Source organism: Sturnira hondurensis, unplaced genomic scaffold (assembly GCF_014824575.4).
Source record: "Sturnira hondurensis isolate 20B ecotype Veracruz unplaced genomic scaffold, ASM1482457v3 Scaffold0000648, whole genome shotgun sequence".
NCBI classification, from domain to species: domain Eukaryota; kingdom Metazoa; phylum Chordata; class Mammalia; order Chiroptera; family Phyllostomidae; genus Sturnira; species Sturnira hondurensis.
Genome location: NW_028073279.1, coordinates 7788522 through 8299692, shown reverse-complemented (window position 1 = coordinate 8299692; position 511171 = coordinate 7788522). Strand labels below are relative to the sequence as shown.

The 511171-nt window shown below is 38.8% G+C and overlaps 1 protein-coding gene and 2 pseudogenes across 3 annotated transcripts; all 3 read left to right on the top strand.

Annotated features, from left to right (window-relative positions):
• The first annotated feature begins 51599 nt into the window (after positions 1-51599).
• Positions 51600-407876, top strand: PDE4B (phosphodiesterase 4B). 3 transcript variants are annotated; one of them, XM_037043124.1, is made up of 15 exons: positions 51600-52152; positions 284776-284970; positions 293973-294009; positions 294131-294201; positions 303358-303407; positions 367726-367838; positions 389798-389891; positions 395182-395360; positions 396513-396611; positions 396756-396920; positions 398983-399082; positions 401064-401218; positions 401319-401441; positions 402154-402336; positions 405596-407876. In XM_037043124.1, the coding sequence occupies exons 1-15, from the start codon at positions 51917-51919 to the stop codon at positions 405959-405961; spliced, it is 2166 nt and encodes a 721-aa protein (XP_036899019.1). In that variant the 5' UTR covers positions 51600-51916; the 3' UTR covers positions 405962-407876. The 3 variants fall into 3 exon arrangements, with proteins under 3 accessions (XP_036899019.1, XP_036899035.1, XP_036899025.1); XM_037043140.1 differs by lacking the exons at positions 51600-52152; positions 284776-284970; positions 293973-294009; positions 294131-294201; positions 303358-303407 and adding an exon at positions 367212-367229; XM_037043130.1 differs by lacking the exons at positions 51600-52152; positions 284776-284970; positions 293973-294009; ... (1 more) ...; positions 303358-303407; positions 367726-367838 and adding an exon at positions 388700-389175.
• LOC118984938 (nucleosome assembly protein 1-like 1) lies at positions 61994-63274 on the top strand (annotated as a pseudogene).
• Positions 236640-236764, top strand: LOC118985785 (uncharacterized; annotated as a pseudogene).
• Positions 407877-511171: the final 103295 nt, after the last annotated feature.

Sequence of the window (511171 nt, the reverse complement as noted above, 5' to 3'; positions counted from 1 at the left end):
TTCATTCCTGCTTCTTACCTTTACTTTTGCTCTGTCATAGCTGGAGTGAGAGATTATAAGAACAAGTCCTTTCAGGTACTTTGTCCCATTCAGAATGGGTGACACAATGCGAAAACACTGTACCTTTTTGCTTTCTATATACAAACGGAAATGTCCCTGTACTAATGTATGCTGTTCCTGAGAAAGGAACAGAAAGTAAAAAACAAAAGATGGAATGGAGGACCCAAGAGTAATGTACAAATGGTTAAGAGTGAGACTTATTTTTTCAGTTGAATTTGGGAATCTGAGTTTGGGAATTTGCCAGCAAAAAAATGTGTAACCTCAGCTCAGTGCTTCAGTGCTGTTGAAGGGTCTGGAAATAAGTCATTGTCTCCTGAGTTGATGAAAAGCAATTTACAGTGAGAACTGTCATGTTCTTTACTCCACAAAGCTCCAAGCATACAGCAGAATGAGCCGTCTGTGCCACATAAACCCTGAAAAAACGGCGAGGCTTGCTCAGGTGCTTTGAAAGCTGTGAAAGCCACATAAAAATAAGACATTATGGCTGCTTTTAATGGATCTCTCCAAAGTCTACACTAAGTCTTTTACCTTACATTCTGCTTCCCCTATACATGCACACATCCCTTATCCTCACCTGAGTTTCTTCCTTCCTTTCACTTGCTGCAGAATCCCTTCTGCATTTTCACCTTCTCAGGTATTAAAATTCCAGCTGTAATTTTGAGCTTGGTTTGACTCTTCACTGTGAGAAAGCAAATCCTGATACTCTAAGATTTGGCCACCAAAGGTGAATCTCTCTGTGGGGAAAGCCTGGCAGAAACCTGTGGCTTCACTCTGGTCCACTGAGGTTCTCCTTTCTCAGGGGAACTCCTTTCTTTAGGATGGAGTTCCCAAAGTGTGGTCTCTAAGGCAGCATATTAGCATCATTAGAAAACTTGTTAAAAGAAAAAGTACTGATGCTACCCCAGACCTGTCACAGGTAGGCACAGGTAACCAAGTTCTTGGTGATCGGGACAAAGAACTGAACCGAACACCCAGAGTTTATAGCAGAGAACATGGGAGCAGGCCAACTCCAAGCAGAGATTGACCTCATGGGCTGGAGGGACTCTATTCTTATAGGGCGGATCCTTCCTGGCTAGTTTTGGCAGGCTTTTACAAGGAGTTGTAAAGCTACTGCACATGTAGTCTCCCATGGTTTTCCCAGATTGGCCATCAGGGAAGGGGGTCCCACAATGTTACCTAGTTGACCCCCCTTCTCCTGGGGTCCCCCTGTACTAGGTTTGCCTTTCCCTTCACCAGAGAAGGGAATTCACCAGAGAACAATTCACCAGAAAATTATAGCTCTCCATGTTAGAGATTGGTGAAAAGGAAAGGAATTATTTATTCAAGTTATACAAACTTAAGAGTAATGACTTAATGTCTTCATCAAAATCCCAAAGTCCCTTAAAACACCCACAAACACACACAGTCCTTCTTTCCCCCTTTGCCCAGTCCAAGGTACTGTATCTCAGGAAAAGGAATAGAAAGCCGCTTGGTGGTTCTTTGCTAAAGCCGCGTGGTGGTTCTTTGCTAAAGCTGCATAATGATTCTTCTCATGGCTGCGGGGTGGGGGGTAGTACCCCCACTCAGGCCAAAGCCATGTGGTTCTCTCTTCTAAAGCTCCATGGTGATTCTCTCTCACATGGCCGCAGGAGTCGCCATTTTGGCCAAAAGCGCATGGTTCTCCCTCTTCAATGGCTACCTAGTCTGCGTTTAAATCTCCGCGCCAATCTTCCTCTGCTGTTCCATTTCTGACTCCTCCCACAATCGGCTACACTCTCCAGGCCTCCCATATCCTCCCAGCTTTACTGGGCTGCCATCGTGAGTCTGGGCAGGTATGGCCCCATGGTGTGGAGTCAATCACCTCCAAGCTCTCACACAGGTGCTGTAACAGGGGCTGGGAGTTGCCTCCCAGTTACATCTTGGTTGGAAGTCACCCCCTTCTCCCTGGTTCAAAGTATGGCCACAACCATTTAACATATCGATGAAACCAGTTAAAGGTTATAGATATGTTAAATGACCATTCTAGTTGCTATGTATACAAAACAACTCAATGGCCCTGCTCCATGTGTCCCATCCCCCCAGCTCAGACTTGTGGGGGTGAGGACACCCCATATTTTTAATATTTCCTGGGCACCCTGAGTTCCGGACCCATTTCAAATTCTTCTTTGGGGGCCCCCCTGGCTGTACCCTCTTACAGACCTATTAAGTTAGAAATGCTGGAGGGGTGGGGAGGGGGCTGCAATCTGTGTTTTAGTAAACCTTCCTGGGGATTCTGAAGTTTAAGAATCATTTTTCTAGGTCTGCTCAAGTTTGAGACCCACTGTCGGAGGGCATTTCTTACTGATCACCTTGGTACCATCCTGCCAGCCTCAAGGGGAGCTCCCCCACTCACCGCTCAAGCCAAATAAACTCCTAATTGCCATGGCACAGGTAGAACATTAAGTTTCCTAATGGCTTGTCCATGATAATAAGAAAATAATTTTTTTAGACTAATGTGTAACTAGATACAATGATTCAGAAAACATGGAAATATACTGCAGTGTAATAATATATTAAAAGCACCAGTTTTACAGTCAGACAAACTAGATTTTGACTCTAGCTTGTCATTTAATCATGTGGATATTAAGGCTCTGCATCTGTTAAACGTTGATAATAATAATACCTACCTTTTAAAACTATTGGGAAAATTAAGCGAGATGGTGAGCATCAAGCAATTAGCAAAGTGCTGGACTCATAGAAGGTATTCAGTAAGTAATGTTAAATTGGAGCTTGGTCAAGTAATGTTAAATTGGGGGCCCAAGAGCCTCAGGGCTGGCTCTCGGGCCCCCTCCACAGGGCATGGGACATTCTCAGCCTTGGAATTTAGAAGCACCCCTAAGCACATCTCAGTCCTTGGAGACTAAGCCAAGGGAGATGCAGGAATTCTCTCTTCCACGTCTGACACCCACAGCTCAAATTCAAGTTTACTGTCTGTAGACCCTCCAGTGATCCAGGTTAGTGTTCTTTGAAGAACACCAGGCCCACTCCCAATAATCACAGGTGTGGAGCCAGAGTACAAATTGGAGGCCCACACAACATATATTTACATTTATAACTTATAGAACAAGGTAAAAAATGTCTTATTTTCTATGTAGGCAGAATAAGTTAGCCCCCACAATTTGGGGGACCTGTGGATATGTTACCTTACGTGCTAAAGGGACTTTGCTAATGGGATTAAAATAAAGACTTTGAGGTGGGGAGGTTATCCTGGATAATCCAACCAAATGGAATCACAAGAATGCTTGTAAGAGGGAGGCAGGAAGGTCAGAGAAGGGGATGTGGCGACAGGCCAAAGCTGGAGTGGTTTGGTGCCGTGAGTGAGGAACTCTGCGAGAAGATGGGAAAAGCACGGAGATAGGCTCTCCCCTAGAACCTGTAGAGACGATGCAGCCTGTTGACCGACCATCAGGGACTTCAGAGTGTCAGAACTGTCTGATGATACGTTTGTGTTGTTTTACACCACTGAGTTTGTGGTAATTTTTTTGCAGTAGCACTAAGAGACTAATAATGCCTACCTTCATAATAATAAAAAATTATTAAAATGTGTACATATGCTTTTATAAGACTGCAAGTTGACAAAGTATCAGTGATGTTAAATTGAATGATTATTTTGCATGGGGAATGATCTGTGAATGATCCAGTGAAGTTTTTAAATGAGTGATATAATGAAGGTCTAATTTTTTCATTATTTTTCCTATTTCACTTATTTTTCTTGCCTTCATTTCAGCATAATTATGAGTTATATTGTCAGATAACTAGTTTTGATAAACAGTATTGCCAAATTAGACCATCTGTCTTGAGTTATTATAGTTTCTAGACAATATATTTTATTAAGTATAATTGGAGAATTTTGGCACCTCTGAGGCAGTGACAACTGAATTATTAACACTCTTAAAGAATACTTATATTTAGAAATAAATTATTAACTTATATATATAACTTATATAAAGTTATATAAGTTATATATATATGTTAATGTAATTAACTTATATTGACACATTTTAAGGGGATCCCATGTAACAAATTTTCATGATCTCAGAAGAAAACCCAATATTTATTTTAAATAAATACATTACCATCACATAGAGATTTACAGGTGATTTTCCACACATGTAAAGCAATAGCTAGATGCATGGAGTTTTACTTATTTTTTAAAATGTATTTAATGCTCAAATATTTTAAAAGATTTTATTTATTTATTTTTAGAGAAAGGGAGGGAAAAAGAGAGGGAGAGAAACATCAGTGTGTGGTGGCCTCTCATGTCCCCCCAACTGGGGACCTGGCTCACAGCCCAGGCATGTGCCCTGACTGGGAATTGAACCATCAATCCTTTGGTTCACAGGCTGGCACTCAATCCACTGAGCCACACCAGCCAGAGCTCAATGCTCAAATATTAGAAGAAAAGTAGAAATAGAAGTTTGATGCTTAGTTTGTTCAAACATCTTATTAGTTGAGACTATATGAAGACCTCGAATGGCCAGAATATAATCTCAATTTTGTTTGTACAGAAATTTACTCCTTCATGATCATTTATTTCCTCTTTCTAATTTCTTTATATTTTATTGGAGGTCATTTTGTTGCATATTTCACATGCCATTTATTTAATTACAATTTTTTTGCCAAAAATTAAAAAATGCTTTTTATTCTTTAGAAAATGAAGTAGCCAAACCCATATCTGTTTGTGTTTTGTATGTTTTTGCTAAATTAATATTATAATTTTGCTATATTATTATAGCAAGCAACAGTTCATACCAAAATATTATAGGTTATTTTAAATTCAAGATTAATTACATTTATAGCAAACACCATGATTTGTTTACAGAAACATGATTTGTTTCTACTTGAGGATATTCTGTTGTTTTGCTTATTTCTTCTTATGTATCTCATCATGCCTAAATAAAATGTTAAGGCTTTGACAGCATTTAGTTGGCATTCCCGTTGTGTGATGTTTTAAGGGCAAACTTGGTAATTAATGATATTTTATTAAGTTGTTCCATTTGGAAAGGCCTATAAAATAGTTCATGTAATATTTAAATCATTTCATATAATAGCATAATTAATAGCCCAGCTGTGACTATCTCTTCCAGTAACAAATTCAGACCATGAGCTGTACATGCCACAAAGAATTAAATTTTGGCACAATCCTGTCCTGGGAATCTTTCTCTCATCAACTATGTAGCACTAGTATTTTAGACATGTCCTCAATAATAGTTTAAATTATTTAATAAAGTAGAAACTATTTAATATTTTTGAAAATTTAATTCTCATTCGATATTTTAGAAAAATAAAATTATTCAAGTTCTAGTGTCCAATGTGTATCTAGTCACCAATGTAAAGGTATCACACTTCAGGCATTTTACACTTAGATTTACATAGACGCAAACTTATTGGTAATACAGATTGTGTATTATTACAAAGTATTCCAGTGTTTCCATGTGCAGCTGTTGAAAATACTGCACGGTTTTGTGAATTCCTTTAGAACCATGAGCAAGAACATAGAGAGATGTAAAAAAGTGGAAACTTGGCACTGCTAGTGAAATATTATTACAAGGACATCTGCTGCATTCATTCAATAGGAGAGGATATAGTTAAGTAATTTGTGTTTTCTCTTACCATGTAGAAGCCTCGTCAGTCTCCATCAGCTGTAGCACAGCCCAGAAGCCTTTGGGTATTAGAACACAATGACCTTTTATTTTGAGGATTGGAATGAGAAACGCAGAGAGGCACTTCCCTGGAGTGTGGAGAATTGATAAAACACTCTCTGAAGTCCAGCATGGTACTGGGGGAACATCCACAATTTCAGGGGACATTTCATTCTCTACTCACAGACACATGTCTTCTTCCCAGTGCTTGGGAAAAAGTGACAACTAAAAGGCATAATCTATTACTATAACATAATGAACCAAGGGGCACGTGTGTGCACATTAACACACACACATACACACAAGTGGAGAATTTAAATTGCTCGACCTTGTATTCATAGCAGTGAGACTTGGGGTTCAAGACCAGGTTTGCAACCCTGGCTGGTGTAGCTCAGTGGATTGAGCACGGGCCTGCGAACCACACGATCATGGTTCGATTCCCAGCCAGGGCACATGCCTGGGTTGCAGGCCAGTTCCCAGTAGGGAATGCACAAGAGGGAACCATACATTGATATTTCTCTCTGTCTCTCCTTCCCTTCCCCTCTAAAGATAAATAAATAAAATCTTAAAAAAAAAAAGACCAGGTCTGCACACACAAAAGTCATTCTAGTACTCTAGCCTGTTTCCTTAAAAGTAGGGTTTTATACTTCCTTCTTCTGTGTCATTTTCTAACATCTTAATCGTACTCTTCATCACTCAAAACCAGCTCATATTTTGCTTCTTTGGGGAAGGCCTGCTGATTCCCTTTTGAACTTTGTAAACATAATTCTCTTACAAGGAATACATCTATTGGTCATCCACTGGATTAGAAGCTAAGTTTCCTACTGATCTCTGAGTTAGTCCCTTGAGGACAGAGACTGTGTCTGACTCATTGCTGTATGTCTGAGACCTAACAGAGTGCCAGAAATATATTAGGAGCTGAAGAAATAGTTTTTAACTGAATTAAATGGAATAATAAAATGTTATTGATTTTTAAAAGGAAACCCACCTGTCAGCAAATACCATTAGTATGAGTGTGGCAAGCAGAAATCACTCACGTGTCTTTAGGTTCCAGACTGATCACTATGTTTTAAGAGCAATTCTGAGAAGATTCCACAACATCTTTTCCCAGTACTTTGTTTAAATATGGGCTGTTTTATACTGTCAGCAATTTCTTCCTGATATTTAAGCTGAAGCAGTACCTTCTAAACCATAGGCGGCAGTTCTGAGAGAGCTGCTGGAATTGCCACAGTTTTATTCTTTTGACTGGGATAGATTTAAGGTTTGAGAGCACCTTAACTCAGCACATTTTAAAGAGCAGTATTTTTAGTGTCCTGTGCGAATAGCCCTGATTTAATCCAGGAAACAAAAGGCATTGGGTTAACCAACAGTGATAGCGCCTCGCTGCTTTCTCTCTGAAGCTTTTCTTCCAACCATTATCCTCTTCAAGCAAAATAGGTTCCTCCTTCCTCCACGTTCTCCGAGCTTCTTTATTGAAAACACACACACATTCAGGCCTGCAGGCACACGCACTGAAAGCATTAAATCACGTGCAAACTCTATTTTAGATGGAGATGTAGAAAGAGATAGGGCGATTGCAATTCCTTGAGTTTCTGAGCATCCCCGCCTTGTGGTTTTCTCCGGTGACCTTCTGATGACATAGAGACTCTCCAGCAACGTTGGTGCGGGGCCTGAATACAAAGGAGCTAAAACGAGGTGGAGCTCCCTTTCTTCCCATGATTGTGAATGTCATTTTTACATGTTTGCTGGTACATGTGTGCAAGATTTTCTCTAAGAACCGCACGCTGGTGACATTGCTGACTTAGAGGGTGTGCACACTTCGACCTTTACTGGGAAACACCACATTATTTTTCAAAGCGGTGGAAAACATACACTCCTAACAGCATTGTTTGGAAGTCTCTATTTGTTTATTCACTCTCCTATTCTTCATATCATCAGACTTCTTAATTTTTGCCAATCTGGTTGGTATCTCATTGAGGTTTTAATTTGTGTTAATGAAGTTGAGCAATTTCTCAAATATTTATTTGTCATTTTTTTACAAATTCATTTTTTCTTGCTTGACCTATAAGTAGTAGAGAGAGGTATGATGATATCATTCATTCTGGTGGTAATAGTATTTTTTGTAGTTCTATCAATTTTTGATTAAGAATTAGGAAGTTATTTTATTACCACAGTATAATTTTAGAACTTTTATATATATAACTGAACTTTCTACCACTATATTATGACTCACTTTAATGCTAATAATGCTATTGTCTTTAACACTATTTTGTCTGTATATATATATATATATATATATATATATATATATATATATATACAGACATATGTGTGTGTACACACATATACATATACACTTTTTTTTGTCTAGCATGTATTGTCTAGGAGACCTTTTTACATGTATTTACTTTCAAAATTTACATGTCCTTATGTTCCAGGAGTGTCTCTTTTAAAGTATGTATATTTGTGCCTTCTGTCTGCTGGTTTTCACATTGTTCAGAAGATTGCTATCTAGTGTGACCGCCTACCCTTCGAAGGTGAACTTTTGGTTCTCGCTGCTCTTATTTTTAATTCGGCTTTTTACTCTGAGGTAACTATAGAGTCATACGTAGTGAAGTGCCCATCCTTTACCTAGTGTCCTCCACCTAGCTCCCCCTAACGTCTTGGGAAATTATTGCACACTATCACTCTCCCTTGTAATTTTGTTCTTCACTTCTTCAACCATTTCAAACCTAGGTATTCTGTACTCTGTACTGGGCAATCCCAGCCTCTGTAGCTCTTGGAGTTCTCTGACTTTCACACACTACAGCTTCCCTTGATGTGTTTTGTGACATTTTGTGTGCTTATTACTTGATCATATTTATGTGGGAACCCTCCCAGCTTAAACTGGTGTGGCTTTTCTCCAGAGAGGATTTGTTTTTCTGGGAGCTGGGTGTGTATTTGATGCAGGACCATTTTAAGACCATAAAGGCTTGATTTAATTCAGGAGTCACAGGCTCAATTCCTCCCCCTCCGCCTCCTTTGATAGTGCTGTTATGGTTGTTGGCTTCCTGAGCAACTCTGCCTTTCCTCTACTCACTGCTTAGTTCAGTGGCTGCCTCCTCCCAAAGTTGGTGGGTTGGTTCATTTTTGGAGGACAGGCTGGGGTATATAAGCATAGCAATCCATCTCAAATTGGGTTCTATCAGCAATCTAGCTGCTTTGTAGCGTCTGTAAAGCCCTTAGTTTATTGTATTGCCAGAAGCAGAAGTTTGGAGAGAAGGTGACAGTGGTTATTAATCTTGGGGACTAATAGCGAATTAAATTGTATTGTCTCTGTAGTGTTATGTCTTAGGGTATTGCCAGTATCCCCTCTCAACCCCTTTCCAGGGGTGAAGCACTCATTCTCCCAGTTCCTGTGACTGTAGGTGCCACACTGCTATCTTCTCTGACTTGCCCTTGTCTGCAGGGGACAGCCATGGTCAAGGGTCATCATGCATTCATCCAATGACTATGGCATCTGCCCATTTGTACCCAACTCAGGACAGTACAGCAGGGCTACCCTAGCTCAGAGCTCTCTGTGTAGTTGGTTGTGACCTTGATTTTGATCACACAACAGTTCGGTTGTTCTGAGAATCCTGCTTCCAACACTTCCTCACCGGTACTGATGGTCTTACAGGTACCCCTAATAAACTTTCTCACGCAAATCTGTCTCAGGCTCTGTTTTCCTGGAGTAACTTGAGAAAACACTCTCATTTTCAAAAATATTTAAAACCAACATGACCCCATAGAGTACATACTTTAGTCCAGGAGTCATTTAGAAATAATCTGGTTTTACAACATTCCAAAATGAAAAATGGAGACGCATGAGTTGAAATCATTCACCAAGTGTCACTAAAGGAAGGGGACTGACCCCTGTGACCTTTATACTGTAAGCTCTATTATTTAAATAATCTATGGTCCTGTGCCTTTGAAATTAAGATGCTCAACCAGGCTTTAATGCTTTCTCCCCTCTTTACTTCTATTCTATGTCTTTTTATTCTTTTCTTGGATACTCCTGGCAAGTTTCTTCAGGTAGTTTTGAGCTGGGGCTATAAAACAGAGTATGGAAAAGATAGCCCAAAGTGCTAAAATTAAAAAAAGGGAACATTTTGCCTGTTTGTTTTTTCAACTATTGAACGTGGAGGTAGATGCAGGGCCAGCTTGATGGACATGTGCTTGGGACCTAAGATCCCACATTCAGAAAGGCACAGCTCTTGATTTAATGCTTGGCTGCTGCCTGGAAATTCATAATCATTTTTTAACTTGGTTCCACATTTTTCACTTTCCAATGGATCTCACAAATAATGCAGCTTGTCCTGCATAGGCAGTTTTGCATAGAAAGAGAAACATGGCCTTTGGAAATCGGAAAAATGTGGGATTGAAGCACGCCTCTGCTCTGAGTTTTATGGCCTCAGGCAAGATTCTTAAACCCTTTGGACCTTTTTTGTCATTAAGGAAATATTGAAAAAAAGAAGAAAATACAGATGACAGGGCCTATAAATATTTGAAATTGGCTAGATAAAAAAGCCATTAAGAAATACTACTGCAGCCCTGGCTGGTGTGGCTCAGTGGATTGAATGCTGGCCTGTGAACCAAAGGGTTGCCGGTTTGATTCCCAGGGAGGGCACATGCCTGGGTTGTGGGCTAGGTCACCAGTGGGCGGGCATACTAGACACAACCACACATTGATGTTTCTCTCCCTATATTTCTCCCTCTCTTCCCCGTGTCTAAAAATAAATAAATAATCTTTTTAAAAAAGAAAGAAATGCCACCATAGTAGTTACCATATGAAAAAAAAAATCCAAATTAGTAAGGTTAAGCCAATGGATTCTGGAATCACATTACCTGGGTTTAAATCTGAGCTTTGTAATCTCCCGATGGTGATACCTTAGATAAGTTTCCTAAGCACACCTTTTGTGCTATCTGAAAATCATAGGATCGGTGTGACTGTCAAATGAATTCATTGTAATTTCTCAGCGTAGTACCCAGTTTTTAGTATTCATTTAAACGTTCACTGTAATTGGTTTTAGGAAATATACCCAAACCTAAAACATCTAAAACAGGCAGGCTGTGGAAGAAAATAATGAAGAAGATCCTTTCTGGAGAAATGTTAGGAATCTGTGAACAGCATTGATACTCTCGGCACCTAGCTTGAGTGTGAAGATTCCTTCAGTGAAAACTTACTTTGTTAGTCATCCCAAAGTGATTAAGCTTTTTAGGATAAGTTCTATAAGGGGAGTTCAAATTCTCGCCTAGTTTCCCAGATGGTCCCAAGGTATAGTGCAGTGAACAATCAAATGAGAGCAAAACAAAACCCATTTTATAAAAAGGCAAGTGAGTAAGATACACAGGTGTGAGGAGCTGTGAAATGAATCATTCAGTTTTGTGGGGAAAAAAGATGATAGGAGAGAATTGTTGCAGTGGGTATGGAGTCCAGGCCACAATGCCACCAAATGCCCCAGGCCCGACACACTCTTTCCCATGTAAACAAACCCAGTCAACCACTAAGTACCCAAGAATATGGGTGTGTTTGATGGTGTATAGCCCTTGCAAAGTCGGTGATTTGTAAAAGGCCACAGTGCGTTCTTCTCAGATGTAAATAGAGCTGTATAAACTAGAAAGGACAGTATGCCAAAGAGGTAATTTGTATTACAGATGCCTTTTACTTATGGACTTGTACTTAATTAAAAATGAACAGGCTCTTTTAAATTTTTTTTGAAATATTAAAATTTGTACCCATGTATCATAAAATATTATGAGATATACTTAAATAATTTAAAATGTGAGTTCATTTTATCCCTCCTAGTTAACCAGAAAGAAGATATTTTTGTTTTATTTTCCAACACAAGGGGGCAACATTGTCACACTGTTCATTTCCTGTAGTACAAACACCACTGAACTTTGTGCGGGTTTAAATACATAGAGCTAATCATTTGAGAATTGCATAAGGGTAGAGCCAGGCTGTTTATCACCCATATGACATTCGTTTTAATGCTAGTTTTGAAAACAGTACTCTCTGATGAGCATTCATACAAATTTTATACATTTTTTTATTTGCCGCATTGTTGCTGATTCTGTAACAATCACCCAAATCTGGGGGAAAGGCTGGTTATTATCGCGTTTTGTAGTATTTACATATGGTAATTTTCTAGAAATCTGAATTTATTTCAGTGGAATTTCCAGTCGTATTGCTGGAAAGTAGATATTGTGCCCTGCGATAGGCCTGTTGGCCATGAAGCGTGAGTTCCTCCCTGAGCAGGGCCGCTTCCTGTCGGATGTGCCAGAGGGAGACACAAAGCGGAGCCGGTGTTCCAGCAGGTCCCTGCGCATGTGCGGACATGGAGATGGGTGTGGCAGCGCAATAGAAATAGTAGCAATAATAATAATAAGAACAACCACCATGTTTTGATTGCTCACTATATCATAGATCCTTTATTTGCTTAACTACATTGTTCTCCACATAATATTCTTGTAAAGTAGATATTAGTGCTCTCATTTGCATAGGGGAAGATGCAGAAGCTCGGTATGAGTTAGTGATTCACCCTCAGTTCCTGAAACTCGTCAGTGTTTCAGGGCAGCACTCACTGCTGAATCCAGCTTTTCCCCACAACCTCACACTGTCTCTCATCCCCGGGGAAAGGGTCTGAATTCAGTGACTCAACAGAAAAAGGTAATTTGACTTGATACTTAAACTTTTTCATTCTTACTGCACCCAGTTCATCTGACTTAATCGGGGATTATCGTGATGGTTCATTTTACTGGTCAGACTAACTGGGCTAAGGGATGCCCTGGAAGCTGCTAAAACGTTATTCTGGGGGTGTCTGTGAGAGTGTTTCTGGAGTAAATCAACATTTGAATTAGTAGACTGAGTAAAGAAGATCATCCTCACTGATGTAGGTGGGCATCATTTAATCCTTCTGAGGCCCGTCTAGGCCAACAAGGTTAATGAAGCGCAGATTTGCAGTCTGTTGAAGATGGGACATTTCTTCCTGTCCTTGGACATTGGCACTTTTGGTTCTCAGGCCTTTGAGCTCATACTGAATTATGCCATGAGCTTTCCCGGTTCTTCAGCTTGTATTCAGCAAGCGTGGGATTCTTTGGCCTCCATAATGAAGCAAATCAATACGTGTAATGGATCATCTGTGTGTGTGTGTGTGTCTGTGTGTGTTTTCTATTTCTTCAGAAAAAAATCCTTATACAGTTACCTTAAGGACAATACAAAATGCTATATAAAGTCCAAATTCTGTTATTGCTTGTATTCACTTTAGCTCTTTACATCTGAGTAATCATACAATGTCTCTGACTCAGAGTCTGGATCTCAACAGGAGAACTGCGGGGAGATGCCAGAGGCCTTCAGTCCCTTTGAAAGTTGTGTCGCGTCGCACCACACCAGTGAATCAGTGACTGAGAAGGGAGGGTGTGCTTTTGTGTGGCAGCGCAGTGGATTCACACAATACATCTTTCTCTGAGGGGCCCCCGGCACAAAAAAAGATGGTGGGTAGGCCAGCTTCTTCAGTATCTGCCCCTGGTGGATATGGAAGCCTGTATTTGTCTTAATCTTTGAGAAACAGAAGCTGAGGCAAGAGCCAGTTGCCAAAGTACATTTTTCCTGATTGCTAATGGTTGAAATCCTTGAACTGGCACTCTTTATTCCTGGCCCATGACTGTATCTTTTGAGTTTAATTCACTTTAGGAATCAGAAAGGCCTGAGTTTTAGTACCATCTTTGCCATTTTCTGGCACTTGGCTTTGGGCAAATTCTCCAAGTCTCATACTTCTCATCTATAAAAGAAATATAACAATACTGATTTCTCAGAACTGTGGTATATATAATCATTATGCATCCATTACATAAATAATGGCCATTAAAAAAAATCTACCCAGCTTTGTGACAAGGCCACCAATCTCATTTACTGGAGCCATCTGCAGTTCTCAGCAGTACTTGCTGAGGCCACTGGGTGTCTCCAGAGAGCTTGTAGTGTGAGGGTAAAGAAATAGGATGCTCGTGAACACACTTTACAAACTGTCCAGCCTTGTCGAAACACAAGAGCATAATGACTCCCTTCTCTGAAATTAACTTTTACTTGATAGATGCTTATCTAGAATACCAGATAAGCATAACTTTTGCACTTATCTAGTTAATTAAAACTGATAAACAATTATGGAGCATCTAATATATACAAGGGAAACATATAATTTTACACTGAGCACTGTTCTAGGCACTGGATATTTAGCAGTGAGCAAAATGGATGAATCCTTTTCTCTTGCAGCTTGTGTGTTTGTAAAGGTGACAGTAAACACCACATGCACACATGTAGAATGTTTGGCAATAACATGGAGAAAAATAAAACTTGGTAAAGGACTGGAGAACACTGGTGCCTGCTATTTTAGATAGTGTTTCACGCTCTTCTTTGAGAGGAGGAAAACAGAGCAAAGCCTTGTATTAAATAAAGGAATGAGCCACTCATTCCTGTAAGAAAAGTGAGCTTAGGCAGAGAGAACAGAAAGTGGGAGACCTCAGAAGGGGAGAGTATGCTTGTTGTATTTGAGAAACAGCAGGGAGACCAGGGTGAACCATGCAAATTGATGAGTTTCCTATTTAATTCATTGTCTTTTGGGGAGACAATATACAGGGTCCAGCACAAATCATGCCCCCTTTTATTACATAAAATTCTTTTATTACAAAATCATAAGCATGCAATCCCATAACATAACAACATCACACTGAAGCACACCATGTGACATTTTAGGTGAAATGTTCCAACTGCTGTCCATCTCGTGCAGGAGATTCATGTCCCCGACCAACCACATCCAAGCAGGAGTTACTTCTGCCAGGTGCTCTATATTATAATTTTATAGCTCCTCTATTATGGAAGTATTCACCTGTAATAAGAATAATGATAATGATTAATACTCATTGAGTACTTGCTATTTGCTGGGTTGGTTGGTCCTTCAAAGCCTATCAAATAAGTATACTATAATTACCCCCTATTATTCACAAACGCTAAATAGCCTTCCTACTTATCTGGTAAGTTGGTGAGGCAACAGCTCATTTTGTTTGAAACTGCAAACTGCAGAGTAACTCAATGAGAAGACAGATGAATGAAACTAGACAAGGATGTGAGAGGGGTTATGGAAACCTACCCAGAGGAGATGACATGTGACTTGTTCTATGAAGGATGAGGTCCTGAGTGGAGAAGATGAGGGTGTGAATGGAGTGAGAATATCTCTGTAGAAGCAAAAGCATTGGAGGTTTGGCAGAGCATAGTTAATGCAGGAAATCACAAAGGGTTAAGTGTGACCGAAGAATTGGCAACACTAAGTGTAATGGATATGTTTTTGCGCCTGTAAGTCAGTCCCAGGGAGGGTCTGCTACTGTGATATAAGACACCCTCCAGCCATGGCTGGTTGGGCAGAGCTGGAGCCCTGGCCCACATGCAGCAGGATCTATTGTCTTCCTCAGAGCATATGAGTTGTGTGGCCTGACTTAAATAGATGAGTTGGCAAATCAGATTTTTTCTTTCCACATTTGGAAGCAAGCATACCCAGACTCTTGCTCATCTACGGAGGGTACTGGAATAGGGAGGTTAACCAAAGTTGACCTCAGGACATTATTTGACGACATGTGCAAACTGACTTAGAAGCTACAGAAAAAGAAAAATGGGACAAGTGCAAAGATGAGCAAAGATGGAAAATCATGAGCTCCCTGAGAAAAAGAAATAGAAATAACAGTCCTTCAGTTTCTACCATATTTACATTTCCTAATTCTTTAGGCTTCATGGTCTAAAGAATTAGGTCTATTTTTTTTTATCATGGATACCAGACATCTCTGATCATAAACTTAGGGGGACCATATAATTTGTTTTCCAAACTGAACAACTTTTGAAAGTAAAAGTGGGTCCTGTTAATAATTACCAGCATAAGCTGGAAGAATAATGGGAAAAGAGGTGCCTGCAATGGCAAACCGGGCATTGTTTAACACCTGACTGTCGAGAGAGCAACGACAACAGTGATAGACCACAGTTTGATTTGTAGTGTTGGCTGATTTTCAATGTGTAAATACTCCCAACATGGCTGATTGCAGGCTCCCGATACAATATCAACTGGGTTAAAAAATTCCTGGAACTCGAACAAGTCAGTTTTCTCAAGCTGTGACAAGTCAGCTCTAGCATACCACTGGGTATATATTGCCCTACCCAGAATAGTCTCTTCCCCAGGTTCCCTCATCTTTATTTTTACATAGGTTTTTTTTAGTATGGTTGAACCCTGAAACCCCAAAAGGACTGGTTAGAACAGTAGTGCATGTGGACCTGCAACTGTAGACAGTGGGATGTCTGCTTCCCAGTCTCCCAACCAGCTCCTTGAAGGGAGACACGGTCTGTAAGTTCCTTTTCCTCCCCATCTTGCCCAGCACAGTGAGAAGTACGCAGGAGCTCTCAGGAAGTGCCCGCTGCATTAGTGCTTCTGGTGTCACTCTTCGGCTCCCTTACGGAAAGTTTACTCAGCTGTGAATTACAACTTGCCTGGCAGCCTTGGGAAAGCACCTTTGTGAGCGAGCAGCAAACAAAGCTCCTCAGGATTTCTGAGACCAGGGCGCTGGTGTTCTCACCCAGATCTGATGGCTGTCAGCTCACCATCCCCTGTCAAATGCCAGCCTTTCCTAAGCAGAAAACGAAGTTTATTAATTCAGCGGGGTAGTCTTCCCAGTAGCCGTGTGGGTTTTCATTGCCTGAGTGCCTGTCCTTCTCATGGTCCCACTGGCCTCAGGCAACTGTTGCCACCTTTACTCTCATGGTTCATTCTTCAAATAACACAGTATCTGCCTCCCCAAAAGTAGACTCTTTCATCCTGATTTAGAAATAACCAGTTACCCAAGCTTATTAGTTGAGCCTGGCTTGTGCAAATGCATTCTTATCTGGAATCCAGATTTTCTTTTCTTTTCCCAATTTTTATTCCTATTTCTGCCTTTACACATTTTCGGAGATTGGTGAAATAGCTGAGTTCAATTTCTAACAGATTTTCTAAAGCAATTGTCCTTGTTTCTGAGCAGTGATAAGACCAGAAGACATTTCCTTCAAACATCCTAAATGTGTTATTGTTAAATGATTGGTATTGCATGTTTGCTGAGAGAAAATTTATGTCAGACAGATGTGTGCACACACTCCTGTGTGTGATGCACAAGCACACACATGTTCTTTTTAGCAGTTTTCTTTTTTTAAAGGTTTTATTTATTTATTCCTCTTTAGAGAGGAAGGGAAGGAGAGAAGGAGAGAAATATCAATGTATGGTTGCCTCTTGTGCGTCCCCTGCTGGGAACTGGCCTGCAACTCAGGCATGTGCCCTGACTGGGAATCGAACCGTGATCATGTGGTTCTCAATCCACTGAGCTACACCAGCCAGGGCTTTTTAGCAGTTTTCAGCTGAAACAACGTTGTGTGAAATTGTTCTGTACTTTTACTACAATGGTTCTTTATAAGAGAATTGTTTAAATCATTGTTTATTACAAAAGTCTTCCCAGGTTGTGTGACAACCCATAAAATAATTAAATCATTAAAAGTTTTCCAAGCAAATTGTTTCAAAGTGCTGTAAAAATTAAGGCAGAAAGCCACACCTGTAACTAAAGCCTCTAAGTCTCAGCTTTCGGTAGATAGCATTTGAGTCAAAAAGGTCGAGAGTTGCTGTTTTTGGTACTTGGAGTTGTTGCAAGAGTAATTAACTTTCACAAACCACAGTGTGACAATTAATTCACCCAAAACTTGGATGTGCTTACAATGTGTTCATTAATGTCATTGGTGAGGTAAAATAATGATGACATGATTCCAAATAATAGATGGTTCATAAAAGAGAATATATCGAGCTGTTTGCCAAAGCATTGTTTAAAATTCTGAAGAAGAGTAAAAATTCTGCATATCTAATAAATGAGCATAATTCAATCTGCAGCCAGATAATAGATTGTTATTAACCCATTTAAAACCACATTGTGGAAGAACAGTTGCTGCTATGGAAAGATACTCAGAATCCAAAAGCCGAGCGTTGAAAATATACCGTAATATGATGCAAAGGGGGTCAGATATTTGGTGTTGGAGGAACATCTGACTGGGTGGTGGGCACACATGCAGTATACAGATGATGTAGCATAGAAATGCACACTTGGAACCGACACAATTTAATTAACCAATGTCACCCTAATACATTTCATTAAAAACACTTTATGTTAACATTTTTACCTGTGAGTATGTGTGTATGTTAGATATAAGACCAGAAAAATATATACCAACATGGTCTTAACAGTTGATTACATTTGGGTAGAGTCATTATAGTCACATTGCTTCGTTCTGTGTTCACTTTGGTGTCCTCCATGTTACTGCCTTGAACATGCTTGACTATTTTCATCGAAGGGAAAGTTATTCTCAAAAAGCTTGCTGAATTTTGAAGGGGAGAGAGTCATATACGATTAATTATAAAGTAAGGCATCTGTATATGCTACATTGATGGAGCAGGTCTGTGAGTAATTCATCAAATCCCTGCCCTTTTATCCAGGGATAGGTTTTAGCCAGGTGAGCAGGGCTAACCTAGAGGAACAAGAACACCTTGAGTAACATGAATTGATGCCTTCTTAAAGAGTTGAGACATCGCATCCCCCAATGGAGCAAGGAGAACAAAGCTTTTACTGTACTATTAATTAGCATTCAGCTTTGTATAGTCTGTGGTTACACACTTCGGTGAAATTGGTGCAGGATCCTATTCTCAAAGGGGTACAAAGCACATATTGTTTTCAAATTCAATCCAGTACAGAAAGATGGCATCTCTGGAATAATAACTGATACATTTTATATGGAGCAAACCACTCCAGGCACTACCATAGGTCTAAATAAATGTTAAACGATCTTGAACATTCCCAGGAATCTTGTCAGCTTTTTCACTCAAAAATGAAAATCTTTATTTCTCATAAATTTAAAGCTTATCTGACAGAAAAATTAACTGGAATATAAACATTATTATATGAACATTATATATAAATATAAGCCATATAAACTATTATGGTTCCAAATTAATGCATCAAGGTAATCATGACTTTATTTCTAGAAAGCAAATATCATATCTTATTCACCTTTTCTCTAAATGCTTGGCACAGTGCCTGACACATAACATACTCTCACCAAAGGTATGCATACTTAGTAGAACTGGGGAATGTGCTTGCCTGGACACCTCCAATCTGTGTTTGCTATTGAATAGAAGGTAGTGATGGAAAGAATAACAGACAGAGAGACCAGTGACTTGTGTTTTAATCCTAGCTCTTCTGTTAACTCAATGTAGGAATTCTCTTTGTGGCTCTGTTTATCCATTTGTTAAGAAGAGGGTTAGGTTATATTAACTTCAGGAGAAGTTTCTTTCACATTAAAGTACCTAAGATTCTAATGGCTCACTTAGCTTTTTTTTCTTTTCCTCCCTATTGCTGAAGCTCATGTATTCGTGAATGTTTTCCACGGAGAATCACTGAATGTCTTCTCTGGACATGAGGTACTGTGTCCATCACACAGAATAGGTCTGCAAACACGGCCCACACAGTCCCTGGCCTCGGGGTCCTTTCCTCCAGTGAGAGCTGTATGCCCTCCTGCCTGGCTGATTACACGTTTAGAAGTTTACTTATTACTTAAGATACAATTTTATACTAATGGGGAATTTTTTCTTATTGTGGGGAATTGTTTGCTACCATAGATTTCTTTTTGATGAGATAAATGAATTCAGAAAGCTAAAACTAAAGAATTTTATCTTTTTGTTGTTTGAATGGTCTAGGTGATGACACATTTAGTGTTTTCTAGTTGTTTAGTAACAGAATTGGTAGATTTCACATTACAGTAGAGATTTGTGTTTAAAATATAGTTTATAAATTATATTTGATAAACTTTCGTACTTATAGTGTACTAGAGTAAGCTGAAGTTTAGAAGGAACATTTCAGTGACATATAGGGAAGGTTTATTGTCATGTAATTATGACCCAACCTATATTTTTCTTTTACTGTAAGATTATTCTTTTTTGTAAGATTATTCTTAATGCAAAGCCCCTCTATACTTTAATAAAATGGGAATAACTATACTAAAATAACCATAGCCACATTTGGGTATAGCATAGATATTTTTTACTACTTTGATCTAATAGTGTATGTACTAAAACATTCTATTTAATTTTACCTGAGAAACATCCTACATTTTCAGGGTAAGTCAGCATAGGCTGGTTATGCTGCTATAACAAAGAAATCCAAACTCTCGGAGGCTTAAAACACTAGAGATTTTCTTCTTCCTCACGTTGCACATTCATCTGGGATAGGCATGAGCTCGATTTACTATCATCCTCTGAACCAGGGCCAATAGCAGCCACTATCTAAAACATTTTTGTTAGAAGTGCACGAGGACAAAAAGAGCTCTGGCAATGAATTGTTTGGTTACATCCAGTTATACATTATTGGTCAGAATGAGTCATGTGTTCCGCATTCTCACAAGGGGGCCAGGAAGTGCTGTCCCTCCATCTGCCTAGGAAGAAGGCAGCTGGGACACTTGAGTAACACTAATTACTACCATACGCAGCACGATAGGCTTGTTTCCAAGCATTAGCCGTCTTCATTGCTAGGGAATCAGTTAACTGTTGCCTATCCTAATCATTTGTTTAGCTGAGGAATCTTTCTCTTTTTTTGTATCAAAATATTATCTTCCTTGAAAAGATGTCCTGCATTGTGTCATATATTGATAAAATGTTATCAAAAATCTTCAAATTTTAGATTTATTACATTGGCAATGATGTATATTTCTACACTCTTGCCCATGGACATTAATCACTTTATCACTGTGATTGTCAAAAGCATTATAGAAGAAGTAAGTTTGGGTTATAGTAGAGACTTAATGTCTTGAATTGTTTTCCCTTTCTGTTTTCATTAGACCCTCCCAGAGTTTTGCTTTGAATTGCTGTTTTAGTAATATTTTTTATGGTACCCTAAGAGTGCTTACTCATTCCCCCTTCTATGTAGTTCTGAGCCAGAGGAGACAGGAATTAAAGAGAGAACCATTTTAGACTCAGAACAGTTCTAAATGTCCATCTCAAAGGTTCATTTTATTTTTCAACATTTTTACTCATTCCCCCTTCTATGTAGTTCTGAGCCAGAGGAGACAGGAATTAAAGAGAGAACCATTTTAGACTCAGAACAGTTCTAAATGTCCATCTCAAAGGTTCATTTTATTTTTCAACATTCTTGGGTAAAAGAGTAAACAATATATGAACGTTTTTTATTTTTTACCTTATATCTTCCATCAAAAGCATCATCTATATACAAACGATTTTATTTGTTTACTTATTCAACAAATCTTTATTATACTCCTACTGTAGTGGCATTGAAACTGATTTAATTATATAAATATTACTCAAAATGTATTAATAGTTACAGGTAGTTTTTAAAAGTAAGTTATGCTTTCACGTTCATAAAAATTCTGTTCTTTTCTATGAAGCTGGCAATACGAGCCTAACAAAGGAACATGCACTTTGAAATGCATACCTAGTGGCAGAAACTAGACTATAGTCTTCCCTGTGGGGCTTTGCAGAAGAGTGATGTGTGTGTTGCAAGATTAGTACCTGAAGGTGCTGGTATATGTTGTTTTAAATGTTCTGGCATCTATATCTGATTCACTTAATCAGCCAAAGTGACCCTGTGTTTTACACTTTGGCAGAAACTTAAAACATAAAACATCATTGAAACATGAGCATATTCTCATGGAGTGTATGGGCAGCTGGGGAAGATAGATATGTTAATGTGTAATTAACAAGTATATAATGTAATAAGTTTTATCATAAAGGTACCTATAGAGTACAATGGAAATGCAAAAGGTTGTGGAAAACTAATCTGGAGGTGTCAGTGAGGTCTTCCAAGATGGGGGATCAAGTGACTTATACTGGGGTCTTAAGTGGAACTCACTGGGGTCAGAGGAAGGAGGAGAACGTTGCAAGCATAAGAAGCAGCACAGGTGCTTAGATGCGTGGAAGTGTGAAAGCTTGCATCTAGAGGACTGTGTACATGGGTACAGCGGGTGCTTGGACAGTGTTGGCAGGAGATGAGCCTGAAAGGGAGCCGTGGGCCAGGCTGAACAGGGACTTGGCTGGGATTTGCCTCAGAAGAATGTATTCCATCCTTAGGATTAAAAAAGGAGCAGCATTAACTAAAATGATTGGAATTTATCTTGTATGTTCTTCGGATTGTTGAAAATTACACAGCAAGAGAGTGACATAGTCAGGTGGGTATATTCAGAAATGTAAGAAATCATTGTGAGAGATAGAGATGGAGAAACTAGAAATAGACCTGGAGATCCCAGAACTTAAATCTTGGCTTCGTCTGCTTAATTCTCCAATGACTAGACTCTAGGCAATTGAGATAGGTGACTAATTCTTGTGCTGTAATTTGTAATATTATGACCGTGTGCTTAGGAAATGGCAGCTGGTCCTTCAATAACTTGATTGCCTTTTCTACAGAAAACATTCCATTAAATTTTCTTTCAAGTATCTATGCATTTGCTAGAAAGCAGCAGACATGCTAATGGCAGTCATTGCTTTCTTGGGTTTGAAAATCTATGTGGTGCTAAGTGCTTATTCAGACATTCTATTAGGCATAGTGGGGAGGATTGGAAGGAAGCGTTTCGTGAAGAGCCTATGTGACTGACATGCGGAACTCTTCTGTGGGGAAAGGGAAGTGGTGGTGGAGCACACAGCCGTCAGCCGAGCTGGAACAGTGGTACGGATCTGAAGTGAAATGAAGTGCGGGAAATATCTATTGTAACTGTTTCAAAAGTAGAATATTATAGTCACTGCCACTGTTCAGGGAGAATGCCGCTATCCGCAGTTTCAGCTGTTTTTGAAAAATCCAGAATAAAAACGAGGGAGAATGATTAGTGCCAAACTTGGCTAATTTGAAATAACAGTCTCAAAAATACTTCAGCATGTGTTTTGCTATATTCCTTAGCTATAACCATGTATTATAATTTTAGAAATGTTTGAAATGAGCATCATTGTCTATGATAAAACAAAGTAGGTCATAATCTTTTGTTCTTTGGGACTTATAAATGTCATATCACGTATCTTTTGAATATAAAAGCCATTGTCTTTGTTACCAAAAAATATCCCCCATTGTTGCTTCTCTCTGTCATGAAGTCACACTATTCTTTCCATCCAGACTGGGTAGAGACTCTGGTATAGAAACCTTTGTTCATTGTTATTACTGTGCATTTGTTGGACTTTCTGTATTTTTTTTAAACTGATAAATTTGATCTTGAAGTTTCTAAGCATTTAGGATCCTTGCTTTTTCACATACAGGTGTGTTTAGATGCATATACTTTGTGGTCAGATTGCCAATTGCTTTACAAATCAGTTTGGCATTTACAGATGGTCATTCTCCCAAGAGGCTAGGGGATTATTTCTTCAAATGGCTTGCTGGGTGTGTATGTATGTGCACAGTCTCTATAATACATTTCTTGCTATGTTACATGGAGACTTTTTCTGTCATCTGGATTGTGCATTAATCAGAGGTCTTGAGTTCTGAAGATGGCCATGTTTTGAGTCTTAGGGTATTTTTCTCTATGATGTTTTGTAGGTCCAAATTATTTGAGAAGAGGTGTGGTAAAGCTGAATATTTCCTTGAAGAAAGAACAATTTGTAAACTTCTAGATCAGTCTTTCTGGGATAAAAGTAGCTTCGGCCAAACAATGATGTTCTTTAATTGATGCATGTTGAGTTGGATGAGACAAAACACATAAAAGTCTGTGCTACTTACCAAAAAGTAGTGGAAGTGGAGGAAAAGGTGTAAGGAATTACATCCTATCTGATTTGATCTGATTTACTTTTTTTGCATGGCTATTTGTGGACAGTCTTTTTAATTTTTTCCTCTATGTAGATGCAATTAAACTATAACTAGTCTTCTTACCTTTTTTAGTAAAAAGAGGAAAAAACTCATCTATTGTCTTTTTGAGAGGATTAGGTTCTTTCTTTCTTTATTATTTTTATTGTCATTCAATTACAGTTTTCCTTATTTTTCACAGTTAATTGTGTTTAACTCCACTAGGCTTTTGTTTTGGGGAGTTTTTATTTTAGGAGTTTATTGAATGCCTACTTTTCCTTATGCTTAGAGTTGAATATGACAAATGGTTGCCTTAGAGAATTTTCAGTCCAGTGAATATTTTGTCTCATACATCATTTTGACTGCATTTAGGTAAAGTTCTAGGAGCAAAGCGTTCCCTTGGCTGAAAATGTATGCCTTCTGTTGTTATCAGGAAAACCCAGGGCCATCCAGCTTTGAGCATTAGCTAACTGACAACATATGGAGAAAATATCAGCTCCAGAACCAAGCCTCCTTTTTCATTAATTGCAAAGCCACATAGAATTATTCCAGAATATAGTGCCACTTTCATAGAACTAAACTGAAAGTGATGGGTGACAGAGAAATGCTTCAATTAATAGATAATAATGAATGAATGCAGGTTTAGTAATGTAGGCATTCAAACTCAATGACTATATTTATATTTATATACATACATATTTATATATAAGATAATACATATATACTTTAATTCACAGAGTAATTGATTTTTAGACAAGTTGTTGCAGTTGTAGAAAGAATTTTTGAGTGAGGCAAAGCTGAGTTTGAACAAAGCCTTCAGAAATTACTTGTATTCAGCTTTGAAAGTTGCCTTTGAGAACATGAGTTTAAGTGGTCAATGGAAAGTAAAATCTGCAGTTATTGAAATATTTGCAAAGCTACTAGAACCCAGTAGATGTTTAGGAATTGTTAGCTGCTTTCTTTTTGTTGTTAACTTAAACTTAATCTGTTAATGAATGTTGAAGTGCTATTGTGAACAAAGAGAAACGGAAGTAGATCTGTGTCTTTGAAGGAGCTTGTCACTGTTTAGATGGGTAGATAGACACATTCATACATTAGACAAATCTGAAACAACCCTGATATAAAACATGCAAGATCTTTGTAGCACAGAAAAGTAGTGCTGGAATAATCTTTACATCACAAAGATGGAAATTCCAGATCACTATTGCCCTTATCCCTAATCTTTTTAGTGATCTCCTCCCTAGATGTATGGCTGTATTAGAATACTTTTTTTTTTAAATAAAAGACTTTATTTTTTGAAGTAATTTTAGGTTTACAACAAAATTAAGTGCAAGGTACAAAGATTTCCCCTATGCCCTCTGCCCCTACACATATATAACCTCCCCCATCACCAACATCATTCACCAAAGTACTACTTCTTTTTTTTTTTGCTGAGGATGACTCTATATTGACACATCACAATCATCGCCTTAAAGTCCACACTTACCTTGTGTTTCATTGTTGGTGTTGTATGTTTTATGGGTTGGGGCAAATGAAAATGACATAAATTCATTATTATAATACCATGCAGAGTATTTTTACTGCCCTAATAATCTTCTGTACTCTGCCTATTCATCTCTCCCCCTCATCCTACTGTGGCAACTACTGAGCTTTTTGTTATTTTCATCACTTTGCCTTTTTCAGAGTGTTATATAGTTGGAATCATTAGAGTATGTAGCCCTTTCAGGTTGACTTCTTTCATTTAGTAATATGCATTTAAGGTTCCAATAGAATACTTTTAATAAACTCAGAGATGCTCTTAAGAGACATTGTCACCCTGACTGGTGTGGCTCAGTGGGTTGAGTGTTGGCCTGCGAATCAAAAGGTCCCCAGTTCAAATTCCAGTCAGGGCACATGCCTGGGTTGCTGACCAGGTCCCCAGTAGGGGGCGCGTGAGATGCAACCACACATTAATGTTTCTCCCTTTCTTTCTCCATCCCTTTTCCTTTCTCAAAATAAATAAATAAATAAGAGAGATGTTGTCAATAACTGGGGTGTTCAATTACAAAAATTGAATTGTGCCTATAATTATCATAAATTGCTTCTACACAATTCTATATTAAGTTCTCACTGTTATTTCCAATATGTCCCAAATCCCTAAAGCTATATCTTTCAGTTGGCTCTTTGTTTTTACTTTTTAAAAGTGTATTTTATTGATTATACTGTTACAGTTGTCCCATTTCCCCCCCTTTATTACCCTCTGCCATGCACAACCCTCCCACCTGCATTCCCCCTCTTTAGTTCATGTCCCTGGGTCGTACATATAAGTTCTTTGGCTTTTACATTTCCTACACTATTTTTAACCACCCCCCTATCTAGTTTCTACCTACCATTTCTGCTACTTGTTCCCTGTACCATTTTCCCCTTTCACCCCTCCCACTCCCCCACTGATAACCCTCCATGTGATCTCCATTTCTGTTCCTGTTCTAATTGTTTACCTAGTTTGTTTTGGGGTTTTGTTTGTTTGTTTGTTTTTTAGGTTCAGTTGTTAGTAGCTGTGAGTTTGTTGTCATTTTACTGTTCATATGTTTTATCTTCTTTTTCTTAGATAAGTCTCTTTAATATTTCCTATGATAAGGGCTGGGTGATGATGAACTCCTTTAACTTGACCTTATCTGGGAAGCACTTCATCTACCCTTCCATTCTAAATGAAAGCTTTGCTGTATAAAGTAATCTTGGATGTAGATCCTTGCCTTTCATGACTTAGAATACTTCTCTCCAGCCCCTTCTTGCCTGCAAAGTTTGTTTGTTTGTTTGGGTTTTTTTTTTTTTTTGAGAAATCAGTTGATAGTCAAATGGGAACTGCTTTCTAGGCAACTCTCTCCTTTTCTCTTGCTGCTTTTAAGATTCTCTCCTTACCTTTAATCTTGATCTTGAGTAATGTAATTATGATGTGTCTTGGTGCGTTCCTCCTTGGGTCCAACTTCTTTGGGACTCTCTGAGCTTCCTGGACTTCCTGGAAGTCTATTTCCTTTGCCAGATTGGGGAAGTTCTCCTTCATTATTTGTTCAAATAAGTTTCCACTTCCTTGTTCGTCCTCTTCTCTTTCTGCCGCCCCTATGTATGATTTGTTGGAATGGTTGAAGTTGTCCTGGGGATTCCTGAATCTCATTTTTTTGAATTCTTGTTTCTTCATTCTGTTCTGGTTGAATGTTTCTTTTTTTCTTCTGCTCCACACCGTGGACTTGAGTGCTGGTTTCCTTCCCATCACTATTGGTTCCCTGTAGATTTTTTTCTTCATTTCACATAATGCAACCTTCATTGCTGCCTGGGTCTTTTTCATGATGTTGAAGTACCCAGTCAGTTCCTTGAGCATCCTGATAACCAGTGTTTTGAACTGTGCATCTGATAGTTTGCCTATTTCTTCGTTGCTTAGTTGAATTTTTCCTGGAGCTTTGATCTGTTCTTTCATTTGGGCCATTTTTTTCATCTCAGTGCAGCTGTTACTTACTAAGGGGTGGAGCCTTAGGTGTTCACCAGGACAGGGCAACCCACATCGCTTTGTTGTGATGCTGTATATGGGGGAGGAGTCCAATAGGGAACAATGCTGTCTGCTCCACCCTCTGCTGGTTTTCAGTCACTTTCCCCACTACCCACAACCAAATTGTGCCCGCCCTTCTGGTGCTGATTCCTGGATGAGTGGGTTTGTGTATATTCTGGGACTTTGTGGGTCTCTCCAACGAACTCTCCTATGAGGCTCAGAGTTTCTCCTGCTGCTGCCTCAACCACCAGAGGTGTTTTCAGTCAGGTTTGGGGCTTTATTTCCCTGTGCTGGAGCCCTGGGTTGCGTGGTCTGTCTAACTTCCTAGTTGTTCCTCCCAGCTTATCTGCGTTTGAATGTGGAACCGCCTAGTCTGCAAGCCACCGCCTGCTTCTTGGTCCTCCAGCAGCTGCCTTGCCTCAAGTCCTCTCTACCTGGCTGCCCATCCTACCAGTCTGGATGAATGTTTCTTCTTCAACTCCCAGTGGTCGGGCTTCCATACAGTTTGATTTTCTGTTTAGTTCTGGCTGTTTTTTGGTTTTCAATTTGTTGTTGTCCTTCTGGTTGTGTGAGGAGGCACAATGTGTCTACCTATGCCTCTATCTGGCCAGAAGTCCTAAGTTGGCTCCTTATATAGGAAGCATTCCAATGTTAGCATAATTAGAGATATTCACAGGTGATCACTCTACACCCCTGGGGTGCTGCCATTTCTTTATCTTTGACCCATGACACATGTTACTAATTGATCATAGCTTTCTTTCCCACTGAATGCAGTTTCAAAACCTCTTCCTCTCAGTGTTTCAGGCAGTCACAACCAATTGATTTGACTTGACATCTGGGATAACAACTATTTATCATATTGCCCTAAAGCATGTCTGAGTTTGACATTGTCCATGCTTCCTGTCTTAACTGAAGGCTAATTCCTATAGCCCAGTAAATCTGTATTTAGGAAATTTGACTTGCTAACTGAATAATTCTGCCTCTCTCTCTCTCTTTTTTGGTTTCATTATATGCTAGAATTCCATGAGATCAACTCTGAAAACATGGTGGAATGCAACAGTTCACACCATTGGTGTGAATCATAATCACCTGAAGCCTGGAGCATATTGCTGGGCCCCACCCTCAGGGTTCTGATCCAGTAGGTAACAATCTTTAAAAACAGGTCCAGGATATGCTTTAGGAAGTATAGGCACAAGCAATACTGGTGGTGCCAGTTATGGAACCACAGTTGGAGAAGCACCGACATAATGGAAAGAACACAAAATTATAGACAGAAAAATCCAGGGGCATCATTACTGTGACATAAGGAAGTTTCTTAAGGTATCTGGGCTTCAAGTTTTTCTTGATGAATTTTTTTAATAGTAAAATATTTTAGTTATTATAGATGATATTTTAAGCATTTAATAAAAATAATTCCTCCACAAATGTTTCTCCCTTTTGTATATTTTTTTAATTTTGTAATTGAAAAAAAATCTTTAAAAAATCTAGCATAACGCTGGATACTACAGGGAAATACAGACAGCAATATGTTGTTCTTGTTTTTCTTCCAATAAATGTCACATATATCTTCAGAGACTCACTCTTTGTTATTCTAAAAATATTTTCTCTTTGCTTTGAAAACCTTGCCTCAGGCCCTGAGGAGAAAGTTTTACTTTAAGTTTGGGAAATATGGACAATTGATAAATTAGCAAGGGGCTGCATATAAAAGCTGAGGAGCCACACCGAGGCTGGGATTTCCCCCTTTACAGGGACTAATTTAAAATGAATGTAATAATGTCTACAGTGCTTTTTAGATACTGCAAGGGAGTATGCCATCCAGATATATGTAGCAGATTGCATTGCAAATGCAGTGCCATTCACATTTTAAATTGTAATTTGTCAATTTACATATATTTGCTATGCACATTTATATCTTATATGCCAGGGACTGAGAAACAAAGCTTGAAGGAATCACCCCATGATAATGGAGAAGCTGGCTATACACATATAAACTTATCGATGTCAAAGTAGTTCTTAATTATAATGCCGTGTTAATGGACAATATAAATGATAGCTTAGAATTGAAAGGAGAATCACTAGGCTTACCATAAATCTCCTCAACAAGAAGCTCACTGTTTTGAATACTGAATTATTTAGAAGTTTATACAGATTTAAGGGTCTCTCACCTGGGCATTTTATTAGTTTATATACATATGAGGTTTTAATACATATTGTGTAAAATCCCATTAAACTTTCTTCCTTTAATAAATATTTTTGGCTATATAACTTGGTTGTGCTTGAATTGTTTCTCTAATTCTTACCATCATCATCACCTTTATTTAGTATTTACTGAGCTGTGAAAAACTGGAAATCAAGTTCAAAGAACCCTTTAAAGAATGTTTATATTGGATTTTTTCCATTACCATTTATTCCCCTTTTACCCCCTCCCCACCTTTACCCCCACCAGTAATCACCACACTGTTGTCCAGGTCCATGAGTCCTTTTTCCTTTTTGCTCGATCCCGCCACTCCCTAACCACGACCCCCACAGAGCTGTCATCCTGTTTTTGATCTATGAGTCTGTCTCTATTGTGCCTGTTAGTTCAGTTTGTTTGTTAGTTTCCACATAGGAGTGTGAGCATATGGTATTTGTCTTTCTCTGACTGGCTTATTTCACTTAGGCTAATGTTCTCCAGGTCCATCCTCACTGTCATAAAGGATAAAATTTTCTTTTTATGGCCAAGTAGTATTCCACTGTGTAAATGTCCCATAGTGGTTTTATCCACTCATCTACTGATGGATACTTGAGCTACTTCCATATCTTGGCAATTTTAAATAATGCTGCAGTGAAGGGTTGCTTATGTTCTTTCAAATTAGTGTTTAGGCTTCTTTGGATATATGCCCAGAAGTGGGATCACTGGGACAAAAAGCAGATCCATTTTTAATTTTCTGAGGTATCTCCATATTGCTTTCCACAGTGGCTACACCAGTCTGCATTCCCACCTACAGTGCCAAAGGGTTCCTTCCCCTTTCTCCACATCCTGTCCAGTACTTGTTGTTTGTTGATTTATTGATGATAACTTATTCTGATCAGTGTGAGGCGATATCTCATTGTGGTTTTAATTTACATTTCTCTGGTGAATAATGACATTGAGCATCTTTTCATATGTCTGTTGGCTGATACCTCTGATAAGGGGTTAATAACCAACATTTATAAAGAATTTATGAAACTCAACACCAAACCAAACCAAACCAACCAACAATCCAATGAAAAAATAGGCAAAGAACCTGAATACACAGTTCTCTAAAGAGGTCAAAGAACATTTTGATTACTTCATACCCAAATGAAGCTCCTTTTTGGAACTCCAGTCTAGGAAAAAAAGAGAAGAAACAATTCACACATCCTGGGTCTTCCCACCTAAGGGACATGTACTGGCACTTGGGCCAGTTACCATCCCCCAAATTGTTCGCTTCTCACTTTGAAATGAAAAGAAAGCCTTCTCAGCATATAGTATTCTGTAGAGTTTGCCTTCCTGCCCTTGGTGGAGCTCCTGTTTCTCCTGTGAATCATGCCCTGTGCACAGTGTTACCATTGTGCTATCTGAAGGAGCAAACCCTGCTGGGTGGTGGAGCAGCTACTTCTTGGGAAGGTCACAGGTTCATGTCTGCTTTACCTTCTGTCTAGCAAGAAGTACTCAAGCTAAGCAATAGAAAATTGCAATATTCCTCTGTATATTGAAGGCTAAACTTTCAGAGGTACCCCAGCAGTGCTGGCTAAAAGGCCATTAGTAACGGTGAATTCAAGACAAATCTTTGCCTCTGGTCTGTCTTTCTGCGTGTGTCTTTTAGCATCTCTTCTTAGTGGCTTTAAAAATGAATTTGCTGGCTCTGGCTGGGTAGCCCAGTTAGGTAAAGCATCAGTGGCAGAGGCCAAGGTTGTAGGTTCAATCTCTGGTTAGGACACATACAAGAAGCAACCAATGAATGCATAAATAAGTGGAACGACAAAATTTGATGTTTCTCTCTAAAAATCTCAATGGAAATGAATTTGCTTAAGGACTTAGTTGTGGCAACTGAGATGGACATCGTGTATCATGGGAACAAGGATGAATGCTCCCGCAGTTTGACTTAGTAACCTTTACTTAAGTTGACACTTATTAAACACCTACGGTATACAGGCACTGTCTGAAGTGCTGGAATCAGTGTGGTAAACTAAAGGTCTTGTCCTCATGGAGCTGCTATTCCGGTGGGCATGACAGAGAAGAGCAATGTCAGAGAGTGCCAGATGCTCTTAGGAAAATAAAGAGGGAGGATGGTGCTACTTTGCATGGGAGTGACGATGGGGAAAGTGTCTCTGAAGAGAGGTACGGAGAGACGTCTGCAGAGGATGGGACAAAGGCCGAGAGAGCAGGCTTTCCAGGCAGAAGTAAGAGAAACAGCCGTGGGACAGGCCACCTGGAACTTGAGCATGCACTTGAAATAGGAATGTTTTGTTGGCACAATTATACGCATCGGTATAAAGTGCGTTTGGAGATACTACATTAGGAGAAAGGGCCATGGCCACTGTAAAGACGTGTGTGTAATGAAGGCAAAAATAGTACTTTCTGTCATCAGTCTTTTCTCCGGTAGAGCCATCACAGGGTTAAAGCAGTATACTTCGTACATAACGTACTGTAACTGCTTTTTTAACAACTGAAAATGTACAGAAAATGCTGTTTTGACTGTCTATCTTTAGTCTTCAGCTGTTGCCATCACGATTCAGAAATTTGGATCTCTGCCTTAAGAGGCACATTTTTCTCTCTCTGTAAAAAATAATCTGATGGAATCTAAGGCCGTCATCATGGGCTGTGATGTTAGAATATAAAGTACCCGCTACAAAGGGGGAAGGGCTCCCCTTTCCTTTTTATTCGCGTCTCATTCGTGTTCTTCGCATGCTTTATTGTGGGTTTGTTTGTATTTCCATAAAGATAACATTTTCTTTGGCGTCTATGTGTGGCAAGTGGTGCTCGTTAATTTTATTGGATTCTGTACCAATTAAAATCACAAAATGTGCCTGGAAATCCAGAAAACTGAACCACGATCTGGTACCAGCACAAACTGGAAGGAGGAATTAAAGAACCCCTAATTTTACTCTGGGGGTTGGTGCGAGGTGTCACCTTAGAGTGCTTGCTAAAAGTGGACCTGCTATTCAAAAAAGGAGAAAAATTTAAAGAGAATGAATAAACACAGTGTCATTAAGGATTTGTTCTCTCACTCCTAAAGTTTCTAAGTTACCAAAAATAAAATGAAAATCCTGGTTATAGCTAATGTAGCATAAATGAAATGGTTTAAAATCTGGGCCTAGAACTTGCAAAATCAATACAGATTTTATAGCAAAACACTGTTCATGGTAATGATAGCCAAGAGAATTAATTTTCTAAATTAGGAGTCCCGAAAAAGAAGTCTCAGGACTATTTGAAGCTAACATGGGCTAGAAACAGACTCATAGAAGGATATTTTTACCTTTAATATTTAAGATCAGAATGAGAGGGAAATATATGAGGAAAATCTAATTTTTAACATGTGAAGGTCAAATAAATTCTAATTTTTTAAAAAGATTTTATTTATTTTTAGAGTGAGGGAAAGAGAGGGAGAAAGAGAGGAAGAGAAACATCAATGTGTGGTAGTCTCTCATGTGGCCCCCACTGGGGACCTGGCCCGCAACCCAGGCATGTGCCCTGACTGGGAATCGAATTGGCAACCCTAAATAAATTCTAATTTTGAGTTGCAAATGAATAAATATACAAAGGCACATTAAGCCAATATCTTTGACTCCAAATTTCACTTAAAATTGATAAGTGTGCATTAAGATAAATTTATTTTTAAAAATAATGCATTAGTGAAATAAATTCCTTGCTATCTAGGTGAAACTAACCATTTTTGCTACATGTTCAAATTATTTTTTATTGTCCTAAAATAAGGCATTTATAGAGAAGCAATTCCAGTTTCAGGATATAATGGGAGTTAATATGTTGTTTGTATAGAGTGGACTTTATGTTTAAGACATATCCATATGGTTTCTTTTAATTTTTCCTTTGCAATGCATTTAGTGGAATATAGAGGATTAAAGCATGAGTTTTGAGGTTTAATGGCTTTGGGTTTGAATCCTTACTAACTGGCTGATCTTGGGCAATTCAGCCTACCTTTCTGTCATTCAGTTTGTTCATCTTTCAGGGGTAGATTATATTCTTCGATAAGATATGATGAAGAATATGTTTAAATGTGATAATGACATATGCAAAAGTGCCTAGTATATCGTAAGCTCTAAAAAAATACTACTTATTTCACCTTTTCCCCCAATTTTTCTTTTTCTCTTTTTGTCTCCCACCACCTTGAGAGAGGTCAGGAAAAACCCCTTCCCTCACAACCCTTAGAATAAATCAACCCTGCTAGTCAGTACCTCGATTTTGGACTTCCAGCCTCCAAAACTGTAAAAGGATAAGTTTCTGCTGTTCAACCACACAACCTGTGATACTTCCTTTTGGTAGCTGTAGCAAAATTGTGCACGTTTTGGAACCAAGAAGTAGGGTGCTGCTGTAACAAACAGTTAAAACTACGAAGGTGGCTTTGGAACTAAGTTGTGGGTAGGTAGTAGAAGAGTTTTGAAACACTTGATAGAAAAAGCCTAGATCACCTTAAGGAGACTTGGTAGAAATATGAATGTGAAAAGAATTTCTGTTGAGACCCAAGAAATGACAAACTGTAGGAAAGGCAATTCTCGTGGCAAAGAACTTGACTGAATTGTGTTCTAGCATTTTTTTTGTGTGAATAGAAAGTAGAAATTGTAAATGACAAACTTGGATTTTTAACTGAGGCGATTTCTAAGCACAGTGTTGAAGGCATGACTTGGTTTCTTTGTGTGTATAACAAATGCAAGCAGAGGGAGATGCACTGAAGAAAGGATTGTTAAGTAAAGAGCAATCTGGACTTGAAGACTTGGAAAACTCTCAGGCTATTCCTATTAGAGAGAGGGGCGGGGAAAATAAATATGTTCTGGAGAGAACATCAAGGATGTGGCTGGACAAATGTTTGCTTAGGCACAGAACTATGGACTCAGTAAACCATTTCGGTGAACATGAGGAAGGGAGATGCAGTCATCAGGAAAGATCTGTGGGAAACTTTATCTGATGGCTTGGTCACTTGTAATTAATTGCACAGGGGGCCAACAAGGTTTCTAAAAGATTCATATCAACAGAAACACCATCATCTTGAACTGAAGGGAGAAAGAGACAGGGTGAAATGAAGAAGGGCGATTAGACTTCTGAAATTCCACAGGCAGGAAACCAGCAAATAGATCTATTCAGCTGCAAACGTGTTACAAGTCAAGAAAAGTGAAGAACAACCTTGAAGGCAATTCAGAGGCCAGCTGACTACTGACACCACATGCCCAGGGGGTACAAGTGGGGGTGGAAGAGCCATCTCCTCCTTGGTTCCAGAAGGGTGGAGGAACCTCATTCTCATTTTCAGAGGATGGGGCCATCTCCTGAGTTACAGAAGGCAGAAACCCCACTCCTCAGGGCTGAGAAAGTGGGGCCTTGATCCCCAGTGAGCCCAGAGGACCAAGAGCTGAGTCAAAGAGTATTTAAGCTGTTGTACATTTACAGAATTCAATACTATTCGGCCACAATAAAGAAGAAAATCTTACCCTTTTTGGCAGCAGGGATGGACCTGGAGAACATTATGCTGAGGGAAATAAGCCAGTCAGAGAAAGACAAGTACCATAGGATTTTACTTGTATGTGGAATCTAATGAACAAAGAAACTAACAAATTAGAAACAGGCTCATAGAAAACAGACCAGCAGCTGTTAGAGGGGATGGAGGTTGTAGGGATGGGTGAAAAGGTGAAGGGATTAGGAAAAAATCTTATAGACACAGACAACAGTGTGCTGATTACTAGAGGAAAAAGGGGATGGGGGAGGTAGCAGAGGGTATAGGGGGACAAATGATGATGGAAGGATATTTGTCTTTGGGTGGTGAACACATAGTACAATAGACAGATGATATATCATAGACTTGTACACCTAAGCCTATATAATTTTATTAACCAGTCACCCCAATAAATTCAATAAAAATAAATTAAAAAACAAAATAAATAATATATATTTGTAACTATATATAAATATAAAAACAATTTATAATTGTTTTATGAACCTAGTAGGAGTTTGTCCTACTAGGTTTCTGAATTGCTTCAGACCCATTATCTCTTTCTTTGTTCCATTTTATTTGTTTGGAATAGGAACGTCTGTCCTGTGCCTGTCCCTCCACTGTCACTGTCTGGTTTTACAGGTTCACAGATGGAGAGGAACTTTGCCTGGGATGAATCTTCCCTCTAATTTTGCCTGTAACTGATTTGGGTGATTTAAATGGGCTGATGCTATTCAGATGGTGATGATGTTTAGAGTTGATGCTGGCATGAGTGAGAGATTTGGAAGCACTAAGATTGGCTGAATGTGTTTTGCATGTGAGAAGGACACAGATTTGAAAAGTCAGAGGGTGGGATGTTATGGATTGAACTGTGTTCCTCCAAATTTACATGTTGAAGTTCTAACTGCAGGTACCTCAGGATGTGACCTTACTTGGAGATAGGATCTTAACAGAAAACATCAATTTAAAATGAGGTACTTAAGGTGGACCTTAATCCAACAGGACTGGTGTTCTTATAAAACGGGAAGTATGGACACAGAGACAGACCCAGAGGGAATATGATGTAAAGATATGTAGGGAGAAGAAAGCCATCTAAAACACAAGAGCGTGGCCTAGAACCGAGTTTTCCTTCACAGCCCTCAAAAGGAATCAACAGTGCTGACACATGCCTTGATTTTGGACTTCTGGCCTCCAGAACAGTGAGACAATACATTTCTGTTGCTTGATTCACCGAGCCTGTGGTATTTGTTATGGTGGCCCTAGCCAACTTGTATGTCCCCTTCCATTACTCTTGTGTAGGTCAGAGGTTCAGTCCAAGGGTTATAAAAACTAATCTGTTTTTGATAAGGAATAGCTGAAAGAGCTGTAGTTATGTAGGATGGAAAATAAAACTATTACAGGATAGATCTTTGAAGGGCTATCATCTGACTTATTCATTGTAATTCTAGGACACAGAAGTAGGACAAATAGAAGAACATTATGGGGAGTCATACTTTGGTTCAATATAAGGAAAAACTACTTGCCATTTACTATTAAAACTGAACAGAAATTGCCTGTGTCCTGGTTATAATTCAAGAGGAGGTAAAATGAGAGGTTTTGTTTGTTTGCATTTGTTGGTGTGTCACTGGAGAGCATCTACATTCCTTCAATATTAAAAAAAATATAGGTGAGCTATGAGCAGAGAATAGGGACTGATGAGCTCTACTGAGAAAAAAACATATGCAGAAACTCGGGATGAAGAATGCGTCTATATTTTATCTTATAGGACAGTTAGAATGAGGATAATCCACTGTGAAAAGGAGGTGTCCAAGTCGCTGAGAGAAAAAGAAGAGAGCCTGGTTTTGACTTCTCTTAAAAGGAGAGCAGGGGAATAAGGAGGCAAACAAGTTTAAAATTATTAAAACTAAGCTGTCATATTTGGGGCTTCAGGGCAAACATAGGTCCAGTTTATTCGTTGTAATTTTCCTCAGACTAGCATAGTGCCTGACTCACAGTTAACTTCTAACTAATTCCAGTGCATAAATAGATACTGTTGATTCATATTCCTGGGTTTTTGAACATTTCTTTAGCATGCACAAAGCATTTTTATATGTGTGTAAAAGTTTTAGATAAAGAGACTAACACATAAGAATAAATTATGGTCTTTCTAAGAGCAAAGCATTTTTTATGTGTGTGAAGTACATACATTCAAGAAAGCAATTTTCAGACTGATGGGTGAAATTTTCTGAGGCACTATACTCACATGCCAGTGAAGACTTATTATGTATATATAGAGTAAATATTTGCCAAATGCAAAATAAACAAAGCAAGTTAATTGAAGATAACAGAAAAGATGAATCACATCACCAATAAAGTGAAAATCACATAAAGCTTTTAAAATTATGATTTTATGTTTGGTAATATGAAAACTTCAAGCAATAATCTAGGCTTCCTAAAGAAAGTATGAAATCATATTCTTGGCACATAATATCTACTGAGTAAGCATATCTCTGAGGAATGTTTGAATTAAGGGAAATAAAGAAGTAAGGAAAAGTACAAAGATCAGGTTTCTTTACAAGTAGTTATGGTGCCACAGTTGGCAGTGGGGAAAAAGGAAAAACTGTTGCCCAGGAAAGTGGTCAAGGTAGGAGATACTCAGGGCCCCAGAGAAGTAATGCCTGCCTGAGTGTGGTTGGTAGGGCACCTGAATGCCTCACACGAGATGGACAGCAATTCGAACATTTCACTTAAAATGTCCTATGCAGTGCTTGAATATGATACTGTTATTTTAGAGTTACATGCTTATGATTTTGTAATAAAAAGGGGGCACTAATTGTGCCGGATCACCTAGAATTCTTCCTAAATAGGTGGAATCGTCTCCAAAGCTCCTCCTGTTTCTCAGTGATAGTGTCACCCATTGACAACCCTGAGGACCAATTACAGTGATAGTGAGCTTTAGGAAATCACTCTGGATGGTCCAAGAGGCAAGGCCCATTTTCTTTTTGCAGTTGATCTCTAATTTCAAAGCATTGTAGTCAGAAAATATGCTTGATATGATCTCAATCTTCTTAAATTTGTTGAGGCTGCTTTTGTGTTTAAACATATGGTCTATCCGTGAGAATATTCCATGTGCACTGGAGAAGAATCTATGTTCTAATATTCTGGGGTGAAAAACTCTATAAATGTCAATTGTGTCCATTTGGTCTAATGTGTCGTTTAAGGCAGATATTTCTTTATTGATTTTCTGCTTCGATGATCTCTCTAGACTGGTCATTGGGGTATTTAGACCCTACTATGACTATGGTTTTTTTTCAATTTCTCCCTTTAGTTCTGTTAGTAGTTGTATTACATATTTCGGCGCTCCCTGATTGGGTGCATATATATTGAGAAGTGTTATGTCTTCTTGACCTGGTGACCCTTTTATCATCATAAAATGTCCATTTTGTCTCTTGATACCTTTGTTATCTTGAAATCCATTTTGTCAGATGGCTTCGCTAGTGAATTATACCAAACATTCAAAGAAGATTTGATGCCTATTCTTCTAAAACTCTTCCAAAAAACAAAGAAGAGGCAATACTTCCTAATGCATTTTATGAGGCCAACATGACCCTGATAGCAAAACCTGGGGAGGATAACACACACACACACACACACACACACACACACACACCACAGACCAGTATCTCTGATGAATACAGGTGCAAGTATCATAAATAAAGTATGAGAAAATAGAATACAACAATACATTAAATATTCAATGTAATATATCATGATCAAGTGAGGTTCATTCCAGGGGCACAAGGATGGTTCAATGCATGCAAATTATCAATGTAATACACCACACTAACAAACTAAGGAAAAAATTATAAATTATATAATCTTATGACTAGATACAGAAAAAACATTTGATAAGATACAACATCCATTTATGATTAAAACACTCAATAAAATGGGTATAAAAAGGAAAGTAGCTCAACATAATAAAGGCCATATATAAAAGACCCTCAGCTAATATCATACTCAATGGTGAAAAACTGAAGACTCATCTAAGATTAGGAACAAGACAAAGATGGCCACTTTCACCACTTTTTAAAAAAGATTTTATTTATTTATCTTTAGAGGGGAAGGGAAGGAGAGAGGGAGAGAAACATCAATGTATGGTTGCCCATACATTGGGACTCTGGTGTGTCCCCTGCTGGGAACTGGCCTGCAACCCAGGCATGTGCCCTGACTGGGAATCGAACCATGATCGTGTGGTTCACAGGCCCATGCTCAATCCACTGAGCTATACCAGCCAGGGCCACTCTCACCACTCTTAAATAGCTTGGTTCTGGAAGTCCTAGCCAGAGCTATCAGTCAAGATAAACAAATAAAATTGAGAAGGAAGAAGTAGAAGTGTTGCTTTTTGCAGATAACATGATTCTTTATACATAAAACCCTAAAGATTTCACCAACAAGCTATTAGAAGCAATAAATAAATACAGTAAAGTTGTAGGATACAAAATCAATGCACAAAAATTTAATGCATTCCATTATGCTAACAATGAAATTTCAGCAAAAGAAACAAAAAAAATCCCTTTTTAACTGCAACAAAAATAATAAAACACCTAGGAACAAACTTAACAAAGGTTGTGGAAGACCTATATAATGAAAAGTACAAAGTATTATTGAAAATATTGAAAAAGACAAAATAAATGTGAAGATATTCTGTGTGCATGGACTGGAAGTATCAACATAGTTAAAATGTCCATATTACCCAAAGCAATATACAGATTTAATGAAATCCCTATCAAAATCCCAATGAACTTTTTAAATAAATGAAGCAAAAACTCATTGGATTTATATAGAACTACAAAATACTTTGAATAACCCAAAAATATGGAGAAAAAATAACAAAGCCAGAGGTATCACACTTTCTGACTTCAAATTATACTACAAAATGACAATACTCAAAAGAGCATCGGTAGAAAAACACACACAGACCAAGGGAACAGAATTGAGAGCCTAGAAATAACCCCACATGTATATGGGCAAATAATCTCTGACAAAAGTGCTAAAAACATACAGTGGAGAAAAAAAGCCTCTTCAATAAATGGTGCTGGGAAAATTGGAAAGTCACAAACAAAAGAATGAAACTAGACTATAGCTTGTTCCCATATACAAAAATTAACTCCAATGGATGAAAGACATAAATATAAAATCTTACAAAATAAATTACATAGAAAAAAACATAGGCACTAAATTTATTGACCTTGGTGTTACAGAAGATTTTATGAATTTGACCCCAAAGGCAAGGGGAGTAAAGGCAAAAATACCTGAATGAGACTATATCAAACTAAAAAACTTCTGCACAGCAAAAGAAACCTCCAACAAAACAAAAAGATAACCCACTGAGTGAGGGAAGATATTTGCAAACTATAGCTCTGCCTAGGGGTTAGAATCCAAAATATATAAAGAACTCACACAACTCAACACCAAACATACCAACAGTTCAATTTAAAAATGAGTAGAGGAGTTGAGCAGACACTTCTCCCGAGAAGACATACACATGGGCAGCAGATATTTGAAAAGATGCTCAACTTCAACAGCTATTAGGAAATTTCTAATTAAAACTGCAACGAGATACCACTTCACACTTGTTAAAATGACCATTATCAACAAGTCAAGTAATAAGTGTTGAAGAGGGTTGTGGAGAAAAATAAATGTTAATTCACTGCTGGTGGAAATATAGACTGGTGTAGCCACTCTGAAGAACAGTACTGAAGTTCTTAAAAAAAATAAAGAATAGAGAATAAAGAAGTGCTAGTTAAAATGGTAAACATAGCAACCTGCTATAATTTAGAAAGCTCATTTAGGAACCTTTTATAGGTTTGAGGATAAGAAATTAGGATATTGACTAGACTAGCTTTCAAGACACTAAGAAAAATCCAGGGTTAACTGGAGGACGTGATTTGGAGCACTACATTAATTTTTTATTCATCTTTCCATCAGTAAAAATCATTAGGATGCAATGTTAGGCTCTGGAGATATAAAGATGAATAAAATAGTTTATTCCTTGGAGAGCTTATAGGTTAGTTCAGGACACACACAAAAATATGTGCTATGATATATGATGAAGTATTCTGAGAAATGAATTCAGCGATGGTGGAGTACAGATGGCATCAAACAGCTGACTCTGCCTATGGAAGTCGGGAAAGATTTCACTGAAGAGTTTTGTTCGAATTTAGCCTTAATGGATGAGACTTAGTATTCTTGGCAAAGGAAATGGAGATGTAACACCTCAAGCAGTGAAAACCACATAAAATAATAGATAAAATTATAAAAGGGTGACTGTTTAATGCTGCTACAGCTCTTGCTCTCATTTGAGGTAGTTTATCCCATTTTAGTCTGATGTCCTGCTTCTTCATCTTATTCTGCACTTAGAAGATAATTCACTTATTCATTCAATGAACATTTATTTAAATACCTATTGTACTAATCCTTCTCAAACTCTTCCAAAAAACAGAAGAGTAGGGAACGCCTCCAAACCCATTTTATGAGGTCAGCATTAACGTGATACGAAAACCAGATGAGGGTGNGCGATGGTGGAGTACAGATGGCATCAAACAGCTGACTCTGCCTATGGAAGTCGGGAAAGATTTCACTGAAGAGTTTTGTTCGAATTTAGCCTTAATGGATGAGACTTAGTATTCTTGGCAAAGGAAATGGAGATGTAACACCTCAAGCAGTGAAAACCACATAAAATAATAGATAAAATTATAAAAGGGTGACTGTTTAATGCTGCTACAGCTCTTGCTCTCATTTGAGGTAGTTTATCCCATTTTAGTCTGATGTCCTGCTTCTTCATCTTATTCTGCACTTAGAAGATCATTCACTTATTCATTCAATGAACACTTATTTAAATACCTATTGTACTAATCCTTCTCAAACTCTTCCAAAAAACAGAAGAGTAGGGAACGCCTCCAAACCCATTTTATGAGGTCAGCATTAACATGATACAAAAACCAGATGAGGGTGCCTCAAGAAAAAAAATTATAGGCCAATAATCCCAGATGCAAAAATCCTCAACAAAATATTAGCAAACCAAATTCAATAATACAAAAAAAGCATAAAGTGGGATTTATTACAGGGAGGCAAAGATGATTTCAACATACACCAATTGGCATGATTTACCACATTAACAAAATGAAAGAAAATTTATATGATCGTCTCAATGCAGAAAAAGTGTTACTATTTGCAGATGATGTGATATTATATACAGGAAACCCTAAAGACTTCATAAAAATTTGTTAGAACTAATGAATTCAGTGAAGTTGAGGAATACAAAATAAAAGCACAAAATTCTGTTATAATTCTATACACTAAAAACAAATTATCAGAAAGAAAAATAAAATAATCCCATTTACCTTTACATAAAAAATATCCGTAAATTTTTTCTACATTTCTGTAAAATTTTGCATCTCTCTAAAATTTTTCTTTTACAGAGAAAAATACCTAGGAATAAATTTAACAAAGCAGCTGAAATATGCATATATTGAAAACCAGAAGACATTAATGAAAGCCATTGAACAAGACACAAATAAATGGAAAGATATTTTGTGCTCATGGATTGGAAGAATATTGTTAAAATGTTCATACTACTAAAGGAATCTACAGACTCAATGCAATCCCTGTCAAAATTTCAATTGCTTTTCAAAAATAGAGCAAATAATTCTCAAATTTTTATGGAACCATAAAAACTCTGAAGAGCCAAAGCAATCTTGAGAAAGAGGAACAAAGCTGGAGGCATCATACTCCTTGATTTCAAACTATATTACTAAGCCATAGTAATTGAAACAGTATGTTATTGTCATAAAGGCAGTCACATAGATGAATATTGTGCAGTAACATCTGCATAATGGAATGCAAATGAATAGAATAGAATAGCGAGCCCCAAAATAAAACCACACATATGGTCAATTAATTTACAGCAAATGAACCAAGAATATACAATGGAGAAGGGATAGTCTCTTCAGTAAATGGTGTTGGAAAAACTGAACAGCACACATGGAGAAATGAAACTGGACTACTTCCTTATACCATACTTGAAAATTAACTAACAATGGATTTAAAGACTTGAATATAAGACCCCAAACCATAAAACTTCTACAAGAAAATATGGGTGGTAATCTCTTTGATGTAGGTCTTGGTAATGATTTTTAAAATCTGACTCTAAAAGTGAAAGCAATAAAAGCAAAAGTAAACAAGTGTAATCACATAAAACTAAAAGACTTCTGCACTGCAAAGGAAATCATCAACAAAATAAAAAGGCAACTTACTGGATAAGAAAAAAATATTTTAAACTCATATCCAGTAAGCGCTTCATACATAAAATAGATAAAGAACTCTTACAGTTCATTAAAAAATTAAAAATGGGCAGAAAATCTGAATAGACTTTTTTTCCAAAGAAGTCACACAGATGGATGACAAGTAAATGAAAAGATGCTCAGCCTGACTAATCATCAGAAAAATGCAAATTAAAAGCCCAGTGAAATATCATTTTACACCTGTGAGAATGGCTATGATCAAAAGACAAGAAATGACAAGTGTTGGCAAGGATGTGAAGAAAAATGAACTTGTGTGCACTGCTGGTGGGAATATCAATTGGTTCAGCCGCTATGGGAAATATTATGGTGGTTCCTCAAAAATATTAAAAATAGAACTATCATTTAATCCAGGGTAATTAAAAAATTATATGCATCTCCATGTTTGTTGCAGCATTATTTATAATAGTCAAGACATGAAAACAGCTTATGTGGGGATATCATCGATGGATTGGTGGATAAAGAAATTGTGGTGTGCATGTACACAATCAAATATTATTCGGCCATAAAAATGAATGAAATCTTGCCATTTGTGACCATATGGATAGATCTTGAGGACATTGTGCTAAGTGAAATAAGTGAGACAAAAATAAATATCGCATGATCAGATCTCTTTTATATGTAGAATCTGAAAAGAAAACAAACTCATAGTTACAAAAGAACAGATTGATGGTTGCCAGAGATGGGAGGTGGGCTGTGGAAGAAATTCATTTTTAAACCATGGGTTGGGGACTATACAATTCTTGATGGTACTTACCCCACAAAAAACCACTCTACTATATGACAAGTACCATTCTTGGATTAAGATTATAAGATTGAATAAAATAAAGTCCTTGTCCTCATTAAACTTAAATTCTTGGTGTAATGCAAAGAATTGCATTGGTGCAAATGATACTAAACCAGTCAATAATAATGTATATGTATGTTTGCAAGTACTATGAAGAAAAATAATGCAAAATGAGGAAGGTTGTAGTGTTAAACAGGGTGATTAGGGAAGACTTCATCAAGCCTGTGTGTTTGGGCAAGCCCTGGAAAGAGATAGGGGGACAAACCATGCATACATATATCTTGGGAACCATATGTTCATTGAACACTATGAGGCCAGTGGGGCCGGAGCAGAAAGAGCTGTTAGGAGCGTAGAAAGCAGTGAAGTCAGAGAGGTGCTGACGTGAGGATGGAGAAAAGTTAGATTGAGCCTTCTAGGCCGTGATGTGGGGTTTTGTGGTGTGGGTTTTTGCTTTTACTTTGAGTCTAATGAGGAGTCACTGGAAAGCTTTCTGTCCTTGAACAGGACTTTCCTAAGAACCATATGATACCACGCTTACCTGTCTAGAGTATAAGCTTCCCACCTTCCCCTTGGGATCAGGTGGCATTGCTGGGTGGCACAGGTTAGAACTGATCTTTCTGGAATACCATTTTACAAATGATGAATAATGTAATTGTATGTGGATAAAAGTGAAGCATTCATAGAAATAAGTGTAATTGAACAAAAATGATTTTTTAAAGGTGAAGTATTCACATCATCTTATAAAATAACATGCTAGGTAATTTCAGCACATTTAGGACTTATGAAGATGTACTCTGAGTGATATGACCTGATTACTCTGAGGGCATACATTCCCTCTTCTGTCTCATTAAGCATCTTCTGTTATAAAAAGCTTGGTATAGGATCAACTCCTTGAAAGCTGTACAGTTCTGTGTCTTTAAGTTCTTATCTGAAAATGAACAAAATAGTGTGAATTCAGTCTACAAATATTTGTTGAGCATCTTCTCTGTGCCAGACACTGTTCCATATCTTGGAAATGAACAAGACTCCAGCCAGACCTAACAGACACAGTAGTTTAGTACCAGGAGGAAATCCAACAAGGACTTCAATAGCACTTGTCTGATATGTTTACAATGAGGATCACATGAAATAATTTATATTAAAATGCTTACAACAATATGTGGCACAAGTGGGTGTGCAATAAATGCAAATTATTTTTCTGTAAATTCTTAATTCTTAAGAGTTGTCAGTTAATTGTTCTTTCCCAGAATGGCTAGACAACTATTTCCATTCAGTTGAGTGTTATATTTCTTTCTCTTATTTTCCTTCTTTTTTATTTTTTAAAATAACTTTAAAGATATATTTTATTGATTATACCATTACAATAGTCCTATTCCCCCCCCCATTCCCCTCCCCTCTACACACCCTTCCCCCACCATTCCTCCCTTTTTAGTTAGTGTCCATGTGTTAGAAGTCCTTTAGATTCTGTGTTTCCCATACTATTCTTGCCCTCCCCACTGTCTATTTTCTACCTACCATCTATGCTACTTATTCTCTGTACCTTCTGCCCCCTTCTCCTCTTCCCACTCTCCTGTTGCTAGCCCTCCATGTGATCTCCATTTCTATGGTTTTGTTCCTGATCTAGCTGTCCTCTTAGATTGCTTTTGTTTTAGGTGTGGTTGTTAATAACTGAGTTTGCTGTCCTTTTACTGTTCATGTTTTTTACATCATATTAGAATAGAACTCTAGTTCCATTTCTTCAAACTGAAATCAAGAAATAGGGAGAAGTTACTCTCCCTAGTGAGTGGGCATTCTGTTCAAAGAGGCTGTCATTTTTGATGATATGTATTCACATATTATCTTGTCTGATAAAAGAAGAGCTTATGTATCTTTAATTGCATAGTCTAATGGCTATGCTCAGATGGTGTGTTTCAGAAAAAAATGAACCGGATGTTGATATAAATATATAATCAACAATAATTTGTTGATTATATATTTACCGATAGTATTAAATCTATTCCTCTTTAAAAAAGAAACTTCTGAATAAACTCTGACTTTTCAAATGTTGAGATTTCTATTTACAGAATCTGCAGTTTTGAGCCTTTAAAATACTAAGCTTTATAATAATAGTTCAATATTGGTCACTCAGTTCTGAGAAAATTTATTCCGGGTTAACTTTTAAAGTCTGAAAGGTATTGAATGAAAAAGAATGTAACTTAAAAAAAAAGATTTTATGTATTTATTTTTAGAGGGAGGGGAAAGGGAGAGAGGGAGAGGGAGAGAAACATTGATGTATGAGAGAACCATTGATTGGTTGCCTCTTGCATGCCCCCACTTGGGGACCTGGCTTGCAACCCAGGCATGTGCCAGGACTGGGAACTGAACTGGCAACCTTTTAGTTTGTGGGATGACTCCCAATTCTCTGAGCTACACAGTTAGAATGACTGTAACTATTTTTATTTAAAAGAATTTTTTAAAAATATTTTTTTACTTAATTATTTTTCAAGTACAGATTTCTGTCTATTACTCCCATCCCATCCCATCCCCTAGGCTCCCCCCTCCCTCCCATTTCCACCCTCCTCAGTTGTTGTCCATGTATCCTTTATATATGTTCCTCTAAATCCCTCCCCTATTTCCCCTGAAATTCCCTCCCTTCTCCCCTCTGGTCACTGTCAGCCTGTTCTCTATTTCAGTGTCTTTGGTTATATTTTGCTTGCTTGTTTGTTTTGTTGTTTAGCTTCCTGTTAAAGGTGAGATCATTTGGTATTTGTCCTTCAACACCTGGCTTATTTCACTCAGCATAATGCTTTCCAGTTCCATCCATGATATTACAAAAGGTAGGAGCTCCTTCTTTCTTTCTGCAGCATAAAATTCCATTGTGTATATGTACCATAGTTTTTTGATCCATTCATTTACTGACGAGCACCTAGGTTGCTTCCAACTCTTGGCTATTGTAAATTGTGCTGCTATGAACATTTGATTATACAACAAAAACTTTTTAAAAAAATTAACAATGTTATACTTGCAGTTTACCATTTTGCTAGGTTGTACTTAATTTACTTTCCATTTCAATTTAATGAAAAATAAAAAAATTATCGATTTGTCCATGGTACTATTAAATAAAACCTTAATGATTGTTATTTATCATATAACTCTACTCAGATCCTTTAATGATATTTTATTATGATAAATTCTTATTATTCTTGCTTAGATGGATGTGGATACCAGAAATTTTGTTATTAAAAGTGCAGACACAGCAATAATTAAAATTCTTGAATAATTCACGTAAACTACTATCTGTACACTATTAAATTGACTCAGAATTACTCACTTATCCCTCTGAAGTGTCAGGACATAAGCACTACATGTAGATCAGAAGGTTTTCACTTTGGTTCGTTAGCTCTTTCCTAGGCACTCAGAAGGGCACATAAACTGTTTACTTTCTTCCTGGCTTTTTCTCCTGTTCTCCTGGATATCTTTCTCAAATAGTATATTCTTGGCTAAAATAATGTAGAAATTTATTGTATTTGACTGTGATTTTGTATACTTTTTCTTAGACACCATCTCATATTTTCTACTGTCCAGACTCATCTTTGATTTCAATATTTAACACAGTATCTGGTTTTTATTTGGCATTTTGATTCTAGAAACAAATTTTCTTGCATTTACCTGTAAACATGAAATTCCTCCTCTCAGATGTAACCAATTCAGACTTTAAAGTAGTGTAATGATCACTTTTTAAAAATTTTTATTTAATATTTTTTCATTACCATTTAGTGCCCTTATACCTCCCTCTACTCTGTAATCACCATAGTGTTGTCATTGTCCATGTTCATGAGTCCTATTTCCTCAACCCTTCCACCCTCTAACCTCCTCCCCTGCTTAGCTGTCATCTGGCTCTCTAACAGTCTGTCTCTATTTTGCTTGTTAGTTCAGTTTGTTCATTAGATTTCACATATGAGTGAAATCATATGGTATTTGTCTTTCTCTGAGTCAAGTAATATGGTATTAATATGGAAATAATATGGTATTAATGAGGAAATAATATGGTATTTGTCTTTCTCACTTAGTGTAATATTCTCCAGGTCCATCCATGCTGTTGCAAAGGGTAAAATTTTCTTTTTTATACCTGAATAGTATTCCACCGTGTAAATGTTCCATAATTGTTTTATCCTCATCTATTGAAGGACACTTGGACCACTTCCATATCTTGGTGATTTTAAATAATGCTACAATGAACATTAGGGGTGCTTATGTTCTTTCAAATTAATATTTTGGGTTTTTTAAGATATATTCCCAGAAGTGAGATTGTTGGGTCAAAAGGCACATCCATTCTTACTTTTTATAGGTATCTCCATTCAGCTTTCCACAATAGCTGCACCAATCTGCATTCCCACCAACAGTGCAGATGGGTTCTCCTTTCTCCACATCCTCCTCAGCACTTGTTGTTTATTGATTTATTGGTGATAGCCACTCTGAAAGATATGAGATAATATCTTATTGTGGTTTTAATTTGCATTTCTCTGATGATTAGTGATGTTCAGCATCTTTTCATATGTCTATTGGCCATCTAGATGTGCTCTTTGGAGAAGTGTCTAGTCAGGTCCTTTGCCCATTTTTAATTTGGTTGCTTGTTTTTGGTGTTGAGTTTTATAAGTTCTTTATAAACTTTGGATATTAACCCCTTAGCATATATATCAGGAAATATGTTCTCCAATTCTGTGAATTGTCTTTTTATTTTGTTGATGTTTTTTAAAAAATTATTTATTTATCTTTAGAGGGGAAGGGAAGGAGAGAGGGAGAGAGAAATATCAATGTATGGTTGCTTCTCGTGGGTCCCTGCTGGGAACTGACCTGCAACCCAGGCATGTGTCCTGACTGGGAATCAAACCACGGTTATTTGGTCCGCAGGCCCATGCTCAATCCACTGAGCTAAACCAGCCAAGGCTTTTGTTGATGTTTTTAAGTGTTGCATTTCAATTGTTTTTGGTATTTCTAAATGTTGTCTACAGTAGGAAGAGTTAACAGAATTAACACATTTTTGACAATTTTATTTCTTGCGATTATTCTCAAAATTTCTTTAACTGGGGCATTGGCTGTCCTAATGGAGAAAGTGAAAAGAGTAATGTTAGCCCTGGCTGGTGTAGCTCAGTGGATTGAGCATGGGCCTGTGAACCACACGATCGTGGTTCGATTCCCAGTCAGGGCACATGCCTGGGTTGCAGGCCAGTTCCCAGCAGGGGCACACCAGAGTCCCAATGTATGGGCAACCATACGTTGATGTTTCTCTCCCTCTCTCCTTCCCTTCCCCTCTAAAGATAAATAAATAAAATCTTAAAAAAAAAGAAAAGAATAATGTGAAATGTCACATAAACTGACAATAAGAATCAGAATGTAATTATAATTGCACCATTATGCTGCTATTTGAGGTAAGTTTATGTCAACATTTCTTATTTGAACTCCAGTTTAGATACAGCTAAATAGCTGTATCTAAATATCTGTACCTGTTTTCCAAGGTTGTGAAATTTGCCATAATTTAGGGAGAAAAAAATTCCTAAATGGTTACTGTATTTTGGCAGCCTTAAAGAGTGAATGTGAAAAAGTCCTTAGTGACTTCCATTGCTTATTTTTTTCAAGTAAGTCACTCTGAATATCAGCAGGCTATCACATATTCTTGTGTCTCAGGTTTAAATCACATTATTGTTGGAGGAAAGTCCCAACTTTGTTTTCAAAATGCAGTAAATAATAGATAGCATTAACCATATTTCAGGCATGATATTATTGACAATCCATTCTCAAACAGGGCAGTTAAAATATCTGCAGTTAAAAGCACTTTGGCACATTTTCAGAGGCAAAGCCAGGCTGATAAAGCTCCTTGTGACAGCCTGACTTGCCATTCTTCAAGTATGCTTCTCTTGCTCTAAGCAGCTCATACACTGGAGCCTCAGCTTCCTAAATTAAACTGGAAATAGTTTGCAGACTTACCAGCCTTCTGACCTGCAGCTGTATCTCTGGTATGTTTGAGGTTTTTTGTTTTGGATGGTGAAAGCTATATAATCTCTTAACTATATAAAGAACATGTGGTGGGGCCTAGCTTTCCAAAATGACTATTTGACCTCTTTGTATCACATAATGAAAGAGAATTGATTAGGTGACAGAAAGCCTGAGTTCTTGCTTTAGCTCTAATGTCAACTACAAATATAACTTTGGACAAGTCCCTGAAGTTCTCTAGGTTGTTTTTCCATCTTTGAAATGAGCTGAACAAGGTGATTCGCTTCAACTGTCAAATTCTATGAGTTTGCATTTGTTCACAATGCATTTTAATGCATTATTGAAATATCGATGTCTTTCCAAGGTAGGAACCGCAAACTAAGAGTTTGTATCCTTCCTATTATGTTGGAACCAGTTTCCCCAAGGGCTCGTGTGGGGTTTATACTTTCCTATCGGTCACAGTCTGCTCTTATTCAGCCCCTTAGCTACTCAGCTACAGAATATGACATAGATGAATGACTTTATGAAGGCAGAAGTCCTCACACCTGAGAGGAAAAAACAAATGCCTCCCCTTTTCACTGAAGTCTCGCTGTGAATCATTCCCTGACTGTCTCTCCTGCTGACCAGCCCTAGTTCTGCTTCCTCAAGTTTGTGTGTGGTCCGGCTGGCCCTGGGGGCAGCCGTTGCCAGCACAGACTTTTCACCACAGCTGTGCACTTCAAGCACCACAGGATTCTTTTTACTTCCTCGTGCCTTTTCAAGTATAGAAGATGCATTCCAGCATATTTCAAAAAGAAATTTTAGGTTACAATGACCTGCTTTGGAACTTGAGCCATTTTTCAGACTCTTCTGCCCATTTGTCTCATTTGCATGCCTTTGTGAACAAAATACACACACACATACACACTTGCAGGTAAATATACCTACACACAAGCAAACACTGTTTGTACATCTACTTTTACACACACAAACACATGCATAATCCTTGACCTTGAATTCTGTGCTTGAACTGAGAGTTATTACCTCCATTTCCATTCTGGGAAGCCTTGGCTTTCAGAAGTCACTTTGTAGCTAACAGAGAGGCTGCTGTGGGCAACCCATGAACAATGAGCTTAAAGAGAAGAATGAAGGTAATGTTTATTGGAATAAAGATTAGCTTTAAATTTCTCAGGGGAATGAACCAAATCCAATGTTTTTCTGTTAGCTGACACTTTTTATATTGATGCTGTCTTGGATCTTCTGGAGAAGGGAGAAAAAAAAAACTTCAGCAAATCAGTTCTTTCATTCAGCAGTGGAATCTGTTTGGGGGGGGGCTATTTTAACTAGGGTTTTTGACAATCCCTGATTTAATGTTTTTGCTGTGACGAGGACAGTAGCTTCACAAATTTTGTGAAAATCTGAGCAATGGAGGGTGTTGTTCAGGGGGAAACAGAGTGCGGTTGTTTAAATAATCCTTGGCCAATAAGCATTTGGTAGGTGGAGTTACTGTTGTGTGCATTTACAGAGCAAGATAATTCTGAATGAAGACTTTAAACACCACACGTGCAGACAGGCTCTGGTTCTGCTCTTTGTGAGAACAAAACAAGTGACTAGGTGACTAGGTTTTGCTTACTGTCCACTGGTGACTGCAGCTTGCTTGATAAGATTGTTAAAAATGTACATGTAAAGGATTTATCAGAAGCCTTATGAATATTTCATGAGTTGATATATTCAACTGAATGAATTCAGTGAATGTCAGTGTGTAGCTTGCAGACAAACCTCATCCACAAGGAGGCTACTGACATAGGAAGCACTTTGGCGCATTTTCAGAGGCAAAGCCAGGCTGATAAAGCTCCTTGTGACAGCCTGACTTGCCATTCTTCGAGTATGCTGCTCTTGCTCTAAGCAGCTCATACGTTGGAGCCTCAGCTTCCTAAATTAAACTGGAAATAGTTTGCAGACTTACCAGCCTTCTAACCTGCAGCTGTATCTCTGGTATGTTTGAGGTTTTTGTTTTGGGTGGTGAAAGCTAACCCTCCACATAAGACATGACAGCAAAAGATTCTTCCAAGGAACTTACTGCTTCTGAATCTGAGGTTTGCATAAAGACTTTCAAGGAGCAAATGCACTTGGAACTTGAGCTTCCGAGGCTATCGGGAAACAGACCTACATCTCCTAAAATTTCTCCACGCAGTTCGCCAAGGAACTCACCATGCTTTTTCAGAAAGTTGCTGGTGAATAAAAGCATTCGGCAGCGTCGTCGCTTCACTGTGGCTCATACATGGTAAGACACGACTTGGCACTGTGTACAGTGCTTTTCATTAGTAAGCAGTGATTTAGAAATGTCGAAAATAGAACATTTGAGTTGTGTTTACAATACAGACCACAAGTGTGAGATGAATGGAGAGTGGGTCAGCTCAGGAATACCTCGTGCACTGTGTTAAACTGTCATTGTGCTAACTGGCTGTTTCCAGATAAAACAAGCCTCCAGCTGGAGAGAGTCTTTGAAATTCCTGCTTATAAAAATGCCTAGCTAGTACTAGGTACATTGAGAATTGGAGCAGTGAAACAGAAATATTCAGTTTTTAAATTAATTTCTGTTGAGATGATGGACGAGTTTTCGTGTGTTTTCTGGTTGTGGATGATAACTTGAGTAGTATATTTTTGGTACAAAATACGTGTTTTAATCTTAGTTCCAGTTTATTTCTGAAGACAAGATCTAAAATCAAACTTAACTGATTGTATTGCCCTATCTATAGTGTGTAAGCTAGTGGGTTTTTGCTTTATTGACTTTGTCTTTATACTACCCAAGAAAAGGGAAAACTAAGTTCCCATTTCTGAAATTGCATAGTTAATTAATTTTATTTGTGATTAAATTGCTGCTATCTTTCAGGTACTCTCGTAAAGAAAAGTGACTTAAATATACAGATGATAATAATAAATAAATTTTCAATTTACTTGGGAATGCCAAGTAAATAAATTCAAGAACACCTCTGTAAAACTTGCACTGAAACTGCCACCTTTGATATATGTTTTATATTCCATAGGTTAGCTTCCTTAAACTTGTAAAATGTTAAAATGTAAGAAAATGCACAATAGGAATTAAACTATAATTATAGAAGCTATGCCATTTCAGATTTCTTTGAAGAATATATTTTCTTTCAGTTTAAGATACCCTACAAAATTGGTTATCTGTACCCCTCTAGTTTTTATTTATTAAGGACCATAGCAATGAAGGAAGTTAGTTATCTCTTAAAGGTAATTCTAACACACCAATTTTGTAATTGTGTGCTAGCTAGATGGCGAGCCAACATTACCAACCGAGAATATCTAGTTTTTGAAAATTAATATTTACTTGAATTCTGTTTTCTAGTTCTCTGAAATGTTTGTTTGCCTAATCTATAGTGCATGGTGCACTGACAAATTCAAGTTACCCCTAGAAATATATAGTTTGCCTTTGATGGACAACACATACTTTACCTAGCTGAAATGATATGGTTATTTTTGTTTTCTGACTGTTGTTCATGTAATTGCTTCATTGGAGAGGATTTTTTAGTCATCTTTTTGATGAATTAAATCTTATTATTTAATTATAGTCTCAGACTTGTAAAATATACACAATGAGGTTTTTCAAAATTTACTAATGGTAGTATTTGTATGAAGAGAAGATTTATATATAAGTATGTACTGATCTGAAGAAGTCCTCTCTCTAATGGTTTATCCCACCTCTAATATATGTGTATTTTTATATAATTTGCTGAGTAGTATAACTGAACAGGAGAAACAATATAAGTGCATTGTTAATTATTTATCCTAAAAGAAACAAGGATAGAATACATACAATTAATTAATAAACTCATATTTTTTACTATTTGGGTTAACGTCAAGCCATTATTTGATCAGAAAGACATTTAATTTTAGTAAGCTAATTTTCAGGTAATAGTAAACCTCTTCATAAAATCTTGGTAATGTTTTCTTTACTGTAGAGTTCTTGAATATAGTAATTTGACCTTTTTTTTTTTACTTTGAATAAATTTTTGAAGTGCTAGGAACATAGAACTGCAAATACTGTAGTTTTTTCTTTCCAAAAAAATCTAAATTTTAAAATGGTTAAAGAGTTAGTTTTACTCATGCATTATACAAATTTTCTTGCAGCAAGTTACAAAAAGAACAATTAAATGATATCTGAGGTAACTTATGCTATTGAAGTGATCTTCTTCTAAGTTAAAACAAAATTTTTCACAAATGACCAAAAAATAAAACACACGACTTTGGTAAAATGTAACGTAATATAGGTTAAAGAGTACATTAACCACAATACACACTGTATAACTTTAGTATGACCATTACTCATTTTCACCCTCCCTCCGACTCAGATACTCCCTTTCATATGTTTTTTAGTAAAGGTACCTCACAGCTTGTCTTCAGCTCCTGATTATATCTATATGTGATTGTGTTTATTTCTATTATTTTATGTGAGAGTATGTTTTTCAAATTCATTTTCATGAAACATTCCATGAAAATTTCTTTTTTGAAAATATGCACATATCATATATTTCAATGACTCTCTCTCTAATCTTAAAAATAATGAATTTTTCTAGCATCATATACAGTAGTTACATGAGGAAATAAGAGCATAAGTACTTTATTTTTGTCTTCTCATCGTGGTGAAATGAGACCATCCTTTCACAATCAACAATTGGTATTTTCCAAACCATGCGTTTAAGTTAGAAATTCCAAGAGATGCACTTAGAAGTCTCTAAAAACATGTTATTACTTTACAGTAGACAGTAGGCTTCTTTGAAGATGATTGGATTGTTTTGATTCCAGCATTGAAATTAAAGTAATTTTCAAGATGAAGCTAAACAATTCCAAGGATACAGTTTATATCTAAACCTTCTGAACAATTTTTTATCTTTAATTATTTATAGATTTTATAGCTTGGTCAGTTGAACATGTAGTTCTGGTTTTGAGAACCTAGGCTGTGAGGTGTGGGCTAATGGCAAAAGATTTAAGAAATACTTGTGCATTACTGACTCCAGGATTATTTAGAAACTCTCTGAAAAAGTACATATCTAATGTGCTTTCACTAATCAGAATACTTACTTAATCCTGAATCTAGAAGAAATTGGGGTGATTATCTCATTGCAGGACTCTTAGGCAGGACCACGATTACTCCATCTTTGACATATGGAAATCTGCCCTATTTTTAAGACTTTAGAGAAAATAGTTCTATAATCTCACTTAATACACATTTTCACTATTTCATAGTCTAGGTAACAGAAAATTCTTCCCCATGGTCAACCTGTAATATATAATATTTATAATCTGTATTTTACTCTTCATGGATATTAATAATTAGAACCTGCATGAATCGGAAGATCATTATTAACTGATCCTAGAGTTTTGTTTTTTTTATTCATTCAACTTTTAGAATTGAGCACTGATTTGAGCAAGAAAACAAAAATTCTCATTTAACTCACACAGATCCCAACACTTACTCTATTTTAAGTTATTTACTAGAATATTCACACATGTTATTTCATTAAAATTTGACTGTAAGAATATGCTGAATTTATATTCTTTTCAACATTACATGTTGCAGATATTTAAAATGTACTTTGCTGCTTTAGTTTCTTCTGGATATTTCTTTTTTATTAATCATTGTTTTGACCTTGAACCATCATCCCAAATTTCCAAATTCTTCTTTGAATTCTTAAACCCATAAGTGGACATTGCACTCATTATTAGATAGTATGAGAAAATATAGATTTAAAAATGTCATACTTCTGCAAAGTGTCAATGGAATGTTCAGCATTATTAAATGGAAAGTAGGGAAATTAATGCCAGAGCTCTTAGGTCAGCCTGTTATTCATCCCCAGCCCCAAACCAGGGATGAAACCTTCTGAAGCATAAAATAATTCTACCTGGATTATGTGTCTTGTTTTTTCTTGACTGAGACTTGCCACACTGTGTCCAGCTTCTTCAGCCTTTTTTGCTTTGCCAATGTTTCAATCTCCCTCATCAGTTCTCCTCCATCATTAGTAGCATGATGCCCTCTGAGGAAAGCCACTGGCAATGGTCTTGAATATATACTGGGCCCATCACACCCGTCTTCCCATGCTCTCCTCTTCAAGAGTAAGTGTACAGGTGGGTGAGCCCCACCCGCTGTCTGTCTGTCCATGCTTTCACATGGGAATATGCTTGCACAGGAAACAACATTTGTTCAATTAGAGTTAGTATTTAAAAAAAACTTGTGTTTTTCTTTCTTTTCCCCTTACAGTTATACCTATGTCTTTGAAATCTTTCTTCATCTTAAACAAAGCCTGAAAAAATGTGAACTTTTGTGCCTAATATATGAATGTGAGAGTATTAAAAACATAGTTTATACTCTGAAGGAACTTAAACATGTTCAGACAAAGCTGGTTACTTGGAGAAGAATAAAAATAAAACAATGAATTTAGTAAGTGCTTGGCCTTTCTCTGAACTTGAGGCACATTTTTGTCTTATGCAATTTAGTCCTGGTCTGTTAGCTAAATCTACCTAATCTGCGCTTTGTGTTCTTCAATTTCCTTGAAGTATTTCCTAGTGATATTGGAAATTTTTGAGAAATATTTCTATCTTTACATTCTTACTGATTAAATATTTACTTGAACAAAACATTTATTGAGAGCCTGCTGTGCTCTAGACCCTACTCTGGATTTAGGAGATACAAAAGGAGAGTCCTTGTCTTCAGTTGGCCATGTAATACTTGGAAAACAAAGTTATGCATTTGTAGTTAACCAATTGTGTGAAAATAATGTGATAGAGTAATGGTGATCAGTGTGTCACTGGAGCACACAAAAAATAAATGCTGTTAGAAAGTAAGTCAGTGTGTTAGGGAAGGTTCAGGAAAGAGATGTCATTTGTGTGGGATCTTGAAGAATAAACAGCAGTTTTCCAGGAAAAGAAAGGGTGGGAAGGTTTTTGCATTTTTTCCCCCAAGAAAACAATAATAAGAAAATTCCACTAGCAAATAACAGTAATAATAATTCACATTTATTCAGCATTTGCAATGTGTCTGATATTGCTTTCAATATATTTTTGTTCAGTATCATAAAAAGCCCATAAACTATATATTATTATTATATTATTTCCATTTTATAGAGAAAAGAATGAAGCACCAAAAGCATGAGTAATTTGCCAAGGTTACACAGCAATTAAGGGGCTGTGTTGGGATTTGACTCAGAGCGTGGGGAAAGTGAACAAAGTTCACTGGAGTTTCATCCTAAAATGCAAGGTGGCAAAGGTGGGAAGTAGGACTGGAGCCAGAGTCTGTGTATTTCAATAGCATGAACGAGACCAGGGCTTTATTTTGTTACCAGGAGGGAGCCACTGCCAGGTTGTGAGAAAGAAATTGCCATAAATAGCTTTTACCTTGGAAAGATACCTTGCAGGCATTGTAGAGAGTGGACTGGTGGACTAAGAGATTAGAAGCAAAGAAAGGGAAAAAGGAGAATGTGTATTTGAGAGATAATGACTTCTAATTATTGTCTAAATCCCATAACATCAAAAACTCCGATTATGCCATTGTTTATGACTTAACAAATTATTGTTTGTGGAAACTGGGAGGCAAGTATGCAAATTTGGTATCCCTTGCATTTATCACCTACACTGTGATGTCATGGATGGTGCTGGCTGATGCAGTATTCCCAAATGCATTGAACAATCAGAGCAAAGGTGTGTGGGAGGGTGAACACATCTGGGGAAAACCCTAACGTTCTGTCCTAATTTGTTAGAGGTGCTTTGTTTTTTTTTAATGTATAATCCTTGTGGGGTATTTTTACAGAAATGATTTTAGTCCATAGTCTGAACTGAATGCTAGTGGAAGAGTATACCTCATAGCCTGAGTCTGTTGCTGTGATCAGAGCAAGCATTTTCTCAGTAATGCAAGGCTATAAATGGTGTTTTCCTGGCCTTTTACTGTCTGTAGATCATCAATATATTGGATTTTTAAAATGTTTACTGTAAAAAGGGCTGTGCAAAGTAACAATGACAACCCCCAGGACACATGCTGGAGGGTGGCCCAGTGACCATGCCTACCATCTAACTGCTAACCTCCAAGCCCCTTCTGTGAAATCCCATTTACTTTCTTTTCCCATTTTTTCCCTTTTTTTGTCTCCCAGTTTTTCTACTTAGGTGTTTGCAGTGCTTCCTTCTCTAACACCACTGTCAAGATACTAGCAACATTATGCTTGGGGCATTTAAATGATCTCAGAAAAGAATCTAAAATGCTTACCATGGTTTACAGGGCCCTACATTATCTGGCCTCAGGCTCCCGGGGACCTCACCTCCTCTTCTCCAGCCACGATAGCCTCCTTTCTGTTCTTCAACAAACCGTGCAAGCCTCCACTTGTGCACCTTCACGCTTGGTGGACATGGCTCACTCTCTTACTTCTGTTCAGGCTTCCACTCAAATACATGTGCTAAGAGGGGCCTTCTCTGACTCCTCCGTCTAAAAAAGTGCCCTTTACTTGCTAGTCTCTCACTGTGCTTTATATTTCTTCTTCAATATACATCCCCTGAAAAGACATATTTATGTTATACTGTTTTTACCTTCTATTGTCTACCAACCCCACTAAATTTCTTGAGGGCAGGGATTTTGTCTTGTTTACTAAATACCAGGCACCTACAGGGAAGGCTAGCGCCTAATAAATATGTGTTGAAAAAAAAAAGAAAACCTGAATATGGTTCCTGTTTCCTGTGCCTGATTCTTAGAGCATTTTCCCTTCAGCCTGAATTGAAGGAGGAGAAAAGGAAGCTTAGGTGGTGCTTATTCTACAAGCATTCTTACTTTATTCATCTCACCATCGTCGCGTTCCCTTCTGCCTGTAGGGCTCCTCTAACTTGTTTCCTACTTTGTGTTCTAGGCTATTGCAGATACAGGTTTAGTTATAATGTCTCACTAGAGGCTAAGTGTTTTACCTGGTAGTCTATTTAATTAATCCACTGTGTACAAATCATACTACCTGGCCTGTAGTGGTAGTAATAAAACTTGTCTGTGGCATGGCACAATCATTTATTTTAGTTATTCCTCATGCATCAAATGGCTGAGAAAAGTTCTACATATTTCTTAATAACCCCGTGAATGAAGTGTTTGTTATTTGGCCTTTAGAATGTTTGCATATTATACATTACATTTGTATATATTGTCTATATGTTTTCATGGATGCAACATTATAATATTAACATTAATAAGTATAGAAATTTGAGCTTTTTATAGAATTTCCCAGATAACTTGGAAGTAAGAGTTTGTGACCTGCAGATTGAGGAAACTGTGAGTTAACAACCCTTACACACCAGAAAAGACATCACCAGGAGTGAAAATTTCCCCTTGATTCTGTCACATTTTTTTCTGAGCGTCTGTCACTCCTAGTAATTGTTTGACAGACATACATTTGAACCCTACTGTGTACTTTAGGTTGAAAGAAAAATTTGTTGACCTTCTCAGATTGCTTCTTGCTGGAATGTGGGCATTTTCTCTCTGAGGGAGCATGGGAGTGGCTGCTTCTCCAGCCCTTTCGTGGGAGAGAATGCCTGTCCACGGTGTTCTCCCTGGCCTGCTTGGCTTCTCTTCTGGCCCACACCCCTCATGACTCAGGCTTACTGCAATGGACACAGACTGGAAATAAAGGGCTCGTGGTAGTGTGGCCTCAAGGAAAATCGCTTTTCAATGGTATTTTCTGGAAATCAGTGTTCTAGGAATCGTTTGGAGTTTCCTTGAGAAATAGGGCAGTGACACTCATTTTCCTGGTACCTGTTCAAACAAAGCCACATGGGAGACTGCAGGACTGGAAGAATTGGAGCTGTTCCAGACAGAGTCCCTGATCTCCACATACTTAACAAAGTTTCAGGGATAAATGACTGGAGAGAGAGAAAAAATTCTGTGTAGCTGTACTTGATAAAGTCATAGAAATTCCAGACAATTTATAAGATTAAAATCACATGCATCTAAGATGCCCAAGAGGGTGGAAGTATTTGTGGGTGAAGGAGCAATCACTGGTAGTGAAGATTTAAAATTTCAAAAAGTTGAAAAGATAGTACAACAAATGCTCCCATCTAGATTTACTAATTATCAATGTTTTTCCACATTTACTCTAGATCTGTATCTCTCCCCAAATATAGTCATATATATGTTTTCTTTAGTTTGAAAAGAGCACATTTTGATGGAGAGCAGTGGTTTTGGGATCAAAGGAAATTAATATATTTTTAAAATATGGAATTATTTACCTTCCATCAACATACTCTTATATCATAATTTCAGAGTTTAATTCTTCATAGTGTACTAACATACAAATAAATTATGTGTAAGTTTATAGCCCCACTTTTAAAAGTAAGCTATTGAAATATAGTGGAGGGCTAGAGATATTTATAATAGTTTATGACTTTTCCTGGTGATAAATTGTTGGTTCGAGGTTCTCAAAAGTTTCTAAGAAGGTGGTTGTCTGTAGCATGCAAATGTTTCTACCCCAAGAAGGGAAGTTATTTTTTTTCTAATCTTACAAAACTTGTGTCATTAGTATGGAATATTATATAATCTCTTAACATACTACACATGGGGTTCTGTGTTATTTTGAAGTTATCTTGAATTTTATTTTTCAGTGTTAATCTCCATTTTGTGTTACATTATCTGGAGTCAAGAAAGCTAGATTGGGTTTCAGTGTTTTTTGATTTGCTATTGAAATTTTAGATTAGTCAGTTAACTGTCTTGGACCTTAATTCTTTCATTTGCAAAATGGAGAAAATAGCCTCATGTTTAAATATTCTCAAATGTTAATTTAAATGTAAAAACATATCTGTCTATCTAGTCTACTATCTCCTAAGATAATGTATTAGAGTATTTAGCATAATTCTTCTACTTATGCATTATAGGTAACATAATAGATGCTACTGTTTAATTATATTACTAAGTCTCTAAACATACACAAACATTCACATTATTGACAGTCTTGGATGGCAAAGCAGAAATTATGCTTTATTATTTGAAAAGTATCACCAGGTATGGAATGTGCCAATGTGAAAGAATCAAAGTACACAAGTTTGTAAAGAAATATTTTATAATATCCACTGTGTGATCATTTTGTATGCTAAAGAAACAAAATATCATTCGCTTATTATCATGAGATAATCACATTTTAATGAACCAAGCTAATTTATATTGAAACACATATCAGAAGATCCAGGGTAAATAGATCGCATTCTCTAATAAGAAACTTTAGAGCCTTGTTGGGCTCTAAATCACCAATATATTTTAAAAAGCCATGTGTTACCATCTACTGTGTGAAAGAGATAAGAAGACAAGCACTCTGAAGTAATTCCATCCACTTGCACCAATAAGCTTGAAAGCAAAAAGAAAAAAAAAACATAGGAAGATGCCTTGTCTATTTTAGGAGCCAACATATAAAAACCCAGTATAAGATTCAGTGAACAAATGCCTTGGAAAAAATCCAGTGTCATCAAAAACTCATTTATCTCAAAATATCTCCTTGCTATCCTTTCAATTCCTCCACAAATTAATATGCTTAGAGAATTTGTTACAGCATAGAGTTTCTGAGACTGCTTCTGTGGCTTAATTGGGCCACAGTTACCTCAGCAGTTATTCAGGAAATCTCTCCCACCATTAGAACTATTTAGGCCTCCTGAAGGGAGATCCAGGCAAACAGGACAAAGAAACTAAGGGATCCAAGTCTCTCTTGCTGGTGCCTGAACTGCCCAAGAGGTCCTCTTGAGATTTTACCATTAAAATCCATATGCAAATTTTACCTTCCTGGGGATAACTATGGCTTCAGTCCTCGCCTACCAGACTACTCAGCCAGATGTGAGCTTACCCAGAAAACAGTTGTGTCTCCAACATGCTTTCGTTTACCAAAACAGCACAGGTGTTAGTGGCAAAATGGCAACAGAATGTTCCCAGCAATTGGACCTTGGTTCAACAACCTCAGTATTTCAGTTCTGGCTGAGAAAGAATTCAGACCTTTTTTTAGTGCCATCTGTTTGTAGCGCCACCCCCTGCTCCTGCTGCCACCCTGAGTCACTGACTGCACAGCTCCGGCACCTGGCTCCCCATGTTAGCCATTAGTATTTGGAGTTCTCGCAACATGGCAGACACTGACAACAAAGAGCCGTCTGAACTTGATCAAGGTTTGGATGAGGAAGGAGAAGTAGAAGAAGAAGAAACTGGTGAAGAAACAAAGATCAAAGTGCATCAGCTGACTGTTCAGATGATGCAAAACCCTCAGACCCTTGCTTCCTTCCGAGAAAGCCTTGATGGTCTGGTAGAAACACCAACAGGATACGTTGAAAGCTTGCCTAACGTGGTTTTAGAGATGAGTGAATGCTCTCAAAAGCCTTCAAGTTAAATGTGCACAGATGGAAGTCAAGTTCTATGAGGAAGTTCATGCTCTTAAAAGGAAGTATGCTAGTCTCTATCAGCCTTTATTTAATAAGTGATTTGAGATCATTAATGCAATTTATGAACCTATGGAAGAAGAATGTGAATAGAAGCCAGATGAGGAAGATGAGATTTTGGAGGCGGTGAAAGGAAAGGCCAAGATTAAGATGGAAAAAAAAATGAAGACAAGACCCCAGTGGAATCTCTCAGTTTTGGCTGACTATTTTTAAGAATGTTGACTTGCTCAGTGATACAGTTCAGGAACATGATGAGCCTATTCTGAAGCACTTAAAAGATATTAAAGTGAAGTTCTCAGATGCTGGCCAGCCTATGAGCTTTGTTTTAGAATTTCACTTTGAACCCAATGAGTATTCCACAAATGAAGTGTTGACAAAGACATATAGGATGAGGTCAGAACCAGATGATTCTGATCCCTTTTCTTTTGATGGACCAGAAATTATGGGTTGTAGTGGGTGCCAGATAGACTGGCAACAAGGGAAGAATGTCGCTTTGAAAACCATTAAAAAGAAGCAGAAACACAAGGGACATGGGACAGTTTGTACTGTGAGAAAACAATTTCCAATGATTCTTTAATTTTTTTGCCCTCCTGACGTTCCTGAGAGTGGCATCCTAGATGCTGCTGCTGAAGCTATCCTTGCTGCAGACTTTGAAACTGGTCACTTTTTACATGAGAAAGTAATCCCCAAATCAGTGTTGTACTTTACTGGAGAAGCTATTGAAGAAGATGGTGGTGATTATGATTAAGAAGGTAAAGAACCAAATGAGGAAGGGGAAGAAGAAGAAGAAGAGAAAAATGATCCAGACTATGACTCAAAGAAGGAGCAAAACCCAGCAGAGTGCAAGCAGCAGTGAAGCAGGACGTACGTGGCCTTGAGGATAACCTGCACTGGTCTACCTTCTGCTTCCCTGGAAAGGATGAGTTTTCATCATTTGACATGTTCATTTCATGTTTTGTTTTTTGTTGCTTGCTTGTTTTTGTTTTTGCGGCCTAAAATAAAAGTGTGAAATATATCACTTTAATTCTCAAAAAAAAAAAAGAAAAAAGAAAGAATTCAGAGCCAAGACTCACATACTAACAAAGTTTATTTAGAAAGTCACAGAGCTAGAAGTTAGCCATGGAGTAAAGTGAGCCTGCTGGGTTGCATGAGCTGAGAAAACGAGCACAAATACAGAGGCAAAAGAAGGGCCCCTGGANATGTTCATTTCATGTTTTGTTTTTTGTTGCTTGCTTGTTTTTGTTTTTGCGGCCTAAAATAAAAGTGTGAAATATATCACTTTAATTCTCAAAAAAAAAAAAGAAAAAAGAAAGAATTCAGAGCCAAGACTCACATACTAACAAAGTTTATTTAGAAAGTCACAGAGCTAGAAGTGAGCCATGGAGTAAAGTGAGCCTGCTGGGTTGCATGGGCTGAGAAAACGAGCACAAATACAGAGGCAAAAGAAGGGCCCCTGGAGTTTAGGATAAAAAAAAGCAAAAACACACCTAAAGGAAGAAGGGGTGTGGGGCAGGGAAAGAGAAAGAGAGGTTTGGTTCTTCCATACTGAGGGTTTGAATCCTCTCTGTAAAGGTGGGGAATCCTAGGGAAGATCCTGGGGGAGGATCTCAATAGAATATTCATCAGCTTTCCAGATGTGTCCTTTCAAGGTCATGGCTTCCACCAATTGGTTGGTGCCAGAGCAAGGGGTTATTAGTCATCACCGCTGGTCCTGATGTTAGCCATGGTGACAGCCTGTCTGTCCTTCCTGTTTTTCTGGGCCTGGAGCTGAAACACAACTGAGGCCCAATATCATCTGTAGTTTGACCAAAACTCTGTCTCTGTTGTTAGCAGACCTGAGTCTCTGCTCCCAAGATCATTTGATGCAGGTCAGAATCTTATTGTCCGCAGGGCTTAATGCTTGAAGTAGTGGTTGTGCAAGGGCTTGTATGGGAGTCCTATGGGGCTATTTTCCAGCCTAGAGACATGACAGGGAGGAAAGGTCACCCTGAGGGTGAGGTCCTTGTTTTCCCAGTTTTACCCAGTGCTAGGTACCCGGGGCTCTCTGCCCTGGTGGCACTCGATATCTGGCCTGTCATTCCGACTCTGCTCATGCCTGTCTCACTGCCCCCTACACAGAGACTTTAGGAGGCTGGGTGGTCTGGTGCAAAGGGCCAGCATTTGAATTTCAACTCCATCTTTACTGTACTCTACATTATGGTAAAACCATTTAACTATCTTAGTTTCTTTTTCTATCTCTGCAAAATTAGTAAACTACTACTTGTATCTTATTAGTCCATTATGAAGATTAAACAGAGTAATATGTGTGCAATGCTTAGCCCAACCCCTGGACGATGGCAGGTAAGCAGCAGACACCAGTTTGCTAATATATCCAGAGGCGATGCTTTGACATAAAAATTTGTAACGTAGATCATAACAGATTACTTAAATGTTTTACATGACATGGTTTCATTCAATAAGTTTCTATTAATAAAATATTAGACATATTAAATTTATTTTTTCAGACCATTTACATATTACTTAGTTTCATAGGATAGTACTTTTATCTTAAAACCCATATTAAGTGTTTTTACCACAGTAAATGGAAATTTTTTAAAAAAGGAAATCACTATTTGTTATGGGATTGAATCACTCTCCTTTTTCACAGAGAAAACTACAAGTTACTTTGGCTGTAAAATGATCTATATTCTTTAAAAATCCGGTTGCTTTCTTGATTTTGATACTTGTCTCCATTAGTGAAAGTAGATGCCAATGAAACACTACTGCCTTAAGTTAATTTAAATAAATTTCTAATAAATTTTAAAAAATGATGTTCTTTTTAAAGTACCAGAAAGTCACTGAGGTTGTTTTCTCTAGTCATTAGAATCTAACCTCCTAGAGATTTGTTTATATAACAAAGTTTATTCATGAGAGGCAATGGGAAAGCAGCTCTGGATCTGGAGTCAGAGAGTCTAGACAGGCATTCTGGTGTCACCACTTACAAACTGTTTTTTTCTTTTCTTTTTTTCTTAGTGGAGCAGGAGGGGGCAGAGGTAGTCACTTAACCTTTTGGGAACCGAGACACCCTCATCAGTACAGTAGAGATAAAATGATTATTTCCCTATTCATATGTAATACTTACAAAATTAATTAAAATTGTTTAAAAGACACAAAGGATTGGAACCTCTTTGTTGGAAGAAGAAAGAGAAATTTATAGGACAAAAGTAATGATAAACTAATACCAATGAATACAAAGCAAAGCGATTGATTTAAATTGTGCAGGTTTATTTGGGTTGTATGATACAGAACATCCTGCTAATAAACATTAAATACCACAAACACTTAATTTTGTTTCATAAAAGGTGGGGGAGGCGTTTCTGCTGTATAGCACCACACAAATGAGGAACTGGGTGGAGACAGGGGCCAGGCCAAATGGTACGTTCAACTCTTATCTACCCTCTTGGGCCTTTACATCACTTTCGTGCTTCTTGCAGAAGGGTGAGGGGGAGCTCACGTAACTATTACTCAGTGCAGTGAAAGTTGTATTTAACCTTTATTCAGATAACTTCACTGCATCTAAATCAAAATGCTCTTTATTTCTTAGTTGTTTCCAAGAATATTTAGGATGGAAACAGAAGAGTTATTGCTTGTCTTTTGACAGACTTTCTTCTCAAGTTATCATTGATCAGGTCGGGTCTGTCTCCTAGCAGTGGAAAGGCATAAAAAGTTATGACTTTAAGACAAGGATTTCTATTCAAACGAATTAGTACAATACTTCATTGAAAATGGCTATCCACATACACTCAGAGCAACAGTGCAAACTGAGGTAAAACACTTTGGAGTTCATAAAAATAATGCCAATTTAATGGTTCTGTCTAAATTAATAAAAATAAGATTATTTAGGAAACTACCTGGCAATTAGAGAATAAATTAATTAAGCAACTGCTTCCTCCGAATAAAGGTTTGTAGACACATATTCTGATACAGCTATCTCTATAAACACAGTACTTATTTGGGATTCGGGGATTTCAGTTTTAATCCCCGCTGAATACCAAATGCCTAGTGAGCACATTTGCTGCTGGTAGCTTTTTTTTGTCAAATAGATGAATAATTACCTGCTCTACCATCCTTATCTTATACATTGTGGTATGAATATTGAATACCAGTGGTTATAAAGTGCTTTGGTTTTCTGTAAAGTAACTTGGTAGAGACATTGAGAAGGAAAAAAAGTCTTCTAGGAAGTTTTAAACACATGAGATTTTGGGAAACGTGACTCAGCTTTAAAATGCATTAATGAATTTTATATTTTATGTGAGCCCTAACAAGGCTTTGCCAAGTACTTAGAAGAAAGATGAGAAATTTGTGTTTAGAGTTTCTTAAAGCATTGCTATGTGTATGTTAGTCTTTTTTCAATGGAGATGAACCTGATAGATATTGCTTGTTAATGATGAATTAATTAAGATATTGCTTATGAATTAATTCTGATATGTGGCTTACATTTTCATTTTATGCTGATTCCCATCAACAAATATTAATTGTTAAATGATGCAAACACGATAAACTTTGCCATCAAGGAGCTTTGTTCTAGCCAAGGAGAGGATATCTTTTGGCATGTAAAATAATTTTATTTGATAGATAAAAATGTTACAAGTGTACAAGAATAAAACATAATGTCTCTTTCACTACTACCAAGTGGTGCCAGTCTGATTATGAAATTCAAGCTCCCCTTTCCAAATGTCTGTGAGCATTGAATTTGCCCCTGTTATGTGACTTATTCTCTTCAGCAATTCATCACTAGGGAGCTATGCTTAGGAATCTGATATAGAGCAAGAAGCCAGGTATAAATAGTCTGTTGTGTGAGGAAGAAGGAAATATGCTCTGAAAAAGAGGGAAAATATAGCAGTATTTAAAAATTTTTATACTAGGACAATAATAGAAAAATTATACTGCCCACATTTTATTTATTTAACTCTTTCCTCCATTTACAGATTAGGAAACTGAGACTCAGAGAGGTCAACTGACTGATGCTAGATAACCAAGCTACAAAATGGCAAACCAAGGATTAGCCCATGTGCCCTTAGAGTTATGCATTGTACATATTGGCAAGTTTCGTAGATTCAGTGGTATTCCTCACGCAGTCCTTTCCACCCTTCTCAGCCTCCAACTCCAAGCCCCAAAGGGAAAACATTCAGGGTTATCATACTCTCATGACTCTTTAAAAAGCCTTCTCACAGTGGGGACCCAACAAATTAATTCTCTCTTAGGCATAATTCATTCATGGGGCTTATTGTGTTACTCCATTTTAGGGTAATGAACATTCAGCTAGAAGAATTAATCTCTACTTGTAGAATTTGAGTCAGTAGAGAGCAGAGGCAAAGAGAAGTATTTCAGAGGATGAACTAGTGTTTTCCAACCCCCACACAGCATGGGACACAGCTGATAGGCAGAATGTCCCAGGCATGTGGTTCTAGTTGCAAACCCTTTACTCCCATGTGCACCACCTACCTGTGGTGTGTAGCCATGTTTCTTGCCTCCCTTCCTGTTTCTATGGATCAACTTTGTACCTGGTTAAGGCCAACCCCTCCGCTGTACAGTACATTTGATTCCCTCTCATTCTCTAGGGCTCTGCTCTTTTACTGATCCCTGCTCTTCTCTGCATCATCAGTTTTGTGTCCAATTGGATTCTGTGCCAGTCTACAGATGTGCTATAGCTCTATTCTTTCGAAGGCCCTCTTTGACCTCATGTACCCATCTATATATTACCATATTTCTGTTCCCCTTTATGGCAAAACTCTCCCAAATAATTGCTTATACTTCTCTTCACATTTTCCCCCTTCAGTTCTCATTTGAAAACTAATCAAGTTTCCCCCTCAAAACTCCACTAGAACATCCATGTGCCACATTTGATCGATTCTCAGTCCTTGTCTTCCTCAGCTCATCAGCAGCATTTCCTACCATCGATTACTCTCTCTTGAAACACTGCCTTCACTGGGCTTCCTGGACACGTTAGTCTCTTTTCTTCCTCAGAGGCTGTTCTTCTTCAATCTCCTCAGCTGGTCATTTTCATGTCCCCAAAGTAATCATTGGGATGCCTAGGCCAATGATCTCACTTAGACCCATGACATGAAATAATACCTCTACACTGATGATTCCCAAATCTTATACTTAGCCAGTCTTCTCTGAACTCCAGACCTATTATTTATCCAAGCAGCCTTCTTTTTAAAAAATAAAGCAGACATTTATTTTTTAATCATGTGAATAAAATCTAGAGTCAGCTGTTCAGAGCTAGTATGGTAACTCCATCAACCTTAGCACATGGTTTTCATCCTCAAGGTCGCAAGGTGTCTGCTAGAGCTCCAGTTGACACATCTGTATTACAAACATTGGGAAAGGCAGAATGGCACCTGCTACCTGACTGCTCCTATTTTAAGGGGCTTTCCTGGAAGCTCGACCTACATGCTTTCACTGACTTCTTATTTGCCATTTTATTAGCAAAGGAGGTAAAGGCATATTAATACTGAAGAAGAAGGAAAAATGAGTTTTTGGTAGGTAGTCTCTCTATCATTGCTGTTAAGGGTAAGAAACAGCGCTGAATGGTGTAGTTCAGTTGGGTGTGGTCCCACAAAGTAAAAGGTGGCCAGTTTGGTTCCCAGTCTGGGCACTGGGTTGCAGATTCAATCCCTGGGCAGAGTGTGTACAAGAGGCAGCTGATCAGTGTTTCTCTCCTTCTCTTTCTCCCTCCCACCAAATATGTAAATAAAATCTCCTTTTTAATAAAAAAGTGAGAAACAAACCTCTAAACATAGTCCATGGCTTGTTCCTCAGTCCATATTCTTCCTGGGAACCCTGAGAAGGGAGGCTTTATCCCCTTTTGTGAATGAATGAATGAATGAATGAATGAACAAATGAATTGAGAAGACTATTTGGATACCTTCCAATTTTAAATGCCGAGCCTCTGCGTTAAATGGGAGAAATAGGAACAGGCAATTTAAAATACAATGTGATGAATAAAACAGTAAAAGTAACCCCCCAAAGAAGCAATTTTATCTGCAAATGTAAATTTTAAAAATTAAGGAAAATATTGTTCAAATTTAACAATAAAGAGGGAAAAAGTTGCAGAGTGTGCAAAGTATAATGAAATTATAATGAGAAAGCTTTAATTCTTATTCTGATTACATTGCTTACTCCTTGTGTAATCTTTGGCAAATAACTTAATCCAGTTGGTTCTTCTCATTACACTCACTGTCCCATCAAATTTATTTATTTTTTGTGGAGGTGAAGTCAGCTAATATGATACATAACAGGCATTAAGTGATATTATTTTTCTTCCTTCCCTTATTCAATACTTCACTTTACAGGTTAACCCTCTGTAATGTGTCTTACTCCTCCATCATTGGCTTCCTTTCATTTTCTTCCTACAAAGCCTTTCGGCATCTTGCAATGCTATAATCAGCCTCACCACTCTGTCAAAGATTAATAGATCTTCTCTTCTTGTTTCAACTATGTAAATGTAACACTAGTGAGTCCTTTGGCTCTATTTCTAAGGGTGGAGGGCTGGATTAATCTTCAGCATTATTAGAGAGTAATATGTGAATATTTATTCTTTAATTGTGGTATGTTTTTTTTTTTTAAAGATTTTATTTATTTATCTTTAGAGGGGAAGGGAAGGAGAGAGGGAGAGAAACATCAATGTATGGTTGCCTTTCACACGTCCCCTGCTGGGAGTTGGCCTGCAGGGAACTGGCCTGCAACCCAGGCATGTGCCCTGACTGAGAATTGAACCGCGATCGTCTGAGTCGCAGGCCCGCGCTCAATCCACTGAGCTACACCAGCCAGAGCTTAATTGTGGTATGTTTTTTTGACTGCCACTTGAACCATAGTTCTTATCATGTCACTAATATGTCATGAGTCAATGCAATTGAAAGGATATTCATAGAGGAAGTACTCGGAATTGAACATAAGTCTAAACCATGACTATTTTTTCCTGTACTATGACCAGGCTATTAAATCAACAGCAGCAAAATGAGTACTTTCAGGACAGAGTATTACAATCGTAAATGATATTTTTAGGGCATTATGTGGGAGAAAAAATATCAGGAGTCATTGTATTAGACAACTCTTTTTGAGGCCAGGTGTTTCTTTTTTTAACTGACAAAGAATTTCATTGTATTTTATTTCCAGTTTTATTGACATATAATTGACATAAAACATTGTGTAAGTTTAAGGTGTATAACTTAATGATTTGATATATGTATTTACTGTGAAATGATTACTACCATAGGTTTAGTTTTATCACAGTGTGTGGTAATAGGCAAGTAAATGTTAAACTGAATTTCTTATTTTTTTCTTTAATATGTCTGTATTTTTCTTGCCCACAAGAAAGTCTTATTTTGGTGCCTATTTTGTCACTGGGATATTGGCAAGGCAGAAGGTGCTATAATAATGTAACATCTGAAATTACAGGGCCTGAGAAAACCCACATACATACTACTATTTATCAAACAATTAGGATATTTTAAAAATGTGAGCAGATGTACAATAGAAATTAGCAACATGAAAGACAACCCAATTTTTTAATATAAACACAGAATATATATGCGGTTTTCTAGGTTATAAAATTTAAAGCCTCTTTCTTCTAAAGACTCAGTTAAGAATGTGGTTGTTAATGGAGTCCTAGGTTTCATAATTTTTTTTTGTATTGTGATTTTGACAAATATCAAGAGTTATATCTTATCACTTTTTTGTCCAGGGCCAAATGGTGTTTTTTGAACTACCATGAAGTATTTTTATGCAAATGTTCACCCATTGAGAATTCTTAAGGGTTGTTTAGTTTTCAGTGAAAGACAGTCTCTTAAGAAGTTTATGTCCTAAATATTTTCTTGTTTTGCAGTAGCAAACATCAGACATACCTTTTGTATTTGGATTTTCATTTTTAGCATGTTCTCAAATCTCTAGGCATTTCATGTTTCTATCCAGTCCTCATAAAAGATTTCACATTTTTAATGCAGCTCAGGCTTCTGCTCAGAGAGTATCATTATAATTCCGTCCATGACTCTAGTTTGATAAAGCAGATACTTTGTTAACTTTAGATTTGTTTTTGCCTTTGCTGGTTTTGTTTTTTCTGTTTGTAACCCAGGAATTACACTTCATTTTAATGGCACATTTCGGTCTGAAAACAATGGTAGTGTGCACTCCAGGCTCACTCCCTACTTCCTTCTGTGCATTTTTAAGCTGCGAGGGCAGCAGAGGTATTCACATTGTGAGTCTAGTACAAGACAACTTAGCAGTCGTCATACTTCCTTTCCATTAAATGGTTAGTTCTCAGTCATCACAGACAGAGGAGATATTTTCAAGGACTTGCACATTTTCTTAAAATAGCCAAACAGCCAGGAATCCCCTTTCACCGTGTTAAATACTAGGTTCTAGGGCCAATGTTCACAGCTATTAATAGGATGTTTTCTGTTTAGTTAGGTGCTCAGTACATGTTTGTAAATTTCTTTAATGAATACTTATGCAGCCCTTTTTATGCCAGCTTCATAGATATCAAATAGTTTGATCTGCATAGCAACTTTATGAGTAAAGTACTACTCATACCTCCATTTTAAGGATGAGGAAATAGAGGCCAAAAGGCCAAGAGACCACAGCTAACATGTGGCCCGGCCAGAATTCAGACGTAGGTGGTCAGGCCGAGTCTACGTTCTCAAAAACACTTGCTATGATTGACTGCATGCAAATTTGCAAAAATCTACTATTGTTTTCCCAGAATTGAATTGTACACTCTGTGTAACACCCCCACCCCGTACCATGCTTGTTTACTTAAGTGTTCGATAAAGAATGAGAGAATGATGATTAAGTTTGCCATGCCTTGCAAGAGGCAGAATCAAAGACAGTGGCAGCCAATGAGAGGCTGCTCTTCATTCAGAAATGCCAGTGGATCCTAGTATCTAAGGATAAACCATAGGTAAGGCCCTGATAGTCTTAAGATAATGCTTTGGATATTGAATTTTCGAATCGGAGAGAATTGTCTTCACTTCCCTCATTGGTGTTTACTGATAGTTTTTGAAATTTTAATTGTTATAGAATACACATAACATAAAATTTACTTTCTTAAGCGTGCCTAAATATAGAGTTCAGTGGTGTTAAATACATTGTTGTGCAACCAATTTCTAGACCTTTTTTGTCTTGCAGAACTGAAACTTTCTACCCATTAAAAAAATCCCCCATTTTCCTTCCTTCCAGCCCCTGGAAACCACCATATTTTTTATCCATTCAGGTACCTATGGACCTTTTGGTCTCATGCCTTTACCTTTTGGCTATTGTGGATAATGCTGCTATAAACATGGTTATACACATATCTCTCTGAGACCTTGATTACAATTCCTTGGGGTATATACCCAGAAATAAAACTGCTGGATCACATGATAATTTAAGTTTCAATTGTTTGAGGAACTGTCATGCTGGTTTTTCTAATGGCTACACCATTCTACATTCTCACCAACAATGCACACATGTTGTGGTTTCTCCACATCCTCACCAGCACTTTGTATTTTCTTCCTTTTTTTTTTGTTTTTTTACAGTAGTCATTTTACTGGGTGTAAAGTTAATCTCATTGTGGTTTTGATTTGCATTGACCTAATTAATAGTGGTGGTGAGCATCTTTTTATGTACTTTTTTGCCATTTGTATATATTCTATGGAGAAATGTCTATTCAAGTCTTTTATGCATTTTTAAATCAAATTGTTTGTTTTTATCATTGAGCTGTTTTTATTCTGGATATTAAATATTTATCCTATAGAGAATTTGTGATTTTTTCACCTGTTCCATGGGTTTTCTTTTTACCCTGTTGGTTGTATCCTTTAATGTACAAAAGTCTTAAGGTTTATTTTTTAAAGATTTTATTTATTTATCTTTAGAGAGGAAGGGAAGGAGAGAGGGAGAGAAATACCAGTGTATGGTTGCCTCTCATGTGTCCCCTGCTGGGAACTGGCCTACAACCCAGGCATGTGCCCTGACTGGGAATCGAACCATGATCCTTTGCTTCACAGGCCCGCACTCAATCCACTGAGCTACACCAGCCAGGGCTTAAGTTTTGATATAGCCTCATTTGTGTGCTTTTACTGTTGTTGCCTGTGTTTTTGCTGCCGTATTTAAGAAATTAATGCCAAATTTAATGTCATGAAGCTTTCTACCTATGTTTCCTCTAGGAATTTTATAGTCTTAGCTTTATGTTTATGTCTCTGATTCATTTGAAGGTGATTTTTGGATATGGTGTAAAGTCCAATTTCATTCTCTTACAAGTGGAATTCAAATTTCCCCAGCAACGTTTATTGAAAAGATGAATACAGATTTAAGTTAAACTCAAACCCCATAGTTATAAACCTGTACTTTTTTCATAATTTGTCCCAAACCACAATGGATTTAGAAGAAATTACTTCTAGAGTTATCAACTGAAGGTAATTTTGTTACCCTGAGGACATTTGATAATTTCTGGAGATTTTTTGGTCGTCACATCATGGTGTAGAGTGGGGGTGATTACTATTCGTATCCAGGGGAGAGTAGTGAAGACTCTGCTAAATACCTTAAAATACATGTAGCAGACCCCAATAATAAAGAATTATTGGGCCTCAAATGTCTGTAGTGCTGAGGTTGAGAAACTCTGGCCTAGAGTGTAGAATACAGAGCATACCTTAGGAAAAGGACAAAACTGTGTATCCAGGAACAATGGTGATTGTATAGGTGACTGCCTTGGGGCCCAGTTATATGGCTAGGTGGTTGTTAAAGAGATCTGAATTTCAAATATATTCAGTTAGATTTTAACAGTGGAATGCTATTTTGCACTTTATTTTTCCTTTCAAGAATGTTCTTTGTTACCTTCTCTCACCATGACTTTGCTCATTCATATATTTTCCATCAGGCAGCCAATGAATAAGTGTAAAGCTGGTCATGGAATTTGAGGTACTATTAGGTTGTATAATGGCCAAGGATTACAGGAACGTCTATAGACTGTTTCGGTCCAGCTTAGTTCAGCAGAGAGGCAACGTTTAGAATTTCAGATGCAAGTCCATGTTATTATAAAGTAAACTATTGCCTGATTGTATTGCCATTTGGGCATTCTTCTCCTCTGATATGAAGGGTAATCCAGTCAGTGAGAGGAAAATGCAAAGAACATCAAAAAAAAAAAAGGGAGAAAAGAAAGATGATGAAATGTCTTAGCTGAGAGATGCAATAAGAAACAGAATATCATTTAAAAAATGGAATCACCAATAACTTTGTGAATTCCCTAAGCTCTTCTTATTCCTTTCATATTTTTATCTTTTTCCAATATTCTAGTGATAAAATACTTAGTATTAAAAGAACCACAGTCATTGCTTTTGGACCATTAATACATGGATAAAGAGCACAACAATGTGTCTTGCTTTCAAACCTAAGTTGTACTTGAGTAGAAAAAGATGGGAGGATATACCCAGGGACAGAATATATAGGACAGCTATTGAAGGACAAAAAAAGACAAATCTTACAGAGAAAAAAGGCGAATGGGGTGGAGTGGGGTGGGGAGCAGAATTGGTTAGAGTTGGGAGCATTGGCTTTAAGCCAGAAGACTGGAGGGTGATTTTCTGCAACTTCGAATGTGCCCATAGAGCTTCTCTGCCATTTCTGGGTTTCCATACTGGACATCGTCTAGCAGACTGTTGAATATAAGAGCTAAGACTTGGGAGTGGTAAATGTATTGTCTTTGAATAACCAGCATTTCTCATTGTGCCTGGCATGTAAAAGGCTTTTAGCCAATACATAATGAATTGACATAGCAATTTATTTTTTAGTTTTTTAAAATTTATTTTAACATATTTATTTTTTAGTCAGTCTTCATTGTATTTTTTTCATTACCACTTATTCCCCTTTTAGCCTCCTCCCCACAGCAATCACCACACTGTCATCCATGTCCATGAGTCCTTTTTCTTTTTTCCTGAATCTCTCCACCCCTTAATCTCCCCCAATCTCTCACTAGCTGTCATCCTGCTCTCCATCTATGAGTCTATCCCTATTTCCCTCGTTAGTTCAGTTTGTTCATTAGATTCCATAGATTCCACATGAGTGAAATCATATGGCATTTGTCTTTCTTAGAGAAATTGGTGCTCCCTTTACTCCCTGCAAAGTAAATTTTGTGTGTTGGCCTTTTAGGAGTCTCTCTGTGTCTCCAGGCATGTCTTCCTGACAGGCAGAAATTCTACTACTTTTCAAAGTTGGATGTTATCTGGGTTACTTTTCAGCTCTGGTGCTGTAGGTCAGGGAACCCAGCTTGAGGTTTAGACCCCATACTTCTCAGGGGGAACTCCCTAACCACTCAAATATGCCTCTGGAACTTTAATTGCACACTTATGGTGGCCTAGCCAACCCCCCTGCACCTCCTCCACACTCCCTACCAGTCTTAAACTGTGGTGAAGTGCTTTTTCTGTCTGCCCTTGTTTATAAGGCTTCTGTCCAGCTAGTGTTCAGTAGGTTGTTCAGGATGATTTTTCTACAATTTAGTTGTAATTCCAGATTGGTACTGGGAGGAAGTTAATAAAGCTTCCACCACTTATTCCTCTGTCATCTTGGATCCAACATATCAAGTATCAATTAATGAAGTATTAACATAAGTCTGGAAGAAGATGCTCATATCCACTAGACTTAGCCTACAACTTGATGTATTTAGAAATAAAAGCTACCTAAAAAAAGTCCACATATAATATGTAGCTACCCTCGATAGTCAGGATAATAATTTATCATGTCTGTAAAGTAATAGTTTTTAATTTATTCTACGTATATTCAGTAGTAATGGTAGACAACTGATTTTCTGTGGTCAAAAGTGCATATAGAATCATATTGCTTTGTGAATTCAGCTTACTCTGTTTAAGCATAGTCAGTATTGTGGAAATAGCAAAATGTTTCCATACTTCTATAGATATTCTTGTTTTTAAAACATCATTTGTGCCTTTGACGACCAGAAAAGTCTTTAGTAAATTATAAAAACAAAATGAACTAAGTCATTCCTTTCTGGTAAAAATCTCTACATCATTTATTTCTTGGGTTCAAAAGCTCAGGTGAGGGCAACTACTATCTTCCCCTGATTAGAACTACCTGTGAAGTACAGCAATAACTTAATGCAGTTAACCCACTATTGGTGAGATTTAAGAAAATTTCTATTCAAGAGTGCTTTCTATGAACCGTTTACAGTTCACCAATCATATATAGTTGCATGTGGTAATTGGAGTCAAGTGGCACCATTTATTCCAGCTGTATTTTCAAACCATTAATAATTGGCACCTGAATAGGTCTGCATAGATAATAGAATCTTTCAGATGGGAATTGCTTCTTTAACTGTTGTGTGTTTGTAGGTAGGCAGTTTGATATAAATCTTCCAATTATTGACTATGCGACCTGAGGTAGATTATTTAATCTCTCTGTGTCTGAGTATCTTCATCTATAAAATAAGGTATTTATTGTAGCTAGCAATTTTAGCACAAAGACAAAACTTCTATCTAAAGAGTATGTCATTATGACTTTGAAAATTCAGTAGATAGGATGAATAGGCTTTAAGATTCAGTATTTTTTAAAGTTCATTTTGGAGTTATAATTCACATACAATATTATATTAGCCTCGGGTGTACAACATATTGACTAGACATTTATATACCTTATGAAGTAATTGATGATTTCAATTTTACCTTATTTTGCTTGTGTAGACACTAGTGGAAATCTCAAAAAATTTTCAATATGAGAATAATATTCTCAATTCCCTTATCAAACTTAGAAACTATTTTGCAGGAACAGTATCTTAGGTGGTCTTCCAAATAGTTCAATTTAAGATTAGGATTTGGAAATAAGTAGCATTATCAGACTTGAAATGATTCTGTTTTATAAAAGTCTATGGAACATAATTTGAAATTAGTAGAATCTGCTTATGTTATATGCTTATCCAAGCAATATTAATTGAGTGCTCACTGTATTCTAAGGCAAAATATAACTGTATATAAAATAATTGTAAAATTTTTTGATGCAGACTGTGATCTAAGAATAAAATAGTATAGGATGTAACAAATACATAATTTTGTAACTTATAGTGATGAAACTACCTATAAAATTGCAAATAGCATTTCTTATTTTCTTGCTACTTTTGGAAGTAATTATGCTCTTAAATTAATGGTAGTAGGTCTTACTATTTCCACATTTAAATGCATCATACTATGATGATATATAGTTATGATAAGCTAGTTAACAGTTTAGATGACCTGGTTAATACCTTCAATGTCATTGTCTGGGGCTAGTTGTCTGCTGCATGTTTTTGTCTTGATATTGCAATAACAACTAAGTTTATGAGTACTTTTCCTAGCCTAGAAATCATTAAGAAACTGAAGCCTAATTTATTTAAAGATCATTTTTTTGGAATAAGCTTACATTTCACAAAGAGTTATTTAAATTTTCTGTGCAAACTTATATGATGCTCTAGTAAATATTTTTCCATTTATTTATTTGATCTTTTATTGAATTTACTGGGGTGACTTTTTGCGCATGGCTCAATGAGGCATTATCTGCATACTGTGTGTGCTTACCCCTCCAAATCAAGTCTCTTTCTGTCCTCCTTTAACCTCCTTTCGCTCACTTCCACCTCTCCCACCACCCCCTTTTCCTCTGGCTCTCACCACATTATTGTTGTGCCTATGTATCATACGTATATATTTTTTCTTTCTTTTGTATTGTCTTTTGTTGGTCTTATTGCCTGCATATTTCATTTCATAACATGAAATTATTGTCAAAACTAATGTCATGAATACCCCTGACCATGTTTCTTCTAGGAGTTTTATATGTTCAGGCCTTACCTTTAAGACTTCAGTCCATTTGAAGTTAATCCATTTGCAGTTAATTTTAACATATGGTGTAAAATGAGGGTCGAGTTTCACTGTTTTGCATGTGGATACCCAGTTTTCCCAGCACCGTTTTTGTTTGTTTGTTTTTGTTGTTCAAGTACAGTCATCTTCATTTTCCTCCCACCCCAGCCATCCCCACCTCCTTAATTCCTTTAAGGAATTAATTCCTTGATTCCTTCACCTTTTTTCACCCAGCCCAACCCACTTCCCTTTGACAGCTATCAGTCTGTTCTATGTATCTATGCTTCTGTTTCTATTTTGTTTGTTAAATTATTTTGTTGATTAGATTCTGTATATAAGTGAGATCACATTGTGTTTGTCTTTTTCTGACTGGCTTGCTTCACTTAGCATAATAATTGTAGGTCCATCCAGGCTGTTGCAAAAGGTAAGATTTTGTTCTTTTTATGGCTGAGCAGTAAATATATTTCTGAAAATTATTTATACTGTATCGCATCCCTTGCAAATCAGTATTTTATGGGAGTTCCTTTGCATCCAGAAACATGCCATTAGTTATTATACATATAACCATACTCTTTTTTAATTTTTTCTACTATATAGCACTAACCTAAATCTAAGCTGGAAGTCTGTCCAGATATGGTTTGGAAAACTAGTTAAATATACAGTACACTCAGAGAGATATAGGAGCTAAGTATACTTCTCTGGTTCATTTGTAGGTACCATTCAAGCTTCAGGTTTGAATTCTTCAGTTTAAATCAACTAGCCAACAAGTTTCACGGAGTGGTCACTTGTGACTGAGACCTGTACTAAACTGTGTATATAGAAGTCAAAGAAAAATACATTCACCATTATTATCAATACACAGAGGCATAATTTCCCTGTCAAGAATTTTCATATTGGGAAGACTAGACATGTATATTTTAAAAATAAAACTTGGCCAGGAAATTTTCTTGCTGGTCAGCAGTGCAGCTAGCTAGGCCAGTTGCCAGAACATGTCAGGTCATAGTTAGGTCAAAATAATAGATGTGCTACAGCATTTTGCTAGGTTCAGTAAGATTCAAATTAAGGCAAATGTCTGATATCATAATAGTGGAAGTCACATAAATAAATGGTGTCATTTACAGAATACCAAGAAACAGGACACTTACCATTGGGGGAGTAGAGTAAATGGCTATATTGCTTTGGTACCTTGGAGAGCTCTCAATAACCACAGATTCTGTGTAAGGTTCTACGGAGGCTTTTTGTCCTCCTAGCCTTAGGCATTCTTGAATTAGTTGTAGCATTATTGTAGAACTAAAGATAGTGAAAGCAGCTGTACTTCAATTTGTTGTGAGTAGACTGCATGGTGCTAGGATATCAACTTCATCCTATTAAAATCTTTTGGCCCTCATGCTAGATCTTGGACAATATTTTGGGGTTACTCTAAGGTTACTACGTTCCAAGAAGACACGTAAGCTTATCAGGGGTTCACAAGGTTGGCACACTTTCTCTCCTGGAAAGAATCATGTTTTTGGCTCAGATAGGAGAAATGTTGCCAAGGACATGGTAGCATAAGCTCAGTTCTAATTAGTGGTACATTGTAAAGATTCAGAGAAGGAAGTTGTTACCAAGGGCTAGAGAACCTATAAAAGACTCCACGCAATAGCTGGCCCTGCAGTATGAACAGTTCAGACAATTTGGGGCAAGAGAGAAGGAATTCCAAGTGAAGAAAATGATTAACATCAACATTCCATTGTCTGGAGAATTGCAAGACAATGTCTTTTTTAATTTTTGTGTAATAAGCATTTGTGTGTATATTTTATTGAATTTATTGGTGTGACATTAGTTCACAAAACCATACAAGTGTGCAACTCAATGAACCATCATCTGCACATTGCATAATGTGCCCATCGCCCCAAGCAAAGTAATATTAAAATATATAGTATGTATAATAATACATATAAATATATACACATCTTGCCTAATTCCTTCACCTAGCCTATAATCCACCTGAGGGAGAAAACAAACATGCATTCATGGGCCAGCATTAAATAATTGTCAGTCACATAGTAAAAGAATAAAGAGGCAGAGTATAAACTTGACAGTGATGCTTTAGGATAAAGTCTTATGAAGGAAAGATCAGTGTTGGATAGAGCTGATTAGGGTAGTGTTGTAGAGATTTTTCTCCTCCTCTACATCACTATTTTCTGTTTCTTATTGTATATAAGTACTTTATAAGTGTATGTTGTGCCTGTTAACTGAAGGATTGGAAGGAAGAAATGCTTTTAAAATAAAGGAGAATACTTGTATGCAGGAAGATGTGAATGATACATATTTTGATAATCACTTCTGGGGGTTATTTCTTAGCTCTTGTGCTGCCTACTGACTACTGTTCATGCTTCGTCCCGCCTCTTTAGGATTCTCCACTCTGAGAGGCTCTCTGCACAAGTGTTCTGTATTAATGTGGAGTGGAGTTGCTTGTACTTGCAAAGAGTCCTAGAGGATAAAAATACAATCGATCATGGGTACAAATAATATATAAACACTATTTCAATAACATTTAATTAGGTCTTTCACCAAAGCATTTTCAAAATGTTTTTAAAAACATAAATCTACCTTCTCAATATCTTGGAATACTTTGGAGGTTGCCTTATTTACTCCTTACCCAATCAGGTAGCCATGCAACCTGTATTACATCTCTGATGACTGGTCACCAGACTCTGTGTAAATAATTTTTATGGGAAACTCTATTCCTAAGGTAGCCATGTCCCTGTTGACTGACTAACATTGGGGAAAGTTTTCCATTGAGCTAGTATCTATTTCCATAACTTTAAGTCTATTGTTCTGATTTATTTCTAGGGAGCTACACTAACTAGGCCAATTCACATATTTATTAAAAATATGTTGGCCACATAATATGTCTAAAGAATTTTACAGACCTGCAAATGATAAAGTTATTAATAAGGATATGTTTTTCCACAGCAAGAAGATAGACATATTTCATCTACTGACATAAGATGAATAGACATGAATAAATTATAACTTTTTTTACTATTAAATAATGAATAAACTCTTGATATGTAAGTAAATTTGGCATATTCCTTGATAAGAGAAGAATATGAGATGGAGCATATTAATATTAATATCCTTTAGTGTGCTGATATAATTTTTATTGCATTTCATATTAGTATAAAACTCAGGTATATGCAATATAGATGTATTTATTTTAAATATACATGAAAATTATAAGTATGAATGCTGAATCAAAATATTATGTATGCATATAAATGAGCATATTTAAAAATACGCCTATATATAGTTTACCCTCAATAAAGTGCTTTCCACACCAACTTTGAAGACTATGTGATAGAAGGCAAAGACTTAGAGATTTCTTAGCTGTTCAGATGTATAGCCTCCCTAGGAAACCAGCATTTTAGTTGATCATTATATCCTTGTTCTTTCTAATTGAACCAAGTGATTGTAATATGACAGTGTTTAGGGTTTGGCTCAAGCATATGTTAGAACATATTAAGCTTAAAAATAAGCCTATTTTAAACTTAATAATATTGAGACAATATTAAGAGAGAGTAACTTAAGGAAAGATATGATAGGAATAATGTCTGAAAAACAAATTATAAGAAAGCTGCATGCTTTTTGTATAAAACCACAGAAAAATCCCACTGTAGCATAAAAAGTAGTAAATGTTTGAAACAATGCCAAATAAGCTAAAATCTTCATCCTTTTAGAGGCCTAATCGCCCATTTGGAATACCACATATAATAGAAATCAGGGATTTTGTTAAAGGTAGGTGTTTTCAAAGAATACAATTCTACAGAAACAAAATTTAAGAAGTAGAATGAAAGAAAACAATAACTTTCCACCCTTCTTTATTATCCGCTATAAATTAGACAGGCTTGAAACCATACTGATTTTTCCCAGACTGACATTTCCATGAGTTTCCTAATTCTGTTGATTATATGTTAATGCTCTAAGCCTCCTAGACTGCAAACTTTAAACGTGAACCTCTCTACTTCATTCCACAACTAACTGGCCACCAAATTCACTTGATCACAGGTTTGTAGCATCCATCACAAAAATTATCTTATTGACTTCGGTACAGTAAACACTTAGATCTTCTACTAATCATAGAGGTTATGGTCATTTAGTTTCATTGTGAGTTCTGGAAAATTTTAGAGTATTAAGTGTCAAGCTTAGGATAGTAAGTGCATCTTAGTAATTTTATTTTTACTTTCAATTTTCAAGAATCTTGTCGAATATGTATGTTTCAGAATGTAATCATTTAATAATACACATTTTTTCCTGATCCATGAAACGTTATCTCTTCACTGCCTTGCTTAGTCAGGTGTACAACTCTGAAAAAGAATTTGAAATATCAGTAGCATTTGGCCAATATTGCTTAATAGAAAAAGTGTAAATACAAGTTTCGGGTTTTTTTCCCTAAGAAGCCTAGGAAATGTCCTTAGAAGTATCGATGACATTTCTTTTTCAATGCTTTAACATAAACAGTAGAAGGGACAGTGAATGTGATCAGAACTCATCACTATGATTTCTGCCTTGATCCAGTCTGGTTTTGGACCTTGGGTAAATTATCAGTCTCAGAAGAGAGCTTGGATTTGATAATATCAATGGTTTCTTTCTAGATTTAGTAATACTATCTCATATCTTCTGTTATCCCCATGTGGTCCTAATTAGGAGAGCTCCTTAGGATGACAGCACAGCTTTGAGGCTAAGCTCTCAGGTTTCAGAGTCCGGCAATTTCATAGTTCTGCTAGTTATCATACCAGGGGAAAAGGTACTTCTTGATGTCTTTGTTTTCTAATCTGTAAAATGGCGTTAATAGCATTTAATTTATAAGGCAGTTGTGGTAAGTTTACGAGTTAATATATAAAAAGTGCTTAGGACCCTGACTAGCACATAATAACTAGTATTTGTTTGCTATTATTGATATTCACATGAAGCACTCAGATAGTGCCTGGCATATAGTATATACTCAATAAAGTATTAACTGTTATTCTTATTGTCAGAAACTCCATTCCAATTTCTGTAAGCAGTATTTCAGGCTTTGGTCAAACAAATGAACAAACAAAAAACAGGTGAATGATACATCCTCTAAAGACAGATGTATGTTCTTCACTTCAACAAAGAAACCAACACAGCTGCTTGGGCAGATTGCCTCCTGAAGAAGGGCACACACTTTGCTTTATAATGTCATGACTTGTGCCCATAAAGGGTGATTGTAGAATACATGGCTGAATAAACTTGATTTTTCCTTTTGTTCAGCTGCAAACCAAGGCTTACTTTGTGCCTCAGTGTTACTGTGAAAACGCATATGCAAATTCTTGGCCTTTATTTTACTTGTTACCTTTATGTACTTTTCTTTTTAGTATAATAACCCAATAAACTTTGAAAATATGTGATTAACTAGGAAGATTGCTCTAAGTTGGCAGAATATAATCTCAAACTCAAGGGAGTTTGAGTAGAAATGTTTAAATCAATGCGATTTCTATTAAAAATGTTTTAGACCCAACAATTTTTTCAACTTTTAATTGTTCAAATGTTTTAAATTAAAAGATGAGAGATGAGTTTATTAACTCTTCTCTCCTAAAGTAAAACAACCCCAATATTGATTCTTATGAGTATTTACAAATGATACTTTTACTTTCTATGTTAATTCCAATACATGTTACTATAATAATTATAGACAAAATATATTTTAATTGTAGTCACCATAACACATATACACATAGAATCATGAAATATTTTAAATATTAAATTTAGGATATTTTGATTTTATGATCTTAACCTTGAAATGGCTAGTTTCTAATTTCTCCTTCAGTGATCATAAGGATAAATCATATTTACTTGATACACTAAAGTGCTGGCAACCTGCATTCATTTTGTTGCTCCCTGGAAGTTATTAACCTTAGTTCCAGAAGACTCTAAGATAGTAAATGTCCCATTCAAGTGTAGTGATGAAATTGGTATTTAAATCTGGAATTCTATTGCCAAATTCTGCATTTATAGGTATTAAAAATAAATAGACTAGTACAGTTGATTAGGTAATAGTAGATAGGGCATAACACTCTTTCTCCATGGATTAATGACATAGGAATTAATATCCCTTCTTTACTTTTACTTGGCATTCCTTCACAGAGAAGGGTAGTGGATAGAGCAAGAGGGCAAGGAGGTATTGTCCAGGAGGGAAATTGACTCACGGTAAACATGGTGTAGCCAGAAGGAAAGCAATCTCCCATTGGTGCAACTTTGGTGCAGTACACCCTAAATATAAGCTCAAATTCATATTTTTAAATTGAACAATTTTTGAAATCAATAATGTAGAAGAAAAAAGATATATGTCAGTGAGCCATGTATATCTGTGCATGTGTCTGTTTGTCTGTTATGCCAGAATTGGGCTGCAGCCCTCAAGTAAATTAGCACTTGTTGTTGTTTTTTAAATTATTGATCAGCTGCCTGTAAGATTCATTTTCTATTAATGTGGAGCTGGAATTGTTTTTTTTTCTCTTTAGTTCTTGATGAACCCCATATGGTTCGGTGCTCACAGCTTTTCAATAATTCAAGCTTATCATGGAAAAAAAACAAGTTTTAAAAATATAGATAAGTGGTTTTCAATTTTTTCTTATTAGTAGTAGAAATATTTCTTCAAGTTAAAGTAAATAATTATAATCAGGACCCAAACTTTTAAAATATATTCAAACAGCACTGCTTGGTTTGCACATGAAAAGGACTATCACTCCATGCCCTCTCCTCCAACTTTTACGCCCTCTGTGGTGGCCCCAGGGGAGGCTCCTTAAAATCCTGGAGGTTCTATTGTACCGAATTTGAAATACACTGGAGTAGGTGGTACAATGATCAGTTCAATAGAATGTAGTTCTGGCTCAGGGCCTCATGACCAACTAGCCTCGTTAGCATGAGCAAGTTGTACAGTTTCTCTAAATGTTGTTTCCTCCTCAGTAAAAAAGGGGATAGAATGGTGTCCACTTCATAAAATTATCCTGAGAATTAAAGTAATGCATGTAAAGTGCTTAGAACATATTATTACTGATGTCAATATTTAATAATCTCTTTTAAGACATCCTCTACAACGATACAGTGTTGGCAGTATAATGAAGTGGTAGAGATACTGCTACTCACAGTAATTATGGCCTTCCTTATGGGAGACTTGAATGTTTCAAATTGTAATCCTGAGATGATATAGTTTTTGTATTTTTTAACTCTAATATATGTGTAAAGACATATATTAAATGCACCCACTTTCACTAATAAATTACAAAGTATCATTTATGATGCTGAACTGCTGAAAATCCTTAGGATGCTGTCTGTTTTCTTTGAAGGTACGTACAATCATTTAGAATAATGTCACAAGGACAAGATTTCCATGTGCAAATAGACTCTCTATTCCATTTAGGGTACAGTCTCCAAAGTAGAGGTTTAGGTGCCATGGTATCATTTATTTAATCCTTATTAAATAGTGTATTTTGCTTCTGTCTTTTTCCTCTCCCATTTTTCACCTCTTCCTTTGCTTCTACTCTGTGTCAAACACTGTTTTAATTATGAAGGGAAAAATAAAATAGGTGTCACAGCCTAAGAGATCACTTTAAGCTCAACACTGCAATAAACTTTTCAGCGAAAACATCATTGAGAACTCTCTAGAAGAATGCATCCTACAGCACAACATGGACAGAGTGGAGCAGTGAATACTTTACTCCCACTCTCTCTGCATCCACCACACCATCTTATCTTTCACGGTCTCTATCACCTGGTACCTGGCTCAGGCTCTCTTTGCTCATCCTTCCATGCTGCCCACTGGCTTCTTTGAGAGCTGCACGGAACTCCAAGAGGGTGGTGCCTATTGACCACTAACTTCCAGGCCTACTGCATACTGTTCCTCAGTTATTAAATTCATTAAGAGGTCCCTTTTTCAAAATATGCATGCCTCCAGGAAGTAGTATGCTTGAGAGTATTCTTGGATTTTCAGCTAGAACCTTAGCTGGGATATGTTAGCTGCCAGCTGAAAGCAAGACTGACTCAGGAAGGATGCCCGAGAGCAGGTAGATGTGCCAGGTGAGAACAAAAGCTCCAAACCTAAAAACATGAGAGGAGCAGGAGAAGAGGCTGAAAGTAATTTTTTTTTTGGTAATTTTGTCTTAAACCTTCCATTCAAATCATCTTGTGCTATTAATATTAAATGTTTGGTTAATTAGCATTTTAAAAAGATAGAGACAATGGGTGATGCTTCTGTGAATCACCCACTCCAGTGAATGACAGATTGACGAACCCAGTAACACAGGTCCCAGCCCCACCCCTGCACTCAGTTTATCAGAATTCTCTCCCCTAATCTCCACCTTTCTGGGCTTCACTGTTAATCTGTGTTATGAGTTTCTTTTATTTCTTTTACTGAATCCTCTGTTTTCTTAATTTTTTATATCTTTCTGGGTTTTATATTTCTTTCTCCCCCTTTGTGAATTAACTTCTTTCTTCTTTTTCTCTACATTTTGCATACACTTTACTGTTATCTGTATGTACTATTGATGTTGAGTTGTGTGTTTCAAATATTAACAATGGTATGTCATCAAGATTTATAACTCCTAGATTTTCCTTAAATAATGTGTGTTGAAAGTTTTAAATTTCATGTTTCAAAGGAGAGAATAAGGTATTTTGTTTGTTTGTATTCTATTCCCTTTGGACTCTAGTTCAGAATATTTCAGTAGAAAGAGAATCAGCAGCCCTAATTTAAGTTGCTATTTTAATGTAATTAGACAATACACTTAATTTATACGTGGTATTATAGACTATTTCTAGGTTGCCTAGTTCACTAGTTTTATGCCACAAAGTGTTATGAATTTGCTTAACTACAGAAACTATTCTCTGAAACGTATACCAAACATTAAAAGGTTAGAAAATAGGAAAAAGTATCCAGATATTGAACAATTTTGTATATACCTCAGCCTGTAAATCCATTGAACTCACCATCTTTGTTCTTTTTCCCTTCCGTGCTTTGGAAGACCCAGAGCGTTGTAGCAGCTCATGCTGTGTTGTGCTGAATCTTGAAAGTAATCATATTTCTGTTTTATTTCTACCTCTGTTCAGTTCTATCTACTCTAGCTTTTCCTCTGGTCCTGACGATTTTATTTTACCGTCCATTTTCTCCCAGGTTACCCCTCAACTGGTCCAACACTGTTATTTATGTTTGCCAAAGCACCCACTCCCCCTCCCGTTGATAGAATTGGGGAAGATGACCTTCGCTCATTTGCGTCACCCTTCTATTTCCTCTTTTCTGGTATCTCTCTGTGAGACAGGAGCTCCTCAATCTATCTGAGTCCCTTGACCCTCTTTGCATCTTAGTCTTCTGATGCTTCCTTGTATTATACTCTTATTATATCTAGTTTGAATCACTTCCTGGCATCCGTGGCAAAGATGGGCTACACTAGCATGGAAATTTTAGTTTAATTAAAGATTGGCATTATTTTCAATAATAAAAATACTTTTAAATTTTGGACTGTAGTGCAAATTATTTATGTAGAAGATTTTTATCACTGGGTAAAAATTATGAATCAGAAAAATGTTACTAAAAAGAAAATAACATGTATTAAGGCTCCTCTTTTATCTTTATTCAACTTAATTCTAAATTGTATGGTAAATCAGAAACAGAATTAAAAATCTTCTGCACAGCTAAAGAAACTATCATCAGAATGAAAAGGGAACCAAGTGTATGGAAGAACGTATATGCCAACAATACACTAGATGAGGGTTTGTTCACCAAAATATATAAAGAACTCATATGAATCAACACCAGAAAGATAAACAATGCTATTAAAAATGAGCAAAGGACCTGAATAGATACTCCCAGGGAGGACATGCAGATGGCCCATGGGCATATCAAACAATGGCCAACATCACCAGATATCAGAGAGATGTGAATTAAAACCACAATGAGATAGCACCTCACTCCTACCAAAATGGCTATCATTAATAATTCAACAAACAACAAGTGCTGCTGAGGATGTGGAAAAAAGGGAACCCAAGTGCACTGCTGGTGGGAATGCAGCCTGGTGCAGACATTGTGGAAAACAGTATGGAAATTCCTCAGAAAATTAGAAATGAAACTGCCCTTGGACCCAATGATTCCACTGTTGGGACCATATCTTCAGGATCCCCAAAAAGCAATTCGAAAGAATTTCTGCACCCCTATGTTCAATAGCAGCTCTGTTTATAACAGCCAAGATTTGGAAACAACCTAAGTGCCCATCAGTAGATGAATGGGTAGAAAGAACTGTGATACCTATACAGAATAGAAAACTACACAACAAAAGAAGAGGGAATTTAAACCTTTTGCAACAGCGTGGATGGAACTGGAGACTATTATACTAAGTGAAATAAGCCAGTTAGTTGGGGAAAGACAAATACCATATGATCTCACTCGTAAGTGGAATCTAATGAACAAAATAGAACCAGAGGCATAGAACCATGGAATAGACTGACAGCTATAAGAGGGGATGGGGAGGTAGGGACTGACTAAAAGGAGGTGAAGGGATTAGTCAAAGAATATATAAGAAGGACCCCTGCACATGGGCAACCATGTGGGGATTAACTATGTATATAGGGGGTGGGCTAGGTGGAAGGGGTGAAAGGGAAAAATTGGGACAGTTGTAATAGTATAAACAATAAAACATCAAAAATTATTCTAAAAGCCCAGAAGAGATTAATTAAATAAAATGCTTTAAAGAGCTTTTCTAGGAATTTGAAGGCTTCATGTAATTCGGTAGAGAAAAAGAGGGGAGGATTTCCAGAAGCTCAGAACTGAAAGAATAAGGAGGCGTAGGGTGGTGGGATAAAAACGGTCTGTGTTGGTTTAGCACAGGGCTAGAGCAAGATGTGCACAGCAAGTGGGATTCATTTATTTAGTTGTATATTTAAAAAGTATCTCGCTGCTTTTACCTTGTGCCAGCCATTGTAGTAGGTTTGGGTATTCCAATGGTAAATAAAAATATACAACATAAAGTATATTCCTACATAGGCATAAATTGGATTATTATACAAACATTAATGATAAACCATTTAATATATGTTTTGCAGGGAAAGAACCTAGAGTCATAAGAGTATGTAGATGAGGGTCTTGATATCTCAGAGAAGAGTTCCATGATGAAATGACATTGACCTAAAATATAAAGTAGGGATAAAGAGAAAATTCTTTTTTTTTTTTTTGCCAAAAAAGAAGATCGACAACCCAGTACAAAGGGAGTACTTGAAAATATGGAAGAAAAAAAGATGCCTGAAAGATATTTGAGATGGTAAAATAGGAAAGAAAGTTGTAGGATTTTAGGTGGGATTTTATATTTTGGGTGATGTTTTTAAGACATAAAAAATATTGAGATGATTTAGCAAATAAACTCTTAAAAAGGGATTCAACTGGTATAGGCATTGCTTTAAGAGTAGGAACAAGCTAAATAGGCCAGATGGAAAATCACTACATGTTAGCAGACATAGAGTAATAAGGTCATGAATCAAAACCTTATTATTTTTTAATTTATTTATTTTAATTGTTCAAGTATAGTTTTCTGTCTTTCACTCCCATCCCAGTGCCCCCCACAATGCTCCCCACCTTTCTCCCATTTCCACCCCCCTTAGTTTTTGTCCACGTGTCCTTTATACTTGTCTATTATTTATTTTTCCACTTGAAAATTATCCTGTATGTGTTTTCAGTTCTTGTGATATCTTTTTACTCCTTTTTGAAAAAGTGGAGTTGAGTGTGTGTATCTCAGAAGTCATATGTTCAGTGAAATCTCCCCTATTTTCTTGGGAAGAGTTATAGCCTACTCCCCCGGAATCCCACAGAATTCTGTTTGTACCTCTGTTAGCTCACACTCTATGAAATAATTATTTATATTCTTGTTTCCTGAACAAAAGTGCTAACTTCCTATGAGCTGCAAGAATTGTTATTTATTTTACATAGGGTATACAACAAAGAGTTTGAAAGTTAGTGGACAGACAGTAGATATTGTTATTGATTGATTGCTGAAATGAATAGAGTCAGTGTTTGCATTTTTTATATTTTTTCATATGTAGCCTGTCCTGTTTCCTAAATTCTTAATGTAGCTTCACATAAAAGACTTTATAATTTGGAAGGAGCCAGTACTTTTTCTTGTGAAAATCAATTGCATGCCTAAAGCAGAAAGATTGATTACTTTTCAAGACAAAAGGTAAGTGGTAAATGATTTATCAAACACTGTATTTGTTTAGTTTATACTATAGTACATATCAAAATCATTTCCTGTTTTTCCATTTTTAGTGGCTGGCCTCAGAGGTCTCCAATGACAGTGCTCACTCTTTCTCTATCTATCTACCTACCTACCTACCTACATATTTACCTGTCTATCATGACACGCATGTATGCACTCGAGCTAAATAAACAGGTTTGAATCTTGTTTGCTTCAATTAGCTATGACTCAAAAGAGCCATATGGTCACTGAGCCTTACGTTAAAAAATGGTAAATATTTTCTCCTGCCTTGTGGAGTTATGGCAAGATTAGAAATAATATCTATAAAGTATTTCATATTTGATGTACAATATATAGTGGCTACTATTTTGATATATTTTTATGTTACCGTACTTCTATAGTTACAAGTAGACATAAATGGTGATTGCTTTCCATAACTAACTTAATTAATTAATCATTTCTAATCAATTTTGGTGGACATTTAGGAGGGAAGTCTAATTTCAGATGCTGCCTCTTTAAGAATGGAATTTGGGATGATGAAGTTGAGATTCTGCATTTCCCTACTTTCATCCCCTATCCACACTGCAACCTTTAGGAAGGAGGGTGGGATGGATCTTCCTTTTAGGGAAGATATTTGCACCATCTGAACACTGGCTGTTCCTAGGACCCTATGTCCATCTTGAAGTATTTTCAACTAGGATGGCTTTTATATTGGGAGGATGAGTGCTTTCAGGTATTGGTTTGTGTCTACACCTGACTCCTAACACATAAAACTTTTAACAGAGGGCTTTAAGGACTCTCAGGCCCTCACTATCACACAGTGGAGAAACAAGCATCCAGTTGTCTTAGAGGAACTTCAGAATGCCTTGTAGTTATACTTAATTCTGTCTACTTTCTTAGCCAGTAGTGAGAAGAGGTCAGGGGGACAAAAATGCATCTTTTTCCCCCCACTCCTACAGAGAAAGGCAATGTAGAAGAAGTAGGCTGAATGTTACAATTCTTTGCTGCATTAGCAGGTTAAAATGACAGGTGACTTCTTCTCTTTGATAAGCTAGGTACTTAGGAGGGAACATTGTGTGTTTTGGGTTGTCTTTTTACTAAGAAGACTATGCTTGGCACGTGTGTTGGAAAATGAAGGGGTAGAGGGAATAATGAAATGAATGGGAATAAAATCTGGTGCATTTCTAATAGAGCAAAAAATGTAATCTGTAGTGTCTGATGTTTTTTGAATGTGGTTTTAAAGATGTAACTTTACTCAGGAAATAAAATTTTTGATCAGAGAGAGCAAAGACATACAAGAGATTTTTCAGTTGGGTCCTATGTTTAGGGAGGACCTTAGGTATTATCATTGTAGGAGCCATTTGGGTATTGAGCTTAGAGTATTGAGGAAGGGAGGAAGAGGAAGGGAAACTTATGAAAAAAATGGGGAAAAACATGTTCACTTGATAATTCTACTTACATTTTTATGTGTCTGATCTTCTTGGTTTAACGGCTCCATTCCTTTAAAACCTTTCAGCCCTGCCCACCCTTTTTTTTTTTTCTGGAATTGGTTAGACTGGAAGTGGGTAAAATCTGGGAGCATCCACAAAATGATTTGTGGAATGGGATAATTCCTTCTTTAAAACTGCCCCACATTAACATTGTGTTGTACATGAAAAGATTGGGGTGGTTGTAGCTACTTATTTCTTGGGCAAACATGTTAAGCAAGAGTTTAGAGAGCATGATGGCCCAAAGATAAACTGTTGGCCTACATCCTAGTTAGTGAAAATTTGTTTAAAATGACTGAATTTTAGCAGTTGGATTCTAAGTTTTTTTACCCAATACTCACAGATGTGAAAAAATATTCTAGCATTTTCCTAGCAGACAAATTGGTACTATGTTTGTACGGACAGTATCTCTTGATCCTGGTTTGTTCCACGTCATTGTCCAACAGTCATTAGTGTAGCCTCTGAAGCTTTTTGTCATTAAACCTTACCAACCTCTCTCTATTTCCTTTCTTCTTTTTCTCCAAACCTAAGACCCACCTATATACCACTTTTTGGAGCTTCTACAATATAACATGCTGTTTTTGCCTATGCTGTACTCAGCGTTTGGAATATTCACTTCTCCCCTTGCCTCACTGTACTGAATTCTCAAGAGAGGACTCAATATCCTATAGGAATCATGGTCAGTTGCAGGATGAAGTCAGAATTAGCTGTCTGTCTTATGGCTCCAGTTAGATCTCTGTGCTTTATAATAACACTTATCATAACATTCATACTGCTCCCCTCTTCTTCGGTCACAAGTAACTTGAAGAGGCAGATCATGTTTTATTTTTGCATAAATCTGTTTGTCTCTCTAGTCAAATCTAACTTATGATTTGACATTGTGTCTGACTCAGTACATAATCAGTAGGTTGAAAGAACAAATGAATATGTGAATGTCAAGTGCTTTACATAATGGATATATGATATGTAAATGCTAAATAAATATTTTAAAGAAGGCAACTTTTTGAAGAAAAACAAACCCCTCAATTTCATTTTTAACACAAAAGTTTAAAAGGAGTACATGGTTTGATTAGCCATTTTCAAAGGCATTGTCATACATGGAGGTCACTAACCAAGCAGGAGGTCCTTTTCAGCGACCTTCTGATGATTCCACCCCCGCAATACCTTCAGCTTAAATAAATACTGAGAGCCTTTGTATAGCTAGTAGAATGATTCCTACAATATTTACATTGAAATAACTAAAAACAAAGATGTTTTAATATTAATATTTGATGACCAAAGATAGCATAGGTAATTTTCCTTCATATGTTTTTCAAAGAAAGAAAATAAAACTATTGCTATTTAATTTATGATATGTTTTAACATTGATAGATGACAAAATAATGCTGTATTTGCATATCTGAAGAAACTATGTTGAGGCCCTATATACCTTAATTCACTGGTTCATTACCACATACATAATGGCAGTAATTCTTCTCATGTGTCTGAAATACATTTTTGAATGAGAGATTTACTTACCCAATTTGAGGGAAATAATAGTAAGTTAGGACAAAGTAGAAGGCACGGTCAGAGCTGGGAAAACCAAATTGTAGCGTACAACAAAGTTGAGTTTAGATCCTGAGCCCTTCACTTTAAAAGCCCTGAGAACGCAACAAGTTACTTAACCTTCCTGATCAGCCCCCTTCCTCATCTGAAACAGGTTCATAATGCGACCTAGTTCAAGTTGTCAGGCGGTGTGAAAAAGATTACGTAGGGAAAGCAGTCAGCTAGTTTCCAGCACACAGCAAGTGCTCAATAAAGCATTGTTTTTCGTGCATTCATTTCCTCTCTGTTCTTGAGGCAGTGGCTTTTGAGTCAGGTGACCCATATTTAATAAGACACTTCACTGGCATTGAAGAGATTTTGATCTATTAGAGGAAGAAAATTTTATGGAAAAGACTAATTATTTTGTAGTATCAAAAATAGACACAATTGTTCATATAAAAATAGATGGAGTGGTGATTACAGTTAATAATACTGTGTTAATACTTCAAAGTTGCTAAAAGAGTAGATCTTAAATGTTCTCACAAAAACAATTTAATTATGTGACATGCTGGCAGTGTTAGCTCACACTGCAGGGATAATCATTTTGTAGTATTTTATAGGCATATTAAACCAACACGTTGTATACATTTAACTTACAGAATACTATTCTCGATTATAACAATAAAACTAGAAAACTTGACTATCCAATGCCTATGAAGTTTTCAAACAGAATCAGCACGAACCCATCAAATCAAATTGGAGCTGTACTCTAGCAATGTATAGATCTCCACAGTGTAGTCTACATGTTACTCTATTTTTACTGTGTGAAAAACATGTTCTTTTCATGAATGTGGGATTATAAATATTCTCATGTAATTCTGAGTTGAGGACTGTGCATTGAGCTTTAAGAGGCCTCATAAAGGAAAAGGGGCCAGATGGATCAGTGGGCCTACTGTATATTTTAGTACCTACTGAGTATCTGTGTGTTCGTGCTTTTTGAATAAAAGTAAGTGTAAGTCCCTGCCTTTCAACAATCGCTCTTTAGAACCTTTAAAAGAAGGAAAGGAAATTAAAGAAGATTCCTTTGAATTTTTTGACCATAAAATGCAGTTATAGAATAAGATAAAATAAAGTGAAATGGAGACATCGACTAACTGGATTTGTTTCCCTATTTCAGTCAATCTGTGTTGAATCTTTGAGCAAAACTGGTTGAGTGGCTTACATGACAAACCTCCAAGTCAATGGAAAATTTCCTAAGTTCGTGCTGGTTAGGAAACAGAAGGCCTCTTTTAAAGGAGTGCAAAACTCAGCAGTTTGGGTTTCATTGAACTGGTTTAGTGGTTTCCACTTATATAACTTCCATATGGAAACTTAAGGGGGACGTGGAAACTAAGGCATCTTATTGTGCTACCTGAGAGCAGCTGCTGTTTCAGGGATATCTGTTCAAGTGGCCCAGGACCCCAGACATTGTTCTCTTTTTTCCCCGAAAAGCTGGATTTCTTTCCCAAAGACCAAAAGAACTAATCAAACTTATGAAAACTCATTTCTAAGGGCAGTAAAAGGAGGAAATCCAGTGTAACCTCATTTTCACATTTCAGGAGCTCTTGGAACTGGTTATTTCATCTAAAAATCAGCAAAGGGTGCAAACAGAATAAAAACCAAATAGGCAAAAAAAGAAATGGGTGCTGTGCTGAAACATAGGTAGTTTGGTAATTTGCTTTTCTTTTGTCTAGAGGCAAGTGAGGAAATTGGGTTGAGCACTGTAAATTATACACAGCTAGGGATGATAATTAGCAAGAACTAAGGATGTAGTCTTAAAAAAAACAACAACTGTCATTTGGTTATGGGAGGGCACTGAGAATCATTGAAGGTTGGTCATAAATTATGCTAAGCTTTTTACATGAATTTTCTTATCTAATTTTCTCACCAATTCTATGGAGTAGTGAATTAGAAAAACTCAGTTTTCTACTCTCCAGTGTAGGGAAAAACCTAGTTCTTTCCTACTGTGAGTTTCTTCTCTGTAAGTATCCTTTGGTACTCATACAAAACACTTCAGTTTTGATCACCAAATGTGTAGAGGTTCTTCTCCACACCAAGCAATTTTCTGTGACACTATCTGGGTGTTCCTCAATTTAAGTCAATTCTGGCACTATTTAGCTTGAATAACACCAAATTTCATAGGCTAAGGTGTCAGGACCACAAAATGCACCCTCCCCCCATCAGGCCCTAAGAAGCACACTTCAGGCACCAGTTCCAAGCCCAGGTTGTCACTGTGTTTTGGACCAACTGGCTACAGACTGGAGGTTTGAGACCCCTTCCTTGGGTTTGATAATTTGCTAGAGCAGTTCATAGAACTCAGGGAAAACAGTGATGCTTGTCAGTTTATTACAAAGGGATATGGTAAAAAATTCAGATGAACATCCAGATAGAAGAGATGCATAGGACAAGGTATATGGGAAAGTGGGGGAGAGCCTCCATGCGCTGTCCGGGTGCACCACTCTCCCAGCACCTTCATGTGTTCACCAGCCTGGAAACTCTCTGAACCCTGTACTTTGGGATTCTATGGAGCTGTCATCAGGTAGCCAGGATGGATTTTTAACTGCGTTTCAGCCCTTCTTTCCTCTCTGGGCAATGCAGTAAGGCAGAGCTAAACATTCTAAGCTTCTAATGATGGCTTCTTCTTTCCAGTGACCAGCCCGTATGCAGGAATGGTCCAGGAGCTCACCCCCAAGTCACCTTATTAGAACAATGGACACTCCTATCACTTAGGAAACTACGAGGGTTTTAAGAGCTCTGTGTCAGGAACTAGGGGCAGAGAGCCAATGTAGATTTTCCATTATTTCACTGGTAGGAATTATTTTAACCTTATTTTAGCTTCTGAAGAAACCAACAGAGATATGTAATGTCTTCTGAAGGTCACACAGCTGAGGAGTAGATTCAGGATGGAACACTAGGGGTATCTCAACCTCTTTCCAATGCACCACACCATATTTCACGGAGTCCATTCTTTATCTCTTATTTGTGTGTATTTACAGATGGTAAGAGTAGGTTGATCTAGTCTCTAATGATTGACAGCAGATTTAAAAAAAATTTAAAGACTTTCATGACAAAAAATTTTGATTATGCCTTTGAATAACTTCCTACACTGGTGGTTATCTATTGTGATTTTTTTTTTAAAAATTACACTTTAAAAGAAAAAATCTAATGAGCTGTTTGATAACTGAGCAGTATTTAAATATGCTGCCTTAGGAATCCTGCCACTGTTTGGGATTGCCTTAGTACAGAGATAAGCTTAACATTTCTAAAGTAAATGTTTGAATGATTAGTTATGTATTTAATTAGATTAAACTTTCTGGACTTACAGTGAGCAAATGAATTTGATAAAATTATTATATTAAGCTGATTATATTTAACTGTTATAGTTTATAGTATTATATTCAAATCAAAACTCACATGATCAGCAAAGTTGCATTATATTTTTTATGCATTGTGAGATGTAAATGAGATATTTCCATAACTAAAACTTAATTTTAACCTAGTAAGGGAAATATAAAATTTTTAGAATTTTGCATAAAAAATTTATTAAAAATTCCACATTACCTTGCCTTATGGTATTATGTTCTGAATAAAATTTTGTCTTTTCTTGAATTTTGATATTATATATACCGACTATTGAATTATTCTGTTAACTGCCTGTTCTGTTAATTATTCTGTTATTCTGATGCAACTTTTATGAATCACAAACTTTAATAACTACTGGTTCTAACTCCAAAAATCAAAAACCTAAGTTACTCATTTCCTGTATAATGATAGATTTTTAAGTCCCTTGCTACTGGAATAACTAACTAATATTCAGGGTCTGACACAACTAATGCCCTTTTTTGTTACAAAATCTTTTATTACAAAATCATCAGCATGTACTTCTGTAACATGACAATATCACACTCACGCACGCCATATGACATTTTGGGTGAAATGTTCAAGTTAAAACTATAAATTATCACACCCATATTATTACCCTACCAACCCCACTCAAGCGGGTGTTACTCCTGCCAGACCCTCTCTGTCTTGGACCGACTTGCATTCTAATAATTCCAACTGCAAAGTATAGGTGAATCTCTTGCTAAGAGTATGTCTGTCTCAAGATAGAGCTTTAACTCAGCACTTACGACTTGTTTTGGAGTGGTTTATCTTTAACTCCTTTCAATTTAAAATTTCAAAATAGTACTTGGTTCTCCAATTTTTGTTTCTTCTGTTTGAAGCCTAATCCCATTGCGCTAGCTTTCCAGAGACAAAGCTGATTGCCTAAGAGAAGTTGTCCTTAATTCAAAGTTAGATGTATGACCTAAGATCCTTCACATACCTCCGCCTAGCATGCTTTATTGAAATGATTGATGTAGAGAGTTCTCCTACCAAAATATTTTCCTGACAACTGATTCCAAATTGTATTCGAGTATGTAGCTGGAAGTTCATTAAGCATTGATCAAATGCTCACGATATGAGAGATACTCTCTTAGGGGCGGAGTATCTCTTAGAGATACTCTCTTAGGCACATACCTAAGAGCTGAGACATACGCTCAATGGCCAAGATGCTCATGTTATGGTAGGGGGCAGAGGCCTAAAGATGTAATGCTTGTAGACCGTTGTAAAGAGATAAAAGTTCAGTCAAAGAAGAGATGTTCTTGCAAACTGAGTCTTGAAGAGTGAAGGAGGTTCTGACTAAGGAAATGGGAATGAGCGTGACAGGCAATGGGGCAACAGACATGGGCACAGATGCTGTGCTCAAGTTGCTATGAGCGATTAAATAATGCTGAGTGTGGACATGAGGGAGGTGGCAAGTGGAAGGAGAGCAGGAGCAGGAAGGGGACCACAACTGGGGCTAGAAGCCACGTTGGGGACCCAGACTTGATTTTGTACATGATGGTACACTTAGTTTCCACGTCCAAATGCTTCTGGAGCATTTTTATTTTTAGCTAAATTATTCTCTAACAGTGGTGCCAAGAGACACTTGAAATGGGCAAACTGGGAGGTAGAGAAACCAGTTAGCAAGTGCCTGCAAATGATCTAAGCTGGATATGATGAGGACTAGGACAAAGTCTGTGGTGATAAAAGGGGTGAGGAGAAAATTTAGGGAATTATTTAATGAAATTATATGACATGGAGAATTCTAAGTGCTTGCATGAAGGAGCAAAACAAATCCAGGTTTTGTGGGGACTGAACCCTAGAGTGCAAAATTATGAATTAAAATGAGGTACAAAAATGTTTACTTAAAGTTAGAAAAGAAACCACGAAGTCACACATTTGAAACAAGTGATAAAACCCACAAAAGTGATGAAACTAGGATTCAGGAAGAGAAATATATCTCATTAAGCACAAACTAAATGTATGGCACCTCAGTGTCCCTTTAGCCTTATCACAAAACAGTTCCCATTTTTGATATCTCCCGACCCAAAGAAATATGACACAGATGAAACCAGAGTAGAAAGGCATGTAGGAGAGAGTAGGGTATATCCCAGGACCTTTGTTTCTGGTAGTAAATTGAGCAATAGTGTTGAGTGAACAGTCAACATAGATTTAAAGTATTATTTTTTCTTTTCTGCACAGAGTATTTTAAATTTTTTATCAAGAAGATTATGAATGATCAGGAATTATATGTTTTTGACCTGATGGATAGAATAATGATTAAAATTGTTCATAGTGAGGAGTGGGGAAGGCTGTCTAATAAGGAAAACATTTTGTAACATTGCTTCACAAAGAATACTATCTTCCCCAGTATTTATTCTTTTTGATACAGTGTTTAATAAAGTGCCCATAATATTCACATACAGTAGGTTCAGGTATGGTCTTCAAGAACCAAAAGGTTTGGAACTTATGAATTATTACAGATAAACCTCTGTGGACTTTAATTAGATTTTAAAAAAATCTAGTTGAGAACTATAAGCAGAATCAAGAGAGCAAAACGAAGAATTAAGAGGATTTTGTGAATTGCTTTAGTTCGAGAGTAACACATTTTAGCTTTACAACATTAGTTTTGTGATTGTGTTTATACACAACCAGTTGTGAGACAACTGGTCATTAGAGTGTGAAATGTGGCAAAATTTGATGAAGTATGAAATTTGTGAAGCCTCCTATCTCTCCTTTCAGACATAGTACAACTCTGGGAGTGAGTGGAAGGACCTGGAGCCTGAATGACTGGGTTAGACTCACAGGCTTCACTGCTTCCTGGTTGTATTTAACCTTTTTGTGCCTCGGTTTTAGGATCTGCTAAATGGGAGTAATAACATCTACCTAACTGGCTTGTTGAGTGGATTTTAGTTGTCAAGAGATACAAAGATCTTAGAAGCAATGCTTGGCATAAAACACAAAAGCATTCTATAGGCATTTGTTATTTTTGTTTTCCAAAGAGAAGGAGCTGTAGTTTTCCTTAGGATGGACTAGAAGTACCTGGACAACTGAGTAGCCAGAACTCCAACCTTTATTGCTAGTCACTGTGTCATTGTGCTGAGCTCCAGATCAGAGTTTTCCAAACTGTGTTCCATGAGGGTGTTCTGAGATATAAATGATCTTAGAACAAAAAAAATTTTTGAACAGAGATTTCCAAGTAGTTTTCTACATGCCCTAGACCCATAACTCCAAGTGGTTCAGGGATAAGCCCTAGAAATGATTGAGCAACAACCTTTCTCTCTGAGAAGGTCATAGAAAACTGCTGTTGCCATGGCCTTTCACTGAACTGACTAGAATTTACCGTGCTGACTTTGGCCTCACCTGCTTTGGGTAGTGCGAGTTTGGGCCCGTGGAAGAGGCAGATTATAAATGCCAATAAAATAAATTTCTAAAACCAGCTGTCCTGCCCTGCTAGGAGAAGTATTCCTTGTTTGTTTAGTGCATGTGATCTTGTTAATACTAGTGGTGGTCACCTGTAGGTGTGAGCAGGACCAACAAGCTAAGTGACAGATATGTCATTTCCACAAGATGTGCACATCAATTTCATTCTTTGGGTTGTGACTAGAGTTGTCCTTGGCAGATCATTGTCATTTTCAGACTTGCTTCTAGTATCATCTTTTATTCACTGCATCCCAGCAATTTGTCCCCTAACTCAGACAGAAAGCCCACAGCTCCCTCATTACCATTCATTCCTCTTGCACAATTCTCTGAACACAAGGTTTATGTGACTGCCATCATTGCTTCCCTTGGCTTTTGATCACTTGAATTCTATCATGCAGGCATCACTTGTATTTGTGAGTAAACTTTTCCTTTGGAGCCACCCCCACACTCCAAGGTTTCTAGATGAGCTGTTTCCTGACAGCGAAGGAGCAATCAGCTCCACCATCCTCCTACATAACACTGAATAATTTTTTCTGTAGTCACTAATACAGGCTCCCATGAGTGTACCCTCATATGACTTTAGGCAGGGGGTTGGTAAGGATTCTTGACCCAGTATTACCAATTTGGGATAATAAAACAGTAGAACATGATATTCAATGTGCTTTTAAATAATTATCTGGAAGGTGAAACTATCATGTTCAATATTACTTGTGTAGCAAAGAAAATAGTCACAGAGAAATAAACCATGGAATTCAATGATAAAAGGACCACTATGATTGTCTAGTCTGGCTCCTTTATTCTGTAGTTGTGGAAGGGAGACCAGGTAAAGTTGACTTGCTCAAGGGCCCATGATTAGTCAAAAAAAAAAAAACTGCAGTGACACTGAATAACCTTCTGATTTATAGCCCAGTGTTCTTCATTCTCAAACATACATTCCTGAAAATGTGTTTGAGAATGTCTGACCATTTTTGACTGTGGGGCTGCTTTCCTTTCACTTGATATATGTCAGAGGACAAACAAGAAGTCTACTCTTAACATACCAGGAAGTTAGTGGTGGAATCAGTGAGGGAGTTAATATAGACTCTTTCATTTTAAAGTCTCAGTGTTGGCCCTGGCTGGTGTAGCTCAGTGTATTGAGCACGGGCCTGCAAACCAGAGTATCACAGTTTGATTCCCAGTCAGGGCACATGCCTGGGTTGCAGGCCAGTTCCCAGCAGGGGACACACGAGAGGCAACCATGCATTGATATTTCTCTCCCTCTCTCCTTCCCTTCCCCTCTAAAGATAAATACATAAAATCTTTAAAAAAATAAAAACTAAAATCTCAGTGTTGGAGGGAGGGCCAAAAATTCCCCAAATAATTACCTCTAGGTCTTTCTTAAATCTCTTCACTACTATTCCTATTGTCATTGATTGGCCTGAGGGACTGTGGAGCTTTTCCTAGAGTCTCCTTCTCTTACGCTTAAATTAGTCAAAAATCAGTTATTTCTTATTTTAAGAGAGGAGAGACCATAAACCTAGGATTAGGACAATAGACTCTACTCCAAGTTCTACTGTGAGCCTGAAGCCTGATCTAGGGCAAGTCACTTTCCTACTCTTTGCCTCAGTTTCTTCACATATAAAATCAGGGTGTTGCTCTAAAGGGCATGTGAAATTCAGTTATTAAGAATGGGAAAAGCTTTAAGTGCCTGAAGCTTACAGCTGTCATGTCAGTTAACCTCATGGTTGGAAGGACAGGGGTGGGAGTTTGGCATCTGTGTTTATATTTTCAGTTGACAGGCTTTAAAATCAGTTAGTAGCAAAAAGACGATTTCAGGGTTTCACTAGATAATGAGAAGATGCTGAAGGAAATTTCTGAGTAGAGCACTGAGATATTTTTGGAGGTTTTTCAACCAGGCCTCCATTTTATATTAAAAAATAAAAACACAATTAAAATGTAACTGATTTTGCATTAAATTAATATGTTGGCATATATTTAAAACTGGATCACACAAGCATAGATTTTCTAAATAATCCCTCAAGGATTATTAGAAAATAATTATTAGAAATAATTATTAATAATAATAATAATTATTAATTATTAAAACAATAATTTCTAAATAATTATTAGAAAACAATCCTTGAAGGATTATTTAGAAATTAGAGGTATAGGGATCTAAGTAGAGCAGGAAATTAGAGGTATAGGACCTGACTCATCCTTACTTGCGATGTGGTCTTTCTGCAAGCATAAGCGTGGAAGGCACTGGAGTGGGTGTGGATACCAGTGAGGCCAAATCTAGATCTTAGCGTTTCTTGGCCCTAAGTTTCCCACCATTGTGTACCACCTGAAAGTGCTTTATCCTTTTCTTCTGTAGAAATACAAATTGAACCCTGAGTTACTTTCTGCTGTAGGGAAAATTGAACCCCGAGAGAGAGAAAAACATATTTCAGGTCCCCATAGTGATGCTGAGAATTAAGGAAAAGCACTGTGAAAAACCCACAAAAATAAAAATATTTTTAAATACTCTTGATATGTATCTTGAAAAGGAGGTTGTTTTGAGGATTACACAACAAAAACACCCTTTACCTAGGTTTTTTTTTTTCCATTCAGTGCTTTGTCACCCACTCTGATGGAGATAGATGTGTCCTCAAGAAAGGAGGTTCATGGTCGCTTAATAAAACACTGAACAACTTTAAATTTTGTTTCCTTTAATCATCTGCTCAATTGGAAATATAAATTTATGTCAATATCAGTAGAAAATCTATTGATTTTTTACTAATGACTCAGCTGCTCAAATGCTCTTGCATTAGTGGTCAGTGGCAGGAACAAGGCTCTCTGCAGTATTGTAACCATAACATTCATTAGTGACGTCATTTAGTGTAAATAAGATTTGGAACATTTGGGAAACAAAGCAGTAACTTCTTTTCCCTTGATTCTGTGAAGATAAGAGAGTGTAGTGAACGGTATGGATTTCTCTACATACATTTAGCAATTTTATATATGTGCACACACATATATACATAAAATGTTTTATATAAATATTCCTAATAATACATAAGATTCACAGTGCTCTGTAGACTCTGAGATAATGTTGTTCTCGGATTGCAAAGCCATGCTTTCTTGTAAAAGCCATACTTTTAGATTGTATAGCATATGGACCCAACAGGGCCAAGAAAACACACATTGGTTCTAGTCTGAGTGACACCTGTGTTAAAAAAGATCCCTTTAATTTTTTTTTCTTTCTAGAGCACCCATACTAAAAATAATGAAAGTGTGGGTATCCTGCAAGGGTGTTTTAGTCTGTGGTGTTGGGAGATCTGTGAGGGGAGTGTTATTGTTACTATAGAAACGAATACTACCCCCGCTATGGGCACACAGAAGACAGACTGAACATTAAGGAGTGGAAAAGCAATGGAAAAAAGGAGTGTCATTCAGGGAGAATAGGAGAAACTACACATGAGATACTATATTGAGAAAAGAACAGCATGAAGTATTGTGGGGGACCTAAATACTGAAAATTTCTGAAGGAAATGTGAAAGTTATCACAACCTGGGTGGAGACTGCAAAGAAATAATGACTTTCTATTTTTGAAATATTAAATTTTCTTCTAAAATAGACACATCCTGCTTTTTTGCCTTTATAGCTGCTTTTGAATCCTGATATCTTTCTTAAGAATTATATTTGAAAGAAAACAAAATAAGGGAAATATTGAAGTTAGTTCCAGACTTTGTATTTGAAGGCTCAGTTATTTTTTACCAGTCTTGGAATTTGGGACAAGTCACTTGACCTTAAAATAATACCGACCTCAAAATTATTGGGTTAGTGTATGAAAGGACCAAATTCAAACCCCAGTCCATGGAGTGAACGTTTCTAATTGAGGGAAAAGATTAAGAAATGACATCTGGGATATAAATCACTCATTTGAGCATTTGAGAACAAAGGAAAAAAAATGTTCCCCCTGCTCATATTTCTCTTTAAAAAAGAGAATAAATGGTTCATGGTTCATGTTTGAAGACTGTAGATAGAGGTAGAAAACATTTATTATACACATATAAATATAAAACTAGATGATAATTTGCAATAGAAATGAATAAAATACTAGTAAGATGTTATTTTTGGCTTTAAAAAAGACCCTAATGAATTTAATATTTGTATTCATTTGCTAATTTGGATAGATTATCATAGCAAAACTTTATTTTAACCATCCCTTCATGCCATGAATAAAATATAAAGGTGAAATTTTTATAAAACTTGATATGTTGTCTAGAAATGTTCATCTATAGAATAAAATTATCATGTACTGTGGTGGACATGGTGATAAGCCATCCAGATACCCCTCCAAAGGAAGACTTGTCTCAGCTCCTGCTGCCCATCCAAGATCATGCTGCTTCCAAAATAGTCCAGTTTCAAGGCTGATGGAGGTTGGGGATACCAGGGTCCAGCCATTTTAGTCCAATGTGGAGCGCCTCTGATGCCTGTGGGATGGTCCAGGCTGTGGGAAGGCCTGTGCTCAAATTCTTCTGCCAATTCTCCCTCCTTCCCCTCCCTGTCACAGGCGTTGAGCTCCAAAGCACTCCTTAGTAAGCATGCTGCATGCTCAACTCCACCTCACAGCGTGATTTCTGGAGAACTCAGTCTGCATCATGAACTTCTACCTATTAAACACAAATTCTCACATGAATGAATTTGTATACGTAAATTAAAAGTCAGTTATCAAATGTATGCATGTCATCAAATTATCTACTCTGTATTCTTTTTTTTTTATCATTGTTCAAGTACCATTGTCTCCATTTTCCTGCCACCACTTTCCCCTGCCCAACCCAACGCCACCTCCTACCCTTGATCCTTCCCTCCTTTGGCTTTGACCATGGATCCTTTATACATGTTCCTTGATGACCCTCCCGTTTCTTTTCCCTGTTATCCCCTTAATATGGTTTGAAAATTCACAATGAAAATAAATGCCTGCAAAAATTCATTTTTCACATTTTATATGCACACTCTTAGCTTCTGAAGAGTATTGGAAAAAATGCCAAATTACATTTGTAGGGTTTAAGGAAACCCTATGGCTTCCATCAAACCTGCTCATACAGATGAGAAAGCTGGATATCTGAAGCATAAGAGGTTGTGCTATCACAGTGGAGGTTAGAACACAAGGCAGGTTTACTAGTCCTTCCTTGGCTTCCTGTGTTCAAAAACAAATTTTTCTTCTCTCCTCTCTCCTCCTCTTATTTTCTGTACCTTCAACTCAGTTTTCCTCCCTGATATTCCTGAGCCACAGCTGTTTCCCAGAACTGTGAAATCCTTTTGAAGAAATGAGTAGGAGTGTGGTGTGTGGAGGGACTTGTACAAGGGGCACGTGTAGCTCTTGTAATTCTGTCAACTTGCAACTGTGCTTAAAATCGACCAAACTGGAGGGTGTTTTCTGGACTCCATGACATTAAGCAGTTCTCTAAGATGGAATGAATATTACATCTCCTAGCCCTTCTCCTCTGAGGATGCAGGAGGAAGCTGAGGGGCAGCTTCTTCATTTCATGTTGTACTACACATTTGTACCTTGCTCCCATGAGCAAAAGAATTATATTCAGTGTTTCTTAGCAATTGCATTCAGCAAGTGCCATTAATGGTATTCAAGTTCCTAGAATATGTCTTGCTCTTATTTGTTTAAACAGGATTTAATTCAAGGTATTAGAAAAATTAATCACTGGTGACATGCTATATACAACTCCTATGCTAGGAACTTGTGTTCTACGGTGAACAAAATAGGTGTATCCCCCTTCTTGGAGTGAATTTTCTGTCAGGAAGACACACCTCACAAATACAGTGAGAACTCATTAAGAAGAATTTGAATCTTTAAAACAATATTTAATGTGACAACCAAAAGATTTGGTTCTATTTGTATCATTTTCCACTTATATCCTGGGGAAATATGGCTTTATGCATGTGGTGTTTGGAGACAGCTTTCCGGAGACAGTTAATAGAATATGTGAACATTCGGAACAGACAGAATCTTCTACTTGGAATTGAAAAAATTTAAACCCAAGAGAGAGTTTGAGAAATGAGCCTAGAGAAATAGTCAGAAACCAGGTCAACAAAATAGGCACGGATTATTTAGTATGATTAGTCAACTTTTATTTATGCTCAATGCTTTATGCATTTTAAGTATATACACATTTACTTGCTGTTATATGACTCAGACTCCTTTTCATCATGCATTCTAAACATGTCTTTATTTTTTAATTAGAATTCTGCTGAAATCAATGGCTTTTTTAAATGTATGCGATTTTTAAAACACTTATTAGTCCTTTCTATTACCTTTGAAATCTGCAGTAAGTTCTTTCTGTACTTGATACAGTGAAGTGTAAATTTGGGAAACTAATACTCATTTATTCATATGGGCACAAATCTTATGGTAAGATTGATAAATTCTTACTTTTTTCTGAAGAAAAATAATATTCTTTACAATTCTTAATCCATTTTGAGGATGAGACAAATCAAGACATTATTCAGTCTAATAAAACTAGTAAAACAAAACAGATCATCTGACCCAAACTTCTTGTTTCTTAATTTTCAGGGATTTATTTGGTGGGCTTTTTTTCTTAATAAAATTAATACTACTGATTTTTTTTAAAAAAGCCTGAACAAATAAGCAGACATTTAATTGCAATTGGGAATAAATTGATTAAGAAGTATAAAAAATTATAAATATTTTAGTTTAAGGAGATGTATAGACTGATTAGACCAAATGCATTTTTGAAATTGCTTAAGCTAGAGAAAAATCAAGAGAACACTTCTATAATAGTTTTTAATAGCATAAACTGTTATAGAAGTAAGCGGTACCACTGGCTTACAATTTCTACTGAGAAAAAAAGTTAGATCAGACTGGATGGTAAGGATTGTAGATCATATGCCAGGCAGAAATTTTTCATCATGGGAAGTATAGGCCACTGAATGTCTTCTTTCAATTGTAATTGTGTCAGTAAGACTACTTCATTGTTCATTCATCACATCTGCTTTAAAAGTGTTTTATATTTTGTTATATGTTTGGTAGTCAAAAATTTCAAATAAAAGTAATATATTTAATAAAATTATACATTTAAAACAAAAAATAAGTAAAGGTTTTCCATTTTCTTGGGTAGGTATCCAGAAGAGGGGTTGCTGGGTCATATGGGAACTCAATTCTTAATTTGGGGGGGAATTGCCATAGTATTTTCCACAGTGGCTGTACCAGTTTACATTCCCACCAGCAGTGAATACGGAGAACAACTCCATTTAAATATTCCCCATTATTATCACGGGCATTTTGTAGATGAGAAAACTGAGACACAGAGAGATGAGGTAACCTGGCCAAAGTCCCATTGTGGGTAAATAGTGGGAGTGGGGTTCGGCCTAGGTAGGGTGACCAACCATCCTGATTTGCTCAAGACTGAGGGGTTTCTTGGACAGAGGACTATTCAGTGCTAAACTGCAATAGTCCTAGAACTGAAACAATTGCCCACACTTTTAAGTACTTAGTTCTTCTGTTTCTCAGGTCCTGGGTTTGAACCCTCCAGCATGACTCTCAAGCCTGCCTCTGATATTTCACTTTATGGACATGATTTGCGTTTTGGTACAAAGATATCACAAAAGTGATCATGATTTGCTAACTTGCAATGTGTCTGGATAGGTCATGATATGTCAAGTCCTCATATTTGTCATTATTCTTTTATTTTCAACAGGTTTATGGTGGTATTGTTGCTATATAAGACAAAACATATATTTAATGTGTGCATTTTGATGACTTTGACATATTCATACACCTGTAAAACCATCACTACAATTAATTTCATAAATATATCCACTGCCTCCAAAAGTTACCTTGTGTGTGGCCACCTTTAAAAACGTGTTCTAGGAGTCTGCTGCACAACTTGGTATCTAGTTAAAACTGGGTTGTGCAATAAAAGGAGAGTTGTTAAAAGGGTACATCTCATATTATCATTCTTTAATTAGCTTTATCTCACTTGACAGCAGGACATTTATGTTTCTTATACTTTTTTTTAAGATTTTATTTATTTATCTTCAGAGAAGAAGGAGAGAGGGAGAGAAATATCAATGTATGGTTGCCTTTCATGTGTCCCCTGCTGGGAGTTGGCCTGCAGGGAACCAGCCTGCAACCCAGGCATGTGCCTTGGCTGGGAATCGAACCGCGATCCTCTGGTTCGCAAGCCTGCGCTCAATCTACTGAGCTACACCAGCCAGGGCTGTTTCTTATACTTTTGTTTCTCTGAAGTCTATTCTCTGTTTCCCATAAGTCACTATATACTTGCAGTGTATATATAGACTGAAGCCTTATTTTCCCCTCTCCTATGAGACACCCCTGAATGACATCTTTCTCATATGTACCTCACTTGAACTTTACTCCCCGACATAGCTCTGGAATATATGATGTATACATTTAGTGTTTACAGGTACCTCTTCGCTTCCTTTCCATCATGCTTCTCCCGTAAGCCCACCTTCCATAAGTGTTGTTGTTTCCCCTATCCTGCCCACCTCACTACCTCCTGAGTGAATTTCAGGGCATCTCCTATAATGTAGTATCAAACAAACTGCCCTACAGTTTGAGAGAACGGAGAAATTGATCTGGACTAATGTTGTCATGGACACCTTTGTACAGAAGATACTAATCCAACCAAGTTTTGAGGAGTGCAAACAGGGTAGATGAGCATCAGTAAAACGATTTTGATTTTGAAGGGACTTTACAGTCCAGAAACTTGGGGATATGTTAAATTCTTTCTTTAACTCCATGACCTTAACCATAGGTAGCTTAATTACTGTCTGCCTTAACGAACCAGTTTTTAGAGACTGTGTTTGCGGGTAGTGGTCTGGAAGTGCCTGGCTCACAGTGCTTTGTTTTCTCGGAAGCTGGCAGAGAGCTGTAAAGAACTTGGACCAGGCAAGTCACTTTTGGCCTGCACTTGTCTTCTGTGAGCCTCAGCTATCTTTTTGGCTACCCATATCTGTCAAAGAGTTGTTGTGGGTGTAAAAATATAGATAAAGAATTTATTAATAAAATAGCTAGTTTGGTGCCTGGCACATAATAGCTGTTATTAGTCTTAACCAAAGTATTGTTATTCTGTTCATGGATAAAAGCACATTAAAAACAGCCACTTTTAGGCTTTCAAAGCTCTGATGGAATAACAAGTAGAAGGGAATGGATAGCTATCAGAACTCTAGGTCAGTAATAAGAAACTATTTTAAAACACATCCCACTCTTTCCCTTTATAGCAATGTCTTTTTGTCTGGGTCGGGACCGATGTAGGTGCTCTTCCCCCACGCCACAGCACTAAATGTTTCAGAACACCAGATAGTTTTAATTTTTAAAGCATACTTTTTCACATAAAATATTTGTTAGAAGGCTGAATTTGAACAATAGATGAAATTTTGAGATATCAAATAGTTAAAGCCTGAAAAAATTTTGCATTTAAATATGTAGATAGTTGACAGTGAGGTTTACAGGGACTTTGCAGTTGAATATTTTTTCCACAAATAGGTATCAGAAATGTTTTATTGCTCAACATAGTTTACATTCATATTTCAATAGAGCTATTGCTTTCTGTCAATACAAATATGTGTTGCTTATTCTGGTTATACTTCCCCTAAGATAAAATAAGGACAAAACTAGTTTTGAATACATTTTCCCAGTATAAATGCAACTCTATATTTGGTTATATTTTATAATCAGGTATACAGGTAATGCTTACTTTGTATCTGCTACTGAGTGTTTTTTCTATATAATTAGTTTCAGGCTTATGGAAGGCAGTAAGAAAAAGACACCTAGGGGGAATTAAGTAGAATTCTAAATTTTAATTTAAATTCATATTCACATGCAATGTTTTTCAGACCCTTGGCCTATTACAGAGAGAGGAAGGGAGAGACAGAGGAAAAGAGTGACAGAAAGAAAGAATAAGAGATTAAGAGAAAGAAAGCAAGAGAGAAAGAGAGAGAGCTGTAAATATAGCCTTTCCCAGCCATGGTTAGAGAGGCATGTGAGTACTGGAGAATGGTCAGAGAGACGTAATGTCAATGACTTAGAAGATGGAGGAAGTGGCCATGAGTCAAGGAATGAAGGCAGCATCTAAAAGCTGAAAAGATGAGAAAATAGATTCCCCCTATAGCCTCCAGAAAAGAACATGGCTTTGTCAGCTACTTGGTGCAACAGTAAAGTCTAATACAGTCATGTACACATTTCATATTACAAAAAGGGGCGTAAATTTATTTTTATTGTAAAATTTATGTATATTCTCCTCAACCATGATTTATTAGTAGAAATTTAAATTACCATCCCCTACCCAAGGAAAATTGGTTTATGGAAGCTCTCAGTTTGCTGTACCATGAACATACGTAGAGGAAACTATGTCCTTCATTCGAAGACAGTTTACAGAGCGCTTTGTATATGCCAGGAATTTTGCTCAGTGTTGGAGGTGTGTAAAGAATAATAACTATGTTCCCTTACCACGTAATCACATTAGTTATGCCCAGTTCTGCCAATCTTTTCCCCCTTTAGGATCGCACATTTCTGGAGGATAAGGACTCTTCTTTGTTTTTGTTCAGCATTGTTCCAGGATAGTGGTGAATAAACCATTTTTAAATGACAGAAGACTCTTTGGAAGCTGGTACATTTATACTTGTGTGTTTTAGGATTTGCCATGTAACATGAAATCCGGAAGAGAACTCATTTTCTTTGGCTTTCTTACATTGTTTTTAAGCTACCTCTTACAATGGAACCTCTAAGAACTTAAAACCACTTTGAGCCCATACAACAGTGAGCAAGGAAAAAGCCCAAAGAAAATTTCAAGTTGACACACACATTTGGAATCCAATCCTGACTTCAGAAACAGTTTTTGAGTAAGTTGTTCTGTGAAAACTAAATCATAAATGACAGTTATGCCAAGATTAATTCTTTAACTTCTGTAGCACAACATTCCATATGAATGCCAAAGACACTTTCATTCAGAAGGGGCCATAGCCAATAGATTTTATCTTGTTCTCAATCTGGCTTTATTTATCACTGTGTTCTGAAGCTTTGGGACGAAGTCTTGTCAGACTAATAGACATGAGACTTTCTCTACTGTTCTTGACTACTACTTCTGACTCCTTAGGTATCATGCAAAAAAGTAGGAAAAACATAAAACCTGAAATTCTAAGAGTTTTCATGTTACAAAAATTCTTGTATTTGAAAAATATAATTAAAAATTGTATTTGAAATATATAATTCAATAATTATATTTTTTCTCAAAAGAGAATTTAAAAATGATAAGCTTAAATAAAAAGCACTCTTTTTGTGCTTTCCAATATTGTGGCCACTAGCCATATGTGTAACTTTTGAGCACTGGGAATATGGTTAGTCCAAATAGAGATGTGATATAAGTATAAAATACACACTGGATTTTGAAGACTTAGTACAAAAGAAAAAAAGAATAAATATCTGAATGAATTTTGTATTGAGTCTATATTGAAATGATAATATTTTAGATATATTTAGCTAAGTAAAATATATTATCGAGATTAATTTTACCTATATCTTAAGAACTTGTTTTAATGTGGCTACTAGAAAATTTATGATTATGTATGTCCTTTGCTTTTGTGGTTTTATATGCTATTGGACAATTCTGATTTAGATTGTCCAATAGCATATAACTAGATCTAACATTTCAATTCTAAGAAATATAGGAAACCATGTGTGGATTCTTAAATACTAAGTGTGAGGTCATTACTTCTTGGTCCTTCTGCTATTTCTGAGACTGGAAGAGGTGGATTCTTTTTGTTAAGACAGAGGTGAATAGGTATAATAGACGTAAGAGAAAATTTAGAGCAATACTGACATGCCATCAAAAGAAATTATCAAAATTGAGAGAAAGAGAGAGAAATGGGCAGCATAGCCTATCAGCTATGCTAGCTAGATTCTTTGTCCTTTTTAAGGAAAGCTCTAGAACCCATCCCTTGAAATGAGCAAGAGCCTGTTCATTCACCAGATAAAGATTAGATGAGGTCTATAGCCAGAAATGTGAACCCAGGGGAATGTGAAAATGACATTTTTCCTTGGCTGGTGTAGCTCAGTGGATTGAGCATGGGCCTGCGAACCAAAGGATTGTGGTTTGATTCCCAGTCAGGGCACATGCCTGGGTTGCAGGCCAGTTCCTAGCAGGAGACCCACAAGAGGCAACCATACATTGATGTTTCTCTCCCTCTCTCCTTCCCTTCTCCTCTAAAGATAAATAAATAAAATCTTTTTAAAAATGACATTTTTTACCCTTATTTGAATGAAGAAGAAATAACTGGGTGAAATGGGTTAAATATTGTGATTTCACGCTGTCTTCAGACTTGGTAGTGAATGTATTGGTTGGCAATGTAGCATTTATCATTTTATTGCAATATTGTTATTACAGCATGGGGAAGTGGTTATCAAAGTACCCATGCTTTCTATTAAAGAAACTAAATACCCGATGTCTCCTGAACATGTGTTCAGACTGTCATTCCATTAAAAGTAAAGATGACCTAGTTTCATGAGAAAAAGGATGGAGACAGAAAAATCACCTATAAAATGGGTGCAATGAGAGGAGTTTGAATAAAAAATCCTCTAACCCTTGTTCAATGCTAAGATTATTTTCTTCTTTTATTGTTGTTCAGTTACAGTCGTCTCCATTACCCCCATTTTACTCTCCTCTGCCCTACTCACCCCTACCTCCCACATTCAATCCTACCCCTACCCTGTTGTCTTTTCGAATGAATCCTTTATACATGTTCCTTGATGACCCTTCCCCTTCTTTTCCCTCTTATCCCCGTACCCTCTGACCACTGTCAGTTTGTGTTTTATTTCCACATCTCTGGTTCTATTTTGCTCATTTGTTTGTTTTGTTGATTAGTTTCCACTCATAGGTAGAGTCACGTGGTATTTGATTTTCACCACCTGGCTTACTTCACTGTTAGCATAATGCTCTCCAGTTCTATCCATGCTGTTGAGAAGGATAGGAGTTTTTTCTTTCTGCTATGAAGTATTCCACTATGTAAATGTACCACAGTTTTTTAATCCACTCACTGATGGGCATTTAGGCTGTTTCCAGCTCTTGGCTCTTGTATATCACTCTGCCATGAACATTGGCATGCATAGGATCTTTTAAGGCTTTGTTGCAGTGCCATGACCTGCATGCATGTGGAACTTATAAACAATAATGTTATTATCACATGATCTGCTGAATTTTATTATTTTATGTAAGCTAATATACCTGAGAAAACTAGGAGTTCTGTGTTAGCAAAAAGGAAGACATTTTCAATATCTTCTTATTGCTTAATGAACATCTGTTTTAGAAATTCTTAATTATCTCCAGGGAGAGAAGGACATAATAATGACATTCAGAAGCAATTTAACTCTAACTGACAGAGTTAAATGATCACATTTGGTTCCCCAAAGGGGTCTTTGCTGGTTTAGGAGCAGAGGTAGGGGTTGCCTATTAATTTATTAAAATTGCTAATATTTCATTTTTGAGCCATGAAAAGGAACCCCAATAGTTTTGCATTAGCAAGCAAACCCACACACTGTAACATCTTAGTTATAGTAAAGAGCAGGCGTTACTTCGCATTTCTTTACAAAACACAATTGTCTACTTTACAAATAAGCTGTTGGGTGCTAATCATGGGGACCATGGTGGCTATAGCACCTAAATAAAATGGCATTCCATCCATTAGTGTCAGGGATAGCATACAGAAGATGGCTGTGACAGATACATTGGGGGAGACAACTTAAAGGTCTCCATAGCTCTCTTCCAAGAATTTAAAATGCTTGCAGACTGTATAAGAGATCAGACTTGTTCCACATGACTTCAGGTGGATTGGGAAAAAGAGATGATATTGAAAATGAGGAATATTTCTTTTAAGTTCACCAAAAAACTTCCTAACAAATAGTAGTAACAGTGAAATTGGTAGCACTTGGAGGTCAGGTTCATCTGAGAGGATATGCTTAAACAGAGAATAGACAATAGTCTGCAAGTTATAGTAGAATGGGATTCCTTCCTTACTAGAAATTAGGTAGAATATTAGACACATTAACCTTCAAAGACCCTTTCATGTTAACATGTCTGTGAAAAACAGTGATTTACTTGTGTTAATGGCTTTCTAAAAACAAAACTTTCAGAGTCTGGATTGCATTATCCAGTGCCAATTTCAGTGAAATGCACTTAATGCGTTTAAAGCTGCTGGTCAGTTGTATTACAATTCATATCCCCACTTCAAGACAATGAAGAACATGTTAGTGAGCATCTTCATATTCTAGAGAAGAGTCCTTTTGATGAGAGGTGACTAAAGAGTGTAGCTGTTTTAGCCTGGTACTGGCATAAAAACAGGCACATAGACCAATGGAATAGAACAGAGAGCCCAGAAATAAACCGAACTCTCTACAGTCAATTAATATTCGACAAAGGGGGCAATAACATAAAATGGAGTAAAGATAGCCTCTTCAACAAATGGTGTTGGGAGAACTGGACAGCTACATGCAAAAAAATGAAACTCCAGCACCAACTTACACCATACACCAAAATTAATTCAAGGTGGTTAAAGGACTTAAATATAAGCCGTGAAACCATTAAAGCCCTAGAGGAGAACATTGGCAGGAAAATCTCAGATATTCCACGCAGCAAGATTTTTACTGATACGTCCCCTAGAGCAAGGGACATAAAGGAAAGAATAAACAAATGGGATCCCATCAAAATTAAAAGCTTCTGCATGGCTAAGGAAAACAGTATCAAGATAAAAAGAGAAGCAACAGCTTGGGAAAACATATTTGCCAATGATACTTCAGACAAAGGTTTAATCTCCAAAATATACAAAGAACTCACTCGACTCAACTCAAGAAGATGAGCAACCCAATTAAAAAATGGACAAAGGACTTGAACAGACATACAGGAGGACATACAGAGTATCCAGAGACACAAGAAAAGATGCTCGATATAGCTAGCTATCAGAGAGATGCAAATTAAAACCACAATGAGATACCACTTTACACCAGTCAGATTGGCTATCATAAACAAAGCAACAACAACAAGTGCTGGAGAGGTTGTGGGGAAAAGGGGACCCTAGTTCACTGTTGGTGGGATTGCAGACTGGTACAACCACTATGGAAAACAGTATGGAATTTTCTACGAAAACTAAAAATGAACGTGCCTTTTGACCCAGCAATTCCACTATTAGGAGTATATCCTAAGAACCCTGAAACACCAATCCAAAAGAACCTATGCACCCCAATGTTCATAGCAGCATAATTCACGATAGCCAAGAGTTGGAGGCAACCTAGATGCCCATCGGTAAATGACTGGATCAAAAAGCTATGGTACATTTACACAATGGAATTCTATGCTGCAGAAAGGAAGAAGGAGCTCCTACCTTTTGCAACATCATGGATGGAACTGGAGAACATTATGTTGAGCGAAATAAGCCAGGTGGTGAAAGACAAATACCATAGGATCTCACCTTTAACAGGAAGCTAAACAACAAAACAAACAAGCAAGCAAAATATGACCAATGACGCTCAAATATGGAGCAGGCTGACAGGGTCCAGAGGGGAGAGGGGAGAGAATCATAGGGGAAAAGGTGAGGGACTCACATGAACAAGTATAAAGAACACATGGACAATAACTAAGGGTGGGGGGCAGAAATGGGAGGGAGGTAGGGAGCACTGGGTTGGGAGTGGGCAGGGCTGGGAATATAAGACAGAAGACTGTACTTGAACAAGAATTAAATTTAAAAAAAGAAAAAAGAGTGTAGGTGTTTTGATAGCCTTCCCATGTACAGCAGGCCTGGTAGTTAATAGTTGTATGAGCATAGTTAGTCTTTATTCTGACCTTATTAAAATATTAGTTAGCTAAGAGTTCATGTAACTTATTAGCACACAGTTTGTCATAGTAGATATCATTCATTCTTTGCCCTAGTGGTTTTTGCACACTGCAGATTTGGAAGACACCAGACTTAAAACCCCCACAAAACTGTGAAGATGGCAATATCTTTTTTCTAATTTCTTATCAAGTTGGAATGACAAAAAGAGCAAGAGGAGAAGGTGAAAAATATTTATTTCAGTGGTTCCCTGTCTCCCTTTGGAATTTCTGGATATCAAAAAAATCATGGCATGGATCTCATAGTGAGAGATTTTTTAATAACTGGGCTAAAAAGTGGCTTCTGGGCTCTATTTTTCTTTTCTCTTCTTTTTTTTTTTAAATTTCAGTAGCTCCCACCAGGTTATTCTAATGTGTAGCCAAGATAAGGAAGCACTACTCTTTTCTGTTTTGTTAGTGAAGATATTATGACTCAGAGAGTAGTTTTCAAAAAAATTTTGGTTTGCAGCATATTCTTGAAAGCTCTAAGTTTGGGCAACACACCTGAGGAAACCAGAAGTCTGAAAACCACTGTAAACCAATTATTGTTGCAGTATTATGATGACTCACAGTGTCCAAAAAAGCATGCCTACTTACTTTACAGATGATCCAGTCAACCTTGTAAACCACTGTATACCATCCTGACTGTCCTCTCTTATACACTCACAGTCAAAATTCTGGCAGGTTTTCTGACCTTGTGATCATGTTGCCAGCTCCTTATTGATTCTTAACTCGTCAAGCTGTATCCCCCTTAGAACTCAATTTCATGACCCGCCTTGTTCAAAATTTTATCTGACAGAGATTTCATTCATTAATTCATCACTGGAGATAATGATGGCAAGAAAAAATAAATACAGCCCTTGGCTTCCTGGAGCTTATAGACAGTAATCAAATAATTATTTAAACTAATGTAAAATTGTGTCTATGACAAGTCTAAAGAAGAGGTATAGTTCTAGAAGACAGTGTACAATAAGAATTTGACCAAATTAGAAAAGTCTAGGCAAAGCTTCTCTTACAAAGAGAAGGATGAGCAGGAACTAACTAAGCAAAAAATAAAAATGAAGGTTGTTCGCAAATGGTGATATTAAATGTTTTTGAATAACAACCTGCTGTCCAGTAATAACAAAAAATTTTTGTATAGTGATCAAAATTTAGTTGAATACCTAAATGAGTGGTTATGGATGAAAGGATTTTAATTTCAGATTTAATAAATATGGTGAGGTCAGTGAAGATTTAGTTATTGATATTTTATACTCTTGAAGCTGTAAAGCTGGTAAGGGTGATGTTTTTATAAATGGTCTCAGAACTGAGGATGCTATAAAATTTTGATGAATAACTGAAGTTATATAAGTGGCTTTAAGAATTTTTGATAGGAACAGTTTTCAAAAAATAGTAAGCCTGCACTGATATTGAGTTATAAAACATGTTTAAGATTATTTTTTTAAATATTGTATAATTTAACCCAGATCAAGTCCCCTTTGTGTTTTTTCATTCTCTTCTATTTCTCAAACAAAAGAAATCAGTGTCTCTCAATGTATTTAAGAATTATTTATTGGACCATATGATGAAGTCCTCTGTTACTTTAAGGAAGAGCAAAGAATAAAAATTGTATCAGCAGTTCTCAGACTTTTCTATTGAGACCATATGATGGATGATGTAGTTCCATAGGCACATGTTTGTGATATAGTAGTTGTAGGTCCACACCTGTTTTTTCCAGTCATGAAAGAATATAAGAATGCAAATAAGTGAGAAGAGTACTATAGAGGAACCCTTGAGGCTTGAATTTAACATAAATACTTATGGCTCTGGCCAGGTGGCTATGCTGGTGTTGTTCCACACACCAAAATAGTGTGGGTTTGATTTCTGGTCAGGGCACATGCCAAGGTTGCAGGTAAGATCCCCAGTCAGGGCATGTAAAGGAGGCAACTGATTGATGTTTCTCTCTCTCATTAGTATTTCTCTCTCTTTCCTCTTCCTCTATCTCTAAAATCAATAATAATATCTTCAGGTTAGGATAAAATATGTATAATACAAACTTTTATACCTTATTATATTTGATCCATCCCATAGCTAATCATAGCTAACCCTGTATCCATTTCATCCCTTTGCTTTAAAAGTTAAGGAACTGTTTTATATTATTTTTTCAATTAAATCCAAATATCTTATAAGTAATAGGGAGAGATTCTTTATGCTAACAATTTAGACATTCAGCTGGCATCCATTTTTAATAAGAAATATCCACTTGGGTCTTTTGGTAAAGACAATGAGATAGTCTTTTCCAGAAGGTTCTGCCATTCCTATCTCTAAACTAACGTGACAATCTCAGAGGTGATGGGTGTGGCCTTAAAGTAATAGAGAATGAAGATACATATCTTAAAGGCTTTACACTGTTGTGCCAACAGGCTGAAAAGCTCTTCTGCCATTTTACATCAGAGAATGCCTATTCATTCTTTAAACCCACCTCCTGTATCATTCTCCCTGGAGTGTTCCCTAACTTCTTCCAGGAAGCATTAGCTACTCCCATGTGTAGTAAGTTCATATCTCTCCTGTATGACATATTCTCAGTAATACAATTTAAAACCTGAAACTTTTTAAAATTAAGCACCCACTTAGGCCTAATGTGTTGATGTACCTTCTAGTATAGATTTTAGCATGTATTAAGGAATGACTTTTAAAATAAACAGTTGGGTAGGTGCATGAGTGATTGAATGTGAATTGAGATGAAAAGACTCTTGTTCTCACAGGGAAGTTGCAACAGATTAAACAAGTGTTAAAACTGAAGGTTTCCACCTTGAACTATGCAAATGCTAAGTATGCAAAGACTGTCACAGAATCTTGTTTTGAAGTTTCTGCCAAGATGGAGGTGTACATAGAAACACTTTGCTTCCTAACACAATAAAAAGAAGGATAACAGCCAATTTAAAAACAATAAACAACCAGAAGTGCCAGAAAATAAAATTGCATGGAACCCCTATGACAAAGCAGTTAAATAAACATTTAACCAGACCAGTGGGAGGGGCAGAGACCGGAGAGGGCAGCCAAGCAGAGAGGCCATACAGCAAGGTGATCAACATGGGCAAGGTAGGGCTGGCTGAACAAGAAACTAAACACTCAAAACCTGTTGCTATTAAATACTGTGGGGGTTGCAACAGTGGGAGAAACTACCAGTCTCATGGGAGTGTTCTGCTGGCTAGAGCAGAGCCAGCAAGTGGCATTGTTTGCTCTCTAAGTCCTCCCTCATAGGTAGAGACACAACCCAGCAAAGAGATTGCCCTTCCCTGGTGATTACATAAGGCTCCACCCCCTTATAACATAACAGGTGAGCTGAGACAAAGAAATATGGCACAAATGGAAGAACAGATAAAAATCCAGAAAAAAGCTAAACAATGAGGAAATAAGTAACCTATCTGATGTGAAACAAGCCAGGTGGTGAAAGACAAATACCATATGATATCACCATTAACAGGAATCTAAACAACAAAACAAACAAGCAAGCAAAATATGACCAATGACACTCAAATAAGGAACAGACTGACGGGGTCCAGAGGGGAGAAGGGAGAGAATCATAGGGGAAAAGGGGATGGACTCACATGAACAAGTATAAAGGACACATGGACAATAACTAAGGGGGGGGGCGGAAATGGGAGGGAAGTGGGGAGCACTGGGGGGGCAGGCCTGGGAATATAAGACAGAAAACTGTACTTGAACAAGAATTAAATAAAAATTAAAATTAAAAAAAAAAAGCACTGGTAATCAGGATGCTCACAGAACTGATTGAGCTCAGCCTCAAAATAAAGGAACAAATAAAGGGTACCCAAAGTGAAATTAAGCAAAATATATAGGGAACCAACAGTGAAGGGAAGGAAACTGGGACTCAAATCAACAATTTGGAAGAAAAGGGAGAAATAAACACCCAATCAGAACAATGAAGAAACCAGAATAATAATTTTAAAAAAAGAAGTGGCTTAGGAACCTATGGGACAACTTTAAGCACTCCAACATCTCAATCATAGGGGTGCCAGAAGGAAAAGAACAAGAGCAAGAAATTGAAAACTAATTTGAACACATAATGAAGGAAAACCTCTCCACTCTTGGGGAGAAAATAGACTTCTGGGAAATCCAGGAATCCCAGAGAGTCCCAAAGGAGTGCCACTTGCTGGACAAGAAGTCCTGCCACCTAGGACTCCTTGGGTCCTGTTTTCTAACAATTTTGTGGGGAATGGCATTTTGAGACTTTGTTCTTCAAAATGTCTCAGTGATGTTAATTGAGATACAAAAATCTGGAAGGCAGCAGCATCCAACTATCTGACTTACAACCTTCTGGTTGGATTCCTAGGTGTGTGAGCCTAGCAATATCTGGAGCCTGTTACATATACAATGGCTATTACCTTGCATTTCCTGAGGAGCAAAGCTGTCTTCATGCTACTTATTATTCTGGTTACTTTCCCAACTCTGAAAACCTTGAGTTCTGAGAAAAGTTCACTCTGTCGAGTCATTCAGCTGCTAAGCTGAGAACATAAACTGACAACACATCCTCCATAAGGAGGAGAAGGGCTCGCTCTCCAGGTGTTCGTTAACCTGCCTGGTCCCTTCTCAGCTAGTTCTCAAGTAATGTCATTTCTTTGCTTTCCCACTTCAGCCTCCTTTTCCCTAAGTGCCACCAATCTACTAGGTATGTTGCCTCTGAAGTCTCAGAACTCGCCTGGTATAGTTGCACCTATCTACAGTTGCACTATTCTGGATAAATGGCTTAATTAGTATCCTTTCAAGTCTTATAAATGCTTAGCTTATACCCAAAATAGAGCAATTGCTAAAACAAACAAACAAACAACAACATTGGGTGAAAAAGTGGTTTTTTTTTTATTTTGATTGCTCTTGAATTTGAAGTAGAAAATTTCTAAATAGTTTAAAGTAAATGAAACATCAAAGCCAAATCAGAAGTGCAGTTTTATAGGCAGTGCTCTTGCAGAGAGTAATTCATAAAGAACATTCAATATGCTTATTACTCTGAGTCCTCTGAAATGAGCAGGTTTTGTCCTATTTAGTTAGAACTTTCAACACCGAATATTATAATGAGTTTTCAGAAAGGTCAGAATTAACAATATTTACCCATGGTTGAGTCAGAGCTTTTTTCTTGAGAGCAATGATGTAACTTGTTAAAAAAAAAGCTGAGGTATAATGAAATAGAATTAGATTTTCATACTCCTCAAAATTATTCATATTTAAGGTCTCACTGAGGTTTCTTCTCGCCTTTGTCAGAGTCCCAGCAAAACTTGAATTTGTCCTAGATGGTAGCAATATGATGTCAGCAAAGAAACAACTTGCAGAGGTATGGTCAAGATGAGGTACAAAACAAAGCATGATGAGACACGGAGCCACTAACAGCAGTGGGAAGTGGAGGTCTGAAGGGGCAAGAAGTAAAGGAGTTCAGGACAAGGTCATGTACTGAATCTGAAGGGAAGGGCCAACCTATAGTGCTGTGGAAATGGAAGGTCATGACTATTGAAAAAAATAAAATAGAGTTAGAGGGGTGTCCAGAAGAAATGTCTTTGGTTATCCAAGAAGAAATATTCTTGTTTCTCCCTTATGCTCTCCAATTTCTCTCTTTTAAAAAAGATTCTATTTATTTACTTCTACAGAGACGGGAAGTGAAAGAGAAAGAGAGGGAGAGAAACATCAATGTGTGATTGCCTTTTGCATGCCCCATGCTGGGGTCATGGCCACAACACAGGCATCTGACTTGGAATCTAACCCATGATCCTTTGTTTCACAGTCTGGTGCTCAATCTATTGAGTTACACCACCCAATTTCTTGATAGTGTTTACCATTGATCATGTCCAAATGGAAGTCAAGTAGAGCTTCCTGCTCAGACCATTTATCAGTTGTGGTTTCATAAATTCTTGTTCTTGCAGTCTATTTTTTTCCTTGACTTTGAAGTCTATTTTTCCTTGCTACCTGTGTGGAACTCAGTAGTTGCAGTATGTCTTACTCATTTCTTGGACTCTGTGCTCTGCTCGCTCATTTTTATTAGAATGTTACACCATATGTTTCAGCTCAAGTGCCAATGCCTAAATATTAATAGATTTGTTAAAAACATATTCGAATGAGCTTTTTGCCTTTCTTATTTCTTGCAGAACCAGAAGTTTTAGTTTTTCTCCAAAATAATTCTGCTTTTCCTATTTTATAACTCTCTAACATGAGTTTAGAAACTAGATAAAAATTTTTGTTGCTTTTAAATAAAAATAAATATAAAATTTGATGTTTTCATTATTAATATTTAAAATATTTTATGTACATATTTTATGTACATTTCAGATTTCTCTATATAACATTTTATTTTAATAAAAACATTACATACAGAATAAACATAATGGAAATAAAATTGAAGACTAAAATCAACTTGTTTTTTGTTCACATTAGTCTTTTATTACTTCATGCATTTTTTATTCATAGAGCAAAATATGTATTGAGTGACTGTTACCATATGTCATTTAATATAAGTTGTTATCAATTTTTAGCAAAATTCTGATTTCAGAAATACCAAAATGTGGGGAAAAATTGTATTTTAGAATTCATGAAATAATCTGCATTTCAAATATATTTCATTTGAGAGTGGGTTTTGGAAAGGGTTATAATCTAGAATTTATAACCAAAGAAAAGCAAAACAAAACAAAAGAAAAACTATCTGGGACATGAATGTAAATTTTTATGTTTTTTTCAATAAGTCTATTTTGTGCTTTGACTATAGGAGCTACATTATACTTCTTTAACATTCCCTGTAATTCGATTACACAGTGTAATCATAGAAAATTAGTGATGAAAGAGGTTAGACATGAAGTAAGATAGTCCAACCTTCTCATATACAGAAGAGAGAATTAGAGAAGTGCTAACTTTCCCTGGTCACTCAGCTAGTCAGTAGCAGAGTAGAAATTAAAATCCAATTATTAAATTCATTGTCCAGTGTCTTATCCATTATCCAGTATAGTTTTTAAGGGATACATACTCAGTGAATAATAACACATGTGTTACTATGGACTTACTAGATTCATAATTAAGTAATTAATTAGGTCATTGAGTACTGATACTACACTTAGGTATTACAGTTTACTGTCATTTAACTTTAATATCAAAAGGGTTAGTGCTGGCTTTGTGTCAGTTGTGTATGTACGTTAATAATAGCTTTTGTCTTAGGAAAACTTCATCTGGTTCTTGTAATGCTAAATGGCTGATCCAATCTTCTTTTGGATGTCCTTATTCTTCCAGCAACAAAAACTAGAATAAAAGAAATAAACATGTGAAAATAACTTGTATGTATAAAAAGAGAGTATGCATATGTAATTTGATCATTTATTTAATCATTCATTTCTTATCATGCACTTAATTTTAAATTTTTGTGAAGAATATTCTCATATCCTTAATTAATTGTGCAGTACTTAGTAATTAGATTACATCTCTCTCATTTCCTAATAACTATATATATTTGGAGCCATGTAGATATGGTAGAAATTAGAAAGAGACATATATTGAACATATTAAATTAACTTTTATTTTGTCAAAAGAACTGTACAGCTGTAATTTACTTTTAACCTACTGTCTTTACATACACAAGCATCTGCATTTATTTCTGTATCATTGATTATATATGAAAATAAAAAGCTTGCCCTGAAGCCTTGCAGATTGGTGAGTAGTATTTTTTATACAAATTTCCTAAGTGTTTAAAGATGTTATTTCCAACTTAAGTAGGACATGATTGGTAGTTCTGTGTTGAATAAACACATGTGATTTTGCCTTTGAATTTAACTACCACATGCTGGTACTAGCTTTGTTGAAACTTTAATGTAGATGTGATGTCAACATTGAGAAAAATGTAAATAAAATTGGAACATTCCAGGTGGATACATATATTCCTAAAAAGCTGCAGAATATAATTAGGCATGTAAACACCATTTGGATTTCTTTATTCTGGTTACAAAGTTGTAGTCGTATGTCCATTTCTGCTTTCCAGTGTCTTACATTTCATTCACCTGCCCCCGCTAATCTTCTGAAGGCTTAGCACATGAAACCCAGTAATTAGAAGGCTGGTTTTAGAATTCCAAAGGCTTAACTATGAATTTTGGCTCAGACTCCTGACTAGCTGTATAATTTTAAGTATGCTACTTGATCTTAGACTCAGTTCTCTTCTAGGTAAAAATATAGAATATAATAGACATTTTACAAGATTACTGTGAACTTTCAGCAGGAAAGTTAATGTAATTTTGTTGGTTCAGTGCATAGTGTTTGATAGTGATTTACAGCTGCTATTTTTATTTTGTGATATTTACACATTAAAAATCTTAAACTGCTAAAGCTAGAGAACATATAGGATATAACAACCAAAAGTCAGTGCCTTGAGGGGGCTATATCTATAATTGTTCTTGTTTCACTAAAAAGCCAGAAGTACAACACAGCTTAGAGACTCTTGCTGAAAGAAGAGCAGAACAACTTACTTGAAGGTATTCCTGGGGAAACAAGGTAGGAGTCAGCAAGCATTTAGCACAGCAAGCATTTAAGGAGACAAAACCTCCGCAGAGATCTGTGTGGCAGCTATTAAAACTAACCAACAGCTAAAACTATGGAAGCAGAATTGGTGAAGAACTGATAGGATTTTGAAAATAATGGCACCATATTTTTCAAATCCCAAGCACATTCACCTGTGTGCATTCATCTTTCAAAATACGTATTTTAACATTTCTAACTTTCTAATTGAACTTATAATTGAGGTTAATGTTCTAGTTCCCACTTGGTAGGGAGAGGCCATTAAATTAATTCTGTATCTTAAAATAACACATCTGTGATGAAATAATATATGATTTGCTGTATTAATCAATAAACTTTGAATAATTGCAAATGAAAATATGGAATAAATTATTCTTTTTAAAACATAATCCCTAATACAAACCATGATTTTATATAAAATCATAATATAGACTGAAAAAGGATGTAGAGATATAATGGGACATTTAACAAGACCATTCCAGGATTTCAGAAAAAGAAAATCCAAAATGGGATTGGGACTCAGATATGTTCCATTGTTTGACCGATTCCTTAATATCAGAACCACAAGTGTTTATGGTTTGTAGTAGGTAGGTATACGTTCAGTTTACTGTTTGGTAACTATAGATAGATTTTTATCTTACAGTGTGGCTAACTTACTTTGAATTAACTTTATATTGTCTCTATAAGGTCTTGAATTAGAAGAATTTCAGTCTTTCATAAGATGTTGATGGCAAATAAAACTTAGAACTGTATAGATGGGTGCCAGAACAAGACAGACACCTAACTGGCAAAGACAGTGAGAATTGTCAACAGGAGGGAGTGAGACATATATGAATTCTTCTAAGAATGGTTTTCAGATGAGGTCTGTTTTCGTTTGGTGACTGCTACCTCCCTGATCTGTCCTTACATGGTTACCTACTGTCTCTTTCAACTTGAGTGTTGCTATTTATCAGCAGTCAAGCTCAGACCCATAGTTCCAATCAACTTTTCTCACTTGGTTCCCATTATTGTCTTTGGCATCCCATCGATGCATGCATGTCTTTCTCTGGGCGTGCTCTAACTCTTTCCTGCTTCCATGCTGCCACTTATTATGTCCTCTTCATCCTGAAATACCCACTCTGCTTAATCTCTGTGTGATGATTAAATCCTAACCAAATTTTAGAGGGCAACTCACATTATCAGCCCCACTAAGACCATTTTCTTGATTGTCATGGGATGCATTCCTCCTCTCAGTTCTCCCTTAGCAGATTTTTGCATTATAGCATTTGCTACAATTAGCTTATTATACTAGTTCCTAGACATCATGTGTCTAATTATTTATTCTTCTGCTTCACAGCAGAGACCACGTATTTATGGAACATATACTATGCTTACACACTAGTAATATGAAGATAAAATGGTATACTCTTCCAGATCATAAATCTAGTAAGGACACCAAAAACTAAAATCCCTAAAAGTGAGTGTGATAGATACCATCATAGATATAGAGCAGTGTATCATGGGGTATGAAAGAGTGTTGCCTAAGTTAATCTTCCTCTTAGGGAACAGTGACTTCGTCTTGGTAAGAAATAACTTTCAGAAGGAAGCTAAATTGAGTGGGACTCTCTTCTATATTTACGATTATAATAATAAAATCAGATTTACTCTCTTTTTGTGCAAACCTCTGTTATCATATTGATTCCATATTTCTTTACTCTTGTATTTACATGTGTGTGTCTCTGAATGTGTATGTATTCAGCAAGACTATAAAATCTTGATAATGGTAAACACAGTTTCTGTACATTTGCTACCCTGAAAATACCTGCTTCATGTCTATACTCCTTTAAAAAATGTGAACTCTTTTAGGGCAAGGGCTCCCTTCTGCTCCACAGGCGATTAGTTCAATGCCTGTAACATTCAGGGCAAGCACTAAATATGTGTTAAGCTGGAGTGATTAAGGTGTCTATACACACTTTTTTCCCCAGGAAGAGGTCTGCTGCAATTTTTAGTTAGAATATATGAGTGTTCTTGTTACTATATATAGACCATAACTTCATGGAGGAAAGGCTTTGAGGGTGGAAGAGAGATCTGCTAGCTGGAGAAAAAAGAATGTGTCATTGTAGGGGTGGCAGAGAGAAAAGTAGATGGAGTGGGAAGTGGGGGGTGGTGAAAGGTTGTAGAGTGAAACACAAAATGACAATAAACCAGTTAAAATCATTTGTCCCAAAGTGCTGGCTGCCCTAAATTCATCTTGGCTGAAAAATTATATATTTTTGGTTCACCTTTTGGTAAAGTGGTGATTTAGGCTAGGGAAAGAGTAGGTAAGTTCAGATTTCCATGGAAACAATTACCATAAATTATTGATTGATGATGATATTAGGAAGTAGGAGATAGTTGCCATGGAAACATGGACATTCAGAGAATGCACTTGAGGCTCCTTATTTCTTTTAGCTAACTGATTAATCTAAAATGGCAGATTTTGTAATTTACAATTATCTTTGTAATTTACTTTTAATATCCCTTAAGATTTGTTTTAAAATATTTTTCAATTTAGTTATATCCATGAGAATTTAAGGAATATTCTTTGATTTCAAAGAATATATTCTTTGATTCATCATTTTTATGATTATACTATTCTTCCTAAAAAATGACACATTTCCTATATAAGCTCTAGAAGCATTATTTTATAAACATGAGTTATTTTAAGGTATTCTTTTTTTAGAGTATAAAGTGATTTTAATAATGACAGTTCTCTTAATGAAATTCAAATTACTGCTTTTAATTTGCATTGAATGGCAGTATGAAATACTCTATAAATATTAAGTGAAGATCATTTCAATAATTATAATACAATAAAAAGAAGTTTGCTTTTTCTCTTAAGTTTTTGCAACTTGAATTTTGAGACCATTTTTATGTTTAGATTTCTATTTTGGTTATTTTAGCTCTCAATTTACTATAGAAACATGAAGCAGTTTCTATTACAGATAATATACTTACAGTTGAGGAATATATAGAAATTAGCTTATTAAAAACATCCATGTTTATAGAATGAAACATGTAGAAATTTGAATTGACAGAGGAAGATATCAAGCTTTAGTGTTACCTATACATTTATAGTTTATCTAAAGTGCTCAGCAAAGAATTTCTTCTAAGTTAATGTATTCTAAAATGGTTCCTTACTTGTTCAGTCCTGCAAAACTGAAATGTAAAGAGCTTACATCAAATACATGATTTCTTACCAGATACTAATATACCAGTGGTGCCACACTTAGACTGAATCATCTTTTTGAGAATTGCTTGCTCCTCCTGGAGTGCGCAGAGTTGGCATTGAGAGTTCAGTATTGCAAAAAGAAAGCATGTAGACCATTCATGGTGGCTTTCTTATAATTATGATCTTTTGTATCTCAAAATAACCTAGTATAAGAAAAGCCTGTTTAAATGCTGTAAGACTATGTGAGATCCATACATTAGGAAAATATAGCATATTGATTTTTCAGACAGTGTGGGCAAATAAAAAGACCTCGCACTTTCAAAATATCATACAACTTTATACATAGGAGGTGAACTTGTCTGACTCATTTAAAAGGGGAAAACAATTAGGTACAAAGAGGTTAGTTGACATATTAAGGGCCATGTCTCCTGTTTGTCAGATTAGTGTTGTCTTCATAGCAGCAGTATATCTCCAAAGCATGGCTTGGGTATATTTTAGTCTACACCCTCAGCTTTATTTGCCTACCCCTAAGCCACCACAATTAAACATATACAAGTAGACTATTTTAATCTTGGCTAATGTAATTATGATGTGCCTTGGTGTGTTCCTTCTTGGGTCCAACTTCTTTGGGACTCTCTGAGCTTCCTGAATTTCCTGGAAGTTTATTTCCTTTGTTGGATTGGGGAAGTTCTCCTTTATTATTTGTTCAAATAAGTTTTTCACTCATTGCTCTTCCTCTTCCCCTTCTGGTACCCCTATAATTTATATGTTGGAACATTTAAAGATGTCCTGGAGGTTCCTAAGCCTCTCCTCATTTTTTTTTTTTTGAATTCTTCTTTCTTCATTCTGTTCTGTTTGGTAATTTTTTAATTCCTTCTGGTCCACTCCCTTGATTTGCATCCCAGTTTCCTTTCCATCACTATTTATTTCCTGTGCATTTCCCTTCATTTCAATTAGTTTAGCCTTCATTTGTTCCTCTAATTTGTGACTAAAATCAACCAGTTCTGTGAGCATCCTGATCATCAGTGTTTTGAACTGTGCATCTGAAAGGTTGGCTATCTCTTGGTCACTTAGAATTATAGGCTCTGGGGCTTTGAGCTGTTCTTCTTGAGCCATGTTTTGGTCTGTTTGCGCCTGTTACGTGTGAGGGGCGGAACCTTAGGTGTTCACTAGGGCGGAGCGACCCAGTCTCTGGATTGTGATGCTGTATGTGGGGGCGAGGTCAGAGAGGGAGAAATGGCATTTGCTCTGCTCTCTCTCAGATTTTGTTCACCTCTGCTGCTTCCTGCAATCAAACCAGGTCCCCCTGGTGCTGGCTCCTGGGTGTGTGGGCCTGTGCACCCTCCAGGACCCTGTGGGTCTCTCCAACAAACTCTGTGAGCCTGGGAGCTTCTTCCGGCACCTCAACCCTAAAAGTTTTTCCGGTTGGTGCTTTTAGGCTTTAATTCCTGTTGCTGGGGCACTAGCCTTCGTGGTTTGTCTCACTGCTTGCTCCTTTGCCTGGTTTATCTGATTGTGAATGTGTGACTGTGGTCAGCCAGCCACCTTCCATCCCCTACTGGATTCGCCCATTGCCACCCCACACCTGGGATCTGCCAACCACCGCCTGCGTGCCTGGGTAAGTCTGGCCACATTTTCCTGTGCAACCCGCTCTGCCAGCTGCTGACCTCGCCCCTCTTACCTGTCTGGCTGAATGGTTTGTTGTTATTGGACTTCTGTACAGTTCAATTTTCTGTGTTTTGGTTACTAAAACTTTGTTGTCTTTAAACTTGGTTGTGTGAGGAGGCACAGTGTTTCTCCCTATGCCTCCATGTTGGCCGGAAGCAGCAAGAGATAAAAGGACAGTCACCTACAAAGGACTTCCCACCAGACTGTTATCTGATTTCTCAAGACACCTTACAGGCAAGAAGGGGCTGGAAAGAAGTATTCCAATTCATGAAATCCAAAGACCTACATCTAAGATTGCTCTATCCAGCAAAGCTTTCATTTAGAATGGAAGGGCAGATAAAGTGCTTCTCAGATAAGGTCAAGTTCAAGGAGTTCATCATCACTGAGCTCTTATTAATATGAAATGTTAAAGGGACTTATCTAAGAAAAAGAAGATAAAAATATGAACAGTGAAAGGATGGCAAACTCACAGTTAACAACCACACCTAAAACAAAAGCAAACTAAGAGAACAGCTAGATCAGGAGTAGAACCATAGAAATGAAGATCACATGGAGGGTTAGCAACAGGGGAGTGGGAGAAGGAGAAGGGGGGAAAAGGTACAGAGAATAAGTAGCATAGATGGTAGGTAGAAAATAGACAGGGGGAGGGCAAGAATAGTATGGGGAATGTAGAATCTAAAGAACTTGTGACACATGGACATAAACTAAAGGGGGGAATGGTGAGGGAGGGGGTGTGCAGGGTGAAGGGAAATGAAGGGGGGGGAATGGGACAACTGTAATGACATAATCAATGAAATATATTAAAAAGAAAAAAAAGAGGAAAAAAACCAAGTAGACTATTTACTATGTAAGTGAAGCCTTAAGGCAGATCCTTTACTAGGTACTTCTTATATGACAAAAATTCTGGAGGCTGATGACTACTGGGAAGACTGCATAGGAAATGAGAAAGCAGTGAAGTATGATAGTGGTCTGTGTATGTCTAGATAGTACTAATCCCCCCTAAATATATATATATATCTCACCACCAAGTGAAAGAGACGCAACTGACTTCTGTAATTGGGCTAATACTTTTCTTATCTCTTCTCATGCTAACATTTTTTACCTCAGTGTGTGGGCATTTTTCTGTGATTTCTGTAAAGTAATTTTGCTACTAAATGGTTTTACCAATCTTAGTTTATAGATTTAATGTGTCTTTGGAGGGGGCAATCAGGGAGCTCTCTGGTTTAGTAAATGACTAGGTGGTAAGGACTTTCTTTTTATACATTGAGTGAATACAATGTTTTTGAGGATGTCAATGTCGTAATGTATCCTTTCAAAGTAGCCCCCAAATGGCCAACTCACTAGACTGTTTTTATCCTTTTGCCTACTCCAAAAGGAAAACGGGCTATGGTTCAATTACTGAATTTCAAAGAATATACATCTCCTGGATACCTGTTCTATTCTAGGTACCCTGATAGGTTCTAAGGACACAAAGTCAAATCATGTATGGTCCCTGCCCTTGAAGTTTTGCTAATTAGTGGAGGTGAGAGACAAACATGAAATACAATATAATGAGTCAATATGATGGGAATGGGGGCACAAAGCAAAGACATCTAATGTAATTTGTGGAATCAGAATAGGATTGATGAAAATAAGGTGAAACAAATTGTTAAGCAACCAAAAATATCCTATTTCTCTGACATGCATTGTTCCTGATTTTCAGCCTGGATCAGATGACTTAGCCATTTCCTTATAAGAAACTATTTGCTACTGTACAGGGACTTGATGATAGCCCTGCTATGGTTTGGAAAGCAGGTCCTCTGGATCTTCTGAGTCTTTTCGACAGAGAATGTACACTGCTATGTCAGATATGGCAGGGCCGACTCTGGCAGGAAGCGTCTGTGTACCCAACACAGGATGCACACGGATCCATGGACCCATAAATGGAAAACCCAGTGGCATGCATCTCAGGAGCCCAAATCCATAAACCAGCTTGTATCACCCTCCTCCTTCTGCCTCTGTAGACCTACTCTCCCTCCTCCTTCCTCTTAACCCTACTTTGGGATATAATGATGTGAACTATGTGTCTTCCTTTTGCCTTTTGAAAAAAAAATCATCTCCGAGTTTTATCTGGGAACAAACCCAATAGAAGTCCAGATAATATGGTTAGACCCTGAAGTAAATAGAAATTTCAACTGCAGTAGCAGAAGTATAGTTTCCAGAACTCTGGAAATCCTTCTCTGGTACCCTTATGAACTTCATGTGAAACAGTGAGCCTAGTTTTTTGATACTGTCCTTAAGGACATTAACAGACTAGAGAGCATCTCAGGAAGGGTGTGCAGGTTGCTTCATGGAACGGGAGCCATAGCATAGAAGGAAAAAGTTGAACGACAGAGATATTTAATATGAAAAAAAGAAACAGCATAGAAAAGCTATCTTTAAACATAGACTTTAACATGGAGTGAAGTGGTCCTTTGGACAGTCAAGGCTGGGGGCTTCTCAGACATCACTTTTTTTGGTGGGTGCTATAATTAGAGCATATTTGTCAAACACCTGGTTTTTAAACAGGCCTTTCTACCCATTTCAGACTCACTTTTTGGTTCACAAAAGGTTCTGGATATATGATTGCTCATCATTATGTCCCAGAAGAGGGGTTAGTAAACCTCTGGTTTAATGAATTCATGTATAATGGCAAACATAACCAAATGTTTTCTTGGTCAGAAAATATTTTTACTGTGACACCTGCCTTTGGTGAGGAGTAATCAGGTCATGCTTTATTTCGCTTAGAAATTATTTGATACTCATTCACATAGTGATGACTGAGCCATCTGTTTATTCAAGAGAAACTTACTTAACAAAGGCTTTGACAAGAGAGAAAAAAAATCCCCTCCTCTTTGAAAACCTAAGTCCTGTGAGCAATTTTATTGTGGCAAAATACACACACTAGTCACCATTTTAACCTCTTTGAAGTGTATGCGGTGGAATTTGGTACAGTCACAGTGCTGTGCAAACACCAGCACTATCTAGTGTTGGCAGAACATTTTCATCACCCAAAAGGAAACCACGTTGTTCGTTACAGCAGACACTCCTCATTTCCTTCTCTCCCAGGCCCTGGCTACCACTAATCTGCTTCCCATTGCTGTCTCTATTATCTTGCCTGTTCTGGGTATTTCTTATCAATGGAATCACACAATCTGTGGCCTTTTATGTCTGGGTTCTTTCATTCAGCATAATGTTGTCAAGGTTCATCCATGTTCTAGCATGTATCAATTCTTCTGAAAAATATTCCATCGTATGGATATGCCACATTTTGTCTATCCATTGATGGATATTTGGGTTGTGTTTGCCTTCTGGTCATTGTGAATAGTTATGCTATGAATATTTTTGTACAGGTTTTTTTTCTTTTTTTATTTTTGTTGAAGTACACTTGTCTTTAATTTCCCCCTCCCACTTTCCCCTGCCCCACCCACACCTCACTCCTAACCTCTGTCTTACCTACCTTTGGCTTTGTCCATGGGTCCTTTGTACATGTTCCTTGATGACCCTTCAAATATTTTCTTAAACAGCTGTTTTCAATTTTCATGTATACACACACACACACACACACAAACACATATCTAGGAGTGGAGTTGCTGGTTCATATAATATTTCTTTGTTTAACTTATTTAGGAACTCTTTTACCTATTCTGTTGTTTACCATGTGCACTGCACCGCTTTAAGCAATTTATAGGAATTACCTCTCACCATAATATCAGGCTCCTGAATTTTGTGAGGATTAAATGTGTTAATTCATGGAAAACATTCATATTTTGCTTTGCACACATGAGCATTCAGCACAGTTGATTATTATTTTCATGCTCATTTTACCGAAGAGGACACTGAGTGGTAGAGAGATTACTAAAGTTACGTGGCTAGCAAGCTGCAGAATTGGGATTCAGATTATTGGCTACCCAGCTAAAAGCTCCTTTCTGTGACCTCCGTGCTGTACTGATCATCGACCTGAATATTGCTTCTGTTTCTCCTGCTCTTCACCTACGCAGCCTCTACTTAGTCCTGAGTATCCAGTCAAAATCAATGATCTCTGCCTCCTCTGGCCTTCTTTATTGTAACTGGGGAATTTCATTTTGTACAAAATTGTGACTTTTCCCCTTATCAGTGCATTAAACTGTGCTTTAAACCCTGCATATATTTTAGTTTTGTCTTATCTTTCTTTTTTGCAACACAGACTAGTGCTAGATCTCCTATGAAAATCACATAATACACAAGGGATTCTATCAGGTGGGTGACATCACTTTATAACTTTGAACAAAGAGCTCTCCTGTCCTTTTGAAGTATGGGTCGCTGACAGTTTTGGGGAGGGAAGTGGGCAGTTAGGGAAAGAGACTCACTCTAACCACCCACCCATTAATTCACTTATTCATTCAAGGAATGTTGTTGGTCTTGGAGTCTTTACTTGTGATAGACTCATTCCTCTGTCTCTTAGGAGACTGACGCAGATACGTTCAGGTCAGAGGGATCTGGTGATCAAAAGGGTGATGAGTTTTGCAACCAGATGGTTAGCCTATACATCTTTCTCATATAGTGTATGTTGATTCACTTTATATATTTATTATTATTTTTATAATTGGTCCTGGTATTTATTTTTTCATCATTTCTCTCCCTGTACTGTCTTCCACCTATACCTACTCCCCTCTCCCCACCCCACAATCACCACATTGTTGCCTATATTCATGAGTTTTTGTCTTTTTTATTTTTTTTGCTCAATCCCTTCATCTCCCTCCCAGCCTAAACAAAAATAAAAATTGAAGTATGTACTTTGAGAATTCTCTCTCATTGTCTCTGACTTGTCTATGTCTCTATACCTTTATCTCCTTCCTTATCCCTTGGTCTCAATCCCATTCAAAGTTTTCTTAGTGAACTCTTGGGCATAGACCACTATTTCTGGCTAAAATAGAACTTTTTTTGGCTAAAAACTTGCTAATTGAGTGATAGTTGCATAGGTGCCCTTTTGATGACTTGAAGGAGCTTGAGGATTCTGACCTTTTATCTCTGTTGTTTTGTATTCCTGGTAGTCTGTGAGTTACCTGTGAAATATATCACGTAAACATTCTGGTGCTCTAAATTCTCCATGAGCATCCTGTAGGGTGGTTAATCAGTGCACTGTAAATATTTTTTGAAATATACTTGTAAAGCCACATGCAATGCAGCTCAAAAAATGCCAGTACATTAAAGAAAATTTAGAGAATGTACCACAGACTAAATGAATGGAGAGAGTTATTTAAAGAAAAGATTTAAGGAGCTAATTACACACAGCTTGACTGAACAGAAACCAAAAGGAGACTAAATAGCTCTCTGATATTATCTGAAGAGGCTAAATGCTGAGGAGGAAAACATATTTTGTATAAAACAATGAAGTGCTATTAAGAACAATGAGGCAGAATTGAAAATGAAAATATTTAAATAAAGTATGTGTGAACTCTATTGAAAATAAAATATATTGAATTATGGAGTAATCTTTCTGATCATAAGATAGAGAAACCTTTCCTTGAAGAAATAAAGAGAAGCATAAAAATAGACTTGTAAGTTCTAAAAGAAAATAGTTTGATGACTTGTTGGACAGTTGAAGTGAACCACTTTTTATATGCTTATTAGTTTCCAATTGGAGCAATTATTTTGTTCCACCAAGAGCCCGTTCTGTTCCCTGATTTCTCTACACTGTGTGGTATATAAAATTTCATAAATAACTGTTTATATAAAGTATATATAAATAACTGTAAGAGAGGCCCAGGGTGGCAATAAGAAAAGAATTGCTCTTTAGGATTTTGTTACATTGGCATATTTTTGAGAGTGATGGGAATTACTGAGCAGGCTATGATGTTTCCATCTTCTTCCCACATTGTGTTTTCCTCTTCTGAGGGAGAAAGTTATTCCAGGTCACACAGGCAAACTGGGTCAAAAGTGTTACCTGCCAAGCTCCCCCAACCCATCATGAAACTACTGACAGAATGTGTGTGTAATGTAAGTTGTTGAAAACTGAATAAATAAAGTGAACTTAAATAATTGCTTTGACAAAACCAACCAGTGAAAGAATATAGTTATGTTTTTAACTAGTAAGAAGATACTGATTTGTAACGAGGATTATTTGATGGCATGCATAAATTTCAAAATACAATAATTGAAAATGTCAGGAAAGGTTTTTATGTTTGGATGTTATTTCTGAGATAGCCTAAACTTAAAGCAAAAAATGACACGAAGTCCAATCTGTGATGGGAAATACGGAAAACAAAGTTGGGAGGCTGAGCCTGTCTTGACCAAAGTGCCCCTTGTAGTCACAGAGAGGCTCGTCTTAGAGATAATATCAGGATGGTCACCGTGTATGTTACGGGCACATTCCCTTTGGCTTTCTTATTTCTTATCAGAATGTTATAGGTGTTTCATGAGAATGAGATCTGCCATATTACATTTGGTCTTGGTGCAGATCTGAAACTTCCTCTCCTTCTTCATCATGGCCTTCCTGACTCTTTGCTGCACAGTATATAGAGCTTTCTCCACGGTCCTTTCCCCATGTGAGAAAATTCAATTTTAATCTGTTATTTCTTGTTTTCCTTCATAAACACTGTTTAGTTTTCAAGAGGTAAAGCTTCAAATACTGGCATAGATTGAGATTTGTTTGTATTCAGGATATGTCTTTTTTATTATCGACCCTCTCGATCTCGTTTAAAAAACTTCAGTACTTAATCTCCTTGTTTTTATTTTCTTCTTTAAAAATTTAATCTTTATTGTATTTTTTTCATTACCATTTAGTTATCTAATACCTCCCTTACCCCAGCACTCAAAACATTGTTGTCCATGTCCATGGGTCCCTTACCTTTTTGCCCAATCCCTTCCCCCCCTAAACTCCCTCCACTTTAGCTGTCAGCTGCTCTCTATCTATGAGTCTGTCCCTATTTTCCCTGTTAGTTCAGTTTGTTCATTAGATTCCACATATGAGTGAAATCATATGGTATTTGTTTTTCTCCAGCTGGCTTATTTCACTTACCATATGTTTTCTAGGTCCAACCATACTGTTGCAAAGGGTAAAATTTTCTTTTTCATGGCTGAGTAGTATTCCATTGTATACATGTCCCAGAGTTGTTTTATCCACTCATCTACTGATAGACACTTCAGCTGTTTCCATATCTTAGGTATTATAAATAATGCTGTAATGAACATAGGGGTGCTTATGTTCTTTCAAATTAGTATTTTGGGTTCCTTTGAATATATTTCCAGAAGTGAGAGAGTTGGGTCAAAAGACACCCATTTTTAATTTTTTGAGGTATCTTCATGCTGCTTTTCACAATGGCTGTACCAGTCCTAATTTTCACTGGTAGTGCCAAAGAGTTCCCCTTTCTCCACATCCTCGGAAGCCCTTGTGGGTTTGTTGATTTATTGACGATAACCATTGTGACGAGTGTGAAATGCTATCTCATTGTGTGTGGTTTTAATTTGCATTTCTCTGACAGTTATGTTTGGCATCTTTTCATATGCCTATTGGTGTGTCCTCTTTGAAGAAATGTCTGTTCAGGCCCTTTGCCATTTTTTAATTGTTTTTTTTTTATGTTGAATTTTATAAGTTCTTTGTAAATTTTGGATATTGACACCTTACCAGATGTATTGGTGAATATGTTCTACCATTCTGTAGGTTGTCTTTTTATTGTGTTTATGATTTCCTTTCCTGTGCAAAAACTTTTTAGTTTGTTGTAGTCTCATTTGATTATTTTTTTCTTTTGTTTCCCTTGCTTATGGAGATATGTCCACTTAAAAATTGCTCTGAGCAATGTTCACGATTTTGCTGCCTATGTTTTCTTCTGAGGTTTTAATGGGTATGGTTCTAATATTTAAGTCTTTGATCCATTTTGAATTTATTCTTGTGTGTGGAATAAAAAGCTGATCTAGTGTCATTTTTTTGGAAGTATCTGTCCAATCTTCCCAACACCACTTATTGGAAAACTATCTTTAGCCATGATATGTGCTTGCTTAGTCTCCTTGTCTTAGATGTTAATCACCAGCCTTCATCTGAGAGTTTTACAAAGCTGATATTCTCTATATCAACTATTCTGTGTGATATACTTTCCACATTAAATTTCAACAAAACTCAGTTTAGGAAACATTAAACTAAATCTCTTTAAAATAACATTTTTAAATTATTGAAATATGTATTCTAATCATCTATATGTGTAAATTTCTGAAGTAGAATAAAGGTTATAAAGTAGATAATTTAGTAATAAAAATTCTGTTTATGGATTTAGTAAATCTCTATTATTGATGACTCTAAAGGAAATTTTATTATTAATATTATTTTGTCAGAGAACTCACTAGCAATGTGGACTAGTAAAAAGTGTCCAGGCTACGGTGGTAGCATTGGAAAGAATCATTACATTTCTACTCACTTGTTGCTTGACTTGGAATTAGTCACTTCTCTGAGCATCAGTTTTTCATTGATTAAAGAGGATTAATGAAACTTATCTTCCCTAGAGTATCAGTTAAGAAGCTTTCTGCTACTATCTATGTATCCTCCAGTAAATTACTTAGCATCCCAATGCCTTACTCTCCTAATGTGTCAATTGATAATAATATAATAAATATTCTTTCTTCATGGAATTGTGAATACTGAATTAAGTTAAATAAAATATGTAAAGTATGTAGACATTATTTATTTATAATATTTAGCACAAGCCATATTTTTTGTTATAATTATCACAATATTACATAAGGATTAGAAATTATTTTTATTAAATTTACAAAATAGTTTATACTATAGTGATTAAGGAATTGGAGCCTGGAGTCCAAATACTGTGGCTGTTTCACATAAATTTATTACATCACCTTAAAGCTCTGCCTTGAAAGAGTTATTTAACCACCTAAAGCCCAACTTCCATCACCTTCAAAGTGGGGATCACAGTTGTAGCTGGTGCTTACCAAATACTTACCCAGTATTCCAGGAAATTAAATTCAGATATAACTATCTGTTTTTGATAAATGAGATATAATTATCTCATTTAATTATTCCTACAACTGAGTTTGAGCTAAGCATTATTAATAAATCCATTTTATATATGATGGCCTGAAGCATAAAACATTAAATAACTAGTAGATGAGGGTTGGATTGGAATCCAGGTACTTGAAAGTCCAGAGTCAGGATGCACAATGTTGATCACCACGTTATCCTGCCACCAGAGAGGGTGATGAATGGAGTACCCACCTCACAGTATTATTACCTCACAGTATTGTGAGAGTTAAAAAAAACAAATTTATATAAAGAGTGTAGTTCAAAGCCTGACATGTGGAGAATGCTCAATAAATGTTAACTCATGAAGGAATATGCTTATTTTAACATAGGTTAGAAATGTTAAGGCTATATCACACAGAGGGCAGTGTTGCACACTAGTTGGAATTGCAGATGTGTTAACAGAATTCAGTCTGAATCTCATCTCTTCTACTTGCTAACTGTGTGACCTCAGGAAAGTTACTTATTTTTTTCACTCTCCCTCTATAAAATAGGGAAATCATAGTATCTACCAGTGCCTATTGTCTTTCACCTTCAATTCCCTTTTTACACTGTTCTGCAAGGCTGTGGATGGAACTCTGGACCATGTTTCTCCGATTCATTTAACAGCTGACCTCTAGTCAGGTTCTGCCAATGGGAGACACTATGGGAGACTGAAAGATGGGAGATGGGAAGAAAGGACCACCTTCCTGTTTTCTGATTCTATCATCATTTCTCCAACAGCATGGGGCAGGAAGGCTCCAGACTTTAGTCTTTATTAGTAACTCTAGTACCGGTCATGCCCCTTCAGCCTTCTGAACACCAGCTTTGTGAAGTCCCCTTCTCTGAATTTATAAGTTCTATTACCCCACATCTTCCCTTTCCTTCCAGCCCAAGGACTATTAGCTACTGCTTACTAACACCCCCGCTACCTCAGCATTTTCATTTCTCTTGCAGTCTTCTAATACCCATGTAACAAACTCCCCATAAGTAAATCCCTTTGGTTTGACATATCATAGTTTCAGTTTTAAAGGTAAGAGGACCCTGAACAAAACACTCACTCCAGCAGTTCCTATTTGCTTCCGTTAAGATAATGGTGTGAAAATCACTTTTCCCAGTGCCTGGCCCAAAGCAGACACCAGAAAATTAGAATCTCTGGCACTATCTGGAGATCTACTTCTGGAACTCTCTGAGCCCTAGATTGGTTCAGGCCCCATAAACATTGTGAGCCATAAACTGCTATTCTGTAAGACAAGGAACTGGTACCTGAGTAGCCAGAATGAGCACAGATAAGGCGAGTGGAAGACGTGAGAATTGGATACACTTCCATTAGTCAGTTGGTGTTGTAAAATTGCTCTAGGTGACTGGTCCTGTTTAGCAGAAACCAAGTAGTGTGTCTGAAGAAGTCTATCCCTGATAGGCAGAAGTCTGTCCACACTTGGGCAAAGGCCTATTCACTGTTAGAGAACAAGAGTTTGGGCAAGTCCCATCAAATTTTCTTTATCAGTTTCTCTAGTTATGAGAAGTAAATGCAGAAATATCTGATATTTGTGAATGTATCTCTGAATCATAGCCTAAAGTAATGATTCTCTATCCTGGTTTCATGCCATAATCACCTGAGGTATTAAAAAAAAAAGTCTGAGCTCCTAGCCTAACCTTTAAAGATTCTTATTTAATTCACGTAGGGTAAGGCCCAGGGAACTGGTATCTTTGAAAAGTCTCCAGTTGATTCTAAGCTGCAACCAAATCTGTGATCTAAAGATAAATCCCACAATTACTGTACTCTCATTAAGATGGTAGAAAACCATATAATATATGCTTTTAAATATTCTCATTGTGAAATATCTGCGATGTCTCTTTTAATAGTGCAGTGATATCTAAGATACTTTATAACACTAGTTCTAATGTAATAAGAGATTAACTGTAGTAACTGAGCAATTCTTACTTCAGCTGAAATTCTTTACCACAGAAACATCCCACATGGGAGTGAAATTGGAAGTTTGTGTGTATGTGTGTGTGTTTGTGTCTGCAATTACTCTGGACTTGCACAAACACCATTTTGCCTGTTGCAGTGGCAGGTACTCATTTCATAAGTCATCTATTTCAAAGGATCCTCGGATGCCTGGAAAAAGGAGCTTTTTGTAAAATACTCTTGAAATGGACTGTTGTATGCTACTCATCCGCATACCACAGAAGCAGAATTGGAAGGGTCTATACAGAAAGGAGTGGGGAAATAAAACCAGAAGAGCACTGGAATAAAGGCACATGAGAGCATCCACTCCCACCTCCAATCCTAACATTTATTAAACCGCATCTTCCTTGCACACTTAATCAAATGTGGTTTTGCAGTCTGTCTTGCACTGTCGTCTTTTGGCTTATTTTACTTGTCACATCTACTCTCCTCTACTCAGTTTTCTTTAAAAAGCTTTATTTCTTTCTAGGAACCTTGCTTATCCATACTAAGGGATCAGTTTAAACCTAAGTGTATATCTGCCTGATGAACTGATATGAAGAATAAATGTTTTTGGCAGATGAGATGTGTAAAAGTTAGTTGGCCTCCATTACTTCTGTCTTTCTTTGGCTGGACTTGCTCTTTTCCTGAGGCCCATTTCCACTTTCCCAAGGAAATGAAGGGGCTTTGGCATCACAAGGCATAGGTTTGAATCCTGGCTCTGTCATTTTTCTAGTTAAGTAACTGTGGGTAAATTGCCTAAACTTGCTGTGCTTCATTTTAAATGAGGTAACTAGGGTATCTACTATATAGAAATTTTGTTAGGATTAAAGTGAGACAATTCATGTAAAGTTGTACAATATGCCCAATACAAAGCGCTCAATGAATGTTCACTATTACTAATTGTAAGAGTTATTATTTATTTATGCATTCAACTTACTTCCCTGAATAAAATGCATTTAATTCATTATTCATTAGTGAAATACATTTTAAAATGTTATGAGTATCTTTCATGCTTGGAAAATTATGCTTAGGCATTGGTGAACAGGATAGAAATGTTATTTTCTCTTTTGGAGTTCAGATTCTAAAGGGAGATAAAGACAAAAAACAGATGATCGTTAATTACTATGATTAGACTTGACCTTTGACTTATTTAGCTCCCCTGTGCAGTCAATCACAAATCCTCTCCAAAGAAAGTAAGGAAACATTTCTGTGAAATGTTTCCAAGCCTCCCCTTTGCAGTCATCTGCCACTTCCCTCATCCTGTACTTTGTCACTTTGTGCCTATCAGCTCAACAGCCTTCTAGCTAATGTCGATGTCTATACTATTTTCTCCTTCATTCTCTTCCTCCATGACCACATTAATCCTCTTTAAACACTGCTTTCATCATGTCACTGCCCTGTTCAGTAACTTTAAATAGCTCATTTGTTTCTCCTCTGTCAAGTCCAAAGTTGTCTGCTAACTTACAGGAGCACCCACCATCTATTTCCAACTCTGTGTAATCATGTTTTCCACTTCTCAGGGCGCAGCAGCTGCTGGAGGAGACACTGAACTCCACCTCCACACTTACCACCATTGTCCTAGAAATGGCTAACTTTTCAGTGTTTAAGGTGTGTGCTAGGTGTTGCAGAGCCGTTTTGCAAGTACCTCTAGTTTTTATAAAAGTGAGACTCTTCATCGGCATCATTACCCTGATTTACAAAATGGGGAGAAAGATTCTGAGAGGTTAAGGAATCAGGTCAAGAAATCTGCCTATGTTAAACCAGGATTCAAACTTGTATTTCACTTCCACTATCTTTTGTTCTCACTGTACCTCTCCAGGCTATACTCTGTTCGATGCTATAGATGCTCTACCATACTTCATTTGGTCCAGAATGGCTTTCTTCTCATTCTAACCATCAGAAACCTTAAGTTCTCTTCATGATCTAAGTGCTAGTTCCAGTCCTGTCTCTTGGAACACACCTAATTCTTCCTGCCTTCACTGATCTTCCTCATCTTTGAACTCCTGCAGCATGAACCATCCGTGCCCCTGTTTCTAACCTTTACCCTTGAATTGCATTCTGCTTTCTCCATGTGCCAGTCTTTTCACAGCTACATTCTAGGTACCTAAAACTCGAGCACCACTACTTCATCATCCTCAAAATGAGCTGCACTTTCTCTGAGCACGAGGTGGGTGTAAAATACATGCTTGTTCACAGGTTCGTTTTTCTTCCTTAGCCTTTTGAGTCATCTTGTTATCTTAGGTCCAGGTGGGCAGGACGAAAAAGAGTCAAGAGTAAGCCCTAATTCAGTGTTTTAAGAAATTAAGACAGCTTACAAGTGATATGAGAAGTATAACAAGAGAGTACTTGCTGAAGGAAAACAGAAAAGTAAAAGTGGGGGCAATGTTGCTGGGAATGTGACTTAAAACATATCGGTACAGCATGACACTGGTGGTAGGCTCTGCTTCTTAGCAGTGAAAGGCAAGCCCAACAGCCTTCTCATAAAATTCAACGTCCATGAGATAAGAAAGAACAAATCAATTGCTCGTGAACATTAAGTCTATTTTGGGTACAAAGACAAGACGAATTTCTCCCCAAGGATTCCTATTAAGAGGAAATTGAGTAAATTAGTGAACAACATCCTTACAAACCTCACTGCAGTAGTTACAATAAAGAGTTTCATAGGAATTTTTCTTATAATGGTCCTGAGCCTAGCCCTGACATCATAGCAACAAAATGAAATACAAGAAGAAATATTCATCAGGAGGGGAGCAGGGCAAATGTTGCGGTTTCAATGTCAACAAACTCATTCAGTAGAGGGACTGAGGGCCTCACCCTCAGAGAATGCTCTGCTAGAGGTGAGCACCCTAAACACCTGGAGGCTCAGATGGGGAAGTTGAGGGATAGCATGCATCCAGGGGCGGCAAATATGATGGATCTTGTCTGTTTTACTGGTCTTTTTTCAAGCATGGAGTGATCTCTTTATTCTCTGGGGGACTCTACCTGGGTTTTGGTAGAAACTCAGGTTGTTGTAATGGGGGCTTGAAGAGATTCTCACGGTGGGAGTTAGTCAGGGTGTCAGTGCCCCAGCAAATTGAGCTGAGATTCTAGGCACAGTTTCTGTTTTGACTGGAAGTAGACATATTCATCAAGAAACCAAGGCTAACAATGCCATGCACAGGGAGTTAGGGCAGGAATGGTGAAGGGCATGGGATTGACTTGATGGATTTATAGGTGTGCCAATTCACTCAGTTGGGGCACACCAAATGTTGGGCTTAGTGAGGCTGGGGCTAAACATCCACCTACGCCAGGACTTCCTTCTCATTGGCTCATCAGCAGTTCTCAGTGTATAAAACAGAATCCCCTGGTGGTGCTTGTTGGGGTGCACACTCCTGTGCCACAGTGGTTCATCCAGGATGTACTGGGCCAGTATCTTTGGCACAGGTCTCAGGCAGCTGCGTGTTTTACAAATTCCCCAATGATTATCATGCTGACTAAAATTTGAGAACCCCTGAATTCGGGACCAAATAGAGCAGAACCTGTAGGTTTCAAGTGTTAAGTATCTGCTCTCAGGCTGGCTTGAAGCTGGTATCAGACACTGAGCAATTTTAGTGAGACTTAGAGGATTAGCTACTGTTCAATATTTTATGACACATAGAGTGATGAAGTGGTTTGGAACAAGTCACTGAATTAAAAAAGAGCTTTTTACAAGAGAAGTACAGACAGGGAAATTTTGAAGTCCTCTTAATAATGGGAAAAGGTACAAATTTAATGAATGGGAAAGTTTTAATAGGAGCTAGCAGCACACCCTGCCATTTACTTCCATGTGAAGCAGCTTTGAGAGCACCCGAGAAGTTTTCTTTTGGGAGAAGAGGAGTCCAGCATGGCTCTGAGTGCAGCCAGGGCAATAATAACTCGACAACACATGAAAACAGGTCCATGGATTGGCATAATCCAAATGGCTGGACACCCTGATTCCAGAAACTTCTCCTAGATTCTGGATGCATTTTACCAGCATGAGCACACAGCTCCAGAGCCTGCGGTGCACATTATCTTCTATCCTGACAGGTTGTGGGGAATTAGGACAGAGTTTGTTTATGTTCTTCTCCAAAATAGGTGTTTTGACTGAAAGTTTGTGTGGCTGTCATTGGTAACAAGGAACTCAGCCCACGCTGCTGCTTGTTGTGTTATTGTTTCATTTGTTTGTTGTACTGATTTTAAATAGAGAAAGGAAGGAATTGGGGAAAACGGTTTGAGCCAAAGCAATCAGGCAACTTCAATAATGAAATGCCATCCAGGCTTTGTGATAGGAAATCTATGCAATCCCACTGTTAATGCTCCTCTCACTATAGGGATTCTTCAAGCCTATTTTATCAGCTCAGTGGGGTTCAATGCCTCCCTTCTCTGGAGGGAAAAAGCAGAATTATCACCAGGGTAATGAAACATACCCCTCACACATTTATGGAGTGTTTTATTAAAAGCATGTCGCTTTGATCTCATATACCAGTTGCAATATGTGGGTATAAAAAATGCCAGAATAGCTCTCAAGGGAAACACTTTCCTTTGTGCTAATTTAAAATTCCTCAAAGAGGATGCAATCTGCTGTGATGTTAATCCTTTTTCTCTTTGCTACCTGAGGCTTCATAAAGGAGCTGGTTGGTGCAGTGTAATAAAGGATCAGTTGAGATTTAGAGTCACCTGACCAGGACCAGTGGTTCTCCATGATCTGCTTTCAGAACTGTTCTTGTCTTTCCTGAAATCCTATACTCTCAAGTTTGTTTTCTAACCTCGTCAATCATTGGGGAATTTTAATTAGAGATCAAATCTTTGGGTTATCTTTTTACGTCTTAATAGTTAATTTTGCCAGAGAAATGTTCACAATTAGCTTAGGTCTGAAAAGTTTAATCCAATGGTGCATTTTGCAAATCTTGCCATTTGTTCCATCCAATTAAAATTTCATTCTCCAGCTCATTTCATCCTGATTCTTGCAGAACTTTGGGGCCTATGTTAAGTTCTAGGACAATTAATTCCTACCGCAGCATGTAGTCTAACAGAGGAGACAGACTTGCAAAGAAGTAATTCTAATACAATGTGATAGGATAATACTAGAGGTGTTTGAAAAGAGAAATGTGAGTGAGAAATGTGATATTTGCATTGGATCTTAAAATATTGACTGGAAATCAATTCACCAATACGTGAAGGGAAGCAGGTCTATGCCAGGGAGAGAGGCCTGCATGCACAAAGACACAGAGTCATGGGAGAACATAGTGTTTGGTACATTTTTAGAACAGTTGGTAGCTTCATGCTTGTGAAGAAGAGGTTGAAAAGCAAAAGATGAGGCCAGAAATATAGGATCCATACTGTATAGGAGCAAAGGCCTTTTGTTCCACAAAGTTGGGCTTGAACTTTATCCTATGGGTATTGGAAGGCCAGTCAATGGCTTTTAAGTAGGGAGACTGTTTTATAAGAAGCATGTTAGAAAAATTACTCTGGCAAAAGTATACAAAAAGGATTTGGAGTGGGCCAGACTGGAGGCAGGGAGATGAGTTAGGAGGCTATGACTATAGTTCTGAAAATAGCTGAGTGGATCTACAGTTTCCCAGACCCTTGGGATAGAAGAGACATTGCTGAGTAAAGGTCAGATGAACTTTGGTGATCAGCTGTTTAAAGCAGAGAAGAGAAGAGGGAGCCTGAGATTTCTCACTTGGGGCATTGGCTGGTGCTGTGCCATAAGACATATGTGAGGAAGTTCCTTAAGTATATTTTAAGGGTAAGAAGTTTGTAAATGTAGTTGTTGGAATGATGAGTTCTGAGTACCTCTGGTTATCTAAGTGCAGATGTGTAGTATTTAGGTAGATGAGGAGGCCTCTGGCTCAGGAAGAAGGTTGTGAGAGGAGATATGGATTTGAAGTAGAAGGACTTATTATTAGCCTGTCTGAATCATGACTTTATGATGCTATTAATAAACCTACTCATGCAGCTACATCAACTAGGTGGCTCCTTTAGAGATTCTACTCTAATAAGTTTTAAGTTATTTTTACACCCACTGCTGCTGCCTCAGATCTACTCTATGCTCTACTTGTGTGTGTGTGTGTGTGTGTGTGTGCACACACACACACACACACACACACAATCTTATAGTGTCATCTTATTGAGTATTCAACAAGGTGAAATGGAGAGAACTTGAACTTAAGAGCCTGGTAATCACTGGGGCTTTTCACAAATGTTCTGGTTCTCCTCTTCCTCCTGGAGCAGTAGGATTGCTTCCCTCAATCCCTTGTAAGTTAGGTTTAGCTACACGACTAGCTTTTAGCTCTTGAACTGTGGATAGTAGAAATGACCAAGTCATTTCTAGCCCAACAGACACTTTAAGAGTTTATTTGCAAATCATCTGTCCCCCTCTGTCTGCCTCTGTAGCCTTGGAGGTAGGAGCCTTCATCAGCTATGGTTCTTGAGTGACTATAATGAGCAGAGTTCTTATATGGCCCACTTAGACAGGTGGTGTGAACAGGTAATAACATTTCCTACATTAAGCCACTGAACTTTTTATTCTCAAAACACACATGAGCCAGTCTGCCTGGAAAAAGAGCTAACTAGACATGGACCCCAGTCCTGGTTCTGTCACTAATTAACTAGCTCTCGGAAAGGTCCAGAATTTCTTTGAGAGCCAATTTCTTAATTTGGGGGCTGAAAATAATGATATAGAGTTTTCCAGAGGTCTGTGAGAATTAGAGACAATGTATATACAAAGTACCTTATAAATATTAGCCATTCATTTCACTACAACTATGATTATACTTATAGACAGTTATTCCCTTTTAGTATATTGACTTTGTAATACCTATGGTTGTTACCTATTTCAGATTTGTGTTGTACTCAGGTTTATTGAACATGTTACCTATGTGTTTCTCTGAGTACTTGCTACAAAAGGAACAAGGCCAAGGATAGGGCCATGTAGTCATGCCAACATAGATATTCTCATATATATGTCATTTATCAATGGACTATCTTAGATAGTATTGCACAAATAGTTCACCTTGCAGTAATCCCCAATTTTTTACATTGTCCATGAAGATGTGGAGGGTTTTTTTTTTTAGTTATTATGTGCAAGGGGTTGCACTAAGCCAGTCACCTTGCTAAGACTGTGTGTGAGATAATCACATACACTTCTTGAATATTTGTAAACTGTTTTCTTAGTGATATTTTGGCTTTTTCCCCCCTCAGAGAAGCTTATTGTTGCATGTTGTCTGAAACATACAAACAGTTAAACTCTTCTGTTTACTTCCAGTGTAATTCTAGATGAAAAAGTTCATCACTGTATATGATTTGAGTTATCAATCATGAAGTTATTATCAGGTTTATATCATCCCCTTTAATTAAAATTTTCTATTGGTCCCACAGCACCACTGCCCACAGAACAAAGTTTTAGGTAGTTTTTTTTAAAACCCAGTATATTTACTGATTTTAGAGAGAGGAAGGGAAAGAAAGAAACATTGATGTGAGAAACATCGACCAGTTGCCTCCCACATGCACCTTGACCAGGTATCGAACCTGCACCCTTTTCATGTACAAGGTGATGCTCTAACCAACTGAACCACCGAGACAGGGATTATGGAAGATTTTGATCCATTTGAATATCAACTGGAAATCTAAATCTATGTTGGAGAAGCATACAACACACCCTTATTTATGCGACTGACGAATTTAACTCTTAGGAAAGAGAAAAAGGAATGATAAGAATTATGTCTGATTACTTCCGTTTGAAAAACAAAAATTGGCATTGTGGAAGAGATGGCATCTCTGGGACAAAGTGACCCTGGCAAAAATAGAGGTAGCAAAACTGAAAGACAAGAGTATGAATATGCCAAATGTAGAATAGTGGAAATAAGGATTGTCTTGAGAGTTAGGTTTGAAAATATATATCTGAAAGTACCACTTCCTGTGCTGGTCTGATCAGGCCATAAAGCTTATTTCTTCCAGGGGTGGTACAGGCTGGAAATATATTTAGAGTCCAAACAGGTTTAGATAGATTTAGAAATTCATCAGTAATATACCATAGATACATATTGTCTTGTCTAAGATGGGACAGATCCTAGGAAAGTATGGTTTTTCAGGGGAACTTTGGATTATTCTAAGAACTAAGAGGGAACTTAAACTATTCAGAAGCTTTACCAAGTCAAGCCATTTCTTTGCTCTTATATCGCCTTCACAATTTAATCAGGCAGAGGAAGAAATTGCCATAAATTTGCTAAAGCATTAGTTGACAAAACCATTTTCATATTTGTTTATATATATGTATACTGACACTTGAAACCAATACTTTTTTTAAATGTAAAAATTTTAGGAAGGAGGCAGACTTCTGTTACTCTGCATAAAGTGTACTAGAGAGTGTTGAAAGTCATAGGCCTGAAAATTTCAATTACAGGTATGTTTTCTTTAAAATCTCTCTCTCAGTTGAGAAGACAGTGGCTCTCTCTGTACCCTTTTCTCAGGCAGCCAAATTAATTGTGGGAAGGATGTGTGCAGTGGACCCACGCTACGCAGTGCCTCCTGCCTGTGGCTCCTGGAAACGCCCAGTCATGGCCCTGCTCTACCTATGCGATGGTCTTTCTGAAACAACAAACAGTTTCTCTTAGGTAAAAAAGATCTCACTGGTAATTAAAGTGGCATCCTAGGTTTTTTAAAAAATAGTAACTGCAACTTCATAATTTTATTTTCCTAGCATCTGTTCTATTCAAGCCAAGCTTACTGTGGTGATCTTCATGAAGACAATTCAGTGGTTTCCTAGCAACCAAGTTTCCTGTGGTTTCCTTGGTTATAAGCAATGATATAACTCTTGTAGGCAACTTCAAAAGCACAAGAGAAACCCCTCTTAGAGAATGAAGTTTCAAAAAATTCAGGTTACTGCTTGCTGAGTGTCGCTGTTCATAATGAGAACTCTTTCCTCAGGGGCATTAATCACTCTAATACATGATTACATGGAGATTGCAAAGTAAAAATCACATTAGATTATATGTTCCTTTTCATCATATTTGTCTTATGCCTGATCCAATTCTTTTTCTGAAATTGGGACTCTTTTTACATCTCTTCTCATTGACTGCTGCTACCCTTAGACGAATCCAGCAGATGAAAATTAGACACTTTTAAATAATTATCTGAAGGGTCTCTAATGAAGGGAGAAGAGTTGTATTTGCTTAAGTGTAGGACCCAATAACACTGCCTTGTTTTTACTAATTCAATATGTGTTAGAGAATTAGATAAATAAATTGCAATGTCAAGGACTGCTGGTAGGGTCTATTAAAGAACTGTTAATTTATACTGGTCAGTACATTTCTAAGGCCAGCAAGATCAGCATTAACTGCTTTTATGTATTTAACTGATTTTTTCCTTCTATATTTATTTGTTAAGAACTATATTGGGTATGTATATATATAATCATATATATATGTATGTATATATATATATGTAAGATCAACAGAAGAAAGAAATAGATGCTTATACAGTTAGAAATAGAATTTGTGCTGTATAGACTGTTCAACATGTATTCAAGAATATTAACATGATGCCCTGGCTGGTGAGGCTCAGTGGATTGAATATGCTGGTCTGTGGACCAAAGCATTGCCGGTTCGATTCTCAGTCAGGGCATTTGCCTAGGTTGCTGACCAGGTCCCCAGTAGAGGGTATGTGAGAGTCAAACACATTGATATTTCTCTCCCTCTCTTTCTTCCTCTCTTCCCCTCTCTGTAAAAATAAATACATAAAATCTTTTATAAAAATAAAAAGAAGAATATTAACACATTAACTTTAAGAAAAATAGTCTATGGATTATAATGAACATGTTATTTTTAAATTTTGAGCTCCATTTCTATATAAAATTAAAGCATTTTAACTGGAATGATTTCTTTTACATTTGCCTTAAATGGCTGCGCTCAGCTATATTTCAATGTATGCTTATGGCTTTCAGGAAGGCCATATAAAAACATATTGTACCTTCTGTTGAAACACAAGACATGCAGATGCACATACAAATATAGATAGAGTGAAACATGAGTTACCATAATATACCACCCATCACTTTTTTTACCTCCTTGGTTGCCAAGAAGCTCTAAACTGAATCTAATTCTCAATTTTTTTGTTTCTGGGTTGGTGAAGATCTTGAACAATTTGAAAGAATAAATTAATAAATGCCATTTAATGTATTTTACAACTTTGACTCTTATTTCAACTTTGTTGTTCCTAATTCTTTTTTCTTTATGTTTTTATAATTGTAACAGCACAGTATACATTTTCAACAATAAAAGTATAAAGGAAAGTAACTCAGCTTTTTCCTTTCTTAAGTAGAAAAAACACCTTTTCTTCTCTCCTGTGTTTTTCTCCCCTGTGAGTCTCCTTCACTACTCACACAGAACTTCTGACACTTCTAGTTACCAAATGTGTGGAGTTGTTTCCCCACAACAAGTAATTCTCTGTGACAACAGCTAGGTGTTCTGCAGTTCGGCTCAATCCCGGCACTGTCTACCCTAAGGTAGTGTCAGGTTCCAGTGCAGTAGGTTCCAGAGCAGTAGAGTTCAGTCCTTCAAGACTGCCCCACCCCCACCCCCACCACTTTAGACACAGGTTGCAAGCCCTGTGCTTTTGACCAACCACCTCTGGACTAAAGCTCCAACAAACCTTTCCTTAGTTTCAATTAATTTGCTACAGAAGCTCACAGAACTCAGGAAACCACCTTTATTAATTTACTAAAAAGATATGATAATGGATACAGATGAACATCTAGATAGAAGAAATGCATAGGGCAAAGTATGAGAGAAAAGGCACAGAGCTCGCGTGCCCTGCCCAGGCACACCACTCTCCCAGCATCTCCAAGTGCTCACAAGCCTGGATGCTTCCTGACCCCTGTAGTCTGGGGATTTTATGGAGCTTCATTAGATAGGCATAATTAATCATCAACTCCACTTTCAGCCTTTCCCCTCCTTTTCTCCTTCTCCAGAGAATGGAGGGGGATGCTGAAAATTCCAAGCTTCAAATCGTGGCTTGGTCTCCTGGCCAGTCCTCACCCACGAGTCATCCAGGGGTTCACTCCAAGTCTCCTTGCTACAGCAAAGGACACCCCTATCACCCAGGAAATCGCAAGGGTTTCAGGAGCCCTGTGTCGGGAACCAGAGTCAAAGACCTATATTAGAACAAGAGACATTCCTGGTACTCTTATCTCTTAGAAAATTACAAGAGTTTTAAGAGCTCCGTTCCAGGAACTGGGGGAAGAGACCAATATATATTTTCTAGTAATTCACAGAAAGAGTAAATTTGTGTTTCTTTTTTACAATGCTGGATCCATATTTGATATTCAGTAAACCTTGATAAAATGAAGTTCTTCGAAGATAGGCTGAAGTTAGTGAACATATTCTTTCCTTCCTTCTTGAATACTTGAAGCAGGCTGGCAGTGTGTTTATTAGCGTCAATTTATCTCAGTGCCAAGCACATCTTGGCACTTACCGTGTGCAAAGTGTTTTGGTGGGTGCTGGGAAATGCACTGAGAGATGTGGCCTCTGTCCCCACAGAACAGCTACTCCAGAACCCTGCTCTTTCTTGAAGCCGAGAACAGAGCGCTCCTCTGCTTGGACTACCCCCTCTCCTCCAGCACCCCTCAACCCAGACAGTCCCGTCTTGCTCCTCGCTTCCTTTAAGCCCTTCCTTAAATGTCACTTGAACAAAGAGGTCTTTGCTGGTCATTTTTTCTAAAACAAAACTACCTATTTCCTCTTTATTCTCTTACTCTGCTTTATGAATCTTCAGAGCTTTTGTCTGAAAGCTCTGAGAACTCTGAAGCACAGAGAATTATGTATACATAATATATACATACAATATATTATGTACGTATATGTTCATTTCTCTCTCCCCCTCACTTCAAAATAATCTCTGTGAGAGGGGGGACTTTGGCTGCTGTGTTATCTCAGTTTCTATAGATTCTGAAACAGTGCCTAGTACAAGTAAATGCTTCATCAATAATTGGTTAATCAACCAATGAATGAATAAAAAATGAATTCTCTATTGTAGATATTTTAAATTTAGCTTGAACTGTTTGTAGCTTTCTAGATTTTCCACCAACAGCTGGCCAACCATGTTAAAATTCATCAAGACCACAGTTTCCAAACTCAGTCTCATTTGTTTGGAGGGTATTCTAGGTGTAGAGTTTAACTGCACGTCTCAAAAAAAGCATTATTGCTAAATCCAGATGCCTAAAACTTCTGCTCTTACCTATCTGTGGCTAATCTGTAAGCTTTTGAGTTTTTACCCACTGATAGCTAATTCTAATAGTTAATTCAAATTCAAATAGAATGCAGTCGTTTTACATCCTAAGATCTTTTAAGGATCTTGTTTGTTTTTAATAAAAAGTTTTCTACATTGTACTGTTACTGTGCTTTGAATAAGAAATTAGATCATACTTTCGAGGAGAATAGATATGTCTTCCTAAGTGATCTTGATTTTGAATGTTTTAAAATGTAACTAGTCACAGACAAAATTCTATAAGTCAGAAATGACCAATCTAGCAGTGTACTTGGAATAATGGGATTAATTTTACTTTGAATATAGCAGTATTGTTATACTTAAGAGTCTTTGATGTTTTAGAATGAACCATTAGAGCCTTTTAATCATATGTTTTTTAACTTATGAGAAAATGTCTGAGGTTATTCTAACATCCCTATAGAAGGCTTCTGCTAAAACTTCTGCAAAATAGCTCTTTTCCATATTTTGATCTGTCTTATGTATTTAATAAAGCAAACAAATATTTTTTTTATTTTTAGAAACAATAACACAATTTGAAGGAATGTGCAAGATCATTTAGATCCACTGCTTCAATTTACACGTGAAAAAAATCTGAGCCCCGCTTTGCTGAGTCAGAACACGACTTTCTACAAGACAGAAAGTTAATGGCAGCCAATGCTACAAATCAGAAACCTCGTGTCTAATTTGCTAACATGCCAACCTTTAGCTCCAAAGTTTTAATATATCATGCTTTAAAGATTTTTTCAATAGTAAAATTTTCTTGTTAGAGGTAAATATGCCAGAGAATAAACTACAGTCTACTTTTAGGAAGTTAATCATATAAAAGGAGGGATCCTTATAAAACTGATTAATGAAGGTTTGTTATTAGCAATACAGTAAAATCATTTTGCCTCCCTTAGCTTATTTAGTTTAGTCATAGGAGGGTATTATAAATATATTGATAAACTGTTGATTTTGTTAAAAAGTATTATCTACTGCTAAAGAATCATCTTGACTCCTCACAGAGAGGTTAAAATGCGTTGGTTTTGTGCAGCACCAAGGAGTAAGAGAAATCCTGCCACATATATGCTTTTTCATGTCGTTTCATCCTTCTTTCTACCTTTAGGAAGTTCCAGGACCAGAGACAAGGGCGATGCTGAATGTATTTTTCCAAAAGACTGGAACTTTAAAAGATTTAGTCTTTTTTCTTTCATCAGGTTTTCTGGTTTTGCCCTGCTTTATATTTTATGTCTCAAATTTCTGAAATGAAGCCAGCATTCCTGTCATTGAAAAAGAACCTGAGAGTTCCTCTTTCTGTGAAGTTGAATATTTCCCCATACAGTATAGGTACTGATTTAGCATGGGAAATCTTTAAAAGGAGCCCTGACTTTGCTAGCAAGATCAGAGCAACCTGTTTACTCTGTACATTAGTTTTCAGTATGGTATTAAAACCACAAGGGGAAAAGCCAATAAATATATATAAATAAATAATATACTATAATTTCATCACATTGAGTTGATATGATAGCCATTAAAAACACAATGAATTGGCTATATAGATATTTTCCCCCTGTACAATCTGTCAGAACATTTTAGGCTTCCATGTGGTTTCTGAGAGAAATTCTTTTCATTACAAAATCTGTTTATACTAAAGCATATGTTCCATTACTTTCTAGGAAATGGGAAGTCATAGCCCACTGTGAATGCATAAAAACATTCCAGTACACTACATGCAAATTAAATGCAGACTGATAGCCTTCATTCATTATTTTCTATGTGCACCTGAAATAAAAAAAAAAAAGCACAGCAATGAACTTGGGTTGTGCCAACCAATTTTCTCCTATTTATCCAAGATCATGGTGTACACTGAATGTAAAATTTTTTTTTCACTTAAAAAGTTTACAACTGTTTGAAACATTTAGAAAATATTTAGCAAATAATACCTGCCTTTCCATGACCCTTTTCTTTTTTTTTCTTTTCATTGACTTTCTTGGGGAGACACTGGTTAACAAAATTATATAGACTTCAGGTGCGCAACTCCGCAGCACATCATCTGTGAACTGGGTTGTGAGCTCACCACCGCTGTGAAGTCTGCATCCATCACCAGTTATTGCCTCCATACTCCACTCCACCTCTGCCCCCTCCCTGCCCTGACAATCACCGCACTGTGGTCCGTGTCCGTGACCCTTTTCATGGTGAGTCCCCTCTGACAACAAAAAGACTTTTTATTTGTTAGAGTCCTTGCCTCAGAACATGGTGTACTGTCATACAGATGTCTGCATCGCCACGGCAAAACACCAAGTTATTTGCCAGTGCCTTTCCCTTTAGGAGCTTTCATGATTCCAAACTTTTTATGAGATAAAAGCAAATCTTTCTGAAGGCAAATTGCATACTGTAGCATACAAAATTGTTCTAAGCTGCCAGGTGAATATGATCAGGCTCAGTTGTAGAAGCATCAACCCAAGACAATAAAAGCTGTTTGGCACCTTTTATTGCTATGAAATAAATAACATGAAACAACAACAGCAATAATGTATTTTGACACTTATTACGGTAAAGCTAGAGTTTAGACATTTTGCTTGGATTTTTTAAAAAGATACACATTCATTTTAATTTCTTTTATTAATGATATTGTGGTGTTTATATATATATATTTGTAGGTACTTAATTGAGCAAGATATCTAAAATATTCAATTCTACTTACAGAGATGTTTTAAATTATTTTGATTCAACTGACAAAGTCAAACATGATTTAGTATGATTTGCTAAGGAAATTAGTTTAACTAATTTCTAGTTTTTGACAAATTTAAGTCAAACTGTTGGTCAAACATTGTTCTCACAGCATTGCCTTCATCCTGTTATTGTTCTCCTCAACCATTTTCCACCCCGTGTCTTGACCACAGTGCTGATGGTGGATGAACAAGTGAAATCTGTATTGATTGAAGTAACCAAGTTATTTTACTATTCCTTGCTAATCATTGTACCTAATTATTAGGGGCTAGGTAAGGTAATTAGTGCATAGTAATTAAGATATAGTCTCAGTAAAACTCTGTTTTAGGTAATCCTGGCAGGGACTTATCTAAAATAGTCCAACAGAGATTTTGTGAAACTTCTTAAAATTCTTTATGCTTTTTAGAGTTTCTTCACCAAATTATATGTGAAAATGCACTTGTAGTTGGTGATGATGGGATAATTCTTTGAGTATGGCAGTAGTTTTGTAGGTGAAGTTGGAAGGCCATATTAATATTGCTAGGAATTTTTCAGTAGGTATTTTTGTTAGGATATCAGAGGTCAAATCTGTGGCACTTTTCCTCAACTGATATACAGGTGACTCAGTTAATTTCTGTGGAGTACTCTAGATAAAACATTTTTTAATTTATCTGATTGCAGAAAGATCAACCGCTGTCAACACTTTCCAATTGAAAAGTTTGCCTTATACATTGTCAGCACTACTGCTGGGTGTAGGTACCACATGAACCTCATTGTTCTAGCAAAAAGTTTGAACGTGTTTATATGTGCAGGTCAATGCTGGTAAAGAAGGTCCAGATATTTAAATCATTCTTTAAACTAAATTTTCAGTGGAGAGCAGAAATTGATGACAGTTTGAGAAAATAGTAACCAATAGACAGTCAAATTAATAACCTCGACCACACTTTTTAAAGGCAGTAACTTTCTCACTGCCTCTAACTTAAGCAGCTCTAACTAAAAAGGGAGAGCTCTAATGTGTGTACCTGGCTGCAGGCACCCACCTTTATAATAGAAAGAGGAAGAGGTCAACGTATGAATGGACTCCATGAAGTGTGGCTCCTTTTAAACCAACTCTTCAGTATGATTTTCTGAGATCATGTATGAAGAAGTATATAACACACTTCCTGGCACCTTGTAAATGCCAAATACATGGTAGATATGACCAAGGAAGGCAGTCACGCTTAATGGCTGAAAGCATAGGCTCTGACGTCAAGCCATCCGTGTTTTCATCCTATTTCCAGAATAACCAGCTGGATAAACTTGGGAACACGATCTAATCTCACCAAGACTTACAAAATAATAGTATTTGCCTCATACAGATGTCAGGAAAATAAATGAGTAAATACACACAAAGCAATTAAAACAATGTATAGTATATAGTAAGCACTCGATTTAAATATCAGCTATTTCTACAACTATAATGATAACAATTACTTCTACTACCATCACTAATATTGGGCTAATACTGTTATCCAGCCTATCTTGTTAGGAATTGGCTGAGAATGTTAGAGACTTTGGATAAGCAGGGTTAGGTCCCAGGCTGACTGATAGAACCAATTTAGACAAGGCTGGATCTTCTTTTATAACACCCAGGAAGCAAGTGTAAAAAAGGCTATTATGAGCATTACCTATCTGATAAAACAAAAACACTGTTATCAAATTTAGTAAATTATTTTTAAGTAAATAATGAAATGATGCTCTTTTGATTGAAGATTTAAGGAGAGCTAAATTTTTACCAACATGAAAAGACCTGAGCCCCAAGGTTCACTAAGAAAAGCATTATCTTATATAAACTTTAAAATAATCTTCAACAATGTTTTTGTGGTGTAAAGACTTGACATCTGTTTCTTTCTTATTGTGATAAAATATGCATAACAGGGGAATGACCATTTTAACCATCTTTAAGCGTACAGTTTTGGAGCAAGCATTGAGTACATAGTTGTGCAACAATGGCCACCACCCACTCGAGAACATTTTCATCTTGCCAGACTGAAACTCCGTACCCACTACAGCTCTCCACCACACCACACCCCCCACTCCACAACTGCTATTTTACTGTCTCTATGAATTTGTCTACTCTAGGTACCTCATATAAATGAAATCTTACAATGTTTGTCCTTTCGTGTTTGGTTAATCTCACTTAGTCTCATGTCTTCAAGATTCATCCACCTTGTATATTGTCAGAATTCCATTATTTTTTAAGGCTTAATAATATTCCATTGTATGTACATACCATATTTTTTATGTCTTTCTCTTGATGGACACTTGTGTTGTTTCTACCTTTTGTCTATTGTAAATAATGCTGCTATGGACACCGGTGGACCAGTTTCTTTTTAAAGCTATTTTTTTTTACTTAGAATTTCCACTAAAATGAACTTTCTCCCATCATAGTACAAATCAGTGAGCTTTCCCTTATCTCATATATTTGATATTAGACTGGTACCTTAAAACAGTGGCTATCAAAATTTTATGTGCATTACATGGAACATCAGATGAGTATTATGCTGAGTGAAATAAGCCAGGCAGTGAAAATAAAGACCATATGATCTCACCCATAAGGGGAACCTAATGAATAAAACAAATAAGCAAAATAAAACCAGAGACACGGAAGTAAGGAAAAAAAAACTGACAGTGACCAGAGGAGGGGAGGGACATAACTTTGCCCCTTTCTCAGTGGCAAAGAAGGGGAAGGATATAGTCAAGGAATCATGTATGAAGGATCCATGGACATGAACAACAGGATGGGGATTGACTGTGGGATTGGGGGTTTTGGAGCAGGTGGGGGAGAGCAAGGGGGGGAAATGAGTACAGGTGTAATAAAACAACAATAAAACAAAAAGAATTACCTACCTAGAGGCTTGGTAAATACAGATTGCTGAGCCTACCAGAGAATTTCTGATCCTGTGGTCTAGAGTAGGGCCTGAGAATTTGCCTTTATAATGCATTGCCCGGTCATGATGTATCTGCGGGTCTGGAAACCACTCTTGAGGACCACGGCCTTACAGCATTGTCTTAGCTGATAGAACACCCTCTGGTACTGGTTTTGCTAATAACTTTGTCATTCTGGGCAACTTTCTCATTTCCTAAAAATTGAAAGGGTAGACTAGCATGTGTGAGATTTTCTCTATTTGAAGTTCTATGAATGTATATATGTGAAGATCCTACTGGGAAACCAATAACACTCCAAAACTAGGATAATTTGAAGAGATATGTAAAAAATTATTTTTAAAATTATCAAACAGGGATGTCTCACACGCTGCCTGTGAGCTGCCTGAAGCCCAGGATGGCTATAAGTGTGGCCCAAAGCACAAATGTAAATTTACTTAAAACATTTTAAGATCTTTTGTGATTACTCATCACAATGTATTTAATGTGTGGCTCAAGATAATTCTTCTTCCAGTGTGGCCCAGAGACACCAAAAGGTTGGATACCCCGGATCTAAAGGAAGCCACCAAGAATAGTTTAGTTGTCCGGGTTAAAAACAGCCATGTCTCACTCTTCCTAATCCTCAAGAAGGAGAGGGAGAGAGCAGTTATATACAAGGCTAAGGGGAGATAGCCATCTATGGAGGTAACTTTTTTCATGGTGCCTGTTGACCCTTTGGGATGAAAGCCTGGAGAATAAATGCCTTTCCCATCCTGCCTCCACTCCCCATCGACTGAACACGAAGAGAAATTAGGGCAATGGAACCAAGTGATATGAGGCACGGCGGACAGCCTTTTGTAGCACAAAGCAGAGTGGGGAAGGGCAGAGAGTGCGTGCGGAGGGAGCAGAGGATACCCAGCCCCATGGAATGAGTAAATATGAGAAGCAGCTGCTGGAAACTCGAGCGTAGTGAGTTGCCACGAAGGTGTCTCAAAACATAATCTTAAATCATGTTCCTTTGCCTTTTCAGCCCCAAATGAGCATAATTGTCGTTGTCTGCCAGGTGTTGATTAGTCACACTCACTATAGTCTGGGGCCTTGTTTATGTCACAAAAACATTTGCAGGTGTGATTACATGTACAATGAGGCTTGGAGAAAAAGCACTGTTTCCTGCTTCATTTCAGCTTTCTCACCGGCAGTGCCTCTACAGGTGGTATGTTCATTAAGATCCATATAATTTGGCCTGCTTTGTAGTTGATTAGAAAGGCGCATCCTTTCTTTGATCTGAGATTTTTGTGTTTTCTGGTTAGGTTCCCTCCCAGAACAATTCAGAATTCATAGCAATCACCCTTTCCTAGATAATGAAGCCACTGTATGGTCCCAGTATCCCTGACAGGGCTAAATCCTTTACATTGGAAACACAATTTATGGGTCCAAATGAATCTAGAGTTCTGCCATTTTAGGACCTTTATGTTTTGACTAAGGATGAACCAACTACAAGTAAGATGACAAGGAAGAATGTATGAAACAAGTTGACCACTTTAAATATACTGAGCACTTATTATAGGCAAAGAATTGAATGAGATGTTGGGGAGACTTGCAAAAGTATAGAAGTACTGTGTCATAATTAGGAGCTTAAGTTTATTTGAGAAAATGGAGACATGCTTAAAAAAATCAAAGTAGTAATGAAAGCATAGAAATCATCTCTAACTTTCAAGTTGGATGTTTTCATGTTGTTTCCTTTTAGTGTGTTTTATTTAGAACCTTTATTAAAACACTTAAGCATATATATAGAGAGAAATTATTTTATTCATTATCTGTCTTATTTCAAATCTTAATGAGGGAAGAATTATTTTTTTCACCAATGGAGCATTAGTAAATATCTGTTGATATAATGAAATAAAGACATAAGCACAGACAATGAAAAAAGAGTTGTAGGTTCGTCTTCAAAAGTAGATAAACGAAGGCTTACTGGCTGTCTCCCATGAGCCAGATGGTGCACCTAGGTTCTTATGTTCTCATGCAATTTATGTGGATAAGATGACAATCGTAAACAAGGATGCGAGGCTATACCTCAGTTTAAGATGCTTCCACCTCTCCAGTGCCCTGATTATTACAGACTTCATCCCCCTTTGTCTCCACTGTCAGGTGTGTTTTCCTCCCCTGTCTCTAGCACCCATGCATCCACATGTTATCACACTTCATCATATGGAAGTGTTTTCAGTTCACCAAGGTCTTTGTGTCCATGAATTAACACATCCCCATCGCACTTCCATGGAGGATGTGATGTTCCCTACCCTCATCACAGAGGAGGAAACAGAAATGTGGTGACTTCCTTGAGATAACAGAGCAGGTAAATAATAACACGGAACTTAAACAGGGTCTTCCACTTCCAAACCTTGTGCTGTCCCAAGCACTAAGAGTGTGCTGCTGTTTGTCTCTAGTGATTATGACAGCATCCGAAGTGCCCAAGTTTCCTTTTTGTTCTCTTCTCCCTTGATGTCAAGTTTTTGAGACAAAACTGGGATTTGTATTTTAAATTCTCTAGCACCAAAAGGTGCTTTCCCCTTTGGATTTGAATCAAATGTGAGAATAGCATGCAGAAAGGTTAATGTGTTTACCAAACTAGAACATTTTGCACTACAGGAGAATACTTAGAGCTGCATTGCTGGGATGCTCCAGATGTCCTCTTCTTTGAGCTGCTCTATTTGCATTTGGTATTTCAAAGCTTGTGATCAATTTGCAATTATAATTGTCTTCAAAATTTTACTTTAACTGGCACTTTGTGAGGGAAAACATCAATTTACATTATTTCGCGGAGTTGGAAAATATCTAATGATTTGGAAAACAAAAATGGGTTTTATCAAGACAAGTGCACACAAAATTGCTGTTGCTGTTCTGTGTTGTAATCATTTCTTAATACAAGATCCTGTTATTTTCATACATATGTTTTATATTCACTGGGCTAGTACTTAATAAGATGATTCCAATCACTGAATTACACAGCTGCTCTATGAGAATGAAGAGCCCAAACATGAAGACGAAAATGAAACCACTGATTATAAGATGTGCACTGAATGTACTTCTGAGCAGCCCTTGTAACTAGATTAACAGCAAGCCTAATTTCTTTTGTTAGGTAATTCTCACTCATCATATGTCATTTTAAAAATATAAAGATGTATTCCCTGCATACACTATTGATAAGGTTTGTGTCAGTGAATTAAAGAAGTTCTTGTAAGATTAAAAGTCAAGAGATGATCATCAACATTTATCAAGCACCTTGTGTTAGGCACTGCACTAAGGCATTCTGGTAAGGACAAACTTAATGCTTGCAAGAATCTTTTGAGGGTAAGCATTTCCACTCTTATGAACCCTTTCTCAAAGATGTGTAGAGGGGTAAGTTGCCAGAATTTTTATAGCTGGTGAGAGGTAAATGTAATATCAAACAATAAAGTAGATTTTAAAATAAAAGTGAGAGCCAGAGAAAGGCAGAAAGTACTAATACCTCATTCTAAATTTTACTATTAGTCTAATAAAAATAAAATAATTCATGTGAAAATTTTACAAGCTTAAAATGAGAAGAAGGCTTAGATTGAAAATTCCCTGAAATCAGGTTAGGCCTAACTCAGGTTTTAACTTCCTGCATACAATAAATAGCCCACAGAAAACATTGAATTTTGTCTAAACTCAAAGCCTTCCAAGGTTAGAGAGTTTGCAATGCAACCTATTCTTGAGAAGTTCCAGGCATCAAAAAATTATTTTATCTGTTAAGCAACAGTCTTTTTCACCCAAATTTTCCCTTGTTGAAATGGTTTGATCATGGAGCAAAAATGAGTGTAATAAACATCCCTAAGACAATAGTGATGTTCAAAATGGATGATGTGATTCATCTGGAGAGAGTACTGCTTTAAACTCTTAACCTAGACCGATTTACCTACGTGCAATGCTTCTCTTCTCTTGCTCTTTTGGATCATCTGGGAAATGCTTAAAACTTACCAAAGTCTAGGTCCCACCACAGATCAAATGGATGTAAATATCTACAGTTGGTCCAGACACCAGAACATCTTAATAATTCCCCATATAATCCTAATGTGCAGTCAACATTGAGAAACACTCTTTCAGAGAAATGTACACTAAGTACAGATGATTATGGCCAGACAAGAGCAACTTAGCTATGTAGCCAAACAATCCAGAATGACATTTTAAATTAATTTATTTATTACTTATTATAATTTATTGATTATGTTATTACAGTTGTCCCAATTTTCCTTCTCTTCCCCCTTCCTCCAAGCACCCCCCACTTCCCCAGAAGGATCTCAGAGGGAGTAAGCCCGAATAAGTCCATGTGTGGGTTCTTTAAGGAGTACTACTTGGGGGTCCAGAAGTTTCTTCTTCTCACTCAGCTCCTGCAGGTTTGCAGCCAGAAGTTATGGGGACACATCTTCCTGACACTGGAACTCTGGACTGGGAGGCCTGGTGTTGTGCTGGCACTCATCAGTCCCTAGATATCCCTTCTGAATGTTTATCCACCACATGTGGATGTGGAACCAGAAGTCCTGCATCTCCACCACTCCTACCAGTCTGGGGGGATGTGGTTTCTTTAAATACGTTGTTGTCAGATTTCCATTCAACTTGATTGCTGATGGTTCTGAGTGATGGTTGAGCTATATTTTAGCTATAATTTTGATGTAGTTGTGGTAGGAGGCAAGCTGTGTTTACTTACGCTGCCAGTGGAACCAGAAGTCCTCCAGAATGACATTTTTTTTAAATTTATTATTTGAGGTTCAAAATTTTATTCTAACTTTGCCTAGGAGTTAATCACACTCAGCACATCAGTAACACATGACTCAAACATCAAACTGTCTGAAAGAATATCAAATGCTGGAACTATGGGGACTTTCCACTGGGCACACCCACTCTTTGAAAACCCCTTCCTCCTTTTTATTGGCTAGGTTGATGTATTTATCAAATCATTGCTCTGCAAGGCTGGTATTTGAGCAGAAAGAGTTGAGTGTTGGCATATTTTGCTTAAGGTGTAGGGAATCCTGATAAAATGCCCCTGCCTTAAGAACTAATGACCACACTCTTTTGTCCAAATTCTGGTGTCCTACAGATTTATGATTATGTATTTATCACTTTTTGAAAATGTCCCCTGGATATTCTAAATTAACATTGTCAAATCTATTTCTTTGAGTCCTGTTTCTTTATGGTTTTATGCTCAACGCTCCTTTCTATATACAATACTATATCTTACAGTTTTTAGCATTGGCAGTATTTTATTTCCATTTCCTTGATTACATTAGTCAAGAGTTCTAGGGCTATGATAGCCCACAGAATGCTCATGAATGTGCAGAAAAGAGGAAGTTTAGAGGGTTAGACAGACATTACCAGAGGAGTTACTTTTTAACCTACTTGTCTGCTGAGACAGTCAGGAGAATTGATATTCACTTGCATGGGATACTCAGAATTTGGAAAGTTCTCATATTATCTCCATTTCTTGTTTTGTACTCTTTCCTCAAATGTCTGATGATTCTTGCTTGTTCATATTTATGATGAGTCATTTAAAAAAAGCAGGTCTGGTGCTGGATGTACAAGCATAGGTCTAGTGTGGGGTTATCAGGCAGGGTCAGTGGACAGGGCATGGAAATGCACACTCTGTGCTGGGCGTCTCCATAGCTCCTACTGCCACATGCACGTGCCGGGAAGCTTAGTCACATTCTTTAGAGGAACCCTTCTCATTTTTCGCCTGAGAAGGAGGGTGGGGTCATAAATATCTAGGAATCTATATAAAAACTTCTAAATTTTTTTTGAATTTTCCAGCTAAGGGCTCGTTCTGCCTTCCTTTTCAACTGAAGGCCCGAGGATGTCGTTAGCCTGAGTCTGTGTCTATCCCACCTCATCACTTACTGCTCCTCCATCCAGCTCTGGTCTTCCAAAGTGCTGCTTATAAACTCCTGCCCTCTTGGCTTCGTCACTGTGTGTATATCGTATATTAAAGATTCCACTTTTACTTTTGAAATATCTAAGGAGGATAGGAAAGCAAGTTCCTGTGAGTAAAACAGAACAGACATTCAGAAAAACTGTGGAGTGTGGGCTGCAGGATGGATAGGTAGATGGAGATTAAACACAGCTCCAGCCGCTCCAGCCGCATTCCATCCTTTGTCTGCTCAGGTAGTTTTGAGTGTTAATGAGAAATTCTGTCTGATTCTCTTCACAATTATTCATGAATAGCCACTCTGTTGCTAACACTGATTTAAACAGTCTCATTAGAAAACTCAGGGCCTAGAAGATCTTCACAAACTATAATTATGGAAATTACTTGGCAAGGTAACATTTAATATTGGTAGATATAAGATTGTATTTGAGAGCAGAAAAATCAGCACATGAAGAGTACATGCTGGAAGAGATGTGATAGTAACACATGCAGAATTCACCTAAACATTTTTAAGGCTATAACTATCTCCAAATTATTTCTGTATCCTGCCCCCTGACCCTGCAACATAACACTCTGCATAAAGCTCTATCCATTGTGAGTACTCAGTTTTTCATTGATAAGCTGAGTTAGCTTCTGAGACCCTGGCAACTAACCAACTTATAAAATGTATATGGGTAGGAATTTATCAGATCGTTGAGTCGTTCCTTGATTCCAGGACATTTCCCTTTTTCATATATCATCATTACTTAAAAAGAGGTTGTGTATGAAAATTTATACATATGGGTAAAATATTGGTGCTTCTCTTTCTAAAAAAATCCAATGGAACTTTGATCACATTGATTATGTAGTTCAACTGTCTTAGAGTTGTTGGCATTTAAGAATTGAGTGGCTAGCCCTGGCTGGTGTAGCTCAGTGGATTGAGCACGAGCCTGTGAAGCAAAAGGTCACCGGTTCAATTCCCAGTCAGGGCACATGCCTGGGTTGCGGGCCAGGTCTCCAGTGGGGGACACATGAGAGGCAACCACACATTGATGCTTCTCTCCCACTCTTTCTCCTTCCCTTCCCCTCCCTCTAAAAATAAATAAACAAAATATTTTTAAAAAGAATTGAGTGGCTACATTCCTCACTTGTTCAATGTACCATATTTTTCTTTTCTCTTTACTTTTGCACTTGCTTTTTCCTTTGCCTGGAATACACATTTCTTCTTTCTTGGTTCTTTCATCATTCCTCACCAACTTTTCCAGAACCAATTCAAATATTACTGTATTTTTAGGAGTATAAGACACACTGGACCATAAGATGCACCTAGGTTTTAGAGAAAAATAGGAAAAAATATTTTGAAGCAAAAAATGTGGTAAAATATTTGATAACCTATGACCCTGCTTCACTGCTGCCTCCCCACCCAACAGCGAGCCAGGTAAGCTACATTCAGACTCTAAGACATACCCCCACTTTCCTTCCAAATTTGGGGTGGAAAGTGTGTCTTACAGTCTGAAAAATAAGGCACCTCTTTGGTCAAGCCTTCCCAGAGTGCCGCAGGGACTGCAGATGCTATCCCCTTTACACGTATCACCTTCTTCATCTTTATACATAACTGTCTACAACATTTTCATTTACAACATGCAAAATTTGTCTAGAAAATGAATTGGTGTTTTCAAGGTTGCACATGAGAAGGGCCTCAGAGAGAGAGATGAGTCTCATTTAAGATCCATGTTAGCTCCAAGCATCCGGCTGGGTCACCCAAATGAGTTCTAGATAATTTCTATTTTGGTTGCATTCCAAAAGTGTTTGAGAAGGAAATCGGGGAAGAAAAGGGGTCAGGAGTTCACTGTGGGGGTCTACTTACAGAAGACCTCTTACCATGTGGTTTGTCTATTCACAGAAGCTATGGAGTAGGTTTTCCACTGTGCTTTCAGCTGGGGTGCCACTCTGTGCAAAGCAAGTTGTACATCAGTCTTGTAGAATAAGGTAGTAGCTGTCCCTTTAAGATCTTAAGTCTGGAATAGGACACACAGAGCAGCTGCTGTGTACCTGGCAACATGTACAGGTAACTGAGTATATCCTTGGATTATAGGGAAGACAGAAATATAATTATTTCTCAAAAGAAATAATATTGTCTTTAGTATTTTCCATAAACTAGGCAGAAAAGCAGTTCTCTGTTTTAGGGCCCTGCTTTTTAACTGATCTTACTGCTACTTCTCAACTCTTCCTGGTGTCAGACGTAGGCACAAGTAACTAGGTTCTTAGTGATCGCAAACAATGACTTGAACTGAGCACACAGAGTTTTATAGCAGCGGGGGAGAGAGCAGATTTACTAAGCAATAGTATATTCCACAGAACAGCGGAGTGGGGCAACTCTGAGTAGAGATTGACCTTCTGTGGCCACAGAGATTCTGTTCTTACAGGACTAGTTTTGACAGGCTTTCACTGTGCATGTACAAGTAGTTCTATTACTTTCAAGCTACTGCACAGGCAGTCTCCCATGATTTTCCTTGATTGGCCACCAATTTATTAAAAGGCTATTAAAATGAAGCATGGACCATGTAGCATCTTCTGCATGGGTGCAGTCATGATTCAGAGCTTTTCCAGAAAGCAGGGACAACTAGTCTTAGAACAGGGGTTTTGTCCTGTATCAATGCCCTTTAGCTTAGCCCTGGAGTCTCTCCATAGTGTTCTCATTCCTGAGGAACTGGTCTTAGAACAGGGTCTCTGTTCTGTGTAGATGTCCTTTGTCTCAGTCTCTGGGTGCCTCTGGAGTTCCCTCCCTCCTATCTCCTGCCTCTCTGGCACACACTTGCCACTGGGATTTCCAAGGAGCAGAGGGAGTGATGTAAGAAGTGCTGGATTATAAACAATGTCACTGTGATGAGCCAGGTTCTGTTCCCCCGCAAATGTTGAAGTCCCAATCCCCAGTACCTGTGACTGCGCCTTGTTTGCAACTGTGGTCTGTGCAGATGATTAAACTAAAATGAGGACATTAGAATCCTAAGTCCAATATAACTGTGACCTTATAAAATGGGGAAATCTGGACACAGGGGTAAATGAACAGAGGAAAGACAACGTGAAAACACAGTGAGGACACCATCTACAAGCCAATGAACAGCTGAAGCTGCCAAAAGCTAGGAAAGAGGCAGCAGATTCTTCTGCACAGCCTTCAGACACCTTTTGGGACTTTTAGCCTCATGAACTGTGAGACAATAAATTTCTGTGTTTAAGCCCTGCCCCTGAGCCACAGCTGGAGGCATCTCACTTTTCTCCATTTTCCTGGGGAAATTTTTTTACTATTACAGCTGACATAAAATAGTATATTAGTTTCAGGTGTTCAACATGATTAGACATTTAAATAACTTACTACGTGATCATCCTAATAAAGTCTAGAATGCACTTGACCATACACAGTTATTGCAATATTATTAATATTCCCTGTGCTGCACTTTACCTGGAGAAATTTACTTTAAGTACTGCCTCTTCCTGCCCCCAAATTGATGTCAAGAATGAGAGAGAAGACTCACTGTATCTCATAAAAGCGCCATTGGTCTCTGACCCCCTATCTTTCTATCACACCAGCCTGGAAATTTGAAGTCTGCTATCCCAAGCCAGTGATCACATCCTGGATTCAGGACACAAATGGGTTTTTATTTGCCTACACAGTGTTATATTAAAATAAAACACAAAATAATAATAGAGATATAAAAACTACAATATTTGGCATCAAAATTTGAATTTCTGGCACAGTGGGCCAACTTTCTCCCACGCAGTAACACTGAGTTATTTGCAGGTCACTTCCCAGAGCTGATCACTTTTGATGGGGTAGGTATTGTACTTTCTATTGTTTACCACTGTCTCCATCCCCCCTGTTCTACCAGCACCAGGCCCAGCTCTGGCTTCTCTTATGAATGCTACTTCCACAATTTCAACAGGCATTTAGGTTTGGGGTCTCTGTAGACATTATTATGAAAACTATTTATTTTCTTACTATTTTCTCAGGGAATATTGAATTTAGTTTGTCTTTTTATATGTCCCATATGTTTTGTAAGTGATATAGCTACTATGTGTATGTGCTGTAATGATTAGGTATATGTGCCAATGGTGCTCTGTATATTGTGGAAATTAAACAAACAGTACTCATTTAAAATCTTTAAGTCCACTACCTAAAAAAAATCAATCTTTTCATCCAGTGAGGTGTATATGAAGATAGACTAGGTAGTGGTGCTGCTTCAAGGGTTACATTTTACCCTGAGGAAGTAAGATAGTGAGTCATGCATGTAAGAGAGTCAAGAAGAAAATGAGAAGTGTGAAGGCAAATGCAGACAAAGTTAGACAAGAATTCAGAGGAAGGAAGGAATATTTCTGGCTGGGACTATCATGGGGCTATCAGGGAAATTTTGTAGTGGAGGGGGTGTGTTTTAGCCAGGACTTCAAAAAATGTAGGATGTGGTCACACATGAAGAAACTTGAGCATTCGGATGGGCAAGCATGGGGAAATTTTGAGAAATGAGAGTTTAGTTTGAGCTGAAGGAAGTTATGGGGAATAAGCTAGAGAGGAATGTCAGACCTAAGAAGGTTAGACAGAGGTGAGTTATGAGTGTCTTAAAGGAACAATATTTACTTTTGGCCGTGACTAAGAATTCAACAAGAAGGCTGTGCCCTTAACTTCTGTTGCTCAAAAAGGAAAATGATCCCTTATGTTTGCATCTAGTCAAGTTTCATGGTGGACAATTTCTTCGTTTCTTCATCCCCTTATTAGTAGCACTTTTCAGGAAAAGTGGCCTCACACAGTTCTCGGTGAGCATTCTAAAGAAGCAATACAACATCGTATTTCTGCAACAACTCTCCATCCCCCGGCTTTCTCACAAGAACATGTTCTTTCTAGCAAGAACATTCTTCACTTTCAGAAAAGTATTCTCACTGGCTTATTAGCTGTTTCACAACTGTTCATTGCCAAGGTAAATTTGTCATTTTGAAATTTGAGTTAAATAAATTATTTTCTTTCACATTAGTTTTTTTATCTTTCTTTCACCCATGTAACTATCTCTACTTCTCTCTCCCTTGCAGGTTTCTCTGTTTCCCCTCCTTTCCAGCCTTTTGTCTTTCCCCCTTTTTCCTTCTGTCCTCCCGTCCTCCAATCCCCCCCCCCCCCCTCCCTGCTTCTCTCCTACATTTGTAAGATAATGTAGAGGTTAAGAGCAATGACTTTGGAGTTCTGTTAGCCTGGGTTATAATCCTAGTGCTGACTGGGTGTGGGACCCTGAGATAGCTATTTAGTTTCTTTGAGCCTCAGTTTTCTCATCTGCAAAATGGGACAATAATAACAATGATGATGATGATACTTACCTCATAGGGTTCTTGAGAATGTTCACACATCAATATACATGAAGACACTAAGAACACTGCCTGGCATCCGTAAAGTACTCAGTGTTAGCTATAGTTGCTACTATTGTTATTCTCATTAAAAACGGGCTTGTTTCAAAATGTGGAGAGAAGTACATTATACTGTCTCTTGTTTAATTTTATGTCTAAGAGATTTATTTTGATATTGAAAAACTTGTCATTATGACATACATGTAGAATCCACAACCCTGATTTATCTAATAAAGACAATGAATTATTGACAACTGACTGATAAGTGGGTCAATTTTACAGATATAACCCCTACAACACCTTTGGGAGAATGTAGTCGTGTTATAGATGCCCTGTTCTGTATTACCTTGTTGAGACAGAGCACTTGTCTGTGATATATGACATGTTTTGTATGTAAAGGCTGCAGGGTTTATTTAGAATATTTCAAGAGCTCTATGTTTTGACCATTTATCTATTTCTCTTCTTTTTCTTTACTGGGAACATCCAGCCTGTCATACTTTGTCATCTGAAAAGGTCAGAATTTTTCCACACACTAGCAAGCATATTCTACTTGAATGGATGGAACAATGAATTTCTGATTTCTTTTGTTATGAAAGTGATTTTAACAAGAGAAAATAGCATGAGCTAAGCCTGTTCTGGTGACCATGAGTTCAACAAGTGTGGTAACTGAGATCCTGATAGGCATGACCAAAAAAAAGCATACAAATGTCACATTTTTTACACCATTTGAAGGGTATTTCTTAAAGTACCTTTGTATATTTGTGCACCTCACTTCCAAAAATATTTATGTTCATTAGGGTTTTCAGATCATTGAATTACAGTTTCTCAACTTGATTTTTCAAATGCAGTGAGGGATAAGATTGAGAATGGAATCTCCCTTCCTTCCTTCCTTCTTCCTTCTTTCCCTCCCAGCACTTCCCTTCCTCCCTATAATTATACTTTGTTTTTCTTGTTGCCAAAGGCTTTATATTGTTCTGATTCTTTTAAACTGGTAAATGCTGCCATTAAATAATCACCACAAATGCGTTTGCCCTCCTGTCACCACCAATTGATTAGATAAAAACAACTTAATGATGTTTATATATTATCATTAAATTGTGAGTGCCTTTAGGCTAAGAATAAAATACTGTTCAAAATACCCAGAAGTCACAGTATATGCGATTGTGAGAAATTCCTTAGCCTGTCTGGCTTTATTACTTGACTTATATATACAGCTAGGTGTTGTTTCTTACCCTCTTTGTTTACCCCACCCCCAGATTGTGATATCACAATAATGATAATAACAATACATAACTTCCGTCAGCTCGTAAAAATATTTTAAATGTTCCCTTATACAAGGTGATAAATGTGAAAAGTCTTTGGAAGCTTAAAACGCAAAGCAAACACAAGACACTATTTTTAGTAGCAAGTTTAAAGAAAATTGTCCTACAGAAAGAAGTCTGTGTGATGCCATTAAGCATTTAATTTTATTTGTCAAATTGTGCATCCGTCCCTGGAAGGTGATGTGCTTAACGACATCAGCAGGTGTGAAGCAGGACCAGCACAACACATCCGTGTATTTCTGGGGGAGCTGGGAAGACACCAGAAATGTACTTCCCTGTGCCATAGCTTGAAATGGAAAAGGGTCATTCCCTTTGGATGCTTTGGAAGAATTAGCAGATTGGCTGCGATATGACAATCTCATTTTACATTGATGCAAGATGGAGAAAATATAATATTTCTGATGTTAGAGTACAAGTATTGCTTATAAACTTTATTCTATTGGACACTTGGGAAAGAGTACATAATGCTCATATTTTTGCAATGTTCAAGTAGATGTAAAAATGATGCAAAGTATTATTGTGGTCAGTGACTTGAGAAATGATCTCATCAGTTAATTTGATGGGGAAACTGAAACCAGAAACACAAAATGATTTCGCTATGACTACATAACTTTTTAATGGCCGAGCCAGACTTTTGCTATATATTGTTCTCCATATTTTAGCTATAATAATTGAAATTCTCACTATATTGGATTTTTTGAGAGCAGGTACTCTGGCTTATCCATTTATCCATGTACGTATTCATGCATGCATCCATCCATCCATCTGTCAAGAATTTATTAAATATTATTTAAAACCTCATACTTTTCAACACTATGTTGTTAAGTAATGAAGTTACAGGGGTAAATTGATGGGGTGGCTGATCCCAAGGAGCTTCTAAGAGAGGGATGTTTAAAAATTGTGTGTGTGAGAGAGAGAAAGACAGTATTTTATTCTTTCAAAGAGAGAAAGAGAGAATGAATGAGTGAGTGAATGAATTAATATGTCCACAAATGAAATACAATACAAAAGCATAGCAAATATCAGAGGCACACAAAACAGACATTAAAAACGAGTGAATAATTACCAAGTCAGAAAACTATTTTGAGAACAGATATTTGAGTTGGGCCATGAAAAAAGATCAGTTCCTCACCTAGCAACGTGGTGATTCATCAAATATGCAATCAAATAGTCAAGCTTTAGTAACTTTCTAATATGTCTCTATTGTTACTAATATCAAATACAAATAAAAATTTTTAAGCGGTAAAAGCTTTCCCTACAGAATTTGCCTTATGGATCCTCTTTTTTTTAACTTTCATGGACCAATGTGACCTTCCTTCATTTCAACCCTGTCTTATTAACAACTTTAATTTTCTAAAACTTATAAATGTTTCAGAAGACCTAGGGCAATGCAGTAAAGTGATCATTTCTTTTCTTTTTAAAAAATACATTTTATTGATTATGCTATTACAGTTGTGCCATTTCCCCCCTTCACTCCCCTCCACCCTGCACACCCCCTCCCACCCACATTCCCCCCCTTTAGTTTATGTCCATGGGTCATACATATAAGTTCTTTGGCTTCTGTATTTCCTATACTATTCTTAACCTCCCCCTGTCTATTTTCTACCTACCAGCTATGCTACTTATTCTCTATACCTTTTCCCCTTCTCTCCTCCTCCCACTCCCCTGTTGCTAACCCTCCATGTGATCTCCATTTCTGTGGTTCTGTTCCTGTTCCAGTTGTTTGCTTAGTTGGTTTCTGTTTTTATTTTAGATGTGGTTATTAATAATTGTGAGTTTGCCATCATTTTACTGTTCATATTTTTTATCTTAGATAAGTTTCTTTAACATTTCATATAATAAGGGCTTGGTGATGATGAACTCCTTTAACTTGACCTTATCTGAGAAGCAGTTTATCTGCCCTTCCATTCTAAAATAGACTTCCAGGAAGTCCAGGAAGCTCAGGGAGTCCCAAAGAAGTTGGACCCAAGGAGGAACACACCAAGGCACATCATAATAGCATTACCCAAAATTAAAATTAAGCAGAGAATCCTAGAAGCAGCAAGAAAAAGGAGATAGTTACTAAAGGAGTTCCCATAAGACTGCCAGATAATTTCTTAAAAGAAACCTTATGGGCAAGAAGGGGCTGGAAAGAAGTATTCCAAGCCATAAAATCCAAAGACCTACATCCAAGATTACTGATAATTTATTTTCAAACCAGAACAACAAAAACAAAAAAACTACTGTTCCAGCTCCTCTGTATAGAAGAGTTCCAATTAATAAATATAGAGAGATTAGACAAACAAAAACTGGCTATTAGAATATCGCAGTAATAGTTGTAGGCAAACCTACCAATGGATGCTAAAACTATTGAGTTTGAGAAAGAACAGGTATTTCCATTTCAAAGTAGCAACCTCAAATTACTTACTAATTAGAAAAGCAAAAATAGTAATTTCATAGTGGAGAAACCCAGCAGATTCAACCTTAACCAATGTTCAAGTTTAATATCAATGGTAATAGTATCAAAATCATGTGCCCCCCTCAAAGGATACAATTAAAGAATGCATCACTCCTGAAAAATGTTCTACAAAGTAACTGAGCTGTATTCTTCAAGAGTATCAAGATCATGAAAGACAAAGAGAGAGTGAGTATTACAGGTTGGAGATGAATAAGGAAATTTTAAAAGTAAATATAATGTTCCTGGCCAATGTGGCTCAGTTGTTTGGGCACTGGCCAGCACACCAAAAGGTCACCAGTTTGATTCCTGGTCTGGGCATGTGCCTGGGTTGTGGGTTCAGTCCCCAGTTGCAGCTTGTCCAGAAGGCAGCCAGTCGATATTTCTCTTTTACATCGATGTTTCTCTACCTTTCTTTCTCCCTCCTTCCTGCCCCCCTCTCTTTCTCTCTCTCAAAAAGAAGTAAGTGTGAAGTGACATACTGGATTCAATTATGGAACAGAAACAGGACACTAGTAGAAAAACTGTTAAAATTGAAATAAAGACTACAGTTGGGTTAGTAGCACTGTATCATGTTAATTTCTTAGTTTTGATCATTATACTATTACTATGAATGTTTTTTTAAGATTTATTTTTATTTTTATTTTTATTTAGAGAAAGAGGAAGGGAAGGAGAGAAACATCAATGTGTGGTTGCCTCTTGTGTGCCCCGAAGTAGGGACTTGGCCTGCAACCCAGACATGTGCCCTGACTAGGAATCAAACCAGCGACACTTTGGTTCGGAGCCCATGCTCAATCCACTGAGCTAGGACAGCCAGGGCTACTATGCATAATATTAACTTCAGGGAAACTGGGAAAAGAATAAAGGGTACACAGCAACTCTACTTTTATTGCAACTTTATAAGAAAGTTAAAAATTATTTCAAAATAAAAAATTTTAAAGATAATTCTTTTTACCCATTAGGAACACTCATAAGTGATTTGAACTTTGAAAACAAGGTATGTTTAAAGCTTATCTAAATCATATCATTAAAGATGTGTGCCAGGCGGTGAAAGACAAATACCATATGATATCACCATTAACAGGGATCTAAACAAAACAAACAAGCAAACAAAATATGACCAATGACACTCAAATACGGAACAGGCTGACAGGGTCCAGAGGGGAGAGGGGAGAGAATCATAGGGGAAAACGGGATGGACTCACATGAACAAGTATAAAGGACACATGGACAATAACTAAGGGTGGGGGGCGGAAATGGGAGGGAGGCGGGGAGCACTGGGGGGTGGCAGGGCTGGGAATATAAGACAGAAAGCTGTACTTGAACAAGAATTAAATAAAAAATTATTTAAAAAAATAAAAAATAAAAAAAAATCATATCATTAAAGACACAAGAGGAAAATGGACGCATTTCTGTAACAACTTTATTCTGGGGCTTAAAGTATAGAATTTAATTAAAGATAGGATGACTCTTACTGAAGTAATGATATTGAGCCTCAGAAATGTCAGAATTAGTATTAACTTGTCCAGGGCCCCACCTGTTTTTGATCTTTACACTACAAACAGTGTATGGTACAAAAGAAGAAAGCATGCGACTTCCCAGGCAGATCCAGGAGGCCGATTCTGGAATGTAAAAATGTATACAACTGCAAGGCCCTCCTTTAGCAAAGGAAACAGAATGTGTTTCCCTAAAGAGAACATTGTCTGACCCAGATGTTACTGGCTTGCGACTGGCCAATAGTATGAACTTTCTCACTACAAAACTTTTTAATAACTAATATTTTTATTACTCAGTTTACACCTACTTTAGCTTTTCCCTTATGACTGAGATTATTTTAGTCAGCTGGTGATTTTAACTGAGGGATTTTCTAAGCTATTTGAGTAGAAGGGTTCTTATGCAACTCTTTTTCCGCATTTAGATTGTCAGATATCTATACTTATAAGTCATGTAAAGATTTATTCGTTTGACCTCAGCCTAGCAAAGTGGTTCTTATTGCACATTATTTCTAATAATATCATGTGTTTGAAAATCCCATTAGGTAGAGTCTAGGCCTAATTTCTAAATTTTCTTTGCTTAAAATTCTGTGCAATGAAGGTGAAAGGGTTTGTTTCCAAGGAAACAAATGCACTCCATTTTCGTCTCATAAAATGTTTTCTGCACGAAAATTCCATAGCCATTCTCCAGGGAGATACTGTGTCATAAGAGAGCTCTCTTTGGAGATTTTTCTAAAGGAACGCTTTATTTTATTTTTGTTCCCTTGAAAATTATCCCCAATATTAGTGCAATCGTGATTGTACTGGGTTTCAAAAAATATTAACAGACCCATTATCATCACCTTATTAGAGCCATAAAATGCATAATTCTGGGGGATCATGATTCTGTTTTGACCATAGGTTACATTACACTGGAGTCTAAATAGCAGGTGTTCAGGATGTTCACTTGAGAAGAAATAGCCTGTTCTAAGGACGGTATTTGTCACCCTGGTTGCACTTTATCAAAATTTATTTGAAGTTGGAAGTGACTGCTTTATCTCAAGACATTTGAGAACCATATAAATAGCCTAGTTTTACATACCGTAGTGACTGACTACCAGTTAGGAAGCCCAAAGAAGTGGATTCAACTCCCAAAGTCCTGAGGCTTTGTTCTGTAGTAGGCGGTCTTATCCATGTGGGTACTTGCTTTTAAGGACACTGTGTTATTTACCTTGTGGACCTGATAGAGAATGAAATAAAGAACAAACTGACAGTAACCAGAGAGGAGGGGGGAGTGAGATAATGGGGGATAATAGGGGAATGGCCATTAAGGAACATGTATAAAGGACACATGGACAAAGCCAAAGAGGGTAGGTTCAACGGTGGGAGAGGGATGGGTGGGGGGGGGTGTGAAAATGGAGACAACTATACTTGAACAACAATTTAAAAAAAGAAATTATTAACTAAATGAACAGTAAAAAGACAAATTTATTTTGTTTATTTTTAAAATTTATTTTCAATTACAGTTTGTATTCAATGTTAGTTTCAGATGTACAGAAAAGTTGTCAGAAAACCCTGTACTTTGGAGAGTGGTCCCCCTGCTGCTTCCAACTCCCACCCGGCCCCACATGAACTCATCCTGGTGCTATTGACTACATTCCCTGTGTTATGAAGACAAATTCTTAAAACTGCGAACAACATTACTGTGGTATTAGGTGGGGGATGGAAATGGCATAGTAGTCAAAATTAGAAGCCACAACTTTGTCTTTTACAAATTCTGCAACTAAGCAAATCACTCAAACCTCTCCATAAATGAAGAAATATCAATCTCATAAGTTTGATACATGTTAATTAACATATATAGAAACTGTATTTATTGGAAGAATATCTTTAAAATGTTGGGACTATTCCCTAAAGAGGAATGTGAAATCTTACTTTGTAAAAGCAATAACCACATGACTTTCTCTTGATTCAGGAGCTGTATTACATTTGCCTGTTTTTTTTTTAAGGTTTTATTTATTTTTAGACAGAGGTGAAGGGAATGAGAAAGAGAGAGTGTGACATCAATGTGTGGTTGTTTCTCGTATGCCCCCTACTGGGGACCTGGTCCACAACCCTGACTGGGAATCGAGCTGGTGACCCTTTGGTTCACAAGCCAGCATTCAATCCACTGAGCCACACCAGCTAGGGCTGACATTTGTCTTGTTTCTACTGGAAATCTCATGTATGGACCAACTAATATGAAATAATTAGAAGATATCACCTTGCTAGGCTAGCCTTAGAGCCAAAAATAGAAGTTATTTTTTTTAATTCTGTGAAATATTAGAGTCCAGTCAGCCTGGACTATTACAAATCCCCAAATTCTGTCTTCAGAGGTCCAACTAACACAACCCACTTAGTCTGATCCTTTACATGACTTTGAAGTGTAGCTGGTTCACCAAAGCTGATAGGAAAATGAATCCATTTGTGAAACGGGCAGGCCCCTTATAACCCCATAGAGCTTCTCTGAAAAGTTTAGTCTATAGCGTCACTTTGTGCGAGAGAGACACTCACATAACAGACAGGAAATATCAAATACAGCAAGTTGTGGTGTCAGTAAACTTTTGTTTGTTTATTCTCATTCATTCATGTGGCAAATTCTGGCATCCTGAGTGCCAGAGACAAGGCTAGATAATACATATAATCTCATTTGATATCCCAAGAAAGTTGGGAAAGAAATATGATTAAGCCCGTGTAGCAGATAGGGAAGGGAACCACCCAGGTGCTCTTTAAGGACAAAATCCCTCACTCCCACACATGTCCCCAGGTATTGGCTATTGAAGGCTCTTGCCTGATCTCAATCTGGAATTGCTTCCATCCAATGACAGCCACCTTGCTCAGGGTCACAGTCCCTTCTAGGGGTAGCCTGCTTCCAGTGACAGATTTGTGGATTGTGAAGGCTCCACGCCTTGTCTCAATCAGGAACACCAGGGATGGGCCTTGCCAGCTCCAGAGCATGGGTAGATTCAGCTGAGGCCTCTGTTGCAGCAGCAGCATCACAGTTCATCTCCTCTGGCCAATCCTGTGTCCTCCATCCCTCATAGGTATGACGTTCCCAAAAGCACTGACCAACAAGCCTCCCATGCGCAAATCTTAAAGACTTGGGGTCTGCTTCCTGGTGATCCCCTTACAAACAAGGAACCCATGGTTAGGAGAATTTTTCTGATTATTATTTCACCCAAGCCTACACAGTCAATATGTGGTGGAGTCAGGATGCCCTCTCCAAATGTTGTGATGTTGTAAATAAAAGCCCAGCTATTAGAAATGGGGTTCCAGATTGGAACTAAGTCCCTGCCGGGTCAGTTTAATTTCTCAGATCCAGACTGGCAGTCTGACACTCTCAGAATTGGTCAAAGGTTTGTGCAGAGCTAATTCTAAAGGCAAGATGGATATGTCTAAATGTCACCATTAGTAGGAAAGGGCAAGAGCTAATGGACAGACGAAATAGCATTAAGTGTTGCCAACTGAAAGCAGGCATTTACACCATTTATTTTTCCGGGACCTTGTGAATAAGTCAATTCTACTCAGCAGACACTTATTTAACCTTATCATTTTCAATACATAACAAAAAATTAAACTATCAAAATAAGGCACTGTAAACAATATTAAATATTTATGGGAAATTATGCTTCAAAAAAAGAAAATAGAAAATAGAAAACAAATTTTGAATCTAGAATAGCTGTGAATATGAAAGCAAATTAATGTTTATATTAAAAATATATGTTGCCTGTGAAAATGGCAACATTAGACTTCATGCCAACATTAACCTTCAGTATTTTGTGAATACAGGATAATAACCAGTGCAAAGATAATGATTTAATATTCTGAATTTTTTAGCAATAGCAAATTGGTTCAGTCAATAAATACTTATTGAGCCACTGCCATGTACCAGACACAGTGCTAAGCAATGGGAATGGAACAGTGAAGGCGAGGTGTGGTCCCTCTCACATTACGTTACCTCATACCAGAGGTATACTGCACGGTCAAGCAGTTGTTGAACAAGCACATAAACAATGCCACTCTGTGAGCTGACCTCTGAACGGGATGACATCGACCACTTCAGGATTTGTGAAAAGAACCTTCGAACAAAAGGCCAATGCAGAACCCTACCAGGGAATGAAGAGAACTTTGAAAAACAGAAAGAAAGGCGGGATGGGTAGAGGAGAGCATGTGATGGGAGAGTGTATACGAGGCTCCAGATTTAGGCAAGGCTCAGGTTATCTGTGGGCCATGAAAGAGAACTTGGATTTTATTCTAAGTGTAATGAGACTGCATTAGGGTCTGAAGCAGTGGAGTGACATGATCTTCTTTGTATTTTTATAAGATCATTCTAACTTGGAGTGACCCTGAGAGATGTAGGTATAGTCAATAGTCACTCAAGCATTAGTTAGTGACTATGCTAAAGGAGAGATAGTGAGGGAGCAGTACAGTAGGATGGAGAGATTAGAAACATCTGGGTTCAAATCCCAGCTCTGGTCTTTCTAACTGGAAGTTATCCTGAGTCCCATTTGTGAAAGGGAGTAATAAGGCTCAGTTTACTGGGCTGTTTTTAGGACTAGAGGACTCACATGCACTGCCCGATGCAGGGGAAATGCTGTGTATTTTGTGACAGAGACAAATGTGGAGTATAGGACTGAATGAATAGTGATGTAAATATACTGGGTTTTCTCTGATCTTACTTGGTGCTAGAAAGGTCTAGAAATGAACTCTGACTTTTTTTAAAGAGAAATATCATTGTGGGTTTTTTGTTGTTGTTGTTGTTGTTTGCCTTCTGGCTTCAAAGGGAGTTAGAAGTGAAGAGCTACTGAGGCTATGAGATTGGAATGTTTCTTTCTTATCTCTCCCTCTCTTTTTTTTTTTTTTTACATTGCCTTGAAATCCTTACCTCAGGCAGACTGTTTTTGTTGTCTCCAGTTCTCAGAGGGCAACCTTAGAGAGCAGCCAGGGCTGATGGACATTTATGCAATGTCTTCATTTATACATTTAAATCTATGCTTTTGCGATGATTCAAGAAAAAGAAAGGCACTGGAGAAGACCATGGGCCTTGTTTAACAGGCTTTTTTAGGGCTGAAAAGACTCCGAAGCAGCAGTGGCGTATCATGGAAAACATTATGTTTGGAAAATCGATTTTTCTGAGGTGGCAGCTGGATGCAAGAACGGATACAACCAGAGCTACTTGCTTGGAGAGCATGCCTCAAGGGCAAGGAGTCCCAGCGATCTCTTTCGACAATGCAGTTCTGTGATTTTTGTTTCAAGTGAATAGGAAGGACATGGGAGGGACAGGAGGAGACCTGACGATAAGGACTCAGATACAGAAGTGCAGAGGTTACCTCTAGCTTCCTGCCTTGCTATTCACGTTTACCCCATCATGTAATCACCCGCAAAATTGTAAGGCCCAGGTGATCCTGTGGACCTGCTATACTGTAGAGGCAGCCTTGACTATCACTGTCAGTCAGGTATTGGAAGAAATCCTTCCGTTTATCATTATCATTATTATTTTTAATTACTTGTTCATGAAACTCAATTTGAAAACTTGGAAATGCAATAAATATTACTGACTTTAGGTTTGCTAACAATCTTGATTTCTGTTCCTGAGTTTTGTTCTACTTAATAGGACAGAAAATTTAAACTCAGGTCTTCCTGGGGTTCTCACTCTGAAGGGTGAGTTACCAATTCTTGGGTCTTACTGCCAGGTATGACCATAGGACAACCTTGTCTTTGACCATGGGGCCTGCAGGCTGGCTTGACCATGAAAAGAAGTTTGTTGGCCTTTAACCTCATAGCTTGGTTAGGTCTGGCAGCCTGCTATTGCTTCCTTCCCATGCATGAGGCCCAGGAATCTGAAGCAGGGCTTTGTTTGACATTATCTGCCTAGAAGACCCACCAGCCATCTCTTTCCCAAGGCCTTGCATCTTCCAGATGATACCACTGGATGATGCGGACCCCAGGCCACAGGGTCTGTGTGTTGTGGTCGTGACAAACAAATTCACACGGACTACAGGAGTCCTGTGGAGAAAAAGGGACGGCATGGCTGCTCTCCAAGAAAGAGAGTGAGAGAGAGAGTCCCAACCCCTGCCTGGACAGGCTTTTATTGCTTCTCTGGGTACATTACAGGAGGATGGTCCTCATATACTATGCTCAGGTTCGTTGTAGGTGATTACCTTTAACAGATAACAAAGGAAAGAATGTTGTTAATCACTTCAAAGAAAAAGAGGTTGCAGATCAAGGGGAAACATGGTTGAACTGGTTACACTCCATGCTTGGGAGATTTAGCACAGATTTTAGGAAGTTAAAGATATGCAGTAAACATTTTCTGCCTCAATCCAGGGTGAGGGAGTTTTAGCAAAAGCAAGCCTCATAGCAGGCTACACACAATGCAGGCCTGATTCCTCAAGGGAAAACCTATCAGTGGGCATGGGTCCTGTGTGCCGACTTTGCTCCTCACTAGCCTTTTCAAGTAGGGGCTGGGCTATATTCCCCCTACTATGTGGAATGTAGCTCCCCTATACCACTGGGGAGCAGAGCCCAGGGCCTCCCTACTCTCAGGGACCTAGCCTCCAGGAGGGGCAATAAGGAGAGTTGGTAGCTGAGGTTCAACCCTCTCTCTCCGTTCCCATTATCTAATGTCTTGAAATCTTTCTGCCTTCCTCATGCCTCCCTTGAGGCACTGAGCTCAGAATCTACATCTTATTCCAATGGGAGATAAGCTAACAGGGAAAAGGCAGGGAGAAAGAAGCGTAGGTTGCTATCATAAAGTAGACAAAAACTGGACAAAAAGACTTGTGAGGCTGCCATTAAAGAGTGGAAATTTTGTCTAAGATGAGATCCAGATCCAGATGAATATGTTGAAACCAAAAGAACAATTTTTATTGTTGTGTGAGAACCATGCTATATTCCTAAGGAAAACATACTCTGATTCATCCTGAGAAACAATTGTGTCTTATGCAGATTTACAGAGTTGGCACTGTGGAGTTGCTTTGAATAAGCCAATGCAATTATGTGGTAGTTTAAAAACTTCTTCATTTAATAGTATGCATTAAGATAGAAGTTGCACATAAAACCCACAGTTCTTAAAGGTGTCAATAGCCCCTTTACCTGTTCTCTCTACACTCAAACCTCTCTGGCCGTTTCTTTTAATTTCACTGTAGTTTGGTTTTCTTTTGTGTGTTTCAGGGCTAGGTACACTCCTGTTAACCTTATCATACACCTCCTATCTTATTTCACATACACATGTAGGGTCAGCACTCAGAGAGTACCAGTGTGGTTTAGTAAGCTAAGCATGGACCTTGGACCTAGGAGCCAGAGATTCATATCCCTTGCTACACTTAATTCACTTGGTGATTGTTACTTATGCCATCTGAGGCTCAGTTTCCCTATTAGTAAAATAGAAATAAAACTATCTACTTCATAATTTCAGTCTGAGTGTCCAATGCTATAATGTGATGAAAGGACGTTTGTAAAATACTTTTATACAAATCCTTTCTTTTTTCCAGAAAGGTTTGTATGTGTATCCCATGCACCAAATACTTTGCTTTGGAGCTATGCAGGGAAATAATCGAGTGAGGGAGATAGATAAGTAAACAGAAAAGCACTGTGTGGACCAGTATCTGCAGAGGTAGAACTGTTCCACATCATGCAAAAGAGAGGCAACTGTATGGTCTGCATATAGGAAGGTAGTGCTAGAATTGGCTGGGTGAAGAAGTGGACATCTGATTTGAGTCTAGTTTGGTGGTATGAGAAACACGAGTGAGAAAGACGTTCCCAGGTATTAGTAACAGAATGATCAAAGACAGCGAAGCAGCATTTTGGTGGACTCAAAAGACCTAGACATGCCAATATTGCTAGACCATATAATGTGAAGCCACCTGTAGCTACAGATAGAAGGCCAATTGCTCGATTAAAGGGTTTAGACTTAATTTTTTGAATGATGAGAAATCATTGAAGGGTTTTCTGCTGTCAGATTTTTATTTTAAAAGGTAGCCCCAGTGAAGGATTTCCCTGTGTCTGTGGTAAATTTGAGATATCAGAACCACTGTCAGTCACACAAGTTAGTAGAGTAGTAGAGGAAGCAATGATGATGGAGAGCTAAATTCGCACAATGGGATTAAGAATACAGTGTAAAGAACAGAACTATGCTTAGTAGTACATTCGGCTGTTTGGGATATTAACATGCATGTGGGATTCAAAGATGGTGGATGCCAATGATTGAGAAAAAAGATATACATAGGAACATGCTTAGGTGAGGCTGAGTTTAGCTTGAAGTACATACAACCGTGCTTCTAGATAAAGATGCATGGTTGCATGTTAGGAGAATGATGAATTTGAAGCTCAGAGAAGAATTTGGGCCAGTAGCGTAATTATTATTATGCTTAATAAATGCAACTTGAAAGACTGCAATCATAGAGATTTTTTATCATTTTCCTTCCAAATAGTCTCAGTGTAGTAATTAAAACATGTGGTCTCATGTAGTAGTTGAAATTTCAAATTGGCATTTTAAGTTAAAGCCCCTTCACACTTTGGGGATAGCAGAGGAAAGTAAGGGTCAGGAAAGGTCTGTCTTTTCTGGTACCAGTGTAATCTGCTGTTGGCCTGCTCTGGGTATTACAGATATTTCAAGGTGGTGCTTTCTCCTGTGGGCACTTTCATGAGCTCATCGAATAATTACATACCAAGCTATGCTTACTATAGCTCCCTTCATGACAACAGAGTGTGTCCTTTGGTTGGTTACTTATGACCCCTCCTCACCCTCACTTCCACTTTGTAAACATTTGTACAGTTCTTGTCTGAGATATATTTTCCACTTTATGTTCTGCTCAGGTGCTAGAGCACTTTATTCTGAGGATTAGATGACCTCTGCAGTCTCAGGCCTCAACCAAAACCAAAGTAGAATGAACCCCATTTGGGTCCCGTTTCAGAGATGTGTGAATCCTTTGATTAGAAGTTGCAACTGAAATGATGAACCCCACCCCACCTCCACTACTTTTAGCAGCAGGCATGATCACAAGCGAAGATAAGTGGAAAAGGGACAGATTGCTGGGAAGACCATCATTCAGAAGGTGAGCAAAGGCAGAGAAGGAGAGAGGCAGAAGCAGTGGTCACCGAGAGGGAAGGAGAACCAAGAGGTTAAGGAGTCACAGAAATTGGAGAGTAGGAAGTTACAAGAAGGAGGGTATAATCAATGTAGTAGATGCTGTGAAAGATATGAGAACTAGCAAAACAAAATGCTAGATTTAACAATTCTGAGATGAATAGTTACCTCAGCAAGCAAATCCAGTTAAAGATGGGAAAATGATGAACGCTTTTAAGAAGTCTGAATGAAAGAAGAGATACATGTTAGGTAGAAGCAAGACAGGGTCAAGGTAGAGATTTTAGAATAGGAGAAACTTAAGCATGTCATAGGCTGGTGGAAAGCAGGCAAGAGTGTGGGATGACTGGAAGATACAGGACAGAAAGAGAATGGCAAATGGTTAAAGTTGATTATGTCTCTTGTGGGCATTTTCATGACCTCATGGGATATAGGAAAAAAGGGAGATCAGAGCATATTTAAAAGGTTAGAGCTGATTAGGGGGAGGGGTACCTCATTTTCTGAAAAGAGGGGAGTTACATAAACATGTAATTGGATGTGTTTGTTCCTGGTGCCAGAAAGTGGAAGATCCCATCTGATGGGTTTAGTTTTGGTTTTCTGAAGTAGGGGGTAAGGCTCTTCTGCTGAATGTGATGAATCAGGATCTGAGTCACTTATTCTAATCTACTCACTTAGAAGTTAGAAAGACTGAGTCGAGTAGAGTGGTATTATTATACTTAACAGAGATGTGGAAAGAGTGATTCAGAACGGTTCAGTGACTTGTCTGAGGACACCCAGGTGGCTAATGTCAAAGTTGGGACTGCATCAGGAGTCTCCAGATTGTTAGGTTATTGGCCTTTAAGAATCTTGAGTGATGTTCAGGTTTCATTTTTACTATTCAATCCGAGAACATGGGTAAAAATTTTTAAAAACCCTTTAAAAATAGTTCTAAATCTATCTACCTCTTATCACCTTTCTTTTTTCTTTTTACAGCTGAATTTTAACCATTATTTATGGAGTATCTCATATCTTCTAGTGCTATGTTGAGAAATCACATATGTAGATAATATTTAGTGAGTCCTTACTATGTGCCAGGAACTATTGTCAGTACCTTATACACATATATTAATATAACCCTGACAACAACTGTTACTAAGGCAACCAAACCCCAGTGGGGTTAAATAACTGACACAGGGTCACACAGATAATAAGTGACAAAGCCAGGCTTTCCTAGATCCAGCACCCACTGTTTTGTGTTTTACAATGTATGCAGCCCCTGCTCTTCAGGAGTTTGTATTCTTTGGGGAAAGCAAAAGGAAAGTGGGATTGGCTTTAACAGGCAAGGCAGTCAGTAGCAGGATGATGCGACAATACAAGAGAAGTATTGACAGGGCACAATGAATTGCAAAATGATGAGTCTGGGACAACTAGAGATCTGAGAAAGGAGAGCTCCGCGTGGACTCCATTGTTTGACAGGCGGGATTGGAATGGTTTGACTCACACATCTGAGAGGTCAGAATAGACAGAGCTTGAGAATAGGCAGCAACTGTTTGACAGTCCGTCAAAATTAGAGCCACACTACATTTTCATAAAAATATGAACAAAACAAGAACCGTGTTTTAGACAGTGCAGAGGACACACATCCATTCATGCATGCATCCATTCAATAACAAATATTTATTGAGCCTTTGCTCAATGGTATGTTCCATGCTGGAGCTGTCAGGGTTCTTGAGTCAGAGATCACACCTTACTTACCTTTTTACCACCAACAGCATTGCCACACATCTTACTAATACTCAGGGCAAGTGGCTGTTGAACTTTATCCATCAATGAGAAAGAGTTAGTTCAAGTAGCCTTGTCATTTATGTGTGTGTAAATAAACACTTAAGCTCCAATATTAAATCCAGATCACCAGGCCAGACTCTCTTCTCTCTTGTGAATTCTACCTTGGGAACTTTACTGCCAACAAAACCAAGTTAGAATCTTCCTGGCCCATTGTAACAGGTGATAATAACATGGATGCAAATGAGTAAGTGATGAGGACCTTGGTCCTTTTTTCTTCTAAGGAAGCTCTTTGACCCCCATCAAAAATGTTCTGGCTTTCTTTTTTTTTAACAACTGGTTTGTATCTAATAATGACAACCTCTCTTGTTTCTTTTTTTAAAGATTTTATTTATTTATCTTTAGAGGGGAAGGGAAGGAGAGAAGGAGAAAAGTATCAATGTATAGTTGCCTCTTGAGACTCCCCTGCTGGGAACTGGCCTGCAACCCAGGCATGTGCCCTGACTGGAAATCGAACCAGGATCATGTGGTTCGAAGGCCCTCGCTCAATCCACTGAACTACACCAGCCAGGGCTGGCTTTCTGCCTACTATATCTGCATATCAAAGGTTTACTGGGATGGGCAACTTGTATTGCTACCCAAGAGGTCTGGGTACAACCTCTCTATTAGCTTTCTATTGCTGATATAAAAATTACCACACGTTAAGTGGCTTATAACAACATCTGTGTATTATCTCTCTGTTCTGTAAATCAGAAGTTTGAGTCCAGTATGGCTCAGTTGGGGGACTGGTGCCTAGAGTTTGACAAGCTCAACTCAATGCGCCAACATGGCTGCCTTCCTGTCTGGAGAGTGTGGGAACAGAACTGCTTACAACTTCAGGCAGATTCTAGGCAAATTCATTTCCTAGTGGCTGTCAGACTGTGGTCCTTATTTTTTGTTGTTGTAATTTATTTGTTTCTTAAAGCCAGCTAGGAGCCTCTTCTCAACACCTTAAGGCTGCCCAAATTCCTTATCATACTGTCCTCTCCATCCTCAAACCAACAAAAACTCATTCATCCTTTTCACACTCATATTTCTTCCCCAGCCCTCTTCTGCCTCCAATAGAACATTTTCTTCTGTTAAGGCCCCGTGTGATTAGATTGGGCCCACCAGGATAATCCAAGATCATCTTCCTATTTTAAGGTCTCTAACCTCATATTTACAGAGTCCCTTTGTCAGTTAGTGTAACATATTCACACATTCTGGGGGAGGATTAGATGTTGACATCTTTGGAGGTACTTCTGCCTACTCTACCCTCCCTCCTGGGACAATGGGGCATTCCTCAGAAAAGTCACTGAAATGATTCTTTCTATAAGAAAACACATCTGCTCCAGCACCAGATTCCTGCTGTCCCTCCAACTGTAGTTACAGGTAGACACAACTTGGTGGAAAAAAATTCTCATCAGGCATCTATCTCATTGTATGTACCGGGCAAATGACCATTCTCAGCCCATATTAGGTGCTCAGTAAATGGCAGCTACTGTGATAGTAATGACCCCACTACATCCAACATAAGACACTGTTCTAGTGGCTGAGGCAGATTCAAAGCAAATACAACATAGCTTCTGCCTAGAAAAATGGCTGGTATACAGAAACATGTATGGAACAGATGGAGCAGTAAATATCTTGATCCTTTTAGGTACTCCTTTTGGTTTGTGAAGGCTTTCTGGGTGCTCATTTGAAACTGTCCTCACTTGGATAAAAATTTGCCATGTGTGGAGAGCAGTTTGTTGACATGCGACTTGCCCCAACTGGCATTCACCCCCTCTCTATGCAATACTAATCGTGCAAGCCCAGAAAGACCAGCCACTTGAGAGGGCCAGTTGCTGAAAGAAGGTCAGCAAAGCCTCTCAGATTTAAAAATAGAGAACCAGGAAACAAAGAACTCACTGCAAGATTTACAACCACAAATTAAATGCAAAGAATGACACATCATTACATAAGCAGTGGCAAAATATAATTTAAATGTCAAAAGAGCTGAAGATTCTTTTGTCATGTAACAAAAAATGCAAAATACACGGTGTTAACCGTCTTGTTTTGTACTACACAAAAAAGTAAAAAGTAAAAATGGCCTTAGTTTATATTGCAGAAATACAGAAATCAGTCATATTTTTGTACTGTTTATAGGAATCCTTATGTTTACTTTGCTCAGCTTTAAAAATATCTATCTTTTAAAAGTTCTCATGACTTCCGGGGACTATGGATATATTTAAGTACAAGAGGGTATTATTTAACTCATGACAGTGCTTAAATGTGGTATGTGTGCCTATTAAAGTTGCAGTTAAGTCTTCTATGTGAAGGACATGTTTGCACTGGAAGGGGCAGGCTGATTGTGGACTGATCTTGCTATACTACTTGAAATACAAGTCCACACACATTTCACACTCTCAAAAATTAGCTTTGTGGCAGTTGGTTTCCCTACTTCTGCCACCCACTTACACTTTAGATCTCTGTTTTGAAGCTTGTGAGATATATTTAGAAACACTGTATTAACATTCTAGTTCTCTGTCTGAATACAGTGGTTTCACATATGCTGTTCTTTAGCAGGTGCAGAATTTCACTAGTTTTTGATTGTCAAAACTATTAACCTAATCAAAGCTTAATATATACATGCATATAAACAAGGGGGGCAAAAATATGGAATTATCTTCTGGAGGGTGTTCCCCTTGTAGTACAGGCTCCCCCTGCAAGGTGAGTGTTCTAGGAATCCAACTGTATTAGTGTACCAGCTGGTGTTATTGTGAGAGGCTGCATTCAGCTTCAATTAATTTTTTTGAAGACTCTTTTAACACGTTTGCCCGTTTCATGATGGGTGGTTTGTGAGCACACTTGCCCACACCTCACTGAATGTTCAGCAGTTTTTGACCAAAAACATCATGACCCTTATGTGCTACCCTCCCTATTCACCCGGTCTTACCCCGAGCAACTTTTTTTTTTTTTGTTTCCCTGATGAAGAAAGTCCTTAAAGGGAAACGTTTTGCTGATGTGGAAGAGGTGAAACAAAAAATGACAGATGCACTAAAAGGCATGAAAAACCAGGAATTCAGCCCTGGCTGGTATGGCTCAGTGGACTGAGTGCCAGCCTGTAAACCAAAGGGTCACAATTCCCAATCTAGAGCACATGCCTGGGTTGTGGGCCAGCTCCCCAGTAGGGGGTGTGCAAGAGGCAATCACGCATTGATAGTTTTCTCCCTCTCTTTCTCCCTTCCCTTCTCCAAAAATAAATAAATAAATCCTTAAAAACATTGATGAGTTCAAAATTGTTTTAAGTGGTGGAAAAAAATCTTGATAGGTGTATTGCATCAAATAGAGAGTACTTTGAAGATGACTGAAGTTCAAACATGTAAGAATAAATACACAATTTTTAATAAATAAATTCCATTTGGGGGGGTTCTCTCTCATATGTTTGTATTAGATAAATATACACTTATACGTCTCTCTATATATGGTACATATTAGATAAATATGCACTTACATGTGTGTGTGTGTATATATCTGTGTGTGTATGTGTGTGTATATGGTACAGGTTAGAAATTTTACTTTTCATTTATTTTTTAAACATTTATTCAGCTATGCCCTGGCTGGTGTGGCTCAGTGGATTGAGTGCCAGCCTGTGAACCACAGGCTTGTTGGGACAATTTTCAGTCAGGGTATATCACTGAGTTGTAGACCAAGTCCTCAGTTCCCAGCCGTGCAAGAGGCAACCACACATTGATGTTTCTCTCCTTCTCTTTCTCCCTCCCTTCCCCTCTCTCTAAAAAATAAATATTTAAAAAAAACACACATTTATTCAGCTCCTTCTGAGCCCCCTGTAGTGACCTGAACACTGAGAATGCTGGGGTTATTAGAATACAGGCCCCAGTCCCCAGAGCTCTCTCAACTCTGGCCGAGAGACATGTGGGACAAGTATGTTGTAGTAATTGCTGTTCTCGCAGCCAGCAGTGCTGTAGAGAGCTTTGTAAATACCTAGGAGAGAAACCTACTCTGAACTGGAGCAGAAGGAATTAAGCAAGGATTCCTGGAGATGACTTTATTTTACTGAACAAGTCTTTAGAAGTAATTTGTTCATTCATGTTTCTGGTATTCTTGGTATATTTTCAGATTGATTGAATTCCCAACTTGAGTGGAGGATGGGATGTAAGGGGAAGGAAACTGAGTTAGAAAAACTAAGGACAGTCAGGAGCCATTTCATAATGCGTCTATGATTTGCCCATGAAAATAGCTTCTATTCCAGGAGTTGTTTTCCTGCTCTGGATCCGAGGAGCAGGGAGTGGGGATCATCTCCCTGCCTGTGGGAGAAATCACAGCAGAGAGCAGGGCTGGAAGGACATCTTAGAACAATAGTCTTTCAGGCAACATTTCCCCGGCCAATCTGAAGAGGTGGTTGTGGACTTTTCTTCCAGGTCAGTTGTTCAAACTAGGAAAGAAACATAGTGTGTTATGCACCTGAGGTATCATGAAAACTTAACAAGCTAGCAGAACAGTCTATGTTTCCTCTGTAAAAGTCAGTATATGTAGTGCTAAAAGATTGAAGTCACTTCTGCCAGTTTATGTGTTGCTTCACTTGGCTCTCTCTTTAATTTGAAAAGCTACAATACGTGGCCAAGACTTCAGTAGGCAAATAGTTTTAACAAAGAAAACCACAGGAGGAACTCAAACTTGGTTGCAATATGCCAACACACTGACAGTGTTGTGTGTGTGCGTGTGTGTGTTTAAACAGGAAACAACATTAGAAAGCAAGCATAATAGAGTTCATTTACAAGAATACCTGCCTTAAAAATTACCCCACTGTTAGAAGGAAACAATTTCTGGACTAAATTTTATGTATGTTTGGAAAAATCTACCAATGAATAAAAATATAGCCAGGTTGCTGTTAGTTATACACATAGCATTTGCACTGGGGGCCAAGCTTTATATTCTGTTTGAAGTGCTAGGATCATATTCTGATCTAATGATATTATGATGTCTCTGTTTCACTCTTGTTGACATCTGTTCCCACCTGGTAACTTTTTTGTATATACATTCTTCACTTCAGAAAAGGGCTAGAGAGAAAGAGTATTTGGGGTTGCCTTCAACACTGACATCAGCCACCAGGAAAGATCTCTAGTGAAAACTATCCTCCCAGCATCAGGGAATTGGTGGGTAAGACAGAGAATAAGCTTAGGCAGAGGAAACAGTTCATATCACATCTATACTTTGCATCCACGTCTTAACAGGCCTTTATGTAAGGCTTTAGGTGCAGTGTGAGAGCCTCAACACAGGAGCCAGGCAGTGGATTAGAGTAAGAAGCACAGAAAATGCTTTTTTTTTTTTTGGAGCTTAGGAGAATTACAATCTTTATTTTTTTAATTTTTTAAATTTAATTCTTGTTCAAAATGCTTGAATAATCAAGAATAGCATCACATTAGTACAAAAAGTACTAATTGAAGACCTACCTTTTTGTCAGACACTGAGCTGCAATAAAAAATAAGCTACACTTTTATATTCAAGAGTTTGCCTCCTAATGAAAAAAATAGGTCCACCCACAACTAACTATATATCCTAAGAGATCCTAAGCCATTTCTACAGCAAAATGCTGTTTAATTCTTATCAGAAGTAGGGAAAATTCACTGAATAGTAGATAATGGTTGTGTGGAGCCTTGACAAAGAGGGAGGGTATTAATGGGCAAAAGGGGGGAAAGTGGGTCAAGATCAGACTTTAGATCTGGAATCCAGGGCAACAACCTGAGCATAATCTAAGCATCGGTGAGTGAGGTCGGAAGATGAGGCTGGCAGGATTGGAAAACTGGAGAAGGGAAATTCAGTCAGAAGACCCTCGATACTGTGCTTCTACGATGAGTGGTGGTGTCCAACCTGTATCCATCTTCCCCTATCTTTTTATGAATTGGACTCTAATTCTGATTTGAGAGGCAAAATGTTTCTTACAGCCAAGGATCACTATGTGATTCATTTTGGACCATTGGGATATAAGCAGAAGTTGTTCAGAGAGAACTCTGGAAGGCTCTTTAAAAGGGCACAGACACAGCTGACATCTGTCTTTGCCATATTTCCCTGTGCCCTACCTTCTACTCTGCTCACAGAGGTGGGCAGCTGTCTTGTAACCAATATGGCCAAAATCTTGCACTGAGGTTTCTACAACAGGAAGAAGCCTTGTTTACAAACAATAGCTTCAGGCTGCCTACCCCAGATTCTTTTTTATGGAAGAAAAATAAACTTATTTGTTTAAACCAGTATGACCAGGCTTCCATTAATGCGGCCCAATTCAATCCTAATTGATATGTGTGACTTGTAGAAAAAAGAAAAAATAATTGACAAAAAAAGTAAGCGTGATTCTGACTGCAGGTTACAAGTCATAAGAATTGTGAGGATAGAGAAAAAGGAAATTCTCAATGATCCTAATTCAGAACTTGGAAAAGGGTTCAAGTCCTTTCCTTCTTTTTTTTTTCCATTTTTTTCCCGATTGAACCATTGTGCATTTTAGAACACCTATTCATCAGTCATAAATATCTATCATGCACCTGCTATGTATCAGGCATTGGGCTGGGCTCCAGGGATATACAAAAGCACATGTGGCCCCTCGGCAACTGCATGATCTAATGAAAATAGGGAAGTCAAAGTTAATCATAAATTGCTAGTTTGAAAAACGTGATTTTAAAAACTATCTGAAACTCCAACAGAGAATTGATTATTCTCTTTTGAGTTGCACCAACAATTTAGAGGTAAATTGGCTACTGGTAACATAAATATGTGTGCCCCAGAAGAAAGGGGCCGTGGCACTTGAACCTCAAGGCCAGGGACCTTGAGTTGATGGAACACAAAATTAGTGTCTTTCTAAAAGAAAATGAATGAAATAGCTGAAGACAGAACACGTTGAGAGACATGTAAATGCCACCAGTGGACAGTTAGGGATGGGCACTGCACTTTAAAAGACACACAGAAGCTCCCATCTCCACTTCTCAGAAATGCTGTACTCTGACAAACATCTAACTTCTTAGGCAGTAGAAGGAACTGGTGTGTGAGATAGAGCCTTTTTTATGTCTTCATAATGCTCTGCAGGCTATGAGAAGCAATCCACACACTTAACTGCTAGCTCCTAAAATAACACTTAATTTGAGCATTAGCGCATTGCCTTCCAGACATTCAGCAAATATTATTGCTCACCTGCTATGTACCAGACACTGTGCCAGGTGACGAACAGCATGTTGCTTGCCCTCAAACTCCTGCGAGCTTATGCGTGCAAAAGGAAATAGTCGGGGCGCAGTCTCCAAGGCAGGCATCTAAAAGAACTGCAGAAGGTATGTGGGAGGTTAATTAGCAGGAAGCCGAGTTGCCTTGATGGTGTTAGAGTCCAAGAGAATCTTGTAGATAGTATAACTTAAGCAGTGCTAGTGAGCATGTTGCAGAAATGGGCCAGACCCTATTATTCTGCTCTGATATTTGGACCTTGCCACAAATGGGTGAGTAAAATCACTCAGGTGTATAACCAGGCCCTGAGGTGGTGTTAGTTCGGCCTTCCCTGGGAAGGGCATCTCATCATTCATCTATATGTGATGCATGCAGTGTGTTTTGAGGCCTTGAGTCTCAGGGACGTTTGTAAGTCATTTCTAAGCCTTTGATTTAAGTAACATTCTGTGGTCTTTGGATGATGGTAAGTAATTTCACGGAAGCTTTTATGCCCTATTATTGCTTGCCCTTTAAGAAATGTGGGAAGAGATAAAATGAAGACAGGGCCTTTCTGGCAGTTTCATTGCTGTTCTGCTTCCCATTGTGGATTGTTGTACTTTTCGGGACAGATGCTAAATATTGTTTTTCTCCTAGTTACTTTCACAAAGTGATAGTATCATGTCTCTGACATTGAGTAATGATCCCTGCTGTTATTTAGATGTGTGTATGTGCGTGTGTTTGTGCTGAAAATTGTGTGACTGCTACATGACTGCACTATTTTTTTTGTTTCTCAAAAGTCAGCAAAGGTAGAGTAAGTTTTGGGAGGTCAACCAGTTCACCCCCTATTTCTGTAAGTAACTTCTAACATCTGCTGTTAGCTATTCTTATCTTTATTTTTTTACTCACAACATAACAACAGGAATATATTAAAACCACTCATCAGGAACAAGACTTAGGAGAAGACCATAACCTAGGCAGCATAGTTTGTATAGACTTCATTTTCTCTTTTCCTAGATGGGCAACTGAACAGAGTTACCACTGTGCACCACTCCCAGAGGCAGTGTTCAAATAAGAGTCTATGTGAGTGGTGGCCTTCAAACTGTGCAATAAGCAAAGCACAGCCAAATTACAGCTCTGAGCTAAGATGCTTGGAATATGCCCGCATTAGCATTGTACACATTGGGAATCTGCTTGCGCTCCCTAAAGACTCAAGCTATATATTAAAATTTCATGTAAATTTTACTTCTATTCTAACATATTTCTATGCTAGAAGTCATGTTTTAAAATTACTTACAATGGAGGAAAATTAATGCTCCAGAAAAATTCACCATGTTTAAAATCCTCTACTTTCTTGTACCCATTAACACTGAAAATGATGGGTTAACACGAAGGAAAACCTCTGGTGAGTTGCTATATGTAATTCTAGGGTCTGAAAATTCGATTTGTTTTGATTTGTGAGCCCATGCTCTCCAGGGCCTGTGTATGGCTCCGGTAATGAACCTGCCAGCAACCTTGAAGTAGGTGGACAGTGTGTGAAGCCCAAGTGAGCCAATTTGTGTGGGAAAAACAATTCATGTGGAAGGAAAACAGAAATAACATTTATATTCGATCAGTGTGTTAGACTTCAAAAAGTGCTGTCACCGTAGACTGTGAGATTCTTCAAGTCAAAGAAATCATTTTAAATTATTTATGTTCCCATTGTCATAGTTCAAAGTAGACCCTCACTAAATACTTGTTAAGTTAATGATGATCATATTTGGCACCCTGACAGCACTTCAGTTGGGAAATGCTACCATTTTGCAAAGGATGGAACTAGGCTGAGTGTTGACTTTAACAAGAAAACGTCGTTAGTTTGTGGAAGAGCTGAGAGAGGGGACTTGAACCCCCTGGCACATCAACAGTGCGCCGTCCATGACATGCGCCGTCCATGACACCAGGTATCTTCCACATACCCACACTCACACTTTCCCACACAATTTCAAAGGCGAGGAAAAACAGTTCACACATTGCATTGTCTTTTCTGGTTCAAATGCCTGGTTCAGAGTAAAAGCTATTATCAAAAACCAGTAAATCTTCTTGTCAGCTTGGATTTAGTCAGACTTAAGATGGAATGAGCAAATTATAGAGGGCAGTAATTGAGTGCTTCTGACGGGGCATTTCTTGACTATTTTATTCTGCTTCTGGGCATTCCGCGTGGGAATGTTTTAAATCATTCAGGAAGAGAAACTAGGCTGAGAAAGCCTGACTTGTCCTGGCAGGTGTCTAATGATTTGCTATCACTCTACCATTTCAGACTATTGTTATCTGCATCGCACCAGTGTAACCTTACCAAGTCTTGCAGAAAAACAATAGAAAATAGAATAAACATGTTTTTTCTCTTCTCTCTGGGATGGCATTCTTATTTATATCATTAAAAGAATATATTCACACACATGTAACAATGTGTGCCAGCTTCCCCATGGAATTTTCTGTGATCTGCTTCCTTGTGTCCATATTCCACATGTTCTTCAGAGATACTGAAATTCCCTCCTTCCCCGAAGCCTTCTATGGCGGTAGAGTTATGTTGGACTTGATTTTCTATATTTGACTTTCTATAGCTCAGCATATATTCGTTCTCTGTTTTTAACATCTTTATCAATATACAATTCACAAACCGTAAGTGTATTCTTATAAAGTATACACTGCAATCATCGCAGAATTATGTGATTATCAACAAAATCTAAGTTTAAAATATTTCTATTGCCCTAAAAAAAAGCCTTGTGTGAGCACTTGCTCTCCATTAGCATTTACTAGCCAAGCTCAACTCCCTCGTCCCTAGGCGACCACGAATTTATTCTCTGCCTCTGTGGGTCTGTCTATTCTGGACATTGCGTAAATTATACAATATGTGGTCATTTGTGACTGGCATCAGTTACTTAGCATAATATTTTCAGAATCGTTCATGTTTGGGATTTATCTGTGCTTTGCCTCTACTTATTAATGAATAACATTTCATTACACAGATATACCATATATTGTTTATCCATTCATTAGTTGATGGGCACTTGGGTTATTTATACTTTTTGACCATCGTGAATAATGCTGTTATGAACATTCATATATATGTTTCTGTGTATAACAGTAGAATTTCTAGATCACGTGATAACTCTATGTTTAACCTTTTGAGGAATTGCTAAACCTTTCCAAAGGAGCTGCACAACTCTACAATCCCACCAAAAGTGAAGGAGGGTTCCAATGTTTCTACATTTTCACTAATATTTATAATTGTCTCTCTTTATTGTTTTAGCTATCCTAGAGGGTATAAGTAGTATCCCATTGTAGTTTGATTTGCATCTCTTCTTATTGATAACTGCAAGTATCTCTTTGTGTGCATATACATATATATATATATATGTGGCAAAACATCTCTTTAAGTTAATTGTTCTTTAATAGAGTCCCTCATCTGTTCTGGACACAGGTATGTCCAGTTATCAGTTATACGATTTTAAAATATTTTCTTCCATTCTGTGAATTGTCTTTTCACTTTCTTGATAGTATCATTTGTAGCACATTAATTTTGATGTATTCAGATTTCTATTTTTTTTCTTTTATCACTTGTGCTTTTGGTGTCTAAGAAACTATCACCTCATCTAAGGTCATGAAGATTTGTTCCTGTGTTTCCTTCTAAACATGTAAAGTTTTGGCTTTTGTAATTAGGTCTGTTATGCATTTTAAACAGATTTTTGAATACAGTGTGAGGCAGGAGTTCAACTTTTTTTTTTTTTTTTTTTGCATGTGGATATCCAGTTTTCTCTGCACTATTCATTGAAAAGACCATTCTTTTCCCCACTGATTGTCTTGGTATCCTTGCAGAAAATAAGTTGAATGAGTTTGTTTCTAGATTCTCAATTCTGTTTCATTGATCCATATGTCTACCCTTATACTAGTAAGGGTAGACACACTGTTTTGATTATAAGTTAGGTTCTAAAATCAGGAAGTGTGAAACCTCCAAATTTGTTTTTCTTTTTCAAGACTTTTTGGCTGTTCTGAAGCTCTCGTAATGCTACATAAAATTTAAAACAGCTTTTCTATTTTTGTAAAAAAAAATTAGGATTTTAATAGAGATTGCACTGAATCTGTATATCACTTTAGGGAGTACTGTCATTTTGATAGTATTAAGTAAGTCTTTCAATCAATAAACATGAGTTGTCTCTTCATTGGTTTAATTTCTTAATTTTTCAACAATGTTTTATAGTTTTCCGTGTACAAGTATTATGCTTCTTTGATGTCTTAGTCTGTTCAGGCTGCTATAACAAAATACCACCAACTGGGTAGCTTATAAACAACAGATGTTTATTGCTCATTGTTCTGGAGTCTGGGAAGTCCAAGATCAAGGTAACTGCATAGTTGCCTTCTAGTGAAGGTATACTTTGTGATTCCTAGCACAGACCTCACTGTGTCCTTATGTAGTGGAAGAGGCTAAGTCTCTCCAGATTCTCTTTTATAAGGCATTAATTCCATTCATGATGACTCCATCCTTATGACCTAAGCACCTCCAAAGTGGTCCACCTGCTAATACTTATGGAGATTAGGATTTTAAAATATAAATTTGGGGAGGATACAAACAGACCACAACACTTAGTTAAATTTATTCCTAAAGAATTTGTTTTTTGATGCTATTGTGAATAAAATTATTTTCTTAATTTCATGCTCAGATTGCTCATTACTAGTGTATAGAAATACAGTTAATTTTTGCATACTTATCTTGTATCTTGGAAACTTGCAGAACTTATTTATTAGCTTTAATAGTTTTCTGGTGGATTCCAGAAATAGAAATAGTTGTACTTCTTTCTTTCCAGTCTTGGTGCCTTTTACCTGTTTCCGTTGCACATTTACACTGCCTAGAACCTCCAGTGCAATGTTGAACAGAACTGCGAAGGGCAGACACCCCTATCTTGTTCCTCATGATGGAGGAAAGCATTTAGTTTTTCATTGTTAGATATGATGGTAGCTGTAGGTTTCTTTGCATTTCAGTAAGTTTCTATTTATTCCTGGTTTTCTGAGTGTTTGAATCATGAAAAGGTGTTGAAATTCATCATATTCTTTTATTGTTTCTATTGATGTGATTGCATAGGTTTTAGCTTTTTAATATAATTTATGCCAATTAGATTTTCTGTATTAAACTAACCTTGTATCCCTGATTGAAATTTCACTTGGCTATGATGTTTAATGCTTTTTATACGTTGCTGAATTCAGTTTTTTAGTATTTGGGGAAGGATTTTTGTACCTACATTCATAAGGGATATTGGTCTATATTTTTATTTTCTGGTGATGCCTTTGGTTTTGAAATCAGGGTAATCCTGCTTTGTAGAATGAATTGAAAAATATTTCCTTTTCTTTTGTTTTTTTGGAAGGCTTTAGTAAATATTTGTATCATCATATTTTGTCATGTATAATGTGTACCCATATTTTTGTGAGCATTATATACTGATTATTATACCCATGGTATGTATTCATTATACCCATATATAATGCACATTCTTATTTTTCCCTCAAAAATTTGGGCAAGAAAGTGTACATTATACAGGAAAATACAGTAATTCATTAAATGTTTGATAGAATTTATCAGTGAAGCTATCTTGTCCTAGACTTTTCTTTGTTAGGTGTTTTGTGGGTCAAGGAATTTATAGGCAGAGAGAACAATAAGATGTAATGGAATTTGGTATTCAAACCAGAAAGCCAAGCTAACTGGAGCTGAAATGATTCCCAATTGCCTACATGTTAAAATGTAATTTGCTTAGCTTCATTCATGATTCTTCCTAATTTGGAATTTGTTTAACCTCTCCAGGTTCATTCATCTATTGTCATTACTTCTGTAAGCATCACATATGCTGAACTAATAATAGTTATTATTTTCCAGACACTATGTTAAATCTATTATACCACCTCAATTAACCATTATATTCAGCTTCTCAGAAAGAAAGCCCTTCTCATTTCATGACTTTTTATGAGGCTCATCCACCCCAGAATGAACTATGCCTTTATGTATCTTGACTCCCTCTCTGCCTCAGTCTTGTGCAGTTGAGAAACCTACTCATGGTTTCACTCTCCTGGTGTCACCTTGACACTAAAGATTTTTTATTTTTCCAAATAAAATATTAGTGAAGAACATCTAACAAATCTGTGTACTTGTGTTAATCTGTTTCTCCCATATACTGTAAATCCTTTGATGGCAGGTACCCTGTTGGATTCATCTCTTTATCACAAATCTAGCAAACTACCTGACACTTTGTAGACTCTAAATAAATATTTGTTGAATTAATAGGTGACCCCAGCTAATGAGAATAAGTTTTCTGGCAGCATTTTGGATAGCTAAGATGTTACTATACTTTTCTGTGCTTTTCACAGCCCCTGATGCAACATTGATAGGTGCTCGTTAAAATTATCTCAGCTGAATGACAAATTAATATAATATGTCAGTAACACATTTTGAACCTTTCAATAAAAAGGCACCATACAAGCCTCAAAACAACTATAAAAAATAGAAATGACAGAAACTATTTGGATGCCATCTCTTTTTGAAAATATGAAAACAATTTTGTGTTTTGAAACATAATTACACTTGAAGATTTTTGGTGTAAGAGAGCTATGTTTGGGGATTCTGGTGATTATAATAACAAGACTGCTTGATACTAGGGTAAAGGAAATCCATTTCAGAAGCTTTTCAATGACAAGTTTTCTGTATCTGGAAGCAAGTCTCACTGCTATTTACTTAAACGCCTTGGAATATAGAAAACTCAGTAGCACTGTGGGGTCCCTAAAAGAGGAAACATTTAGTGTTTCTTGTGTTCTTCCTCTGTCTCAGGTAGAGTGAGCAGGTGGAGTGGCAGCATTGACTGTAGCAGCAATACATCACCACCTCCCAAGCAAGGTCTGCTTTTTGACATTGACATTCAACACCTGTATCAGTAAGGATTCTCTAAAGAAACAAAGCCAATAGGAGAAAGGCACTATATTTTTGTTTACTGACATATCAATATGTGTCCATATATCTCTATATCTCTGTTTAACAATTGATCAATTGATCACTAGATAGATGATAGGTAGGTAGATAGATAGATATCACATGACTATGGGGTTAGCAAGTCTGAAATTCGTAGGGCAGGCTGGCAGGCTGGAAACTCAGACTAGACTTGAATCATAGTCTTGATTCTAAAATAGCAGGCTGGAAACTCAGACAAGTGTTAATGCTGACAGTCTTGAAGAAGAAGTTTATCTTCTCTGGGAAAACTATTTTTGCTCTTAAGGCAAATGATTAGAGAAGGACCGTCTACACTATTGAGTGTAATCTTCCTTACCTAAAATCAACTGGGGATCTTTTTAAATGTTTTATTGATTATGCTATTACAGTTATCCCAATTTTCCCTTTTGTCCCTGCCCTGACCTGTTACCCCCAATCCCTCCAGCAACAGCCCCCTTAGTTCATGTCCCTGGGTCATGCATATAAGTTCTTTGACTCCTCCATTTCTTATACTCTTCTTAACATCCCCTTGTCTATTTTTTACATACAAATTATGCTTCTTAATCCCTGCACCTTTTCCCCCATTCTCCCCCTACCTCCTCCCACCTGATAACCCTACGGAGATCATTTGATCTCCATATGTATGATTTCGTTCCTGTTGTGGTTGTTTGCTTAGTTGTTTTTTGTTTTTTTTTTTAGATTCAGTTGTTGATAGCTGTGAATTTGCTCCCATTTAAATGTTCATAGTTTTAGGCCTCTGGTTCTCATTACTTGAAATATTTAATCTCCAAAATATACAAAGAACTCACATGACTTCACTCTAAGAAGACAACTAACCCAATTAAAAAATGGGGAAAGGACTTGAACAGACACTTTTCCAAGGAGGACATACAGAGGATCCAGAGACACTTGAAAAAATGCTCAATATTGCTTGCTATCAGAGAGATGCATATTAAAACNATAAACAACAAATGTTGGAGAGGGTGTGGGAAAGGGGACTCTGGTCCACTGTTGGTGGGATTGCAGACTGGTACAACCACTGTGGAAAACAGTATGCAATTTTCTCAGAAAACTAAAATTGGACCTGCCATTTGACCCAGCAATTCCACTGCTAGGATTGCATCCTAAGAACCCTAAAACACCAATCCCAAAGAACCTATGCACCCCAATGTTCATAGCAGCACAATTTACAATAGCCAAGAGTTGGAAGCAACCTAGGTGCCAATCAGTAAATGAATGGATCAAAAAACTATGGTACATATACACAATGGAATTCTATGTCACAGAAAGAAAGAAGGAGCTCCTACCTTTTGCAACAACATGGATGGAACTGGAAAGCATTATGCTGAGTGAAATAAGCCAGGTGTTGAAGGACAAATACTATATGATCTCACCTTTAACAGGAAGCTAAACAACAAAACAAACAAGCAAGCAAAGTATAACCAAAGGCACTGAAATAGAGAACAGGCTGACAGTGACCAGAGGGAAGAGGGGAGGGAATTTCAGGGGAAATAGGGGAGGGATTTAAAGGAACCTATATAAAGGATACATGGACAACAACTGAGAAGGGTGGAAATGGGAGGGAAATGGGGCACGGGGGATGGCAGTAATAGACAGAAAACTGTACTTGAAAAATAATTAAATAAAATTTTTAAAAATATGCAAAAATTGTTCATAGTTTTGATCTTTTTTCTTTTTTTTAATAAGTCCCTTTAACATTTCATGTAATAATGGCTTGGTGATAATGACCTTTAGCTTTACCTAGTCTGGGAAGCATTTTATCTGCTCTTCCATTCTAAATGATAGCTTTTCTGGATTAGAGTAATTTTGGATGTACGTCCTTGCTTTTCATCACTTTGAATACTTCTTGCCTGAAAAGTTTCTTATTAGAAATCAGCTGATAATCTTATGGGGACTTCTTTGTAGGTAACTCCCTGCTTTTCTTTTGCTGCTTTTAAGATTCTCTCTTGCCCTTTAGAAACTTTAGCATTTTAATTATGATGTTTCTTGGTGTGGTCCTCTTTTGTCCAATTTGTTTGGGATTCTCACTTCTGCCTGGACTTATATGTCTATCTCCTTCACCAAATTAAGGAAGTTTTTAAATTATTTTTTCAAATAAGTTTTCAATTCCTTGCTCTTCTTTTTGTTCTTCTTCTGGCATCCCTATGATTCAGATGTTGGTACACTTGGAGATTTCCATGAGGCTTCTTACACTACCCCCATTTTCTTTTGAATTCTTGTTTTCTTGCTGTTCTGGTTGAATGCTTATCTCTTCCTAATGTTCCAAATTCTTGATTTGAATCCCAACTTCCTCACCTTCACTGTTGGTTCCCTATAGAGTTTCTTTTATTTCACTTAGTGTGACTTCCATTTCTTCCTCTATGATGTTGCCATACTCAATGAGTTCTTTGAGGATCCTGATCACCAACCAGTGTTTTGAACTTTGTATCTGATAGGTTATCTCCATTTTTTTTAGTTCTTTTTGTGGGCTTTTACTCTGTTCTCTCATTTGGGCCATATTTTTTTTCTCCTAAATTTGGCAGCCTCCCTGTGCTTGTTTCTGTGTATTTGGTAGAGCTGATTTGACTTCCTATCTCAGTAGCATGGCCTGTTGTAGAAAGGGCACCAGTAAATCACCTTAGGTCACAGGTGGCAAACACAAGGCCTGCAGGCCAAATCCAGCCCTCCACCTTGTTTTATCCAGCCTGGCACCTTGTTTCTACCCAGCAGCAGTGCCCAGCTCTCACTTAACTGTTAAGGAGTAGTTATATTTATACTGTCCTAAAATTACATTCAGCCCTTTAAAGGCAACTCTGAGGCTGTTGTGGCCCCCAGTGAAAATAAGTTTGACACCCCTGCCTTAGGTAATTGCGAGGGCAGGGCAACCTGCTTCACTGCTTTGTGACTCTGTATGGGAGGAGGGCTCAGAGAGGGGACAGTACTACTGTCTGGCTTCTGGAGGTTTGCCCAGAACTTGTCCCATTTCCAGTCACTTCATCTACTGTCCATATGTTAGTTGTGCCCTTCCACTGGTTGTCCTTGTGGTGAATCCCAGAGTGGATGGGTTTGTTTCTGTTCTAAGACTGTGTGAATCCTTGAAGTGGAGTCTATTGAAAATCTAGAAGTTTTTTCCACAGCCCCAACCTCCACTGGTTTTTACAGCCAGAAATTATGGGGATTTATCCTCCTGAGCTGGAACCCTGGGCTGTGTGGTCTGGCCTGAAGCTTGAATCACTCACTTCCAAGGTATTTCCCCCAATTTTTATCTACCATGTGTGAAAGTGAGACTGCCCCTTCCACCACCACCAGTGCCTCTCTGTGCCACACCATATCCCCATACCTCTGTACCCTTCTCTGCATCTCCACCCCTGCTACCCATGTGGATAAATGTGGCTTCTTGAAATCCTTGGTTGTTGAATTTCTGTATAGCTTGACTTTGTGACAGTTCTGAGTGTTATTTGTTTTGAAGTCTAGTTGTAATACTTTCTGTGGTTGCACAAGGAGGCAAAGCATGTTTACCTACACCTCCATCTTAACCAGAAGCCTCAACTGGAGACTTTAACCAGATCTACCTAACATCTTCCCAGGGGCATATAGATTAGTATTTAATTAAATAATTAAATAGTATACCTACCCAAGTTGGTACATAAAACTAATTATCACAATTGTCACATATCACCTGCCTCTCTCTCCTGCTTTGTATCTTTCCATGTCTGCCTGTGCCCTATACCAGACTGCCATTCCTGCTCTGAAGAAGCCTCGCACTTTGCCACCTATTGGTGTTCTTGCTGGTTCTTCCATTCCTGCCCTCGAGTCTCTATCTCAGCTGTGAAATTTCTCCTCTTCTTTAAACCCTGCGCAATTGCCATTTGCCTTCCCAAATCTTGGCTGCTTTCCTGTTCAGATATCATCTGTCCCTCTTTGGAACCCCCAACAGATTTCTTGGCAGTACAGTCACCTTGCTCTGTGTTGCATTATTCTGAAATGTATTCATGGCAACCTTCCCTGTGGCCTGAGGGAGTCAAGAACGTATGCTTTTTTGTTTTGTTTTGAATTTCTTTCTTCCTGAGAGGGTATAGAGTTTTCCATTCATGCATCAATCTTTATACTTCCTCTGTGCCAGTCCCTGTGCTCACTGACGAGGAATACAAAGATCGATTAGACACATCTTTGGCACTCCAAGAGCCACGGTCTAATGGGAAGCAGGATTAGTAAACTGGAGGTGTCCATAAGTATTTTTTGAACTGAATTCATTTCTGCCATAGAAATATAGGCACTTCCCCCTCAGCATCCCCTCACCTTAATGCTTTTACATGTGGACATTAGCCAGAGCAAACACCTGGCTTGTAGTGGGCTGAAAACCTCTGTCCTCATAAAACCTGTCAAGGAGCAATGAGTGTGGTATGACTGAGGAACAGTCAACTGATCTAAAAATAACTCTGTTGCTAAGATGCAGTAATGCCCGATATGCCACCATTGGGAATCCATTCCTTTGGGTTCAAAGTTACCCTGTTTCTAAATGTTCCTGGGAGGCATTACCGTATGCACATGCAGAGATCTCTTTCAAATGTCTTTCCTTTCCTTCTTTCCCCCACATATTGTCTCCTCCTCCTTTTAAGATCTACCTAAATTGCCCTCCTTGAAAACTTCCTACTACTCAGAAGAGTTACAGAATTTTCCTCTGAGTCCTTATAGCACCCTGTGCCTGTTAGAACATAAATTTTTCATCCTTTAATGTTTACCTATCATTTGCCTGAGTTCTCCACAAGACTGAACTCCTAAGGGAAAATGCTTTTCATCTCTGTGACCCCAGCATCAGGCATAGTACCAAAGACATGGAAGGATACTGCGTAAGTGTTCCTGGACTTACTAGGTGGTTGTTTGATAGAATGAGTCCTGAGCACATTTGGGGACAAGCTTGATGAAAGGGAATTGAAGGATAGGGGGAGGGTGTCCGAAAATAAAAAATGGCCTTAGGGAAACGACTTTTGTGCTTGGGGCCATCCTTGATCCTGCCATTTGCTATTGCCCACTTTTTAAAAATTTCATTCATGGATGAAGTACTTTGTGAATGAAACCTTCTTCTTTTCTTTCGTTCTAAAATACACAATTTGAAGCACTGTCAGCTTGCATGGATTCTTCTGGAAGCATTTGTTGAGTGTAAAGGTGGCTATGCATGCTTTATCTACAAAAGAAAAATGCTTTCAAAATTCCTTTTATTTCTGCTTGATCTGAGAACACAGACCTCTTCTTATGTCACTGGCATTCATGGAATAGATTATATGGTTCCATGTCCTTTCCTTTGCTCATGGTACAACAACAGAAAATTCAAAGTATGAGACAGAGTATGAGACAGAGTGAAGATGAAGTTAAGAGACAGGCTGATAAGATTTAATGTCCACATAATATTATTGTAACTAATGTGCGAATCTTACAAAACCTACTGTTGCCCCCTGCAGCAGAAACACTTGCTGTGTTCTTGTTAAAGTGGATTAAAAAGTAGCATTTGTGTTTTTATCTGGCTTCAGATCTAATAGGACTGAGTGAAAGGGTGAGTTCATTGGTAGATGGACAATTTCATCCTTTTTCAAGCTCAATAGCTATTCTTGTGACTAACAAAGTGACTCTTATAAATTGAACACAAACAAGAAGCAGTCAGCAGAGTGTTCATGATGTCATCATAAATATTTGTAGTAAGGGCATGATGTAATGTTTTATGAGATATGGGTAACACAAAGATAGATGGTCAATGTTTATTCAGATCAAAGTATGAAATTTCTGAAACTTGTGTAGTGTTTTCTGATTTACAAAGCATACTCACATTTATTATCCTATTCAACTTCAATTTATTACTCAATCTCCATTGGACCATCACTTTCAGTGTGCAAGGATTCTATAATATCTCCATCCTTAGGATTCCGTCTCTAGATGTCATGCTTTCCACCAGAAACAGCCCCAATGTGTTTTCTTTATTATAGCAAAGCCCACGAGCTGTCTATGTTCAGTCTCTACTTTCTCACCTGACATTCTTTCCTCAGTCAACTCAGACCTGGTTTTTGTCCCCACAACTCCACTGATATTGCTTTTATCAAGGGAATTAAAAGTCTTCATCTGGTCTATTCACTCCATTCTCCTTGAAACAATCTTTCTACTTTGCATCAGACAGGATATTCACCTGGTTTCACAACCACCTCACTGTCTCTTTCTGCCACAGACTTTGAGGGGTCCCACGGCTCAGTTCTTGTCTCTCATCTTATCTTTGTCTGCATTCACTACCTAGGTAACCTCGACCAGATCCCACTTTTCAATATTATCTGCAAGCTGCAGGTACCCACATATATATCTTCAACTCAGTTCTCTCCCTAAGTTTCAAACTTGTATATCCAAGAGTCTTCCTAACTCTCTCTACATAAGCAATCTCAGGCTTAAATTCCTAAAGCAAAACTCTGAAAAACCTTGACATGTTGCCAGTATTCCTCTTCTCAGGAAGTGGTGCTAAATTCATTTGGGTACCCTGGACAAAAGCCTAGATGCCATCCTTGATTCCTCCCTTTCTTCAGGCCCAGCTTGTCATCGCGAATCAAAGTCCTATTGAATCTACCTCCCCAATGTACTGGAACTATTTAGTACCACCTCTACCTCTGCCCTCCCAGATAAAGCCACCATTAGCACCAGCCTGGATTTCTGAAACATCTTCCTCACTAGGTTCTCTACTTCCCTTCCTTCTCTTTTTGTAGTCAGTTCTCTACCAAACTGCCAAAGTAGTCCTTTTAAATGTAAAACCATCCAGAGGCATTCCTTTCTCATTCCAGTTACAGCTCAGTCTCTTCCAGCACCTGTGAGATCAACATGAGCTTGCTCCTGCCTTTCTGTCCAAGTTCATGTCTACTTTAGGGTACTTATACATACTGGCCCTATCTGGAATATTTTTCTACCACATTTTTCCATGATTTACTCCCTCAATTCTTTCTGATTCTGCTCAAAGATCCTTCCCACACCTTCCTATGCCTTCTTGTCCCTTAACTCACTTTATTTTTCCTTAGTCACTTACTGTCAGTATATTATATATTTGCTTAATTCTTTATGGTTTCTATTTTATTTTTTTAATTTTAAAGATTTTATTTATTTATCTTTAGAAGGGAAGGGAAGGAGAAAGGGAGAGAAATACCAATGTATGGTTGCTTCTCACACGTCCCCTGCTGGGAACTGGCCCCTGCTGGGAACTGGCCTGCAACCCAGGCATGTGCCCTGACTGAGAATCGAACCACGATCCTCTGTTTCGCAGGCCCGCGCTCAATCCACTGAGCTACACCAGCCAGGAATGGTTTCTATTTTATGACTAGAACATAAATCTAAGAGTGTATTTAAGTGGGCATGCCCCGTCTCGAGGTTGTTGAGAAAAGGAGACTTGAATGTAAATTTTTTGACTGGAGGTTGAATACTCTTTCCATGACTCAAAGACCATGTAAAAAGTAATCATATTTCATCAATATATCCTGTTTATATCCTCAAAATATTCTGAGGAAATACTTTGAGAGCCTTGATTCCAGATTCTTCTAGATAAAATGTGTTATATGAAAACAATTATGTAATAGCAGTTTGGGTTGGTAGGGTACGGGCTTATGTTAGGAGCATGAGCAACATTCCATTGGCTCACAGTCATCTCACACTAATGCTTCACCATGCAGACTGAGGCCCAGGGCCAAGAGTGGCAGGGAGAAACACCCCAAAAAATAGGAATTCATACATCTTTAAATTTTGACACAGTGAAACTAAAAGAGCAAAAGAGGAAATGCAAGTTTATTAATGCCACTAAAGATAATCTCCATGTAAAGTATCATAGATAATGGAATTTTGAACACTGTCTAAAGTAATCTTGAGGACCCCCAGCCCTAGCATTTTGGGGTAGTGTCCTCTGTTTTGCCTATAGAGATTACTTTAAAAATTGTCATATTTCTTGTTTCTATTGTTCATGAATTCAGTGCTCCCCACACTCTCCTGGAAGACACAAAATTACTTCAAAAAGGTTTAAAGGTAGGATAGGACAGCTACCATTTTTGTGCACCTACTATGTGCCTAGCATTTTATATTTTTTCTGTGGTCTTTACATTCCTGTAGTGGGCATTTTATAGTGGACATTTATAGTTTTCTCTGCCCAAATAGCTTCCCTTTTCTTCTAGGAAATGCTTTTTCTTTAGCCAAACACTGGATGTTTTAATAGAAACTTTGCATATAGCTCTTAACTTGCTGGTCAGAGGTATTGTCATGTAACCAAAGATAAACCAATTAGAGCCCTCACACAGGATTTTTTACAGTGCATGCTAAAGAGGAAAAAATGTTCCCCCCTCTAGTCACAAAGCTATAAATCATGGTCCATGCCCACATCCCATTAATACCCCACTAGGAGGGGCCTGACTGAGAGAATTTACCTGACAGAGAAGAAGAGAGGCACACCAGAGTCAAAGAGACCCAAAGTGTTTAAATCCTATTCAGTCTTTCTTGAAGTTGGCACTATCTCTATTCTTTCCATTTTTTCAGTGGTTTCATTATATGAACCAAAGGCTGCCTTCTTTAAAAACCTATGTCAATTTTAGTTGTATATTTGGAAATTATAATTGCAGGAACCCCAAATAGTACTGTGTATTACCTCTATTTTATAGGTGTGAATATCAAGATAAAGAAATTTAACTACTTGTCACTTGTTAAGCAGCTACATGAGATTTGAATTCAGGTCTGTGGGCTTCTAACCACTACTCCCTATTCTTTTCACCACAACATATTGCAATTCTTTTTACATCTCTGAAGGAGTTAGAACTCAGTAATTTACCACATGACACAGTGTACTTAGGTTTTTGTTGTACTTCTTATTGTTTGTTTTTCAATGGGCACAAGTATATAATGTAGTGTTATAGAAACAATTCTAGCTATTCAGTCATTCTCCTACAAGTCTCTGCTTAAGTTTCTTTATTTGTAAGATGACCCAGTTGGCCTCTATGACCTTTGAGATCTTTTTCTTTTCATGGAAAATTTTCTAAAGTCACATAGATTCTTAGTACCTCTGAAGACCTAATTATTCTGACTGCGCCTCTAAGAGTCATTTAAATATGAAAACAAAGAGCCATCAAGCTGAGGGAGTTCAGCCCTCCAGCAATAACTCCAGAGCGGTGTTGTCAGAACATCAGCCCGCTATTATTTCCAGGTCAGAGTCCTATTCTACAGGACATGTGTGCATTTTCAGGAAGGAAGGAAAAAATAGACAGAAACAGCCAATCTTCTGGAAGATGCAAAGCAAGTTCTTATTTTTCTTTCTTGAAAATTATGGTATACACTCCCAAATCTTGGAAACACATTATGTTAGCATAGTTACTATAGGCACCTTTTTTTTTGGCATTCAAACTGGGCCTCAACAACTTTTACAGAACATCTGGAGCTCTATAGATGACCACATTCAGAGCTAAAATCAGAACAGTGAAGCTTTTTTCAGCACCAGCATGGGCAAATAAGCACAGGAATGGAAACCTGAACAGAGACATACACGTAAACACAGTGGCCTTTGTTTTCCTTGAAATGTATTCTCTGACTGGGTGCTGGGAAGCTGTCCTCTGTGGAAGCCTTTTGATAATCTCCCAAGTCTAAGGTATCAAGATAATCTTCCTCTGAATGCATGTCTTAGTTTAACACACTTCTTTGAATAAGAGAATCAACTATCGCTTTAGAATCTCTTCCACAGGAGCTGTAATTATTTTTAAATTCACATTTATATGATTTTGTATGGCTTACCAGGTGTTTTCATGCAAATTAACTGTCTGCAAAACCTATGAGATTGGTAATAGTATTATTTATATTTTACCTATTTGTCTTTCATCATCACAGCTGCTCTATAACTTGCTTTTAAAGATGAGGATACTGAGGCTCAGTGGTATAAATGAATTTATCCTAAGACACACAGCTAATAGGTGGTAGGACTGACATTCCACTCAGGCTTTGCCTAGTGCAAGGAGCACAGATTTGAGAGCCAAACATATCTGGGCTGGAATCCCAAAGTCACCCACTAGATTTGTGATCTCAGTCAGGTGACTTAATATATTGGGTCTATTATTTTTAAAATTAAGTTAATGACAACAAAATTATAACTTCTTTGTAGTACTAAATGAGAAACCACATAAAGCCCTTGACACTCATCCTTGCCAATATGAGTACTTATTAATGCCAAGTAGGTATTTATCAAATGGCTATAGTTTCAAGCCAAGAACTTCTGACTGCTGTAGAAACCAAAGTACTGTATTTGGTGTTGATATGTGAGGGTCTCTGGAAACTCCAGACTTGTATAGTACAAAGTGGTCAGAGCCGAAGTACCTTGAGGCTCCAGGGATTTTCTGCCTCCTCACTTTATCACTATTTGAAAACCAACGCACAGAAGAAGCTGTGCCTTCCCAGGGCTCTTTGGAGGTAAGGTTTCCGGATTTGCCTACTTTGCTTTCTGCCATTCTGGTGAGTCTCTAGTATACCCCATATGAACAATTTAGAAGTCTGTGGCCTCCAGGCAAGAGGAGGAGGCTGTTCTCTACTTCAGTGACACTGCCATCTGGTATTAGAGCTAATAAACCCTGTTACAGCGTACTCCGATCTTGGGTAAAACTAGTTTCTCTTTGTTCCATGACTACAGATCTCAGTTTGCTCACCAGTCTGTACTGGCTTCTAGTCACAATGTGTGGATGAGTTGGTTCTGGGTCTTAGATAAACTAAGGAATGACTTAAGGATTATTAGTCATATGGTAATATATGGATCAATTATCTGTTGTGATTTTGTCTATAAGAAACAGTACATCCAGTTCACTGTGACTTAAAGTGGTCATGAAGAGGTTACTGGGTAGGTTCAGCTTTCAATATTTTAAATTGATATAATAACATAGGGTTGTCATAAGAATTAAAAGACAGTAAGTTCCAAATACTTAACCTGATGTTTGATATATAGTAAAGATTCAATGAATATGAACTATTTTTGTTGTCATTGTTTCTTTTACTGAGATTCAGAACCAAAATACGACTTCCCATCCATGTAACCACCACAAAAATTTTTTGTCCAGTCCAGTTGTGTTTATAAACATCTCAAAAACTATGGTTTTTAATAGGGGAGTACTCCCTGGACACCAGAGAAATGTGCTCAATTTTTTTTGAGAGTATTGATATTTATTCAGGTAGTTTTATCTAATATTATAAAACTCAAGAAATGAAACAGTACAACTTTTTGAAATAAAAACAATAGTTTTCTTTCTTTTTTGTGTGTTTATTTTTTTTTAATTTTTCCCCAATTTTTTTATTTAATTATTTTTCAAGTACAGTTTTCTGTCTATTACTCCCCTCCTATCCCACCCCCCATGTTCCCCCCTCCCTCCCATTTCTACCCTTCTCAGTTGTTGTCCATGTATCCTTTATATAGGTTCCTTTAAATCCCTCCCTTATTTCCCCTGAAATTCCCTCCCCTCTCCCCTCTGGTCACTGTCAGCCTGTTCTCTATTTCAGTGTCTTTGGTTATATTTTGCTTGCTTGTTTGTTTTGTTGTTTAGCTTCCTGTTAGAGGTGAGATCATATGGTATTTGTCCTTCAACACCTGGCTTATTTCACTCAGCATAATGCTTTCCAGTTCCATCCATGTTGTTGCAAAAGGTAGGAGCTCCTTCTTTCTTTCTGCAGCATAAAATTCCATTGTGTATATGTACCATAGTTTTTTGATCCATTCATTTACTGACGGGCACCTAGGTTGCTTCCAACTCTTGGCTATTGTAAATTGTGCTGCTATGAACATTGGGGTGCATAGGTTCTTTGGGATTGGTGTTTTAGGGTTCTTAGGATACAATCCCAGCAGTGGAATTGCTGGGTCAAAAGGCAAGTCCAATTTTAGTTTTCTGAGAAAATTCCATACTGTTTTCCATAATGGTTGTACCAGTCTGCAATCCCACCAACAGTGGACCAGAGTCCCCTTTTCCCCACACCCTCTCCAACATTTGTTGTTTATTGCTTTGTTTATGATAGCCATTCTCACCGGTGTAAAGTGGTATCTCATTGTAGTTTTAATTTGCATCTCTCTGATAGCTAGTGATATTGAGCATCTCTTCATGTGTCTCTGGATCCTCTGTATTCAAATTTTTTCACTTCTTCTTACTAGCTATATGGTTGGGTAGATTTTAATTCTCTCTGAGACTCATCTGCAGAATGGAATTAAAAATGCCCCCCTCAGATGTTGTTGTGATTGGTAGGTGAGATTGCGTGGGTGACAATACCTGGCATAGTACCTGATACACTGATAAGGTGTATCAGGTGTATTTCTATTAAGACAAAATCTGGACCTCAGTTTTCCTATCTATAAAATGGGGATAAAGATATTTTCCCTAGAAGATTGTGATGAGGATTAAATACAATCATGAATGTGACAGCACTCTGAAAACACTGAAGTACTATGTACATGTAATTATTAATAATATTATTAATATCTGAAAACTATTATTTTAATATAATAACTATAGCTTAATACTATTATACTACTCTTATTATTTCTAAGTCAAATAGTATAGATTCTGATTTTCATATCAAAGAAATATTGATATAAAGAGATGGTTTAGAAATAACTTTTGAAAATCTTCAGCCCATAAGATTTTGTGGAGAGACATATATATATATTTAAAGGTTTTATTTACTTATCTTTAGAGGGGAAGGGAAGGAGAGAGGGAGAGAAATATCAATGTATGTTGCCTCTTGTGCATTCCCTGCTGGGAACTGGCCTGCAACCTAGACATGTGCCCTGACTGGGAATTGAACCACAATCATGTGGTTCACAGGCCCACGCTCAATCCAATGAGCTACAGCAGCCAGGTGAGAGACATATTTATTACAAGATACTTTAACCAATTATATCACATTTCAGCATGTAAAATTCTTCCTGAACCAAATACTTTTTAAACTGTCATTTAAAACTAGTGAGGTTAAAAATGAATGACATACAATGTGTTTCACTGTTTAAGTACTTACAGGCTATCTAGCTGCCAATCACACTTCAGGTTTTTAGAGCCAGCCTATAAAAGATCTCCACCCGGCATGGGTACCTGACTTGTTACTACAGTAAATGAAACAGGCTGCTCAGGTGAAGCTGTTTCAGTGTTTTTCATGCCGTTAGTTGTTAATAAATGGCCTGTGTGTCGTTGTGCTCTCAGACAACATTTATTCCTTGTTGCTCTCCTCTCTTATGAGCTTTAAGCACCAATCTTAAGATGTTCTGGTCTGTAAGTATGCCGGTCTCTGCCATAATATTTCTCCCAATTATTTCCTGATGTTGCTCAGCTCTCTCAGCTGGAAGCCAGCATTCACTCCATCAATAAGACATACTTTAGCAGAAAACCAAAAGAGAGCTATTTCAAAGCCATAAACCTATAGTAACATATATCACTTTTAGGGCCATTTTTCCCATACTGAAAAATTTCTCCTACCAGTAGTTCAGTTCTCATCAAAAGACCAAGAATCTCCGTTATAGGCAGTAGAATGGTAGAGCATGCTGCACGTGAGATATGTTAAGATGACTTAGGTTTGGGTGCTGATTCTGAGGTCTTCTACATGAGAGGCCACCTCGAGCAAGCTGTGTTTCTCAGACTTACTTTCTTTAACTTACATTTGAATCCTCTACTGCCACTCTTTCTTATTAACTTTGTCCTTGAGCTTCATCATAATAAAAAATTCTTGTGCTTCTGTATGGAAGACAGTATGGAATTTTCTCAAAAACCTAAAAATGAAACTGCCTTGGACCCAGCAACTTCACTGCTGGGAATATACCCAAAGAATCCCAAAGCACTAGTTCAAAAGAATTTAAACACCCCTTTGTTCATAGCAGCACTATTTATAATAGTCAAGATTTGGAAACAGCTTAAGTGCCCACCAGTAGATGAGTGAATTAAAAAACTGTAGTGCATCTACATAATGGAATACTATGCAGTGAATAGAAAGAAGGAATTCCTACCTTTTGTGGCAGCATGGGTGGAACTGGAGACTATTATGCTAAGTGAAATAAGCCAGTTGAAGACAGCCATTAGAATGGGAGAAAATATTTGTAAATCATATATCTGATATTGGAGTTAGTTCTAAATTATATAAAGAACTCTTACAATTTGACTATAAAAAGCCAAATAACCTAATTGAAAATAGTCAAATTATTTGAATAGACATTTCTCCAAAGAAAATATACCAATGGCCAATAACCACATGGAAATATGCTCAAAATCATTAGTCATTAAGGAAATACAAATCAAAAGCACAATAAGATACTACTTCACACTCACTTAAATGGCTAAAATGTAAAAGATAGACAACAAAAAATCTTGAAGAGAATATAGGAATCAGAACCCTCATATACTGTTGATGACATATATGGTAACTTTGGGAAGAGTTTGGCTTTTCCTCAAAACATAAACTACAGAGTTATGATATGACCCAGAAATTTTATTCCTGGGAAAAATAAGATTTTACTCCAAGAAAAATGATAACCTACATCCACACAGAAACTTGCATATGAGTGCCCATTGAAGCATTATTCATATAAAATAGCCCCAAAATGGAAATAACTCATGATAACATAATCAAGTATGATATATCTATAACATGGTATATTTTTCAGCCATAATAAATAATGAAATACTGGTACATGCTATAAAATAGATGAACCTCGAAAACTTTATGTTAAGTGAAAGGAGCTACATGTTATATGATTCCATTTACACAAAATGCTCAGAATAAGTAAATTAAAAGAAACAGAAAGTAGGTTAGGGGTTCCCAGGAGCTAAGAAAAGGGTGAATGGCAATTTTTTTATGCATGATGAAAATGTGCTAAAATTGGATGATGGTGATGGTTGTACAACTGTGAATATACTAATAAGTAGTGAATTGGACATGTTATAAAGTTGAAATTTATGGCATGCAAAATATATTTCAATGAAATGTTTTTAAAAGGAAACTTAAGCTTTTTGATAATCATATGAAATTGAAAAAGAATATAAGGTGCCTTTTTTTTCATTTCCAAGAGTAAAAGTGTAGTCTCTTGCTGTGGTTCTGGTGGTGAATTAGCTCATGTCATCTTTAAAATTTCCCTTATCAAATTTTCCCAGAGAGCCTTTGCTAATTTTATATTTCCTTAATAATCTAAAAACAACCCTTTCTTAGCATTCTCCAAAGTCATCGTGGTGCCTGATTGGGTTATGTAAACCACATTCACCCCAAACTCTCTTCTCTGTTTAGTCCTTTTCAACAACTATATTGCTTCCTAAACCACCAGAGAAAATAAAGCCTTTTCCTATAGGACAGTCACCTTGACATTCACTCTGACCCAAAATATTGCTTTGATAAAAAACAACTTTTATTTAATTATAAATTAGACCAACTATCTTCTTTCTTGTTAGGTCTAAGCTGGCAGACTGACACTTATTTTATTAATTCATTAATTAATTTTCCAGTAAATATTCATTGGACACCTACTTTGTGCTAGGTTCTAAAGTAGGCACTGACAATAAAGGACTGGAAAAAAATGCAGGAATCTTGTTTTTTTTAGGAGTCTGCAGATGATACACACAGTAAACAAATTTTACATGTTGAAGATGATAATTGCTATGCACAAAAATGATAAAGGTAAAGAGGGTGTGGGGATGGGACAGTCACAGCAGGACTCAATAACCAGACACCATTTGAGCAATGAATTAAGAAAGTGTGGGAGTGAGCCATGGAGGGAACTGGGGAAGACTATTCTAAGCCCAGAAAATACCCATTGAAAAACTCCTGAGGTAGAAGCTTGCCTGGCATGTTCTAGAAACAGCAAGGGGCCAGTGTGGCTCAAACAGAGTGAAGAGTGGGGCGTAGTGAGCAGGGGATTAGGGAGATCATGGGGATTCCAGTTAGGACCTCACAGACCATCGTAAGCACTTGGCTCTCACTTTGAATGAAACTGGGACCAAGTGGAAGGTGTTCAGCAGGTGAATTATGTGACCTGAGTTAGGTTTTTAGAGAATTATTCTGGCCGCTATTTTGAAAATAGACTGTAGGGTAGGGCTGTCAAACTTATTGTCACCGGGGGGCCACATCAGTCTCGAGGTTGCCTTCAAAGGGCCGAATGTAATTTCAACTCCTTAACAGTTAAGGAGTACTTACACTTCTACAGTACTAAAATTATTTTGGCCCTTTGAAGACAACTTCAAGGCTGATGTGGCCCCTTGTGAACATGAGTTTGACAGCTCTGCTCTACTGTAGGGGGACAAGGACACAAGGGGAATACCAGTTAGAAAATTGGTTTTCATGTCTAAATTTGGATCATCTGTGAACCTGTATATACATATACACACATATATATATATATGTTTTATATATGTATATACATATATGTATATATACACACGCACATATATATATGTTTTATACCTGTTACTGCCATTGCATAAAATAAGTCCTCTCCTAAGGTCACCTTCTCTGAGACATCGTGAGATTTAGGAAGTAGAAATGTGGAGGCAAATTTGAAATAAAGAACCACATGTCCCTTCTAGGACCACAGATTCAATTCATATGCTGGACTATCAGGATCTAGAAGGACAATAAATTAGACTAAACCCCACAAGAGACAAAGGGGAAGCCTTTCAGACGTGTCTTCTCATTTGACTGCGAACCAGCGTTTGTCAGTGGGAGCCATCTCATCGGTCCTGTTCTGCGGGCCGATCCAGAATGCTTAGGTCCTTCCCCTCTTTATCAAATGTCTTTGGGGTAAAGTTTGTCATTTGGGACTTGCCTCTAGTTCTTCAAAAATCTGAGGATCTTTGAACTTGTGACTGCTGTGCTGTTAATGATGACCCCAGTGACCTTCAGTGACTATTGTTTGTTGCTTAAAGGCCAGTCTTCCCGGGTGAAAGGTAAAATTTAAATACACACCAGCATGTGTAGAGCAGTCAGAGCTTTGGTTCCAAACTTGTACAAAGCTGGATTTGTTATTCCAGTCACACTGTTATTTCTTTGTGTAACATAGACATTTTCTTTGCTCTGTAATCTCCTGCAACGGAAAGCTCTTAAAACCCCTCCAGGTTTTCTCCTTTGTTGTGGTCTAACAAATGTAATTCAGGAAATCTGACCCTGTGCCTCAGGTATTTCTTCCTCGTGCTCTCAATTGGCTAAGCAATGCAGAAGAAGCCCAAAAGGAGGTGTGATAGCTCCAGGCAATGTAAGTGGTACAAGGAGATAATTTTCTTTGATTAATCTGATAACTCCTTCAGTTTAATGAAAAGCCAGAAACATACTCACGTATCACCAGGAATGGAAGAAAAAATGCAAAATGAGAAAACAGAAAATACTCTTTAAAGGGAGATTTTTCAGCAATTTTGGAAACTCAAATACTTTTTTCTTCTCTAAACTAAATTGGAAGAAATGCTACACACACCATAGGAAGCTCTTATTCAGATGTGACTGCAAATCGATGTTCTTACTTGATATGTTAAAAAAAAAACAACTACTGATAATGTTCCAGTTGAATGCTAAGTCATTGGTATTCATATTGAAATGATATCAACTGTGTCATGCCATCATAAAGAAAAATAAAAGGGCAAAGAGCTAAACAATAACTATGAGGCTATGAGAACCCAGTGAAACTAGTGAAAAGGAACTGAGTTCCTAAGTGGAAGGTGCTGATAGGGCACCAGCTCTTCAGAATTTGTGCTTTACTGATTTGCCTCCTCCTGGACCTCCATGAATCTATCTGGTAGGTGCTGGTCATGCTACAAAGAACAGACTTTATCTGTCAGGTCAGGACTAGAGCGGTGACACAGTTTCATATGTAAAATCATTGAATAATAAGAAATTAAAAATAAGCAAAAAAGATTGGGATTGTGTAATGCATTGTAAAATTACATAATTTTTAGGGAAAATACTTCAAGTACACTCATATATGAAAAGCTCTTTACATTATCCTTTTTTTAAGTTATAGGAGTATGAGGTGAGTTGAGTGATATTTTTCTGCAAGAATAAGTTACATGTTTCCTTGGGGCAGGGTAATTTGTGAATGATTTTTATTTTCTCCACTTGAATTTTAAAATAAGAATATTTTTGGAAAGTTTTTCTCTATTAGACCCTTACAAAAAGAAATAGAAGGTAACAAGTGATTACTACAAATTGAAAAATATTTTAACCATATACATATATAAATATATATATGGTGCTATATATATGGATATATATTTATATATATACCCATATATATAATGTGGCTAATGAATACTTGAGTATTTTTAAATATTGTTTAAAGTATGGGAGAAATGTTAAATACTTTCAATTTTTTAGAAATATTTTAATTGTTTAAATATTTCTATATTCTATGAACTGTGTCTTTATTTTGAGAGTTAAGACAGGAAGAAACATGAAATTGTGGGTATGAGGGAGACAAGGGTGTAACAAACAAGAACCAAATATTGACTTGTGTGATTTTGCACTAATTTACTCTGTGTCATCTCATAATCTCATATTTACATATACATTAAAACAGAGGAACATCAGCTTACATTTTAAGCATAGGTATTACTTGTTCAGGAATTATTTAACTCTCTAACTTTTTGGAATGCTGAGGCTTCCAAGAGGCAGAAATTATGTTCGGCTTAATTACTGTGTACAGTGCCTACCTAGCACAGGCTTCAGACAGTATGTTCAACAGGAACAAAGCAACAAACAACAAGTGTTGGAGAGGTTGTGTAGAAGAGGGGACCCTAATCCATTGTTGGTGAGATTGCACACTGGTACAACCACTGTGGAAAACAGTATGGAATTTTCTCAGAAAACTAAAAATGGACCTGCCTTTTGACCCAGCAATTCCACTGCTGGGATTATATCCTAAGAATCCTGAAACACCAATCCAAAAGAACCTATGCACCCCAGTGTTCATAGCAGCACAATTTGCAATAGCCAAGAGCTGGAAGCAACCTAGGTGCCCGTCAGTAAATGAATGGGTCAAAAAACTATGGTACATTTACACAATGGAATTCTATGCAACAAAAAGAAAGGAGCTCCTACCCTTTGCAACATCATGGATGGAACTGGAAAGCATTATGCTGAGTGAAATAAGCCAGGTGTTAAAGGACAAATATCATATGATCTCACCTTTAACAGGAAGCTAAACAACAAAACAAACAAGCAAGCAAAATAAAAACAAAGACACTGAAATAGAGAACAAGGGGGCAGTTACCAGAGAGGAGAGGGGAGGGAATTTCAGGGGGGAAAAGGGAAGGATTTACAGGAACTAGTTTAAACGACACATGGACAACAACTAAGGGGGGTGGGAATGGGAGGGAGGTTGGGAGCACTGGGGGGGTGAACTGGGATGGGAGTAAAAGAAAACTGTACTTGAACAATAATTAAATTAAAAAAAACAAAAAAAATACTTGTGATGATGTTGGTGAGTAAATCGGAAAATCAAAGTGCTCTTACTCTTAACTTTGATCATAATTAGTTCTTATAAATTAGACCACAGTTTTTCCTGATCACACTTTTTCCAATGGTCAATTGAAAATGTAGGGAATGTGAAAGAAAAAGGAACTTAGAATTTTCACTCTTCCTATTAAAAATGTAATACCAAAGATAATCAGGTCAAAAATAAACTCTTAACCCCATATTTTTGAGCTTTCAAGTATGTTTTTGTTTTATGGATGAACAGTCACTTTCAGCTTAAAAATCCAAGATGCATTTTTCCAAGTTACAAATGAAAGAAAGTAAAGACACAATGAAACAATGCTACCAGGAGGCTCAGAGATAACTTAACAACTTTTTAAATTGAATTTATTGCGGTGACACTGGTTAATAACTTAAATAGGTTTCAACTGTACAGTTCTATAATATATCATCTGTATATTGTATTGTGTTTAGCACCCTTATTCAAGTCTCCTTCCATCACCATTTATCTCCCCTCTAACCTCTTCTACCTCCTCCATCCCCTTTCTCCCCCATAATCACCATGCTATTGTCTGTGTCTATAAAGGTTTTTTTTCTTAATCTCTTCACCTTTTTTTCCCAGCTCTACAATGCCCACTAAACCCCATTTTAATAGAACTTCAGTTGAAGGCAGTCGTGAACTTTATAGAGTGGAACATCTAGTGGTCTGTGAAGAAATAAAAAGGAGATGGTTTATTAACTCTAGAAAACACTTGGTTAGATGAATAAGTATGTTTCTTGAAGGTTTCAGAGCTATAAGATACAATAATATATTGTGATTTTTCTAAAAAAAAAGAATATACTTAGAAGGGAAAGATGCGTTAGACTTATCTAAGGTAAAATCTTTAGGGGGTTTGAAATACTTATTAATATCTTAAATGACCTCTGGAAAAGAGTTTGGGAAATGTGATATTTCAATGAAACACACTGCCCAGAGACCCAGATTGATATGGGTGAAAATCCCTGTTTTGTTCTTCACTACCTGTATGAACAAGCAGGTCTGAGCACCAATTCTCTTATTTGTAAATGAAGTTTAATGCTTCCCTTGAAATGTTGTGTAAATTAACTGAAGTGAATCATCTAAAATAGTTGCTGACACATATGAAGAACTCAGGAAATACTAAGTTTAGATTAGTAATGAAATATAAGACTTCAGGTCAAGATGGCAGTATAGGAAAAACAAAGCTCACCTCCTTGTAAAACCACATTAAAATTACTACTAAAATGTAGAAGGACCATCACTCAGAACTGTCATAAATTGAACTGAATGGAAGTCTGACAACTATAAAATTTAAAAATCCACATCAATCCAGACTAGTAGGGAGGGTGAAGACTCAGAACTTCTGGTCCCACATCCCCATGTGGTACATAAAAATTTAGGAGGAATATCTTGGGATCGAGGAGTCCCAGCTCATACCAGGCCCCCCAGCACAGGGTTCCAGTGCCAAGAAGATAAATTCCCATAACTTCTGGCTGCAAAAAACAGTGGGGCATTGAGTTGGTAGAAGAAACTTCTGGAGTCCCAGACAATTCCCTTTAAAGAACCCATACATGGACTTACTCAAACTTTCTCCCTTTGAGCTTTAGCACCAGGGTATCAGCCTCAAAAGCACAAGTGGCATATGGGGAGGTACTGAAAGTGTCTGGTTTCAAGATTGGAGCTGGGTGACAGTTTTCTCCCAGACAGAAAGGCAGGCAGAAGCCATTGTCCCTTTCCTGAACTTCCCCCCACAGAGCCACAGAGCCACAGAGCCAACAGGCAGTGCCATGTCTTAGACTCCATCAACCTGACTAACAGTATTTTCTCTACCCTGCAGATCCTCTGAGACTCCATAAGTTGGAGACCCAACTTATGGGCCCACCCAAGTTGTTAACAGTGGCTTTTCCATATGAATGGCTGGTCTTGGCTCATGCTTTGCAACTTCCTAAAAATTCTCAAACAAGCAACAGCTGGCCTCAGTGAGCCATCAGGCCCCATACAACTTGCTAAGTGGCCCTAGGCCTGGCACTAGCAGTGACCAGCCTGGGTTGATAGCCTGGCTTTGCTTGGGAATTTCCAAGCCCAGCGTAAGTAGCAACTATCTGCAGATTACATTATAACTCAGGCAGGCTGGGCCCAGGCAGAACACAGGTGGGGGCTGAACTTGGCTTGCACCACTTGGGAAACCCCAGGGCGTGTGCACCCAGTGGACAGGCTACAGACTACATCAGAGCACCACCACCCTGTACCTACACAGTTGATCCTCCACAGAGGGTGGAGTTTGATGTCTAGTGGTCACAGACAGTTCTTGCAGCTAACTGGCCTGTCTAAATCCCTCCCATTAACCTGCTAACAGCAATCAAGGCTCAACTACAGAAGGAGGGTATACTAAGCCCACACAAAGGTCAAACCTTGAGCATCTAGCTTGGGTGTTAGGGGAGGCCGTGCCACTGGACCCTAGAGGACACCTACTACATTAGGCCATGCTACCAAGATGGAGTCATAGCATCTCTACCTAGTGCATAGAAACAAATACAGGGAAGCTGCCAAAATGAGAAGACAAAGAAACATGGCCCAAATGAAAGTACAGATCAAAACTCCAGAAAAGGAACTAAATTTAAAAAAAAAACATAAGCAGTCTCTCAGATGCTGACTTCAAAACACTTGTTATAAGGATGCTCAAGGAAGGCCCTCAACAGCAAAAAGATCTGAGAAATGAAGGATACACTAATTGAAATAAAGAACCATTTACAGGGAAACAACAGTAGAGTGGATGAAGCTGAGAATCAAATCAATGATTTGGAACATAAAGAAGAAAAAACAATCAGAGCAAGAAGAAGAAAAAAGAATAAAAAATAAATGAAGATAGTGTAAATAGCCTCTGGGACAACTTCAAGCATTCCAACATTCACATCATAGAGGTACCAGAAGGAGAAGAAAAACAGCAAGAATTTGGAAAGCTATTTGAAAAATAATAAAGGAAAACTTCCCTAATTTGGTGAAGGAAATAGACATACAAGTCCAGGAACCACAGAGAGTCCCAAACAAGAGGTGTGCAAAGAGGTCCACTCCAAGACGCATTATCATTGAAATGTCAAACTTTAAAGAAAAAGAGAGAATCTTAAAATGCAGCAAGAAAAAACAAGTTAGGTACCTACAGGGAAGTTCCCATAAGATTATCAGATGATTTATGAAAAGAAACTCTTCACGCTAGAAGAAATTGGCAAGAAATATTCAGTCATGAAAAGCAGGAACCTATAGCCGAGACTGCTGTATCCAGCAAAGATCTAATTTAAAATCAAAAGGCAGGTAAAGAGCTTCCCAGACAAAAAAAGTTTTACGGAGTTCAACATCACCAAACCATTATTCATGAAATGTTAAACTCATTTATTTAAGAAAAAGAAGATAAAAACTATGTCACATTGGAGCTCAAAGGAGGTGACCTAAAACTGGAGTTCTGGTGGGATAAATAGGCCATAATTAGACAGAGAATCAGAAGAAAGACCTTCCAGGCACAACACAGCTTAGTATGATTAAACTGTTGCCATTCCAAATCATGAGAAGGGAGGTGATTACTTGAAACAATGCTAAAAAGGCAGACAGAGCTAGATAAGCTTTTATAATTTCCGTAGCTTCAACTTTATTCTGACAGGTATAGAAGTCTTACAGCAAGGAAGGACATAGTCAATGTGTGGGGCCATCCTGGAGGCAGAGACTGGTTTGGGTGTTTTCTGTGTGAACAAAGGATCTTCATGAAAGTAGAGTTGAATTCTGTTTTTTTGAGGAAAAAAATCAGGCAAGTGCTAATAAAGCTGCAAGAATCTATTTGTGTTTATAATCTTTGAGGTGACCCAATGGTTTAGTCAGCTCTTAGATGGCAATTTGCAATGATCAAAATAGAACACCACAATTAAACTTGAATTGCCAGTGGTAACATGTTTTCAAGCTTCAACAACTAAATGCTTGGAAGGCTGGCTAATGTATTCTTCTAAACCCTCTACCTCATAAAGGTTTACCTTTTTTTTACGTAACTCCTTAAGAGTTAAGTATACATGTATTTTTTTCCAGTTGAACTCATTTGAATTATATATTTTTGTTACATTGCTGTATATTTTTTCTATTGAACTTCAGCTAACAGTAAATTCAGGTGAAAAATAAGATTGAGCTCTACATTTTCAATTACACTTGTCAATTAATTATATGTAAACAATCTCTTAAATTCAGTACAGGAACTAAACTTTAAAGGAACCCTAGGGTAAATCATTTAGTGATGAGAGTAATTATTTTATAGTAAAATTACTCACCAATTTATTTTATATGTGTGTATTTTGAACTACAAGATTCCCTAAAGCAGGGCACACATGCATCTAGTGTGTTTGGTAGGTGGGGCATGGGCTTAACCTAAAGCTGTGACGGCTACCATGCCAGTCTCACTAGAAGTGAAGTTACTAGAAATCAGTAAATGCCTGTTTATTCTTTAAGATCATAGAAAATCTACAGAGCCTGACAGAGTGTATTTGTCACAGCTAAATGCTGCACAGGAGCTAATGTTCAAACTTTCCAAAAGCTCATTTTTAACAGCCAGTACGTTACAATCCTGTTTGCAGTTTTGTTCTGAAGGATACTCTTTTTTTAAAATTACCCAAGCCAGCATGAGGGGGAAAAAAAAGGTGCCTAGGATCAGGTCACTGTGGTGACAAAAACAAAAAAACAAACTTGAATACTCTCAAAAATCGAGTGCATTACTTTTTACTGATTGTCGCTGATAGGTAGACAGCAGAAAAACCCATTTCAATAAACAACTAATTTATTTACCTGGAATAGAAACACCCAGGATTTTCAGGAATGTATTTGTGTTGTTTCAGTGCTGTGGGCATTATTCTTCTCTTGAGACTTCAGCTATAGCACAAGCAGTATGAGTGAATGCCTATGAGTGAAGTTTGATGAGGAAAATTGCATATAATATTTTCAGAATTACATTACTTCTTCCTATGCTATTTAAAGAAATTGCATAGGCCTGCACATGCAAGGCACACACTAAGGACAATCTATCAGTCAAATAATCACATTATTTGCTGTGCTCAGCATGAAGCTACTTTTGGGGGTGGTGGGGGGGAGTTGTTCACAAAAGAAATGTGAATGTACTTGCTTCAAATTTGGGGCAGAAAAATGAACTTTTTCCATGAGATTATTTCCTTAAAAAGTCAGGCAAAAGATTTTCTTTCGTTTGTTTGTTTGTTTATTTATATGTTTTTTTCAGTAAAGGCCAAGATGAAACACATATTCTTAGTATTAAAATCTACATGGTAGTAAGTATTACAAACTGGGTAAAGGCAGATGAATCAGACTATTAACTCAGTAGAAGAATGGAGAGTTGTTTGCAGGAGAGCTCCTGCCTTGCTCCTAAGATCTTCCTCTCTGCCACAAAGTCACTTTACTCTTTCATTACATATTTGAATCAATAAAGCAAGGATCTGGAAGCTCAGGGTAGACCAAAAAAAAAAAGTCCAAGATTGGCGATCACAGGTAAAGAAGCAGAGAGCTAATCTGGTGGAGAACAGTCTTGACAGGCCCCACCTACAAAACTCTTGCAGTGGGGTGTGGGCAGTGTCTAAAAGCTGTGGACTCTCCCTCTTCAAATATTCCCATCACAAATCACAGCTCCCCAGAGTAAAATCTGTTGTGCCGATCACAGTAAGTTAGGCTGATGGCTAAGCCTTCCTTCTTAGAGTAATACAGTCATTTAATTTGGGGGATAATTAAAGATGGAAGAAAGTAAGCATGTTTTTGGCATAATTTATTGAAAATATTTTTTGTGTGTGGCAGAAGAAATATTTTAATGAAAATATATTCTTTTTAATGGATTGATTATAACATAGTTTGGTTTTAGGGTTATCAAAATAAATTTGTTTTCCTCAAAGATAGAAGAGAATTGTCATTATTTAATGAAAAATAGCATCCAAAACCTATTTCTGTATTATCAATGTTTGAAATGGGATTTTATTTAAATTGCTTTCTTCAGTTAGCTTTTTAATTAATGTGCGCGTTGAATCAGTTTTTAGTAAAGCAATGTTATTTTATTTCATATAACATAATTGTATATCTAGAAAAATCTTTCTTAAATTTATTTATTATTCATATTTTCATGTGGATAGTATACCAAGAAACATTCTAACCACAGATAACCTCAAAACGACTTGGTTTTCTTTATGATAGACTGAAACTGCATTCCTTCTGTAACTGAATATTCATTGAGGGTGTTACTCTTATATGCTCTGTGGCCCTGGTGATACAATACTTACTAAGAATGAGGCCTTGCTAGGTTCCTACCTAGGGGGAGCTTGTTCTCCAGTGGGAAAGATGGACACATGTCAATTAGAAGACAATCTGAGAGATGCCATAAAAGAGCTACTCAAAAAGTTCCATAAGGTCTAAGGAGAGCTAGCACAGATTTCACAGAGCAGAAGCAGGTGCTATTTGACCTTGGTCTTTCAGTATGACAAAAGTAGCTTTGCAGATAGCTAGAAGGAAAAATAAATGCAAAGGAGTGGAGATAAAAATGGGTAAAGATACAACTGGTCCAGGGAAAGATACAGTCTGGACTATGACTTATGTGTATCATTTATTTTCTGTCCCCATTCCTCCCATGCCACCTGCCACCCAAGGCTGGCATGTGAATTCTCTGAAGACAGGGAATTTGTTTCCTTCATTAATTGATTTATCCTAAGCACTTAGAACGGGGTTTAGCACATAGTAAGTGCTCAGTAAATACTTGTTAGAAGAATGCATGAGTATGTGTGGTGTTTGTGTATGTTTGAGTTATAATTGTGTGGCTTGGGGCTTAGTCATCTCCATGAATTTGAGAGATTTTGGAGAGATGACATGGGACAAGCCTTGGTATTTATTCTCTTACATCCTTGAGACTACTTGGCCTGAAGGAGGATTTTATTTTAAAACTAAGAGTCACTCGGTAGCCTTCATTCTGACATTTGAAACCAACATTTCAAACCATGAAAGATACACACACACACACACACACACACAATTCTGTTGCTGAGAAGTGTCATATACTGCAGGCAGAAATATGTCAACTTTAGGCTTGTGTCCGTAGCACATTGGAGCCAGATAACAAATATTCAGGCTTTGTGGCATTTTAATAAACCCATTCAAGGATATTTAGTGTGAGTCCTTGGTGTCGATACCCAGGGTAAGTGACAGAAACGCACTGTGGGCTTTCTTCAGGGTGGGGTCCCGTAATGGCTACATGACGAGAGCTTTCTTAGGTAGGTGTTATATTGCTGTGAAAGTCCAAAAATTTCAGTCACTGGTCAAAATGTCACTTTCTAAGATACAAAGAACAAGTCAGATTTAGAATTCAGATTTTAAAATATCATAATGTTTGATCATAATGCCTGTCATCTCTTAAAATAAAGGACAATAAAAAGAACAGATTATATATGCATCTCTGAACACTTATATGTTATTTAAAAAGCTCATGATAGGTGATATTCTGAAATTTTCATGTAACCAAAAACTCAAAATACAAGAAACTATACTATTTAAAAATATTAAATATCTATCCTATGCCAAGTTAAGGAACTCTACACACATTTATTATTCATAAAAACCTATTAGATAAGTACTATAATTCCCATATAACAGGTTAAAAATGGAAACTTAGGTGGTGGTAAATTTTCCCATTTTCATGGAACAAATATTGAGAAGAATCAGAATACAAACTCAGGTCTGTATGATTCTAAAACTCTTGCTTTTAAACCTCATGGTAAAGAAAATTCATTTACATATTGATTTCATGGCTGCTCGTGACAGTGCTTTTAAGTATTGTTATTATTTATAGCTTATAAATATTTAAAGTTGATTAAGTGAATATATTTAAATTCGTTAGTAGACTTTACAAACAAAAACTAATATGTATTTCCTAGCTTACTGAGAAATATTTGGCGGTCTTGACTAAAAATATTTTGACTGCTTATGAACTAACAGCCCACAAATTTCTATGGCACAGGTGCTTGGGCAAGAAGACACTATGTGAGCATCCTGGATGCTGAAGCCAGTGTTAATAAGGGAAAGGCCCTAAAGGACTTATAACCAAGTTTGTATAATGAAACATGCAAGATGTGTCTGGAAAAAGTCCAGCCATTGTTAACATAACAAGCACAGTGTGCATGACATGGATGTAACCTGGCAGCCAAGGAGAGTGGACTGAAATGCACATGTGTAAACAATGATGACTTCACTGTACTAGTCAGTTGGGGCAATAGACGCCATTGAGTGAGTGTGTGTACTGTGAGGCCATCACATTCAAAATGACTGAGTAGAGCAACAAATCTGCATCAAATTTGGTATTAAGCGTGAACAGTCTTCTTTGGAAACTATTTGGGTGATTCAGAAGGCTGCAGCTCTGGGCAAATGATGATTGGCAGTTTTATCACAATGCACCTGCTCATGTATCATGTCTTGTGCAGAGTTTTTCAGGAAAATATCAAATCACCCAGGTGACTCAGCCCCACTACAGCCCAGATTTGGTCCCCAGTGACTCCTGGCTTTTCCCCAAACTAAAATCACCTTTGAAAGGGAAGAGACTAACAGTGAGATTAAGGAAAATATGATGGGGCAGCTGATGGTGACTGAGAGAACTGTGTGAGGTGCCAAGGTGCCTACTGTGAAGGAGACAGAGGCATCATTGTCCTATGTACAATGGTTCTTGTATCTTTTATCATCTTCAATAAATGTTTCTATTTTTCATATTACATGACTGTTTACATTCTGGACATACTTTGTGTATGCTTAACACCTGGTTTCTATATATTGAATCACCTGTCAGAAAAATAATCAATCTTCATTTTTTATTGTTTTATTTAATTCCAAGTCACTGATTTGTTGGTGTTTGCCTACCTTACCATGAAAACTAACCCAGAATATTTCTTTTTAATAGCACCATCAAATAGTGAATAGCCAATGACAGACTATTTGGGTGCCTGTGTATGCTTAAAGGAGAGGAACTCTTTTCTTCACCTGCCGACAGACGGTGGGACTTCACGTGGATGGGTTAGAATACAGAGCACAATGTGGGGTCAGGACTGCATCCAGAAACAGAAATTTCTCGAGAAGAGCATCACTGTTATGGCATGAAGAGTGAGATCTACCCATTGACACAAAGGACCCTCCACAATGAGCTGCTCACACATAAAAAATGTAGGCGATGCTCAAGAAATAGAAGCTAGCCTATTTGCTCACCACCTCATTTGCAATGTCACAGTTGTCGATCAATTATTTGCTGAATGAATGAATAAATGATCCAGGCTGCTCAGATCATTTAGACAAATGCAGTGGTTGATAAATGATTGATTAGTTTCTTTCATGGGCTGATGTATGTTGTCACCCCTGGCATCACTACAATTTGTTTCAAGTGGTAAGCTATACACCCATTATAGAACTGGGAACACTCAGAATGTGTGGATTTTTTTTTAAGTTTTTTTAAAAGATTTTATTTATTTATTTATCTTTAGAGGGGGAGAGGAGAGAGGGAGAGAAACATCAATGTATGGTTGCCTTTCGTGCCTACCCTGCTGGGAGTTGGCCTGCAGGGAACCAGCCTGCAACCCAGGCATGTGCCCTGACTGGGAATTGAACCGCGATTGTGTGGTTCGAAGGCCTGCGCTCAATCCACTGAGCTATACCAGCCAGGGCAGAATGTGTGGATTTTAAGTATGTCTCTCTGAACCTGGTTCTAGAACTTCTAGTTATCCTTTCTCGTGGCTGTAGAATCCAGTGTCTAGTCCTCAATTATAACAAGGTCTGGGGGGAAGAAAACGGGACCTAACTGTCCAAGAGGCCTGCTAAAGATCCACCCCTCTTCCACAGAGAGGATTCTAAAATCTCCTTGTTAAGGTAGATCAACTGAATTTGATCAACTGAATCAAATGCTAATGTTGATTGATTCATTTAGTATTTTTCAAGAACAGCATGCCATTCTGTACCTAGCAAAGGGAATAGAAATGAACAACATCTAGCCATCACTCTCCAGGAGCTGACACTCCAGTAAGGAGAGAACAGACCAGTGAGCAAATACTTTTACTGCAATCTGGTCTGGGTCTGTCATAGGCAAAGCATGTGTTAATAGGAATCAGAAGGTAGAGAGAGTGGAAAAGGGCAGAATATATGAGAAAACGTGAAACAGGACTGCTAGTTGGGGGAACTGAATGGCATGTGTGGGTATTAAAGATAATACCCATCAAGAAGATAAAGTTAAAAAATTAGTCAAGCCATATATGACAGTTGGAATCTTGTGAGAGACTAAGGGACAGAGACTTTTTCTGTAAAAGGTTTGAAGTGTCACGTAGATTTTAAAGCAGGGAATAGCATGACCAGAGTTATCCTTTAAAAGGATGATCTTGTGGATAAAGCTCAATGAAGACACTGGTTAGGAGGCTGTTAAAGTAATCTTGGAAAGTGAGAATAGTGACAAAAACTAGGCCATCTATGGCCCGATAAAGAGAAAACCAATTCAAGAATGGTAAAGGAAATAGAATGTCCTGGGCTAGGTAACCACTTAGACACTCACTCATTTGTTTATGACACTTGAAGGTTTGGCCGACCACTGGCTGATAGGCAGATTCCCCACAGTGGCGAAAGGGCCCTACTGTGCAGTGGTGATTAGATATGGGAGGCAAGAATGACTCTCCAGTATCTAGCCTGGTTTACTCTCTGGATTTTGCATTATTTATGTGTGTGTGTGTGTGTGTATGTGTGTGTGTGTGTGTGTGTTTTCTCACTGCCTAGTATAGTACTTGGCACTGAAGTATAATAATAAACATTTTTAAGCAAGTATCTAAAAACAATAGCTATCACATTTCAAGTGCCTACAAGGTGCTCATTCATGTCCTTTCATTTCATTACTATTTTGTGGACTGAATCATTCAAAAACATGTATCTACCAAAAGATAGAGCTGAGATACACACCCACATCTACCAGGCCTACGTGCCCATATTACTACCATTGTGATGAATGAAAGGGATGGGTAAAGGAATGGTGAATCTGGTGGTGGGAGAAATATTAGGGCAGGAACTGTTAGAAAGTTCAGTCTTATGGATAATGTACGAAATATTTGGTGACTTCAGCTTTGATTTATTGTCTGTTTCACAACTAATTGAATGGAGGAGTGGGAAAGAAAGGCTTATTGTTTAAATCCAAGTAATAAAGAGCAGTAATGATGCCCTGCCTTGGGGAAACATGACTGATTGATTGGCGAGGCACCTGTCATTCTAGCTAACCTAAACTTTTAGTGCTGACATCTAAACACGTTTTGTCTTGTTTTCCTCATTGAAAAAGTAAGTCTCCTGCATCATGGCCTTTCTTATTTGGGGAGTCTGTTATTAAGACAGAGATACATATCAGATATATTATTTGCCTAATAACATTGAGTAAGCTGGTGATGCTTCTATGGGTGGTAAACAATGGCTGATGAGTCTTGTTTTCTATATTTCTTGTTCTTGGCCAGTTAGACTTTCCAGACTAAATGGCATTGGGTCCTATTCAGTTTGGCCACGTAAGCTTGAAATTGACATAAGTGTCTTACTTTTCTCCCCAGTTTTCTCTCTGTTCCACTTAACATTTTAATACCAGCTTTGTTTGCCAACAAACAGTGCAGAAGACAAGGAGGGGCGACATAGCAGCCAGTCTGTGTTCTTCACTGTGCTGAGACTGTTCTATGCCTAGTTCTTCCAGGCAGCTTTGAAAACAAAAATCCATTTTAAGGATGTTTATTAGATTTGCTGTGATTAGCCTTGTGTATCTTTGCTAGTTTAAAGTTTCCTTTTTTTAAAAAAAAGAGTGAGGGAGAATGAAAAGAGACAGAAGTCTTTAGTTTAAATAATTAGATTAAGTGTTGTAAGCTATCATATACTCAGACTAGTAAGACTGTTACTAAGAGATGCTTGAAAAGTCAGTAAATAGTATGCTATGCTTACGCAACAAAAACAGAGTTGGGTCTTTCTTCATTGTAGTTTCATTTTGAATGTTTTTGAAAGAAATGTTAATTCACAGGACCCTAGTTTCTTTCCTGTCAGTTGTCACAGGTTTTTGGTTGCTGTTATTTGCTATTTTCTAAATGATAGCAAAGCTTTGTGATATGCGCATACCTATTTTTTTCCCCGGGCATTTGGCCATTTCTTGGAAACTGGTTAAAGTTTATCATTTGGCTTTTATTAGTGTTTTTAAAAGAGACAGCAATTGCATTGTTTTGAATTTTTATACAAGATATATGTAGAGAGTGATCTTTAATAATTTGATAACTGAAACACTAAAGGAAATAGTTCACATATTTAAATTAAATATTTTAGTAAGCATTCTCTTGTTTAATTTAGTTTTAATTGCATTATTAATTGTCATGAACAGGATATTCCTTGGGAAAAAGCTGAGCAGATCATCTAATTGCAGTTTTTACTGCTTTGAATGATAAAGTGCCTTTGATTTGGTGCTGAGCCAGGAGGGCTTGATTGATAATATCTGTCTCAGATGTCACCCTGGGGGAAAAGAATAAAACCTCAGTAGACTTGGTGCATTGCAGCTGTCTCCGCTGCTCCAATTTCTCTGCCCCATTGACGTCATTGGGAGGTTTCAAACCAGTCCAGAGTGTCTAGTAAACCTGCACATAAATAAAATGAAGAAACAGAAAAACACTGATTCATAACCCAGCCCTCACTCCAAAGAGATAGCTGTTACATTTTCTCAGATAATGGGCAGATGTTTTTCCTTCCCTGCACTTAAAAAAAATTATTAAAATGTCATCAGCTACCCAGAAATGTGGGAAAGCCTCTGACAAGGAATGTGAATTGCGTAAACTCTTCCTAAATCAGATTATAGCACCATGAGCCACATTGGCCCAGGGTTCTCAGATAGCATAAGGGGCATCCAGCTTGTCTGTGAGATCAGGAATATCTGAAGCAGAAAGTGGGACAGGAAACAGCGATCCCTGGGACAGCACCACTGTCCCCGCCTGGCTGGTTCTGGGCACCATTTCCTCCTCTTTCCTCTTCCTAGGCAGCCTTTGTGCTAAGTTCTAAATGAGGGGCGGCCACAACGGCAGGAGCACAGAGTATAGTGACAGTATTTTCCAAGGAAGATGACAAACTCTCAAGGTTGTATTTTTTCTTTTGAAAATGAATTTAGCTAAGAGAAAATACACAGGCGGTAGCAGAGGAGAAAAAATACCTTTAGCAATGCATTTTTAAAGCTGCTTTTCAGCTTAATTAAATATATGATAAATTCTAAATCTCAAAATAATTTGTCAGAGGAGATCTTTTCTAAGTGCTGTCACATAGCAATTTAGGGACTTGGCTGAGCATTAATGTGAAAATATATCCACGTATAATTTTTTATCTCCTGGGCAATGGGACTCCCGGCAGAAGGACAATGATATTCTCTTCCCTTCTCGTTCCTGCCCCTTCCTCATTCTCCCACAGGTGCAGCGCGAAAGCACTCAGAGTCACCAAGCAGCTTTCATTTTGTGCTCATCCAACAAGCTCCATGGCATATAGGTCAAACATAATTTAATCTTTACAACACTGTAAAGTTTACAAAGCATTATCATTTTCATTTTCCCATTTAAACCAAACAGAAACCCTGTGAGGTAGATAATAAAATTATCACTGTTTTATAGATGAGGAAGCTGAGCTTTGGGCAGGTTAAAAGGGAAAGTAAAAACGTTGCCTCAGGTACTCATCTTATAAAAGGCAGAGCTCAGACTCAAGCCTACATTTTTGGAACCCTGCCCCCATCGTCTGCATTCTTCATCACATGTCCAACAAGGTAGATAGTTTTCAATCCCGTGACCTGGCTTTGGGAACTGCTTCAACTTAGCAGATAGGTCGTGACCACTGACTACATGTGGTAGATAGTTTAGGGTAAGAGTGAAGTAAGACAGTTGTTGGTCTCAGGAAGCTTTGACTATTGGGGATAAGCCATGGATCCACATGTAACTATATTACAATACCAGGCAGAATGAGATCAGCGCATAAGTCAAGTGACGGCATTTGATCAGTACATCTTGAATAAAGTAGCATTCACATAAATATTGAGGAGCTGTTGATATTTCAATAGGTAAAAATGATCAGTGTGGCCATTTGTGGGCCAAGAGACCGGCATGAACAGGGTCGAATAGGCAAGGTGGCCTGAGGAACTACAGGATTGATACAAAGGATTTTGTTTTGAAACTGAAGGCTAGGATCTGGTGAATGTCAGGGCCATTAGAGACAGATTTTAAGTTCCAGGATAAGGAGTTGCAATAATAAGGAGTCATTTAAAAGGTGCTTTAAGCTAGGGAGTAAAACCATTAAGTCTGTACTTTAGTAAAATCGATTAAGCAGCATTGTGTAAGGTGCATGAGAGAAAAGAAAACCTGTCTCACAATGCTAGTTAGCCCGCTCCACAACCTGGGGCGGGGGGCGGGGGTTGAGAAATAGGATAGATAATGCAGGGCTATAGGAATTCAGTCATTTGCTTTAAAGTACTTATTGAGCACCTACTATCTTCCAGGCACTACTGTAGGAACAGAAATGTGACGATTATAGACTGATACACTCTCTGCCTCCACAGGGATGCAGAATAGGGTCGATCAGAGCAGCTGCATGCTATTCTCTTACTCCCGGCTGTCTCAGCGGTCTCTATGAAGGCTCTTGCTTTCATACTTTTGGGCAATGTAATATTGCATCAGCCTTTGATTAAAACATGTTGTCTTGTGCCACCTTGATATGCCACTCCACTATGCATGCTCTGAGACCATGGTGTTACCCTCCAGATAAGCACACGCTGTGTACCACCTTGTTCTCTCCATGCTCCGGGGGTTGCTCTCTTCTTCTGAGTCATTGCTCTACTGCACATGCTCTAAACACGGCTTCTTAGTAGACAGGGCTAATACCATCTTGGTTCAGTCCTGCCCTCTACAATAGACCTTTCATTCTATAAAGGAGCAAGTGGAAATGAGAGGACAAGTTCACCGCATGTTGTGGTGCTAGAAACAACAGCACTTAGTGACAGCCGGGTTTGAACGGAAGAAGCGTGAGTTCTGAACTTGGGGAAGTGTCTGCTTGAGAGAATAGGCCTCAGAGCTTGTTAGCTGAAAGTGCACGGACTGCAAAGTTCGCATCTTGAGCACTGTAATAACACTGCGCATGGGTACATTGCACCTCTGATATGATTGGGCAACATGTTTGGCAAAGCACCGAGTGGTACCTAAATATTATCACTGTTGGTTATGAATTGCTTTTGTTTGTATTTATATCTTAACAAAATACGAATATTTCAGAGTGTTTGAGCTGGTAAATAGTTTCCCATTTTACTTATCAATTTAAAGCAGACTTAGAGTATGTTTCTATACATTAATTACATGTTTTTCAAATCTCTCGGGGTTATTTCAAAGGTTGATTAGAATTCACCTTGCTATATAATCTTTTTATCATATTGTTGCTGAGGTTTCTGCCTATATGCAAATGCAGTATACATTATGAAAAATGATATTGTGTGTTGTGTGTGAAGCAACTAAAGCTAGTGTGCAGGGTGCCAGCACCTCGAGGAGAAGGGATTCAATTCTGCCTTGTGTATTGATGGAGTTTATGAACTATGTCATTTTAAGCATTTGGTAGTTTAAACATCTATCTTCTTCTTTTACATGAGTGATTTATTACGTAGAGCATAACTGTTTTTTTCCTCTATATTATTATTGAGTCTCAGAGTTTTCAGTTGATCGGGGGTTCATATTATAAGATTTTTTCCATGTGTAGTTAAAAATTAGCAGACATTAAGAATTCAAGGAAATGTGAGCCTCCTGACTAGATTATTACCCAGTCAATAGAAATCCAGAGGATATTGGTAATGGCTCCTTTTCTGCATCTGCCTTTTGTTGAGTTAGAATGAGAATACACATGAGAGCTGAAGTGGAGAACTGAGAACATTACCTGGATAATTATCTTGGAAGAGTTGTGCTACTAAGAATAAAATGACAATAAAATGACCTTACATTGATAATTACTACCACCCAATAAATTGCAGATTTACTGAAAAAGGCTAATTTAGCAAATACTTACTGGTGTGTATGTGCCGGGCATGGTGTCTATAATGGCTGACTCTCTCTCTCACTCTCTATCTACCTACCCATTAAAACTTTTATTTTGTGATTCTTGCCAGTCAATTGAACGAAGATGAGACAGATAAGTGACTAACTTGATCAGGAACTTGTTTTTGTCTATACAATTTCAGTTTAAAAAAAACAACAGTTCAATGATCACGAACCTCCATTGTCTTATTGCTTAGAATTTAGGCTCAGTTGAAGTAATCAAATTTCCTGACAAGTTCTTCCATATTCTGCCCACCACCCTTCCCAACCCCCCTCCTTCTGCTCACCATATACGATTCTAAATGCTCTCTTTGCCATGTCATATTGTATTTATCGGTTTATTTCTTTCAATTCTAGACCATGAAACCCTTGAGGAGCATGACTATTTCCTTCATGTTTGTGCCCACAGCACCTAGCAGAGGCTGTGACACACATTAGGCCCTCAGGAAATGTAGAAAATGTCAGTTAAACTTTCTTTTGATCCTGCAGACATGGATGTTATGACTTTGGGGGAAAGTTTTATTTTTCTAAGAAAGAGCTGTTTTATGTTTTATGTCTTGTAGGAAGGCTGTATCTCTCATCATCTTTTAGAATAATAGTCTGAGTATTGAAGTTGATGGGATAATAGTTATAATAATAATAATATAATAACAATAGTGCATATAGTTTATTGAGCACTTAGTGTTTGCCATGTCTATGCTAAGCATTTAAGATATAATATCTCAGTCAATATAGGTTATTATTATTATTATTATTATTATTTTACAGATGGAAAAGCAAATTATTTAAGCAACTTACCCAGTTATATTGGCACGTACAGTTGATAAAGTCAAGGTTAACCTTTTTTTTCTGCCTCTAATGAGTACTTTTAACAATTATGGGAAATTGACAAGTTAGCATCTAAAAATCCATTTTATTTATTTTTTATTTTTTTAAGGATTATATTTACTTTTTAGAGAGGGGACGGGAGGAAGAGTGAGAGGGTGAGAAACATCAATGTGTGGTTGCCTCTCATACACCCCCTACTTGGGACCTGGCCCACAACCCAGGTATGTACCCTGATTGAGAATTGAACCAGCGACCCTTTGATTCAAAGGCCTGCACTCAATCTAATGAGCTAAACCAGCCAGGGCCTAAAAATCCATTTTAAAAGACATGGCCATATCAGCCAGGGACAAAGTAACTCCTTGTTTGTCCCAGGTTGGCTTTTGGTCTGTGCCCATGCCTGGTTTATGCCTTGGACATATGAAAAAATAAATTAATTAAATAAATAAAAAACATGGCTTATATTTGTGCACAGTGCTGGGATGTGGTAATCACATATCAATGAAGTTACTGTTGCACAAATCTCTCAGGGCAGGAAGATGCCTGATTTCATTACCATAGTATGGAGAGGAGTGAGATGTTTCTACAAAAAAGGAATTTCAAGTTATTTATCTAGTTTTCTAGCATCTGAATATATTTTGAAACATAATTTTCCTTAACTCAGCTTTGGTTTGGTTCATTGATTATGAATAATATGCTTTAGGAATCAATCACTACATAGGAGGCCAAAAGAGTTGGATTCAAGGCTCAACTTTGTATTTTACTAAGCTGTATTGGTCCTGCATAATTCCTTAAATATCCTAAGCCTATTTCTTAGTTGTCAAATAAATGAACTTGCTGGAGTGATAGCTTATCCCTCTGATGAGAAAGGTATGGGGGGTTCACCACATCCCATACCTTTCCATTCCTGCGCTTGATTTGCTTCCCAAGCCTAATATCAATTTAATGTGCTGAGAAAAATCTGTGTGGTGACTGTAGGTGGATATTATCATCTCAGACCTTTATAATGATAACCTCAACTGGATTCTTCAAACTTTGGGATCAAAGAGTGTGGGGCACAACAGTTTTTGAAATATTAACAATTCCTACACTTAGTCTTTTAACCTTTAGAAACATTGATCAAGGTGCCTTTAAATTGATTCCGGCTGGCAATTGGAGAAAAACCATTAGAGTGGAGGTTATTATCTATAACAAATGCTTATATGGAACAATGAGCAAAGTAAAAGGGAGACCTTGAGTGCTATGAATTTCAGCATCTAGCTGGCTCTCATCGTGAGAAGATGCTCTTAGTGGCTGCAGTCATCACGATGATAGAGTCCTTGAGCTGAAAGGAAACTTGAGAAGCTCCATAGCCCACCTTTCTGCCTGGAGCCATGCCACATTTGAACTATAAAAGGAGGTTAGAAATCTTTTTTTTGTTTGTTTTTTTGAGGGAGATTCCACAACTTCCCTTGGTATCTTATTCCAGTAGCTGACTATCTCACTGTCAGCAAATAATTTCTCATAGCTCACCTAAGTCCTTAGGGCTGCATTTGAATTCATTTCTTCTGTCCTTAGAAGTAAAAACGAATAACTCCTCATGTACATGAAGACGGTTATCAAGCTGTTCTTCAGCCAAATTTGTTGAACCTTTCTTAAGAATTTCTTTTTATCTTTAATCACCAAGTTCTTTTGTACATATGAACTTCCCCAGGTCTTCATCTTCTCAGCTGTGAGACTCAGGATAATATATAACAGCATATTTAGCTCTTACACTCTGTAAATAGCTTAGCTGAGTATCAAACATGAACATGATAACTTGGATTCTGTTTCTATTTAAGCAAATATTCAAAGAAAACTTTTAACATCAGAAATGCAAAGCATCATATTAATAGTGAAAGAGATTAAGGGTGCACATTGCCTTAAAAATCCCGAGTTCACAAAAATCATAAACTAAACACTAATAAATTAAAGGAGATTTTGTTTAAAAAAACTGTGTGTCCACTTTACATTTCTACTCCCACACTAAGCAGAGTTTTGAGGTAATAAGACAAGAAGAACTTTTGGAACCAAAAAGCTCCCATTTCAGTCCTGGATGTGACCGGGCTCACTGGGTGAGTATATTCTAGTATTTTGAGCTCTATTTACCTACCATGTCACGTATCATCATAGTAACAAAAATGGTGAATTCCTTGAGGACAAAGACCATTTCTTATTTATTTTTTTAATCTCCAGGGCCTAGCTCAATGCATAGCATATATTAACACTCACTTAAAGTTTGGATTTTACTGAAAGGTTGGCCTTGAGAATTAAATGAAATTATATACGTTAACAGGAATCTAAACAACAAAAGAAATAAGCAAGCAAAACATGACCAATGACACTCAAATACGGAACAGGCTGACAGGGTCCAGAGGGGAGAGGGGAGAGAATCACAGGGGAAAAGGGGATGGACTCACATGAGCAAGTATAAAGGACACATGGACAATAACTAAGGGTGGGGGGTGGAAATGGGAGGGAGGTGGGGAGCATGGGGCGGGGGACAGGCAGGGTTGGGAATATAAGACAGAAACCTGTACTTGAACAAGAATTAAATTTAAAAAAAAATAAATTATATATGTGAAAATATTTGGTGAACTACTGAACTCTACATGGCTGTGAGTCATCACTATTAATTTTTAAAAAGTTATTATTCTTAGTAATTTTTGAAAAAAATTAAAACTCTAATTAGTACTCATCTTTCCATGAACATTTCTGTTATCCATTTGTTACATGTCTTGTACAAGAGTGTCTAAAGATGACTCTCCTAAAGTGAATAATCAATGGCACAGACCTTACCATTTTGAATTTAATGTTTACTCTCCTCTGATGAGCAATGTGAGAATGACAAATGAACTCAAATGTGACTAAGGTGACTTCCTGGAACCAATCAAAAGTCACCCTGGTACCAGGAGAACAAAGCTACGATGAAAAATTTATATTTTTCCAGGGCTTCTTTGGCCTTGTGTACAATTTCCTGTGTGGGAGAGAAAATCAGCGATATCTTTGACTGACCAAAGTACCCAAAGGTTTGAATAACATTGCTTTATTTATTAACAATGGGACTAAAAGGAGTCTTCTAAGTGCTTGACCTTCTTCAGTAGGGACCATTGCCAAGAGTCCAAAGTAGTAATATAGGGAAATTCTTTTATGGCAGAAACTTAAAAAGGAGTGTTTGTAAATAACAGTTTTACTTTTTGAAAGAGCACCGTTCCCTGTCTTTGTACTTGACTTGCAAATATTTGATACAGGGAGCATGAGCTTAGCATCAAAGTGGTTCAGGTTGAGATTTTAGCTCTGTCACACCAGCGGATCCCTGGGAAAAGTATCCAGCTTCTCTGACCTCAGTTTTCTTCTGTAAAATGGGAAATATATTACCTACTTCCTAAGACTCCTTGCACTATTGGGTTCTTGGTAACTTTATTACCTCCCCTATAAGCTGTTCTCCTTCTCCCTTCTCTGTTTCCTTAGTAAGAATTGGTTAGTTAATATGATTTACAAAACTACTATGTTTCATGGGCTTAAAAGACTTTTGCAAGAAGTAGCTGAAACTTCTGGATAAAAAAATTTAGTGAATTACTTTCCAAGAGTGATATTGATTGCTTGGTAATAACACAAAGCTATGAGGCTCTGAGGATGTGCTCCTTTTTGAAAAGCAAAGCTAAAAAAAGAAAAAATTGTAGCATTAAAAGTGAAAATTGATTACAGCCTGCCCACGCCAAATAGTATGGGAAAGAATTCTGGACTAGAAATCAGGAATCCTGGGTTTGGAGTCAGCTCTGCCACAAATTAGATAACCTTGGGGAAGTCACGTTGTGTTTCTGAACCTTAATTGCTTTAAGAGAATGCTACCCAGGGCCTTCCTGTATCAACAGTCTACAGTGCTCAGATCCAGACCTTGTTCCCCTCTGGAGGAGATATGCTCAGAGCCCTGAAGTATATTGAGGTCCAATCTGTTTTGCCATCAAAACTTCAGATGTGGAGGACTTCTGCAGGGTGGTATGGCCCTTAGGCCAGCACCTCTCCGTAGGGAAAACATCAAGGTCTCCGGTGTGAACACAAGGAGATTCTGGAGACGCTCTGCCCTGTCATATTTCATTTTTAGGTAAAGATCCTAACATGCTAATTGGTAAGAAAGTTTGTCTCTAAATAGAAAAGTAGAAATTGCAACAACAAAGAATGCTAAGCGGGAGTGCAGAGTAAAGATAAAAACAAAAAGGGAATAAAAACCGAAGATATCTGAAATCATGCAAATAATATACTTTGCTAAGTCAAATTTCAGAGATGGAATTCTAGGTCAGTTGGTGTTGCTGCCATCGCTTGCCAAATTTGGCAAATAGGAATAGCATTCTCAGTAATTTAATGTTTATGGAGCTGGAAGCATCTAGATTTGTGGCTCTCCCACTTAAGTCCTAAATTAGATCTCTTGATTTTGAATAAAAAATATATTTTAAAAGTTTGAATTTTTTTCTTCATGTTGTCTTTACTTGAAAAGGGACCGTGTCCAATTGTATGCTTGGCCAAGACCTATTTCTTGCCTATAACAGATGATAAATCAACTCACTCCATCCAAGCTAAAAAGCAAAAGATCTTATAGATGCTAATATTTCACAGTAAGCAGCGATTTTTCTTATTGTGAGAAGGAGTGAAATAAAATCAGCCAGAGATCCACACCATCTTTATTGCTGTTTTAAGTAGACTGTTCAGGAGTGATGTTTCTCAGAGTTGAAATTAAATCAAAATACTCTATAGCTATGTCACCTAAACTACCGTGAAGAATCATCTTTGCCTTTTTTCTATGTGTTGATGAGGAAGAATACAAAACCCAGAACACTGCTTTCCTCAAAATCTCCTACCTCATACTTGGAAACTGTATTTTGTAGAAATTCATTTTTTTTCTCTCAAAACATCTAAATACAAAATAAACTCATTTAACACTGAAGGGTAAGGCAAACAAGAGATGCATAGACGAAATTTAGAACCCCTAAAACTTGGGATTTACCCTGAAAGCATTTAAAATGTACCAGCATTTCATTTGAAAAAGAAAAGGAAGACCCTACTGCTGTATATTTTTGTTCAAAATGTACTGCTGTTTGACGGGGATAGGAAGGAACAGGTTTCTGTTGAGTTGGCAACTTAGTGTGCTTGAATGGAACAAAGAGAGAGGGCCAAGGAAATCACACCGCTTTTAGTACTTTCTCTGCAAAGAGCTTTTTTGGACCAAGTCCATGACTGCTACAAATAAGTGCTCAGTTGCAAAAAGAATGTGAGTGTCTTTGTATTAATACACAATTAATGTCACTAATGCTAATTTGAAGCTGGAGACTCAGGAGCAAACCAAGTGGCTAATCTTCTGCTGAGAGCCCCAGATTCCCTTTTTAGTGAGTCCAGGAGGTAGAAGTTTTTTATTAAACCTGATGTAAAAATCAGCTCTTCCAAGTGATTGCAAAACAGCCGGTGTTAGAGTTCTACATCTTACCTTTAAACTCACTCACCATATATCCAGCTATTTTTAAAATACAGATTTCTAGGTGTGAAAGAAGTGTATGCCTGCCATGGAAAATTTATAAAAAGAATGAAAATATTTCTAAATCCCCATGTATTTGGTAAAACACTAAGAAAGCACAGTTATGTTAGATAAAACAAAAAGAGGCAGGTTGTAAGGTCAATGTAGTGCCTTAGGGACACTGCAATAGGAATGCAGGTGGTTCCAATGTTGCAAAGACCATTTGGACTTGCTGTGGCCTTTCTCTGCCTTCCTCTGCACTTCTGCTATGTTCCTAAGTCTTTTGGTAATCCCGTCTTTTCCAACATATGTGACAGAAAGCATGGCCACAAAGCTCCCAAGTTTTAGAATTTACACCTCAGCTGTACAGATTGCTTACTTATACTCCCACTCCATTCCATCCCTAGACTCTTTAGAAAGATACTCATGGGCCCCCATACATAACTCATCCCTGCCCCAGGCCAGGATGGAGAAGTGTGATGACTGAACATAGTTGTGTCCACTGCACCCAAACAGACGGGGGGTGGGGGTGAGGGGTGGGGCAGACTTCCTCCAAAAAGGGCCCTGAGCAAACATTTTAATAAGTCTTCTTGATAAACCTGTAACTCCCCTACCCAAAGGTAATTACTGATAACATTTTTACATATTTTCTTCCAATTTTCCCTTAAGCTTCTGTATGTTTTTAAAGTTGTTAAGATCATTCCCTTTATTAGATTTTCCATCTTGCTTTCTCTAAATACTATTTCATCATTAGCACTCACTTGAGGTTTTTTGCCAGTAACTACAAAATAACAACCAAATAGGCAGCATGCATCAAGTGCTATAATATTGTTATAATCTTTAGATAATCTTATTCACTCTTACGGTAGAATAATATTTATTAACCTCATCATGATTTGCTACCAGTTACAAAATATGTGCATAAATATTCCATTTGATTATCACAACTACTGTGAAACATGGGATTATTATTACTTTTTCCATTTTACATATGAAAAAAGAAAACAGAAAAGACATACAACTAGTAATTGGTTCTTTCCAGTCAGATTTTCGATCCTGTTCCTTTTGGTCCATACCCTGTTGCCTCCCTTGCTATTTCTGTGTGTTCAGATAGACTGACTTTGACCAGTTGCCCTTCAAGGCAGTTGTTCATGTGGTAACATCTGTCCTCCTGCTGGGGGAGGTAAGGAAGAGAGCTGAGGCAACAGGCCAGGAATCGGGAGTTTGTAAACTTTTCCAGGACGTAGATGGGTGGTGGTGGTGGTAGTATGGCTTCCAAATGGTCAGGCACAGTCTCACTTTTCCCCCAGAACCTGCTGCTCCTCGCCATGGCCTGCACTGCCAGGCACCCTCACACCTGGGTATTTTCAACTCAGAGGTGTCTTTTGATTTCTCCTTCCAATCCAGTTTCCTTCAAGGAAACTTCTCTTTCCTACAGGAAGGAAAGCCGATTATCGGGTAGGTTAGTGATCTCCCAGAGGGTTTCTGTTTCCCCTTTAGCAACAGGAGGCCATTTGGCCTGGAGCAATGCGGCTCAGCCCCCCACTCCAGCATCTCGGGAGAGATACCACAGAATGACCAAGAAGTGGGAGTGTTCTGGTGACCCTGAAAAGAATGGTGGAGGTGAAATAAGCCAGGCGGTGAAAGACAAATACCATATGATATCACCGTTAACGGGAATCTAAACAACAAAACAAACAAGCAAGCAAAACATGACCAATGACACTCAAATACAGAACAGGCTGACAGGATCCAGAGAGGAGAGGGGAGAGAATCATAGGGGAAAAGGGGATGGACTCACATGAACAAGTATAAAGGACACATGGACAATAACTAAGGGGGGGGGCGGAAATAGGAGGGAGGCGAGGAGCATTGGGGGCGGGGCAGGGCTGGGAATATAAGACAAAACTGTACTTGAACAAGAACTAAATAAAAATAAAAATTAAAAAAGAAAAAAAAGAATGGTGGAGGAAGTAAGTAGAAGATTTGGGCATTCTAGGCATATCAAGCACTCTATACTTTCCTATCTTAAAAATATTTTAGTTAGGATAACCATAGATGACACCGAGATATGGATCACCTATTACAATGACCTTCATCCATTCTGCCAGCAGTGGGCTTGGGTCAGAAATAAGCTTGCGAGGAATCTGTCCCGGGTGGAGAGACTGTTAAGTGACAGAGCTAGAATCTGACTCAGGTAGCCCCAAGTGTGGCTTGAGTGTACACAGGTAACCCGTGCCCCACGGGACTGAGTATGGAACGCATACAATCACGTGTGAAATCTTAGAAACTGGAAGATCCTTCCCCTCAGGGTCCAGTTTCATTTGTCTTTGAATTCCTAGTTGGTGAGTTTAGAACACATAATTTAAGTGGAGGATGGGTTAAAGGGTAAACAAGCAAGATTCTGCATTTATAGCAAGGCTTAGGATGGACTGATCGTATCTCTGCTTACCCCTGGTGGCCTTTGGTGTTTTTCTCTTTGTCTTCCTCAGGCAAAACACCCAATGCTGAGTCCACTTTGGGTGGATGGTTACCCTGGCCTGCACTGAAAAGGAAATCCTACATTTCTTTCTCCAGTCACAAGCTTTGCTGGCAATAGTAACAGAACTGAATAAATAAACACCACTTATCAGGCAAAGATTTACAAATTCTCAATTCACAATGAAATAAACAGAGGGTTAAAAGATTTTTTATTTTTGTTTTTAGAATAACTTGTTTATGGTCATGTTTTGGGTTTTTTTATTGTTATCTGTTAAATTTTTAGTTTTTAAGTACCATCATTTATTGTTAATAATATGCAGATTTATAATGCCATTGTTATAATGTTCATTAATTAAAACTCAATAGCAGGATTAGGGTAAATCAAATGTTTCTTAATACAATTTATAGTATTAGTTTAAAGAATTTAGAAACTAAACCACAATTATTTACACAGATGACATTTTGTTATCATAAATATTTATAAAACCACAGGTCAATGAAGATATAAATTATTTTCCCACAATTTAAGACCAACAATTTAAGCCAAACAAGAAAACATTTTGAAATAGAAATTTCTTGATTTTTAGTGATAGCTTAAACCTATTGCTGATCTTGTTATTGGTAAAAATCTCAGAAACTGAATCAGGTCTGCGGTTTTCTAAAATTTTTGTTCAAAGTTACTGTGAAATATAGACTATTTAATTTCTTGTATGATACACAGAGGAAAAACATCCCTATTCTAAGATGTGGTCCCAGTTGTAATGGTGAGTCACTGCCTGCAGCAATTACGATGGTAGAAGAATCTATTTATTCCCTGCCTCTGAGCCTCACATAATGGAGACATGCAGAAATTACATAATTATTCCTCCTGGATGAATTTTCTTATTGGTTTGTAATTACAAAATACTCTTTGAGTACTTTTGTATCCTGAAATTAAGTCTTCAGAATTGCATGAAGAATCATAAGATTTGATCTCAGTTTGTTTATCTTCTTTATATTTGATTTTACCAATTAATAGTATAGCTTCTAGGTGTGAAAATGTGACCTCTTTGTCTTTTGTATGGCTCCATTACTAAGACTAATTGTAAATAAACCCAAAGAGAAACCTTATTTTCACAATCACATGGTATATTTTTTCACTAATTAGAACTGCTTCCTGTATAAATTAAATAGCCTATGTTGCTAATATCCCATGCTCTCTAGGTATTCCCCCTTCAGTATTTCCTGTCACTTTTGACCATTGTTAAGTGGTTGCTACTAATTTCCATAATGGTCTCTGAAAGGAGCCTTGAGGACAAGCACAGGTTGGCTTATATAAGCAATTATTGGTACTTTGCTTTTACGAACCCCACCCCAACTCACACCTGTTGAGTATGTACTAGGTGACAGGCTAGGGGATCAAAAGATGGGTGACTCCTGGAATAATTTACAGTCCAGGTATGACCTACTTCAGCAGGCCATTCTAGCCAGACCTACCAGTTTAAGAGACAGGGGGCCCACTCAGATTATTACATGTATAACTGCCTGAAGATTCTTCTGGGGTGATTCCTCACACACTTGTCAAGAGAAGCTGTGATAGTCTTCCTCTTCAGAAGATACTCATTTCTGTATATTTGTAGGAGACCCTAAAATATTCTTCAACATAATAAGTTTATTGTTAGAACTGAAGTCATATAATAAAATTATTAATTTCCTACAATATAGTTTCTTGACCCTTCCAAGTCATTAAAGAATTACAAAGCAGGACTCTATTATCTCATTTAATTTTCAAAGCAACCCTTTGAGGTACTTTATGTCCTACCATCTACAGATGAAAATCTGAAGCTTAGGAAAGGAACTTGCATGCCCACAGTTCTTAACTAGTACCTGGCTGCAGAGCAAGACTGCCTGACTCCAACCCTGTACGGTTTCAGACTCTTTCATCAGAATTATGTTATGCTCAACAGTGCATGCCAGATATGTCCTTAGTCTCCTATCAGACCACCTCATGAACGTTAGACCTTCCTCCTACATGTTTTATCAACAGTGACAACTCAGTGTAATGGTGATATTGTGCCCCACAGCAGTCTACGTGAAAAGAGTTGCTAACATCTCTTTTGCTCAGAAGTACACTTGCCTGTAGGGTTACTCATAACACCATGGGTCCCATTCAGTTGTTTATTGAAACTCCATACTTTTTATTAACTGTGGTGGGGTAACATTGGTTAATAAAATTATTTAGGTTTCAGGTGGACAAATCTATAATACAATATCTGTATATTGTATTGTGTGTTCACCACCCCAAGTCAAGTCTCTTTCCATCACCATTTATTTCCCCTTTACCCTTTTCTGCCTTTTCCTACTCCCCTTTCAGTCTGGAAATCACCATACCGTTTTCTGTGTCTATGAGTTTTTGTTTGCTTGTTTGTTTGTTTTGCTTAATCCCTTCTCCTTTTTCACCCAGCTCCTCAAGCCCCCACTCCTCTGGCAGCTGTCAGTCTGTTCTCTGTGTCTATGAGTCGATTTCTATTTTGTTTGTTATTTTGTTCATTAGGTTCCTCAAATGAGTGAAATCACATGGTACTTGACTTTCTCTGACTGGCTTATTTCACTTAGTATAACATTCTCCAAGTTCATTCATACTGTTGCAAAAGTAAGATGCCCTTCTTTTTTACAGCTGAGTAGTATTCCTTTGGGTAAATGTACCACAACTTTTTACCCATTTATCTACTGGTGAGCACTTGGGTTGCTTTCGTAACTTGACTATTGTAAATAACACTGAAATGAACATAAGGGTGCATATATTCTTTCAAATTTTTATTGGATCATAGCCATCATTACCACAAAACATTTCTTGAAACCTGCATTTGTCTTGAGGGATGCTCTAATTGTTCATCATACAAGCCTGATCTCGTGGAATATAACATGAACTCCAGACAATGTCTGAAACTCATGTTTAGTGTAAGCACTTTTCTCCTGGGTATTTGATTATGCATTGATACTAACTCTCATTTACATTGCAGCATGTCCTGGTTGATTACATTGTTTTTACGGTCAGTGACCTTTTCACTTCCATGCCAGTAGTATTCATCACTGTATTTCTCAATCAGCTTTCATGGTTCTAAGCATCTAAAAACAATTCCAGCTCCCTTAAAATGTAGATGAATTTATGGAAACGATATAAGGTAATTCATGCAAATAGCGGGGGCCTACAGGAAAACATCTGACAAATCAACATGGGCCAAGGAAAGCGAAGCAGCTACCAGGTCCACAGCCAAGGTTACATTCACATACTAATCTATTGATGACCCCAGACTCTCCATTTCTTCTCTTGACATAAAGCCATACATAGTTATTCCATTTCTCTTTTGCATTCAGAATACTGCTCCTGAGAAAGTTCCAGTGAGGCCATTGATATGCATGGGGGAGGAGTAGACTTGCTAGAGGTGTGGGCCAAATGCCCTTGCCTTCTAATTAAGACTTCGAGACATGGTTGAGCACTTCCTCATGATGGCCAAGCACTGCAGGGCAGAACCAGTCTGATGTTAAGGCTAGGAAGATCAGATATACCATTCATGATGGACCACCTGGGCCACATGGCCACTTGAATCCCACGTGGTCTGAACGTGATACTGCATGATTTGTGGGTCTAATATCTACTAAGACTCGGACATTAGCCAGATGCAACTTCTCACTTGCATGAAAGGCATGCTTTCCCTCCAGGCAGTTGTACTGTATATTCCAAGTCCTTTCACTCTCCCAAAATGCTAGGTGAAATGCTGAGTGAGTGTTTCATCCCTTCACCTCTTCTGAAACCCTCATGTTCCTCTCCCCTATCCCCACTCTCAGCTGATGAGCCTTTCTAATTTACGGAAAAAAGTTGAAGCAAGAGGAAGGGACTTATACAGACTTCCAGTTACTCAGATCTGCATTCAAATACTCTTCCTTCCTGACTGTAGATGAATTTCTATGCCTCTCTCTAAGGCCACTTAAATAATTATGCTCTGTTTAGGAGTAACTGATATTGGTATTGATAATAAAATAATGCTCCACTAAGTACTATCCATGCATCTTCTCATTTAATACCCTCATCAACTTTTTCAAGAAGACACTTTAATTACCCTGATTTATGATGAAAGAAATTGCAGCGTTGTGAGGAATTAAATAACTTGTCCAAGACTCCACATCTAGTACATGGCAACACACTAGTTTACTTAACTTCAAAAGACAGCTTCAGAAGATGCCATCACAATTTTGCGATGTTCCTCAGTGTTTTGCAGAATATAGCACTGTTATTTAGCAGGTCTCTTGTACCAAGTTTCCTGATAAGCCTTCAGCCTGTATGACAAATGGTTGATGATCTCATCCAATGGGAGAACTCAAACCTTTAGTCTTGATGGCTCTCATCCATGAGGTCTGGAATGCACAGCCTCAGCCTTGACAGAAACTTTTCTTGCCTTTTCCCACCAGACATGGGGCATCAGAAAGACCTCCACAGAATTCCTTGGATTCCCTCAATATTTTCCTCTGCCCTCTTTGTGAATCAGTAACAATTATCCACAGAAGATGCAAAAATTTGGATTTTTACTTTAATCTTTTCTTCTAGGAAAAATGACAGCAAGATTTATCACACAAGATTCAGCCACTCAAGAGCAGTTTCTCTTCCCCACTGTCTTTTGCAGTCACTCTCAGGTGACCTCTTATTTCATGTCACATAATCTACTTACAGGTGGTGCCAACTTTTGCATGGCACTGCTACTGAATTCTCTTTTCCTCATAACCTACATAGAACCTCTGTTTGATTGGACTCTCCATTACTTGTCTGAATTCCCTGACTTCTACTTTCCTTCTCCCTCTTTTCTCTCAGCCACCACATAGATTTTCATGCTGTTCTTCAAACACACCGTGTATGCACACCACTGCCTTAAAACCTCTGGCTTGGTTGTGTCCTCTGTCTGCAATACTTTTTATCCCCATATCCACATGGGTAACTCTGTCCCCTCCTAGCCTTTTCCCTAATCTCTCATTCTCAAGGAGGCCTAGCTCCCCCTGCCCAATTTGTAATCCTCATTATCTTTCTCTACTTTATTTACTCTTATATAGCATTTGTCACTTTCTTATATACCATAAAATTTACTATTTTTATTTTGTATTGTCTTCTCTCTCCACTAAAAGTGAACCCCATGATATCATTTCTTTTGTGCTCACCGATGAATCACAAGCAGCTAGTACAGTTTCTGGCTCCTCTTAGGCTCTCACTAAATCCTGGAAACCTCTGTTGTGATCTGCTTTCTGAAACAGGCTGTGCACTCCATACAGCTTCCTGGTCTACACTGACCTTTACAGCATCATTGATCAAGCTCAGTAAGGAGCAAGTGGCAGAGCTGTGCCTACTGCAGCACAGCACAACGTAACAGGAAGGCCTTTCTTGCTCTGTATTCAAAGTAGAAGCCTTCAAGTCCCATGGACAGTGAACCTAGATAGAATAATGTGGTAATATTTCTTCCAAAATCTATGGAGTCTCTCAAAGCTTTGTATCTCTTCCTTGAGAATAGCCCAATCAAGTCTTGTTTTCTAGTCATGGGCTTTTGTTGTTGTTCTTAAATTAGTAAGGTCTTGGATCAGGTCTTGAATTTATTACAGCCTTAGGGACCCTATAGTCTGGATTTCTATGGGCACTCTTTCAATGCCCATCATTAAGGTCTCCGGAGGAAATCTCCTTTCTGGAGGAGCTGTAGAAAGCTTCTTGGGATTAGAGTAGATGATGTTCCAATGGTCCACCAAATGTGAATAAATATTTCAAGAAAGGACCAAGGTACCTTGGTTTTCTTTTTATTCAGACCAATTTTGCTGCCCTCCAAAGGAATACCTTTCCAGATATTTTCTTCCAGCTATAAACTATTGGTTCTCAAATCCCTTCAACATTTACCCTAAAATGTCTGTTAAGTCTGCAAAGAAGATTGTTGGTGCCCAGACCTGGTATCCACTGGTATCCATGTATCCCACAGGCTATGTCAATTCCTAGGTCCTTGCTACACATTCTTCTTTTTACCTTTTTTTTCATATGTAAATAAATGAGACTTTACATACAGTACTGTATAAGTTTAAAGTGTACATAATAATTTACATGTATTGAAAATGACTATCACAAAATCATTTTAAATATGTAAATATATCATATAGTTATTAAAAAAGAAAAATATCTTTCTTGTGATAAGAACTGTTAGGATCTACTCTTTTATTTCTGTTTTGATAACAACTTTACTTAAGCACTATAAGCATTATTATTATGCAATAATAGGTTTCATAGAATAGTATCTCAAACTGACCTAGCATAGTTTGTGCTTTTTGAACTCTTAGGATAGCCTCCTCTCTGAAACCTGAATTTGTAAGCAATAACCAACTATGTACAGTAAAGTCGACATTCTTTTCATTTTCCTGTAATGCACATGTATGGCTAGACATCCCTGCGTCAATTTGCCATCATACATTTACTGTGTCTTTGGGCTCCAATTTAGCTTTAGAGCACATCTACTTTCATTCATTCAGCTCTTCATCAAAAATCATACTGAGCCCTGGCTGGTGCAGCTCAGTGGATTGAGCGCAGGCCTGCGAACCAGAAGATCTCGGTTCAATTCCCAGTCAGGGCACATGCCTGGGTTGCAGGCCAGTTCCTAGCAGGGGATGCAGTTCCCGGCAGTGGGCGCGCGAGAGGGAACCGTACATTGATATTTCTCTCCATCTTGCCTTCTCTTCCCCTCTAAAGATAAATAAATAAAATCTTTTTAAAAAAGTTCTTTGGTTCTCCACAAAAAAAAATCATACTGAATGATATTTTTTGAAAATGCAAGTATGATTATCTGATTACCTCATTCATATCTACATAAATCTTTTATGGTCCCCCAATCACTTTCAAGAGAAAAGTTTGAACTAATTTTCACGACCCAAATTCTCCATAATCTAGCCCTCTTATCTTTGCAGACCTTTCTGCCAGCCATACAACTATTGCACAAAAATATCATTTCTGTTATAGAAAATTAAAATGTCCTCCTAAACATACCTTTGGCAAGAGACATACTATTATCTTGAACACAATGCAATACAAGTCAGGTGATGCTCCTTTATTCTCAAATGAAACAGTTCCCTTTACTCTCAGTTCATGAGATGTCCTCTCACTCCAAAAGTAGAAAAGCCATTTTTTCCTAGGAAACTGTACTTTTGGGATCATTACTATTTTTAGACTTTAAATGAAAAAAGGAAAAGCCTCTGTTTAGGCAAAAGAAAAAGAAAAAGAACCCTCAGATGTACTATTCATCCTCTATTTTTCCTTCTGATTTTTTCTGTAACTTTAATTGACTTTTGCAAAATAACAAGAGAGTGGAGTAAAGGGAAATCACAGGGTTGGGGGAATGAGTCCTTGTCTATTGGACACTTACTCTTGGTTACGCATTGGGCCCAGGGATGTGCATATATTATTGTATCAATTGTAAGATATGCATTTTTCATAAATTTTAATATCACATAATGTGTTTTAAAATCAATATTGTCTTGGGTCTAGTAAAATATGCTTTGCTTAATCTGAGCATTATCTTCATTAAATTTTACAGATTCAGAATCTGTAATCAGAGGGATTCTCTGTTCCAAGTCACAAGTGGCAGAACAGGAATTCAAGCTCAGGTCTGGATAATTCCAAAGCCCATTAACCAAATTAAAAGACATTCCTTTAGGCCCTGGCTGGTGTAGCTCAGTGGATTGAGCATAGGCCTGTGAACCAAAGCATCACCAGTTTGATTCCCAGTCAGGCCACATGCCTGAGTTGCAGGCCATATCCCCAGTATGGGGTGTGCTAGAGGCAACCACACGTTGATGTTTCACTCCTTCTCTTTCTCCCTCTCTTCCTCATCTCTCTAAAATAAGTAAATAAAATCTTTAAAAAATTCATTCCTGTAAATTTGGGATAAATACCAATGATTTATTATGACAAATTCAGGATCCAGAATAATTTCTGTTGGTTAGGGCACCGTGATGCAAATTAATTAAAGCTGAAAGTGATTCTCTGTGGTAATGACCAAGCTTGAAGGGGTGAATAACAGTTAGGGCGTCAGGAACAGGAATTAGGTACACCTACTGGACTAGAACTATACATACTGGAGTAGAGTAGAGGTTGGAAAGTGAACAGGAGTGCATATGGGTGAGAACAGAATGTCTAGACTCCGGTAACAGACAGTGGAAACCTGCTGTGACAAGTGAGGGAAGTTTAGAAAGAGGTAATGGGATGTTATGGCAAGTAGACAGAACCCAGAGGTGGGAAGCTCAGTACAGGCAGTTTATAAAGATGCAGACAAAAGGCCTCAGAGATCCCTTCAACAGATTCCAGGTCATAGGAAACATGCCTGTGGGAAGGTTGTAGTTTGAGCTCATACCAGCAAATACTTTTACTCTAGAGGCAAATAGTTGGACAGTCAGTGAAGAATGGGATTTTTCTAAGATGGTACATGGAGCTGAAAAACTCAAGAAGGAGATGAGATGGCCAACGGTATCACAAGGACCCTGGGCTGGGTACTAGAACTCCACTTTCTGGCCCTACTCATCTAGGAGAAGGAGGAGAAGGAGAAAGAACAGTGCTCCAGGAGTTCTATGACTTCATATGAAGGCTAATGTGGAAACCAACAGAGGAGGTAGGAGCCTGAACGGGCCAGGTTACCACTTGTCAAGTAATAGAACATTCTAACTAAAGTGTGTGAGAGCATAGATTCCTTTGGAGCCGGAGGAATCTTCAGACAGGGCACTGGGTCAAAGCTGAGAGACTTCAGAAAAACCATCCACGCCACTCACATGGAGACCAACTCACCAGCACACACCAGAAACTAGAGAGCTCTCCATTGAACCAATAAATGACCAGTTACCTAAGAATATGTCTGCCTCCCCTAGCACATCCCTAAACCCCAGAGACTTAGGCCTTTAAAAGAGAATTGAAGAGCAGACACAGGACCAGACTCTGCACCCCATTTTGTAAGGTGCTGAACCAGGAGGAGCAAAGGCCAGATGCCTGGCCAGTGATGCTGGAGGGGAAATAGAACACTGAATATGAGACTGGACTTTTTAAGTAACATGGCTTACAAAGCTGGGGTCTGCCCAGGATGTTATTGGAGTGTCACAGCAAAGAAAAATTCAAAAAAGTGTATTTGAAGAAAGTAAATAAAAATAAAAAAGCATTCTTAGTTTGTCACCACTAGAATGGACATTTTGCAATAAACTGGTTATACCAGTGTCATAAAATAGTAACACAGGATTAACTAAATGTCTGAATTTCCTGATTACTTTGGTAGATTCAGTTCCAGTACATCTAACACATTAGTCTTTAAATACAACATGCTACTTTTAAGAAGCCCACTATATTACTAGAGAAGACATGGAATTTGACCCTGAGCCTGCCTTCTTAAGACATCCCTGAAAATATTTCAAAAGCACAATCAACTATTAGTTAGGCACAGAATTTGACATGCTCATTTCCCAACGAATCAGTTCATGGTGTACAAGAGAAGAAAGGAAAACGAATACTGAAACCGCTCATTCCGGCCGCAGGGCAGAGGAGGCAATTTGGAGAAGTCTGTGTTGGGGCAGCACAGTCATTAATTTGCCTGATTCTTTGTCCATTTGACTGTGACTGTCTGGACAGCATGTTCTCAGCATCACCCTCAGTACCTGTGCAGAGCGAGATAAATTGAGGACAAGTCATGGTCCTAGATCCAGCTCCAGCTGCAAAATTCCCTTGCTTTTGGGATTGAATAAAGCCTTGGACTTAAATTCCTCTCTTTAAGCCATCCTACCTGCTTCATCCGCTCCAAGGTTATTCTTTCAACATGAAAAACAAGCCAAGTTATTAAGGATAGGCAGAAACATGCTGTGGTTTATAGTGGTCTCAGCTCACCGACCGCAAGCCCTTGCCCATGTGTCATTGGTGCCCACACGTGACCCAGGGCATCAATTCAACCTTATTTATTTTTGAAGGTCATGTGAGGTTATTGCATTTTGTCATTGAGTGTTTATCCCAACAGTATAGCAGTCCGAGTCTTGGGAATATAAGGCACATTCAGCTGGTGTTGTGAATGAAACTTGATAAGGGTTTATTTACAGAAGTGTGAGCAGAGTTAAGGGAACCAATAAGGAATACCGAGGTGCTCAAGGACTGGCAGCACCGAAGTGCTGGTTACTAGTGCTAGTCCTGGAGGAGCAGGAAGAGGAAACAGGGTTGGTATGGTGTGATACGCAGCTTCCACCAAAACTACAGCACCAGGCAGGAGGGAGCAAGGAAAGAAATGCACTGACCTCTTTCTTCTCCTGTCTGCCTGACTTCGGTTGGTATCTCCCATTGGCTGAACTTAACTCAAAGTCAGAAGGCAAAGGAACCTAGGGGTCAGCCCCATAGATCACAGAGAAGGGTGGAGGTTGGATTGGAGGATGGAGATAGAGAAAAGCAAATGGAGAAAAGTTAACCCAGATCTTTATATTTATATATATCTTGGTTTATTATTTTTATTAGCTTTACATCCCTTATCAAAATACTATGTTATTACTGAAAAGTTTTATTTTCCTGTTAAGTCCTGGCTTTTGTCATGAAATTATTTTTTATTATTTACTGACAGTCCTAATACTGGAAATTCTGAACAATTTATTATTTACTCCTTACTGGAACTGTAAAGAGAATATATTATCAACTCCATTTTGTAAATGGCAAAAATGCACCCGAAGAAGATAAACTTTCGCAAATTCTCATAACTAGTAAATGGCAGAACTGAGATTTGCAATCAAGATTTCTGATGCCCAACTCATTTTTCTTTCTATTTACCATGGCTACACTTCAGCATGGGTGCAACTGGATCAAATGACCCTAATATATGTGCTCTATATGTGCCCAATATATATACACTCAATCACTTATCCATCCACCCATGTATCCATTCACCCACACGCCCATCCATCCATCCTTTAATTCTTTCTCTGGATTCCTTGGAGGGGTATTCTGAAATGATGGGATGGACATTGAGTTATTGCATACTTCTCTGCCATACCGTTGTGTGAACTTAAACAAGACCCATTAAGAATCTGAGCTTCAAGATTTTCCTTTTAGAAAACTGATTTCTATTAAGTTTACATTTAATGTTATTTTGTATTAGCTGTAAGTGTACAGCATAGCAGTTAGACAGTCATATACTTTATGAAGGTGTTCAGCCCCTGATGTTTCCAGTACCCATCTGGCACCATACATATTCATTATAATATTATCGGCCATATTTCCTGCATTGTGCTTTACATCCTCCTGACTATTTTATAACTACCAATCTGTACTTCTCAATCCCTTCACCTTGTTAACCCTGTCCCCCCCACACTCCTCACCTCTAGCAGCCATCAGTCTGTCCTCTATATCTACAAGTCTGTTTCTATTTTTTTGTTTATATTCTTCTCTAGATTCCAAAAATGAGTAAAAACATATGATATTTGTCTGTCTCTAACTGACTTATTTCATTTAGCATAATACCCTCTAGGGTATCCAATTCACACTATCACAAATGGTGAGATTGTATTTTTTACGGGCAAGTAATATTTCATTGTATATATGTACCACCATGCTTTTATCTACTAGTCATTAATGGGCACTTGTGTTGCTTCCATAGCTTGGCTATTTGAAAATAATGCTGTGATTAACATAGGGGTGCATAAATTCTTTCAAATCAGTGTTTCAAGTTCCTTCAGATACATTCCCAGTAGTAGAATTACTGGGACATGGGGTACTTCCATTTTTAATTTTTTGAGGAAATGCCACACTGTTTTCCATAGTGGCTGCCCCAGTCTGCATTCCCACCAATAGTACATGAGGGTTTTCTTTTCTCCACATCCTTGACAACACTTCATGTTTGTTTTATTGATGATAGCCATTCTGACTATCAGGTGTGAGGTGATACCTCATTGTGGTTCTAATTTGCATTTCTTTGATGATTAGTGGCATTAGCATCTTTTACCGGTCAGTTGCCCTCTGTATGTTTGAGAAGTGTTTATGCAGGCCCTTTGCCCATTTTTTAATTGGGTTGTTTGTTTATTTGGTGTTGAGTTTTGGGAGTTCTTTATAAACTTTGGATATTAACCCATTATCAGTTGTATATTTGGCAAATATGTTCTCCCATTAAATGAGTTGTCTTTTTATTTTGCTCATGGTTTCTTTTGCTGTGCAAACCTTTTTTAACTTGATGTAGTTCCATTTGTTTACTTTTTCTTTTGTTTCCTTTGACTGAGGAGATGTATCAGAAAAAAATATTACCAGGAGAAATGTCTGAGATTTTACTGCCTATATTTTCTTCTAGGAGTTCTATGGTTCCAAGTCTTACATTTAAATCTTTAATCCATTTTAAGTTTATTCTTGTGTGTATGGTGTAAGAAGGTGGTCTGGTTTCATTTTTTTTGCCAGTATCTGCTGAATTTTCTCAGCATCATTTATTGAATATACTGCCTTTATCCCATTGTATGTTCTGTCAAATATTAATTGACTATTTAGACATAGGTTTATTTCTGGGCTCTCTATTCTGTGCTCTCAATTTATGAGTCAGTTTTTGTGTTAGTACCATGCTATTTTGATTACTATGGCCTTGTAGTATAGTTTGATATTAGGTAGTGTGATTCCTCCAACTTTGTTCTTCTTTTTCAAGATTACTGTGGCTATCAAGGATCCTTTATGTTTCCATATAAATTTTTGGATTATTTGTTCTAGTTCTATAAAATATCCCATTGGTGTTTTGATAGGAATTGCATTGAATCTATAGATTGCTTTGGGTAATATGGGCATTTAAAAAATGTTCATTCTTTCTATTTATGAACATGGTATATGCTTCTATTAATTGGTTTCTTCAATGTCTTATTTTTTCTGTGTTCAGCATTTTTATGTTCCTTGTTAAATTTATTCCTGGGTATTATTTTTTATGCAATTGTAAATGGGATTGTTTTCTTAGGTTTCTTTTCTAATAGTTCATCATTGGTGTATAAAAATGCAGCCAATTTCTGGATATTATTTTGCATCCTGATGCTTTACTGAATTTATTTTTCAGTTCTAATAGTTTTTGGTGGAATCTTCAGGTTATCTATAAAATTTATCATGTCATCTGCAAATAATGACAGTTTTGTTTCCTCCTTTCTAATTTAGATGCCTTTTATTTCTTCTTCTTGTCTAACTGCTATGGCTAGGACTTCTAGTACTTTGTTGATTAAGACTGGTAAAAGTGGACAGTTTTGTATTCCTTGTCTTAAGAGAAATGCTTTGGGTTTTCCCCATTGAGGATGGGTTTTTCCCTCAATGGGTTTTTCCCCATTAAGGATGGGTTTGTGATATATGTCCTTTATTACATTAAGCTATGTTCCCTCTATTCTCATTTTGCTGAGTTTTTATCATAAATGAGTATTGGATCTTGTCAAAACTTTTTTCTGCATCTATTGATATGATCATATGGCTTTTATTCTTCATTTTTATATGTGGTGTATATTGTTAATTAATTTGTGGATATTGTACCAATCTTGCATCAACTGAATAAATCCCACTTGATCATGTGTGTGATATTTTATTGAGAATTTTTGCATCAATATTCATGAGGATATTGGCCTATAATTCATTTTTTGTAGTGTCTTTTTTGGTTTTGGAATTAGGATAATGCTAACCTCATAAAATGGGCTTGGGAGTCCTCTAGAATTTTTTTAGAATAGTTTGAGAAAGATAGGTGTTAGTTCTTTTTTTGAATGTTTGTTAAAATTTACCTATAAAGCCATCTGGTCTAGGACTTTTGTTTGTTGGGAGTTTTTTATTACTGCTTCAATTTCATTAGTTGTAATTGATCTGTTCAGGTTTTCTGTTTCTTTTTTATTCTGTTTTGGGAAATTGTACGTTTCTAGGAATTTATCCCTGTTATCCAGGTTGTCCAATTTGTTGGCATATAGTTGTTCATATTTTTTTATAATTCTCTATATTTCTCTGGTGTCAGTTATTACTTCTCCTCTTTCATTTCTGATTTTGTTTATGTGGGTCCTCTGTTCGTTTCTTAGTGAATCTAGTCAAAGGTTTATCAATCTTGTTTAACTTTTCAAAGAATGAGCACTTGGTTTTATTGATCATTTATATTATTTTTTTACTGTTTTGTTTATTTATGCTCTGATCTTATTATTTTTTTATTTTACCACTTTGAGTTTTGTTTATTGTTCTTTTTCTACTTTAAGTGTAAGGTTAAATTGTTTGTTTGAGAATTTCTTGGATTTTTTTTAGGTAGCCCTGCATTGCTATGAATTTTCCTCTTAGCACTGCTTTTATTATAATAAATTTGGGGTTATTTTGTTCTCATTTTCAAATGTTTCAAGATATCTTTAGACATCTTCTTATTTATAATCCATTCATTGTTAATAACATGTTATTTAGCTGGCATGTGTTAGTGTGTTTTTCAGTTTTTCCGTGATTGATTTCTAGTTTTATAACATTGTGGTCAGAGAAGATGCTTGGTATTACTTCAATCTTCTTAAATGTACTGACACTTGATTTGTGTCCTAACAGGTGATATATCCTAGAAAATGTTCCATGTGCACTTGAAAAAATATATATCCTGCTGTTTTGAGATGAAATACTCTGAAGATATTGATAAAATCCATTTGATCTAGTGTGTCTTCGAAGTCTGCTGTTTCCTTGTTGATTTCCTGTTTGAAAGATCTATACATTGATGTAATGGGTTGGTATAATTTCCTACTGTGATTGTATTACTGTCATCTATCCCTTTATATTCATTGAGATTTCCTTTATCTATTTAGGTGCTTCTATGTTGGGTGCATAAATATTTACAAGGGCTGCATCCTTTTGTTGTTTTGATTCTTTTATCACTATGTAGTGTCCTTTTTTGTGTGTCTCATTGTAGCCTTTCTTTCAAAGTCCATTTTGTCTGATATAAATATTGCTACCCCAGATTTTTTTTCTTTCCATTTGCATTAAATATTTTTCTATTCCTTTACTTTTAGCCTGTGTGTCTTTAATTTCGGGTGAGTGTCTTGTAGAAAACATACATATGGGTCTTGTTTTCTTATTGATTCAGGTTCCCTGTGCCTTTTGATTGGAGCATTTAAGCTAATTACATTTAAAGTGGTTATTGATTGGTATGTATTTATTGATTTTTTAAACTATGTTCCTCTTTTTTTCTTTCTTTCTTCTTCTTTAATAAGACCCTGTACCATTTCTTATAGTACTGGTTTGGTGGTAACAAACTTCTTTAGCTTTTACTTCTGCGGGAAGCTCTTAATTTCCCCTTTATCTTTTTATTTATTATTTTTTAAAATTTATTTATTGATTATGCTATTACAGTTGTCCCTGTTTTCCCCCTTTACTCCCCCCCATACAGCACTCCCCATTACTTTTGGCAATCCCCCACCAGTGTTCACGTCTGTGGGTTGTGCATATATTGTTCTTTGGCTACTTCATTTCCTATGCTATACTTTACATCCCCATGGCTATTCTGTAACTACATATTTGTATTTCTTAATCCCTCACCTCTTCACACATTCCCATACACACCCATCCCATCTGGAAATTTTTTTCTTAAGTCTCTTTAACAATTCATATAATAGTGGCTGGGTGACAATGAACTCCTTTAGTTTTTTCTTGTCTGGGAAGCTCTTTATCTGCTCTTTGATTTTAAGTGAATTCTTTACTTGGTAGAGCAACCTTGACTGTAGGTCCCTGCTTTTCATGACTGAACATTTCTTGCCAATCCCTTTTATCCTGCAAATTTTCTTCTGAGAAATCAGTGGATAGTCTCGTGGAAACTCCCCTATAGGTAACTGACTTCTTTTCTCTTGCTGCTTTTAAGATTCTCTCTTTATCTTTAACTTTTGGCATTTTAATGATAATGTGGCTTGGAGTGGGCCTCTTTGCATCCCTCTTGTTTGGACTCTCTATGGTTCCTGGACTTACATGTCTATTTCCTTCACCAAATTAAAGACTTTTGTTCATCATTTTTTCAAAAAGCTTTCCAATTTCTTGCTCTTTCTCTTCTGTCACCCATATGATGTGAATTTGGAGCTCTTAAAATTGTCCCAGAGGCTGCTTACACTATCCTCAGGGGTTCTTTATTCATTTTTTCTTGTTTTTCTGATTGATTGTGTTACGTTTTGTTGTGTTCCAAATCATTGATTTGATTCTCAGCTTCATCTACTCTACTGTTGTTTCCCTGTAAATTGTTCTTTATTTCAATTAGTGTATCTTTGATCATCCTTATGAACAGTGTTTTGAAGTCTGCATCTGGTAGATTGCTTATCTCCATTTCATTTAACTCTTTGTGTGGAGTTTTTATCTGTTTTTTCACTTGGGCCATGTTTCTTTGTCTCCTCATTTTGGCAGCCTCCCTGTGTTTGTTTCTATGTGTTAGGTAGAGTTGTTGTGACTCCCTGTCTTGTAGTAGGTGTCCTGTAGGGTCCAGTGGCACAGCCTCCCCTATCACCCAAGCTGGGTACTCCAGTTTTGCCCTTCATGTGATCTGAGTACACTCCCCTACTGAACTCTCTCAATGAAGCCTGGAGAGAAGACAGTTTACTATTTTCTTAGATCCCAACTGCCCCTGGATTTACCTTCAGAGATCTCCATAGGGTGCAGGTAGACAATCACTGGGTCACTCCTGATTCTAAGACCCAATCCAACTGTCTAAAAGTGTGTGGGTCTGCAATTTTTCTCTCTATGCTGAGAAAACATAAGAGCACAGTAAGGGTTTCTGGCCATGTTTTCAGTAGCAATTAATGGCAATGCAGTAGGTTTAATTTCTAGAAGATAAGAGTAGAAAGAGATATTTATATAACCTTGAGTTAGCAAGCTGTGGCTAATTTGTAAAATCAGTGAATTTTTCCAAACTGAAGTTTATGAAAGGCGATTGTCAATTACTTTATTTTCTTTCTCTTCTATTTCCAAATTATACCTTCACCTTCAAACTGTAGTGGTACTTTTTTTTTGTCAAAATGCAACCAATAATAAGGTTGTAAAATTGAAGAGTATAAGTGTTTCCAATTCTAGACAGAAAATTACATTTCTTCTACTGTGACCCAGATAAGAACAAGAATTAAGAGGGAAATTGCATTTAAACTTTCCAAAACACAGTTTTGTGTTAGCCTAGAATCTAGTAGGAACAGTAATTATATTTGCTGACTAAATTTATGTTGTTAACTCTTTATAGTCCTTCTCCTATTATACAATGGATTTCTTAATGTTAACTATTTAAATCCTAAGTGTCATGAATAGAACTGCACACATAGTAGTCGTTTATTGCACATCTTTTGTATTCAGAGGATTTTATGTATATAATTCATAGAGTGTATTTGAAATACCATGAAAAAACTTTATGGAGGAAGCTTGAGAAAAACCCTGGATGATGGCCAGAATTTGAAGGGCAAGAGAGAAAAAGTACTTTCCAAGCAGTGGAATAACAGGCAACATTCAGAGAAAGGAAACTTAACTGTCCACATGGGTTTGGAAAAATTCTGTGGAGTTATTGGTTAAGGTTTAAAAAGAAAATACAAAAAAAGTGTGCCTGGAAAAGTATTGCAAGGCTAGATCACTGGGAACTTTCATTGGCTGATGAGAATTTTGATTGGCAATGGGAACTCATTGAAGGATGTTAAGAAAAGAAATGGCTTAGCTAGAAATGGATTGCTAGAAGACAAAGCTGACAAAATTATCAGGCAGATTAATGGGGGAGAAATTGAAGCCAGAGAGAACACTAGGAGAAGCAGCACAATAGCCTCATAGTAACCCACTGAACACCTCTGTAAGGCCATAGGGCACAAATAGAAAGTACTATTCAGTGCATGGGAAAATGCAGGAAGATTCAGTGCCCATGGAAAGCAATTGCTCCTGGTTACCAGATGGAAGACAAGGAGGAAGCTAGTATATTCTCAGTCAGGGTCAGCTGAGATCTCAAATACACTGTGGGAGTATTCTTAGCAAGTCCAAAGACAAAATTAGTGGGACAGGAATTTACTGGCCTCCACAGGTAGGAGATGGGATGGTGCTAGGCTTCCATTGTGAAACAAGACTAAGAGTCTCTTTCTCCCTTCCTTTCTCTGTCCCTTTTTCAATGTCTGGAAAATGCAAAGGAGGGAGTTTGGGAGATGACTCACTAGCCACATTTTGGATGTGGGATTACTGCTATTTTTTCTCCTTGATGGTCTCACTTCCATGTGCCAAATGTTATGCTCCTCCCAAACAACCAATTGTTTTTCAGTATTAGTATTCACCACCCTACCTCCAGCCTAGCAAATTGTAATGTTTTCATGACCCCCTGTAGGACTTCTTCCCTATCCTGGAGAACTGCTGTCATGGTGGAGGAAATCTCACAAACCCTTGTGCATGTTATTCCATTGGACTGTCACATTCTTATAAGCAGAAGTGCTGTTTATTCATCTTCACACCCTTAATACCTAGCACAATGCTTGGCATTTGATAGAATTAAAGAAATTTTGGTTGATGGGTTAATAGAGTTTCACTGGGTTTTAACTGTGGGTTTTAGTTATGTCTTTCTTATAGAAGAGTCGTGCTTCCATTGCATCATTTCTTCCAAAAGTATTTAATAGCATCAGTATTCCAGTCCTCTCAGGTTGAGTAAATAAGGTCAAATTACCTCTCTTCTAGGGACTGCTAATATGTAGGAGTCCCATTGCCACAAGTGGAAAAGTTAGCATGTATGACTCTTAAATATAAGCTCAGAAAAGATGTCACTAAAAGAGTCTTCTTCTAATGTGGTTTCCTCTGGAATGTGATCCTGTGGCTAGAGTAGCATACTGGCAGAGGTTGGTGACAGGTACCAGTGGACATGTAATTTGTCGTAATATAAGGGGCATGTTTCTCATGCATGTCTGTTGAGTGCTACTAAGGACTGCTTGCCTGTCCTTAGTGCTACAGAAGTTTCACAGAGGTTGAAACTGCTTAGTAAACCATCATAGAAAAAGATGTTATAGTTGCAACACCGTTTTACATGTAATGGCATTTTTCTAAGCTGTGGTCACAAAGTGTGCTGTCTCTACTTTGCCTATGGTGACAAAGACCAAGTCATAAGGGAAATTGAAATGCAGAGAAATTCAGAAAACACAATATTATCTCTTCCTTTGTCCCTGGTTTAACTTTGGATTCCATACACCATGTTTACACTGAAAGTTGTTTTAGTAATTTCTGAGTTTGTCAATGACACTTGAAGAGGTGTTCTGTCATCTGGCATTGCAATGCAGAGATGAAATTACCCAAATAAAACTCCTAATGGTCTCCTTTCCACTTACCAAAAATTATGCTCTCAAAAATTATGGCCAGAATCTCCAGGTCTCACTGGCAATGAGGCTATTATTGAGGAAGGATTCTGCATGACCTTGCTGAGAGACAGGGTCAGTCGAAGGACTGCATTGGAGAGGAGCCAGTCCTCAGTAAGAAAAGCGAAGAAAAGGAGCGAAGTCTCACTTCCAGCCTCCATGTCTGCAAGGGAATTAGAAATGAAAGACCAGAGGCTCCATACATTTGTGCTGTCCTAAAACCCTTTATCATGTCTCTAGTTTGTTACTTTGGTGATTCCTTGACAGTTTTTCTATACTGATTAGCACCAGACCTCTTTCAATTAGAAAGGCCTGCCAGGGCAACACAGAATTGGGGGCTGAGGAAGCAATTTCCTTCCAACCAGATTTGGGAGGAAAATTTCCAAGGGATGGCAAAAGCTAAATAAAAGGAAGAAAGCGGGGAATGTAGGAAATGTCTGAAGGCTTGGAGAGGGTCTGAGGCTAAGCAGCCAAAAAGCTTACAAGATTGGAAATTATGCTCACTGCAGAGAAAGAAGAGCAGAGTAGCTGATAACCAGGACGCTCTTTGATCTTCTACTTCAAAGCATTACAGCTCCGCTTAATATTCAGGACTTCTTTGTTCAGGTGCTGTTCTCTTATCCTCACCTCCCTTCCATTAGAGAGAGAGAAAATATTTAACAGTTTCCAAATGGCCACTTTGTAAGTTCCAAGGGACAAAGTGGGAGACATTCAGGAGCCTGGCACATTAGCATTCTTTAATGCAGTATGAAGTGCAGGGGCTTTTTTGTGGCTATTACTAATCAAAACTGAATATTTAAATTGCAAAGAAGCCTTGTATGCTGCTTGCAGGCTAAGATGGATGATGACAGTGGAGCTTTTTGCATTATAAATTAGAACGGAGGCTCCATTTTTGAGTCATTGCCGTTTATGCTTGCTAATTTATTTTTTTATCTGTGATTTATCCTTCCCCGCTCATTTTCTTAAACTTTCCCTGTGATACTATTTCTTATTGGCACGGACTTGAATTCACTGTGACTAGTTTGACAAATTTAGAGCCTTAGAAAGTTGTCTTAAAATTGTTGTCGAGAGCTTTCTGGAGATGGGCAATGACCTCTATTGGAATTGATAGTCCCTTGAAGGAGAATAAGTTAAACTGTTGCCAGAGCTCCAGGGAATGACATGAAAGTTGATATCTTCATTTATTTTTCTGATTAAGCCTTGGCTATTTCTTTCTACAGTGCTAACCAGACGTACAGTTTTTCCTGCTATTTAGTAGTAACAGTAACAATAACAACATTTAAAAAAACATGCTTTAGTGTGTCACTGAAGGCTCTTTGGTGTCTTAAAAACGGATACTGATTTTGACTGACTCGAACAAATGGGAATTTATTAAAAAGATATTGGAATCTCCCACAATTGTTGGAAGCCTGCAGAGCCAGCCCTGGAAGTAGGCAATAAGAAAGGCAGCCCTGGAGAAAAGGAAGCCCTCCCAACCAGAACCATCTGGTAAGGACCACCCCACTGGGGCAGAAGGAAACTCTAGCTGAGTTTAGCTTCTTTGCTCCTGCAGCTGGGATTTAAATGGAAAGGATGGGCATCCTATTTAGCCCAGCCAGGATCACACTGGGGCTCCTCAAGGTCATAGTATCAGGACCTCTGCTTACTCGTTATGACTTACGCCAGCCAACTTTACCTAATGGGGAAGATAAAGTTGCTGAAGGGCAAACTGAGATATTGCTTTAACGAAACAAAAAAAACACGTGCTTGGCAACCAAAGCACAAATCTATTGTGCTTTATTTTTCATAAAACGTGTAAAACACTTTACCCAACTAATCTTTGCAACACTGAGATGTGCAATGTTATGACTATTTTATAGACTAGATAATTTAGGACTAAATTTATTGTATAAATCTTCCCAAGCCATGTAGCAATGGAATAACAGAATCATACTCAAAACCAAGTCTCCTGTTACATAATTTACTTTCTTCTCTGTCTTTTCTATTCTGTGATGCTTTGACAACCATATAGATAAGATCCTTAAAGAGCTTCAGTTCCAAAGTCTTTTCTTCTTCCCTCCCTCTGACTCTACTACTGTCCATCTCCATCCCCCTTATTGTTGTCCTTCCTGTTTTCCTCAGTTACTATTAGAAGTCCAAGCCTCCCATAATCACCCTGACATTTAACCCTGTATTGCCCAGAACATTTTCTAAAGGAAACACATCCCCACTAAACTTTCTCCCATGCTGCTGGACTTCCTGCTGGGAATTCATCCAGATTCCTGCATTTTCCGCCTCTGAACTGATTTTTCCCTTTCCTTGCGTGGACACCTGGCTCTCCTCTGGCTACTGAGATACCCCTGAAGTCCTCTCAAGAAATAGCTACTTCTTTTCTCTCCCAAATTCCATGTACTGTAGGGCCTAGGAATAGAGGAGGCATCATCCTTACTTTTCATTGACGTTGAGGGACCATTTTATTATTTCTCTCTTGAAAACCTGTCTCCTTTGAAGTGCAAGCCATCAGGCAGTGCCGCCCACTAACCCTCCTGAGTGTCATCATCCACGGACTTCTGGGCTGCCCCCTCTAACCCATGGAATATTGCAGTGTTCGACTCACTCTTTCTCTCCACTGCAGACTATGTCATCTGTGGCCACTTCCATGTCCATACAGGCGATCCATTCAATACTCTGATCTCACAGTTGCTTGTTAGTACTTTGAATAGTCTTTTTCCCCATACCAGCTAAGCCACCTTTGCTCCCAGGTTTGTCCTAGACCTTTTAGTTACCAATAACAACCATCTCCCGGATCGCAGTGTCAAGCATCCCAACATTAGACTCCCACTTCCCATCTTTCCAGCTTGTCTCTCTGTCTCCCATTGCTTAGGTTTATATGCCATGATGACTTCCAGTTGATTGACCTTAGCACTTTTGCACTGTCCTTTTTCCCCTCAGCCTTTCTCACACACATACCCCATTTCTTTCCTTACCCAGCTTAAGTCTAGGCTGTATCATTAGAATCACATTGTTATAGACACACTTAGCTGCCCACCTTACTCATGGGCAACATTTTAGAACTGGTTAGACCAACTCCTCACTGACTTAGCCTCAGCACAAACACTGATGGGGAATAATACTCAACCCTCCTCCTTGGGCTCATTCTACATGAACGACCACCGTCTCAGATGAGCTGTCAACATTACTCAGCAATTTTACTGCATGTTTGAGGTCAGTTCACTCTCCCAGGCTCTAAAACAATGATTACACAGCAGCTCATCTCTTCTAAAACCTACAAAACCATGTTCATCTATCTCATTCTTACTGAGAAAAGGGAAGAAATCGCAGGAGAACTAATTCATCTGACTGTCCCCAAGTCTAGCAACATGCTCTGCTCTTTCTTGAAACACAACCCCTGAGCCAGTCCAGACTCTCACTGTAGGAGGAAACCCATTCCATTTTGCCTCCTCCAGGACACTCTGCATCTGCATCTCTCTCCTCCCACACCTTGAGCATCATTCTCTCTCTCAAACCCTCAAGTGTAACATTAAAGAAGCCAAATGGACTCCACAGCCCCCTTCAGCTACACTTCAAGTGCTTCCCTCCCCTTCACAGCAAAACTCTTTAAAAAGGTGTCTTTATCTCCTCACCTTCCATTCCCAATTCAGTCAGACTTTTGTCTACTACACAAAAATGGAAACCACATTATCAGCATTCTCCCTTTTTCCAAGAAGTATTGCATTGTTAATGTTGGCTCAAGTATTTTCCCACCCTCATCTCTCATAACGAAAGACCCTAAATGATATGAGTTCCCAATCAAATGCATCTGAGCTGAATTAAGTACAGGAGACCTGTCCCACACTGGGTAAGACACACCAGTTCCCATGGCATTTCTCCTAATAGGCTTCAAAGCAAGACTCAAGCACAGTCCCAACCATGATTCATCTGCACTTGGGTTCTAGAAATTATAAACTGAATATTTGGTTCCAGCAACCACAGAAGGTATATTTGATGCTTAACCTAGTTATGAATTTTTAAATCATCCTCTGTTTAATTTATGTACATTTATTCTATTTAGTGAGTCTCCAGGGTTTTTTTTTTCCTGGTGTTTAGAGGTTCCAACGTCCTATTTCCCACTGAACACACATTTGCTCTTCTGGGTTTATAGAATTCTCCATCAGTAAATTCCCGTTAGGAACACATCCACTGTCTGCATCACGTTTAAAGAAAAACCAGATGCGAGGCTGATTTCTTCTGTTGGTTGGATCCCTGCAGATCTAGGCCAAAAGTAGTTGTCTGGGAAGCAGTTGCTTGTTTGCATACTGAAATTCAGTGTCATTCTGTTTCTTCATTTTCAGGTCTCACCCTTACGGAGATGTGAGGGTGAGTCAGAAGGTGAAGTGGTGGAGTGCAGAAAAAATGACAAATGCTAACAGACCTTTTCATTGGGCCAAAAAAAAATAATCTATAAATATTTAAATTTAAATTTCTTTAAGCTGTGTATGCATCCGAGTCACCAAGACCTCAACAATGACTCCCTGTTATCTTGTACTTAACCATTTTTACTGAACAAATTTGTGTTGAAGCTTCCCTATAAGGCAGGCACTGGATCAGGCTCTGGAGATACGGCAGGGAATGAGATAGAGCAAGGACTCAAATATTAGCCAGAGGGCTACCAAGTTTAAATGAAGTTAGGAAGGCAACAGACAGCGGATCATGGAGAATATTAGAGGCTGCTGCGAGGATGCTAGATTTTATTCTCATATGATAGACAACTATGTATGGTCTGGTTTATATATTTTAAAAGTTTGTTCTGATTACCATGGATAAAATATGTTGTAGGAGCCAAGAATGAGAACAAAAAGACCACTGGCTACTAAAAACAAAATTCAGAAAACATATACCGGTACCTTGAAATAGTGGCTGGAACTGTGAATGTGAATGGAATATACAAATATGAAATAAATATTGGAAATAGAGCCATCAGGCTTTGCTGATCAGTTGGGCACACTGGGTAAGAGAAAGAAGAAGATCAAAGACAATACCTGCATTTTTGGCTTAAGCACCTGGGCAGATGACAATGCCATTCATTGATATGGCTAGCTGAGGGACCGAAGAAGAAACAGATTGAGCTGGGAAAATAAAGGATTCTGTGTTGGCCATGTGGAGTCTAACATGCCTATTAGGCCCCCAATGTGGAGTGCTGAAGAGGTGTTAGCAATAGAAGTCATTGCATAAATTTACCTCTGAGGGCTCCTGAGTTTGTAACACTAGTACAGTGGGCAGGTTAAGAACTGGTTAGAAGTACAAAGATCTCTGTATGAATCTAGGTTCTGCTGCTTACAAGCTCTCTGACCTAGGGCAAGATTCTTAATTGTCTGGACCTCAGGCTTCTCATATATATAATAAGGGTAAAATACATAATCAATTTATAAAGACAAAATATTTATGCATAGTGCTTAACCAAATCCCTAGAAAATATATAAGTAGAATATATATTAGGTGTTAGTTATCAAACATCTATTCCGAAGAGAGGCCTTTTGTGTATATGATTTCAACTAATCCTCCCCAAACTCCCCACATCAGCCATGTCAGCTAAACATCAGTCTACAGGAACCTGAGAACAGACAGACGCAAACATCAATTTTTTTTCACTCTTTGAAAAAAATGTGCACCTCTGCACAGACCACCCCTGACTTACCAGTCTTGGGAAACATTCACATGAATCTGAAATGTGTATCTCTCCACTGAAATCCAGATTTGTCTACCCAGATGCCTACTGGCTTATCATTTTATGTTTGTCATATTGAACTTAACATGATCCAATCTTCCCCCCCGCCAAGCCCAGACCCACTCCTTCCACTCTCTCCCTCATCTCAGATGATGACATCTCGGGCTCTTCTCTTCGCTCAGGTGTACTTGCAGTCATCATTGGTCTCTTTCTTGCACCTGCTTTATGAAAGCCGTATATGAAATGCCTACCCTCATCCATAGTGAATCTCCCCCGTCTCACCCTGCACCAGCCACACTGACATGTTTACTGTTATACACCAGGCATGTTTCTGTCTTACAGCTTTTTTTCTCCTGTGCCCTCAGCCTAACACTCAAATAAATATCCCAGATATTTTCTCATATATATCTGCCTCATGAATCTGACCTTCCAGTTTAAAATGGCTGCTCTCCTAGTACTATTTTCCTTCTCTTCTCTTTCTTTCCCATTCTCTTCTTTTTCTTTTCTTTTCTTTTCCTTCTTTTTTCTTTTCAGAAAAGGAGCCATTCCTGTATTGCTTCCAGAGGCAGCAAAAAGTTTGGTTTTACTGCAGGTGTTTTTCTCCTCCTGTGAAGTACTTTGCTCCCTGCAGTTAGTCCTTCTGCCCAGTGAAGGTCCTCTGGTCTTCTGCCTGCTGACTCTGCTGCAAATAAAACACCTGCTACAGTGGCTAAACAGTTGGGGCTGGATTTGTCTCGTGCAACAGGGCTTTCAGAGGTAGGAGTCCAGGGCCTTACACTACTCTGGTGTCCTGAGATTTAGAACGATTTTCTTTTTCTGACACCCTAGTCCTCATCCCCAAAGCCATAAGCATGCCACCACTTGTCTGTGCATCACCTCCCCCATTCCAGGCAGATGAAAAGAGAAAAGGGCAAACAGCAAAGGATAAAATGTTCTCCTAAGCAGTAAGGTCTGAACTATCTGAAATTGCTGATTTTCGGCTATTTTTTCATCTACAAAAATGGCAATTTCATATGTCTGACTTAAAATCTGGGAGGAAGCACCTTCTGCAGGGATGTTCATTGACCAAGAAGCTATGTCACTTGGATTCTCTCAGCCTCAAAGCAGAGTGGGAGGCAAGGACTCTGGGAGCCTTTGGGACAACCAGTTCAGTGCCTGCCATATACAACTTAGCTCTTTCTGAGTTACTTATCTTTCAAGATTCTATTTATCCTCCTGGCTTGGGTACATCCTCTCCAGAGACTGTTACAAGGTGGCCACCACAATTCCACGGACCTAGGTGTTGTCAACTCTTTGCTGAATACCTGTTCCACACTTCACAACTTCCCAAGCCTCATGAGAACTTTGGGATCTGCCGTGTGCTGCATACAGATCTTTGGGAATTACATTACAGGAGTACAAGGAAGTAATGACAAAATTGCAGACCCTCTGAAATAAACTAGGCTGCTGTTTCTATTCTATTGCATTTGTCATGTGCTGAGATGGCCAGCCACCTGCAGAACTGAGCATCTAAATCTTTACACCTCTTATTTAATTTAATCTTCATAACAAGCCTTTAGCTTTCTTTTCTCTCACTATTTTACACTTGAGGAAGTCCAAGGCCCTTTAGTTAGCAAATGGAAGAGCTTCTGTTCAGACCCACGTCTATCTCATTTCAAACATCTGCCTGATCCATTTTGTTAAACTGTTTCTAGTAGATCTTTCTCCGGGCAATCATTCCCCACTATATATAGGACCCCTTGAGTCACCTGAGTATTTCTAATGGTCCTAGCAACAGAGAAACTTAACAGTCTCTAAGCTGTTATGGTTAAGAGTTGCTGAATCCCCCCTAATTCTTGGGCTTTGACTTAGTCCTTTGCTCACGTATGGATCTGTATTTGTGGAAATGTCACAATGGATATTCTAGATAGAAGGATAGTCTAGGAAGTAGAAAAAATACAAGCAAAAGCAAATAAATGCAGTTCAGGGAGAGTGCATAATTCATCGTGGTTAGGATATAGGTAAGCAATCCTAGCACATAAGCTTAGCAGGTCAAGTTCAAATCATACCATTAGAACCTTGACTGCAGGCCAGAGGAATTTGAACTTTCTTCAGTCTGCAATGGTGATGTATTAGAGTTATGTCACAGGAGAGTTCAAATACACTTTGAATTTTGTACTGCAACTTAAAAAATGCTTGAAAATGGCTTAAGGCAAATCCATCAGACATGATAATCCTACTGCAGGAATTATTAAGGGAGGTTTGAGTATTTTGTGTTTTTCCTGTAATATTCTTTCCAAGATGGTAATAATATTTACAGTTTGTGTGTGCAAAGAACTGTTAGTCTATAAAAGACAAAAAAAAACTATTTTCAAACTCAGCTTTCCTAATAAGAATAAAAGTTGCTGCTGTTTATGTTAAATAAGCAATGACCATATGCATCTCTTAATTCATGTCAAAATATCTGATAAATTGTAAAACCTGTGTGGAAATGGGAATGAGTATTATTGCTTCCTTGTCTAGAATAGAATGATCACAGTTCAGAATAGAATAAAAAAATGTTGAAGAAATTGGAAGTTACGTGACTCATTTATAGAACTGAAAAGGACACATGCAAGAAACTCAGCCAGACTGCACAAGGTGATGGTTTCTATTTGTCCACATAATGCCACATTACTGAGGTGGCACAGAACACAGTACCTCCATCTGTGAGTCAGAAATACGTGAGTCAGAAACACCCTGTGCAGAGCCCTTTGGACTTCTGATTACTGAAACTGATGTTTTGGTTTGACTGGGTAATTTACCAGTAGTTAAGATAATTGAGTATTAAGGAGGAAATCCATGTTGAAAAAATTGGTTGTGAAAGGATAAAATGAGGAAATGAGATTATTGACAGAGATGAGGAGAAATGTTCCGTGGATGTCTGTGTCTGTAGCAGATAAATCAGCCCTTCTAAAGGCTGGTTTAACTGTCTGTGAGTGAGTCATTCAGAAGGCAGCCAGGTAGGAGGAGCAATTCAAAGGAAGAAAATCTTTGCAACTGTGATTCCTCAAGTACTTAAATTTGAGGCAGTAATTGTTTCCATTATTGAAAAGATTTATTTGTTAAGTAACAATGTCCTTTCCAAAATAAGGAGTCATGAATAGGAATTGGTATCTGAAGAGGAAAATGAATTCACGTTGGTTAAAAGGAAGGCCTCCTCTGTCTACTTCAAAACTGATCCCATGTTCCCCTTTCCAAAGGATTGCTCTTCAAAAACGCTGAAGCCTGTCATAATGATGTAGGGTTTTTATTCTTTGTGTGAAGGCCACATGTGAGGCAAAGGATCCTCATGTTTCTCCAGGGTACTCTAATGGTGAGGCCATTTCCCAAGCCTGACTGGCCCCACCGTACCTTGGGGAATAAGGTACGGGAGTAATATTTGGGGAATAAGAAGAGGGATGGCCTAACCTGATGAAGGACAGACTGTGCCCTGCTCAGAGACATTTGGTTTAGATTACAGGAAGATTTAATTTCTAAAAATAATAGCAAAGAGCAGAGAAGCCTGAAGACTCTGCTTGAGCTCTAATAGGATCGAGGTGCCATTTATTTTTGGAACCTTGACGTTTCTGAAGCTCCTCAGATGAAAAATCAATGCTAAGCAGTTTTATAGAAATTGGATGCATTTTACATAAAATTACCACCAGAACTGAGGACAGTGATGCACGAAAGCATGCAGACAGTGTCTGGAATACACTCTAAGGCGTAGTCAGGGTGCCTCACTGGCAGCACCTGGCGTCTGCTCCACATTTCAGACCCTGACCCTTTAAGCTGCCTTTGCTCTTCTTGAGATTTCCAGCTTTGTGTCTAGTTAGATTACGGGCTTCTTGACATCCATCATATTCTTCTGTAGCCACCATTTTAAGCACATTAGGGAGTCATTGGCAAATAGACAGTATTGTATACTGTGATAAAAAGCAGTGATAAAGTGTAGATAAAGAAAATGCAGCTGCCAGCTGAGCCCAGGGACTCTTGGACATGTAGACCTCGGGAAGAGATTAAAGACCTAGGAAGGTTAATGAAATAGGAAGAAAACCAGGTGAGGCTGATATCTTTAAAGTGAAAATAAGAGGAGGATAAATCCTATCAAATGCTCCCAGCACTCGAAGAAAATGGTGGCTGAGAATTGACGATTGGTTTGGGCAAGATGCTGGGCACTGATGATATTGACAAAAGAGATTTTGTATGAAGTGCTGTTTCCTTTTTTTTCTGCTCTGTTTTATTTATTTTTTTAAATATAATTTTTATTTAATTCTTGTTCAAGTACAGGTTTCTGTCTTATATTCCCAACCCTGCCCGCCCCCCGCCCCATGCTCCCCGCCTCCCTCCCCTTTCCACCCCCCACCCTTAGTTATTGTCCATGTGTCCTTTATACTTGTTCATGTGAGTCCATCCCCTTTTCCCCTACGATTCTCTCCCCTCTCCCCTCTGGACCCTGTCAGCCTGTTCCGTATTTGAGTGTCATTGGTCGTATTTTGCTTGCTTGTTTGGTTTGTTTAGATTCCTGTTAATGGTGAGATCATATGATATTTGTCTTTCACCGCCTGGCTTATTTCGCTCAGCATAATGCTTTCCAGTTCCATCCACGATGTTGCAAAGGGTAGTAGTTCCTTCTTCCTTTCTGCGGCATAGAATTCCATTGTGTAAATGTACCATAGCTTTTTGATCCAGTCATTTACCGATGGGCATCTAGGTTGCTTCCAACTCTTGGCTATCGTGAATTGTGCTGCTATGAACATTGGGGTGCATAGGTTCTTTTGGACTGGTGGTTCAGGATTCTTAGGATATACTCCTAAGAGTGGAATTGCTGGGTCAAAAGGCACGTCCATTTTTAGTTTTCTTAGAAAATTCCATACTGTTTTCCATAGTGGTTGTACCAGTCTGCAATCCCACCAACAGTGAACTAGGGTCCCCTTTTCCCCACAACCTCTCCAGCACTTGTTGTTTGTTTCTTTGTTTTGTTTTAGATCATTGTTTTATGCTTCCATTTTTTCCCATAAGTATAACTCTTCTCCTTCCCCTTCCTCCTCCCCCCCCCCTTGCAATTCCCTTCCCCTTCTCTCCCTCCCCTTCCTCCTTCTTTTTCTTCTCCTCCTTTGGTGTTCTGGTCATTGTTCCAAGAGACCCCGGCTACAGCCTGCTTTGTCATCTAAAATTTAAATTCTTTAAAAATTTTTTTTCAATTACAGTTGACATTCAGTGTTATAGTAGTCTCAGGTGTACAGCTTAATGATTAGACATGTATACAATTTACACTGATCTTCTAAAGAGCTTCCCAGAAAAAAAAAAGCTAAAGGTGTTCATCATGATCAAACCAGAATTATAAGAAATGTTACAGAGACTTCTTGAAGAAGGACAAAAAATATCCAAAATATAAATAATAAAATGGCAATAACTGAATACTTATCACTAATTACTTTATATGTAAATGGATTCTATGCTCCAATCAAAGACATGGGGTGGCTAATGGATGAGAAAACAGGACTCATAGAGCTATCTGGTGCCAACTCTTTATTTTTATATTTTAATGGTTACTGTAGGGATTCAAATATAAACTTTAGCTTATTATAGTTGGCCCTTAAGCAATATTATATCACTTCACATGTAGCATAAGAACCTTTCACAATATATTTCCATTCCTCTCTCCTTCTTTTTTTTTTCGCCTTTGTGCTCTTGTTGTATGGTTTATTTCTACGTGTGTTATGGACCTTACAGTACACAATTCTTTTTTATTTTCAGTCAATTACATTTTGAAGAGATTTTAATAGAAGAAACAAATCTTTATTTCTTTGGGTAGATCCAGATTTCCATCTGGTGTCATTTCCTTCTGCCAGAAGGATTTTCTTTAACATTTCTTGTGCTTAAAGTCTGGTGATGAAGTCCTTCAACTTTCGTATGTCTGGTAAGAAGTCTTTTTGGTCATTATTTTTGTTTGGTTTGCTTAAGATACAAATCTTTCCAGTTAGATTGTTTGCTGATGTGCAAAATGGAAAATGATGATGCAGGAAAGAGTGAAATTACTCTAACAGTATAGTGTATGAGCAGGAGAGAAGGGGCGGGGTTGAAAACAGAAGGCTTGGCTACAAATGCAATCATAAATATTTATATGGTAACAAGACAAAAGACTAAACAGATGTCTACTGGTGTGAGTCGATTGATTTGTTAATAGATACGATCAAACCAGGTTTAAATCCAAGCTCCACTATTCAATAGCTGAATAGTCTTCAACAAATTATTTAAACCTTTAAACTTCAGTTTCAAATCCATAAGATAAAGTTAACACTATCCCCAGAGTGAATACAGCAATGAAATAAGTTAATTCATGCCAAACAGTTAACACGTGGCCTGGCACATTGCAAGTGCTCAGGACCCGTGAGGGGAAAAAGAAAATGTGTCTCTTTTCTTAAATGTTTAAGTCGCGAAGAAAAGGTTCTGAGACCTCATTTTTCTACCTTTACTTTCTCTTATCCTCCTTCTCTCATCCCTCCTTTCTTTCTGAAAGAACATTTCAAAACTCAAATGCCAAGCGGTCTGCAGATGCACTGTTCAAGGCTGAGAACATTTGGAGGCCAGATGTTAACTGACATAAACACTATTAAGTGTTCTGTAGACCGGAGGCTGAGGCAATGATTTCCAATTTTAGGATTATTATTTGAGTTTATAGCAAACCATATTGCCACTCCTTCTACCCTGCTACCTCTACCAAGAAAGAAGATATACAGTGTATCCATTCTCAAGAGATTATAGTTTTAAAATACGAAGTTCTTGAAATATTAAGTAATGACTTTTCACAAAACTGAGACAGGGAATGTATCTTCAGTGAAGACCTCAACACCTCCTTGAAGCTCTCTATGAAAGGTCAATGACTTATGAAATTTGATCTGAAAACTTGTCTCATTTTCTATAAGAAGTCTGGTGTAATAATCATAAAAAATACTTTAAACCTGTTATGTCAACTGAGCTACCTTAGGCTTAGTGTGGGAGCTGTCCCAATGACAGGAAGTCAATAAAGGAGCCATTCTCTGAAGGAAGAAATGTTTTTTAAATAGCAAAAATATAGATCTACTATGAATCACTGAGGGGATCATTTATGTTTAATATATTCACTCATTTATTCATTCATTAGCCCATTGAATAGACATCACTCAGAACTAGCAGTATGTCCCGAGCACAGTGCCAGGCATTAGTCAATACATTAATAAATACAACAGATGGAGCTTAAAGTTTTATGAGAGAAAGGACAAGTTCAAAAATAATAAGGATACAAATATATATAGTAATAAGTTCTAATAGGTACTGTGAATACAAGGAGAGCCACTTAAATAATGAGTTGCGGAAGGAATTTTTTAGTAAGTGACTTAATCTAAGTCTTAAAGAATAAGAAGACAGCCGTATAAAAAGTAGGAGAGAGAACAAGCAGAGACCAGCTTTTATTTATCCATTCAACAAATATTTATTCAGCACTTTCTCCAAGCCAGGAACCATTCGAAGCAAAGAAAATACACAAGTGAACAAAACACACGTGCAAAATTGCTGAGGCGGGAAAGGGTTTGGCGTGTTTCTGAGGCCCCGAAGGCCGATTCATGCTGAGCTGAGGAAGGTGTGGCATGAGATGAGGTTGGAGGGGTGGCAGGAGCTAGATTATGAAGGGACTTTTAATTTATGGTAGAGCTTGGGGTTTTTTTCTGAGTCCAACAGCATGATTTGATTTTTGTGTGAAAAGATTTCTCTTGCTGTTAGTGTGGAGAAGGGTTTCGAGGATGATGAGAAAATAGAAGCAGGGAGATTCTTAGGGTGGCTATTTCAGTTCAAGTGAGATTGTAGTGCCCTGGAACAGTGATGGCAGCAGAGGTAAAGTGTACACTTTCGATACAGAATGGACAAGACTGGTTGGCAACTGAAAAATGAAAGGCGGGTGGAGGAAGGAGGGAAATCATGGGCGATTCTGGTCTGTACGACTGAGTGGATGGTAGTTCTGTTCACAACAGTGAGGAAGGCGGGCTGTGTAAGTGGATGGGGGCGGAGGTAGGTGCTGGGGAGGTCTGGGCTAAAGATGAAAATAAATACAAGTTTTCTGGCTCAAGTCTTACAATTATATTAACCCAAAAGCAAAATTTAGTACCTCATAAGATTTACATGTCTCCCATCACTAGAGCATGAATAAAAGGTAAGTGACCATTTATCTACAATATTTTAACTATAGATTACAAGCAGAATTCTAGAGCTGATTTCCAGATGGTATATGAGAACTTTTTTTTTTAAGGCAACAATTTAAGGAAGCCATTGCTGGTTGAATAAGAATTGGCTTTCCCAGATCAATCCCATTTCCTTTGAAGGGAATTTCAATTATGGTTGAGCTACTGTGAGATTATTAAACATATTTGTTAATGAATATTTTATTTAATTAATAGATGAATAGATTTTCTTACTGACAGGGCTACCAAACTTAGAAGTGGGAATGTTTATGTCTTGTCAATAAAGAATTTGATTACCTTTTATGATCATCTTTTAGGAAAGGTGGACAATGTAGGCCAGAAAATATTGAGCCAGTAGGATAATTTGTGCAACAACTAAGGCAGCAGCCACACGAGGTAGTACGTTCTCAGTCTTGGTCCCCTCCGCCCCAACTTTATAAAGTCCATGTACAATACACATTCCTACACAAAATTATTCTCATCTGGGGACCCCTACCTGTCCTTACACTGTCCCATAGGAAGTTATCTTTACTTTTAAGAGTTGTCATATCCCTTAGGGGGTTTCGGCGGATGAAAGTTTGAGAAGATCTGTCTTGCATATTGCTGTCTTCTCAGGCCCAGAACAGTGCCTTGTTTTGTGGTGGTTACTTAGTACGTATTTGTTGAATGAGTGAGTCAATTGTCATTAACAATGTAAAACTACATTAAACCACACTTGAGAACTAATCTTGTTCCCATCTCCAAAATCTCTGCAAAATGTCTAACCTCGGGGGCACTTCAGAGATCTACTCATTCATTTTTTTTTTTCATTCGTTTCACTGGGGAAAGACTAAGGGGTAGAGGGCAGGATACAGAGAGTCCCTGTTTCATTATAGCTATTTCCTCACGGGAACTGGAAGGCACATCTCCAGAATCCCACAGCTTTGTTACCTCTGGTTCAGCCCTTTGTGGGGTGAGCAGTTTGGGATTATTGCCATGAATGTAAATTTCAAAGCCCCTGGAAGAAAGGAAGGCAGTGGGAAGCTGCTTCTAGAATTCAAATGTGCTGAACATCATCACAGTTCTTCCTCCTCTTTGGGAGGAAAGTCAGAGACTTTGGAACTGGTTGCTTGGGGGGGGGGGGCCATGATATTCTGCGGGAGTCGTAGCCAGAGGAGGTCAGCCTGCCTTCAGCCAGGACGTGGGCTCTCCATCGTGATAGCCGTGATTTCACACAGTTAAGTCCTTTATCAGAAATCAAGACTGGTTGCAGCCTGCAGCCATTAACTTCACAGGGGTAGGCAAAAGTGGGTTAATAGCAATAATAAATAAATAAATAATAATAATATAAAATAAGCTCTGTGTTTCACGTACTCACAATGGTAAACCTATTTTTGTATAAAGGTGAGTCACCATCAAGTGGGTAAAAATGTGTGCTCCTCTGACGCTTTGCCATCTACAGGGACCAGATAGCACATCAGGGCGATGGTCACTGTCAGTATATAAGTAAATGTTTATTTTTTATCAAAATGATAAGCAAACATTTGAAGATGTTAGTTTCTGAGTACAATTGAAGGAAGTTTTTTCTAAGAGAACTTCAGAGAAACAGCATTTTTTTTCATGGATACACCCACCATACACACACACACACACACACACACACACCCTATACACAAACATATACCTTTTATACACACACAAGTTTTCCAAAGCCAAAATTAGGGACTGGGTTCCTTGGATGTTGCAGAAAGGTGGGTGAGGATGAAGAAAGGAAACTACTGCTTCAGTTTAGGAACTCCTTGAAGTCATCACCTGCCAGAGGTTTGAATCTAGACCAAAATGCCTTTTTGTAAGATGACAGATAAAATTGTGAGATCCTTGCATTCACTCAACAAATATTTGTTCTGTGACTTCTGGCAAAAGACTTGGTTCTAGGCCCTGACAATACAAAACAGAGTAAGTCTTAGTCCCTGCTTCAAGGTTACAGGCAAGTGTAGTGAAAGAGACACCTACACAGAAAGATACAGTCCAGCCTGGTGGTTCTGGGAGGAGGAGGAGGGGGTCTGTGGGGACATGGAGGAGAGGTTACACTTTAGATTTTTTTCAAAAAAAAGTTTCACAGTTTGGAACTTTTGTTTTCTTCTTTTTGAAATGGAGCAAAGAGAATTAGCCTGCCAGAGTTGGGAGAATGCAAGGACATAGGAGATAATCGATGAGTAATATTTAAGAATGAAAAGCAAAATTGAGACAGCAGAGCCCTTTCCAAAATGGTGAGCTCCTCTGCCGACCTGTGAGCTTACACCTCTCTGTAGAGCTGCGGTGTTTTCAGTGGGGCTGTTTGTTAGAACACGCCAAAGACACTTACCAGGAGAAAAACTGAGTTGAAAGAGAAAATCCTCCTCTGATTCGGAAGTGAATTATTCCTTGGATATTGCTTTATGACTGTTACAGAAATTGGGGTGTGCGCAGGTAATTGGGGATCAGAAAATTACCACCCTGGGGACAACTGCAGGCAGTTCTGCAACCACCTGGCTTAGCTTGAATGCTTGGAAGTAGAACTTCCTTAGTTTAATAAAAGGTTTCATGTACACCTTGTGGTTCTGTTCTTTATCCCCATTTTTTCCTCCCAGGTGTATGAATAAGGCTTCAGTCGTATTTCTCCCTCCAAGACTGGCAGGCAGCCCCAGCTGCTCTGATTGGAGGCTGGAGGTGCAGCCTGAGGAAGCTGTGGCTGTCTTCTGCCACCTGCTGGCTCTCTCCCTGCACCAGTGCAGGGCTGGCTTTGCATGGCTTCCTGGGAATGGACACCAGGGGGAAAAGTGTGAGGCAGAGAGTGTTTCTACTTTTAGTAAAAAGAAAGAGGTGAGAAGGTAGCAAACAGAAGTTGGTATAGGAGGGCTTTTCCCACCTATCATGGGTGCTTGTGTAAAGATGCCACTGTCTCAAATAGTAAAGCCCGCAATTTTTCTATGCTAGTTTGGGAACAGCACAGAAGTATATTCTATTCTATTCTATTCTATTCTATTCTATTCTATTCTATTCTTAGATGATCACCTAACAAGGCTTATCAAATGAGTTAATGCCATGTCTCTATAGACTCTTTTAAGGAAAGAGCAGAAACTCATGCCAGTGGGAATTGAGATAAAGGTAAAGGAGACAGGAAGAGAGAAGAGATAGGGAAAACATTTCAGGGTAAATTGTAGTATTCTTTAATTGGTTCGCCAACACATTTTTGAAGACCAACTGTTTACAAGGCTCTGATCCAGATGATCGGGATACAAAAGTGAGTAATACTGGGCCCCTTCTCCCTTAGAGATAAGAATTACGGGAACTCCTAAATAACTGGAGAATGAAGTAGACAGGAGCAAGTACAGGAGGAAAGGAGTGTGGGAGAGCACAGAGGAGGAGCATGTACCTAACCAGAACTGGCTGCACTGTCAGAGAAAACTGACTAGAGACAGTGATGTGAGCTGACTTTTTAAGAGAGTGACATGCGGGAGACATGTTGGGAAGGACACTGCAGTTATGGGGACAACCACCTCTCTTACACAGCATCATCCACTACTACCACTGCCTCCAAGGAGCTGCGAGCTCTATGTACAAAGCAGGAGAAAGTTGTTAAAATAGTAAGTCTTAGACAACAAGCAGCTGGCCAGTCCAGGGCAATTAGCCGAAGCAGAGAGAAGCAGGCAGAAGCCTGTGCGAGGGCAGCTACAGCCTCCTGGACGGCAGAGAGCAGGCCTGGGACGGGGGTGGGGGGTGGGTTAGGGGTTGTCTGTGGTCATAGAAAAAAGGCCACTTTCAATACTATTTCAGTCCATAGGCTGGGTATGGACAACCCCTTCCTGGCAGGTACAGTCAAATATTCAGAAACGCATGAATGACACCCTTTCTTCAGCTGTCTGAGTGACCTCTTTTAAAGATCTAAATATTGAAGTAGCTATAAACCCGAGGATATCAACTGTAATGTTACTTAAAATCATAAATATGATGGGAAACAGTAGGAAAAAATGCTCTAGAAATTACAGTACAGCTTCTGCATGAACCAGTGAGTAGCCCATTGCAAGTGATAAGTCTGGAAACTGCACTACAATGCAAAATACTTACGGGGCTGGGGGCAGGGAAACAAAATCCAAACCTGGGAGGAAAATATTCAGAAGGAAAAATATTAAACTGCTAATGAAGCTGATATTTGGTCTCTATTGTTCATGTTTTATAGAACACCCTAATATTGTTGTTATAATATTTTTCTAATATAAAGAAGCCTCAAGGTTAAATGGGTGTTCTGATTAAGGCAGAGGCAAAAATTACCCTAAATAAGTAATAACCCCAAGGATGCGCTTGTTCCTGATATTTCAGACTCCGTTTAATTGCATTTTGGTTCGTGTGGCATATTCATTTTGCTTACGTGTGTCCTCAGCCTTCCCCTGGCCCACACCCCTCCCCGCGCCCTGGATCTGTGGGATGTATTGTGATGTCTGTTCACTAATTTTGCTGTGACTGGGGCTGGTGTCTGGTTGGTGATTCATGTTTGTTCCTAAGTTGCACATCTGTGTTGGTTGCTTTGAAACAGTGCCCCAGGGAATATAAAAGGCTATTTGTCTCACTGAGACTGCTCCTTTGGACCAGAGAATTCTTCCCTGGCTTCTTCTGAATTCCAGCAAGCTTCTTTCTGAGTTTAGGCAGGGTAAAGAAGAAAGAAAGAAAAATAAATAAAAGGGAAAGCAGCACAGAGAGAGTTTTGGTATCTGGATTTAGTCCTTGCTTACCTGGCAGGACCAAACTTTCTCGATACTAACCCTGGGGACAAGATGCCTTGTGGACTTTTTCTTTTTTTTTTTTCCTGCCCACTAGGAATGCCTCTGGCAGAAAAGAGAGCAGAGTGAGCCCTGGTAGAAACCCTCAATGGAAAAAGTTCTGAGCATTTGGTAGGCATACCCACTTGGGCCAAATCTTATAAGATTTTAGCACAGATATGCACAATAGTGATATTCATGATATTTAATGACTGATACCTCATGGTCACTGACCAGTAGAATGGGCAAAGGCTGAAGACAGAGGTAGTGTTGAAGGTAAAGGCCCCTGCTCTTCAAGATACCAGCCCTTTAGTTGCTGATCACCTGGACGTTCAGCAGATTCTGGAGGACCAGGGACAGTGGCTGGCTGCCAACTGTTACAAAACTATTTTGATGTGCTGATATATATCCACAAAGGCTGTGCAGATACATAAAAAATGAATAACCACATTAGTACACATGATGTTTCAAAGCTCATGCTCACTCTTAAGCTTTAGGCAGTCTCATCCTCTCCCTTGAAGAGCCTACCCGCTTTGTCCTCAAGAAGAGTTCAGAGCCAGCATTAAGGACCTACTGGTTCTGCAGGATCTGGGTGGCACAAAGGAGCCCTTATTTACAATGGAGCTCTTTATTTTGCTCAAAAACTAGTATAGTTCTCACCCAAGGAAAGTTCGCAAGTCAGCTTTCATTATATTTTCACTTGGCTTACAGCATAGTCCTGCCTTGGGGCAGGCAGGCAAACAGGCTGGCATGTGTGAGCGATTGCCCACCTGCCTGCTTGCCTGCAGTTTGGAAAAGGCGGCCACATCCCAGCCCCTTAGCCTGCTGTGAAAACCCATCTGCAGTGCCTTGAAAATCCAAATACATATTGGATTGCTCTGGCTCTTCGTTGTCCTTTGAACCAAAGTTTCACTTACTGCTTCTCTTTAGACACCTGGAGTTTATGGGTTGGCTAAAGCCTCTTCTCAGAATGGTCTCCAGGGAAGCATAATAGTCCTGCTTCCTGTCTCTTCTTTCAGTGAAAAGGTTTCTCGTTTCAATGAAATCTACAGCTTCAGGGTAATTTGCTGCCTCCCCTGTCTTTATTCAAGATATCAGCCAAGGTTGCTTACAACCTGACAGACTCCCTACATACCAAACACAAGTTTTGTTTGAACCCAGAGACTGAAGGGAAATTGCCCTCTGTTACCCAGTGAGCCTCCCTCACTCTGTAAGTGACTAGCCTGTGACTTTGAGCGAGGTATTTAACATCTCTCTAAGCCTCGCTTTCCTCATATGTACAGTGGAATCTATTTTTATAGGGTTGTGATGAGGGAATGAATAATCGATCAGAAAGCATATAAACAAAATCTACCCCAAAAGAACAGGTTGTAAGAACCAGTGAAAGAAAAGAACCATGTACCTAGAAATAAATCACTGCAGCTGGGTGAGTATCCAGGAAGCACACCATTGTGATCTGACTTGGCAGAGAGAGCACCCCCAACACGTCTCTCTGCAGAACTTCAGCTGAGGAGCAGTGAGTGGTCTGAGAGAAATGCTGAGCAAGATAGTTCCTGTCGCTTTGAGGCTAAAGGAGGTTATGTGCACAGGGAAAATGTGTAGAGGATGATGGAGAGCATGGGAAGGGCACACAGCGCCTAGGTAATACCAGGATGGGGAAACCAGAGGCAAAATTTCTCCTGTTCCCGTGCATTTATTGACCGGAACTTGTTCAAATGGTTCTGGGCTTGAAGGTACTGAGGGAGGGAGACGGATCAGAAATCTAACTGGCACTCCTCTCTGCTGGAACAAGTGGTTATATCCTTCTTCAGAGGGTAATTTGGCATTCTCAGATTCAGTCATTCTCTGTAGTTAAACTTTCATTTGAATATTAAGTCTCAGATCAGGCCTCCCACTCAGTAAGCCAATGGACGACTTCCAGATAGCATTTTGTCTCTGAAACATTCAGAAATATGCACATTGTCTTTTTAACGACACTGTGGTATTTGTTGATGGCAGGGAAAAGTCTCCCTGCTAGAAACACTCATTCAGGCGACAGTTCAGTGTCTGACACCTAGACCTGTCAGTGCTGTCTCTAGAATTGCTCATTACAGCAAGTTATTTTACAGTTGGCTCTTATTTTGAAACTGTTACAGTTGCTCATGCATGGGGCTTTGCTCCAGGGTTCAAATCCTGGCTCTACTTTTTTGCTAATGACTGGCTTTTTGTGGGACTGTTTCCTTTATATAAAGTGAGAATAATAGTGGCTGCAACTCCTAGCTGTTTGGAAGATCAAAACTTTCCATAGTGTGTGAAGTTCTTTGTAAAGTGCCTGGCACACACATTGGTTTGCATTGTACGTGCACGTTGGATGCTCTCCTCCATGCTTCTCCCGTGATTGGAGTTTTCTGCTTTCTTTTTCAGCTTTGATGTGGAAAATGGCCCTTCCCCTGGTCGGAGCCCTCTGGACGCCCAGGCCAGCTCTTCCTCTGGGCTGGTCCTCCATGCCACCTTCCCCGGGCACAGCCAGCGTAGAGAGTCCTTTCTGTACAGATCAGACAGTGACTATGACTTGTCACCAAAGGCAATGTCGAGAAATTCTTCACTTCCAAGCGAGCAGTAAGTACCAGCAGCATCTGGCTTGCAGTCTCTCACCCTTACCTCATCTTTAACCCTGTTCCAGCAGGTGCAGCAGCAACCTTCCCCCCCTAGCCAGCAGGGAGGAGGAAGGAGAAAAATGAACAGACCAGAGGTGGCAGTAATGACCATCTAAGGACACTAATGCTCTATAGCTAGGGTCTCCAAAGGCATTACAAACCTTGGGCACAGTGTTCAGCTTGCATCTGTTACTGATACATATTTTTTAAAATTTCATTTGGCTTCATTTCCTGAACTGCTGAATTGTTTATGGAATGAGAACCTTAACACTTTTTGCGAATCACACTTAAATTTTCTGCAGAATGTATAGCATAAAGCTACAGTACAAAACAAAAGTGGTGGTTGGTGACAGGCATCCTCTCTCAGTGGTCCTTGCTTGGTGACATGTAATAGTCTGTCATGCAACCACATGTCTGAGTCCTTTCTTTGGGACCTCAACACAATGCTCACTTGTTGCCTGGCTCCTTAGTGAGGCATAACACACCCCACCATCCTATTAAGCACAGTTAATGTTTCTGTTTTGCTGCTATTAATTGTAGTTCTCTAATTTTTATTTAAAGAACAATGGCAGAGTTGTGTTACTTGTTTATTAAACTTTTGAAACCAAATAAAATTGGATGCTGAAATGCATGCTTTGAAAGGTTTCTGGGCATGCATACAATTGTTTTTAACATCATATGTTGTAAAAATATCTGTAGCTCACTTAAGGCCCCAACCTGGAAAATTCCACTGGGCTTTCTTCCACTGTTGGAAAGGAAGTTAGAAAGGGTCACCCTCTTGTGAAAGAGGCGGGGGGCATTTTAAAGCTCCCAGTAAAAAAAATATTCCCTAGGGCATTTCTGCTGGCCAATTTTAATAGAAGCACCCCTGCCCTAAAATAATAATTGGGTAGACAAAATTCACTTATTTGGCAGATATTTACTGAATCTCTCCCATGAAACAGGCAGTATATCAGGGCCTGGGGATGAAAGAGTAACAAAAAACAAAACAGTGGAAAAGTCACAGATGAATTAACAACACATGTTTTCAAAAAGGTCACATGCTCTCAGGGAGGTTACTATTAAAGAAGATAACAGGAACACCCGCAGCACTCTACTATCGATGGGATAAGACGTTTAATGAGTTCTTACCAAGATGGCAGCTACATTTACTGGTATTATCTCTTTTAATCTTCACAACCACTCTGCCAGGTAGGTACTATTATTATCTCTGCTGCATAGGTGATGAAACTGGGACTCTGAGAGATGGAGAAACCTACTCGTACCCCATGCTATGTCCCATGATGTAGCTAATGCTGACCAAATTCAAAATGGTTGGACTCTATTGGCCTGTGTTCTTCAGACTGCAAGGTAGAGTCTAGTACCAGGTAGAAAACAGACAAATGCGCAGTTGAGGTACCTGAGCCTGGAGGAGAGGTCACTACTTTGCTGTAGATCATGTAGAACCAAGGAAGTTTCTGACCAAAGAGACTGGGGCTTTGACAGTGAATATACCTGGAATTCTCTCTTCCATGAAGGGAAACATATTTCTAGACTTCTCATAGGGAGAACTGGGGAAATGTGGGGAGTTGAAAGTAATTAGAGCATCCTTCACATGGCATCTTACAGGTGAAAGGCTGGTTTTGGAAGGTAGCTAACAAATCCCAAACCTCAAGCCAAACAGTGTGATTGGTCTCAGGTTCATTCCAGAAGCTTCTCAGAAGGTTCTCACCAAATTTCAGATGAAATTCTGCTGATTCCTTGCTTAGAATCAGAAAGTTATGGAAAATTTGAACTGGAATGCTCACAGTCCAACTCGCTCTGTAGCTGTAGAAACCGAAATCTAATTCTGAGTGACTCTGCATCCAGGGTTCCTAATACTAATGGTTTACCCTCTCTTCAATTTTGCAAACCACCAAAATTTTCCCCTAACTTTAGAACAAACATGAGTGTTGCCAACCTAAAATTTAAGCAAGTAAGGATTGTACATGTTATCTAATATCATTCTCAATTTTCTTTAATAAAATGGACTCTTTAAAGTAAAGAAAAAGCAGGAAAGCACCCTTTTATATGAACAACAGTTCCTCTCAAGAAAAAGAAGAAAAAACAGTTGGCAACATAATCTCACTCTATCAAAGATACTAACAACAGAATGCACTAAAATCTTTGGGTGAATAAAAATAGCACAAAATTTAGTTTTGCAAATATCTCCACATGATAATAAAACTTTTACATATCTGTCAGTTTAGGAATTTACACTTCGCAACATAAAAAGAAGTGGAGCTTGAATAATATCCAAATTCTTCTGGTGTTTCACTTGCTCAGGACCATGGTAGAAAATTCAGTATCCCACTGGTAATCTGAGCTAAACTGAGGAAATTCTCTGGAAGCCGTTTCACCTGATTATTACTCTTTGGGGTGAATTGAAACAGAGGGAGAGCCGCCCTCAAACCTCTCACTGCTTCTCTGGCCTTCTACCCATAAAGCCAAGGAAAAGTAGGGTGGCGCCACGTACTGAGCCTTCATGGTGCAGGCCACAGCGTCCACGCTGCAGCACGGTCCCCGCTCAGGGGCCCCTCACAACCTGTGCAGAGCAGGCATGAATTCATATAGATGGAAAATTTTACATCATGCCTTGAACTGAAACCTGATAACAGAGACAACACTAGCTCTTTAAAACTTCTCAGCTGAACTCTTTCAGAAGAATAAGAAGAAATACAGGTGGAGAGAGTGAGTGAAATGACATTAACATGAAAAAAGTAAATGGAAAATTGAAAGTGGCTTTAACTTTTAGCAAGAAAAGAGACATTGAAGTAAGGTTTTCTAGTAAAGCGAACAAGATCAGCACCGGCTCCCAAGAGGAAGTTTCAGATGCTGCCCTAGATGTTGCAATAATCTGTTGGTTTCTGTTCAGTTCCTGTCTTGTAGTCATCTCTAACGTAATGCCTTCATTGACCAAGGTACAAATTTCCCAGTGGGAACAGAAAGTACTAGAAACTAGTGAGGCCAGTTATATTCCCCCCAAACTGAGATGGAAACCACCCCAGACAGGATCGAATTTTGATTATCCACCTGCAAAGCCACAGGGAAGAAAGGTCTATGATTCCTTCGTTTGGTCATGCTACTTGCAAAGCCTTATATAGACAAGGACATTTTTAAAGCCACTGTTTATGTGAGTACTAAATTGTCTCTAGAGCAAGCGGTCAAGGGCACTAAGACTTAACAACCAAGAGGAAAAGCCAAAATAACAGCCCAGTAAAAATTAAGATCTGTTGATAGCGGGACTACCACAAAAGTACAATATGGTATCTAAGACCTGAGTTACACTTACGGCCATCACATGCAGCTTTAAGACATTGAAGCTCTTTGATAGTGTTTGAATTATCTGTACACAAAAGCTCACATTTATTGAGCATATCCTAAGTGTTATGTACTATTTAAAGCATTTTATACATTGCCCTGGCTGGTGTGGCTCAGTCGGTGGGGCATCATCCCATGAAGAGAACAGTTGCCAGTTGGAATCCCAATAGGGCACATGCCAGGGTTGTGGGCCAGGTCCCTGGTTGGGGGCAGTTGTGGACACGCGAGAGGCCGCCGATTGATGTTCCTCTTGCACATCGATGTTTCCCTTCCTTTCCCTCCCTTTGCCCTCTCTCTACAAATTAATTAATTAATTAATTAATTAAAAATAATAATACTGAGTAAAGCACGTTACACGTTTTAACTCATTTAATCCTCATAACCCCAATGCGGTTAGTGCTATAATTTTCTTGTCTTAAAGACGAGGACATTGAAACACAAAAAGATTCAGTAACCTGCCCAATAAATAGGAGACCAAGGCTTAAATTCCAAAAGTCTAGTTAATTAAACCATAGGCTATCCAGAAAGTAAACAGATACTCAACGATAATGAGAAATAAAATTAATAATATTAACCTCTCACTACTTTTCCAGGTATTATGAGGATCATATTCATTGTCTCTTTAAAAAAAAAAAAACTAACTTAAATTTAGGCATTCTGCTAACAAATTGAACATCTTCTGTGTCTTCCAGAGGGCTAAAAATGAGTAGTCAATACTCAGTTTTAACACTTTCAGGTAAGGGCAAATAGAGAAAGGTATATGGAGGAATTTGAGAGGTCTGACCAGGCAGGTCAAAGAGCCTACCTACTTTGAAGAGTTAGAGCTAAGCTAGAGGAGTTAGCAAAGCAGAAGGGGGCGCAGGAGGAAGGGCCGTGTGCTAACCAGCGCTGGCTGTCAGGAGTGTTGTGAGAAACCACAGCTCGCTGCGGCTGAGGCCGAGAATGTGTGGGGATAAGGAAGTGGTGAAAGATGAGGCTGGAGGAGTTAATCTGGAACTTCATCATGAAGGGCCTCAGCTAAGGAGCTGGCCTTTATGCTGCAGGCCAGCATACTTGCTACAAGCGTACTTAGAGAGCTGCTAGAAGCTTTGAAGCAGGAAAACACATAATCAGAGGAATGCTTTTGAAAAGTAGCTCTGATTACAGTATGAAGACTGGTTTGGAGGGTAGACAAGCCTAAAGACTAGTGTCCAAGAGCCAGACAGGAGGCTGCTTTGGTAATCCACGAAACGGAGGATGGGGGTCTAACTCAGAGCAGACCCAGCTGGCGGTTAGTAAATATTTGCAAACCAGCCTGAGCAGGGGTTGGTGGTGGACTGTGAGGATTCAGTCTTGACCAATAAGATGGGTGGCTGCACTTGATTCCCTAGGGTCAAGAACATGCTCTTAACACATGAACCAATATATATGAAAGTGTTTTGGAAACTGTAAAGTACAATATAAATCAGTAGTTCTCTTGATTGTGATGGTGGCAGACATGACTCTCCTAAAGAAGTTCTCACCAGCTGAGAAGATAGACCTGAGATTGTTTAATATTAATAGGAATGATACCTACTACTAAGAATAACTATCACTAAATAACCAAAAAGTTTTTAAATGCCAAGCACTATTGTATGAATTATACCTTACTTTACAGGTGAAGAAATTAAGGCATAGAGAGATTTCCTGAGGTTTCCTAACTAGCAATAGTGCCACTGAGAAACAAAGCAGTGCTGTTGGCTCCCAAATCTGTGCTCTTAACTCTAACAGGTATATCTCTCTAAAAGACAGACTAAAGTCAGTGACACAGGAAGAATACAAGTAAAATTCTATATGTGGTATGAAACACAGACAGGTGAAATTAATAAAATTTATAACAGGAGGAAGTAGCGTTTTTGCTTTCTAGAGAACCATGTCATTGTTTAAAGTAGAACTACACTCAATTCTGAGCCCTGTATTCTCATCTCCAATTATTCTATCAAAGTGTAATGTGCTGGTTTTATCACTAGATGATGCTCGTGCTGCGGTTCTGAGTATCAGACTTCCTTCCTGAGAGTCTCTGCGCCCTTTCTAGTGGTTTGGGCAATTCAGTACATTGCTTTGCATAACCAATCAAGTGGTTTGTTATTTCCATGACATTTTATTCTTACTGATTAACATATAAAATTATGATTTAAAAATTTGGAGTAGTTTCATAAGTTATCTAACTGTATTCAAATATGAGTTTTTTGTTTGGGTTTGTTTTTTTCCTATACTTGCTATAAATTACCTATGAATTGTCTGTTCATTTCTCTAGGGGACTATTGACATGCAGCATTAGCTTTTGCAGCTCATATCCCTTTAAGGGAGCCAGTGCTGAGGGTTTGCAAGTCCATCTCCAGCTTCTGAATATTCTGCTTCCTAAATTTCAGAAGTTCTGTAACCATAATCATGTTGACATGGTGCTGTCTTAAATTTGTTTACCTCTCTTTAATCCTTAGTTTTTACAGCTTTAGTGGCTCCCCATTATGCAACAACACATCATCTTTAGGCACTACACATGTATGAGATTTGCTTATATTATTTAGCTTTTGTTGAGTGTATAAACTCCAGAAATGCAGGAGCCATGCCATAGATGATCTACTTAATGCTAACCCCATTCCCTTATCCCCAACTCACCCTGATGTCTAAGAACAATGTGAGCTTCATAGCAGAAATCTAAGTAGCAAGATATTTCACCCATCTACCAAGTTCATCTCAAGAAAATAGCCTGGGAAGGGGCAGTTCTAGATACAGTGCAGCACCTTGCATTTATCACCAGTGCTTCTCTGTTAACTCTTTACTCAGTCTCTCTTCTCGGCTCCTCGCTAAGAACCCTGAAGTTCTTCCTTTGGCTTTCTCTGTGTATGCCCCACCTCAAGAAGCCACCTCCTGCCATTGCTTCAATAATTCCCACCGTTGTGTGTTGCTCCTAAATCTATAGCTCTAATTCCCATACCTCGGTCTTCCTGCAAATTTCACAAAACTCAGCGTGTGGGAAAGTGACACATCTCCTCCTCCAACTCCTCCTCACTTTCTTATTTTGACTCACAACTTCACTATTTCCCCAGATATCCATTTTTAAAACTGCAAATAATACTTCTTTATGACCCCATATCGTACTAAATGGCCAGGCCTTGGCAAGATGTGTTAAGGTCTCTTCAAATTGTCTTTTCCTCTTTCTTCCTCTGCCTCACCTGTTTCTTCTCGTTTGAATAACTGCAATATTGTCCTATTTTTCTGTCTCTGTCTTCTCTTCACTTTATCCCTTGGCTTCCAAGGCATTTTACTTTCTAAAACAATTTTCTGTTTGCCTGTCTCACTAAAACCCTTTACTGGTTCATCTCTTGCTACTGAATTATGCACCAACTCCACAACCATTGTCAACACTGCCTGTAATATGGGCAAGAGGGACCTGTCAGTCCTACCCTCTAGAAATGTCTGTAGTTAACGTGCTCAGCTCCACCCAAACAGCCACCAAGCATCTTGGTACTGAGCATATTTAGTACTTTCCCATTCCAATGCCTGTGTTTTGGCAATTTCTCTCACTGGTAGCATCTTCCATCCACGCCATTTAAAAGGTCATCTTACACACCACTCATTCAATAAAGCATTTTCTATTTCTTCCGATCTGTAATTATCACCTCTCCTTCACACTCTTTAAGTATCCATACTTGTATTTCTCATTCTGTGTTTAAACTATCTATTGCAGTGTTTTGCTGTTTTGAACATTTTTCTATCTCCCTTACTATGTCTTCATTTTTTTCAACAGGGGGCAGGGGGTCATAGATTCTGTCTAATTCAATCTGTCAACTAGGCAGAGTCAGTGCAAAAAGAGGAAACATAATGATTTAAAGCATAGACTTTTAACTGACTACAGAAGTGGGGAGCAGGCTGGGTGGAGGGGACATGGGGGGAAATAGGACATCTGTAATAGTACATAAACAATAAGACAACAAAAATGAAAAACAAAATGAAATCACAGACTTTTGACCCTGGCCAGCTGTCTCAGTTGCTTGGAGCGTCATCCCATACACCAAAAGGCTGAGCATTCAATTCCCAGTCAGGACACATGTCTAGGTTACAGGTTCCAATCCCAGTCAAGGCACATACAGGAGGCAACCGACAGATGTTTCTCTATACATATATATCCCTAAAAAAATTAATGAAAACATATCCTCGGATGAGCATTTTTTTTAAAAAAAGCACAGACTTTTGAAATCAAGAGTTTTAAGTTTTTTTCACTTATTAGTTCTGTGCTAGCAAAGCACTTGCTTAACTCCTTTGAGCCTTGATCATATCTATGAAGTGGGTATATTAAGAGTACCTGCCTTAAGTCTTCTTGTAAAAAATTTTTCAAAGATAATACACATAAAGTGCTTAGCACAGGGCCTCACATACATCAGTCATGCAAAGCATGCTTATGCTTGTCAATATTATTCTTCTAGTCACAGTACAAAGTTAATGCACAATGCATTTACTCAACTGAGTTGAAGTGGGCCTTCTAGCTAAAGACAAAGGTAGAAAGGCAAATACCATATGATATAAGGCCCCTAAGTAAAAGCCTGTGTTAGAGAAGAGGCCTTCATGTACATAAGTGGATCCCCAGGCCTCTGGATCCCCAGGCCTTATACAATAATGGGCAGATGCTTAATAATTACTGGTTGCATTCACGTACATAACGAATACAGTGTCATATTTATATGGTGACGATGTGGACAGGGAAGCTGGATCAGACAGTGAAGGAAGCTCATTGTCAGGTGGCGTCTGTGTGGCTATTACGATACACCCCACGATAGCAAATTGGCCTGAATTTGTGTCTGCAGCTCAGGCCAATGTGTCTTCTAATGACTTTAATGGAGAGTTTGCTGCATGTGGGGCTCAAGTAGGTTTTTCATCAAAGCTTGTGCCAGAGAGAGAGTACATTTCTCAAAACACACTTTTGACAGTTCCTAAGTACAGATTTACATAACATGGGGTACCGCTTAATCAGATCTTTGGGACAAAATGAGCAACAATGATATGGTAATAGTAGGTTCAGTCCATACACTCCCATTAAAAGCTTTTCCCCGGGTACTTTAAGAAAAAAAGTTATATTAAAAACAAAAAGTAATGGGATTTGCAGACAGAAATCTGTGTTTAAATGGCATTAAGTCTGTGGTTCAAATCAACAAAAGCCAGGAAATCCAAAGTTAACCTTTATCCAGACTGTTAGGCCATTTTTTCCAACTCTGTATGTGCCTGTGAGCCGCCCTCCCTTTGAATTTCCTGGCTCCAAGGACTCAAATCCACAAGTCGCTTTGAATTGAGCTGGGTCTGCTAGTTAAAGGGAATAAACCCTCAGGATATATGCTGCCTTGCAAATGCTTTTATGTGTAGTCACTGTAAATCCAGGAGCCATGAACTGGTAGTTTGGGGGTTTTGTTTTGTTTGGGGGTTTTGTTTTTCCTTAAAGTTCCTGAGATCCCTATTTAGACTTAAATCAGTCCTGCCTTATATCGAGGTAGAAGGATTTATATAACATGTAACATGTATGTTGTTAACACTGACAAAGTTTAATATTACAGCTTATAGATCAGTTATCATTCAAATGTATTTTTAAGTGCTTCTTTTCTCTCTCTTCACCAGACACGGCGATGACTTGATTGTGACGCCTTTTGCCCAGGTATGTATCGTGCTGGCCCAGCTCACTCTCGCCCCAACCCTCTGTGCAGTTGCTAAGTGTTGCTTCTGAACCCTCCCATTCATCTCCTTTTGTTTTCAAACACTGAACGTTTTTCTTACAGGTCCTCGCCAGTTTGCGGAGTGTGAGAAACAACTTCACTGTCCTGACGAACCTTCATGGAACAGCCAACAAGTAAGCATGGACTTTTCCTGGAATTAGGAGTCTGCGCCGTAAAGGCAAAGTCATTGAACAGCATTAAAACAAACAGAAAAACCCCACTATGTCATGGAAACTTGCCATCCAAGCTAAGTTACAATACATGACGAAATGTGAAAACAAGATAGACTACCATAGTACGTTAGAACTGGTAAAACGTTAGAAATTAGTCTGGATCTTGCTCATCCCTATACCTTAACACGTAGTAGACCGTTGGAGTTCAACAAATGAAAAACCGAAATGAGAGCTTTTGTATTTACCACTTTGGAAAGGATGAATACTTATCAGTAACAGCCATGAATTCTATTAAAATTCTTTTGGAAAAGTTATTAACAAGTCCAGAGATTCAAACTTAAAGTTAAAAGTACCCAAAAGTTCATGTCCAAGTAGCCTATTTTTTGATATTATATAACTTTTTATTCAATTTAATTATTTTCTCCTTTCCCTCTAACTAACTACACAACCTGTCATTTTAGTTAACATTGCTGATCCTTGATCTCTTCATCTGTAAAACTGTGGGTTTGAACTTGATATTCCTACAATAACTTTCCCTTCCAAAATCATTTCAACCTATGAGTCCACATGCTGTGCCATTCACTGTCCAGTATTTTAAAAGGTCAGCATAGGGCTCACAAGGTCATAGAATCCGTGATCTTTGAATAGGTTGAAGGAGAGACCTTTGAAACCATTGACCCAAACTCTTTGTTTGACAGGAGGAGAAACCCAGCCTTACTGAAACTACATCATAATTATAGACACACCAGGGCCAAATCCTAAATCTCCTGATTTTTCTTGCCAGTGTTGGCTACAGAACACCCCCTCTCTTTAGTCTTCACAAAATTACTCATCAGCCCTCTATTTTGCTTTGATCCAAATTTTCATGGAGTGGAGTTGTTAAAGGTGGGAATAAACTCTGTTCTGAAAACTTACTTCTTATTTCACCACTAATGGGTGAAATTAGCGCTTATTTCACCGCTTATTTCACCGTTCAATAACTAGTTACACACAGAGCCTCCCGCGAGAGCTCTGTATATACTCAGTGGAGTTTTTTTTTCAGCGCTGTTCTTTTCTCTACACTGTTCCCCAAACTGCCACGGGGGTGATTTTTCTCACATGCTGTTTGACCATGTCACTCTCCATCTTGAAGCATTTCAGTGGTTCACTCTAGTCATTCAGAGAGAGTTCAAATGTGGGCACTTGGTTCCCAAGGTACCTCACAATCCAGCTGAAGGTAGTTTGACTGATAGCTGTTTGGGTGCATATTTGACACAATGCACATGAAAGCTAGAAGCTTGCCCAGCCTCTTTTCCAGTGGGTCCCTCTTTAGTCTTTGATTAAATAACTCACCCAACAAGTATTCACTTAGTAATACTGTTCATCCATGCATGTATGTATGTAAGAAATATTTATCGAGCACCCACTTTGTACCAGTCACTGATGCTACAGTAGTGACCAAAACATACAAGTTCTCTGCCTTTTCAAGACCTGCATTGTAACAGGGAGTGCTGAGGCACACAGTGGTGGACGATCGGACCGGGTCTCTGAGCACGTGGGGATCACCTTCTAACAGCAGTGATCTGGTTGTTCTCTGGCTGTTCTATTCTCCACCCTGATTCTGGACTTACTGTTTGCTCTTCCTAAAATGCCCTCCTCCACCTGGCAACGATTGCCTGGCTAAAGCCTGCTTGTCCTTCGTAGCTCATCTTTAGAATTGCCTTCATCGGGATGCTTTTCCTGACCCCATCAAGCCAGGCTGAGTACCCTCCGTGGCCCCAGACCACCCTGCCAACCTTATCATGCCATTTAGGGATCTCTGCCCACCACTGCACAGCATGCCCCTTGGGGACCCTGGAGAATTACATTTACTTTTTCTTGAATTTCCAAGAATTAACCGAGTCTCTGACACATAGTGAGAGCCCCATAAACATGCATCATACATATGAATTCTCAATAAATTATTGGAGAAAGACCACCGATTATTTAGGAAATTAGTTTTTCAGAAGTGATACCTTTTCTTTTCTTATCTTTTTTTATAGATTATGGCCTCTGGGGCCATACTTACTGGCTTCATAACCCAATTCCACCACTTGAAAGTCGTGTGACTTGGGCAAATTAACCTCTCTACATCAGTTTCCCCACTCAGTAAAATGGGGTTGTTCTGAGGACTAAATGAGTTGACACTTGTAAAGCTTTTATAACAGCAACTAGCACATAGTAGATGCTGAATAAATGTAGGCTATTGTAATTGATTGTTACATTTTTCTCCCTAAGTCCAGAAACAATGTAACACTTTGAGGTTTTGCATTCACTACCTCCATTTCAATCACCATAAATGATATTCATGACAGATATTGTCACCACCACTCTATGGGTAAAGAAACAAAGCTTAGGGAGATTCAATAGCTTGTGCAAGAACATGCAGCTTCTGGTGAACAGCAGAGTCCCACTTTAAACCTGATACCCTGACTCTCACTGCAGTGCCCTTTCCATTCACCCCTCCTGGTAAGTCTTCTGGGTTATGGGAAGAAACGCCTGAGGGCATTGGAACAGAGAATCATTTAGGAGGAACTTCTGAATACATGCAGTTCAGAGAGCCTGAGGGCAGAGACATGAGCTATGAGANGCTTAGGGAGATTCAATAGCTTGTGCAAGAACATGCAGCTTCTGGTGAACAGCAGAGTCCCACTTTAAACCTGATACCCTGACTCTCACTGCAGTGCCCTTTCCATTCACCCCTCCTGGTAAGTCTTCTGGGTTATGGGAAGAAATGCCTGAGGGCATTGGAACAGAGAATCATTTAGGAGGAACTTCTGAATACATGCAGTTCAGAGAGCCTGAAGGCAGAGACATGAGCTATGAGAGTGTTTTTAGGAATTAAAATATGAGGAGTGATGCCCTGGACCAAGATGATAAATGTTGGAATTGGGGAACAAAGGGTCAATAAGGGCACTTTTCAGAGGCTTCTTAGCAAATCAGGACTCAAAGTCACTACATTAAATAGCTCCAGGGAGCCGGGATGGAAAGGGCAAGGGCAGGGATCAGACGGACATTTGTTTTCAGATACTGGTTTGTTAGCACGTAGCTTGGCTATTCTCACTGTCCGGACATTCAGCCTAACTCTGCTGATTAGCAGACTACCTCATTTGAAGCTACTTTCTCAGGAATCAGGTCTGTCTCAGGTGTTTTGAGCCATATTAATTTCCAGGAGCTTAGTATTCTCAGAGCATAATTGCCATATTCAGAGCCCATTCTCATACTCTGGCCGAAGACCACCTGCTCAAATCATGGCTTTTTGTGTTATCTTTGTCCCAGCCAAACCACACCCACCAAATAGAATAGATTCCCAGCAGTAAGATCATTGCTAGTGATCGTTCTCAAATCCATATGTATATTTGTACAGAGCTGGTCCTCTCATTGATTTCGAGTACTTCCTTGAAACCAACACCAACCAATAGACGTTTCAAGGCAGAGGCTATAATGCACTGTGTTCTATTCTTAATCGTCAATACCCTCAAACAGGTACAGGAGACTGAAGACAAGAATATCTGCCAGGAATGGATCCACGGTACTGAGAGCACTCTCAGAGCCCCTCACCCCATATATTCATTTATCTGAACAACTAAACATGTAAAATTCATGGAAATCAAAAATTCTTTCTGGGCTATTTGTCTTGAGTTCCAGAGTGCTACCCCTTCCTCTCGAATGTAACATTTAACCAAGAATATGTCCTTGGAGTGGTTTTTGTGAGAATCTGGAGTGTGGTTTACTATCTGAAAAGGAACTCCCACATCGAATTACACTTCTCATAAGTCAAGATTCCCTTTATCTTTTGGCTCCTTGCTCTGCATCATAAGAGCATTCCATTGTCTGCCTGAGCTTTACTACCCAATGGGTGAAAATCTCCAAGTTCCTGTTGGGGTGAATTCCTTCTACTTCCACAAGATGTTCCCCTGAGGAACGCTTGATTGCACCCATATTTCTTGGCTTCAAATTAAAACCTGTATTTTTTTTGTCCCAGGAGTTAATGTTGAAAATAGGGCTTTTCTTTAGAGTTGCTACTTGGGATAAGCATCCCTAAAGCATTTACTGCCCTCACACAGACTGGTGGGGAAATCACACGAGTCAGCGAGAATGCCTGCCATCCTGATGACCGATGAGTAGGGCTGGGAGCAAAGAGGGGTCCCCGTCACTCAACTGTGTCACTAGCCTCAGAGACATCACCAAGGGCTAGCAGGAAATCATGTGACATCTCTGTATTAACCTTCTTCCAGGGCATCATTCAACAACATGTATGCATTCTTTGAGAAAGAATTAACAACCACTTAATTTTTTTTTCTGTGTATATCTGAAGTGCCTTTCATTGCTTTATGTACTTTGGCATGGGATTTAAATTAGCTGAGAATAATAAAATTTTGCACATTCAGAGTTGGAAAGAACCTAGCCAAATTTCCTCAGAGTAAGTGAGGAAATATATGTAAAACCTCTCACACAGGACCTGGCACATTGTAAATTCATAGTAAATGTTAGTTGCTGCCTGCTCTCCCAAGTGGGGAGGAAACTGAGAGTTTCAGTGGGTCGCCCACTGCTAAACAGTTGGAAGGAGCCAGGGCCAGGATTAGGATTCCTGTCTTCTTATTCATAGTTCAGTTCTTTCTCCGCTGTGCTCTTCAGGGCTGGACTTACTCACTGCTGGGGCCATATTACCTCCCTGTCAACATCACTGCCTTCATCCTCTCTGGCACGTAACTTCTCATGGTTCTCCCTTCAGATAGAAGCCATTGGAAACTGAGCAGCCAATGCCATGTTCTTCTGGCGCTCACTGGTTTCTAATTGGTACTCTCATGCTTTATGAGACATAATGCAGCTTCTAGAATTCCTTTATGTTTCGAATTCATTCACTTAAAATGTATTGAGCCTCTTCTTGGTACCAGGCCTAAGTGATAAAGCAGATAAACATGGTTCTCGCCCTTGCGTGTGTTATATACACAGATGCTTAGCTGAAAAACTATATTTTTAAAATTAACTCCCAGGACAAAGCAATGTATGTAATTTTTGTAATTTTCAGGAAGGCATTGGGAGAATTAGGTGCTCTGAGTAGCCACGCTATTAAGAAGAAATTTCCAACATTTAGCATCTTTTAGTTCAACATCTTTTACAAAAGCCTTCCTTGGAATTCACAAAGATGGGTAAAATAAAATTATTATAAACACATATTAATCCAATGAAGGTGTAATGAATACCTATATCATACCAGATATTTTACTGATTCCAAGGTTCCGAAAATTAATGGGATTCGATCTTTGCTTAAATTTCTTATAGGTGAGTTGAGAAGACAGCCAGGAAAATGGGGATTGCAATCCAGCATGAGCAGTGCTATGGTGAGGCAAGCATAGGAAACTACAGGTAGCCCAGACAAAGACTCTACACAGAAGGGAAGGCTCCTGGGGAGGTGATGCCTAAGTAGAGTCCCAGAACTTGTGAAGGAGTTTGCCACTTAAAGGCGGGGGGGGGGGTGTTCAGCTAACCTAGACATAGGCAAGGGTCCAGCAACATGAGTTGTGTACTATGTTTCAGGATCAGCCAGTAGAATGTAGAACCAATACTCTACAGGGAAAATGAAACCAGATAAAACATTCATATGGTATTTAGTTCCTCAAATCATTTTCACATCAACGGTTCTTTCAATCTGCAATTTGCCAGTGTTTATGGAGTGCCTCCTACTTGTGAGGCAAGTTGGTGGGTCCTGCAGGGGTTCCATGGAAAGGGGTCAGAACTGGATCCTGCCATCAACAGGCCACAGATTAGTAGTCAGGATGCTATGTGTCTATATGAGCTGTAACATGGGAGGTACAAAGAAAGCACCATGGGAGATTAGACAGAGGATCATTTCTAGCTAAGGGGATGACATCCATTGGAGAAGATGGCATTTGACCCTTGAAAGTATGACTCAGACACGAATTTTGATGTCTGGGTTTTCCCCCCTTACATCAGAGCCATTCTACATGGTAACAGCTGGGCGTGCCACTATTCAACTCAATTCTGACATTATTTACCTGAAGATAGCATCAGATCCCACAGGTTAAGGGTTCAGTCCTACAAAACTCTCCCTACCCCCCATTTCAGACACCGATCACGCATCCAGGTTGCCCCCCGTGCTTCTGACCTACTGGCTCTAGATCAGAGGTTCTTTGTGTTGGATTAATTTGCCAGAGTGGTTCACAAAACTCAAAAAATCATTTTACTTACTAGATTACTGGTTTACTAGAAAAGGATGTAATTCAAGAATAGAAAAAATGCATCTAGGACAAGGTGTGTGGGAAGGAGCACAGAGCTCCGCTGCTCTCTGGGCATGCCACTCTCCACATGTTCACCCATCCAGTCCCCCTGGGTTTCTACGAAGGCTTCAGAAGAAAGGCATGATTTACCAGATCACTGGCCATTGGTGACTGAACACCATCCCCAGACCTTTTCCCTCCCCCTGAGGTCTGGGGTGGGGCTGAAAGTTTCAACTCCCAAATCACAAGACTGGTTCCTCTGGCAACCAGTGCCAGGGATTTTTCCGAAATTCACCTCAATCAAGATAACAAAAGACACCTTTATCAGTCTTCTCACTTAGGAAATTCCAGGAGCAACAGGAGGAAGACCAAATTTGTATTTCTTTTTTTAAAAATATTTTTTATTTATTTTTAGAGAGAGAGGGGAAGGGAAGGAGAAAGAGAAGGAGAGAAACATCACTGTGTGGTTGCCTTTCATGTGTCCCCTACTGGGGACCTGGCCTGCAGCCCAGGCATGTGCTCTGACTAGGAATCAAACCGGTGACCCTTTGCTTCACAAGCCTATGCTCAATCCACTGAGCCACATCAGCCAGGGCCAAATCTGTATTTCTTATTTTACATCACAGAAGGATTAAATGGTATTTAGATGTGTGAATTTGTGCTTCACAAAAGGGATAGCTTTTCTTTCAGAGTAAGGGCCTGAGCAGTGTCAAGAAAGACATAGCTCATGGTCAAGGAAAGAAGTGATAAAATTTGGCCATGGCAATGTCTGATTAGTTCATTCATTCATCTATTCACTCCGTATTTACCAAGGGCTTGGCATATGAAAGACCATTCTGGTTTTAGGGAGCCAGTAGTGAGTAAGTTGTTCCCTGCCTACATACAGTTTACACTTAAATTAAGGAGTTCTATATATTGGACAGTGCCTATATTAATTATAATGTTAAAGTGCTACTAAGATGCAGTACAAGATCCAGTCAGTGGTTTGAAATGAAACACCAGGCAAGAAGGAATTCAGAGAGGTAAACTGGGAAAAGTGTGCTAAGGACAAAGAGCAAAGCATTTTGAATGGCAGGTTAAGGAGTTTGAAATTTAGTCTCTTAATTTTCCTAAAAAAACAGCCCTCCGTTTGAGTGCAGGTGTTACGAGCAGATGGAGTAGTGGAATGTGCATGTATTTTGGATTCAGAATGACTTAGCTGTGAATCCTGACATGCCAGTTATAAACCATATGTGCGTGTTTCTTAACCTCTCTGAGCTTCAGTTGGCTTATCCTTAAAATGAGATAATAATGTTCCCAGGGGGAGCCAAGAAGAACATAGTGCAGCACCTACCTAGCAGAACAAAGCAATCGTTGTAGCTTGGCAATTTCCCTTCTCTTGTCACACATGCAAATCTCCTACAACAGAGGGTTTAAAAGTACCTTGCCTAGGACCGCCTAGCTAATAAATGTGATAGATGTGAACCCTGTCCATCAGACTCTTAAGGTATAGTTACCTAGAAGCTAGATTACTCATAAGAGACCAAAACTGATTTAGAGCACTTAATGAAAACCTAGAAAAATAACTATGTGTTCACACCTATAGGGAGAACGTTCCTTTGCAATACTTTTGCAGGCCACTCTCTATCATTTCAAATCTGGCCTCCTTCCCAAACTTGCCAATACATCAGAATTCACAGAGAAGTAAAAACTTACAGATCCCCAGACCTCATCCCAGATACACTGAAATTGACTCTCCGGGGATAGAGAAGGGATCCATAATTGTTACAGCTGTCCAAGTGAAGCAGACAGCATCCTTGTTTAGAGACCCACTGGCCTAGAGTCCCACTCTATTGCTTCTTGCTAATATCCTGTTGGTCTTTAGGGGGGCAAGGAGCCCTCTATGCCAGTGGTTCTGAAAATGTGATCCCCGACCAAGCAGCATCAGTACTTGGACACGAGTCAAGAATGCAAACTCTCAAGCCCACCCCAAGCCAGCTGAATCAGGAGCCCTGGAGGGGAGACCAGCCTGTCTCCAGCAAGCCTCTAGGCGATCCCGATGCTCAGTTTTGAAGGCCATTGCTCTGTACCATCTCTGGGAGGCTCTCCAGCAATGCACTAGGAATTCGGGGGAGTTCTACAGAGCATGAGAAGGATGGTGCGAGCAGCCAGATTGGTGGTGGCGGGGCATGAGTGTGTGGGTGTGTGTGTAGGGGGGAGGGTGGTAAAGAAGACACAAGAAAAACAAGAAAGGAAAGGAGAAGCAGGCCCAGTGTTTCTGAGTTTGTTTTTTTCATTTGACTCTTGACATCAGCAGGTTCGTTATGATGTAAAATAATGTCCAGTTTCTCCATAAAAAGGCCACTCCATAAATTAGGCAACTTGGATTACCATTCCTCGTGGCTGTGTGACCTTTGGCAAGTGACTTTACCTCTCTGAGTCTCAGTCTGGTGAGGTGCAAAACTGGGAGGCCTGATTGATCTCCAAGGGCTCCTCTGGCTATAACTTTCTATAGCACTACCCACAGAAGCCGGGATTCACTCTCACATTTGGTATCATTCCTGAGCAAGGATATCCTCTTCTGAGGGCCTTCTGGAACAGGGAAACCTAAAACAGAGGAGCTGGTTAGGGACCTGGAGTAAACGACTTCCTTCCTGGAGTGCTGGAGTATCCAGGAGGCTGTGCACAGGGAAATTCCAGGCCACCTGGATGTGAGAGAATTGCAATCATCTACGCATGTTACAGGAGCCTGCCTTCCGGAGAAAGCATTATGTCATTTGATAGCTCATTATGACCTGGAAGGCTCAGTGATCATGGGGAGGCAGGGAGAGGGTATTGGGACAAAGACTCAGGCCTTCTTTTCTCTCTGTCTCCACAGGAGGTCCCCAGCAGCTAGTCAGCCTCCTGTCTCCAGAGTCAACCTGCAAGGTAAGCCTTGCCGTGGCCTAGCTCCATCTTTCAAAATAAAGTGTGCCTCTTATGCAGAACCTTTTCTGGAATAATAGCATCAGTTTGCATACCAGGGCCCTCAAAAGTATGTCTCTTGGCGACTTTTTCTCAAAAGCAAAATAAAGCTCCAGCAAAAGCATCCTGGAGCCTTGTTTCATTCTGTGTGAAACTGAATGAAAAGCCGTATCAAATGATTTTCCCACCCTACGTGTGCCCAAGCTTTCACAATGTGATGGGTGAGTGGTAATGCTGCTTCCCAGAAAAGGAGCAGGAGGAAGAGCAACTGGAAGTATTGATAGTGCAACTGGCCCTCAGCTCGCTGGCCACAGTGAACTCCGGGAGAGCTAACCAACCTCAAAGGCCGGGAGGTGCCCCCACATTGGCCTGAGGGCCCCCTAGGCTACGTCAGTGGTTTTCCTCTTGGCGTCGACCATAGATCCCCCTTGGATATACATTCTTCCCAGGTGTGAAACCAAAGGCTCCTTCTGGGTCACAAATCCTTCCTTCTGGAGGTCATCCAATTTTTCTCTCAAAGGTGTTACTTTAAAGAAACCTGACCTCTCATGTTTCAGTGCTGTGCTTACGTGTTTCGTGTGGAGTTGAGAGCTGTGTGTGGAGAGGAGGGGCCACGGTGAAGGAGCAACATGGAGATGCAGGGAACATAAAGTCTTTTTGGTGTAAGGAGCAACCAGTCAGGTGACATTTTTTAAGTGCAAATGGAGTCTTTCCCCTTGACCTGATCCCACTAGTGTAGCCGTAGTCGCAAAAAAAAAAACACAGAAGAAGCAAGTACGACGAACTCATAGTGAGATCACCTCACACCTACCACTGCCTCCTATACTTCTGGGTTTCCAGCAGTGCTGGGCCCTTCACTCTATCCTCAGGATTGTCCCGAGGTTGTGTTCTCTTTTAGAAGAAGGGGAAAAAGGCATTAGATTCCACTGGTGTGTTGGTTTCTGAAACAGTTCTGGTACATGCTTTAAAGTCTACTTTTTGAGAAAAAGATTGACAACAAGAGCAGAAGTGAAAGAGGAAGATATTAGATAGCTTTTACCTCTAGAGTGAGATAGGAATTAGAGAGAAGAAAATAGTGCTGTACCCATGGGCTTCAAAACCCCGGCTTCTGATGTACTGTTCCCTTTTAGAAGTTTAGAGAAAGAAACTAGATAGAGTGTTTTAACATAATGCTGGTGTTAGATACTTGGAGATCAAAGGAGGCGGTTTTGAAACTACTATCATTTCGTCATACTGGCCTAGCAGCAAAATGCCTTCGCTCATATTGCTGTTAGCCAAATTTACTAAGATGCACCGTAACTTTGAATCAGTTTGAATGTTTAAACTATGGTTTCAACTTCTTGTAATAAATACGGACAAACATTAGGAGAGATGTGATATTAGTGATTCTGTAAATTAGCCCATTAATGGAGGATGCTATTGGAAAGATTGGTTTGTGATTACTGGCACAGTGACTACAGCTTGGCAACTCGAGTCTGCGCTGAGTTCTTCTAAAACAATGGAGCAAAGAAGGACAACACTGTTCAGGCAGTTTGTTTTTGTCTGTCTTTGTGGCAAACTACAAAAAAAAAATCCTGGTTTTTCCCTGGGAAGAGGGTGCAGTGATACCCAATTATTACGTAATGATAGATTTCAAAATCTTCTTAACGCTTAAACACGGTTAGAAAAGGAAGGAGGACACACACATCCTGTGTTTTGTTCTTATTATCAGCTAGAATGAGTCAGGCAGATTTTTCCTGTTATTTTAATATTTATCAGCATATGACAAAGAGGTGTGTTTAAACAGAAACTTTAAAGGGGAATGAAAAATAAGTGGCGGTGAAAGCAGAACTAAAAGCCAGAGTGCTGCTTTGAAAGGTGATTTTCTTATGATAATAAGATCAAGTTTTCATTTATTAGCACTGCATATTTGTATACTTCAATTGATATCTAAGACCAAAGGTACAAGAAACACAATAATTTACACAGCTTTAGCAATAATCCACTGAGGAAAGCCTGACCAAGGTAACTGTATTCTTCTATAGAAACAAATTTGAGGACAGAGACAGAGAGGGAGAAAAAGAGAAAGGCAAGTCTTTTTAAAAGGCATTTTTAAATGCATCTAAATGAAGGCGATGCAATTCATCTTAAAAGCAAATTGTCAGAAACTATGGTTAAATCGGTACATTTGCTCTTAAAAATTGATCATTAACTAGAATAATTCACCAGGGAAATCAAAGCAAATTTCTCAGTCTTCAGTACCTTTCTTTTTACTGTGTACCCAAAATTATTCTTTTAGCACTCATGGCACAACACAGATTTTCCTCCTCTGCAAAGACGTCCTAATTTTTTTAGAAAATCTAAAAAATTTAGATTTTTTGAGAATTGCTCATTTAGCAAGAAATTGGTCATGCTGGGTGTAATTGCTCATTTTTCGTGCTATGGCAACGATCCTATTACAAGATATTCTGTAGTTCGTGGCTCCTATGCCTTTTTGAAGGCAGTGGCTGTATCTTACTCATCTCTCTATCATTCAATATGCATTAGCATAGTTATTTTCACATAGCAGGAACACAGTAAATGTTGACCAGGAGAACCACATGAAGTTTGGGAATTTTTATCTTAAGAAAAATGCTTGTAAGGTAAAATTTATTGTGAGTCGATATTTTTATATCTATGGCTATGAAAAATATTCAGCTGTGGTTTTGTTGTTTTACTATTTAACGTGAGTTACTGCATTGAAATTAAAAGAGGTTTGAAGCACACTCTGTAACTGTTTAAATATAGTAGTGTGTCCTTATAGGTTTTAAAGAAAAAGAGTTAAATTTTAAAAACTGGCATTTTGCACTTTGAATAGGAAAGCCACCATAAAGTCATAAAGATTTTAAAACCCAGAAAGTGGAGCGAAGTGGAAACCATATGCCCCAAGTTAAGGAGAAAGGTGCAGAAATCCCACTGCAGGATATGGAGTTTAATGAGCATCTCAATTTTTATCACATTTTGCCTTTCACAAGCATGAATTCCAGGCTTTCTCTACAAGATGCATAGGAAAAAGAAAAAAAAACAGAAATTAAAACAGAAGAGAAATCACTTTTAAACATGGTGCAGGAACTTGGGTTCTGTCATCTATACACACTCGAAGTGGATAATTGACTTTCTTGGGACTTCAGGCCCCAAAACTACTTCCAACAGATTGAATAATTAAAGAAAATCAGCCGTGGCTGGTGTGACTCAGTGGATTGAGTCCCAGCCTGCAAATCAAAGGGGTCACTAGTTCTGTTTCCAGCCTAGGGCACACGCCTGTGTTGTAGGCCAGGTCCCCAGTAGGGAGCACATGAGATGCAACCACACATTAATGTTTCCCTGTCTTTCTCCCTCCCTTCCCTTCTCTAAAATAAATAAATAAAATCTTTAAAAAACAAAGGAAGAAAATCAATGTGTGTATGTGAAGATGTGTGTGGGGTGTGTGTTGTGTGTATATGTGCGTGTGTAGGATAGTTGTCCCACTCTGTCCACCCATTCTAACTATTCTTTGCTTTTACATGCATTTCAGTAGTGATTATAGGTGTGTCAGGAAGGTGAGAATTTACTGAAAGGGTAAATTATCGAGGGTTAACTGCCTTTACAGAATGATTTTTTGCAGTCCATAGGATCAGAGAAGCATTCCTTTTAATGGCTAGCACCTTTGAGTCATATAAATGTGACTTTATTTGTAATAGTGTGTCATATATGTTACCTCGTAGCAGGCAAATTGATGTGTAAAATGGGATGTCCTATACTAGTTTTCTTATTTCAAGATTTGCCAATAAATGTATTGAGAAAGAGCATCACCAATGTAACAGATCAGCTGTTCTGAAGAACACCAAGCCCATGGGTCATGGTAAATGACAGAAAACCATGTCACAAAGACGACTAGAGAATTTCCTGGAAGACTTCCGGCCAGCCTACTGCAAACCCAAAGTCTTTCTAGCCTGGGCATCCTCACCCTTGGTCGGTGGTGGTTTTCAACTCCAGTCAGTTAGATATATTTCAAGAAAAGCCTGTGTGGGGGGAAATCAGATAAGCTCCTACAGAACTTTCCAGTGAAATAAGTTGTCTTGAGTGAAAAACAGGATTAATTTTTTTTTTTTAGTGCTCACTGAGATCCATTTTTTTTTCTATTAAGTAACCAGGCCATTCTGGGGAGGAAAGGGCCTCTTACTGTTTGATACAACAGAAGAAGCAGCTTTCTCCTCAAAAGCCTGTTTCTCAGCAAGAGTTCCTCCTATATCTTTCTTTGTTTTGGTTAAGAATTGTTCTCTGGGGTTCATGGGGGTGCTCCAGATGCGGGGTCTGTTCAAGGAGCAGACAAGGGGCTCAGACTTATCTTGGATTCTGAGAAATTCAGAAAGTCATGGCACTGACTCAGTGCTCAGTTTTTGTCAGAGCCAGCAAGGTCGGGGATGAGAGACAAACCATGCGTGCACAAGCACAGGGCTCTCTGAGAACCACGGTGGTGGCCTGGGAGCCCGGCTGTGTCCAACGACTGGAAACAAAGCCGGCATAAGCAGAACGTTTGCTTCATTTCCACATTAAGCAAGAACTGTCAGGCAGGATTGCAAAACTTATGGACAAATACGAGTAAAATCAATCTTGTTACCAAAGGCTGTGGCCGCTCATGACAAAGAAGAGAAGGAGTTGGAGGAAATTACAAAAAAAAAAAGAAAGAAAGAGGGAGAAGGAACTAGAAATATTAAGTTATTTTTTCTGTGTTCTGGATGTCATGGGGNCATTTCCACATTAAGCAAGAACTGTCAGGCAGGATTGCAAAACTTATGGACAAATACGAGTAAAATCAATCTTGTTACCAAAGGCTGTGGCCGCTCATGACAAAGAAGAGAAGGAGTTGGAGGAAATTACAAAAAAAAAAAAAGAAAGAAAGAGGGAGAAGGAACTAGAAATATTAAGTTATTTTTTCTGTGTTCTGGATGTCACGGGGCCTGATCTATTAGTATAATTGCCTTAGTTATTCATCTTGAGTGTTTAGGCAATTTACATACATAACAATAAGGCAAACGCACTAGAAAAGCCCCAGTAATTCTGAGTTCCCCAAATCGTTGTTTTGTAAGAATTGCCTTTGTTTAAAATAGCCTTGTGAAAGTTTACCCTAGAGTATCAACAGTGAGCTTTTTATATTGATTTGCAATTGTTTCATATATGTCTAAAATTAAGTATGGGTAGTTACAAAAACATTGACAAGTCAACTAAAGTGCAAATAGTTAAAATGCTACCCCCAAACAAACAATGCCAAAAATGAAGCCCTGCTCAATGCTGCCTATTTTACCAGTTCCAAATTAATTTCTAAATTTAGTATGAATGTGTCTTCATATTAAATAAAACCACTGAGACCTGCAGCATCTAATCTCTCACCACCTAGAACTGAGTTCGTTCCGTGTTGACTCCACTTCATGTTTTTGTACTGCTGAGAAACACCATCCACCCACCCACCCCCAAAGTTGGACTCATGCATGTTAGTAAGTATTTCAGTTATGCTATTGACGTCAATGGAGTCATTAAATAGATTGCTGGCCCTCCCAGAGGCAAATCACTGCCAGGGACCTAGATACAGACACGTTTTTTACAAAGACAACCATCAGGTTTTGCTAAAGCAGTAAGCCAGAGAAAGGAAAAGTTTATACTGTTGCCAATCTATCTCCAGAGTTTCTTTCTTTTGCATTTTAGTTATGGCCTTTCTTTCTTTTTGGTTACAGTGGGCTCAGGCAGATGCCCAGGTATAGTTGCCTCAATGTTTTGTGTGCTAAAACATCTTCTGTTATTAAGGGTGGCACTCTACTTTTTAAAAGTGTGCCTTACTTTTAGCTCTACACAGCCCAACTTAATGTCTGCTGGTAAGGTTGTGTTTGATATATAGTTCCTTGAATAAACAGTTTCTTCCAAACACACATACACACACACACACACACACACACACACACACACAGAGTCAATTTTGTCTTTTCTGCCACCTCTGTGTGGCTTATAGCTATAGCCCCTCATCTATGAATCAACCTTTATGCAGCCTACACTGTGTTCAGGCACCAGGGCTCTAAAGCAAAGGGCGGAGGAGGAAGCTGGGAAAAAAGATTCACTTCTCTCAGCCGCCTCATCTGCAGAGCTCTGGCAGGAGGCTGCCCACGTGCCTGTGTCCTCCAAACCAACCCCCCTGCTGCCTGCCTCGAGCCTGGTCGTGCAGCTCCCAGACATGTCAGGCAGAGCCTTCGGGAAACAGCTGCCTCTTCCTGGATCTTCTTGACAGTTCTGTTTACCTGGGCAGCCCCAGAAGTCAGAGCCAGATATCCACCTCACACCTGGACTCCTCCACCTCCCAGGCTCATAGTTAGGGAGCTATCTTCAACAGACAGCTTTCTCCAAATCTGGTTGTCAGAATCTGCCATGTTGGCTTTAGCATTCATCTCTGTTTCCAATCCCTATTTCTTTCCTGCCTGCACTCCTCCACTTTCTTACCAGTAAGTATATATAGGAACTCCAGAGACCTGACTCCTTTTCGAACCCCTTTTCAGTTCACCTGGAGGCCCACACCCATCCCCTCTTCACCACTGCTCCTTATCCCATATCCCTGGCTTCGAGTAGTACACTCTTATCTCTCTCTCTTCACTTCCCACAGCTGATTCTTGTAGGAATGTTTTATTTATTTTCTTAGTTGGCTATCCTTTGCCTTCAGGATAAGATCCCTACCTACTTCTTACTGGATATGCAAAGTCCTCCAGAATTTTACTCCTACTTCCTTCTGTCCTCCTCTCCCACTTTCTCCCCTGCCCCCAAGCAGAGCTGAGGGTTGGGGTGTACTGAACACACTGTCCCTCAGATGTGCCAGCCTCCTCTTGCCTGTCTACCTTTGTGTATGCTGTTCCTTCTGCCTGGGCTGCTCTTCCCCCAAAATACCGCTCACATATTCAGCTCATAAATTTTTTGTACAGTGTCCCTGTGAACGAGTTCCTTATATTCCCTGATTCTTGAATTCTGGAGTCAGAATTAAACTAAATATACAGCCTGAGTCTAGGGCCTGATATATGCTTGATGAATGCAAGTTTCTTTACCCATTTTCATCTGGAAGGTGCATTTTATCTTTTAAGACTCAGTGTGTTTGTTTTCTTTTGGATGTGCTCCCTGTAACTCATGCAAAATTACTCTCAATTATCGTAATTGTTATCTCTATTAATAATGCACTTATCATATTATGCTGTGTTTATTTAATTTTCTCTCCTTCTAGACTAAGTGTTTCAAGTTCAAGTATTAATCCATTTTTTTCATTTTTCTTGCATTTATAGCATATGACCTAGAACACAGTACAGGTTCAATTAGTGTTTATGAAATGAACAAGTACAAATGAGCATATGCCCATACCTGAATCAGAAAGGACTGGAAATGAGTTGAGGCTCGTGTTAGATGCTTTTTAAGGCTCATCTAAGTACCTTCTAACACTCGGGCAGGTGCTTGATGCTGACACCCCTGGCTAATCTCAACTGCCTGTGACTTTTCCTCACTTGAAGTGAACTTTTTATAATCAGTTGCTACAGGAAGAAGTGGCAGTGTTAAAGGAAATGAAAAGAACGAAATGACTAAATGACTAGCTTATCTTATGCTGTTAGTGCCTATCACAGTGTCTGGCACAAAGTAGGTACTCAGTTAGCATATTGAATTGCATTGATGTGGAAATCCTGAGACAATCCCTTAGACAAGTTGCTTCTCTGAGACTCAGTTTTCTTATCTGAAAAGGAGGCTGTGGGGACTAAATGGAAAAAGCAATGTGTGTGGTGGTTAAGAGTGAAGACCCAGGAGTCAGACTCCCTCTTTCAAATCCCAGCTCCACCTCTATGTGACTTTAGGATAAATTTCTTAACCTCACCATTTCCCAACTGCATCATCTCCAAAGCTGGGAGGGAAACTGTACATACCTCATGTGTTGGTTGTAAGGATTAAATGTACAAATATAAGTAAAGCACTTGGACTAGCTCCTGGCACTTAGAAAAGGTCAATATTAGTATTGGTGTTAATTGTGTTGTATGACATGTTTCCCACAGTACCTAGCACAGACCAGGTGGTCAATGTGTGGCAGCTAAGAGCACAGGCCTGCTGGTACCAGGGGGGAAGCAAAACAGAAAGCCTCACTGAGATCTGTCTGAAGTTCTGATCTACTTCCCTTCCATAGTAATGCAAACTAGAAGGCAATCTTTCTTTGAGTTTTCAGATTCTTTCCCCCTGAAACCATAAAAATCTGCCTATACAGAAATAGATTTGGAGCTGAAGGTCCAATTCTCCAGGACATACAGGAAAAGCTAAAGGACCAGACAGAGAATGGAGCTGATGCCCATTGTGAGAGTGCAAAGAAGCATGCCCAATGAGGATTCTGATAAACCAGATCTTAGTTAACTGATATTTCTCTTGTGCATAAGTCTGAGAAGATTTCACTTAATAAGATACAATAATTACAGCTATACAACTCATTATAGTTGTATTTAAATACAATATGCAGGGCCTGGCACACACCTGCACAGGCACAGGTGGTTTTGTTTTTTTGTTTTTAGCTCAGGGAGCTCCGCACGGTAGCAGCAGGAGCTGGTGCCAAGTTTCCCTTTAGAGAGAAGACAAAACCTACTACCAGCAGAGTCCAGTCTGGCGGAGGTCTCTGACTCCGAAAATACTCTTAATGCCATCTCCTAACCACTTCTGGGAAGGCAAGCCACTCTCATACCCACCTACCCACTTCTCTCCTCTTTTTTGTGAGGGAGGGAGATGAAAAAGTCAGGGCTGGCCTAGAGAAGAATGGATACGGACGTTGGGAGGTGAAGGAGGAAGGAAGAGGACCATCCAAGTTCCCTTTTCTGCCTCCTGTATCACCAAGACCACATGATCCTGGGGGCAGAGTGAATTCTGCTTGCTTGCTTCTGATCAATCCCTGGCCAGTACTTTATGGAGTTGCCCTCAGAGCTGTTCTCGGAAGCCAGGAGCATTTCAGGGAACAGTCTTTCACCCCAGAAAAGAGAAACAAAGGAGGGACTGTCCCTTGCACTAGAGAATATGCAGCAGAACTCACTGGATCTCTTTCTTATTGTCTTGACTTACTCCCAGCCAGTACTGTTGACAAGGACCAAAAGTAACCCCTCTGAGTCTTGTGTACTTTTCCTGCTCCTTCTTTGGCTGTGTCTACAGAGTGAGCTGGGGCCATGGCAACTCTCCAGTTCATATGATCCAGACAGATACTGTAGTCTTTGCCCCTACCCCCTCAGTTGTACTTTGGGCTTCACATTTCCAGGATCTAGTCTGGCTAGCACTGCTGGTCGAGTAAATAGGTAATTTCCAAAGCCTCACATGCCTGCCTGTGATTACAGGAGGGGCAAGGAGCTAGCAATCCTCAGCTCCTGTTAAATGGCAAGCACTCTGCCAGACCCTCTGCATACATTATCTCACCTATTTCTCCCAACCAAAGTGTTCTGCAGTTATTATTGTCTCCATTCCACAGATTTAGAAAAGGAGGCCTAGGGAATATATGGGGCTTGCTCAAGACCACACAGTTAGTAAGCGATAAAGTCAGAACTGAAACCTACATCTGCATTTCTTGAAAACTCATGCTCTTTCCTCTAGCCTAGACCACACTGCCCCTGCCTCCACCCCCCTGTAAACCTCGGTTGTTATAAGTAACGGAAAGAGGGACGTTGAGAATTTCACCACAGGAGAGCAAACGAGGGCACTGAGTTTTCTATAGCTTAAGTAATCGCTAGATAATAGAGAATTTCCTTTAATTCCTTTGTCAGCTATCCGTTTTATTGTAAGTAGTAAGAAAATGTGGAAGTATTGAGAGAAATATGTCTCATCCATGTGCATTACTTATTGATTTATTCAGTAAACATTTATTAAGTGCCTACTGTGTATGAGACACTATTTAGACACCGGGGACACAACGATGGCGAGAATGAATTCAGACCCTGACCTTGTAGAGCTTATTGCCCAGGAAACATTGAATGAATAAACATGTGATGACATGTTTGATCACTGTAATGAAGAAAAGTAAAGAATTTTTAAGAATTGTATATATATATATGTGTGTGTGTGTGTATATCTCCTCACCTTTTCACCTGTAAAAATAGGACTAATACTTATACTTACCATTAAGATTGTTGTAATATTTAAATGAGTTTTATATGTAAAACATTTAGAACTCTGCCTACCATCTAGCATTATTTAATGTTTATTCTGATTATTGTTGTCATTAGTCATTATTGGGATTACTGTAGATTAGGGGCAGGAAAAACTTCCATAAATGACCTTGAACTTGAGACCTAAGCACTGAGTAGTATTTGGGTGGGTAGCAACAATAACTGATACCTAAATGGTGCTATAGCCAGAGACCTGATACAGTGACAGTGAGAGAGAGGCCAGACTGAGCAGCATTTTTAGGCCATAGTAGAACGTGTAGCTGTTAGTCTAAATTCATTGGGGGTCATTAAAAGATCTTGAGGAGGAGATTGGTGTGATCTGATTTGGATTTTAAATACAACACTTCTCCCTGGGCCACTGAGCTACTGGCACCTCGTACATGCTCCCCAGTGGCATGTGCTTTCTCTGTCAGTGACGCCTGGTGTCTGCCCCTTCCATCCACCTTCATGGTGAAGCAGGCGAGCCCTGCTGCAGCCCGACTGTCTGAGTTTAGGTCTGGCTCTGTTCCTTTCTGTGTGGTGGTATACAAGTAATTCAGTATCTCTGGGCCTTGGTTTCCTCATATGGCATAGACAATGGTATAGAACTGTATGAAAACTAAATTAGGTAATATATGTAAAGTGTTTGGAACAATGGCCAGCACACAAAAAAACACTAAACAAATCTTAATTGCTTTTAATGTATTACAACTACCTGCTTACACCATTATGCTCAGTGCCTGGATGCAAATTGTATTTTGAAAAAAAAGAATAAATGATGAAATACGGGCAGCACAACAAAATGGGAATAAGAGGAAGGAAAGAAAGATTAGTGTCTTATTCATGGAAAAATGGACGTCCTTGAGTCAGGGTAGATTCTGGTAAGCAGGGTGTTTGCTTATGGGGACAGAGAAACATAATGACTTTGGAACTGCTTCGCTGCTCCAGCTTTGGGAAACTTGAAACGGTTTGTCTCAAAGCCTGTGATGCCAGTCTGGGTTGCCACCTGCCCGGAAAGAAAATTGGACTTATGAAAGAGCCGTTTCATTCCCTTAGGCTCTGTGACTGTCTAACAGGCAAAGGCTAAATCTCAGGAGTTCTCCACTGGCTGGCTTTGAAAGGACTCATGGACACAGACAATGCTGTGGTGATGGAGGTGGGCTGGGAGGTGGGGAAGGTGGAAGAGGGTGTAGAGGAGATAAATAGTAATGGAGAAAAGACAACAAAATAAAGAAAGAAAAAGAAAAAAGAGAAAGAACAGTCCCACCAAAAGAACCTGTCACCCTACTAAGACCAAAACACTTGACTTCATCCCTGCGTTGCTAATAAAGGCTCAAGCTAACAGAGACTCAGTTCTGTGAAGTGAACACGTGCCTTAAATGTGGTGCATGAGTGCTAGAAGAAGCCTCCTCTCCTGTCTCTGTACGGCTAGGCAGTCAGTGGCAAGAGCTCCTTTCCATCTCTGTGCAGAGTGCCCTCCCTGACGATGAGTCCTTCAGCTCCCGGAGCGAGCAGTTCTATGCCATGTTTGTGCCACGTGTGCATGCTGGTTCGCTACTTTTTTATCCCAGGGAGAAATAAGGGTTCTTCCATGCTTCCTTTTTTTGTCAACAGTGGGTCTCTATTTTCATGGATGTTATTTTCCACTGTTTCCTCTTCTCTCATCTCAAGTTTGAGGGGCATGGAGAGAGGGGCAAGTCAGGGGTGGGCCTAGAAAGGGTGTAGAGAAACTGGTTAAACTTTGCCCCATCTCAAGGGGCAAAGACTACATTATCTGTCTGGATCATACGAACTGGAGAGTTTAACCAGTTTCTCTACACCCTTTCTAGGCCCACCCCTGACTTGCCCCTCTCTCCATGCCCCTCAAACTTCCAAACCGCCTTTCCTGCAGTTTTCCTAACTAGATTCAAAAACTTACCTATAAAGGCCTCCTACAATTAGTACTGCCTATCATAATTGCCCACTTGATTTATATTATATTGGACTATTCATGACCTATGTTGCTTTTTTAAAAGCATCATAATTCTTTATGAAACAAGCATAAATTCTTCCTATATTATATATTCATTTATTTGTTAAGATATTTGTGCACTTCTTAAGCTAAAATTTCTTATTACAGGCTGTCACTGAGCCAGTGGGGAAGGGAAGTACTAATGTGAGCAAATGCAGAATTTAATCTGAAGTTCACACCATCTGGAATAAGACTTTAATGCAAAAGCTACATAAAAATAAGGATCATAGCCGTCAGGATACTCCAGAGAAACAGAACCAGGGGGAGAGCAGTCTGTCCAGAAGGTATCCAGCCATTTAATATGAAAAATAGAGACATTTATTGAAGAAGATACAAGATACAAGAAACATTTGTACATAGGACAATGAGGACTCTGTCCCCTTCAAAGTAGGTACCTTGAGACCTCACACAGTTCCTCCAGTCACCATCAGCTGCCCTGTTGTATTTTTCTGAATCTCATTGATGGTCTGAAATCTCTTCCCTTTCAAAGATGATTCTAGTTTTGGGAAAAGCCAGAAGTCACAGGGCACCAAATCTAGGTTGTAGTGGGGCTGAGTCATCTGGGTGATTTGACGTTTCACCAAAAAACTCTGCACGAGACATGATGCGTGAGTGGGCATGTTGCCATGATGAAACTGCCAATCACTAGTTGCCCGTAGCTGCAGCCTTCTGAATCATGTCAATAATAGTTTCTGTGGAGGAATCTTCAAGTTTAACACAAAATTTCATGCAGATTCCTTGCTCTACACACTCAGTCATTTTGAGTGGATGTGAGTACACATGCTCATTCAATGGCATCTGCTGCCCCCACTGACTAGTACAGTGACATCGTCATTGTTTACACATGTGCATCCAGTTCACTCTTCTTGGCTGCCAGGTTACATCAATGTTGCACAAACCATTCTTGTTGTATTAACAATGGCTAGACTTTTTCCAGACAGACCTCATAGATATATAAAATTTACTTTAAGCATTTGGCTGACATAGTTGTGGGGGCTGGCAAGGTTGAAATCTATAGAGCAGCCTGGAAGAATGCAGTCACAAAGCAGAATATGCTTTTTTCTTTCTGAGAAACCACAATTTTTGCTCTTAAGGCCTTCAACTGACTGGATGAGGCCTACCAACACCAAAGGCAATCCCTGTTTCTTAAAGTACACTGATGATCCATGTTAACCACATCTACAAAGTAATCTTCACAGCAACATCCAGGTCAATGCTGATTAAATAGCTGCATATTATAACTTAGCCAGGTTGACGCATAAAACTAATTATTACAAGGACCAACCAACAAACAAAAACCCTGTCTTGGGGATCAAAACAGAGTTAATGTCCAGCTCTACTACAGATAGAATTTGTAAGATTTAGGAAAATAAAAATCTTCCCTAAGATTTTTACTGAGACTAATTGAGACTTCACTCATCCCAGCTCGTAGAATTATTTTGAAAACCGTATGGTATCTTGAAAGACCAGAAAGGTACCACATTGGCACTGTGAACAGCCTAACAGCACCCAGGCCCTGGTGGCACATCCGCTAAACATTGGTGACAACACAAATGCGTCACCATTCTCACCATTCTCCACGGAGCAGCCATGAGAAAAAAGAGCTTGAACTTCACAAGAAGACTGGTCAACTTGTGCCCCATGTTGGAGACCACGGTTGATTATTTAAACTTGACTGGGAGAAATATGTCAAAAAAAGATTAATTATTCCTGAAAATGTCCTGAAATATCCTGTAAGGAGGGGTAGGAGTGAGGTGGCAATCCTCTATATGTATATCACTAATTTCCATAGAGTGGAAATTTGAATGTCACCCAATTCAGCAGGTCATTCTTGAGAGTCCTTCTTTCTCAAACTCGAATTTTAAAACCTTTTTATCTCCACTTTCCCTCTGATATCTTGTGTTCTTGTCACTGAGAAAGCACTTATTCAGGAATGAGGCCTTCGGCCCCTTTGGAGGGCACATTTAATGCCAGGCAACCCTTTGCGCTTGGTTCATAGCCTGTGTTCACCACAGTTCCAAGCTTCTGCAGCCACCTGTACTCCCACCTCTCAGCAAGATCCTGGGCTGTCTAACCCAAAGTCACCTGGCTCCTGTGACTGCCTCCAGCCTGGGATATCTCAGACCTATGACCCTGCCTCCAAGGTGTAGTTTCTTAATCAACCTTATTTATCTTTTGATAAAGAACTGCCCCCAGCAAATTACTAAACTGAACCTTCTGTTGATACTTTCTGGAATGTAAAGAATTAGCATTTCACCATGTTCTTTTGCCCCAAATCTTAGCTTTCCTTCGGGTCTTGAGTAACTTTTTTAACTCAAGTTGTGGAAACACTTATTTCTACCTGCTCTTTTCGGCAGCAGTGGAGTGTGCTTCTATTCCATTTCCTAATTTTTCAGTGAAATAACTCACTACATCCCACTCCTCAAGTGTCTGCAGAGGGAACTCACTTCAGTCTGCAGCAGGAAAGATTGCTGGGGAAACTTTCCCTTTTGACCGTTGTGTGCTGCCCGGGCCAAGAGCAAAGGCCGGTGACAGAGGGTGGAACTCATAGGAGAGGAGATGTTCGCCCCAGAGAACCATTTTACCCATTAGGGATGTGGCAGGAAAAGGAGTGGGTTTACCCGGCGAGTGGTTCATTCGGCATTTCCTGGCTGCAAGGGCATCTGTCTACACAGGTGTAGAAAGTTTAACATGGGATTCTCTCATTTGGAGGAAGAGTAGACTCAATTCTGAGATTTTTTTTCTTTGCATTGTGAGTATATATGATAGAAGAGTGGTTTGGTAAGTCAGTTTCAGCTCTACTCTGTCCCCAAAGTGGCTTCTTTGTTTCCACAGAGCTCACTATAAAGCATTAGTTCTAACTACAAGTCATGGGAGAGAAGTCTGAACATAATATTTATCCCCTACTAAGTACCAGATTTGCTATTATAAACGGGGATAAGGCTTTGTCTTTGTTTTTGTTTATTTCATTATCAGCAACCATTTATAAAGTGGATAATAGTATCTCATTTTTTAAACCAATGAAACCATGCCTTGGTGAGAGTAACTAATATAAAGACATTGAGCTAGTAAGCGACAGAGCTAAGATTTAAAGCTTGGCTTATTTGGCTCCAAAGCCTACACACTGGGTGCTAGTACTATCATGTAAGTACAAGTGTCTTAAAGGTACACCTACCTTTGGAATGATGTTTACGTCTACTGCTCCACTAACACTCAGCTTTCTTTGGGTGATACTCTCCTGTTCTTATGCGACATTTAATCTGTTCTTGTCTCCAGATTTAGAATCTCCAGGTTCTAAAACTAGGGAGCATTTAGAAGAAAATATACTTTGAGCATTGTCTCCTCTCGGGGAAATAACTGAGCCAACAGGGAGCAGACGGTGTCTTCTTCTCTTCTAGGAATAAGTCCACTTTACTGGAACGTATTTCCTTGGGGTACTGAGTAGGACATCCTGGCAGGGAAAGGAGGCAAGGGAGAGTTTTTAAGACGTAGCAGAGCAGTGGGAGACTTATGTCTAGAGCATTACTCACTGCTTAAAAGATATCCCCAGGCTCTGACATCACAAGGAGAGTTAGATTTCAGATCTGTAGTGAAACTGAGGTGTGCCTCGCTCGAACACAAGGAGACAGCTGTCCAATTCTAGACTTGTTCTGGAAAGTCCCGTTTTGAATAATTTGCTTCTTGATGGTGTTTTGTTCTACTTAACCTACCTCAAATGAAACTCTGTGACTTAAGTGAAAGAGCACTGGGCTGAAACTCAGGAAACCAAATTTTAGTACCAGTACCAGCCAGGTGTGTGACCTGAGGTAAATCTTTTAACCTCAAACCTAGGTGCCTTTATTTTGAATGATCTTGAGTCTCTGAGTCCAGAATCTAATCTTACAGAACTTCAGACTTTCCAAATGGCACCTGTCCCAGAAATGGTGGTATAGGAGCACTGAGACAGGTAATTTTCTGTCCGAGAAGAAATAGTGCCTGAGCTAGTTACTGGTGAATCTGGAGTCCAAGCCCAGGGTTCACTGGTCTGGCTCCGAAACCTGAACTTCTACTACCCCTTCTCATCCTGACATTAAGCCATGTTATTGTTCCATAACATGATGTATCTTTATTATTTTTCTACCCCTTGTTGGCCTCGTAGTTGGTACAGTTCAACAGCAAACAATCATCAGTGCTTAGCACCAAGGAAACAAAAATGAAAGGGGTATGGCCCCTCACCTAAGCTTAAAAGCATTCTTATGGGGGAGATTCTGGAACCAGACTACCTAGGGTTAGATCCTAGAGCTACTGCTTATTAGGCTAATTACTTCTTAAACCTTCTCTATAGCTAAGGTTATTCATTCTCATTTTCTTCACTTTTAATACCTTCCTTTTAGAGTTGTTATGAGGCTTACATAAGTTACTTCATATAAAACCCTTAAAGTAGTGCCAGTCATAGAGTAATGACTGAATACATAGTTGTTTTTACTACTCTTGTATGTTTGCTAGCCCCCTTACGCCAGCAGTCTTGGAAGGTTGCAACTGGGTCTTGCTCATTGGCACTTAATAAATGTTTGTTGGATTCCATTATTCAACAACTATTCACAATGCTTGCACTATGTGCAAAGCCCTTTGCTAGATCTTTGGTAGAATCTAACAACCTCCTTAGGAAAAGTCACTGTGTCTTGGAGGTTATATAATTTGGAAAATTTTTCTCTTTAAATATTCTGTGTGTGTGTGCATGTGTGTGCATATGTGTGTGGCCCTTGCTTAGAAGGGGCTTAGAACTGGACTGGAAGGAAAATATTCTACATATATACTTCCTGACTTAACCAGGTGAGCTATTTGGAGAAAGTGGAATTAACAGTAGGCCAATGGGAAAATCAGAATCTTTCTTCAAGTAGAAATCTCTTTTAGAACTCTGATGTTAGACAAGAGAGTACTGCCTACTTTTAATGGGTTTTTTTTTGTCAGACACATAGGGACAGAGCACCTCATTCTCTCATTCACTCATCCTCTGTTCATTCATGAACTCTAAGATTGTCTAGTGAATACACACCACTACATGGATCGGGCAATTGTATTGGGTGATTAGTGTACAAGAATGAATAACAGTTTCTTCTCTGGAGGAACTCACAGTCTTATGGGGCAAACATAAGTAGATATATAATACAGTGGGATAAGAATTTGCCTGAAGTACTAATATAATGCTCTGGTCCCACAGAGAAAAGCAGGTTCCTATCCCAGGTACAAGTAACACTGTATTGTCTTATGCCTAGGATATTTATAATGAGTTTTTATTGAATTTTTAAAAATTATTACTTTCTTTATATGGGTCATTCATTGTAAAATTGAGGTTTTTTGGTCATTTCCACCTTTTTCAGTCAGCACATTCATTGAGCACCTATTATAACTAAGTAGATGAGGAGACTACAGATTACTTTTGACCAGGGCCACTCACATAGGAAGACTATACCTATAGCATAAGATTTCAAAAGGCAAAAAGTGTTCTTACTTTTACCGTTCAAGAAAGCAGATCGTGCTTGAACAAAGGCATAGTGGCTCAAAGAATATGGACTGAGTTATCAGAACAAAAGTCATCCTGAGGGAATCATGAAGGGAAGATAGGGTGGGGGCTGTGGTGAGGGATTAAGCAGGAAAGATGGATGAGAAAATGATAAAGGGCTTTGTATACCTAGCACAAGAGTTGTGCAGCGAGGGGCCAGTGATACCTGTCCTGCAGGGGAGGGCATCATCAGAGCATGGCTCCTCGGGATGGCTGATGTGGTACAGGCTCTGGTGGGAAGAGACAGTGCCAGGCTTAGAGTCAGAAAATAGGAGAGAAATTGTTGGTTGTTCTGTCTGATTAGCTGTGTGATCTTGAGCAAATTCATTACCCTTTCTGAGCTTGATTTTCACTTCTCTACACAGTAAGGAAGATGGAACCTCCCCCAAAAGTGCCACAGCCATGACACCAATAATAATCTTTGTGCATCGTTACCCCCTGTGTAGCACCAGGCTAGGCCATCTGCATGCAACAGAAGCCTCACAACAGCCCTGTGAGTTCTTAAAAAGTTAAAAATGAATTTACCATGTAGTCCAACAATTCCACTGGAAGTTATCTACCCAAGAGAACTGAAGAGATGTATCCACACAAAGTCTTGAACACACATGTTTTTAATAGCACTTCTTTTAATAGCCCCAACTGTCTCTCTGCCAGTGAACAGACAGACAAAGGGTGGTACATCCACACAATAAAATATTACTCAGCAGTAGAAAAGACGTATGCTATGTGTGATGTGGATGAACCTCAAAAATATTATGCTCAGTGAAAGAAGCCAGACATGAGATACCATAAAATAAAAGATATTTATGCCAAATATCCAGAAAAAGTAAAGATATGAAGACAAAAATTGGGCAGGAGCAGGAGACAGGGGTTAACAGTAAAGGTGTGCGAGGGGTCATACTGGGGTGATTTAAAAAGTGTTAAAGCTGATTTGTGGTAATGTTTGCACAGCTTAGTAAATCTACTAAAAATCATTGACTTGTACACTTAAAAAAAGGTGAAATCAGTCTCAATAAAGTTATTTTAAGGCCAAAAATTTAATAAAGTAAGGACTGCTTTTTTTTCCAGACACGATTACAAGTTTTAATGATTTTTCTTCACTTTTTAACTTGTTAAATTACAGTTTACTTTCCATATTATTTCATATTACTGTCAGGTGTACATTGTAGTGGTTAGACAATCATATACTTTACAAAATGTCCCCTCCCCGACATTCCCAGTACCCACCTGGCCCTGTGTATAGTTATTTCAATATCATTGACTATATTCCTTATGCTGTACTTTACATATAGTAGGGACTGTCCTTATTTCACTTTACAGATGAGGATATTAACTTCCCCAAAGTCTCCACTTAAAAGTAAAAGGGTCATGGACACACTAACTCACTTTATCTTGGTATTCATTTCACAATATATATGTGTATCAAATCACCGCATTGGACACCTTAAACTCACACAGCATTAGATATCAATTATACCTCAATAAGGCTGGGGCAAGGGGGAACAGTGAATCTAGGATTTAAAATCCTTTTGCCTGATCCTCAGCCCATGCCTTTCCTTGCATTCAAAGTAAATGTGAGAATTCAATTAAGTGCAAGAACCATGCTTGATTGCATTATCCACAGAGCAGGTGTGTGGTGGTCTTCCAGAAAAGCTTAGCTGACTCTGACTGGGGTGGCCTTTGGCCAAATGGATTGGAGGAGTTTGAGAGGAGACCGAGAAAAGGGCCACATCATGGTTCAGATAGGAGGTGCTAGGAGCCTGCCTAGAGTACTTTGTGGAGGAAAGAACAGAAGATGTAGAAAGCCCAGCCAGGGTCATGCTAACACTCTTCACATATTTTAACTTTTCTAAACAAACATGTAGGACTCTTGGCACTATTATGAGAAAAGACAAAGAACAGAAGTCTTTCTTTCCTTCAGCAAACAGCTGACACATGTTCCCATCAGAAATTTTGTAATTCAATAAGATATAAAACCAAATTCAACAACCCAGCCCAGCCAGAAGGTTAAATAAATAAGTGCTAAATAAATGAATGTAGATTTTCCCCCTTTGCCCATTAAGTTTCCGTAGAAGATGCCACGTGTGTCTGTGAACTGAAGTGCATTAGTCAGGGTTTTTTTTTCTCAGTGTAAACTGAGAATAGCCTACTAGGGTTATGAGTCGAAACGTACTTCTTGTATGTTTTGTTATACGTTTTCCCAACATGAGCACCTTTGTTCATAATAATCCTGGATCGCAGGTGAGAACTTGCATGTAACATCTCATCTTTTATTTTGAAATGCATCAAAACACAGAAGGCAGAAGCCTAGCCCATAGCCTTGGCAGATGAAGGACTGAGCCACTATATGGGGCTTTCCTGAGTTACTTCCTATGACTGATGCTTAGTGACCCAGATGTGTCTGCCACATGGCAAAACCATTATTAATAAATCCCCATTCCCCCAAGACAAGCGAGGAATGATGGCCAACAGTGGTGTTTGCTCTGTGTACGTTGGGTAGGTTTTACACTGTCTCGGAGGACCAAGAGCCTGGTGCTCCCTTCCACACTGCTGGAAGAAAAAGAAGTGGGAATTCAGTTTGCCTATTTTGGCAACATAGACACGAAACAATTTGTGGTTATGACCTCAGGACTCCCCATTCCAGAGGACTTGGTAGCAGTGGATGAGGCTGTGGGATTCCTTAAGGAAGACAATATTGAGTCTGGAAATGCACAGGATCTAGGCCATGTGGTGAAGAGAATATTCAGAATACCTCCTGCTTTCATGCCGTTCAGTCTTTGAAACACTGTCCCCAAAGAGCTGGGAAAAGCCCGTGTATGTCTGGCATAGTAATTAAGTTCAGGTTTGAAAAAGCTTGAACACAGCAGATCTTAACCGTAGCGAAACTACATACTGCCAGGTCTGTTAGCTGTTGGGAGAATGCAGCCAGTCACAACTCTTTCAGGATCCCTTTACTGAACACAGACTGTGTGTGCAGCACTGTCCTAAACACTATGAGCAATGTTAACTTAGAATCCCAGTTCTCAAGGAGATGACCGTGAGTGCAGACGGGTTGAATTTGAAATGTAGAGCATTTAACCATTTAAATAACAAGAAAAGTGGTATGTGGTGGTTTCTTCCTCAGGGAAGCCTTTCAGAGCTGCCCCACTGCCACCCCCTGCCAGTTGGGGCCTCATCTCTGAGCACCCCCCAAATTTTCTCTAACTCTGAATCAGGCCAGGGAAAAGCCACTTTAGTTTTGAAGCCAGAAACTTTTCGATGTAAATCCCGCATTGCTGATGTATTAGCTGCATTGTAAACTCTCTGAGGACAAGCCCATTTCAACATTGTGTCTCAGGAGCCAACACAGTGTCTGACATTTAGTAGGCACTTTACAACTATTTGCCGTTGAGTACATGAGTGAACTGTGTAACTCTAGCAAAGTTAACCTCTGGGTTCGGACTTCCTTCTGATGAAACATGTAGAATCTTTCGACCTCATAGGAGGTAAGAGGTTTCTAGAATGGTGGTTGAGCACGGAGACCCTGGAGCCTCATTTGCGCAAGCCCAAATTCTGGCCTGTCCTTTATTATCTCTATGTTTGAGCAAATAAGTTCTTTTTGCTTCAGTTTCCCAAACTATCAAATAAGGACGATAATACTACCTACCTTTTAGGTTTGTTAGAAGGGTTAAATCAATTATTGTTTGTATAGCCCTTAGACTAGGACCTGCTACATAGTATGTGCTCTGAAAATATTTGTTAATGAAAAAAATAGAAAATGGGTTTTCAGTGAGAACTAACAAGGGTCGATGCTATAAAATGCTTCAGATAGTCTGCTATGCTGAATAAATGTTAGCTCAAGGAACTTTATGTTTAATCTCTGTTTCCTAAGCCAGTGCCTGGCTCATAATAACAGCACAGAATGGAATATCATTGGTAAGGGAGCGCTTTAGGTTCCCTAGGATTGTGAGGACCTTGTGGGTTAGAAATATGGGGAGATGTTTCACCCAGAACAGGGGATTAAAGTTGGGTCTTGGTGAGGAGGTAAATAGCCGGGAGTAAGAATTTCACAGAGAAGGCATATAATCTGCATAAGACTGGAGGAAGGAAAGATCCCGTCACAGTCATGAGATACTTCATCGTCTTCAGGACTTGGCACCACTTTCTGGGAGAATAATTTGTCATGGTCCAACGTTTTAAGTGAACTTTTCCAAAGCTCTGCGTCAGTTCTATGGTTTCAACTGCTCATATTAACACTTTGATGACTGATTATTTATGTACTTAATTACTGAACAAGTATTATGAAGATTCCACTGTTGAAAGTATTTTGTTAGGTGGTACTGAATAAAATAGAAATGGACCTCACCTGTTTTGGATCAGGAGGGAGAGGCAGACTACAAACAAGAAAATAAAATGTTGTTAAGTGTTTTGAAGAGTATTAAGAAGGCACAGAGGTAGAAAATAGTGGGAGGGGAAAGAAGGTTGTTTAGCTAGGAAATGAGAAAATGTCTCTCTGAGGAGGTGACATTTCACCTGAATCCAGAAAGGTAAGAAGGAAAAAGAGGGCTGTTCCAGGCAGAGAAACAGAATGTTCAAAAGTCTTGGGCTCTGTGCATTTGAGAAAGAAGACCAGTGTGGTTAGATGGAGTGAGCTGGGGGAGAACAGTAGAAAATAGGGTTGGGGTTGGACAGGGGCCAGATCTTATAGGACTATGTGAAAGCAAATTAATAAAATAGGAAAATATTTAAAAAATAGAGGGGGGATGGTCTATAACTTTTTAAAACTCCCTCAGACATCAGTGTAGATAATGAATCGGATAAGGGTTGATGCAGTCTAGGCAACAGGTGATGTTTGTTGAGTCTGGGATGGTAGAGAAGCGGAGATGCAGAAAAGTGGCCAGCATTGCAATGTACGGGGTTCAACACAAATAATGGTCCTTTTTAAATTACAAAATCTTTTGCTAACAAATCGTTAGTATGTAATTCTGTAACCTCACAACATCACTCTCAGGCACACCTTATGACATTTTAGGTGTAGTGTTCAAATTGCTGCCCATCTTGTGTGAAACGTTCACATACCCTACCAACCACATTCAATGGTGTTACTTCTGCTGGGCCCCATATTTTGGAGATGGAATAGACAAAACTTGCTCATGGATTAGATGAGGAGGAATAAACACAAAAACATTAAGAAAAAGAAAAGAGTCAAGAATGAAGTCCAGAGTTCTGACTCAAGCCACTGCATGGGTGTTGATGCCATTCACTAAAATGCATATAAGTAGAAGAGGAAATTTTAGAGAGTGGAGTGGGAAGGAAATCAAGAGTTTGGCTTTAGCTGTTAATTTTGAGTGTTTGTGACACCTCCTCAAAGAGATGTTATGTAAGTATAGGAAAAGGTTAGGCCAAAGATCTAAACTTAGAGTTTTCAGTACATACATTTTGAATAAAGCCCTGGGTGTGAATGAGAGTGTGCAAGTCCAGAACCATATGCATGGGAAGGGTAAGGATACTGAGTAGAGAATACTGGGCAGAGAAAACTGAGATGAAATGATCAAAGAGGTAAGAGAAAACTCCAGAGTGTGATGTCACAGAACCTGAGAGAGGAGAGTATTTTATGAAGCAGATAGCCATCAGCTATGTTGAAATACATTGATAGAAAAATGACTGCTCAATTTGGTAACGTGGAAATCATTAATGATCTCGACAAGATCAGGATTTATAAGGCTAGAAGCCAGATTCAGAGTGGGTTGAACACTTGAGGATAGTGAAGCACATGTGTATGTGGCTGAAAAAAAAACAGAAAGGAGGAGAGGTTACTAATGGAGGGGTGGGGTGGGGGAGGCTAGTCCAAGAGACAATACTAGAGAATGTGAAGGGCAATTGGTTCCAGTAAGCAGATTGAGGGGTTGGCTTTTGGCAAGAGTAGGGATGCCTCCTCAGGCAAAGGAGGAAAGAAGAAGGAAATGGGTTTAGGCACAAGTGATAATCATCATCATTATTGCTAATATTTACCAATAGTTACTATGTGCCAAGTGATGTTCTAAGTACTTTTCATTTATTAACTCATTTAATATTCACAATAATCTAATGAGATGGGTTTGTTACCATAGTCAGTCAAAACAGACTTCTTTCTCAGCCCCTGGTTTAAATTGTGGAGCCGGCAGGAGGTGGGGAGTTTCAGGAGAGAAGGGGAGGACATAGTGTCACAGAAAGTTTGCGTACTCAGTGGGACTTCCAGGAAGTATTGAGAGTTCATTTGAGATTTGAAACCATGAATAAAAAGTAAATGTACCTCAAAAGAAACTTTGCAGGCTAGAAGCAATTGGCAAGAACTATTCAAAGTCATGAATAGCAGAGACCTACAACCAAGATTGCTCTACCCAGCAAAAGTATCATTTAGAATGGAAGGACAGATGGAAGAGCTTCCCCGACAAGAAAAACTACTGAACTTCGTCATCACCAAACCATTATTAAATGAAATGTTAAAGGGACTTATTTAAGAATAAGAAGATCAAAACTATGAATAATAAAATGGCATTGAAGACATGCCTATCAACAATGAACCTAAAAAAAACTAAGCAAACAAAAAGAATAGAGGTAGAATCATGGGTACAGAGAGCATTTAAGGGAGTGGGTGGTGCTGGGTGGAGGGAGGCAAAGGGGGAAAAATTGGGACAACTATAATAGCATAATCAATAAAATATAATTAAAAACAAACCAAAAAAGCAAATCTACCACAAAGTTCAACAGCATTGAACAATTGTACTTCAGTGACCTGACTTAACCGATGCTTAATTTGGAGTGTTGGCTAGTTTTCAGTGCGAACAGTAATCAAATACATTAGTAACTCCAGTGACATCCTAGCCCCTAGTACACTGTCATGAAGTTGATTTGGAGACTTGGCCGCAGGGAGCTGTCCACCTAACCCACTATCCCTCATACCCAGCTCAGGGGAGGAACAGTGGCCTTGATGAGAGAATAATATGTAGAATGAGCCACAGCAATTCATCAGGACAATGACAGATGAACCTCCAAACTTTGTCCCACTCTCCATCACAGTTTGCTAGGTTTCTATCAGTGACAGCAGTGTTTCTACCCAAGAAATCACCATTATCTTTCCTCATTGGTAAGATCTCATGAATGGTGATCATATAAAAGCTTTTGACTGACCTCAAATAGCAATAGCTAAGTTTATTGAGTACTTGTTCTGTATCAGGCTCTGGGCTAAGAGCTTTTATATGCACCATCTCCTTTAAACTTCAAAACAACACAGCAAGGTAGGTGTCCTTATTATGTTCATACTACAGATAAGAACACTGAGTTTTAAGGAGATTTTTTTAAAGATTTTATTTATTTATCTTTTAGAGGGGAAGGGAAGGAGAGAAGTATCAATGTATGGTTGCCTCTTGTGAGTCCCCTGCTGGGAACTGGCCTGCAACCCAGGCATGTACCCTGACTGGGAATCGAACTGCGATCATGTGGTTCGCAGGCCCGCGCTCAATCCACTGAGCTATACCAGCCAGTGCTTAAGGAGATTAAATAATTTCTGTAAATTCAGGAAGCTAACAAGTGGGGAAGCCAGTAAGTCTGACTACGGAAGTTAGGCTCTGTAACAAGTCAGTATAATAGCAAATCAGTGAGTATCCTTGGCAGATTCAATATTGTGTATATCAATGTGTTATCATATGTTGCCACTATTCTGTAAATCCTATGCAGAAAACACATTAGTTTTATAATCAGCTATGCTGAGACTGGCTTCTATTGTCTCATGTTCTCAAAATGAGGAACAAATTTACGGGATATGATTATACAATTTATTTATTTATTTATTTATTTATTTATTTATTGTTAGTGAGAGGGGAAGGGAGAGAAAAAGAGGGGGAGAAAAACACAGATGTGAGAGAGAAACATCGATCAGTTGCCTGTCTCGTGCACCCTGACAGGGAACAAACCCGCAGCTCAGGCATGTACCCTTACTAGGAATTGAACTGGCAACTTGTCACTTTGCAGGATGAAGCCCAACTAACTGAACTACAATGGTTAGGGCATGATTATAGAATTTATTGGTTTTATTCATATTTCTCTCCTCTCAGAGCAACCAGCCTGTTAAAGGGAAGAGTTTATAGCGGTTGGTTTTTATAAGCCCCATGGCTTATAAAGGACTGGCAATAACCTAATCTTTTCCCACCATGTAATTATGAATCGAGATGTAATTTTTATAACAAATTCTTAAAAAATTGAAGTCAATAAGAAAATTTTAATCTTAACCACTGGGCATCCTAACTGTCCAGATATATTTGCATTATTGTAAATGCCTGCATTAACAATAATAAGCTGTCATTATAATAATGATTAAAGTCAAACATCTGGTTAAATGCTTCCTCTGCGCCAACTAAGTGCTTTGTATATTTATTTAATGTATAACAAATTTTTAGGCAGTGACTATCTATTTTGAAGATAAAGAAAATGAGACAGAGAGAGGTTAAGCGACTAACACAAGGTCACACAGCTACCAAAGGCAAAATGAGGATTTAGAATGATATTTGACCTTTAGAAGTTCAATTCTTTATCTGGAGACAGATGACCTGGGTACAAATCACAGCTTTACCACTTACCAGTTGGAAAGATGAATTTAATAATCCTGATTTTGCCCCTAAAGCCCTAAGTACATGCCTGCCAGTAGTGCATGCCCCGTAGTATATGCTCATTAAATGGTAGCTGTGACTATCAAAGGAAATAAGCTAGAAAGTGAAACCAATATCCCATAATTTTGATCCCTGTAATCAGCGAACATACCTGCCCCATATAAAATAAGTTCTTTACTTATTGTTCTAAGTGTCCAAATGACTCAGGTAATCAACTCTGCCTCCCCATTTCTTCCACTTTTTTAGATGGGATCTGTACCTGAGAGCCCCTCAGAAACTCTAATTCTGTACAATATGAAAAGTTATGAATATTTCTGTTGTCTTTCTGTTTCTTCTATGTAAACTTGAACTAATTCAAGATATTTTATCAATAGCTTTAGGTGTCAATGTTTGCAATAGGCCAGAGTTCGCTGGAGGTAAGGTGGGAAACAATTCCAGCTAGAGCATCCTGGTGACCCAGCAGCCCAGTCCTGCCACAGTGACTTAGCTGGAGATGACATGGTCAGCCGGTCTGTGGCATTTGGCTTAATGGTTCCAACGGTGACACATGATGATTCAAGTTTACCCATGTACACACCAGAACTCACAAAATGACCTTTCCTAAGGTCCTTGAGGTCAGTCAGAGGGGGAGGAAATAGCAGTGAGGCACTCCAAACAAAGCAGCTTTGTTTTTATACCACTTGCTTGGACAAGTGTCCCCTCACGTGCAGCAGCTATTTGCTATGGGGCTCTAGGCAGAGTGACTGAAATATGACAGAAAGTACGGGCAAATTCTGAAGTCTTCTGGAAAATCACTCTCTGCAGCCAACGAATGTCAGCCACATGATCGTAGCTCAAGGAATTATTTCTTAGCATTCAGTTCCTTGCTCACTCTTTTCCTTTATGGCCATTTTAAAGCTGGTTGCATTGAATAGTTATTTGCTCTGGGTCTCGTGCTGACTGTAACAGGTCTGTGGAGGACAGAGCCTGAGACAAAATCATTCACCATCTCTGGGATCCATTGTCCTCATCTGTGAAATGGAGAGTTGAACTACATCAGTGATTCCTACATTCTGCACATAATTTCATAAAGCATAATCAACATTGCATTTTCATTTAAAAATAAAAGAAAAATGCCTTCAGAAACCACAGAGAATAAAATTTGACAAGCTGTTCTTACCCAATAGCAATATGACGAGCATAGAATCCCAACCAAGGTGCCATCCGAATCTTCCTTAGAGCCAGTTTGTGAGAGCTGTAAGTTCTCAACCTTATAAAACTGGTTTAGAAACTCTGCACCAGATAATCTCTAAGATTGTTTTCAAGTTCAAAAGGTCTATGATTTTACAAAAGCTCCTCCCAATAATATTAGTATTTTTATAGCTCTGAGTAGGGAGATGTATTCTTATAGAAGGATAAATTATTAAGGTTTGAGAGGTAACCAGTCATTTTCAACATTGACTTCTGGTTATGGATCCATGGGCAAACGTGTGTACTGACCCACAAAATAATTTCTGATTAATTCTGCTGATATTGGTCAACAGTCTAATGAATTTAAGCCTCGAGTAAATTTTTGACTTGTTTTTTTATCAACCTCACTATCTTAATAGCCTAAAATTAGTCAGATAATTGGGTTAAGAAGTATTTATTAAACTACGTCTGTTAAATTTCTCTTTGACTCTTGTGCTTTGCAAACAGACAAGTATAAATTTAAAAAAGAGAAGAAATAACATCTTAAGTTCTTTTTAAAGCCACATTTTACATGGATTTTCTTTGTATATTAACTTTTATTTATTCAGAGGGGGAGAGTAACAGATAAAACTGTGTACAGTAACTGTTCTCCCTTATCATGGAGGATAGGTTCCAAGACCCCCAGTGGATGCTTGAAACAGTGGATAGTACCAAATTCTACATGCTATGTAATATATTATTTATGATAAAGTTTAATTTGTAAATTAGGCATGGGAAATTATAACTGCATGCTATAACAAAAGTTAAGTGCATGTGATCTTTCTCTCAAAACGTCTTATTGTACTGTATTCACCTTTTTGCTTAAAGGAAGGATTTTACAGTTTCTCTTTGGCATATCTGAATTTTCAGCATCACTACTCTTGTGCTTCGGTACCATTATTAAGTAAAATAAGGGTTACCTGAACACAAGCACAGTGATGTCAAGACAGTAGATCTGATAACCAAGATGGCTACTAAGTGACTAATGGGACAGTGGAAGGCGTATACTGTGTAGATTATTAGACAAAGGGATGGCGCATATCCCATATGGGATGGAGCAGGTTGGTGGGAGATTTCATTATGCCACTCAGAATCTCAAGCAATTTAAAACTTATGAATTGTTTATTTCTGGCATGTTCTATTTAATATTTTCAGAACACACGTGACCCTGGGTCAAAACTGAAAGCAAAGTTGTAGATAAGAAGGAACTATTGTAAGGGGAAAATCAAAGAGGATAGAAGCTGGCAAGATATTAATTGAACTAGAAGGGAAAATGAGGAAAATCTGAAAAGAATTTTTGGGAAAATCCCTGTGTCAAGGAAAAGAATAAAAAGATATGACACTGGGCGTGTCTCATGACTCACATGCGTTGGCTCTGTACCTGGGTGATTCATTTGGTGGAAAACATTGCTGGGTCAGAGAACCTTTTACTGGCCGAAACGTTCTTGGAAGCATTTAAAGCTTCATTTCGTGTGCATATTTTTCTCCCTTTTTCTAAATGGAAATAGCAGTTGCTTTTCAGAAATATCCCTGCTCATTGGAATTTATCTGTATAGCCACTTGAGATTAAGATTTAGACCATGGACTTTGGAGTATGGAAAGCATTTAAAAAACGGAGACAGGTTTGTTCCAAGTGACATTATCACTGTCTTCTGACATGAATATGTAGACAGGAGGTCCCCCAAGGGAGCCAATTGAAAAGATCTGAAGGGGACATTCTGCCTCTTGGAAGGAACAGACTAAATAAGTTACTTTAAAGCTTTTTAAAATAATGACTTACAGTAAGACATACATTTTATATCAAGATCCAGTCCCTACATAAGTGTTTTTTATGGAACAATGCCTTACTACATACATTATACCTGTTGTTTTATATTCTATTTCAGTCTATTTGGGTCTTTTGTTGTTTTAACTAAATGCTGGCCAAGTCTACAACTCCCCCTGAACGCATACATTGCTACAATTCAGTACAACCAATTTTCAGGAGCCTCTCTCTCACACCCCATCCTTCACACTAAAATACTTGCAGCTTCTCAGACACCATGCTGTCTTTCGCTTCCGGGCCATGTCATTCTCTTCCTACTCAGAGCTCTGTAGTTCTTTCTCACTCTAACTCCCTTTTCTTCACAAGGCTTTTTCCAGCTGCTAAAGACTCAACTCTGGGATCAACGTCATTTCCCCTCAGGCTATGTCGACCTGTTTTCTGCACTTTCCCAGGCATTCTAACTGTGCTGTGTTATGATGACCCACTTACCTTTTTCTTCTCCACCGGACTCTTTGAAAGCAAAATCTATGCCTTATTTTAATCTCTAGGAATTGACCCATATACCTTATTGATAAATTTTGGATGAGTGAGAGCCTGCCTCTTGGTGGTCACTTGGTATTGAGTAGCTGCCTCTTTAGTAATTTGTAGTCTGTTTATTGCAAACAAGAAAGCTTACTCTTTGTCCTGGCTTAGTTATCTGGAGCACTGTCCTGTAGGCTAAAAGGTCTTGGGTGTGATTCCCAGTCAGAGCACATACCTAGATTGTGGTTTCAATCCCTGGTCAGAGTGCATATGAGAAGGCAGCCAACTGATGTTCTCTCTCTCTCTCTCTCTCTCTCTCTCTCTCTCTCTCTGCTTCTCTCTCTGAAAGCAATGAAAAAAATGCTCTCAGGTGAGGATAAAAGAATTTATACTTTTATGGAAAGCATACTTTCCATTGACATTGTGCTAGATATGCTGACCCTCATTAAGATTCTTCCGTTGCTCATAGAAGATAGTGTGGCAAAGTGGGTAGGGAACACAGGCTTTAGAGCTGCACAGAACTGGGTTTGAACCTGGCTTATCAGTTCCTCTGTAACCTTAGGCAAGTTACTCAATTTTTTAAAACCCCAGTTTCCTCATCTGCAAAATAGCGATAATAACCTTCTATGGCTGTTTTTATGATTATGTTGATGTTGTTAAATGATGGAATATAAGTTCTATGAGGGCAGAAATTTTTGTAACTTTGGTTCATTTTCATAGACTTAGAAGTATAGCTGGCTCGTATATGTTGTATCAATGAATATTTTGCTTAAAACAGGCCCTCAATAATTCATACCAGCTCTGATCTATATGAATCTCTTATTAAGTTTATACAGGATTCCTTGGAGTATTCGTGATATACATAATAATTTCTTATAACTTCTTTGCTCAGAGTTGGGCTCACTCCAACTGTGAGGTGACATTTCCAGACTGTGACACTCTTCTTGAAGAATGTCGTATTTCAGGCTGTTAGCCTAGAATTAAGAATAGTGATTTCAAGATTGTTTGGTTTTTGAGGAGGTTTTTCAGTTCTGTTTTTGTGTTGCCACAAATGGTCATTTGATTCTTTCTTCTCCCCTTGACTATTTTGTTGTTACACATCCATTAATCATATCACCATTTGCTGAATATTAGGTAGACTCACACAGATTCTGATTCAGGGTCTTGAGGAAAACGACTGAATTTCTCAGTGTTCTAGAGTTGTTTTCCTCCCTTCCTCTCAAAGATCTTGTGTAAAAGCCACTAGCATGGAAAATCCATTATTACCTAATGTCCTTTACTGTTTCCCATTTCATGAATGGATGTTTGTATTCTAAGGTTTCAGTTTGGGCCTTTCCAATTTTCAGTACTTTTATAAGTAACTTGTTGGGTCACATAATGAAGGTATTGTTTTAAACTTTTCTGAATTTCATCAACTTACTGACATCTCTTAATACTACATTTTTAACCAGAAAAACAACATAAAGAACAAATTTTAAAGAGCAGTTCTCAAACTCTTCAACAAACTAGGACAAATAAAACAATGGCATTGCTTCATTTTTTATAATTTATTTAAGCAATAAGAATGAAAGCAATTTTCATAAGAATTTTCTCACCTAGCCTTTACTTTCTCATATATTTTCCTCAAAGCCCCCTCATTATAATATTTATTACAGAATATTTTAAGTAATAGGGTTAAATGATCCAGATTATTAGTTTGTTATGGTTTCTTACCTGACATTTCACACAGTAAGAAAAGCATTGTCTGTTGTTACCTACTCAGTTCTATGTAGAAATCTGCCAAAAGCTGTTTTCCTTATCTGTTGATGCATTTAGGATCACTTCAAAGTGTGCTTCTTATCACAAACACCTCAGATATATAATAAGAGAGCCTAGATAATAGAGAATATAAATTCTATATGAATTTAATCTCTTATTAAGTTCATGAACAGACAATACACTGGTGTACTTTTATACTCACACTGACTTTAATTCTTAAATTTAAGATTACCCCTCAGTCATTCTAGTCTAACAGGCTGAGTTGGGCTCTTTATTAAAATTTAGAAATTAGGAGGAAGAGTATATTTTGGGAGAAAGAGAATACATTTTGGCAAGTCAGATCAGGAGAAGGGGAAGTTTGTCTAACTAACTAGTACATCTCACTTGGTTGGTTCAGTGATGGGGTCAGAGTAGACCACAGACCACAGACAAACAGCTTTCTGGAGAAAAGACGGTGATTAACATTCACAGAACCCTTACTGCGTGCTAGGTGTTTCACAGACTTTTTTAAACATCCTCACACTAAAATTATAGGAAAGATGATTGCATCCATTTTAAAGATAAAGTGCTGCTGAATAAAAATAAATAAATAGATTCAGTCACCTGTCCAAAGTCATACAACTCTTATGGAACAGAGTCCAATTTGAACTGAGCCTTCAAAACATGTACTCTTTCCACTAACCGCACAATCTCAGGATGCTCTGGTTAAACCTGTCTGTAGCCAGTTGAGTAAATGTTGTGCTTGACATGTGTTCAGTTTTCTAATTTATGAACCTTCCCCCACAGACAACGGAGAAGGTCCACAAAACAGAACTGGGTATGTTTTCTTCTCAGGCTTCTCCCTTGAATGATTCCTCTGAGAGCATCCTATAACCTGAAAGATCTTTCATATGGATTTGAAAACATGAATAAAGCAGACAGTACTGTGTTCATGGCATTCAGCCCTATAGTACTTCTTAATAATAATACATTTGATTGTGGGATGAAAATATCAATGTCACAAAGAAAAATAACAGGCTATAATATAAACTCATAAAGGCATGAAGATTCAAATTCAACCAAATGCACACTGGGGACATCAGGCCTGTTGCACAAACACAGGCATCCAGAAGAAATGTCATCCCTCTAGCATTTTTGCTTTTGTCTTCAGCTGTGTGGGAGGACTTTCAAGGGTCTTGTTTCATTCTTAGAGTTGACAGGTTCATCCTACAACAATAGAGTGGCTGCCAAAGCCAAGACCGTCCTTGAATAAATTCATTTTGTGGTGATTTTGGTTCTCCTCTTCTCAGGACTACCTGAGCTTCTACTGACCATGAAAGGGAATATTACCAATTTAGTTCTGGACATCTGGTCAGCAATCAGACTGCAGCCAGGAACATCACTGCTGGCTGTCTTCACTTCTTCTTGCCCACCAAGAAACCTGAAAACCATTTTAAAGATGCACAAGCAACTGTGGCACAATCTCCCAGCTCAGAGGTTAGCCAGTTGACTGCACTTTGATCAATTGTGGACTGCTGGTTTCTACAGCCCTTTCATTTCACATTTGAGACACAGAGATTTGGAATGACTTCCTCATGCTCATGCCACTGATTGATGGAGTGTGGGGTAGGATCCACGTCCCCTGACTCCCAGGCCAGAACTCTTTCCATTCCCTAGTCACTCACTTATTGATGCATTTATCAAACATTTATTGAGATTCCTACCGTGTAAGAGTAGCTATGACTACAAAGATGAATTAGATACAGACTTTCCGCTCAGAGTCTTTACCCTGCTTTGTTTTTGATTTCCCAGAGTATCTTTGTCTATTATGAAAGTGACTCTATGTCAGGGCTATCTCTCCGCCCTAGCTGGATTGGGCAATCCCAGCTACTAGTTGGTTGGTGTACAGCCCCATGTCAGATGTATTCTTCATAAATGGCCTATTCTCTGCCCTTCTAAATTTGAATAAAGATAAGCAACAACTAATTTGTTTTAGTATAAGGACAAATTATTGCATAAGAACTAAAAAAATTACTGTTTATCTGAAATTTAAATTTAACTAGTTGTCCTGGTTTTTCATTTTTTGGCTACTGACAACTCAACATTTTACACAGGAAAAAGTGACCCAGGGCAAATTGTATCTAATATCATCCAGTTAATTGGAGTTAACCCAGAACAAAATCTGAATCTACTTAAATACCCAAATATAGTGGTAGTGATAAATAATATTTAAGTGAGTGAGCTTTGAAGATCAAGCCATTGCTACTACAAATAGGCCCAGTTTTCTCCCTAGTAAAGGAGAGTCAGTACATCCATGTCCATGTGCGTATGTGATCAGAATCTCCTGAAACACTCAGAAGAAAAGTGTTTGCTACTCATGAGTAGACTACAGCACAAGCTTCAGAACATTCACCTGACAACCAACAGGGATGAGCAGATTTCTGCCAATCAGTAATTGTTAATCATATAAGGATACTCTTTTCCCATTAGTTTAAGAATCCAACTTGGAGCTTCTTTGTTTGAGCGGAATGTATTTCCCAAAGCCCTCCGTGTCCCCAGTGCTGTGAGAAGTCTGGCCTCTGGGACACCAGGCCAGAGAGCGTGATCTTCAAACCACTTTCACATTCTTCCTGTGGCTGTCATTCTCCCTCTAGTTGATCCCGAGGTTAAAAAAACTCAGAATATTATCTCTACGTTGCAGAGAAGGAAGCCAAACCCTGAAGACGTTTTAGTGACGTGTCAAAACCCTCACCACCAGTGACTGATAAAGCTGGGGCTGGATTCCTGAGCTTGTCAACAGCACTCTTTAAACACACATACAACACACGCACACACACCCGGGTTGGCTGCCATTTTTTTAAACAAAGGGATTAAATCAAGAATTTTTTGCAGACACATAAGTATGACCTCATGTTAGACTAACAATGAAATGAAAATGTTAAAGTTTATTTTAAATACTGCCTACAACCAGATCACAAATCTATTCCATAACCTTTTCTCCCCATGGGTATAACTGAGTTCCTCTCCCAAATAGCAGGTTTAGTTTTACATCTATGGGAGTTCCAAGGACCTTTTTCTTCCTGGATTGCTGCTGAACTCCTAAGAAATGACTCTGTGATGAGAGATAGAAGAAATGTGTTCGCTGGGCTTTGAAAGCTGTAGAGAAAGTTTCCTAAAGCTTGGGGCTTACTGCTCATCCAACCGATTAACCTTGTCTGGAAGGTAGCCATTAGCCTCACATATGACAGGCTATTTAATTACAGTAAGCTCGGGAGCGGGGAGGGATTAGAACGCAGCATCTCCGGGTAAAAAGAGGGAGAACTAAACTGCTTCCAAATTACAGTTCACTACCTCTATACCGGTTTCTGGAGGACTAGAGAAGGTCCTAAAGTGGAAGGGATTCATTGGCTTTGGAGACAGGAAATACACAGTTTATCCATAAACTAACTTGTCTTAGCATCACTTCCTTGCCAGGTAACATTCTTGAGGCCTTTTCCTAATGTACCACCTCATAGACTGTGATGTTGTATGGCCTGGGAAAAATCTAAAAACTGGTCTTTTAGCTCTTGACCGCCCTATTTGATTTATTGTCAGCAGATGACATTAAAATTAGTTTGCCTTTGCTGAGCAAATCTGGATGGGCAATGGAGGGTGGAAACAGGGAGTGGCCTGGGTGGTGGCAGGAATTAGAATAATAATCCCTTGTGTTTTAGAGATTGCGGAGCACTTTCCCACACATTGTTTCATTGAATCCCTGCAAATTATTGCAAACTATTGTGAAGGCATGTATGTTCAGCCCCATCTAACAAATGCAAAAATTGATGTCCTAAAAGATAAAGTGATGGCCAGAGTTCACACAAAAAAAATTCTAGTGACAAGAAGAAAAGTAGAATAAAAGCCAAAGCCCTTGCTTTCTTGTGCAACACACCAAAGTGTGATTAGAATCTACCTTAAAGCTGTTTAGCAATATTCAGATAACCAGCAACTGATTACACATACTGTTAACACAGGAGTCTGGTATTCTATTCTTTCTGGGCCTTCAGTTCTCCTGTTTATCTCCCTTCCCCCAACTTCTTCTTTACCAATGTAACTCCTTCATTTTATCACTTGGACATCACTTTTTCCAAGTCTCATGACTTTGTTGGGTGCCCATCCTATAGGTTTCCATGGCACCCAATGACTACCATCACACTATCCCTGCCACTCTAATTCAGTTGTCCATATTGGAATACAAGCACTAAGGCCATCTAGCCATTATGACTACAAGTCATTCACTGGTGGTTATTTTTTCACTGTTGTAACCCCAACACCTAGCATGATAGACTCTGGGTAAATATTTCTTGAATAAATGTTGCATGATCTACTGCAGCCAAGAGGAAGTTTTGCTTCCACATTACCCTCAGCATCACAAGGAGATTGAAAGCTGTTTTAAAGCCATCTGAGACAGTACCTTTTCCAGAAGGAGGTTCTCAGAAAAGCATACTCTAGCCATCTGTGTAAAATGTTAGATCATTCCCAGAAGTAAGACTTGGAGTTCGGAGAGGACTAAAAGTGTGACAGGGATGAAGGTCAGTGTTTGTGTAACTATATCAGGAAAGAGGTAAGAGAAGATATTTTTGGAGTTACTGGAAAACTTAGCCATGACACCCAGACTGCTTATGTCTGGTGTTGCTGCTGGTAACCAAGCTTCATGCCAATCCTCTGTCAGATATCAGTTTCTGGGAAGAGACTTGAACTGGCTATGTACTTATTTATAACTGTATCTTCCTATTTTGTGCCAGGTTAGAAGTCCCTCTACTACGACTATTATATGTTATCAGAATCACATATAGATGGAATATGATAAATATGAGAGATAATGAACAAGTCATGAAAATATGAAACCCAGCACTTGGCCTCATGCTTGTATATACAAAATGCTTTAAAGTATTTAGGAATTAGTGCAAGTATAAATGTAATCATCATAGAAAATGAACATCAAGTCTTGGCAGTGAGGCTATTTCTACAATGGAAGAATCTTAAAGGACATGTAGAACTTTACATGTCTTTACAAGAGGTGAGCATTACAGGCATTGTACCGAACTTTCAGTAAAAGTCAACATAGGCAATGTGCAAACAAGTAGGCATGGCTGTGTTCCAATAAAACTTTATTTACAAAAATAAGCCATGGGCTGTGTTTGGCACATCATAGTTTCCTGACCCTGATAATAATTATAGCTACCAATTCTCATTCTCACAATTTCACTTCCTTCTGAAAAGCCTTCCTTTGTTCTCCATTGACCACGAGCTGAAGTACAAACTCCTTAGCTCTCTGATCTGAGCAGCACTTCCATACCCCCAGTACTTAATGCTCATTTTCTTCTCTTTGTGCTCAGCTACATTGTTCTTTATTGATAATACCATTCTCGATGCTTTCCACTTAATTAAATCCTACCTGTTCTCTTTTTAAGCTATTGATTGATTTTATTTTTTATTTTTAAATAATTCTTTGTATCTTTCAATTACAGTTGACATAGAATATTATATCTAATCACTGGATTATACACCTGAAACTAATATAGTATCCCACCCTTTCTTTATGGTAGATATTCTCAGCTGGGCTTAGAGGGGTCACATCAGAATTATCTGGGAAGCCCTTGGACATTAAGCATGGTGCTCATCCCCCACCCTACATTCTGATAGGCCTAGTGAGTGAAGAGGGAGGGCAGGGACATGTAGAGCTTGAAAATGTTCCTCCACCCAAACCACTGCTTTACCGAATCATTGAAATCCCACTCCTCCAAGAAGTCTTCCCTGACCACATTAACCCCCCTAGATACCCTTTGCCCTTACTGGTCAAAACATTTGTTTTCAGCACCTACTGTATTAGTTCATTATTGAAAAGTTTCATGTGTCGAACGTTGTTCTATATACTGAGCATATGGCAGTGAAGAGGATGGCAAAAACCCTTCTCTTAGAAAAATCACATTCTAGTAACAGAGAGAAACACAATAGACAGGAGCTAAAAAAGTGAAAAATAGAATTTCAAATAATGAAAGGAAAACAAGCTAATGAGATAAGGAGTGACTGGAGAGGGGGATTGGGGTGACACAGAGGTGCTATTTTAGAGTCAGGAGGGTTTCTGAGGTCTGTTAGAATGGAGCTAAAATATAAGTGCCAAGTTTAGGGGAAAAGAATTATGAACCAAGGGAACAACACAGTTTTCTTTGCTTTCTCTGCAAACTCTGTTGAACACAGGCCATTGGAGTAGAAAGAGAGATGACTGAGAACAGTCCCCATATTTAGGGTTCCCAGATAAAGTACAGGATGCCCAGTTAAACTTGAGTTTCAGATATATAACAAATAATTTTTAGTGTAAGAACTAATTGTTGTGTAAGAATTTAAAAAGTTATTGTTTATCTGAAATTTAAATTTAACTGGATGTCCTGGTTTTTTGTTTGTTTGTTTTTGGCTAAATCTGACAACTCTATGTTTTACTCATAGGAAAATTGCCCAGGGAAATTTGTGTCTAATATTATCCAGTTACTCAGAGTTGACCCAGAATGAAATCTGAATCTAAAGCAGAAGCAATTCAATTTGGTGCTGATTTTTTCAGAAAATCTTGTATTGTTTTTCTAACTGTCTCATTGGGTAGTAATTTGTCTCCCCACCAATTCCTTAAGGGTATGTTTCTTTTGACTTTTTTTTTGTCTTTATGCACTAAGTACAACATAAAGTAGTTTGTTCATGTTTTTATTCCCCTTCTATTGCTAGGTTCCAAGGTAACTACAGTTCTCAGTATAAAGCCTACACAGCCTCTGCTCTCTGGATAACAGAAAAAATGAGCATCTCTAAGTCATTTTAAATCAACTTAGAGCATGATAAAGGGACACCGCAGAGAACCTAGAAGGCACTGGCATTCTGAGCAGGAAGAGATGGCTCCCAGCTGTGGGAACTAAGGAAGCCTTTGAGCCGAAGTTAATATCTGATTAGGGCTTGATTGACGGCATGGATTTCAGGGGATTATAATATAAGACAGTACAGAGAACATCATCCAGACAGAGAAAACTGCACTGACTGGGAAAGGGTGCGGAGAATAATAGGACTTCTTTTGGGAAGGCATCTACCTGTGCTCACAGCAGAAAATAAGTAAAGGAGGAAAGTATAAGAGGTTAGACCTGGGCTGAAAAGAACCCTAAACACTGAATACAGGTGTTTGGGTGTCTTTAATGTCATGGGAGTGATTAAAGGCTTTTGAGGTCCTTGATATAATAGAAATCACATATGGGAAAATCACTCTTTTGGTGGTAGAAACATGGAGACCAATGTAAAAGTGACTGCAAAAGACCTTTTGCCAGACTCTGGTTAGTTAAATGAGGGCTTGACTGTAGTTGATAATGAGAGAAAGGGAAAGATGGCTGTGGAGGCAATAGATATTTTTGAGGTAGGGCCCATGGAGCTTGCCAACTGGTGGGTTGTAGAAAAATGGACAGTTAGGAAATAAAACTGAGATTTTACATTTAAGTAACTAGGGTGGTGCCATTAATAAAAATATGTAAGTCGGGGAAAGGGCAGTTTATAGGTAGGAAGAAGATGATGGTGTTACCTTTTTAATCACAGCACAACAGAATTTGAGAGCTACATAAGTTATTATGATTATGCCAAGTCCCTTTGCTTCATATAGAAGAAAATCCAGTGAGAGGAAATGACTCGTCTGTGATCACCCAGCAAAAGTAGTGGAATAACCAGTTTGGGGAATCAGATATCCTGTTTTCCCTGAGCAATCTTTCTCCCATGAGATGATCTTACCTTAGGATGAGTGTAGTGTGTAGAAATGGAATAAGCATGTGGTAAGATGTAGTGGTTAGTGGGAAATGTGGAACTGCAGTAAGTAGATTGGGACCAAGGATTTCGGAGCCATCAAAATGAAAATAACATTTAAAGAGGAGGAAGCAAAAGAGATTGCCAAAGGAAGGATTAGAGTTACTAAATCCAGTGTAACAGACGTCAGTGGAGAGTAAGACGTGATTGTTAAATTTCACATTTAGGAGGTCACTGAAACTTGGGAGAGAAAACAGTTGCCGTTGAATGGGGGGAGAAGAAGCAAGAAGCAAAATTATAAACATTGAAGGAATGAGGGACATATGAGGAGATGGGAACCAAATGATTTCTCTGGAAGGTGGCAGTAAAAGTAGATGAGATATTGCTGAAGCAGGGCCTTTCAGGTTGTTGTTGGGTGGGAGAGACACAGATGTGTGTGTAAGTAAGAGCAGTGAAGGTCATGGAGAGCCAGGTGGAAATGAGTGACGGTGCAACTGAAATTGGTGTGGTGGGGGGCACTGGAGGGGATGGAGGAGCAGAAAATGAAAAGGGACACTGAAATGACTCCATAAAGGTGGAAAGAGCCTTCCTGAGGAAATGCAATTCATGGAATTCATCTTATCAGTGAAGGAGGGAATTGGATCTTTGGTAAAAGTGAGAAGCTAGAAATGGTTATGGGAATTTGTGAGTTAGGGAATGTTTCGGTGTACTGCATTTTTTGGACTATAAGACGCACTTTTTTACCACACTTTTTGCTTCAAAAATGTTCCCCCTATTTTCCTTCTTTAAAACCTAAGTGCATCTGGGATCTGCACTGTAAGATGCACCCAGGTTTTAGAGGAGGAACATAGAAAAAAAATTGAAGCAAAAAAGTGCATCTTATAGTTCAAAAAATATGGTAACAACTGTGAGAAATAAGTAAGGAGGATGATAAAACTGCATTTAGGGCCCTGCTGAGGTTAGAGTAGTGCATTTGTGGTAGATGTGATTAACCTAGTGTTGCTGCTTTTCAGTTATGGAAGGAGAAGAGAAAATATGGCCAATGGGGGTTGTCCAGGAATTTCCACATAGTGGTCAGCACTGTCCTTTTCTATATTACTGCTCATGGGACTCATATTAGATAAAGAGACAAGCACCCTGTGCAATGTGGAGAGAAGGTATTAAGAGTAAAAGTCAGGTTTCCAAGAGCACTTTTGTGCTGGGTTTTCTGCTGGTATTTGCACACACGATTTCATCTCCCCCAGTCTTTACCGATAGAGCTCCTCAAAGTCACACCAAGCAAACAACTGCCCTAAGCCATGCAACTGGAAACGGCAGAAGTTTTCTTGGAACCATGCCCTGTGGTTGCTTCCAGTAGCCATTAGGAAGATGCGAACTGGGCTGATACGCAGACTGAAGTTAGATGAGGAATTTCAGAATTAGGGATGGAACACTTCCCAGTGGTAAACTCTGGACTGAAACAAAAGTGACGTAAGAATCAAGTTGCTAGTTTTAGATGTCAAGGGTCTCCCAAATTAAACACTTAATTAATTTTCTCCAGAAACCCTTATTGAAGTATAACATGCAGAAAGAAAAGCACGCAAATTACAAGTGTTAAAAGTCAGTGAATTTTCATAAAATGAACACACCCACGTAACCAGTGCCCAGACCAAGAAACAGATCATCGCCAACCCCACAGAAGGTTCCCTGAAGTCCCCTCCTACTCACAGCCTCCAAGCTAACCACTATCTTGATTTGTAATACCATAGATTCATTTTTGCTTCTTTTGAACTTTCTATAAGCTGAATCATATTTTTTTTTGTACTCTAATATCTGGTTTCCTTTGCTCGATATATATGTTTATGAGATTTATCCCTGTTGTGGCCTGAGGCAATTGTTCTGATTGATTTAATTACCTCACAACCTTGCAAATAGCTGTCACCTTCTCTAGGGAAAAGAGAATGTGATTTTGTGAGGCAGATAAACAAAAAGTTTTTACCTTTTTTTCTATGCACTATTTTTGGGTAGAAAGTAAGGAAAACTTGACAGATATGTTTCTGCAATATGCAGAACTATGTTAAAGTCACATTTAGATATAGAATGCATAAAATTAATAAGACAGTGTTTTGTGATCTACTCTATAGCACTGCATGCAGCCTTATAATTAGAAAAGAAGGTTTGAAGTGTTCTATGCAGTTTACATATACATTGTCCATTCAGTAAAGAGGATGGGGTTCAATCAGTGTGCTGTCACTTTAAAATAAGAAACTTATATTAGGAAGGTTTCTATTTAAGATTCATTGAACTTTATTTAGTTGTTTGGAAATGATGCACACTTAGTCCTGGAAGGAGATTTAGGGAAACACCAGCTGCCTTTTGGTAATATCTCTCCGGGAAGGCCCTATACTAACCGTTCTGCAATGCAAATATAAATAACTGGGTACATTTTAGGACACAAGACATGTGTTCTGAAAAACTGACCCGAGTGGTCAGAAGTGTAGACGAGTATGTGATTAAGATGGCACGTGGCTTTAGGAAACCTCTAAGCTACTTAACCTCCTTGAGACCCAGTTTCTTCTTTTATAAAATAGAGGTAATGCTGTATCTAGCTCACCAGCTGCTATGAGAATCAGATGATGTGATACGTGAGACAGCAGTTTGCATATTTTAAGGTAAGAGGACAATATGATTCTTACTGGCGGTATCTCCTTTTCAGCTGCTCATTGCAGGTCAAAGTGAAGGAAGGGAACCCAGACTGGAAGCATCACGGATTGTAGCAGAGTTAAGAGGAGAGGTGGAGAGCTGTACCTTCGGAGTCAGTCCTGAGAGAGAGTACAGGCTCTCCCACTTATTGGTGGCTGTATGACTTCAGGCAAGTCACTTAATCTTCTCAAGCCACAGATTCAGTTCCAGAAGAGAGATAACAATGCTGCTTATCTTTGCCAACAGGAGTAGATAATTGTCATTAAAGCACTCCTCCTGACACCTTGTGTATAGAATACTCCAAGTAAATACTAGCCATTACCATAATTCTGTAACAACAACTATAATAGTTTAATAGCTTCAGGCATCCATCTAGTCCTGTTGATGTTCAAGGTGTCCAATAAACAATGATCTCTTCAGGCACCTGTTTTGTGGTTTCATTATTTAGGGAAATTCTTGCCAGGCTGAGAGTAGAGAACAGGCTGCCACCCTGGCAGCTCACATCATGTGGCCGCTGGGCATCTGCAAGATTCAGGGGCCAAAGGTGCCTCTCGTAGGAAGGCTTCTGGATGAGGCGAACTATTCTCTCCCATTCCATGCACCAGCTCTCTTGAGTAAGTCCTTTTCCTGTCCTTCCTTGACAATTTTAGAAAATAGAATATCAGAACTAAAGGAGGCCCCTAGACATCATTTGTTTCAATACTCACATTTCACAGCTGAAGGAATGGAGTACCCCAGAGGTGCTGAGGGGCATCTCTAGTGTGAACTGGTGATAAACCTGGGACTAGGACCCCAATCTCCCAGCTCTTAGTTCAGAACTCTTTCTTTTACTCCACATTCCCCTGGGAGGTGGTTTCAGCTCCATTCTCTCAGTGCAAATGAAGGAGTTATCTCAAGAGTTAGACTTGAGTCTGATTCTTCATAGAGTCCCCTGGGCAATGCTTTGCACCTAATAGTTACTCAGAAAAAATGTGTTACATGGAATCCGTCTCTGGGATACTCTCGTCTCATATTCCGCTTTTAGAAGCAGGGGCCAAGCTTCAAGATCATATTTAAATGGCCTTGTTCATTTCTCTGTGCTGCAATACGTGCAAATGTCCCACTTCCTGGAGAAAAACTCCTTCTTAGTCCGCTGGGCAGTCAATCCATCTTTCCCTGGTCTTGTCTCTGCCTCGGGATACAGCTCTGTGCTAGTGCTCACGTTAAGATAGTACAATACGGAGGCTGAGTGTGAGCTTGATAGTAAGAGAGAATGAGGATTCTGGCTGCAACTTATGAAATACTTAATGGCTCTGAATCTATGTTTCCTTTTCTGTAAAATGGGGGTGATAATACTGTACTTGCCTCCTAAGACGTTAAGCATCAATGGTGTGTGAAGTCTTTTAGTACAGTGCATGGCACACAGAAGTCTCAATAAATGTCTCAGCATTAGGTTGCACTGCAATCTCCACATTGACATGGCTGCTTCCCCTGTGAACTATGATCTTCTTCAGGTCGGGAACCTTGTCTTAGTTCATTTTGTGTCCTTGGAACCTCTTACAGTGTTGTCTGATACATAAATGAAACTCAGTGCTTCTAGAAGGGACCGAGAAAGAGAAGGGAGGGAGTAGGGGCAGTTGTTAGGTGCACCTAAGCTCCAAGCTAAGAAACTGAAGACCTGGGTTCAGGCTCCAGATTTTCCAGCTACTTGCTGTGGAGCATGAAATCAGTCACTCAATATGTGTGCAACTCATTCTGTGTATCAGCAAAATGGGTTTGCTAATACTCGCTTCACAGCATCCTTAAGAGGATAATTTGAGACAACGTGTGTTGGCCTGTTTTGTAAACTGAAATGCGCTTTCTGAATTTGTTCAGAGAATTGTCATCGCTATGACAAGATCTGCCTTTGCTTTCTCCTTGACTTTACTTCACCATTAGCTAGCCACTGTGCTGACAGCCGTTTATGGAGTAGAAGGTACCGTATTAGTAGTTGCTGGAGGTCTTTGCTTTCAAGATGTTTATGGCGTGGAAGGGAGGTTAGAACCTGTGGCCTCTGTGCCCAACAATGACCGGCAGTTTAAGAGAACTCTTGGGCAGGAGCCCTTGACCTCACCTGACCTACCTCAGTGAATGCCCGGCAGCAGTCTCTACAGTGATCCCTAACCACGCATGCATGCCAGGCCTGCCCAAGCTTGTCTCTGAGATATTTCCACCTTTTCAGATGTCACCAGCTCCATGCTCTCATTTCCTGCAGAAGCCACTTCTAAAGCAGCAGGCTGGATTCCCCCTGACGTAAATGGCACAGTGGCACAGCAAGGGGACAGAGGGTGGCCTGGTGGCAGCGGAATAGAAAGTTAAGGCTGATTTCTGACAGCCCACTTCCCCTCTCTGAGCACCACATGCTGGGACCTGCTTTGGAGCCTGCGTTTTCAGCCTCACTCACAGAGTTTCTCTTTCTTTGGGTATAAATCCCCAAGTGTAGAGGTCTGGGAGAAATACAGCTAAAGGGAAATTTTGTTTTAATTCCTCTTATGCTCCAACAGGGACCCATACAGCCTTTTCAGTACAAAAGCACCTCCTTATTAGAGACACTCCCTGAAAGTGTTGCTTAATTTCCACTTGAGTCCAAATCTTGCTCTTTTAAACCTACCCTTTGATCTAATTAGGCATTTAAATGGATCTTAAACTTGAGTTCTTAACCCTGGAGACTAGGGTTGGGTTTCTCCACAACATTTGGAAGGTTTAGATCACATGGGTATTGTATTCATTTTCTATTGCCATTGTAACAAATTACTCAAACTTTGTGGCTTAAAACAACACAAATTGAGGTTTTGATGAGGCTGTATTCCCTTCTGTAGTCTCCAGGGGGGAAAGCCATTTCTTTGCCTTTTCCATCTTCTAGAGGCTGCCTGCATTCCTTGGCTCCTGGCCCTCTTCCGTATTCAAAGCCCCGAATGACCAGTTGAATCTTTCTTATTTTCCATCATTCTGACACTGCTTCATCTGCCTCTCCCTCTTCCACATGTAAGGACCCTTGTACTTTAGGGCCACCAGATGTTGCAAAATAATCTCCTTATTTTAAGTTTAGCTTGTTAGCAACCTTAGTCCCATCTGCTACCTTAATTCACCTTTGCCATATAACATATTTACAGGTTGCAAAGATTAGGTGTCATCATCCTGAGGAAACATTGGTCTGTCTACCACAGGTATTAAGTAGTGTCAGAACTTCAGGATATCTCTACAGCAATGATTGGTAAATATGACCCATGTGTTGGCCACTTGTTTCTGCAAAAATAAAGTTTTATTGGAATATGGCCACATGCATTTGTTTATGTGTTATCTGTGGTTGCCTTTAGGCTTTATATCTCAGAGTTGAATATTTTCAACAAAGACCATATGGCCCAGCAGCCCAAAATAATTCCTACTTGGCCCTTTTGAAAAAGTTTACTGACTTTCACTGTATAGCACTCCGTATATCTCTGATGCTGATGATAGCTCTATAGAACATCACTAGGGACCCTGTGGGTAGCTTTACCATGTTTTTCACACCCTCACCAGACACAAACATACTTTAAAAATTCCTGGAGGGGCTCTGTCTGCTATTCCTCTTCTACCCTGCCATAAAACTACTGAACCTCAGGAGTAACTCCAAGCACTATAGTGTGTTGTCTCTTTACTTTGATACATGCTGCTCTTATTGCTTAGATTGCATTTACCTTCTTTTTCTGTCTCCTGCCAAGCAGCTACTTGTTCATCCTTTAAAACCCTGCCAAGGCATGACTTCCTCTTAGAAACCTTCCCCAGCACCTCTACCCAAGGAGAAGTAATTACTCATATTCTCAAACAGTTTTTTCTGAACTGTAAGTACCTCAATGGCAATGATTGCTGTATCTACCCTTCTCTGTATTCCATGTGCCTAGCATAGGGACTGACATGGGCTATGTATCCCATAAATGTCAGTTTAATTGAATGGTACTTTAAATATTGCCACTCAGAGATGAGGCACAGCTTAGTGACAAGAATAGGTTCTATGAAATTTTAAAATTCACCTCTGCCGTTGTGTGGAGGCTGGATGATCTTGGACATGTCAGTTGCCTTCTCCTGGCCTCAGTCCAATCACCTATGAACCAGATATCAAGTTAAATATGGTTGGTCTCCAAGGCTCATCTCAGCTCTGGTCCTTTCCATCATGCAGGAGCTGGCCTGGTTCCTTGCAGAGGCTGAGAGAGAAATTTCTTGTGTTAGCCTTGTGTCCTGCAGAGCTGGAAATCACACAAGACATATATCACTCATTGCTTTGCTTTGGCTATGTGGAAACTGGGGACTGAGAAATGGGGAAGGGGACACTGGAGGAGAGAAAGGAGTTGGTGAGGTAAACTGGGGGAATCTTGTATTTGTTATTGACCTTTCTCCAGGAGCCAATCAGAAGACAGATACCTGTCCTGGAGGGTCATGGCTACATAGTGTGTGCTCAGCATCTCCAGCCTGTAACCCTTGTAATAGTCCATGCCTAGAGCTTTGTCCACTTCCTAGAGTTCCACTCCAAATCCTTGTAACCATAGGAACATACCAAACTAAGTGCAATCCCCTTCTCCCTGAATTCCCCCATGTCTGTCTGTACTTCTCTTCTGATGTCCCACTCCAAGGCTAGAAACTTTGGTGACAATTCTGGACACCTTCTTTTCCTAGTCCTCCATATACCATCTCCTGTAAAGATATATTTTTTCCTTGTAGTGTTACTTAGCACTTAACTCTTTTCTTTCATCCTATTGTTGCCAACTATTCTAGCCTGCACTATTTTCAACTTAGGTCCCTAAGTAAGGTCTCCAGGGGTTCCTAACTCTAGCTGCTGACCATTGAGAGCCATGTTGCATACTCCTGCAGATGTAATTGTCCTAAATTCCCTTTTTCCTCAAGTCTCTCTCCTGCTCATGAACTTCCAATAGCTCCTTATTAATTCTGCATCAAGTCCAGAGTCCTCCACCTCCCTTCATATTCTGGACTTGCTCTCTCTAACCCTTTTCTTCAACATTCTCTGTTCAGTAAGACTTACCTGCTTTGCATTTTATTTTGGGCTCCATGTCTTTCCTCCTATGATTACCTTTACCTGACTTTTAATTCAATTAAGTTCAGTGTACCTGCACAAACGTTTACTAAGCATCTGCTGTGTTCAAAGCACAAACACACCTTCGCTGCTTCCAGTCCTTCTCTGATGAGTTCATCCGGAGCCCCAGTATGCCCTGGACATTTCCATTCCATGTTTGTGTATTTCTGCTTCCTCCTGAACCACACATTCCTTGAGGACAGCACCAGCTATGTCTTTCACTTCTTTGTAGCCACTCCCTCCCCACTGGGTCCTGCTATTAAGCCCTGACACCCAGGCCACTTTTCCAGGCCCATTCTCCATTTCCTTTTCCACCTGGTCTGTCATCATTCGTACATTGATGATAATGCTACAGTCTATGTCACAAAGTTGTTTTGAAGATTAGCAGTGTATTTTTTCAGATGGACTCTCTCAGTAAATAGTTGCTATGACTAATATTATTTGTCTTATCCATCATGTCCATGGTTCTTCAGTGTTTGGTGCACAGGTTCTCAAGTATTTGGAGTTAGAGTAACAAAAAGGACGTTATCATTACCAGACATAGAAATTGCTCTTGACCCTAAATCTTGATTGAAACATTTCACACTCAGCACTCCCACCAAATTAGAGCAGTCTATTACATTTCATTTCACCTGTTTATAAGGCAAGCATTGATTGAGTGCCTGCTGTTTACCAGGCACTGTTCAGGGCTTGCCATTGGCAACTTCAATGACCTTTTTCGAAAATGAGTCATTCCCTGTTCCGCATCTCAGAACCAGCTCTCCCTACCTAAAAGGAAGTGTGGTGTGGGAACTGCAATTCAAGTTTTCACCAAGGGCTTGGTCAGGAGCCGTGGCCACGTGAACTCTCTCCTCTCCACCCTCTGCAGTTCTTCTCCCTAGGCTGGGGCTGCCAGCTGTCAGCTGGGACCTTCCGTCTGCTGGCTGCCTGTGCTATTCAGTGTCAGAAAAATAATTTCCATTCCTAGCTACAAGTACTTGAAATTCATTCAAAGTGTAGCAGTAATTCATTCATTCAATAAATTCAATCACTGAATGAATTCAATTCAGTGAATGTTTGCTAAATGAAAGCAATCACTCGACAAGACTGACTGAAGCTCCAAATGTCTGCTGTGTGTTTCTGCAGTACACTTTGTTGTAGAACCTATTTTTTATATTTTTTTAAAGATCAGCATTTGCTTGTTTAGTTCTATTTGAATAATACTACTTCTCATAATTTAGGGATATCTTTTAAACTAGATTATATGGCATTGTGTGATAAATGCCAGAAGAACCACTAAAATAAGACAAACAACGACAACCTTGGCTAAGAAAACCAGTTTAAAAAAATTATGATCAGAATCTAGCATCTAGGTTATGCCTGTTTTAAGACTGTTCTGAGTCTGTGTTAAGTTGGTGTATGTATGAAGTTAGCCAAAAGAGGCCAGAATTTCTGAACTTACATGCAAAACATTTACAGTCCCTGTCTGTATGTGGGTTTCAGGAAGAGATTGATTTAAGCCAATATTTTCTACCTCATCTGCACATTTATGTTGGCAGGATTTCACTGGTAAATATTGGTTTAAAGCAAACACTGAAATCTTGAATCACTTTTAAACAGACACTGCATTATAGTGCAGTAGACACTGCACTAGAAAGGGAGAAAGAAGAGGAGTAAGCGCAACTGAGAGCCACCATCTTTCAGAGTTAGAGAGAAAAACCGGAGTTAAGTCAAATTCTTCAGAAGTAGAAATGCCAAGAAAACCATTGCTGAAATACAAAATTTTGTTTTTCTAAAGTCTGGAGCTGAGTTCAGTTAAGTGACGTAGTTTACAAACCAGGGGAAATTAGGGCAGTGACGGAAGTACTGCTAAATAGGGAGAAACTGGCCCGAGGGAGCCAAGCTGGCTGTGACACACAGCGTTGGCTTCTTTCTCTGAACTTCAAACCATTCTTGTTTGCTACTGTGTCGGGTTGGGTTGCCATGAAACCTGGGGCCTAATTTTACATTTTGTCGTAGGCTAGTTGGAAGCTCTGAATTTGTCACATAAAGCAACTGCTTGTCTACCTGCAAATGAGGCTGCAAAAAAGCATACTGTTAACTTCCTACCGCACACACATACATGCACAACCCCACCCCAAAAAGAGTCACTTGGTTTTTCTAGTTCTATGCCTTCATTCACATGTGATGGTTCTTACCGAACCATCCAGAACCCCATAAATCACCTTGAGAGCCTGCATCTCTTCCTATGTTCCTTCCACTAACACCTAAATACTCCACACTCCCTAGAACTCCACCCCTTAGACACCCCTTGGCTGCTGAGATGTTTTTAAGAATGTCTTCTAAAATCTATGATTACCTCTACATAATTAAACCCTTGCAACCAACATTTCAGGATAGAATGATAATAAGATTTGAAAGAAGCAAGGATCCTGCCGAGATAAATGGCCAGCCCTACCAAAAACTGCCTGAAGGAAATACTGTTTCTCTTTCTTTTTTTTCCTTAAACAGTTTTTTAAAATCATCTTCTAGGAGAACCTGAAGAGCCAGAACCCCCAGGGTGGGGAGGAGGAATATTGAAAATGAAATACTCAGACAGGTGGTTATCACCAAACCTTGCTGAAGATGGAAGGCACCTGGAGCAATTCTACAATGAACAAATTCCCAGAGCCCACTCCAGAGGGACCACTTCAGCACATTTGGGTTTAGCCTGGGATGCAGCCTCAGGAGATGCAGGTGCAGCTCTTTCACAGAGTGATGTAATGTTAGAGTATCAACTTGAGATTCAGGATGGATTAGAAACCAAGTTCCAGCACGTGACTTTGGGCAAGTTGTGTAACCTCTATGAGCCTCTGTTTGCTAACCTATAAAGTAAGAATAATAACTACTTAATGGGGCTGTTGCAAAGATTAAGTGAAGTAACATCCAAAGTCTCTCAGGTACTGCCTGACTTATGGTAGGTCAAAAGTAAAATGAAGCCAATACAAAGGTCTCCTTGGGACCTACCCATTGAGGGCAGCCATGAAGATATTCCCCAATGGCACAGGAGGCAGACTGCCTAATCTGAATTCTGGCTCCATTGAGTCTGTGACCTTGAGAAAGCTACTGAATTTCTCTATTTCTCATCTGTAAAAGAAAATGATCTATTATGTATAATACTCAAGGAAGGAAATTATGATGAAAATTAAATTAGTTCATGCATGTAAAATGCTCTGAAAGGTAAAACTTGTGCTCAATAAATATTAACTCCAATCATTATCATTATTACCACCTCTTTTCAAGCAAATGTTTGAGGGGGAATGAATGTTGACCTTGGACTGTTCAAGTTCTGGCTGTAGCCATAGGATCTGGAACAGTGCTGTCCAATAGAAATATAATGGGAGCCCCACAGGTGGTTTGAAATTTTCTAGTAAGCAAGTAAAAAGAAACATGTACAGTTAGCTTTAATAATGTATTTTACTTAACTCAATATATCCAAAATATAATTTAAACATGTAATCAAAGATAAAACTTTATGGAGATATTTTACATGTTTATTTTCCCTACAAAGTGTGTATGTTACACCTACAGCACATGTCCCATTTTAAGTGTTGGATGGCTACTCATGACTAGTAACTACCATATTGGACAATGAAGAAATTCCAGGTTGCTAAAGCAAGTCCCTTCACTTTGATGAGCCCCAGTGATCTCATTTGTCAAAATGGAGATCATTTTCATGGCTTTGTTTGCAGAAGAAAATGAGCAACTTGAAAGTGTTTTGTCAATTGGAAAAGACTGTATGTAGCAGGCTTTCAGCTCTCAGAAACAATTAACTGTCAAATGTAATGCCATTCTCATATGGTGAATTCCCAAAGTCCTATGTGATCTGAGACATCACCCAGGAGAGCATCAGGTCGAGACAATTTCCCACAAGCAAGTGCAAGATTTTAGCCAATAGTGTTTCTGGAGAAAGGAAAATTTCAAGCCCTCTTCTCCTCCCACCTATCACTTTTACTCCCAATGGCAAAAGCTTTTGTTTCTACTCTCCATTGATTCTTCAAATTCCTTTGACAACGTTCATTCTGCAAGATAAATTTAAGATATAATAAACCTTCCATTCCCTCTGCTAACACCCCAGTTTGGGACCTCATTGCTTCTTAACTTCAAACTTTTCCTGCAAATAACAATCTCTGATACTGATAATTTACCAACTACTTATTCTCTGCCCCATCCTATAATTCTTAAAACTTTCTGCTATTAGATCAATAATCCATCTTCTTAGAGGCTGCATTTTAATGTCAAGAGCACTGAAGCTGGCGTCAGAAAGCCTAGATTCAAGTTTCTAGGTTCTGTATTTACTAGTTATGGGATTTGGGGTGAGACACTTAAAAACTCCCTGAACTTCAGTCTCTTTCTCTATACAAAGAGGCAATACTACATCTCTCACAAGGTATGATGAAGATTAAAAGAAATTATAAATATGAAAGAGGTCTATAACTGCAAAGCATTATACAACTGTAAAAGAGTATTAAAATATTTATAAACCATTTTGTATGCACCATTGTCTTGTTGAACAAATTTCAATGGCTCCCCATTGCCTGCCAAATAGATTCCTTCAGCTAGAATAAAAAGCTATTCAGCATCTGACCCTGACCACCTTACCTTTGCAAATTTGTCCCACTCTCCTCTCTTCCTGAAACCTAGTGTTCTGACCAAATAAGACTCTTATATTTTGTTCTCCCTAAACAAGACTGAATGGTGTGACATGTTTCTAATTTCATACTTTTATTCATGTGGTAGTACATTTCCTTGACTCATTTTTTTTCCTCTCTCAAAATTCCATGAATCTTCTTTACCTGACCTCCAAATCTCTTCTGATCTCCTTTTCCTTTATCCATTTGCGCTATCTACTCTGAACTTTAGTTATATCTTTCATATGGCAGCTGTCAAAATCTAATGGAATTGTAGTGTGGCTCAGTGAAGAAAGATCTACAGTAAAGTGCCTGAATATAGCTACTTGGGGAAGAAATAAGTAACAAAGTCTGCATGTGATTTTGCAGAAATCCACTTAATAATAGAATGTCTCCCATATTAAAACTAGTCACCCTAGAAAGCTAATAAAGATATGAATGCAAAAAAATACAGAGCTCATTAATCATGACAACATTAAATATATGAGCAAAAAAAATGTGGTTTCTTTGGAGACTACTAAAAAGAGAACAAGGAACAAGCACTCCTGACATTGCTTATTCAATACTGTTCAGTAACAAAGGTTGCATTCGTTTTGGTAATCACTATTCCATCTATTGATATGTTGGGCAAGTCAGCAGTTCAAATATTTTTTTTAGCTCATACTAATGTTGTGTTGCATAGAAGACCAGCAAAATAGATGTGGTCCCTGCTTTCAAGAAGGTTACCACCTACTGGGGGAGATAAAATGAAAGAAAATACTTTCAGTGAAATGTGGTCAGTCGAAGATAGAGACCTGCACATAGAGTTGTGGGAGCTTAAAGGAAGGGAGCTTAATCCAAACTCACAGTATTTAGGAACCTTTGTAGAGGACATGACTCTAGGTTGAGTCCTAAAAGATGACTAAGTGTTAGCCAGGTGAGCAGAGTTGGGAAAGCAGATGGAAATATTTAAGCAGAGACAACTACAATCTACCTTAGTAGTGGAGCTAAATACATCAGGCTTGAGGAAAGCAGTCACTTCAAACATCCAGCTACTCTTCTGCTCTGATTTCATGATTACCAAGCAATCATGAAATGATAGGTTAGAATTTAGTCTCCCAGGTCAAGGAGCATGTATTGACTAGCAAACATGCACGATTTCCAGTAAACCATTGCTCTCTATAAATTGGTCTCTGATTTTTCTTCGTGACCTTGTGAGTTGGCTCAATCTAAATGAAAAAAAAAGTCACACCACACGGACAAAAATCACATTCTGGACCTGAAAGTTGAGGTGACTGGGAGTTTGGTCACTTCAGTATTTGGTCATCAACCAAATACTGTAATCCTAGAGGCCATATAGTTTAAATCCATGAGTATCTCAAATATATTTACCTGTCTGCATCTCCATTGCCACTCCATAATTTCAGCAATCATCATCTCCTGCTTAGGTGACTGCAATAAAATGAATAATAATGCTACTGGCTACTGGCATGAATACTTAACAGGTACTAAGTGCCTTAATACAAATAACTTCATTTAATTCTCATAATAACCTCTTGGGGAAGATATGCAAGGCATATCTCATATCGTCTAGAAGGCATTTAGCCATGTAATATGAAAAATAGAGTCATTTATTAAAGAAGATAAAAGATACAAGAACCATTGTACATAGGACAATGGTGTCTCAGTCTCCTTGGCACTTCACACAGTTCTTCCAGTCACCATCAGCTGCCCATTGTATCATCCTGAATCTCATCGTTGGTCTGGAATCTCTTCCCTTTCAAAGGTTATTTTAATTTTGGGAAAAGCCAAAAGTCACAGGTCACCAAATCTGGGCTGCAGGGCACTGAATCACCTGAGTGATTTGTTGCTTCACACACAAAAAAACTCTGCATGAGATGTGATGTATGAGGTGGCATGTTGCCGTAATGAAACTGCTAATCACCAGTTGCCCATAGCTGTATCCTTCTGAATCATCTGAATAGCTTCCACAGAGGAATATTTACGCTTAACACAAACTGATGCAGATTCATTACTCTACTCGCTCAATCATTTTGCATGCAATGGCCACACAGTACACATGTTCACTCAGTGGCATCTACCCCCTCTACTGACTAGTTCTACATCATTGTTCACACATGTGCATTCCAGTCCACTCTTCTTGGCTGGCAGGTCACACTGATATTGTGCAAACCATTCTTGTTATATTAACAATGGCTGGACTTTTCCTAGACAGACACAGGGTTATATATAACACTATTTTAGAGATGGGGAAATTAAGATTTAGTTAGAGAAATTAAATAACTTGCCCAGGTTCACACTGTTAATAAAATAAATGGCAGCGTCAGAAATCAAAATGATATGTCTTCCTCCAGATGCTGAACTTTGCAATACTATTTAGTTAGCCACCTTGTATATATCCATTCATTTGTTCCTTTAAGTTCATTCTCCAAATTGCAAATAGAGTGATCTTTTTAAAATGCAACTTTTCCTTGGTGATTCCTTTGATAAGGTTCAAAAAATTTTTCCCATTGTTTCCAGGATGAAATCCAAGTTTCTTTCCATGACCTTCCACAGCTGTGTATAAGCTGATCTGAACTTCTTGTATGTCTTTTTCTCTCAGTGTTCCCACCACATGGACTGCTTGCTCTCAATTCAGTGAGCACTTCCACAAAGAATGTGGATGTTCCTCCACATAGAATGCTTTCCTTCCTCTTTATACGTAATTCTTATTCCTTCAAATGTTATAATTTTCCAAGATAGGCCTTCTTTGAACTCTATTACATTCCCACTTCTCAGGCTTTCAAGTCCCCTGTCTCTCATGAATAATTAAGTCCCTTGAGCACCCTTTCACATTGATGGTACATGTTATTAACTGGATGAGTTCAGATGCTCATTAGTAAGTAAATGCCAAAGTCAGAGTCCTTCTGAAGAGCAGGTTTTGTTAAGGATGAGAACATTGAAAAAAAGGGAAGCAGAGCAAAAGGAAAGAGGGTTGTGAGGCTGGCACATAAAGGACATAGTCATGCCTGTATAAGCCTGCCTGGGTGAAAAAGAGAGAAACTTGGACCATTTGTTCATAACAGGCCTCATGGATCAACAAAAAAGATCATGAAATTTAAAGAGCTTAAGTTCTCCTCTCCCTCCTCCCTTCCTTTGCTCTCTCTCTCTCTCTCTCTCTCTCTCTCGGTTTCAATCTCTCATCTCTCCTCTCCTTCCCTTCCTTTCCCTTATATTTCCCTCCCTTTCCCTTCCCTCCTCCTTTCCCTCTTCTTCTTCCTTCTCCCACTCCTTCTCCTCTTTCTTCTTCTTTCCTTCTCTCTCCCTCTCCTTTTACTCGTACCCCCATCACCAGATGACTTTCGGTAAATGATAAAATATATCTCCAACTTTCAATTTTCTTGCATGTGTAATGGAATATGTATGTCATAACAATAATAATTTCTGTCTCATGAGGTTTCTTTTTCAAGGAAAAAATGAGATCTGCAAGTGAAAGTGCTTGGTGAACTGTCAAGTTGTATATACAAAAGCTAGTTATGATTGGAATCTTTTTTTTAACTTGTAGTCTTACAGGAGTTTGCTAGGAAGATCGGCATCAAATGACCTACTTTTCACTGTTATTTCCCTTGAGGACAGTGAACCTCTTCTGTGAATCCACCTAGACTGAAATCTCTGTTATATGCAATTGCAAAGTTCCATATTTATAAAGTCACATTAACAAACTTCCACCTAAAGAAAGACCACATGGGGCTTACAGACTTCCTTCAGAAGAATTGTGTTACATGGTATGTGTTTTATCCAGTTCCTGTGATTTGTTCTAAGAATATTTTACTAAAGGTTAAAACCATGTGGTTTTTAAAATGTTGCACTGTAACATGGGTGCATTTTATTTACTGAATATTCATCAAAAACATTATCTTTGGACTTAATAACTTAAAAGGAAGAGTTATTGCTAACAATAAGGGGGAAAAGCATAACCAAGACCACTAAATAAATGGGGCAATAGCTCCAACCTAACATCTTTTTTTTAAAAAGGCTGATATATATATATATATATATATATATATATATATGAAAATGGTTTACATTTTAATGAAAAACTTACTGCACTTGGAGGAGGAACAGAGGAATGAAATAGCATGCTAACTTCACTCCAAGTAGAGTATAGTGAAGACATCTGCAAGGCTAGAAGCTTGTGGATAAAGGTGGAGTCACAAGCTAAGTGTAGGGAATCCAACTAATACACACTTCTCACTTCCAAGGATCAGAAGAGTGGTTTTTTAGTTTTTTCCGTCAAGGACTCCTTTATTATTATTTCCCACATGGAGCCCTTGCTTTAAAAAATTTTGTCTATGAAAACAAAAATTGTACATAAAGGTCATAATTAGTCTACCAAATTAAAATTTTAAGTTATTTTATGTTGTTTCAGTTATTTAATGGTGTCCACAAATGAAGATTCAGGAAAGGTCTTGTTGGGATGTTTTCCTTTCAATCTCAAGGGTTTGCTTTATTTTCAGGTTAACGGTGCAGGTTTTTGCTGTGACTTGTGTTCTGTGACCCTGCTTTTATGGATCATTCCCAGTCATTCTGGGGATACCTTCATTGTGGGCTGCCCCCACACGCATGTGCCACCAGGCCCTTGCATAAGGTGGTTGTGTCATTCGGGTACTGATCAAAGGTATCTAGCCAGTTAAGGGGAGCTGAAATTCAGCCCATGCATCACTTTGCATGATCTCTTCCCAAACTGTCTGTCAAGAGATGGCACATTTCTCTAATTTCACGAGGGCACTGTATGAGCTTGGGGTTGTGGGGGAGGGACAGGAGAGGGGAGGAAATGAGTAAGACACCCAGCTTCACAGATTGACCGTTATGGAGAATAGCAAAGGAGATTCCCATATAATCATTCAGGGCGATAGACCATACCCTCCTGATGTGTCCTGTCCATTGCTGCAACCTAGCACCCAGCAGCAGACTTGGCACATAGGAGACACTCAAAGTATTTTTGTGGAATGAATGAATGAACAAATAGCTTTCTTATACAATTCTCCACAGCTGAAGGTCCCTTGATCTGGTGTGTCAGTCAAGATTTGATGAAAGCAGAATGATATACCAGGCCAGATCTATATTTTAGAAGAAAAAAACCAATAAACTCTAACCAAGAGGCAGTTTCTTATCTGAGGCCATGTGGTGGGAGGGACACTAGAATTGCATGGCCACGTGCTGTCCTCTCACGCACAAGGGCAAAACTCCACCCAACTCAGCTAACAGATATGTGGCAATCTACCTTTGGGAAAAGCGACGAGGACCAGAAAGAGAGAGAGAGCTGGGGGGGGATGAAAAAGTGCCTGATACATGCCAGCCACTGTGCCAACTTGGCATGCATTAATTCACTGAATTCTCACAGCTAGTTTATGCTGTCTTCCTCTTCTACAGGTAAAGAAATGGAGGTACAGTCAAGCTGTTTACCTTGTCTAAGATCACACTGCTAGTAATGGGAAATCAGAATTTATAAACATCTGGGTCAGACTCCAACATGTTCCAGTGAAATTTTGAGTTATTAGCTGCTTCCTGGCCTGTGTAATATCAAAACCAGTGTCTTGCATTGGTGGTTAAGTTCTCGTGGGCCAATGTCTTTCGAGGGTTGTTTTTCAGCTATGTGAGAATTACTTAAATTCTGTTGATACCCATTGCTATAGTTCAACAAAAGAAAAAGATGTGTTTTTAGAAATCTTGTGCTTTATTTTTTTAAACTGGGCTTTCCCTAGATGGCACTATCTGTCGAAAGCCTACCCAAAAAATCAGACAGAGAAAAGTGCACAAATCACAAGTGTAGAAGTCAGTGAATATTCGTAAAATGAACACACCCACTTAACCAGTACCCAGACCCAGAAATAGATCATCAACAACCCTGTATGAGGCCCCCCGAAATTCCTTCCCAATCACTAACCACTATTTTAATTTCTAATATAGTAGATTCTTTTTTAACTTTCTATAATAGAATTATATGTTGTGCACTCTTTAATACCTGGTTTCTTTTTCTTGACATTTATGCTTATGAGATTTATCTCTGTCGTTGCCCATGGCAGTTGATCTAACCACCACACGACCTTGGAAATAGCGACCACCTTCTCTAGTCGGGAAAGAGAGTCTGATTATGTATAGCAGATAAACAAAAGGTTATTTACGTTTTTTTCTATATACTACTTTTGGGTAGAAAATAGGGAAAACTTGAAAAATATGTTTCTAGTATATACAGAGCTATGTTAAAATTACATTCAGAATAACCCCTGATTTCAAGAATCTAAAATAGTCCAACTTGAGAAGCTAAGAGTAAAAGGATAGTTACCACGGGTTGGGGGAGAGCGGATTGGGAAAGAATTAGTTAAAGGGTACATGGTTTCAGTTATGTAAGGCAAAAAAGGCGATCTACTGTACAGTGTAGTGCATATAAGTAAAACTTTGTTGAAAGGGGAGATCTCATGTTAAATATTGTTATTTCACACACACACACACACACACACACACACACACATACTCACTCTCAAACAAAAGAGGGAAGAAGGAAACTTTTAGGGCACCCGAGGTCTGTTACCAGCTGGGGCACTGACTTCATAACTGCTGAAATCTGTTTCCATGTTTTCAAACTAGGAGCTGCGACCGATTTGTGGCCAGGCCGAGATTTCCCATTACCCTTTCCTGTCACTCTTCTGTGGACCTCTCCTTCTCAACATTTCTGCTAACACACATTTCTGCTGGATTTGCATTAAAAAAAGAAAACTGGGGAAATTGGAATATAACCTAAATATTAGCTGAAATGCAAAATTATTAAAACAGAAGAGGGGAGATGGTTGATAGAAAGAGTATTACTCGACAGTTTGGACAGTGTGATCTCATTGTGATTGTGCACCTGCATACGCACACGTGCACATCCATACAGGAGAGGGCGTGCACAAAGGGGCCAGCTGTGGCCATCTCTGCTCGGTCAAATGTTTATCCTTTCAAACCTTTGCTTCTCTTCATCCATACAGGAGAGGGCGTGCACAAAGGGGCCAGCTGTGGCCATCTCTGCTCGGTCAAATGTTTATCCTTTCAAACCTTTGCTTCTCTGTAAGTTTCTAACTTTCTAGAATGCACCTCTGTCCCACTTACAAATGCAATATTTACCAAATGTTCATAGGACTTAAAATATTCAGTCTGATTTTGGGTGTATTCTCCTATTCTATCTTCCCTATGAGAAGAAGGTATTTTTTTCCTCTCATTTTACAGGAAGAAATTTAGTTTCAGCAAGCTCTAGTAACTCACCTGAGGTCACCCACTAAAGCAAGATGCAGAACCAGAAACTATCAGGTCTTCTGAGTAAATATTGCATAACCTCCAGAAGTGACAACGTTTGAGAAGGCAATTGTGCAATTTTAAGTAGAAAAGACCCAAGGATGAGATGTCACTTTAAATGCAGCATTTTGCAGAATGCATGCATTTTCAGCACTGAGCTAAATCCTCTATTTCTTAGATCAAGGTATCCTCTGATTACCTTGATCAGAGGTAATCTTGCCAGAAATCTTGGTCTAATAATTTAATTCTAACCATGGCATACTTTTTAGCCGGTGCCTTAAGGTAAATTATAAATAATCATACCTCTTCAGTGCCTGTCACACAGATATGTTGCAAAGATTAACAAGTAGTGTGCTTGGAGATCCTTTGAGAAAAGAGCTATATGAATGCCATGTATTATTTCCAGATTAATATTAACTATAATAAACCATCCCTTCTCTCTTCCTGTTTCTCGGGGTTGAATGCAATACCTACCAGATCTGCAGCAGGAAGAAAGTCTTCCTTTGCCACTCTTGTTGGAGAGAAAGAGGGGCAGAGAGGACGTGTAGAAGGGAGGCTGGCTCTCCTTCTTCCTTCTTCCCTCTGGGAGTTTTTGACAAATAGGCTTGACCCCATAACCATACACTCTTCCATTACCTGTTCTCGTCCCCTTGAGACTTGCTTCATGGCATTAAGCATTGTTCCTTTTCAGAGCCATTTACACAAGACAGGAAACAAGACCAGCTTCGTAGGCAGGTGGCCCGTGCAGTAGTACAGGACCCCCCCACAGAAGGGTTTCACGGTTTCTGTCTTGAAACTTGTAATAATTTCATCTTTGCTTTTTTAAAGTTTTTTAAGTGAAGTCTGATGGGACAATGGTGTATACTCCAGTGGCTTTAGAGCCTGGGCTCATATGCTGCTCTATCTTCTGCCACTTGCCTGCATCCCTTGAATGTGTTCTCAGCTACCCTCTCCCTGATCCCTGGCACCCTGGGACTCACCCAGCATCCCTCTTTCTGCCTTCACCCATAACCACAGCTGACATCCATTCCCGATGGGGGCCTGGGTCCAGGCTCAAAGAGTTGGACATGTGTACTTTGCAAAGTTTCAAGTAACATTTAGCCATGCCCTGGATTGGCATGGTAAACAGAGGCCATCTCTTGGTGGGGGTGAACCTCTTGTCCACCCCTGATCCAGGTATATACATGTCCCAGTGCAGAGGTTGTAGTACCCTTAGGTGTCATCTCTCTGTTGTGCATTGGCACATTGGTACCATGTGGAGGGGAGATGCATGGCTTTCCCAGAGCCTGACCCTAGCTGGGTCACAGCACATCAGTATGGCCGCTAGAAGGTAAGCACACCTCAGCATCTGGTGAGCAGGGCTTCCAGAGTCCTATGAGGGTCTGGACTCTCCTCAGTGTACCACCATGTGACATTAAAGACTAAATAAAACACACCATGCCATTCATTAACTGTGACAAGTTGCCACAATAATGTATGATGTTAACAATAGGGAAACCTGGATGTGGGATATGTGGGAACACTCTCATATAGTTGCAACTTTTCTGTAGATCTAGAACTATTTTAAATAAAAGGTTTAAGAAAAAATAACACCATGACAGGTCAAGATAGAAACTCCAGAAGAAAGGAAAAAGCTTTATACTTTACTACTTTTAACAGTGCTTCTTCCTGCTTTTGAACAAGGGGCCCTACATTTTCATTTTGTATTGGGCCCTGCAAATTCTGTAGCTGATCCTGACTATAAAAACCCTTGCTGACCATGCACTTCTTTCTTTCTTCCCATTTCTCCTCACCCCCAAAAGCCAGGCCTTTGGGTTACTTCGATTGCCATGACTAATTATACTCCTGTATATTATCAATCACCTACTAAGAACCGGCTACCATGGTGACACTTTATATATTTTATTTCATTTAATCCCTTTATAACCTCATGAGATAAGTGTTTGGATCCTTATTTTGAGATGTAGGAAATTGAGGTCCAGATTTGCACAGCAATGAACAGACGAGAAAATCAAAATCTGTGAGTCTCCAAAGCCAGTGCTCTTTCCACAGAGCTGCAGTTGCTCTGTTCAGCTTCTAGGTGCCTATGTACTTGCAGGCGGCGTGGGCAAGCACTTTGATTTCCATTCCTCCCAGTATTTGCTGAGTATCTGCTAGATACTGAACTCTGGACCTGGTGCTGGTGCTACAAAGCTATGGTGTGAAGGTCAGTCCGAGCAGCACTGGTCCTTTCCTTGGGCTGTACCCACGATCAGCAGGGATTCAATGGCCCCATACTTAGTTGCTCTGACGTCTGTGTCCCTTGTCTTAGTTACTGTGATAAGAAGGCTCTGAAATGGAACACAAAGAGAGTCTTGAGTATTTATTTAGTATCTGGGAAGCAACAAATCCTCATTAACATCAAAATGTAATAATTTCACTTAAAAATATTTTGGGCCTGCGAACCAAACAACCACGGTTTGATTCCTAGTCAGGCCACATTGTCTGGGTTGCAGGCCAGTTCCCAGCAGGGACGCGTGAGAAGCAACCATACGCTGATAGTTCTTTCCCTCTCTCCTTCCCTTCCCCTCTAAAGATAAATAAATAAAATCTTAAAAAACATATTGTGACTGGCCAGAATAAGAGAGGGCAGTGGAATAAGGTCCTGTCACATTTCAGTATTGTACCAGCTCTTGGAGCACATATGTGCTTGTTCTGTGTAGTGGACCAATGATTTTTCATCTCACAGCACACAGAAACTAATGACTAAAATCCTGTGACACTCCAAAAAATATATATTTGGCCAAACTGACAAAAATAGGTATAATTTTGATTCTTTCACACCAGACGGTTATTGTTGTGTTGGCTATTGTCATTTTTTTTTAAATTTGACCATCTAAGAGAAAAAAGGTCAGTGACGAGTCAGGTATTGTGTGATTTATAAATTCTTGTGTCACACCACTGTGCCTCTTGGAGCCTGCAGGTTGCAAATCACTGCAATAGGCAGTGAATGAGCTGTGGTGGCAACACACAATTGGATCTTTGGAAAGACCTGTTCATTCCTCAGTGCTTCTGCTGCTACAAGTACTGTATTTCCTTTGTCAAATGTGAGTGGAAAAATGTGATCCCCTTTTTCCTCTCAGTGAAGGAAAAGTGTGATATATCATCTTATAGTCATTTTGGGTATCAGCTGATTCAAAGGGCCCTGAACAAATTGTTCCCTTCCCCCCATCCTGCTAAACGGTCAGTCTTAGTCACTGAGACCCATGAGTTGTGATGTGGAAGACACTAAGGTAGTAAAGCCCAGGTAGCTGGGACAAGATTGGACTTTTTTAAAAGTATATTTTATTTTATAAGAGGCCTAGAATGAGAATGGGAGGGTTCTGTCACTTCGGAAAAAGGTCTCTTGGAAGAAGTGCTCGGAGGAAGGAAACAGAAGACGGGGGATGTTTTGGACACACTAGAGTGAGTGAGGAGATGCTTCTTGTTGAAGCAGCATTGCAAAACTGAGGAAGAAAGGAGAGACAATAATGCAAGTCTGGCTTGAAATGAGTTTTACTGAAAACACCTCAATTCTTGTCTGCACATTTTTGAGTGTAAAAAAAAATAGAGGAAGTCACCTCCAGTGGTTTTGTGGATTTTTTTAAGTATGACATACAGGATATTGAATTTTAACCCCTGTTTCTCCTGAAACGAAGGCGTATTTGGGGAATAAACACAACATCTATTCGTCGAAATGCACATCCACGAACAAGTGGTTCCAATCACTCTCCTGTTTATTTCCTTTAAACTCTCCTGTTTATTTCCTTTCCTGCATCAAGTGTGAGTGCTGCTCACATAAATTTACCCGAGTAAAAAGCTATGTGGTCTCCCCCCAATTTCACCATGAATATGAACTCTAAATCTGACAGGAATGTGTGTAGTCTTTTCTTCATAATAGAATTCAATGTAAGATTTTTAATTATATTGGTGGTGCTTCTCACTCGCATTCTGGAAAGGTTGGGAGAGTTCACGGATGCTGTGCCCCTCAAATTCAGTCAGGTGTGCAGGTAAGTCTGACTGATTTTTATTATGGTCTATAGCACCATGAATTCATCTGGCATTTCTAAAATCCATTCAGTGTTTACTAACATGGACTTCTTAAGTCAGTAACCTTAATTATTAATTTAATTTAGACTCCCAAACTTTGGGGGATGGAATGACATGTTGCAAACACTTTAAAGGGGCTTTTATATTCAGCTAAAACATAATCTTAAAAACAGTATTTTTAAGGACAACTGAGAAATAGTCCCAGAAAGTCTAGATTCCCACAGGGAATAACTCAGAACCCCTGACTTCAATCAAGATGAAAATCTGCAGCGTTTGCATCTGGCTCCACCTGAAAGTCCGGTTCACAGTTTCCCTGCGATCCTGGAAGTTGCAGAGAAGTTTTCGCTTTGTTTAGTATAACAAGAGCTGCAGGACTCCCAGGCCAATAAACCGCCAATAAACGTGTTCACATAAAACTCCAGACAGTCTCTCTTAGGCTGAAGTCTTATCACGGAGACTTCATTTTGGCCCTTAGAAGAGAGATTCAGAAGAGGGGAGGACTAGCCTGTGCCTCTCCCTGGTGCGGGTCAGTGTTGGCTGAATTAAAAATTAATCCGACAGGCACACATTCCCCCGGAATGAATGACTGCCCATTGCTTTCCAGTGACACTGTGAGTTCTCCACCCCCCCAATTTTCGACTGACTGTATCATTTAGAAGAACAGTAAAATGAGAAAACGCTTTCCTCATTTCTCCTCTAGACGGTAAACACTCAGAAATGACATCACGCACCCTAAAGTGCCCCGGGATGACTAAGACAGACACAGCCTGAGAAAACTCCTTGCTCTGCCTTTAGTTTTAAGACGCATGTATGCAGATGAGCTTATAAGAGATGGTTGGTTCCCCGCCTTCTTCCTCCGTGGAAGGTTCTTGGTAGATCGCGGACACCTCACCCAGGCAGGGGGGTGAAAACTTGGCACGGGCACCGCAGCGATCAGTGATTCGTTCTCCTGGTGGAGAGCGCTGGAAGGAAGGAATCGCGCGCAAATAATGAAAGAGCACGGGGCCACCTTCAGTAGCTCCGGGATCAGCAGCAGCAACAGTGACTCTGCTATGGACAGCCTGCAGCCGCTCCAGCCTAACTACATGTCTGTGTGTTTGTTTGCAGAAGAATCTTATCAAAAATTAGCAATGGAAACGCTGGAGGAATTGGACTGGTGCTTAGACCAGCTAGAGACCATACAGACCTACCGTTCCGTCAGCGAGATGGCTTCTAACAAGGTAAGAGATGACCCTTTTTATTTATGAAAGGGGGACCGTGTAGGGAGCTCTGGGCTCTCTGGGCTCCCCTGGCCTCTGCCTAGGACAGAGGTGCACCCAGAACGCGACGGGAGAATGGGTTTGTTCATCTACCTTGGGAGACTCTGTCCCCAAGTGCCAAACTTTGCCTATATCTGGATACTACAGGAAAGTTTAAAATCCTCAGTGTGCTTTAACTCCCAGAAACCAAACTTCTTTCTTCCTGATGTTGTTCGGAATATGTTTGAGAGATGTCTATAAAGTGTACGAATCAGTGTACAAATGAAAGCCTTTTTTAAAACATTTACCAGGAAGATAAACTCTGAATGAATTTATGGGGTAAAATGTATAAAATGTGGCAGTGCAATCAGGTGTTTCACATATTTTTATGAGAAAAAAACTGTGCTCTTCATAGATCAATGGAAAGAATGGTTTGCTCTGAAGTTGCATAAATTCTGAAATTCTGCTCTGGACATTCTGGGATTTTCTAACATTTGTTTTGTGATGCTAGCATGGCTAAGATAAAAAAAGGAAAGAAACAATATACCTGGCCTCCAAAAAGGAAAGTTTTTTCTAGAAAGTTTGCTGCTTTTCAGTGTGGAATCATTCAAAACCAAGTTGCACCCATACTGCAGAGAGATGGTTGTACACACAATGCCAGACAAAACTTAGTGTTGAAGGACTGTGATTATGTGTCATTATATCGTTTGTTTAATTAACATCTGGATTTACACTCCTAATTTATGTAGTGAGAGTTGTTGCTTTTTGCTCATATTTCTCCCTTAGAGACTGTGTGTTTGTGTGTACACATACCTAGACATGGAAAGCTTTAGCAGTGTACCCTCATAGGTACACACTTTCAGAACCCCTAATCATACTAGCCTGAGGTATTGTTTTATTGCCTTATGGTTCTGGGGCTGGGGAGAGATTTTGCTCCATACCTGCAGCCTGCCTTTTCTAGCCCTGAGGTATAGTAGTGAATATGGGTCCCTCCTCCTCCTTTCCTTGGGTCAAAAGTATCACCTTCCTAGCAAGGCTTGCTGGCTCCTGCTCAAAGGATCTGAGCAGGGGAAGCACTGCCTCCTTAGGAGGTCCTGGAGGAGGGGGTGGGGGCACTCTTCTTACTCCTGATTTATTGCTTAATGAAAGGGCAAAACATAAAAAAAGTTGCTTTCTTAAATTTTGATTCAGAGTCAAGTCAAAAATAAAAGGTTTGAGGTTTTACTATTTATTGATTTTTCTCTGAAGTTCTCAACTGAAGGCTAAATTCTGGGTTTTTCCAGGCTGTTGTAAATCTCAATTAACTGCTTCCCCATGAGGAGAGCTTAATTTCGTCATTTCTCTAAACTGCCCTGTACTCCGTGTAAGAGTATTTTCACACATGCTTTAGCCCACTTTAGAGCATCAGCAAATACCGTTCTGTGCTTTTGTGGTCATTGATACCCATACAAGATGAAGATCCACTATCTGAGGGTAGTTTTTCAGCAGGTTTCACCATAAAGAACATGTTGAACTTTCTTCTGGAGTCACTAAGACGAAGTAGGTAATAACTTGGGGGGGAGGTGAAGAGGGCAGGAGGGAGTAGAATACACATTGACAAACTGCAAATTGCTATTATTTTTCATTTCAAGTGTTGGTGTATTGTGGATTCTAACTAGGTTTGTGTCTGTCTTGCTAATTTATTTAAAACTTTTATATTTAGTGTCATAGTTAATAAGGCTCTGAGACCAGAGACTGTTGTTCCTGGTAAGAATTCCAATCACTTCAGGCTTCCGTTCCTTCTTTATGGTGTCGTGTGCAGGAAGCAATGAAAGTTGAATAGAGCTAACCGTAAAGAAAGGGCTAAACCTTAATTCTGATGCAGTTAGCTTAAGTAGAAGGCATGCAGCCTCACCTATTTTCTGAATCTACAGTGGAAAGGTTGAAGGGCAAAGCAATTAGCCGGTGGATGAGCAATGCCCAGCTGACAACTGAAATCCATTTCAGTTTTTAAAAAGATCTTGCTCTTTTTACTCTCAGCTACCTCCCTCACCACAAAGTCTTGATTAGTCTATAATAATAGTTTTGTGCCCACTAAACAGAATTAATCTATACATACCAGCTATAGATCTATTGTAAAAATAAAATTTCACATTCAACGTTAAAAGGTTGAAATATTGGGGCATTCCATCCTAGCTGCTGTTTGAAAATATGGTCATCATCATCACTGTCATTACTGTGTAGTGTTATTTGGTCATCCTTGGCTTACCCTCGCTAAGCAAAAGAGCAACAGCAATCGCTGAGATACAGACTTGAAAGTAACTGTGAACATCTTCTCTAGAGGCAGTATGTCAAAGGCATAGGCTTTGGAGTCAAAAGATCATGGTTCAAATCCTGTCTCTGTAGTTTACTAGCTACTCGACATTGTCCAGCTTAACTGCTCTATGACTTAATTTTCTCACCCATAGAGCAGGGAGAAATGTGGTACCTACCTCACTGGGTTGCTGTGAGTGAGATAATGCATCTAAAGTACTCAGCAAAGCACCTGCTGTGTAGTTAAAGTTCAATAGATGGTAATTTCTTAATGCCACATACTACATCTTTGCAAAAAAATGATGTGTCCCCAGATCTGATCAGCTAAATGACTACTGAATTTTTTTTGCAACCTCTGAACTTACTTAAAAATGGTGATGAGAGAGCCAGTGTTTTTGCTTAAGGAGTGCCTGGGAATTCCATATATGCCTGTCTATATATGTAGCTGGCAGAGAGATGACCGAGTCTAGTGGAAGAAAAGCAAGAACTTTTCTATATTTACTTCATCTGGGTAGGGTTGTGTGTTTTCCTGTTTGTTGTTCTTTCTTAACTCTTTTACAAATTGAAGAAAACATTTTATGTTTTACATTTTACATTATGGTGATCAAAGATCATCATAACGGTTTTTCCTGAATGTGCTTCAGAACCCAGAGAGTTAGATACGACATGCTTTCTTTTTTTTGAGTCTTTTTTAAAGATTTTATTTATTTTTAGAGAGAGGAGAAGAGGAGGAGAAAGAGAGGAATAGAAACATTGATATCAATGTGTGGTTGCTTCTCACGTACCACCCCCCTGCACTGGGGACCTGTCCTACAACCTAGGCATGTGCCCTACACTAGGAATCGAACTGGTAACCCTCTGGTTTGCAGGCCTGTGCTCAATCCACTGAGCTAGGCCTGCCAGGGCAGAAACTGTTTCTGTGACTTAAAAAAAAATAAGTCTTGGCTCAAATTTCCCCTGTCCTTCGTGCTGGCCACAGGTCAAATGGAATCCCAGAATTATAAATAAAGGTGCAGCCAGGTGGGTTAATATCACCGATTATTTTCCCCCAAGAATTACAACAAGATAGATAAATGAAGCTACAGTTTTTATGAAGCAATGACACTGGTTTTCAAGAGAAAAGGATGTTTAGTGAACCTTTTGCCAGCAGCACACGTTCAGTTAAATCTGTTAGAGCTGTTTAACAACAGATTGCCTTCTTCGATTTGTTCATTAATTTTGATGTTTCAACTTTATCACCTCCTGAATTAGAGGAATTGTTTCATACTTCAGTGAAATGCATCAGAGCATGAGTTTCTCTGTGGCAAAACAGTCAGATGTTTTGAAAACAGGATGCTTTGTCTCTGCATTACAAAAAGAGGAACGGAAAGAGAAACAGTATAGAAAGGAAGAAACCAAATAGCCTCAGCAGGATCCCCAGCCCAACAGGCATAAACACTGACCTGTCTTCCTGACCTTCACTGTGGCTCAGTTCCTGCCCGCGTGTCACTGAAGCCAGCTGAAGTCATTGGAGGAGGATAGGAGGAATGGCGCAGCTGCTGGGAGAGTGACTAGAATTTCCTGTCTCCTTCCTGACAGACGCAGTCAGAAAAAGTACAGAGTTGCAACAACAGTGGCTGAGGAAGGAGGGACACAGAACAATCCCAGTGAGCCATAGTTTTGACTGATGATGAAGGGGGAAGCTTTTCCAGGGAAACAGTCTTTTGCCTAAGATTTTCAGGTGAAAAATGTCAAAGGAGTCATTCATGGCCAGCGTGTTGAATGTTTTACAAAAGAACATGCTGTGGTTCCTTAAGGATCTATATTCAGACAAGTCCAAATTGTTCTAACTAGCACCCTCCACGATCATTTTCTTTCTAGACTAGTTTTGGGGCTATTTTATGTATGATAGAAAAGTTTGAGCCCTATCAGGGAAATGGATGTTCTGTTGTTGAAAAGAACAGTCCCGAAGAGTATCAGTACTCTGTGTAGAATGAAGCATCAAGACCTAGCACTTCAGTAGCTATTTGCTTAGAAAATCTGTAAGGTAGGAATAGTAGATAGATGGTTCTTTTTCTCTGAAGGCGCTGTGAAGTCAGCTACAGATACCATCACAGGGGAAGTGAATCCTCCTGGCTATTTTTCCAGTTGCTCAAGTGTGGTCCTACAGGAATGTTAAACATAAAGGCAACTAATTGAGTAATTGCCTGTGCTCTTGAGTGGGAAACACAAAGGTGTACAATTCTGCCAATCTGGAACCACAAGACACCAAAACTTCCGGACACTCGACTGTGATTGGGGTAGACTGATTTTGTTAGCAGTGAAATGGCACCAGAATGTTACTGGTGGACTTGGACCAGACCTCAGATCAGCAATCTCAGTTCATGAGTTCGCTGAGAAAGAATTCAGAGTCGCAAAAAAACTCAAACAGAAGGAAGGCAAAATTTTATTTTAAAAATCACAGAGGTAGAAAAAAAATGAGCCAGCTGAGCTGCATGGGCTCAGGAAATGAATTACGGAAGCAGAAGAAGGGCCCTTGGAGCTTGGGAGAAAGAAAAGCAAAGGTAACACACCTGGGGAAGGAGAGCGGAAAAGGCGCAGCTGTGCTCCAGAAAGAGGGAAAATGCATGCTGGGTCTTCCTCCCTGAGGGTTTTTATTCCTTCTCTAAAGATGGGCCTTAGGGGAGGTCTCAGGGGAGGATCTCAGTGGAATATATGTCAGCTTCTCAGGTGTGTCCTTTCAGGGTTATCTTCTCCACTGATTGGTTGGCACCAGGGCATGGGGTCATTGGTCATTGAAGCTGGTCCTGATGTCAGCTGTGGCATCACTTTGCTTGGCCTTACTGCTTTTCTGGGCCTGGAGCTGAAATACCTCCGAGGTCTAGATGTTATCTCTAGTTTGACCAAAACTCTGCTGTTGTGGTCAGCTGACTCAAGGCTTTGTTCCTAAGATTATTTGATGCTGATCAGAGCCTCATTGTCCTGAGGGATTAATGCTTAAGGGAGTAGTTGTGCAAGGACTTGAGTGGGAGTCACATGAGGCTATTCTCTAGTCCCCTGTTCCTCCTTGGAGGGGACCTACTACCTGGCTAGAAACGTACTAGGGAAGGAAAGGTCAGGGGAGGGTTTGAACTCGTGACCAGGGAGAAAGATCAAGGGGTCTAAACCATATGACCAGCAGTATGCTAGGGGTGGAAATGTCACCCTGGGGACGAGGTCCTTGTTTTCTCAGTTTTGCCCGTTGCTAGGCACCTGGGGCTTTCTGTCCTGGTGACCTGTACCTGGTTTATGATCCTTGCTCTCTTCATGTTGAACTGCCTAAAACAATTACCTTAAAGTCAGGTAAGGTTGAATCCAGGTGAATAATCCGTACGTATGAGAAATATTGGATCCAGCAGAACTAAAAGGGCGTACATCTTACTGATCAAAAGATTCGTCTTAGAACTCTGTCAGAAAGATGATAGGCAGGTGACCGATTATTGAAAAGAATTCCACTTTTGCCTAAAATTAAATGACATAATTAGAGCAGTATCACCCTTAAGACAGGAGGCATGCTTTTCCTAGACCCTGCGATTTAAGAGAGCCCGAGCCTGCTCGTTCTCCAGCTGCACTCTGCTCCAGCAGGAGTTTGCCAGGCCACGGGACCAGGTGTGCTCCCCACTCCAGACCACGCTGTAGCCATTGGACTTCCACCTTCTCTGCCTAAATGGTTTTGAACCCGTTTTGGGGGGACTGGACAGGCTTCTTTCCTGGATGTGCTGCAGGAATGTATACCCTTAACCTAGGGAGCAGCAAAGAGGCAGCACTTAGCTTGAGAGATTGTGCGGAAGGAGCTTGGACATGCTTGCTGTGGCAGAGGATGTACAAAGGCCCACACATGTGGTCCCTGGTACTGTTAGGACATGGGGGTAAGTGGGGCAGGGCGTGGTCCAGGAGCTGGATCCCTCCACCCCTTCCCATCCTATTCAAGGAGTTTAGGAATTCAAATTCAATCTTGTCTTCCAGGCTGTAGGAAGGGACATCTGCCAAGATAGGAGTGTTAGAGGAAGCTCAATTTAAATCTTTTATATATTTACACTTATGGTATGTGGCTGTACAAATGTTAGAGGTGCCCCTGGATTAGAAGGCAGAAAATCAGTCCTGATAGTCGAGTGGAGGACTCATATACATTTTTATATATATGAGGGAAAAGTGAAAAGAGCCTGAAAATAAGCCATTGAGTTCTAGCTCCACTTCAATTTAGATGTGCTATCTTCATCAATGTAATCATTTTGAATCTTTGCCTCTTTCTTATCTACAAAACAAATAATTGGAGAAGATGATCTCCATGGTCTCCTTCAGCTCTTGCATATACTGATTGAATAATAATAGTAAACAACCGACCTACTTTTACTATGTGTGTCCTATGTGCGCAGACATTGTGCTAAGCTCCTTACCTATATTCTGTCATTAGTACTTACAGCAACTCTTTGAACCAGGTACTATTATCTCTATTTTGCAGGTGAGTAAAGTGAGGCTTAGAGACTTGAAATAAGTTTCCTTAGGTAAAGAAGAGAGCCAGGATTTGCTGCCAGGGTCGTCTGACTCACCATCAGTGATCCCAATGGGATAGGTAAATATAGAAACGCAGAGGTATTTAGTATCTCTCATAAGGGTATTTTGTCATGGTTTCTTGAAATTTAGCCATCATTGGTTAGATCTGCTTTAAAATCCTAATCTGCAATTACCGCATTTGGGACCTCTGCTAGACCAAGCATGGATCACCTCGAGCTCAGTCTCCTTAGCTGGGAAGCAGTGTCCATCAACTACAAGAGAAGGAAGAATGACTGTAGTTATAGAAAATGATTGTAAAGCAAGCGTAAAACTGCAAATAACAACATTAAACTAATCTACTACTTCCTACGGATCAGTTGGCTAAATTCAAAGCTATTTATTTCCCAAAACTGTGTAACGTGACCTCAGATAAGGCAGTAAAATTTTGTTCAAAAGACTTTAGCCTACCCTCAATATCATTCAGAGGACAGAGGCAATTTCATTGTTCACTACCCTTCTCTGATGCATGCAACATGACCATAAAACAGAGGGGCCGTGGCTCTTCAGCAGCGATAATTAATCTGACGAAATTACCTGGAAGCAACATGTAAACTTCTTCCTTGGAGTTTGTCTTCAAACACAGATGATAAAGAAGTTAAGCTGTTTATTTCTTATCTGACATCGTTTTAGTTAGTCTTTCTATAATAAATTTGAGTTGTATTATTGAGAGTATAAGTCAGTATTTCAAGTTCTAATCTTATCAAAACTGAGCAAATCAAGGATTTTGAAAGTTTTTTAGTGCTTTGAAATAAATTTGATTTGTAATCTTGTTTTGCTTAATTTTCATATTTTACAGTGGTATTTACAGAACTATTTCCTTCACTGAATTCTAATTCATTTCCAGTCTTTCTGTTAACTCACTTGAAAGTCCCCAAGTGAACAAATCTCTAGAAAAAAAGCAGGAATGAAGTGAGGGAACATTATCTTTGATAATGTTGCACCTCTTGCTAGCTGAAAAAAAAAAGCATTATATATTCTCAAAACCTGACAAATAACTCATTTTATTTTATTTATTTAATTTTAAAGAGAAGGGGAGGGAGAAAAACATCAATGTGTGGTTGCCTCTGACATGCACTGGGGACCTGGCCTGCAATCCAGGCATGTGCCCTGACTGGGAATCAAACCAGCTTACCCCTTGGTTTGCGGACCAGCATTCAATCTACTGAGCCACACCAGCCAGTGCTAAATAAGTCATTGTAAAGGAAGCCTTTCTCTCCATGTAAAAAAAAAAAATAGATAATTATGTTTAGGATATCAAATATGGTTTTAGAATACTAGTTTTGAAAAATAGAATGATAGTATATCAGTGGAAAAATATCTGTTTTACATTTTTTATACTTCTTTCTTGTCTTTTTTTTTTTAGAACATGTCTCAGTCTAAAGGCTCCCCGAATCTATGCCATTGTTTTCTATGAAAGAAAAGCCAAGGGTGGAGTTTACTCTTCCAAAATCTTTTACTTCTAAGTAAGTGTGCTCTGCCAGCAGAGAGAACTCAGCTCCCCAGAAGCTTGGACTTAGCAAATCAGAAAATGCCAGGAGGAACTTGCCCTGTAGTCGGTAGATTCACACTCTTGAAGACACTGTGCCATTTGGTGACGTGCAGGCCACATCCTTCCACTTAAGCGTTTTTCAGGGACCTGCCAGCCCCTCTGTCTTGCCCATTCGTACGTGATGTTTCCCTCAACTGCTGCCAAACTGTTTAGTCTCTTGGATATTTTACTGTAACTTCCTTTGTTTGATTTACTTAAAAGTAGCCAAGTGTTTCCACGAAGAAAGGGCTGTTATTTAGAAATGAAAAAGACATAAAACTCCCATATCTTTTGTTTCTGTTTTGGGAAATGCCTGATAATCATTTTCTCCTTAAGAAGTGTCTGATAATCTTTTTCTCTCTATGGAGTAGAGTTTAAAGGCTATAAAATCATGCAATCCTGTTCACCAGTCACGTTTCCTTCTGCTAATTACTTGCAACTTAAAAACATACCACTTTTGGTAAAGCCTTCAAAGACTGAAGTTTTGTGAATTTGTTAAAAAGAAAATTTATCTTCATGGTTCAATTTCATCTCTTTTTAGCTATTCAAAATATGACAGTTTTAAAAATGATCATTAAAAACTTTAAATGCCTAGATTTCCTCCACTCCTTAAGAACATCATAGTGCATAATATTATAACCTTCAGCCATTATCAAAATAAAATTTGAGTACAGATAAAAAGTTAAAAAGATTAAACCAATTTTTAAAATTTAGATTTAGGGTGAGAAGCTTTGGCCTTTGATATCCGAAAAGATAGTTTTTAACTAATTATTTTGGAAAGAAAATAGTAAGAAGTTAAAATATCTTTCCAACTCCATCATCAGCCTATGTGCTAACACTGGACAGGGCAAAGTGAAGTGTTAATTTGGCAACCATCTAATGTTGAGGGTCAGTGTGGAAGGTGAAAGGTGATAAACCAGACCCCAAAATACCTAAATATATTATTTCTGATTAGAGCCTTACATGGTTGCATTTGATAAAATCCTACAACTTTAAGCCCGAAAGGGAGCCTTACATATTTGAAGACTTCATTTTATTGATGAGGATTATAAAAACTGAAGATTAAATACCTAATGAACCCCAAACATCTTTATAAAATATAAAACGCAATCTAAATGAAAAATAATAGTATTATGACATGACTTTTCCTTAACTAGGGTTAATTAGTGGAAGAATAAGGAACTAAAATCCAGGTCTGATTACAAATTCAGCTCGCTGTTCACCATCAGCAAAAGGCTAATTAAATTTAAGAAAAATGTGGGATGTTCCCTCCTTCATTAGCATTGTGTTTTGACTTTCTCATTGTCCATTTACCTTTCTCTTTTTTAAGATTTTATTTATTTATCTTTAGAGGGGAAGGGAAGGAGAGAGGAAGAGAAATATCAATGTATGGTTGCCTCTCGTGTGTCCCCTGCTGGAAACTAGCCTGCAATCCAGGCATGTGCCCTGGCTGGGAATCAAATCGCAGTACTCTGGTTCGCAGGCCCGCACTCAATCCACTGAACTACACCAGCCAGGGCACTTATCTTTCTTGAGTAAAACCTATACATGTCTTAATCATTTCAAGAAAAGAGAACTAATTTAGTATTCCTGAAAATTTTGCGATCAAAATCCAGCAGAAAAGAGTTGTTGTAAGTTACTTTAAACACTCCTGGTATTGGTTATTTTCCTTGACTTTTTGCTGTTTTAATTTTTGAATTCATATATATATATATATATATGTCTTCATATGTATAAAGACATGAATATATATTAATACATGAATTTATACATATGTAAACATATACACCCAGAGATATATGTCATCAGCAAAAAAAAAATCTCATCTTACATAGGCAGTCTGATTTTCTTTTTAGGTTAGATTCCCACAAATTGAATGAATGGATTAAAGGGCATGAACATTTTTAATGCTCTTGATATTTCTTTGCTTTCCCACTAATCCCAATACCCAAGTTTAAGTAGTAAAAACCCTGTGATTAGGATAACTGCCCTCAACTTTCTTCCATGTTTTCCTTTCTTTTCTTTGAAACTGAAGGTGATAAATTAGAGAGTTTTACCAGCTGATAAGAAAATAGTCAGTGCTTGAATTCTTTCTGCTATTTAGCAGAGTTTTTAGTTTAGGAAGTTGAAATCAAGGCGGTGATCTCAATTTGACCCTATCCTTACTCTTTCAATTATTTCTGCCCACTGACCCAGATAAAGCATAGGTAACTTTTTAGTTATATGGGGATTTATTTATATCTGCTCCAGACTGTAGGTCTGAAATCGTGTTCTGAATTTTTGAGACTTTATGTTTTACATAGCTCTGTGTCTCTTTATTGTAATGAGAGAAGTGAAAAGCCATTGAAGACTTTTGCCCATTGGTGGTAGTTGACTTGGGGTTGATTTTATTTTGAAAAGCTCTCTGCAGTTCTACTTGATTTGGTCACTGGAGAAATTTGTTGACATGGGGACTTCTGAGAATTAAGTTGTGGGGGTTTTTTTGAACAATGCTCGGATGGTTAATGACTTTCTCCATATTAAAAAAGGAAATTTTTAAAGCATTTTCAAAAAATTTAAATTCATGGACTAGGCTTAGACCATCCAGTGATAGTATGCATTTCCAGCACACTTTTGCATGTCCATTGGATTATGAGAAGCTAGGGACTTTCTGATGGGTCACTAATGAAATGGACTCCAACTATTGCCCTAAATATCCCACTCATGGCCCAGAAGGGTCCATTTAACTGGCCGGAATGCCACCCATCTACTAAGCTGAAAGGGCACAGTGCCCTCCTGCCTCAGCTCCAGTCCAATGAGATGGCTCCTGCTGGCTCAGATCTGTAATTGAATCAGAATGATGTACATATAGCTGAGTTTATTGATGCAATGGGTATGTTTTTCTTGGTCAGATCCAGTATATTACTTGTGCTCTTGACAGTAAGCTGCCATTGATTTTTTTCCCTGCTGTAGCTTACCCATGCAGGATCTGGTGCACAAAATTTATTTTCATCTTTTTTATTCATTGCATAAAAGATTCTGATAATATCTCATCAAGACTTAACAGTATATGTTTTTAAATATTTTAAATTCAGTATAGTTTAATTTCAGAGAATTTATTTCATTCCCACTGTAGTATTTAAAAACGATCTTTTATGAATCTTCTTTTGTATATTTAAATTATTGAGATAAGGTCATTATCTAATACTGTATTATATTTTTGGCATCCTAAAATTTTCAAACTGAGAAAGGTCATATATTGCTTTTCATAAAAGACCCTTCAGGGCCCTGAGTAAATCCTAAAATAGAAGGACCTTGCCAAAAATAAGCAAACAAAAGCATAAACTCCTGAGGAGAAATAGATTCTCTCTTTTTTTTAAGTAAGATAAATATATTGGATTAAAATGAGTAAAATCTAAGGGGTTTTTTCATAAAGGTAATAAATAAGGAAGTATTATTAAGAAATAATTCAGGAGAGATTTTTCTTCTTTGATCACTGCTTTTCAAACCAGCCACATGATCCCAAACTGCATTTCCCCAAGCACCTTGATTCCCCCCGAGGAGCATTAATTATGGAGCAATGCAAAGGGGCTTTAAAGGCTTGTTTCTTCCCTTAATGCTTATGTGCTCTCACAGCTTCCTATGGTGGGAGGACAGAGCATGAAAGAGCCATTCCCTTTAAGTGTATATATACCAGTTTGTCATTTTGGGGTTGTCAGATACCCAAAGCATCAGGTAAAGAAACGCAAGTGAAGAGCCCATTCTTGTTGACATAGGCTTTCACCTGCTGTTATCTCATATGATGCTCACCTCCAGGAAAGTGTTATATCCTGATTTTCAGTGTGAAACAAGGATGCAAGAGACATAATCGATTTGTCTAAACCCTTCAGGTACTCAATAGAGATGCTTAGAATCAGATCTTACTCTCTTTGGAGCATTTGCTCCGAAGTCAAATGCTTTCAAAATTAAAGGTAAATTCACAGGTCGTTATATTCCTGTATGACTTGCTAACACAACATATACTCACAGAGCTGTAAAGCTAGAGCTTGGCCAAGCATCCTTATTTTCCAGACCTTAGTTTAGATGATATCTCTTCTCTCATTATCCTAACTCCATAGCTTGTTTGTTTTACAATTTGCTATCACAGTTTATGGTTTGGGGGTTTTGTTGCAAAACTTAGTTTTTACTCCCTGAGATTGTAAGTTTATTGGAGACATGAATTGTGTTTACCTTGTTCACTCTTATAGTTATAGCAGTTAGAATAGGGCTAGCCACCTGGTAGGCATTCAAATAGATATTTGTTGGATCAATTCCATGAGGCTCAGAAATGTCATTTGTCCAGGCCCAGCTATGTTGTTAGTTGGAAACCCATTAGAACCCAGGAATCGGGTTTCCTTTTACACTGCACCATGCAGGTGCTTTCTGAGCTTAACTCCAGTGTTTGTAATTGTTAGGTTGAATGAGAACTGCACCCTCCCACCCCCCCCACCCCCCACCCCACCACTTGGTTCACAGTGACGCTTCAAAGCAATGAAATCTTGCTTTCTGAGCCTTTTCCCAAAATCAAAGTCAGATAACAGAGAACAAAGTCAACAGGGACAAATGCTCTTTCCTTGCGAGCAGAACTGTGAAGCCCATTCCTGTTGTTTGGTTTGGCAATAGCGTATTCGGCTTACCTTTCTCTTGAAAAGTCTGCCCTCCTTTGGATAAGCATGTAATCCCTTCAGAGACTGACAATAGCTACTGCATACTCAGCTGGAAAGTGTCTGTACGAACACGTGTCTGAAACTCAGCCATGCTCCATATCTGTTGTGTCTGGAGACTAGCAGCTTAGTCATTCTGCCATTGTTTGGTTATGTTTTTCATTCCTGACATATTGCTGATACTCCTCTCCTACCCCAGCCACACATATTCAGTTCCTTCAAATGTGTTGTTCCCGGGATGACCCCAACTGTGGAAATCTGCGCAAAATCCATGCTTGGAGCAATTATCCTTCTGTCGGGCAATTTGTGGACATCCATGGCCTTTGGTTAATACATAGAGAGTTCTAAAGTCTCTTACGTTGAGGAAATTAGCTAAGTAATGGAATCATGAATGGATAGGTGAGCGGCAGCTGGAAATCTCCAAACAGGCTTTTTTAATGATACAGTTTCAATACAAGGCCATTTTGAGTTATGGTTTCACTTGACAGGCTCTATCTTTCTGGCAGTTCTGGTTCACACTCCTTAGACTGGTGAATAATCTAAACGGCAACCAGTGAGCCTGAGTAACCCCTGTGTCATGTAAACTGTATGAGATAGCGCTGCATCACACCTGCAAGAGCATATTGTGGGAACTAAGTAGTTAATGACACCCGCTGTTGTCAATAATGAGAAGAAAAGCGTTTAGGTGCCAAACAGCCAACCGAAACCTCCACCCAAATGCAAACACAAGTGAAAAAGTTAGCATGAGCTCATATTCTTTTAAAATGCAGAAACAGAACTCGGCTTCAAGTACAAATCCTGTTGAGTAAACAACAAGTCCTACAATGGTCTCAGAAACCTTGCCAACCACTTTACATGTATTGTTTCTAACCTTCCCATTTTAAAGATGGGAAAACGTAGTCTCCAAGAAACTCAACAACTTGTCCAATTTCTCATACTAAGTTGCAGTACAGGATTTTATTTCCAGACCCAGTTGGATGCTCAGCTGATCCTAGGTCATGCAAGAATGTGGTTGGGTCTGCTGTTAGAGTCTTCTTAATGCAACGAGACCCTCCTGGTAAGGTCACCCTATAACCAGAACCCCATCTGCATCATGTCTGACCTATGCATCTGACTCTGAAACTACTTTTATAAGCCTTTTTCATAAACCCAACAAACCCTTGTATGTCTTGGGGCCCATTTTGCAAAGCATCCATCCATCTCTTCTAAATTATGGTAGCTAATTAGAGGAAAAGCAAAATAGAAAATAAATACAGTTACCTTTTTAAATGATAAAATTGCTTAAGATTACTGTTTTTATCTTTTATGGTTTAAAATTATTTTCAAATGTCCAATCTATGGCAGAATCTTCTCAATATGAAAGTATGTATTCTAGCATAAAAATCACCGAAATACCAAAAGAGATACATATTGTCTTTTAGAGAAGGAAAAAATATGCCTGTGTAAACCCAGGGTTTTTCCTTATTTATTTGAAGATCCCTAGAGTAGATCTTGAAAATTTCTAGACCAGGGGGCTGGCCCAGCCCTGGGAAACTGCCATTCCAGAAGCAGTGATTTCCATGACAGGTTTCGAAGCATCTCATCATCTTTTATCTCAGGGGCATGTGAAAGTTCCTAGCTGAAATCAATGTAATTAATATTTAACACAATACATGCCATGTGATGTGTTTAAATGGGTAAAGTAGCCATCTCAAAACAAGCTATAGTAAATATTTCTGCTTGCAAAAAGTATTGGAATTTTTAATAAGACAATGCTTAATGCAGGATTGGAAAAATGAAAGAACCACTAAATAGTGTACCTTAATTCCTTGATTTTTCTCAATTGCTATGATAATTTGCCATCTGTTGAAAAAGGCCTCTCTGATATTTAATGATCAGACCAACACCCCAAATCTGCCACGGTGCCTTTTTATTATTTGCTTATCTCTGGTAACAGCCAGATTAAAGGGAAGGGGTTGAAAACATAAAATAAAATCGTGAAGCTCCAGTAATGGTTGCGCATCTTATTCTTATTGAATTTCTCACCAGCAAGAAAGATCTCTGTCAAAAAAAATTTGAATGTTTTAAATGGTCTAAAAATATACAAGATCTCTAAACCTGATACAGTATGAGTATATGACTGAAATATAACTTTTTAAAATAAGTATACTAGGATATACTTATTTAAAATTAACTGAGTGTCCTGAATTTCTATTTATTAAATCTGGTAACCCTATATATGTGGAAATATATATGTTTCCAAATGTTATAGTCCTACATTTGCAAGTATGATGTAGTGCTATATCATATAGTGTTACATATATATAAAATACAGTGTGTGGGTACACATGTATATACAGCTAAAATACATAATGAAACTATAAGTCTTTGGGTATAACTGTGCCCAAAGTTCTTGTACCTTTTGTCTATCTAATTGTGTTGCTGCAGCAACTTTTGGAGAGAGGGGTATGTTAGGTCGGAGACATTTCTCTAAACATTCTCATAAGAATTACTTTGAGTCTGGGGAAGGTCATTTTTTTAGTTTCTCAATGTGTGCCATATTTTCTCTTAGTTTTCAGAAATTTCAAGAAAAAATGGACAGCAGGAAAGATAGATAAGGAGAAATAAACACCTAGTAATTTTGAGGGCTGTTCATGACCTAGTCTCAAGTTGTAGAACAGTTGTATTCAAAGTTGTGTTTAAATTCTTTTAATCTTTTTTCATTTCTCTGTATGAAAGCGGTCATGGTTTGTCCCCACTTTGGCTTTAAAATGTCACTTGAGCACATACTTGGTCTGTAACCAGCACGTGGTATTTATTCCATTTTAGCTTCATTGCAAATACCAGTTTTTATTGTAGAATTATGGTAAGAGATATTTCTGCTTGCTTTTTATTACATACTTATTTATTGTGGGTTATTGTATGACTGGAAAATTAAGAAAATTAAGAGACTCACTCAATTCTAATATATTTAATGAGTTCTCTTTTTCTTTTTTGGCATGTGGACAGCTAGAATGACCTAACTGTATTTCCTGGTACACCAGGCTCCAGATGCCAGTACAGTAGCACTTATTTGCTAGGGTGGCCCATCCTGGAACCATAGCCTCTAGCAAAAGTAGATGCTAGTGGACAATAGTATATTATTCTTAACCTTGTTACAACCTCACTTCTTTTCATTTCACTTGCTTTTCAAATAAGACAAACATTTTGTTAAAGAAACTGGACATCGAGTTTCAAATAGATGATAGAGTTTATAGGGAAAGACCCCAAAAAGATAAGAGATAAAATGTACATTGTCAGATAATCCAAAATATTCAGCTTGTGGTAATTTTGAGTTTGATAAAGGTCTTGAGAGAAAGTACAGTATATCCCTATTTTAGTTGCTGTTTAAATCAGATTTTGCCCCCCAAAAAGTGTAGGTGTTTAAGAATTAGGGTGTTTCATTTCTGTGGGGCCTCATTCATTTCTTCTCAGCCCCTTTGCTTTCCTGGTGCTTGGGAATTCTTATTAAGTGATGACTAACAAAGTGTAAAATATGAGTCAAAATTTAGTCCTTAACAAAGTCATTGTGACTTTAATGACTTGGGCAGTTGTTTCATACTGCAAAAACAGGAAGATCCCACACAATACGGCGCCTGTCTCACAGATGGGCTCCTGCGTAGATGGCCACCCACAGGAGTAACCACTGGGGCTGTCTTCCTCTCTTTCTGGCAACTTTTTTTTTCTTTTGCACAATTTTCACCTACTGCTTTGATCAGCGGTTATGAATGAGAGGAAAGTGCTTGCTTTGTCCAGGCTTTGACAGGCAGAAGAACATGGATTCAATCCTAAGTGATTTTTAGGTGATCTCCTGACAAGTCCAGATTAGTCTTAAAAGTTGTTTTTTCATGTGCTTGATACTAGAAAGTAAAAATCCTTGTAGTTTTACTTTCCTGCATTTTTTTAACTCTTAGAAGCATGGAAACATCAAGATTTAGGACTAGAATGAATTTGAGACCATTCTAGTACACACCTCCTTTGTGATTAACTTAACTAAGGACTTGACCAAGAGAATTCCTCGCTTGCCTATGGATCTTTGCATAGACTTCAAACTAGTTGTCTGATGAGAAATATAGAAAATGATGAAGTATTCCATCACTTCATAAGAATCTGTGTCAGCAAAAAAAAAAAAAAACACAACAAACCCCAAAACAGCCCCAACTTTGTATTATTGAAGCTAAAGAAAAATTGAAGCCATAAACAGAATGTTCATATTAATGTAATTGAGTTTCAGCTTTTGCTATTTCAGTTATTTTAAATGACTTCCCACTATTAAAGACAGCCTATTAAAAATTCCCATGATTTTATAGAGAAGATATAGTTCAGGCAAATAATATCAAATCATTTATGTAGAGACTATCTTTTTCTCTTTTCAAAAAAGAACTGTCATTTCTATAGTGGTCACGAATCTAGTGTTGGACATAAGCTTAAGGAAGCATCGAGGATTTTGTGATTCTAAGGGTTCATTCACAGACTTCGCTTGTCTGCGTTGAAAGGGGGCTTCAGCCATTTCCTCTGGGGACGTTATTTCTAGGTAGGCGCTAACAGAGTTTTCTTGTGAAGGCGGATTCTTAACTGGAAAATGGAATCTGTGTACTTCGGGTAGCAGAGACACATTTATCTTTGACATAGTGTGCTCCTGTTTGTGGCTTTCTCTACGGCATTTGATAAAGTAATAATGTCTGTTCCTTTTGAGCTTTGTAATTCCTTGAGACACATTTTCCCTCCAGAGCTATTTTACCTTCCTTTTTGGACTCAATAACCAACTTGATAAGAGGACAGGGGGACTCCAGTGTTCTTAAACATATAAAAGTCTGGAAGGATGATAAATATTTTTCTTCCTTTGTTGGTGGCTTACTCTTACGGACTGAAGTATTTCTGATTTGTATTGTTTTTCTCAGTAGTAATGAGGGAGTTTTGTTTTCTGGGAAATATTGGTTGCTGGTAACTAATGTGCCCAGACTGTAGGAGGCTGCCCCGTAATTTCTCCTAGAGTCAGGACAGGTTCAGGCTGAGGCTAGATCCTGAAATCATACATCACTGTCATTTTGTATATGAGAGGTGATGTGACTTCACAAGACTGTTACCAAGAACTGAGAATGAGAGGCTAGATTTGTCTGGCACATTGTTACTGCCTCTGGCTCAACAGAAACAACTCTCCCCCCCCCCACGTGGGAATCAGACACCCAAAACCCAGCGAAGCTGAACTCCCCAATCTTAACCTCAGCCTTAACCTCAAACACAGTTCAGATCTATTCCATACCTGTCAGATCTATTCTCACAGGCCAGCACTAATCATACTAATTGGACTCCACGTTACTAGAATGTAAAAGGTCCCCCGTCTGCTGCAAGGCCATGACTGCCTTCCCTAGTGTGTACAGAGCACAACATAAGTGGGCCCTTCATAACTTCTTTTTGATGAGAGCAATGATTGCCTTAGTCAGTGTGGTCAGGCCCTCCCTTACGGAGGAGGAAAACCAACGGCTGGTTGCTAAGCAACATTTAAAGGACTGGGTCGGTTTCTGACACTGAGTGACCGCTATTTGCGTACTTCATTATGTGTGTTTTACGGTTGCCTTAAGATGACTTTGTTTTTTTGGTGGCATTTCCATGCCTCCAGCAAAAGGCTCATAGAACTATTTTAGGCATGAGAAGGAGGGAGGTGATATTCATCTGTTAACTACGTACATGAAAGGTGTAGGTAGTATGCAGGAAAGGTGAGGAGTTTGGTTTATTCTCAACCCTGCAACTGAAAGCCACTCCCTGCCCCTACACTGGGGACAGGCTGATAGTGTATGCCAATGGGGTCCTGTGACAATGGGAGGTGACAGAAAGAAACTGAGGAGAAAGGTCTTTCCTTTCCAGGTCTTTAATGATTGGATTTCTACCTGCTCCTATATTCTGAGCGTAGGGGCCAATATAATTAATAAAGAACTCACCCAGACTCTCCAGAACTCCCTCCTGACTCTTAACTATTGTGGTTAACTAACATGCTCTAATACATCTGACTATTTCTGTTAGGATGTAAGTTGATTAAAAGCATGAAAAGGTTTTTATTTTTCACTGCTACATCTTCAATGCTTTGCCTGGCACATTTTAGGTGTTTAATAAATATTTAGCAAATACATGATAACATGATATGACTAAAAGAGTATAAATCTGATTGACTTCAGAATCTTTCTAAATATTTCAGAGAGACCAAAAGATTCAAAATGAAGGTGATTATTTGAATGTTACATTTGGCTACATCTAGTGCACAGACTTGATATAAAGAAATCATCTGTCTCTTATGTTTTTCACAAGATATTTTTACAATGTTCCAAGTAAAGTTTGCTTCTTTGTCCAAATTCAGCTGATCAACCAGAGCACTGAAACCCTTATTTTCCAGCTTTGGCGCCTTTAATATAAGTGCCTGTCTTTTGAGAACTAAAAATGAGATGTCATTAAGACTGAGTAGCTGTGTCTTAAAAACCAAATAACTTGGAACTTATGTGATTCACCTGGAATTCAAAATGGCATTAAGGTCCAATAAGTAAGGCAGAGTAGCTGAGGTGCCTGAGTCAGAGATCCTTAGTTCCTGCTATTCACATATTGTATCATGGGAAAACACACATATGCCAGCAGGGTCACCCAGAGAGGGTGACTGTGCCTCTTTGAGCACGGTACAGAGTGCAGCCAGTGGGCAGCAGTCCGGACTCACGCTGGCTTCACCTCAGAAGGCCTGGTCTCCTGGGCACAGGCTGTGGCATGATGGGGGCTTTGATGCTCAGAGTGAAGCCATTGTCAGTACAGGATGCTCATTTGAAAGGGAATGCCTGACAGGAAAGAGAGCCAATTGTGTGTGTGTGGAGGGCGGGGGGGGGGGCTGTTGCCATGGTGCTTTCTACTCCTTTAATGTGCTGTACTTGTATTCCTGGGTGTCCAGGGTGGGGTAACAAAGAGGAGGGAGAACTTGGGCAGGGAGTGGGGTGGCCCTGGGTAGGGAATCCCACTGCAGTACGGCTCTATCTTAGACTTTCCTTTTGCCTGTTCTCTAACTCTACCAAGGAGAGGGTGGGGAAGCATGCCTACAGGAAAGGAATGCCTTCCTCAACGTGCCCTAGCTTACTAAAATAAAGTGAAAATAAATTTAACTCTAAAATATTTCTGACATGAATTAGACAATGTAACACTAAAATATCAAAAAGCATCGTAATTCATAAACCCAAATAACTCACCATTCATGCAGTGAACAATATCTTATATTTCCAAACCCGGTCTAGATCCTAGATCAAAAGGCTTAATATGTTTAGTTTGTTGAAAGCCATCTAATATGCATAGTAATGAGCTGATGGAGTACAGAAAATTGCCTTCTGAATATGAAGTGTTTTTAAAATGAAATCATTCTTTCCCATCCATGTCACCGTAAAAGAAGGCTAAATCCACTGGCACACTGTTGGTGAGCAAAAAAATTCTCCAAAAATAGTTTTTAAAAAATGTTTTTGTGTACTGAAAGCCTCATCTGAAAACAGCCAAAGTCTTAACCCTTTTATTATTATCTTTTTAATGTTCAGAAAGTAAAATAATCAGAGGCACCATCCCTTCAAAACCATTTGAGTGGTGGAGCCCCGTGCGGAGGCTATGTCTGCAGAGCGTTGGCCTCTGCAGAGCAGAAAGGGTTAAGAACACCCAGTTGAAATGGGGGAGGGTACTGATTTCAGATTTACTGAAATATTCATGGGGCTTCCTCCATTTTAATCTCCTTTTTAAAACATGGCTGTGTTTCCCAGCCTGGCAACCCCTCCGGAAAGAAGAATTGTTCCTTCCTTGCAGAGTTCAGCTGAGCAAGACTGAGACAGGGTGGAAACCCCTTCAGCCACTAGGACTATTCATAATTCATAAGTGCTGCACATCAGCCAGCCGAATCCATTTGGACAAGCTCTTGTTCTTTCTGCAATTCCTGATTTCATTACTCTCTCTGCCAGAAAAGAAGCAGGAAGCACAGGCTTCTTGCAAGAATGGAGTGCGAAGATGGGCTCCGTTTGAAAATGTCTTAAGTTTTGGAGGCTTTGTCTTTTATAAGTTTTGATTATTTTACCACTGAATGTGCAAGGCTTTCCTGATCCTCTCAGGACTGCTCTCTCAGAACTGTGAATTCTTTAAAGGGATCTGTGGATTGTGGCAAGGAGAGCACTCCAAAATGCCTGAGGCAAACTATTTGTTATCTGTATCTTGGGGTTACATCAAGGTGGGTTCCTTTGTTCTACTGTGTGTCTTTGATAGAATTTGATAGAATTTGAAACATTTATATCTGCATGTTTTCTGTGAAGTAGAAAACATCCGTAACGATTTAACCTGTATTGTCACTTAGCCCAATGAGACGGCTTATTATGAAATAAGGCATGTTGAATTACATCCTATTAAAACAGACTGTGCTTTCTTTTAATCTTATTCTTTTTATGCAACTCTATTTCTAGAGGATGCTTCCCCCTTTGTTTTCCCTTAAACTTTCCACATATAATCTCCTCTCACTGTATAGGTTGTTAACTCAAATTATATTTTAGAATTAATTTCCAATAAATGTATTTTAAGGTGGTCTTACATTTTCAAGTAAAATCATCTTGCTCTCTATTAATATTCTTTCCCTTATGTTTGCATGCAAAAGAAATCAGATGTTAATTATAAGAAAACTTAAGAAAGCATCTCTTTCCTTAGGTGCTGTTATATTCTGTTTTGTAGAAATAGTATCATTTATCTAATGGTGTCTGCTCATCCAACCTCTTGGTTCTTAGAAAGCAAAGTTACAAATATGAAAAGTGATAACTTGGTATTTTTTAGGTAGTTAATACATTTTTATTTTTCATACACAGTTCAAAAGGATGCTGAACCGGGAGCTGACACACCTCTCAGAAATGAGCCGATCTGGGAACCAGGTGTCTGAATACATTTCAAACACTTTCTTAGGTAAGATATTAAGTGGAAAAGCTCTTTCATAATGGAGGTTTTTCATGATTAATCTCTGCAAACTATCAGGAACATCCCTATGTGAGTTTTAAATGAGGTCAAGTCATAGAAAAACAAATCCATTTAAAATAAGAACTAAGTCAGCCTTCAAGGGGAAAAAATGAGCAGGAAGATGCTTAAAAAAAGAAAAAAGAATAAAATAGCAATCAAAGACAGAAGTTATTATGGCTAAGTGTATTTTTATGGACCTCAGATCACCCCTTATCTCCCCACCCTCTTCCATCTTTGCCAAGACCTCTGAAGAGGTGAGGGGGAGGGTGTTCAATCACTTGAACTCTCTGCATGTTCTGTAGTCACACCATTAGTATCTAACACATGACAAGAAGAGGTTTGCATCGATAATTCCTTAACTGCTTATGGCATCCTGTTTATTACTAGGGATTTCTGACCTCATGTTTAAAGCCATCCTATTGTATAATGAACATATTTTGATCATATTTTTCTTTACTGAGGCCTGTAGAACCTGTAAATCTAAACTTCAAAGAAAACAGGTAGCATTTAGATTCTGATTCTGTGGACTTTCAGTTACTCCTGAATTATGCTTGTTTCCAGAACTCCTCTTTCCAGGGAAATGACCTTCTTACAGCTAGCTGATCACCTCCCTTCTTTTTGGCATAGCTACACATCATTAAATCAATAAGCATTTGCCTTGATGCCTTATGGAAACACACACATACCTCTTCTGCTTTTAATCTGAAAATCAATCCTGTTTTATCTAACACCAAAGCAGTTCCTGCTATCAGCAAATCAATCTTAGATGAGCCCAGTGCCAAGCTCGGGGAATTACTCTGCACCTGATGGGTACCTGACGATTAACAAGTGCCTTTCCAGCTGTTTCCAGTGGGTGGTGTCTGCAGCACCTGGTCTTCTCCAGCTGCAGTTGGGCCAGACCTTTGTCAGAGAACAAAGGAGAAGAATTTTTCAGGCATTTGAGTTCCAAGAGGGAGCTAGAATCTAGTGGCACAGAAATCACTATCTACTGATCCTTTTATTCTCCATTATTCCTCTTTTACTTCTTTGCAGCCAGGCATCTTTCCCTGTCCATTTCTGATGTAATCCATTCTATTTTTCATAAGCTGGGGACTGTTTTTGGAACATTTTAGAGGTTAACAACTGGGGGAGAGAAGAATAAAATCAATAAGTGCAAGAATTCATTTCTGTTTTTATAGACATACCAGGGCTCTCCTGGCTTAGAAGAGGTGTTCATGACTAGGGTAAAACTGCAGGAAGTCCCCGAGCTTTTAAATTCAAGACTTCACCTAAGCATTCCTCTTCACTGTCGTTTCTCTCACTGCCTACTTGCCAAGGACAACAAGCATATTTTAGAATGCTAACTAATGTCTTTCTGTCATCAAAGGCTATCAAGTGAGAAAGCTGATGAGATAATAAAGATGAGTCCTCAGGCTTAATTCTTTGTATCTCAAAAACGGGCAAATGTCAACTTTCTGTCAAACATTCTATTTACTATTAGGCACATGTCTTGAGGAAAACCAATTATTTGGCTTTTTACTTTTCCAAAAACAAAACGATGAAGAACACCCTGTTGAGGGAGGTTGTTAGGATCTCAGCCCTTGCAGACTCAGCATGAGGAGGGTGGTGTGTGTGAGAGTGTGTGAGTATGTTTGCGTGTGTGCTTGCACAAGGTAGACATGATCAAATGGGTTAGACAGACAGGTTAAAATGTTAAATATTCTTGGAAAAATATAAGGAGGAAAAAACCTCATCATATAAACATAGGATGCATCAGTTGTTTTATCTGTAAAACAGGAGCGTTGGGAAAGATGACATCCAAGTCCTTCCAACTCTAGCTCCTTATGACTCTGACATAGATGAATTTGATGAGTCTTGCTAAACATACCTGACAACCTGAATTCTCAGTAATAGGCTGTAGACTTGAAATTTGACAATCTTAAAAAGCAAGCAAACAAACAAACACGTAAAGCTTATTTGCAAACTGCGAATGCGGGGCATGGAATCTTAGTCTTATCTTGTGAGTATAGTGAAAAGTCCAAGAGGACCATGAATGAAGCCTTCTTCATAAACTGTCTGCAAGGAACTTTAATGACCTTGTCATCCAATTCCCTCCTTTCACAGGAGAAAAGAAGCCAAGGCCTGAAAGGGCAAAGTAATGCTTCCAAGATTACCTGGCTAATGTGTTCCTGATTCAGAACTAAGACTCATCTCTCTTGACTCCTAAACCTAACTATCCTACTATTTTTTAACGAGGGAAAGGCCTGTAAGGAACTCAGAACATACAGAAGAAAGTCACATTTAAGGGTATTTAAGGAACATTCATATTCTTTTGGAGACAAGTTTTCAGGAATCAGGATTATTGAATCTAAAAATAAAAGGTTTATTAACAGATTCCAGTAATACAAAAAGGTCTTGTCAGAGCACAGCGACCATGTCAGTGAGCACAAAATGAGGAGGCCTTAGTAATCTCAGTTACACTTGAAGAGCAGTATCTCAATAAGAGTCACCAAATGTTAAAAATGCATCATCAGAGGGTGGGAATCCCTTACTCCAGGATCTGTGAAACTTGTGTTCCATTTCCGTCGAAAAGACGGTGTCCCAATGACCCAAAAGGCAGGCAGGAGACCGCTGACCACTGCAGGCTCTTCCTGATGCCATTGTATGAAAATGGGCTCTGGGCTGCTGCTATAAGGAGAAGTAAAGCAGGGCCTACAGGGAGGGAGCATAGATAAAGCAAGATACCGAGGTGTGGTATCACAATGCAGTGAATATTGTTATAAACACAAAAACTGTCCTTTTCAATCCCCTACTTACTGTCTCAAAAGCTAAAACACAGAATTTTCAAGATGCAAGGAAAAGAATTTAGGAACTTTGCCTGATCAAGTGCTGTGATCTAGCAAGAAAATCACCTCGAATTATACCATTAGCAGAATCTGATGTGACTGTGTTTGTTTGTCTGTTTGTTTGCATCTGCTTTTTTTGTTTATTGATTCTATGTGGGTTCACTGTTTCCCCACTGACCATTCTGTAAATATAAATTCACAAAATGTTTATCATGATTCTCTCAGTCTGTGTTTCAGGTTATTTCCACAGTTTGCTGGCTAAGCATTTAGCAGAGGAAATTGAGAATAGGGAAAAGCACTTAAGGAGGAAGTTCAGAATAGGGAAATCTATCACTTGTTCCCATGCCTGCATAGGGCAACACCCACTAATGCCACACTGGCACTGTGTGAATAGTGGCCTTCTTCTTCATTGTAATGTTCCAGACATAGAGTCAGTAGTGGTTCAGCCCAATTACTCGCTGCTGCAGGGGATCTTTAATTAAACAAAGGGAAAAGCTTCTAGTCCCCCTGGAGGTACTCATATCAGTGGGGCACAGGAGCATCCCACAGCTTGTTTAACCAGATGTGAAGAGCAGTGTCGGGAAAGGCATGGGCTATTGTGACCTTTCGTTTTAGCAGAAGTAGCAAGTATTAGGAGTGAAGTGGCAGGGAGAAAAGGAATTTCAAAAATCACATAATATATCATTTTTAATGCCAGAGATTGTGAGACCAGGAAGAGATTTTTTTACGGGAACCTCAAGGCCTGGGTTCTATGCTATTAAATCACTGTATCTGGAACACAGTAATTGCAAAATAAATATCTGTTGAATAAATTGCCCTTTGAGCTCGGGTTAGTTGTTGACTTCATCTGAAAAGTGAGAGTGTGGTATTATTACTGGTTCCCAAACCTGGCTCTGACCATCGCAGTCACTTGGGAAGGTTTGAAAAAGCACTGATTCAGTAGGACTGGGTGGGGCTTGTAAATCTGTATTTTTTTAAAGTTCCCTGAGTGCTTCTGATACTGAACCAGGTCAGAAACCCCTAAATTCATCAAAATGGCCACTGAAATTCCTCCATACACAAAAGTCATAGTATGCCTGATGAGTCTAGAAGCTCGTGGGCACCTTGAGATGATACTGAGATGCTGAGGAGAGAGAGTGCCAGGTGTTGAGTATGTACATGTCTGCTGCTTCTGTGTTTCTGGGCCACCTTTGCTTTGATGCGCTGTCCCCAGGGCCCCGTGAGCAGGCAGAGGTCTCTGGAGGGAACATGTGACTATGCCATCATCTGAAAAGAGTTGAAAGCAAATAGTCTAGGTTCCAGCATGCCATTTTCAAATGGACAAGTTGTTTTATTACTAAAGTTTCACTGTAATAAGCAGAGATAAATGTAGGAATTTTTGAAAGTTGCATCAACTCTTTCAGCATCAGGGTATCACCTCATTCAATGAAGTAGCTGTTTAGCCATGTAATAAATTATTGCCTCATTGTACTCCCAGGCATTCTGGGACCTGAAAGAGTTAATAAATTTTTAAGAAATATCAGGATACATACCCCTGTAGAGTGAAATGGAATGTTTGATGGCTGATATTTTTAATAGCATTAAATGGAGAAAAGTGCTTCTCTGAGTAGGTAGACATGTTTTTTCAGGATTTCTAGCTCTACTATTACCTTGTTGTAGCAGAATTTTTTAAAAGATTAAATGAAATGATCATAAATATTTAATAAGCACAAATATTTTAACAAATGTTGTATCTAATACAAAGGAGAGGCATTGGTTATCGTTATTTTAAAATAGAATTAATAGCCACAAGGCTTGAAGTACCATTGAAATCATAGTCTTCCTCTAAACCTCAAATGGTAATAAGCTAGGGCTTTAAAATAATTATTTGAAGATTATAAACCATTCATTTCTCTAATGTACATTCTTATCAAAAGCAAAATTTTAAGTTATGCCCAGCTAAAGTTATATAGATTTTTTAATTAAAAAAATTAATAACACATACAATAAAAGAGCAGAACATAAAGCCTGTCTTTGGTAACCTGGTCTTGGTTACATGAAACTGTTCTATTATACAAACATAAGCAATTCACTTTAAAAATTTACACATAAATATTGATGCTTCACCTTGAAAATGTACAAGTGTAATTTCCCTCAATTAGACTGCAAACAGAAGAGCTGAGATTGAGCCCTACCTCCACCACTTCTTGGACAACTCATTTAGCTCCTCTGGGCTCCAGTTTGCTTAGCAATAAAATGGAGCAAAATATTTTGCCCATCTACCTTGCAGGATTGTCCTGAAGATCAAGTGAGATAATTCACGACAGTTCTTTATAAGATGAAAAATCCACTGAAGATGCTTAGAAGTTGTTTTGCATATTGCAGTGGGCTCTCATAGGCACTGTTGGTCTAAGGAACATATTCCTTTGTTGCAGACAAGCAGAACGACGTGGAGATTCCATCGCCCACCCAGAAAGACAGAGAGAAAAAGAAAAAGCAACAACTCATGACACAGATAAGCGGGGTGAAAAAACTGATGCACAGTTCGAGCTTAAACAATACAAGCATCTCACGCTTTGGAGTCAACACAGAAAATGAAGATAATCTGGCCAAGGTGAGTATGTGCTGGGTGGGGGAGGGGGTGTGCATTAGCTCTCTGTTTCACAGCAGGCAGAGGCCTAAAGCTACCTGCTAGAAAACAGTAGGGATCACTTCTGTTTCATCATTAAATTGTATGATAAGGAGGCTGTTGTGGCATCTTTGTCCATTGGTAGGCACCTAATTAAATACCCTTTTTCTAAACAAAACAACATTTTTTACCCTAAATTGGATTTGTAAATGGATAGTTCCTCATGATGGAGAAGTCTACTGAAGGCACACTGGAAGGATCCAAGGGGAGGCCAGTGGGCAGGATTGAATTATCCCAGAGGACATTTAGGGAACTGTATGCCAAGGACCAATGGGAAAATTGGAGCTGATTGACAGAGCTGGAGAAGAAATCAGAGAAATGGGTAGCACTGACTCTTGAACCCAAACCCCAGTAGTGAGAAAGCGCAGAAATAGTTCACACGTGTTCTCGGGGGCTGCGCAGGCTGATTCCTGAGGTTCCCTTAATCTCGTGAGGATGAAATGAGCTTTCTGTGAGCAAAAGGACATTCAGTGAGGCCTGAAAGAGAGCATTAGAGCAAGGTCCATCACACATTGGACCAGGCCTCTAGGGAGAGCCTACATCCCACACTCCAGACAATAATTAAGAATGGAATAAATTGTTCCTTTAATCAGATAATCTTAGAATAATCCCACAACACAGGACTGAATGATATTTCTTCCAGGTTTATCTGTGGCCTAGGAGCTGTACGATAATCCACGACTGCTATTCTTCGTTAAATTAGGGTTGATTTATGTATATTCTAGTAGCTGAGTCTTTCTGACCTGGCCCTTGGTGCTAATAATGGAAGAACAGAGGAGTTTCCTGACTGTGATCACTTGTAGCAACCTCTGAACACGACACTGTTTGAGGACTGATTAAACAAATATAGGTCAGCAACTAAATTTGGAAATGAAATATACAGAAATTGGTAACTAGAATGAAGAGGACATCCGATCTCATAGGTCATTCCATTTTAACTTGTTCATGCCACTAGAATCCTCTAAAGAGACATTTGAAAGACTTAGCCAGCCATTGCCCAAAAAGTAAATAAAAATAATGAAGTATTCCAAAAATAATTCTGTCCTCATTCCTAAGTTCCTCTAATTTTGATTACAGGAGCTGGAAGACCTGAACAAATGGGGCCTTAACATCTTCAATGTGGCTGGATATTCACACAATAGGCCCCTAACGTGCATCATGTACGCCATATTCCAGGTGAGTAAACTGGAAAGAAGGTTGGTTATTCATTCCATTGGATGACTGTATGGATTTTTTCTATCCCAGTTTAATTTTCTGATTTGGGCTTTTTTCATTGGGGGACATTCACTTATTTATATTCTAATCCATTTTACAATATAGGAAAGAGACCTCCTAAAGACATTCAAAATCTCCTCTGATACATTTGTAACCTACATGATGACTTTAGAAGACCATTACCATTCTGATGTAGCATATCATAACAGCCTACATGCAGCTGACGTAGCCCAGTCAACCCATGTTCTTCTTTCAACACCAGCATTAGATGTGAGTAGTTATGATCTCTTTTGCATACCTGTCCATCTTCCTTAAAAAGTGCCATACAACATGTAATGTATGTGTAGAAATAATGGTATTAGATGATTGCATATTCTTGAACTGGTTCTTGATTATGTATAGCATCTACTAATTGGTTTACTAATATCAAAGTAACTTTCCCTTTGTATCTCTTATAGTTGAAAAATTATTTAATTATCAAGCAATTAACAGGATGCTTTATTTTTCATTGTATCTTTTATATCTAATACATGTCTAGTTCAGTGACTGATAATATAGTATATTCTCTATCCAGATCACTCTATGCATGTAGTGATCTGGACTTCCCACACCATCCCAGGCATTGTGAGGGAAGCATAAAAATATAACATAAAGTTCCCCATAGAGTTCCTGTTAGGAGTAAGCATCCATAGGCTTATTTTCCTAAGAATTCATGAACCTCATTATATGGGCTGAAGAAAAGTAACTGAAAATCTAGAGCTGAGAATCACTAGACATCTTGCTAAAAGATGACTGTGACTCCTTTCCCAACAGATTCATCCATTTGTATTAATGAATTAGTACATTAATGCATTATTAGCAGCAGTGGGTCCAGCAGACCAAGTTCTTCCTTGACAGATAGCAGTGGGAGTCAGGTGCTTCCAAAATGGGCAGGATCTTTGCAAGGTGAGACAGGCCAACCTTAATGCAACCTCACCTTTGCAGGTCCTTTCAGAAGGTGAAGAAATATTAAATAGACCACAGCTGTATTGCGTGGGTCCCATATTTTCTAAGAGAAGAAATCCGAGACGACTTGGGAAAGTGAGATGGAGCTAAGGCTGTTCTATGTCCCTAAAGGAAATGTTCTGTATAAGTATCATAGTAGACCAACACTGTTTATACACTATCCACTAATGTTGGTAGGATACTTATTGTGTGGCCAGAGATTGTCCATGAGTGCACAGATGTTTCGAGAAGGCCCACTTCAATGTGTCCTTGAGCAATTAGATTGGTCTTCCTGGGAGAGGTGGAAACTGAGCTGGCATTTGAAGGGTCAGAAGATTTAAGTAATCCCAGAGAGTAAGGAAAGACATTTCAGCCAGAGAAAGACTTTTAGCCAGAAAGAGAATCTACTTAAGTAAATTCTAGATTTAAATCCTTGTGTACCAGTGGAGGCAGAGGAGGCTTTATGAGATGGCAAGAAGGAGTTTAGTAATAGGGGCATTAGGTTTCACTTCTTAGAAATGCTCTCAAATCCTGCCCATAGTAAACACTTAGGTACTGAATGAATGGATGAATGAATATGTGAAATATTCTGACCACATTACAAATTTAGCTTCGGGAAATAATTTACTGCCAGTCTTACGAGTCTGGAATTTGGCCTCCATTCTCAGAATAACTCAAAGTAGATATCTTACTTTGAGATATCTTTTTTTTTAAAGATTTTATTTATTTACCTTTAGAGAGGAAAGGAAGGAGAGAAGGAGAGAAACATCAATGTATGGTTGCCTCTCGTGAGTCCCCTGCTGGGAACTGGCCCGCAACCCAGGCATGTGCCCTAACTGGGAATCGAACGGCGATCGCGTGGTTCGCAGGCCCGTGCTCAATCCACTGAGCTACACCAGCCAGAGCTGAGATATCTTACTCAAAGTAGAATGCTCCATTCTTAAGTTATGCAGCCTTAAAATGTATGAAATTTGTTATTTATCAGAGCGCAGCCAGTCTGATTCGCTTCTTTGACTTGTATGTGCTGGTGCTCTATGAGCATCATTCTGCCATACCACTGAGTGAAAAAACAAACCTCGGGTACCATCTGCTCACCCACTGTGAGCACTGACTTCCCAAGCCTTGGCCTGTAGGCCTGATGAGGGCATGGGCTCCAGCCATCATTGCTTTCATGTGAGACCTTATGAGAAAGGGTAGAATTTACATTAAATTAGTATATGACACATTATAAAAACCAACAAACAGTCCTTCCCCCAACAAGAATGAAATGGGATACTTTAACACAAAACTGAATAAGCAGGATAGGCAAATGGGACATGGAGTTAAATGTACTCGTTTTGCTCCGCAGGCCGTCTTCACAGATTTGGAAATCCTGGCTGCCATTTTTGCAGCTGCTATCCATGACGTTGATCATCCTGGAGTGTCCAACCAGTTTCTCATCAACACAAGTGAGTTGACCACTAGGACAGTCATTCAAGTAATTGTATGAGTCACTGCTTATTTTTTTCCTCCTAATGTTTCATTATGGAGAATAATAAGAGTAATAATGAGGTAATCCTTCCATTCCACTCAAACTGGTCAGACCTTTCCTGGATACTGTGTCCAATTTGGCAATATAATTTTTGAGCCACAGGGAGAACTTGTAAGGGGTCAGAAGGGAGTCATAAAAAATACTTGATGTTTGGAAAATATAATATGTGAGGAAAGAGTAACAGATGTGGAATTATCCAGTAAGCACAAGGAAAGTCTTGGGAATAATGTGATAATGATTTTCAGTATTATGCAGGGCTCTCACACAGAGCCTGATGACCCACTGGTGTCCCTCTCTACTGAGAAACCAGCCCTGAATGTTAGATCTAAGCATGGGAACCCCCAGACAAAATAAGATTCTGAAAAAGCACTGCAATGGGTTTCCACCGTTCAGGAGGAAGGGTCTTTAAAAGTACCACCTGCTCTCTTCCAACTGCATAGGTATAATTATGGATTAGCCTGTGGTAGGGAAGATGACTTCGGTGAACCTCACAGCTTGTCCAGCCTTAGGATCCCAAGCTGTCAAGTTTTTGTCCTGCTCAAATTGTTTAGGATTCATGCTAATGAAACTCCATGAATTCTCTCCATTAATGCACTATTTCTAAATGTTGGAAATCTAAGAACTTTTTCTTATGAGAATATTGGTTTAATGTTATCATTAACATCAAATGTTGATGGTTTTATAGAAGTGTTTGAGCTACTTGTAAAAAATGCTAGTCCTACTTTATCATCAAAATATCTGAGTGATATAGTTGTGGTGTACCTTGTTTTTGTGTTGCTGTTGTTTTACCTCATTCTTCTATTGAAAGAACTAAAACTTAACTCCTTGCTTGTGTGGGTTCTATCAGCTGACATAGTGTGGTATCATGAATCAATTCATGTATAGGCCAGTTACCTTCACACAGAAAAATGGTCTTTTTGCTACAGCCACCTATAGCAGTACAACACATAAAGCCTTTTTGCAGAGCTGTAGCCTTGACCACAGGGTGAGTGGAGCAAAGGGCTCAAATGACTTCATATATCCCACTACCTTTACTGAGAATGTAACTCAAAGCACACAGTTAAAGCAATGGTATATGAATAACAACAGCTGTAGTTAGTGACATAGTACCATCACTTGGCTATTATTTTTGATTAAGAGAAAATGTGACTTCATAAGTTCGATGACTGTATTTTCATTTGCAGACCAGGGCTCTGTCTAATGGAAGATGTCTGATTCTTCTGTGTGAAAAGCAGGCTAGAAGCTTTGGTTTGCATATCCAGATGTTGTAGTCTCTAATGGATACTGCCAGATGGTAGAACATTTGACAAGATTGTTCTAAAATGTATTAATATTTTGTTACCATATTTATAGAAAGTTCCATAAAGCTCCATTATTTGAATAAAATGAAAATTTATACCTACACCCATGTCTTCTTTGAAAATCCAAAACCCAATTGACAGGGTTGGCAAGAATATAAAAAAAGTGAATATACATAGTTTGAAAATCCTAATACATTTGTTGAAGTTTACTGGTGTTTTCAGTCTATTGTTTTCCAAAGCACAAAATGTGTGAAGACATAATGGAAATTACAATCTGAGATAAAAATAAGATTTAGCAGCTTGGTAATGCTTTTACCTAATGTCAAATTCTTTCTAAAGTGAAGGAGAAAAAGGATTTTAAAATACCATGAATTTTAATCAAAGAGAAAGCTTAGGCACTAATATCTACTAGAAGATTTTTTTTTCTTAGAAACTGACTACATTCCTTTGTAGAGGGAGACTGTTTATCTAAGAAGTGACATTTGGATCTTGTTTTTTAAAACTACTTGAATACAACTAGATCTGATTTCACATTAAGATAATGCCAACCTTTGAATTGTACCCCTCTTTTATTAAGTCATCATTTTTACTTATTAGATTCAGAACTTGCTTTGATGTATAATGATGAATCTGTTTTGGAAAACCACCATCTGGCCGTGGGTTTCAAACTACTGCAAGAAGAGCACTGTGACATCTTTCAGAATCTCACCAAGAAGCAGCGTCAGACGCTCAGGAAAATGGTTATCGACATGGTAAGACTTCCCCTTTCTATATTACCATCACAGTAGGGGAAATCTCATTCTCTTTGACAAACTGAGCTCATTGAGCATTTTCATTTTCTTTTTACCCAAGGTGTTAGCAACCGATATGTCCAAACATATGAGCCTGCTGGCAGACCTGAAGACAATGGTAGAAACAAAGAAGGTTACAAGCTCAGGTGTTCTTCTGCTGGACAACTATACTGATCGCATACAGGTATTTGATAAAAGCCTTTGATTTAATGCAAAGCCGAACCAAACAACAATTAAAAAATGAAAACAATCTTAAGTTACTTGCAAAGTAGGTTGTTACTACAGCTTTGGGCTTATTTAAGAACAAACTAAGCAAACAAAGAAATAACTAAAGAAAACATTACAACTCATTCTCTAATTTATGAGAAAAAACAACCATATTTATTGAATTGCTTAGTTCTAAAAATAAATAGTGAGATGTATTTGTAATAGGGTGTACGTGACTGCTGGTCCCAAAAGCTCGTGTTTGGATATAAACCCCATTGACTTGCAGTTTGTTAAGCCTGTTTTGGTCATACAAATTGCCATCAGCTGCTCTCCTCTCCACAAATGGAAAATATGAAGATATCTACTTTCAGTAATTCTTTGCATTTTTTCCAAACTGAGGGAAGGAAATTATGGCAGTATCTGACCTAATGTCCTTTCCAGTTTTTAAATTCAATGACCATCAATTTAAGAAGACACAGATTTTCCCTTTTCGGACTCCTATAAGGTTAAATAACCAACGCTGGCCAGCACCATTGTAATTCTGCTTTCTTAGTGCACATAATATGTAATTATAATACAACTAAAATGTTCTTGGGTTTGGTACCAAGTGTCCTAGTACAAGAGGGGTGAAATGTTCTGGTAGTATTTACACCTAATTTTACAGGATTTCCAAAACTTGATGATTTCAGGTCCTTCGCAACATGGTACACTGTGCAGACCTGAGCAACCCCACCAAGTCCTTGGAATTGTATCGGCAATGGACAGACCGCATCATGGAGGAATTTTTCCAGCAGGGAGACAAAGAGCGGGAGAGGGGAATGGAGATTAGCCCAATGTGTGATAAGCACACAGCTTCTGTGGAAAAATCCCAGGTATCTACTATAAGGTTTTCAAAGTTTTTGTAAGCTCGACTTGCTGTAGAACAGGAGTTCTACTTAGTTCTTTTCTTTTAACAAAATATATATAGTATAATATATTACATATAATATACAATATATTTTATATATATGAAATTATAAGGAGGCAACTACCCATTGAGTTCCATTAAACTCATGACTCATTTGTTTTCTCCATTACACTCGATTTTACAGGATGAGATAAAGCAGTCATCAGAATCCATCCAAGTTTGAACTGTGTAGCCTCAAACAGTTTATATAGTTGTCTATGATCTTAGCAAATGCAGCCAATTGAACTGAACACTGTGGCCTCCTCCATCTCATCCATCCAGATTTCTCTTAGCTCTGCCTTTGCTCAGGATTTCTACTCTTGTTCCCTGTACCCTATTTGTGCTCTCTCTTCAGAATCAAGCACACTGCCACCATCACCAGGAGTAGTGAATCTCATTCCTACAAATCTCTTCTACCTCATAGTCCAAGCCTGACCTGTGTTCCCCTACCCAGATTATATCTATGCTCTGAGAACAATGTGACATCTTCTGACTGTATCCAAAGCTACAAATTCCCTGGGGGCTGACAACTGGGAACAATACACTGGAGGCAGGGGATACAGAAATGCCCCTGATGCCTCTAGTTGCAGAGAATGTGGCCACAGAAAGGGTCAGTGTCCCTACAAAGGCTTTAGGGCCAGCTGAAATATTATTTTATTCAAGGCGAAATGGCCTGAGCCAGGTGGTCATGACTGAGAATGAGTCTACAGGCTGTCCAAGGTCTTTATCACAAAAGAATTCAGAGTATTTTTTGTTCATGTTTCTCCTCTTTCCTTACTACCGGCTACCCCCAAATATACATACACTTGTAATTACTATATAGTTATCATTCTGTTGCTTCTTTAAAAAGGACCAATTACATGAATTTAAAATCTGTTAAAGTACTCGAAAAGTCTAATATTCCATAAGAGGGCAAGATAATATTAATTTAGGGACAATTCAAATACCTCCCAAAGAGTGATTCTCAACCTTTTTTTTATCGCATGGCACACATAAACTAATTACTCAAATTCTGAAGCATACCAAAAACTACATATTTTGCCCATCTGACATAAAAAATAGGTATGATTGTTATTCATTCATACCAGATGGCTATTGCTCTGTTGGCTTTTGTCATTTTTTACTTGAAAGTCTAAGGGAAAAGAGGTCAGGCTCCCTGGCTAAATATTCATATACCACATGTTTTATAAGTTCTTGTGGCATACCAGTTGAAAATCATTGCCCTAAAGCCTTAATTAGAACAAGAGAGTAATTAACTAATTACTTAAATGGAATAAGACCCTTTTACTAACAGTGTTTTTTAATATTTATATAGTGCCATGCAGTTTTGCACACATTTTTCCATCCGTGTTATCCTATTTGAACCTCCATACAGCCTCTCGAGACAGACACAGCGTGTATTCCCCAGTGTGTCAGGTGAAGAAGCTGTCCTCTTGGTCCATTTCACCAGCTCTTTAGTTACTCAGCTTCCCTCCACCCAAAGCTGTTCACTCTCCTCTCATCACTGTGGGCAGGTCTCCCTGGGACCATGACACCGTATTTACTCCTGGTGTTTCCCACAGATGCACTCTGGTGACCCCTGTCTGAGAAGTCTGGCAGTAAAGCTCATGATTAGATTCTTACAGGATTTGCAGAGCTCTCTCACCTCAGGACCTAGGAAATAAGCAACTAGAAGCCACCTTTCCAAAAATGCTGAGTATTCAGTAGAAGCAAAATGAATGAAGAAAGGGAAAGACTACATTGTGTTCAACTGATTCAGTTTCCCCCATTGCCTTGAGCTTGTTTTTTTCAGGCCCCTGGAAACACCTTGAATATAGTCTCTAAAGTCCATTAAACACAGATAAAGTAGAAAAAGTGGGGAGGGAAGGAGTGGGTGGAAGCAAGAGAAGTACCTGAACCATCTTCAGTGTAGTTCTTAAAACCAATGCGGATTGGAGATGCCCAGTTTTTTGTGTGAATTGTTTGTTAAAGCTATGGGAGCAGCAGAGAAAGGATAGAAGATAGATAGATAGATAGATAGATACATACATACATACATACATACAAAAGAATCAGATATGACTAAGATTCTTGGATATGGTACAACTTTGATGTATTAAGTGACTGGAGAAAAAAACTAGAATGTTAATAAAGGGAAGTTTCTAGTAATGTGGAAAGGTAGCTACATAATGTCCCATGGGTGCCTGTAAATTGCCCTTGCTCATCTCCCCCTGAATCCCAACCCAGCATCTCTCCAGCTCTGCAGACTGTGACAGGGGAATTCCATTCTCTCATTCAACTGGTGCCTATTCTTTTTCTCAACCTGCCCCCACCCGCAGTGTTTCCTGTTTGTCCCACAATGAGGAGGTCAGAGTAAGGCCACAGAGCTAGCTCAGGCAGGATGCATAGACCCTGTGTAAACTAGAGAAGAGCCATAAGCCTCATATTTATTCACAGGAACACTAGCACAGGAACTGCCTAATTGTTTTTATTTTCCCTTCTTTTCTCCTGTTGGAAACAACTGCAGGCCCTACAATTGCAGATGTGTCCACAGAGGGGATTTTTGTTGGTTTTGGGGCTTGAGGTATTTTCCGATGTTTTACCAAACTCATTTACAGACCAAAAGCAGTCCACAGAACTTGAGAAATTTTAGAGTAGTCAGGGGCTGGCGCCCCTTCGTTTGGAACAGCGTCATATTTTCAAGTTATCAGGGAAAGAATGTTGAGTCAGAACTCATTAAACCTGGGGCTTCCTTCTTCAGAGAATGATTCAGAGTCCACACACTTAGAAAGTCATTCTCAGCCACGGTTACATCCAACTTCTTATCTGGCGCACGGAAAAGGAAAAGTCGTCACTTGTAGTGAGACGTGAGACACAGGCTTTGGAATCAGACAAAGCTGGGAGTGAGTGCCAAGTTCACCAGTTACTGGCTCTGTGACCTCTGTCAAGATATTTAATCTCAGTGAGTCTTAGTTTCCTCCTTGTAAATAGTGGATAATGATACTAACTTTGCAGGATTAAAAGGATAATTATATATTATATCCAGTGCAGGGCATACCATATAGTATGTGCTCAAATAATGGAATCCATTATTACTTATTTCTCTTGGGTTGTTGTTGCTTTATTCTTGCATGGAAACCAGGATAGCTTGTTTGGTTTTCAGGGGCCAGTTGCAATAACAGGTATGTAACCTTCTTTTTCCCCAGGTTGGTTTCATTGACTACATTGTCCATCCACTGTGGGAGACCTGGGCAGATCTGGTGCAGCCTGATGCCCAGGACATTCTGGATACATTAGAAGATAACAGGAACTGGTACCAGAGCATGATCCCCCAGAGTCCCTCCCCACCGCTGGATGAGCAGAACAGAGACTGCCAGGGGCTGATGGAGAAATTTCAATTTGAACTGACCCTTGAAGAGGAGGATTCTGAAGGACCTGAAAAAGAGGGAGAGGGCCACAGCTATTTCAGCAGCACAAAGACACTTTGTGTGATCGACCCAGAAAATAGGGATTCACTGGGAGAGACTGATGTAGACATTGCCACAGAAGACAAGTCCCCAATTGACACATAATCTCCCTCTCAGTGTGGAGATGAACATTCCACCCCTGACAAGCATGCCAGCTGTATGGTAGGGCCAGCCCACCCCAGGGGCCAAGGCCTGCACGGGACAAGGGCCATGTGGCTTTTCCAGTTACTTGAGTTTGGAGCCAGAGTGCAAGACCATGAAGCAAATAGCAGCTCAGGAAGTTCCACGGTTGACTTGCCTTCCTTGCAAGCCTGGTGGAGAGCTGAAGCTTTATGTGGTACTGGAGGCCAAGTTCAGATCATGACTGATGGCTTGAAAACAGAAGACACAAAACTGAGAGATTTTTCTGCACTAAGTTTTGGGAATCTGTCCCTGCTAGTGACTGAACTAATACGTTCATTTATAAATCTGCTCACCTGTCCCTTTGTCTGCCAACCTGTGTGCCTTTTTTTGTAAAACATTTTCACGTCTTTAAAAATGCCTGTTGAATACCTAGAGTGTAGTATCGACTTCTACACAGATAAGCATTCAAAGCTGACACAAACTTTTTGGACTCTTTCTGACAAAAAAGGAAAGAAAATGGTCTTCCTTCTTTCTTGGGCAATATCTTTCACTTTACTACAGTTACTTTTGCAGATGGAAAGGATACACTTCTAACCACATTCTACTTCCTTCCCCTGTCGTTCCTTCCAACTCCACGGTTGCCCTTACAACTTATCTCTGTTTGCCTGCTTTGAACAGTATTTTTTCTCCTCTGGAGTTTTACATTTTCGCTCTCAGCAGAATAAAGCTGAACAAATGCAGGGGTAGGAAGAGGTAGTTGTGTTGTTCACAGTTACAGTCTGTGTGAAAATCAGCCTAAAAAGGCAGTGTGTCGTGTCCCAGGCCCCTGTGCCACCGGGAGTCACACGGCCTTGTCCTTGTCTTGTCCTCTCACTCTCACACCCAATTACACCATTTTCAATTCAATGCTGCCATCTCTCTCTTGCACTGCCTTCCCGCTAACACCTCCATTTCTGTTTATAACTGTGTATTTATTACTTAATGTATATAATGTAATGTTTTGTAAGTTATTAATTTATATATCTAACATTGCCTGCCAATGGTGGTGTTAAATTTGTGTAGAAAACTCTGCCTAAGAGTTGTAACTTTTCTTGTAATGTTTTGTATTGTGTATTATATAACCTGAACATCGCTGAGAGAGACATAGGGCCCCGTTGCCAGTGGAGACACCAGTGGGCTTTTACTCAGAGGGCCTGCCCTTTTACCAGTCTGAGTTGCTAATATTGTGTAACCCTTTACAAACCAGTTTTGGAAACAGGATTCTCACATTAGATACTAAATGGTTTATATGAGCTTTTACTTTTGTATAGTTTCGTAGGGATGGGGGGCATCAGGATGTGGTTTTCACCCCGTTCTACCCAACTCTTTGTGCGCATGAGTTGGGTAACAGCTGGGTTCTACTATAATCGTGGCTTCAGTTTAAAAACCAACACTACATTTGTGCACAGATGGTTCTGAGTGTTACCAAACTACTGACTTTGCTAAGAAAGCCTCCTGCCTGCCATTCAGCAGGAATGTCATGTTCCAATTAATTACGAAAAGAAAACAATAAAACAATGTGAACTTTTTAATACAATGTGAAATGATGTAGTAAATTATGCAAATGTGAAGCTTCTGATAACACTTGTTAGGTCTCTTATTGGCTTCAGTCTCAGTTTGTAAAATATATTTCATGCGTTGAGTTCAGCATTGTGACACATAGTTAAAGAAATGGCACAAACGTGCATGACCAATGGGTTTGTATGTCTGTGAACACTGCATTATTTCAGGTGGACATTTTATTGTTTTCAAAAGTTTCTCACAATGTATGTTATAGTACTATTATTATTATATATTGTGTTCAAATGCATTCTTAAGAGACTTTTCTATGAGGTGAATAAACAAAAGCATGATTAGATTAGACTGTAGGCCCAATTATTTCAGGTTACTTCTGACATATCAAAAGCAGATCTTTTTTCTCTTCTCTCCTACCACACCCCACAAAAGAAAACCAACAAGTTTGCCCAGCCAACATCACAGCTGAAGTTTAAGAATCTGTTTCCAAAGAGTCCCTTAGCTTGGAACATTACACTTTTTTTTAAATTTGGCAACAGTTGGCTCTGCTCAATGGTTCAAGAAGGGAGCTGGTGAAGGAAAACAGAACCAACATATGAATCTGAAGAGTTTAATCTACTAGATCAATAAAGGGAAACTTCAGCTTGGCTGGATGCTCTAGAAAAGAGAATCGTAGAACCACAGAACTTTAGCTTAATGTAGTCAGATGGTGCCATCAGTCATTTGACACATGAAGAGTGAGGTGCAGAGTCTTCAAGCCACTGCACAGAATGCTGGTTGACACTCATGGCTTTCTCGGTGATCCGTGGGGTCTCCTGTTGGTCGTATGTCTAAGATTTTCTTTCTGAAAAGATGTGTGTTAATCCCCTAAGCAAAATACTTAAATGTGTTCTTGAAATCTTTAAGTCAGCTTTAAAAAATTTATTCTGAGATGTGTGTCTGAGTGTGAATGTGAGTGTGAGTGTGGTAAGGAAGGTTACAAGTAAGAATCAGTGGGTGGCCCATGACATTTTAACCACAGGGTAAAGCTTTGTGCACCAGTAAGGGGGTCTGCTGTAGAAGAACTCAGTCAACAGTCTGAAATTACAGTAATTTTTATGTACCATTGGAGATGAGCCAACATTGCACAACCAGCTTCCCTGTCGGGTACAGAACTGATGTTTATGGCACTTTGCCACCAACCCTGAATTCCGATTGCCCCCCACCATGTCTGACCTTTCACTGATTGAGTGACAAAAGTGAATTAGTTAGAATAGTCACAGGTATGCCTTTTTAAATGTCAACACTACAGGTATAAATATGCACAAGTGTTTGCAGGTCTATTTCTACAGAGAAGTGATTCTCAATTCTTGCTGCAAAATGAGAATCACTTGGGGAATAAATATTTTTTTTAGAATATGGATGTTTGGGGCCCATCGTCACTTCAGATGTGTTTGAATTGGTCTTGGGTAGGGCTCTGGGTGGCAGATTTTTAAAATTCTCCTGACATAATCTAATGTGTAGTTTTGAGTAGAGAACCACTGTTCCAGAAGAAAGAAATGTGCTTGTAGCTAAGGCTTTGGTCTCAGTCCATTCAGTACACAGGCTAAACAGCTTAAAAACACAATACACAGGCTAGACAGCTTAAAAACAACAGAAATTTATTTCTCACAGTTCTAGAGGCCATGAATTTAGAAATTAAGGCATCAACATGTTCACATTCTGATGAAGCCCACTTTCTAGTTCCTAGCCGGTGATTTCTTGCTGTGTCCTGACTTGGGAGATGGAACTAGAGTTCTATCTGGGATAGCTGAGTATTTATCCCCTTCATGAGGCTCCACCCTCATGACTTCAGCAGCTCCCACAGATCCCACCTCCTAATATCATCTTTGGGGGTTAGGATTTCAACATATGTATTTTGGGGTGATACAAACATTCACACCATAGCAGCTTTCTTTCATAGCAACTGTTTGCAGACCCTGTGCACTTGCCATGCATGGCCAGACACTGGTTCCAATACAGAGATGACAGCAGGGATCAGAGATGAAAAAGACAAAACTCCACACTCCAGAGGCTTGCTATCTGCTATTGTTCCTCACCACTTGCTTTCTAGGGCACTAAACCACAATTATGTTCTCAGGAAAACCACAATGAAGGAAGCTAATCACCTGGTTCCAGAACATAGGCCATAAGTGCAACCATCTCCTACCTGTGACGGCACGTCAGTCTTTCTGGTGGCATGGAGCAACGGCGAAGCAGACATTACTGCAGCATTTTTGCCAAACCTAAGGGTGATCACTTTTGTGCTTCATGAAATACACAGGAACTGTCAGAGTTGAAAAGAAACATACACACATGTGTGAACACATATACACACACAGGATGGCATTTCTGTAACATATTCTCACAAGCTTATTTTGAACAATTAAGTTGTGGAGGGGAGTCATAGTAATTCTAAGTCCACTGTGGAAAGCCTCAGAAAGTCCAAGTGAAAGAGTGTGGTTTGTCACTTGGGGTCTGTTCCCACGTGGCCTAGGTTCAAATCCTAACTCCTCCATTTACTATCTGCCGAGCCTTAGACAAGTTACCTACTGCCTGGACTTCAGTAAATGAGAACCATAAATCTGTCCAATGGGCATAAATAAACCCAGGCCTTTTTCAACTACTCCATTGCCACCTCTCTGAGCCCTATGTCTTACTCACTGATCAAATTACTATCATATGAGCCTTAAAACCTGTGATCCAAGATGGGGTAGGATGGGTGGCAAATCTCATTTACAAACCCATGCTTTGTGCATTTATCCCTTGCCAAAAATTCTTCAACCTGGTTACCACCCACATTATTCAAGACTCAGATCAGGTGCCCCCCTAACAGGAAGCTTCCTCAGTCTCCAAGGTTGAAGAAAGACTCTTCCTTGAATTCCCCGAATAGCCTATGCTTTGCTACTAATTGGCTGTGTAACGTTGGGTAAGTCACTTAGTCCCCCATGCCTCTGCATTATCATCTGTAAATTGGGGAAAATTATAGTAACACCTATCTTGTAGAAGGTTATATGAGAATGACATGAATTGATGTACAAAGGTCTAAGAACTACAGCAGTTGGCAAAAGTGGTTTACAGTTGTTCAAATGGAAAAAGGCATTCAGGTTATCATCATAATAATGCAAGAATAAACTGTGTTTTGTGTACTCACAACTGTAAAACTACATTTGCCCACCTCTGTTTTTTTGTGTTTTTTTTAATCTATTTTATTGATTATGCTATTACACTTGTCTCATTTTCCCACATCTCCCCCCCTTTAGTTCATGTCCATGTGCCATACATATAAGTTCTTTGGCTTCTACATTTTCCATACTATCCTTACCCTCCCTCTGTCTATTTTCTACCTACCAACTATGCTACTTATTCTCTGTACATCCCGCCCCCCACTCCCCGGTTGCCAATCCTCAATGTGATCCCTGTTTCTGTGGTTCTGTTCCTGTTCTAGGTGTTTGCTTAGTTTGTTTTTGTTCTTGTTTTTGTTCTTGTTTTGTTCTTGTATGGTTTTTAATAATTGTGAGCTTGCTGTCATTTTAATATACATGTTTTTCTCTTCTTTTCCTTACATATGTCCCTTTAATATTTCATATAACAAGGGCTTGGTGATGATGAACTCTTTTAACTTGACCTTGTCTGAGAAGTGCTCTTTATCTGCCCTTCCATTCTAAATGAAAGCTTTGCTGGGTAGAGCAATCTTGGATGTAGGTCCTTGCCTTTCATGACTTGTAATACTTCTTTCCAGCCCCTTCTTGCCTGCAAGGTCTCTTTTGAGAAATCAGCTGACAGTCTGATGGGAACTCCCTTATAGGTAACTGTCTCCTTTTCTCTTGCTGCTTTTAAGATTCTCTCCTTATCTTTTATCTTGGAAAATGTAATTATGATGTGCCTTGGTGTGTTCCTCCTTGGTCCACCTTCTTTGGGAATCTCTGAGCTTCCTAGACTTCCTAGAAGTCTATTTCCTTTGCCAGATTGGGGAAGTTCTCCTTTATTATTTGTTCGAATAACCTCTCCACTTGTTGCTCTTCCTCTGCCCCTTTTGGTACCCCTATAATTCAGATGTTGGAACGTTTAAAGATGTCCTGGAGATTCCTAAGCCTCTCCTTGTTTTTTTGAATTCTTCTTTCTTCATTTTTTTCTGATTGGATGTATCTTCTTCTTTTTGGTCCACACCATTGATTTGAGTCCCAGTTTCCTTCCTGTCATTATTTGTACCCTGTAAATTTTCCTTTATTTCACCTAGCTTAGCCTTTATTTTTCCATCTGGAAATGGTTGACCAGATTCAACCATTTCTGTGAGCATCCTGATCACCAGTGCTTTGAACTGTGCATCTGATACGTTGGCTACCTCTTTGTCCCTTAGTTGTATTTTTTCTGGAGCTTTGATCTGGAGCTTTTGTTTGAGCCATTTTTTTTTTTTTTGTCTTGCTGCACCTGTTATGTACGAGGGGTGGAGCCTTAGGTGTTTACCGGGGCGGGGCAACTCACGTAGCTGCGTCCTGACGTTGTCCGTGGAGAAGGGTCCTGAGAGGGAGCAACGCTGCTTGCTCTGCTCTCCACTGGATTTAAGTCACTTCCTCCGCTTCCCACAAGCAAATTGGGTCGTTCTGGTGCTGATTCCTGTGTGGGTGAGTTTGTGTAGGTTCTAGAACCCTGTGGGTCTCGCCAATGAACTTTCTCCTGTGAGGCTGGGAGTCACTTCCGGCACCTCAACCCTCACTGGTGTTTTCAATCAGTGGTCTGAGGTTTAATTTCCCCGCCCTGGGACCCTGGGTTGTGTGGTCTGACGTACTCCTCAGTTTTGCCTGGTTTATCTGCGCGCAAATATGGGACTGCCTGGTCTGCCAGCCGCCTCGTGCTCCTCGCCCTGTTCCGTAATCCGCCGCCGCCGTGCTGGGTCTACCAGCTGCTGTTTTGCCAGGAGTCCTCTCCAACCCGCCACCCAACTCCGCCGCTCCCGTGGGTCTGGATGAATGTGTCTTCTTTAACTTGGTTTTTGGATTTCCATACAGTTCAATTTCCTTTCAGTTTTGGTTGTTTTTTGTTTTTAAATTGTTGTTGTCTTTATTTTGGTTGTGTGAGGAGGCACAGTGTGTCTACCTATACCTCCATCTTGACCGGAAGTCCTCCCCACCTCTGTGTTTTAATTAATAACTCTTATGACTATATGTTTAAGTTAGGTTTTTGTCTTTTCCAAAAAACTATTGAAGTTAGAAGCCAAATCTTATTTCCTTGAACTTTCTGTGCCCAATCCAATGCCCGAATTTGTCAAACAAATATGAATCAAGTGGTTTTCCAGAGGGTAAAATGCAACCATATGTTTAAGGCCCTCAAACCTAAAAAGGTATTGGTCTCTGAACACTGGAGTAATAAAGCCATACAATTTTGGGACAAAGATTCCTCAGAGATCATCTGGTTCATTCCTTTTCTTTTATAATATAGCAGCTGATGCCCAGACATGGCCAGTATCACCCAGCATAGTAGTGTCCTAGGACTGCCACAGCACAGTGCCACACACTGGGTAGCATAAACAACCAAAATTTACTTTCTCACAGTCTGAATGCTGGAAGTCCAAGGTCATGGTGGTGTCAGGGTCAGTTCCTTCCAGAAAACCTACTCATGCCTCTCCCCTAACTTCTGGTGATTTCTGGCAATCATCTCTGTCTTCATGTTCACCTGGTATTCTCTCTCTCTCTATGTGCAGGCCTGTGTCCAATTTCCCACTTTTATAAGGACACCAGTCACATAGAGTTAAGGGAGCACTCTACTCCAGTATGACATCCTTTTAACTACTTACATCTACAACACACCTGTTTCCAAATCAAGTAACATTCTGACGTAACACACTGGGTGTTAGACCTTCAACATATACATTTGAGTGGGTGGACATAAGTCAACCTATAACACACAGTCACTTGCCTGAAGATTCTTGTTTCCTGGCACAGGGCTTTGTGTTCAGCACCAGGACATCAGACACCAATTCAACTTCTCTGCACCTCAATCTTCTCTCCAAAATCAGAAGAATAGACTGTATGTTTGAACAGGCACTATCCAGTTATAAGGGAATTTTTGTCTTCTTAAGGTCTGAGTTCTTCAAACATTTTAACTATTTTCTCAGTATAACTCAGTGCTACACAGAGGGATCAAGGAGAAGAGAAAGAAGGACTTCAGGGTCATAGAGAAAACAGCCCAAATGTTAAGTCAGATAGCAAATAGATTCCAGTTCAAATCCTTGCCCTTCTGCTTTCTAGCTGTATAATGGTGGGCAAATACTTAACCTCTTCAAGCAACAGTTTCCTCCTCATTAAAACAATAAAAATAATAGTAACTGTTTTATGAGGTTTTTTGCAAACTCTAATAAATAATGCATCTAAAGTGCTTGAGTGTCATCCGTTATACCACAGATGTCAGCTAAGACTTCATTTCTTCCCAAAAGAATCAAAGTGCCCATTGTGTGCCAGGCACTGCATAAGGCACCCAACAAAGTCCCTACTCTTCTGAAGTTTATGTTTTAGTAGGAAAGAAAAACCCAAATAAACAAAAATATAAATAATTAGAGTATCAGATAGTATGATATGTGCTATATGAGGTTTGCTCTGGAGTTTAACTGCCTTGCTTGGAGTCTCAGCTCCCCCCACTATTAATGGCCCAGACGAGGTGCAGAAAATATAAGGGCTCTGAAAATATAGTTGGTTTGTTAACATCAATGAACAACAGGAAATCCAGGTGAGGAAGAGGAGTGGGGAATAAGGTTGGCAGCCAGGTCCCAGAGAGTCCTTAGGCTACTGTGAGGGCTTTGGGAAATCATTGGGCAGTTTTAAGCAGGGGGCTGATATGACCAGATATGCATGTCTAGAACATTATTCTGCAAGGAAAATAAACTATATTACATATATAGAATTAGGGAGACCAGTCTGGAGGCCACTGTAATGGTCTTCTGTAATAGGAACTTGACAAGTTTAGTGGTGATGAGAGTTGGAAGATTTGTAATGTATTTTTTAGCAGAGCCCACAGAACTAGCTGATGCATTTGAAACTGGCAGCGCAGGAAAAGGAGTGAGAGAGATCCCACGGATGTGACCTGGGCAACCTATTGAATGGTGGGAATACTTCCTGTGATGGGGGAGCACTGGAAGAGGGTCAGATTTTGGTTGGAGATGTTGAGGAGGCCGTTAGATGAATGAGTCTGAAGTTGAGGGGAGTTCTGAGAGTCCTAATCATTTCGATGAGTAGGCTCCCTATGCACTTGGCCCCTGTGTCCACGTGGGCTAACCCTCTATTACCCTAACTCACCCCTGACCCTAAAAATATCCCTTCAGTAGGTTCCTCAAGAAATCTGCCTACCTCAAGCTTTTTGTGTTTTTAGAGTTTTATTGGAACTGCAGGGGGTCTTGGGAGGTTACATTCAACAGCATGCTGTTTCTGCCACCACACAGGTGCCTCATTCCCTTTCTTCTTTTTACTTCCCCCTTCAGCTCATTGAACCTGCCTCTCACAAAAGCACATTATTTTTCCTGGCATTTGTCCCATGGTTAGCATTTGTTTTTTGTTGGTGGCCCATGATTTTGGGAAATCTCACTTCATAAACCAAAGAGCTTCTCAACAGTTCCTTCTGCAAATATACATCTATACATTGCTCTCCCCAAAATTCAGATATCAGAACATTCTCTATCTTGCTGTATCTTCCCCACTAAAAATGGGAAGCTCATTAGCAAACTTTGAGAGGTGAGTGAGAAAACAAACATTAAATGGATCCCTGTGGCACTCAAGCCACCCCCACCTCATGGCCCAGCCCTGCCTGTGCCCTTTGCCAGGTCTGCATTGATGCTTCATTGTGACCCTCTGGCTCTGCTCAGTTGTTGGAACTTGGACACTTGAGCAGAGTGATCATATAAGACCCTTCTGTTCTTTTTTTTTATCTTCCCCTCAAATTTTACGTCATCCCCACAAGGGCAAAATTCTTTTCCATGCCTTAGATAGAGGAAGTCTACCCAGCCCTCTGCTGCCTGAGAATACTCTTTAGGTTTCCTGCTTCAGCCCAAGCAGCTCTCACAGTTCAGACAGCTCTGAACTGTCTCTCCACAGTTCAGAGCTCCAAGAGCAAACTGGGAAGTGAGCGTGAGTGGAAACACACAGATGTGCTACTCCCTCGCTCCATCTCAGTTCCTGCATTCCTCTCACTGTGTTTGCTGAGTGAGATTTTAAAGATATGTTTTTATTGCAAAGCGTGGGCCCTCAAAACAAGGCAATTATGTTGTCTGGTGCTTTGGTAAAAATAAAAACAAATAAAAAGTGGTGTGTTACAACACTGGGGGATAATAAAACTGGCCATTTTGGGTGCTTTGACATACAACATCATGTCCAATGCCCAGCTCTCTTTTAAATAATATTTTGGCTTATACTCTATTTTTATCTTTATCATTGACTTCTAACCTAATGTCCAAGTAATATGTTACTCCACTGTTTCTCTAGTTTGTTACATGGGAATTTCAAGAAGAGTCATGCGAGAACATTTGCCTGAAATCAAGCAACTTTAACATCTGTGAGGGCAGAGGTTTTGTCTGTTGCTTTGCCCTGTTTCCGCAATGTCTAGCTAGCATCATGCCTGGTTCAGAGTCTGTGCTCAAACATTTTTTTAATGAATCTGGGCATTGATGACACTGCAACACTTGTTAACAGGAAGATGAGAAGAATATATATGGCAGCGAGCTGACTTTCAGTTTCTCTCACTAGATAGCAAGGGTCTGTTTTCAGATCTGTCTCCCCACTCAACACAGAGCCCCTCCAAGGTAGGACAATGAATTTTGTTTTGTTTCATTTCAAATCTTTGTATCCCTCATAAACACTCTGTGGGTCCTAAGTGGAAAGAATGCCCTGTCATGTTTATTGAGCAAAGGACCTAATACACAAGGTAGAAAATCCTGTTATTCAAATTACTTATGAATATATCTGTCTACCTGATTTCCTTGGGGAAGGAGTAGGGTATGCTGGGGGAAGCAAGATCTGACAAACCCATGTTCCAGGCCTGGCTCTCTTTCTTCCTAGTTGTGGGAATTGGGACAAATCACTTAAATTTTCTGAGCCTAAATTTTCTCATAATTAAACGGAGTGAACAGCACAAGATGGAATCAGTATAGTGTCACATAAAGAAGGTGCTCAATGAATCTTCACTGTCTGGATGCATGCTTTTTCCTGGATGGAAGCATAAGTGGTATTAAAATACTTTTAATAACTCACCATCTTTGAATAGCATAATGCAGCAATACATTTTGATTCATTTAGGGTTCTGTAAATGAAGTTACAGTTAATCCAGATTTTTCAACATGTATCTCCAGATTCTAGCAGAGCACTTGCTCTCACTCCAGCCCACCCATGTGGCACTGGGCTGACACTGACAGCCTCCCTGGAATGGAAGGAAGGGAGTAAAGTCATCAGCCCGCCCTCCGCCAGTGCTGCAGAATGCCCCCAAAATATGCCTGATGGAGAGCCTCCAGTGACAGAGCACACAGCGATAGTCTATGGAGATGATGTAAATGGTTCAGTTTTTGAGATGGAATCAAATCATGCTCTTCTAAAGCACGCTCTCTTGTTTACATTTTTTCCTTCCATAGCCAAATAATGTGTATAACTTCTAATTTCTTGCCCTTGTTGAAAACAGGAGCCAACTTGCAGAATCTGTGACTATGTGACCTTCAGAAAAGTTAGATAACTTTTCAATGCCTCAGTTTTCTTGTGTGTAAAATAGAAATAATAATAACAATAGTACCTATATCAAATATTATTACAAAGATTGAGTGAGCTAAGGCTATAAAATATTTAGAGTAGTGTTTGGCCCATAGTATATATTAGCAAATGTTAACTGTACCTAATTAGAGGTAGTATGTTTCTTACACTGTAGTTCCTGCAACCATTTTCATGACTGAAATTCATCAGCCTGGTCAAATTACCCTGGGTTTGCTGACATTGACACTGTGTTCTTAGGGTGAGTGCCCCAGAGGCAAACACCATGTTTCAGTCACAGTAAAGCACAATTTGACTCTTGCCTCCTTTGTTCTGGATACTGTTCCATAGCCCACGATTATGTTCATTTGGAGAGAAGTCGGCGACTCACCCTGATGATTCATGAGGTACTTATAGGCAAACAAACCCTTTACACCTTTTCACACAAACCACTGTGAAACCATGTCTCCTCTATTCTCTGCTTGTAGAATTGAGTTTCTGCAACTCAGTACTGCATTTGCACCTGACTGATACACTTCATCTGAAGAAAACAGTGACTGTAGGGAAGAAGGTTTTCAGTTTAGGTGTCAGATGGGCCTGAGGGTAAGTCCCAGCTCCAAAACACTACTTCTGAGACCTTAGAGAAGATACTTAACTTCCTTGACCTTCAGTTTTGTTTTCTGTCAAATGAAAAATGATACCTATATCAAAGGATGATTTAGAAAGGCTAAATGATATAATTTATGCAAAGAGTCTAGCACATTTAGGCATGCGATATATGAAAGTTATTAGTAATATTAAGATACTAATAAAATGACTCAGTGATATACTGGATGTGTAAGAAAACATCTTCATAATGTTGGTTTTAATCCTAAAACCAACATTGTCATTAGCCTAAAAGTAATTTTTAATTGTGATTCTGATAGTCCATTAGCTATGTTCCCCACCTAGCACTTGTGGTCTTTGATAATAATGTATTCTATTTTTTTCATTTACACTGTTAGCAAAAATTTTAACCAGCACAGGGCAAGGTATGGAGGCATGTTAAGCATCAGTGAGCATCTCTCAGCCTCAATCCATTAATCAGTGTTCCAGTGACTGTGAGTCAACTATGAATTCAGCTATGTGCACAAACCAGGAAAAATGTGATCAAAGTCTTTTCTGAAATTCAGACACATGGTGTCTAAAGCACTTCCACCTCCTTGGTATAATCTACTAGCACTAACTGAGAAAAGAGAATATCATAACATGACTTGATCTTAGAGAAGTCATGCTAGTCATTTTCCTCTCAAATGACCTACAAACCATATCTCAATCTGTTCTAGAAGTTCTCACACTATTGGTGTCATGTTTGACAACCTGTATTGCTAGATTCTATCTTTCTGGTGATTGAGATAATATCTGTCTATCATACACCCCCAGATTTTGGGTGTATTTTGGGTTCCCTCTGATTTCTCAAAGATCACCAATTCTGAGTCAAAAACACATTGGTTAAGTCCCTTTAATACCCTGGAAAATCATGTTCTTAGAGACATGCAACCACATAAAGAACAGAGAAGCTCTCCTAACACCACATTGCTTTACTTTGCAAGTGTAGCAAAAGAGCATGGCATTTGTCCACTCTTAGTTAAAGGCTTATCTCCTTCTAACTGAGGAAAACTGTCTTCTTCCCCCAAATGCACAGTTTCTGAAAAGATGCCAAAAAAGCAGTGAAGAAGAACAGGGGGGACTATTATTTCAAATGATGGTTCTTCAGCACCTACCATTGATTTATAAATATTTGTTGAATCCTTAACACTTTTGTTAGAATGTTTTAGAATGGTGTCTTCTCTATGTATTGGAGGATATAGAAAAACAGGTGTGAATAAAATTTCAATAACATTACAAGAAGAGTTAAAGTAGAAGTACACGTGAAGAACACAAAAGTGGAGCACCTAACTTTTTTTTGTTGGGGATAAGGAACACTTCTTATAGGAGGAGAAGGCTGAATTTCCAAGGTGGAGTCTTCAAGGATATCGAAGCAGTCAGTAGACCAAAAGAATCAGGGGAAGAAGGATGGGAAGGGCTGTATTCCAGGAGGAAAAAGGAGCGCATAAAAAGGGCAGAGGTATGAAAGAGCATTGCTGAGGCCCACCCATATTCTTATTTATTCCACAAATGTGTATTATTGAGTTCATATGGTGGGCCAGGTCCTCCACAGACATTGGGGATGCAGAGATATACAGAAAAAGCCCTACTCTCATGAAATAAAGTTGCCTAGTAAGAAAAATATTAATCGAAGTTTTAAAAGGCAAATGTGTTCTTAAGAACTTATACAAATGCTCCGAAGGATGGACATGCAAGAGTAATTAAGAGAAACCACCTTGGCCACTTGATAAGGAAAAAGAGAGGAAAGCATTTTATGACTAAAAAACAACCTCTGCCAAAGCTGTATCGCAGAGGAAGCAGAGCACCTCTGAGAAACTGAACAAAAGGCCTGTTTAACTTTAGAAATGAGACTAGGGAGGCAGGCACAGGCAAGAGCTTACAGGGCATTTTAAGGACTTTGCTCTTCCTTAAACCTGAAAAGAATCCACAAAAAAATTTAAGCAAGGAAGTGATATGCTCAGACTTGAATTTTGGGAAGATCATTCTAATTACAGTATGGAGGGAAGATCCCTAGAGGATGATAAAAAATATGGGAAACAATTTAATAGGCAATTGCAGCAGTCATGCCAAGACAAGATGATATCTTGAGTAGGGTGGGACTGTGGAGAGAGAGAGAAATGCATGGATGTGGAGTTATTTGGGTACTGCATTTACAGATCTTATTAGAGGGGGAAAATGGACAAAACTGAAGAATAAATTCCCAGCTTTTGGCTTCTACAACTGGAAAGGTGGTAAAATTGTCTGAAAAAGGAACACCAGGGAAGTCCCAGTTAAGGGAGAGGCATGATTACAGTTCTGGATGTGTTGGTTTGGGGATGTCTTTGTGACATCCAAGTGGGTATGAAGTAGACAGTTGAATATGACAATCTGGATCTCAAAGTCTAGGCTGGGAGATATCAATAGGTACCTGAAGCCATCAGATGTCCTAGGGTGACAGTGCACAGTGAGAAAAGAAGGCTGGGTTGGACTAATCCCTGATGAACTCTGTTATTTAATGAAATAATATAAAAAGAATAGGCCTGTGAAGGAGACTGAGGAGGAGAAATCAAAGAACTAACTAGGAAGTTCACCAAAAGAATCTGGTGTCTAAGAAGGCTAAAGAAAGACAATGATTTACGAGGGATATGGCCCACAATACTGAAACTTGCTAAGAGAGGGCATAAAATAAGAGAAAATATTCATTTTACATAGAAAGATACATATTACTGGTGAACTTAGAGAGATCATTTTCATTGGCGTGACTGCCCAATAGACAGTTTTCAGTAAATAAAGAGTAAAGGAAAGGTTAAGAAAAAGTCAAGGCAGTAAGAACAAACAAGAAGCCCACTTACAGAGAGGACAACTGAGAGAGAATGTGGGAAGAATGAGGGATCTTTGATAACATCTGCCTGAGAAGACAGAGCAGTGGCCCAAAGTACTGGTGAAGGGACCAGTTTTAGGAAAAAGATCACATTCTCCATTATATAGGAAAATGAGGGGTACACGTGTGAGTGCATTTGTAAGCTCAATAGAGGGAAGTTGAAACAATTCCTTTCTTTTGATGTCTTTCATTTTCATTTAACAAAAGAACGTTTGCCTTTCCTCATTCACCATTTCATTTACACAAGCTGGACACCTGTTTAAAATCAAGTTAAAACACTTTCAGAAAATATTAAAGGAACACAACCACATAATTGTTGAAAGGAAATGAGAATGTTGAACCTAAAGAAATGATAACTTGCAACAGGGAAAGGGTAACAACCTTTGAATATATAACAACCTTTTAATAATTTTTATGTAAAAAAATTGTTCTAAATTACACTAAGGGTGGTACCCAGGCCAGTGGAAGGTATGAAAAGGCTTATTTTGACTCAGAATTAAGATAAATTAAATTTTCTAATTGCTTTTGTTGCCCAAAATGAAATAATGTAAAGATATGGTAAATCCTCAGATATTAGAAGTGGATTTTCAAGGGGACTTTTACTTGTTGGATCTGATGCAAAGGGGGAAAATTAAGCATCGGACAGGAAGTTGAATGTTGAAAGTTTCTATTTGACAATTTTTCTCTTTACATCATGAAGACCATTTGTTCTCCTCTTTTTCAGCATGAAGTTCATTCTCCCTGGGAAGAATAAAAAAATGGGGAGCTAGGAAAGACAGAGAAGATAGGAAGGAACAATTATTAGGCTCAAGTTTTCCCATCAGTCATATTGCTTCTATGTTATTGGCCCAATCTATGAGACTCCCCTGTCCTTTCCTGATTTTTATTTTGTTCATGTATGTTTGTATGTTTTATTTGACTTGATTTTCATCAGAGCTTTGAATACTCCTCTATTGTCCTCAGCAATTTTTCACCTAGCTTATTCTCATTGATTTCCTACTAAGCATATACTCGTTTTCACAAAGTGGCCTTCTTGACTCTTCTCTTTTGGTCTCAAACTTTTGTATTCATTCATTCAGGAAAAGTTGTTCCTCTTCCTCCATTTAAAAAAATATTTTATTTATTTGTTTTTAGAAAGAGGGGAAGGGAGGAGAAAGTGAGGGAGAGAAACATCAATGTGTAGTTGCCTCTCACATGCCCCCTACTGGGGACCTGGCCTGCAACCCAGACATGTGCCCTGACTGGTAATTGAACCAGCAACTCTTTGGTTCACAAAGAGTTGTGAACTCAATCCATCAAACCACACCAGCCAGGGCATCTCTTCCTCCATTTTTATAACTATTATTTACAACTTGAATTTTTCAGAGAGTGTCCTTATACAGTCATATGAGTTTTTCTCATTTCCTTCCTAAAATCTAGAAAAATTGGCCATCTTCATAGCACTCTATGGATTTTATAGTATCCATTCATAGGCATCACTGCATTTGGTTATCATGAAGAGTCCTTGGAATCCAAGTTATGTGCCACCAGCTCCAAAGTGCTGTAATCACTATCACAGCCATCTCCATCAACTCTGTTTTAAAGGTGGAGGGCCAGAGAAGACTAGAGAAGTGATTTAGGCCAACACATTGGACAGCTGAAAAGCAGACACTCAAACTGAGATCTGCATGACCCTAAGTCATGGATCTTCTGTATGTAAAGCTGCTGCCCCCAAGAGTTGTTTTCTCTGCTATTGTAAATTAGGAGTTGGCATGCTCACTTTTTCTAGAATTGCCTGCTATTTCCTCCTCAACAACAAGCTATTTTTCTTTGGTTGCAATTACATGGAATTGTAGTTCCCTTCCTGATTTCCATTTATAAACACTGTTTATTAAATCATTGAGTAAAATTTTTAAGAATACCCTTTACGAAATTCTTTTGAATATTAATGTTTCTTAGGTAGCGTGAGCCCTCTCCTGAGTCAAGTTATTCTGCCTCTTTTGAGCTCTCCATATGTAAACTGCCCCTTTCAGAGGCATAAAAATGCCCACTTTGACAGCATACCTAACTCCTCATTTTGTTGGTCAATCAAAAATGACTGCATGCCTGACATGTGCCAAGCTCTTAGAATAGATGGCTGAAAAACAAAAGAAATACATACACAATATAGAAATTAATTACATAATTAAAAAATAAATGTAAGTCAAGTGTATAATTATTTGTTCTTGTGCCTTTTTAGCTCTTTTATTTTGCTCCTTTGGGGTCTTTTGCAGCTAATATGACAAATCTACCCTGGAAACATATGTGTTTAACATACTACAACTTTTCCACAATATATCTTGCTCTCTTAGAAAACACCTTGTCTATTTCACAGACAGATAGAATTTTAGAGTTAGAAGGGAACTTTCAAATTAGCCAGTTTGGCACTCTTCAAACTTGAAACTGNCCCTTTCAGAGGCATAAAAATGCCCACTTTGACAGCATACCTAACTCCTCATTTTGTTGGTCAATCAAAAATGACTGCATGCCTGACATGTGCCAAGCTCTTAAAATAGATGGCTGAAAAACAAAAGAAATACATACACAATATAGAAATTAATTACATAATTAAAAAAATAAATGTAAGTCAAGTGTATAATTATTTGTTCTTGTAACTTTTTAGCTCTTTTATTTTGCTCCTTTGGGGTCTTTTGCAGCTAATATGACAAATCTACCCTGGAAACATATGTGTTTAACATACTACAACTTTTCCACAACATATCTTGCTCTCTTAGAAAACACCTTGTCTATTTCACAGACAGATAGAATTTTAGAGTTAGAAGGGAACTTTCAAATTAGCCAGTTTGGCACTCTTCAAACTTGAAACTGTGGATATTATTGAAATGCACCTTCTGTATCAGTAGGTGTTGGGTGAAACCTGAAATTCTGCTTTTTTTTTTTTTTAGTAAGTTCCCAGATAAGTGATACTGATACATGAACAACACTTTAAATAGGAAGATCTAATCCTCTGGTTTATAACTAGGAATATCCATCAGAATACCTCGCTTTTACAGAATACAGATTCTGAATCAGCCTTTAGCAGGCACTTGTACATATGAAATTTGAAAAGGCAATTTAGATGTCTATTTACAGTTAATATAATAGAAACAGTGTTTACCATTCTCATGAAATAACCAAAAGAGTAAAACCTGATAAAATATGATATAATGGTTTATAAGACACTGGACCAGTGATTTTTAATTCATGTGCCACTGCACACTGGTGGGCCACAAGGACTTTTAAAACATGTTATACTTGTTTAGTGAGAAACAGTGAACCCTTTTCCCTTAGTTACTAGCAAAAAAATGTGTATTTTTGATGTGATACAGAATTCTAGTAATTAGATTATATGTGCTGTGAGATGAAAAAGTTGAAAATCACTCTATTAGATGTTAGTTTAGTACAACAAAGGAGAGTGTTGTCTGTCATTTCAAAAAACAAGTGTTTAGCCCAACAATTGTCTTTGAGAAAATGTCTAAGTCACGGCGTAGAAAGCAGTAGTCCAAACAACCCAGATGACTCTCTGAGTTGAAGAGACAGAGCTAAGTCTCAGGGGAGAACAAGATGGCTAGAATTCTCAGGATGGAATACCAGAAAATAGAGCACTTCATCCTTCATAAAAAAAGAGATCAGCACATACTTCTGAGAAAAGTACCCAAGGCAAGGGTAAGAATTACTGGAACAGGTAAGAGATAACAGTATCCTGTGCTCTCATAAAGCTGCAAAGAATGCCTGAAACTACCAGCCAGACTGGAAAATTTCATGATTCATGAGGTATTAGTTGGAATAGTCAGGAAGGACTGCCTCCGGTAAGGAATAATTAGCCTAGACTGAGAACTACTGTAGTCTCCTCTAATAAAATTTAAGAGCAAGTCCAAAAGGATCAAACTGTTTCCAAGCAACCTAACTACATCACAGAGTAAAACTCAAGGACAATTATAGGAATACAAATTTTCCAGCACTGAACAAGGTAAAATTCAAAATATATGACATATAATGAAAATTTACCAGTCATGAAAACAAGAGAATACAGCCCATAATAAGGAGAAAAATTAATCAAACAAAACTGACTTTGAACTGACAGAAATGTTAAAATTAAGAGATAGGAATATAATTGAAGTTGTATTCATATGTTCAAAATTTCAAGTAGAGATAAAAAAGATATAAAAATACAATAAGTAAGATTAATAGCAGATCAGATATTAAAGAAGAAAAGATTAGTGAACTTAAAGACATAGTGATGAAAAATGTTCAAAATGAAAGAGAAATGAGAATAAAAAAAATGAAGCAATTATTATTGTGCTTTGGGACAACTTCGAGGAGGTGAATAATGTGTAGTTTGGGTTCCTAAAGAAGGGTGGATTATTAAAATCTTAAAAAAATAAATGTTGAAAGATTTCCAAATTTTATGAAAGCTATAACTCCAACAATTTAAGAAGTTTAATAAAGGCCCAAAACAAGAAACTTAAAGAAAGCTACATCAAAGCATACCATATTCAAACTGCTTAACTTAAGAGACTTTTAAAAAATCTTAAAATCTTAAAAGCAGCCAAGGGTAGGTAGGGCAAGGGTAGGTAGGTAGTTTCATCTCACAGCACATAATATGGAATCATATTATTTGCAGAATAATGAAGGTAACCATGTCGACAGATTTCTTGTCAGAAATGATGGAAGCAAGATCAGGAAAAAAAAACATCTTTAAGAAAAGGAAAAAAATCATTAGCTAGGAATTCTATACCATGTTCAAATACTGTTCAAAAATTAGAACAATTTTATTTTTATGGCCAAGTAACATTATATATATGTACCACAACTTTTCTATCCACTTATCTATAGATGGGCACTTGGATTTTTCCCATAGCTTAGCAACTGTAAATAACACTGCAATGAACGTAGGGCTGCATATCTCTTTTTTAATTAGTGTTTTGGGTTTCTTCAGATATATACCCAGAAATAAAACCACTGGGTCTTACAGCAGTTTCATTTTTAATTTTTTGAGGATCCTCTGTACTGCTTTCTATAGTGGCTGCATTCCCACCAGCATGAGGGTTCCCTTCTCTTCACATCTTTGCTAACATTTGTTGATTTATTGATGATGGCCATTCTGACAGGTATGAGGTAATATCTCATTGTGGGGTTAATTTGCATTTCTCTGTGATTAGTGACAGCATGCCTAGACCTGGAGGTTATTTTGTTAAGTAAATTAAGTCGGGCAGAGAAAGACAAATACCATACTATTTTGTTTACATGTAGAATCTAAAGAATAAAATAAATGAACAAACATAACAGAAACAGGCTCATAGATACAGAAAACAAACTGATGGTTGTGCCAGGTGGGAGAGGTTTCAAGGACTGGGTGAAAAAGATGAGGGAATTAAAAAGTACAAACTGGGCCCTGGCTGGTGTAGCTCAGTGGATTGAGCACGGGCCTGCGAACCACACGATCGCGGTTTGATTCCCAGTCGGGGCACATGCCTGGGTTGCAGGCCAGGTCCCAGCAGGGGATTCATGAGAGGCAACCATACATTGATATTTCTCTCTCTCTCTCTCCCCCCCTTCCCTTCCCCTCTAAGATAAATAAATAAAATCTTTAAAGAAAAGTACACACTGGCAGCTACAACATAGTCACGGAGAGGTCAAGTACAGCATAGGGAATCTAGTCAATAATAACTATAATAACTATGCACAGTGCCAGGTGAGTACTCGAAGTATCATGAGGAACACTTTGTAAATTATATGATTGCCTAACCGCTGTTCTATAACACCTGAAACTAATATAAAATACTATTGCTTGTCAACTGTAATTAAAAAATAAAATTAAAAAAATGATAAAAAAGACTCATGATATTGTTTAAATGAAGAAGAAACAAAGGCTTCAGCAGACACACAAAGGGTGGAAGAATGCGTGGTCAACAGAGTCACAGCACGAGGATGTCAAAGGACATCCCAAAGCAAAAGGAAAAGGGAACCAAATGGAAACCTGGGTCTAAATCAAGAAACAAAGAGCACCAAAAATAGTAACTATACAATTAAATATATACATTTTTCTTATTGAAAATCTCTTTAGAAGCCAATTGACTTCTTAAGCAAAAATTAGAATACTTCAGTATGGAGTTTATAAGATATCTAAAAGTAAATAACAACTGTAGTACAGATATGACAAGTGCTATGTAGGGCTTCTTATTATATATGTATATAAAAAAGGACATATTCAGAACAATTAGGTCAAAACCAATGTTGTCACTTTGACCAGCGAAACATTTGACCCCCAGCTTAAAGCTATCAACTCTTTATATAATTTCAGTATCTTCATTTTTGCAGAAGTACTTTTTTTGCCAACATATTGTAGAGAATGCTACATTGCTCAAAGTTTTATATTCAATGGATAATAATAACAACTGAAATGTGTTAAAGCTTGGGTACATTGGCCAACAAAATCAGTTTTGAGGAACAGGAAAAAAGTAAAATTTATTGAAGCTTTGCACACAGCTGAGAGGACTAGGAGGCAAGATAATGAGGAATAGAGATAGGACACAAACTTAGTAGTTCAGATGCAGAGTCTGCAAGCTCACCTAGTACGCACACTACAGCCCTCTCTTTTGTTTTGCTTTTTTGTTTGTTTGTTTTTGGGGGGGAGAGGGGTGGTTCTACTTGTTAAAAGTGTTCTAAATTAAAAATTTCATGGCCTGACTAGACATATCTAACATGGGAGGGTCATGATTATTTTCCTCAAAATATTATTTGGGGTCTGTTCTGAAAAACAGCTTACTTATATATTTACCTTACTTAGTTTTTTTTGGTGCCCCTTAAATTCTGCACCCTGGTGTGTACAGACACACACACACACACACAGTTAATGGGGGGAGGAGGCAGGCAAGAGAAAATTTCAGCAGTGAGGAAAATCCCATGCTGGAAGAAAACTGAAAGTATTATGAAATCACAGAGAGAAGCTTTTGTTAGGTCTCCTTAAGGAGATGGATGAGACATGGCAAGTATTCTAGGAAAAGCTGATAAGAATTGTTTCATAATTTAGTTCTGTCATTTAAGATTTGATTTCAGTCATGTGCCCCTGTGTTGGGCATACGTGTATACATGCTGGCGGGGATATGCACCATCTAACTAAATACTTGATAAAATCAACAAAAATTTACATACACACATATCTATTTAGCCCACCAGAAACTGTCTAATTTTTAATTTGGGGCCTGCATTCCTCTCTACACTCTTTGGAACACCTGCAGCTGCCCTGGCTCGGGCTGGAGAGTGAAGGTTTCTCCCCAGCCTGGCTTACAAATTCTTCACCAGTACACTTGAGGCTGTGTCAGCTTCCAAGGGCGATGAAAACAAATGACTACAAACTTGGTGGTTTACAACAACAGAAATTAATTCTTTCATAGTCTGGATGCCAAAATGCTAAAATCAGTAGTTGGCAGGGCGATGGTCTCTCCCAAGGCTCTAAGGAAGAGTCCTTTCTTCCTCCAGCTTTGGGTCACTCCAGATGTTCCTTGGCTTGTGGAACATCTTGAAGTTGCTTGAAGAGCAACTGTAGTCTCGGGCTCTATCTTCGAGTGACCTCCTCTTGTGTGTGTGTCTGTGTCATCTCTTCAGCCTCCTAAAAGGATTCCTGTCATTGCACTTAGGGCCTGCCCCAGATAATCCAGATGACCTCATTGTGAGATCCTTAATTATATCTGCAATGATTTTTTTCTCCAAATTATGTCAAATTCAAAGATTCTGGAGCCTAGAGGGGTGGGCACATCTTTTGGGGTCCATAATAAAACCCACTACAGAGGCCTTTCCAGCGGGGTCAGGACTGTAGTAAAGAGAGTGGGGCACTGGACTCAGATGCAAAATTTGCAGAGGATGCCAAAAAGCTAAGTAACATAATTAAATACAAATTAATAACAATAATAAGTAAACATTCTAAAAAATAACTCAAAAAATTAATACAAAAAGTCAATAATTAACAAAATATAAACATTTAAATAAAGACAGGATCTCTATTACTGATTTTTTTCTCTCTCAGGTTTCCAATATGGCTCAGCATGGTACTAATTTCCAGCAACAGCCCAAGCCTCTGATCCACAGTGTGGGTGAGCTGAGCCAAATGCACCATTTCCCCTGTCACAATTTAGATCACCCTTCCCAGAAACATTGCTCCAGAGAGCTTCACTCAGGAGACCAGGACACTATGCGCTGGGCTTCTGGCTTCCAAAGCAGTTTTATTTGTCTTACGAATTGTGCAAACACCCCCTGAGAAGCTAATTAAAATGGAAGCTCACGCAAGCCAAATCCGGGAAACCTCCAAATAAGAGTCAGGCAGCTGCCAGAAAGTGTTATTAATGCATACACTCAACCTCTCATTATGGCATAAGGGGGCAGAGGACAAACTGAAGGACAAACTCTGAAAGGTGAGACTGTAAGGTGCCAGTGAGTGAGTCCCACTGCCAAGCACAGCACGGTGCAAATGGAAGGTGCTCAATATACCCAGGAGTGAATACTTGATGCCTGGTGGGTGGATAGACTTTAGGAATAGGAATCAAACTGAGTCCCCTACCTCCTCACACCACTAAGAAAAAAGAAATACTATTTACATTTGATTTGTACGCTATCCCCTAAAGTTGTATTAATACTGTTAGTTGATTGCTTAATGCTTAAATAATCAGTATGAAATAATAAACACCGAGAAAGTGTAATAAAATATCATATTTACAGTAGTGTAGAAAATATATAAGAATGAAATTAAAAGAAAACAGGCAGGAGAGATAAAAAAAACTTGGACACTACTTGAGAGCAGAAAGGAAGATGTATCCTCCTAGTTAAAAAGACTCAGTAATATAACAATTTAAATTCACCTCAAATTTGCATATGAACTTAATATAATTTCAAAATACAGTCAATGGTAGTTTGGAGGAGAAACTAAACAAAGTGATTTTAAAGTTCATCTGAAAGACCAAAGGAGTAAAAAATAGCTGAAGAATTTTTTAAAGAAAAAACTATGAACAACAAAATTCCAGGTAATTAAAGTTATTATAAAACTATAATAACTAAGGCAACGGACAGTATTACAAAATACGAAATGCACATATGTGACAAAAAGCATAAAAATTGCACTTCTTATGTATAAAACTTTAATATGTAATAGAAACTTTATATCAAATTATTTTTGAAAGGAAGCCTTAATATTGTTCAAACCTGATGCTATTTATTAATGGTGTAATAGATTTCCATTTTATTTTATATATGAATTAGATTTAAATTAGTTATAAACATAAAAATGAATTATAATAAATTATAGGAGACTTATCTCAAGGTGGAGATAGATTTTATAAACATAAAAGACTAGAAAAAAAGACTAAAAAATTGATTGATTTTCTTCATAAAATTGAAACTATGTTAAAGCTTGCCATAAGCAAAAGCGATAGACACAATAAATGTGGAAACTATATGCCACATCTATGAAAGGCAAAGGATGCAATAACTAATAGAATAGACTTCCCAAAGATCAATAAGGGTTGATTTTGAATCTTAAAATCAACAAAAAGTTCTCAAAAATCAATAAGAAATGGAAAGATGAATGCTCAAAAAAGTGAAATTCATAGTTTATTTTATAAATAAATCAAAATGGCCAATTATTAGGTGGAAAATATTAGCCTTACAAGTAACAACAGAAATGCAAGTTAAAACAACAATGACATACCATTTCTCAAATTGACAAAATTATTTTAAAATACCAAGCCCAACATTGAGACTCCAGTCAGACTGGCACTCACATTCTCACGTGTTCCTGGTGGAACTGTCACCTAATACAACTCTGCGGAGAAGAATATGGCTATTCTTTAGGTTGAAAACCTAAAAATAATTCTAACCCTTAAATTTAGTTATGTTATTTTTAAGTAGGCTTGACCAAGAAAATGGTTTCAGCATACACATTAGGGTTATGGATATTCATCGTAATATTATTTATAATGGCAAGAAAGTTTCAGTCTCCGTATCCAACAGCATGAAAACAATCAAATGATGAGATTTTATGCCGTTAAAATAATATTTTAAATAATATTTAATGGCATAATCTAATATATGTGGGTTCAAGTTTATTAAAAACTATATGACAGGTATATAAAACAAATAAGCTCTGAAACGCACAAATGTATACTACAGGGGAAAGATTTAAGTAACACCAACACACTAATACTGTTTTTTTTTTTCCCTGAGGAGCAAGCTTTTGATTGGCTTCTGGTTTTATACTTTTCATGTTACTCAGATTCTTCTGATTAGAGTACACTACTTTATAATCCAAAAAAGGAAAAAATATGTTTAAAAGTATTGATCACCAGCTCATAGGATGTCCACACTTAAAAGAGCATTAGTAAGAAGAACCTGACCCAATTTCCTCACTTTTCAGATAAAGAAACCAAAGACCCAGAAAGCAAGGTGATTGGAAAAGGCAGGTGTTATCTGCAAGCATGTAGATGTTTCTCTTCAAACCCCAGATCATTTCAGATAATCCCTTTTCAGTCACGGAATAGAAGACCCATGGCAATCTGCCACCCATCTCAAGCTCTGGCCATTCCTGCTTGATACCTTAAGACCAGAAAGTGTAGGATATAAAGACGACCTCAGTCTTGCTGCCCAGGAGAACAGCCCTCACTTTTGCAGATTCTTGAGCAGATTCTAAGTTTCTTTGCGCAGAACCTGGAAGATTCTATACATATCTGAGAGGCAACGGAACTGGGGAAATCAGGGAGTTCTATCCACCTCACATCCAAATATACCACGGTTATCTTCTCCTGCCCTAATACTTGGGTCCCTGTCATCTAAAAAGATGTATTGTGGGCAGAAGTGGTGGTGTCCTTTCCACACACTACAATGTAAATAGCAGGGTCATGCCATGCAGTGGCCCTGAAGGACATGAAGGAGTTTGCATTTAGACCAAAAGTGGGCAGCCTTACGAAACAGAGAAACACATATGGGAAGATCTTGGACATGGCATGATCAGAAGTTCAGCCGAAGGTGCTGCCTGGGAACAGAGGGGATGAGAACCGATGTGGCTGGATTGTGAAAGGCCTTGGAGACTGTGTGAAAGAGGACTATGGGAATCAAGAGCCAGGTGGGTAATGAGAGGGAGTAGGAAATGCACAAAGCAAGGCCCAGGCCCTGCCTCACAGAGGACAGAGAAGGGGTGACTGGTGCAGCAGAGGGGACCACAGATGGGTTCAAGAGTGCCCCCAAGTCCAGGCCTAGACCAACCTGGGCGTCCATCCTTGGTAGGAGCATCTGGATGCCAGGGCCATTCTCTCTGCTCCAGCTGCACATTTTCCTCTCACACGACTGAGAGCAGGAAGCCTACAGGAGATCTCTGCTTTCAAAGGAAAAGGGTGAAGTTGAGGCTAAACCAAGAGAGGAAGGGGCAGAACTTTGCTGAGAAGAGTTGCCAGCTGTAAGAAAAATCTCCTAGAAATATGGAAAGGAGGCCTGGTCCACAGCTGCTTGGCCAAGAGCAGCCAGCTCAGTTCATGGATGACAGACATTTGGGTGGCAGATGAGTTTAGAGAGGCCTCACACCACTAAGAAAAAAGAAGGTCCCAGCTCCCCCATTTCCTGTGGTGATAGGTATGTTACTTATCCTCTTCAAGTCTCAGTTTTCTCATATGTAAAATGAGTATAATAAGCCCTACCTCATGGGTTATCACAAAGATAAAAGATAGAACAGGAAGAACACTGAATTATTATCGTTTACTCTTCTCTCTCCTTTCATCTTCCTGGGACCCAGACCCATCATCTGCATTTATAGTAGAAGAGAAAAGGGAAGGGATATGTAAACAGCTACTTATTGAGTCTCTGCCTGATGCTTCACACTAATTACCCACTTAATCCTCCTCAGGGCCCCAGGAGGAGGGCACAATTATCTCTCACTTCCAGAGAAGTTATAACTCTGAGAAGCTAAATCACTTATGTAAGATCCTAACCTAACCTGAGGCAGAAAAGAATTCTGTTTACCTCCCACAGTCAGGCTGCACCCAGCCTGCACTGCCTTCCCTGGCTCAGATCTCCACCAGCTCAGTGTCAGCTGCCCCTACACACCCACTGCCATGGGGACAGGGCTCCTCTCTCCTCCATCATGCAGACCTGGAACATGCCCTTGTTTCACTGGCCAAGCTGAGCCAGGCCAGGATACAGCCAGATGGGCCATCCCTGAGCTCAGGACTGCTGCGGGTCACAGACATCCTTTTGATGGAGAGGTGCCACACCCAGGTCCACTGCCTAACAAAACATGAGAATTTGTAGGAACACTGATCAGAAAAATCTGTGTGTGCTTCTATCCCACAGTGAGTTTCTGTGGCTGGAAGAAACCTATCCGAGTCAAAGAACCCAGGGGGGTGAGGGGCTGAGCTGTATTGTAACCAGGCTGGACCACATGGGGTAAAGTGGCTGGTGGGGTGGGGAGTTGGAGAAGGCTTTGCCACACTCCACATCCTGTTACACCAACTTAGCCCTTAGCCCTTTTACTATACAAAGAGGAAGCTAGGACCCAGACATGTCAGAGAGAGCACTTCACAGGACAGAAACAGTTGGGCTTGCCATTGTCTGAGATCTTTGTTCCTATTCTAATTTCTTTACTTATTTTTCTGTGTGATTTAGGGTAAGCAGCTTAACCACTGTAATAACACAACAACTACAGCTCACCGTTTAGTAAAAGCGAGGCCCTGTCAAAGCTCAGAGTGTTTATTATTGCACCGCACCCTCAGAATAACCATAGGAGGTAGGAGCCATTACTTTCTCTCTTTCGTAGATGGGACTGAGGCACTGTGCAGACTTGACCCTTCTTTAGGGCTCAGAATGCTCAGCATATGTCCTCCACCCCAGGCAGACCCTTTTTGTTTACAGACTAGGGAGACTGACGATCAAAGGGCCAATGTCAGAATTTTTTTTAACCACTCTGGATGATGCTACACAGAGGAGGTTCCTGGAGAGACATTCATTATAGTTCTGAAGGGCAGGAGCACTGTGGCTGGAGCCCTGTTTGCTAAATTTAATCACCAGAACTCCCTCATAGTCAAAGAAACAGAGCTCTCTTTCCCTTCCCCTATGTTGGGCTCTGCATTTCCTGAGCCCTGGAGCTTGGCTCTCTAAGAGCCTCAGATGTGTTGAAACTCTGTGCAGATCAGGGGAAATCTGTGCAGAGTCAGAGCCGGTGCAAGTTATCCCTCTGGGAGTTTCCAGCTTCATGTGGGCTCTTGTCAACAGCTTTTGTCCGAGAAACTCTAGAGCTGGTTGAGGGCCAAAGTTGTCTTGACCCTGCCCAGGTTATTGGCAAGGAAAATCAAAGTTTACACTGTTGTAAAAGAAAGAGCAATTGCACCTGCCTGATTATCATGAGAGGAAAGGGCCAAGATTTGTCTGATGTCCAGCGCATACAGGGGTTGTAGTCATTGTCTCATTGCTTCTCACCCTGGAGGCCTGGGGTATTGCCCCCATCTAGTTGGCAAGGTCATCCAGCAAATAGTAAAGCTGCAAGACTTTTCTCTTTCTAAATGTAGTGATCTTTTCACTGCCTATGATTTATCACTAGTTCTCCAGCCCTGTAGTTGTCTAAAGAGCATAAACCAATGATTTGTGTTTAAATTCTGGCCCAATAATAATTAGCTATGTGAGTTTGAGAAAGTTACTTACTCTCTCTGAACTTCATTTTCCTTATATGTAAAATGAGGCTGATAATACCAGTATGTTGCTTTATAGGGCTCTTGTGAATTTAAAATGGATTAATATGGGGGAGTGTTTAGAACCACGTACCATGACATAAAGTCAGCTATTTTAATTATATAACTTAATTAAAGGCATACAGTGTCATTTTACTAGGTAAGTCGTATCCCCTGAAGGGAGAAAGAATTCTTTTCTTATACAAGCCAGTCTCTGCGCTGGGTGGGTGTTTCAGATTCATTATCCCATTATCTCCAGCAATCCTTTGAATGAGAAATTTTACAGCTGAGAAAATTGAGGAATACAGGAGCTAAGCCACATGACAATGTTGCACAGCTAGGGAGTATTAGAGCTGGGACTCAACCCCCAGCCTGATCCCTGCACTTCCCCTCTATCGTTCTGTCCACCACCTCTGGGCAGAAACACAGTAGCACATCCAGGAAGCATGTGTGCACACGCATGTGGCCGGGGGCCTGCCAGGGCCTGGGGAGTTGCCATCTGGCAGGTGTTGCCTCATTTCATAAATGCATTATTTCCTGACAGGTCCTCTGCACATTTATTATGGTTAATACTTTAAATGCTCAAAGCACAAAAGAGGCTGGCAAATCAGGAGTTTCTTATAATTTGAAGACATTTGTCTGTAGTTATTTGTTTCTTGTCTACTATGTGCCAGACACTAGGGCTATAGAAAACAATAAGAGCAGATGAAAAACTGATAGAATTGATTAAATAGTGACACAATGAATGCATACTCACAAACCATGATGAGTTCCATGAAAAAAAGTTCAATGGTGTTAAAGGGATACATGGAGGTCTGATCGGATGTAGCTGGACTCAAGAGACAGCAAGCAGAGGTCTAAAGGCAAAAAAGAAGTTAACTGGGTGAGGAAGGAGAGGATAAATATTACAGAGAGAAGGAACAGCATGTGCAAAGACCCTGAGGGAGAAGAGAGCATAGATTATTGAAAAAACCTGAAAGATTTTTACTGTGTCTAGAGGACAGAATAAAGAGAGAGAGAAAGAGATTCAAGATGAGATTGGAAAAATAAGAAAGGACTTGAGTGTGCAGAATATTGGTGAGCACAGAGAACTGGCCTTTATTCTAAAAGAATTAAGAAACATTTAGTTTAAAAAAATTAAGATGTTTTTCTTTTGGTCAAGATGGCACCATATGTGAACATGGCTCACCTCCTTGCATAATTCCATAAAAATGATAACTAAATTATAGAACAACTATCACTCAGAATCAGCAGAAATCAAGTTGCATCAAAGGCTGACAACTATGGAATTAAAGAAACCACGTCTATTCAGACTGGTAAGGGGGAAGAGACAGGGAATAGGCTGGTCTCACATCCATGTGTGGTGGATAAAAATTTGGGAATGATACCTGAGTAATGATGAGTCCCAGGCCCACATCAGGCCCCTAGCCCAGAGTTCCAGTGCCAGAAAGGTAGGTCCCCATAACTTCTAGCTGCAAAACCCAGCAGGGACTGAGTCAGTGGAAGAAACTACTTAGGGTTCCAAGTAGATCCTCGTAATGAACCCACACACAAACTTACTCAGACTCAGCCCCTTTGAGCTCCAGCACCACGGTAGCAGCTTGAAAGGCACTCATGGCATAAGGGGAGGATCTGAAGTGTCTGGTTCAGTTCAAGAGCTGGGGGACAGCTTTCTCCCAGACAGAAAGGTAGCCAGAGCCACAGAGCCAGCAAGCAGGTACTATATCTGAGACTCCATCAACCTGGCTAACACTGTTTGCCTCACCCTGCAGATCCTCTGAAGCTCTATCCCATCCAATTTACAACTGTTAACAATAACTTTTCTATATGAATGGCTGGCCTTGGCTCATGCTTTACAACTTCCTAAATCCTTTCAAACACGCAACAGTGGGCCTTAGTGAGCCCCCAACCCCCTCACCTCTTGCTAAGTGGCCCCAGGCACAGCACTTACAGCAGCTGGCCTGGATTCACAGCTTGACTTTGCTTTGGAATCTCCAAACCTAGCACATCATCTCAGTAGCAGTCATCTCAGATTACTCTATAGTTCAGGCAGGATGGCTTAGGGCAAAAGAGAGATGGGGGCTGATTTTGGCCTGTACCACCTGGGAAATCTCAGGACCTGCACACCCAAAGGACAGCTACAGACCATGTGGGAGCACCACCACTCTGCCATTGCACATCTGATCCTTCACAGAGGATGGAAGTTGGTGGTCAGTAGTCATAGCCAATCCTTGTAACTGTTTGGCCTGGGAAAATGCCTCCCATTGACCTGCCAACAGCAACAAAGGCTCAACTACAAGAAGAAGATGTACTCAGCCTACACAGGGCAAACCTCGAGTACCCAGCTTGGTTGATAGGGGAGGCTGTGCCAATGGACCCTACAGTACACCTACTACATTAGGCCATGAGACCAAAACAGGAAGTCATAGCAGATCTACCTAATACATAGAAACACAGGGAGGCTGTAAAAACAAAGAGACAAAGAAACATAGCCCAGATGAAAAAAATCAAAATTCCAGAAAAAGATCAAAAGTCCAGAAATGGAGATAAGCAATCTATCAGATGAGGAGTTCAAAATACTAGTTATAAGGATGCTCAGGAATTTGATGGGGACCTCAACAGTATAAAAAAGATCTACTCAGAAATAAAGGATACACTAATTGAAATAAAGAACAATTGACAGGGAAACAACAGTAAAGCGAATGAAGCCAAGAATCAAATCAGTGATTTGGAGCATAAGGAAGCAAAAAACAACCAATCAGAACAACAAGAAGAGAAAATAATCCAAAAAATGAGAATAGCATAAGCAGCCTCTGGGACAACTTCAAGTGTTCCAACATTCATATCATAGGGATGCCAAAAGGAGAAGAGGAAGAGCAATAAATTAGAAATCTATTTGAAAAAATAGTGAAAGAAAACTTCCCTAATTTGGGAAGGAAATAGATATTCAAGTCCAGGAAGCTCGGAGTCCCAAGCAAGATGGATACAAAGAGGCCCACTCCAGGATACATCATAATTAAAATGCCATAGGTTAAAGATAAAGAGAGAATCTTAAAAGCAACAATAGAAAAGAAAAATAAGTTAGTTACCTACAGAACAGTTCCCATAAGACCGTCAGCTAATTTCTCAAAAGAAACTTCAGGCTAAATGGGACTGGCAAGAAATATTCAAAGTCATGAAAAGCAGGGACCTACAGCCAAGATTGCTCTACCTAGCAAAGCTAACATTTAGAATTGAAGGGCAGATAAAAAGCTTCCCAGACAAGAAAAAACTAAATTAGTTCATCATCACCAAACCATTATTATATGAAATGTTAAAGCAATTTATTTAAGCAAGAGAAGAAGATCAAAACTATGAACAATAAAATTGCAGTAAACACATACCTATCGACAATTAATTCTAAAAAACAAACTAAATAAACAAGAAGAACAGAGACAGAATCATGGATACAGAGAGTGTTTTGATGGTTGCTAGACAGGAGGAGGTTTAGGGGAGTGGGTGAAGAGGTCAGGAGACTAAGCAGTACAAATAGGTAGTTATAGATAGCCATGGGGATGTAAAGTACAGTATAGGAAATGGAGTAGCCGAAGAACTTACACACGTGAGCCATAGACATGGACAATGGTGTGGAGCTTGCCTGAGGGAGTGGGGAGTGATGGGTGGAGGGGGGCAAAGGGGAAAATTGGGACAACTGTAATAACATAATCAATAAAATATAATTTAAAAAGGAATTAAGATTTTTGATAGATGCTGTAAAAACTTGAGTAATCTGTTTCAGATATGGTTAATATAATAGTACCCATCATGTTGTGAAGGGATGACTGTCTTCAACTTGCCTGCCAAAGGGCAATTAGTGGCTGTGGTAACAGTGTGCTGAGGACTCTGGACCCAGTGGGTATATCTGGATCCAGTTGCAGCAAGTATTGTTACCCATTAATGATGTAGGCCTGGGTGGGCTGGAGCTGGCTGCTCTAACTGAAGCTGCATTAAGCACAGGGCCTGAGAAATCAGACTGACCCACTGCTGTCTATCAGAACGTAGGTCTTTATTTATAATAACTCAGAATTTCAGCTCCCTAGGCTGCCATATAGATAGAGACTCACCTTCAAGGGGTTTGTGAAGATTATAGGAATCAAAATGTTAAGCAATCCAGCACTTTATGAACTTCATAATGATAAACTTCCTTAGCATAGAAAGAGAATTTAGGAGTATAATCATGGAATAATGAAAGTTGGAATTACCTGGCTTTGACCAGAAAGGAAAAAAGATAGAAGTGCCCATTATTTCACCTTTCACAACAGATCTTGACCTTTTGTGTGTGTACTATGTAAACTCTTAGCACAGGGGACTGACAGCCAACACGTAGGCATGTTGAATCATGCTTTCAGGACACGGAGCAATGTTTTGGAGAAAACAACTTGGCTTCAGGTATGACTGCTGTACAATAGACCTTTACATAAAAAACCAGGTGGGCAGGTTTGCATTCTGCATTTATTTACCAGGTTTGACAAATGGGCTATCTGCTTACTCACCTCAGTAGTGTAAGAGGATATAAACTGAGGCAGCAAAATAGACTAGATAGTACACAGTGAGATGAAATTTGAGGCTGTCCACCAGGATGGGTACAAAAAGGAAATAGAAACCTAGTGGGTGACTCTAACACACTGAGAGGATAAAAGGTTTGGAATGCTGAGATTAAGAGATTTGTGAGATTTCTTTAGAGAGAGCGGTTAGTGGGCTGTCAGTGCTGGCTATCTCAGGGGTTTAGTGTGTTATTTTTCTAGCACAGTGACAGACACGAAATTTATATTCAAAAAGCATTTACTGAATAAATAACTAACACATGAATATAACCTGAAATAGGTGAAGCCTAGAAAAGGAACATAAAGATTTTTAACCTTGAGCCTCCAAATACGTATCAGTTATAACTCATAGGATTGATAAAGCTTGTAGGCATAATGAAGGAGCCAATTGTTTTAATAATCTTTGGCATGCATGGAGTAAGATTCTAGAAGACTGGAAATGGGCAAAGTTTCTTATTTTCAAAAAGGTAGATTTCAGAAATGATAGACCCATGCTATTAATCTGCGAAATACCCTAGAGCATCGTCATTGAAAACCATGTTACCCACAGTTATTCATGGCTTATTGACCTAGAGGAGTATCCCGAGACTCAGGACATAGGGCTGTGGTTATCGGTATATTTTAAAAACTCTGTGGTGTTCTAATGTGTTGTACAAAGGGTTAGTGCTGTTTTCTTAGTGTTCTATTCTTGGTTATAGCTTGCATGATATATTTTTAAAGAACATGTTGAATAAATCAGGGAAACCACCTGTGTTATAGTTTGTAGATAAGTGAAAAATAAGTAACAGAATTAAGTTTAAAGTAAGTAAACAAAAACCCTCAACAAGCCAGAAGAAAATGGACAGAGATACTAACAAAAATGAAATGTCTTCTCACAGAGATATTGTGCATATTAAATGAATCACTACATGGAAAGACCTTCGGGCAGAATCAGACATCAAAAAGAAGTGTGCTCGGTACAATCGTATCATCCTATCCTCTCACCTTGGAGGCTGATTTTACCTACATGTTAGAAAAAGTGCTTGAGGATAGTGTGCCCTCCCCGCCCAAAGCCATAAAGAAAGTGACAAATGAGATTCTAGCCCTGAATGACTCCAATGCCCAACCTCTTATGTACAATTGAGGGTACTAGTGTTAAACTTGATTTTAGGTCTGCGAGGGGCACTAGAAATCACTTCATGCATTTTAGAGAGGGAAATGGAGGCTCTGAGAGGTTGACTTGCCCAAGCATACATAGAGATTGGTAAGACAGGAATCGAAAGAGTGTGTGTGTGTGTGTGTGTGTGTGTGTAAAAAATGGGGGGGAGAAAAGGAGAAAGGAAAGGCAGTCAGGCAGGCAGGCAGACAATTCGTATGTTCAAGGCCTTTTCTGGAGCAAGAGAAATCTGGGAAGATCCTGGCTTGTTCCCCAGAATTGGAATGCATTAGTATTGTGTTCTGGCTCTGATTAGGGAACTCCCCAAGGAAGCTTCTGAGGAATACTCACAAAGAGGTCCTTCTGGATTCTCACAGGCAATGCTAAATTTTTCTCAGTAATCCTAAAACTGCCCCAAGGGAAAGATTTCCTCCCCCACACAGCCCCATACCTGGGCTGAAAGGTTACATTAAAGAAGTGAGTTCCCATGTCAAGGATAGATTTAAGCAGTGGGAGTTGAAATTTGTTTTTCTTAGCATGGGAAAATACTGGCCCAGAGATGTGCAGAAGGATATTGAAGGTGTTTTATAGAAAACACAAAACCTTTGACAAGGAGATAGTTCAGAAGGACTCTAATTTATACTGTGGCTTGCTTTTGCCTTTGCTTGCTAATGAAGAAATTCTAGGTCCCCAAAATTGCACCCTGAGGACTTGGAGTCCCCAGTTTGTGTCCCACAGGTACTCATGAACAAGTTTTATTTGCTACCACATTGCTTCTACATCATTTTTCTTCTCTTCCAGCATCCCTTTCCCATGAGACTTTCCTTACATGTGATGAAATTGCTGCACTCACTAGAGAGCATTGGGATTAAGTGAGATGATACATAGTAGGCACTCAAAAAATCAAAGTTGGTTGTAACAGCATCAATAATGGAGAAAAACAACTCCATTGATTTCTTCTGCCAATTTAAACTAGATGTCCACAGGAAACAAGGGACAAGCAGAAGCTAGTTTGGAACATTAGAAGGGAAAGAAAATCCTTTTTTATTGATGATGGTAATTAGATTTTGAATGCAGGAGGATGACCCAGTTAGAATGCAATAATAATTCCAGGCACTAGTCACTAGTGTTATAGGATATCTTGAACCCACTCCTGGTGGACACTTGACCTGAAAGCACCTAGCGCCCAGCCTCCTGCAGCCTGCACCTCTCAACTCCAACCACCTTGGAAAATGAGGGTAAACATAGCGACGCCCAGGAGATGCCTGCAGAGGTCCAGGGCCTGAGCTAACTGCTCTAGATCTGTGGCTTCACTTAGACTTCACAGCAACCTATGAAGCCAGGATTCTTACTATCATTCCTTGTTTTGCAGAAGGAGAAATACACATTCAGATCAGTTTTGTTTGTTTTTTACTCTAAGACACATCCTTGACTCCTTTTGATGCCTCAGGAACCTCTGGCAGGAGTTCAGTACCCAGTCTTGCAAGCAGATCCCTCCTTCTCTTCCCCTCATTTGCTCAGATCTTAAAACCATCCTCACACCTTGACATCCTATGACTAACTGGGGTCCTTTCCTTCTCCTGCAAGTCTCTGTGAAGTATGAAATTAGCTTCCTAGCTCTGTACCTTTGCTTCTGAACCAAACAAAGACTCATATGACTTTGAGCATCAGGTCCCCAGAGACAGAGTGTGCAAACACCAGCTGCAGCTGTGGTTCCTTTGCTCACACTGTTCTTGGAGGGGCTGGGCACACAGTCAACTTTAGAGTACCAAAGCCGCATCTGGGGGTCATCCTGCTTTGGTCAAGATGCTTACTTCTCTGTAGGAATAAACGGGCTTCCCAGACCATTTCTAGAACAAAAATGTCCAATGTTAGGGAGAACCTGCCAGCAAGGGGTGTTGCCACTGGAATGGCCCTCCTCATCGCAGCTGATTTTCACAGTTTTCTCTTTCTGAAATGAAAGCAGCATCCATCAGTCTGTTCCTCCTGCTGGCAAGAAGTTACAGTCTCAGCAGAACCTGCATGTAGCATTTTGAGGAAGAAGCCTTAACTCCCCAGGCACAAGGCAGGATATTCTTTCCATGTTTCTATGTGAGCCTTTGAAAGACATGTCTAATAAAGCTGTACTACATGTGCCTCAAGTTCCAGAATCCTGCATCAGCTGCACGAGATGAGATGCGTCACTTAGTTGGATCCTCGTGTCCTTCCAGAAAATATCTGTTTTAATCCCACATTATTTTAAGATCTATTAAAATAGATCTAGAATCTATTTTAGGAATTCTGTGGGAGGAGGATCTTGATTTATCTCTGTAACACACGCCAATTCCTTATAATCTAACCCAAATAAAGCAAACCCCAAACTTTTGAGATCAAAAAGACTGAAGCTGAAGCCATCCAAACTGCCATTGGTGAGGTTCCCTGGAAACAGATTCCAGGAAGACTTGTATGCAGATGTTTCTTGGAGAGTGCTCTCTGGACACTCTATAAGGGAGTGAGGGAAATGGGACTGGGCAGAGGGGCAAGGTGAATTACAGTGAAACTGAGGATACAGCTGATCCCATGGGAGAGTTCTGAAGCTGAGAAGGCCCTTCAGATGTGCCTGAATTAGCCTCTTTGCACTTTGTACCCCTGCGCCAACCTACCCCCAGGGAGGGTGTGTTTGTCACAAATCAGTTACCTTTTGATGAGAGCAATTCACCAAGAGCAGCTCAGTCGTGGGTTATCAGTGGCCAACACAGCCAGCCACTGGGGGTTCTGAATGTCTTTGTTCTGAAGGGAGGCACTGCACAGCATTCACTACTAAAGCTGATGTTCACATCACAGCAAATAGCATCCTAGAGAAGCAAGGTGAATGGCCCAGGATCGCATGGTAAAGTGATGGAATAAAGAACAGCATTCAGGACTGACTGCAAACCTCAAAGCAGTGTATGCCCTCTCAAACCAGTAAGTAGATCCATCATTTGCTGAGAATCTCCTCTCTGCTAGCCTGTGTGTTAAACATATTGTATGGATTTGTATATTAACTAATCAGATCAAACCCCATAGAGTGTATACTATAATTTTCATTTTCTAACAGAGGAAACTGAGGTCTCTGATGTATTTAGTAGCCTAGAAAAGTGTCAGGCATATATTACACATCTGTTTACCTCCAAAACCTGTACTTACAACCTAACCTTCATCCCCACCCAGAGCTTTCTCTTTACAAAAATATCATCTTGTTGCCCTAATTGTCAACAATGAAACAGAGACAAGTAATCTTCCGTGCCTGGCAAGCCTTTACCTCCACGAGAACCGCAGTTTTGGTCACCATTTGTTATTCCTTTCTTGCTCATCCCAACTTCCAGGCTTGCTTAACGAAATGATTTTCTACTTTATTCAACACGGGAAGCCCGTGGATCATAAGCCTCTGACTAAACTTTGTTTCAGCCACTGAGCAAATGTTATTGGGTGCTCACTATGTGCTGGCACCATGCTAAGTATTTTGTGTTCCTTCTCTCAGGCTGCCCAATACGGTCAGTATTTTTCTGATTTATAATAAGGAAACCAGGCTGAGAAATTTCAATCACTTACCCAAGATCACACAGCCTGGATTTAAATGCAGACCTGCTTCGCTTCCACGGAGCTGTATTCATTCACTGTCTATTATTAAAAGCATATTTATTAAATGCCTATGCACTGCCCAGCATTATGCAGACATGTGCTGGGGACAAAGCTCCTCTCAGGACGCATGCTCACATTCCTTGCCTTGAACAATGTTACATTCTAAGGAGGAGTTGCAAATACAAATGCCTACGGGGGACTTTGAGTGAAGTGGAAAGGCAAGGAAGATGGTGCAGTGGAGAGGTACTCCCTGACTTCTGAGGGCATCATCGCCTACTCAATTCCAGCCAAATGTAGTTATATGTGAAAACATGGACCCAGAGTTGCCACATTTCCCATTCTTAACAAGTAAGCAGAAATCTGCATTTTACGTGAGAAATAGCTTCATATTTTAAAGTTGCGAATGAGCCCAACTGTTCTGTAATCATCAATGTGGGCTAAACAAAAGTCATATGTAGGCCAGATTGAAACCTTGGGTACCACAAATGCTATCATACATGGAGGTTCCTAGAGAGTTATCAATCTTATGCAGAAAGATCAAGGGCATGGCCTTGACAAGGTAGCTCAGTTGGTTAGGTTGCAGGTTTGATCTCCTTTTGTGGAATCATATAAGAAGCAATCAATGAATGCATAAACAAGTGAGACAACAAGGGTCCACCTCTCCTCTCTCTCTTTATAAAACAAATCAAGGGCTCCTTCCACTCTCCCTGACTCTGGTGACATTTACAAGAAGCTTCAGAAAGGGTGTTGGTTTTCTTACTATAGGAACCCTACAGCCTCTGAAGACCATCTCATTTCTTGAAGCTCCATTATTTCCTTAGGCTAGGCTATTAGCTGACCCAGTTCTGTCAGGAAATAGTTTGATTGTGAGTGTTACAAACAGTAAGACAAGGCTACGTGACCACCTCACAGAGCCTTCTCCCCCCACCTCGCAGTCTTCTTCCCCCTTCTGATTCCTGCTGCCACCAGATGGTTCTGAGATAATGCCACGTCTTTCCTGCAAGAAACAACATTCCCAAGCCATTCTGCTGATCCCTTCAGATCACCCTGAGGATGCAATTTCTCAGCCTCTCCCTTCTGCTGTCTTATCTTCAGAGAGCTGGGGGACCTGGGCTGGTCACTTTCCAACGAGAGTCCGTCATCCTGTGCAGGGAGCTCAAGGGCTCACGTAGGCAGTATCAGTGTGCAGACGCCTAGTTCCGCTTGCCCATGGATGCCCACAATGTGTTTGTGATCACCCTATCATTCCCCAAATTATTTGATACTGACCTCACTCATTCTCTCAACTGTTTAGATTCATGGTCGCTAATGAAACAGAGGGAGTTCTCACCTCTTACAAATGCCCCAGGAAACAAAAACAAGATGATCTTAGCTAACAAACGTGGCTTCTAGCCAAGTTTTGATCTCTGATCCCAGTTCTTTCCTCCGTCCTCAACATAACTCCAGCCACAGTTAAATGACATCTCCTTCTAGCTCTGCTGATGACATCAGAGGCAAGGAGTAGAGATCTAATCAGTAGTTGCCACCTGCCCCTGGATCTTAATTGATGAAAAGGAGACCTGGGCCTCAGAGAGGAGATGAGATCATCATTAGCTTGAAGGAAAAGCTGGCAGAAAAAGATGGCACTGTTATTCTGAAATATTCATCCTTTTAATTGTGAAACTGACGGTTGACATGCAAAGACCCTAGGATTTCAAACCCAGAGAATAGGGACACATTTTTTAATGCATTGTCATAAGCACTTGAAATTTCTATATTTGATGTTTCAGCTATTTTCAAGATACTGTCCAAAGGCCACGTAATGCCACCACTTTTTAATTTTGCTAAGGCACGAATTTGGATCACACTATGAAAAGCAAGTCATTAAGCAAATGAGTGAGCTTAGCTGACTGCCTGACATCAGATTTTCTATGGAGTTTTATCTCCTCTTAGTACATAATTCCTCTTAATCCTCACAAACAGCCATGTTGGAGGAGATATTATCACCCTCATCTTATAGATTAATGTATAGGAGGTCATGGGTTATGGTAATATTCCTGAAGTTGGAGACTTGAGAAAGTCTCAGAAAGTATGTCATTTCATGTCAAGAGTGTGCTGGACTAACTTTTCTATTCTCTACTTGGAACAGTCCAGCTAAAAGAAAAAAAATTGAGTGCAATGATCTGGAAACTGTCTTCTAACTGTAACTCAAGGTTCAACTGAGGTCTCCCTAAAATTATGAGATCTAATTAGAGCTACCACAACTTCCTATTCCACCATCTAGGTAAGCCTTACTCTCAAAGCCCTTTGCCAGTTCTCTGGGAAAACTGTATGGGCAGCTCCCCAGAATACAAGTACTGTCTCTATTCCTTGGGGAATACCCCCTGGCCAACCCTTTCAAAGGTTTCTATAAGAATGCAAACAAATGTTTCAGGGTTCTATAAACTTTGCAGAAGTATTTTTATTTATTTTTTTGTTTTAGTGAGTGGTAGTTAAAGTGGAAACACATGAAGAATTGCACACCATGCCACTGTTTTATTCACCCTGCCTCCCTCTGCCCCCCGCTTCCCACTTTTTGCAATCTCCTTCTCCAAGCACTCTGAGAGCTAAGACGCATCCTCTTTTGTGCAGCCCCATGGCCCTTTTCTCTAAAAGGGCAGTAGCCAACTCTCAGACCTTGACAGGCTTAGATCAGCCTCAGTGGGCCTATCAAAGTTTTTCTATGAAAATGTTCTTATATTTGCTGCTGAAAAAATAAAAGTCTCTCTTTCTGGTGACATAGCAATGAGAACTCTTATAAAATGGAACAGGCAGCCCAGAGAGATAAGGAGATTGATATCTCTAGGCCTAACACATAGAGGACCACTTAGGAGGACATTGGAGAGAGAGTTAGATGGATGAATTATTCCCAAATACCTTTAAGATCCTTCCAATACAGAGGTCCTTTAGTGCACAAGTTCGCAGCCCTCCCTGATTTCAACAGCAGACAGACCTGGACTTGAGTTCATGCTCCATCTCTTACCAGCTGAAAGAGGGTGGGCACACTATTGATCTCCTCCATGACTCACTTCCCACCTTTGTAAAATGCATGTGATAATTTAAAAATAATAAAAATGTTTCTTAGTTATTTATATAATGGCTGCTACACAGTAATAGCATCATAAAAGAGGGCTGCTAGTATTAACTTTATTTTACCATCGTTATTTTGTTGACAGATGTCCAAGTCAGAGATGCAGAAGAACTTTATAAAAAGAGTACTCAATTAGGAGTCAAAAGAAGTAAACTGTAGTACCACTTTTGCTACATAATATTTCAATGATATTAAATAGAGCACATGACTGATCTGGGCTTCAGTTTGCTCACTTGAAACTGTGGAGTCATGATCACAATCCACACAGTTGTTAGGAGAGTTAGGTAAGAAAATTAAGGTAACCATGCTTTGAAATATTTAGTTACCATAAAAGCTGGCTCCAAGACTGAGTTTAAGAGTTTGCCCCATCTGCCTTAGGTGCCCACCCCACAGTCCCGGTCCTTTCTCCCCACTGCTTTTGTGTTTTCCTCAGCTCATCTAGAACCCACTGAGGCATGCCAGCTTATTAGTGCTCTGGAAAAATAACCCTGAGTCCACTCTACCCTCAATCCCTTCTCCCCTGCTTAAAATGCTTACTGTTCAGTGGTCCCAACACTGCTGGTTCAAAGACTTATTAATTACTCTATAAACTACCATTCTCTGAGAACATATTTGCATGTTCAATAGGAGTTTTCTAGACACATTGTCCCATAAACCAACAAGGAGATAAGGATGGTGGAATTATTTTAGAGGAGATAGACCTTATGGTTCATTTCTATGCAGAAAGCAGGCTGCTTTATGTAAATGCAGGCCAAATCTGCTGTGTTTTGGGTCCTGTTGGAGCTTTTATTCCAGGTTCCTATTGATTAGCAGTAAGAACTACAGATGCTCACAATCTTCCAACAGCTTTCACTCTATAGCAACTGCCTCTCCTGCATGGCCAGAGGCAAAGGCTTAGACCACATGATCTCCAGACTTTCCTTCTGATTCTTGGAGTCAAACATCAAAAAGATTCCAGGCAAAGCAATTACAACCTGTTTTCATTTCTTCAACAACAAACACTTACTAAATTCCTATGTTAAACCAGGCACTATGCCAGAGCCTGAGCACACAAAGCTGTGTAAGTGCAACAAAGCCCTTGAACTGAGTACTAACCTCTTTCCATACAAGTTAATAAAAGTGCCATTAATTCTTAATATTTGAAAGGAAAAATATATTTCACATGCAGCTTCTCACTTGCTCTTCACATAACTCTGTGATCTAATAACTGATATCCCCATTTAACTACGGAGGTATCTGAGGCTCTAAGGGTGTCAGAGATTTGCATAATGTCCAAGAATCTCCAGGTAGTAGAGGTGGAATTTGAGAGGGCAGGTGCTGCAAGTGAAAGGCAAGCCCATTGCCCTTAGTCTGTGCCATTTATCTTTAGGATTCTGGCCTACTTATATCATTAGTGTGAACCAAACAGAGGAAGGTAATGTATGATCAACTCACCCATCTTATGTATCATATGCCCTCTCCCCTTATCCCCTTGCTCACTCTGTTGTGTAAGCCAGACTAGAGCAAACAAAGACAAGGGTGGATTTGCACACGCCAAAAAGAAAGCACAGACCTTGAAGTGTTTATCATCTTTGCTTGGATCATTATCTTTTTCTCTATCAGAATCATTCTAATTTCACAGCACATGTCAGAACTAGAATGAGAGAATTCAGCACAAAACCAGAAGTATAGTAATAGAACAGTCTTGAAGCCCCTAGGCTTTTGACTAGAGATAATAATTTGGTCAGAGGGTTTTTAGTTTTCATTAGGGTCTAGAGAGGCTGTAGCTACCTGCAGTTTCTATGACAACCACTTTTTTTTCTATAAGTAGATCTGCCCAAAGCACAGTAATCAGTTCTTAATAAATGTTCACAAATGACTGATCAATGACTGGAAGTACATCTCCCTTCTCCAGTATACACCTTAGTCATTCCCAACAGTGAGCAATTTCACAAGGGTTTTTTTCTGCACAGGGAAATTGTGTTCCTGGAAGCTAACCAAAGGAGATTTTAAAAAGCATTCTCTATGCCATTAATAGTTCAACTCTTTCTAAAAATCGCCTCTAACTAGAATTTTGCTAGGCCAAACCAGCTTGGATCTTAATACCTCAGTATCAAAACAGTATTTCTCTGCCTCTTCCCCTACCTGGTCCTGCAGTAATTCCAGCCCCCTCATGCTCCTCCCTTGCTCGTTCTGGGAACCTTCAGGAAGTGGCTCATTTAACACAGTGCCCTTGGCTATTCTTTTCCCCTTTTCCACTCAAGTTTGTAGCAGTGGTGTCTTCTCTCATGACCAGTACCAAAGACTCCATAACACAAGAACACTCTCTTGTTTCTAGAGTGTGTTGACCCCTCCATTCCCAATATGAGCTGACTTTAGCTCAGATGAAAATCTGTCATGTGGATACACGCTGGGAAGCACCAAACCCCATCCTCCATATGTGCTTGGAACAGTGTTCTAGAGCAAGCACAACATAGACTGTCAAGCTGGGACCTCTCCTACAAGCCAAGGCAATCAAATAACTTCATTGGCTTTCTTTCCCAGATGGAATTGAACTAGCCTAGATTTTACTGAAGAGGGGATGGTAAGTGTGCTGGTAACAGTTGGATCCTTTTATGCCTGGTGTGAATAGTTAAACTAATACCCCCTCATTTGTAGACTAACTGAAGGAAGGAGAACTGAGCTCATTTGCTCCATCCCCTGGAAACAGGAAGACAGAACATAAACTTGAGACACAGTCCCTTGGTAGACCTGAGTGACAAATTGCTCTACCAGAAGTTGGGGTACATGTCTGACAAGTGAGTTTATAAAGATAATAAGACGAAAGATTGGAAATAAAGGCTTTTTCAGAGGTTCTTTCAGAAGAGTGTCTTTCAGACGTTGCATTGTTTGTTATTTCCTGCTGTGCTTCATGTAGTAGTTGGTAGAGCTGTCAGGGATATTTAAAGACAGCAAAGAAATTCAAACAAGGAGCATATATAAATAAAAAAAGGCAAGCATGATTGGGGCATAGAATGGAGTTGGAATGAGGCTCATGAAAAAATGCCACTCACAAGGCTCTAAGCTTCCTAGCATGGAACACAAAAGAGGCTTAATTAGTTATCAGATTCCTAGATTTCTCAGGATTTTTAAAAAATTTCTTAAGAAAAGATAGCTATTCCTGATACCAAATAGAAATGAATTGCTCCCAAGAGGTCTTGTAAACTAAGTTCCATGAGTCATTGTAGAAAATATGATCACCAAAACCAAAAAAAGCACTCAGTGGGCAGAGCGCGATTGCTAGTAAACAAATGACAGAAGCAAGTACGTGTGTGCTCGTGAGTCCTCAAGAAGGGAAGATTAGACTCTCAGCCAGGAATAGTAGGCTCTTGTTGTCTTCTTGTCCATCCCTCTGGCCCCTCCCTGTTACGTTTTTTGCTCCATCTGGCACTCCTCTTTCTACTTATTTTTTCTCAGCAGCTCTGTCCTCTATTACTCTCCCCCCCTCTCTCTCTCTTCCTCTCTCTCTCTCTCCCTCTCCCTTCCTGCCTCCCTCCCTTCAGTAAAATTGTTTTCTCTTCCTCTCTTGAAATTCAGAAAGGACATTGCCCAAGCTCATACAACTGATCAGTGCAAGTTATGTGCCTTAAAATTTTGAGTCAGACCCATGTTTTGACCCAAACTCTTTCCCTAAACATTCAATCAGTATTTAGCAAGTTCAAAGATGATCCCATCTAGACTCAAGATTTGAATCATCAGTGTGCTCATATTTTCCAAGTTTGTACATACTGTCCTGACCTCTCTCCTGAACTCCCATCTCGCATATCCTATGCCTTTGAACATCTGCACTCAGATGCCTAACACACCCTTCAAAGTGTCCATACCCAAAAGTGTAATGAAGGGTGGGTTTTGCCTCCAAAGCTTCTCCTTCCTAAGTCTTCTGTGTCTCAGGAAGTGGCATCTTTATTTACCCAGTTACTGAAGTCAGTTTTCCTTCTCCATTGCCATTAAATATATTGGAAACATATCTGCCCCGTCTTCAAAGTAGACCCCCAAATCCAGATACTGCTTTTGTCCCCCAGTATCATTACCCCAGTCCAAACTCTCTCTCTCCTGCTCTGCTGCTAAAATAGCCCACACAACCTCTGTTTTTCAAACCTTGACCCACTTCCAGGCTAATGTTTACACAGCCTCCACCACAATCTAGTTGAAACCAAGTCAAATCATGGCACTCCTTTGCTCAAAATGCTCCAATACTATATTTGTATTGAATAAAATCTATGTTTCCCATCAGGGAATGGCTTCAGAGCTATATATAACATGTCCCTGACTATCCCTCTGAACCGATCTCCAAGCACTTTACCCTTTATTCACTGCACTCTAGCGATACTGGCCTTATTTTTCCTGGAGCAGGACAAGTTCATTCCCACTCTGGGGTTTGCACTTGCTTTTCCAGGTGATATATGGTATTCTGAATTATTAAGCAATTTAGGGCCTTTTTCTGTATGTACCATGTTGGTCGTTGATTAGAAGCTTTCATACGTCAAGGGTATTGAGGAAGGGACCCTAGGGTAAGGGCGCATTGATATTTCAAAGGCAACCTCCAAGACCTTTTCTGATGGCAATTGAAGGGACTCCCTCTCTCCTCTGCTTCTCATATTACTGATGCTTCTTATTAGCACTTGTCACAATTTCTGGGCTGAGACATATTGTAGTCTATGTCTCACTCTTATCTTCCTTCCAGTCTGCATTCATTCCGCTTTCTGCTTTCGTTGAGCACCTATTATGTGCCACGTATTTTTTATTTGTTTTTTTAAAAGATGTTATTTATTTATTTTTAGAGACAGGGGAAGGGAGAGAGAGGAAGAGAAACATCAACCTGTGGCTGCCTTCTGTGCGCCCCACTGCCAGGGGACGCCGCCTGCAACCCAGGAATGGTTCCTGACTGGCAATCAAACCAGTGACCTTCGGTTTGCAGGCCTGTGCTCAATCCACTGAGCTACACCAGCTGGGCTGTGCCACATATTAAAGACAAGTCAATTCCAAAGACCTTACAGTCTCCCCAGATGACTAGCCTGCAAGCAACAACTGGAAGGCCAGATGATGTTCTGTTAGCAAGATGTTAGGTTAGCAGTATAATGTAATGATTAAATGCCTAAGCTTTGGGATCACACTGACCTAGGTGCAAATTCAGGCTCTGGCGCCAGCTGGTGATTTTTGCCAAATTATTTATCCTCTTAAGCCTCAATTTCCACATCTCTAAAATAAAGTTAGTAATGACTAATAGACAGGATGGTTGTGAAAACTGCATTAAATACTGTATATAAAGTACTTAGGAGCACCTGATTTTGTGTACTGTTCAATCAATGTTATTATTAACGACAAGTATGTCAGAGGCTGTCAGGAAATCCTTCACAGAGGAACAAACGCTTGTGTTATTACTCAAAAGAAGCATTCTTGATCTAAGCAGGCACGTGCACCTGTGTATTTGGCTTCCTAGTCAACAATTATTCATTTTCAAAAATGGTTTCTTGTAACATCCTGGATTGTGGAGTATCCTGTTTTGGTTCTTCTATTTTTCAAACAGAAAAAAAATGTCAGAAGTTAATTAGATCGTTCAAGTACCTACTAGTTTTGTTGTTTAGCCAATAAAGTCCTTCTGTGAGAAAAGACTGTATAGTAAACCTGCACCGAATGGCATGCAAAGCCTTGTGGAGGATACAGACATACATAACCACTAAGCGACACCACTGTGCTCAAGGAGAGTGAGGGTACTGAGAAAAGTGTGTAATATTGGCAAAAAAGTTAGAATGATCTTTCATAGTGCTGAACTAGAGTTTTAGGAATAAAGAAGAGAGGGCTCACTCATGGTCAAGAGGCTTGGTCAGAAAGGACGCCGTAAAAGAGGTGAACTTTAAAGCTGGGCTTCAAAAAATGAATAGAATTTAGACAGTGGGCATAGAGGTGTTGAGGAGAGAATGTCAGGAAGAAAATGAGATATGATCAAAGAGCCTGGTGGTTAGAATGCACGACGCTCCTTCCGGAGACCTCAAGCAGTCAAATTCTTTGTACGAAAATTTCTTACGGAGGACATGTAGATGATAAAGGTTTGAAGACTGTTGCTAGATTAAGAAGTTTGGATTTCCTGAAATCTCTTCCCTTTCAAGGGTGATTTTAGTTTCAGGAAAAGCCAGAAGTCACAGGTTGCCAAATCGAGCTCCTTGGTAGCAGTTTGAATCAAGTCACCAGCAACTGCACACAATGCTTCCTCTGCTCTGGTAGCAGAAACTGTGGAACAAATTTTGCCAGGATGTTTCATCCCAAGATCCTGTGTCAAAAATCTTGTGCACAGTAGGTTTTGGAATCCCCAGATCCGCTTCCAGCTCTCACACTGCCAGTCGACGATTTTTGTTGATTGCAGCCCGCATATGTTCGATGTTCTCAGGTGCTCTGCTTGTTGCAGGCCGTCCAGAAGGCGGATCACTTTAAACAGCTTCTCCACCATATTTGAAGCTTTCATGCCAGTGCCACACTTTCATTTGTGCTTCACTCGTTGCATCACCCCTGAAAGCCTTCTGAATCATCTGAATAGTTTTCGGGGAGGAATGTTCAAGCTTAATGCAAAATTGGATGTAGATTGTTGCTCTTCTTGCTCAGTCATTTTTAATGCAATGGCCACACATGCTCACTCAACAGTGTCTACTGCCCCCACTGACTAGTACACTAAAGTCATCATTTTTCATGCATGTGCATTCCAGTCCACTCTCCGTGGCTGCCAGGTTACATTGATGTCATGCAGGCTGTTCTCCTTATATTAACAATGGCTGGAGTTTTTCTGGACAGATCTAGGTATAACAGGGAAGCACAAGGTTCGAATAATGGAGGCAGTAATTCAAATCAAAAGTCATTGCCACCAGCCTGACATAAAATTGGTATTGCTGTGAGATTGGAGGGAAGAGATGGATGAGGCAAATAGTTTGCCTGAAGAATCAACAGCAGTTAGTGACTGGTTAGGTACAGAGAAAGGTGGACAGTCTGATATACACAGCATGAGCTGGAGGGGCCCTCAGCCTTGCAGTATTTCTGCAAATAATATCTATAGATGACCTTCAGCAGGATTGGTTGAGGTGCCTGTTAAAAATTCAGGTTCCTGTGCCCCATTTCAACTTAATCAGAATCTCTGGGACCAGGACCCTTACAAGGTATGTATTTTAACTAACTCCCCTGGTGATTCCTAATACCTTTTAAAGTTTTGAGAATACCTGACATAGAGATTGTTTGACTGATAATCTCTGCATTTGTTTTAAAGATGTAGAAGCCAGGATTCAAAGAAGTCCAGTGACTTCTCCAAGGTCACACAGCCATCTAGAACTAGGATGAGGCCTTCTGACTTGCTGTCTGATCTTGTTCTGCCATGCCATGTAAGAGGTATATCTCATGGTTGGGTATCGCATGAAAGGCACTCTTTCCTAACTTTTTAAGTTGTGAGGCAGAAAGACTGGTACTAGGGCCTACTGTGAGCAGGTGCCTTAAAATTCCAGCAGGAATGATATCTATCTGTTATGGCTGAGAGGACCATCCTGTAGTGAGGCTACAGCTATGTCCTGGTCCTCTCATCTCAGCCTGAATCTCATACTCAAGATGCATGAGAGCTTGGACAAGATTGGCTCCATGACATGTGGCTATACCCACCCAGACTTACTATGGCAGCCCAGTGAACTTGGAATAATACAGGGATGCTGGCAGGTATAACTGATTATAGGAGGAGTCGGAAATGGGGGTACAGAGGAAGGTTGGTGCAGGAATTTAAACTCAGACTCCACAGCCCTGGGGAGAGGACCACAGGGCTGTGGCAGTAGGGAAAGAAGCACGTGGCTTTGGCACAGTGGGGACCCCCACAGCTGTGGGGTGCACCCCTTGGCCCCATGGCTTAGGAAGCAGGAGAGACTTTGCCTGGAGGAAAAGGGGTGAAAAGACTCTTGTTGATGGGCCAGGAGAAGGTGCCACATGGCTTTGAGGTAGCTGGAGATCCTGGCCAACAATACAGCTGGTGGTGCAGGGAGCCTGAATCATGGACTTCTACTTCTTTTCCTGAGATATGGTACCCAAGATTAGGGTAGGAGGAGAAGGAAGCACTGTGTGTGTCTGCGGGTACCTAAAGGACTTTAATATTTTAATGAAGACATTAGGTCACTACTTTAAGTCTGTACAGATTTTATGTCTGTATAGCTTTCAATAAACATTTCCTGGGACATGTAGATGATAAAGGTTTGAAGACCGTTGCTAGATTAAGAAGTTTGGATTTCCTGAAATCTCTTCCCTTTCAAGGGTGATTTTAGTTTCAGGAAAAGCCAGAAGTCACAGGTTGCCAAATCGAGCTCCTTGGTAGCAGTTTGAATCAAGTCACCAGCAACTGCACACAATGCTTCCTCTGCTCTGGTAGCAGAAACTGTGGAACAAATTTTGCCAGGATGGTAAAATCTCTGGCATTGAAAGACATCTTTCCTCTGGTGGCGGACAAGTGAACCTAGTGGGGGTCCTGTCAGTAATAGTATATCGTACCCTGTTTGGCCCTGTTCCGTAACATTATTTCACTTAGCATAATGCCCTCTAAGTCCATCCATTTTGTCACAAATGGCAAAATTTTATTCTTCTTTATGGCTGAGTAATATTCCATTGTATATATGTACCACAATTTCTTTATCCATTAGTCTACAACATTTACGTCAACTATAATTGAAAAATTTGTTAAAAGTAGCTTGCATTCATTTGAGGTTTAACACTGAAGAGCCATTCTCTTAGCTTTAAATAGGTTAAAGTAGAGGAGGAAAACAGAGAAGAAGTAGAGAGGGAGTTTTTAATCTTTAATAAATAATTTACAACATGAATATTTTAAACAGGAATTACCCTTCAGAAATTCGAATTTAATTAAAAATGTCATTTTCCTCTCAGCATTTTGCAATATCTCCATTATATAGTACAATCAGGCTATAAGATCTTACTTTTATTTCAGCATTTCCCCATTAGATAAGCCCAGAGTGCTTGTTAAAATGCAAATCCATGTCTGGGCTTCAGTTCAAACCAGCTGATTCAGAATTACTTGCACACTAGAATTTAGAAATCACTGCATACCCCTTCAAGCATTTAAAATCATTTCCACTTTTTATTGGATAAAATAATTTGTTATTTTGAATGATTACATATTTGTCGCCTTTGGGTCATTATGTCTCCTCCCAGGTCACTCAGATCTAATGCTCAGTATAGGACTCAGCCAAGGAAACTAGATGGAGTACAATGAAAATATTGCTTCATGCTTCCTACTGTAAATTTTTATTCTTCTTTCTTTCTGCTTCAACTGTCTTCCCAAAGACATAGCAGCAAAATACACCTAGTTTAAACTCCTATTTTTATGCGCATCAAATCTTAAGAAACACTGCCCTCCCTGGTAGGTACTGTGCATGCCAATGTCTTTGACTAAACAGTACAGGCACATGAGGGATTTGTGGTGGAGTGAACCATTGGCAGGAGGAATACAGGGGGGGATAAAAACATAAAGACTAAAGACAAGAAGTGAAGGATCTACATGTCTGGGGTACCAGAAACCAGAGGAATTAGGTTCTGGTTGCAGCTCTGTCCTTTACTTACCGTCTGACCTTGTGTGAGTCAAACCCTTCTCTGGGCCATAAAGTACTCACCTACAGCCAGGTAGAGTTCTCTAAAGCAGAGCTTCCCCATGTGCCATATCACATTGGTGGGTCTCAAATAGATTCCAGGTATGCCATGAATTATTGAGGCTCCCAATATTCAGAATGCCTTGAAACCAGGTGCCTCTGACTAAGGGGAGTCTTGTCACAGGTTCCTTGAGGAGTGGTCTGAGCAGTGCAGGAGCCCGAAAGACACCCCCATAGTTCCCAGAGAAAACAGCGAGCATGATGAGCTACTTTGCCAAGCATCGCTCCACCATGATGCCCTGAATGCAGCACAGGAGGTGCTCTACAACCTGGGCATATCAGCAGCCAGCTTCAGAACATACTACTAACCACCCTAGACAAACTCTGAGGACCAGGAGGGAGTTTGTTGCCCAATGCCCAGAGCGTGGAACTCAGCCAGCTGGAGACAGAGGGGTGCAGAAACATGGTGGGGCTCCTGATTTACTCAGTGATGAGTGTTAACCCAGAATCTCTGTCTCTACACGCAACATCAGGTTCTCGTGTCAACTGCAGCTGATGGACAAGAAGCCCTTTTGGTTGTTTCCATGCTAGTTACAGGACCACCACTTTTTCAATGCATCTGCAGTGTAGTAATCAGAACTTCCTTGTTATTTTGAAACACAAGATCCATGAAAGTACAGATTTAAAGTACTTTTGCTTTGTCATAAGAAATTTAAGCACTGACTTGTCAGTATAAGAAAAGGATAATATATTATGTTCTTTTATATCAAAAGTTACAAATCTCCAAATGATTTAAGCAATGGTTTTAAACTTTTTTATCACCTTGTGCAAATTAAGCTTCCTTTTGATAGAGACCACTAAGATTTTAAGTAATCATCATTAAAATATCTTGACCAGTGTTGCATTCAGCTGTTTCAAACATAGTATCTGTTGGTAAAAAATATCAGTGAAATAAGTTCAAATTTGTCATTTAACATTTTGAAATGATTTTATTTAAAATGTATTTATAATGCATTTAAGTAATATTTTCCTAATTTTTTTTCTCTAAGTATACAAATGAATTTTTTCCACTGAGCTTACATAGCTATTTCCAGGTCCCCTCCAGTTTACTCCTTGTCCTACACAAATATTTTCACTTTCTGTGTACACAAGATGCGAGAAGGGTTGGGTACAGTGTTCTGGGGCAGTGATTTTCAACTGGAGGAGCTGTTTCTCCCCAGTGACATTTGACAATGTCTGGAGACATTTGGGGGGGGGTACTTACTGACATCAGATGAGTAAATGCCAGGAAGGCTACTAAATACCCAACAACATGTAGGATAATCCCTCATAAAAATCATTATCTGTTCTAAAATGTCAATAGTGTCAAGGACAGAAACTCTGTTCTAGGGTTCTTCCCACTCCAAAGTTCTATGATTCTGAATTACACGTGTTCTTGTAGTTTAGAGAACAGTATGACTGCCAATAATGGGAATAGCTAGGAATGGCCAGCTCTAATCTCCTAACCGCATCTAGAATAGCAGACCCAGCAGGGAAGGAAAACATGAGGCAGGGCTTCCTGTATGTTTGCTGGAAATCAAGCTATGGTTAGTTGCTTTTGAGGATGTACATTTCAAAGCAGCAGATGTGTAACTTCTGTGGATACAGCAACCTTACTATCCCCAAGTGACTGTCCTCATCTTATTCCCTTTTACTCGCTTTAAATTTTCATATTCTGGAAGTAGCTTTTTGGCCATTGGATTGGGACCCATCTTATTATTCAGCAACCCCCCCCGCCATCTATCTCCACAACAGGTCTCACCATAGCTAGCTTGGCTGAGATGGGCCTCCCCATAAGCAGAGGTGTGCACTGAACAGTTTTTCAAGTCATTTCTCCCCACCCCCACTCCTACTGCTTCCACCTACGATTTCTTTGGAAGCTGAAGCCATCCCATGCTGTGGCATCAGTGCCCTACCCTCAAGACTAAGCAATTCTTCCGCAGCCTCCCTCTTTGATATATTCTCCCCATTGATGTTTTAGCACTTCAGGATGATTCGAGTGATAGAGAAGTAAACCAGTCTGGACAACCATCCTCTTTTACAGCTCCTACCACCTCTTCTGTCTCTTTTAAAAAGAGTCATGTCTGCCACTTGGCACCTAGAGCAGGTGTAATGGAACATTAGACACTTATATATCCTGGGATTTAATTGCGGAAAGATCAATAGGCCTAGGCACTCAACCATTCGGGCCTTCACTTTGTGCCTATGGAAAAGGGCAGGAACGTCTGGAAGGCTGCGGAGATTCTTTCCAACTTTAAAAAAATTAAAAGCACTGAGAAGTTTTGAAAAAATATGTAAGTAATAGGAAATGTATGCTTTTGGGTATTGACTTGTTGCTAATGGTGTCATTTCTTCTGAAATGAGGAAGTTGGTTTTTACAGTTGGAGTCAGGAAAGAGTTTATATTCTCTGTAGGGTTTACTGTCACTGAAAGATTATGGTTGTTGATGTGACCTGTGGTAGTAGTTAAGTGTTGGAGAAACTAACTCGTTAATTCACTTACAGGATATATATCAAGTCCCTATTATGCTCTTTGGGTACAGTAATATTTGTCTCTATTTCGGAGATGAGAAAATTAAGGAACTAGATAGATGACTGGAGGGACTATTTGGGACAAACCCACAATTTGGCCAAGGAAGGGGAAGGGCAGCAGGGCATGAGGAGCTGTGTCCAGAACAATGAAAAGTTCCCAGTTCTCAGTTCCATAATCGGAATCCTGAGAGTGTGCTTCTCTTACTAAAAGTTCAGTGGCTTAAGTCAGTTAATTATCTGCTTAAGTAATGATAATCACTTTTACTGCCTTGTTAATTTATAGTGTTAAGTTATTGATCAGAAACAAGAGCTTAAGTTAATGTTATTTTTTGTAATTCTTGATTTATTATTCTGCTTGTTTGAAAACATTACTTGAGTTTTTTCACACTTCTAGGTTATCTTCATCAGATGCACAACATCCACTGTTTTGCCCCAAGACAATAACTATGCCTTCCCATTAATCTCCTCCTATTTTTGGCAATTAGTTGAGATGCAATAGCCAACTTCGGTTCATGGTGGGTATTTGAACTATGGAGAATGACAGTCTAGGGAAGAAACTGTGTCCTGCTGATGTGTATCCTGGATTACAGAACTTTCCACCTTCTTTCACAGGGAAGCCTCAGGTGTGGTTCATTTAGGACCCCCCTAAATCCTGGTTCATGTCTGGAGTCCACTGGACCTTAATGTGCATTAAAACTCCCCCAAATCTTCAATAGCTTAGGGTTCCTAATTGTTATTAAACAATGTTCCTGACTTGAAAGGCAGATGACCACATTTTCAAGTCTCATTTTATGAGATTTACCTTAGACTTTAGTTCTCTAATTACATATGTGGGTGTTTAGCCAAAACACTCTAGTGGTACTGACAAAACAAGGCAGTTAGAAGTGTGTTAAAACTCCAGATCCTCAACAACACTTGGTACTGTCCATCTTCTACTTTTAGCCATGATAATACTCCTGCAGTAGTCTTGCACTATGGTTTTAATTTGCATTTCCTAATAGTTAATGATGTTGAGCATTTCTTCAGTTTCTCATTTTTCAAAAGTATATCTTCTTTGGTAAAGTGTCTTGAATATATATATATATATATATATATATATATATATATATATACAAGTCATTTATGAGATTCATGATTTCTAAACATTTTCTGTTAGGCTGTAGTTTATCTTTCCATTCTGTTCAGTTTTTCAAAGAATATACATTTTAAATTTTGATAAAGTCCAAATTATCAATTTTTATTGGGTAGATTCTCCTTTTGATGTCATATCTAAGAAGATTTTGTCTAACTCAAAGTCACAAAACTTTCCTATATTCCAGAAGTTTAGAGATTATATAGTTCTAGGTTTTAAACTTAGATCCATGGTGAATTTTGAGTTATTTTTTGTGGATTATCAAACTTTATGTATCAAACTTTATTTTTTTATTTTTAGATATCCATTTGTTCCAGTACTACTTGTTGAAAAGATTATCCTCTCTCTACTGATTTTTTTTCAAGACTTTATTTATTTTAAGAGAGAGGAGAAAGGATAGAGAGAGAGAAACATCAATGTGTTGTTGCCTCTCATGTGTCCCCTACTGGGGACCTGGCCTGCAACCCAGGGATGTGCCCTGACTGGGAATCGAACTGGTGACTCTTTGCTTCACAGTCCAGGGCTCAATCCACTGAGCTACATCATCCAGGGCTCTCCACTGATTCTTATTTGCACCTTCATCAAAAATTTGTTATTGTGTATTTGTGGTCTACGTCTAGACACTTTATTCCGATCCATTGATCTATTTGCCTCTGGTGACTCCAATATAATAACATTTTCATCACTGCAGCTTTATGATAAGTCTTAAAATCATTAGGGCTACTCCTCCAACTTAGCTTTTCTTTTTCAAAGTTGTTTTGTTATTCTAAATCATTTTCATCTCCATTTGAATTTTACAATCCAATGATCACTTCTGCAAAGAGTCTGCCCAGGGAGTCCATCAGTCTGCTCTGTGTTCCTTTTCCCTGTGCACACCTAGACTCCCTCAAGGTAATAAGCTGGAGCAAGACAAGGATACAACTCATCTGTTATTCATATCTCAGGTGTCACTGTCCTTCATTGCCTGATGTCCATTGTCTTGAAAATCATCATTTGACATATTTTGTCTTTTTGTTGTTGTTGTTACTTCAGACAGTAGAGTAAATCCTGTCCTGGCATTCCACCTTAGCTGGAAGCAGACCTGTGGTTAAGTTTTTTGAAGTGTTTTTTTATATTTTAGAGTATCACACTGAGCTAGATACAGAAATAATATGATGTCTGAAATTCGCTTCAGCACATTCCTAATGTCAGAAAATGTATAGAGTATAGATGGAATTCCATTGACATGGGTTGTTGACTGTTCATACTGGGTGATCAGTACAATAGAGGTAATTGTACTTATTTAAAAAAAGTTTTGCATGGGCTTGAAATTTTTCATAAAAATGTTCAACATAAGTGTTTTAACAGCTGCCTATCTCATGGGATTGTTGTGAGGATCATACATGGAACTGTATGTAAAGTGCTTAGCACTATGCTTAGAACTTAATGAACAGTAGTTTTAATTCTATATAATTATACGAAAGCAACTGTCAAAGATACACCATCAGAGAAGAAGTCTGGTGGGAAGGTTCTTTATAAAACACTGATAAAAATCTTTTACCCAACAATGATTGCAGCAGTGGTCTCTGGGATAACTAACAGAGGTTCTTTGGGCATCAGCTCCTCTAAGGAGTCTCTCGGCCTACTGATCAGCTTTGATACCTTTTCTCTAGGTTGCCTGAGCATTCTGTTCCATCCACTCTCAGAGCACTTACCTGTGACTTGATAGCTCTCCATTTATGTGTCAGCCTCCGATCTCCTGACAGTTCCTTACATTCATCTCTGTATCCTTAGAACCTGGTATGTAGCAGACACTCGAACATGCTTGTGAACTGGTTTGTGTCACCTCCTCACTTGCCCACTTGCTTCTGCCTCTGTGCACAGGCTACCCTGGGTTGATGCTTCCCTGGTTGAGGGCCTTGGCATTCAGTTTCTGCCCATGGACTTCCTCATTGCTCACTAGAGAAAGCGGATATCTTTTTATCTTCAAGTAATTGTATTGCCGTAAAAGCTCTGTGTCTTTCCAATCCTTCTGCAAATACCTCCTCCTAAGTGGAGGCTTGTTTGAGCCAGGCAGCCAGAGCCCAGGGTGACAGAGAGGAGAACACTATGGGTGAGCACAGACCTACATGGCATTGTTTCTAGGCTCCTCCAGAGCCCTGCGTGTTTAGCCTGCATACAGGTAGACCAAGATGAAATAGTCAACCAAGAAAACTAAAGAAGTTAGAACCACAATGTCAGGGTGGGAAGAGCCATTGAGATAATTGTGCCTGGTAGTTTGTTAAGATTTTTCTTCTAACAGAGGGTAACATTCTTCAAGACAAAACAAGACAAAACATATTCCTACCCCATCCCCAACACAAAGCTATTCTGGTTGAAAGGATTGAAAAGACTCCTGTCATTCTCCTTTTGCACATTCTTCAACTACAAAATGTGCATGTGTGTATGCACACACACATCCACACACTACCTTGGCAACCGGAGGCATCTCTGAAGACTTCTTAGGTCATTGAGGAGCAAGAATATAATTTGAAAATAATTGGTCAAGTTGACTATTTCCGCTTTGAGGAAAATCATATGGGGATCTTAAGTCTAGAATCCAAATCTCAAAATTCCTGGTTTCCTTTTTTAAATTAACTGACTCTCCTGACAAAAACGACAAAACACTACACAGATGTGCTTATCTCCCAAGTGGCAGTGCTATAGAAATCTTCCTGGTGTGGATCCAATTGCAGTACAAGTGTTTCTGTCACAATCAGTGTTTTCAAGAATGAGTCAAAGGGAGGGATGAATGGGAAGAGCACAGAGGACTTTTAGGGCTGTGAAAATATTCTATATGATGCTATAAGGAGGAATACATTTGTCCAAACCCATAGAATGTACAACACCAAGAATGAATCTTAATGTAAACTATGGACTTTGGGTAATAATAACATGCCAGTGTAGGTTTATCAGTTGTAACAGACGTACCACTCTGGTGGATGATGTGATAATGAGGTACATGAACTCTCTGTAGCTTCCTCTGTGAACCTAAAATTGCTCTAAAAATTGTCTTTAAAAAAAGAATAAATCAGCAATGCTTCCTTTTTTCTCAGGAAGAAAAGGCTGCATAATGTCCATATTGAGGTGGTTTGTAAGTTGAAACAGTGAGACAGATGCCTTCTGCTTGGAAGGTCGGGAAGTTTAAAATGCCATTTGTGTGTCTATGAGTGGTTTTACAGCACCACCCCGTGGCACAAAGCAGCACTGTCACTAAAACTCAAAAACGATTCAGTCATTCTTTCTTTCCAAAAAACTCAGTCAACAAATATTTGAGAATCTTTGAAATGTCAGACTTTACACCAGACACTGGACACATAGTAAGAGTTATTTATACAACCTATATACTGTTTTCAGAAGTATATGTCCATGTTACTCTTTTAGACGACCTTAATCTTCTATCTTCACTGTCAAAACAGGTGAGACAGATCTCTAAGACAGATCTCCCTAACTCTTCAACCTGTGGTCCAAATTGACCTCAGTTTGCTCAGAGCCCAGAAAACAGAGTCCTCTTAAACCCTCAAGCTCTTGACGTGGGCATTTCTGGGGAAGCAAGACTTCTGCAAAATCTCCTTGGAAAGACTACCGCCCAGATATTATCAGTCTGAGAATGCAAATATATATGCTTTCTTGTGTCTTGGAGAATAAAGCATCTAGACTTGGGTCATTCCCTTCAAAACAGATGACACAATATGTCCAGGAGTTTAAAAAAGGTCTGATCAGTTGGTAAATTTTCCAATTTATCATGACTCCTTCTTGTGAGTCCTAATTGAATTAAAGTTGGAAAGAACAGGGTTTGTGTCCCAAATGGGTGGTGAAGTGATCTTTGCTGGATGTTCTGGATCCCTTACACAGACCAAGCAGTCTGCTGCTAGGAGATCTCTTGCTTTACTATTTTCTTTGCATTTTTTTCTGAGTCCATTTCACATATAACTACATAAAACTGTAAAGTTTTTTGTTTTCTAGTGAAAAGTTCTAATCCTTTCATTGTTGTTCAGTTGCACAAATAACTTGGACATTTATTTCATCCCTCTAAACTTCACTGTTCTCAATAGAAAAATGGAGAGTTTGGAATGACTAGATATGGATAACAACATGATGTGTTACCCTCCTGAAGAAAGTATACACATTTTTTAGAGCTTCAGACAACCCAAATTCTTAGTCTGACATGAAAACTTTAATTTGTCCAAAGAAAGACTCAATTTCCGCCAATGTGGCCAACTAGCTATTCTAAAGAGCCTTCTGCATAAAATATAATTAATGATGAATTACAGAAATGCAATAAACACAATTTTAATGCATTGTTGCACTTATTAGAGGGGAAATCTCGGAAGGACCTAAGATTTCAATAAGCAGTAACGTCAACACTGAACTAAAACCTGGGTGGGGGGGAGAAGGGGCTGGCGGAGGAGGGAGCTGGAAGGCGGGACTGCCTGGAAGTAAACATTGACATCACTGCAATTGGTATGCCCAACACTGGCTCTTGGGATTTTCACAGATTTTATTTAATAAAATATGGTCTACAATATTTTTAAAAAACACACAAAATAGCATTAGCTGAGAGAACAAATAAAAGATTTAGAATGCCCAAAGACTTCGGATATTGGTGTGATCTGACAAAAATGTGAAATAACCATGTGTAAAACGTTTTTATTTTATTTTTATTTTTTAATTTTTTAAAAGATTTTTGCTTATTTATCTTTAGAGGGAAAGGCAAGGAGAGAGGGAGAGAAATGTCAATGTATGCTTGTGTCTCGTGCATCCCCTACTGGGAACTGGCCTGCAACCCAGGAATGTGCCCTGACTGGGAATCCAACTGTGATCCCTTGGTTTGCAGGTCTATGCTCAATCCACTGAGCTACACCAGCCAGGGCTGTAAAAGGTTTAAAGAAATAAAAGAGAGAGAAAAACTAAGGGTGGAAAAATAGACTATAAAAATGATAAGGCAGAATTTAGAAAGAACTAAATAAAACTTACAGATTTCGAATGCATACACATTTTCCAATGGCTGAGTGAAACAGAACCTTGAATCGCAATGAACAGACAATGAGCTGGAACACATCATTTGAAGGTATCACCTTCAATGCAGCTTGGAGAGATGGTATATACATGTAAATGAGAGACATAGATCATGGAAAGCAAATTCTAACTCAACTTCCTGGAGTCACAGAAGCAAAAACTGGTGTGAAAGTGGGAGGAGGCCTTGAAGGTCAGCCATCAAGTGGGCGGGCCCTGGGGCCTCACTGTCACAACTCATACTCTGGCTCTCTCGTTCCTTGGCTTTGTGACATGGCTCAGGTACCATGCTCACTGTGACTGTGAATTAGGGATAGTAAGAGCCTCTATGATGTTGTGGGCATTGAATTGGTTATTGCACAGAAAACACAGAATATCACTTTACACAAAAATGTTTCTTAGTAATCCTGTGCCATAATTTAGATTTTTTTTTTCAGTCAAAAACACAATGATATTATAACTCTGCTCTTCAGAATTTCACCAAAAGTTTTGCTTTGGAACAATTGACTATAATCTCTTGAGGGCTCTCTTTTGAACTGATGACCAAAATTAAGCTAATTCATTTCCAGCTGAAATATAACAAATTTTTAAAGATCAAAATTTTTTTTAAAGAACAAACTCATGTTTAGCAATGGAAGTGGTAGCATTATACCAGCACATAAAAAGTGGCAAAGTCTGTTGTAAAGACCGACAGAACAGCTTAAGAGACAAAGTCTCCAGGGGCAGGAGCTCATAGTCTTTTACCACTACCAAGTCAAAAGAAAAACATTAAGGCATACAATGTTCTGTGTTTCTATCTAAAAGGCAAATTATATAGGTAGGAATAAGCTTATTCTTTGGGGGATATATGCTTAGCCAAATACCAGAGTTTTTGTCTAAGAAGTTCTTTTGCTTTAGTTTGTTAGCAAATGGAGGTTTCCCTCAAAGACCCCATATTAAGTTTCTGGGAGTTGTAACAAATACCACCAATGAAGTCTATTAAACAACAAATTTATTTTCCCACAACTCTGGAGGATAGAAGGTTTCTTAGGAGACTTCCTTCCATGGCTTCGAGTGATCAGTAGATGGTTGTCTTCTCCATGTCTTCACATGGTCATGTGAAGTAGTATGTGTATGTGTAGTATGTGTAGTATGTGTCTCAATTTTTTCTATATGGACACCAGTCATATTGGATTAAGACACAAAATAAGGAGTTCTTTAAAGACTCTAGCTCCAAGTAAGTCATACTGAAATAGCAGGAGTTAGGACACTAACATATGAATTTTGGCCAGAAGCCAATTTTGCCCATTACAGACAGTGCCATACTTCTAGAATAATAGTTTGGATGGGCAAGACTGGTTGGGTCTGAGAACATAATGAAGCTTATTTGAACATTTACCTTGTTATCAGCAGATTGGATACAATGGGCCACTCAAAAATAAATGACAGGTGCTTAGATTTAAGGAGATGATCAACCACTAAAGGAAACTAGATATGAGTACATTTGCGCATGTGTTTCTGTGTGTTCTTTTTTACAAAGTGAGGTTATATATACACAACATAAAATTTACCATTTTGTACCATTTTTAAGTATATGATTCACTGGAATTTAGTATATGAACAATGCTATGCAACAGTCTCCAGAAATGGTATCTCATTGTGGTTTTAATTTTCATTTCCCTAATGGTTAATAAGGTTGAATCTTTTCATGTGGCTATTGGCCAGATGTACATCTTCTTTAGAGAAATGACTATTCAAGTCCTTTGCCTATTTTTGTTGTTGTTCAGTTGTAGTTCTTTATATGTTCTGCATATTATCCCTTATCAGATGTATAATTTTCAAATATTATTCTCTCATTCTGTAGACTTGCCTTCTCCGTGTTGATAGTATCCTGCGAAGCACCAAAGATTTTAGTGTCCATGAAGTACAATTTATGGAAAAACCTTCTCAAATCCAGTGTCATGATTGAGTGCATTTTGAATGGCCTGATTTCCTGAAGTGGTTTTGTTACTGTTTTTGTTTTGCAAACCAAACCATTACCATAATGATCACAATAAATAATAGTAAATCTGTGTGATTTTACCTTACTATATATATGCCCCAGGCACTGTTACCAGCCCTGTCTCTCCTTTAAGATACCTAGAAACATGAACTGGAATATTCTGGCTCTTAGAAAGTAAGGTACTCTCTCTATATATGTACATTATAAAGAATCAACATTAAAATATTTAAAGAATCTTAAAAATCTTGTCTGTAAGAGTACCCAGTGGTCAAGTAAGTTGTAATGATAATAGATAACACTTAGAGCATATTTAAATGTGCTAGGCACTATCCTAAGTATTTTTTAATGTCTTGACTCAATCTTCACACAATCCTGTATGGTAAATAAATTATTATTGACAATTTAAGGACTATGAAATTGGGGTACAGAGACATCAGGTAAATTTGCCCAGGATTACACAACTAGTAAGTGTTCGAACCAGGATTCAAGTCCAGGCAGACTATTGGAATCTCTGGTTACAACAACTACATCATATAATATTACCTCTTGAAGGCAGGGATATGAGTGGATGGTCTACTAAATATTGAACATATTCCTGTTTACTATGACACATTCTAGCATTTTTTAAAAAACCACTGCGTCTTGTGAAAAAAGGAATATGTGTGGTTGAGATCACTGAGTCCACTTTTTAAATTTGTTCAACAAATAATTACTGAATGTTTGCTATGGTCAAGCACTGTTACAGCTACTTGGGTTTTCTTATGGACTGACTATTTGTGTTCTTCCAAATTCTTTTGTTAAAATCCTTACCCCCAATGTGATAATATTGGGAGGCGGGACCTTTAAGAGATAATTAGGTCATAAAGGTGGAGACCTCAAACAGCTCTTTAGCTCTCTTTCCACAGTATGAAGATGCACAAAGTTGGAAGTCTGCAACTTAGAAGAAGGCCCTCATCAGAACCTGATGGCCCCCTGGTTTTGGACTTCTAGCCCCCAGAAGTGTGAGAACTTTCTGTTATTTATAAGCTGCATCCTCTATGGTAATTTGTTGTAGCAGACCGAATTAAGATAGGTTCCTTATCTGTAAAATGGGGTTACTGACAGTAGTTTCCTCACACTGTTGTGAGGATTAAGTGGTTTACCTGTGTATTAGCAATTCTAAGACTATGCTCTTTTCATGTTTTAACATCTCAAAATCAAAATGTTCTTATAAGGAATGGGTCCATTAAAGTTGTTCTTTATTTATATTACCAATGTTTTTTAATTCAAGCATTTCTATTTGTCATCCTCTTTTGGTTCCAACTTTCTGGATTGATATTCCCCATCACTTTGTGGTTTGTCAGATGGTCTTGTAAATGTTCTTGCTATCCTCTCAGCTTCAGACCTCTCTGTACACTTGCATATTAGAGAACTTGTCTCTCCAATACATTTGTCTTTGTTACTTGTTATTGCTTGTTATTTGTTGGTAGTGGTAGTGGTAGTGGGGTATGAGGGAAGTTCTCTGTTGTCATGCTTTGGCCTCATTCTTAGGTAGGCCCTATGACCAGGGGTCTTAGAGTTTGGGCTTTCTTGGTGATTTTGTCTTTTCCCCACAGTATAAAACCTCAAATGGTCTGGCCTCCATATAGTTTCCTGCCCCTCCTATAATCACAAACAGTTGTATTCTTTTTCCCTTCCCCGCAGCTGAAATGAATCTTCACCTATACCCTGGGGACAAAAGTGTTTGCTGCCCTTTTACTGGCAGCTTAAGTATTTGTTCCTTAGGGGAGAAGAATATAGGTAGGATTTCATGCTTTTTCCAAAAGCAGTGGCTTTTCCCCTGTCTAGGCCCTTAAAAAAAGTTAAGATTTTTTTTTCTGAAATCTTCTTTTATAAGGTAGAAGCAACCTTCTTTTTAGCTTTCTACATCATCGATAGAAACTAGAAATCTCAGATGTATTATTTTTCATTGTTCTTTTGTTTGTGTGTTTACAAATTTAATGTACGTTCACTATAAAAAATTTAGATCATAGTAATAGGCATTTTTAAGAAAAGGAAAGTTAACTGGGAATCATTTCAAACAAATACAAGTCCTTCTAGATTTGGCCCTTTTTTGGTTCAATTATAAGCTTTGTAGAAAATGGATATGAATTTGAACCGAAGTCTTCCAACTCTGGACTTCAAGGTGAAGTGCTAAAGCAACGCTGGTTAAGATTCTGGGCATAAAATAGTATCACGTCATGGGGCACATATTTTGCCCTAATGGTATAAAATGAGTGTTCAGCTGTGAACGCTAAAGAAGTGGCCAAAGAAGCACCAGTGCTGGTGGACACAGGGTTCCTGGTCCTCTTCACCTGTGAGCAGAATCCTTGTACTGTTGCATCTCCAGCGCCTGGACAAGCCCTCCGCCACATAATGGTCATTCCATAATAGTTTTATATAAACAGCCAGTGAATGAGAAAGCCCCACGTTTTGGCCACAATTAATGTGGACATCTCAAGGAGACATTTGACTTTTGGCTGCTCATAGGGAATACGGAAGTTTCATTCATTAGTTGAAATGAGAATTGAGGTATACCAAATTACACCTCAGGCTGGTAAAAAGTAGTGTAAGTTATGCTTCTTTAAAATGAGATTCATGCTGGTTTGTTAACTGCATTTTCAGCCTGTTATTAGTTTTGGGCAAATCCTTAACAAGAAGAAGCAAATAAGGGGAATTAATTTGGAAAATTAGTGGTGGGATATAAAATAAAATAAGGAAGCATGAGGAAAGAGCCATTTACTAACAAGTATAACTTTAATACCCTATATTTTTCTAGCCCTATAATAGGCACTGTAGGGTACAGGTATAAAAACATATTGGAATAAACCTCATCAAACAGTTATAGGAATTAGGCAGAAGTTGATAAAGAAATCCCTTTAAAAGGAAAAAAGCCATATTGCACAGACCCGTATCTTATTGATAAGAAATTAAAATATTCAAAAAGAATGAAACAAAGAAGTTAAAAAGAGGATCTAAGGCACATCATAAAAGGCTCCAACCCATCATGATTTGTTGAGCCTTTTAACCCACCAAAAAATGTCAAAAAAATGTACATCTATAGTAATTGATTATCTTTTCTCTGGCTAACCTTCCCCTGGGAAATATTCTCCAACAGTAAGTTTTGTTTTAGTCTAAATTGTTTATCACAGTGAAAAAAATCTTTAAAAAAATAACAGTTTTTAGGCTGCCCCCTTACCCTACTATCCTGGTGAGACTCTGTTGCCTTGGCAACTTCCCAAGATAAAATGTGTGGCTATATGATCCTGTGATGTCACAGCAGATGGCATTGTCTTGGCAGCAGGTTAAAAATGGTGACTTTCTTTTAGCTGTTTTCTGTTTGGATTGTCTTAGCACCATTATTCATAGGAAGGATTATAAAATGTCTATTTTGAATGTGGTACCTTTTCAGTTGCTAGATCTCCAGATTTCATCTTTCTTCCTTCATGTTAGTCAATTGACACAGGACTGGGCTTTTGGAATTTCAGGGTCCCTACAGTTGACATTGTTAATTGCTTACACGGTATCTATTCTATCCTCTCTTCTCAACTTTCTTTAAGTAATCAGCCCTCACCACTCCTTGACAGTCACATTTGTGACTCAGAAAGAGATGAACTCATCCGCACTCCAGAAATGAATCCTAACAGCTAAGCCAATTATAGTAATTCCATCTTCTAGCTAGTGATTTACTGGGGGGCCTAGGTTTAACCTGATCAGTGCTGGTGCCGAACACATGACCCATTTGGCTCAATCAGATTACAAAAAAAGAACTTCCATTCCATGGTTGGAGGAAAAAAATCTTTTTTACCATTTAGACAAGAACAAGAAAGTATTTTTGCCATAATTATAATACACAGGCATGTTGAGAGCATAAGGGATGCAAAAGCCCAAGCTCAAGATGACAGCTGGTAAAAGGACAGAGCAGAGAGAGAAGAGCAGGGTAATAGAGTTAGAGCTCTTGAATGCACCTTGTTTGTAGAAGGTCCCACCCCTGGACTTTCTATTTTGTGATATAATGCATCCTGTTATTGTTTAACACAGTTTAGAGTCAGGGTTTCTTGTAACTAAGAACATCTTAACTGATGTAGCTCTCACACCCAATAACAAACATGTGATCTTGAACAAACTCTTTCAAGTCTTTGGACCTCAGCTCTTCCCTTGAATACTTAAGACATTGGATAGGAAGCCTCTAAATCTTCCTTCTGATTTTCTAAACATCCATGTCTAAAAGGCAAAACAGTTCCAGGCACCATTAGTTTCAAGACAGTATAAAAAGTCAAATGGGCAGTTAAGACCCACTGAAAGTTTAGGAGAGCAACACTGCCAAGTATGCCACATTTTAAGAGCAATAGGCTTCTAGAAGTTTACCTGAAGGGACTGTGGGAGGTACCAAAACCTTTAGTCACCACAAGGAAAACCCCAAAGGGGAAAAGGCAGTGAAACTTTGGGGTAGCGTAGAATTCACAAAGAGAAGCGGTTTCCTTCTCACTGTTGTGTGGGGGAGGAGTGGCTGGTTACTCAGCTTCCTCCTGACGGAGGGGGTCTCTGGTAAAACGGCTTATCATGAAAGTACCAAACACCACCCGAGGAATCTCACGTTGATTTCAGAACCTCTCATTGCAGCTTTCAATGTAGGGCACTCCCAGCCAGTAAAGGAAATAGTTAGGCGGGACTATACCATGTACAAGAGAAGACAGGATAAGTGTGAAACAAGATACCTAGCAAAAACTATTACTGCTCTAGCATTATCAGAATTTGAGATTCTTAAAACTGGACGGGATCCTACAAGTTACAGGAGTGCCTCCTCTGTGTCAAGCATTTCAATAGATCATCAACATACAAAGTCTTATTTGTTCAGTGTGAAACAAACATGTTGAGGAAAATGTTACCTCTATTTTTAAAATGACAAAATTTGGGTTCATGTGAGGTAAATGCCTTACTTAGACTTACAGCCAAAAACCTTTGTGCCCAAATCAGATTTCTTCCTCCAATCACAGGATTCTCTTCTACAGATCAGAGGGAGTGGGCCCCCAGCTTCAGCAATACCACAGTCTGGGGTGGATTCTGTTTTGAGAAGCATCTCTTTCCATGTTTGAATAGCTCTGGTTTTCCTTCATAATCTTCAACTCCCAAATTTGCCTGCCAAAAACTTCCACCGAGTTTTCATTCCTTTAGGAAAAATGTTCAGTATCCTCTCAGCCATTATTTGTAAAACTTTCCTCCTAGGCTCCCTCCCAAGTGGCACTTCTTGTACCATATATTTTGTAATTGTCAGTGTCACTGTTGAAGTACAGACTCAGAAAGGACACAGTATTTTATTTGTAATCTGTTTTTAATTTGACCTTAAGGTTTCATTAAATGCAGTCAAAGTTTATTAGGTTTTTCATCAGGATCCCAGCATACTAAACACATTCTCTGAGCACCATTCTGCAAGCCTTAAGAACACTCAAGAAACTCTCAAAAACTAAGCCAACAGCACTTAACATCTATCCCATTAATAGGGAACACTATTAGCATGCAGTCAAATGCATGTTAATATGTGGCTGAATCGCATCTCCAGTCCCAACATTGAAGACTTCTACAGGAAATCACAACCTGCACAGCCCTGTTACTCTCATCCAGTTAGTTACAGAGCCAAGTCTTATTTGGTGACACTTTTGCCAGTACCCGTGCTGAGATACGTACTGGCCTTCACCTTATGCCATTTCCACGAACACTCCAGTTAGTGAAACCAACAATAACAGTAAAATAACAAATTCCAGACTGGGTCACACATTAAGATGTTCAGTTTATTCCTCTAACTACTCTTTTCAAGAATATGTTATTTTTTTTGGTAATGGGTTCCCAGGGCACCTTTTGGGCCCTTCTCTCTCCCACAAGGAACAATCCACACTAACTTAGAGAACCATGTTTCGCTATGTCCTCAGTAACCAAGAAAAATAAGGGCTAGTCGGGAAATTTTCAACTGGCATAGAATAACAGATCTCTTATATTGTTAACGCATAGAAAATTAATACTGTTATAAAATGCATCTTTCAAATATTACAACTAAGAAATACTGATTTGTTGTATGTTTGTGATAAATAAAGTGTCAGCTAGATGGTAAGCAGCATAAGGGTCCAAACAGGTCCATTTCTTTACCATCACATTGCATGCATGGTAGATAAAAATGACTAAATGGAACAATAGGAGCAAACCTACAAATGGTTGACATTGGCTGGCATCTTGAGGTCTGAGTGTCTCCTGGTGGTCTTTAAACCCACTTTCAGTGAGATGGCCTTGAGATGTTTGCTGCCATTGCTGTTAAATAATGCCCATAACTCATGCCTGTGGACTGAGTCACATTTTCCTCAGTTCTATGTTCTTCAAAATTTAGTTGGATAAATTGGGTGAACTGAGCTCCTCCACACATAGAATTGTATTCTTCTACCTTGGGAAAGATAATATGATCAAAACAAGTAATTTAGGTCAAATCCATCTGGTCCAGACATGGATTTTCAAAGCCATTATTATAATGGGCCTTATAAGTAGGTGTAGGAGGAGGTCAGATGTTTCTTAACAACATCCTGGCAGGAATATTATTTTGTAAGGAGTAAGATCAAAAGTTATGTTAATGGGATAAATATGTAACCCTCATAAGAGATACAAATTATCATAGAAGAAAATAATACTTTGTTGAAGAATATATGCTCTTAGGTAATCTGTGATATGATCAGTCACAGATATTGTTGATATCGATAATAAGTTGAAAACAAAGAACCCACAGTGTTCTTCACTCATAGAAGAACCAACATTTGTGAAATATCAAATCCTGGGCTTAGTAAAGATGTTAACTAAGATAAAGGACTAGGCCCTTGCTCTCATGTTTCGATACACATATTCATTCTCTCTCCCTCTCTCTCCGCCCCCCCACCCTCCTACATAGTAGACTAGAGTGAGGAGCCTTACTGGGGACCAAATCGGGTGGGGGCCTGTTGCGCTAGACCTACAACAGCATGTACCACATTGCATTTATTAGTTGATGATTTGACTGCCTGTTTGTACTCACTGAGCTCCTCTGCTCCCTCTGTGTCACCAGTTCCTAACCTAATGCCCGGCATGTAATAATTACTCCATTTAAGTTAATGAAGGTTAAATACATAAATTAAATCTTCTTTTCTTAGTAAATATAAAACCTATAACCTTCTAGGTTGCAACCAGAAGAAGAATCTTTGAGTGGTAAGAGGTGACTGGTGAATCAGCTCAAATCTGCCTCAGAGAGTCATCTTTCCTTTTGGAGTCTGTCACTGGCTGGTCCTACTGCCTCCAGGCTGACCTGCACCACTTCACATTCTTTTTTTTTTAATTTTTATTTTTATTTAATTCTTGTTCAAGTACAGTTTTCTGTCTTATATTCCCAGCCCTGCCCCCCCACCCCCAGTGCTCCCCACCTCCCTCCCATTTCTGCCCCCCACATTCTTATCTAAAAAGGGAGACTGGACTTTCTTTCTTATCGTCTCTTATTCCACATGAGGCAGGACTAGAACACACCAATGAAATTTTATTATAGACTCATGGACAGTAAAGAGGGAAATAAAGTGAGTACCAGGAGCCTCAACAGCTTAGTTTAAAGCGCTTTTTTTTCAAAAAAAAATTTGAATGGTATAGAAATAAATGATCTGGTAGATTACAATGAGATAAAAGAACCCTAAATAAGTTAACATCTATTTCTTAATGAAATATTAAACAGGTTTGTAATATGCTGTAACAACAAAATGTTCCAGGACCTAAAACCTCATGTGGTCCAATTTTTATTATTATTCAGGGAATCAAAAAAATATATAATGAATTGTCCAACATCACAGAGAACCAGCACAAGAAAAAGAAGAGAAACTCAGTCCTCTGGACATATAGTCCAGTTCTCTGGGCACCCAACTTAGTGTTTATTACCAACTGCCTGACTCTTAATATTCCCATGGGCCATTATCACTAAAATAAAAATAGATTATAAATAAAATTGATACTACTGATGGTATTTTATTAAAATTATGGAGGGATGTCATAATATTTCAAGTGGATTAGACCACAAGATAGGATGTAACCTTGGCAGAAAAGATGGCAGGCCTGGTCATTAGAATGTGACTAGGGAAAACTAAATTGTCTACAGAGCCTGGCCAAGACTATAACGTGTGATAACAAAGAACTGAGCAAGCTCAGATGTGATTCAGACAGGCGTAAGATTCAAAGAGCTCTCATCAGGACTTGTCACAGGAAAGGGAAACATGCCAACAATTGGTTATGTATTGGGCCTAGATAGTACGCTGTTGCAGGAAATAACTAGAGGGCTAGACAGAGAAACCAAAACAGAGCTCCCATCCTATGGACTGAGACAGACACAGGAATGTTAGAGGGAAGAGACTCGGAAGATGCCAGGGCACGTGGGATTTATTCAGGCTGAGTCTATGGGACCAAAGACCATCTACCTTTGGTGCAGTGGATAGAACAGTGACTTGGAGCTTAAGAGCATCATTTCTAAATCCGGGCTTTGTAACTTAGTCATGGAACTTTGGGACACAAATTAACCTCTTTTAGCCTCAGTTTCCCCACTTGTAAAATGAAATAATGCCTAACTCATGGGCTTTACCAAGAAGATTAAAGAAAATACTATTTTAGTTCATAGTTCAGTGTGTGGCCTGTAATAAATATTCAGAAAATGGTTGACACTATTATTATTGTAATTACTTTCTACTGATGGGGCCAAAAATGCTGATATATCTCTGACCTCAGTCAGGACTGGCTTAGGAACCAGGTAAGTTTGCCTGATGACAGTGACATAAGTTCTAGATGAGCAAGCTAAGGAAATTAATGTAGTTAGAAGTATAAGCTGGGTCTTAACCCTCTAGGGTTTCTTCTTGGAATACATCTATTTCCTTCTTTTTTTTTAAGGATTGATTCACTTTCTTTCTTTTTTTTAAAATTTAATTCTTGTTCAAGTACAGCTTTCCATCTTGTATTCTCAGCCCTGCCCCTCCCAGTGCTCCCCACCCTAGCTATTGTCCATGTGTCCTTTATACTTGTTCATGTTAAAATTTATTGTAACAATGGCGTATAGAAATTTTATGTCCCTCCTTCTGCAAAGTTTTATTTATTTTAAAGTTCAAACAAGGTCCCAAGTCAACATTGAAATTTAAGATCCTGTTGGGTCAGCTTTTGTCTACAGAGGTAAGCCATTTAAGCCATTTAAGCCATTGGAATATGGGTATATTGGTATTGCTGGATACTTTTTAAAAAAACTTAGATGAGGATGTATTTTGTGGAGTAGTTAAGCAGTCCCCCTGTAATCTTGTTGAGCCTACCAAGTGACACAAGAAAATCCTACTTCAAGTAATGGAGAAAATATGGTGCTGATCAACAGCTACCCTGTCATTGCAAATTTATGGGAGCTGAATAATTGAGACTGCATCTGGGAATTTACCTAAGAGATTTACAAATGTAAGTCAAAATTAACTTCACAATTACTAAGGATTTCTATCTCCTCATTAGTTGTGAACATGGAGGCACAGGTTATTAAGTAAGCTGAATGATCTTGATAGGAAAAGTCATTTTTAGCTAAGTTTAGCAAAGAAGGGAATACCTCAGAGACCAGGAGGCTGGGCCAAACCATTTCTGAAACACATACAGCCATGGAGCTATAGCTCTTCCCAAGATAGATCCAACAGACAATATTAATTTATTCACTCATTTAACAAAAATAATGGAATCGAATGTTTATTGGCACAGGGGAAAGACAAGTGAACACAAAAAACGAAGTGTCTGCACTCATGGCCCTTACGGTCTAGTGCAGGGAGATAGATGATAAACAAATAAGAAACAAAAATCTGCAGTATAATTCAGGTAGAGAGAAAAAGAATTTTTTTTGTTAATGCAGCAGAGTAAAGCCTGACAGACAAGTGAGAGAAGATGCTGTTATAGATTGCACAGCAGGGGAGGGACAAGCGAGGGGACAAGGGAGCAGACACCAGAACAACAGGAGGAAGTGAGTCTAGCAGAACCCAGGCCTGGCGGGGTCTTCTAGGAGATTCCATCAGCCTCTGTCCCAAGGATCACAGAAGCTGCATTCTTGACAGCAATGCTACTTTGAGGCCCAGAACATGACTCATATGTTCTCAAAGGGTGTGGGGACGACTTTTCCCACAAGTCCCCCTATCTGCCACAGATGAAAGTAAACACTACCAAGACATGATCTGCCTGGGGAGGAGAGGTAGCCAGTTTCTCCAAGGTTACAAAGGTCTTGAGCAGTGGCCAGTTTCTCAAAGGAAAAAGGCAATGAGCAGTGGTCAGTTTCTCAGGGAAAAATAGGCCTAGAGTGGCCAGTTTCTCTGAGGAAAAAGGCCTTGAGCCCCTTCCTCCAAGAGCTTTTATTGGGCTGTAATACACAGGAATACAGGGAGGCAAGGATCAAACAGAGGATAACATTTCAAAGAAATCTGAGGGCTCAGTCTGAGTCAGTGTCAGGAAAGGGGGTTGCAGTAACTTTGGGAGACATACTCATTTCCTGCTCAGACCCTTAACATGTGAATGAAAACACTCTTAGCAGAGCAGGTTTCACAGGTTTTTGATGAATTCTTTGTGATGCCAGATTTTTCCCCGGGATCCGCTCTAGTGAGGCAAGGTGCTTCACCCCTCCCCATCAGGTATTCAGGCTTAAGGGGATTAGAGCCAGGAAGCACTTGTCCCAGAGGACAGGGGATTCAGACTATGTCACATAGCCAGGAAGCAAGGGTCAATTGTTCACTCTTTGTTGCAGCCCCCCAAGTCCTTCCATGATGGCCTCCCAAGTGATCGAGTCTGGCTTAGGTTGCTCCTCACTGTGAGGAGACTTACCCATCATGGACTTCTGACCATGCTTTGGGGGCAGGGAGGAAACTTAGGCAGCATTTGCTACCAGAGACAAGTTTTGTCTCCTGTGGCTCATATTCTGGAGGTCACTCGCTCATTCTTAGCCATGAGAGGTAGTTATAATTCCTGAAACCAGGCAAAGCAGTCCACAACACAGGGTGTGCATCCCATTCTGCCATGCACTTTCCACCTTCATCACAACCAAATTTTTACCTCTTCATGCTGCCATCAGTGATGATACTGGTGGCCTGCCTCTAAAACTTTAGCAGCTCAACTTTTTAAGTACCATAGATATGTGTCTGCTTCCTATGACTAAGACTTTTTTTAAGCAAAAGAAACATATATGTGAAACTACTTTAGGTAGTTTGAACCATCATCTATGTGAGATATTTTTCAACGTTATTTTGATATTAATAGAAACCGCTTTCTCAGAGCAGATCTATGTAAAACAGATGACATATTATACAACACAGAAAACAGAACTGCTCTGAATGAGGCAGGGGTGGAAGCCTCAGAGTTGTGACTGCCCGGTAAACCATCAAGCTTTCCTCAAAGCCCTTGGAGCAAGGTCTCATTGGAACAAATGGAAAGGAGTTTAACTTCATAGAGGGTGGGGGGGTTTGTTTGTTTACTTGTGTTTTTTTTTAAGAAATTGAACGTTTATTCTTTGAGTTGCTGGTCAGCGCAAGGCACTGCCCTATAAATTGGGTGCAGCAGTGAAGAGTAGAGAAGAAAAAAAAAGGAAATCATGTATTGGTCACATTCTGAAGGAGATGAGACAGTGAGATACAGTCATTCAAAGTGTGATATTGAAGCTATGTAGTTTCAAAGCTTAGATCTTTAACTTCTTAACTGGGTGGTCTTCGGTAAGCTAATTCACCTTACTATGCCTCAGCTGTCCCAGATATAAAATGAAACCTACCCATGTCATCCCTCATCAAATGATCTCCGGTAGGCAATTATCTCCAAACCTTATGAATAAATCACACATCTCTTCTTTTAAAAAATCTTCTCTGGATTGAATAGTTAGGATATAACAATGTGAGGATGCTGTTATTAACAGGATCAAGAATCAAGGCAGAGCACTGGCCAGATGGCTTAGTTGGTTGGAGCATCACTCTGTACAACAAAATGTTACAGGATCGATCCTCAATCAGGTCACATACTTAGGTTTCGAGTTTGATCTCTGTTCAGAACATGTATGGGAGGTAAATGATTGATGTTTCTCTATCACATAATGTCTCTCTTTCTCTCTGTCTCTATCCCTTCCTCTCTCTAAAAGCAATAAACATATTCTAGAGCCCTGACCAGTATGGCTTAGTTGGTGGACAGTCGTCCTATGGACTGAAAGGTCACAGGTTCAATTCCCCGTCAGAGCAGATACTTGAATTGTGGGTTTGATCTCTAGTCAGAGTGCAGAGGAAAAGGCAACAAATCAGTGTTTCTCTCTCCCATCAATGTCTGTCTGTCTCTCTCCCCCTTCCTCTCTCTCTAAAAGCAATAAAAATGCCCTTTGGTGAGGATAAAAAATAAACATATCCTCCGGTGAATATTTAAAAAGAAAGAATCAAGGCAGAGTGGATGAGTAGGTGATAGATGAGTTTGCCCAGTGGATGAGTTTATGCTGGAGCAGCTCTGTAGTCATTCCTGGACCCTGGCTACTGCCAACCTCTAGGAAGGTATCCAGGTAAATGATTTGAGCCTTTAACATGTTAGATGAGATCAAGGCCTCTGTCCCTGGCTTTGGAGACTCAAAGGTTCCTTTGTAAGATTTGATTTGAGGTCTGGAGGAGGGACTCCCGAGAGCACCTACATGGTTTGTTCTGCATTTTTGCCAATGTCACTCACATCCCAGAAGCACTTCATGCAAAAGCCCTTTCTTTTTTGGGTATTAGGAATAAACCAATTCCTTGATAACGAGTATGAAATCTGCCCACCTGGCTTGCTATCAGAGAAAGGGCTTACTGCCTGCGGATGCCTTCGGGAGCACTTTGTGTGGGCAGGAGCATGTGAATATGGAGATGGGAAAGGGTCAGAGGTGAATGCTGAAACATGCCTCTTTGATCAGCACGCGCGTCCCACAGCAGCGAGTGTATTAAATACAAGCATGCGCATGAAGTAGTTACACAGGGCTTGCGTGAAGTGAACATTCAGTACACGGTAGCTGCCATTCTAATCAATAACTAAAAGCGTACTTGTGTTGGTCAGGAATGGTCTGATTTCAAGTAACAAAACCCTCGTTAAAACTGCCTCAGGCAAAAGGGGAGCCTTTAAAATATATGAACCAGAAAACTTGAACTCCTAAAACTAAAAGATACAACAAAAAATTGGAAAAAATACACACAACAGACACAACAGAAAAAGTTTAATTTCCTTACTATAGGAAAGTACCTTACAAATCAATAAAATAAGTTAAAAGGAAAAAGTGTTAAAATTATTATATTCATTCAATAGACCTAAAACATTAACAAGCAGCATGATTCAAATAAAGAAGACCTACATGTCATTCTTTGAAAATCAATTTGTTACAATTTTTAATGTTGATGGAGGTGTAGTGAAATGGGCACCTTATAAGCTAATGGTAGAACTGTACTTCTCTTTTTTGATTAAAATTTGTCAACTAGTGTCAAAAGTTAAAAATGTTTATACTCTTAGATCTAATTATTTTGTCTTTGGTTATTTTTCATTGAGAAAATAGAATTATATGCAAAATTACATGTCAATAATATTCATTTCCATACCCAAACTAAGGGATTCATTATTTAAAAGTTATCAAGCACTTTCATAAGAAAAATTTTTTAGCAACCCTTAAAAACCATTTTCAATAATTAACATTGAACAAAGCATATGATATAAAAAATAGAAAAAGATCAGATTAGGTATTTTATATATACAATATGACTCCAATTTTTAAATGCATTGTACACACATTTCATCCCAAGTATCACAGACACAAAGCTTTTGTGTATAACATGCTTTAATCACACCTGGCTATATTTTGTTTTTCCTGTTCCTTTAATCTTTCCTCGTCTACCTGGTGCTTATGATGCCATTTGACTAACTGTATTATCGGTTATTCACCTTCAAAAAGCTAGAGGACTTCAATCCAACCCTCATATCCAAGTCCAGGAGAGAAAAAAAAGGCCAGTTTTTTTCATTTCCCATTCTACTTGACATCCTAATTTTCTTATTTTCTTGAATTATATCCCTGACAAATATTTGGGCTAGTTATGAGAAGGAGGGAGGAAGCAAAAAGGAAGAGAGTCTGGAACAAATTCCAGGGAGCAGGTGCTTGGTTGCGTGAGGTAGTAAAACGGCGAGAATTTTTCTTTGGAGGAGCCTGCACCTCTCTCAGAGCTCCACCAAGTTCTTGCTGTGTGACCACAAAGAATCCACTCAAAGTCAGTCTCAGTCCCCTCACTGTAAAATGGCAACAGGATACCTACCTGCCAGGGCTATTTTGAAGATTAGAAATAATGTATATAAATGATGACTATTATTATCATATCCACTTAATGTCTCCAATATCAAATAGGTCCCCTAATGTAAATAAACCCTGATATTAAATATTCAATATGCCTTTGGACAAGGAATTTAATTTCTCTGTGCCTCAGCTTTCTCATCTGTAATATAGTAATAGCGATATTCCTCACTTGCCTCCAATTCCCCTTGTTTTGTAAAAAGGGAATGCAAGAAAAAAGCAGTGTTTATTTTTGATGCAACCCCCCACACACACATTTATTCTGTTTCTCATGGCACATTTCATTAAATGATTGTTCACACATATACCATCCAGGATCACTGTGAGGGTTACCTAAATATTTCATGTCAAGAACAGTGACCCAAAGTCTTAACTATCATCATCGTCATCGTCATCATGAACATCATCCATACTAAGTACCTTTATCCTCCTTACACCGTCAGACCCAGTTGCTGATTTTTGGGTTGGAAAACATTTCTGTTAACTGTGAGCATAATTCAGCTGTTTGGTACCAGTCTACAAAAGTCCCCTTTGATCAGCCTAGGTGTACTGTCAACAGGCTCAATGGGTTTGAGGCTCCTGTGACATCTGTTCTCCATGTTCGGTTCCACTGAGTGAATTGTTTCATTGTTAAAAACTCTCTGCTCGGTATGGACACCCCAAAGCCACTTAGCAGCATATCCCAAACCATAAAAATCCAGCCTAAGGAAACAGGAACATGGAAAAGACAGTGGCCCACTATCAGTGTCACAAATATTACACTGAGCGCAGACAACCTCTGGGCTGGCATTCCTGAATTAAGTTGTCATTTGCAAACCAGGTATGTCACTATGTAGCTCTTTCCTGGGCTTTGGAGGCAGAAAGACACCACCATTCACATTTTCCTCCATGGCTAGTTTTGTGAGTCATTTTAAAGAGAGAAATAAAATAGATCAGAGAAACATGCTTCTCTTACAACTATCTAAAGTGATAGCTACAAATTTTAGGGGGAAATAAATATACTAAAAAGTAATTGAAAGATAAATTGGGTCTCAGGGACTAATAAAACAAAGGAGAGCTATAATAAAAGCTATCCAATTATAATTCTGCGGGGAACAAAAATAATACCTCATCTAGTTCTCTATCACAAAAGGCATTCATTTAGGGCCTGCAGTTGTGAATAACTGTTCCAATTAAAGATTTACATGAGGTCACAATTGGTGGTATGTAAACAAATAGTTAATGAAATGAGCCATAAAGAATGAGATAAATATTTCTAACATCAACTATATAAATGCAGCTTCTCTCTTGCTTTTCCTTGTTATAGAGCAATGAGAAATAAAGGCCAAGTGATGGATATAAATAAAACTGAAGTGTGTGCACAGTAAAGCAGCATCCGTCAATGGAGACAAAATGTCAGTCACCTGAATGGTAGACTACAGAGCCCGGCTGTCTGAAAAGAGCAGATGTGACCAAATCCACAAACCAAAGCCATGTTCTTATTTCATACACTAGCCTTATAGCTCCTAGCTTAAAGGGTATTTATTTTAATTTTGAAAATCACCTTAATAGTTCCTTGATTCTTTTAGATTCTCAAAGGAAACTCTTTTATTCTTTTTTTAGTCAAAATAAAATAAAACAAAGGAAATTAAAAATAATAGTAAGAACCAAAAGTAATCCCAGCACAAAGTAATGACCACTTTTCCTATTTTGTATATTTCATTCTAATCTTTGTGTGTGTGTGTGCATATGTGTATACAAACATATTGCAAAATGAGAGTCATTCTGTCTCTATAATTCATATCCTGCTTTTTCCATACTGATTCTTATTTTAAACCCAGGGCTAACAAGTTTGGTTGTCTACAATACAGCATTTAGAAGCAGCAAATTAGAAAACAGGTTTCAGGCCCATTAGAGAGAACTATGCTCTCAACTGTCAAATGAATGCCTGAGTATAAATTAAAGAAATATTGGAGTGAATAAAATAATAACTATCTCAGGATTAGAAGACAGCTCAGAAAAAACATAATTCAGCGCTTATGCAAATATTTAATCCCTTCTAAGACATCCGTGCTGTAAGAAAACCCTAGTGAGAAAGATTGCAGTTACAGTTGACCCCTGAAAAAACAGGAAAATTAGGGACCAACCAATCCCCCTCCCACCTGAGTCCAAAATCCATGGATAATGTTTGATTCTCCAAAAACTTAACTGTAGTCAGCCTTTTGAATCCACAGATTGAATAAACCACAGACTGAAAACATTTTCATCTGCTATTAGGAATGTGGAAACACTGGTTTTGATTCAAGGTTGGTTGAATCAGTGGATGCAAATTCTGGAATGCAAAGCCCATGAGTAGGAAGTGCCAATTGTATTTACTGAAGAAAATAATTAAAAATAGGTCACCTCATGAATGGGAGTTTCCCCTCCAAGCACTGATTCAGGGCACAGGCTGCTTCTGTGTTTGGCATGTCACTTCCAAGTCTTCTCAAATCATCAGCACCAAGCCAGTGGAAGGAGAAAGGAAACCTGGTATTTATGGACCAGGCCTGAAAGCATCACACATTGCATTCCATTGGTCAGAACCCAATCGCATGGACACATGTAACTGCAAGGGAGGCTGGGAAATGTCTCACTGTGTGCCCAGGGTGAAGAGAAACAAGTTTGGTGAATGACTAGCCAGTCGATGCCACAGTTTTATTCACCAGAAAGTTTATTCTCCTTTGAGTCAAAATTCCATGTAGATTAGTTCTGATTCTGCCCCAGAACAACATAAAATAATTCTAAACCTTCTCCCACAAGATAACCCTCCTGATGTTTAATGAATGATTTTATGTGCCTGTCATATGTCTTTTCTTCCATCTAGATACTCCAAAATTTCTTCAGTTTCTTCATGTGACGTTACTATTAAAGCATAGTCTTTTGGGGACATTCAATACAAAAATAAGTAAATTTACATATGTCAGTACTCCCCCAAGGTGTGAGTTTCTTAAACATAATATAATAACTAATATGCATAATAAAACTCTTCAGCTATCTATAAATAACTTTGAGCTTACAGGCAAAGTATAACACTTTTAAAATATGTCACTGAGAAAATATTAAAATAGAAATAAGCCACCGTTTCAAAAAAGTAAGCTTCATGTAGCAAGATGTTACAATGAGTCCTGTTGGCCCTATCTTAGTATCAATTAAGGCCCTCATATTTTCCATGCCGGGATACCAAAACGAGCCTAAGACAGACTTGCCCTTCCCCACCATGCTCCCAAGTGCAGATTTGTTAAAAAAATGATCCTAGAAAACTCGTCTAGGTCTCTTAAACTTTTCAGTCAGCTCAAAGATAAGCATGGGGTCAGATAGAAAGAATCGGGAAGATATCTCTGGACCAAATAAGCCACAAAGGAGAGTGTGGAGTCTTCTTGTGTCCTAGTCAACAGAGCAACTCGGAGGAGCAAGAAGATACCTGGGAGCTGAGAAAGTAATCACAAGTCCTACCATGTAGAAAGGGGATGCATTTGCCCAGCTGAAAAGACACAGAAGAGAGTAGAATCGGCATAGCTTGTTCCTAGAGCCCACAAAAGCTCTCCAAGGGAAAATCAGCCTTCATTATCTGTCAGGCCCATCCAGAGGGGCCACAGAACATAAAGCTACACAGCCTACTAAGAACCATCCCGCCCTCTTCTCTCACCTGTTCATGCTTTGCAATGTACAACCCACAGGCAGCAGGTAAAGACCAGATGAGCAAAGAAAGAAGAAACCCAAATGTGCCCCTCTTGCTGTGACCCCTACCCCGAAAACGACCCACCTGGAAGCGGGAACACAATGTGAGTTCATAATTTTGATTAAAATCTTACACAAAGTAATCCAAATATTGGCTTGAGACTGCTTGCAACGTATCTTTGTGGGCCTCAGTTTCTTCATCTGCAAAATGGGTATTACAGTCATTGTACCTCTTTCACAGCATTGTTAGTGGAGATAGAATGAGATAATGTGTGAAACACTTAAAACAATACCTACAATATACTAAATACTCATTAAATGTCAATGTTTACTATCAAATAGTAATTTAGCACTCACAAATTACAAATGATTTAGATCATTTGTAAGCAGCCTCAAAAGGCTGTCACAGAGAAAATAGAGGAATTTTCCTGGGCATTCACCTGTAAGAATGATTTACTAACCTGTGAAAGCAATTGATCTGGTGAGGCTACCTATCCACTCAACATGTGCCTCTTAATGTGATGTTGTTTTTATCTACCAATAGTTTTGAAATACGAAAAGGAAATGATTTACTCAAAGGACACATGATTTAGATAGCTGGTGAGTAGAGAAGGCTTCCTAGCACCTTGTGTTAGTGAAATTAGGCTATTGGTTTAGCTGTAGAAAGATGCATGTAAACCACGGCAAAGGAGAGATAACCACCTGAGCTTCTATCCCAAATACCAGAGATTACTGTGAGATTTTGTGAGATTTTTATCATTTCAGATAGGGAGCTTAGCTCTTTGTGGGGAAAGAATTTAAACACACACAAGCATACACATATACAAACATAATTTTAAGACCAGAAAATCAGGAAATATACATTTAAAAGAGATATATTTAATAACACCCACTGAAAATATGAGCACACTAGAAGTGAATCTAATATAAATTTTTATGGAGAAAACTATAAAATCATATTAAAAGACTCTAAAAAAGATCTAAATAAATCTTCATAAACTGAAAGATTTATAAAATGTTCTCCCCCAAATTGTTTTAAAAATTTAAAGAAGTGAAATATAAAATTCTAACAGTGTTTTTTGATGCAATTTGATGGTATGGTCTTGTATCTCCCAAAATTCATATGTCAAAGTCTTAACCCCAGCACCTTAGAATGTACAGTATTTAGAGATGGCACCTTTAAGGAGACAATCAGGTTAAAATGAGGTCATCAGAGTAAAATTAAATATAAGCATACCCTATAACGCAGTAATTCAACTCTTAGATGTGTATACCTTATAATGGGCACACGGAAATGTGTATAAAAATGTACAGAGAGGCACTTTTTATAGTAGTTGGTAATTGAAGAAGTCTTAAACATCCATCTACAAGAAAATAGGTGCATGATTTGACTATAGTAGATTCTATTTATCAGTGAAAAGAAATTAATAAGAACACCACACTTAAATATGGATGCTTCTTAACAACCATAATATTAAAACCATTGTTAATTGGAACATAAGTACAGAATAAAAATATTATTGAAAAAAATTAAAATCATCAAGGTCAAATTTGGAGTAGTATTTCTGAGCAGATGGTGGTGTGGCATGTGGGAAGGTAGAAGTATCATCAGTTTGGGTAACATTTTACTTCTTAAGCTTATTATGCCAGATTTATGCCTTCTACATATCTCAAATACTTTATAATACATTAAAATAATGTAGTAATTTTTTGTAAGTTGTTATATCTAAAATATTAAGAATAAGTTAAACTTAAAAGCAATCATGATCACCTTCCCTAGCTATAATTTATCATTTCCCTTAATTACTTTTATCATTTCCCCTAAGTATGACCTTCATAAAAATATAGATATTTACATCTTAAAAAGGTAAAGGCAGACTATGTTGTAGGAAAATTTGACAGGGTGTCCTTATCACTTCTCGTTAACTCACAAGAAAACACAAATCAATAAATTTTACATATGAAAGACCAAAGAAAGTTTTTCTTGGTAAGGATGACCACAGTGCATATCCAAACACTCTTGAGAATGAAATGGAGAAATACTACATTAAATTAAATGAAGAAATAATAAATCTGGGCCATGAAGCATAAAGAGGGGCTGTCAGTTTTTCTCTGTATTAAAGCTGATTCCTGGATTTCCATTTTTGACAAATTGTTGAGCCGTCTGGAGAAAATTTCTTTGTATACAGCACCAAAAAGGGCAAAGTAAGGCCATGAAAAGTGAAGGCCAGAAAACACAAAAAAGTGGAAAACCAGCAAGGACCGACAGCTCTGGAAGCAGTATTGCTTTGCAACTGTCTGTGCTTCTGGAGGCCAAGTATCTGGTTGTTGGTGCTTTTTAACTGGGGGACCAGGGGTCATTTCCAAGACCTGAGTAAGTGGGAAGATGGTCCAGAAACCACTTTAAAGCTGCAGCCTTTAAATAATATCCCCAAGAGATAGTTAAAAGGGAAATGCTCGAATTAATTAGCAGGAGACAGTGAAGATATCTGCCTTCTCAGCACTGAAAAAAAGGTGAAAAAGAAAATAAATCTCCTGTGAGAATTCTCAAACATAAGATGATGGTCACATAACATCGGGCAAGAATTCACCCTGTGAATTCTTGTGGCCTGTGAACTTGAAATTTAATTGCTGGGGGGAAAGAGTATAAGGGGACTAAAAGGTAATCTACAAAAAGATACAATAAAAATTAAATTTAAATAAATAAATAAATAAATAAATAAATTTAGTCCTGGCTGATGTGGCTCAGTGAACTGAGTGCCAGCCTGTGAACCAGAGGGTTGCTGCTTTGATTCCCAGTTGGCACATGCCTGGGTTGCAGACCAGGTCCCCAGTATGGGGTGTGCAAGAGGCAAATACCCACTGATGTTTCTCTCCCTCTCTTTCTCCCTCCCATCCCCTCTCTAAAAATAAATAAATAATATCTTTAAAATTTTTAAATAATTTTTTATAAATGTAGTTGAATGCGGTCCTTTGTGGGTAGTGTCTGACATGGACCTGAGAGAGCATGAGATCTTTTTTAGAGGAAACTACATTAAAGTCCATCACAAAAAAAAATATATATATATATATTAAGTTTCCAGTTACATGAGTTTACAGTCAGAAAGCAAAAACATATGAAACAAGATACAGCAGAAACAAATTGCCAAGTTAGACCCAGAAGGAGCCTCCCCAGGCAGCTCTGACAGCACCACTCCAGTCCCTGAGGCCTCCACCCTCACGGCTCAATCACTTCCTGAAGGCCCCACCTCCTAATACCATCACTCTGGGCATTAAATTTTAACATATAAATTTAGGAAGGAGGGATAAAAAATACCTGACCGTAGCACTCTGTAAAACTTGTGCTGCCTGATTATTAGAACTGGGCAATGATACAGAACTTTGCATCTGATCATTAGGATGAACTCAGAAAATGCATGATATATTACAACAAATGCTTCTCATGTTATTAGAATGGCATAATTTAAAGCATAGACAGTTCTTTTAAAAGTCCTTAAAAAATGGATTACTTGAGTTTTTCTGGAGTGTTTACTTCTAGGTTCGAACAAACAAAGGAAAAACAAAAGCCTCCATTCATGGTCACTGGAGACAGGACTGGAACAGGGCTCAAATTCTAACTCTTCCTCTTACTAGCAGTTTGGGGAGGTACTTCAACTCTCTGACCCTCAGGTTCATTACCTGTAAAATGGAGATAGTAACATCTATATTGTGAGGTATTGTACAGATACAAGACATATTGGCACAAAGTGCTCAATGCATTGCTGTAATTTTTTATCTATTTGTACTTCCATATCTATTTTCCCCTTGAAGTAACTCAGCCTTCAAAGTCCTGCTTAAATATTCCCATATTTAGTTGTGTACTGGGGAATGAGGCAAGAAGTCTGCGGCTAAGATTAGGGCTCAGTATTAATGAGGAACAGCACTCTCCTGAAAACAAAGTCAGGACAGAGAATTTGGCAGCCATTGTCAGCTCAGGGGCTGACATTGTCAGCCATTGTCCCTAGGAGATAGTGGCACCTGAGGCAGGGAACACTGGGGATGGAAAGTTCAATTCAGCTGCCCTTGCCCTGGCACCACGACTAGCTACATAATTAGCAGGGCCCAGTGAAAAATAAGAACATGGGCCTCCTTGTTCAAATATTATCCAGGATTTCAAGACAGCAATAGCAGAGCATTAAATTAAGCATGGGACATTTGAGCAACTGAAGAATCAGGACTAAAACTACATTGGTAGGATTCCCAAGCCCATCGTTTGCTACAAAACATACTCCAGGAAAAATGGTAGTGTTCACGTAGTTCAAAATGAATAAAAATGAGTGAAAATAAAGAAGATGTTAATCCTGAATCCAAAGAAGGATCCCTGCCTTAAGCTATAGACTCTGATTGCCACTGTTTATATATAAAGGCTTCATTCACCCAACCCCCAAATCTGGGAGTCATCCGAGTATCTTCCTCTCCCACATCCCCCATACTCTATGTAGATATGTGAGTATAATGGCACAGCCCTTTTAAAGAAAATTCTATGTACAAGATTCAGTCATACAGAGAAGTTATAGACTCAGAACTGTGATAGACCTTGTCTTCAGTTCAACTGCTTCATTCTTCAGATGAGTAAACTGAAATTCAGGGAGTTTAAGTCACCTGCCCAAGGTTCTCAAACAAGGTAACAAGTGAGATGGAACTAGACCAGAGTTCTCCTGACCGCCTACTAGCATACCTTTCTTTCTGTCATGCTGTCACCTTTGCAAGGGATGAGGTGGTGCTATCAAATGATGCACTCATCAAATATTTACTGAACACCTATTATGTACCAGGCACTGTGGCATCGTGGTAAGCAAATGGGTGTAGTGGTAAGCAAAACAGTCCTCTCTGTCTTCCTGGGTCTTACAGTTTAGTGGGAGTTAGGGTTTTTCAAATAGTTACACCACTGTGTCAGTGCACACTATGTTCAGTGCTGTAATTCTTTAATTACAGAGTGTTGCTATGAGGATGTAGTCAGTCCAATCTGACAGGGTAGATTAGATTTGTGGGAGCTCAGGCTAGACTCCAAGGACATGATGATCGAACTAAAATCTGAGTGTTGGGGTCACAGAGCAAAGCAAAAGCTGAATGGCAGCTACCTGCAGCTACCATGGAAACTTGGTTTCCAAATGTCCAAAGGGTTAACACAACCAAGTTCAAGCCCATAAATCAACTGGTTCAGTCTATAAACATGGTCCTCCAAACAACTATAATGTTCTGAAAGGTAAAGTTAAAACATATCCTAGGATCAAATGCCAAACAGTTACTTTTTGGAAGTTTTACTAATGCTAGGAGGTGTATTCAAAAGCAGGCTGAGGTCAAACAGGCAAGCTATAAGCTATCCCAATAGAAAATTATAATGGAAACAATATCTATGAGAACAATCGGATGGATTGGTCACTTCAAAATGTAATGGAAAATTTAGAGGGGAAAATGAAAAAATGCACTTAGGGCTCCAAAATTCCAGTTCCAGGTTAGGTAAATCATGAGAAAACTTCCATGATTGTCCTGAAAGAAAACCTGTGTCCTGTAGCCTCAGAGCAGAAATTTCTGAGCACCAAATCTAAAGTGTTAGCTCTCATGTTAAATTTAGGGCATTGATTGGAGAATGTCAGAACCTTAAAAATTGAGATGAGGATGTCTGGCCAGATTATAATTAACCTGAGGACCTGGAACTTCCAAATTCTCTTAAGCCATCCTTGCCAGTAGACGTAGCCTTTCCTTCCTGTGTCAGAAGGCTAGATTCCTCTCGCCTGCAGAACCTGTGATGAGCATGCCAGAGATAGATTCCTTGCAGGTGAGATTGTTGGCCCTTAAGACCAATTCCTACACTTCTGTTGATTCTAGACTTGTAATATGACTCAACACCCAGTATAATCCAGATGAATAGGTATCAAGGATAAGGTTTTACCAATTTGTATCAGCAGAAACTCCGGATAATGGATACAAAGAAATATTAGGGGTATTAGACCTGGGTGAGATAAATATAATAATGAATCAGACTGAATTTATTAATGTAGATGTATTACCTGATTGATTATGAGTTCAATGTACTAACTTAAGCAGCTGGGGATGACTGATAATTTCTAGATTAGTCAACTGAAATCTGAGCCCAATAGTGGTCTATAATTAATCAAGCTAACATAGAATCCCCTTAGTTTTCCAATTTTGTCACTATTGACACTTAGAAACAGACAATTCTTTGGTGTTAGGGGAGAATGTGGATTTTAGAATGCTCCCTAGTCATTATTTACTAGATGCCAGTAACACCTTCCTCAATTTATGACAACCAAAATGTCTCTAGATATTGTCCAATGTCCCCAGAAGAAGAAAAATTAGCCCCAGGTGAGAATGATTGCTATAGAAGAAGATATCCTAAAGCTTATGGAGATATGAATGCTGAGTGGATTTATTATGAATGGCCTGCTTGCCCACCAGTTACTATGTTATCTGGGAGGGTCCAGAGTACACGCCCTTCATCAAGGCTTTGAGTGATAAGCTGGTGAAAGCAGTACCAGCAGCCTCAATGGCTCTGTAGTGGCCTTGGAAATGGGTTCTCTGAATTCAGAGAGTGATGAGACTCCCCAAGTAAAAGGACCTAAGAAGTAATCAGAATGATTTGACCTTTAAAAATCTTTGGTGGTGGCTACTTTACTGTGGGGTACCTAGGACCATAATATAGCATAGACTCTGATTTTGCAGGATTTGTATAAGCAAAACCAACAAAAATAAATAAATAAAACTTGATCTAGTGACACAGGTCTAACATGAATCATACAATTGATAGTTATGCTCCATCAACAAATTCCCTTAAGCCACATCAGAGACTGAGAGCCCTTTTTTAAAGTGGAGATCAAAGGTGGTAGGAAAAATAATGGCCCTGTCAAAGATGTCAACATCCTAATCCCCAGAAACTATAAATATGCCATTTTGCATAGCAAAGGGGAAACCAGGGTTGCAAATGGAATTAAGGTTTCTAATAAACTGACCTTAAAATAAGGAGATAATCCTAGATTATATTGTTGGGCCTGGTGTAATAGCAAAGGTCCTTGAAAAATGGAAGACACGGCATCATGAGGAAGATTCTGCTGGTCACTGCTGGTTTTGAAGATATTAGGGAGCAATGAGCCTACACAAGTAGTGTCTAGGATCTGGAAAAGGCAAGAGAACAGCTTATTCCCTAGAGCCTCTAGAAAGAAACAGCCCTACAAACATCTTAATTTTAGGCTAGCAACGCCTATTGGACTTCAGACCTCCAAAACTGTAAGTTAATAAATTTGTTAATAAGTTGAAAAACTTTGTAATTTTTAAAACCACAGTGTTTCTGGTAACTTATTACAGCAGCTGTGGGAAACGAATGCACCAGGTGACTCTAAGTAAAGGGTCTGCTGCGCCTACAAAAAACGTGCTGTAAATCTGCCTCCCAACCCTTCTGAAGTGTGTTCATTTGCCAGGGTGAGTTTATACCGAAGAAAGGGAACTAGCCAAACTTTTCAGAAATTAATAAAAAGTGCCTCTGAAGTGTACTCATTCTCAGAGACTAAAGTGCCACTGTAATTCAATAGTCAAAATAGGGATTTATAGAGGTCAGGTGGTTAATAGAGCTTGGTTCATGTCTGTTTCACTCCAAGTCCATTCAGTCTCTATGCCTTTGGCTATTTTCCTAATTCTGGAATGCATAGTTTAAATAGGCATAGTCAGACTTCCTATATTAGTTCCTTGATCTGTGAAGTGGCAACTATTATGATAAGAAAGGCCTCTTCCTGTTAAAATAGTAAACCAAAAATCGTACTTCATCAGACACTTGAAATGTGGAGGCTTATTGGTCCTTTACCTTTTTACCTATATAACCTACCTATTTGGCCAGTGCGGAGAAGGATGGATCTTGAAAATGACAGTGGATTACCATTAACTTAATCAGGTCATGACTTCATTTGAAGCTATTGATGAGATATAAATTTTTAGTAGAGCAAATCAACACAGCTCCTAATAGCTGATATGCAGTTACTGATCTAGTGGTCTTTTTTCCTGCACTTGTTTGTAAACACAACCAAAAAAGTTTTCTTTTATGTAGAGGGAGTAACAATACACCTTTACTATCTTAAATACACCTACATTACCTTAGGCCTCTATAAGAGTCCAGTCTTCAGGGACCTTGATTGTCTAGCAATTCCACAGGACCTTATTCTGAAACACTGCATTGACGATATCAGGGTGGTTGGAACTAGTGAGCAGGATGGTAGTTAACATCCTTGTGTACCTTAACAAAACCCATGAGTGCCAGGAAGTAGGACCACAAAATTTAGGACTTGTAGACTCAGTAAAATTTCCAGGAATGCTGTAGTCTGAGACATATTTCAGACTACACAGTGAAGGACAAGTAGCCCCAACCAGTAAGAAAAAAAAGTATAACAACCAGGGTGCATCTTTGGATTTTCAGGCAGTCTATATTTAATTCATTTAGAAATTCCACTTTGCCCTGGCTGGTGTAGCTCAGTGGACTGAGCGCGGGCCTGTGAACCAGATGATCGTGGTTCGATTCCCAGTCAGGGCACATGCCTGGGTTGCAGGCCAGTTCCCAGCAGGGGACTCACAAGAAGCAACCATACATTAATATTTCTCTCCTTCCTTTCCCCTCTAAAGATAAATAAATAAAATCTTTAAAAAAAAAGAAATGCCACTTTGATTCAAGTATTGAATAATATGTTAGGACTGCCATTTTTTAAATTAATTTTTAATTGTTGTTCAAGTACATTTTTCTGCCATTTTACCCCCACCCCAGCCCAACACCCCAGCCCTTCCCACTTCCTTCCCCTGTTTCCACTGCCCCCCCCTTATTATTGTCCATGTGTCCTTTATGATTGTTCCTGCAAACCCTTCACCCTTTCCCCCTGAAATTCCCTCCTCTCTACCCTCTGGTCACTGTCAGCCTGTTCTCTATTTCAGTGTCTTTGGCTATATTTTGCTTGCTTGTTCATTTTGTTGATTAGGTTCCTGTTAAAGGTGAGATCATATGGTATTTGTCTTTCATCATCTGGCTTATTTTGCTTAGCATAATGCTTTCTAGTTCCATTCATGCTGTCGCAAAGGGTAGGAGCTCCTTCTTTCTTTCTGCTGCATAGAATTCCATTGTGTAAATGTACCATAATTTTTTCATCCACTCATTTACTGATGGGCAGTTAGGCTGCTTCCAGCGCTTGGCTATTGTAAATTGTGCTGCTATGAACATTGAGGTCGATGGGTTCTTTGGGATTGATGTTTCAGGGATCTTAGCATATAATCCCAGCAGTGGAATTACTGGATCAAAAGGCCCATTTTTAGTTTTTTTGAGGAAATTTTATACTGTTTTCCATAGTGGTTGTACCAATCTGCAATCCCAACAGTGCACTAGGGCTCCCTTTTCTCCACAACCTCTCCAACACTTGTTGTTTGTTGCTTTGTTTATTATGGCCATTCCCAACAGTGGGAGATGGTATCTCATTGTGGTTTTAATTTGCATCTTCCTGATAGCTAGTGATACTGAGCATCTTTTCGTATAAGACTGCCAGTTTTAAGGGGGAGCTGAGCCAGGAAATGCTATGCAACAGGTAGGTTCAGGCTGCTTGCTGTTCAAGCTGCTCTGCCACTTGAGTGACAAAATTCTGCACATCAAGTGGTAGTGAATTGTCTGACAGATGTGAATGGTGCATAGAGTCTTTGGTGGGTCCCTGTAAATAAATGTGTGTACCTTTTTAACTTTGGAGTAAAGCTTTATTGTCTTTTGCATACAACTATTATCCTATTGAGAAAAAATTTTTGGCTTGCTCCTGGGTCCTAGAAGAGACTGAATGCTTGGTAATGGGCCACCAAGTTACTATGTGACCTAAGCTCCTCATCATAAAATGTGTGTTGTCTGGCTGACCAAGTGATAAACTTGGATGTGTACTGCAGCCCTTTCCCATCAGGTAGAAGTAGTGTACATACAATGAGGCTTAAGCAGCTTACACAGGCAGATTACTCAGACTCCTGTGGCTCCTACTCTTATTGTAGCCAGAATTTTTTTCCTCCATCAGCACCTATAACCTCATGGTGACTTTCCTATGACCAGATATTGAAAAAATAGATGATTCTGCATTATATTCTAGTAACAATTGTGGGTAGCATCATTTAAGGGTGCCCCTAAAGAATGTTAGTGAAGGAAACCCTCCCAGTGAAAAGAACTTTAAGGAATATACCTCATTATTCATTTTTTGGAAAGAAATATAGGCAGAAATACATATTTACACTGTTTCATGGGCAGTGACTAATAATTTAACTGGATGGTCATGGAGTTGGAATGTACAAAATTAGAAAACTGTTTACAAGGAAGTCTGGAGAAGAGATAAATGCAAAGAACTCTCCAAACTGGCACAAAATAGAAGGATATTTGTGCCCCATGATAATGCTCACCAAAGCACTATGATAGCAGAGATGACATTCAACATTCAGGGGGACAATTTGACCCAATTGTGGATGTCGGCCAGTCTCTTTCTCCAGGCACACCTTTCCTTGACCAATGTGCATACAATCAAAATGGCCGTAACAGCAGGGATGAAGACTGTGCACTCATTGAGGTTCTCAGCTAGCGCCTGTACTGAGTGACCAACCTTCCAAGAGCGAAGATCAATACCAATTCCCCCAAATGCTGCCATTCACTGGGATGGCCAGCCAGCTGCCTGGTGGCAATGATTTGTTCTTACTGAAACAAACATTTACTATGGATATAGATGCACCTTTCCCCACCTGCAATGCTTCTACTAAAACCACTATCTGTGGACCTACAGAATGCCTCATTCACTGTCAGTTTATTCCACACAGACATGGCTTTTAGCCAAGAAAATAATCTTATACCAAATGTAATGTGGCATTTGGCTTATGCCCTCAGCATTTACTTGTCTTGCCATGTCCCACATCAACCTGAAATAGCTGGTCTAACATAACCACGGCACAGCCTCTTTAAGATGTGGGGCTTCAGCTGTTGGACAAACTTTACAGTACTGGGGAAATGTTCTCATGATACTGTGCCTGCTCTGAATCAGCAACCAGCATGTGACGTTATTTTACCCCTAGACAGGAAGCATGCATGTAGAAAGCATAGGGTAGAAATGGAATTGACTCCTCTCACTATTACCTTTAACAGTCCATGAGAAAACTTTTCTATTCCCATTATTGCAACTTGGGCTTGCTGCTTTTAAGATCTTAATTTCTAGAATCAGGGATACACAACAGTTATTATGAACTAGACACTACAAGTGCCCTCTAGCCACTAAGAACACCTCATACCACTGAACCAAGAGTAAAATAGGATATTACTATAAGGGTTGGGGTAATTTATTCTAAGTATAAAGGGGGAATCAGGTTGCTAATACAAAATGCAAGTAAATGGGGTATGACTAGAAGCCAGAATATTCCATGAGGTGCTTCTTAGTATTCTTATATCTAGTGGGAAAAGGTAATGGGAGACTAGAAACCCAATACAGACAGGACTACTAATGGCAGAGACCCTTCATGCTAATTTGAGTAGCTCCATTGGGCAAAGAAACACAACCAGCTGAACCACATTCTGAACACTAAGTAAGAGACTAAGGAAAGTTTAGTAGAATAAGATAGATATAAATACCAATTGTGGCTAAGTCATCATTTGTAGAATAAATAACTGTAGTAATTATACTCAGTGTCTTTATCGCTTTGATTATATGTATGTACATTGATGAATTGTCCTTTTTTTCTTTTCATTGTCATATTATCTAACATCAGATACTTTAATAAAGATTCCTTTTTCATTATTTATATAGGATTTCAAAGGGGTAGGAATAACTCAGCTAAAGAGGTTTAGACATCACCTAGAGATCGTTTAAATCACATATGGGACTTGATCTCCTTTTTGGGAAGAGGGTTTGTTGGTCTTTGGTTTTTAAAGGATGGTTGCCTTATGATAATTAAAATAATTATATTTTTGTATTGTTAACTGAGGAGTTAAATGTGGTTAGAAGGAATGGGGCATGAGTGTCAAATTTCTAAAGGGCTCAAACTCTGTTAGGTTGTTTTTTGTCAATTGAGAGCATCTTGGTAATCCCCCTTTGAGCCTGGAAAGTATGTTTCCTAAAGTCTTCTTTCTCAGATCATTCTGGGTTAGCGTTTTTCAAAGAGTACAACTTTCTTTAGATTTGGAGGGTGGAAGTGAAATGAAGGAGTTTTTGAAATTATTGCAGTCCTTTGTGGTAGGCTTTCAGATGTCTTCATGCGCTCACACCTAGCAGTCACCCTAGTTTGAAACCTCACCCGTAAGTGGTACCTTCCTTTCCTTCATCTTTTGCTTCATTCTTGCATTTGTAAGCAGAATGATACTCCCCCAGCTGTTCCCACATTAGCGTAAGCTCTGTCTTTATTATGCAGCATCAGTTGCATGCATTAATACTTGGAGTGTCTTGATTGTCTTGACAAACTCGGGCTGACACAGCAAGGGATCCTCCACTGCGGTTTTATACGTAGTACTGTTTGGCAGTTATGTCCAGTGATGCAAAACTGGAAGTAGATGATAAATACTAGGCAAATTATTTGGTAAAAACAAAAAATGCTGGTCCTGTGAAAAAGCCAGCAGGAAAACTAAGGAAAGATCAGATACATAGAGGACCAGGATAAAATGACGGAGGGCACTCAGGCATCCAGAGTTTACCCTCAGCACACTGACACCACACTACAAATACAAATGATTCTAGGTTTCACAGGCTGTTAGGAATGAATGCAGTTAGTAACATTTCTCTGGCTTTTGTCAGAGGGGGATCACAGGAACTGTGGTCGAAGCTACAGATGAAAGGTACGAACAGTACTGGTTCAAAGGGTCTGAAAAATGCATGGTGTGCAGATGGGGACACAAATACGCCAGGGCTTTTATGGATCAGAACTAGAACTGGGGCAAACCTGATCACCCGTAACATTAAATTAACACAGTGAATCATAATCAGGTAGTACCTTAATGACATTAGCAGCAACTACATTAGTTTGGCTCACAAAGTGAATATTTCTTATCTCAAATCCACTTCTTATATCCACTTAGGTCCACTATGTATATCTAATTTATATTCCTATTACTATGTATCAAGCAACAGTGATGTTAAAATGATTGATTCAGCAAGACCCTCCTCTTATTCCATTTTATGGGTATAATAAGTTGATTTAATTGTCAACTCTAAAAGTGATAAAATTTAGAGAACTTAGTAATTTATCTTTTTATGGGAGAAACATTTCATCAAGGCCTATTTCTAGTGAAGTGACTAAATAGGGGCAAAGTTATTTTCTTGAAAAGAAAAAAAATTGCACAAGCATCTTTGATTTTTTTGGCGTGTAAATCCTAAGCCACTCTCAAATGTTAAAGCCTTCAGAGAAAACGTTGAATGATTAATATTATAGCTTGGGCACACGGTGATCCACTCAAATTAACAGCACTGCAAAATTGTTATTCATACTACATGACTATACTGGCAGTAGATTCTTCATTTACTTGGTTTGGATACTTTTCTTGTTCTGGACAATAATCATAAAACCCACAAAAGCAATTGGAGATCCATCAGTTTTTATTAATTTTTATTGGACTATGCACTAGGTGAAAACACTGCCTGATGTAATTGATAAACACCCTTGTATGTGTGCATACATATGTATGCTCCACACATACTTCACATACCTACATATGTATCACAAAACAGAAAGTGAGTCAAACAAATGTCATTTACTTCCAACGGAAAAATCAGAGCAGTTTACAATTCGCATGATGAGCCTGATTGTAGCTGGAGTTCCCAAGGTGCCTCCCACTTCTGTGGGCTCCCAGCAGTCCTTCCCTCAAATGTGATCTGTTGACAGGGCACCTTCTGGACACTTGCTGACAGGGACAAGGAGCTTATGGGTTTTGAAAGGAAAGGATTTGCTAAATAAAGCTTCAATCCCCTAATCTCATCCTTCTCCCAGAGGTCAGGGTGCTAAAGTCCTTATTGGCTATGGAAATTACAAGGTGAACCAATAAATTATTTACATTTTAGAGACTGCTGCTTGACACTGATTCCTGGTGAAACCCAGGGAGGATATTAAGCTCATGCAATTATATTTTTAAAGTGAAAATGCAGAGTGAGAAAGCTTCTTTTTTACAGCCATATAATTAGAGGTGGGTATGCCTCTGTGGTCCTTTGTCAAAGATTGATTCTCACCTAATGTCAACCTCAACACATCATCCCAGTGAAATTAGGTCTACCAAGAGCCAAGGCTCTTTTTCTTCTGCGAGTAAATTTTATATAATTCTAGCTTCTTGGCTAATGCAATGTGTTATATATTAAAGTGTCTTTGATTTCCTTTCTATTCCTTTCTTGGATCTAACATATGATATATTTCGTTTATTTTGTTTATAATGGTCATTATAAAGGAAGTAGTTATAGTTAATAGCAGTGGAAAACATAATTTTAAGATGGGACGGCTTTACTTAGGCATGATTCTTAAAAACAGTGATTTTTATCTTATAAAACGATGATTTTTGCTCTTATTCCATTGATGTCTTTAAACTAAGAACTCCTGACTCTAAAATGAAAAGAGCTTCAGGTCTCACAGAATTCTTCCAGGATAAATGGTCTTAGATGACTTCAACTCCATTGTCTCTCACTCCCTAATTGACTTTTTAAAAATTAATTTATTTTTATTGAATTAATTGCAGTGACATTGATGAATAAAATTATATAGGTTTCAGGTGTATAATTCTATAATATATCATCTGTATATTGTACTGTAAGTTCACCACCTCATGCCAAGTCTCCTTCCATCACCATTTTCCCCCCTTTTAACCTTTTCTACCTCCCCCTACCCTCTTTCCCTCTGTCCCTCTGTTGTCTGTATCTATGAAATTGCTTTTTTTTTACTTAATCCCTTCACCTTTTTTGCCCAGTTCCTCAGCCACCCACCCCTCTGACAGCTGTCATTCTGTTCTCTGTATCTATGAGTCTGTTTCTATTTTGCTTATTCGTTTATGTTGCTCATTAAATTCCATATGTAAGTGAAATCATATAGTACTTATCTTTCTCTGACTGTCTTATTTCACTTATCATACACTCTCCAGGCTCATTCATGGTGTCACAAAGAGTAAGAATTTCTTCTTTTTATTTTATTTATTTAAAATTTTTTATTGTTGTTCTATTACACTTGTTCCAATTTTCCCCCATTGCTCTCCTCTGTCCCACTCTTCCCCTACTCTCACAGTCAATTTCCACCTTGTTGTGCATGTCCATGGGTCATTTACACTTGTTCTTTTACTAGGTCCTTCCCCTTCTTTCTTCCCTTATTCCCCTACCTCCTCTCTGGTCCCTGTTAGTTTTTGCCTTGTTTCCATGCCTCTGGTTCTATTTTGCTCATTTGTTTTGTTCGTTAGGTTCCTGTTCTAAGTGAAATCATATGGTATTTATCTTTCATCCCCTGACTTATTTCACTTAGCATAATGCTTTCCAATTCCATCCATGCTGTTGTGAAAGGTAGGAGTTCCTTCTTTCTTTCTGCTGTGTATTCCATTGTGTATATGTACCACAGTTTTTTGATTCATTCATTTATCTATTAGGCTGTTCCCAGCACTTGCCTATTGTAAACAACACTGCTGTGAACACAGGGGTGCATAGGTTCTTCTGAATTGGTATTTTAGGATTCTTAGGGTGTAATCCCAGCAGTGTAATTGCTGGGTCGAAAGGCATTTCCACTTTTAGTTTTTTGAGGAAATTCCATTCTGTTTGCCACAGTGGCTACAAGAGTCTGCATTCCTACCAAGAGTGCCCTAGAGTTCTCTTTTCTCCATATCCTTGCCAGTACTTGTGTTTCTTGATTTGTTAATGATGGTCATTCTGACTAGTGTGAGGTGGTATCTCATTATGGTTTTAATTTGCATCTCTCTGATGATGTTGAGCATCCTTTTATATGTCAATGGGCACTCTTGGACTCTTTCTTTCTTATAGCTGAGTATTCCACTGTGTAAATGTCCCACAGCTGTTTCATCAACTCACCCACCAATGGACACTTGGACTGCTCCCGTACCTTGGCTATTGTAAATAATGATGTGAGAAACATATGGGTGTGTATATTCTTGTGAATTAGTGTTTCGAGTTTCTTCAAATAAATTCCTAGAAGTGGGTTATAGTACAGTCCACTCTTAATTTTTGAGGTTACACTATACTGCTTTCCACAGTGGCCATACCTACCGATTTGCATTCCCACCAACAGTGCAAAAGGGTTTCCTTTTCTCCACATCCTCGCCAGCAATTGTTTGTTGATTTATTGATGATAGCCATCTTGACAGGTGTGAGGTGATTATATCCTGGTTTTAATCTGCATTTCTCTGATGATTAGTGATGTTGAGCATATTTTCATATGTCTTTTGGCCATCTGTATGTTCTCTATGGAGAGGTGTTTATTTTGGTCCTTTGCCTATTTTTAAAGTAGATTGTTAGTTTGTTTGTTTGGGTGTTGAGTTTTATAAGTTCTTTATAAACTTTGGGTATGAGCCTCTTATCAGATGTATCACTGGCAAATATATAAATATGAGTTCTCTCATTCAGTGAGTTATCTTTTCAATTGTTGATGGTTACCTTTGCTGCACAAAAACTTTGTAGCTTGAGATCGTCTCATTTGTTCATTATTTTCTTTATCTAATCTACTTTTGATACTGTCTGACTTGCAACTTCTTGGCTTTGTCTCCCGGTTCCAGCATTATACTTGCTTCATCAATGTGCTCACAGGTCTTGATTTTACTGATTTTTGACTTTCAGCACTTCATGGGGTCAGCTGAATCACTCCTTTGCAGGTTACAGATAGCCAACCTGCATTTTCTTGAGCAGAATGAAGAAGTTATTGGTTCCTCTAAATAAGGGAAAGTCAGAAACAAGAGGAGGGGAGAAAAGAGGCTCACACGCTAATAGGGCTGGCTCTCTCCCCCTCTCTCTCCAGGTCAGTTCTATTGCCTCCTGTGCACAGGGTTTTAGGAGGTGAAGGACACATCTGCTGTGGCTTTGGGTTTACAGTCTCCCAGCTCGAGTACCTAGCAGGAAAAGGCTCATTCACAGTTTTAGTTTCTTGACTCTCAGAGAAGAATTCTAATTGGACCAGCTTGGGTTATGACCTGGGAAGTAAGGTATTGTTTGCTCATCTTGGTCCAAATCTCTCTCTTGACCAAACATTGCATGTAGGTAAGTTGGGTGGTCATGTTGGGAGATGACAGCAAGTGCTCTTTATAATGGAATATAATGGGAAGAAAAAAATTCTCTCCAAAGGAGGAGAGTTGTGTTACCAGAAGAAAAGAGGAATATTGGACAACAAAATAATTAACATTCACAAAACAAATTTGTAAATTCAAAGTTAAGTCATAAGCTTAAGAGTCAGAGAAGGTGAGTTCAAACTCCAGCTCTGATTCTTACTGTTTCCTTGTAAAAGTCATGTACTACATCCGAGCTCCTATTTCCCCATATGTAAAATGGGAGTAGAATAGCTAACTCATAGGTTTTGGAGAGTTACTTGAAATAATGGTCATAAAGTACTTAGCAGACTGCCTATAGAATGTATAATAAAACATAGAATGTCATAAAATGCTTAGTAAACTCTGGCTACTGTCATGGTGCTCTGTGTTTTTTTTTTTCTGGTTGTTCTAATAACAATCCCATCCAGCCAGGTCTGGCTTCTAAACCTAATCTGAGAAGTAATTTTTTGCGTTTCCATTCCTACTGAGATTTTTCTAGACCTCTCTAAGGAGAGCAAACAAGAAACATTTATTTTTTCTGCTCAAATTTCTCCCTCTATAAGAAATTATGGGAATAAACAGAACAAAAATTTTGTTATTGAGTTTATATAACAAAATAAGAAATGATATAGCTATCAAATAATTATTGAGCACAAAGTATTCATCTAGCATTGTGTTATTTGTTATAGAAAATGTCAAAAAGTAGAAGATATGGTCTCTTCCATACAGATTTCTATTGGAGTGATGACTGATATTTTATGTCTAAAAAAGAATTAGGTGATAAACTATATAGTCAAAACCTGATTTAGTACCTGTAGTAGGAGTCAAGAGAAGGAAAAGACCATTGCTTGGTTTCCTGGAGAGAGTTTGAGTTTGACCATGAAGAATAATATTTATTGAGATAAGGGTAGGCATTCAGGTAAATGAGTGCCAGGAGACAATGGCTAGAGCAGAATGAAAGAAATACTGTTGCATTTTGAGTGGGAGATTGCTCTCAAGGGCCCTCTTCCCACCTTACCATAAGTATACACAGATTTTTCTCCCAAGGCAATGAGAAATGACTGAAGGAATCAGCAGCCCTAAGAGTTAAGAAAAAATTGATTCAGAAAACATTCAGGCACATGTATAGTATGTGGAGGGTGGGGGGAAGAATGGATAAATAATTCAGGGATTAGGGAAATAGACACTGTGAAATATTGAAGATAAACAAAAATGAGATACAAAATGTGGCAGTATTATAAGTGACTAAGACACAACAGAAATTAAAGTAATTGGGGTTAGAAAGTCTGGAAACTTTGAGGTAAGTGTGGTGGGTCATGGAAGGGATTCTGATTTCACAAGTAATGAGGACAGGTGGTAAGATAAACAGGTGGACTATGATACAGTTGCTGAAGTCATAGAGGAAAATTTGACCTGGAGATGTTTTTAAAAAATGGGGGAAGGCAGGTAGGATGAATCCTAAGAAGATATCGTTTGTCAATGGTCTGAATGAATGACACAGAAGCTGAAGTAGAGAAATAAGAAAATATCAACCGCATCTCTGTGGGGGTGATTTTCCTCTCAAGTCCCCCTGAGTGCCACAGATGAGAGTAAATATGACTGAGACATGATGTGATCTGCTTAGGGAGGAGAAGTGGCCATTTTCCCAGAGGAAAAAGGCCATGGGCAGTGGCCAGTTTCTCAAGGGAAAAAGGCCAGCAGAGGCCAGTTTCTCCAAGGAGAAAAAGGCCTTGAGCCCCCTCCTCCAGGGCTTTTATTGGGTTGTAATACACAGGAATACAGGGCAGCAAGGATCAAACAGTAGATAACATTTCAAAGAAATCTGAGGGCTTAGTAGGAGTGAGTCTGTTAGGAACAGAGTTTTAGGGTTTCCTGCTCAAACCCTTAACATATGAATGAAAGCACTCTTAGCAGAACAGATTTCACCGGTTTATCAGGAAGTATCTGTGATTCCAGATTTTTCCCCAGGACATGCTCTAGCAAGGCAAGGAGCTGCACCTCTCCCCAACAGGTATTCAGGCTTAAGGGAATTAGAGCCAGGAAGCACTTCTCCCAGAGAACATGGGGACTCAGGCTATGCCAAAGCCCTGGGGGGAGAGTCCATTGTTCCCTCTTTGTTGCAGCCCCCCCCCCACCCCCCGCCAGAGTCTTTCCATGAAGGCCTCTCAAGTGATCAAGTCTGGCTTAGGTTGCCCCCTGCTGTGAGGGGTCTTACCCATCATCATCGACTTCCAACCAAGCTTTGGGGGCAGGGAGAGGAAACTGAGGCGTTTGCTACCAGAGACAAGCTTTGTCTCCTGCCACTGGCATTCCAGAGGTCATCCCTCACCCTTAGCCACAAGGGGTCAAGATACAATTCCTAGAACCAGGCAGAGCGATCTACAACACACCTCTTCAGCTAATGATCTTAGGAAGAAGGGTAGGGCTCAGGAGAGCGAGGTGGTCTCCTGTACAGTGGATATAGGGGAAACAGGAAATATGTAATAAAAGAAAACCAAAACTGAGTGTAGGCAAGTTGATTCTAAAGTTTGACAATAAGTATTTTTGTCCACCACTGAGTAGGAGATCCAGACAGAAGAACACTTAAAAGCTATTAGAGAAGAAAACAAAGTAGGGAGGAAGATGGGGGTAGGGCTGGCTAAGGACCGGTCTCTTATGAGTATCTTACTTGCTTTTGAAATAATGGCTCAAGCAGTACTTCTTCTGGGAAGGCTTCTTTTCCTCCCCTCTACTCAGGTGTCCTTACTTTATGCTGTCTTTGCGCTGAATGTTTATAAACTGATATTATAATTCTTGGTTTGCTCATCTGCCTCTTCTTCTGTAATATAAGCATCTTGAAAGGTTTATGCCTTTTTTATCTCTGCATCCCAAAACCTGACACAATGCCTGGGCATAGACAATTCTTAACACATCTTTATTGGATTAAAAGAATAAATGAATATGAGCGTGCTGATGATACACACCATTAGTACATAATCTCTTAGACTTCGTCCATCCCCCTTGCTCACAATGTTTGTCGAGCTGGTTTTCTGTCAGTATATGGAAGAATGCTGTCCAATGAAAATATAAATAGAGCCACAAATGTGAACCACATCTGGGTGAAAATTTCAAGTACACCACGTTTATTTAAACAAATATATTTTAAAAATAAAACAAAAATATAAATATGTAAAAATAAATTTCAACATGTAATTGTTGTAAACACTATCAATGATATGTTAGATTCTCTTTGTTTTGTACTTCTTTGAAATCTGGTATGCATTTTACATTTACATCACATGTCAGTTCGAACTAGGTGCATTTCAAAGGACATTTAAGTCTTATTCTTGATTTTCATGAAGACTTTTTCATTGTGTTTTCACTTAACAAGATAGTAGATTTGGGGAAGAGGTTTGTATATTTTACCATTCTAAGGAAGTTTTTGTCTTTCTTTAATAAAATTTTTGTTTATTTAATGAGTGATATAAGTTGAAATTTATAAGATATATTTTTAGCAACTATGGAAATAGTGTGATTTTCCTTTCAATAGCTTAATATTGTGAGTTATATGTAAAGATTTCATAATGTTAAACCACTTTTCTTACTCCTAAAGTCTAATTTATTATGCTATACAGTGTTTTTGAAAAGCTGGATTCTATTTGCTGTTATTTTATTTAAAACTTGGCATCAATATTCACAAGTGAGATTGAGCTATGGTCCCTTTTTAACTTTTTTGCCAGGTTTTGTAATTTGTAAAGTGAATTGTAGAGCTTTTACTCTTCGTCTAGTTTCTTGAACTGTTAAACTTGTATCGGCGTAAACTGATTCTCCAAAGAGAAAAGAATTCCATTGTGTTTGAGCCAGTTATTGTTGTCTTGGTTCTGTGCTTCAAGCCTATTGCCACTGGATGTTCCCGCTCCCCAATATGGACTATATGCTTGATCACAGCTACAACATTTAAAAAATTTAATAGGAATGGTTTCACTACTTCAATGTACTTTTTCTGGTGCTCTTTTATCATTTTAGTCTGCTCTTATTTATTGCTGCTGCATCCCCGAAAGTACACAAAAAGTAAAAAATAACTTCTTAAAATGACTCTCCAGTTTTATATATTTCCTCTGCTTTCAGTGAGAATGTCTCCTCTGCTTCAGTGAGTTATAGCTGTTTACTTTTTCTTTTGAAATTGTTGATTCTTCTCATGTATGCGGCCTTTACTGTTTATCCTTATCCATGTAGGTCTAGGTTAAACAGTACTTCCTGACTGATACAAGTTCCTTCCGCACTGTGCAGGTTTGGAGACATGGCTCTCTGAGCAGGGGTGGACTAGCAGGTGGTGAGGGTACCAACACATGTCTTGTTTTTGGTGGAAGTGGGCCAACAAAATAGGGTCTGCTTCCCTGTATGGTGAAGCATTTCCTTCTCTATGGTGAGGGGGAGTATGACTACAGGGTCTGCAAGTTTCTCTTGGATGTAGTGAGTGAAAGTATTATATGTACAAAAGCTCTCAAATATGCTGAATGACATTAGTGTGGCATTCTGAATCCCTCTGCAGCCATGAATCCTTTGTAATAAGTTCTATCTTAGGTGCACTGAGTAATGTCAATGTGGTGATCAGTTTTTGCTTCTCGGTTTTTATCCCCACACTTATTCAGGTGATACTACCTTTCCTTCCTTTGACAATGTCTTTTCTATCCCTCCAATCATATTAGGAGTCTGTACTCTTAAGGATTGTTTGTTGTAGAAACTTGCCTATCTTCCACCCCATGTTTTGTCACAATAGTAGTCATGTGACTAAGTCTGATGTAAGTTTTGGTTTAAATAAGTCCATCATAAGACCTCATCAACATAGCCCCATTCATTGGCCCAAAGGGTGAACGGAGATCTAAGCCGGGTCAGTCAGAGCCCTTCCCAGAAATATTTTTGAAGTAGATTTGGGATAGGCCAGCTGTTTAGATGTAAGCTTAAAGGATTTAAATGGCTGACTCCCTGATCACATGGAGAAAAGCTGGTGAGAAGAAAGAAGCTGATATGCTGGAAGAAATAGAGTTGTGAGTACTTGGTCCTGGTATCCAAATTCCCTGAAGCATTCTGTTCCAACTTCCCGTCGGCTGTGCAGTGCTTCACATAATTCTGTAAGCTACCTAAAGAGACCTCCATTCTGCCCGTGCCAGTTCCAGCAGTAGCTCTTCATTTTAACCAAGGGTATGTGGTGAATATGGGTTTGTATGTGTATTGCTCTTTCACCCATTCTATCCTATGGAAATCTAACTCTTCACATGGGATCTTTTGTTCATTTTCAGAGGGTTTGGGCAATATTTTCCCTCCTAGATTTATTTGAATTGCCTCAGTGGAATAGCAAGAGGGATATCAAATACATTATTTAAACTTTCCCTCTGTATTTTTCCTTTTTTTGTGATTTAATTCTCATTATTAACTGATTCCCCCTTCAAATGTTAAAACTGAGGAATAGTGAAGAAATTCAACGATTGTGATTAGAATAAAATAGGATTTGATTTTAAAAACTATGTATAACTGGTCTTACAGCATTACCAATGTGAAAAATTATTTCAGAAACAAAATTTTAATGTCTAGTGACTTTAGCAATGAAGTGTTTTGGTCTGGAACTCATTGTAGGCACTGTGTGGGCGCCTAGGCACCAGATCTCACACTAAACTCCTAGACAATATTTGAGAATTTTGGTGCAAGTTAATAATTCACCCAATAATTTCCACAGACCCTTTGACTTCTATTTGACTTGCAAAAAATATTCCATTCATTACAGCATAGGAAATATAGTTAATAATATTGTAATAACCATGCCAGTTGTATACGGGAAATATTAGGCAGAACACTTTATAACATATATGATTGTCTAACCACTGTGCTGCACACCTGACACTAATAGAAAGTAATATTGAAAGTAAACCATAATTGAAAAAAATAATTAAAATATAGTAAAAGAATAAATGCATCTTTAAAAAATATTCCATTATTTTAGCAGCTATAAATTCTCCTTTGCAATTCTTGGTAGGAAAAAATTATACTAGGAAATGATGAAATTTGGGCCACAATCTAAAAGTGCTGTTTTTGTTCCTGAAAAAAACATTGTTTTCCTTTTTCCCCAAAAATCTGTAAAAAGGAAAAGTAGGCTATATAATCTTTTCTTATACTGGAAGCAATATTTTATTTGAAGTAGAAGTTTGTTAATCAGATATTCTTACAATTTATAATAACGTCTTCTCAGTAAAGTCACTCGGAGTTGAAGCAATCTTGGGATGAGCCTTACCAACCTTTAACTGCACATCCCTTCCTTGGTCCTTCTCTGACAATCTAAGCACTTTTTTTTTCTTATAAACACCCACTGATCAAAAGAATCTCTGAACTCTCTGGCTGTAGCTAGTTGCCTTGCTGCGTGTCTAAAACAAAACCGATGCGTGCCCTATTACACCTCTCTGAGAGGTTTGCTCTAACTAAAAAACTTCGTGGGGTGAGGGAAGGCAGGCAGCCAGCGTTTCTCTGGCTCTCTCACCCCTACATCTCTGACAACGCCTCCTATTCCAGTATCTCCATGCTGGCAGTTACTTCCAGATTTTACATAAGCCATTTTTCTTATTAGAACTCCTGATCTTTTTTAGAACTGCCACTTCAAGTCCATTCCAGTTTTCTTTGAACTCTGAACTTCCATCCCTGTAAGAGGACCTTCCCTAACTAATCTCATTTGGTTCTAAGCGTTCTTCCACTGAGCAGCATCTCTGAACCTTCCAACATGTTACATCCCTGGTTACTTCACCAGTCTTTCACCAAGTTGTTCTCTATGCATGTTATATAAACCTCACTTGGCTGCAAATTTCTTTGGTGCCTCCGGTAGCCCTTTTGTGGTCATAATACTAATATTGCAAAGCTAATATGAAGGGTTTATTGTGCTCCAGACACAGTGCTAAGTAATTTACTGGCAAAGTGTTTAGGACTCTGCTTAGGACATAGTAAGTCATCCATAAAGTTTTGTTATTAATACTATGTATAGCCTTATGAAAATGGTATTAGCATCTTTTTGCAGATAAGGAAACTGTGATGCACAGAGAGTTACATAACTAGTACAGAGTGACATAGTTCGTGAAGTGGCAGAAGCGGAATTTGATCCCAGTCTGTTTGGCACCATTATCTATCCATGTTCTCAACAATTTACAGCAATTTTGGTGAAACACGCATGCCAGTTGTTGTTGTGTTGTTTGGATTTTTTTGCAATAATACTCTTGCTGTTTTCAGAGCAGTGTAAGTTGTACTCGAGACAAGTTTACGCTGATTTTTTTCCTCTTTTAAAATTCAACCGTCTCATAGATATTAACGAAAAAGGCACAAGAATTTGTATCTCCCGGGAGAGTTTCATTTTAAAATTTAGAAGCCATTGATATATGTGTCCTGAGGGAGAACGATGAGTTATTTTTTCTTTTTAACTTTTACATTGCTAAGGAGTAGAGTTTTTGATTAACCGTTAATATGCCACTCAGGTCAGCTTCTTCAGTAGATCTAGTCACCAGTACCTCATATTTGCTCTAGCGAAAAGAACCAGACTATGTCAAGGACTGAGCAATATTAAAAATTCAGGGTTAAATTTATAGCACAAGCGATTACTAGTATTAGAGGCTCAATCTTGATCATGTAATGCCTACTTCTCAGTTATTTCATTTGGTGCTCACAGTTGCTCTGTGATGGAATGGCTTGTCTCCTAGTCCTCTTGCTAGACTGTGGAGGGAGGAATGCCCCTTTTGTTGCTGTCCCTTAGGGTTCTAGAGTCCTTTGCCTTCCCATCCCCTTTCCTTTTCTTCCTTTCCCTCACGTGCCCCCTGCCCTCTTCTTCCTTAGCGGCCAGCGCCTGCTTGAAGGGAAAGGAGGATCTAGGGACCCAAAGTTTGGGGCCCTCTGAAAGGGCTCCTGGGGTCATTGGGGACCAGCCAGATGACAGGTTCTCAACCCAAGCAGTCCAGGAACCATAATCCTTCCCACTTAGGCAGCAGTACGACATCCAGATCCCATCTCTGGAAGTTGAGAAACCTGGGGTTTCGCCCACCCTTCAGCCAGAACCCAGCACAATTGCCTCCCTCCGGATTTCCACTGGGGTGAACGAATGGGCTTGAATACGTTTGCAGACGTTGGTGCCCTGAAGTGAAAAACGTGTCATTTAAAGGAAAGTTGCTCTCCTATAACCACTAGAGCTGGTGGTGGCAGCCACACTCCTCCACCTGGGGAGGCCAGGGGACTCGAACACCGAACCCCGAACCGAGCGATGCCTCGCGGGGTCCCGTCTGTGACCGCCTGCCCGCCCAGGTCGCCGTGGTTGGAAGCGGCGTGCACAGCTGTTTCCTGTCGGGCTAAGCCTCCCCTCCCTGCCCGCTGCCCACTTTCTTGCCTCCCGCCCCAGAAATTATCTCAAGCGTTGCCAGTTTGCATCCGGAGCCCCACGCGGGTGGGTTCTTTTGTTTCTTTGTTTTAATGATAGTTCCCAGCCCTCGGCATGTCATGCGCGGTTAATCCCCTGGCGTTCTTGAAGGCAGCTGGGGTGAAT

Coding starts and splice junctions, on each gene's coding strand:
- PDE4B (XM_037043124.1), top strand. CDS start 51,917: ATGACAGCAAAAGATTCTTCCAAGGAACTTACTGCTTCTGAATCTGAG. Junction 294,010..294,130: donor TTGTGACGCCTTTTGCCCAG/GTATGTATCGTG, acceptor TTTTTCTTACAG/GTCCTCGCCAGTTTGCGGAG. Junction 396,612..396,755: donor TCATGTACGCCATATTCCAG/GTGAGTAAACTG, acceptor TTTACAATATAG/GAAAGAGACCTCCTAAAGAC.